Below are 512,981 nucleotides of genomic sequence, written 5' to 3'. Positions count from 1 at the left end.
ACAAAGTGATCCTCTGGGAATGAATTTTGAGAGTTCACAGCCCCTCCTCATTTCAAGGTTGATCTTTCTGTTTTGAGTTTGTAGTTGAAGGCTTCCTGCTCTGGCTCCCTGCGGCCAGGCCTTCCCCACTACTATGGACTCTGCCCCTCTGGAATTATAAGCCAAAATTAACTCTCCCTTAAGTAACCTTAAATATGGTATTTTATCACAGCAACAAATGTAACTGATACAGCTTGAAAAATCACAAATCCACATAGGAATATTTTCTGATCTTGAACCTAGAAAAATAGAATATACATGAGAACAGACTAAATGATATAATTAAATGTGTGTTTAATTACTGAATAGAGGGTTATCTGCATAATATCAAAGTACTGCTAAATAGATTAGTCAAAAATACAAAGAGGAAAATATCCTTTCATGTAGAATTCAAGTCACACAAAAATGAACCAAGTTTATCTTGGAACAGTTTTAAGCAGTAAACTTGAAATATATTTTCAAGTATTCAAGAAATTCTTTCTTTCTTAACTACTGTCTACATTTTCCTATTCCTTGTTTTCTTTCTAAAGTTCTTGATATTTTAGGAATCTTAGCTCTTTGTAATTTGAGTTCCCCATATTCTTCCCACATAATCACTTGCCTTTTAATGTTACTTCTGGTATTTATTGTCATGATAAAGTTCTTATTTTTATTGATTTTTCCCTTAAATCTTAAAGTTTCCATTGTATATGTTGTGCATGTTTCAAGATGGCTTTTTAAGGTGGCTTGTTGGAGTATATCAATAATTCAATATGACCAATTACTAATCACAAGCACTATCTTCAAGGCCTTGTGTAGCAGGAATTTTGTTTAATCTCTTCTGCATGTAGAGGTACTTCAAATGGAGGGAAAAAATCCAACATCAGAAATATACAGAAAACGACACAAGAAAATTTTTTAGAAATCAACACAATTTTCAGAAATGTGATTAAAGCTATATGTATATGTGGTGGTATTGTGTTCCCCAAAATATTGTGCACTCTAATAAACTTATCTGGGGTCAGAGAACAGAACAGCCACAATATTAAACATAGAGAATAGGCAGTGGTAGCACATGCCTTTAGTCCTAGCATTCCAGAGGCAGAGATCTGCATAGATCTTTGTGAGTTCAAGGCCACACTGGAAACAGCCAAGCACGGTGACTCGCAATGCCTTTAATCCCAGGAAATGATGGCTGAAAGCAGAAAGGTATATAAGACATGAGGACCAGAAACTAGAGCTGGTTAAACTTTTAGGCTTTTGAATAGCAGTTCAGCTGAGATCAATTTGATGAGGACTCAGAAGCTTCCAGTCTGAGGAAACAGGATCAGCTGAGGAATTAGCAAGGTGAGGTGGCTATGGCTTGTTCTGCTTCTCTGATCTTCCAGCATTCACGCCAATACCTGGCTCCAGGTTTGTTTTTATTAATAAGACCTTTTAAGATTCATGCAACATGTATATTCATTACCTTGCAATGGTTCAAAATAATCCACCAAGTTGCTGAGAAAGTCATTATAAAATAATACTGCAAGAGTAATTTTTCACCCCAACTCTGTGTGCACATGGAAGCCAGAAATCAACCTCTAGAGTAGTCTTCAGGAAGCTCCTTTTCTGAGACTGGGTGTTTCCCTGGGAACTGGGGCTTGCCAATTAAGCTAGACTGGCTGGTCAAGAAGCCTCAGAGAGCTACCTGTCACCACTTCCCCAGTGCTGAGATTAAAAATGTATGACACCCCAGTGTATCAGTCTAATGGGTGAGAAATAGCGGTTTTTGTTTTTTGTTTGGTTTTGGGTTTTGGTTTTGTTGTTGTTTTGTTTGGGTTTTTTTTTTGTTGTTGTTAGTTAGTTTGATTGATTGATTGTTTGGTTGGTTGGTTTTTGTTTTCTCAAGACAGGGTTTTTCTGTGTAGTCCTGGCTGTCCTGGAACTAGATTTGTAGACTAGGCTGGCCTCGAACTCATGAGATCTGCCTGCCTCAGCCTCCCAAGTGCTGGGATTAAAGGTATGCACCACTACCACCTGGCCAAGGAAATAGTGTTTCTGAGAGCTGGAGAATTGGCTCAGTGGCTAATAGCATTTTACTACTCTTACAGAAGACTCAAGTTCAATTCCTAGCACCCACATCAGGTGGCTCACAACCACCTATAACTCCAGTTCCAGAAGTCCCAATGACCTTTGGCCTCCACAGGCACCAAGTAGACACACAGTTTACATAAATACACGCAGGCAAAAAGCCCATACATATAAAATAAGGATAGATAAAATTGTAAAAAGAAAGAAATAGGGTTAATGAGATGGCTCGGCAAGTAAAGACACTTTCTGTCAAGCCTATGACCCAATTTCAGTTCCCAGGATTACCAACTCCTGCGAGCTGTCCTTTAATCCCAGCTCTCAGGAGACAGGAGCAGGTGGATCTCTGTGAGTTCAAGGCCAGCCTGGTCTATATAGCAAGTTGCAGGGCAGCCAGGGCTATGTGGTAAGACCCTGTCTCAAAACAAGCAAACAAGCAAAAAAGTGAAAAACTAATCAGAAATTAGACTCCATGACTTAGTTTCCATGATGCGGTGGAACTTTTCAATGTCATAACTAATTTGATGTCAGTCACCCATGTTCTGCAAGCAAGTCAATAAACTCATTAGTCTCACCAAGTTGGACCAGGAGCTCTCACACCAGCAGGGTGTGACTAAAAGAGCCACGGTGGCTTCTCCTTATGGCCTAGAAACTGTCAAACCCGGGAAGCCAACTCAAGTGCAAGGACCCCAGGACCCCAAGACCCCACTCCCGCATTATGTGGGCCTGGCCAAGCAGTTGGACTCAACCCATTAAACCCATCAGAGGTAAGGAGCCCCATAGAAACAACCCAGGAAAACAAGGAGGACGGGTCAAAGAAAATGACTGGATTATAGAACGCAGGCTAAACCAGTACCTCCCATCCAGGCTGCTATGCCTAACATTCCTCTTTAAGGAAACAAATGGCAGGGTATGGTGATGCATGCCTGTAAGCCCAGCACGTAAGAGGCAAAGGCAGGAAGCTACATATGAGTTCGAGGCTGAGCTGGTCTACATAGAAAGTTCCAGGCTAGCCAAAGCTACTTAGAGATCCTATCTTAAAAAAAAAAAAAAAAAAAAAATCCAACTGCTGAAGACATTGCATGCTTTGGCTGCGGAGCATGAAGAAATAAAGCTATGGCTGAACTGAGAGTACTCCCTCTCTGATGGCTAACTTTTATAAGTGCTGGCATGTGATATGCAAGCTGCCAGGACAGAATCGCCCCCACAGTCCTACTCAGCTGCGGACCCTTTGTGCTACACTACACAAGTATGAACCATTTTGTGTGCTACTAACAACTTATTAATTGGATTTGATGCCCACTCCATGGGGGAGGCAGGTGGAATTCGCACTTGGTACTATAAGCCAAGACAAAGATCTGTGACTGGGGAGGTAATAGACCCGAGTGGGAAAGCAACTGCTGTTGTTTTGTTGAATGGTATGGTGGGCCTGTCCAACACTGCTCCTGAACATCTGTACTCACACCTATAGAGAACCACTACTGTTGGCCTTGGTTGTGGGAAAACTTGTCACAAAGGACAGTAGGTGCCAGTGGAGACACTCATAACTGATAGAACTGCTTAGAACAAGTGACAGCTGAGGTAACATGACTGCCCAGTGCTCCCAGGCTCTGGGGACATTGTGGGGACAGAACGGGAGAGCTAAAGGGAGTAGACTGCTGCGTGGCAGTTTTTTCTCTGGACATAACGTGATGCTATCTTAGACTTTGCACTGGAAGCTGTTGTAACTACAGAAGACCAGTGCAGTGGTAGCCAGGTATTCAGTACAGATAAGGAAACGATTAGCACTCTCTAGTAGATGGAGAAAAGGAGGGTCAGGAGACCCTAACCTGAGATTCTGACTATTGTTCCTCTGCCTTCTCCCTCAGCTGCATGTGATCTGGAGAGATGCTAGCGCATATAAAAAGTGAAAGGGTAATTAAAAGTGGGGCTCCTTTTTGCCATTTCAGTGAGGTTGCCATCTGTCTTAGTTACTGTTCTATTATTGTGAAGAGACACCACGACCAAGGTATCTCTTATGAAAGAAAGTATTTGCCAGGCAGTGGTGGTGCACCCCTTTAATCCCAACACCCAGAGGCAGAGGCAGATGGATCTCTGAGTTTGACACCAGAACAGCAGAGCTACACAGAGAAAACTGCCTTGAAAAATTAGAGAGAGAGAGAGAGAGAGAGAGAGAGAGAGAGAGAGAGAGAGCGAGCAGTTAATCAGGGGCTTGCTTACATTTTCAGAGGGTTTAGTCCATTTTCATCATGATGAGAAGCAGACAGGCACAGTGCTGGTATGGTAGCTGAGAGCTTTATATCCTCATCTGTAAGCAACAAGCAGAGAGAGTGAGCCAGTGGGCCTAGCAGGGGTTTTGAAACCTCAAAGACCACCCGAAATGACACACCTCCTCCAACAAGGCCACACTTTTTAATCCTTCCCATACAGTTCACCAACTGGGGATGAAACATGAAAATATATGAGCCTATGGGGCCAATTTAGACTTTATAGGTGGGGCACATCTGTAACCCCAGTTTTCCTAAACTGAGATAGGATGAGGAGACAAGACAATGGCCTGCAAGCTCCTAGGCCATCTAACCTGGAGTACAGCTTCTCCTAGGAAGGCCCAAACAAGAGCTTGTTTAAATCACCACAGCATCCATGATGGGTGGGACTTTGTAGTGACCCATGCTTCTGTAAGTAACCACCCATTTGTGCTTACAAGGCTAACAGACTCACTAGTCTCAACAAGCTGGACTTCAGCAAATTTATACTTTAGTCTGTGGTTGGTACCCACCACAGGTAAAAGGGCTCTTGTTTGAATCTTCCCAGGAAAAGCTGGACTCCAGGTTAGATGGCCTAGGAGCTTGCAGGCTATACTCATGTCCTCATATCCCATCCCAATTTAGGAATGCTGGGATTACAGATGTGCCCCACCTATAAAGTCTAAGCTGTTTCTGTAACTGGAGTCCATAGATACCTGAACAAATCTGTAAGGATAAGAAGACAATCCCCTGAACTGTACTCACCTGAAAGACTCAAAGCCTCTACAGAATATCTTAAGCAAAGAGATCAAGTACTATATAATCTACAAAGGGCCTTGATGCTTAGAGCAGAGGAATAACTATAAATGTATCTAAGATCCTGATTCTAGGAATTCTCTCTAGTTCAAACTATTTTGAGTTCAAATCTGTGTTCCAAAAAGAAAGAGCATTTTAACTTTAAAAACAAAAAACAAACAAAAAAAAAACAAAAAAAAAAAAAAAAAACACTTTATATCAAAGCTAGAGACTATACACCAATTTGGAATCTTCTGATAGACTATATGGCAGATAAGTACTATGAACCCTGCAAAACCTTGGCATCTTCATAATGCCAACACAGTCATAACCAGCTGTATTCAGAAAAAGCAGCCACACAGAAGAGATGTCTGAGAGTATAAGAACATCCCTCTCACACTTTCGATAGTGCACACAGATCGAAACAATAGGGCAATGCAAAACCTGCAGAGGGAATAAAAGATGGAGAAGAGCAGGACACAGGAGGTAGCACACACCTGTGCCTCAACACTTGGAAGGTGGCAGCAAAGGGTCAGGAATTCAAGGACAGTCTGCATAGCAAGTTCCAGGCCAGCTTCGGCTAAGTGGCCCTATCTCAAAATCAAAATTGAAAGCTGAAGATAAGATTTAAAATGTAATGTACTATTTTACTATCTGGTATTTGCTACTGAAAATACCAAAGATATCTATTGCATGCCCTAGAGATGTTCTGAGACTTACCAGCATTAGGCATGACATGTTGGCAAACAGGCCTAATTTACCAAAATGGTCAACAAAATCGAGACTGTTGGAAAATGACTACTTAGAAAAGTGAGTTGTTCCTCACATTGGTAGGCACATTTTGCTAACGTATTATGTTGAACATAATTATACTCAGTCTATGAAGTTCTTAAAATCAAAACATTGACTCTATGAGAACTCTCAGTTATTTTTAATAACTGAAATTTTCTACATTTCCCTTTGATGTAAGTATTTTAAAACAGACAGAAATAGAGCACCCACAGAAATCTTTCTCAGAATAACAAGCAATACGAAAAGTGTCACACCAAAACCAAAGCTCAGAATGAGACTAGTTCCCTTCTCTGAGAGAAAGGAGACAACACACCAAAGTTTAGGCTACTCTCCACACAATACGTACTTCCAGTTTAAGATAATGCTCAGTCCTTATCTTCGGTCTCAAAAGGCCAGGGAACACTTTTTAAAGTTTTTCTAGGGAAGAGAATGAACACAAAATTTTAAGTGGTTTGGTAGTCCAGATCCAAAACGAAAGCCTACACTTTATCTTTCTTACTGTCTTTTCGGCCAGAAGCAGCATTCATCCTAATATCCTAGGAAGGAGAGGAAAAGGTCTCAGCAGTGACACCACCAGCAGCAAACATTTGAAGGAAAAGGACATAAAGAAGGAAACACTTCTTTTTAAGAACTCCACATTACTGAGTCTGGACCCTATATTCATATACACTGTGTAGACACTTGATCCCCCTTTATGGGCTGGATAAAGGCTCCTCTGAGGCATTTCTAATTAGGGATGACTTCAAGGAGGTAAGGGGGGTGGGGGAGCCTCGGGTAGGTGCCCCAATCTCAAGGCAGTCTCCATACTGCAATCCCACAGCCAAAAATTACCTTACAGTTAAGTGTAGGTAAGCCGGGTACTTCAGGTACCAGTTAAATTTCCTCCTCCTCTTTATGAATTCGTATTATTTTTAAAACACTTGACACACGTTTAAACACTTACACGGCTCCTCGGTTTCAGCAAACAGTGCATGTTCAGCTGAGAGGGGAAAAAGCATGTAATGAGAAAGTTAACAAGGGCTGATATTTTTTTACAACATTCTTTAAAAACTGAAAAACCTCTTTAAACACCAGGAATAGCTTAAATAATTCACTCTGGGCCTGGGGGGGGCCATGTGGACAGTCCCCTCTCTGGTCCGATTCTGCCAGTGTTCTCCTGGGTTTCAACCAGGACAGTGATCCTAACAAGCCCAGGCCTCCCCCAGGGCTGGTGCTTCCTTCTCCCGGGTCTTCAAGGCACACCACAGAGGGCTGGAAGTGGCTTGTCCCACACGGAGCTTGGGCCCACTGGCTGTTGCAAAAGATGGAAGGGCGACCCTTTGGACTTGTGGTGACCCCGGAAGTGAGCCTAAGCATCCCCGGGGGCCTCATTTCCGGAACCGCGACTGTGGAAAGAGAACCAAGCCTGCCCAGCCTGTGGCCTGATATAGGGTGGCTGGGTAGGTTACCCTGGCCCACCGCCCCAACCGTGGCCATTGTTTTTCGTGGGGAGTTGATGGGAGTTGCTTTCTCTCGGGTCCGTTACATCCCCTGGGGTCCCGCAGCGGCGAAGAGCGGCAGTGTGAGGGAAGAGCGCGCGGTGCCCTCCTGGCGAGGCAGGGCGGCCCGGCCTCCGCGGGCCGCTGGAAGGCTCGCACCTGCCCCACCCACCTCCAGCCAAACCGCAGCCTGGGCGCGCCCCGACCCTCGCTGCGCGGCTCAGGTGCGCCGAACCCAGACCAGAACCTTTCGGTCCTCGAATGCCCCTGGCCGTGGACAGGCTAGGGCCCTCCACCGAGCCGGGCTCTCCGCCCCAGGCTCCTGTGCTCCCAAGAAGGGCGTGTGGAGGAGGACTCCGACCTGCTTCACTTCCAGAGTTGAAAGCCCGGAAGCCGTCGGTTAGCACAGAGAAGCAGTCGGCCACCCGCTACCCGCCGCTGATGAAAATAATTGTTCTCCAACGCACTGTCCTGCGCCCAGGGGCGCACGTGCGCGCACGCGAGCGCACACACACACACACACACACACACACACACACACACACACACACACGCCTCTCTAGCTGCCCAACCTTAGTATTCTGAGCATGCAGTTTTCAACAACTTGCTTGACACAATAACAAAGACATGTAAATGCCAGGACGCAGACTTCACTTTTTAACCTGCTGAGAGGAGCCACTTTCAAAGCTTCCCTGCCGCGAATAAACTGACAAAAAATATGGGGTGCGCTTATAAATTAAACACCTTACCCTCAAAGCAACGTTCGTTAATCAGGTTTCTAAAGCAATAGCCATCTCTGTCTTTTTCTATTCACCCAAATAATGTCCCAAGAAGGAACCCCCTTCACACAAGAGAGAGCTGGGGGAAAAATGAATTATACCCATTGCTAGTAAAACTCATCTTAAATCAATAGAACACCACTTGAACTTGAGTTTCCATTGTTTCACTGGACCATCAATGTTTTTAATTAAACAGAGCTACCCTTTCTGCTAAAACATTACATAAAAGGGTTAGGTTTCTACTTTTGTTGAGGCAGCTGGCGTTTGTTGGCTGTTGTGTTTGAGCAACAGACTGTTCAATAGAAGCGAGAAATAGCTCAACGCGCTCTTAATAGACCTGTTTCGACAATGTACCTTGAAAAGGAATACATTGTGTTATTGTGTTAGTTTGCTACAAACCTATTAGAAGAAAAATGGCATCCATCAGGTCTAACAAAACGCATTTGTATTATACGCACTTATCTGCTTCAAATACTCTTCTTGGCACAATGTCTAGGACTCAACTAGATCATCAAGAGCTAGACAGAAGAACACGTACCAGTTAGGTAATGATACACAAACTAAAAATAATACTAAAGGAAAGTTTAGGCCGGGAGGAATCGCGACTTTTTGTTTTTTATGAAAATGCAAGTAGCCCTGCTTTCCTTGAAAATACATTACAAACTTGACAGTTTCTTTGACCAAAAAAGCCCCAAATTTTAAAAGATTTGTGTCATGCGAATATTGGTCCAGATCCCACAGTTGGAACAAATCTGATCCACTTTCGATAACAATTTCTTTCGGAGAAGGACCCAGGGCAGAAATACAGCATTTTAAAAGCTGAATTAAACAGCACAAAGATCCGGGTTCTTTAGGGAAATGTGTGAAACAAGGAAATCGAAAGCAAGGGTTCCAGTAGAGAGGTCGGGGAGCAGCGCTGCCTGGCAGCGGGAAAGGAAGCACTGAATGGGAAATGCTCTCTTAAAAATGAGTTTAAAACTTGTTTTTACAGCATTTTTAATACAGAGTGAGACTTGAAGCACAGAAATGGGTGGCATTCCTGCTATGAGACAGAGCTACAGCCTCTTATACTTCAAATCCTAAGGGGGAAAAAAAGAGGCAAATGATGAGGCTAATTTCGCTCTGAAATTGCTCAGTAAAAAAGACAGCCAAAGTGGCATCTGCCAGTGATGAGCAAGCATCCCTTGCTTCTGCAGAAAGCCACTCGATGTGGTTTCCAACCCGCGTACCCAATATTCGGTTTTTAGGTGCAAGATTGTAGAGAACACAAGAGAATGATAGATTGTTAGTGAGCTTGATTATACAAAAAAGAAAACTGACATAAATTACAATATCATCCTCTATATAGTCTATATTAAAAATAGATGAGGTAATATTTTGTCCAACAATATATTTCATTTGTTATATTTCTGAATTAATAAATTATTGCATGAGGATTTAAAACTTTTGCTACTTTTATAAAAAATAGCTGTTAGAATCTTCCAAAAGGTAATCTGAAGTCATATGGTTGATGTAACTGCTCTCTTAATTTGAAACATTTTCTCAAGAAAGGAGTGTGTGTGTGTGTGTGTGTGTGTGTGTGTGTGTGTGTGTGTTGCATGGTAGCTGAAATATATTTAATACTTTAAGACTTTTTACTGACATCTCCTCTGTATCCAAATCTAGTTTTTTTGCTGTTGTTGTTTTGTTTTGTTTTGCTTTTCTTTTTTTCTTTTTTTTTTTTCTTTGTTGTTGTTGTTGTTGGGCGGAAGGTCAAGACAGGATTTTTCTGTGTAACAGCCCTGACTGTCCCAGAGCTTACTTTGTAGGCCAGGCTGGCTTTGAATTCACAGAGATCTGCCTGCCTCTGCCTCCTGAGTGCTGGGATTAAAGGCGAGTGCAATCACCACCCGACCAAATCTAATTTTAAAAGCAATTTTATTTGGATTTCAAAAATGGAAATGAAATATGAAACCCCAAATTGCATATCATAAAATTAGTTTCTCAAGTGTATAAGTTTGACAAAAGAGTAGATGCTTTCAGGTAAGAATTACACACACACACACACACACACACACACACATCAAATGTGAGAGGACTTTTTTTTTGAGTCTGTAATTTACAACTTTAAAAATATTTTTGGGGGCCTGAAGTGAAGGGTTTTGTTGTTGTTGTTGTTGTGAGGGAATGAGTGCATATTCAATATATTTTAATTTGAAGAGATTGTTCAAATAAGCAAATATTTACTAAACAGAACATTTGAAAACTCAGCAAAGGAAGAACCCTGTCTTAAAGGTATACTATAATCTGATTCTGTGTTATGTTTAATCTTAAAAATCTTCAACTCTCCACACTTGAAAAGAACCTTAGGTAGGATATGAACACTAAGTATTTCTACTTACTTCTCTACAGTTTAAAAACAAAACAAAACAAAAAATATGCATTATAATTTGTCTCCAGTTAAAGAATAAAAAGAACAAATAAACAGATTTTTCTATTAACTTTTCCATTTTTCCTAGAAGTGAGTTTTTTAATTATCAGTTTATTATTACTGATATCTGAAAAGTTTCTAGCCAAAAAAATATTGGAAAACTTTATTGCCATTCATCCTAAGCAGCATCTAATTTGAAAGATTTTGGAAAATGTATTTTCAAAACATTTACATATCTTGGTCTGCCTCCAGTGAGTAAATGAATGTCATTTCAAATTTCCTTTTTGGTTTCTTCTGCCTTTCAGCTTAGAGGTAAGGGAAGCAAGAGAGATCAATATGTTTTAAGCATTTCTGCCACACAGGATTACTTCAATGCCATTCTCTGCTACTGTGTTTGAAAAACGGGTGGCCAAGCCCACTGCCGGCACAGCCTGACATTCAGCCGCATCCACCCCTGGGCACAGTCTTCAGAGGGAAAAGATTCAGCTTCCAAACTTGATTAAAAACAGCCTAACAATTTCTGCACCGTTAAAAAAGTGTGTGGTTGAAGAAGCCCAGTAAATTGCTCCAGAGAGGAGGTGGCTGAGGTCTGAGCCTGTTTCACTGGGGAATATACAGGAGCTTAAAGATTAGATAGAGAGAGAGAGCTACAGGGGAGCTGTTGTGTCCATCAAAACCTGCAGGTAAAACTCACTTTGTGGGATTTGAATGCTGAGAAAGAGTGATCCCCTCTTGTAATTTGTCACCATAGTTTGAAAGGAAAGGAAACATACAACCTCAGAGACCTACAGAGATATGTGGAAATTGGGGGCTTGTTTTTGAGTCACTGAGAGACCTTTTGTTTTCCATTTGGCAAATATTTCAAAATATACTTCTCCCCTTAAAGTTGTGTAATGGAAGATACAATTAAAAGGAAAGACTAAGAAGGAAAGGAACTAGGAATGAGGCATATGTAGGCTGGTGAATAAAACAGAGGTTTGTCAGCATCTTCTTAATAATATATTGTTATTTTCTGGCTTGTGATTTTAAAAAATAATAATAAAGCCTAAAGACATCCAAACCAGAATCCAATCATGAACAAAAGTGGGAGGCTTTCTGGCATGCTCCAATAATAAAAAACAAAAATTCTGTCTTTCTGTGACTGTGCTTCAATTCAAAATCTGATTCCAGATACTGGTGCAATTTGTTACTTTTTTGTGTGGGCTCAAGAGAAGGAAAATATGATACATTTGGGGGGTTTTACAGTAGGGCTGTGTTTAGTTTTAATTTTCCTGTATTTTAAAATAAACACTTTGACCAAAGAATGTTTGATCTTTGCAAGAAGGAAGTATACATTGTGAAGGAATGTGCAGCGGTTGGGTATGAAAATGGAGTTGTGACTCACAGCTGCAGGCAGAAGAAAGAAAAAAAAAAAAGGCGTCTTAGTGTCAGCCAGAGGTGTTCAGTCTAATAATTCAAGCTGTAAACTGTATCCCCTAAAATTACCTACATAATAAATCACTGTGAGAAGAAAAAAAAAAAGTTTGGACTGAAAAGTGTAAGTGAAATAAAATCCTCGGGGACCATGATGCTGGGATGTATTGCAAATGATATGAAATACAGATTCATTTTTCCAAAACTTTAAGAATTAGGAGTATGCTGAAAATTATTCTAGCACAGTTGTTTTTTTCCTAGTATAGGTTTCAACACACTTTTATATAGCCTGTCCCAGAAATGGGTTTGCATATTTTTTTTTACCATCCTAATGACACAGTCAAACTGTTTTATGAGATTCCTCATCTATTAATACAATTTGGAAGGATTGGAGTGGTTAAAATGGCTTTATGTTTTAAAAAAGACAGTTACGACTAAATTATCATATACATATCAAGAACATCGGAGGAGGCAGACGTCCCTCTGAAATTCCCCTAGGCTCCTGTGTTGCTTACAGGTACCAAAGAAAATACTAAATTCATGTGAGCTGGTGAGTTAGCCTAGACTCAGTGCTCCGTAGGGAAACTCCGGCACTGCGGTTGGTGGGGCCGGTGCCAAAGCCCACAGTTTTGAGAAATGAGACCATGTGGGGGGATCGAAACGCACCGGTTCGGAGTAGGGGCTCTCGGAAGAAGCTAGGTGCTCAGAGAAAAGATGTCAAGGGGAAGTTTAAGGACAAGGACGAACGAAGTCTTCGAAACAAAAAGGCTGAGGAAGTTAGGAAGCAGGCTCACCAAAACCACATTGAAACAATTTATTTTATAGGATCCCCTACATTTCCAGAATTAGTGAGCAGAGCCACGCTGAGAACACGGACTGTTCTTGGCGACTCTTGTGGCTCCTAGGGACACTGGGAGGCGAAAAAGCAAAGTTGACACAGGTCTTTCGCCTGAGCATTTCACACGAAACTGTAAGGAAAGAAGGGAGTACACAAACGAAGGCTGACTCCAGAGAAGTTTGCAATAAAGATTAACTGGAAAAAGGAAGTCCACGGCGATTAAAACCTCTACCCTGGCTCATTAGTATTCATGACCGAATGTCCAGCTCTTCTGTTTATCTTTCTCCCAGGATCAATATCCTAGCAGCGTGGGCCAGGGAGGAGCCCGAGTCCGGCCCTGCGTGAGCTTGACCTTTCGCGCCCTCCCTACAGGTCAGAGCATCCTCAGAACCGCCAGCCAGCTCCGCACCGCGCTCATTAAATCCCCCATTCACAGGCGTGCGGAGAGTGGCGGGGGCTGGAGAGGCCAGCAGACTAGGAAAGTGGGGGCTGGGAAGAGTGGACACACCGAACCAGCCGACTCCAGTTTCGGGAAACCACACTAACCGCTGTGGGCCCAGTGGGCCCAGGGGACAAAACAAAGCAAAAAATTCAGTGCGGTGTGCACCAGTGCTTCTGCGGCAAGACTCTCGGCTCTGGGGCAGGGGTTTTGCTTGCACCGCAGCAGGTTTTGGTTTTCGTAGGAAATGCTGCCGCCAAAGGGAAGTCAGTGTCCACTTGGAGTTGTACGGGGTCAGGAGTATTCCAGGCCCCTGCCGGCCTTGGAGAAGCAGCTCGGAGAGACAACTGGAGAAGCCGCGATTTCGATGGTTCTCTCTGATGTTCTTATGTTCTTTTCACCCCCACCTGCCTCCTTCCCTAGCGACACTGCTCTATTCCGCTGCCCAAGGTCGCTGACTGAGCCTCTGGGAAAATGAAAACCTGAGGGTAGGGGGAAGAAGAGATCGAAGCAACGGTTACGAGGCGGGGTACTTAGCACTCCACTCCAGAAATGACAGAAGGACCACTGCCCCCTCCCAACACACACACACACACACACACACACACACACACACACACACACACGGGGGGGGGGGGGGGACACAGACAGACAGAGACAGAGAGCAGGTGGGCACAATCTGCCCCATCCCCGTATTTGGGGATGGAAACCTAGGGATGCCAACTGCAGTAGTCTCCCACCCTACCCTACCCACCACCGTCCCCATCTCTAGACTCAAGACACAAGATATGGGCCTCACCTCTAAGGCCAGGCAGTGAACCCTCCAAAGCTACACTAGGTGAGTGCAGAGCAGGCCTGGCCCCCACTGAGGAGGACAGAAAGTGGTGAGGGGAATGTGAATAGCCACTTGCTGGTCCTTTGCCACCCACTCGCGCATCCCAGCTTCAACTTCTTCCCACCCGTGGGTGAGCTGGTGGTGGAGAGATTCGGAAACCACAGGAGGTGAGCATATGTGAGTGGACGATGTGGACTGGCATGGGAGTGCCTGGCAGAGTGAGTAAAGGAACTCCAGCAACCCCTGCCTGACGGCTGTGCCAACCAGGTGGGGCTGGAGGGACGCTGGACCCCAACAGGGCGACAGGGAGAAGGGAGGAGAGGCCAGGTGTTACCTCTTCAACGTTAAGCTCCTCTGCCCTGAAAAAGAAGGAAAGAAAGAAAGAGAGAGAGAGAGAGAGAGAGAGAGAGAGAGAGAGAGGAAGGAAGGAAGGAAGGAAGGAAGGAAGGAAGGAAGGAAGGAAGGAAGGAAGGAAGGAAGGAAGAAAGGAAGGAAGGAAGGAAGAGGGAAAAGGGGGGAGGGAGGGGCTGCACAGTGACCCCAGTGCCCGAAGTTATCATCTTGTCCTTGTAGGGGCAGGGCAGCACGGTCCCTGGTGAGTATCCTGGCCCGGACTTCCCCTACCAAGGGTTTCCGCAGTGGCCATTCAGGGGCTAGGGTCTTTCTGTCCCTGGTCGCCCTCCCCACCCCCCATCGCCACTCCGCCTTGACCCTGAACTCAGACACTGGGCTACCCTAGTCAGCTTTACAGGTGGCCTCATTTGTTAGAAGCTACTCCTATCTTCCTGGCTGGCTTTATTGCCTCAGGGACCCAGCGGGATGGGGCTTGAGATTTTCTGATACTTGACTACTCTATCTAGTCTAGAAAGATCTAGATTCTCTCTCTCTCTCTCCCTCTCTCTCTCTCTCTCTCTCTCTCTCTCACACACACACACACACACACACACACACACACACAAACCCCAGCAACAATAAGTTGTGACAGGAGGTTCTGGGGAGAGAGGAGGAAAGACACTTCTATCGTCTTGGTTTTGAGCTGCCAGTTAAAAATAGAAACTTCATTTTGGCCTTGCTGCTGGGGTAGCATAGCACTTGGAGCTGCAAACTTCTAGGGTATCAGACCATAATCAACCCTCAAGTATTTATTGAACTCCTACTTTGGATCCTGAGAGGAGCTTTCTACGCACATGCTTATTTCAACATTTTTTTTTTAATTAAAAGCCCATCCATAGTTCAACCAATTCTTGGTGAGTTGTTATTCTGAGGCCTTTATTTCTTAACCTTTGGAAGTGAACCTACTGCCCCTTGAATTATTTCTGTGACATAATTTGGGAGAGAGAAGGATCTGAGTCTCGAGTGTATACTTGGTAAATCTCGGCATGTCTGTAGGTTCCTGTGCTCACCAGAACATACTGGGACACACTTCCCCCTAGTCCTACCAACCCGCCTAGGCCTTCCCAGCCGAACACAGCGATGCTGGCGAACAGCACAGAGCCTGGAGAAACCCGAGCCCCCGGTCCAGCCTGTGATCTGCCCTTGATCTCAGGGTTTTGTACGGAAGAAAAAAAACCACTTGAGACTGAAAACATCCGTCTGAAAAAGAGACAAAGGGGATAGGGGGTGGGGTGGAGGAAGGGCGAAGGTGCCGGCCGTGAGGAGAGGAAAGGGGCCCCGGGGAAGCTAGGGATGGTGTACTGGTACTGGTGGAGTCCCGTGGTGTTCGGACTCTGGAAGCCTCCCCTGGCCCTTACCGCTAGAACTCACGGGGCCTCTAGGCTGGGAATAACCTCCTCCCCGCCGGGGACTTCGGAGGACATCACTCAACTGGGAGAAACTGATACCCAAGCCCGTTATCCTTGTGACCATTAATAATGCAGCGAGGATCACGATAATTAATAATAATAATGATGGGCCTCCCGAGGGAGCTCCAGCTGCCTCTGGATAAAGGGAATCTCGTGGTGAGAGGGGACTTATTCGATGTGGAGGGAGTTGAACGAGAAGGAGCGGGCTTCGGCTCGTTGAAGTTCAAGTTGACGGCCGTGGCAGGCAGAGACCAGTCTTCCCGACGCGGCCGCAGAGATCACAGCGCAGCTCTGGGGGCCTGAGGGAGGCTAGGACCCGCTCCAGCTAGGAGGCCCTGAAGTCAAGGCAAGTGCGGATTAGCATTCAGGTCCTTTTAGAATTGGTGTGAGGGGAGAGTGGGAGGCCTACCGCACCTCCACTCACACGCCCCCATCCCAACCCCATCACTCCCAGGCTCTCGGGCCCAGGTGCCAGACTGCTGTACCCTTTAAGTAGAGCGATTCTGGCTTCTTCGGCACTCTTTACACGCATGCTACGTCCCTCTTTCTCTTTCGACTCCGGAAATTTGAGGGAAACTGGGCCAAGCCGTCGGGTTGACGACTCCTTTGGACAAAGCCTGGAGGCGAGAGGCACAAGACAAGGGGCTAGAGGCCATTTTGCTAGGAAGCCTTTCCTAGGGGTTCCATCTCTTCTAGGGTGGACTAGAAAAGCACTTTCTGGCGATGATCTTCCTAGCCTAGCCCCTACACGTTGTATTTTCTACTGAAAATTAGCAACAGCGCCCCAGACTTAAAACAAGTTCTCCCATAGCTTTGGAAAACAATTGCACTATCTTGGCTCTGTGAGAGCATTCATTTTGCTCCCAACTTCCTGAAAACAAGAAAAGCTCAAGGCCTTAGGTTGGTGCTAAAGTTGCCCCTCGAGTCTTTTTTGTTTGTTTGTTTTAAGATTTGGGGTAGCTCAAAACTATTATTTTCCACCACCACCATCCCCATGAAAAGGTTGGAAATAGGACCATTCCCTTCTTGCCCACGAAATGAATATTTAATCTGAATCCTCACTCTCCTAGGGGTGAGGGCTCCACAAAACCCTAAACGATTTTTCTCACAGCTTATAATTGTTCAATGAACTCTCCCAAGGCCCAGTAACATATGCCAATTATTTTAATAATTTTGCCTAATATTATTAGGGGTTATAAATTTGACTTTAATAGGGGTTTGATTGCTTCAGAAGTTGGCGCTCAGGCAGCTCTAGGGCCGCTGGGGAAGGCGAGCGAGCCTGGCACTTGTCACTCTGAGTATCACAAGCAGGCGCGCGCGCGCGCACACACACACACACACACACACACGTCAGGCTGGATGGAGTGTGCTCAGCTGGCCCCTGAACAGGTAGTGTGGCCTGTGGGAGGTCAGCGTTGTCCTGTTCCCAAATGCCCCTCGGGGCTGTCAAGCCTGACCCGGTAGCTCAGCCCAGAGCAAGGAGAATGGCGGAAGGCATTGCAATCTCCTGCGCCATTTGCAGTGACTCAGCTAGCCCTAGGCGTCCCTAGCCCATCCGTGAACTGTTGGGACCTCAGCTACCACCCGGATCTTCTCCCTGGGGGCCCGGGGGGGGGGGGGGCAGCTCTCCATCGCTTAGGGCCTCTCAGAGGTACAAGGAAACCCAGTGGGAGGGAGAGGTCTTGAAGGTTCAGGAATTGAAAAATAATCTCCCCCATCTGTACCCTTTTATTACTAAAATTATTTTTGTTTTCTTTCTTTACAGCATCTTGCTTGAAAACTCACACCAGCTCCTGTGGGGGCAGAGAGCACGATGGTCCAGAAAACACTACTTCACCTGGCAATATCAGCCTTTATATTTTCCCTGTTTTATCTTGCTGCGTTGTTACAAAGCTGCTCTTTCCTTTGAGACCGCATAGTGGATGCTTCCCTATCTATGGTAGCACACACACAAATTAAACATATTTCATGTATTACTTTCTCCTGAACACAATTATTATTGCAGGGCTGCTTAAGATAAACAGCATTTATTTATTGAGCAAGCTCTGCTTAAAATATCAAGGAAAAAAAAAAGTCGTGGTGGAAAGGAACCCCTTTAAACTATAATCACTGGGCCAAGTTCAAAAACAAAGTACTCAGCTCAGTTTTAAATGTGCAATTAAAAATAACTGTACCTCAGCTTTTCAGAGGGAGGGAGAGAGAAGGGGGCAGGGTAGGGAAGGAAAACAAAGAATAAGGAAATGTTTAGTGCTTTTAAAGCCAGCCCAAATAGCTGAAAGAAAGGCATTCCCTTAGATAATGGAGCCATTAGACACTCTCAAGGTTCCTGCCGCCATTCCTCACAGGGGCTTTCCAAAAATTTAATTCATTCTCAGCCACCAATCAAAGGGATGTAGAAAATAATTTTGAGACTTTCTGCCAAAGGGGCAGTTTGGCCCATTCTCCACGCATAAATAGACCTTCCTCCAAAGAATGCAAGGTGGTACTCCCCCACACCCCCAATCCATGCACATGCCATGCCTCAAGCTGCCTCCTTCCCATTCTCTTCAATAACTTTGCTAAGAAAAAGAAAGTATGTTCATGCATTTTCAACACATTTTATTATATTTCTGTATGCATTACTCTCAAAACATCACAAGAAATGATCAAACCACTTAAACCTTCAAATAAAAAATCTGAAACAGTTTATGCCCACAATTGTACATATTTATAGTTAAGAAACATTCTTTATAAATATTGTTTCCTCTGTAGCAAGTTAATACCATAATTTAATTACAAATGGATAAATATGGCAACGGATATTTACAGAAGGGTGTTATTACGGAAAAAGCTAAGGGCACAACGTTTACTCCCACCCCCACCCCCCATCTTTCAGACAACAACTAACAAATCAAACTCGCAAAAGCACTGAAACATCACATGTAAACCCAGCTAACAGAAAAATACATTCACAAGCGTTGGTGGTGGTGGTGATGTGTGCTATGAGTTGGTGTTGAAGAAACAGAAGGGAGACTTTGGCACGGCTCATTTTTTCCAGTCTATAGTTGCATGAAGTTTACAATCAAGTTGCCTCATTAAAAGGAACACAATATTTAATACCACAATACAAAATAAACCATTTTCTTCCACATTACTTAAAAAAGAAACCGGGTAAACTAATAGGAAAAGAAAAGGCCCATCACTTGGGGAAGGGGGTGGGAAGAAAGGCGGGAAGGAAAGCAATCTGGAGTTTACAAATGGACAAACTTCTATCCACCAATAAGCCATTAAAGTCACCATGGAAAAGGAAGGAGCCCGCTATGGCTATGTACAGTTGGTCAAAGGTCTGGGAAGCATGTGCGAAGGACAGTGGGCTGGGGCTTGCTAGGGAAGTTTGGCTCGATATTTTTGTGGAGTTTACTTTCTTAAAATTTTTATTTTATTTTATGTTTTCAGTTTCAGAGACACACAGAGAGATTTTGCTTTTCATGCCTTGTTTTAAAAAAAAAAAAAAAAAAAAAACTTTTAAAAATCCTTCTGCTGGTAAAATCCTTTTCATCACCATAAAAATCAGATTCATGATTTTAACAACATGATCCTAAGGTGCCCTCGGTGGGTTTGGGAGGGCTGTGGTGGAGGGGATAACAGGGAACGGAGAAAGGCCTGGCCCCTCACACGTACCATTCATTGAAGTTGGAGGAGAGGCCGCTATGGCCTCCGGCTGTCCCGCTGCCCCCTCCAGAGCTGCCGCCGCCCCCGCCGCCCGCCCCGCCGCCCCCGCCGCTGCCGGTGGCCGAGCCGCCTCCCGAGCCGCTGCTGCCAGAGCCCGCGCCTCGGTGCACTGCGGACACCGCGGCTGCCGCCGCCGCAGCTGCCGCCGCCGCCGCCGCCGCCGGGGACAGGTTGGAGCTGCTTTGCGGCTCTGCGCTGGGGGACACCAACCCCGGGGGCGTGGATGACTCGTAGCCAGAGCTGGCAGCCGGGGAGGACTCGGAGCCCTGAGGGGAGGACTCATGGACCTGCAAGACAAAAGCCGGGAGCGGGGACCAGAGGGGACTGGGTGTGAGTGCAGCTGCTGTGAGGCCGGGTCCCTGAGCCAGGAGCATCCCAGGAGTGTCCCTCGGGCCCTGGGTACCCTCCCAGGCCCGCCGGGAGCTGGTGCTCGAGGTCGGCCTAGCCCTCCCGGCTACCGCGGTGGTACCTTCATGTGCTTCCGCAACGAGCTAGGGTGCGTGTAGGACTTGTCGCACATCTTGCAGAGATAGGGCTTATCTGAGGTGTGGACATGCATGTGCTTCTTCCTGTCGCTGCTGTTGGCGAAGCGCCGGTCACAGCCCTCGAACTCACACTGGAAAGGTTTCTCCCCTGTGGACAGCAAACAGGGCGCTTGCTTACGGACACCCAGGACCCCAAAGTCCTCACCAAGGCTGCCAGGGTACAGAGTAAAGGGCAGAGGGACGAGAGAGGGCTGAGTCTCTGAAACAGATTGGATCCCCCTAAGTAGAATCAACTAACAGATTCCATCATTTATTTCGTAATTTACTTCCCTTCACAAATTCCAACTAATTTTGGGGCGCTCCTGGCCCTGTTCGCCTTTCCACAGAGCTTTTTGGATCCCCAACTCCCTAACAAGTTGGTCTAGCCATCGAGAAGCTGTTATTTTGACAAAATATTTGGGGCATTATCAAAATCACACAGGCGGCTGGGCTGCTGTCGCTTTCTCTTTGGGGCCAGTAGGCAATCACATTTGGAGATGCTGTGCGTCGTTTGGAGACTGGGCTGTAGAGAGACTGAGCCAGTATTTTTCATCCAAAATTCTGCAAATTGAGTTAACCATAATTCTAGTATAAATGCTTCTCTCTCTCTCTCTCTCTCTCTCTCTCTCTCTCTCTCTCTCTCTCTCTCATGGGGAGAGGGATTTAAACATTAGTGATAAAGTAGCCTTTTAATGATTACAGCTCCTAGTACAAGTTGAGGGGTTGGGGGTTGGAGTCAGGAAAACCTTTCAAAATCTCCATGTTTAATTTGCTGGCGGTTCCTGCATCCTGTTGCCAGGATTCCAAATGCTTGGAGCCATTTAGAGGTGTGAGAACTCAAACGTCGTTCCACTTGGAAAGGGGACCAGTTAACATTAAATTCCATTAGCACCTAAACTGTTTTTTAAAAGACAACCGCTCAGACACAGGGCATTTCATGCAAATAAAATTCTCAAATTTTAAACCTTGTTAAAAGCTTGTCTCGCACCTCGGCTCCCTCCCTTCCCAAAAGAGAACAATAGGCCTCTGGCTCATCCCCACTTCGGAGTAAATATTGACGAGGGAAGTTGCTAAAACATTTGGCTTTCTTTTAGGAAATCGTCCTTTGCGATTTTGGCTGAGACCTGGTCCTAGATGAATAATCTATGAGACGGGAGGCGCGTTCTTTTGCGTCTCTCTTCTCACGCTATCGCCCTGCGGGGCGGTACTGCCTGGGGCTCTTGCTGGCCCCGGCGAGGGTCGAAGTTGGGAAACCCTCTGGTGCCCGTTAGAGAATTTCACAAACTGCTGACAAACCACCGCCAGTCCCCTGCGACCCACCCCGAGATGGGCTTTAAAAACACTTTTTAAGTGAGAACCGCTTTACAGCTTCGGCTCACACCAGATCCATTTAATGGGAAACAGTCCCGAGAAGGGCGTTTGGACCCCAAGTAAAAGAAATGGGAAAACAGAAGCCTCTGAAAAACGGATAACCCACTCAGGGCAGAAAAGCTCATTCAGACAAGATGACAAAATCCTTGCTAGGCTTGTTTCCCGGACATCTAGTTAGAGCAGAATTGTTTTATTTTGTGCGCTCTATTTAGAATGGAAATAATTCACCAGGGCTTCACTCCAAGTATATATTTGGTAAATAAAGTTCAATTTCCACACATGGAAAAATCTCAGCCCAATAATACTCTACCATCCTCCAAAAAAAAAAACAAGCCGCTGCCCTGCACTTTTCCAGGTCTCTGGCTGGTGATTAGCCCCCAGAGCTCGTGAACACACACACACACACACACACACACACACACACACACACACACACGCGCGCGCGCGCGCTCAGCCTGTGCGTTTCTCTTCGAGGTGCGTCTTCCCACTCCGGACCCACGATTACCTGTGTGGGTCCTTTTGTGGATCTTGAGGTTCTCGGAGCGCGCGAAGACCTTGCCGCAACCCGGGAAAGGACAGGGAAAGGGTTTCTCGCCGGTGTGCACACGGATGTGGTTGACCAGTTTGTATTTGGCCTTGAAGGGCTTGCCCTCGCGTGGACACTCCTCCCAGAAGCAGACGTGGTTGCTCTGCTCCGGGCCGCCGACGTGCTCCACGGAGACGTGGGTCACCAGCTCATGCATGGTGCTGAAAGTTTTGTTGCAGCTTTTCTTGGGATTGCTTAGCTGCTCGGGATCAATCCACTTGCAGATGAGCTCCTGCTTGATGCACTGCTGCCGCATGTAGCGGAAAAAGGCACCAGGGTGGTGGTGATGGTGGTGGTGGTGGGCTGCGGCCGCTGCCATGTTCATCCCCATGTTCATATTCATTGGGCCGTACTGATTGTGGAGTTGTGCCGCCGAGTATGGGTCGGTCCGCGGGCTGGCCACTTGGCGGTATTGCTCCGAGCGCCCGAACACTTCGCCCGGGAGCCCTAGGCGCATTTGCCCGTTGAGCACGTTCTGCGAGCCGTGCGGCCCGTGCTGCTCGGGCAGGCCGGGGAAGAGGAGGTGGCCCTGCGCGTCCGAGTGCGCGTGGTGTAGGCCGCCCGCGCCCGGCCCGAAGAGCCCATGCTGGCCGCCTCCCGGCGCCGAGTCCCCAAAGCCGCGGCTGCGGAACAGGAAGTCCCGAGTGGAATTAAAGGGAGGCCCGGAATAGGAGCCAACGTGCGCGGCGTGGGGCCCCAGTGCCGCGGCCGCGGCCGCAGCTGCAGCCGAGCCCGGGTATGCGCCTGGACCTTGCGACGTGAACGCAGAACTCTGACCAGGAGACAGTTCGTGCGCTCCGGGGTTGAGCTTGAAGGCGCCCATGTGCGCCGCGGCTGAGTCTACGAAGCCGTTCTGAGCCGCCGCCAGGCTCAGCTCCCGGTCCTGCATCTCGGCAGCCGCCGCCGCCGCCGCCGCGGCCGAGTGATGGTGGTGGCGCGCGAAGCTGCCCACCCCGATGGCCGGGAACTGCGGCCCCGCGTCCAGAAGCATGGCCAGCGCGCCCGGCCGACCTGTCGGCCCTGGTGAGCCCTGCCGCCTCGGTTCCCTCTCCCGATCGGCAAGGCACGTCCTCCGAACGCCCAGCTCCGTGAGCCGGCGCTGGAAACACTGGCGACTGCGGCCCTGGGAGCCGCGCTGCTAGCCGGCCGCCGCCGCCGCCGCCTGGATCTGCCTCGGGCCGCCGGGCGCGGAGCAAAGGCGCAGAGAGGAAGAGGAGGCGGCGGCGGAGGAGGCGCGGGAGGAGGTGGAGGAGGAGAAGAGTCCAAAGCCAGGAGCAGAACCAAAGTGTATTAAAGGAGCTGCGGCGGGGGCGGGCGGGCAGGGCAGGGGAGGGCGGGCGGGAGGAGGGAGCGGAGGGAGGTGTGGGGAGCAGAGGAGAGGGGGGCCGCCGGAGGGCGAGCGCTGCGCCGCGGCCCCCACCCCTGCGCGCCCCCGCGCGCGCACGCACGCACTCACTCTCTCGCTAGCTGCCTTGCACTGCTGGCGGACCCCGAGCCTAGCTGCGATTAGCAGCGCCTGCCGAATGAAGTCTCCGCAGCCGCGGGGCCACGGTGCCCCAGGGCAGCGGCTGTGCGCCGGCAGGCAAGCAAGCAGAAGACTGCGGCGAGCTTCGCCAGTCCCAGAGCTTAGCGCACCCGCGGCTCCACCTGATCTCGGCGGGGGCGCTGGGCAGCCCGGAGGAAGAGGCCAGGCGCCCAGTCTGCGGCGCTCTCGGGTGGCCGCTCCCTCCCCCGAGGCCTTGTCCGCGCCGCTCAGCGCTCTGCCGGTATTGTTCGGCTCCGAGGCTGCGGGGTTTAGCCCTCCTGGTCCTCCGAGCTTGGCATTGGCGTCGCCGGAGTAGTAAACTTGCAGCGGGCACGAATTCCCCCAGATGAAGGAAACCGACGCGTCGCTCCCTCTTTCTTTAAGTTGGGCCGGAGGAGGGGGCGGGGGAAGAGCAGGGGAGGGGGACTGTGGGAGGGGAGAAGGCGAGGAGGGGGAGGGGAGCAGGGTGAGGCTAGGCTGAAAAACAATAACAACAATAAAAAAGTGATCTCTGGTTCTCCTTCTTCCAGCCGATCCGCCCTGGGTGCTAGTGTCGGAGCGAGTGCTCGTACCAACAAGGACAGAGCGTTGTCCTCGGCACAAGCAAATGCCAGGAGGCCAACGCGAGTTCCTCCCTCGCGGCTGTGGCAGGCTGCCTCCTCTGTTTATTTCGGTGGGCGCTGAGGCCGCAGAAGCAGCCTTTTATTTTATTTATTTATTTTTTGTCCCCTCCTTTTCCTCTCCCCTCCCCCCGCGTACCCTAGTCTCCCGCCCGGGTATTCCTCCCTCCAGATCCAGGCCGGGCCTCCTGGTCACACCGCCCCTTTAACGATGGCTCCCGCCCACCCCTCCCTCCTGGAACGGCTATTGGCCACCGTGGCCTCGTCAATCCTGCGCCCCCGCCCTGAGCCCAGCCCTCCCCACCTTCCCTGCGCCTTGCTGAGTCTATGCGGCTGCCAGTAGCGGCCGAAAGCACCCGCGGACTGGGGCCTTCTCAGCAGCCTGCACGTCTGGCCCTGTGGCTCCCGGCTCCAGCCGGCTAATACAGAAGCCCAGCTGAGAGCGTAATATGGTCCCAGGCCTGAGAGCCCTGATGCCTTCCGCCGGATCCTGGAGCGGGATTGCACTATGCACCCGCAAACTTTGTCCCGAGGCCACCAACTCCCCAGGGGTCGTATCCACTCCCTAACGACACAGAAAAACCCGGGAACCCTAGCCCAAAGCACCCTTGGCGGTAGAGACGTGACTAACAATCGAGTCACCAGGCCAGAGTACCTGAGGGAGCGAGGAGACTTTTGGGGACAGGGACAGGTCTCTTGCCCCGTCGGCACACTCTACATTCCCCGTCCTCACCTTGACCAGTTTGCTTTGAGGCTTTGAAACACGGGTGAAGGACGGTGGACACAGATAAAGTCAAACTTAAGTCCTACTCTCCACTCCCTGGACACTAACCTAGACATCATCCCTACCCCAGGCAGTGGTCCCCACCTCCACTTGGGCGCACTTAGCTCCCTCTAACCCCCGATGCTCGCGTTCAGCTCAGATTACAAGAGTAAACCTAGGCAGCAGCCGCCCTAGAGGCAGGGGCCGGGGGTTGTTTGGAAGTCGTTTAAAGACAGTGTCACCCTCAGGGTGGATGTCCACTGACACGGCCACATTGGGCTAGGAAGTGGGATGCCCAGAAGCAAGCAAGGTTTAGGCCTTAATTTGGCTGTTGATAGATCAGGCTCAGGGCCTCGGAAAAATAAACTGTGGGGCTTAAACCTTCTTTACGGTAAATGTCACTCATTCTTCACCCAAGCGCCGCCCTCGACCCCAGGCTGGCTGACCGTTGAGGATGTCCTACGGCCCTCAGATCGCACTCAAGTGGTAACGGGAGAGGGAATTGCGGGCCCAGAGTCTAAGGACAGCCTGTGGCCAAAGTCTTTCTTCGCCTTTGGCAGGCCTGAGAACTACATTTATTTATAAATATCTCTGGGAACTGAGATAAAATTCGGACCAGAAAATAAGCACACACTTTGAAATTTTATATTGAAGTGAAATCACCAGAAACGCTGGTAGAATACTCTTGTTTAGAATTGCTGCAATAAATTGGGATCTCCTACCTGCTTAGGCAGATTCTCATACCTTAAGGGGGTCTGGCTCAACTGTTGAAGCTGGCCGCAGCCGCTTCGATAAAGGCTCCCTTCACTCCCACTGTGTTTCCGCTTCCCTGCCAAGGGGGAGGGGAGGGACAAGCAGGAGAAGAAGGCATCTTGTCTGAAATCATGAGCTTTCCTGGAAGCTGGAGGGAGGAAATAGTCCTCTTTCCATGCCATACCTCTACCTCTTCTCTCAAAGGGCAGATGCCCAACTGGCCTGCTAGACTGCAGGAGGGGGGGAGGGGGAAGGGGAAGGGAGGGGAACTAAGCAGAAAGGCTTATTTTATTTTAATTTTTTAAAAAAAGCCTGCCCAGTATAATCTTTTACATTTGCTTACCTTATTTATCAATTTATACTGAAAAGTGCATATAACGGTTTGCTCTAAAAGTATCACCCTTTCCTTTTTTTTAAACCTAAGATTGTTGTGAGAATAACAGCCTTACCCATCCAAAGACCTTATTCCCCTCTTTCAAGCCTCCACAGTCTCAGGTTTTCCTTCTCTCCCACTTTCTCACCCCTCCCCACTCTTCCCTCCCTCTTCTTTTTGACCTATTCTCTCCTTTCGCTTTGATTTCCCCTTTGCTGCGCCCGCATTTCAGGACGGCGCGGCTGGGCGCTTGCTCGCGCTGGATTCCAGGGCTGAGCGGTAAGGCAGACGCCTTCATTCCCGCTGGAGAGCTCGCGGGCTGGGCCCTCCTGGCTATTCTTTCCCAGCTCCAGTTCTCCTCTCACTGCAGGAAACAGAGGAGCTGAGCCAAGTTCAAAGTCACGTCTCCATCCCCTCTCAGAAGTATTTTATTTCTCCGCAAACCGAAAAAAAAACAAGAAAAAAAAATTTTTCCTTCTTGAGTTTTTTTTTAATTTTTTTAAGAAAGGAGAGGGAAGAGAGAGAAGGAAAGAACAAGGGTGTGTGTGTGTGTGTGTGTGTGTGTGTGTGTGTGTGCGCGCGCGCGTACTCGCGCGCGGGAGTGCGCGCGCAAAGGCCTTCTGAATTGTTGCCTCAAAAGTAGACGTGGGTTCCTTTGAGGGAGGGAGGGAGGGAGGGAGGAAGGAAGGAAGGAAGGGTGGAAGGAAGGAAGGAAGGAAGGGTGGAAGGAAGGAAGGAAGGAAGGGGAGGGGAGGGGAGGGGAGGGAGGGAGGGAGGGAGGAAGGAAGGAGGGAGGGGAGGGAGGGAAGACATCGTGAATTAATTCATTTTTTTCAGCAGGTTTCTAGAAGGGCTGGTCTGCAGTGATGTCAAACTCCCCAAAACGACAGCAAGCATGTTTGTTCTTTTTAAGTTCCTCCAAACTGTTCTTTCCAAACAGCAAAAGCTGTACAGGGCAAAACCTCAGCTTGTGGCTGAGGATATCCGCCCCAGGGCTCCTAGCAAGGGTACATTTTCCAGCAAGTGGAGAGAATCAAGGCTTGATAAAAAAAATTGTGGTGGGTTTACAAAACAAAAATAGGGTGTGGGGGAAGCAAATCCCCAAGCATCCCAGCATCGAGCGAGTCCTTTCGGTCTGCGGGCCTCAGAACGGTGTCTACTGAGACCTCCCATAGATAGCATCGTGTGCACACAAAGAAGAATAAATACATTGTGTTTTGACCCACTGCGAAACCCACTTTCTCACACGTATAGGTATGCATTATGAGGCAGGAGAAGCCAAACACAAACTCTTGGCCCTGGTAACAAATTTTGATTTCTTTTTCTTAAAGAAAGGAATAAAATTGGGCTTAAAAAACAAAACAAACAAACAAAAAAAAAAACAGGAGCTGTGAGCAAAAGTATGGAATACATTGACTTTATATCTTAGACCAAAATAATATTCGTATTAATAATAATAATTTCCTTTTTTACAGGGTTCTAGTATCACCATCATCTATATCACAGGGTTAAAATACAACAAGCTCATCAACAGGATATTAAGTTGAAGGTCATTTTTGATTCTGCTTTCTCAGCTACTACTAAGTTGGGTGACCCCTGACCTATGAAAGACCACATGTGTATTCTGAGAAGCCCCCTCTGTAAAACCCACCTAGAACAAAAGTCTTCTGTCAGGACTTTAGAAAGGTGTAATGTAGAAGAAGAGGAAGTTGTGAAAAGCCCAGCCAAAGCTTTAACTGTCAAGTAACATTGAGAAGGAGGGTGTAGTGAAGATCCCATCAGACAAAGCTTTCCCATGGCTTCACTTCCTTCTCTTCTAGTTAACTCTGTAGTTGAGATAATTTAGAAAAAACAAAAAACAAAAACAACCCTCAGTATAAAATCTGTGCCCACCAGTAGTTTAGTGACAAGAATGTAAATACTTTTGTGCTTCTCAGAATGGGGGTGAAAAGGCCGTCAGCCCCCAACCCCTCCCAACTGGGTGACAGTGATTGTGGTTTTGGAATAAGAAGAGAATTAATGGTCCTCTTTTTTATAGGAATGTTTTCAGTGCTGGAAGACAAAACAAAAACAAACAGACAAAAAAATAAAGGAGGAGGCTTAGCTTACAGGAGCATATTTAATTATTTCAAAGATTGTTATCCTTTGGGCTCCCAGGCAAACCCGGAGGTTGAATGCCGACAAGCCAGCAGCTTTCCAATAAAGTGCAGTATTATTGCAGTAGACTTTGTAATAGAATTTTCTATGCTGTCATTCATAAATAACAGTGCCATATGTCAGCCATATTGCTTACACAAGTCAAACCATCAACACGTCACTGTTTGATTTATCTCAACAGTGCCTTCAAATACTGATGTGTAGACACTGAAGGGGCGTTTAGTAGGAGGACAATACTCAAATTTAGAAATAAATAAATACATTGAAGTTTCTGCTTGCATCTTTATCTGACTTCCAAGACTGTCAAGTTTGAGAGATGAAGAAAAATCCATTTCAGGCTTAAAAAAAAAATAAAAATTAGGCTTTTGTGTGAACCTTGACAATATATAAACATTTTGTGGCTGTCACTTGGACCTTCTGAGCATATTTTAGGATAAAGCAGTGTGTTTCTCAAGAAATCTTCAATCCTAGTGGTCAAAGGCCTTTCTCAAATAACCTCTATTTCTGACAGTAAAAATAATTTTGAACCAAATGGGAATACTTGACCACAGGCAGATTTCACATAACTTATCTTTGGAACTGTAGAAGTAAGTTGATTTTTTTTTTTTCTTCCCCAACAGCTTGTCAATGCAAAGGTCAAGTGGATACAGGATGGGGCCAGTTCTTCACTATCCAAAGGATTCAGACAAAACACCCCCCCACCCCACCCAATCTAGCGTCTTGGTTTTAGGAACACAGTCGTGACTTTTGTCTTCCCATCTCCATCATGCCCTCGAATGTGTGACAGGAATCATAAACCTGAGAATAAAGCACGTTTTTTGGCTATCCCTCGCACCACACGTGTCCGTGGAGCCTGAAGATTCCGTACGAGTTCAGAAGGGCGGGAAAGTGGCAATCCCCAAAGAGATGGCTCAGAGGGCTGCAAATTGCCACCGGACGGTTTTGAGCACCAAGGTGTCTGAGACCAGTCGTAGCTCCTGTGCCAGACTAATCTGTGAGCAGTGAGGACGCGAGAGCGGAGAATCTGGTCTCTGTCCGAGTGGCCAGGAGAGTCGACTCTAGACCTTGCTGCCTTGGAAGCCTAGTGAACCTGATTTGGGAAGTGTCTCTTCACCCACAGTCGCCATCTCTTCCTGCCTTTATAGAGCTCCGCTAAAATGAGGATTTACTGGTCCGCTTGCCTTTCTGGCTCCGGCTTGTAGAAAACTCTGGGTGAACTATCACCACAATCCTCATGCCTGCTAGCAATTCCCAACCTGCATGAGTTGAGCGCCGCTTGGCCATTCTCGCCCAGGTTCAATGGTCCTTCGCCAGGAGTCCTGTGTGCCGGTTCGCCCTTGAACCCGCCTCGGGCTCAATCCCTAAGGCCCTAGACTGCAAATCCGCTCCGCACCTAGCCCTTCAGTGAGGAGGCGGCCTCTTAGAAACCACGCGGGACTGGCTAGTCGTAAAGCAATTGCAGGGGCAATAAAAAGGCATCTCGGTGGGTCTCCCCAGTTCCTTTCTTGTCCACCCTACCGTTCCCCCAAGTCTCCCCACGCCCGCCCGCCTGGAGAAACAATCAAACAAAGGCTCAAAAGCCAGGAAATGTCCAATTCACTTCCCTTAGAGTTTATTAATTGCCCACACCCATCGTAGGAAACTTGACTGTGTTAAGTGAGGCACGGAAGGCACCTGGAGCTGGGAGACGCAGCCCTCCCTCCCGACAGCGGGAAGCCTGCCTGCAACATCCCCAGGCGCCAAGTTCTGTGGCCTTTAGGCAGCTAAGCTGCAGCATGGCCGTCGGGTTCCGGCCAGCTGGGAGTTTGCGCCTTCCACTTCCCTGTGCCTTTGTTTGGGGGGCTAGAAAGAGGTTAGGGTTACTGGAGCAAACGCGAGGTCTGTAAATTTACGGCCGCCAAAGCCCGGGTTGCCTCCAGCACTGGTATTTCCAAAGCATGCTGTATCTCTGCCTTCATACAAGGACCTCTGCAGCAGAAAGTGTAGATCAGGGCTTGAGTTTTGGGAAGTGGCCCTGAAGACCAGTTCCACCATCAGAACAGGATAACAGTCCACAGAAAAGGAAGGAATTAGCACGAATACATCTATTACTCCCTGCTTTGGAAATCAGAACATTATTCTCTTCAAAACTCTGGAAATTGTTGTTTGTTTAGGGAGTGTGACATAGTTATTGCGTCCTTAGAAAGTTGGGATTTAAGGGGGTTTGGGGTTGGCTCCCAAACAGCTTGAAAAAGAGACAGCACCTGGGGTCAGGCAGGTCATCACAATAACAAAAAGCGCGTCTACAAAATAAAAAGCCCTTTTATAAAGCAAGGCAATCCCGGAAATCCACAGCGAGCCTTCCTGATGACCAAGTAGCTAGGCCTATTCTCAGGTTTAATTGGCAGGCGGTTTATTGGCGCCTTATTGGTGTTGATTGAAATTTTGCTCCCGAGCCCTTTCTTTCAAGAATTAGCATCTCAAATCGATTTACCTGAGTCAATTATCTTTTTAGGGTCTGGGTTGGGTCATAAATTTGAATATTCATTAAACTCACTTTAAAATATTCCCTTTCCAGTCACCACCCAAATATTTGTTGTTTCCTAAAAAAGTGTTTTCTTTCCTTCCTTCCTTCCTTCCTTCCTTCCTTCCTTCCTCCCTCCCTCCCTCCCTCCCTCTCTTTCCTTCCTTCCTTCCTTCTTTCTTTCTTTCTTTCTTTCTTTCTTTCTCTTTCTTTCTTTCTTTTTAGGTCTCCCATAAAAAGAAATTGATCAGGGAGCTATATTTGAATTAAGACATATTAAATCGATGACAGATACATATCATGCTGTGTTTAACAAGAGTTGTACAAGGAGGCGGGTTCCAGATTCCACACGGCTCTGCTGCAGCATTATCCACATTTTTATAGCCTTTCCTTCATGCCTCCATCCATTAAACCATTAAGTTTCAGCAATTCAATGAAACAAAGCGGTTATAATTTTGATGAAAAGCCATTTTGAAGGGGGTGGAGGTACCCATTTTATTGTACAATAAAATTGCTCGAAGGTCTATATTATAAACTAGGTTGTACTTATTTTCTTTATTCACTTTTGAGTTTAGTTTGTTTTGCTGATAACCTGCAGGAACGTACTCCAAGCTGTCATTACTGCCAGTATGGACATTCATTGCCAAGAGGCTGAAATAAAGGAAAATCATTTGAAATGTCCTTTAAGAAAATGAAGACAGTGGTAATAATTCCCAACGTGACACTTCCTTTATACACCATCTATACAGATGGCACCATTCTCCACCAACCTTTCTATGGTTGGCTCAGAATATTTAAGTCCCTGAAACAAGTCATCAAAAAATTCTCTTCCCCAAATACAGATGTGGATTTGATTACTGCCACTGTGTGTGTGTGTGTGTGTGTGTGTGTGTGTGTGTGTGCTTCTGCTCATGCTCTTTGCATTTTCCTTAGCTTTAAACTTCATTTAAGCTAACAAAAAAAGGCATTTAGAATGTGATGGCATGGTTGTCAGCTTTGTAAGAGAAATGGCATTCCCAAGGTTCACAGGGAAACTGCTGCAGCATGGTTCACACCGGTGTCAATGGCGCCAGCAAACCAACTCTTTTGAAATAATACTTATTTATTTTGAGGGCTATGATCTGATGACAGCTTTTGGGGGGTTGATCTTTCCTCAAGCTGCAAACAAATTAAGCTTGAGCATGGTTTATTGCTCTCTTGCCCCGTTACCTCCCACCCACCCCACTCTCCACCTCCGGATGTAGGGGGGAATCATATTCGACTCATTATTACTACTTTATAGATGATTTTATTGAGGGGATCAAAATATTTTTGCTCGAGTTTGAGCATTTTAGAACATCACAAAATTAAGAGTATTTTATTAAAATAAAGAACAAACGACACTTTGGGCGACTGAAACTCCTATTTAAAAGGGGGTCTCACATTTCTCCCACGGCTCCGCCATGATGTAGAGACCGACTTCTATTTTTAAAACGGGTTTGGTGGCAAATGGATGCAAAGGGATAGCATTCACTAAAACTCAGGGCGTGGGATCCTAGGATTTTTTTATTTTTATTTCCAAGCATGGCATTTCAGTTTAAGAAGGAGGAAGCTTATTCTGTTAATAAACAAATAGGCAAGATGCCTACTGATTTTAAAACATTTTATTTGGTGTACTCCAACTTGTGGTCCTTCCAGAGAAATTGAGGCACAAATGAGGAGTGCCTTCTGGGCAGGAAGGAGAGATTCACTTAAAGGACGTCTCTTATTTCACGGCTTCACTTAGGAGAGACGCTATTTAGCCTTCTCTGCCACTGTATCTATGAGAGGCAAAAGTTAGCTTGGCTCTCTCTCCACATTCCCACTTCTCTGCCCCTCATGAGATCTCATTGGAAGTAGCAGATCTAGAACCCATGAGCAGTGAGCCCATTCCTTTGAACTATGTTGAATGGCAACCCACGGTCTAAGCAAGACTGTTCCTTTGGGGATTTATTGGATATTATTTTGACTTTGGTATTTTGCCAAGCTCCATCAAATTGTTTTGCAACCAATAACGTTTAATAACCGTCCTCATTCTGCCTCCAGTCTACACCCCACGTGGGCCCAGAGCAAGTCAAGGTCCATATAAGAAGTCTCTGGCATCGCTACAGATACCATGGCAGGATGGTCACTTGGTCCAGAGAGCAGCTAGGTATCATCCAAGAGAGGAGGTAGAAAGTGTTCGGGTACTACCCTCCTTGGTTTCTTCCCCACCCCCACCCCCGTGGCTTTAACGGTGGTCTGGAGGTCCCTTGACCCCTCGCAATTGGGTGCACTCTGGCGGAGACTCTCTCTACACCAGGCGCGTCGACCGAACGTTCACAGGTGACCGAGTGCGCAGGCCAAGCACAAACTTTCTACAAGTGGAACTTGGGCATCCGGGGGTAAACCGGCATGCAGAGCTCCTGCGGAGGAGGGGGCGCGAAGTGAAAACGCAGGCGGTCTCGAGCACGGGGGCGGTTTCCCGCTGAGCCCAGAGCCTGAACCGGAGCCAATCGCGCAGCCGAGGCAGCTGCCAATCACACGGCTCCCTCCAATCCCACCCGTGCCATTTCCAAAAACTCGGTCCCACTGTGCAGCTCAAATGTGGTGTTCACTCTGCCAATCGCTGGAGGATAGAAAGGGGACAAGAATAAGCAGTTAGGAGGCCAAGACACAAGAAGTTAAAGAGCGCCTAATATATACATGTTTTTGAAGGCGGGCAGAGAGGGAAAAAAGTGCCCCCAGCGAGGGTCTATGGGCCTGATTGTATAGTTATGATGGAGCCCCCTTTGAGCAAGAGGAACCCGCCAGCGCTGAGATTAGCGGATTTGGCAACGGCTCAGGCCCAACAGCTTCAGAATATGACAGGCTTCCCGGTGCTGGCCGGCCCGCCCGCCCACTCCCAACTCCACGCCGCCGCCGCGCATCTCCACCCGCGGGACCCAGACACTGACCCCGGCGCGGCCAGCACTGCGCTCGGACCCGAGCACATGGCACAGGCCAGTGGGCATGGCCCCAGCCCTCCAGCTCAGGCGCTCCAGGGACAGCCCCAGGCTCCCGCACCCGCTGCCCGCTCCGCGGCCTCAGAGGCGCACCCGGGCGCCCGCACCCACCCCGACGGCGGGGGCAGCGGTGGCGCGCAAGCCTCGGCGCCCCCGCCTCCAGCCCCTCCTCTTCCTCCCTCCCAGTCCCCCTCTCCCCCTCCCCCGCCTCCTCCTTCTGCCCTCTCGGGCTACACCGCCACCAACAGTGGCGGCGGCGGCAGCAGCGGCAAAGGCCACAGCAGGGACTTCGTCCTCCGGAGGGACCTTTCCGCCACGGCCCCCGCGGCGGCCATGCACGGGGCCCCGCTCGGAGGGGAGCAGCGGTCCGGCAGCAGCTCCCCCCAGCACCCGACCCCGCCTCCCCACCCGGCCGGGATGTTCATCTCGGCCAGCGGCACCTACGCGGGCCGGGACGGTGGCGGCCCCGCGCTCTTTCCCGCGCTGCACGACTCTCCCGGGGCTCCTGGCGGCCACCCGCTCAACGGCCAGATGCGCTTAGGGCTGGCGGCCGCTGCGGCGGCTGCGGCCGAGCTGTACGGCCGCGCGGAGCCACCCTTCGCTCCGCGCTCAGGGGACGCGCACTACGGGGCGGTGGCGGCCGCCGCGGCCGCCGCCTTGCACGGCTACGGAGCCGTGAACTTAAACCTGAACCTGGCTGCAGCCGCGGCGGCCGCGGCGGCCGCGGGGCCCGGGCCCCACCTGCAGCACCACGCGCCGCCCCCGGCGCCGCCGCCGGCGCCCGCGCCGCACCCGCACCACCCCCACCTCCCGGGGGCGGCCGGGGCCTTCCTGCGCTACATGCGGCAGCCAATCAAGCGGGAGCTCATCTGCAAGTGGCTGGACCCCGAGGAGCTGGCCGGGCCGCCGCCGCCGCTCGGGGCCAGCAGCGCCAAGCCCTGCTCCAAAACTTTCGGCACCATGCACGAGCTGGTGAACCACGTCACCGTGGAGCACGTGGGCGGCCCGGAGCAGAGCAGCCACGTCTGCTTCTGGGAGGACTGTCCGCGCGAGGGCAAGCCCTTCAAGGCCAAGTACAAACTCATCAACCACATCCGCGTGCACACCGGCGAGAAGCCCTTCCCCTGCCCGTTCCCGGGCTGCGGCAAGGTCTTCGCGCGCTCCGAGAACCTCAAGATCCATAAGCGCACTCATACAGGTGGGTGTCTGTCCCCGGCCGCGCCGCCGCCGCCGCCGCCTCCTAGCCGTTGCTTCGCCTTCTACTCGCTTTCATTTTTCCCTCCTTCTGCTGCTTCTCCGCATACGTATAACCCGGACATGTGACTTCTTTTTTTTTTCTCTCCTCCCCCCCCTTTTTTTCTATGAATAAGTAATTCGATAGCATACACAGGCCCCGCGCTGGCCTCCCTCTTGGCTGAGTCTCCAGCGCGCCCGCAGCCCCTCCGCCGGGACCGGCAAAGCGCTCCAGCCGCTACCGCCTCCGCCGCCGCCCAGGAGCAGCAGCAGCAGCACCAGCAGGAAGGCGCCCAGGACGGTCGGCAGCCCCCACGCGCCCGGCCTCGGGAGGTCCAGAGGCCCTTGGGGAAGGGACCTCTGCCTGGGGTCGCCCGGTGGCACCTTCCTTCCCCACGGGACGCAGGCCTCGAGCGACCGCTGCCTTGCCGAGATACGGCGTGGGAGGGGCGCGTGGGATTTGCTGCTCTTTGGGGGTTGATCGGTGCGGCCTCACCCGGGAAGAGGGGTCCCGGTGCTTCCGGGGCCGGTTGAGGAAGGCCTGAGGGAGAGAGTACAGCACCCTGGGACCTCAGGAGGCCTCCAGCCATTCACACGAAGTCTTCTTACACGCTCTTCATGGGCGCGCATCTCACACTTGTTCACATATTCCTGACCTCGTGCACGCACTCCTGACACCGCGACTTCCCTTGCACATACATCCTCACTCAACACTTCATTTACATACCCTCACGCACCCACTCACTCACATTCCATCGGCTCTACCTAGAGTGTGTTGGGTTTTTGTCCTTTTAAAGAAAGTTCTAGTCCCGGTGAGGGTGGTTTCCTGGGTCGGCAAGGCCTACCCCTCTGCGGAACTTGGGGAAAACCCAACTCCTTGAGCATCCCCGCTCCCACTGTACCCAATGTCGTGGCTGTGGTGAGGAAGGCTGAGGCGTGGGCCGTGGAGGGATGGGTCCAGTATCCCAGTAGAATGCACAATCGCGCCAGGCTGAAGCGCTGTGGAGCGCGGGTTTATTCGGGATTTATATGATAGGCAATATTACTCCTCCGAGGACACTTAGGTAACCCGAGTTTACATTCAATAATCACTTGACTGATTTATCTGCGCATCAGAGACGAAGAGGCAGCCGCAATCATGGGCCCTTGTGTAGGGCCTACGGCCCTGAGGCCTTGAGGACTTTATAAGAGCATCCTAGTTTGCAGCCCCAGGCCTTGCTCTTGTGGCCCTACACCTTGCAGACCTCCCTGTGACTCGGAGAACCCGCACAAGGACAGGACCTACGTTTTCCCTGGGGCCTCTTTTTTTTTTTTTTTCCCTTCCCTTTCTGTAACTGGAATCAATTCCCTTTAATGACTTTTCCAAACGGAAACTTCCCACGAGACTCTCATAAAAACAACCAGGCTAGCTAAGGCAGCTGCGTGCTCAACACTTCCCCCACGCAGCCAGAGCTAAAGGAAACTTGAAAATGCTGTGCAGGAGGCTTTGGGCCCTCTCCACTTTCCCAGGCCTCGGGAAGTGAGTGGACCTTACCCTGGAGGCTGCTGGCAGCTGACCAAGGAGAAACTGACTGACAGACACATTGAGGCTTTTGGGTTCCCACAGGATAGGCTACCCTCTGACCCTATCTGAGGCAGCAAGTGGTGGAGGGGACCTGCGGCGGGATTTTCTTTCTGGTTCCACATAATGGGGATGGTTACATTTCTTGTTCCCACTCCCAGAGGCTACATGGACCCTTGGTGGAGCTTGTGGGGTGCCCCTCGAGAGGGATGGATGCTGGTACCACAGGATTCAGCTCATAGCGAGAATGCTAGTGTTAGGATGTCCCAGGCCTTTCTGAGCCATTGGACATTGTATGGAGCGATAGAACATCTCTCCTTCCTTTCCTCCCTGCCACACTGCCTTCCCTTGTGGGGTTATCTGGGATCCCAGAACAGATGGATCAAAGGACTAATCCCCAGGCCACTCCTGAAGGCCTGTTTCCTGACCCACGTGCCCTCAGCTGCATTTATAACCTGTGTCTGGCCGATGTCTAGAGGGAGTTGGCAAGATCTAGGCAATATCCACACTGCTCTTTGCTACAAGCACCAAGTCTCCAAAACTCTGACATGACCTCTCTGTCCGTGTCTGTAACGGAAACACTGGGGTCGCCCAGCCCTTCTGGTTAGGACTTCCTAGGCCCCTAAACAACATGGGCTGTTCAATTATATCTAGCTTCCTTTTCTTCCTCTCTTTTCCTGGCCTTTATTCCCTTCTTCCTTGCTTTCCAGCCTGTGTCTCCTTCACTGAGCCCTGCGACTCTTTCTCCAGGTCATGGAGGAACCAGCAATATTCAAAACACTTGTTTTTCCCAATCCAAGATATGTAGGCTGCTCAGAAAAAGAATTTTGAAATGTAATGCATTTGCTTAGAATGCATAAAACCATTTAAGCCTCCATATCGAAGGGCTGATTATACATATGTATAGTACATGTATATAAACGTATAACACATAATATGTATTTAAAGATTGCTTATGTTAAATGAGGTTCACCTTGGACCTACAGTGTAACACGGAAATCCTGACAAATTGGTGTTCTGGAGGAAGGGGTTAATTTTGTTTTGTTCCATCCCTTCTGTAGAGAATTTTAAAGGTGGTGGTTATCGATGTGAGTTGTGTATCCCTTCCACTGGTGGATTAATGTAGAAGGCACATTTCAAGAGTAACTAATTTCATTTTTCAACAGTATTTCCAGTTATGGAGAGTTATATTTTAGGCATCTAAATACTTTCAGCTGTGTTATGCTCTGGCATTGGAGCAGTTACCATTGATGAGATATGAAAGAAAAAAGAGCTCATTGAAATATTTGTAGGGAGAAAATAAAATAATTAACCAAAGAGATTTATCTACTGTTATGCCTTTTGAAATATACTATCTAAAAGAACATTGCTCTATGTTCTGTGTCAGAGCAGCTGCTGGTTTGTTTTGTTTTTTTAATCCTCTTAATTGAAAGAAAATTAGTATAAAAAACAGCACTATGAGATGACTTATTCAGTTTTGGGCCTGAATACCTCAAGCTCATAGATACTGATGTCAGAGGGAAACTCAGTTATGATCTAACCTGTTGTCATCTTATCTTGTTTATAAACACCAAAGTGATTTGGCTAAATCTCCCTAGTTACAGCTAACTAAGTGGTCTCCCTTCCTGGTCGTGTGGCATTGTGTTTAAGGAGTGTGTTCTCGGGGCTGATGGGTAAATTAAAAAGTGACAGGCCAAAGGAGAATGACGCAAGCTGTCAGGGTAAGTTTCCTTGGGGCACAGGCAGGTTCTGCTGAGGCTGCAGTGTTTACTGGAATCTGCTCCTTGGAGTTATGGGGTCGTTGGTGGAATGCAGACGCCAATGGCCTGACCTCTGCCCAGCCAGCTTTGTAAGATCTCGGGATAAGATTATGTGTTGCACAGGCTTGTTCAGTTTCTCTTTCTTTTCCTACCAGTGAAATCTAGGGAGAGTCTCAATAACATGCCATTGTCATCTTACTGTGCCCCCGAGCTACTGGAAATTAGTATATATGTTCATGTTTGTTTTCTTTGTCTTTGATTTCCACTCTACCCATTGTTTTGGAAATATGGTTTCATCGGTGTTTATCTTAACAGGGGAATCTTGCACTTGAATTCTTCTGTGTTCAGACCCTAAGGGAGTGTGTGTGTGTGTGTGTGTGTGTGTGTGTGTGTGTGTGTGAGAGAGAGTGAGCATGGAGGCCCTTAGTGGCCTTTAGAGGCACATCCTGGACTTTACTTAGATTTCACTCTGACTCCTCTGGTGCTATAGGAGCCAACATCTGGTCCCTCACAACCCAAGTCCAAGCAAAGCCTCCAGGCCAGTCCTTGTAGTGTCTCCTCCCTTGCATCCCTGGAATACTGCAGTTAGGAATAGAGCTGGGAGTTGCTCTTGGTGGGGGGACAGGAATGCACCCCTGGTTCTATTCTAAGAGTTCTTCAAATGAGAGGTCTCTTGGAAGCCATTGTTAACCTTTCCTGTGTTTTGTTACAGGGGAAAAGCCTTTCAAATGTGAATTTGACGGCTGTGACAGGAAGTTTGCCAACAGCAGTGATCGAAAGAAGCACTCCCATGTCCATACCAGCGACAAGCCCTACTACTGTAAGATTCGAGGCTGTGATAAGTCCTATACTCACCCAAGCTCTCTGAGGAAGCACATGAAGATTCACTGCAAGTCCCCCCCACCTTCTCCAGGAGCGCTTGGTTACTCGTCGGTGGGGGACACTCTGTCCCCTCAAATGGCCAACCTCAATGAGTGGTACGTTTGCCAGGCCAGTGGGGCCCCCAGCCACCTCCACACACCTTCCAGCAATGGAACCACCTCTGAGTCTGAAGATGAGGAGATGTATGGGAACCCTGAAGTTGTGCGGACGATACACTAGAATGGTTATGAATAAGTATGGTAGTAAGTGGGAGTCCTTGGACCACAGCCTAACCTGAGACAAACTGGTGACTCAGACTTGCCACCGGGTCTAATTAGCCCTATTTATTCAGTATGAAACCCTATGGTGTTTATACATTTAATTAATTTAATTAAGATATTTGGGTTTGTTTTTTTTTTTCTCTTTCTTGTAAAAAAACAAAAAACAAACAAAAACAAAAACAGGATCGGAGATACAGCTCAGTGGTAGAGCAATCGCCTAGCATGCATGAGGCCCTGGGTTCAATCTCTTAACACTGAAGAACAAAAAAGTAATAGCAAACAGATAAAAAGCAACTAAGCTGGACTTGTCCATTGCAGTGGGACAGGCCTGGAGGCAGAGCCTATAGAGGAAGATTAGTGGAGAAATTGAGATGCACACTGCCAGTACAGTGTGTGTGTGTGTGTGTGTGTGTGTGTGTGTGTGTGTATCTAGTAAATGGGAGAAAAAAGAACATTAAGTCAGACCTAACATATCAACCAGGCCCTCCCCATGTCCCGGAGTGCCTCTCAGATGCCTTTGGCTCCATAATGAGGGCTGCTTTTGAGCCTTCATGTAGAGACCTAATTCTGCAAAGGCCTCTTGATTGTAAAACACACGCTTGCTGCATTGACAACAGGTCCTGGACTGTGCCTGTATCCAAAAGTCTTTGTATAAAACAAACAAACAAACAAAACCTTAATTTCTAATATTTATCATTTTAATTCCTATGCTTTTATTACCAATCTCACCGTAACATGATATTTTTATACAGGATTGTTCCTTCAGTATCTTTCCTTGAGTGATTTTAAAGAAATGAAGCAAAAAAAAATAAATAAGCGAAGTGCAGCCACCTTGCTGTATCCCCCTGTATCATGCTACTGTGATTGTTCAAGCGGAGACAGAGGAGAGCTGCTAAGACAACTGGGAAACTGTGATCTTTTGTAAACTAGAGTAGTCTAAGTGCTTTCTTTTCCTTCTGCTGGGTTGTGCTGCCTTTTTGTTTTTAAACTGGGAATTTCAGATGCTGCTGCCTCTTGCTGCATCCTAACTGGTTGGGTAACAAGGAGTCATGAGTTTTGACCATGAGCTTTTTGGGGTGTCTGCACAGTAAAGGCTGAGGAGGTGTTATGGTGGCATTCTGCCTATTTTTTAAAGCTCTTTTTTAAAAAAAACAAAAAACAAAACCAAAACAGGCCAACTCCTTTTTATACTACTGTGTCAACCTTTTTTAAAAGTTATTTTAATGCATCTCTTTGACCTGCACCATGAGCACTGAATCCTCTTCCATTTGAAAATGACAGTGTAAAGCATATGATTTACACTACAAGAGGAGGAGTTGCTATTTATGTTGAATTTTTTAAAGGTCTATAGTTACCACCTAACACTGACGAATGTGTGACCTTTGCCAGAGCTGTCAAGCCAGGATGCAAAGGGTCAAGGACCTGGGACAATAACTCTTGGTCAGTTTATGTTCAGTTGGTACAACACATCTCCTGTGCAAACTGTAGTCCAGCAGAAACATCACACATATACTAAAGAGCACTAATTTATCCTCAGAGACCTTGAAGACACCCCCCAGGATTTGTAGAAATCTGTTTTGTGTGCTGTGAGTGGTTGATGTAGTCTTGTCATAGTTAATAAGTGTCTGTGAATACTTTTATTTGTACAGTTTTTTAATTAATTTATTTTTAAAGATCTTTTTCTTTTTCTGGAAGAGTTCAAAGCACACCAAAGAAATATATTATACATTTTGGTGAAAGATTGTCATTTATGATCCATGGTTTATTTAAAAAAAAAAGAAAAGAAAAGTGGGAAAATATAAAATATATTTTTAAGCTTACTTGAATGGACAAGGTAATGTGAAAACCCAAGACTCTTCCTGCATGTCTTTTTGCCTTGTGTTGATGAGATTATAGTTTATAGATATATTACTAGTACAATGCATGGTGCTGTTACATGGACACCTTTCAATGTTGTCTTCAGATTGTTACAGTAAATATGACACATGCAGACCCTCCTTTACAAAGAGAAAGACCCACAACTTGAATATAAAATAATTCTACTTTTTAAAAGTTTATATGATTTTTTTTTTCCCTGTTATTTACTTTCAAAGTCCTTTCAAATAGAAATGATAAGGTATGAACTTGGGTGGGATAACTTATGTACTGTAAATTTGTTAGGACAAAATATTCCTGATGTACGAGTTGTTTTATTTATACAACTTTTTCAATGGTAGTTTGCACTATTCTTTATCATGTTACAGGTTTATTTATTATGAAACAAAGGAATATGTATTTTATGTATTTTGCCATGCATAGGTTAACTCTGCCACAGATTTCTTGGTTCCTGATGCACCGAAAATAAAACCTTAAAGTGTGTACCTCCATTAGAGAGAATGATGATGGAATGGCAAATGTAATAAAGGTATTCTTCCTGTGTATTGCTACATTTTACCCAGTGGCATATCTCTGTCATCCTTTTAAAACAGAACAGTTGCTATGGTAGTGAACATTAGCTTTGCCCTTCCCTGATCTTCTTAGACTCTGAAGGGAATAGGGTAAGGGGGAGCTTGGCTTACTTACAGTTTTGTCTGGAGCAGCGATTCTCAACCTTCCTAATGGTGTGACCCTTTAATACAATTCCTCACGTTGTGGTGACCCCCAACCATAAAGTTATTTAACTGCTACTTAGTAACTAGTTTTGCTACTCTTATGAATCATAATGCAAATATCTGTGTTTTCTGTTGGTCTTGGCAACCCCTGTGAAAGGGTTGTTCAACCCCCAAAAGGGTCACAACCCACAGGCTGAGAACCACTGATCTAGAAATCCCAAGAAATGAATGAAAACAAATCCCTGCAGGTTACAAATATAGTTGCACAAATCTCAGTGCTGGTTCCTTCCACTAAAATTAGTAATGAGCTTAGTGACTGAAAAAAGTGAAGTTGAGCACTTCTTTGGTGCATTGCCTCCACACTAAAAGGAGAAAAAAGAAAAATAATTTTGAAAATAAAGTGAGAGGACAGTAAGACTTTCAGACATGAGGTGGTGGCAGCAAAACTGCTTGGGAACGATTTAAAATTATGAATGAAATTGACTAGTGGGTACCAGATCAACTCACTTCAGGTCATAGAGTGAGGGAGGATCAAATTACAATTCTAGTTTATTTTAGAGGGCAACAAAATGTTCCAGTGGCTCAAATTGATATATTTGCCAATTTGTGTTAGCAAGCCTGGCTGTTTACTTGGTTTTTTTTTGTGATCACCACTACAAAACAGATAAAAGGCAAGTATTTAAAAAACAATTGGTAGTCCTATCACTAAACATTTCTCCAAAAGGTTGGAGTGGCTTTTTAAAGTCAGGTCTGTTGAATGCAGTAAAGGTGAAACAGGTTGCCAACAGTTGTTTTAAGTCCGATGACAATAGCCAGCACACGAAGGAGGAAAACACTCATAAATGAGGCTCCAGTCAGTGGGAAAACTTACAGCTCTCTAATGAAGTTTCTTGTGAAAAGAAGAGCCATGGAGCCACCAAGACATGAATCATTCATGGGAAATATAAAAGATATCTGACGGTGAGCAGAGCCTTGTATAGAGTGTATAAAACAAGTTTCCCCTTCTTGTTTTCTGCTTTAAAGACACACAATCTCCCACTCCCAGCGTCCTCTGTCCGTCTGTAGAGTTAAAACTGACCACTGTTCGTCCTGAGCCACTTCAAAGTAATTTAGTCCAGAACGGAAGGCTTGGCGCTTGGACAATCTTCATGGTGTGTTAAGATTTCTATGGCAATTGGCAAGCAAGACGTTCCCATCTGAATATGTCTCAAAGAAAGCCACTTATTGACACTAAGTTGGCTATCATCAAAGACTTCATCTTCCCTCTGCAAAAAATGTGGCCTTTGCAAACAGTAAACCGGCCACCTTTGTTTTCCAGTCCAGGAGGCTCTTCAAACACACGGTTCCTTCCTCGGTTATATATTTCTCCTATTCAAATGTTCTTTAGTAAAACGAATGCTAGGGAAGTCTAAGGTGCTTAGAAAGAGCTGCAGGGTGGGAATTATATTCTCTTGAGTTGGAGGTGACCACACAAGTGCCCTGGCCCTGGGGCCTGAAAGCCTTGCAAGCTAGGCCCAACTGTGCCCACTGAATATGTAGATTACAGTCTGGTAATTGATATATTTCATTTTGTGGGAGCTTTTGGAGACTTGTGCTTTTCTGAGTCTTCTCCATCTGTGCTGTGACTTGTAAGGAGGGATGCTGGCCACCACTATGTTTGGGTCCCAGTTTGGTTAGGAACTATAACCTCAGAGGAGGGGCAGGAGAGAGGATTGCATTTCTCAAGGAGTCACCTTAAATCAGAGAAAAGGAAACCTATCAGTAGGCAGACAAAACAACCCACAGACTTAAGAATCCATCCATCTGCCAGTGGTTTACCCAAACACCACCGGTGACCTCAGGAACCTTCCAGGTTTGGAAGGATGCAGGAGAACCACAGAGAAAGCACCCTGGGGTAGCCAGCACACTTCCCTTCCCTGTGAACAAAACCTCTTAGAGACCTCAACGCCCACGCAGGAACATCCCAGAGCACACATTCACACACTACCTAAGTGCCTAATCAGGCGGGGAGAAGTTCAAAGACGTGTTCTTTGAAATTCAAACTAGTGTTTTTATGGTACATCCACACAGAGTCAGAATTGCTATGGCAATGGGCAGGGCCAGGAGAGTCTCTGGCAGGCTGTCCACAGCAATTTGAGACACTCTATTAAGATACAGTTGCAGTGACCCTTACTTTCACGGCCAGTTAGTTCAGTCAATTCTCACCTCATCAGAAACACATACGCAAAGATAATAAATATATGATATATATGTGCATATCGTATGCATTAGCTTTTTGTTGTTAATGATGATTCCCCTATAGAACCTCCTGGCTTGAAAGAAAGGAGAAAGAATGGAGAGAGAAAGCGCAGTGGGGGTGGGGTAGTGATGTCACAGGGTAGGGGGAGAGAGGCAGGGGAGCCTGATCCCCAGTACCTCTTCCTTCTCTCCCCACCTAAGCACTTATTTGCAGAGCGATTGTTCTTTGTTTATTTAATACAAGTACTGTGTGAATAGTGAAAAATAAACACGATGAAAAATAACCAAACAGATGATTCCTCGGAGTGAAAAAGCCCGGACTTAATAAAAGTGCGAAGCAGTCACCGCTCAATGAGAAACGCTTTGAAGTGGAGCTTATTATAAGAGGGATACTTCAGGGTTGCCTTAACGACGCCGCTGAATCGAAAGCGCTCGCCTTTGTCAGCGATTTGTTCTCCTTTGCTGGGGTGCCCGGAGAAATTACTTACATGGGCTGCCTTAACATGCGGCCTGCAAATCAGTAACTTTGCAGCTCAGACTTGCAGACGCCACTGGGCCACCGACAAAAAGAAGTCAGAGGGAAACGCACCAACCTTTCAGGCCGAAACTCTGGGGATGGGGCTCATGGGCGTGTTGGGGCGGCAGATAAGAAGTTGTATTACAACCAGGCCCCTCACCCAAGCTCACCACTCTGGCTCCCTGTCCCTCAACCGGAGAAGGTCCTGGGGCCTCCGTCCCTAGGTGATCCAGGCTCCTGCGGCTCGCGGGCCCTCCAGCGAGGGGCGCTCTTGGGCACACAGGCCCAGCGCCGTATTTTCCCAGCAGTCCGGGCCATATTTAATAAGGGTCGTTTATCACTCAGGCGCTTTGAAGGGTCGCCTCCAGCCCTGTGCCCATTAGAAAGGCGGAGGTGACATTTAAACTCCGTTTTCAAGGATCGCGGGGGGATTTCATTGAAAAGGCAACTCGTTTGTCTTAGGAGCCTGGAAACAACCCCCTTCTCCCTCCTTTTGACCACATGGCATAACTCAAAAACAATAGTTCAAAAGTGAAATGGCATCGTGGTGTTCACTGGGAGACAGGCCCCCATCTAGCACCAGAGAAAGGGGTAGTCCTCAAGACAATGTGCTTTTTGTGTCCAGCTCTGTCACGAGGATTGTGTTGTTTGCTTTGGAGGCTGCGCCTGTTATACTAGCCGGGAAGTGCTTGTGTTAGACAAGAATTATGAGTCATCCAAAACAACAAACATTTTGACTTTCTTTGCCTAAAGGGCTTTCCCTGGCTATGGGCACCGTGAAAAAATAATGTCCTTGCTGAGAAAGGAACACCAGTAGTCGCATTACAAGCGGGCGCATTAAATATTGAATGACAAGAGAAGGAGCTTGTCGAGGGGCGCTCAGCCTTAAAGTCTTCCTTCGACTTTGTCTTCAGTGGCTGCTGAACTATTTAAGATGGTATTAATTAAGGCAGCTTCGGATGCTGTGGAGCCGCCCGGCCCCTGGGCCACGCTCTATCAATGGGCCTGTGTCCCCAGGCTCTGCTTATGGGTTGGCTGAAATGTCACTTCTCATTTGCAGGCTGAAGAGAAGTGGCCATCCTACACTGAGGGCGTCGTCCGGGAATGCAGTCAGCAGCTGTGGTTAAAAGAGTCTGAGAGACTGGGGTGAAGGGAGGAGAGATGGGACCAAATCCCAACAGCTGTTAGCAAGGGAGAGGAGAGTGAACCCTGTGCCCTTTTTGGGCACAAGGGCCACTTGGGTCTCAAAGGGTTTGGATACCTCCTCTTTTTAATCCTTCCTGTGTGGGGGAAATTAAAACACCAGTCCTGCAAAAATCCATTAACCAGTCTGGCTCCTACAAAGAAAGGCAAAAGCTTGGTGCAAACAGGCTTCTTAACTAAGGCTCCCTGGTCCCTCTAGGTCCTTTTCACAGATCACAAACAAACAAAGGTCCCAAGATTCCAACCAAGGATCTACAGGTGGAGAAATTGAGGCCTCAAGTGTGGCTATGAAATCATTTCCATCAGTGTTCTCTGAGGAGTGAAGGCTGAGACCCTCACTGAGACCAAAGGCCCAAACAGAAGCCAAGTTCTGTTTAAGGTGGCCCAAACCCAAATAGAAATTTATTCCAGCTTTTGGAAATTTCTAGAAAGGAGAAAAGAAAAAGAAAAAAGGAAAGAAGTCTATGGCCAACTAACTGTGGTATAATGAATCCACACTTCAAGAATAGGTTGAGTATGGCCTCTCGATGAAGAGACAAGAGTTAGCCGTCTGGAGAGGCCAGGGAATGCTGGCAGATTGATTTCTGCAGCCTGAAGCGCCCCCCCCCCCGCCCACCCCCGCCCCAGGGTGGGGAGCTCCAGCTGGGTTTGGGCTTCCCGGCAGGTGGAGGGACACAGTCATCCTTTCCTCTATGGGCCTGAGTGATTTGCTGTATGCCAGAGGGGTTTAGTATCCTTAACTGTAGATCTATTTGCAATGTTTGATATTCCCATCTTGGATGTGCTCTCTCCGTCCACTCCAAGGGCTCTGTCTAACCTTTTGGATAAGGAAGGTCACATTTCCCACCAAGAGCCTGTGCTGTAAAAACCGGAAGGAACCTGTACCTGTTCTGAGGACAGGGAGGGAAGAGGAGAACCTATCAGCCCTAAAATGCTCCTATCCTTTGGGAGTTGCAGGTAACATTAGGGCAAGGGTGTGTCTGATTGGGTCAGAACAGGGGTGGGGGCGGGAGCAGAGGCGTTCCCACAAAACCCAGGACAGAGGCTGCTAGGCCTGACTGAGCTCCTACCCGAGTGACTTTTTTTTTTTTTTTTTTTTCCACTTTTACTCATTTTTCTACTTCGGTCTCTCTGCATCTATACCCATTTTGTACAAACAGGTCCCAAGGGCGGGTAAGGAACGGGGAAAGGTGGCCTTTTGACCTGAGACACACTCAAGCACAATTCACACACTCCCGCCAGCCTCGCCCCCGCCAGTGCACTGAGCACTCACTTGGGTTCCAGGCGCCTTGCCAAGAGCGCGCGGGCACCCTGCATGGCACACTGGCTGAAGTTCCTGCAAGAAGTGGGGGGTGGGGTGAGGAAGGAGGGGTGGGCGGCAGTGCAGGCAGCCTACTGCTGCCGGAGCGCACAAGTTCTGTGCTCAACTTCGCCGCTCTTAAAGAGAACCCGGATCCCTCTGGAGAGGCCCTCGGGAGCTGGCGGCAGGGCTGGGAGAGGCGTGAGTAAGCTGGCCGGCGCGGGGTGCAGGCGGTGGGACACGAGGGCGCGGCAGGAGGAGGGCGCGAGGGAGCCCGCGGCCGGCCCAGAGCTCGGAGAAAGTCAGCCGGAGCAGCTGTGACTTCACCTATTAGCCCCGATGTCTTTCGGAGGAGCCTGGTGGAGTTAAACAGCCCACAATGGGCGCTCTGGGGCGCCTCCAGCCTGACCTCCACCCGGGTTTAATAGTTTCATAGGAACGTCATTAAATCAATTACTTAGTGAGCACATCATCATTTATTTGTAATTAGCAGCGAGGAGCGCGTTCTCTTCCCCCAGCCCGCGGCCCGGGTCCCAGCGGGGTTGGCGAGTTGTGCAAGCACTTTTGTTTGCTTGAGTGTTGACTCTCGGCTTTATTCGGCCGGGGTAATCTTTACATCTTAATCTAGCATTCAGGGGGCGAAGGGAAAACAAACAGGGCGCAGGCCGGAGGCCAGCCCTGCAGTCCCAGCCTTGTCCCATAACTCAGCCTTTGCGGTATGAGCAGGCCACACCTCTTGCGGCCTCCTCTCCTCTTCCAGGGCCCAAGAAGGACAGAGGAGCAGAAGAGGAAGAAGGCAGGCTAGGAGGACCTGGGAGGAAAGTGGCCATGGGAGAGGAGAATCAGAGACCTGCAAAGAGAGTACAAAAGGAAATCGCCCGGGCTTGTGCACGTGTGCGCGCGGCGTTGGAGGGGGAATCCGTGCGTGTGAACGTGTGCTTGTGAGTGTGCGTGCAGGTTGTGTGTGGCGTTCTATGTAACTGGGCAGAGAGATGGGTCCGCGAGCGGGAGCCTGAGGTGCGGGCCTGGCATTGCTTGGAGACAGCTCGCTGGGTGACGCGGTAGCAAAAGTGCTATGATTTGGAGGTTCCAGCCCTAGGCGCAGCTTGGCCACGGCCTCCAAATGAAGTGGGGGTAAGGTTAGCGAAGACCTGAGATGTCACTCAAAGCCAGGCCAGAACCTGCGCCGGCGAAGAGACACAAGTAATAACCCAGTGAGGAATCATGTTTCCTTTCTCCAAACACAGCAACTCTGGCCAAGTACCCCGTGCAAGTCTAAGCAATTGCGGCTGCTAGAGCCAGGATGGTGAGCAACACGCCCCTGCATTCTTGCTGCAGTCCAGCACTCTGATCCAAGTTGGATCGCTCAACTTCTGTAGGGATTTCCAGCTCAGGAAATGGAGGAGGCCCTGGGAGCCATGGGTCATTGACAGTCGGGCTGGGTTCCCAAAGTGTGAATAATCAGTTAGGAAAAGGCCCCTAGGCACACACACTTTATCTCCACACCTATCTGTGAGAGGGCTTCCAGAAGACAAGGTGGCCAGTGGCCTCTGGGCATCTTTTCTGGTCAGTTATCTAGGTACCGTCCCAGGTATGTGAGTTTCCTGGATTTCTACACTAGCGGACCGGTTCATTTAGGATGCTGTGTGGAGGCGGGCCCTGAATGTGTAGGGTAGCTGCTGTCCTGACAGGTGGTATTTCAGGATTTAGAGAGCTGGTACTCTGAGGGGGTTCTAAAGAGCCTAGGCTTCAAGGGTGACACAGGGTCATCCTGGAGCAGGGCTACAGAAGGAAAGTTAGTGTGGCCTCTGGGCCATTCTGCTCTGCTAGCTGTGTCTAGGTAGACACATGTGTGAGGCTGTTAATACTCTTGACACAGTGGCTCACCTTGCTAGAGACCCTGTCTTGAATACTCCAGTCCAAGAGCCAATAACCAGTCTTTGGCTCGTAGGTGGCTTCTATCTGCGGTCTCTCTCCTGGTTCTCCTTTCCTTGGGTTTCATGCTTTTGTTCCTCTTACCATATATATTTTTTAAGTTGACTCAGATTATACTGCTCTCTACTCCAGGCCTTAGGGATCTTTTGCCTGCTAGACACAGCAGGAGCAAAGGCCAGGGGCTGCTGGGATCCTGTTTCAAATGGGCTTCCCTCCAGCCTCCTTGGATGGCTGAGATTTACTAGGTTGCTTCACTGCTGAGGAGTAACCTGTTGTCTGGGAACCCAACTCAATCTGGGAAACTGAAATCCGTACAGAGAAGCACTTTGAACCAGCTGTCAATCACCTGGAAGAAGCAGGTTTTAAAATATAAAAAGCATGTTTTCACTTTGCATGATTCTCTACTCAGATGGGTCTTGGCCTAAGTACTGTGGCCAGACTCCCAGAATTATCAGGAAATGTAAATGGGCAGCAAATAGGATTTTCTTTAAACTCTCTAGAATCCCAACATGGCAACACAAAGTCTCCTTCCAGTATGTTGTGCATGCTTCTGCTCCAGTGTGCAGAACATGTTGGAGTGTAAAATGTCTAAACATAAATGCACACACACACACACACACACACACACACACACTGATAGCATATGTAAGTCAAATTGTTAGGGTAGAGAGATCAGGAATTCAAGGGTAGCTTGGACTACATGAAACCTTGTCTCTAAAAATAAGAAAAAAGAAAATAAAGGAGAAGGTCATACTATAGAGCCCAGGCTAGCCTTAAATTGGAGCTCTTCCTATCTCAGGCACCCAGGAGCTGGGATTAAGGGTGTATACTTCTGTGACCCCCTGGGAATCTTTTTTAAAAATATGTATAATTTATTTTTATTTTATGTTCATTGGTGTTTTGCTTGCATGTATTTCTGTATGAGGGTGTCAGAAGCCCTGGAACTGGAGTTACAGACAGATATGAATCGCTCTGCTGGGAACTGAACCTGGGTCCTCTGGAAGAGCAGCCAGTGCTCTTGACTGCTGAACCATCTCTCCAGCAGCATCTCCCCTCGACACACACCTTTTTTAATGTTGAGTTTCATGTACACCGGACTGGCCTCAAACTGACCATGTAGGACAAACTTGAACTTATAATCCTTCTGCCTTCAGGCATCTACCAACACTTCTGGTTTATTGGGACTTGGGGATTGAATTTAGGGCTTCATGCTTGAAAGACAAGGATTCTAATGACTGAGCTAGAAACTCAGCCAGAAGAAACTGGTTTATTTGTTTGCTTGTTTGTTTTTGTTTTTGGTTTTTTTTTTTTTTTTTTTTTTTTGGTTTGTTTGTTTTAATACTAACCTTACAGAAGAACAGGGCCCACACATTCTGGATCTCACTACATTTAGGAGAGTCTTGAATGAAGCAAGACTGGAAAAGACTACATATAAAATTAAATTAAATTAAAATGTAATTCACCCTTAACTTGTCTTTCTACTCTCCACCCTGTCTCCAGCCTCCTACACTGTTTAATAAAACGGCATCCTTTGGAGAAAGGAAGGCAAATCTGAGATGGTTTTATAAACTGACAGGGAATTAGGTGCAGTGGTTGATTTAGAAGAGCTGATTCCATCTGTGAGGTTTCCTTAGTGATAGTCACATTGTGAATCTCTCTTTGGGATCCGAGTCCTACAGCTTTGAACCTGTGCTCCACCTCTCTTCTGTGGTATTCCAGTTGGACTCCACTTTCACAGACAACCCTGTGCTGTCCCACTGAGTGGCCCCATCAGTGGGAGCACTGTGGGCATCCTCCCCCTTCGTTTCCCTCAGGTCCTTGCCATTGGGTCCCTGGTCTCTGAACAATGAGGCATCATACTGACAGACTGCCATTTCTTCCAGAGGCTTATCTTGTCACTGGCTTTGGATCTCATCCTCCTCCCTAGTACAGAGCAGGGCTGGCATTGACATTTTTTAAAGTTCAAAGCCAGGCCAGCGCCTGAGCAACTGGACCCTAGATTCCTGGTAATATGGTTTTAGTTAATGACATAGAAGCAAAGGTTTAGGGACAGCCAATGCTAACAATATTAGTCTCCTCTATGGATGGGGGCAAGTTTTGACTTAAACTAACCTCCAGGAGCAAGGATTAAGAAACCTTTGGCCAGGCAAGTTGACTGGCCTGATATGGAAGGAAACTTCTAGGTGAGCTCAGGCCTCAGACCCTGAAGTATCTATCTATCAGTGGTTCCCTCTTAATCCTGAGGGGGTGGGATGGGAAATGAAGAATGGCTCCAGGAAAGCACTTCTGGAGGCAGAGTGAGGCAGGAGGCAAGCCACTGCAGGAAAATCCCTGTAGCTGACCGAGGCTACCCCTCCCTACCTGCTGCCCTCCCTCCAACTGCAGGCTTCAACATGAAGTCCTTTATAAACCTTGAACATTTATACTAAAAAACCAGGGAACTGGAGTGGCCCAGAGACTTTGGAAATGTGTCTTCAGAGACTATCTGTGCCTTCACCTCTGCAAGGAGACTGTAATGTGTGTGTTCAACACCCTCCTCCAATTGAGTGGAGCAGTAAAGATGGGAAAACACATCATAGAAATGGTCATTCTTGGTTCCTTAAATTACTTTTTGAGATGCAATGAAGTTTTATATATTTGCTAAGGCTTTATTTTTAATTATGTGTATATGTGTGGTGGGGGATAGGTACACCTGAGTGCAGATGCTCTTGGAGGTCTTAGCCAACAGATCCCCCTGGAACTGGAGCTGTGAGCTGCTCATTGTGGGGGTTGGGAACTGAACTCAGATCCTCTGAAAGTGTGTGGTGTTACTGTTGAACCATCATCATTCTGGCCCCAGAGGGAGGTGTGTGTGTGTGTGTGTGTGTGTGTAAATACATATTCATATTAGCATTTACTTGTTTGTTGTGTGTAAGTCTGTGTATAGACATGCATGCCACGGTGTGGGAAGATCAGAGAACACTTTGCTTTGTTTCCATTATGTGGGTTTTAGGGCTCAAGCTCTGGTTCCTCTGAGCCATTTACTACACCAGCTCCTGGAATTAGGTTGTAATGTAATGGTTTCCGTGGACCACTTGATTCCATGTCAATCATTTTCAGTTGTGTAGTTCAATAGTATTGAATGTATTCACAGGGGTTTGAACCCATCACCACCCTCTGTCTCAGCAACTTTTCTTTTTGAGGCCTAGTTTCACTCTATATCCCAGGCTGGCCTTGAACTTCTGATCTCCCGGCTTTTACCTGTAGAGTACTGAGGTTATAGGCCTGTGCTACCAGGCCTGGCTTACATGGTGTTGGAGACTGAACCCAGGGCTGCAAGCATGCTACACAAGTGCCGCCAACTGAGCGACCATGCTCAGCTCCCCCAACAGCTTTTTCATATTTTGGCTGAGTCACTGCAGTTTTGAAGCAGCAGGACCCACTCCCTTCTCCTCCTCCTACCATCCTGCTTTCTGTCTGAGTTTGACTACTCTAGGGAGCTCATACAATGTGTATCCTTTCTTCTCTGGCTTATTTCACTGAATACAATGCCCTCATTTCATCCATGTTATAGCACCCACCAGCACCTTGATCTTTCAAAATTTTTTTTCTTTAAAATTTTGCTTTGTTTTGTTTATATGTGAACATAGGTTTGTATGTGTGCTATGGCATGTGAGTGGAGGTCAGAGGACAACCTGAGGAACTCAGTCCTCTTCTTCCACCATTCCAGTAGGTCCTAGGGAACACATCAAGTTGTCAGGCTTGGCCACAAGGACCTTTACCGGGTGAGCCATCTGCTTTTTGTTGTTGATGTTGTTGTTGTTGTTAATGGCTGAGTAGTCTTCTAGAACTTGGATATCATCACATTGTGTTTATTTGTTCTTTGCTTATGGGTACTTGCGCTGTTTCCACTTTGGGCAATATAATGCTACAAGCTTGCTTGACTGCTCTTTTAGGTACTTGGGTTCCTATGTCACAATCTACTTAAAAAAAAAAAAAAAAAAAGCAAGGTAAAGTACTTTGAAGTTCCTGTCAAGAATATAAATATTGTTGGGTGGTGGTGGCACACACCTGTAATCCCAGCACTTGGGAAGCAGAGGCAGGTGGATCTCTGAGTTCGAGGCCAGCCTGGTCTACAAAGCGAGTTCCAGGACAGCCTCCAAAGCTACAGAGAAACCCTGTCTCGAAAAAAAAACAAACAAACAAACACACAAACAAAAAGAATATAAATATCAGCCAGGTGTGCTGGCACACATCTTCAATCTTGGCACTGTGGAGGCAGATGGATTTCTGTGAGTTTGAAGACAACCTACATAGTGAGTTCCAGGACAGCCAGGGCTATATAGGGAAACCCTGTCTTAAATTTTAAAAAAAGGAAGGAAGGCAAGAAAAAGAATATAAGTATGTAAGTATCATATTTCTCACTTGAATCTGGCTTTCCAAGATCAGCAAAGTGCAGGTAGAATTCAAAGATGAGGCAAAATACCATCTTCCAGTCCTGTGGCATTTCCATCTTTGTGTGTATGTGTGTGTGGTGTGTGTATGTGTTTGGGGAGGTATGCGTATGTGTGTGCATGTGGTATGTATGTGTATGTGTGTGTGGTGTGTATGTATATGGTAGTATGTATGTATGTGTGTTTAAGTATGTGTGGTGTGTTTGTGTGTGTATGTATTTGGGGAGGTATATGTCTGTATGTGTCATGTATGTGTGTGTATGTATGAGGTGTGTGTGTGTGTGTGTGTGTGTGTGTGTGTGTGTGTAGACCCACCAGCATTCCTGCTTTGGAGAAACTATTAACACATTAATATTATCAATAGCAGGCAGCGAGTTAGCCATTAGGGATTTATGAAAACATCTGAAGCAAGTCGTTTCAAAGTGCTGATTTGTTTTATAGTCAGTATTACATTTTATGACAGGCTCTTTTGCCAACAAAATGAGTGCATAAGAATCATACACAGCTCCGTAGACGGAGACTGCTGCCCTGTCTGCCCTGCAAATTTGTGTTAGAAATCCCTTGGGAAACTTGTGTAATTTGCAGACAACTATTGGCCCTTTGCTGAAGGGCCAGTCCTGGAACAAGACAGAAAACATGCCCCACCTCCCTATGTTTTCAGCTGTGGAAAAACCCACAGCCCTTTCCCTCTCCAGTCATCTCCCTCATTCTGAGAGCATTAATACAAAAGCCAGAAAATCTGGACTCTTTCCTGGCAGCGTCTGCTTTTAGGAGGCAGTGCTGGACACAGCTGCTGCCCACCCCTTTCCTCTTTCCCTTCCCCTTCTGACTTCCTGGGTTTCCTTTTTTGTTGGTTTAAGACAGAGTCTCTATAGCCCAGGCTGACCTGGCCTTCACTGTATAGCCCAGGCTGCTCTCAAACTTTTGATCAGGCTCCTGCCTCAGTCTCTGGAGTGCTGGGATTACAGGGGATAAACTACCAAGTCCAGCTTAATTTTGAGCATTAACAGGGATGAATTCTCTGCTTTAGGATGAAGTAGTTTGAACCTTCTCTAGAAGAATGAGGTCCAAGAACAGGTCACTGGGAGAAGGGGAATGCGTGAGCCCCAGCAACATAGTTACTGGCTAGCTCTCACTTCAAACATCCCCTCCACCCCATGACCTCTGCTCCCCATCCATGAAAGAGGAAGATCAGTAAGGGTGAGAGGGAGCCACAGTGGTTACAGAGAGCACTCCCATTGACTTGCTTGCCGGGATTTGTGGAGCCTCCCCAAGTGTCCACCTCTGGAACCAGAGATAGTTTTGGAAAGTTCCCTCTTATCCTTCTCAGGAAGCAGGGTTTGTAATATTTCACAGCAGCTGTTTAGCATTTTCTACCTAGTTATTAAAGAGAAAGGGAGTAAATTAAAATGGCAAAGTAAAATGAAATAAAAGGCGTCTTTTCTTTCCGTAAAGAGACAGCACCTAATTAAGAAATATTTGAATCCCACAAAAATGCAGACTCTCAGGGGTGACATAAAACCTCTCCTTTTAAATCAGAAACAAAATCCAGAAAATTGTGGACAGACCCAAGAGGTAGTCCTTTAAAACAAAAAGCTCCCTCCCCTTGGGACTTCTGACTTTTTTCTCCATCCTTTCCCCCCTTCCATGGTCCTGGGGGAGTATTAAACTCAAACACGTTGTCTACTTGAAGTTTTCTAAACTGCTCCCATACAAGCCTCCAGCCAGCTTGCCCCTACTGCCAACCAAACTCACTGCTGGACCTAGCACCATTCCCTTGGCCTCAGAGTCCTCCTGATTGACAGGGCCAATTCATAGTCGCTGGAGATGGAACCCAGGGCCGTGCTCCTCCAGACTATGTGGGTGTTCTGCCACTGAGCTGTTTGTCTTTGGCAATTCTTTCCTTTTCCATTCCTTTTCCATTTTTTTCGAATTAACTCAGGCTGGTCTTGAGCTTACTATGTGACGGAGGATGACTTTGAGCCTCCCACCCTGCTGCCTTCACCTCTTGAGTGCTGCGCTGACTCGGCTGTGCTTGCCATTCTAGTTATGGGGTGTCAAGGACTGAACTCAGGGCTTCATGTGTGCTAGACAACACTATGAACTGAGTTGCATTCCAGCCCTTTGGCAACACTTTTTTCTGGCTTTTTCAGGTAAAACAGCAAGCTCGGCCATCTTCCAGATCCTTAACCCCACCAAATTGGGCCCTTCTTCCCCCAGCTCATTGACTTCCATCTTGTTCTTGAGAAGACACCATGATAGCGGCTTCCTGCTGTCTGCCCCTTGGATGGCTCAGGAGACACACCCCACAGGCCACATTAGGTCTTTGCTCCCAGCCTCTGGTGACTTTGACACAGGAAAATACCCCCCTGGGGCACATGCCAAGGATAACTGTAAATGTAAGAGGTCCTAAACCTCAGGGAAGCTAAGACAGGGGCTTGATCGGGCAGGAAACCTCCTGCCTCCTACTCAGTTCTGCAGGAGTCAGAGAAAGGAATCATAAAATGGTTGGGACAGAGTTATTCTTGTAACAGTCGTTCAATCCTATTTATTTTATTTTTTGCTATGTTGGGGATCAAAGCCAGGACATGCCGCTAGGCAAGCCCTTTCCTGCCATCTGTAACCTCAACCCTTGTTATTAATTTTTATTTACTTAGTATACTTAGTTTAATTTTTAAAAATTTAAGCATTGATTTTATGGAGGTTCAAGAGAATACTTTTTTTTTTTTTTTTTTTTTTTTTTAAGTTAGGCCTTCACTGTAGTTTCTACCCTGGAACTTCCTATGTAGACCAACCTGGCTCAGACGGTGCTGATCCTTAGTCCTCTGCCTGTTATCATTATTATTTTCTAGAATAGGTTTTGCCTTTGGGTGTTTGTTCGTTTGTTTGTTGTTTTGCTGTTTAAGTTTATCATTGGAAAGAAAGAAAAAAACGAAGTTAGGGGTTATGGTGAAGACAATATGCTGGGCGGTGGTGGCACACATCTTTAATCCCAGCACTCTGAGGCAGAAACAGGTGGATCTCTGTGAGTTCGAGGCCAGCCTGGTCTACAGAGTGAGATCCAGGACAGCCAGGGCTGTTACACAGAGAAATCCTGGCCCAGGTTGGGATGGGGTGGGGGCAGAAAATGCGTTAATATATATTGAAGTAGTCACAAATTTAAGAAACACTTTTTAGCAATTCACTTTAATTTTGCCTTCTTGAGATTGTGTCAAGCTTTGGATGGCTTGAAAATCCTGCACAATTTCCCCAACTTCACAATGCAGAGGTGGAAACAGAACTCCAGGTTCTAGTGTATTAGAAACAGTCAGAGAAAAGTAGTTTTTCTTTTCAAGAATAAGGAGAGGCCTGTGTGATGACTTTTTCCTTGAGGATGGAGGCTGCACTTGGCTTTGGTTTCTCCAGGGCAGAGCAGGCTCCCCTGAAGTGAGACACAGAAGCGAAGCCCAGGGTCCCTTGCTACCAAGCAGGCTAGGTGGGTCTTAGCCTGAGGATCCAGACCTTGAGCCCAACTTCCTTTTCTTCTCTGAAACTCGTGGGTAGAATAAGTTATAAAAATGGCCTGATTTCCTTTCATACACATTTTGAAATACGAGTATTTCTGAGTAGAGCGTTGGATGGGATTTCTAGAAAAGAGTCATAGCCTTAAAAATAATCAGATATCTGCATATTTCGTACCTATAAGGAGGTTTCTTCTGCCTTCAGGATGCTCAGGAGGGACCTTGTCTCTATCCATCTGAGGCAGGAACAGCTTGACTCTCCTCTACACTGAGATAATCAAAAGCATCACCAGACATTGCCAGTGTCCTCTGAAGGGCAAAATCACTGCCAATCAAAGACTCTGAGTGAGATGCTTGCACATTATTGCAGCACTATTCACACTCATGGAGTTTATGGGACCAACCTCAGAGTCTATCAACAGAGAAATAGATAAAGAAAACGATGCCTGTATACACGATGGAATCTTAATCAGCCATAACTAACAAAATGTCATTTGTAGGAAAATGGATGCAACTAGAGATGATCTCATTAAGCAAATAAAGTGAATCTCAGAAAGACAATATTGCATGTTTTCTTTTATTGTGGATCATAGATTGAACTGGAATAGAACTGAAGCTGAGGGGGCAAAAGAATTGAGGGGAAGGTGTAGAAGGGGAGGGGAGGTGGCATGGGTGACAGTACAGTCAAAGTGTAGTGCATAGTCGTATGACGATGTCCTTATAAAGCCCAGTATTATGTGCAATGAATACAGAATGGAAGAAAGGAAGGGAGAGAGAGAAAGAGAGAGAGAGAGCTGACTCTGAGTGAGGACCAGAGATGGTTAATGTGATTCGATATGAAAACGAGCTAGAGAACATTTACACAAACCACAGCACCATGATATCAGTCAGTCAGCAGCACTGAAGCAGGTATGGGACAGAAAGTCATGAGGGCAGGTGCCAAGACAGGAGGGCACAGAGACCCAGGAAAGGGAAAGGCTGGAGGTGTAGGCTTGGAGGCCTTTATTAGTATCTATAACTACAAGATGGAGATCATGTAGAGGTATTATGTGACTAGGCAAGAGAAAGAAACTAGAACACAGTCCTAAAGACATTTGAGGAGGTAGAGAATGAGTTGGAGAAGGGCTTGGAAGGACTTCTCTGTGAGGTGGGCAGTAGAGCAGACAGAGATGTTAAAATGTCAGGTTGTGCCAAGAAGACTGAGTAGTCCCAGACTGAGGGGCCTTTTCCCTGAATGCTTAGATGGACAGTGTCTGTGTGCAGAGGAGTATGGCGGGCTGGCCAATGAGTGAGATCAGAAAAGAAAGTGAAGCAGAAACTTGCAGGAGGATGCCTGTGCTGAGGCAGAGCAGAGGGCAGAAACAGTTCCAGGAGACCCAACACCCTCACACAGACATACATGCAGGCAGGAACACCAATGTACATACAATACAAATACATTTAAAATTAAAAAAAAAAAAAAAGTCGCTGCATCAAGTGGGATCGGAGCCCATGCCAAAGTGGCTATGGGTTAAAATTATTTTTTTCATTTCTTTTCTTGAGGTAAGGTCACATTTATCTGCTTCAAGCTCATTATACAGCTGAGGATGACTTTGAACCCCTAATCCACCCTTCTGCACTTCCCAAATACTAGGGTTACTGGGTTTATATGGAGTTGGGAGTCAGAAATCAGAGCTTCCTTTGTGGTAGACAAGTTCTCTACCAACTGAGCTACATCCTTAGCTTAAAAGTTTTTTTCATTGGAGGAAAATTTTAGAACACAAATCTGCATTTTATCTGTACACTTCATTAGTGTTGATTATTTTCATAATATTGCACAATTACACTGCACTGTTACCAAGACTTTGTGTGTGTATGGTGTGGGTTTGGGGGATCAAACCCAGGACACTTCATGCTACCACTGAGCTACATATCAGGTCTTTTGAGACAGTGTCTCATTAAGTTGCTCAGGTTGGCCTTAGCTAACTCTGTACCTTAGGTAGGGCTTGAACTCACAATCCTTCTGACTCAGCCTCCAGAGGCAGGTCTTTTTTTCCACTCAAAACTAAAACTCTGTAACCAGTAAACAGTAATTTCCCAGCTCTCCTAACTCCTCCATGGAGAGATTGATTTTAATAAGAGCAGAATTCTTCATCCCCAGTAAGAGGGAAAGTCCAGACTTCAGCCAGAGGCAAAGATCGGCTGCAATGCTTTGTCAATGGAAAGAAGGGAGTGGGAACAGTCTGTGTGATTACAAGGATTACCTCCTTGAAGCCTAGGGTGGAGAAGAGAAAAAGAGCATGGGGGGGTGGAGCAGGAGAAAGTATGAAATGGTAATTTAGAGAGTATAAAGGAAAACAAAGCTAGGAAAGTTCTCAGGATTGATAGCTGAAGTTCAATGCTCACTCACCATTTGTACATTTGAAATTAAAATGAGACCAGCCAATAATGATGACTGTCTTTTTAAATTTAAAAATGTGAGGAGCTAGGGATGTAGCTCAGTTGGTGTTGTGCTTACCTAGCTTGCAGGAAGCCCTGGGTTCTAGCCTCAAGATTGCATGTACTAGGGGAAGTAGGGGATACCTACAATCACTCAACAAGTGGAAGCAGAAGGATCAATTCAAGATCATCCTCAGCTACACAGTGAGTTAAAGTCCAGCCTAAGTTACATAAAACTCCATCTCAAAGAATATGATAAAATTATATATCTAATTTGTCATTTTAACTGTGTGTGAGTGTGTGTGAGTGTGTGTGTGGGAGGGGGTGTCAGAGGTGAACACTGGGTGTCTTCCTCAGTTGTTCTTAGCCTTATATTTTTAAAACAGGGTTTCTCATTGAACCTGGCCAGCAATCCCCTGGGATCTTCTCCCAACACTGGGGCTACAAGCATCTGCCACCATGCCTGGCTTTTACCTAGATGCTGGGGATCCAAACTCAGGCCCTCAAGCTTATGCAGCTGAGTTATTTTCCTAGCCCCATTTTAGCCCTTTTTAAGTGGATGATTCAACAGAATTAATAACATTCATTCTCTACAATGGTTACTACCTTCTTCAGAGCTAGTCCCACATCAAAGACTGGCCACTAAAATACCATTCTCCCCTCCTACAGTCCCTGGAGACTCCAGACTGTGGGGTTTCCCCCAGAAATGTTTAAAGACTGATAGTGTGGTGTACAGTTACATGGGATTGGTAGGGAGAAGGAAGGAAGGTGTTGAGGAGTGTCACAGGATGCTGGTTGCAATGGTGAACTACACAACTCCAAAGGCAGGAAGGAGTGTATGAGGTGAATCAATGGTGACTCAGTGGTGTCTTTGGAATGCCCAAGACACTGTCTCCTTTCCCAGGATTCCATAGACAGTAGGAGTCACACTCATTTCAAGTTAATTAATTATTATGGTTTCCTATTGCTCCTGAACTCTCTACTGAACCTTCTACAGAAGGCTCTGAAATGGTTCCTTGGGTCCTCCTCCTCCACAGAGCCGTAGACCTGCGAAAACCATGCAGTTCCCTGTGATCCCTGCACACCCTCACCTAATTAGGTAAGAGAGGAGGCATATGGTGTTATATATGGGGAAAGAGGTACATTTTCTATGAATAGCAGAGCGATGTGAACAGACAGGCTGGCAGATGATTGCACTCGATCTGATCACACAATATGGGCAGCCGCATTGTGTGAAAACCCGCAAAGCTCCAGAAACTTGCTAACATCCTCCTTGCTTTCTGCTCCCCAGCCTCTGCTTCCCTCAAAGCTCAAGTGGAGGTGGGGGTTCTTCTCACCACTCTGGGCTCTGCCCTGAAGTTTGCCCCTCAGAGCTTCTCATCACCCTGATCTATCTTTGGTAAAGCCAGCTATTCTTTCTAAGTAAGACATTTTATTATTTATTATTCTTAGTTTTTTAAATTTTTAAAAATCATCTTTCCTTCTTTCCTTTCTCTCCCCTTTTTTCTTTCATGTGTGTAAACACACAGGTGAATGTAGAGGTCAGAGGACAGCTTTCAGGAATCAGTTCTCCTTCCACCATGCAGATCCTAGGAATGAACTCAGTTCATCAGATCTGGTGGCAAGAGCATTTGCCTGCTGAGCCCAGCCTGATTTATTTGTTTGCTTTTTGAGAAAGGATCTCTTGTAGTAGGCTGACTTTGAACTTGCTGTGTAGCTGAGGATGACCCTGAACTCCTCATTCTCCTGCCTCAGCTTCCCAAGCTGAGGATACAGGCATGGGCCACTACGCCTGTCTGAAATCACACATTTTTCACAATATGCTACTCACCCTTTGTGTTGTGTTATCTGACTTTGTGTGCGTGTATGTATGTGTGCCTTGTGAATTATAAATTGGGTTCTTAAAAGATACACTGACACTGTGCCATATGAGCACATTTTTGAAGCAATGGTGGCTGCATCTATTTCCCAGAGCATAGATACCCTTGATAAGGGGACGACACAGAAGGTTTGTCTTTTACAAAGCTGAGTCAGGGCCTCGTTGTATTATACAATACCAGATAATCAATTGGTGGGTAAACCTAAGCTCCCACAGCATCATGCTTCCAGTAATACTTTAGAAGACCCGGGAAGTCAGAAAAGTAGCTGCTTAGGTGGCCAAAGCTAGAGGAATGCTCAGTAGCCTCTGGAATTGTGTAGTATATGTTAAGTTGTGTTTAATACTGCAACATGTGGCTGGTGGCCATATTGGATAGCACAGCTTTTGTTCATAGGTACAACTTACTAATGAACTACAAGCTTTCTCGATTAAGGTATTTTAATTAAATCTACTCTGTGCCAAATTACCATTGTCTCTGGCTGTAAGTAGTGAATAACTGAGTGACCCTGACTGTACATTTAGGGTTTATGTTTCTCCCTGAGCAAAAAGCTCCACAGTGGGCAGTGGGGGCTAGATCAATGGCAAGAGAAGGCTTGGGGAGCTGTTTGGGGTTCAGGTTCTGTCGTCCTGAGCGGCAGGTTTTATCTTCACAGTTGTGAGATGGTTGCTGTATGTTCTAGAATTAAATTCTGTCAGAAAGAGGAAGTGAAAACCATGGAGAGACTGGGGATAGCTCTGTGTGAGTGCTTGCCCAGGGTGCCAGGGACCCTGGGTTTGATTCCTAGCATTGCAAAAATAAGCAAAGGCAAAAATAAACAAAATAAACAAATAAAATAAAATAAACAAATGTAGAGAACCTGGCCAAACAGAGCCCAACTGCACACATTACTCCTCTCCAATCCAACAGCCCAATGCCTAGGAATTGATTCCAAATGGTAACAGGCATAAATACAAAGTGATTTATGCACAATATTATGCACCATGGCATGATTTATGGTAATTAAAACCTGGAAATAACTCAAACACTTGTCAATAAGGGACTGTTTAGATATCTATAATCCAGTTACACAATCACATATCTCATAGTCAAACAGCAGTGAAGATGGTCTGTGTGTTGGATTGCCAAGAATCAGGATTATTTAAAAAAAAAAAAAGAAGAAGAAGAAGAAGAAGAAGAAGAAGAAGAAGAAGAAGAAGAAGAAGAAGAAGACGAAGAAGAAGAAGGAAGACCGGTGTGCTGCCACACATATGTAACCCAGCACTTAGGATGTGAAAACAAGAAGATGAAGAATTCAAGGTCATCTTTGACCACACAGCAAGTTCAAGGCCAGCCTGCACTGCATGAGACCCTGCCTCAAAAATAATAATAGTAATAATGAGAACAACAGAAAGACATAGTTTCAAAGTTGTATTGATATACATCTTTACATGTAAGAGAGACATGGAAATACACAGAGACATACATGCATTTGGTGACTCTGGCAAGGGAAACTAACCAAACAGCACAGACATTTTTCCTTTACAGAAGGTGGGAAAGGGAGGTGGGTGTGGGAGATATGGATGGAAGTGAGGCAAGTGAGCAAAAGCCTTAAACACACACACACACACACACACACACACACACACACACACACACACACACACATATGCAGCCTCACCTGGACATTTTTCATCTGTTGACTAGAATTGGGTCACAAGGTTCTGCCCAGCAAGCAGGGGAGCAGTGTTACTTGAGGAACCTGACCCATCAAACATAGACTGACTCTGGCAAGCAGGAAGGAAGGAAGGAAGGAAGGAAGGAAGGAAGGAAGGAAGGAAGGAAGGAAGGAAGGAAGGAAGGAAGAAAGGAAAGGAGCCAGCTGTGGAGCAGGCATAAAGCACGAGGGTCCACCATGAGCACTACAGCAGTGGAGAGACCCAGAAGGCTGCACTGCACTGTTGTACTGTTCACTGACCGAGGAGCACTGCTCCATAAAAAAGGCCTTTATGTTCCCAGCCAACAGGGAGGGGTCTTTTTCTGGATTCTTTCTGTGTATTGCAGGAAACCCATTTGTCTTATTACCAGGCATCGAGTGGTAGCAGAAAATGCAAGCCTCAGTGGGTCTAAATAACCACCTGGCCACTGCCTTCAGCTACCACCTGACAAACAGCTCAGCATGGGTGCTTATAAAAATGCTTACTCATTTGATATATTTACAAGTCGGAAGCCATCCAGGTGTCCATTAGCAGATGAACGGACAGGCAAAATGCAGGATGTGCATCCACGGGGGTATTCATCTGTTCGAGAGGAAGTCTGACTCCACGTGACACTACTGACAAACCTTGAGGATGCACTGCTAGAATACAAGCCAGTCACAAAAGAATCCCTGCCCCACAATTATGCTTCTCTGAGGGACCTAGACCAAACTCACAGGGGCAGAGTAAAGTGGCAGATGATCGGGACTGAGGGATAGGGGAATGGAAACTATTGGTTAAAGTTACAGAATGGAATAGGGAGTAGTTAAAGTTACAGTGATGGAAGGCAGTGATGGTTGTACAGAGCTGAGAACATGAATAGCAAAGCTTACTGTTGGAAATGATTAATATGCTGTCTTAGTGTGCTTTATTATTAAATTAAACAATAATTTCTGTTACAAGGCATCTACATAACCGGGGTGTTGGGGGATGCTGTGTGCAGGCACAAATGTGGAAGACAGGCGTCTACCGTGGAGTCAGCTCTCCCCCTCCACCTCTATGTGGGCTCTGGGGATCGAACTCAGGGCATCATTTCTCAAAGGCCTGCCTCTCATGGCCTACATCTTCCAGCTTCCCCACGTCCAGAGGATTCTCAAAACAGTGCCACCAGTTGGGAAGAGGTGTCCAAACACACAAGTCTCTGGGGGGGACATTTAAAATTCGAACTATAACAATACACACAAAATAATTTAGGGTCATTAAAACGGCTCAGTAAGTAAGGGGCTTGCGACCAAAGTTGCTGACCTGAGCTTCCCTGGCCACACACATTGTGGAAGGAGGGGGCTGACTCCCAAAAGTTATTGTCTGACTCTACATGCACACACACACACACACACACACACACACACACACACTAAACAAATATAAAAATAAATAAGATAAAATTTTAAAAAGAAAGAAATCTTAATCAAATAACTTTATGGGTTTAAGACAAGCATTCCAATAAGCCAGACAGAATGCTTTAACATTTTGCCTCAAGTTTGTGACAGAAAGAAGAGCAAATGGAACAGCATGTTTCAGACTCATGTCCTCCTATAGCGCTTCAATTTGGCAAAGGGAAAGTCAGTTTCTTTAATTACCATGCATAGAAGTTATATATACACTGAGGAAACTGTGCAACCGTGTAGAGTGAACCATTGGCCGCTGGCTGGATTTACCTGACAACCACCAGGCACCTGCCTCTATACTGTTTGCCCTCCAAGACAAAGGGAATCTTTTCTGAGTAGTTGGTGTAGATTCCACACATTTTGGTCCTTTCCTCCTTTGTTTTATGTGGCATCCAAAAGAGTCAGAAATGAAGAAAGGAAAGGGGTGGTTAACGCCTAACCATCACTTGAAAGTGTGTTTCTGTCCTCAGAGAGTTTTTAATACGGTATATTGAAGAACTGTCAGGGAGATGAAAAAAGCAAAGACTTTTGATATTTAGTTTGAAACAAAGTGGAGAGACATGAGATTCGAATCTAACGAAGGGAAGAATTTCAAAAGAAAAAATGCCACATTTCCTGGTTTTGACTCTTACATATCAAACAAAGCCCAACTTAGATCATTGCTGCCAGTCCGTTGTCTCAGCGACACCAGGGAACATGCATTGACGCCAGAACTCTTCAGAGGCCCCTCTTACCTTTTGGTGTGCTTACAGAGTGCTCCGGGGACCCTGACCTCACTTGGATGCGGTCAAGGGTATTTTCTGTATCCTCAAGTTGGGCTGTGTGCTTGGCATTCTAAACTTCCTTTGGTAACATTCATCCTGGCCAGGCCTGTCCTCTACACAGGATCCTAGTTGTAGAGCTTGGTGGAGTACCTGCAGGTATGCCGAAAGGAATAGTTTCCTCTTAAGCACACATCTCCTTTCCACAAAGGAAGTAAGTCTGTTTGTAAAGTGATGAACTGGGAACCACACAAGACAGTACTGATTTTTCTATTAGGGAATAATGGGAATGGATAGGCTTTTTGTTTGTTTATTTTTCGAGACAGGGTTTCTCTGTGTAGCAGCCCTGGATGTTCTGGAATTTCTTTGTAGACCAGACTGGCCTTGAATTTATGGAGATCTGCCTGCCTCTGCCTCTGCCTCCCAAGTGTTTAGGATTAAAGGCATGCACCACCACATCTGGCATGGGAATGAGACAATTTTGCTTGGGGAAAGAATATAGAACAATTGGCTTTTAGGCTAGGATGTGAAGGATCAATAAAAGCAGCAATGCAAGAAGATGGCTTAGTTAATACAGTGCTTACTGGGAAAGACCTGAGTTTGGATCCTGAGCACTCCTGTAGAAGCTGGAGGCAGAAGTAGGCATTTCTAGGTTAGCAGGTGGAAACAAGCAGACCCCTGGAGGTCATTAGCCAGTCACTCCAGCTGAAGATGAGCTGCAAGCTCAGTGAGTGTCCAAGTTATTCTTCCGCTGCTGTGATAAGACACCATGATCAAGGCAATTCATAAAAGAAAACATGACTGGGCTTATGGTTTCAGAGGGTTAGAGTCCATGATGGAGGGGCAATGGTGTGGCCGTAGGAACAGCTGACCCACACAAGATATGGATCACATCTTGATCCACAAGTAGAAGGCAGAGGGAGAAGGCACACTGGGGGTGGTGGGAGCCACCTTCAGTGACACATCTCTTTCAACAATGTCATTTTCATTATGGTAAAAATAAAACCAAAAACAAACACTTGGAACGGACCGTTTTGAAGTATATATTTCTAGGGTTGACTGCATTCGGAATGTTATGAAAAAAAGATCTCTAATCCCTAGGACTTTCATGTTGCAATCTATACCTTATACCTATGAAACCGTAAGTTTCCACTCTACCCACTCCACAGTTCTCAGTTCCTCATTTAATTTTTCAATTTGGTTTCCTTGAAAGATTAACTCTGTTCCCTGTTTGTCTAGTAAGGTGTGTTTGAGTTTGCACTGTTAAATACTGTATTAGAGGCTGATCAGAATTGCTCTGCACTTTAAATTAAAAAAAAAGTTTATGGGTATGTGTCTGGGGATGGGGGTGGGTCCTGAGTATATACATGTGAGTACAGTGCCCAAGGAAGCCAGAAAAAGGTGTCAAGTCCCCTAGAGCTGGAGTGACAGAGCTGGGAACCAAGCTCAAGCCTCTGCAAGAGCAGTATGTGCTCTTAGCTACTGAGCCATCTCTCCAGTCCCCTTTCCTCTATTCAAAATGTGTGACAATGATTGATATCCATCTCGAAGTGTTTGCTGTCTGCTGGGCTTTACACACACGTGTGCTAAGTGCTTTATTCCATCATCTCCTTTGTTCCTCAGTAGCTGGGGATCTGTTATTGTCCCCATTTCACAGAGGGGAAGAAGGCACAGCTTAGGTAACTTGGTTACAGATGTGGTGGGGTTAGAGTCACCAGTTCTGAGTCTCAGGTCCACACTTACCATCAGCAATGGGCTGCCTGTCCTTCCAACCCTTTGGGTTTGAATGATCTGTTTTCTTCATGTTCACCATCATTTCAAACACCTTTTACCTCTCCCTCCCATTCCCCAGACACCTGCCTGGCTCCTGTCTTCAGAATTAATGATGGTGGATAGATGGGATGACATCTGGGTGACCTCCCACAGTGAGCTTGCCAAGGTTTCCTCTTCCAAACCAAATAGTGAGATTGAGCCCATTGGGGGGTGTCATTTCCTCCCCCTCCAAGAGTAATTCGGTTGTTTCTGCTTGTCAGGCACTTGTGTGTGGCTTTGCTAAGCCCCCATTAGTCATTGAGGTATGTCAGTAAGTGAATGGATTTACTGTGTTCCAGCAGCTGCCGAGTTGCAAGCACATGCTCAGAACATGGCAGCAGCAGGGCCTGTGCAGGGGGCCCAACAGACATCCAAGTTCCCCAAAATTAAGTTCAGGCCCAAGATCAGAGAGGATTTTGGGAAAGAAACTACTGTTCTGTATTCAGAAGCGATTTACCCCAGCTCAGCCCCCACCCTGGAAAGTGATGGCAGGACATTGTGTGCGGAGACGACAGGCGCATAAACAATTTTCTTGCTGAGGTATGGCCTTCTCCACTCAACACAGAGCCCATCTGTCCAACGGTGTTTGAAATAACACCACCGGACGGCCAGAAAGGAGTGTCCATTGTCACATGCACTTTTGTACAGCAGGCAGTCTACACAGGTCCCTGTAATTCAAATCAAAACAGCCTCTTCTGTGACAGGGAGGTGGGGAGTGAAAGTGGCAGTTTGTGATTTCACCAACAGAGAGGATTGTTTTTCTAAGAATTTCTGCCAGGGGCTGTGGAGGACTCTTTGTGCATCTACGGGAGATCTCAAAATTTAGGCAGCTATCGGATTCCAAATTAAACACCTAGCTGCTCCCTGCTTGCTGGAAAGGCAGTCCTGTCCTACTGATCTGTGTTCAGAAAGACTGGGATTTCATTGTCCTCACTGCCTTCCTGCGGACATTCTCCTAAAAAGTTTGCCCAAGACTGAAAATCAAGCAGCAGAGCACAGCTAAGAGCTTGGAGGAGCTGCTCAAAATTCAGAAATGGGGGCAGGAAGATGGCTCTGTGGGTTAAGTACAAACATGAGGAACTGAGTTCAGATCTTCAGCAACGAGGTAGAGATAGGAGGAATCCTGGGATTCTCTGGCCAGCTTGTCAAGTTGGTGAGCCCCAAGTTCAGTGAGAAACCCTCATCAGATAAGGGTTCTCGCCACCTGACAACCTGGTATCAATCCATGGGATCTACACAGTGGAAGGCAAGAATCTACTTCTGAAAGTTGTCTTTTTGCCATCCACATGACCACTATTGTACATGAAACCACTTACCACCTACTTACATACACATGCACGCATTTATTCACATATACAAACAAACAAAAAAAACAAATGAAATAATTTTTAAGTGGTGGATAGTAGTAGAGAAAGATACCCAATGTTGACTTTTGGCCTTCATGGACACACACACCTGTGCATGCACATTCATCCACCACACAGACAGACATACTTAAAAACAACTCAGAAGTTGTTGGTGTTGAGCCTCTAGCCTCAAATTTCCTAGTGTAGGTTGTGACAACCTAGGTACATGGAGATTTCCTATTCCCACATGGAGTTTGTAGCTGATCTTTTGTTATCAGTTTTTCTGAGATGAGCACCAAATGAATTGTAACAAGTAAGGTCTCCTTTCTCTGAAACATGAATCTTAGCATCCTCATGGGAAAAGATGCCATCAGGACTTAGGCTCATGGATAATTTCTCATGATCTGGTATTGGAACACAGCATGGGCTATGAATCAGGAGGTCCATTCCTACCCCAAATCCTTGTTATATGGGGTTTGAAAATGCAGAAAATAATTTCAAAACAATACTGGGCATATAGTTCAGTTGGTAGAGCACTTGCCCACAATACCAAAGCCTTGAATTTGACACCCAGCAGTGCAGAAATGGGGTTTGGTGGTGCACACCTATAACAACATGCTGCAAGTAGAGACACTCAGAAATTCAAGATCATTCTCTGCTACATAGTGACTTTGAGGTTATCCTGGGATGCAAGAGACCTTGTCTCATAAAAGAAAAAGTTAAAAAGTAGTGACATAACTGTTTTCTTGAAGATTGTTAGAGATTATTTATGCCCTTAGAATGACATGATCCTGAGTTCCTCTGAGTATCAGTTTCTCCAGGCAGGCTGATGTCAAGCCTTCCTCTGAATAGTCATGGAAGCTGAGGTTGGGGATGAAGTGTGAAGAACAGAATGATGGGTAGGGCAGAAAAGAAGCACTTCCTCTCTATTTCCAACATCTCTGTAACAGGGTACACAGAAAAAAATGATGACAGCTCTCAGCAAGAGATGACCAGCCTGAAGCCCTGCCATTCCTACCACACTCAGGACTGTGGGGTCGGAGGCTCATGGACACCCCATTCCAGAACACTCGATTCGAACCTCTGATACAGCTGATGTGAATGCACTGTGAAAGATGGAGGTCATGGTGTCCTTTGAAAATCTGATGGGGAAAATTCTAATGTACACACACAGAATTTTGTCTCTATTCTCCAATGGTGAATGTGAGTGCTCAACTCTATCTCTGGTCTTCAGGATAATAAAAATACCTACTTTAGATCAGAACATTAACCAAAGAAAAGGGTCAGGGGAGAAGTGAGGGCCAAGTCATCCAATTAAATCTACCCACATGAAGGGTATTTCACAGACTGTTTCTATAAAGGTCTGGGCTTGGAAGCAGTTCAAATACTGGGGATCCAGCTGAAAATACCCAAGTCAAGCAAACAGGTCCAAACAGTGGAGCAAACTGCCCTGGCTGAGCAGATTGCCAAGCACCATGTTGCTTACATTTTACAATGTAATGTTAGCTTGGTCAGGATGATTATTTGGTAAAGAGTAAGTTCAACAGTGTAAATTTAATTTCTGAGTAGGTCCATTCCAAATACATTCCAAAGAGAACTTCCTCTCATTCCTAGAAAATACCTGGTGAAATGGGAAGGGTGTAGATCTTTGCTGTTCTAGGGATATCCGTGTTTTAGAGTGGCTGCTTGGGCCTTTAATTGGCTCTAAGGATGAGTGCCTGGTTCAGAGTCAGGTCTAATGAACTTGGCTTCACTATAAGCCCAGATGGGCTTCAAAGCACCTAGATTGCTACAACAGCATGTACCCAGAACAAGATGAGGATAAAGGCCTTTCCAATGACTTCTGAACCAAAATAAAAATCAGACCTCAATGATGAGTGAGGGAAAGCATTGGGATTTCCTTGAAGAGTATGGGACTTGTGTGAATTTACTCTCAGGCCTCACATCTTAGGAAAGCTCTGTCTTGGTGCAAAACACAGCCTGGAGGCCAGTTTTGTCGATGATCTGATGGGTTGCTGTGTGTTTAACCTATTCTATAACAGATTATTTACCAACGGGAACAGAATGCCTTGGCACAGGATACCTTTGAGGAAGCTAATTCCACATTTCCAAATCATTTCCATGTCCTCCCAGTTCATATAGGTTTTCTCAAAGTCTATTAGCAAAATGTGAGAGCTAGAAGTAGGCACTATTATATTGCCTTCTGGTGTCTGCCAACCCCAAAGAAAGACGTAGACCTCAGAAAAGGTATGAGATATACAAGGAACCGAGAATGATGCCATGTCAGGGGAAAGACAAAGAGATGGATGGCGGTCAGGGATGAGGGAAGAAGTCCACTTCTGTCAGATCCCTTCACCCTTGACCAAAGGGTGCTACCCACCCAATCTTGGCTCATGGTGACAAGCCATCTTCTGGGCTGTTCTTTACCTGAAACCCCCAAACATCTGCGATGGGAAACAGTAATACCATCAAAGGCTGAACTTGGCATTCATTTTTGGGGAACCAGTGATGGCCAACTCTATTCCCACCTTTCAGTTTAGCAAAATGGGGGGCCTCTCCTGGGATTTGAGTAGGGAGTAAAGCCATTTTCCTTAGGGGTGGGGGTGTCTCCTAGTAACTGTCGTGGGTCTAACAGTTTTGTCATGGTAAAGGGGAATTTTGTTGGTTCGCTCCAGGAAGCTCTTTGCACTAGAAGCAGAGAGCATTGAAGACGCTGACCCTTGGAAGCTCTGTTAAAAACATTTGTCTACTAGAAGTGGGAGGGAAAAGGGAACAAGATTTCCCAGCTCGCCAGGCGGTGGTGGCGCACGCCTGTAATCCCAGCACTCGGGAGGCAGAGGCAGGCGGATCTCTGTGAGTTCGAGGCCAGCCTGGTCTACAGAGTGAGATCTAGGAAAAGCACAAAGGTACACAGAGAAACCCTGTCTTGAACCCCTCCTCCCCCCCGCAAAAAAAAAGGATTTCCCAGCTCTACAGTTACTTGTCTGAGGATGTTCCTGTTCCTCTGAGACTAGGATTTCTATCTCCCTAGAGATCTCCATCAATGTCACAAATGGATCAGATCTGTCTAGTATTGACCATACAGGGGATGCTCCATGAGTCCTGGAGGTGGCATGGCATGATGGCCGCAGTACCACTGGTCTCTGAAACACCTCTTATCTAAGAGGAACTTGGCTTTTTCACCTTATTTCCATAGCAGGCTACTCCGTCAGTGCCCTGGCTACAACCAAGGGTGTGGGTAGTTCATCCAGCCTACTGAATCTGGAATTTTCCAATGTTTCTGTCACTGACATTTTTTGGTGGGGTGGGGATCAAACCTAGAGGCAAGTGCTTTACTCAAGGTAAAAGGCTGAGAGGCTTCACAGGCATAGCAGATTGAGATGCTCATTCAGGGTGTCTACACTCTTCTCACTACCAAAGACAGAGGTCACAGATAAGGAAGGAAGGAAGACGTTTATTCCAGGGCCAAAGCATGGGTTTGTAGGGTGAATGAAGGCTTCTAAAGAGAGCGCATTTTTTGAACCAGGGGTAGCTTTTCTTTTCTTTCTTTCTTTCTTTCTTTCTTTTTTTTTTTTTTTTTTTTTGTCTTTCTAAGCAAGCTTTCCTTTGATTCACACATTAAGGCAGGCTGGGGAACAAGTTGGAAATTTCTAGAATGGGGAGGGGCTCCCATTTTCTGCCATTCCATGGCAGAATGAACTTCCAGGATGAAGAATGGAATCAGATCCATGATAGGAGGCAGCAAATTTGCAAGACTAATGAAATTTGCCATTATAATGAAGTAAAGGATGGTGAGAAGTTGTCTCAGTCAGCCATGTGGGTCTCAGCTAGTTTTGGGTAGTCCTGCTGAAACACAATTCTACAGTTTCCTCAGTCTCTCTCTCCACTTGCTGCTGGCCTCACTTTCCCCTGTGATGATCAAATCTATGTCACCATTGCTGAGCCACATACACAGCTTGTTTTCTTCATTTAAACAACAATAACAACAACAACAACACTTTATTTTGAGAAAATAAACTGGCCTCTAACTCATGACCCACCTGCCTTAGCCTCCTGAGTGCTAAGGTTGGAGTATGTACCCCACCTAAATTTTACTTTTCTTACAGAAATGGCTGTTCAAAGAAATAAATGACAGCCTAGAGCAAAAAATGTAGGTAAAGCTTGAATAGAGACAAGAGAAGGTACAGCATCCTCTAGGCAGTCAAGACTGGAAGTGGTGGAGCATCCTCTAGGTAGCCAGGTCTAGAAGAGGGAGAAGAGGTATGGGGCAGAGGAATCCTTTGGATAGTACAGCCTGTAGAGACAGGTAGAATACTAGGCACCAATTTATGTGTGGAAAGCTGGAAGAGAGAAGCAAGGCAGGAAAGGTCAGGAGGTACTTCTGGGTTTTTCAGACCCAAGCTCAAAAGCAAATGGAGCTGGGACCTCGACTAGACCCCCAGACAAACAAAACTGAGTGAAAGGGTTAACAGTCTAGTTCTTAGCACCTGGGAATTCAAGACATGTGGATGGATGGATGGATGGATGGATGGATGCAACCAATTTTACTTTTATTTTTATTTTTCAAGACCAGGTTTCTCTGTGTAGCCCTGGCTGTCCTGGAACTCACTCTATAGCCCAGGCTGTCCTGAACTCAGAGATCCATCCACCTGCCTCTGCCTCCCAAGTACTGGGATTAAAGGCATGCACTTCTATTTCTGGCTTATTTCTTAAATGGACAAGAGAAAAGGAAGAGACTGTTATCCTGTTCTCTTTTCCCCCTCCCTGACTATGTTGGAGAAAGCACGTCTTAGAGTCGTGAAAACTATACAATAGCAGATTATCTTACAGATGAGAGGAGAAAGGCCAGAACTTTTCAAATACAGCTAATTCATGGATTTGTAAATTATTTTAATTCATTTAATTTTTATGTGGTGGCCCCTCCCTCAGCTCTATTCTTTGGGCAAGGCAACGCTGAAGAAATTGGGTCAGGAATTTCCTGCTTCTATCCCAGACATTGTCCTCATAGGTGAGACCAGACCACGTTCACTAATGTGAAAGCCTGGAGCTGACTTTTAGGGAAAAGGAACCTCCAAAGATATTGTGATCCCCAAGGTGGGGTGTGTATGTGTGTGTCCCCTTCCCTTCTCCCCACTAGCCTGTCTTTGAACTTGTGATCTTTGAGTCTTCCTGTATTTCAACTCATCTTCCCTTGAGCAGAGGAAGCAGTAGCCATTCTGCTTCATCACGGGTCCTGCCTTAATATGCTTTTTGTGAAAAGTGATTGGGTTAGAGTCATTACATTCAGGCTAGGCTGTTCACACTAACCTCATCTCTTGTGTCAAAATACAAGCCACCCTTCCACAGAGCGATCATTTTGTGCTCTCTCTTTCTTCCTAGTCCCCCACCTTTGTTTTTTAAGTCAGAGCTGCTTTGTATTAGCAGAGCCACAAAATGATTTGCAAAATGAGAGGGCCTATCAGCTCAGTTTCTGGTCGCTGTGACATACCCTGACAAACAGCAACTAAAGGGAGAGAGGATTGATTTTAGTTCACAATTTCAGGTTACAGTCCATTATTGCTGGGGAAGTCAAGGAAGCAGGCACTTGAAGCAACCTGTCACATGACTTCACAGTCAAGTGCAGAGAGAGAATTAATGTATCCATGCTACTGCTCAGCTCACTTTCTCTGCTTATTTATAGTCCAGGACCCAAACACAAGGAAAGGGCCACCCACAGTGGCCTGAGTCTCCTCACATCAATTAACAAGTGTAATTAAAACAGTCCCCTACAGAAATGCCCACAGGCCAACCTGAGCTTGATAATCCATCATTCAGTTCTTCTTCCCAGGTGATTCTAGACTGGGTTAAGCTGACAGTTAAAACCAACCATCACAGAGACAAACTATTCCAATTGTTAGAAGGAAATAAAAATAATTATGTGTGTCTGGCTGATGTTGGCTTTGGAGAATGTTTACTTGTAACCAGCAAGTTGGGTGAGATGGAAGATGGAGAGCTAATCTTGGCTGTTCTGAGAGTGTACATCTCCTTACAACAGAACACAATCTAAAGCCAACTAACACCATTTTGTGTTACACATTCTGCACTTGTGAAATAAGCTTGGACCCCTCCATCCTGCATACTGTACAGGGTGTCTGGGTTTTTATAAGCCTTGCTGTATAGGGACAACAGATGAGTCCTTACAAGGAAAAGCTGTGGGCACCGTGGGGCATGTGGGCTGGAAAGTCTAAAGTCTTCCTACACCTCTCTCTGCCTTTATCTTCTTCTCTCAAGTGATGATACCTTTATGAAGAAACATATTGTTTTAAACCAGAAGATAGCAGATAACTATGCACACTCTGTAGTCCTCATACCCTGCAGTTCAATGGTCAGCAGGTCCATCCTGGCTACAGGGGACTGTCAGGCTGCAGGGTCTCCTCAGAGACCTGCCCCCTCCTGCCTAATGGCTCAGTGGTCAGTTTTGCTCTGTAAAAATTGCATGGAAAGGGCAATACATGTCCAGTAAAACTTTCAGCTCTTTGAATAGTGAAGCCAGGCTCCAATCTGCTATGGTAGGTTTCCCTTGTTGACATTACAAGAATCTGTCAGTGAAATGCTGGTAACAGTGATGACCAGTAATGCAGGTTTTAATCAGAAAATTTAATTTTGTTCACAATTCATGGTGTGTTCAGGGTGAGAAATGCTGCTTACCACATGTACTTTCAGTACTCTGCTCTGTGCACAGGCATTTCAATTTATTTCACACCTTTCTTAGCAACAATACCCCCATGCACTTGCTGGCAGTAAGTGGCTGGAATTGCTCAGAAAGCCACTGAAGAGGACGGTCTTCATGTCACTCAGGGATGCTTATTTGGAGCAATTAAAAGAAGAGATTTTCATAGTTTGTTTTTAAGGCAGATGCTCAGCTAACCAGAATAGCAGGGCTTAGCACTTCACGGAGGCAAGCGCTAGGTGCCGCGGTCTCTGTATGGGGTTGCTTCCCTGATTGACAGCTTCTGCCTCAGCTCTGTCTTCCCAAGTGGCTTGTAGCCTTCAGAAGAGTTGTCTGTTGTGAAAATGTCCACACATCTTTCACATGAAGAGCATCTACGTGCTTGATAGCTGGCAACAGCCAGGGAGGGGCAGGCTGGCCAGGCCAGAATCTGGTAGGGATTTGTCTCAGCCATTCTTGATCGGAGGACTAAAGTCTGACCCACACCAATTTATGTATGGAGAACAGACACACTAACTGTTCCTGGGAGACCAACAGATGCCACCTATGGACCAGTTTGTCAAGTTTCAAGGCTATAGGACCAGTTTCTTTAGAACAAGAAGCAGGACCATATGGTGGGAGATTCCCATAACCAGCTAAGAGCAGGGTAGGGCCTGATCAGAGCAGAAGGCAGTATAGAGAGAGGAGACCGGTCAGAGGAGAGTCAGAGTGAGGAGGCGGAGTCAGAGAGAGGAGGCAGAGTCAGAGAGGAGGCGGAGTCAGAGAGAGGAGGCAGAGTCAGAGAGGAGGCGGAGTCAGAGAGAGGAGGGAGAGTCTGAGAGAGGAGGCAGAGTCAGAGTGAGGAGGCGGAGTCAGAGAGAGGAGGCAGAGTCAGAGAGAGGAGGCAGAGTCAGAGAGGAGGCGGAGTCAGAGAGGAGGCGGAGTCAGAGAGGAGGCGGAGTCAGAGAGAGGAGGCGGAGTCAGAGAGAGGAGGCAGAGTCAGAGAGAGGAGGCGGAGTCTGAGAGAGGAGGCGGAGTCAGAGAGAGGAGGCGGAGTCAGAGAGAGGAGGAGGAGTCAGAGAGGGAGATGCCAGGACTAAGCTTGGCCAAGAAGCCTGACAAGGAGGGGTAATGAGCTCCAGAACTGAGCATGTCAGCTGATGGTATCTCCAAAATATAGCTAGAGAAGACCCTGTTCTCTGTGCAGCTCTGGTCTATTGGGCTCTCTCTCCATGCTCCTTCTCATCATTTCCCAGCAGGGTACGTGATGAAGTGTCCGTATCTTGACCTCTATCCCTTCCCTCCTCACGGCCCTTCACCTCTTCCATGTGTCTGAACCACTAACCAGACTTTCTCTGTATTTGAACCTGTGTTTGAGATGTGGACAGGCAGAGCTGGGCACTCCAGCTAGGTCATTTACATGCACTGTCATACTGAATCCTGCTCAATCCAGAGATGAGCTGCTTTATCTTAAGGAATGTGTAGGGGGTGGGGGGAGTCTGGAGAGATGGCTCAGCGGTTGGGAGCACTGTTTGTCCTTCCCAGGTTCACTTTCCAGCATACAACCACCTGTAACTCCAGTTCTAGGGGCTGTGATACACTCTTCTGACCTTCATGGGCACCAGGAACACACACATGGGGCACATACAACTGTGCAGGCAAAACATTCATGCATAAAGTAAAATGAATATGTGTGTGTGTATACATACATACATATATGTAATATAATTTATATATATATATAAAGGAATGTAGGCTGTAAGGCCAAATTCAGACATTAGCAAACTATTTCTGAAGCCATACTCTTTCTGCAACAGGGAGGCCAGGGTACCTTCTGTACAAGCACCCTCTCTCTTAGGAGTGGGGCATTTAGGTGTTCTAGGAGCTGGGAGACTGATGTTGATAAGAGCAAGTAATCTTAATCACTGAACTATCTCTCCCCATCTGGTCACCTCTTGAGGTGGTGGAGGAAAAGAGGAAGAGGGAGAGAGGAAGGGAGAAAGAGAGAGCCTGTCCCAGTAAGCACATGTGTGGAGGTCGGAGGAGCCAGTTCTTTCCAAGTGGGTCTCAAGGTCATGAGGCTTGGATGCAAACGCCTTTACTCACTGAACCATCTCTTTGGGCCAGAACTCCATGTATTAACTCATTCATTCAACAAGCATTGACTAGGGGCAGGCACCACGATAGGCGCCAGGGATGCGGAAAGCAAATGAACTTCTGGTTGAATTCCAACCTAAGAAGCACGTGATAAGGAGAAGTGAGATAGCACTTGCCTATCCTGTTTACTTAACTCTCCCTCACCCTGCAACCTCTCTGTCCTCTCCTTACCGCACTATGTGAAGAGGTCATCCCATTCCTGTGTTCCCTACCCAGGACATGGTGAGTGAGGGTGGCCAGTAGGCCCCATGACTTCTCCATAGGGCTGTTTCATCTCTGTTCCTCATATGAGAAGCTGCAGGCATTTGGACATGAGGGCAGTGCACACTTGACTTCTGGAATGCCTTTGAAGGCCAGCCTATAACTTGCTGCCTGGAAGTGGAAATGATCCCACAGTGAGTCACAGACACACCCATGTCCCCTGCATGGGGGCTGGGTGTATAAACAGAGCAGTGGCCCTCCACCCTGGAAGGCCCCTAGAAGGGACCTTTTAGGATTTCTTTTCCTTCCTTTCTTTTCTGTTTCATGTTTTTTGTTGTTGGTTTTGGCTTTTTGCCACAGGGTCTCACACTGTAGCTCTGGCTGTCCCAGAATTCACTATGTAGACCAGGGTGGCCTCGAACTCACAGAGATCTGCCTGCCTGCGCCTCCACTCCCAGCTAGGATTCCTTTTTCTATCACTTTCTACTACCAAGGCAGTGCCTCCAATGTACCCCAGACTTTCTTTTCTAATTCTCTGTCACTATTGAGGACCTGAACTGCTCTAAAAATCCATTTTCTTGTCATTCTTTGGTATTTTGTGACACAGTCCAGCCTATGAGGCTGGTGTTCTCATTGTCCCACCTGATAAATAGTAAATACTGAGGCTCAGGGATATTAGTATATAGGACAAGGTCTCTCGGCATTTCTCCTTAGCATTATGCATTTCTAACTTTTACAAATCCTTTTTCTTGAATAGCCAAATTCTTAGATATTTTTAAGTCTCCGTTTTTTCCCCTGATCACCCAGTGCCTCTTTTAGTGGACCTTGGCTCTTGGCTAATTTCCATGCTTGTTTTAAGAAATAATGAGCCTGGCGGTGATGGCGCACGCCTTTAATCCCAGCAATTGGGAGGCAGAGGCAGGCGGATCTCTGTGAGTTCGAGGCCAGCCTGGGCTACCAAGTGAGTTCCAGAAAAGGCGCAAAGCTACACAGAGAAACCCTGTCTGGAAAAAACCAAAAAAAAAAAAAAAAAGAAAGAAAGAAAGAAAGAAAGAAAGGAAGAAAGGAAGGGAGGAAGAAAGGAAGAAAGAAAGAAAGAAAGAAAGGAAGGAAGGAAGGAAGAAAGAAAGGAAGAAAGGAAGAAAGACAGAAAGGAAGGAAGAAAGGAAGAAAGAAAGGAAGGAAGGAAGGAAGACATAATGAAGAGTAGTATGAAGGCGGGGTAAGGTCAAAGTAAGAAAAGCCTAAACTGAACACTGGCTTTCACAGCTAATAGAATTACTGCACAAAGGCGAGGCCTCCTCCAACCTTCAGGTCAGTAACACACAATCTCAACAGACTAAGGGAGTGAAAGTATTTCCTAAAAGAGTATTCTGAAGGTCCCAGCCTCATAAGCTGGGAAAGGAATGAGCAAACTGGGGGCTGGGGGATTGTCTTTTGGCCTAAGGCAAATAACTGTCATCAAAGTTTCCTGCAGCTCTGGGCCTCAGTGAACAGCCAGCCTAGGACCCGGCCCTCTAGTTAAAGTGACCAAGGCACTGAAGAGCCCCTCCCCACCCTGGTCTTAGTGGCCCACAAGTAAGCAAACAAGCCCTGGGGCGGGGGAAGAGGTGGCTAGAGGACAGTGAGAGAACAAGGTTCCCCCCCCCGTGCTATTTACTAAGACACTCCAAGCCTGCTGGGCTCATTCCCACCCAGGACACCCAGCTGAAGAAACCTAAGATACTATGCAAGGCCCAAGTCTACTAAGACCCTCAAGTCAGACAGCTAAGCCTACTCAACAGCACTCAGGGTGATTAGGACTCCCTCAGCAACTGGCTGGCCTCTACTTTTTATCTGAACTGGTAGCTGTCAGTCCCAGCCATTTGGTGGCTTCAGCTGAGACAGGGAAACAGGTATAGAGTGTGTAGTATAAGTATACAAAAGACAAATAAACACATAGAATATTAGTTCTGAAGCATGACCATGCCACCAAAGAAGCCATGCTTTCTTTTCTAGGAAATTTCCACACCAGTATCCCTGAATGTGAGGAATCAGTGAATAACAACACACACAGAGGTTCTGCGCCTTCTCTAATCAACCTGGCCTGTAGAGGTAAATGTGTAAGACATTAAGCTCAGGTCAAATGAGAGGAATTGTCCAACTCCTCTGTGGCCTCAAACTTTATCACTGGAAGGATGAAGTTCAAGTCTTAATGCTTCTAACACAAAAGCTACATTTTATCTTTGTCGGCTCTATGGCTTGATTTGGTTGTTTATCTCTCGTAATCTGCAAAATAAAAGTCGACTGGAGTTTTATTTCATGAGTCTATGATGAGACCCAGAGATAAATATCTGTAAAAGACTACCAGATTTTGGCAAAGGCAGGTGGATCTCTGAGTTTGAGACCAGCCTGGTCTACAGAATGGGTTCCAGGATAGCCAATTTTTAAAAACTGGGTCTTGTGATATTGTCAGGCCAGCCTGCAGCTCCTGGGCTCCACTAATCCTCCTGCCTCGGTGTCCTGCACAGCTGGGACCACAGGCAACTTCCTAGCCCCACTGGACAATTCTCTCTGTTCTCCCAGATATATTATCCATCCTGGCTTTGAACTCATGGTGACTCTTCTGCCTCAGCTTCCTGAGTGCTGGGATTACAGGAGTATGCTATCATGCCTCATCCAACAGACAGTTCTAATATGCAGCCAAGGTCCACCCAGCCCGTCATCAGCACAGATGACCACCTCAGAAGCCCCTGTGTAGCCCGCCTTTCAGTGCTGTGATTTATATAACTGAAAACTTAAGTAATGAGAAATCCACTCTACTAAGATTTAAAAAATTAAAAACTCAGTCTATTGAAAAATCTCTTCTTACAAAATTCAGAGGTCACAGAAGTCCTCAAATCTACTTTATTAGTAGATTTGGACCCAAGTCCCATAAAGTATTTTGGGCAGGTGCTATGAGTCTAAAAAACCACATTTTCCCCACATTTTAATAATCTTAAGTGGGTTTTAATTCTGCCACAAAACACAGATTTACCTTTTGCCTTTGAGAATCAAAGGGCAGTCAAAGCTTTTGATTTCCAGGAGAAATTTTTGGAACTCAAAAGGACCAAATAGAACTTTGTATACTGAAGACAGACAGATAAGAAGCGTCGAGATGGCATGCTTCACAAGCCTGTATCTTCCCGTGATTTCAGCATTGGGAGGGTGAGGTGGGAGGACTAGCATAGCATGGATCTGAGAGTCTGGCCCCAAAGAGCAGGGCTGTCTGTTTCAAAAGCAAGAAACAAACAGACAAAAATCAGTGAGAAGATACTAAATTTTTCTGCTGTTAGTTTGGAATGACAGCACCTTGCATGTGTGTGTGTGTGTGTGTGTGTGTGTGTGTGTGTGAGAGAGAGAGAGAGGGGGGGGGAGGGAGAGAGAGAGAGGTGAGCTTCTAGGTATGGAGGGGACCCTTAACGGGGGTCACATTGCAGAAACTTTAAGGGGCAGGCAGGGCAAGCCAGCATACACCTAACTCCCCAGCAATGTCTGCCTGGAAACCAACTCTTCAAAAATGCTGCTCAGCTTTGGAAGTGGATTTTCTTTTCTTGTGAAGCCTGGTGGCCACTCCTAGAATGGCAGTGTGTCTTGGTGTGTTTGGACGCTGGCTGCTGCAGCAGCAGAGGGTGTGGAGGTAGAAAAAACCTACCATGCAAAAGGCAGGAAACAGAAATACTGTGTTTGGGATCTGGATCAGGAATCCAAATCAAAAGAGCACCATTGCTGACAGAAACATGCATTTCTAAAGATATTTATTTGAAAGTTTGGAAGAAAGCAAAGCTCATGCCCTAGGGCTTCTGGGTGTATGTACAAAATACAATAATTAAATTAAGTCCAGCCGTTAAAATTCCTCATAAAAAGAAAAAGCTGGAGTGCTTCCCAATGGGGAATGCTTGACTTAAAAGAAAGGTTTTACTCCATGGCCTGAAGGTCAGCAAACTGGGGCTCCATGAGAATGTATAAAATTTCTTAAAGCGGGTCTTCCGTCTTTGTTTTGTTAAAAGAAAATAAAAGAGTAAAAAGGGACAAGTTTTGAAAATTCAAAAAAAAAAAAAAAAATGAAGGTGCTGTCCTAAAATCGTCAGGATTTTTATACACACCACACTGGAGGCTATGAAAACATGCTCTTTTTTCTGAGCACTAATCAAACACAGATGCCCTTCAAGAAGGAAGCAGGGGAAGGCCATGGAAGCTTTTGAACACATCTCTTTAGAATACACTCATTTTCAGAGGCACTCCTTGCAAATTCATAACGGATCCACTTGCCAGGTAGTTTTGAACATATTTACCTCTGATATTTCAATATCCTCATAAACACATTTTACATTTGTCTTATATGATACGAAGACTGGGGGCGGTTTCATGAAGCAAAGAAAGGTATTAGGAAAATCTTGCTGGGTTTGGGTCCCATCCTAAAATAGAATGTTTATCACAATTTGAAAATGTCTTTTTTTAGGAGGTAGGTGAGACAAGTTTTCTCTGTGTAGCTCTGGCTCTCCTGGAACTCACTTTGTAGATCAGGTTGACTTTGAACTCACAGAGATCTGCCTGCCTCTGCCTCCCATCCTGGGATTAAAGGTGTAGCCATCACCACCCATCGAAAAGATCAGGTTTTTGTTTTTTTTTATTAAGAGATTTTCTCTTCATTTTACATACCAACCACAGACTCCCCTGTCCTCCCTCCTCCCACCCCAAAATGTCAGTTTTTATCATGATAATTTGTTATGGTTTCTGGTACTGTTCTCCCCAAAAAGGAATAAAGTTAAGATGGAAATCAAATTTCATAAGCTTGATATAAATATCTTTATACCTTAATAAGTTATACATAAATAATATAAATTTTATATGTTATAATTTTATAGAGATGTAGAAGATTTTTATAAAGGTAAGCCTGATCATTTCTAAGCATCTTTCTGGGCCCCCACATGAACTTCACACTATACTCTGCTATAACCCCCACTAAAGCATTACAAAGCCATAACCAATCCGCTGTATCCTGCAAGCCCTAAACAGAGTTGAGTGATGCTGTCTTGAATGAAGACAGCATGATCAGATGTGCCACATTAGGAAGAGCAACGATATTTAATTTGCTGGATAATTAGTTGGTCTCATTGTCATCTCTCCTTTGATTCTCAAAGTACAGCATTAGCTGTCCCCTGCACTCAGGGTCTCTCCAGTAAAATGGGCATAATGCACAGTTGGTGCCAAGTTCACAGTCAATGCAGGATTGTGGAATGTTCTCTAAGCAGCGGGAACTTCAGCTAGAATTACCTCCAAAACATGGGCTCAGAATTGGGGGTGGGGTTGCCTAATTTTGTGCTTTCCTCTCCGGCACTTGGAATTTGTGCCTTTGGAATTATGAAGGTGGGTGGGCCTTAGGGTAAAATTCTAAGGAAGAAGAGCAAGCCAACTGTAAGTACTCAGAGGGGTGAGATGGATTGAAGCCAGAAGACACAAAGAATTTTGAAGGCCTTGGGGGATGAGGTGGCAGGGGTCTGTGAGGCCAGGAGAAGAAAGCACAGCTGCCATCCTTGGGGTCTCGTCCTGAGACTGTCTCCCAGGACTATTTGCCTAGAAGACCAAGACATTGTCTAGCAGTTCAGCTCTGCCCTGGTGGCAAACCCTGCGCAGGCATGGGGTGGGGGAACTGTGTTTGCGGGTGACTGAGTCTCCTGTCTGTTTTCAAACGACAGTTATTTGAACTGAAATAGGTTCAGATGTCTTTCCTGGCATTGGAGGGAAGCTGTGGTAGGGGGAAACTTCCACTTTTGTTTGAATGGTTCCAGGAACATCCTCTGGAGCTGGGTCACCTCCGCAGATTTGTTGAAGAGGTATTTAATGAGGAATTGTGAATCTGAGTTGGGAGTGTGTGGTTGGGTGGAGTGACCTGCAGACTTGTCATGGGTGTGGTTCTTCCTGCAGTACCTTGAGCAAGCCAACAGTCACATGATGCTCATTGTCACTGGTACTGTACTTTTCTATGTGGATGGTGCCCCCTTTCAGCCAGGACTGGTACCGTATGAGGCCCCTAGGGCTTCCCTTTCTATCTGTGAAATCAGGGGCTTGGACAAAATGATGGAATTTGTTTATAGTCAAACATCTCTAGCATTGAGATAAATTCCCACAGCCTATGAACAAGTCTAGGAGGTTGCTAACAGTGCCACGAGGCTCTCCTGGAATGCACACGGACATTGCCAGAGCAATGTATTTTCCTATCAAAACATGTCTTTTCATCTACCAACAGAAACAAAGGAGAAAACCAGGTTCATTAACAGAAATCAAAGCATGGCTACCCACTACACCTATACACCCATTTCTGGGGAGGAAAAGCAGGAGGATCACTGGCATTTTTCTTATAGTATTTTTATTTTATAAATAACTATTTCATATATCAGCCACGGATTCCCTGGTCCTCCCTCCTCTCACCCCCAGCCCTCCCCCCAATCTATCCCCCATCCCCACCTCCTCCAAGGCAAGGTCTCCCCTGGGGAGTCAGCCCAGCCTGGCAGACTCAGCCAAGGCAGGTAACTCACTGGCATTTTAAGACCAGCCTGGTCAACATATCAAGTTTTGAGCCAGTTGGCTATATAGTGAGACCCTGCCCCAAAACAACAACAAAGATTCTAGGATCAATGCCTAGGAAAGGAAGAAGGGTGAAGGATGAGGATGCAGGGCAAGGACCAACCCCACTGAAGTTCTGGAAAATGAATCACACATCAGGATACCCCTGCCCTAACACAGCCCCCACACAGGAAAATGCAAAGCTCCTTGTCTCTTAGCTGCGGTTTTGTGGATGCAGGCCACTCTGAGAATGGCCAGGTCTTGCGCCATACAGCTGGGTGTGGATGCTAGAGGTGCTGGTAGAGGAAAGCCATGTCTCCCCAGCTGATCAAATGGAGGAACCCTCAAAGGGCTACTTTCATGGTGCAATTCTCTGACTGCCATATCTTCATGGCAACACTTGGAACTAGTGTTTTCTCTAAGAAAACTGAGGCTTAGAGAATGTCTAGTCTGAATGTAACCTAACTGATTAGTGAGAAAGCCAGGACCAGAAGTTAAATAATGGGGAGAGAGAGACGCCAGCCCTAGTTTTAACAACAAAGACACTTTTTGTTTTGTTTTGTTTTGTTTTTGTTTTTTCGAGACAGGGTTTCTCTGTGTAGTTATGGTGCCTGTCCTGGATCTCTCTCTGTAGACCAGGATGGCCTCGAACTCACAGAGATCTGCTGAGTGCTGGGATTAAAGGTGAGTGCCACCACCGCCCGGCCAACAAAGACACTTTGATGGAGCTCATACCTGGGGGTGAGAAACAAGGACAGGAAAGCATTCAGAGGGGCATAACAATGTCCAATATGTGTACTGTGTGAGGACATACATACCTAAGTAGACCCTCCAGTAACAATCCAGTCCAATGAACTGGGAGAGGGACAGATCAGTAGGCTGTGAGTGAACTGGAGAGCCCTCACAAACAGGCGTGTCTAGAAAGGTTAGCTGTCTTGAGAATGGTGGAAATGGAGGCTGGAAACTCATGTAGAGAAGTTCATACAGTTAGAGAGGCAGGTGCTATAGCACCCAGTGGGGGTGGGGATGGGGCAGGGCTCTGGAGCCTGGAGGTCACATCAGTCCATTGTCTCAGAAGAGCCTTGGAGAAGCATCACAGGACGCCCATGAAAGCCTCTACAGGAATTCCAGTTCCTGGTAATCCTGTCATGAACTTTAGACTATTAGTACACTTACTCTGTGTGTGTGTGTGTGTGTGTGTGTGTGTGTGTGTGTGTCCGTGTGTCCGTCTGTCCATGGAGGTCTGAATACTACTTTGGGCTCTTGTCTCTCCTTACCGAGTCTTTCTTGTTTCTGCCTCTATACAACGTATTACACGCTAGACACCCCAACCCCTCTGCCTCAGCTGCCCCATTTCTTGTTTGTACCTCCTATGCAGACAAAGGAGTACTGAGATTACAGATAAACCACTGCATCTGTTTTTTTTTCAATAGGTTCCAGGGATCAAACTCCAGTTTTCGGGTTTGCTCTACCAAGCGAGCTGAACCATCTACTCATCCCCCTCTACAGAAAAAACACAAGCCTGGGCTCACATTTACTTTTTTCCCTTCTTCCCTCTGTGGTGCTTAGGAGATAGGAAGCCAGATGCCTAGAGTAGGAGTTCCTCTGAAAACACCACACAGAGACCTCTGAAGCCAGAACCATTCCTTGTCTTTGTGATGTTATTTGTATATCTACATAACAAAGACAATTTAGTTCATTGTTTAAGACAAAGCAAAAAAACTGGGTTAAACCAGTTTTTGGCCTCCTGAAGACCAAACTCCTGCTTGTGGGAAGCAGAATGAAACAAGGACCAGGTCACACACTTGGCCTGCCTTGCATCTCTTTCTTTAAACACTGCTCTTTCTTCCTCTCTTTCTTTCTTTCTTTCTTTCTTTCTTTCTTTCTTTCTTTCTTTCTTTCTTTCTTTCTTTCTTTCTTTCTTCCTTCCTTCCTTCCTTCCTTCCTTCCTTCCTTCCTTCCTCCCTCCCTCCCTCCCTCCCTCCCTCCCTCCTTCCTTCCTTCCTTTCTTCCTTTCGTGTATGTGTGTGTGTGTGTGTGTGTGTGTGTGTGTGTGTGTGTGTGTGAAGACAACTTGCAGGAGTTGGTTCTCTCCTTCCGTCATGTAGGTCTCAGGGATCAAACTCAGGTCCTCGGCTTGGAAGGGTCTTTACCTGCTGAGCCATCTCACCACTTACCTTTTGCCTTCTGGTCACAAGAAGGAGTCTTGTCTATGGTTTTTCATTAGTGTGATGACGCTTTGTTTTCCCTACAGCTCCTCCCACACCTGGGACATGGGAACATGTTGTTGTTGTGGTGGTTTTGGTATACCTACAAGGAATCTACAACAACATAAGCATTGGCTTGGGTGGGGCTGGGGGCTGGGATGTTGGAGTCTTTAATCCCAGCAGCAGCAGGCAGAGTTTGAGGCTACCCTGATCTACAAAGCGACTTCCAGGCCAGTCAGGGCCACAGACAGACCCTGTCTCAACACACCCACTCCCACCACCACTCACCCAGAATTGGCTGAGACCAATGGAGAGTCCACCATGATCACTGAGCCGGTTACTTAAGAGATCATCAATTTTGTCTTTAATTTAGTGTGCTGTGGTTCTGTCTGTTTACTCTTTCAGGTAGCTCTCAAGTAAGAGGTCACATATGAGAAAGTTACCTCACCTTGGCCAATCTCTTGTGTCTGAGCACAGCTTTGCAGTTCCCTGTGCATGGTCTAGGGAGAAAACGGAGGCACCAGGCCAGCAACTAGTGGGTTCCCTAGACAAGCCTGTGGAGCCATGTGCCCACTATGGAAGGGCTGACCTCATTCTCAGACCTCAGGCTGGCTCTGCCTGGATCCCGCACTGCATTCTGCCATAGAGCCTATCCTCCAAGCAAAGAGACACAGAGGAAAAAAAAAAAGTATGGGTTGATAGATTTCCAAACGTTTTAAATTCTTAAATCAAACCACTGTGGCAAACAGTCTGTGTTTTAATACATAGCATTATTTTATGAGTTTGTTCCTTCCTGGACATATAACAGGCTTATTATTTATTTATTTGAGACAAGGTTTCACTACGTATTTGTTTGTTTGTTTATTTCTGTTTATTGAGACAAGGTACTATCTAGCCCTAGCTGACCTGGAACTCGCAGAGATCCATCTGCCTCTGCCTCTGCCTCTTAAGTGCTGGGATTAAAGGCTGAGCCACCACACTCAGCCTAAACAGGCATTTTAACTAAAAGAGAATCCGTCTGTGGTTAGCCCTGTGACTTTTGGACAGCCGTCTGGCATCTAGTGAACTCAACAGGTATTGGCTGAATATGAATTTTGTTGAATGTTCATGAGTGCAGATTCCCCATTAAAAACTTCAGGGGAATATATCTACTCAGCAAAGTTCTGCTTCTTTCTTAGCCTGCGGATTAGAATTTGTGGTGTTCTCTCACAGATGTGCAAAGAAATCCAAAGCTGCTTGCTGCATCCTGGGGAATCTTAGCCAGAAAGCGGTCCCTTTTTCGCCTGATTCAGATCCCTGGGGTAGGAACCAGAGGACCTCAGCTGAATGGTTGAAAAGGCTGAAGACCTGGATCCTCCCAGGTTCTTGGCTCACAAATCAGATCATCTTTAAGAAATGGAACTCAGAACCAGTACACCAGGGCTCATAGGACTTGCCAGGCATTGGAGACTCCCGCAGAATTTGTCAGGAGCCAACTTCGGTGTTGTTGACACACCCAGGCGGCGGGTCCCCAGTACCGGCCGTGGGCCCCACGCAGGTGTCCGGTCTGTGCGCGGGGTGCGCAGGGGCCCAGGAGCCCCGAGAGAGACGTTATTGTTACACTGTAACGAGTCTGATTAACACGCTCCTGACACTTTCTCTTAGTTTCTCCAGCTCCTAGCAACCGCGCACAAAGGCCAGAGATTGTTCCTGGCTCCGCGGGGACACGGGGCAGCCTTTGATCTTGTACCATTACAGCCTGGCTGCGTGACAGGCTCGCGGGGTCCGGGAGGCCTGAAGTCCTGGCCACTGGGCCACTGGAATCCCCACACTGCGGCCTGGGCCTGTTCCCGACCGCCACTGCCTCCCTCCTCCCAGTACTGCTACACTACACTCGTAACTCATCGCGAAGGGAAGGGCAGCAGCCTCCGAATGGTGTCCGGAGCCTGCTGGTCTCTGCTCCAGGGCAATGCCTTGCCCTTCCCTTAGGAAGCAGCGAAAGGAAAAACAAAGGGGAAAAAATTATATATATATATATATATATATATATATATATATATATATATATATATATATATATTAAGGGAAGGACACAGTTACATAATCTCCCAAAACGTAATAACCCGCTTAGATGAAACTGAGTGGATCGCCACAAACTCTGCGCACCCGGAGGAGTTCGGTGCCTTTGCAGCGCTTGCTTTGTGTCACTGGCAATTCTTATGGATTTTGAAGGAGATGTGCTGTCAAATAATTACTGGAATCTAAACAAACCGTCTCCACTAACGACAAAAGTCATCACGACAGAAGCACGAAAAGCTGCCGTGTCCCACTGCGTAAGTTTTACAGGCACTAAGCTGGGTATCCGAAAGTAATTTCCTTTCCAGTTCGGTCGCTTTCTTAGCCATCCCTCCCCTGGCCTCAGTTTAAAACAGAGAGTGCAAAGAAAGAGTTAGGCTTTAGCATTTCAATGTTAGGGTCAGGTAATTACTTCCCCTAAATTGCAAAGTGAAGGCCTTGCAGGGGGCGCCTCCCGGGGGGGGGGGGGGGCTTGTTCCCAAATCCTGCATTTACAGACCGGTCCCGTGACCTCCGCCAGTATTAATATTCACAAGTTCCCGTCGAAAAATCTTATGACCGGTTTTATTTCTTCAATTGCTTTTCTAGCACTAGAGGGTAAAAATAAAAATAAAAACCCAGAGGATTCAGATTGCAAAACAAATGCAAGCTCTAAAAGCAGAATGTCCTGGGGGGGGGGGGGGAGAAAAGAAGGAAGAGGGGTGGAGAGCCGGTATTCTTTTCTGTCTCTGTGACAACTTAGAAAATTCCACAGTCTCTAAAGAAAGTCAGTTTCCCTAACTCCCACAAAACTATTGAGTGCAAAGGTGTTCCAGGCGATAATGACTTCTATTTTAGAGAGCGGAACACCGCACGGTTGGTTCTATTTACCCAGCAAAATATGCCAGGCAATTGGAGACTTTTAAAATCCAAACTACAGGCGGTGAAGTCTTCATCCCCGGGACACTATTTCCCGGCTTGTCTTGAGAGCAGTGGAAGTCAGCGCTCAGACAGCTGAAAGCAAGGCTCGAGAAACTCCGTGACTTGCAGTCCCAGCCGGTGCCTCATCCGGCCGGAATTCCCCTCAACCTATCAATAAAACATGACTGTACAGATACAACCCTCTATACATTAAAATGAGTTTGTCACAGATTGTCATTAAGACCTCAGTAAAACAATGAAGACATTATTAGGTCCCCCCCCCTCGGGCAAGGTATTAAAGGAATAAAGCAATCTACACCACACGGGTCCTATTGAGATTAATGAAAAAATTATGCAAAAAAAAAATCGCAATTTCATTTTCCCGTGACGAGGCTTTGAGTCGATCCAGTCAGTCTTGCTTCGCACCTGATGATTTATTAAACTAATCTATGGCGATCAACTGCTGATGTTCTCAACTCAATCTTGTCCTGGCTCATTTTCTAAGTAATTGTTTCTCATTAGTTCTGATAATGTTTTAATAGTGTTATCCATAATTTAGCCCCCTAGAATTAATAACAAGGGGGGTGATATGGCAAAGTGGCTGCCATGAGCTACACAAAAATATAAACAGGTATTTTTTTTTAATTAATCTGATAAGCAGCCAAGTCCCCTTCCTGATTTCCCTTCTCAGCAAAGAGAACGAAGGCCTCATCTCCCCTGTCTGTATCCCTACAGCAGGGTTTGGACAGGCTCACTCAGTCCTTGACAACTTTCTCTTTGCCCTGCTCTGTCACCTACACATGGTACTAGGAATGTGGGTGGAAAAATTGGGGTACCTGCCTTCTAGCTTCTCTGTGCTTTAGAATTCTGTCTCTTAGGGAATGAGGTCCCATAGGACTCTGGTGGTCACTGACCTCTCTTCTGGGGCCCTTGTTAGGGTGTCTGCTCAGAGAACTGGCAATTGGCCCACATCTTTGTCTCCTGTGGGCCCCAGTCTTGTGATCCTACCATAAATGGGGATCTCTTGGTTATGAAGATGATCAACCTCATGTCTGAGAAGACTTAGCTAATGAGGTGGTTTTGAGCTGGGTACAGTGGTGCACATCTGTAATGTCAGTACTTAGGAAGAGGATGAAGGAGAACTCCATGAGTTTGATGATAGCCTGGGATACATATCAAGATTCTGCTTCACAATCAAAACCAGAACCAAACAGGGTGCTTTTATATGAACAAGGACTCAGAGATAGTCCAACATGGTAGGGACCCAGGAGTCCATGGCCCTGCTGCTGTAGAGTGGGTGGACTCACTAGGCCCAGCTCTGGGTATCACTTTGAAGGTTGCTTTTCTTGAGGACTCCATGGCTTCTGCCATACGCAGGAGGCAGGGTGGGGGTGGGGCTTCCTCAGAGGGAGGCCCTGGCTTGAGGAGCTTCAACCTGGGGGTGGGGGCTGCCGCATTGCTAGGACAGAGGCCAGAGCATGTACCCCTGATTATTTTTACAGCCAAAGGCTTATCTGACTTATCAACACTGCTTCACAGCTTCACACACACACACACACACACACACACACCCCTCTGGCTTGTGAGCAGCCTTCCTAAGTCTTTTTTTTTCTTCTTTTATGTATGTATGTATGTATGTATGTATGTATGTTTACAGTTTTCTGTCTGCATGTGTCCCTGCAGGCCAGAAGAGGGCACCAGATCTCATTATAGATGGTTGTAAACCACTATGCGGTTGCTGGGAATTGAACTCAGGACCTCTGGAAGAACAGCCAGTGCTCTTACCCACTGAGCCACCTCTCCAGCCCCTAACTCTTTGTTTTAAGTGGAGACCAGTGTGGACTCCTATGGTTTTCACTTACTCTGTGTACACTTGGCTTCATGATTCCAGATGCAACATGGGGACTAGGGGTGCTCCTCATCCAGAAATGCAGTCCAATGCCCCTGTGCGCTGTCCTGAAGCACCGTCCGCTGGAGGACAGCTCCTCCTTCCCACTCCTACTAGCCTCTCCAGAAACTAGGGTGGCAAAGGGTGGTCCAAATGAAGAATGATAACTCCTTAATGAGGGGCTTCATGGGGAAGGGGAAACTCAGGGTCCAAAGCAGGTAGCCTCAGCCCGGCAGCCTCATCTCTGTTTAAGAGCTAGCCCCTCAGGCTTCCTGCTTGTTTCTCCAGCTCTATCAGTTCTGGGTCTGGTTGAGCCACATGCCAGTCAGAGTGTGGTCTTCCCCTCCTACCCTGCACTGGGGTTCATGGTGTGGTGGTAACAGTGGTTTCTGGCCTGGCATTGGTGAGATGATATGGCATCCACCTCCTAGGGCTTTCTGTAGGAACTGAAAGGATCAGGGTGAAAAGTAGGTGCCTGGATGGGGCACACACCAGAGGCCATGAAGGCAGTACACCAAAGGGCCTAGGAGGAGAAAAATTAAACTGGAAAACAACTGTTTTCTATTTACAGATTTAAATAAACAGAACAGCCTTCCCCTGCAGAGTGTGTCTAAGAGGAGCAGCCACGCTGCTGAATAGGTCATGAAAAGGTTGGTGTGGAGTTTTAAACTTCCCATTCTGCTAATTTCTTAAAGAACAGTGGTCCAGAGTCTCCATACAAAAGCTCATGATTTAATGAGGAAGAGAAACAAAATCTCCGCTTGTTGGTGTTTCAAACTTCTTTGGCGTCCTCTGGCACGCACAAGCTGATCCTCTGAGCTTCAATACCCTTTCGCCTTCAATATAAGAGTACATGCTGAATAGAGAACAATGGCTGGTTGTTATGTTTGTTTACCCTTCCTACAAGCTGGGTTAACCTCTTCAAAACAGCTTTACTAAGCCCGTTAACCACACCACCCATATGACCCACAGCCTCATCTCTAATGTGATGCAAATCTTGCAGGGGGCCATATGTACCAGCCCCGTGGCTTTGTGTCCTCTAGACATACAAGTTTATGGCTGAGGGAGTCCTATCATGGTCCTACATTTACAGGGGAAATGGCCTCAATGGTGAACAGTTAAGCAGGAAGATAAAGGGGGAAATGAACGGTCTTGTTTTCCCTGCATTGATTTTTTTTTTTAATTGCCAGTAACTGTTGACCTCAAGTATTAGCCCAAGATGAGAGCTTTCAGGGTCACCATATAGATGGAGCATTTGGGGGACAGTGGCTCCCCCAGGAATCAGTTTTGAAAGTTGATTTTTTTTAGAAGCTGTCTTTTATAAGCCAATATAATACCTAACGTTTTCAATGTCATCTTCATTGTTTGATCTGATTATTCACAAAAGTGCTGAAACCTTGATTTTGATATTATTCTTTAAAAACTTAGCCTTAAAATTAGCTGTAGTGTCCTTTATATAAATGAATAATATTGAAAATATTTCCTAAGCAAAGAAGAAAGGGGAGAGTATATAGAGACCAGAATACCTGTTTCATTGAGGACTTTACTTCTCCCATCTCTCCTCCCCATGAAACAAATAAACCCATATTTTATAACACATTAATAGACAACAGTAAAACCATGAGCTTAGATTCTAAAGGAAGAAAGTTTATTTTTAGAATAACTGGTCAGTAAGACACAAGGGGAGGGTGGGAGTCGTGACTAACACGAACTGTAGATGAAACAAGGTCCCGATCTGGCATGCTAGCAAGCTGCCCTGGGTACTGTGGGTTGTCTTTAAGAAACCCACTGTATCCATTCAGCCCGCCTGAGGAGGCCTTCATTTAACAGATCATTTTTCCTTGATGGCTGTGGCAAGCGTAACAATGTTGTGGGCCTGCTTCAGTAATGGCATGTCGATCATACTTCCTCGGAAAGTAAAGGCTCCCTGGAAAACAGAACACAAACTTCCTGAAAGAATGCTTGAAAATGACAGGCCTCTCTTCTTGCGTACACTCTCGTACCACGAGAACATTTAGATCCCACCTGAGGTATGCTGACTTTCCTGCCCAACTTTTGAGAAAAACCATAGCAAATTGCAGGGGAAAGATTTTTTTTATCCTCCTACAGAGGCAGGGAAGGGAATAAAAATCCCTCAGCATTTTAATGAAGAGGAAAAGAACACATCAGACACAAAACATGGCCAACTGTTCATTTCACTCTTAAAAAATGTCAAAGGGAAACAACCGTGGAAGACAAATTTAATACTTCTTTATTTCATTATGAAATATTGGGTGGGACTCTGAAGCAGTGATACGCTCTGGGGAATGACTGTTGTTTATAACATGTGCATTATCAGCTTAATAAATGCTTCCTTCTTGCCACACACAGTGAAGGTGTTAGTTACTCCAAGGTGACAAGAAAATGTGAAGTCGACTATAGTGAACAAAAAGAGATTATGCCGCTGGACATGCAAGTCAATGAAAGCAGTCACTCTTCGCCTGTTGACCAGACTGGGAGATGTAGCTGCCCCCAACCCCTGTGGACCCCGTCTTGCAGATTCTTTACTTCTCAAACCTTCTGCAAATACCCACTCAGCATGGCATGTGACAGGAGCCCTGTTCTAGGTTAGGACACTCAGGCCTACAGTAGTGATCTTCCAAAGTTACGTGACTGGGAAGGGTTAGAGTCACAGGTAACACCAAGTCTACCAACTTCCAGCCTGCATGGAATCTAAAGAAGGGAAATTCAACTGACAAAAGGCAGCACACCCAGACCCCATAGTGTCACCTAAGTGTCTGTGTTCTGCTGGCTTTGAGTTTTGTTCTTGTTTCTCTCTAACGATTCAAGGCAATCCTCCTGCTTTCAGTCTTTCAAGTGCTAGGATTACAGGCGCGAGTTACCATGCCCAGTTTCATGTACTTTCTTCATGGTTGTTTTTGAGACAGGGTCTCATTATGTAGCCCCAGCCTGGAACTTGCTATGTAGACAAGGGTGGCTCTGAACTCATAGAACTCTGCCTGTCTCTGCCTCCTGAGTGCTGAGATTAAAGGTATGTGCTACTATGCTGTTTTTTCAATAGGTTTTTAAAAATTATTTATCTTTAAAGTGCTAGAGATGAGGCTTGGACCCTTCTAGACAATGGCTCTACCTCTGAGCCACATCAGTCCAATCTAATCACTTCTTTCACTTTCTTTTCACTTGTCAAGGATGTGCCCAGAGAGACAGCAGGAGCTCCCAGAGATCTGGAAGTGGGTGGAGCCACCCTAACCCTTGACGGTTCATTCATATATAGCACAGCCCATTTCCTATTTCATAAGCCAAAGTACAGCTTGTCAATAATCAGCATTGCCCTTGCTGCTCCTGCACAGGACTTCTGGGATGGGCATACTGGGAGCTACTATGAGGGTTATGAGATAGGCACAAAGAGTGTGCTTGTAGGATGGAAGTAAACAACAAAACATGGCTGAGAATCTTGGGTGATAGCTTCAGATTTTATCTTTCAACAGAGAGAAATTAAAAAGCCTACATAACCAGAATTTTTTTTTTCCAGAAATGCCTGACCCTCTTAGCCTTAGAATGATGAATCTGACTCTTAGGCACACCTGTGTGACCTAAAATCCTGTATTTGGGTCACTTTTCTGATCCTCTCTCTTTTACCATTTATACCCTTCAATTGGCCTTTGGCCCATTCCATATAGCCTAGAGCTAATTTGGGTCATCTAGGACCATGATGAATTTTATGAATCTGGTTGGGGAGGTTCCCCAGGTTAACATTCCATGGAGATTGGGGTGTGGGTCCCATGCTGTTTTACAAGGCAATAGTCTAGTTTTCCTATTGGAGTAAATGAGGATACACAAGGGCCTCTTCATTACTGCCCACAGTGGATTATGGCCCCTGTAAAACAGTGCATCTGTCCTTCCAAGGTTTAACTAACAGGCTGGAGAGAGAAAGTTGGTGTAGGCGCACATGAAACAAAACAGACAGACAAAAGAATGGTGAGCCATGAATCAAAAGTGATCGATCCCTTTGCATTTAGACCATGGCTCCTGAAACTGTATTGTCTTCTCCAAGCACACCAGAGATGAGAAATACTTCCAGCTGCTTTTGAAGACCTGGAGAGAGAAAGAACATTTTTTTCCCCTGTAAAGGCAGATCTGGCTTGATTTCCTTTATTATAGTAGAAAACAAGATGTAGTATCCTTGTTCTCTTTCCTTAACTCTGACTCCGGTGTTCAGAACTGGAGGATCTGGCAAGAATTCCACATGCCTTCGTACTCAATTCGTAATATTCCTGTTATTGTTGTTGTTGTTAATGTATGGATTTATCTGAGCAATGTAGACAGTCTGGTGGTCAGGACTTGTTTTAAAAAAATGTGACTAGTCACAAAGCTACTTGGATTTGGGGGACAGTCTGAAGATGATGGAGGAGTTTGTTTCACTGGCTGATGCTTTTTTTGAAAATTGGCATCCCATCTCAAAAAACACAAGGAACATCTATCAGCCTGAAGATTCAGGTTATAATTTTGTTTTAAGAGCCTTTAAGGAGCTAGAGATGGCTCAACGGTGAAGAGCATCGACTGTCCTTGTTGAGGACAGAGTTTGATTCTTAGCACCCACATGGTGGTTCACAATGTCTGTAACTCTAGTTCAAGGGAATCCAACAACTTCTGGTCTCTGCAGGTACTGCATGCATACAATGCACACACATACATGGAGGCAAACATTCTTATATAAAAGTAAATAAATCTTTTAAAAATGCATTTAAACAATACTGTGCTTGTTACCAAATACTTTAAGAACCATGCTGACAAAATAATAACAGCTATAATTTTTGAACAGTTACTAATCCTAGAACTGCTGCTAGAGCTGTACATATGTTGTTTCATGAATACTGCTCACAAGAATTAGGAGTAGATGCTATCATTCACCCCATGGGAAATCTGTTTTGGAGGCTGAGAAAGAGGCTCAATGCTTGTTTCATAAGCAGAGGATCTGAGAGCAATCTCCAAGACTCAGGGAAAAGGTCAACATAGTTGCAAGGACCTGTAATCCCAGTGATGTGGAGGCAGAGACAGGAGGATCCCTGGGGCAGACTGGCCAGCCAGTGGAGCTGAAATGGTTCACCACTCCAGGATCAGCAAGAGATCCAGTCTCACAAACTGAGGTAGCCAGCAATAGAAGACACCTGCCAGTGACCTCTGGCCTTCATGGGCAGCAGCACAAACACACAAAAGCCTTTTTCTGTTTCATTTTGGTAGAAAACATGCACTAGGAAAATGACCATCTGTACTCATTTTACAGACACAGAGTAGTAGCATTACTGACACCCACAGTGCTGTGCAAGAGAGCTCCAGATCTATCTTGCAAAACCAAAACTGTACCCAACAAGCAACTCCCCTCTGCCCCATCCCTGCTGCCCTGCTTCCCCGACACCACCATTCCAAATCTCTGTTCCCATGGCTTTTATCCATTCTCATCCTACATCAAGCTGGTGCAAGTCCACACTGTAGCTTATTAGGAGAGTGGGAACAAAATATACTTGTTTCTAAAGATATTTATTTAGATATTTATTTTGAATTACATATATGTGTGTACATCTGTGTGTGCATTTGTGCACAGGAGTACAGGAACTCAGCAGACAGTGTTGGAGCCATTTGGTTGTGAGCTGCCTGATGTGGGTGCTGGGAACCAGAACTCTTACACACTCTTAACCAGTGAGCCACTTCTCTAGCCTCAAAACATGTTTACCTGATTCAAATCCTGTGTGTTCTTAAAAGCTATTGGATTGAAAAATGTGCTAAGCATGTTTTGTGATTAGCTGAATTAGACTCTCACACAACTAACAGGTCTGACTGAGCTGTGTTATTTGTGTTGGAGGGGGTGTGTTAAATTGCAGTTTCCAAGCTCAGCCCTACAGAGTTAGATGCAGAAAGCCTGGAGTTTCGCCAAGAATTGTGTCATGATTTCAATGCACAGTTGAGTTTGTGACCTTGTGTTTTTGCTGAAGTAACCAAGTTCTAAGTCCAAGCTTACAAAGTATAAGACCACTTGAGCCCCTGTGACCTCTTACAGAGTCTCCTTGAGGTGCTTAGTAACAGCTCTTTTTAGGCTAGTCATTAGTCCCTGACCATCTATCCACTGTAGATAGAGCAGCCTGTGCTAGGCCCTGGAGTACTGCTTAGGACAAGAGGGCGAAGACTCCACCCTACCCTCTAAAGAGCTTCCAGTCTCAGCAGCAGAGAAGAAAAGCAGCAAATGCCTCAGGACAGAGTGAGCAGAGATCTGTGGATCTGTAGTGACATTTCCAGTCAGCACCTTCCTCCCCAGGTTGCACACCTCCATAGATACGAGGCTGTGCACTCCGAATACATCATACCCACCATTGCAGCTGCCCGAGGGCTCCAGCTCTGCAGGCTTTCATTCTACAGTGACCAGCTGTGCCATTGTCATTGGAGACCCCTGGTCAGTGGCTTACGGCATATAGGTCTGTGATTCAGAACCCAGAAGTGGGGGCTAACATCATGGTAGAGTTCCTATCAATCCATATGGGGGAGATTTTGTGACACTAAAGTCATTCCTGGTGATGAAAGGCACTAAGGGAGAGGCTCTGGGTTTTATCCCCAGCACCACAAACCAACGATGGTTCAGAGTGGCCCTGATGTTACATGAACCTCCTCCTTCCCGGAAGCTTTTCAGGAGAATGCAGACCCTGTTTTCTGGGAAAGTGGTGAGGTGGGAAGAGAAGTCACATCTATGGGAAATGGTCAGTTTCTGGCACTCAGCACCTGCAGTTTTTTGTATGTTTTTCTTTTCTAGAGCACTAACAGCTAGGTGCTGACACTACTACTAACCCCCCCCCCTTCTTCTACATCAGGGTGGAAGCCTCAGGCACTGGAGGCAAGTCCTCTGACTTTGAGCTACATACCCTGCTCAAAAGAATGCTATCCCCCCAGTTCACTCTGCTTTCAGATAGGCCATTGGGCATTCCGTGTGCCCTGGCACATGCAGGTGGGGGTGTTGCCATGACTCTCCTTAGCATTTGCTTCTTAAGGTGACACCTACTCCAACATGGTGCTGGGCCTTTTCCTTAGACAACTGTTTCCAGGGAATTCCTAATATATTTCTTTAAAAATAGTTTTATGTTTGTGTGTTTATGTGTGTGTATATGTATATGTGCACATACATGGTGGTCAAAGGGTGACTCTGTGGGTCCCAGGGTCAGGACCAAAAATAAGGATATCAGCCTTGGGACCAGGTTCCTTGACCCACAGGGTCCATGTTGCTGGCCCCTATTTATTGCCAGTGTTGGCCATGCCTGGGTCTGATCAGGTCAACCTTGGGAGTCTTCCTAATGTGTTCTCCACCTAAGTTTTTGAAATAGGGTCTTCATTCAACCTGGAGTTTGCTGATTCAGCTAGAATGACTGTCAGCAAGCCCCAGGGACCCCTATATCCTCAGATCCAGGATTACAGGGTTACCACTATATGCTTTCACTAAGCGGATGCTGGGGCTCTAAATTTGGGACCTCATGCTTGCACAGCAGGAACTTGACTGACTCAACACTCATTCCTCTCTTTCCTGTCTCTCAGTCTGTCCCACTGGCAAAATTAATTCTTGGACAATTTGGTGGTGATGTTCATTTTACAAGGGGAGTTTGGGTGCTGTGGCTGTTTGGCTGGCAGAGATCTAAGAGAGCTGTGGGGTCTCACCACTACATGTGGGATGGGCTTGTTCCCCTGCTTAGTCCCTCCCGTGACTACCTTGGGACTCACTGAACCAAGCATCACTTCCCTAGTTGGACTCTAAGACCTGGCCCAGCACTCCCCCACAGCCCTGCTCTGCCTGCTCCATTCTCTTTCCAAGACCCTTGCTTATACCTAAAAACTCCTCCTGATGCTTCAACACATTTAAAGCTGTCCCAGCGGAGCTCTTCAGCCTCCTTGATCATCCCCTGATCTTTTCTACAGGGATGCTGTGATGGATCTTGTCTACTCTCTTTTGTCACTGCTGGCTTCTGGCTGTCTTTTTCACTATGTTGGGAGACCCTTAAGGTTGTGGCCAGTTATCCAGTACCCAGGACCTCCCAAACCATGCATCTAGAAGATGCTCCCTAAAGACTGACCCAACAAAGAGGACAGCACTGAAGGAGGCTGAAGGTTAGGGTTCAATGACAGATACTGGCCTAGCATGTGACTGTCATAACCCTGAAGAATGGGGGAGGAGAAAGGGGGAGAAGAGAAAAAAGGAGGGGGGGGGCAGAGGAGCTAGATGAGGAGGAACAACAGGGGTTTAATGGAGTTCTATTGGTTGTGGCTGGGCCTTGACTGGGCCTGCAGTTGTTTGAACACAATTTTGTTACTGTACATGATTGCTGGGTCCATAGATACTCTAACACATGCAGTAAGGGTCCACACCAATTGGTCTCAGGGACCTGGAATCCTGCCTCCCACCCTGTCAAATTGTGTGGGATCCTGGTTCACTTCTGGTCCTTTACTATTTGAGGTATTTAGAGCCAATGACATGCTTGTTAAAATTAGACGGGAGATTTGCTACAGCAGGGAATACAGCAGATGTGTCCAAGACCTCATGAAGCCTTCACTTAATGCAGGAAAAGGCATTAAATGATCATCTATAAGAACAATAAAACACAAACAGTATGTCCAGCAATAGAAAAGCAGGTACGATGTGGAAGCACATTCAGCAGGGAACTTGGTAAAAATCTGGTGGTTCTTTGGCAAGTACACTCAAGAAGAGACATGAAGATTGAGTAATAATTAAGAGGAGAAGGCAGGCAGGAAAAGAGTAACCAGGGCAGAGGGGTAGTCAGTTCCACAGTGGAACCCAGAGCTGGGTTACTATGGGACAATAGACGATGGAGTTAGACACTATCTGCAAGTGTCTTCTTGTAACCTTGATCATTCCCAGGTCTGATAAAATTTACTGGCTAGCTGACCAATACCCAAGTCTCCAGCAGAACATAAAGGCTCACCTCAAAACTGTAATGTGGGGCTGGAGAGATGGCTCAGTGGTTAAGAGTACCGACTGCTCTTCCAGAGGTCCTGAGTTCAATTCCCGGCAACCACATGGTGGCTCACAACCATCTGTAATGAGATCTGGTGCCCTCTTCTGGCTTGCAGGCATACATGCAGACAGAACATTGTATAATCAATCAATCAATCAATCTTTAAAAAAAAAAAAAACTGTAATGTGGAGTTGAGGTGAGGTTAACCAGTGTCAATGACTTAACCACTCAAGGGAAATCAAGTATGTCACATCTGTGATACTTAAGGGTCAAGGAAATCAGAGAGAAGGCACCATCAAAATGGGGGCAGTTCAAGCAGGAGAGAGCTTGGAGAAATAGGTGGGTTTTTAATTTTTGTTTGTTTCTGTTTTGTTTTGAGACAGGGTTTCTCTGTGTAGCCCTGGCTGTGCTGGAACTCACTCTGTAGACCAGGCTGGCCTCAAACTCAGAAATCTGCCTGTCTCTGCCTCTGCCTCTGTGATGAGACTAAAGGGGTGCACCACCAACCCTGGCTTGTTAAAGTCAAGTTTAGAAGGTCAGGTTGTCAGATAGATGTGTGGAGGGATTTTGGGAAATGGTAGAATATATATACAGAAGTAGGTATGAGGTCAGAATCCTGTTGTGCAGGAGTCTCATGTCTCTGGTCATTAGAGACTCCTTAGGTAAGGCAAATGAAAGGTCCCAAGGATCACAGATCAGTGGGGCAGTCCTGTAATCTCAGTCCTTTGAATAGTAGAATACAAGGCCTTTCTGTTGATCTGCCTATGGCTGAAGTCTTCTTTAGGGTCTGAGGAAAGGGGCCAAATGTCTAAACTAAAGTGGTCAGGTCATGGTTTCTCTGTGTAGCCCTGGCTATCCTGGAACTCACTCTGTAGACCAGGCTGGCCTTGAACTCACAGAGATCTGCCTGCCTCTGCCTCCTGAGTGCTGGAATTGAAGTGGTGTGTCACCAGACCAGGTTGATTGTACTTTCATACTTTTACAAACTATTTTCTGTATTTGAGACAAAGTCTTGCTCTGTACACCAGGTTGGCCTGGAGTGCACTATATAGCCCCAGGCTGGCCTCAGACTCAGGGCAAACCTCTATTCCAACTCCCTCAGCACTGTTTTCAAAGTAATTTCTCATTTGTGGTGTGATAAAGGCATCAAGTTTTTATTTTAATTTTAAATTTTACTTATTATTGCGAGTGCATGCATTCGTGTGCGTGTGCGCACATGCGTGTGTCTGTGTCTCTGTGTGTGTACACATACAGAACTCGCACGGAGGTCAGAGACAACTTTCTGTAGGTGCTTCCTTCCACCACAGGTTCTGGGTGTCACTCAAGCCATAGGCTTCCATAGCAAGTACTTTTTTCTGCTGACCCTCATTTCAGCTTTAGAGATGCAAAACAAAACCTAGGATTGAGAAACGTATGAAAATGAGGAAAGAATAGAGCTAGAATCCAAGGCTCTCTCCAAATCCCAAACTCTTGCCCCTGGTCTGTGAACCCCAAAATATGTCTGAGAACTGTAACCCCTATGTGAAGTGATCAGGAAAAGCTGAAGATTTAATATACATTTATTTTACATACTATATATTTAAATTTTTAATTTTAAAGAATAGTTTATCTGTAATGTCATTTCAGAGATATTATTACTTAAGATGAAGCTGAAAATAATAAAAATCATGGCAGGCAGAAGCTACGTCAAAATGCTACATCAACAACTGAATTGGGAAAAACTGAACGGCACTCTGCCTGAATTGTGAGCTTTTCACTCAGAGATCTGTAAGTACCGCCGCAGAAAAAACAAAATGCAACTATATAATATGTGAGTGGCATTTTAAGTCTATAAAAGAACTGTAACAGTTCACCAAAAGGAATGAAAAGGAGGGTGGCTACTTGATGCCTATGTACTCCTTTGTTTTATGTATATTTTAAAACCATTATGTAGTGGTGGCGGCGGCGGCATCGCCTTTGATCCCAGCACTCAGGAGGCAGAGGCAGGCGGATCTCTGAGTTGGAGGCCAGCCTGGTCTACAGAGTGAGTTCCAGGACAGCTAAAGCTACACAGAGAAATGCTGTCCAGAAAAAAACAAAAATAAATAAATAAATAAATGGAAATCGTCGTCATGAAAATTCTTAAAGGGTATTTACCGAAGGACTGGGAAATAAGAGAGCATGGCCTTTTCCTTAAAAAAGTATTTATTTACTATTTTTATTTTATGTGCATTGGTGTTTTGCCTGCATGTCTCCAGCACCCAGTTTTGTTTTGTTTTAAATTTAAACATTTCAGGTTGTAATGATAATTTGCTGGATATTTTAATAGTATTTTTAATGTTAATATAGCAAGCATTTATTCCTATTGCCAGGCAACTTTTAGAAGCTAGCTAAGTATCTCAAGGTGAAATGGGGAAAGCCCAGCGGAGGAGCTCCAGCACAGCACTCTGTACCACAGAGCACACTGCACTGACCTGCTGCTCACACCATGGTTGGAATTTACAGAGGTGACATTCCACTCAGCCTTTGATAGGCAAGCCATTTGCAGAATACTGTATACATAATAAGGAAATAAATCTTTAAAAAAAAATGATCATAAGAGTATAACAGATCTGAAGGGAGTGGGCTGTGCACCTGACTGGAAATGCAGGAGAACATGGGTGGTGGGAACCTGCTGAGCACCTTGGGAAGCCAAATCCAGAGAGGATGTAAAAGTCGGCTCCCACAGTTTTCCAAGTTAAAGCCAGGGGAAGCCCTCCTAGCCTCTCCCTTCCTTCCCTACACCTTCTCTATAGCTCCACAGTTTTCAGAACGTACAGCACAGAGCCATTGATGTGGAACAGAACACAGGCTTTTGTGTGGTCTCTATGCAGCTCTAGTCAGGCCTGGCCTGAGAGGGTGCTGGGCATGTGCACCCCAGAGCCCCTCTAGGGGCTACCCCCCAAGCAGAGTGAGAACATGATTCATTGCAGTAATCTTTAGCCTGCTGCTGTCACTCACAGGGAAAAGGTCTTCTGGTTTCTTTGGTTCCCCCTTTAAGGTCACTTTTGGAGGTTTGGGGCATTTCTGCACTTGAATTCACAGGTGTCTCATCTTGATGCACGATCCCCCACAAACGCAATGCCATGCCAGACTCCATTCTTCAGCTCCAAACCTTGCCAATAAGTTTGTGAAGATTAAGGAAGCATACGATGGCCATTCAGGCTGTCAGTGAGACCTGTCAGCAGTGTCACCACTGCCTGAGTCACCTCTGTAGTGAGAGGCCTACCACCGCCAAGACACAGGACCTCTACTCTGATTGCTATGGCACCATCAGGGTCACAGTTACCATGATTATGGCTATCACATAACTACCTGTGTTGCTACTGAAAGTGTTAGCCAAAGATTCTTTTGCAAAAACATTTTTCAAATTTAGTTGGAGGGGCATGGGAGTGCCATAGTGCACATGGGGCGGTCAGAGTACAGTTTTTAGAAGTCAGTTCTCTCCTTCAACTACATGTGTCCAAGGAATTGAACTCAGCTTGTCGATTGGAGGCAAGTGCCTTTACCCATTGAGCAGTCTGTCTCCCTGGTCTGGTCAAAGGCACTAACTATATTTGTCATCAAAAGCTCCCATAAGGAGGAGAGAACATCTGATCTGTAGCTGGGTTGGGTTTCAGAATGGCTGTAATGGTTTGAGAGACATCTGCTTTGTTAATAAGGGTAGACAAAGATGCACGTTGGACTCCCTCCCCTCTAAACCCCACAGGTTTCAAACATAGCTGTCTCTTTAAGAAACTACATTCAGGGGCTGGAGAGAGGCTCAGGGGTTGAGAGCAGGGTTTGGCTGCTCTTCCAGAGGTCCTGGGTTCAATTCCCGGCACCCACATGGCAGCTCACAACTGTCTGTAACTGTAGTACCATGGGATCCAATGCACTCTTCTGGTATGCAGACACACAGACACAGACAAATCATCCATACACATAAAATAAATAAATAAATCTTAAAAAAAGAAAAGAAACTAGATTCGGGAGTGCTCGATATTTGACAGAGCATCAGCTGGAAGACAAACAGATTTACAAGAGTTCAGAAAGCTAGAGAAAATGCTCACCAAATGGCCAGCATCAGAACAATGACAAATGGCCAAAATGGAGTAAATTCCAAGAATATGGAAGGGGTGGACAGAGGCTGAATGAGTGGGACAGTTTTGTAAAGAACAATCATGAAATTACCTAGTTCTCACTCTATGTAGAAAATGAAGAAAATCTACATGTCATCCTTGGCAAGGTCAACTCCAGACTTCACAGAAAGGTTTAGGAAATCAGAGAAGTAACAATTCTGGAAGTGGCTTTGGAAGGCATGTGGTTGGAAAGGTTGAAGCAAATAAGCAGGAAAGCTGAGGTGAACATGATCCGAGGCTCTAGGGGCACTGGAAAACCTCTGTAATCAGGACTCTGGGGGTGGAGGCAGGAGGACAGAATTCAGAGTCATCCTTAGCTAATTATTGAGTAATCAGCCAATCAACCAAACAATACTTCATGTCAAACATAAGCCATGATTGATGATGGAAATCCCAGACAGTAAATACCATGTTACCCCAATGTATAGCTAAGATCAATAATGCTAAGCTCCAAGGCTTATTCTTTTTAGGAAATCAGATGTAAATGGGTTAACACAAACTAAAAAGTAATTTGTTATTGGAACACTAACACTTTTTTTTTTAAGTACAACAGATGGGGATGTAGTCTTTTAACTTTTCTAGAGGACTGCAAGAAGTCCATACCGTGGACTGCTAACAGCAGGGCACACACACCAGTGACAGGTCATTTTAGTCTGAAGCCATCCTGCTCTTCACAGTGAGTTCTGGGTCAGACAAGAATATACAGAAAAGCCCTGTCTCAAAAGAAAAACAAAACCCCAGCAGTTTATTTTCAGCACAGTTAAAAATTTGTAAGATTTTGGCTCAATAGTGTTTTCTAAGCGTGTTTTAAGTGCCCAGTTCTGTCTAGCATGCTGCAATGGCGGCAGCAGAGAGAAATTTTGCTCACTACTCTAGGATGGTAGTGAGACAGTTCCATGTTTTTTTTCCATCAAGTCCTACTAAAGTGGAAAAAATAGAGAATTCTAGAAATGCTTGACATATTTTTAATAAAGTAAAATGTCATTTGCTGGCTTTTAATGTAAACAAGAATGTCAAAATTCCACCATAAAACACCAAAAACCAGGGCGAGAGAGATGCTATGTCAGCTAAGACCTCTTAAGTGTTCTTGCAGAGGACCTCCAGCATCCATACCAGGCAGCTCCCAAGTACCCATAACTTCAGCTCCAGGGTACCTGACACCTCTAACCTCTGCAGGCACCCCCACCCCCACCACCATACACATAATGAAAAATAAAGCCGGGCGGTAGTGGTGCATGCCTTTAATCCCAGCACTTGGGAGGCAGAGCCAGGCGGATCTCTGTGGATTCGAGGCCAGCCTGGAAACTATACAGAGAAACCCTGTTTTGAAAAACCAAAAAAGAAAGAAAGAAAAAAAAAAAGAAAGCTTAAAAGCACTAACAATTTAAAGGATTTCTCAGACTTCTGTAGTCAGTTAAAGCAGAGGAGATGATGGGGGGGGTGCAGATAGGGGACATGAAATAAGATGGAAAACAAAGGAGGAAGCCAGGGAAAGGCAATCACGGTGCACAGACATGTCTACAGACAGAGAGCCTAAGAGAGAGAAAGGAGCAAACTGGTCCTTTCCTGGCACTGTATCCTTGCTGGGAGTGTACCATTTGAGTGACAAAACTCAGCTTTGGGCCACATGAAGCTTCTCCAGCCTTACTAGAACCCTTTCGGATCTACCTTGGTTGTACAGAGCAGGTTTAGAGTGAATTGAGCCAATCAAAAGCCCTTCCGGGGCAGGGTGGATGGACAAGGTTGAGACAGGATTGGGAAGAAAAAGGCAGATCCATGTGGGATTTGACAGCAGGAAGGGTCCAGTGAACACCCGGAGTCCCTTCCTTCTTTCCTTGTTGATTCTTGCTCAAGGTCAGAAGAATGGGGTCTGTGTATAAATCTGAACTACCCCTATTCACATTTTGATTATAATGGGAATCTTTTAAGATTCTATCTGGGGTCTGAGGAGATGGCTCAGCAGGTAAGGTCTTTCCGCTAAGTATGAGGAATTGATTCCAGATCCCCAGAATCCAGGTAAAAACTGGGTGGGTGCTGTGGGCTCTGGTATCCCCAGTGCTGGGGAGACAGAGCTGGGAGGACAGGGGGCTGCTGGCCAGCTACTCTAGCAAAATGGCAAGCTCCAGGCTTAGTGAGAGAATACCTCTCAAAAAATAAGGTAGAGAATGAGAGAGGATGATGCTTGATACTGACCTCTGGCCTCTACATGTGCACACACTAGTGTGCACACCAGCACAATACACACACACACAGGCACATATCATACATATCATATCATACACACACACATACACATACCATATGCAGTCTGTCACTTGTGTCAGTATTCACTACTACCCAGCAGAAACCACGCTCACACTATTTTATTTAAGAACGGTGATCACAGCTTTATAACCACCTTGGATGTGAGTGATTTCCAAACATTATTTTGGGTTTCAAGTCTGAATATAAGCTATTTAAAAAAGCTTTCAGATGTAGGGGAAATAGAAATACAGAGTAAAGCTATCTTGATTGTACTTCAAGAATTGGCTTTAATGAATCATATTAAAAATGAAGCCAATAATTTAACGTTACCACACAACCTACAAAAAATGAAAATGAAAACTAAAACAAACAAAACAAAAATCCTCTTATCCCTTAATGTTGGATTGGCCATTTGCCTCTAAAAAACAAGACTAGTTCAGAGCAGCATGGGAATTCCACTACCATGCTTTAAATGCAGTTTCTTTTTTTAATTGTAATTTAGTGTGTATTAAATTTGTCATAAAGTCATCATTGGCACACTCAGATTCCCTAAGGGCTGGACTTCTTGAAGTGGATATTATACAGCATGTAGCTCTGAAAACTCTAAACGAACAGGCATACAAAGGGAAAAAGCAGTTACCAGGAATCGCAAGAGTACGTTTCTGCTCCATCTTTCATTTTCACCCGGATTCACTGGGTCCAGGTCGGATTGTTGTTCAGAAATAGATGGGAAAGGCTGTGGGTGGTGGGATGGGTGGCAGGGCGGGAATGGGGACACACTGTTATCTATTAGTGGTTCAATTCTTTCAGATGACAAAGACAACAAGCAAATCTTTAGATGGTTTATTGGATCTGTGTGAAAGCGTGGCAGTGGGCTTTCTGGCACTTGAACAAGTAGGAACAATATTTTTGGCTGGAGAGATTTCTCCCGAGTTCTCTCAGGGAGCCTTGGAGAGCACCATCTGGATTGAACAGTATTTCTTTTGTAAAGCCCACATTTGAAGCATCAAGGGAAGGTGTGGAGCTCGATACCTATGAAAAGCACTTGCTTTCCATAGTTGGAAGGGGATGATTTAGTACAGCTGGCAGTTTTGAGATAAAAGGAATCAGCCTCTCCTTTCTGCTTTCATAAGAGATTTCTTGTCATTGATATCCCCACATAGGAAGTGTTTATGAATGTCCGCTCATTAGTCTTCACTACCGCTCCTTTATGAGTGAGACAGGAATGTTGCACTTATGTGTGATATTTACAGTCCTTATGTCACTACTGACCTTGCCTTTGACCTTCATAATTGTTAGTGGGACCCAGACCTTGAATGAAAATCCCTCCCTCGGTACTTAGTCAGCTTGTGACACTGAAATGAATGAAAACCGCTAGAGATGTTCAAATAAAATCCTCCTAAACTGACATGATACACTCAGGGCAATGACGGGATTAAAGAGGGATTGCCTGGAAAACTGAACCAAACTCAGGTCTGCGCCAGATTCTGCAAGACTGTGTCTGTGTTAACAAAGGACCTCCGAACCTCATCAGACATGCTATGTGTATATTTATTTACTGGTCCTTCACACTTTTCACACTCGAGAGAAGTAGTGACTCCTAAGATTCCCTTTGATTGCACTTGCTCCAGCAGCACATACACTAAAATTGCAAAGATATAGAGATTAGCATTGCCCTCGCACAAAGATGACATGCATTCCATAGTTTTACAAGTTGAAAAAAAAGAATTCCTTTGATTAGTGATCATATAAAAAGCAATGAGCTGTTTCCTTGAGCTGTCATTTTTGTCTAATAGGCAATGAATGAGAAGGAAGACTTAGCAGCAACAAACATCATAATACAGATGTGAGAAATATGCAGGGTCAAATGTGCTTTTATATAGTGTATTTATATATGTATATGTCATAGGTGCTTAGTTCTGTGTAGTTAACAGTTTCTGTTAATCCCAACAATAACTATTGATTTGAGAAGTTTCCACTGTAATTATCCAGTTTTCACACTATGTAAAATTCTTAGTGGATTAAAAAAAATAAACAAGAAAGCCACGTTTCTTCATTAAACCAAAACTAAAATCCAGTTCTGAATGGAGAATTTCCAGATATTCTAAAAATCACCACTATGAAAAAGTGATTGATTTTATATAAAATGATTGACATATATGTGTGTGTGTGTGTGTATGATAGGTGAATAATTTTAAAGAAAATCTTTTATGTGTTTGAAGCAAGCCTTGTGAAAATGATTTATCTCAACTTAAATATTTTACAGACTAATTTGAAGCTAGAAGAACTGATGATGTGCAGGTTATCTCTCAGAATACATTTTTCTGGAGGGAAGGAAGGAGGAATCCGTGTGGTTAATAATGTGCATAAACACTTTGCAACTGATGTCAGTTGAATTACAATAGAGATCATGCTGAATAAGCTTTTTCTAATGGATTTTAATAAGAGGAACCAAACTAAGGTTCCAAATTTCAGCCTATTGCTTCCGTTTGTACTAACAGGAGGGCTCTGTCAGGTAAAACTGCTTCACTAACAGCTAATAATCATTATCTTTCTAAGGTAAATTGTTTTCCCCATGTTCTCATACTAAGTGCATTAGACTTAATTTCCATGGAACTTCTAATGGAAAAGAACCCTGAGTGGTCAAAGTCTGAGCCCCAACAACTCACCTGCCCAGGACATAGCCTTCCCGTGACTGTTGCCATTTACAGACGGGAAGACAAAGCAGGGCCTTCACTATTATTGTTTATCACATTAGAAAACATAAATGGCCCCATATTAACTGCCAACTTCAGCCACGCTTCCGTCTCCAGGCAGAAAGGACGTAATTGAAGATGGGGGTTAGAGAAAAGGCAAGGCTACATCACATTGCCTTCTTGGACTGTTTCTACTTAAAGGAATTAATTAAATGAAATTTTCATCAGAGGAGAGGGATGAGGCCTCAGGGAAATTCGTGAGCACCTCACCAGGATGCAAGCCATTTCCCATCCTTGGGAGTCATCTGTACTTTGGACAAAATATCCAGGGGTTCATATTTTTCATAAATGGCACACATTTGAACTAAAACAGATTAGATGTTTGTTGGAGGTGATACTTCCTACAACTGAGCACTTATTTATATAAGATCTCTGCCAAAAGAACCACACTATTTAAACCGCAAGAACCCGTCAAGATCCAGAGGTACCTACCTGCAGTCCCCGTGTCTGAGGCCAGCCAGTTTACAGACACAGTGAAAAAACCAGCTAGCTAGCTAAAATAACCATATGTCCCTACTGGAGGTCCCATTACTGGAGTCATTTAAACCTCGCTGGACAAAAAGCACTAGGGCCATTTGCTGTAGGAAACAAACCTCCACAAAGTGGACAGGGAAGAAATGACCTAATAGGTAATGCCCTCTGCTCCAATTTCTATGGTTCTGTGTTAAGAAAAGCTGGCCTGCCACACTGTTGTGAAAGCTTATGCCCCAATTACACCCCAACAAGAGGGCCACTTCTTATTTAGAGAATGAAAAGAAAAGAGCCCAGAACTTAACATTTGCGTTGCCATTATTACAGTCTTGGGCAGTTTTCCCTAAGGAATAACGTTTTCAAGATATACTGGAAAGGAGGGATTGTAGTTTCCATTCGGGAACTTAAATGGCAGGGTAGAAGCGTTTCTGGTCTGACTTGTGTTTGGGAGCTGGTGAAATGGAGGATAACCTTTCCTATCTGCTTGTAAGGCCAGGTATCTATGTGCCTTCAGCAGGGTTCAGGTAAAACAGTGTGCCTGGTTCATGGAGGCAGGACCACTCCACACTGGACCTGTCTGCCATCTTAAGGGAGCACATCCTGCCTCGGCTTCCTATTTAAAATAATTGCTTGTCGCTTGCACACTGTCAGCTGGCACAAGGCAGAAATGAGGGAAAAGATGTGTGTGTGTGTGTGTGTGTGTGTGTGTGTGTGTGTGTGTGTGTGTGTGAACATGCAGGTGTGTGTGAACCATGCACGTGTGTGGGAGGGAGATGGATGGAGTCATTTGCGTGTGTCAATGAAAGAGTGCACAGCTTTTCTTTCTATGTAAATATGTTTATTTACAGGCAAGCTTCATTTTGGGTTGAAACATATAAACAGAAATGAAATACAATGCCAACTTAAAATTATTTTTCGTGAAGTGCACAATATTTTTGATGGCCACCATTGACATGAAATGAAACAAACAAAATGCTATTTATCATAAAATTGGTTTCACGTCCAAATGTAAGGTCCTGTGTTCCTATGTAGATCTTTTGGCTTTGTATATTAAGTGTGAATCTGTACAAACGTCAGTCTGTGTGTATGTGTGTTGGGGGAAGGTGAGTTGGGAATATGCCTGTTCATGACTGAAGGCAGACATCTATAGGGAACGACCTACTTAATATTGTTACCCACTTGTACAAGTCTTGAGATTTTCAGGTGTCCTTCGTACCGGGGAATGTGCGAAGGACATTTCTCACGTGACTGTCACAGGTCCACCATTGGAAACCAGCTCTTCTCTGCTGTCTTTTTATTTATGTGCTCGTTTTCACAAGCGTGAGTATTTAACACTGAGGACTTTAATAAGCTTTTGACAGTCTTTCTTTCCTAAGTAATTCTGCATAGAAGGCACAACAACTCCATTCCTTCGGGAAGGCATGGGCTGAGGTGAGAGATTATCTCTGGGTTCGATTTATAAATGCAACTCTCCCCCACCCCTCTGAAAAAGAGGCAAACGGTATTACTGCAAATAACCTTTAAGATAATTAACCGACAAAGCCGCAAGTAGCGTAATCTTCCTTCGGGCGACACCTAATTTAAGTGTTACTGGCACAAAGTGGAGACAGATTGTGCATTACCACCGCAATATTTACATAGCGGAAACCCACAGAGCGGGAAACGCCGGGCTCAATGAAGCACTAAATTAGAACAACCGCACTCGGTGTTAATTTGCCTTCCATTCTTTCCAAATCTCAAGTCCAGAAATCGGTACAAATCCATCTACAACCTCTCACTCCTAAATGACTAAACCGGAGGAGATGTTAGTACCTTTTTTTTTTTTCTAATCCTCCTCCCCAATTAAAATAACTTGAAATTTATTTCTTTTCTCTACAAGAACCATGGGGTAAACTCTGTTTATTTCATGATGATGCACACTCACTTTGATCCAAAATTATTTTCAGGCAAGCGCTGCTTTGAGGATGACACAGGAGGAAGTAGCAAGACCTACTTTCCCAAGGCTGCCAACACAGCTTACAGAAAAGGTACAATGAGAGAGGAGAACAGATCAGTGAGATATTCAGGCAAAGGGATGGGTATCTACCTTCAGGGATTTTCTCTGTAATAAATCTTACTTCCATTTCACATTTCCCCTTTCTTCTGCCAAATGCAATGAGTTTTCCCTAAGCATTCAAAGGCTTTTTCTTTTTTCTCATCCTTGCCCATTTTAAACTCCAGCGTCACTGAGGCATTGACAAAACATTTACCTTTCCCAGCTGCTGATGCTCTCTGAAGGCGGTGATCAGTTCTTCGGCCCACTGAATTTTTTCCAGGGTCGGAGTAAACTGCTCCTGTACCACAGCGATCTGGTTGGGGTGGATCACCTGTTTACCTGTAAGAAGAGTAATGCACTGGAGGCTCCGGGACGGATGAACACCACACACAAACCCAGTGCACCAAGCTGGGGACATCCCTGGATGCCTCACAGAGTGGGTGCTGAAGAACTAAACAGTACAAAATAAAACCCAAAATCAGACAGGCTTTTCCAGAAAATCACCTAAGAACAAATACAAGTATGGGAATAACCACAGTCTAGATTCCTAGAAGTGCCATTTCAGAGTAGAAAATCTCTCATTTTTAGTTACAGGTGGCCAGACGAGGCAGCTTACTGAATAACTATTTTGCCTGGGATTTTAACTGGAGAATATCTGTAAATTATCCATTATTTTGAGTTAAAGGTTGAATGAAATTAACTGAGAATTCTCTCAAATTATGTAAGCTGTCTTCTGCTTGTTTAGAGGATTGTGCTGTTTCCTATAGTTCTTATACCAGTGGCATGCAGATTGTTAAGCCCACTACAGATGTTATGACCATATTAATACCAAACACTATCTTACAATGATATATTTAATTTGTTTTCTTTTAAGCATGTCATTTTTACATGCAATTTCAATGAGAAGATGTCTAGAGTTATAAAAATAAAAGGTAGATTTGAATATTGTGGCATCTAAATTACTTTATTTAAAAATTATTAAATATAATTTATATTACAGAAAATTTACCTATCTAAAAATATATTCAGATCTTCCTTTTTTTCTTATAGTATGAGTTGGTTTGTCTTCAAACTACAAGAAATCATAACTATGCAGAAATACTTTAAAAAGAATCTGATTCTTTTTGAAGTTTAAGGATTTTAAATAAAAGCATCATCTATACACAGACCTCAAAGGATTCTAAACAATTATAACACTGTTTTTTTTAACAATTGAGGAAGTATGGTATTTAATTGGGTCATTAATAAAATGCAATATAATTTAATGTCACAATGATGAGATTATATTATATTACATGATAAAGTTATGAACATAAATTGCCTCTTTAAAACTGATATACACTTAATGGCTGCTAACTATATTTGTTGCTACATTAATTTGCTTTGCTTTTGAAACAGTTGTTTCAATATTTAACCACTACAAATTACAGTCCAGATGTTTCATAAAAAAACTGTTTCTGTAACTATCCTTATTCTGTTTCACTAGATAAAGAAACAATGTTTGTAAAAACAGTAAAATTTTTTGGTAGTGTTTCAAGAAAAGTTTAGGTGAATAGATAATACTTTTTAGACCCTGGCATAGTTAAGACATTCTGTATTATCATTCCATTCCTGTCGGTAAGTTAACGGGAAAATGTCAAGAATCTACAAAAAGAAAGGCACTTCAAACTATTTGAAGACTAATTTTTGGAGACAAATAGTAAGAGCTACAAATGTGAACTCTTTTCAAATAGTAGGTATTAATTCCACATTTAATTAATTTAATAGTTGTAATAATATTATTTAAAAAGCTTGTCAGTACCTAATAGTCATTTCCTGATTGCTAGCCCTGGATTTATAATTTATGTACATAATTTACACCACTGTGCAAAAAGGCAGATTTCACGGAAACTTTTGGTACAGGCACTGAAATGTGAGGAGGAGATATAACTAACTAGCTCGATTCTTGTGAAATCCCCCGACAGCTCTGAAGTACCCATGTTTTAGGAAGAGGCCACTATTAAGATGTATATTGGGTTTTTTAAATCTACATATACTCTCATGCCAAGGACTCTTTTGCCACTATATACATTCTAATGACTGTGTAACAGGCTTTACTGCCGTGTGGGAACGAAGAAAATATTTTATCCAGAAGGCTCGTTATTGACAAGTTACCGAGAGGGTGCAAAATTGGATGGCATTAAAATTTATGACCGTGAGATCCTTTTTACAGGACCACTTGATACATCTTGCTTTAAATCAATACCTGCCAAGCCTTTTCGGTAGCTGTGTGATGGTGTCATTTCTGTCTTCTACAAAAGACTGCAAAAAAAAAAAAAAAAAAAAAAAAGGAAAAGAAAAAAAGAAAACCTATATTGCTTTTCATATTTATAGTCTTGCCTCCCAGCGTGCTGTGCCGTAGTAACTGAAATGGCTGAAGGAGCGGGAAAAGCTTTCTCCCGAGTCTTACTTAGTTTGGGTGACTTTCTATTATTTAAAAAAAAAAAAAAAAATCCTAAAGTTAATGACTCTGTACACAGTCAAAGGATTGATTTTAGATCAGTCAGTGTGAGTGGGGGCCCCCTGTAGTAACGATGGCAAAAAAAAAAAAACAAAATAAAAATAAACAAATAAATAAATAAACCCCCCAAACTATAGTCCACTGTTTTGTGTGATGATAACTCTTTTTGGAGGGAGGACATGGGAGAAATGATATAATTTTATTATATTCTCACAAAATAAAACTAAATATGTGTACATACACATTAAATTTTTGTTTTGAAGAATAGGCAACCCAGTCTCTATCAGTGTTACAAGTAACACACACTTTCATTGATTTTTAAGCCCTCTGACCACCTGCTTCAGACAAGTATTGTACAGTTGGTAACAATATTTTGTCTTCTCCCCTCTCTCCCTCTCATCTTCTGGTTCCTCTTTCACTTTCTTAGAACAAGGCTTAAGGTATCACAATTGAATTCCAAAAACTAGTACTCTAAGATAATGAATAGCATAAAATACTCAGGGAGAGCGTGAGTTAAAAAGATGTTATACACAGTCTCTTTTGACCACCTTTTATTAGTATGAAGAAATAAAACTGGCAGCAAAGACCTTCTCTCTCAAAATCAGTAAGTATGTATGACGTGTAGCCCCCAGCCCACAGCTCTGTTACCTGGATGCACAATGGGCACTGTGTCCTCGGTACCTCCCCACACCCTGGCCTCTGTCTTCCTGAGATTCAATGCTCCCCATTGGGCAGAAACAATAGTGCCCAGTCCATAAGTTCTTCGTGCTGAGCTGGGCACAGTCTAGACATTTAAACCGGATTTGAAATAGCTTGTCCTTTGAGATTGAATTGGGGACCAATTTAATTCAGTTCTGTATCTTGAGAAACCTTTGAGCCTCAGAGGAAGCTGGAAAAACATCAACCCAAAAACATGAAGGGCTGGTGGCTGAGGCCAGGGTTCTCTTTCCTATTGAATTAGTTCCCACTTCAGAGCAACATCTGGCTGCCTGGCAGCCAATGCCACATGTTATAGGCCAACAACATCAGGGTCTATTAGATAGATTTCATGGAGTTTGTTTCCCAGGTTTCCAATTTGGGCCACATCCTAACTGGCCACTGGAAGAAGGCAAGTCAGGTATGCCCCATGCACTGATCAGCAGGGAGATTCCTTTCTCTCTCAGTACCTGTTAAATATCAGAAGAAACTAGTAATAGTTCAAATAATTGAACAACATTTCTATGCATGGGATCATATGTTTTTAAGCTTAAAAAATTAGGCACTCAGGTTTATTTTAGTGCTCTGCTATATACAGGGTCATTTCATTCTAAAATTACTGTACTATTGCTTCAGCCTTTCCATTTTGTTTCAGGGTAAGTCATCCTCTGCTAACATACTTTTTTCATTTCAAGGTACTTTATGAGACTTTCAGTTAAATTCTGATGAGGTATAGTATCAAAATATTTTTTTAAAGGGATAACATCCTTTTCTCGTTCCTCCCTCCCTCCCTCTCTCCCTCCCTCCCTCCCTTCCTTCCTTCCTTCCTTCCTTCCTTCCTTCCTTCCTTCCTTCCCTCCTCCTTGCTGGGTATATTTATAGCTATCAATCTTAGCACTTTAATCATACAGATAAACAAGAGAGAGAGAGAATACTTTGTGTGTGTGTGTGTGTGTGTGTGTGTGTGTGTGTGTGTGTGTGTACAATCACATGCACATTCTATGCAACTGCACAGGATTATTTATGCACAAGCGTCTATTAAGGTTTTCAAAAGACAGAGTTCTGTTGCAAAACATGGTTTTCAGTTGGTCCCTGGACTCATGGGGACAGGAGTGATGAGCACATTGATGGCTGTCAGCTGCCTGCCTGTACCCCATACAGGCCTGTGAGGGACTCATGGCCCCAGTGCCAGCCAGTACCCATAGGTGTCGGCAAGTACACAGTCACTTATTGGGACATATAGAAGGGAAGAGGAGCTTTAAGTGGCCAAATAATTTTTTAAAAAAGTTATGAGTAAAAATTAAATCACAGGCAGTATCATCAATTAAAAAATTAATTAACACTTTAACTATTTTAGGAACATTTTCTTATATTTCATCAATCTAAATTATGACAGTTATTCACTCTGAAAGCCTCCCATAATAGCCTCATCCCTTGCCTGGGGTCAGCTCAAAATATACTGAAATTCTTAATAAGACAGAAAAAAAAAGTAACAAATGTAAAGAAAAAAAATTCAAAATACAAAGTGTTATGTTTTGTAATTTGCAGAGACAGAAAAAAGAAGAGAGAGAGAAAACCACCCACTAACCCAGGTAATAATCATGTGCCTTCTGCTCTATGCAGCTATCTCATGTTACAGGTCATGGGGTGAGTAGATGTCTTTTTTTTCTGGGATGCCTGCTAGTGCACAACACTTTTTAAGGCAGCACCAGGAACCGTACCAGTGAAGCCCATGGCAGCGGCTTCTCTTGACTGTTTGAGAAGACCGTCTCCATCCCGGAAATCAATGTATACAAGATCTATGGCTTGTAGGCCAAAGGCCTTTGCTACGACGACAATCTTCTGTCGGGCGTAGAGGATGTCCTGGGCGTCCCTACTGCTTGTCGCACCTGGAAGTGGGGTGTGCATAGACAAGTGAGACTCTGATCTTGGAAACCAAACCAGACACACACTATAGAAACCAGCTTATAAGGACACATATGTCTCCCTGAGAACTGCACCCCAGAAAAGCAACTATTCAAATACACAGGGAGACAGGTATATGGGGAAGAAATATTGAACGGCACGTGTGTCTAGTGAACTGGCACATTTTTTCAATATAATCGCCTGTCCATGCATCAGGGAAAGGCCCCTCCTCCGTTCCAGGAGGAGGAAGTGGGGTCACAGCGGCCTGACTTTCCTCTTTTGTGTTATCACTTGGAGAGTGTCAGTCCAAAGAGAGCATTACAAGTGTCCAGGAGACTGTGTGGGAGATAGTTCACTTCTTAGGAATGGTATGTACTGTCTTGTCACATCCATTCTCAAAGACGTCCTGAGCCTGTGCTCTGGGTTTGGCTGGGTACTTGAGAAAGGAGAAAGACTCTCATTTTGGGAGAGGCAGAAAGTACCTTAGCTGTGGGACACATGAAGGTCTCCTGAGAAGATGTGCACCAAAATAAAACTTTCTTTTTCACCCTGAGAGAAGGGGGTGTGTCGCTGCTTAAACTTGGGCTACAATAGTAGGAAAAGTGTCCCCAGACCCCTGGGATGTGGGTCTGAAAATACTTTCTGTGACCTCGGCCTTCAGTCTCCAACCATAGGAGCACCCAGAGCAGAGTGCAGCAGACTCAGGGGAGGAGCGCATCAGTGTTATCCCAGGCCGGTGAATTCCTAATAATAATGTTCTGAAATATATGCTAAGGCAAATTTATAGTCTATTTAAAAAGCAATTGCCTACTACATTTAATGCAGAAAACACTGTACTGGGGCCAATCTTATAGCCCTCTAACATTCTGTTTGGAGGCCCAGGTATTGGACTGATGTGAGGACAAAATATTTAAGCCAGCATCAGGCTGTTTATGTAATATGTTAGCAGAAGCCAAGTAGAACCTGTATGTTCTTGAGCATCCTAAGACTGCAAGAGGCTTTATTAGTTATTTTATAAATGAGCAGAAGTAATAATTCAGGACTCTGAAAGCAGGAAATGGAGCCTGAAATTATCAGGAAGTAGTGGTCAGTTAGTTGTCATGAAAAGCCATGGTCAGGGCATTGTTATGTAAATGTCCCTTTGTGAGGGGGCAAAGAAAAAATACACACATATACATACACACACAGGGTGAGGGGGTGGTAGAGGGAGAGGGAGACAGAGACAGAGAGAGAGAGAGAGAGAGAGACAGAGAGACAGAGAGACAGAGAGAGAGACAGAGAGAGACAGAGAGATCTTTGACACCTATGCTGGCTCTAAAATCTTCTCCTCCAAAAACAACCGCATCTAGGAAAAGACCCACTTGAGGCCCAGTCTTCAGTGTTTCTTCACACACTGCCTGGAAAACAGCAGAAAAGAGTCTCAGAGACTGGGAGCCAGTGTATTAATGATAGGAAAGATTCAGATGCTAACATGCTTTGGCTGAAACAAACTGAGCCCTTCCCCAAAGCATTTAATGTTCTCCAGATAAGCACCCCACACACATTTGCTTTGCCTGGTGTTTTCATTCATATAGCCACCATTAGTTATCATACAGCCATAATGTTCAAATTAAAGGCCACTCAATTTTCTACAACTTGGGTGAACATTTTTTTAGCTTCTTTTATAAGTAATTTATGTCTCTTCAGAATTTGTTTTTGTTTTAAGAGACTCTTAAATAATAAACATAAAGCCGCAGGAGAGGAGGAAAGAATTTTTGAAATCAAACTAATTGGATTATTTGCATTAGCATCAAGTAAAATGGTTTCAGGCTTAAAGTCAGGCAATGCAAAACCTACAGCTTCGAATGGGAAATAAAAATGTTCTGAGTCACCCAGGGCGTGTGAACAAAGCAACTCTGACATGTCCAAATGAAAGTAAAGACGAATCACGTTTGCTGTAGACGAACCTGGGAGTCTTGGTGCTCTAATGTGCCAACATTGGTGTGGACAGGAACAGAAGGAAGGAAGTGGTGGGGATACTGTTGATTAATTTTAGGCATTATGGGAGCTCCTAAATACATTACTGAATAAAATGGCAAAATAGTGCTTTAAAATTAAATCACTGTATGTATCTGATTCCAGCTCAGGGATGTGCTTATGATGATGTTCCAGGGATGCTATGGTGGGCTGTAGCACTTTGTGGTTATTTGTATAAAGGAGTTAGTCATGAGTCAGGCTTGAAGCAGGCCCCAAACTTTGCACTCGACCCTTCTGCTCAGTCCTCCAGCTCTGTAAAGCTCCCCTGAGCATTTGCTTGTACGTTCTGCATCTCAGGTCACCTAACTTTTGTTAGTGATTTTTTTCTCCTGCCCTCTGGAGTGGAAGAGAATAAAACAAAATTTAAAAAAAAAAACAACAAAAAAACAAAAACAACAACACTGAGGACTAGAATGTTTGAGAAGAGGGTACAGGGGGTGCTAGACAGTTATTCAAAGGTCAGGTGGAACGGGAGACACATTCTGGGAAATGGTACAAAGGCCAATGGATCAGGGAGGACAAAAAGCTGGCTATGAATCTGGTAAGGCAGATAGTTTAATGCAGCCACACAGCTACACAGTGCCTGAATATTGGCTCAGCTAATCTATTTAAATGTGTGTTGGGAAACACTTTATGTTTGAAACTGACAAATTGAAACAAGAGACTAGAAATTATTTATATATGTGAACTATAAACAATAATCTTATCTGTTAGGGATTACAGATAATAATACCACAGAAAAGCCAGGCCATTTGCAGATGGAAAACAATTTGTAGGAAAAACAATTCAAATTTAATTCATAAAGGTGACAAAATAAAATTTCCATGTACATTTAATCTATCCATGTACTAATTCAAAGCATATTATTTATTCTGTGATTTTATATTTATGTATACTACAGGAACATATAGATGTTTTGTTTAGATATTTGAGACTGAGAAGGCCTTCTTTTAAAATTAGTTTCTTTGTCTTCCAAGATATTGACAATCCAAGATAATGTATTTTAGAGTAGGATGGATAAGACAGGGTTTAAATATCTTACTTTGTTTATAAATCTTTCTTTAAAAAATGTTTTTAAGTAGATGCTCAAATTAAAAAAACAAACAAACCCAGAAGTTCTCTTTAGGTAATTAAAATAAAATACTAACTTACACAACCACATTATGGCTTTCTTACCTTAAAATTGAGCAAACCCATTGCAGTTTCCACAAAGGGGATTAAATTCATTGGTTGTTCAAGTTTTCGGCCTTTTAAGTGGAATGAAAATTTGTCTGAAAACTAAAATCAGAAGTGTCATAGGTGATTAGCGACAAAAACTTATGTTCAACCCCTGAAATGCAGACACAGGAGCAGGGCTGAAGTCTCTGACCTGAGGAAGTAATACCCCAGCCCCTTCATCCACACAAAGGAATGGGGAGCGGAAGAAAGGAAAAGCAAAGAAAACTAAAGGTAACAAAGTTCCCCCAAACCAGGGTGAAATCTCAAACACCACAGTTCGTTTTCCTCCAAAGGAAATAATTTGAGGCCTAGGAGTTGGAAGGGAGGAGAGATCCCAGATCTAAATGTTTCCCTGGCAAACATATTTACTCAGGACCCCTCACCCTCTCTTCTCCGTCCAGTGCAAATGGCAGGCAGGCGTTCAGAACAAAGCAGGGGTCTTTACCTGCCCTTCTGGGTTTGTTTCGGACCCAACACGACACATGTGCAGCTGTCCGTCCCCTGCTACATATGTAGAATCTATATTATTCGTTATAGTGCCACCACCCTTTGTTCGGGAGGGTTTTCTTCATAATTTTTTTTAAGCTTACCTAGGAAGACCTTAAAAAGGAAGTTTAATTCTTTGAAGACCAAAGCTTGCCAATTTTTTCCATGAGACCAGTTCACAGCTAGCTCTGTGCTGCCAGTGGGGTAGCCCAAATTCCAAAATCTATCATCTGGAAACATACAAAAGCTCTTGCAGATCCCCCACACCCCCCGCTTCAAAAAAGGGGGGGAGCCCCACAATCTAAATTGTAAATCTATTATGTCTATCTAGATCTAATAAGATGTGGGAAGATAAAAAAAAAAGAAAAGAAAAGAAACACAGGTATAATGAAGATATTTTTGTAAATAAAGTTGAAAACATATATATCCATGTAAATTTAAGGAATATTCAGCCATTAATGGATATCAAAGGAAAAGGGAATTTTAATCATCTCTCCATTCAGTCTCAGTTGGGTAAATCATATCTAAGAGATTTGCATAAATATAAACCATCAAAGACTTTTCATCTTCAAAGGGGGTTTCAAGACCCTATAAGCTTTGTACTGTAATCATCACAGGTCACCACCCTGCAGGAATAAGGCTGCTATGGCAACATAAAAAACTAATGCTTAAGGCTTAGCATAATATTCTCACTAATAGAAAGGAAACTCATTTTAAAAGCTGGCAGCCTATTTACCAGAGGCAGGATTAAAGGTGTTATTTCCCCTTTACCTGCCCCTCCTTGCCTGTGCGCCCCCCCTAAAAAAACCTAATCACTGGGATCTTTAAAAAGCTTTTGAGCGATTTGCAGTAACTTTACAATTAGGCTAAAATAAATCACAGCTTTCAGTAATGAAGAATGATCCCGCCGTTCGCTGCCCCTCCCTCTCAGACGGCGTCAGCATCACCTCCTCAGTAACTTTCTGGGAAGGAATAACCCACCACAACAGCCAGGGTGAAGAGGAGGGTGAAGAGATGGGTCAGCCTGTACGGTACTAGATGCAGGGAAAATAAAACATAGTTTATGTCACAATTAAACTTAAAAACAAGTAAATACTGGTGGCTTTAATACAAAGCTATGGATTTTCTTTCCTCATTTAAAAAAAAAGAGGAAGAAGAAGAAAGAAAACCCCCAAGGCTACTGGTACCATTCTCTGTGATAGTCATTATAACTACAAAAATCCGTAAAGTCTACAACTAGGTAAATCTTCTACAACATATCCCCGTTCTTAATGAACAAAACCTCTAATGCCTTTTGCTTTATAGCCAATAGGGCATTTAAAAATTAAATATGTTAGCCCCTCCCCTTTCCCCATCCCCTTCTTTCTTAAAAAATTGCATTAAGTACTAACACAAAAGGTAACTAGTGGAGAAGTTTCAATTAATTTTTTCAAAAGGAGACGATTAAATGTTTCCGGCCTGGTAAAGTGTTCATTTCATCGAGGTGGAGGGGACTGCGGAGGGGGGCGTGAGGAAAAGAAGGGGGAAAATTACAAAGAGATTGGGGAGGAGATGAAGTAGCAGGGCTCAGCAATTCTTTCAATTCCAGTGCACACCCAATAGCGTGCTGGAAGAATGCACACTGTTGGGATTTGTGGGAGAATTGTCCCACGACAAAAGAGGCAGAGTTACGCTTGTTACGGCCCAATAAGCCGTGCCCGGCAGACAAGAGCCCACACTAACGACAAAAGGCGAGCAGGCGATTCTCACACAAAAGAAAACAAGCAAGCCCGTCTTTCAGTTGTGCATCAGGCTTGGGGTTTTACGCTCTGCATACATACAAACGGAGAGGAAAATAAACAGCCCCAAAGACTTCTGTTAACTACAAGTCCTATTTCGGTTTTAGAGTGTCCCTCACATCCAAGGATTTGAAACAGCACAGGAAGCTGTAGCTCAAGGTTGGGGTAGATCACCTCCATCTTAACTGAATGGTGACGCTGGTGTTAATAGGAATTAGCGATGGAACCATTGGGGAAGAGGACTTCAGAGTCCTCCATCAGCTTAATACTTATCTGTATGGGGTAGGAGCCCTCGGGACATTAATACTCTCTACACCCCTATCTCTCGAAGTAACTAAGGCTAACATTGGTGAGATCTCTGGTTTACTAAGCAAACACAAGCCCTCGGTAGATGCCAGATCTTTGAGACTGCTCCAATGCAGAGCTGTCAATGCAAATGCCATGGCATCTACATGTATAACAATTTTCAACCTTCTAGTAACTACAGTCCAAGAGTAAAGTGAAGAAGACAGATTTACTTCTCATATCTTATATTCAACTAATAGATCGCAAATATTATCACTGTAATATGGAATCAATATAAAAACTGAGATATTTTCCATTTTTCTTTCTCCACTTGGAAAGTATATAAACTCTCTTAACTCAGGCATGTGTGCATTTTACTCATTATAAGCACATCTCAATTTGTACAGGCCACATTTCAAATGCTCAGTAGCCACATGCGGCAGGTGACCCATGTATTCACAACAAAGATCCAGCGTATTCAGATGAATTAGAAAAGTGAGCAGTTGGGGCTGGAGAGAGGGCTCAGTGGTTAAGAGCACTGGTTGCTCTTCCAGAGGATCTGGGTTCAATTTCCAGCACCTACATGGCAGCTTACAACTGTCTGTAACTTCAGGGGGTCTGACATATTCATACAGACATACGTGCAGGCAGAACACCAATGATTATGAAATAAAAATAAATACATTATTAATTTTTTAAGTAAGCAGTTTTACCAGGTATGACAGCTACTCAGGGTATTGCTATGGCTGGATCCACAGCCCTCAAGATAATGAGATGTGGCTTTGAATGCCCCCACTGTCCATCAGTCTAGTTACTCCCAGAGGTTCTGCTCCAAGGAGTATAATAAAATGGCATTTTATTCAAGGGACTTGCAGGATAACAGTACTCCCTATTCAATTCCCTCTCCCCAAATCTCACAATTAAAACAATCATAGCACAATTGGGCCCATTTCAAAGTTTTCTTAAGTAATTTGACATGCCAACCACTTTACATTTCAGGCTTTTATTGGCTGAAAAGTCTGTCATGAAATGCAAACACACCTGACAGCAATTTAAAAAGGGTGCACCAGAGAGCTGCTCAGGAAATAATATCTGAGCTAATTAAAACCACAAGTTAAAAGCTTCCTGTTTCTTCCTCCAGCTGCCCTCAGGAGTGACCTTTTCCTTTTCTGCCTTGGCTCTTTGCTTCATATGCAGCTAGAGTTCCTCACTGTGTGTGATGGCTCCAGGAGAGCCTCAGCCACGACCATTTATGTCATGACTCTTCCGAGTACAAGCCCTGGCTTCCCAGGGACTGATGTGTGAGGACAACTGAGATAGCTGCTCTGACCACAAACCCAATCAGAAAGCAAAAGCAGTTTCCAAAGGAGAGCTCTTCTGGGAAACATGTTGGGGAAAGACAGATTATTCTTAGGGAAGGAAATGATTGATTGTATCACTTGCTTTTTACAATTCCTTCTTCTCTCCTTCTTTCTTGAGTAAGGATCTCATGTAGCCCAGGCTGGCCTCAAATGTGCTATGTACTTCAGGATGACCTTGAACTTCTGATCTTCCTGTCTCTATCTCCTGAGTGCTAGGGTTAAATGTATTTGTCACCACACCCACTATTACGTGATGCTGGGGTATCAAACCAGGGCCTTGTGCATGCCAGGCAAGCACTCTACCAACTGAGCTACAACCAGCCCCATTTTCTCCTCTTCTCTTCCTGTCTCTCTCTTTTCTCAAGGTACTGACTGAATCCAGGACCTGACACAGGACAAGCAATTGCTATTGGGTGAGCTATGTGTGTGCATTTCTAAACCAAAGCCATCCATACCCTCTCCTGGTGACTGACTCCTCAGCCTGCCTTCAACTGCAGAGCAAAGCACTATTACTTACCCACTGGATGTCCTCAGGACCTTCCACCTTTGGCAGCATCATACTAGAGGGAAGAACTTGGGCCTGCAGAATTGTCTCTAGGTCAGCTTCAGCCAGACCACTAGACACCGAGTTGATTCTCACACACTTTTCTGTTGGGCCCAGGTCAAAGTCTTCAAGAGTTCTTACTATTCTCAATCGAGCTTCATTCTGTAAATATTGAGAAAATGTGTCTCCTAAATTTATTCTTAACATTAAGTGAACAGTCACAGAACTCTGATGGACACTGATGAACACTGTAATTATAAAAATGTATTTTCTGCCCACAAAATGATATTGGAAATGAATCATCCAAACTCATAGGGGAGCCAACGATTTCTACATATCATTCAAGACTGCTGGAACACAATGGGGATATACCATTATGGATTCTGGTTGGTGTACCTCTGAATGGCAGAGTAATTTGTTCATTAGTGTGCTTTCCAATTGAGGAGGTAAAACAATTCATTGATTGGGCATTAACTGTGCACTAAGCATGGTCCTGAGTCTTTCCCACATTTCTTCATCTAATAAGTCTTAGAAACTGGATGCCATTGGAATTGTGGCAATGTCACCTGTTGGCATAGTCACATTAGGGAAAGGCAAGCATTCACTCTTCTGTTCCCCAGGTATCACACTTTTAAAAGAAATTCATCTTTTTATTTTATTTTTTGTGGCCAAGCTGCACCTTGACATTCAATTAAGAAGGGGTTCACAGGAATCTGATGCTCAGCACTTCATGAGAAGCTCCCCTAATTCAGATGGAAACAGTAATGTCACCAAGAAATCCCTTCATGGAGTGCTTGCAAATAGACTGTTTTCTTTGATTTGACAGTCTTTGCTGCAGTTATAAAAAGCTGAAAGCCACACTTGAATTATCCCAAGAAAAACTATACAAGACCAAATATGTTATATATTAGCTTTGAGTTGGAGGTGGGATGGGTGAGTGAAGAGTGAACACTAAAAGGTGGGGGTTGGTGCTGAGAGAAAGGAAGCTCTTAAGGCCATTAATTACTGACAATTGTAGTTTCAAAAATAAAGTCCTCCATCTTGCCAACAGCCCTCAACAAATTCTCACTGTCAGAAGAAACACTTATCAAAGGTAGTTTCATTTGGGAAGAATTTTTATTACACTAATAAAACTTTAAAGCATCTAACTACTGATGAATGCATTAAAAAAAGTCTTGTACCTGGAAGTACTGCTCAGTGGTTAAGAGCACTCACTACTCTTGCAGAGGACCCAGATTTAGTTCCCACACAGTGGCTTACAACTGTCTGGAACTCCAGTTCCAGGAGAGTGGTGCTTTCCGCTGGCCTCCATGGGCACTAGTCACAAACATGGTGCACATATATATGTACACATATACAACATCCAAGCACATAAGATAAAATTTTATAAATCTCTGGTAAAAAAACTAACAATATTCACCCATTTGAACAGCAACACATATCTGAGAAAAAAGCTCCCCAAAGCATAGATAACAATGAATTATTTGCTACAAGTAGTAAGCATGCTTTCAGCCCTAGCACTCAGGAGACAGAGGCAAGCAGATCACTGAGTTCGAGACCAGCTTGGTGCACATAGCAAGTTCCATGCTAGCAGCATTTCATGGTAAGAGCCTATTTAAAACAAACAAACAAACAAAATGATTAGATTATTTAAGCCAATATGAAGTCTAAATCCAGTCGAAGAGACAACCCAAGACACTTGATTTAAACCAGACATAAGTAAGAATGGGAATCAGGAAGGCTTCCAGTTGGGGCCTGAATTAAACAATGTGATGAAAGAATAGCTTAGAGTTATTAGGACACATGGAAACAGCACCCAAATTCAGTTTAGGATGTCTCTGTGCAAACTTGATTTACAGAGTGTTTGCTGTGAATAATTAGGCTGAATTTAGGCAAAAACAAGAGAAACCACTCCTCTTTGAATAATGACTTCAGTCCACACAATGCCATTATTTACCTTTTTAGATTTGTCTTTAATTATGTATATGTGTGTTGTAGGAAGTATGTATACACAAGTTCAGGTGCCCAAAGAGGTCAGAGGTATCAGACTCCCCTGAAGGTGGTTGTGAGCCACACTTGATGAGGGTAAGGGGAATCAAACTCAAGCCCTCTACAAGAGAAATATGAGCTCTTAACCTCTAAGCTACCTCTCCAGCCTACCCAAATTGTTTATTTCACAATGCAGATCCCACTTAGTCATCTACAATGCACGGTTGCTGCAGAAGTTAAGGAGAATGTACTGAAGACCAAGCATAGAAGTTAGCCCAACAGCAGGGTCAAAGGAGGGTTCCTCTGCTTTTAGTAGTGCCTGTTTTCAGATCCACAGCCTCAGAGAACCTAAAAACCAGGTCATGCTGCATGCACACAGCCTGGACAGTTACAAAGTCTGGATAGTCTGGGTTTGCAAACATTCCAACTTTTGGATTCTCACCCTATAACAAGGCAGCCTTGCAGAGGGGCCACTGAAACACTGACTGGGAAAATAAAAGGTAATTCTCTAGACTGTCTAGGGAAAAATTATTGTGTAGTCAAGCTGAGTGTGGTGGTGCACTCAGGAGGCTGAGAGAGGAGGATATCAAGTTTTAGGCCAGCCTGGTCTACATTGCAAGACCCTGTCTTTAAAAAGAAAAGACTGAATCAACATGTCTACTGAATATGTGTGCTTGATGATGCAGAATCCCTGGCAACTCCTTAAATTGCTTCTCTGGTGTCAAACAGAACCGGACCCTTAAGCTGTTTGGTTATTTCCTTTGGATTTGAAGAGAACTGTTTGTTCAGAGCTTGTGTTCCAAACATGTTTGTGATTTCCATCTGAAGTCAGATTGCCATGGTTTCCGCACATTCCGGCTGACTTAGTAAAACCCAATCCTTGTGAAATTGGCTGCAAATGAAGCACCTAATTCCAGTTTCTAGGCATAATCTGATTAGTCCTTTTCGTGTTATAATAATGAGCAGCGAGTGCTCAGCATTTTCTTCTTTTCCTTTTTGTCTTTTTGGCTCAGAATGAACACAGAGCTCTTTCCTGGCATCACAATGTACCTTTCCAAAGAGAGAGGATGGTGTCTGAGGTATATTGCCACACAACACCCTTATTAACAGGCTGCTGATTGCTACAATTTATATCAATGAAGAGCGATCCCTCTGGTACGTATCCCAAAATATCCAACAACCTTACTGAATTTACACCAACCAACAAGTGTGTGGATTTTTTTTTTTTGTTATTTTAATGGTGAAATATGTCACCATGCTACTAAATACACCCAAGCCATCTGTTGAGTTGCAAGGAAGGCAGCTTCTAAGAACAATTAGTGGTGTGTATTCTGTTAACGCTGTCCACCCAGTTTGAGGGGGACATTCTGCACGCTGTTCATTTGACTCCTCCCTACCATCTCTCCCATCTTCACTACCCCCTGCCCTTCAGACTTCTTGTTCTCCAGCCCTCCAGCTCCATCTTTAGGTGGGATAATAAGAGGTCTACAGGCGCCTGACATACTCTCTCAGTGGGGTGTTTAGAGTGACTTTCAGAAATTTTGAAAGGAACATGCTTTGCGGGGAAAGAATGTTATGGGGAAGTTGGTCTCATTGAGGATGAAGAGGGACTGCACTGCAAACAGAACAGCCTTGTTGGTGGGTCCTCATGGTGGGATGAACATGACCCTCTCAGATCTGACAAGCTTGAAAGCTGGATGATAGAATCAAGGCCTTTTATGAAAAGTCTCCTTAGATCTTGGAAGTGTTTGCTTACTCCCATTGAGTGTTTTGTACCATGTCTGGTTGCAGATTTCACGTGGGTTTCAGACAAGTTGGGATAGACCAGAATCTTCCAAAGCCCTTGTTCTGAAAGTGGCCTTCCCAAAGCTCCTGTAGCGGTCGATATTCCGTGCCACGGGCTATTTGGTGCAGTGGACCAGAGGCTAATAAAACTGTCCTTATGCATAAACCACAGTACTATGTGACTGTGTCTGGGCCAGGAACCAAGGCGTGCTATGATTTCAGAGCCTGGATTCCTGTCACCTGGGAGGAGACACGCTCCGGTGACGTAAGAAAGCAGATAAATCTACCATCCCCAAGACCGCAGCCTCCGAAATTAAGGGAGAAAAATCTGCGTGCAGTTGGTTCAGTTGGCACCCATTAAAGCTAATAACTAATCATTCTCGCAAGTTTCTAGCTCAGAACGATGAGATCTGTAAGGAAAACAACATCCGTCCACTTTTACACTCCAGTGGAAGGGGTGGTCCCTCGCGGCGGGGCGGCACAGTCTCGCCATCTGGAGAATAAATCGAGTGTGAAGTACAGTATAGTTTGGGACCAAGCTCCGTGGCGGCCGCTCAGCAGTCAGTTCATTAGCCCCAAACTTCCAGGGATTAGAGGGGCATCAATTCTACTGTCGGATAGGATGAGACAGACAGGGCACAGGATTCAAGAAGCATCGAGACATCCAGGAGGCCCCTCGGGTTTATTTATAGAATCACTAAGTATATACACACTCAAATAAGTACCTTAAACAACAGCATCATCAGTTCCCTAACACCTGAATGAACACCTTCCCTCTGTGCCCCCACCCCCCAAAAGCATGAAGTTAAAGGACACTGTTACCAGGACAGGGGAAAGCTTGCCTCCATCAGACGCTGAGATCTGGTAATTAAGAAATAGAAAGGGCCTTCTTGATTCAGGGGAGGTGTGCAACATTTGTAATTAAAAATATACATAAAATTAATATTTTCATTCCATAAAGACAAATGTCATGCTTTATGTTCCAAAGCCCTAGTAAATTCTACCTTTTATAGATTGGTCCATCTTAACCCATTTCCATTTCATCTCACTTGTAAAGTGAGGTCACAGGTGTGGACTCTTGCAAGTTTTAAGCATAAGGCCTTGATATCAGCATCTTTATATTAAATTTGTCAAGGTCAAGTTTAGCTTAAAACAAAGCCAAAAAAAAAAAAAAAGAAAAAGAAAAGAAAAGAAAAAGTTTGCGTGAACTGTTCCACCTAAAGACCTCGTTTTTCATCTGTTTTCTAAACATCCATAGAAATGCCTGTGACACAGAATAGGGTGTCATGTTGCATTTCTTTATTAGTGTTCAGAATTTATCATTACAGGGATCGCTAAGAGGGATGTAGTAACCAAATCGAAAAACATGTTCCCCGATTCTTGCAAACTGGCAGTGTGTTTCATTAGGCAAGAGACAGTGTTGGCATTTAATAAGGCATTAACTGTTCAAAATAATGAGTTTTGTTCTGACTTTTCAAATATGCACAGGACTTGCTTTGATCCTATGAATTTCTAGCTCATTGGTTTTTGTTGTTGTATAGAAAAGAAATCTTGGTTTGTTTCCTGAAAGAAAAAAGAAAAGAAAAGAAGAAAGGAAAGAAGGAACAGAGAAAAGAAAACCTCGAGTTGATAACTTTCAATGTCTTAACTGACTCAAACTTTCATGCCTTGGTTCATCCATAGCCTTCTACATGTCATCCCTGTTTACTCTGAAACCATAGATTTTGATACAGGAGAGTTTTTAATATGTTAATCATGAAAGATACATTAAAACAAGGGCTTATGGCAAAAAAAATTTACAAACCATCTTTCATTTCAAGGACTGAGAAGGCTCAGGAAACTTACAGCATGTAATTGGAATTTGTCATCTCAGAGATTTAATTGACTCTACATCAGACAAATACAACACATAAAACACAATGATGACATTCAAAACTCTATGAGAAGAATTTATTTTATGGTCTCCAAGCAATTAAAAACATTTCTAGCAGAGCCAGCAAGAGATGCTCTGCAGGCAAAGGCCCTGCTGCCAAGCTTGAGGACATGAACCTGATCCCCCAAACCACACAGTGGAAATGAATTGGCTCCTGAAGGTTGTCCTTCGACCATCACATAGCCAAGTAGCTCTGGCACGCACCCCTCCCCAAATATTTCCAATGTGAATGACACAGGCCTTTACATGTGTATCACATCAAGGATGTATATAGATTTCACCTAAAGAATAGAAAATGAACTATAAACAAATGTCCATCTCTAGTCAATGATAAGCATGCAGTAGGACTGAGGGAAGAGTGAGTGCGGCTGTCTGTAACTTACACTGAAATGAATTTCAAAAGATGAGTTGATGATATACAAGAGAACAGACCAATACAGATGAAGGCAGGCAGAATAACATGTTAGTGGGAAAATACAGTGGAGAATACTTGACATTCATTGTATACTCTTCCAAATTTTCTGATGTTCAAAATTCTGGTAATAAAATTAAGGAGAAAAAAAATCCTGAAAAGATTTCTAAAATGTTCATATTTGGAGGAGCTGGTCAATGACTGTATGTTTGTTAAAAACAAACAACAAAAAACCTCACAATTCTTCTTAACATTTGTGTATATTTGAGTATTCCCACAATAAAAAGTTTAAAAGCAGTAATTTTCACTTTGTTATTTGTAGGACACAATTTGTAGACAATAATTTGTGAGTTTTTGGTGGGTTCATTTTTTGTTTACTTGTTTTTTGGTGTTGTTGTTTTTTTGGTTTGTGTTTTCTTTTTGAAGATTTATTTAATGTGTACTACATAAATGTCTGGTGCTTTCAGAGGCCAGAAAGCAGCACTCAATCCCCTGTAATTGGAGTGTGGGTGATCATGGGCCACCATGTGGGTGCTGGGAAGCAAATCCAGGTCCTCTGCAAGAACAACAAGTGTCCCGAACCACTGAGCTGTGGTTCCAGCCCCTTGGTAATGCTTTAATAAGACAAAATTCACACAACATGTAACCCACCCCATTGTACTTTTTCTTCCTGCATGTTTGCTTTGTTCTGAAACTCAGAGACATGACATATGACCTTCTGTAATGGCTAAGTCTTTCACCTATGGTTATGTGTCAGGATTCACTCACGCTCTGTCATCCATCAATGCTTCTTCCTCTTTTACTGTCAAGCAACAGCCTGCCATGTGGATATGGCATATCATATTTGCCTGTCATCAGCTAATGAACATTTAGGTTGCTTTCTACTTTGGGGCTGTTATGGGACATGTTCTATGGACATTTGTGAACCCTTCCTCTTTATACGTTCATATACACTTCTTCTCTTGAATTTGTATTTAAAAGAAAGTGTGACTCCTGGGTCACATAGAAACTGTATGCTCAGCATTTTAAGGAACCATCAGCTGGTTCTCAAAGTAGCTACAGCAATTTAATATTCCCTGGCCAGTAGTATATGGCTAGAGATGAGGCCCATAGGATTAGAAGTGAAGTACAATTTAGTCAGGGGAACAAAACCTGCGACCCCCAGGCAGGCAGGGGTGGCCCTTCCCACAGAGCCCAAGAGGGGCAAGGGAAGCTGAGAAAGAGCTTGGAGCCTCTGAAAACCAAGAATTTCAATAGCAGCAGCAGCAGCAGAAGGAACACCCCTACCCCCAGGAAGGAGCCCAAATGGACAGATGGGATAGCTTCAAGAATACAGGCATTTGCCACTTACAAGCCTGATTATCTTAAGTTCAATTCCTAGAATCCACAGGGGAAGGAGAAAACTGACTCCTGAAAGCTGCGCTCTGACTTCCATGTGGGTGCTGTGGCTGGTGCCCACGGTCTCTCTCACACACACAAACACACACACACACACACACACACACACACACACACACACACACACACACACCAAATAGATGGCCCATAAATATGAAGGAAGTCAGGGGAGGAGAGCCCTGCTTAATGCCAGGTGGCTGGACAGAGAGTCTTCCAGAGCAGTGTCTTAGCCATGAGAGAGTTAGGGATACTCCACTGGAAAGAAGGCTCAAGAGCTGACAGGATCTGATTCACAGGTGGACCCTAAGGTCCCTCTGGACCAGGTGCCCTGTGCCCAGGACTGCATTTGGGGAGCATCTGTCCTTGGTCAGGGCCCTGCTCAGTCCCATCCACATTGAATCATCTTCCTTTGGGAAGGCCTCTAGGCCTAGAGCGACTCACTCCCACTTACCTTCTGTTTTGGAGACTCCAGTCCAGCCCACTGACGCAGCAGTGTGGGTGGCTAGCCACCTTCCTGAGCACACCTGCTAATTGGTCTCTCTCTACCCTGCTGCCCTTGGAGGACTGAGAAGGTGTCTCTTTTCCCCAACTGGTACAAAGTACAGCTGGGTTCAACTGCCCTCTCCCTCGCTTGGTATTTATATTTCACGACTTCTCTGGGTTAGAGGAGGTAATTAACTGTTTTGGTTTAAAAGCCCTCCTGCTGAGTCACAGTCTGCGTGGAAGAATCAAAGTAAACAAGCAAAAGGGAACAGTGTCATCAAAGGAGTCCGCACCTACCTTTCTTCATTACGAGAAGGAGAACGCACCGTGTGCCGCAGGTGCCGCAGATCACCGTTCAGGGCAGGATCCCGGTGCTTTCGTTCTTTTTAATGGTAAATCAAGAGTGATCGGTTCATAATTTAATGAGGCAGGTTTACCAAGGGTCCAAACATGCTGGAGATAACAGGCGCATCACCTGTGCCCTGCCTGAGCAGTTGTAAGTGATGCTGGCAACATGTTCTGTCAGGTGACCTCCTCGTGCTACACTGTGGGGGAAGGATTAAAAGTTTCCTCTTCATGTGAACATCAAGAACCAGTTATCTGGGCTGGGCACCATTTGATGGAATATTTGCCTAGCATGCTTGAGGACCTGGATTTGATTCCAACCTTCACAAACTGTGTATGGTGGGGCTCACGGGTAATCCTAGCTGTCAGGAGGTAGACAGGGAAGATCAGAAGTTCAAGGTCATCCTCAGCTATGCAGCAAGTTTCCTGCCAACTTGAGTTACATGAGGTTCTGGCTTTTTGTTTGTTTGTTTGTTTGTTTGTTTTAGGGTTTCTCTGTGTACCTCTGGCTGTCCTGGAACTCATTCTGTAGACCAACCTGGATTTGAACTTATAGAGATCCACCTGCCTCTGCCTGCTGAGTGCTGGTATTAAAGATGTGCACCACCACCACCCAGTTCGAGGCCAGCCTGGTCCTCACAGAAAAATCAACCAACAAACTAAATTTTAAAGTCTATTTATTATGATTGTGTGTGTGTGTGCATGATGGGGCGGCACACATGCCACAGCATGCACACTGGAGCTGTTTTTCCCCTTCCACCTCTAAGTAGTTCTGGGGGTTGAACTGAGGTCACCAGGTTCCTGCAAGTGCCTTTACCTACTAAGCCATGTTGCTAACCCAAGAACAATTTTTTTTTTAATTAAAGTCTAGCTTACTTCTACATAGCAAGACATGATTCTCTACTCATCCCCAAGGCTTGGAGGCATGTTGGGCCACATCTCTCCCAGGAACAAACAGTGACACTGAGGTCAGAAATTCCTGTCTCCATGCCAGCTAATTCAGCAACACCTAAGGTGTCTGGAGTCCATCAGTAGGAAATCATAGCAACACACTGGAAGATGGAAAAATGCCCTGCAGCATGACACAAGCAACCTTGCCAAGAAGTAAACCAGGCAGAGCCTCATTTTGGTGATTTGCTCTCGACTCCCTCTCTTCCCGCAGCAGAATACCAAGCGAAGATGATTCAAATCTATTAGTGCATTCATTTGTCTTCCTGGCAGCCAGGAAGTAGGAAAACTTGGCAATGCAATAAAGTGTGCATCAGCAGAGACAAACTATTTCTAGCAGTGCATCAAAATGGACCGTGGCTCTCCTGAACTACTTCTCACATTGACAAGGCCTTAAAGTTAAAAAGAAATTAATACAAACAAACAAACAAACCCTTCCAGACAAGAGATTGTCTCAGGGTCTCATGTATCCAGACTGGTCTCAAACTTCCTATGTAATGGGGGGGTGATTTTCAATTCCTCATCTCTCGCTTCCACCTCCGAAGTGCTAGGCTTAACAGGCTCAGTACTTTCTGCACTCACTCAATTGACTGTGCTACATCCCTAGGTTGGGGTTTTTTTTTTGAGACGTGGTCTTGCTGGAGAGCCTTGGATGGGCTGGAATTCACTCTGTAGACCAGATTGGAAACTGTGGTCTTTTGTCACGGCTCTGGAAAATTGGGATTGCAAGCATATGCCACTCTACCTAGCTGACTCTGTTCCTTGTATGTGGCAAATTTATAGGCATTTAAATGTTTTTACATTATTTAATATGCATACTTGTCTGTGTGTGAGCAAGTGTGTGTGCCGTGGCACACATATGGGGGTCAGGGGACAACCTGAGGGATGTGGTACTCTACATAATACAGATTCTGAGGTCAAACTCAGATCATCAGGCTGGACAGCAATCCAACTTATCTGCTAGCTCACTAACCCAAATATTTTAAAGGGTTACACTTTTCCAGAACAAATTGATAGGTATTTTAAAGAGTTGTACTTTTCCATCTCATTCATATTTTTAAAGTCAACAATGAAAAAGATGAAAAAATTAAGGATGGGTGACAGTAATGTGTGTGCATCCTTTTTTGTCTGTTTTTGTTTTTGAGACAGAGTTTCTCTGTAGCCCTGGCTATCCGGAAACTCCTTTGTTGACCAGGCTGGCCTCAAACTCAAGAGATCTGCCTGCCTCTGGGATTCAAGGTGTGTGCCACTACATCCCGTTTTTTGTTTGTTTGTTTGTTTGATTTTTATTTTTTTGAAGACAAGTATTTCCAGGCTGGTCTCCCAATTCACCATGTGGGGTTATACAACAAAGGACGACTCCTGACCCTCCACCTCCCTCCACTTCAGGAGCATTGAGAGAACTGGTCCCGTTTTAGGCAACGCTGGGGATCCAGTCCACACACGCTGGGGCATGCAGGGTACCAACAGGACTACATCCCCAGCTCTCCAAAATTACTTAATTTATTTTTAAAAACTTTACATTTTTCTATTTTGTTGTATATGGGAGTGGGGGAGATCGAGTGTGCCACAGCCTGCATGTGGAGGAGGTAAGAGGACAGCTTTCAGGAGCTGGTTCTCTCCTGTGGTTCTAGGGATCCAACTCAGGTCATCAGGCTTGGTGGTAAGCACCTGTGCCCACTGAACCAGCTCTGCTTCATGATTTTTTCTTAAAGGAGAAGGCTTTGATAACTGCGGTCTGGTCACCACAGAGGGCTGTCCTCTGGGACCACCCCCACAGGCGGTGGCTTCACTTCCTAGCCTGCCAATAAGTGCACCACCTCCCCCACCCCGGCAATGCTAACAAAACAATGGCGGGCTGGCAGTACAGTTGATTTTCCACTTTTCCAGCGCCAGCCCTTCTCATCCGCTTCTCGGCAGCTTTACCACTCCCTCACTGGTGCCAGCCGGGCAGGCGTACTGCACGACCACTTAGGTTTTCTTTCCACTTTCTGCGCCCCACAAATTCTCATAAAGCGTTTAACGTGAGAACAAGTAGGTTAATTTCCCGAGTGGCGAACTCAGAGCCCGGCACCACTGCCATGATTTGGCTCCTGAGACCAGGACCTCGGCCCCAGCAGCCAGAAACCTTGCCAGATCCTTCTCGCAACAGCCCCAGGTGCGATTTAGCAGAACAGATTGTGTGGACGCTGGATGGCCTGTGTCACAATAAAATGGTGTCCTTTCTTCCTGTGAGATGAAGATGGAGGCCTCTCGGGCTGGCACTTCAGCCCGAGAGGCCTCTGGACATGTAGGACAGGGGAAAGTCATCCCATCTGGCCACACACACCTGGCCTCAAGAACAATAAAGTTTTAACAACATCAGAGCTCCCCACCAGCCCCTGCCACATCACATCATTGTTTTCTCTAACTGTAAGTAGGGCAGGAAATCCAAAGCTTTATATTAATATGCAAAAGATGGAATAATCATAAGGAAAATTGCAAACTCTGAGTCCGGCCTTCAATATACACCTAGCTGGACTCTGCGTGAAACCTTGATGGGGAGTGACCTGTGAAGTGGACAGTAACTCTGTTTTGATATTTAGGTGTTGGCTCACCCAGCAATGGCCAGGCTGCTGGAGGAAGATGCTGTGGAGAGAAGCCAGACTTCACAGCTAGATGTGTAAAGCTCGGAGATGAGAACAGCCTGTTCCCTGAAGGGAGTGAGATTAGTGAGTCTTAGAAAAGACCAGGCTGGTAGCCCAAAGTTCCCAGTTACAGTGACTCTACCCTTGGTGATAAACAGGTAATAACTAGAACAATGGAGTCCCCATGCCAATGGCTCTGGAATAAATCTTGAGATGCTTTTTAACTTATGATAGAGTTCAATCCTTAGACAAGTTAAAAGGTCAGATACTTGGGTAGCTAAGGCAAGAAGAATATCATGAGTTCAAAGCCAGTCTGGGTTATAAAGACAGACAATAAATAAGTAGTCATAATTTTAAAAATGCATATTCTATCTCTAACCTGCAGACTCTCCCATCCCAGGAGCATGGCACACTGTGGAGAGCTATCTCCTTGTAGGGTCACGGGGCTGACTAGAAGCTGTTCTTAATGTCTTCATAACGGTCCTAGAGAAGATTCAGTACATATTTGGTTACCCACAGCCACCTCAAAAACAGAGGTTCTAGGAACTGAACTCAGGCCATCAGGCTTGGTAGCCATTGCCTCTACTCACTGAGCCCTTTTGAAAGTACAATCGTTATGTTGGGGTACACAGGAGGGAAGGAGCACAGGGTTGCTAGCTCACACCTAGGCAGATCAGAGTGCAGAGAATGGGGAATGCCAACATTCAACTGGCCTCATCTTTTTTAAACTCTGTCTGGGACTCCAGCCCATGGGATGCCATCACCCATACTGAAGGTGGGTCTTCTCTCTTTAGCTAAATCTCTCTGGAAATGCCCTTGATAATGCACCTAGAGATGTGTCTCCCAGGGAATTCCAAAAGTTGATAATGGTTATTAACACCACAGAAGAAAAGGCGTGGAGGCTGGTATGGAGGACTGATGGCTGGAGGGACGTGCTGTGGGATGCTCTGTATGTCAAATGTGCTGCTCTGATTGGTTAATATATAAAACACTGATTGGCCAGTAGCCAGGCAGGAAGTACAGGCAGGACACGGAGAGAAGAGAATTGTGGGAACAGCAAGGCTGAGGCGGGAGATGCTGCCAGCCGACGCCATGACAAGCAACATGTAAAGATACCAGTAAGCCACGAGCCACATGGCAATTTATAGATTAATAGAAATGGGTTGATTTAAGATATAAGAACAGTTAGCAAGAAGCCTGCCATGGCCATACAGTTTGTAAATAATATAAGTCTCTGTGTGTTTACTTGGTTGGGTCTGAGCAGCTGTGGGACTGGTGGGTGAGAGAGATTTGTCCTGACCGTGGGCCAGACAGGACTGGAGAAAACTTCAGCTGCAGGAACTTGCAGCAGGAATGGGCTTCTTATTGGACAGGAAGCAGTGACAAGACTTAGGGTACAGGGACAGTTTAAAACCTTACACCTGTCAGCCAGGCATCACGCACTAAAGATGCTGTGATCTCCCTAAACAATGCTCCCAGCGGGAGACCACCAGCCTGCATGGACATTCCATACCCAAACCAACCATAACAACCCCTTTACCAGGAGGATTTCACTGTTTCCTGGTTTGTGCTATCGATCTGTTTGTTCACTTCATTCAAGAGCTTTCCTGAATACACTCTGTACTAGGCTCTGTTTTAGGTCATGGAGAGAACAGCTCCTACATGGAACTTCCCCATAGTCAGAACAACAGCTAATCAACAAGAAAGTCAAACTAAGAACAGCTCTGGTGGAAAGTGATGTGAGCAGAAAAAATTCCAGGATGGGACCGAGGGCACAGAGGGACGGAGGGCACAGAGGGACCGAGGGCACAGAGGGACGGAGGGCACAGAGGGACCGAGGGCACAGAGGGACGGAGGGCACAGAGGGACGGAGGGCACAGAGGGACGGAGGGCACAGAGGGACCGAGGGCACAGAGGGACGGAGGGCACAGAGGGACGGAGGGCACAGAGGCACGGAGGGCACAGAGGGACCGAGGGCACAGAGGGACCGAAGGCACAGAGGGACGGAGAGCACAGAGGGACGGAGGGCACAGAGGGACGGAGGGCACAGAGGGACCGAGGGCACAGAGGGACCGAGGGCACAGAGGGACGGAGGGCACAGAGGGACCGAGGGCACAGAGGCACGGAGGGCACAGAGGGACCGAGGGCACAGAGGGACCGAGGGCACAGAGGGACGGAGAGCACAGAGGGACGGAGGGCACAGAGGGACCGAGGGCACAGAGGCACAGAGGGACCGAGGGCACAGAGGGACGAGGCACAGAGGGACCGAGGGCACAGAGGCACGGAGGGCACAGAGGGACCGAGGGCACAGAGGGACCGAGGGCACAGAGGGACCGAGGGCACAGAGGGACATAGGGCACAGAGGGACCAAGGGCACAGAGACAAGATGGCAGACAGCTCCTTAGAGGGTGTGTCACTTGGTCTGACACCTGAAGAATTATAAATGAAGCCATATAAATATCTTAAGTCATAGAGCATAGAGCACATGTGCAGACCACTACTGAGGACATATCCTAGCGGTACAAACACTGGGTCCAATTAACTGCTCACTCCAGCCCCAAAGGAATGGACATGAACCTCTAACTTTCACAACCTTCCTCTAATCCAGCAAAGGAGCCTGCAAGTATTGTGTCAAGTCACCACTGTGCCCGCACAAACAACTGGATGATCTCTTCACTTCACTGTGCCTGTTTCTTCATTTCAAGGAGAGGTTAGGGGTCAGGGATGTGGGTCAACTGATAGAGTGTCTGCTGACATGAACAAGCTCTGAGTTCCATCCTCACCATCACACAAAACTAGGCATGGTGGTTTCTTGTCAACATGACACAAGCTGGAGTCATCATAGAAGGAGAAGCCTCCATTGAGAAAACGTCTCCATAAGATTGGGCTGCAGGCAAGCATGTAGGGCATTTTATTAACTAGAGACTGATGTGGGAGGGCCCAGTCCACTGGGTTCTATAAGAAATCAGGCTGAGCATGCTAAGAGGAGCAAACCAGTAAGCAGCACCCCTCCACGACCTCTGCATCAGCTCCTGCCTCCATGTTCCTGTTCTGTTTGAGTTCTTGTCCTGACTTCCTTCCATGATGAAGTGGAAGTATAAGCCAAATAAATCCTTTCTTCCCCAAGATGCTTTGGTTAAGGTGTTTCATCACATCGCTAGAAACCCTAAGACAGTGGTGTATGCCTGTAGCACTCTGGAAGTGGAGACAGGAGGATCAGAGAAGTTCAAGGTCATCCTCAGCTATATAGTAAGTTTGAGATTCAGTCTCAAAAATGGGGCAGGGGATAACAACAGCATCTGATGCAGGTAATGGTAAAGTTTGATATAAGTACTTAATATTTGTTATATAATATATGTATATATACACACACACTTACTTTAACATGTATAATAAAGTTGATATTTCAAGGTTGTACAAATTTGAACAACCACCTTCTCGTGCCCACCCAGTTGGGGTGTTGTCTAGGCTCATCCTAGCACAACCCAACACTCTCACTCCAGAACAGCAACCACAGTGGGAATTGAACATGTAGCTCTAGTGTCTGTGATGTACAGCTCAAAGGAAAGGCCAGGGAGCTCTCTCAGAATTGAGATGCATCCCTAAAAGAGGCCAGTCTACTCATAGAGCCCCATGGGTAGGGCTCAGTATAAATTTCCCTCAAATATGGCATGGTGTCCCATGGGGAGTCAGCAGAGCCCAGTACACTGAGCCTAGGCAGGTCCAAGCCCCTTCCTACTGCACCAAGGCTGTGCAAGGTATCACACCACAGGTACCAGATTCCAGAAGCCTGCCCATAGACCAGGAACAGATCCCGATCCCCCCTGCCTGGGCACCCCCAAACAGTTTGAGCCAAACAACCATCTTGTGGCTGCGGGGTGGCTTGGGAAAGAGGGCTGGGGGGTGGGAGGAGGCAGGAGTAGGGATCTATGGATAGCATGTGGACTGAGTAAAAAATTTCTTAATAAAGAAAAATGGAAAAGAAATATGGCATGGTGGCATTTAAGCAAAGACTTAATGGTGAGATGGCTTAGTGGATAAAGGCACATGCTGACAAGTCTGATGACCTAATTTGATCTCCAGGACCCCACATCGTGGCAAGAGAGAACTGACTACACCAGATGTCTGAGTGATCGTGTACATATGCACTTGTGCATACACACACAGCAAACAAAATGTTTAAAGGGGGGGGGGGAGGAAGAAATAGGAAGGCAACTATCATTTTTGTCCTTTGTTCCTGAATCAGTTCCCTAGAACTGGAGGACAAGGTCGTCCTGACCCTCAAAGACACAGCAGAAGAACTGGAATGATAGGTCTTGCTAAGCTTCCCACTTATTAGTCAGTCCCTTTGTTCATCATACTTCTGCATGGCTGTCCACTTGGCATCAAACCCAAGCCTAAAAGCATAGTCCTTCCCTGCTATGGGGGCCCACAGAGACTCCATAGTGTGTGGCCTTATTCCATCTTGACTCAAGGTCAGAGAGTTGGAACTTGTTTTGTCCCACAAGGCTGCAAAATAGGATATTTTGGCCAAAGGCATAGTTACCAGGTGTCTTATACTTCAAGGCCTATTACAGGATATTTTGCCATAAGCTGTGGCTACTAGATGCTTTGAGAATTAAGAAAGTGTTTATACTTGTCTGTACTTTGTACTTGAGAGGGGAGGTCTTTTGCCTCTCCCCTTGCTGGTGTATAAAAAGCCCATGAGGAATAAACTCGAGGTGACTGTGCTATTGACCCTCCTGATGCTATTCTGTGTCTCTTCTTCTTTACATCTACTTCTCTATTTTTCACATCATAATTTCTTAGTCCTCACTCCTCCCTTCAAGGACTCTTCGATAGTTGGGTGGGACCAGGCACCCTTCTTCTTTGAGTTTTAATGGATGAAGTCTCCTTTAACTGTTAGTATTAGATGTCAACTTGATGGCATATACTATCATCTGTAGATGGGCCTCTGGGCATGTCTGTGAAGGACTATCTTGGTTGGGACCCTGGGCTGTATAAATGGAGAAAGAGGGCTGAGCAACAGCAAGTATTCATTGCTTTCTGCTTCTTGGTTGTGAGTGAGATGTGACCATCTCTCTCAAGCTCCTGCTGCCTTGACATCCCCACCATGATGGACTGAACTGTGAGACTGAACTTGGACCTCACCAAACAGCTAGGCTAGCTGTCTAGCTATCTCCAGGGACCTACCTGTCTCTACCCCAGCTCCCTTCCATTTCCATTGTTATTCTCTCCTCTGGCACTGGGATTACAGATGTGTGCTGCCACGCTGGGCTTTTCACACAGGTGCTGTGGATCTACACTCAGCAAGTACTTTACTGCCTGAGATGTCTCCCCAGACTCCTGGCCTTGAGCTCCTAATTCTCCTGCTTGTATCTCCCAAATGTTGAAAATAAAGTTGTCTCACCACAGCCTGCTCCTTCTCCTTTCTCACTAACAGATTTGATATGATATAACCCAAATTATGGTGATATTTTATTTGTGCTGAAATGTGATTTTATTTGTATGTTAATAAAGTTGCCTGGGGGATCAGAGCTAAGAGCAAGCCATTTAGCAGAAGTCTGGCTGTGGTGACACACACCTTTAATCTGACCACATGGTAGGCAGAATCTCTGTGTGGTCAAGGACACAGCCAAGCGGTGACCGAACCTTTAATCTCAGTACAAACAATAGAGACCTGGAGGTCTGTATAGACAGGCAGTGACGAGGAAGTCATGCGGTTGGGTTTACAACCAATGAGAAGGCAGAACAGAAAGGCAATAAAAAGACAGGACACAGGAAGAAGGTCTCTCTCTCAGGGGAAGGATGGCAGCGAGTGGTAAGATAAGGTGGTCTTAGCTCTTGGCTACTGCTCGATCTCTGGACTTTTAACTCTTTATTTGGCTCTGTGTTTCTTATTTAATAAGACAGTTTAGAATTACATCTCACCAAATTAAGTATGTCTCCCCAGGCATTCATCTGGATCCACTATTAACTTTTTTTTTTTTTTTCTCATTAAATTACTACCAGAAACTAATGGCTATCACAACATCCAAGGTCCTAATTCTGGCTATGACAAGTGGCAAATGTCTAGTTCAAAACAAATTCAAAACATGACTTAGAATGTAAGCTCAAGACTCTAGAGCCCTGTCTGACCATCATATTCCTTTCCAGGTCATTTCCTAGACTCTGCTGAATTCTAAACACACTTGCCCAAATCCATAATGAGTCCTTGTCTAGTTATCTATCTCATCCATCCCAACATCTATTGACATAATCCACCATTATGTTGATTTCTTCTATCTGATGACCAACTGATACACATTTTTAAATGTTTGCTTAATCAAGCTGATAGTAGGAAAAAGAAGCAAGTACACATAAGGGGAGGAAGTGAAGTAAGTTCTTTTATTGGAGATTATCCAAGGATATGGAAGCCTGGGCTAGATGTGGTGCTAACGACTGTAACCTCAGCACTCAGGAGGCAGGGCCAGGATGATCTGCTGCAGGCTCAAGGCCAAGATGTTCTATATTGTGAGTTCCAGGCCAGACAGGGTTACATAGCAAGACCTTATTTCAGGAGACCCCCTCCTCTCCCCCAAACAAAAACTTAGGGAAGGAGAGATAAGTGATGGGTACCCTAGAAAGGTAGATTTACTAGGAAAAATCAAGGACAATACTGGAGCCAGGGAAATAGATCAACAGGTATAAATGTTGCTGGAGTAAGCAATCCTGAAAACCTAAGTCCATACAATTCCTGGAACTCATATTGGAAAGAAAAAAAAAAGCATCAAGCATGGTGGTGCATGACTTTAATATCAGCACTTGGGAGGCAGAGGCAGGTGGAATTCTGTGAGTCTGAAGCCACCCTGGTCTCCAGGATAGCCAGAGCTACATAGTGAGACCCTGTATCAAAAAATAAAAATAAATAAATAAATAAAACAAAAATGTTGGCTGGGAGTGGCAGCACATGCCTTTCATCCCAGAACTTGGGAGGGAGAAGAGTTCAGGGCCTACGGGTTTACATAGTGAGATCCAGACTTAAAACAAGAGTAAACATTACAGATAACAGTGGAGAGGCAGAGAGATTTGTTGAGAAGCATGCAGGACATCTAGCTGGGAGCAGGCAACACACCAGCAGAAACAGTGAGAAGTACTGCCTCCACAAAGTGGAAAGTGAGAGCAGCTCTGCTGTGATGCTATGGAATAATCCTTTGTGCACTGTGAACATGCATTGCTTTCATTGGTTTAATAAAGGCCTAACTAGTCAAGAGCTAGGCAGAAGAGCCAAACTGAGAGAGTGTTGAGAAGAAGGGCAGAATCACCAGCCAGACGCAGAGGAAGCAGGAGATGAATATGCTGTGCTGAAAAAAGATGCCGACACATAGTAGAGTGTAGATAAGAAATACAGGTTAATTTAAGTTTTAAGAGCTAGTTAGTAACAAGTCTAAGCTATTAGCTGAGTATTTATAATTAATAAAAAGTCTCCATGTCAGTTATTGGAGAGCTGGCGCTCCTGAAGAAAAACCCCACCTACATGACTCCTGAAAGTTGTCTTCAAACTTCCACACTCACACTGTAGAAATATGTTCCTGCACTCACACCTAAATACACACAGAGAAAAGAACAAAGACAAAGTAGACAGACAGACAGGAGAGGATAATTATGAAGCAAATATTTCCACAGTTTTCTTGATAGAAGTCAACCATCAAAGAAAGTTGTTTGTATGCTAAAATTGGATTGTGAAAGATAAGAACAAGATTTGCTGTTATTTAAAAACCACTCATTTGGAAAGAAATAGATCCAATGTTGTCATAAACACTGTGGCAATAAGCTGTTCAGCCTCAACTGTGAGCTATAAACAGTGCACACACTCTAAAACCAAATGCGGCTGGAGAAGCATCGGTGAGGAGCACCTGCTGCTCCTGCAGAGGACCCAGGTTTGGTTTCCAGCAGCCATGCGTGGGGCTCACAACTGCCTGGAACTCCAGTTCCAGGGGATTTGATGCCTTCTGTCCTTTGCAGGCACTCACTGTGGTGATATTTTGTTCCCCAAAATATTGTGCACCCTAATAAATTTATCTGGGGTCAGAGAACAGAACAGCCATAATATTAAACGTAGAGGATAGGCAGTGGTAGCACACGCCTTTAATCCTAGCATTCCAGAGGCAGAGATCCCTCTGTTCAAGGATACAGCCAAGCATGGTGACTCATGCCTTTAATCCCAGGGAGTGATGGTAGAAAGCAGAAAGGTATATAAGGCGTGAAGACCAGAAACTAGAAGCATTTGGCTGGTTAAGCTTTTAGGCTTTGAGCAGCACAGTTCAGCTGAGATTCATTCTGGATGAGGACTGAGAGGCATCCAATCTGAGGAAACAGGATCAGCTGAGGAATTGGCGAGGTGAGGTAGCTGTGACTTGTTCTGCTTCTCTGATCTTCCAGCATTCACCCCAATAACTGGCCTCAGGTTTGATTTTATTAACAAGACTTTTTAAGATTCCTGCTACACACCCATATTCATGAGTACACACACACACACACACACACACACACACACACACACACACACACACATATAAAGATAAAACACTTAAAACTGAAATGAAGGGCATGTTGGAAGGGCACTTTTCCAAACATGAACTGGGAGCTCTGAGAACAGGCCAGCAAATTCTAAATATGTCACAAGACATCAGAATTTTATTAATACCATTGCTCAATGAGTCCGAAATACTTGAAAGGATGAGGTTGATTAAGAATGGAGATCTTGGGACTGGATTACTCAGCAGTTAAGAGCACTGGCTGTTCTTCCAGAACGCCCAGGTTCAATTCCCAGTACCCACTGGTACCTAACAGCCACCTGTAAGTTTCAGGAGATTAGATACCCTCCTCTGGCCTCTGAGATATCAAGCATGCACACAGTACATATACATATATTCAGACAAAACACTCATACACACAAAATTTAAAAAATAAAATTTTGAACATTTGTTATTAACAAAGTAATGTTATTGAAGAAATGTTAAAACGAAGCACTTTACACTGATAGTGTAACAAACAAAAGAAACAAAACAAAAAGCATCAAAAGAGAGCCATAAATCTCATATTCCCATTTGATAATATTAATATTTTAGAGGTGTGTTTTGTTTTTATTATTCCTAAGACCAACCATGATGACAATAGGAAAAAAGAGCTCAGAGCTGTCCATCTTCTGACACATCACTCATTTGTATTAGTTTCCCATGGCAGCTATAACAAATCAGCATGTAAAGATGCCTGCTGCCAAGCATGCTGACCTGAGTTCAATCCCTGGGACCCACGTGGCAGAAGGACAGCTCTGACTCCTGCCAGTCATCCCCTAACTTCCGCAGATGCACAGGAACACCTCCCCAGCTCACCCCACCCCAAACAAATGAGAGGTCATTGTTAAGAGTTTTAAAGAAAAGAGATTTACTCTCTCGTGGTTCCACAGGCCGAAAGTTTGAGCTCTAAATGCCAGCAGGCCTGCAGTCCCAGCTAGAGAACCTCTTACCTTTTCCAGTTTCTATGGTGGATGGCAGACCTTGTATCCACATCCTTCCGGCTTCAGACCTGATGGCTCCTCCTTGCATTTCTTATAAGGGTACTGTTAGGAGGTGGTAAGATACTAGAGGTGAGTTCTTCCTATTAAAGTCCCGTCCCTTGGGGCTGGGCTGGGGGTACACACCTTCAATCCCAGAATTAAGGAGACTGAGATAAGTGGATCTCTGTGATGTCAAGGCCAACCTAATTTGCATATTTTGTTCCAGGACAACCAGAGATACATAACAGAGAGATCCTGTCTCCCTCTCCTTCCTCCCTCTATTTAGATAATGGCACCTGGACTATGTGGTGATATTTTATTTGTATGTTAATAAATAAAGTTGCCTGGAGATCAGAGGCCAAATAGTCATTAAGCAGAAGTTCAGCAGTGGTAGCCAATGCCCTTAATCCAATCACATGGCAGGCAGAATATCTGTGTGGTCAAGGACACAGCCAAGTGTGGTGACAAAAGCCTTTAATCCCAGTACCAACCATAGAGACCTGGAGGTCTGTATAGACAGGCAGTGACGAGGAAGTCATGCGGCTGGGTTTACAACCAATGAGAAGGCAGAACAGGAAAGCAATAAAAGCAAAAGTTAGTCAAGAAGCAGCTCTCTCTGGGGAAGCGAAGGCGGCGAGGTGGTAAGATAAGGTAGTCGTGGCTCTCTGATCTCTTTAGCTATGTATTTGGCTCTGTGTTTCTTATTTACTAAGACTGTTTAGAATTTCATCTACAGGACTATTTGAGTTATTTGGCAGATGTCTAGGGATGTCACTGTGTCCCTGGAGACAGCTTTGGGCTATCACAGTTTCATGGACCTTAGAGGTGACTTGGAGTAACTCTAAACTCATACATCATGACCACTCTGCAGCATTCCTGGCCCTCTGACACCTTAACTGTTCAGATGTTTCCACACTCACGTTTTTTGTTCTTTGCTGCTTCCAATACTACATGTCTTGGTAGACATGAGACACATGTCACTCCCATCCTTTCTGCAGCCAGTCTGCCCCACTTTGCTGCTTGTCTGTACTAGAAAGGCAACCGGAAAAGAGGAAAGGGCTGTGTGCTACATGCTTGGAGCAATTCCACTGACCAAGAACTCTGCCTCTTCCTTCAAGTCCTCGAGCCCTTCATTACTCAGTGAATGTGTTTCTAGACAGCTAAGACCAGAATCACAAAACTAAATAGTGTTAGGATTGAAAACAGGCTCACTATTATCTAGTTGTTTATCTTATTTTATTGTTCTTATTATTTGAGACAAGGTCTCATGTGTTATGAATATGGTGAGAGAAAGACCTTGGTGAGTTGGGCCAAGGTGCCCCAGTGGGTGAGGGAGACATGCCATGTAGATGCCATGGTGGGCTGCAGTGCAGAGCAGTGGAAAGTTACTCACAATATGCAGACACATGTCCATGTGGAAAGTTTGTTATTAAAAGGAGAGGGGAGGGGAGGGGAGAGCAGGAGAGGGGAGAGGAGAGGAGAGGAGGGGAGGGGAGGGGAGGGGAGAGCAGGGGAGGGGAGAGGAGGGGAGGGGAGAGCAGGGGAGGGGAGGGGGAGGGGAGGGGGAGGGGAGAGGGAGGAGAGGGAGGGAAGAGGAGGGGAGGGGAGAGCAGGGGAGAGGGAGGAGAGGAGAGGAGGGGAGGGGAGGGAGAGCAGGGGGGAGGGGAGGGGAGGGGAGGGGAGGAGAGAGGAGGAGAGGGGAGGAGAGGGGAGGAGAGGAGAGGAGAGGAGAGGGGAGGAGAGGAGAGAGATGAGTACTACCTCTGGTGAGATGGGGGGGGGAGAGCTAAGGGGGAGAAGTTTTTTCTTAAAGGAGACTTTATATAAGATGAGGTCAGGATGCTAGGCGGGTCCCCAAGGGGCAGTTCAGAATACTAACTAACATGATGTAGCTAAGTTTGGCCTCAAACTCCCTTTGTAGCCAAAGATGACCTTGAACTCACCAATTAGCTAGACTGGCTAGTCTCTAACTCTCAGCTCTGGCATTACAGACCTATGCCTCCACAGCTAGCTTTTATATAGGTACTAAGGATCCAAACTCATCCTTCTGCTTGTTCAGCAACTGAACTATCTCCAAAGGCTCCTGGTCTTGAGTCCCTGGTCCTCCTGCCTCTATCTCCCAAGCTCCGGGGTTATCATAATCATGTACCACCATGCCCAATAGAGCCAGTCATGAGGGAAATCAGCAAGAGACTTGAGGCCATGCTGAACACATGACCGGGCTAGTGGAGTTCAGCTTGTTCCACACCATGCTATAAGTGGTACAGAAAGAGACACAAAGCCTGACCCCCTTATGCTTGGCATAACTCCATGGTGACATCCAAGGAGATTGGTAACTCAAAGAATAGTTTTGGTGACCATCTGAGAGTTTCTATTGCTGTGATAAAACATCATGACCAAAAGCAACCTGGGGAGGAGAGGGTTTAATCACCTTATAGCTCGAAAGTCCATCACTGAGGGAAGCCGTGGCAGGATTTCTGGGCAGGAACCTGGAGGTACTGAAGCAAAAGCCGAAACTTTCTCTGCCTGCTTTCTTATATACCCCAGGACCAGCTCTGCCCACAGTGAGCTGGTTCCTCCCACATTCATCATCAATCAAGAAAATGTACCACAGGTTTACCCATGGGCCAGTCTGGTGGGGGCATTTTCTCAATTGAGTTTCCATCTCCCCAAAGTACTTTATCTTGTGTCAAGTTGACATAAAACTAGCCAGCACAGTGATGTTGGCTGAGTGTGAGTTCCCTGTACATGACTCTCTGAACTCATGGAGCTTGAGCGCACCGATTAAATAGCACCTCTAAAACGGCTCTGATCAGCTGTCACACTCAGGAATTGACTGGGACTGAGGTCACCTTGTTCAGCTCCTGATCCTTCACCACACCCTTAGAAGAAGGGGAAAATAACTGGAATGAATGCTTGACTTCATCACTTGAAGCCAAAATACCTCCTGGGCTGGAAAGCCAAGTCTCCTCACTTCCCAGGTACCCAAGATCCACAACAATAACCTTAGAAACAAACTTGTTTTTGCTTAAAACTCAGCACTGTCTAGAAAATGAAGTGTTATCTCTTAGGAAGAGTATAGCCATCAGCTACCTACTCATAAATGAGAGAGACATTTTCTGGTTGATGCAGAGAGAGAAGGACCCAGATGGCGGATCCTTTTGGCATAGACTTCTCTGCTCTGGCTGTCTAATATGCTTCCTCGCTGAGTTAATTCTGCTTGTATCAGAACCATCACGGAAGTTTGATTGTTTTGTGGGGGAAGACAAAAACAAAGAGGTTTTCATCTAAAGTATTCCCACCTTCTTCCTTTGGCACCAAGGTGCCCTATTGACTAAAAGAGGTAACCAGAGTGACCTGGATCCTCTGGTGAAAAAAGTCTTGAAACCAGGTCCTGTGAAGGAGTAGTCCACAGAACCCCTTCCTTGGGAACAGGATAGGAGCCTGCTACCTGAGCCAGAAAGGATACCTAATAAGGTTCCAATTTTATTTTAAAAACAGGTTTTGGCATGCAGGAGGGAGCATGCCGGCTGCAGGGTGAGTCCCTTGGGCCCGCCCTGTCTTCTTTCATGAGGAATCCCTGCCAATCTAGGATCTGTGAACTGCTTCTGCCAGCCAATCTCTAATTTAGCATATGTACAAAGCCAATTCTTGGACACCACGCCTGGCACCTCTGCAGCTCTCTGTATTTGCAATATTCCCAGAGAAATACGAACAGCTAGCAGAATGGCAACAGGAAAAAGGCATCCTGAATTCACAGATGAACCCTGGTGTATTTTATATATGTGTGCGTGTGTGTGTCTCCCTCCCGCTTCCCAACATAACCCCCCCCCCCATGCCTTCGCTTGTGCTTCTTTCATTGAGATGTTTCAGTCTGGGATGTACTTAGCCAAAGCCAGCACCAACAAAGATAAAACCCTGCTCCCTACTGAGAACATCTGATTTTTAAAATGTAAAAATGCTGCTCTTTACAGAAAAGGACATTTCCCTTTTAATGAGCTTCAAGATACACCCAAATAATTTGCAACTAGCAAATGACACCATTTCAGAGTACTTACCAATAATTCCCATGCACGAAAAACCAATTTGATGAGAGGCCCATGCTAGTGGAGCCTACAGTTTAGGGGACAAATGCGGGCCGCTTCTGCGGGGACAGCTGTCACAGCCACAGGGAAATTTGCCTACCTTAGGCTTTTATCATGATCTTTCCCAGAAAACCTGCACCTACAGTATGTTCGTTTGACGGGCTAGTTGATGGGACATTTTGACTTTTTCCTATGTACATATGAAACAAAATCTCTGAGTTAAGGGGAAGTAGAACCATGCCACTTGCTCAGGCTGGTTTCTTCCAAAGCATGTACTTGTGACAACAGCCAAATTTTGACTATTTTGCTATGATCTCTGCCCTCTTGCTCAACTGGCATCACCAGTGCAGAGTGAATGGACCCTCCCAAGCCACACACCACCCTGATGTCCAGAGCTTCTGTTGGGATGATGTGAGTCTGAGCCTTGCATGGATCACTATAAATATTTCAGGATTGTGGCTTGTGGTTAGCCTCACATGTGATGCAGAAGCCAGGCTTGATGGTCCTGCCCTGGTGTGGCCTCCCCAGGTGGCAGGGGCTGAGAGCAGAGAGGGCAGTGTGGTTGGCAGGGGGTGGAAGTACCTGCTGCCAGTGATTCTGAGTAGCCCTCAGGCTGATTAGTGACAAAGGCTGTCGGGCTCCTGAGGGGAGGGCCTGGCCAGCTCCTTTTGGCAGCAGGTATGATGGACATGCATGGAGTCCTAAGGCAGAGACCAGGGATATTTTGTGTTTGTGGCTATATACTTCATCTGCAAGACCACCTGCCTAGTCTCACTGGAAGGCTGCCATTAAGGGATGTCTGATGGTACCAAGTTCTCCCACCCCTCAGGGGCTCCACCCAAGCCAGACAGAAAGGCTGGGCATCAGTGCTGGGGATTAGAGGGGATCGATATGTGTATATGGAATACTGTCACGGACAATTGAAGAGACTCACACATCACCCCGCGGGGAACCACTATGAACTGAAGTCTGTGGTCAATGACTCTCACGGAACCTCAGGCCCTGGCTAGTCTGCCTGATGTAACCAAAGATAAGGTCTGTGACATTTGTGATTATTAGCTCTGCAGAGACTAGAACACATGATTCTAGGGTAGGTCTCCAAAATAAAAAATAGCTACTTAAATGGGGAGGTTTTGTCACTCCCCAGTGAGCTTGGAACCTAAAATTACCACTTTTACAAGTTCCTTGCAACCCAAAGCCTATACATCTTGAGTCCCATTGCCTCTGCACCCTGAGTCAATCCTCAAGCTCAAGAGTGTACTGAGACTCCTTACTGATGGGTATGTGTTCACGCAGAGACAATTAGAGAATTGACTGCTATGGATGATTAAGAAGCTCTCTAGCTACAATTTACAATTATGAAAACCAAGACAAATACTGAATTAGAATGCAGAACTGTTTTAATTTTGTTTATTGTTGTTGTTGGTGGTGGTTTGTTCTTTGCTTTGTTTTGTTTTTGAGACATGGTCTCATGCAGCCCGAGCTGATCTTGAACTCACTAAGTATTGAGGATGACTTTCAACTCCTGATCCTTCTTACTCCTACAATGGCTTCAGATTCTTCTTCTTCAGATAGTGTCTATGCAATTCAGGCTGCTTGTGATTCCAACTGTGCACCACCACATACACACACACACACACACACACACACACACACACACACACACACACACACGAATCATGAGATGACAATGTAGTAAAAGACCTGAGTTAGACCCCTGGAACCACGTGGTGGGAGACACTGCTTGTAGATGCCTGCAAGTTGTACTCTGACCTCCTATGTTGGTTAGTTTTCTATCAACTTGACACAAGCTAGAGTCATTTGGGAGTCTATGGAGCATTTACAGGACTAGTGATTGATATGGAAGGACCCAGCTCACTAAGGGTAGTATCAACCCTAGGCAAGTGATCCTGAATTGTATAAGAAAGCAGGATAAGCAAGCATTGAGGAGCAAGCCAGCAAGCAGCATTCCTGCATGGCTTCTGCAATCAGTCCCTGCCTCCAGGTTCCCGCCTCAAGTTCCTGTGCTGACACCTTCTGATGATGGACTGTGGCATGGAAGCCAAATCAGAAGCCAAGAAAGTCCTTTCTTCAGGTCACTTTTGGTCACTGTTCTGTCACAGTGATAGAGACCCTGACAAAACACCTGCACATGGCTCCATGGCATGCACACTAGATAAAGGCCATTTTTAAAAGAGTACTCCAATCTCATCAAGCTAAGTAGGTTTCCAAAAGACAGAAGTTAGAATATAATTTGGAGTTCACCTACAGAGTTTATCATTCCAGTAATGGAGCCCAATTTTCCCAGTGAAAAGAGAAATTCAAACCCAGAACTACTGTGTGTCAGATTAAAACACAGTCAAAGAAAAACGGAATGTCTGGGCTGAGGGCATCAGTATTAATGAAGGCACTCCAGGACAGTGCTACCAGGAGAGATGTAGGTAGATGTTTATTTTAAGGCACTGGCCATGATGGACTAACTCCTCTGCATTGTACAGGGGAGGCTGGCAGGCTAGACACGGGTGAGGGTTAGAGGGCATTCTCTTTTCCAAACCAACTAATTACTGTTAAACCCACCTACAAAATACCTATTACTGAAGACAAGAGCCTAGCCACACTGGCACCTGAAGTTGGCCAGTCATCACAGAAGCTTTTTTTTTTTTTTTATCCTTTCTCCTTGTGGGTCTGTGGATACCCCTGCTCCCCACATCAGCTGTAGGTCTGCAATGCTTTATAGTCTTCCTCACCAGAAAGCCATCTGCACAGAATTCAGATGCTAAGCCCCTGTGGATGGCGAGCAGAAAGGGGGTGAGATGGAGGGAATAAGTCCCACCTACTTTAGCAGTTCCATTCTGGTTCTTCCAGGGAGCTGAGACACCATTTCAACTATAGCTCACAGATGCGAGGCAGCCTGTGCTCCTCCCCACCCCACCCCCAATTCCTGCCACTCTCTCACCTATTACTGTTTTTAAACATTCACCCACTGTGACTATGGGGATGCCATTTCTCAACATGGGTTTGAACTCATGAACCAACATAGTGCCATGCTGAGCTAACAGTCACAAATATTCACATCCCAGACTCACAAAAGCCCACCCCCATCACTAAGTGTTTGACAAATCTTTCCTGTCATAATTTTTACATTTATAAAATTATTTAAACAAGTCATTCCTCATATAAAAGAAGACTAAGAATGTAGTTCTGTGGTATGGAGTTTGTCTAACATGACCAATGCAGCACCATCATGGGGCAGGGGAAGAGATCTGGAATAAAATGAAGTGGCATCATTTTTATTCTTTCTAATGTCACTAGTGATGAGTAATATCTGTCCAGCTCCTTACTGATATGTATGCTTTCACATACATTTATCTTTATCCCTGCAGCAGCCCTGAGAGGCTGATGCCATGGTCCTCATCTGCAGATTAGGGCTCTGAGGTTCAGAAGGATGAAGAGACTTTCTTATGTTTGTTCTGTCTGACTTTGCTCCCAGCTGGGCAACCCAAACTCCTCAGGGTCCATTCACAGCCCCACCTGCCAAGCCTTACTTTATGGTGTAACATTAATGGAGTTACACAAATATGTCCATCCAATAAGCCACTAAAACATCCTTTGTCACAGGCAGTGTTCCTGCTCATGGCCAGGCATCCTTGCTCCCTTTTCTCATGTCTTTCTTGAATGCAGAGAGCTCTGTTTGAGTCAGTGAGAAGCCACTGACTTGGAGGATGGGAGGACTGTGAATACATCCCATAACACAAAGACTTCCATTCCAATAAATAATTAGGAAGAAATTCAAGGCTGCTTCCTCAGCTGATCCTCACCGGTTTAATCTGAGCCAATTCTGGATTAAATACTTCTGCTCAGTGGTTTTGACAGTCTCAGCCAGGCACATCCTGATGAAACTGGAGATGCAGAAAATAGTTTTTGATGGAGTGAGAAGATGAAATAGTTAGAAAGCAAGTCAACCAAGTACATGAGCTTCCTCATGCAGCCTGAGAGAAATCGGAAACAGAAAGAGGCAGGTGCACTCACGTGAGTGTGTATACTTGAGTGGCGGTGTGTGTGTGTGAACGTGTGGGAGAGAGTGATGTAAGTGGAAAGGCGGGCCTGGGATGATGCTAATTAATTAGACTTGAAGATCTTGGCAGCAAGAGGTATGTTTATAAACAGTCTTCACTGAAACATACCTTTCCAACTATTGACGATCTTATTTGCCAGAAATCATCTCTGGGATAATTATTCTGTACTTACTCAGTCCAAAAGCGAGGAGAGAAATACTAGTAAGTGAATGTAACCACCCTCCAGTGCTCAGCTAGTGAAATAAGGCCAACACAAAGCAATTTGCACAAGGGATTGATGGCAGGATATTAGTCAGGGGCTTTTGGGCTGAAATCTCATAAAAATTAGAACAGAGATAGAAGAAACAACATAATCCAAACCACTCAGGAATCTATGAAGATAGAATAAATAAATCTGCAGACATGCCAAGTCATCACCCATGGACACTTTCTGAGGAAGTGACTGGGGGAGGTACTCCCTTAAAATGAGGGAATAAACCAAGCAAGAAAAAGACATGAGATCCAACAACACAAAAGCTCCAACTCAGAACAAGGCCTAAGGACCTGCCTAGATGAAAAGAAGGAAAGCCATCTGATAACAATCCAGTGAGCAACCAACTCAGATTACAGGAGAGGTAAGTGCTGGGGGAGTTTATTGATTACTTAATATATTTTAAGATGTTTTACAATTCCCAACTCCTAAACGGAGCCGTATTAGTAATAGACACAAGTGAATGAAGCAAATTCAAAAGACAGAAAGCAAACTGTGATACATGCAGACAATGAAATATTATTTAGCACTAAAAAGAAGTGATCTATAAAGATGGGATGGGTGGGAGGGAGACACAGAGGAACTGTAAAAGCACATTCTTAAATCAAACAAATCATCTGAAAATGCATTATACTATCTGATTTCAACTTGATGACATTTTAGAAAAGCCAAAACTATAGCCCTCAATGGTTGCCATAGGTGAGATTGTTTACATAGTTATGTTATGCAGTGACTATTAATATAGTTATGTTAATATATTCATATATGTGGAGAATGGTGATAGGGGAAGGATAAGAGTTCATTCTTCTTCTAACAGAGATGGAAGTCAATGAGTATCTTTAAAAGGAAAATGAAGAAATAGGTGATAAATAATAGCAAGAGTGTGTATGAGTCCCCTTTATGGGCACAAAGCTCTACTGGTTAATTGTATGTGCTGAGTGGATTGGGCTAGTGGCCCAGATAGCTGGTGAAACATTCTTTCTAGGTGTGTCTCTGAAGGAGGTTTTGGAAGAGATTAGCATTTCACTCAGCAGTGTGGGTGGGCATCACCCAATCTGTTCAAGGCAAATAAAATGATGAATTACTCTCTTACATTCTCTCTCTCCTAAGCTGGGATATCAATCTTTTCCTGCACTGGCCATTGAAGCTCCTGGTTCTTGGGCCTTTGGACTTTGTCAAATCTACCATGGTTCTCTGGCCTTTGGGCTCTGACTAAACTATTCCAATGGCTTTTCTAATTGCTTACAGACCTTGGATCACAGAATTTCTTAGCCTCTGTGATACCCTGAGCCATTTCCCAAAAGTCCTTCCTTACATAACCTCAAGTCTCAATGCTCCTCTCTCTCTCTCTCTCTCTCTCTCTCTCTCTCTCTCTCTCCCTCCCTCCTCCCTCCCTCCCTCCCTCCCTCCCTCCCTCCCTCCCTCTCTTCCTTCCCTCCCTCCCTCCCTATTAGCAATGAGACTAGTGAGGTAAAAAGAACACAGGAAGTGTCTAAGGTCTACCTCAGAAGTTATATACATCATTTCCATCCACATTCTGTTAGCCAAAGTTTAAATCCAAGGCAATATATACCTGCAAAGGAATCTGAGGAATGTAACTGTTTGCCAAGATGAAGAGGGAGCAGTCTTGCTGATCTCTGCCATATAAATTCTCATATATGACCATACTGTAGTACCAGAATCAGAATCCAGATATTTCTATTTTAACTCAATAATAAAATTTCAAGCAGGGTGATGGTGACACACCCCTTTAATCCCAGCACTCAACAGGCAGAGGCAGCTGGGTCTCTGTGAGTCTAAAGCCAGCCTAGCCTACAGATCAAGTTCCAGGACAGCCAGGGCTACACAAAGAAACCCTATTTCAAAACACAAGACAAAAACAAAAAAAATTTAGAATATTCTCTGAGCTTAAATATTCTCTCTCACCCACACAACCCCATAACATATATTAAAGATAAATAAACATTAAAGAGACAAGTTCTACCTCCAAGAACATTCAGTATATTAATACAACCTGATTCCTTTTCTAGGGAACATATAGTCACAATGAAAGTCCAGGTTCCAGAACAACAGAACTTGGTTCGGAGCCGACTTGATTGAGGAGGAGTGAACACCTGCCTACATATCACATGGCCCTTGTTTGCATCTCCAGTGTGAGGAATCTTTGCTTAAGCATTATCCCATTATCAGTGGGTGAGAGGAAAAGAAACCCTACCTGCCAATTCCTGAGACACCTCAGCCAGCAGGAGTTAGGAAGGGCTGGGCTTCCTTGGGGCCTGCCTAGTCAGGCCACTGTAATAAAACAGCCCAGTCTAGAGGGCTTAGTAACAAAAAACATCGATTTCTCACAGTTTTGGAGGCTGGGAAGTCTAAGACCAAAGTGCCAGCAGGTTTGATGTCTGGTGAAGACTCACTCCCTGGTTCAGGGATGGTGCCTTCCCACTGTGTCCTCACAGGGCAGAAGGGGGCAGGTAAGTCTTTAGAATCTCTTTTATAGAACACTAATAAAATGAGGTTACTTCATTCAGAAGGGCTCCACCCTCATGACCAAGTCACCTCTCAAAGGCCATACCTCCAAATACTATCATACTAGGTATTAGTTTCCAACCCAAGGATTTTTAGGACACAAACATTCACACCACAACAGAACTACAGCAGAGTAGGCCCTGGCCCAGCACATCCTGCCCGAAGATAACTAGCAAAAACAAGGGCACAACTATTATACAGCACTCCTAAATTAAAGCAATCTGAAGACACTGAGTGTATCTTAATCTCAGGGATGTAGAGACAGGCGGATCTCTGAAAGTTTATAGCCAGCTTGCTCTACATAGCAAGTTCTAAAACAGTCAGTGCTACAAAGTGAGTCCTCGTCAAAAAGAATAAAAATGAAAATCAAGCATCTCTTCGGCCAGCTCTCCTCCCCACTTTTGTTTTTTGAAACTCGGTCTCATGTAGCCCAGGATGGCTTCAAACTCACTAAGTGGCCCAGGCTGGCCTTGAGCTCCTGATCTTCCACCCAAGTGCTAGGATTACAGGAATGTGCCACCACACCCAGCTTGGTATTGGAATTCTTCAAGAAGAAAATGTCTTTTTAGAAACTTATTTTAACAATCACGTTTGACACAGATTGACAAGCTAAGAGTAGAAAGAATTACCTTCTGGGTAGTTAAAGTCAAAACCAGTATGGGCTAGACCAGGGTAAACTACAAGGTTGTGGGGACCAGCTCTGCTGTACTTCTGTTATGGTTTGAACATTTGTGTCCTTCCCAAATCCATGAGCTGAATCCTAACATCCAGTGTGATAGCATTTGGAGGTGTGGACTCTGAGAGGCGACTAGGTCATGAGGATGAGACACAGCAATAAAGTTAGTGTCCTTATAAGATAGAGTCCAAAGAGTTCTCAGAGTAAGACAAAATCTCTTTTCTCTGTAATCAAAGTATTTAGAATGAACAGATGTTAGCAGCTGAAGATGGAAGAGGGGATTGTGGTCCACTGTGACAGCTCAAGTGTCTATTTGGAGCAATTCGAAGTACTACCATGTTGCTTCCAAAGACTGGGAGTCAATGGGGCAGCCCTGTGGCCCAGGTAATTTACAGTGAGACACATTACTTTCTACATGCCAGGTACCATGTTGGCATTGTATGGACCCCTGCGAATTGAATCCTCATAACTTCTGTATATGAAAAGCTCCTCACTATCTCCATTTCACAGATGAGAATGTCCAGTGACAGACAAGTCACAGAAACAGAATCTGAGTTTGTCTGACTGACTCCCATCCCATCCCATCAGCCCCTGATACATACTACCCATGAGCACTGAAGACCTCAGCACCAACTCCTGAGGGGGCATGGTTTGTGGTCAACTAACAAAGAGCAATAAAAAGCATCCCAGAAATGTAAAGTGCTCTGTAATCTGACCTAGCCTCACTAAGGTCAGGATCTTTAGCAAAACCGGAGGTAGAGGGTGGGAGGGGGTGTCATTTTTTTTTTTTTTCTTCTCTCTTTTTTCCCCTGGGACAATAAGGAAATAAAAATGTTTTTTTGCATGCAGAATTTTAAGGTAGAAACTGTGCTGCCTCTTCCTCCTAATACAAAAAGAGGAAACCACAGTCTTTTTTCCTAACAGTGTGGAACCAAGGTTCCAGGTTTAAGGTCCCAAGACCACCAAACAGACACACAGTTGGCCCCATGCATAAAAAAATGTTTGGGTTCACAATCTGGTCAGTCTGCTAGGTATGCAGGAAACAGAGCTGAGTTGATTTCAGGAGAATTTGATGTCACAGCCTTGGCACAACAGGATCCCTTCTTCGCCACTCTACCCCCAACAAGGCTGTCAACATCCCTGGGTGTACTGACTGTAATTATGCAAAGATCCAAGAGTCATTCTGTAGCTGGTAGAATGAGTCATGGGACCCCAACTGAGTGGCTTATGTATCCACCTTTTCACCATTCACAGCAGTGGTGGTGGGCACAGGGGTCCCCTTTTGAGTTGCGCCCCACCTAGTTCCCTATCCCTCCCTGTATAGGTGGTTCATGAAACATGGCATCTGAGAACCAGAATGGTGTATAGCAGTCACTCTGTCCAAGACTTACACAAGACTTGCCTACAACTAGCCTGGCATGGTGGCAACACCTCTATTCCCAGCACTTGAGAGGCAGAGTCGAGTGGAGCTTAGATCAAGGCCAGCCTGGACCACAGAGTGAGTTCTAGGGCAGTTTTGACTCTTTTGTTCAAAAACAAAGAAAAAACTTGTCCATGAGCAACGAATCATGACCAGGACTCGTGTGTGTGTGTGTGTGTGTGTGTGTGTGTGTGTGTGTGTGTGCGCGCGCGCGCGCGCGCGCGCGCATGTGTGCAGAGGCCAGAAGCCAACGCCTGTGTCTTCTCCCATTGCTTTCCACCTTACATTTTGAAGGTGGGTCTCTCACTGGACCTGTGACTCACTGATTTGGCTGGATTGGCTGGCTGGAATACCCCAGCCCTGGAATTGTACCACCATACTCACTTTTATTATGTAGGTGCTGAGAGCAGAACTCAGGTCCTCACATTTGTGTGGCAAGCACATTCTTGACTGACCCAATCTCATGACAAGCTCCTCCTGATTCTCAAACCCACATATTGTTTTTCCATTGCTTGGGCTCAAACCCACAGCCTCGTGAATGCTAAGCAGACACTCTATCACTGAGCTTCATGAAAACCCACAAGCCCAGGCCTTTTTCACCAATAGCATCTCCCGCTGAAATCTGTCCTCAAGACTATAAGAAAAGTGAATTTCTACAATTCTGTAACCCCAAACCTCTACATATTGTCTATTGTATTCAGAGTTCCAGTTAGCTGTGGCTTGGCTTCTCTAACAGACATAAACCTCAAACCTGTAACAGCACTACAGCAAACCACAGGGCTTGGGGAGTCAGGATCTCTTTCATGCCTTCCATCCCCAAACCTGGGGCACAACACAGGGATGACCAGATCACACCAGGAACTCAGCAACAGCTCCACACACTTTAGATTGAGTTCTGTTGTCAAGGGCCCACCCATGGTACAAGTTTTGGTTTTCGAAGTTTGTTGGACTTGGGAACAGAAGCTGGAACACCATGGATTCACACCACTCCAAGAGGTTTGAAAGGACCCATCAGCCGGTGGGACATCACCACCTTGTCCCTAAAAAGGTGCTTCTCCTCTGGGGTTGTCTAGAGGCACTCCTGTTTCTCTGTAGGCTTTAGTGAGGCCTGTGGCCTCTCTCTCAGTTGTGTCTCCAATAACAAAACCTAACAGCCCCTGGAAGCCTGGGTCTGGCTGAGGGCCTGTCTGTTCCATGGATGTTTCAAAAACAGCTCCAACTGGACCCCGGGGGAAGCCTACTTCAAAGGGCAGCTGGAAGGCCATGTGGGGATGGAGTGTGGCACCTGTGCCCAGGGCTATCAGGGATATCTTAAAAAACAGAGTGGAGAGCTGTGCCCTGGGTTCCCAAAAGGCAGCTAATTTCGCCTGCCATTTCTAGTCTTTCTCTGGCTCCAGTTGCTTCTCGGCTGCCTCTTTTGCCTCAGATGGGCAGGTTTCCAGAGCTGTCAGATTTTCTTCTGCCCAAGTTAACAGGGACATTGATTTTGGAGGAAGGCGGCCCTTCCTCCCACCCCCGTCCTTGCCTGGCTCCTGCCTGAGCCTTGCCATTGCTATGGCATTGTCTGGTTCTATTAGTACTGCCCCGGTGGCTCCAGCCTCCCTTCCCAGGTGGCCCCGGTGGCTCCAGCCTCCCTTCCCAGGTGGCCCTGGTGGCTCCGACCTCCCTTACTTGGCATGTTGACATGCATTTTTGGTCTCCTAGGGTGAGACTGCTTACCTGGATAATGGGCACTTGACCCCCTGGTTCCCAAAGTGGACTTCTGTACCACAGCGGGACTTGCATCTGTTTTCATGACTATCGCCAGGAGGGAGTCATAGCAATGTGACATTGCTTGGCTGGCTTTGAGATTGATGGAAATCAGGGCACTTAGGGGTTCTAATGGATCTCAACATAGGGATCTTAGAGGGGCCACTGTATCCATGGAGGAGACTCAGTGTTCCTTTCAGAGTTTGAAGTGTGACTCTTCCAAATTTTTTTCATCTGACATAGAAATGTAGGTGTCTATTTCTCTGAAGAATTTGCCCATGAAGACAAGAAGTAGAATTTCATAGCAGAAACTAGAAAGGCCTTTAAAGAAAATATCCATTGTTGCCTGTGGTAGCAGAGAGTGAGGAAGTTTTGTAAAAGGAAGAAAAGGAAGTCTTCCCTGCACAGCACACATCACCCTCATCCATCCTCTTTTCTAACCATAGTGACAGCCTGTATAAGGCCCACCCATCCACTCTCAGCCAACTCTAACCCACTGTTCTGCCTTCATATGCCCTTTTTGGAGATATTTTGGCTATGTAGCCAAGACTGGCCTCAAACTCACAGTCCTTCTGCCTCCCAAATGCTAGGATTACAAGTGTGCACATCATACCTGCTCAGAATGGTCTTTCTACAGTATGTATGTCTGCTGTTGAGGCTTAGCTATTTTCCACTATCTTAGAATATATCTAAAAGCACTTACTGTGTGGCTCCCGGCTCTGCATCACCCAGCTCCTGTCTGCCTCCTGAGCCTCATCTTGCATGTCCCTGAGCCCTAGGTACTCCTGCACTTACCCTTGTCATGGTGCCTTCTCTGCCCCTGGGCTTGTGAACACAGCTCTCCCTCCTACCTCCTCCTACATCCCTCCTACATCCCCCACACTACATCTAGCCCATCCCTCAGGTTCTTGCTCAAATGTCATTTGCACAGAACTCTTCTCTAGCAGGGGTCCTGTTTTCTGTCTCCATTGCATTTTGTATCAGGTCTTCCAACTATGGCAAACTGACTACTGCATGTGCAATTGGGTGGCACTGGACAGTGTCTGTTGCACCAGCCATGAGGTCCTATGGAGGAGGTCCGATGCTTAGGTTGCTTAGACCACAGATACCTGCAGTGACAGCTGCCTGTTGTCACATGGTGGCTGCTCAATCTTTATGTGATGACTTACAGAACGGCTCATTTACCTACCTGGTATGCCTTTCCCAACAGTGTTACTGCTATGAAATGAAGTCCTGTTACTCCAGTAGAACAGAAATCTCTACTTGCCAGGAAGACCTGGAATGTTCCTGAGAATCCTGAACATACTAGCCTGGAGAGGTGGGACAGTGACCCCACTCCCTGAATACAAGTTGGCTTGGTGGTTTCATCTGGCTTCACATTTCTCCCCACAAAGCTCCTGTGTGATGGCAGACTGGCATGTCTTCCCTGACTCCTCATGTTGGCCAAGATGAACATGCCACATTGGTGATAATGTCAGTAAACTCTGAGGCTGCCAAGGAGTGCAGCAAGTGAGGGCCAAGAGGAAGCCAGTGGGGCCGCAAACACACAAGCCCTAGAAATTGTCTCATTAAGAGAGGTGCCAGCCGCCACACCCTGGATGGAAGGGCATAATTGCTGAAAACAGCTAATCACTAGCAGCATGACAGCTCAGGGTCTATAGTCCTTTTCTTCACTTCAGGATCTGTGTGCCCTAGCCCCCTTCCCCAGAGGGAAAAGGTGCCAGAAAAGGAAGCCAGGCAAGATGACATGGCTCCTGTCTGTTCACACATTGAGAATTCCTTCCCTTGGGGTTTCCCAAGACACTTTGGGAAGCATCTCTTTGTTGCTAATCTTGGAATTCCAATGCTTCTATCCAAAGAAAGTGCTCTAGACTACAGAGAGGTGATCTGAAGTCCAGTTGTCTGAGCGACACTGGCCTTTCCCAAGAATGAGTCTCATAAAAGTAACCCTTGGCTTTCAGGAAAAGTATATGTGGAGACATTGGCTGAACACTTATTGGGTGGTCCCTACTGAGTAACTGACCCACAAAATGAGCAAAAATAAAGGCCCTCACAGATTTGCTGGACTCCGCTATACTGGGATTGAACTGAGGGCTTCCTACATGCTAGGCAAGTTGCTCTATTACTGAGCCACATTCCCAGGCATTTCTTTGTTAAATTACACTTATTGGGTTGGGGATTTAGCTCAGTGGTAGAGCGTTTGCCTAGCAAGCACAAGGCACTGGGTTCAATCCTCAGCTCAAAAAAAAATTACACTTATTATAAGTGTATTTATAGTAATTCACTAAAATAAGTGGATAGCTTCATCTAGCAAATGCCCAAATATCAAAACAGAAAGTGTCACAGTTCTCCAGGAGGACGTGCCTGTTCAAAGTTAAGAAGCACAGGGGTGGAGAGACAGGTCAGTGGTTAAAGTGCTTTCCATCAAAGTGTGAATGCTGGAACTCATATCCCCAGAACCCACATAAAATGCCAATTGGACATAGTGGCCACCTGTAAGTTCAGGAAGATGAAGACAGGGGATCCCTGGAACAAACTGGCTAGCTGGATTAGCTTTAGTGGAGTGGTATGGGTTCTAACCTTGAAAGTCAAAAATGATCCTTCAAGTAGAGACATTGGTATGTCATAATCTGAAAAAGAGAGGTTTTCTTGATCCCTTTTGTGTATGGGGCAGGGGGTGTGTGCATGTGTGTATCTCTCTTTGTGCAAGTGTGTGTGCCTCTTTGGTGCAGACAGAGGCCTCTTTTGCTGAGCCTGAAGTCCAGCATTTATACTAGACTATGTGGGAGCCAGCTCCAGGGTCCACCCACCCCCAGTCCTGACTATGTGGGCAGCCAGTTCCCAGGATCCACCCACTCAGTCCTGACTATGTGGGCAGCCAGCTCCCAGGATCCACCCACCCCAGTCCTGACTATGTGGGTAGTCAGCTCCCAGGATCCACCCACCCCAGTCCTGACTATGTGGGTAGTCAGCTCCCAGGATCCACCCACCCCAGTCCTGACTATGTGGGCAGCCAGCTCCCAGGATTCACCCATCCCCTAATCCTGGGTTTGCAGGCATGAGTTTTTACATGGGTTTTTACTATGAATTTGAACCCAAGTCCTCATGTTTGTGCAGCAAATGCTATTATCCACTGAGCCATCTCTCAAGCCCTATATATTCCTTTTGTAAAACACTTAGGCGATATATAACAAAAGGCATAAATGGGACTGGAAAGATGACTCAGTGGTTAAGAGCACTTACCGCTCTTCCAGAAGATCTAAGTTCAGTTCCTAGCACCCACATCTGGTAGCTCATGACTGCCCATAACTACACACCTCCAGGAGATCCTACATCTTCTTCTGGCTTCCACAGGCACCCATACACATATGTGGCATACATTCATACATACACATACATCAATAAAAATAAGAAAAAATTTAAAAGCCATAAAATGTTTCTACTTATTGATATGGCAATCCCATTAATAAATATGTTGTAAAAGAAGTAGCTGGGCACATTGGTGCACACCTGGACTTCCAACGCTGGGAAAGTGAGGACAGAAGAGGAAGCCAACGCCATTTCAGAGACAGTGAGCTCAGGCCAGCCAGGACTACAAATAGTACACATAGCTCCTCACCGTGAAACGCATCAAAATGTGTTATGTTACGAACTATGGTAAAACTAGAGACAGTTTATATACTCAGCAGTTGGAGAATGGTTAAATAAATGGTTCATTAAAGTGAAAATATTTGATGTTTCTTATACATCTGTTAAGATAACAGGGATTTTTGTAGCAATTTATAAAGTAGAGATACTGGTAAGATAGCCCAGTGGGTAAAGGCACTTGCCAGCAAGCCTGATGATGTGAGTTCAATCCCACATGGTGGAAGTAGGGAGGGACTCACACATTGTCCTGACTGCTACGTGTATGTCATGGGATTTTTAAATTTAATTTATTCAACATCCCAACCACATTTCCCCTCCCTCCTCTCCTCTCATCCCCTCCCCTCCACTCTCTCCAAATGTAACACTTTTTTAAGAAGATATACTATAACTTAATGGCCACAAGAGGATTGAGACAGCACCAGACAACAGGAATATATTAGGGTGGGCTTGTGTGAAATTGGTGGACACAGAATGATTTTTTTCCTTTTAAAGGTTTTTAAATTTTTATTACTGTGTGCATTTATGATATGATGGGGGAACATGAGTATAAAGGTCAAAGGAAATTTCGTGAATCTGTTCCCTCTTTCCAACATGTGAGCCAGCTCAGACCATCAGGCTTGCTCCACAACCACACCTTTCCCACGGAGCCATCTTACTAGCCCTCTTTAATTTAAACTTTATGTGTATGGGTGTCTTGCCTATATGTATGTCTGTGTACTACATGTGTGCTGGATGCCCAAGGAGGTCAGAAGAAGGCCTCAGATCCCCTGGAACTAGAGTCACAGATGATTGTGAGCAGCCACGTGGGTACTGGGAATTGAACCCTCATCCTCTGAAAGGCCTGGTCCTGTGCTCTTAACTGTTGAGCCATCTCTCCACATTTACCCCGCAGCCTTCCTTTAAAAAATATTCTTGCTGGGCAGTGGTGGCGCACGCCTGTAATCCCAGCACTGGGGAGGCAGAGGCAGGTGGATCTCTGTGAGTTCGAGGCCAGCCTGGTCTACAGAGCTAGTCCAGGACAGGCTCCAAAGCTACAGAGAGAAACCCTGTCTCGAAAAACCAAAAAAAAAAAAAAAAAAAAGAAAAAAGAAAAAAAAAATTATTTACTGTTGTTAAAAGCAATGAAAATTATAAACTTTAAGTATCTGACAAGACTTGTCTACAAAAATAAGGGCACCTGCTGGGTTGTTTTGGTGATTAAACAAGTTAATGGGTGAAAATGCACCTAGGTGTGAGCGTGGAGTGCTGGAAGGCTTTTCTGCGCCCCTCTTCTTCTCACCCTTCCCTCCTCCTAGCATCAGTGTCCCCAGGGGGCAGGATCAACATGGGCCTGTGGTTGTGCTAGGACACCAACTTCTGTCTGGCCCGCTCTCTTTCTCAGCAAGAGTGTTTTCTTCGCTGTTCATTGTTTTTAACTCACAACTTCAGGAGCTCCACAGGCTCTGACCACTTACACTTCCCAGTTCTTTAAAAGTAACTTGTTCTTTTCTCTTTCGTTAAAGCAGTTTTTAAAAGCAATATTAACAGCACGGCCATTCTGAAAGACAATGAAATGAACAGAATCACCAGCAGTCCCAGCACTGGAGTTAGATACAGTGACTGGACAGATGCTCCACTGGAAAAGGGCCTGCTGCACAAGAACAAACCCAAATTTGGATCCTCAGCACCCACATAAAAAGTCGGCTGTGCTGGCATGCACCTACAATGTCACTGTTGAGGAAGCAGAGACTAGAGGACCCTTGGGGCTCGGTGGTCAGCCAGTCTATCTAGCTGAATCCATGAGCTCCCGGTTCAGTGGGTCACCCAATCTCAAAAACTAAGGTCGATAGTGATGGAGGAAAATACTAGATGTCAACCTCTGACACACATGTGCACACATCTGTACATAGGAGCACTCACATGCAATATGTACACACACACACACACACACACACAAGTGCATATTCATGTACACAGGAACACATATTCATATGCACACACACATACACACATCTTCACACAGGAGCACTCATACACATACACACACACAGTGACTCAGATATTGTGTATCCACAGCAATATTCTTCAGGGTAACCAAAGATGGAAATAACCAAAGTGTGATAGTGAACTCTTCATTACTAGAGCAAAAAAAGTACCAACAATCAGATTCTATGAAAAGAAAACTTCATGGTTGTGGAAAGTCCAGTCCATGGCAGGCTGGCACTGGTGCTTTGGGCCTATATTATAGTAGTTGGCAATGATGGAAGAATGGATGAGGCAAAATCACTGACTCTGTTACCAGGAACCAAAAGAGAAGATGGGGAGGGGATGGTGTTAGCACTCAGGCATTACTACCTGCCTGACCTCAGGGACTGAGTGACAGGAGACACCCAGCTGCCAAGATACAACACTGCCCCGGCTGCCTTATGTTCCCATATGCATGTACTGTATCCCCTTATGAAAAGCAAGTGCCTTCTCTCTCCTCTCTCTTTTCCTTTCTCTCTCACTCAGAGGCCACCTCTGCACATCCTCCATCCCCACTGAACCTCTTTTGTGGGATCAGTTGCATGGTGTGACTTTGTGGAACCCCTTGGCTCCAACCCGCTAAGGTACCATTAACTCATTGTAGATGGGAGTCCCACAGTTCCTTTCCCATGGCTTACAATCTTCCACACATGTCCACCATTCAAATGTCTAACCCTCTCCCAATACAAGCACTCTTCGGTCTGAGTCTTTTACCGTGTCCAAGGGCATCCAGGACACACAGTGAGTTCCAGGTCAGCGTGGATAACTTCGTGAGACCCATGTCTCACAATAGAGAATAAAAAGAAACTAGGAGGGCATGGCTGGGGGCAAAGTGCCTGGTAGGCATGTGAGGCTCTAGGTTCAAGCCCCAGGACTACACACACACAAACATCACTAATAGGTTGAATGTTAGGTTTATACACTTCACAACACTTCTTTAAAGCATATGGTGTTAATAATGGCAACCTTCCCCTGAGTTGATACATTAACACAGCTTGTCAAGTACTATATTTGATACCTTAGCAAGTCCTCTCTGGAGAAGATACCTTAGGTAAAGGATGAAGGCAGCATATACATCTCAGGTATGGTAGCCGGCCCAAGAGAAAGACTGCTGGACAGTAGCCTTTCAGTTCCCTAAATCTGCACTGCGGTAGGATCACTCAAGATGGCAAAAACAGGTGAAAGGTGAGTGTGTGTAGGGGGTGGGGCGAGTATTGGATCCTGGACACAGCAGGGAAAAAAAAAACCAGTAGTAGTCAGCAACCTGAGGAGCAGCTCAATGTCAAATCCCAGTCTTTGCAAGAGAGTCACGTGGCCCATTTCTTGCTGTGGGAGCTTCCTTCCTGCTGTGCTTTGATAGGGTATTCACTTTTCCCATCATGCACTGCTCCCTCTTGGACAGTTGTTTTGTTTGTCTTTCCCCAGCGTTGCATTAACTTTTCATGCCTGGGGAGGCAGGAACACATGTCTGCTCAACCCAGATAGGGCGCCAAGGACAGAACAAAGGATTGCTCACAAGCCTGCTCCGCGGACCAGGAAGCTTGAGTGACTAAATTCCAAGAGCATGCGTGAAGGGCTGCTCACAGGCCTGCATTGGAACCCATTGGCAGCTACACCACCAAGCACACACCCAATACCCCAGCAACAAGTAATACCTCTAGAACGATGAGTGGACACAGGGATGTGACTGTCACAAATGCATAATCACAGCTGCTTTGATTTCAAGATAGCTACTGCCACATAGTGCACAGGCGACAGGGTTTCAGATACCTATTGTGAAGTTAATATTAACTGTCACATGACAGGATCTAGGATCACCTAGGAGACAAGCCTTTGGGCACGGCCATGAAGACCAAATAGCACCACTTCCCAGACTGAAGGGGACCCTACCTACCACCGTGATGGACTGTCGGGCCAGTATTGAGGTACAGCCCTGACCTATCAAAGGGTCCCTTGAAGGGGGTAGTGAGGAATTGAGAAATGCTAGATAAGAAATATAAAAGTCAAAAAAACAGCTAGAGACACAGGATAGATTCTGGAGGGCCCTGGGTCAATACCCAGCAGCATCAAGGGGAGCAGCAAAAGACCTTCTCCCCCCCCCCCCCCATTCAAGATCAAAGTACAAACAAGTGTAGACCCTTCAAAACACCTGGCAACTATGCCCCACAGCAAAGCATCTTGTGATTAGGCCTTGAAGTATAAGACACCTGGTAACCATGCCTTTGCACCCTATTATGCAGCCTTAGAGAGCAACATAAATTCTAACTCTTGAGTCAAACCACAAGTTGGAATCTTTGTGGGCTCCCACAATGGACTCTCTTTTGAACTAAGAGCCAAAACACAGCCTGCCTGCCTTAAGTCGCTTTTGTTGGGTATTTTGTCCCAACATCACAAAGTTGAAATTTCACATCCAAACTCTTTGCTGATGGGAGTTGTTGCCAATCTGCCTCTACAGCATCCTGAAGTCATCTCCATTTTTCTGCTCTGTACGGCCGTCAAGGCTTTTCTTCCTTCCTTCCTTTTCTTTTTCTTTCTTTCTTTCTTTCTTTCTTTCTTTCTTTCTTTTTTTGTTTTTGCTTTTGTTTTTTTTTCGAGACAGGGTTTCTCTCTGTAGCTTTGGAGGCTGTCCTGGAACTCACTTTGTAGACCAGACTGTCCTCGAACTCACAGAGATCCACCTGCCTCTGCCTCTCGAGTGCTGGGAGTGCTGGGATTACAGGCATACACTGCCACCACCACCCGGCAAGGCTTTTCTTGAAGATTAGCAGAATGTTCCATGTTTCAGCTGTTCCTTGTCCTCTGGTTTATAGTTAGTTACAGAACTCAACTCTAACCTCCAGATGTGATGGGTTCCTCTTGGGTTCTGTCTTAGGGTTTCTATTGCTGCAACAAAATACCATGACCAAAAATCAAGTTGGGGAGGAAAGGGTGTATTTGGCTTATATTTCTACATTGCTGTTTATCACTGAGGGAAGTCACAACAGGAACTCAACAGAACAGGATCCTGGAGGCAGGAGCTGATGCAGAGGCCATGGAGGGCTGGGGTGCTGTTTACTGGCTTGCTCCTCACGGCTTGTTCAGCCTGCTGTCTTATAGAACCCAGGACCGCCAGCTCAGGGATGGCACCACCAGCTCAGGGATGGGCCCTCTTCCATTGGTACTAATTGAGAAAAATGCCTTACAGTTGGTTCTAATGGAGGCATTTCCTCAAGTGAGGCTCCTTCCTCTCTGATGACTCTAGCTTGTGTCAAGTTGACACACAAAACCAGCCAGTACGGGTTCCTTCAATTTCATACTATTCTATAGCTCAGACTACCATGAAACCCCAAGACTGTGACTATAGATGTCCCTGTGATGTCCAAGCTAGATAGCAAACTATTTGACAATTCATGTACAAATGACCTGAAAGCTAGTTCATTTTATTGCTGATTACATCAACACAAGGACCAGCCCCCAAGATCAACATGTGAAACACAGAGAAAGAAAAAAACGCTTATTGGGTAACTGTGGTGATCAGTGTTAACTGTGAAGTGGCAGAATCTGAAATCACCTCACCAATGGGTCTCTGGGCATTCCTGTGGGGGATCATCGTCTAGATGGTGTCCCACCCACTGTGGATGGCACCATCCCATGGGCTGAGATCCTGGACTATGTAAAAGGAAGAAAATGGGCCAACCACATGCATCCCATCACTCTGCATTCTGATTGTGGATACTATGTGACCAGCCCCTGCAAACTTAACTTGCTGCCATTATAGATTATACCTTGAACTGTAAGACAAAATAAACAAGCTTTTCCTTAAGTTGCTCATTGACTGATTGATTGATTTTGCAAGACAAGGTTTCTCTGTGTAGCTCTGACTGTCCTGGAACTCTCTTTGTAGACCAGACTGGCCTTGAACACACAGAGATCTATCTGTCTGCCTCCTAAATTGCTGGGATTAAAGACATGCACCACCACTGCCTGGCTACAGATGTATTTTCATATCATGCACATATCAACTCCAGGTGGGAACATTACTTTCTCCATTACATATTAGGAAACATGGGCCCAAGTTCATGCTGGTAAGAAGAATCAAATCCAATGTTATCTGCTACTAAAGTCCATCTGCTTCCCACACACTTCTGTTGGATACATTCAGCTCCAATGATTGGAAGCACTGATCCAGACTGTCCTGCTTAAGGACATTTATAGGACAACACTCAGGAGAACGAAGCCACGAAGCTCAGCAGCACCAGAACCGAAGCTTACTCATTCTCTACCTCCTTTGTACCCACAGTGACGCCTTTGTTCAGAGGCAGACTGTCCTCAGTGGTGGTGTCAGTCCTTGTCCCTATCAGAAGGCAAGAAAAACTAATTTGCATGGTTTTCTTTGAAGAAGGACAACCACACCAGGAATCTTTAACAAGTCATTACATGCACCACATTGATGATGGACAGCAACTGTTGGCAAGAAGGGCTGAACTGCTTCTGACCGGCCTGGCCAGACTCAGCTTTTGAGCTGGGATGATTTCTCTTAGACGTATTAATTGCCTAATGGTCACCTGCACAGAAGTAATGCAGATCTTGAGATTTCACCACAATCGTACCATTCCTATGTCCACTGAGAACAGGTAGTGTGTGCTGGAAGCACTGGCTATTGGCAACACAGACCTACCCCTGTCATTGTGGGTCCTCCACCAAAAGCACTGTCATGCACTGTCACAAAGGAGAAGGACATACAAAAGACACACAAAGCCTGGATATAGAGAAATAATGGTATGTAAGGTCATGGAAAGCCTTCTGGGAAGGATGCTCCTACTGGGACCCAAGGACACTGGGCAGAAGAAGGCTCACAGGTGAATCCTAAAGCAGAGAAGGAATGAAAAGTCTCACATGCCACCCTGATTACTTGAGGTCAGAGACTAATCATTTCTTCAGTAATTTCTATGTGTACTCAATTAAAAGACAGCCACCTGCCACAGAGGAGAACACATGCATGTACCTCACTGGTTTTTACCTATTTAAAGAATGATTAATTTGTGATTGAATCAGGCTTTCACTCCCTATACCTGCTCTCTCTATTATTTTTCTGAACTTTCACTGGAATCAAGACACTCCAAAAGAAGTGAGTTTCTATTTAATTTATATGTATGTATTTGTGTGAGCATGGTATATGAACAGTTCTCCTAGTTAGGGTTACTATTGCTGTGATGGAACAACATGACCAAAAGGAACTTGGGGAGGAAAGGGTTTATTTGGTTTACACTTCCATATCGCTGCTCATCATTGGAGGAAGTCAAGATAGGAACTCAGACAGGTCAGGAATCCAAAGGCAGGAGCTGAAGCAGAGGCCTTGAAGGAGTGCTGCTTACTGGCTTATGCCTTTCAGCTTGCTCAGCCTGCTTTCTTATAGATCCCAGCACCACCAATCCAGGGATGGCCCACCCACAATGGGCCCACCCACATCAATCACTAATTAATAAAAATGCCCTACAGGCTTGCCTATAGCCCAGTTTTACGAAGGAATTTTCTCAGTTGAGGTTCCCAAATGAATCTAGCCTGTGTCAAGTTGACCCAGAACTAACATGCAGAACAGTATATGCGTAAGTGTCAAGTACACAGGTGCACAGGCATGGAGCCTAACAGGCACAATGTCTTCTGTCACTCTGCCCTATTCACTGGACACAGGGCCCTTCACTAAGCCTGGGCCTCAGCTGGCAGCCGGCAAGCATCACACACCTTCCTGTCTCTGCCCCCACCCCCACCCCAGTGCTGGGGTTATAGGCATATGTGCAACCTTATTCAGGTGTTTCATACGGTGCTGGGGTCTGAACTTAAATCCTCACATTGGTGTAGCAGGCATTCTTACCCACAGAGCTATCTTCACAACCCAAGAAGCCAAGTACAAATAGGAGGTAGAACCTCTTGCTTTCTTTAAAATATCTCAAATAACTATAACAATAATAAATCTGGGATATTTTTTGGGGGGGGGGGCTGAGGATCGAACCCAGGGCCTTGTGCTTGCTAGGCAAGCGCTCTGCCACTGAGCTAAGTCCCAGCCCAGATCTGGGTGATTAAATTAAGTCCAGGTTATGAAAGGACTCTGAATCACACTAACCTTTCTCATAGGAACACAGAGTCCTCAGTGCAGCAGCATCAGGAAGTGGGGCCCTAGGAAGTTAGACGGGTCATGATGGTAGGGCATTCATGGATGCAGTCTGTGCACTTATAAAAGACTAGAGCAGGAAGGCATTTCCCAGCCACATCAGGAACTGTGGGAAGACGCCTCCACCAGCAATGGGCTCTCAGCTGTTGCTCTGTCAGATTTTCTCCTAAGAAGCATCCTCTTCAGGACAGCAGGAAATGTTACTGCAAGGTAAGTCTTCTCTCTCTATCTCTCTATCTCTCTCTGTATCTATCTATCTATCTATCTATCTATCTATCTATCTATCTATCTATCTATCTCCCTTAGAAAGTAAAAGAGAAAGGACAAACCCTACATTTAAAGGGTTTGTTTGGTTTTTCAAGACAGGTTTCTCTGTGTAGCTCTGGCTGTTCTAGAACTCGCTTTGTAGTCCAGGCTGGCCTTGAACTAACAGATCTGCCTGCCTCTGCCTCCCAAGTGCTGGGATTAAAGGCGTGTGCCACCACTGCCTGGTTCATTTAAAACAGATGGGTCTCTCTGAGTTCGAGTCTAGCCTAGTCGACAAAGCAAGTTCCAGCAGCGGTGGCACATGCCTTTAATCCCAGCATTTGGGAAGCAGAGCCAGGCTGATCTCTGTGAGTTCAAGGCCAGCCTGGGCTACAGAGTGAGATCCAGAACAGGTACCAAAACTACACAGAGAAACCCTGTCTCGAAAAACAAAAACAAAAACAAAGCAAGTTCCAGGACAGCCACAGCTGTTACAGAGAAACCTTGTCTCCCCCCAAAAAGATATGTTTTTAAACAAAGCTCATAGTGTGAGCTCCGACTCTGAAAGGCCAGCATTTACCAAGGAGGGGGGTGAGTTGGGGCTACTGACCAGGCCCAGCCTTGGTTCCAGGCCTCACCTGAGAGTCAGGATGCTGTTCCTGAAGCCCCATCTCTGGCTCCCCTGGGCCAGCTCTTCTTTCCTCAACGCAGCTACTCTCACTGGGCCTGACATTCTTTTTTCAAAAACAGTTATATTTGTGTGTGTGCGCGTGCATGTGTGTGGGCATGGGCATGCCACAGCTCTTGTGCAGAAGCCAGAGGACTTGCAGTTCTCTTCTACCTGGGGAATGAAGTCAAGTTGTCAGATTCGGTGCCAGGAGCCTTACCCACTAGCTCACTGAATCAAAATTCTCAGGAAAAGCTCAAATGACCATATCCTGCTCATTTGGGCTCTTTCTGAACAAGGTAGCAAAAAGATAACCCTGGCTAGATTAAGCCTAAAGGAACTCTATTTGTTCAGGTGAGAATTCCCAAGGCCCAACACCAAACCCTGCAGTCAGGTTCAGGGAACACCAGCAGGCACTGGTGCTGTGGGATGTTCTGTATGTCAAATGTGTTGCTCTGGTTGGTTAAAATAAATAAAGTGCTGATTGGCCAGTAGCCAGGCAGAAAGGATAGGGTAGGCAGGACAAGGAGGAGGAGAATTGTGGAAAGTGGAAGTCTGGGTGGGGAGACACTGCCAGCCACCACCATGACAAGGAAGATGTAAGGTACTGGTAAGCCACAAGCCACATGGCAAATATAGATTAATAGAAATGGGTTAATTTAAGATAGAAGAAGTAGATAACAAGAAGCCTGCCACGGCCACACAGTTTATAAGTAATATAAGCGTCTGAGTGATTATTTTATATGTGGGTTATGGTACCGTGGGGGCTTGGTGGCACCTGGAGAGAAGCTCTCCAACTACACTCTGGAACTAATAGCTGCAGGATTGTGTGAACCCATTTCTTGGGTGACACACACAGAGACTTAAAATTCTCTCTGCTTGCCCTGGCTTATGTCATATGCCATGGGCTGAGCTATTCTGGCTCGTGGAATGCAGCCCACTGACTGGCTGTCCTGGATCCCAGAGTCAGGGTTGAGGCTGTAGCCCAGCTCATAAAGTGCTTGAGTAGCACTGGCTGGGCTTGACACAAGCATCACAGAAGGCTGGATGTGATGGCTTGTTTCTGCAATCCCAGCATTTGGTAGATCTCTATGAGTTCGAAAGCCTGCCTGCTCTACAAGTAGAGTTCCAGGCCACCCAGGGCTGCATATTAGTTCAAGGGATGGGAATATTGGTGCACAACTTTAATCCCAGTCCCCAGGAGGCAAAGGCCGGCAGATCACTATGAGTTCCAGGGCAGCCAGGGCTACATAGCAAGATCCTAGCTCAGAAAACAAAAATGAGTTCTGGAGTTGGAACTCAGTTGGTAGAGTGCTTGCCTAACATGCACAGAGCCCTGTGTTTTATCCTCAGCATTATATATGCCTGCAATCTCAGTACTCTGGAGATGGCAGCAGGAAGATCAAAAATTCAAAACTATCTGCTACATAGTAAGTTTGATAATAGACTGACATATAGAAGAGCTTGTCCCCCAAAAAAAGCTAAGAAATTGTGGTGGTCTGAATGAAAACGGCCCCCATTGGCTCGGAGAGGTGGCACTGCTAAGAAGTGTGGCCTTGGTGGAGGAAGTGTGTCACTAGGGGTGTGCTCTGAGGTTTCAAATGCTCAAGCCAGGCTCAATGTCACCTCTCTCCTCCTGCTGCTTGCTGAGCCTGATGTAGAATTCTCAGCTACCAATCCAGAACCATGTCTCCTACACGCTACAGTTCCTCCCACGACGATAATGGACTCAACCTCTGAACTGTAAGCCAGCCCCAATTAAATGTTTTCCTTTATAAGAGTTGCCATAGTCATGTCTCTTGACAGCAATAAAACCCTAACACAGTTCAAACTTTTCTATCCATTTCATATTCTTTCCAGGAGTGTTTTGCAGAAGCCAATGCCTAAAACCAAAGACTTTCAGCTGGGTGTTTCTAGGACCACGGGTACCATGGCTTAGCTACTTCTCTCACATAAGCAAACACATATAAGCCTGCACCAGAAAACCGGGGTATTGATGTGATTGCTAATTAGCCACCTTGGACCACGTGATGGCTATACAAAGGATTATCTACCTCAATACCTGTGTGATTGATCCCATGTGATTATCTACCACCAAGACACACCCTTCCCTGCTTCTGATGCAATTACCTTCCTCTGTGGTGAAGCTGATGCCCATGCAAGGACTTGTTCCAAATACACATGTGATTGATGCCCATACAATTATCCAGCACAATGATAATGCTAGTGATTGATGCTGGTGTGATTATCCACTACGATGATACCCGTGCAAATGAAAACTGGCAAGTCCTGTAAGCTCTAATAATAACCCTCGCCAGCATATGAAAGCAAGTCACTTAAGGACTTAAGGCAGGTCCCCTTTGAAGATAAACGGCCACCCATACACCAGCAGGCATCTGTGTGTACATTGTGTGTATATTTCTATGCTAAATCACATATTTATGCACACATATTTGGGTGAGGAGTCCCACTTTCATGCAGTAGTATTTAAAAGAAAACCTGGGGCTGGTAAGAGGGTAAAGGTCCTTGCTGTCAAGCATGACAACCTTAGTTCAATCCCTGGACCCCACATGGTGGAAGGAGAGACCCAAATGCTGCATGTTGTCCTTTGACCTACATAAGTACACCATGACACGCACATGCCCCAGCTCCCCAAATCAACGTTAAAATGAAAAAAGAACACTTGAAATTCAAGTTTAAAATTACATTAATATCACAGGCCTTTAAATCTCTAAAATTCTGATTCTGGAAGTGTAAGAGCCAAAGTTAACCAGTAAGCACCACCCGCCCCAGGACAAATAACTTCCCGAAGGCTGGGGGCCGTGCTTGGGAAATAAGAGCCATGCGTTTCTGCTTCCCCAGACAAGCTTGTTTGCACTGAAAGTGCTGGACAGGACGTGGGCAGAGGCATGTAGGCAGGAAATATGTCAGGATGTGTGCTTGCCTCAGGCTGGACCTGATGGGAAACACAGTGGCCTTATGGTTTTGCCTTCTTAAGCCTCTGCAAAACATGATGTCACCATTTCCTGGGAACCCAGGAATGGACCTGGCCAGAATCATCATCCTGGCCAGTATTTAATTAAAGCTTACTTCAAATTTGGCTCAAAATTGTGGAACTGATTTTTCTTGAGCAAATCTCAGGTTTAGCAGAGGGTGATCAATAAAAAAGCATTATTAACTTCACAGAGAACAAACATTCTGTTCGTCTGCAATATGTATTTCTGTTAGTGACACTGGTTCCTAATGACTGTTTTGCTCAAGCTGATCATCTCAGAAAAGCAACAGTATGGAATAACTGACAATAACAATTCTGCCACTGGGGTAGTGTGCAGACACATCTGTCTGCATGGCCCCATTCCCAACAGCTCAGTCCCAGGAAAAGATAAGGCCATATTCACAGTTCACTTCTCAGCCTCCATTGCCCACCCCACCAAAAGAGCACTGGTCTCTGAGTCATGGCATACACAGCCATTTATCTCCCCTTCCTTTCTCCAATTCATTGTTCTTACTGTTGAGAAAAGCATGTAATATCCCATAGAATTTGATGATTTTCTTTGTTATTATTTTTAAAAACCCTGCTAATCCATGAAGAGTCTCTTCCCGGGTAATGTTAATTCAGCTGCCTGTTTTATAATAGGATTATGTTTTCCAGGATTTAAAAATCCCACGTGTTAACTACCAAATAGACTTCTACAACCGCTATAAAATCTAATTTAATCCCCATTGGCATCAGGGAAATAGCTGAGGTACAATTTATGTCTAGCTACACTTAACACCCTACAGCCTCCAATAAATATATAACATTTCTTTTGAAGTTATAAAAGGAAACTGTTCAGTGGGATAACTGGGTCTCACGAGTCCAATCACGCAATATCTCTAAGGCAGAACAAATGTTGTTTACATGCAGTAAGGGTTATGGGGAAAGTTTGTTTAACAGATTAATGCATGTTTACCCATATGTATGTGACCTTCTACATTATGCAAATTCAAGTTAAAATGATCTTCATTTCTCTCATTTGAAAATAATTACAGAGGGAGTCAGCTATTTGGTCTGTTACCATTTAGTTTAAGAACCTAATTAGCTTAGGATACATTTCAGAATAAACACCAAACTCAGGCAGAGGGCGAATGCCACATTCGCCTTCACAAACCAGGAGGGCAGTTTTTGGTGAATGGGTGAAGATGAAGAAGGGGGAAGACCTGAGGACCAAAGACAAGGAGCAACAGATTCCTTTTTGTCTGTTGGTCTCTTTTGTAAATGCATTGGGCATGAAAGGGCCTCACAGGAATGTCAAATTTAGGCACAGTGAAACAGACATATTTCCTCTCAATTCTCCCCCCTGCTCCCCTCCCCCTTCAGACAGGTGACCATGGGGAAGCTCAGGAGAAGCCAGATGGAAAAAGGGAAATGCTGGCAAACACCCACTCAAGATGAAGGAGGGTGAAATATCAAAGAGGACTTAGCACTGGAACATTGAACGTGAATCTCAGGGCAATCCAACCTCTTAAAGATGCAAATTGCAGTCAAACACAGAAAACAGTAGGGCTCTGTTTACCCTTTCAGACAGGGTGTGAACTGCTAATCAGGCTCCATTGCTGGGCTGGCCACTTTGTTTATCAATAAACAGGAAGACAGTTAGACTATAATTTTCCTGCCTAGTACTGGTGGCCAAAATGAAATGTTGGCAGCTTGACGGTACTGGGTTCCAGTTGCACAGAGACCCAATTATTATTGGACTAATGTATGGGTGTTTGCAAGTCACACAGGCACGGCTACACATGTCCACAAAACCATGTGAGGCATATTGGCAGTGCTCACTCCTAGTGCACAGACGAAGGAGAGCTGTCAAAAGAGGCCTGGGCCTCCAAGACCTCAGCTGTGGAGCGCTGTTTCAGAACACTCACTCGCGTGTGTGCGCGCGCGCGCACACACACACACACACACACACACACACACACACACACACACACACGAAATGAGTTAAGATGGCAGGCACATGGGAATCTTTCATGTGGTAATATGATGTAACACAAACTTGGTTTAGTTAAAATTAAACAACAAAGAGGCAATAAACTCAACCCTGAAATGGGAGATTTTATTGGAATATGATCTAATTGCTACTGCATGTCCTGTTACCATGAAATGCCTATATGCCGACTTATTCTAAAGTCAGCATAGTGACGTTCCTGAAACATATGATCCCAAATCTAAAGTATGCACGCGATCCTAAATCCAACATAATACAAAAATTCAGGGCCAGGCAGTGGTGGCTCACACCTTTAATTTCAGCATTCAGGAGGCAGAGGCAGGTGGGTATCTGTGAGTTCAAGGCCACCTTGGTCTACATAGCGAGATCCAGGATAGGCTCCAAAGCTAGAGAAACCATGTCTTGAAGAAAAACAAAACAAAAATTCAGTCTTATATATGTTTCTGTTCAGGCCTTTGAAAAGTCCAAATTATTACTTTAGTTCTCTTTCCTTTGGTCCTTATAAATCCATTTGTGAGAAATGAAGATGAGTCATGCATGGTGGTACTTGCTTATAATCCCAGCACTCGGAGGCAGAGGCAGAAGGATCTCTATGAGTTTGAAGCCAGCCTGGTCTACTAAGCGAGTTCCAGTGAAACATATTGAGACTGTTTCAAAAACAAACAATATTCATTTTGAACACATGTAAACTGCTAACTGGGCATAAAAGTGTACAATATAAATGAGACCATAATCTTCATAAGACAGTGCTTCTGTTAATGTTGAATTAACCCACACATGAATAATATTGAAAATGCATGGATATGATGATCACATAGAATTTACTTATTCATGAGAGCTGGAGAGATGGCTCAGAGGTTAAGAGCACAGGCTGCTCTTCCAGAGGTCCTGAGTTCAATTCCCAGAAACCACATTGTGGCTCACAACCATCTGTAATAAGATCTGGTGCCCTTTTCTGTTGTGCAGGCATACATGCAGAACACTGTATATATAATAAATAAATAAATCTTTTTTAAAAATTTACTTATCCATCAGATAGTTGCTGTGTAACTTCTAGATATGAGACACTCTGGTAGGTTGTGGGAATGCAATGGAATTCTCTTGGCAAAGCCAAGCATCTAGAAGGAAAAGTAGAAGCCAAATAAGCCATTCTATTGACACATAGGGCTGTCAGACGGTAGCTGGCCTAGTTTTTTGTTTGTTTGTTTGTTTGTGTTTTCAAAGACAGGGTCTCATTTCGCCCAAAGCTGGTCTCCAACTTGATCTCCAGGGTAATGTGTCCAAGGATGACATTGAAGTACCAGTGACAACATGATGGGACCACAAGTATGTACCGTCCTGCCTGGTTTTAGGCAATGCTGGGGATCAAATGCAGAGCTTCATGCATGTTCAACAAGCAGTTCCTAACCCACATCCTCAGCCCTGACCAACCAGTGCTCACGTCTGTTCAGCCCACACCAACCATCCTGGCTATTTGAGATGGGAAACACTGGTTCACCGCATTAGGACATGTTGAATAAGTAAAAATTCCAAAGCTCTGCATGCTCTGTTATAATAACAGTTTTGATCAAATGTAGTGTTCTAGGGTGGGAACTGCCTGGGGGCTCATTAGCTGTGTTACCTTGAACAAGTTTGTTAACCTCTCTGTATCCCCTACACCTTCCTACACCTATATGTCACTGAGAATGATAAGAACTTCTAGGAGAATGGGATGAGCCAATCTGTGTGCAACACTTAGACCCAATCCATGCACAATGCTTTGAAACTATGCTAGCAAACACAAGTACTCAGTGGGTCTCTGGAATCATCCCCAGATGACTGTCAGCACCACGGGCAGCTCCAGAACTCTAGGAGACCTAAGAGACTGCCTTCAGCTCAGGCCTGAAGGGACCACCACCCTCCAGCTCACCCTAGAAAGGGGATATGGTAATGTTTGAACCCCCAGAGTCTCAACGTTGATGACTAATGACTGATCCCTAAGCCACTCAAACTGACTCCAAGTTGGGGTCTTTCATATCTACCTCAGCTCTGACTGTGGAAAAGATTTTCCTTATTTACTGGCAATGATTCTTTTCTTTAAAGCCCCTGATGCATCTAACCATGCACAGTTCCAGAAAGGAGATGTTCTTGACACCACACCCTATTTCCTGCAGACTGCTATCACAATGCAGTGGAGCTTAGACCAAAAGGATGAAATGATGAGTGAGAGATCTATCTATATTCAAAGCTAGCTTTGTATTTCTCTATCCACTGAGACTCTAAGCAATTACTCTGGATGGAGAAAGAAACCTACTCTCTCCAGGAGTTCACATCTTTAATCTCAGCACTCCAGAGGCAGAGGCAGGTGGATCTCTGCTATGGAATAATCCTTTTGTGCACTGTAAAGATTTGTCACTTGAATTGGTTTAATAAAGAGCTGATTGGCTGATAGCTAGGATTTGGGGGCAGAGAGAATGATGGGAAGAAGAGGGGTGGAGTCAGGAGATATCAGCCAGATGCCCAGGAAGCAAGACATATAAAAAATGAGGTAACAAGCCATGAACCACATGGCAGAGGGTAGATAAGAAATATGGGTTAATTTAAATGTAAGAGTTAGCTAGTAACAAGCCTGAGCTATAGATTGAGCATTTACATTTTTTTTTCTTTTTGGTTTTTCAAGACAGGGTTTCTCTGTGTAGTTTTGGTGCCTATCCTGGATCTCACTCTGTAGACTAGGCTGGGCTTGAACTCACAGAGTTCCACCTAGCTCTGCCTCCCAAGTGCTGAGATTAAAGGTATGTGCCAACACCACCCAGCTGCATTTACAATTAAGTCTCTAAGCCGGTTATTTGGGAAGTGGCTTGCAGGACAGAAACTTCTGCCTACAGATCCATTAGTTCAAAGCCAGCCTGGCCTACAAAGCTAGCTCCAGGACTACAGAGAAACCCTGTCTCAAAAAACAAACAAAAAAAAAAAAAGAAAGAAAGAAAGGAAGGAAGGGAGGGAGGGAGGGAGGGAGGGAGAGAGGGAGGGAGGAAGGAAGGAAGGAAGGAAGGAAGGGAAGAAGGGAGGGAGGAAGGTAGAAACTCATTCTATCAAATCCCTGGTTCATCTTTCTCCTTTCAGAATGTTCTTTGTGCCTAATCAATAACTTATTCAAGATATATTGCTTTCTTTGACCAGAAATGACTGTGAGCCTAGAGACCCAGTTACCAACTTGTAGAGGTTCAGGTCACTAAATAGCAAGCACAATTGCATCACATGTGGAAGATTTAAAAAAATATATTTGAAAGAAAGAGCAGGACAGATCTTTAGTAGGAAGATAGACTTCCTTTGGATTAATCCTTGGCTTGGTACTTGTCTTTGACAAAATACTCCTGATTTCTTTTACCAAAGAAATTATCTTCCTCACCCTATTATGTTAAACCATGGGGCTGGAAAGATGGTTCAGCAGCTAAGAGTGCTGGCTGCTCTTCCAGAGGATCCAAGTTTGGTTCCCAGCAGCAACATGGCAGGTCATAACCACCTGAAACTCTAGTTCTAGAGGATTCAATACCCTCATCTGGCCTCCATGGGTACCAAGAACACCAGTGATGTACAGACACACATGAAAGCAAAAGACATAAGCAAGACAGTTGTGTAGCTTGATCTGCTTAAGGGCCCCTGGCAGTAGGATCAGGATTTATCCCTGGTGCATGAGCTGGCTTTTTGGAGCCCACTCACTACCTATGGTGGGACACGTGCCTCCTTAAGGCAGGGGGAGGGTCTTGGACCTGCCTCAACTGGGTGGACCAGGCTCTGCTGACTCCCCATGGAGGCCATACCTTGTTGTGGGAGGGAACGGGGAGGGGAGGGGAGAAGGAAGGGTTGTGGGGGGAGAGGCTGGAGGGATGGGAGGAGGGAAGAGGGGGATCCGTGATTGGTATGTAAAATAAAAAATTTCATAATTAAAAAAATAAGTTAATTGAATTAAATATCTTGGGTCTATTTTGTGAAAATCATGTTATCCTTGTCTCATGGTTAAAAAAAAAAAAAAGCAAAGGTTTTAACTAATAGTGTGTGTGTGTGTGTGTGTGTGTGTGTGTGTGTGTACGCACACATGCATATGGAGTCATAGATTGACATCAGGTGTCTTTCTCAGTCTTTTCCACCTTAGGTTTTGAGATGGGCTCTCACCCTAGGCTCTTTGGCTATGGAGCTCCTCCTGTCTCCCCCTCCCCAGGACTGGGGCTTGTACTCAGCTGCTATAGCTGCTGCTGCTTGTTTTCTTTCTGCCCAGATCTCCCTCCTCTCCCTCCTGTCCCTCCTCTCCCTCCTCCTCCTCTCCCTCTTCCTCCTCTCCCTCCTCTCCCTGCTCTCCCTGCTCACCCTCCTCTCCCTCCTCTCCCTCCTCTCCCTGCTCTCCCTGCTCTCCCTCCTCTCCCTGCTCTCCCTGCTCATCCTGCTCTCCCTGCTCTCCCTGCTCTCCCTCCTCTCCCTGCTCTCCCTGCTCATCCTGCTCCCTGCTCCTTCTAACATGGGACCTAGGGTGGAACTCAAGTCAGCCTGCTTTCAAAATCACCTTGCAGACTGAATCATGTCTCCAGACTCTTTTCAATCTTAATTTTTAGCTGAAACCCGGAGATGTGTTTCATTAGACAGGCCTGGGCTTTCTAAGTCAGAAGCATCGCATTGTGGGTCATCACCAGTCTTAATTGGATTCCTAGGAACTGCAGGAGAAGAATAATGGACGGTTTACAGGCTTCATCTCTTTGTGGAGAGACTTTGTTGAGCTCATTAAGAGATCTCGGAGTATGATGGCTTTTCAGAAAGAAGACACCAGGTCTGAAGAACAAAACAAAGCAGGAAGGGAAGAGGGCTGTTTGGTTTTGTTTGTTCACAATTATTCCTCAGGGGCAAGGTTATTTGAGGGTATGAAGGGATTAATAAATGACTGGAAACATTTTACTGCTTGCATAAAAACCTGCATAGGTTTTTATTTCAGAACCTTTAAGGATCAAAAAGACCTTGCGGAGTTCCTGAGCACAGTTCAGCTTTCCATACTGTTCTGAAAAGACTCCCAGATACCCCAGTTGCTATTGAAGAAATCTCCAAAGCTCTTAAGTCTTTAAATAAATGCAAGGCACCTGGGAGTGGACCTTCCCATCCTAATCCACACCCCTATTGAAGAAGAGTTGGCTCCCTGTGCCCCTTCCAACAGTTAATCACTCAATGCACATCCTCCCACTTTCTCCCTGTGGGGAGAACACACCTAGCCACTCTCATTTATTCCAACAAAACTGACAATGCTCAAGAATCTAAAATCTAGCCAAATGGATCCATGTGTTTGGACTCTGTGTGTGTGTGTGTGTGTGTGTGTGTGTGTGTGTGTGTGTAAGAGAGAAAGGACAAGTGAGACTGAATAGATACGCTTAGGGTGGAAAAGTGTCTTGCATCTGTCTGATGATGAAAACATTATAGAGGAACTCAAGAATTAGTTGTTTTATTTAAAATATTTCTTTATTGATGCATATGTATGTGAACCTGTGTAAGTTTCTGTACACTCTGTGTTTATAGGAACTTGTGGGGATAATTCCCTGTATCTGGAGTTACAGGCAGCTGTGAGCCACCCTGTGGATGCTGGAAACTGAAACTGGGTCCACTGCAAGAGCAGAAAGTGTTCTTAACTGCTGAGCCAACCACTGAGCCTCTCTCCAGCCCAAGAATTAACTGGTTTAAAATGGTATGTGTGCCAAGTGTAGTGGTGTCTGCCTTTAATCTCAGCACTTGGGAGACAGAGGTAGGTATATCTCTGCAAGTTCAAGGCCAGCATGGTTAGTGTTCTAGGACAGCCAGAGCTACATAATGAGACACTGTCTCAAAAAAAAAAAAAAAAAAAAAAAAAAAAAGGTATGTGTTGGCTGGGCTTGTAGCTCAATGGTAGAGCACTTGTCTAGTATGAGGAATTCCTAGGTTCATCCCCAATACAAGAGCAACAGTGCTCTTAACTGCTGAATATTCTCGCCAGCTTTTGTTTTGTTTTTGAGACAGTCTTCTATATCCTCAGTTGACCTTGAACTTGAACTTGGCTATGTAGCTTAGGATGACCTTCTTCTGCTTCCCAGTTAAAGGTGGGGCACTACCATGCCTGGTTTTGTGATTGCTACAAGCTAGGTAAGCATGTTGGATGGAATCTTGGGTCTTGAGTAGTTCTTGGAAGAGGAAGAAAAAGCCAAGGACATTAGGAAAATAGAACTGTGTGAAGGAGACATGTGTGCAGTTGGGTGCAGTTGGGAGCAGTGCGGGCTGGTACACATTCTGAGTGGGACTCCTTCTAGTGGGCTTCCTTGTTTTGGGAAATAGGAAGGTAGCCAGGGGAAAGTGGAACATCTTGGAAAGCCAAGTGGCTGTAAAAGATGCCTCTCCAGGCCACCTGCTCTAACTGGCAAGGAACCTATGGCTGCCTGAACTGGCTTAGTGTATGTACCTGGTCTCTAGTAGGTTTTCTGCTTCCTGATAGTTCCCCTGCTGATGCAGTAAGCCAAGTCAAGCTGAGTTGAAAAAGTTTAACAGCAGATTTATTGAGAATAAAGCAACTTCCAGGTGGGCTCACTGGTCTTGGAGAATGAGGCCAGAGAAGTTGTACATCTAAGCTAAGGCAGGGAGGTTTTATAGATTGTAGGCTAGGGGTGATGATGTGTCCATCACAAGAGGAGTTTATACCCAAGTATGGTCAAAAGCTGAGTACTTAGGCGGGGTCTTGGGTGGCTGCCAGTGCCAAGGGAGGAGGCCGCAGTAGCCACCACAAATGTGGAACTGGTCTTTGGCACCTTTCCTCTGGAGATTCTCTGAGCAGGCGGGGTTAGAAAGAGAGAGTGAGACAGGAAAGGAGCTTCCAGGATAGTGCTAGTGTGAGCCAGAGGCTCCAACCAAATAGTATCCACCTTGAAAAGCAAGTGTGGTGACACAGTCCACGATTAAATAGTTGTGCCTTCTAATCGACTGTTCGGACTTCATCACCAGGCTATTGTTTCAAGGTTTGTGTGTCCACCTTGGGTAACAGGGCACCCTAGAGGCCTCAAGTAGGTTGGACTTCAAGAAGGTGGGAACAGTGGTGCAGCACTGCATATCTGTGTACCCATACTGAGTTCTTACAGAGTTCCTCTTCTCCAAACAGAAATTTCCACAGAAGTTCCTCTAATTCCTGACCCATTGGGTAACTCCAGAGTTAACCCATTTGCCAGTTGAGCTGCTTGTTATAAGCTATCACATGTCAACCAAGGTCATACTGGCTTATCGTTACTGGGATGGCTGATAGTGATCCTCAGCTTGACAGGCTGAAGGGTCTAGAGTTAGAATCACCCAGGAAAGACACACTTCTGGGCATGTCAGTGAGCAGGTTTTTAGAATGGGTTGGTTAATTAAGGTGGGAGACCCTCTCACCCTAAATGTCAGCAACACCATTCTAGGGAACAGGGTCCTGGACTTCATGAAAAGGAGAAAGAAGGCTGAGCACCAGTGTCCATCTTTCTCTGTCTCTTTCTTGTGTCACATGACCAACTGTCTCAAGCTCTTGCTATCATGGTTTCCCCACCATGATGACTACACCTTCCAACTGTGAATCAAAGTAACCCACCTTAGACTGATTCTGTCAAGTGTATTAGTGACTTGTCTGTTGCTGTGATAAAACACCATGACCAAGACAATTTTTAGAAGGAAGGGTTTACTTGGGCAGGGAGGAAGCATGTCAGCTAGCAGTAGGTACAAAGTGGAGAGAACAAACTAGAATTGGCTCCAGTCTGTCAAAGCCTGCACCAGTGATCTACTTCCTTCAGCAAGGCCACACCTTCTAAATTCCATCCCCCTACAGCCACCAACTGGGGACCAATTGGCAACCAAGGTCATTGGCTGATCATTACTGTGACAGTTGAGAGTGATTATAACTTGACAGGCTCTAGGATCACCCTGTGCTCCAATACATGAGCTTGTGGGGACACATTCATTCAAACCACATCAAGTATTTTCTCTTTTCAGTAGGAAACCCAGCCAGGGGGTGGCTCACACCTTTAACCCCAGCACTCGGGAGGTAGAGTTAGGTGGAGCTCTGTGAGTTTGAGGCTAGCCTGGTCTACAAAGTGAGTTCCAAGACAACGAGGGCTGCACAGAGAAATCCTATCTTGAAAAACCAATAAACAAATAAGATAAAAGAAAGAAAAGAAAGAAAAAAGAAAATACATTTACTCTGATAAATATAAATGCTTTTCTGATGGATCTTTTGTTTTTGTTTTCCTTTTGTACCCAAGTATTATACACCTATAAGCATTTCTATGGATACTCATATTATTTTCAGGATAAGAACATTACACAGAGAACCAGACAAGTGAAATACAGAGTCAGTCAAACACACACGGTGGCTCACAACCATCTGTGACTCCAGTTCCAGAGGATCTGACACCCTCTTCCAACCTCCCAGGGCACCACACATGCAGGCAAACACTCATACACATAAATAAATAATTTAAATTTTTTCTTTTAAAAACAAACAAACAAACAAACAAAAAAAGCCCACTTAAAATCAAAGGAAAATAAAAAGACCTTGTTGCTCTAGATGGGAATTCTGGATCATAATTATTTAATCTTTGATAGTGTTACTGTCAGCCAAAGACTCTCGGCTATCATAGTGCCTGGTCGAATTTTTTCTTACATTTAAATAATTAAATGTAAATACTAAATAAATTTAAATAACTATTTAAATCACTAGTTAATGAATAGCATCCCTTATTGGTGAAATTATTAAGGCCACTCCACGTAGTTAAAAGGGAGGTTTATTTTATGGGGTAACTTACAAATGAAGGGATAGGTTGTAGGGTCTGGCAAAGTATGGCGCAGTCTGGCGGTGTACTCTGGAGAACTCTGCTCGGAATACCTCCAGCATCTAGTGTCCCAGAACCAAGAGGGAGCCCTCCTCTCAATCCTGGGTCTTCTGCTTCCTCCTCCGCCCCCGCCTTGTGGGCGTGACCATTACTGAAGCCTCAATGGGGGTTGGAACTTCCAGGCCAAGGCTGGGATGGCTACCCACTACAATCCCTGGTATCATGACTTCAGTCCTTCACTCATGGTACATTGGTACTGTAGCCTGTCGAGCAGTGACTTAGCCATTCCTGTCCTTCCTTATGCAGTTAAAGACGAAGACGGATTAATGGTGAGCACTTTTCCATCGCCCACACTTGAGAAGGAGAGTGAACTTGAAGTGGTAGTACTATTCTTGACATGAAGGAGCTACTTAAGCACAATTAGATTAGCAGGACAGGATTAGGGTCTGCTGGAAGGTCTCACACAACCAAATGCTTTTCTGTGGAAACTCCTATTGTTTTCATAAGGACACTCCATAGAGAACCAGACAAGTGACATAGTCAATCGATTAGCAAAAAAGTAAAAATAAAATGAGATACAAAATGGTATGTCTACATTTTAATAATTCTAAAGAAGATGAACTATGTCATAGTTCAGCTTGGCAAAACTATAACTAGATAATCAGAAATAAAGCTTTAATATAGATTTTATCCTAGAAATAAATTCACTAAAAATGGGAACTCAGCTGCACATGGAGGCATGTGCCTGTAGGGACAGGAACAAGAGTTTAAGATCATTGCCAGCCACACGGGGAGTTCCAGGCTAGTGTGGGCTACATGAAATCCTATCTAGAAATAAACCCTATTTTTTCCACCAAGAAGAATAACATTCAAATAAGAAAAATGATTAAAAAATAACATCAGGGCCGGAGAGATGGCTCAGGGGTTAAGAGCATTAACTGTTCCTCCAGAGGTACTAAGTTCAATTCCCAGCAACCACATGGTGGCTTACAGCCATCTAAAATGAGATCTGATGCCCTCTTCTGGCCTGCAGGCATACATGCAGACAGAACACTGTATATGTAATAAACAAACAAACAAACAAAAAAGAACAAAAAACAAAAACAAAACAAAAAAACCACTTCAAAACCAGGTGGCACATTCCTTAAATCCCAACACTCAGGATGTAGACAAAACATGTGGACCTCTGTGAGTTGGAGCCCAACCTGGTCTCCATAGAGTTCCAAGCTATTGAGGCTACACAGTGACACACCATCTCAAAACAGCAAAACATAAAACAAGTTTCTGGGACCCTCCTGCCTGGCAACAGGAAGCTATTACTCTATTTTGCTAAACAAACCCTTTCCGCTTGCCTAAAAAAGAAAGAAAGGATGGAAAGAAGAGAGAGAGAAAGGAAAAAAAAAAAAAAACAAAAACGAAATAGTTGGTAGAATGCTTGCCCTGCATGTATGAAGCCCTAGATTTGATCCCAGCACTGTTAAATACACAAAAACAAAAACAAAATCCAAGTCTTATCTACCTGACTTCAGTTTTTGGGTGATGGAGAAGTGCACAGTAAGAGTGTATGTTTAAAGCCGGGCGGCGGTGGCAAACGCCTTTAATCCCAGCACTCAGGAGGCAGAGGCAGGCGGATCTCTGTGAGTTCAAGGCCAGCCTGGTATACAGAGTGAGTTCAAGGACAGACACCAAAAGTTACACAGAGAAACCGTCTCAAAAAAAAAAAAACAAAAAAACAAAAAAAGCATGTTTAGCTGGGTCTATCAGGAAGGTACCTTCATTCTGATAAGGGGTTTGACTAAAATCTAACAGCTTTATGAAGAGATTGGATTTTTGGATTCAGAGGACTATATCACCATATCCCCAGGATAAATCATGAGCATGACCCCGAGGATGCCTCAGATTTGCAAAGGGAATATAACTGTAGTGCCTGTTTAAGCTGTCGTGCAATTGACAGTGTCTGGTGTTTTGTCAGCACCATTTAAATATTGGTTAAATAAACTCAAACAATTCTCAGGGATGGCTTGTGCAGTACTTGGCTGTAACCTCTTTAACAGTTACACAGCAAACTTGTTAGATTTTCATATGGCACGCTTGTCAAATGCTTAGATAATTTGAGTGTCAGATAATGAGACCAAAATCCAAAAGAGGCTTGAGACCTTAACAGTGAAGCACAGTGCATGAGACAACTAAACCCTCATCTGTGTTCTCACTGTGTCTGTGATAGAACAGGACGACAAGCCAGCCGTTACAGAAGGAAGCACGAGGTACACTCCATCAGTGTTAAATTCAAGGTAGGGGGACCCTAAAATGGATGGCCACAGCAGCTACAAGGGGCAATGGACGATATAGAAGAGCTCAATTCAATTTCTCATTCTTATAAGGTCCAGGATCCCGGTCAGTTACACCCACAGTGGGTGAGTCTTCTATGCTCAATCAAGTTAACCCTCTACAGTCATGCTCAGAGGTTTATTTCCAAGCTGGTTGTAGAGCCTGTCAAGTTGACCAGTGTAACTATCACATCTGGAGAGAATTTTAACAACAAAACAAATAATATCCAAATTCACTTTTTATAATTATTATGCTGGCTTACCAAGACTTTCTGTGAATTTTTTGTTTTGTTCTGTTTTTGTTTTCTTTTGTTTTTTAAGACAGGGTTTCTCTATGTGTAGCCCTGGCTATCCTGGAACTCACTGTAGCCTCTGGTTTCTGTGTGTTTTTAAAGGGAACTCTAGTTGACTTAACTCAGCATGTAAAAAAGTATGTTTAGTAATTAATCCACTATTGGGCTATAATGAAATAATTCAGTGTCCTAATAAAGACACCACCCTGTGTTGTCATCCATAACCATGAGAAGCGGGCTTTAAATCCCAGCTGTCAGTCAACTAAAAACCACCCACACTCCAGAGCCAGGTGTTCTCCATCCCCCATCCTGCCTTTAATGGCTCAGCGCCAAGGACCCTATCATCATTAAAGGCCAATACCACATTTTCCCACCTTTACCACCCTAGCTGTATTTCCCTATTCACATGTTCCATACTCCCCTATAAAGCCCACCGTCACAACCTGTCTCTATCCTACTCAGAGGAAGCCATTTTGCATCCCTTCCCCTCCCCAATAAATCTCTTGTGTGAGGTCTGTTGCGTGGTGTGATGTTTCTCAGTATTTCTTGGCCCCAATTACCAAGATACTCTTTGGTTGCAAAACCCTTTCACCAGTACTCACATAAAAGGCAAAGTGTGGTGGCAGGTTTGTAATCCCGGCACTAAGGAAACAGAGCCAGGCAGATCCCTGGGACTCCCTTGCCAGCCTGCCTCTATCTGCTAGCCGATAAATTGTCTCAAAAAATAAAGTGGAGAGTACCTGAGGAAGACACTCAAGGTTGATCTCTGGTTTCTACACATATGAGCATATGCATGAAGCTGGGCATAATGGTACATGTCTTTAATCCCAGCACTTGGGAGGCAGAGTTTGAGGCCAGCCTGGTCGACATAATAAGTTCCAGGACACCCTGGCTACATAGGGATATCTTGTCTCAAACACTGGCCCACCACACACACACACACACACACACACACACACACACACACACACACCAAAAAAGCATAAACGCACATTGCATGAACATATGATTCAAGATGGCAGCTGTAGTTTGCTCATCTCCAGGTATCTAACATCTCCTCATGCTCAGCTGCTGACATCTAGAAAGAGATTGTCTGAGTACACAGATACACAAGCAGATATGAGGCAGGAAGGAGCCAGACTTTCATGAGAGGGACAGAAGAGATCCTCAGGTGGTTCTCAGAGGACAGTCTCAACACTTGGGAAGAAACAGAACTTTATCCAGGCTTCCCCGGGGCTTTCTGTGTTACTATGCTAAAATAAACTCCCCTCTAATGGAGATTGCTACAGGCTTTATCTGACCTACTTCCTATAGGACCTTCAAGCTACTTGCAGGGACTTTATCAACTTTTCCCCCATAATACTCCCAGCCCTGACAAAAGGAGATATTGTCATCCCCATGGTACAGATAAGAAATTGAGGCAAAGGAGCAAGGTGAACTGTTTGAGGTCAAACAGGACTGGAATTACAACCTGGTATCTAATCGTAGAGCACACAGTTTTGGGAGGGGTCCACTGGAATCGCATTATAGTCTTTAAAAAAAGCCTTGTCTATTTACTTTAATCTCTAGGAGAAAGAAGATTAATTGTATTAATTATATACCAAAGACATTGAGTAGACGCTTTAAATTCTACACATTTATTCTAATCTTTCTCCAAATACTTGGGAAGTCTGGATTTTATCATGAAGAAGATATGGGAAATTAACTGGGTTTTTTTTTTTTTTTTTTTTTTAAATTAAGGCAAATATTTGTTTGCTAGAATCTCCAAGGAAAGTAACTATTCTAGAAAGTTGTATATAGTTCAGACAGGCTCCTTCAGCTCATGGGGAGTAGGACAGCAGGAATCCAGATGACCTCGGGGCTCAATGAGTAAACAAAGGTTGGGGAAAACATGTTTTAAACCAAAGCATTTGCATGCATACATAAGTTATTATTATACAGATTTACATATTTCACCTAATTATCAAACAAATGCATGTTCATTACTTAAAATCTTGATAATAAGCCAGCTGTGGTGATGAACACCTTTAATCTCAGGACTTGGGAGGCAGAGACAGGTAGATCTCTGACACAGCCTGGTCTACAGAGTGGGTTCCAGGACAGCCAGGGATACACAGAGAACCCCTGTCTCAAAATATATAAATAAATAGAAAGCTAAGCAAAACAGGGGGCTGCAGAGATGGCTCAGCAGTTAAGAGCACTGGCTTTACTTCTAGAAGTCCTGGGTTCAGTTCCCAACACCCACATGGTTGCTAATGACTCCAGTTCCAAAGGATCTGATGCCCTCTTCTGGTCTCTGTGGACACTGCACACATGGTACAGATATACACATGGACAAAACACATTAAAAAAATAAAAATCAAAAAAATCAAAAGTATCTATTATTCAACTACCAGGTAAGAAACCTCTGTGCCTGGTCTGGTGGTGCAATTCTGTCATCCCAGTGAATGGCGGGGGCTGAGGCAGGAGGATTGAAAGTTTGAGCTCAGCAAAGGACCAGGAACACCCCATCTACCTATTTACAAAGTAGTCAGGTCAAGAGGTCAGAGGCCACAAGCAGCTGAGTCCTGTGAATATCTCCTTAAGTAGAAGAAATACTGACTCATCCATGGAAAACTATCTTATGTGTTCTTGGCTATCTGTCTCAGACAACCTAAGACCAAAATTCAATATATCTGGTGGTATTAAGAAAAAAATAAATTCCTAAGCCAGATAGTGGTGGTCTACATCTTTGATCCAGCACTTAGGAGGCAGAGGTGGGTAGATCTCTGAGTTTGAAATCGATTTGGTCTACAGAGCAAGTTCCAGCACAGTCAGGAACACAGAGAAATTCTGTCTCAAAAATTTTTTTTAAAAAAGAGAAAGAAAAAATAAATTCCTTCAGTTGCTTGGGAAACTTTTACCATGATTCAAGAAACATCTAATTCATTTACATAGGACAACCAACAGCACAGAGCAAAACTGATTACCTCTCTATGTGCCCACTGATCACAGATATTAAATGCCATGGTTTTAAGATATATTTTGACAGAATGTGTCCCTTTTTTCAGATAAGACACATAACAGAGCATTAGAACCAATATAAATTACTGAATCAAAAAACACTAACCATCAACACATATGAACAATGCTAGTTCAAGGGCAGTAGATTCCAGCCAGCGTCCCTCCTCAGAAAAACAGGCTTTTACCTTTTTGTTTTCAGCCACACCATCCTCACAGTCCAGCACCGCACAATCCACTTTCAGGGATGGAATCTTCCTTATTTTCTTTTCGTCATTCCCAGGCACATACAGCACTGCCCTCCGAGGAATATACTTGTGATTGGACAAGGAGCTATACCCAGGTCTGCAGATACTGGCCACAAGAGATGCCTTCCTGCAAGAGAGGCAAACTAGGGTTAGTACAAAATAGAATTCTGCACTTACAAATTTGTGAATGGGAGTCGGGAGGGGGGGATTGGGGGGCTGGAGAGATGGCTCAGTGGTTAAGAGCATTGGCTACTATTCCAGAGAACCTGGGTTCAATTCCCAGTACCCACAAAGCAGCTCACAACTGTCTGTAACTCCAGTTCCAGGGGATCTGACATCAATGCACACAAAATAAAGTTAAATAAAATTTTAAAAGTAAAAATAAATAAATAAATTTGTGAATGAACTCTTCACTTATCCATTCATTCATTTTGGCTTTTTAAAAATATTTAAAAATTTTAAATTACGTGTATGTGATGATGGTAGCAGGTGACACATGAGCATATAAGTAACACAGTTGCCTGAGGAGGCCAGAAGAGGTCTTTGGGGTCCCTTGCAGCTGCATGCAGTTACAGGTGGCTATGAGTGACCGGAGTTGATGCTGGGAACCGAGTCAGTCTTCGGCAAGAGCATGCACTCTCGGGTGCTAAGCTATTTCTCTTACCCTATTTTGGCTTTTCTATTCGTTTTCAAGACAAGGTCCCACTACGTAGCTCTGGCTTTCCTAAAATTCACTACGTAGAGCAGGCTGGTGCCATAACAGCCAACCTATTTTTGGCTTTTTTGGGATGGGTCTTGTTACACAGCCTTGGCTCATCACTATGGTGCCCAGGTTGGTCTCAAACTCAGGGTAAACACTGGGGAATCTGAGTCACATACTTAGTACATGTTTAGATTCACATACACTCAGTTTTCAACATCAAAAATCAGAAATGTGGTGGTATTATGTTCCCCAAAATACTGTGCACCCTAATAAACTTATCTGGGGTCAGAGAAAGAACAGCCACAATATTAAACACGAGGATAGGCAGTGGTAGCGCACGCCTTTAATCCTAGCATTCCAGAGGCAGAAATCCATCTGTTCAAGGATACAGCCAAGCATGGTGACTCATGCCTTTAATCCCAGGGAGTGATGGTAGAAAGCAGAAAGGTATATAAGGCGTGAGAACCAGAAACTAGAAGCATTTGACTGGTTAAGCTTTAGGCTTTGAGCAGCACAGTTCAGCTGAGATCCATTTGGAATGAGGACTGAGAGGCTTCCAGTCTGAGGAAACAGGATCAGCTGAGGTACTGGCCAGGTGAGGTAGCTGTGGTTTGTTCTGCTTCTCTGATCTTCCAGCATTCACCACAATACCTGGCTTGGGTTTGTTTTTAATTAATAAGACCTGTTAAGACTCCTGCTACAGCCATACAAAGAAATAGGAAAATATGGCCCTTACAAGGAAAAAAACTAATCAGTAAAAGCCAGCTCAGAAAAAATGCCTGATGGTGGTTCCATTAGGTGAAGATGTTACTACAGCAACTATCATGTTTTGAGGTTGTTGTTTTGTTTTGTTTTTCCTTGACAGGGCCTCGTTCTAGAGCCCAGATGGGCTTGGAACTCAAGACCACACTTGCTGTTGCAGCAACAGCGTCAACCTCTTTGCTCCCAGCAGTGATCAAAACACAGACCCTAATATTTGGAGAACAAGGTCTTGGTTTGGTCTACCCTGAGTCCATCAGGCAATGTGCAAATCATTCCAAACATATACACAGCTTAGACATGACTGAGAAGTTGGGGACAGTAAAAACTCAAACTAACCCAAAATGACTACATTTGCCACCCAAGTAGTCTATGAGAAGCCTTCAGTGAACTCCAGAATTTCAAGGCTCGTATAGTAGGCCATGCCTATAATCCCAGTACTCAAGAGACTGAGACACGTGATGCAGATGGAGTTGAGTGGGTCAAGTATTTACCGAGGATGCACAAAGCCTTGGGTTGATTCCCAACAATACATAAACAAGACATGGTAGTTTATATCTGCAATACCACTACCTAGGAGGCGAGGCAGGGGGATCAGTTTAAGATCATATATGGCTACACAGGAGCTAGCCAGGCCTTGAGATTAAAGGGGGAAGGGGGGAGGTGGCAGGGAGAAGAAGTAGCAGCAGCAGCACCAAGTGGGCGGCCAAGGCAGGGAGGTCTTGAGTTTGAGTCCAGCCTGGGACACATTAAAAAAAAAAAAAAAAAAAAAAAAAAAAGTTTGGGGATTTAGCTCAGTGGTAGAGCGCTTCCCTAGGAAGCTCAAGGCCCTGGGTTCAATTCTCAGCTCCAGAAGAAAAAAAAAAAAAAGCCGGGTGGTGATGGCACACGCCTGTAATCCCAGCACTCGGGAAGCAGAGCCAGGCGCATCTCTGTGAGTTCAAGGCCAGCCTGGTCTACAGAGATAGTCCAGGACAGGCTCCAAAGCTACAGAGAAACCCTGTCTCGAAAAAACAAAACAAAACAAACAAACAAACAAAACCCTCAAAACAGAAACAAAAACAATAACCAAACTGGGTTCTGGAGTTCCAAAATGTTTAAACCTGCAAGACTCGCAGTGATGTGTGCCCATAATTCCAGCATGGGTGAGGGGGCAAAGACAGGAGGATCCCCAGCTAGTCCAGTCAAATCTGTGAGCTCAGTGAGAGACCTCCGCTCAAAAACTAAAGCAGAGAGCACCCAAGACACTGACCTCTTATTCTTAGAATTAAAGTCGCAGTGTGATTTTCAACAAACTGTGAAAGAGAAGGCAAAGAAAGGTAAGGAAAGTGGGAAGTTGTTGGTCCAGGGTTCAAACTTGTGGCTAAAAGATGGATAAATCCTGAAGATTATACTAACAATATATCATATACATCCAATTTATTAAGAGAGTAGATTTTAATAATTCTCATCAAATATTCATTAACTATGAGAGGTAATGGATGTGCCAATTATCTAATGAGTAATTTCATAATGTATATCTATCTCAGAACATTACAGCAGTCACTTTCAATATGTCTTGTCAATTTTGCTTTAATTGAAAGCTGAAAAACATTTACAAAGATATCTAATGTTAAATGAAGAAAGTTTCAATTGCTATCTTAATTATACGTTATTTATTATCTCTGTGTGTATGAGAGTATGGGTGGGCACATGCATAGAAGGGAAGAGTCTCTCCTTCTACCTTTGTGTAGTTCTGGGGATCAAACTCAGGTCATCAGGCTCACACTGCTGGCCCTGTTACCCACTGAGCCATCTCTCTGGTCCCCTGGGTTGGTATTTTAAATGGAAGATTCAACGTTATAAATGCATCGTATCTTAACTTAGTGAAATATCCAATGAGAAATACCAAGAAGGAAGTTCCATGAAATTTGATTAGGGATGGCTCTGAAGTGTAGACGTTGGGGTTATTACTTTCTGCCTCCACATGTTTCCCTTATTTTAAACATTTATCAGAAATGATGTCATACTCCTTTCTTATTCCTTTTATAATTGGCTGATAAACAAACTAATAAACACATTTCAAAGGTTCAAAATGGCAGTAAAATGTAGTTAGAAAACATAAAGGTAAATGATTTGAAAGTGTGTTTGTACTAATGTTCTGACTGACTGAAGTGGGAGAAAGGCAAACACCAGGTGGCAAGGACAGAGGGACCTCCCACTGCAATCTGTCTGGGTCCTAAAGACACTGTGGGGCATCCCTGCTACCTTGTCTACATGTCACTGGTGCATGGAAAGGCCCCAGGCTGCAGGACACTGGGCATGGTGAAGAGGTGTCCCCAAAGCAACAGGGCCAACTTGAGGTCCAGAGAGGGACATCCAACAGAATGGCCTGTGAAACAGGGCCAGGAAGGCTCAAGGCTGGAATACAATGAGGATTGAGAGGACTGAGAAAGGACAGGACATTTGAAATAAAAAGAAAAGTGTAGCGGGATCTGAGTTTCAAGTTCTATTGTGGACCCTGAGATCTCTAGGAGCCTCCAAGCACAGCAGTCTTGGTTCCACTGAGGGAGGGAGGTTTCTGCAAGCCTCCCCTCTCTTCCTCCCCATCCCTGGCTGCTCCCAAATCTGTCCTGTGCTTGAGTTGTGTTCAGCGCTGGTACTGCTATGAATACAACCACAATAGGTGACAAAACCAAAGTTATTTTCTCTTACACACTTGGAGTTATGGCCTCTTCACAGTCAACATGTAAATATATTCAAACAATATGCAAAACATGAGTTGAAAAAAATGTGGTAGCCTTATGATGAGTTCTCTCGACTGAGCAACCCTTTTTGGAGGTGACATTTCAGAAGGAAGCCTCTCCTGGCCTGACCCATCTTCTGCTTTCTTCCCTCCCCTCACCTAGTTACCGATTTCTGTATCTAGGTTCAGGGGTAAGGGGCTCTCAACCTAAGAATTAATATAACCACTACCAGAAAGCTTTTAAAGATTTATCAAATTTAGTCAGGGATGGCAGTGCACACCTATAATCCCAGCATGAGGATCAGTAGTTCAAGGTCATTCTCAGCCAACAAGACCCCGTCTTAAAGCAATAACACACAACAAAAATAATCAATTCAGGGGCTGAGCATGACAGAACACACCTTTAATCCCAGCACTCAGAAGGGTAGAAAGATTTCAGTGAGTCCCAAAGCAGCCTGGTCTACATGGAGAGTTCCAGACCAGCCAGAGCTACAAGTGAGGCTCTGTCTTCAAAATAAAACAAAAAGGTGGTGGTGGCATACATGTGCCTTTAATCCCAGCACTTGGGAGGCAGAAGCAGGCAGATCTCTGATTTCAAAGTCAGCCTGGTCTACAGAGTGAGTTCCAGGACAACCAGAGCTGTTACACATAGAAATACCATCTTAAAACAAAAAACAAACCAACAAACCTGTCCAACTAAATCTTCTTTTGAGGAACGCCAACTCTGCTTCATACTGGCTCATTCTGGAATTCCTTTTGGAGGCAAAGTCAAGGGTGTGCCTTCACCTTGGAGTTCCAGGCTATCTCGAGTGCACTGACACTGATGTGGCATCATTGGTGCAGGTGACACCAAGGCTTCAGGCCTTTCCTAAGGTCCCTCCATGGTTCTGATGTGCAGCTGAGTGCACGGGCCAGAGCTAGAACTTCCCAGTGTTGGGAGCTGCCCTGAGACAAGTGCATCTGTTCAACAAACAGAGTCACAGATAAAGGCGTGTGTGTGCCTGCCATCCCAGCTCTCGGGAGGCAGAGGCAGGACCACTGCCAGTTCAATGCTAGCCTATGCTTCATAGTAAGTTACAGGCAAACCAGAGCTGCATAACAAGATGCTGCCTCAAAAATAAAAAAATAAAATAAAATAGGGTGGAGGGACCCTGGGAAGATAGCTCAGCCTGTAGAGTGCTTGTCTCCCAGTCATGAGAAGTGGAGGTCAACCTCTAGAATGCACATCAAAATGTCAGACATGGAGGTGCACACTTGTCATCCCAATGCTGGGGAAACAGAGACCAAAGGATCCCTGGGAATCACTGCCCATCCAGTGTAGCCTGCTTGGTGAGCTCCAGGCCTAGATCCCATTTCCAAGGAGATGGATGACATTCTTGAGAACACCACCCAAGGTTGCCTTCTAACCTTCATGTTTGTGCACACACATGCATATGCACTCACACATATGCTACACATTAAAAAAAAACAAGGGTGGGCGTGTAACTCGGGGGTAGAACATTTGTCTAGTATGTTCAAGACTCTAGTCTCACTCCTAGCACTGAAGAAAAAACAAAACAAAACAAAACAACAACAACAACAAAAAAAAAAACTGAGTTCTGACCTTGTCTGGCAATGGACATAGGTACTGAAGAATCTGTGTGTTAAGTAACAATAACAGCCCATCAGTGCATCCTTCCTACCCTCCAAATTACAGCAAGACTCACCTACTAATTTCTACTTGGCTTAAGCTATTAATAGGCAGGTATCTCCACCAGCATCTATAACTGAATCCCACTTATGTTCTCACTTTGCTAAGTTCCCAAGTGCCCATGAGAGAATCCTTCCCTAGTTTGAAAAGTTGTTTTGGTTACTATGGCAACAGTGCATAGACAGGGGAGTGTTCCAAGGATGGAAGAGCCACACAAGAGCTATTTGTCCTCCTGCAGGCACACAAGGCTCTTCTCAGATCTGTAGAAGCTGCAGATACGTGTGTGGCTGGTTCAGAAAAGCTGAGAAAGTATTTCCAATACAAACCCCATGAACAAAAGAGCACCTCTTCTAAGCTCCATTAGGGCCAAAATGAAGAAAGACTTGTGTCCAAAGCAGACACGTACAGGGTGGTGGGAGGTCCACATGGGGTTCACTTCTAATGCATGACCCATGGGCCATGCCTCTCTGCCTTGAGGCCTCTCTTGTGATCCATATGTCAAGCATGAGCTGGAGGGCTGCATTTCTCTGCTGACCTACTCTTGTCTGTCTGAGGGAAACCCATAGGAAAGTAATATTTATAGAGTGAAAGGCAGACGCAACACCTAGCAACAGCACCCTTCTTTTCTTGAGGCATGGTCTCCCTATGTAGCTCAGGTTGGATCCTACATGCTGGAATTACAGGCGTGAGTTCCACATCTGGCTTTAGCATCAATGATGAGGCAGTAGCACTTCCTCAGACTGCAAGAACACAAAGGGACAAAGCTAGTTCCTATGCGTGAGGACCCCGATGAAGGAGTCTTTGCTTACACAAAATGGGAAAGGCAACAGATACCATGTTAAACTTACTCTGTACACAGCACGGAAGAAGCTAGGAACAAAGAGATAAGTAGTACATGGTCCTAATCTAGGAGGTCCCTAGTCCCTAGAGAAGTCAGATAGGCAGGAGGATGACAAGTCAAGGCCACCCTGGGCTGTATATTGAAACCATCTCAACACACACACACACACACACACACACACACACACACACACACACCCCTCGTACTTACATTCCCATCTACACACACCACACACATATACATACCCACAAACACACATACACACACACACACCCCACACACACATACTGCACACATATATCCCACACATGCTTAACACATTTCCACCTATACACACCACCCACACCCACACACCACACACTAAAGCAAACCAAAACCCAGAAAGTTGAGTGGTGGTTATCAGAAGGTAGGGAGAGGAGGAAGAAAGGTGTGGGGCTACAGAGTGCAGTAGTAGAGCGTTTGTCTAACATGGGTGTGGACCTGGGTTCAATTCCTGGTATTGCCTAATAATATCAACAATATAACAGAGACAAGACCGGTGGCAAGAAGCTTTCATCCTGCTACATGAGATCCTGAGCCAGGGGCCCAGGCTCTGAAGTCTAGCCTGGACAATGTAGCATCTCAACTAGAACAGCACCAAATCTGTTTAGCCTGGTGCATCCATGCCCCATGCCAACGCATACCCAGGGCTATTCAAATTCACGATCAAGCATGCAGACAATAAACACTGCCTGCCATAAGCCAGCCCTTCTTAAGTAAGGGCTGTGGGCTACACAGACATGGAAGGTAACCATTCAGAAGTACCTCACAGTCTCCCAGTGAGTACATCAGGTGTGGCCACCAAGCTCCAGATGTCCAGGTGAGAGCATGGACTGGAAAAACTGGCAAGCTGGAGGAACAGGAAAGCCCATGAAACTGCCTGATCTTGAGTGGATCCCATGGAGACCCAGGCTTACAGCCTGCCTGTCTTTACCAATAAGTACAGCACCAGTCACTTCCAGAGTGGCTCAGTTTCAGGACATATGGTAGCCCCTCTGAGGGCAAAGACAGACATTTGTCCAAGAGGAATGTGAAAGCAAGGGTGAGGGTTCAGGACAGACCAGCCCTATGTAAGGAGGCCAAGGAAGTCAAAGGTACCAGAGAGCAGGGGAGAGAAGAAAGAGGATGAGGGAGAATAAAGATGGGAGCTAGAGTGGATGTAGGCTAATGGCAAAGTACAAGTTAGGGAGCAAAGGGGAGGTGAAGGCGAGGGGAGGGGGAGAGAGAGGAGTGTGTGCCTGAGTGTGCATGTGTGTATGTTTGTTTGTGTGCATGCATAACTCTTTGCTTTATGTTGGGGGCTGATGAGAGCATGCGCCTGTTAGTAGTTACTCTTCTTAATCCTATACTTTCTTGTTCTTGGTGAGAGAAGGAGAGAGTTTTATGTGAGTAGAAAACTAGGTTTTTGCCCCTGGTACGACATGGGGTCAAGAGAGAAACACCCCAGTGTCAGCTTCTATCTCCAATCCCAGCACTTAGGAATCAGTGTCAGGCAGGTCTCTTGAGTTAGAGTTCCACACCAAGAAGGGCTACAGAGTGGGACACTGTCTCAATAAAATGGTGGGGCAACCTCACATCTTCACCAGCCACATGAAGAACAAAATGCAGTTAGTATCTTTTCTTTCTGGGGTTCCTGAAAACACAAAGAGCTCAAAAAGATGTCACCCCCACCAATGCCTGCCCTAAGAGATAGTCCTGCTTCACCCTTCCCAAGCTGAGACTGACAGTGTGTTCCAACATGAACAGCAAGATGTCAGACTCAACAGTGCATTTACACTGTAGTCCATGGTGGGCTTCCTGGGACTCCGCCTGAGAGACAAAACATGGATTCTCAAGGGTCACCCCACTGCAAGGAAACCGAGGCACAGCACTTTCAGGCATGTCAAAGTGTCTGGCCAATTGTAAGTAAAAACCTAAAGGACCTGCCAGTCAAGTTTCCCTATGTCTCAAAAGAGACCATTCACAGATTTGGATCCTAAAACTCAGGGCATCACCAGAGAGGAAGTGCTGTGGAATAATCCTTCTGTACACCGTGTGAATATATGTCACTGTGATTGGTTTAATAAACAAGCTGACTAGCCAATAGCTGAACAGGATAAAGTTAGATGGGAAAGCCACACTGAAAATGATGGGATGAGAAAGGGAGAGTCAGGGGATCACCAGCCAGATGGAGAACAAGTTGGACATACAAAATGGGATAGAGATAAAAGCCACGAGCCATGGGGTAGCACATACATTATTAGAAATGAGTTTAAGGGGCTGGAGAGATGGCTCAGAGGTTAAGAGCACTGGCTGTTCTTCCAGAGGTCCTGAGTTCAATTCCCAGCAACCACATGGTGGCTCACAACCATCTGTAATGAGATCTGGTGCCCTCTTCTGGCCTGCAGTCATACATTATATATATATATATATATAATCTTTTTAAAAAAAGCTGAGTAAAGTCTCCAGTTGTGGGCACCAAAAAAAAAAAAAAAAAAAAAAAAAAAAAAAAAAGAAAGAAAGAAATGAGTTTAAGTTGTAAGAGCTAGTTAGTAACAAGCATGAGCTATTAGCCAAGCATTTATAATTTATATTAAGTCTCCAAGTCAGTTATTTGGGAAGCCACTGCTGGTTATTTGGGAGCAGGCTGTTGGGACAGGAAAATGATTTCCACAACTAGCCTAAGGTGAACATTTAGAAACTATCTAGCTCAACTGTTCAGTGTTCAAATTCCCAATATCTCATCTAAAACCTAGTGTAGAAAAGACAATATTTAGTAGCAAATATATTTAAAACAGTCCAGTGGAGAGTATGGGAAATCATGTTCTCATAGCAACACCAAAGCTACCCACTAGCCAGGTATGGCAGGCACAACTGTAGTTTCACAGACTTGGGAAGCTGAGGCAAAGTCTAAAGGTTCAAGGCCAGCCTGGGCAATGCCATGAGACTCTTTCACAGAAACAAATAAATTTTAAAAGTGTTTGCTGCCAAGCCTAAAGACTTCATTTCCACCTCTGGACCCCTAAGGTAGGAGACAATCAACTCCCTCAAATCATCCTCTGACCTCTACATGCACAGCACGCATGAACGCACACACCCATATGTAATCAAATAATTAAAACAAATAAGTTGAGTAAAGTAAACATGTGTGCAGGTAGCACAGGTCTGCAATCCCAGCATTTGGGAGACTTGGGTTTGAGGCCAGCCCAGCAAGGGGCATAAACTCAAATAAACCAAAACCAAAATAAACCCACTGATAAATAATAACACCTTCACTGTAGAAATGAGGTGGGCAAATTATATCACATATATAAAGCAATGTATAAAATAAAAAAAATTAAAAATAAAACATTTTTAAATAAAAATAAATACCCACAGAACTATCCCCACTTAAGAGATTCCCTTAGCACTAGATGTTCCAAAGGTAAAAGGAACAGTTAAAGCCAAGACGTTGTTTTCTGGGTCATTCTGAACGTTAGTGGTGAATAGCAAAATATGAGCTAGAAAAGAATGTTTTTAAACTTTTAAGGTCATAAAATGTGGGGTCCCCTCTTTCTTCGAGGTCCATTGGCCACCAGTCCATGGGAACAAAGGGGCAGAAGCAAAAAGAGAGATCTTCGTGTGGCCCGTGAACACAGCAGAAACAGCCTTCCGGGGACAGCTTCAGAGGGGCAGCTCAGCTCTACTCCAGAGTATAAGGGATATATAGGATTGGTGTGGTAGATAGGGTAAGACCTAATTGGCATTAAACAGCACGCTCCTATCATAAAGCTCCTAGTACGAGTCTTCGTTATCATATGTGGAAGCACGGTCCTGTAGTAATGTTCCTAGAACAATGTCTAACTACCACGTGGGCAGCAGGGAAAGCTTCTGCAGGGAACTGTATCAAGGGTCACACTAGAGAGTAAGTCAGGCATCTGGGCCTAGAGACATCCTCCAGATAAGGCTAGGTGGAGAGCAGGAAGCCCTCTGCCAGGAAGAGGGAAGAAGTCCTCCATGTTGCTGAGCTTGCGGAGAGCTGCCAGGCCATGTAGACTGCAACCTCTGACCAGCAGGGCCTCTCAACTCGAAAGGACAACTGCAGACCTAAAGATGAAGCCATGGGTTCTCCTGTTTCTTATCTCATGTACCTCAGGCTGCCTCAAACTCACTATGTAGCCAAGGATGACCTTGAACTTCTGATCCTCCTGCCTCTACCTTCCAAGCACTAGGATCACAGTGTGTGTTACCATTCCCTGTTTATTCAGTCTTAGGATGGAACTCAGGTTTTGATGAATATTGAGCACTCCACCAACTAAGCCACAGCAGCCCAGACCGATCCTGTTACAGTTTTGCAAAGTTCAAAGGCCATTACATATGTCAAATTAATGCCTCCTCAGGACTGGGTTCTTTGAGAGAAATAATCAAGGCAGAATCTCTTCTTCACTCCAGAAAAAATAAAATAGTCCTGAAATTCTGAGAAAATGGTTCTTCCACTTTAAAATAATAATAATAATAATAATAATAATAATAATAATAACAACTGTCATAAAACTGATCTTGGTTAAGGGAATCTCTTGTTTCTTTCCAGGTTGCTCAAAAATTCCTTTCAAGTGTCAATCTCAATGAAAATGAGGCCAAAATGTTACATAGTTTTGAATTTTGATATCTTTGCTGGCCACAGCCCCTAGACTATTCTGGTCTGTAGTTTTTTGGGAGGATATAATATTGTGCGCTCTCTCTCTCTCTCTCTCTCTCTCTCTCTCTCTCTCTCTCTCTCCCTCCCTCCCTCCCTCCCTCTGCCTCCTCTTTCTCAGAATAATTTTTAGAAAAAATACAGCCTGGGTGTAATTGCAGACCCATACCACACACATGAAAGCTGCGAATGCAAGCTGAGATGTCGAATCACCCACTGCAGCTTTGATTGTGTGGGACCCACAATAAGATTAAGACTGTTTCTTTCTTCATAATTATTCAGAGCTAAGTGTGATGAAAATTAAAATGAAACATATGGATGTGAATAGGAAATCACACTATAAAGAGACTTTATTTTGTTTTGTTTTGTCTTCAATGTTTAATAGACTATGGGAACTAACCCTCTCCATCGTTGTCTGAGGTAAGGCCTCCTGCAACCTGCTCTAATTTTAAGGACAGTTAAGGGGCATGTGTGTGTGTGTGTGTGTGTGTGTGTGTGTGTGTGTGTTCATTCCGAATATGATAATGGAGTCTATAAAGCTATCCTGTGTCTTGTCTAATACTGATATTATCTTCCTTTGGAGTGGCTAACGATAGGCTAAGAGGTAGTTACCTCAGAAGTACTGCTGGGTGACAAGGCTAGACCCTGGAGGTTGGAAAGCCTTTGCTGCCTTTCTCTTTTCCTTTCAGACAGTGTCTCCTATAGCACAGGGTGGCCTCAAACTCTTTCTATAGTTGAGGATGACCTTGAATTCCTGGTCCTCCTGAGCTACCACCCCAGTGCTAGGATTATAGGCATGTGCTACCGTTCCAGGCTTATGTGAGAAGCATACACTCTACCAAGTGAGCTACATCCCCTGGCCTTGTTGTTGGTTCTCATGGAACCAAAGACCCTTCTCCCAATGTTGTAGAAACTGAAACAGAACACAGAGAAGACTGTGAGCTACCAATGAGGAAGCATGGAATATTGACTTAGGACCACACTGGTTTCAGCTCCAGCTTGCCTAATAAAGTTCACAAGTCTTTTAGGGTCTCCTTGTCCCATTTTTCCATCGAGGCCTTTTCTTTCCCGTTTCTTTGGTCTCTCTCAGCTCTGTCTTGCTGACTTCATGATCTCAACCAGCAACTGGACTGTAAAGGTGGAGGTATTTCAATGACCAACTGCCTCTCCAAACTAGTCTCACTGGCCTCAGGTCCCAGTGGATTTAGTTGCTTTTAAGTCCAGCACTGATGGAGTTATCACCCAATCCCTTAGCCATTAGGAACCCTGCAGAATACCAACCATCACGGGCAACCCACTCCCAGGTAGTTTCCATCAGATCTCTGGGACCCTACTAGAAGTTGCCAAAAGACCTAGTGAACCTTCCTCCCCTCCTACAGATGGGTGTTGTTTGCAAAGCAGGCAAGGAGCTAGGTACTACTACCGTACAGGCCTGTCATCCCACCACTAAGGAAGTGCAAAGCCAGACTGAGCTCTATAGGAACTGTGTGGGCTACCTAAGTTCTTGTCTCCAGCAGTCAAACAAACTTGCAAACAGGCAAACTTTCACCTGCACCTTCCCTGCATCTGACATTTTAAAGAAAACAGAGCAAAGAAATGTAACCTAAAAAATGCAGTTTAGGCAGATTCCCAGCAAAGCCAACAGACTTCCATAACAGTCCAAAGGCCCTGGAGAGTAGAAAGGATATTCAATTATAAAATGCCAACATTTGCACAGTCATTCCCACTAATTAAGAAAGAAAGACATTGTTTGTTGTAAACACCACCAGGTTTGGGACAAACCAGAGAGCTCACCACAGAGCGACACCAAGCAAGCCCTTGAATCAGAGCGGGAAAGCGGGTCATCAGTACAGCCGAGAGCCTGCATTTTGTCACAGGGCTCTTAATCCTCGTTATGGTACCTACATTTTAATCATTTGTTCTGAGCATCTTCCTCAAACAATTAGCACTAATGAATGACCAGAATACCTTGGATCATATATGTCTAATTGCAGTCAAGAGCCCTTCTCGTCTGCATGTACATTTCAATTTACCTCTGGGGATAATGTTGGTTAATTATGTTTCTTTATGTGGCAAGGAAGAGAAAGGCTTCTCAGGCAGAAAGGAGCTGAGTGTCCCTCTTCCCTTTGTTCCCACAAGAAGCTGACGTCACTTCAAGAGGCACTCAATCCCATCATCCGAGGTTACAATTGCCTTGCAGCATCAATCAAAAGGAATCTGTAGTAAAATGATGCAGTTATATTGTGTAATTAAAAGCAATTCAGGTAGTTATTACTGGGGCCCTTTACAGGTCCAAACACTTAAAATGACCCTGCAGGGATCTGAAACACCCAAGTGTTTTAAATTTGGTCAGTAACATTCTCTCCCTAGAAAGGGAAAAATATGCAAAGAAAAAAATAAAAGGAAAGGGAAAAAAGATCAAAATCAAAACAAAAAGCCCACTATATCTTATCTTCTTCTATTGTGAACCGTAGAGCAAAAGAGAAGAAAACAAGAAAGAAAAAAGAAAAACGCCAACTACAAAATGAAACAAAGTAGTCAGGGCAGGACAGAAACAAAGACCAGTGGTGTTTTCCAAAACAAACAGTCCTACCTGCATCCAACTTCTGCACTGCAGAAAAAGGCATGCGTACTGATGGAAGCGGAGTCTCTCCAACATGAACACACCTTACAGGCTTGATATATGAAAGTAGAAACATCCTCAAAATTCAAGTTTACTTTAAAAAATAGAATAAATTTCTGGTGTGTCCATGTCTACTTACAAAAGCTAGATGTTGACAAGCACTTTTCTTTTTTTAAAACTTAGATTTCTAAACTGATTCAGGTTATTTTAAAAAATAAATGAAAAGTGCCTAAGCATTTGGATTTCTTATTTGGTGTCCTGACCAATGAGAGTCACTGTATTGACAGAGGTGGAAAGCAGGCGTAATTCTCTAGCTATCATGCTTGACCACAGTTATCTTTAAGTTAAAATATAACTCTGCAGATGTGAGACAAGGTGTTGAAATAATTGTGTCTGTATTGCAACAGTTTCCTCTTTTACATTAAAAAAATGAGAAAAAGAATGACAGAGAAAAACGCTAAGCAAGTGCCTTTACAGGCTGTTGGACAACGCAGAATTTTCCAGAAAGACACAAGGGTGACCGCAGTAGAAGGCATTCTGGAAGCAGAGGAAGCTGAAAGGCTCTGCTCCACATCACTAGTACACAGTTCTGTGCCTCACAGAGCAACCAATAAATACATTCTTATGTACAAAATAGCAGATATTATAGCCTGAAAACTATTATGTGTAAACATGTGAGCGTCCAGTGTCAAGCGCACATTCAAATCAAAGCATGACTGTCAAGTAAGATGTTTAAACACAGAATCACCCTAACTCCCCATATAAATTTCCAGCAATTTAAGTCAGTACAAATGCTGCCAAGCAAAGAATGTGAAAGCACACCCTCAAAAGTTTAGCCTTTGTGCTGGGTATGGTGACTCGCCCCTTTAATCCCAACCCTATGCTGGCAGAGGCAGATGGGTCTCCGAGTTCCAGACCAGCATGGTCTGCATAGTGAGATCCAGGCAAAGCAGGACTAGAGTAAGGACCTTGTCTTGAAAGGGATAAAAAGTTTAGCCATACACAAACTGATGTAAAATGATAGCATGGACTGATTATGTTTCTCTTTTTAATCTGCTTGCCATGCTTTTTCTGAGTAAATGATAAACCATAGTGTTAGAGACGCTACTCATCTGCCTGGTTTTGTGCTGAGAATTAATTATGTCCTGTACCCAATGTAAGCCTATTGGTTAGTCTGCAATCAGCCAGCTCTCAGGTATCCTCTGGAATTAGGGAGAGGGCCTCATGCACCAGGTTGCTGTGTGTTTATTGCCCTTGTTTTCCAACAGGCTGGTGATGACACTTCCAGAACCGGGGAGAGATGGTGGCTAGGGAAGAGCACTGGTGGCATGTCTGTCTGCTCCCTGACCACACGTGCAGGGTAAATCACCTCACAATCGACAGCAACAGCTTTTTCTTTGCTACAGCTGTCCCAACCACAGGACTCATTTTCTGGCCTACATTCCCCGCTAGCTACTTTTGGATTAAGAACTGTAGGTATTTTTCTCTTAGGAAAAGAATGTGAACTTTTAAGGAGACATTTTAGAAATACTTAAAATTGAGTTACACTGAGTGGGAAACACAGACACATTAGTGATGAATTCTAGGAACAGGTCACCACAACCTTTACTACCTTTCCCACTGACAGGTGCCTTATCAGTATCACACACATTTCTTTCCTTCACCACCCCAGTCTCTGCACCACTTCTTGTCCCTGATATTCTTGTAGAATCCCTCAGGGAAAGTGCCTACCACAGGCAGCCAGTAGCAGTCCCACAACTGGGCCCTTCAATTCCTGCCATCGATCCAGCTGTGTGCATGCTGCTTAAACACGGCCAGATCAAGCTGGAAAGCAGGATGTGAAAATTCAGCTCTAATTCCTGTGATTACAATCTGTTCCAAGCAGCCAGCCCCTCCAGGGGCAGTCTACAGGCAACCTATCTACAAATAAAATAAATAAATCTCAGTTTGAAAGTTGCAGAATCTATACATGCACCTTCCAGACAGGGTTACTAATGAGCCTTCCTCTGAATTTGTGTGAACCAATGAACTGAGGCAAGCCCAGCACACAGAACACACAGGTCAGAGGGTAAAGGTCCAAAGAGAATCCACACAGCAGCAAAGAGGTCTAAGACTGTGGCTGATTAGAGACCTCTTTACATCTAAGCCAGTGAATCAGATGGGACTTGCCGAGCCCAGCCCATCCTAGCCTAGCACGGGGGAAACTCTATCATGAGAATTGTGTTTGGTTTGTTTGTTTGGTTTGTTTTGTTATTTTTTGGCAAGGTCTCTTAGATGAAGGCTGGCTTTGAATTTCCTATGCAGATAAGGATGACCTTAAACTTTGGATGCCTCTGCCTCCTTCCTTTCTTCACAGACTCTGACTCTGTCCAGGTTCATACATCGACACTCCTCCCCAGGCATGGAAATGAAAAATGAACTGAACAGTTCTGAATCAGATGGAGTTCTCCAGGGGTCACCACATGCAAGGTTACAGAATGCCAGCCTTTCCAAACATGACCAAAGCTCAGAATGAGATTTTAGTTCTGCTCTGTCAGGGCACTCTTCAGTGAGAACAGGCATCCCTCAGGCTTCCTCTGTAGCTTCCAGGGGTATACCAGCCAGTGTGGTCCCAGACAGCAGGCAGGGTATGACCTGTCCTAGATCTACCAACATGTGCAAACATGACTTCATGTTGTCTTTTGTTCCCCATACTCCTGCTTTTTATTTTTTATTTACTTTGTCTTGATTTTTTGAGACAGAATTTCTCTGTGTAGCCCTGGCTATCCTGGAACACACTCTGTAGACCAGGCTGGCTTCAAACTCCAGAGATCTGCCTGGCTCTGCCTCCCGAGTGCTGGGATTAAAGGCATGTGCCACCACTGCCCAGCCTATTCCTGCTTGTGAGAAACATGAATCTCACAAGGTACGTGGTGCATAGCATGTTTATTTGCGGACACAATCCCTTTCAAAGAACTGGAAGTTCTCATTGTCAGAACCACTGAATAGAGAAATCTTCACATGGACTCATTTTTTAAAAAATACCATTCACTGACAACTTTATGACCCTTATTCACTGAGTACTCAAGTGCAAAAACAGAGGTAATCCTGTATTCTAAGTTGGTGTTCTGATGCAGTGCTTGCCCAACATGTAGGCTCAAGACCCTGGGTTCTATCCACAACACCCCACACACACACACTCAAATAAAGGTTTTAAGCTGGACATGATGTGCTATGGGATGTTCTGTATGCTGGGAATATGTTGCTCTGATTGGTGGATAAATAAAAAGCTGTTTGGCCAGTAGCCAGGCAGGAAGTATAAACAGGATAAGCAGACAAGGAGAATTCTGGGAAGAGGAAAGCTGAGTCGGTAGACACCAGCCTGCCCCTCCAGGGAGCATGTAATGGCACACAGGTAAAGCCACGGAACACATGGCGACATACAGATGAACAGAAATGGGCTGAGTTTAAGTGTAAGAGCTAGTCAGTGGTAGGCCTGAACTAATGGCTGAGCAGTTTTAATTAATTTAATTAATAAGCTTCCGAGTGATTATTTTTTAAGTGGGCCATGGGACTGCGGGGGCGGGACTGCGGAGGGGGGGGGCTTTGCGGGGGCCCAGAGAAAACTTCCAACCACACATGATGTTATATTCCTATGCTCCAGCACACTGGAGACTGAGTTTAAGGCTGAGTTGGGCTTCAGAACAAGACCCTGTCTCAAAATACAAAAGCAATGAACCCAAAAAAATGCAGTAAGTTCTGAGAATAATGTTTCTCTGTGCTGGATGACAGTGGCACATGCCTTTATGTCCAGCAGAGGCAGGCAAATCTGAGTTCAAGGCCAACCTGGTCTACAGAATGAGTTCCAGGATAGCCAGCACTACACAGAGAACCCCTGTCTTGAAAAACAAACAAAAAAGTCAAATCTATCTTCCTCAAAGTTCGAAAAAAAAATTTTAATTTTATTTTTGGGCCAAGCATGCAATGTATACTTTTTATCCTAGCACTCAGAAGGCAGTCAGGGGCTGGAGAGATGGTTCAGTGGTTAAGAGCACATACTGCTCTTCCTGAGATCTGAGTTCGATTCCTAGCACCCACATCAGGTAGCTTACACTGCCTGTAACCCCAGCTCTAGGGGACTTCTGATCTCTGTGGGTATCCACAGACCCCCCCCCCAATATACACATAGCTAAAATAATAAAAATGAATTTGCCTTCAAGATTTACATACAGTTCTAGGCCAGCCAGGGAAACATAGTAAGATCCTGTCTCAAAAACTGTGTGTGTGTGTGTGTGTGTGTGTGTGTGTGTGTGTGTGTGTCTGTGTCTGTGTCTGTGTCTGTGTCTGTCCATGTCCGTGTCTGTCTCTCTGTGTATGTCTCTCTCTGTACCTCTGTGTATGTGTCTGTGTCTCTCCCTACCTCTGTGTGTGCATGTGTCTTTGTGTGTGTGTGTGTGTGTCTTTCTGCCTCTGCCTCTCTCTCTCTCTCTTTCTCTCTCTCTGCCTTTCTCTGTCAGTCTCTATGTGCATGTGTCTCTCTCTGCCTCTGCCTCTGTCTGTCTGCCTGTCTGTTTGTCTCTCTATCTCTTTCTGTGTCTGTGTGTGTGTCTGTGGGTATGTGTCTCTCTGTGTCTGTGTGTCTCTTACTATATGTCTCTGTCTCTGTGTGTGTCTCTCTCTGTGTATCTCTGTGTGTCTCTCTGTGTCTGTGTGTGTCTCTCTGTGTGTCTCTGTGTCTCTCCCTCTCCCCCTCCCCGTGTGTCTGTGTGTGTGTGTGTCTCTCTCTCTCTCTCTGTCTAGATCAAAGGACAACATTCAGAAGTTGGTTTCTCCTTCTAGCATGTTAACTCCTAGCTCGGGTTTGAACTCACATTTATCAAGATTACAGCAGGCCCCTTTCCTACTGACCCATTTTACCAGCCCACTTCCTTGGATTTTGTGACAGATTTTCTGCTTATGGCTAGACAGTCAGAGCTGAGGGCCCAGTGCTTAGAGAATGCCTTGCACATGGCCATGGCAGACAGCGTGGTGCCAATCTCTGTCCTTGCTTTCAGGAACCTGTCCCCAATTCTCTTTTTTTTCTTATCACATAAATTCCCTGGGCCCAGGCCAGCAGCTTCAGTCATTCACAGACTGAAACTGAGCATCTCAGAAGTCAACTTCTCATTTCTCAACCTTTGTCTTGGTTGTTTTTTCCTGTGGAATATAGGAAGGAATCAGTTGGGTCCCTTGGGTGGCTGCTCTGCTGAATTTCTTTACACTGATGAGTTTATCAGCATTGAGCTTATGCTTGATTGTGCTCATGTTTGTTGACTGACTGAATGACAGCACTTCTTATGAATTATAGGGACAATCTAGGGAACCTAGAGAAACGTCACTTTCAACAGCCAGGAAACCCTTCCATGTTGCAACCACAATCTGAACACGACTTAAGACCAACGCAAAATGCTCGCTCTCTCTCTCCTTCTCTCCCCCCCCCCTCTCTCTCTCACACACACACACACAAAATATTGTGATAAATACAAAGAAGCTGTAAGAAAACCATCCTAGGAATAAGTAGTCAATTTACACAACTGATTTGTTCTAAGGAGCCTTTCATTTATTCCATCCTTGATTGAGCTGTTACATGAATCATGAAGGGTTAACTGTTAAGATAAAGGGGGATATTTCAATCAGGGAATACCCTTGGTGGTTTAATTAAAGAATTTTTGCATCTCACTTACACAGCACCGCTCCTTAAGTACTGCATGGCATTTATTTAAAATGTCCCAAAGGCAATTAGGCCCTTGATTAACAATAAAAATTTCTTCCTTAACTTCATTCTCAATTACCATGGAGCTCATTTTTCATTGCCTGAAACTCACAATGCATGGTACTCAATGGATTCAACTTGCATATAAATCCACAGAAGCCACCAAAAGAACTTAAAAAGCATCAATATACACAGAAACTCTTTCAAAACATAAGGTTTATCTGGGCTGAAGCTTGTGTCTGCTGACATCTTTGCCTTAGAGCCTCGCCACACATTAAGTGTGATGACTCCTCTGGGTTAGGGAGGACCAGGGACTTGAACACCAACCATTCTTAACTCTGAGGGATCAGGGTTTTTTGAGCTCATGCAGCTCTTCAAAGTCTGTCCCATGGAAGAAGAAAGCCTTGATTGGGTCTTGTTCTAAAGGAGGTAAGAGGAAAGGAAAGAATGAACCAAGAGAAGGTTCTGGAACCCAGTTGGCCAGAAGCTCAGATGCAGCTAATAAGTTGGAAGTGATCATGGGCTTGTGAGAATCAGGGAACTGCTACGTTGACTGCTGGACTAGTGCTGAAGCTCAGGGTACAGCCCCGGCTTGTCTGTCTGTCGGTCTGTAGGGGTGCTGGTTTTCATCTCCAGCACAGTTCACACACAAATAACAGGGCCTGCCTGATATGGAGAAGACACCCACCCCCAAAACTGAACCCATGTGTAGAACACATAGTCAGCAGAGGAATGGACAGGGCTGAGCAGTTTGCCACACCTGGAAAACACTCCCTCTGAGGGGATGAGAGCAGCTTCCACACCAAGGGACGGCGCAGAGCCAATAAGACAGATGTGGACTTGATGTATTCTCCACTGCCTTCCTTCCCTCTCTCTCCAGAGCTTAACGGCTGGGACCAGCTATATATAAATCTATGCTTCTCTATGAGCTTCTATCAGCTCTAAGTTGGTATCTCTGCATATTCATCTACATCTAAAAAGAAAGGAATTTTGAAAGGGTCTTGCCTTTTGTTTTAATATCAGACGTTTTTATTTAGTATTTGACTCACTCAACAATGACAACCCAGGAAAGCACCTTGGACACCAAACCATCTGGGATCCTAGGATGGTGTCACAGATCCTAGGATGGTCAGGGCTTACAGGGCAGGGCGGGGAGGGAGTTTCAGAACCCCCAGCAGGGACTTCTCAGAGGTGGCGACAGTGAATTCCACCTTGGGGTGTGAAGAACAAATTCGTGAGGCAGTTTGTGCTGCAGGGTGAGGAACCCAGGTGGGGCCCGTCACTTTCATCTCAATTAGCACCTTAAGTCCTTTCTCCACAAATGTTGCTCACACCTCTGAGACCTCCCTGTTTATCTCCTGCACGTGGGGAATTCCCAGGTATAAACATTCATTGTTTAGCAAACAGTGACGCTCAGGGTACCCACGTTTTCTACCAGAAAAGCTCCTTTTCTAGTTACGTCGCCATAAGATCTGTTCATGCTTTTCAAACTATAGAACAAATGTATGAAACCGAATAAATTATTCTACTCCAAATAGTCTTCATTTCAAAAGACCCTTTAAGATGACAATTACGTTGAAAAGATAGGCAATTAAATTACACTTTTTATTTAACTATTATTTATTTAGGTACCTACAGCATCCTGGGGCAGTGTGTTAAGTGACTGGTACCTGCACCTATATTAAAGCAAACAAACCTAAATTCTCAGAGTAGTTTTTCAGGTGTGTGCCACTGCCCCTGGCTTTTTATTTATATATTACATATAATAATGCAAAATCATAGATTTCACATAGAGGAATTGGTAAGTGTGGAATGTCTACATAGATGGTTAAACTTCAGAAGCACAATTGATAGATCACTTTGGAATTAAATACTGTCATCTGTCATTTTCAAAGGACTCTTTATTGGGAGCTCAAGATGGCTCAGCATGTAAAGACGTTTGCCACCAAGTCTGACAACTTCAGTTCAATCTGAGACCCACAAGACAGAACCCACACCTGCAGGTTATCCTCCAACCAAACACACACACACACACACACACACACACACACACACACAGAGAGAGAGAGAGAGAGAGAGAGAGAGAGAGAGAGACTTAGTGAGTCCTTTACTTGCATGACCTCAGTCTTCATGACACCCTATGAAGTTGGTACTATAATGTTACCTGTTCTATACATGGAAACACTGTTAATTGTATTTTATAATCTGAATTTCCTAACAGGCAGCTGCAACAGTCTATAGCACACTCCATACTTGACGGAAGCTGTTTCCAGGCTCTGTGAATACAAAACACCAGCACTTTCACTTGCACTGTCCAGAAAAACTTCAAACAAATAAGACTGAGTTGGATGGCCTGGAGGAACCCATTTTAAAAACAAAAACAAAAATAAAAAAACAGCTGTGGCACCATGCTTCTGTAATCCCAGTACTCCTGCACCAGGATGAGCAGCAGAGAGACAGCAGAGTCTGGAGTTTGCAGGCGCCTGGAGACCCTGCCTCAACAGGGTGGAGGCCAGACTTCCAACAGTTATCTTTTCACCAGACACTGCATGAGTACCTGCCATATTTATTCTCATTCTCTCTCTCTAAAAGAAAAGGTTCAGGCAAAGAGATTCCATTTGTAACAATATAGAACAAAACAAAACTTGGAAAACTTCTATCTTAAAGGACCAGACAGGAGCTATTTCAGGCTTCTAGGGGTCTGAAAGAAGAGTGTGGGTGATTACAGAGAGGTACCACAAATAAGAGAGGAAGGATACAGATGTCCACAAATTTTTATACATACATACATACATACATACATACATACATACACACACACAGACAGACAGACAGACAGACAGACAGAAAGACAGATAGATAGATAGATATACACACACATTTAGAAGTAAAATTGCAGCCAGGCGGTGGTGGCGCACGCCTTAAATCCCAGCACTAGGGAGGCAGAGCCAGGCTGATCTCTGTGAGTTTGAGCCTAGCCTGGTCTACAGGGTGAGTTCCAGGAAAGGTGCAAAGCTACACAAAGAAACCCTGTCTCAACAAAACAAAACAAAACAATTGCATGCAATTTTTTGGTAATCGTGATAGTAAAATGGTACTGTTTGGTGGAGCTAGTTGCTAGCAGAAAAGTCATGGGCCACGGCCACGACTACCAGAGTTATAAAGAGCTTTATTAGAAAGAAATAGGTGATAGGAGGGAAGCCAGGCCTGGTGGGGGAGGAAGCAGAGCAGAGCAGGGAATAGAAAGAGAACACAGAGCAGAGAGGGGGCGGGGGTGGGGGTGGCTTTTTAAGTCGGGGATTGGGAGACCAATCAGTGGGAGCTTTGTCACCAGCACCCACTGATGATGTAAGATCACATGACCCTGAGCTGCGCATGTACAGAATCCTAACAAATAGTCTATAAGGAAAAAAATGACAATTTACTTTAGGGAGGAGTATTTTCCTTAATTGGGGTTCAAAGGTGATGTGTCCATTAAATCATTTACCTGGACAAAACATTCCTAGGTACAGGCTGTATAGGAACAGATGGTGGGCGTGCAGGGTTGGAGACTGGTTTAGTTGGTCAAGCACTTGTCTAGCATGTACAAGACCCTGGGTTCAGTCACTAACACCATGCACAAGAAACAAACAAATAATAATAAATAACCTGAAAGAGAGTATCTTTCTCCAGTTTAGCCACAGTCAAAGGAGTCCCACTTCAGAGAGAGGATGTAGGCAATAGAGAGGCCCTAGCCCATAATCATAGCAACAGAACAGAAGGGTCAGCATGGAGGCCTTGGGAACCCCAATCCAACGCCTGAACCTTCATTACCTTGTGACTAGCAGGCTTGCAGCCCCACCCCACTCTCCCCATTAAACTGGGAGGTTGGCGGGGACTGCTCTCACATTCTGCTTTTTAACTCTGAGTTTCCCTCACTTTCCTTACCCTTCCAATCCTGACGTCAGTACATTTCTTTTGGGGGCAAGTTCTAAGGGATCAGCTTTGTGTTTCTAAGTATAGCACATAGTTCATCCTTTTAAAACACAAAACCCAGAAACAGTCTTTTGTGGGCTCCCTGCTCTTTGTGTGATCACAGGGAGGGGAGGGGAGAGGGGAGAGGTGAGGAGGAGGTGATTGGTGCACAAAGGTCCAGGCTGTATTTGACTACAAAAATGCAGAGCATGGGAGCAGGGCAAGAGAAATGAATCCAAAACCCCACAAACACACAAGCTTATTTTTCTTTCAACAGATTAAGGACCGTAGGTCTTCATGCTTACTCAGATGGAACAAGAAAAGATTTTAACCTCTTTGCCTTGTTCCCTTCTGAGTCTGAGCAAAACAAAAACCAAGTGCATTGAAAACATCCATTATCATTCTCTTCTCCCCGTTAGGAGCTGAGACAACATCTGGTAAAGGACTCAGGGTTATGTTGTAGTCCAGAATAGTCACAGAGAAGCAATGTCAGAAGCCCAGAACCAGAACATGAGGCGGAAGTTCCCTTTCCCTCCTTCCTGTGACAACAGACCTACTGGGGAAAAGGCCTGGCTGCTGAGGATTAAATTCCAGTTCCAGTTTCCAACAGCACAATAACTCCAGCTGCTGGGGATGAGGACAGCCACACACTCCGCAAGCTTACATGTGTCCTGTGGTTTTGAGGGAAAGGACCGTATTTTCCAAATTAGCCCACTGGTAGCTGACTGAACGTCCATAATGAACTGCCGTGCCTGGTGACTGGTTAATGGTGCCTTCAGAAGTAGTCAGACATCATGCAGAATAATATATACTGGTAGCAAACAAAGCAAGGAAAACTGACTAGAGGTAAACATAGTAAAATCAAAAGAATTTTGAGTGATCAAATTACAAAGAAAGATGGTCTCCCACCCAGCCTCAGCAGCTTTCCCTCTCAGGGACAATTTTGAACCAAGTCTATTCCTTTCTGTGATAGGGTCAACTTCCCAGGAACTTTACTTTTTACTGGTTTTCTTTTCTCTGGTCATCCCTACAGCATAATATATCATTGGGGTTGTAGGCTCTTAAACATCAATATAAGGAGCCGAGGAGGTGGCTCAGTAGGTAAGAGTGGACAAGCTTGAGGACCTGAGTTCAAATCCCTTGTTTGCGACAGGGTCCATTGGTTGTTCACTGCTGCCTATACCAAGCTGCAGGGACTCTGTCTCCCATCTTGCCATAACATATGATAATAGATGCATGCTACAACGTCTCATTTTATGTGGGTTCTGGGGCTCAAACTCAAGCCCTGACACTTGCATAGCTAGGACTTTATTCACTGAGACATCCCAGCATTATCTCAACTTTTAGACAGGATTTTGTTGGATCTATACTTACTTTCCCTAGTCCATACAAGTCTTCCAGCTCCCACTTACTTTTCTTTAAATAGTGCAACTTTCCAGTATCTGGCCAATATCAGTGAAAATATAACTAAATCAGGGCTGCCTCCCTCAGTCTCCATTCTTGCAAGGGGACCCTGGGAAAGGAGTTTTGCCTTCTGTGTTTTTAGCCATCTGGTAGCCTCCTGAAACCCTTGGCTGTGGTCTCTGTGTCCTTCCTCAGCTTCCCTAAAGAATTGTCTTGGTCTGTTCTGCTGAGGCTCCTTGGACAATCCTGTCTCACCACATTTGTGGCCCACCACTGCACCCCGGCTTAGCCATGCCTGTCTTGAGGGAGCTGAGAGGACACTTGTCACAAACACCTGTCTTGGGGTCTCACTGTCCCAAAGATACCAACAAGCACAGCAACCAAGATGCTTTTCGTCCCCTTCAGCCTCCCTCAGAGCCAGGGACACCTACCTGAGGACCCACCCACCAGCCTCCACCTGCAGAGCCTTCCAGAACCTCAGCTTGCTCCACCTGTTTTCTTGTGTGTTTTGCCACAGTGACAGTCACATTCATAAGATGAACAATGGAAAGACATCGACTCAGGACAGTGAGGTCCTTGAGTCCAACCCAGGAAGCCGCTTCTCTTGTGCTCCCTGGTCCTGGCTCTGGAGGCTAAGCACTTATAAAGACTAGCTCTGACAGCACCCTGCCCCACCCTCCACTTAGCAGCTGGTCCAATGCTGATGGCACTAACTGGGGATACTACCCTATGACCACAGAGGTGACTTGGTGCACAGAACACATGATATGAGCCGAAAGCTGTCCCTCCTTTCTTCCAGAAGAAACACTTCGCTAACTGACAGAGAAACAAAAATAATTTTACTTTCTTTTTGGTTTTTTGAAATAGGGTCTCATGTAGTCCAGGCTGACCTCAAACTGACTGTTTTAACTTCTGATCTTGGCTTCTACCTCCTGAATGCTCAGTGTACAGGCGTGTGCCATGAGCGCTTCATTTTAGATGATGTAGGGACAGAACCCAGGGCCTTGTGCATGTTAGACAAGCACTTTCCCATCTGGGCTACATCATCAGCCCTAAAGAGTCTTTCCAGATAACTTGTGGAGTGCCTCACTAAGGAACTAACGGCTGTCACACTTTCTTTGCTCCTTTTAGGAGGGCAAAGTGCGAGGATGGCTCTCCTGCCTTCCTCTCTTTATGTTCATTTCTGAAGCCCATCAAAGCCAGCTGACACAGTCCCCAAACAGAACCGTGAGCCCAGAGGCACTCAGTGCAGTGACCAGCGGAAACAGATGCAGAGAAACACGCTGATGGCAACCCTGATCCACCACCATTCCTTGTGTTTTTGTTCCTTAAATACAACCAATACTCAAACAGGTGGCTAACAAAAGGCCTGCTCCGCAAGGGTGTGGAAGAAAGGCTTCCTGGCTGACCTATAAGCAGAGGGTTTTTGGGCTAAGACTGCATATACATTATCTCCATATAAATAGCTAAGTACATTTGTTGGTCAGCAACAATGTGTCAAGCATATTATAGCACACAAAGACACCTCTCCCAGCTTTAGAATTCACACTTAGAAAAGACAAAAGAGCCACATCATTCTTTCCAGGGCTGCTTGTTCACAAGGCAGCCTTTCATCCTGCCTTACAGGAAGAAGGCACTTGGGGCTTGGGGGGCTTGCATTCTGTGTGCCCTAGCTCTGTTAGCAAGGCTGGGTAGCATTTCCAGAACAGTACTGTTAAAATCACACAGAACAAGTGTTTCTAAATAGATTAGAAACTGCTCTATTTACCCTCTGCATTGAGAAGGGCTCCATTGGGATGGAGTGAACTTTGGAGGCTACCCATCACAAAACTCAGGGAAAGACACACAGTAGGACCTGTAATGTCAACACTAATATCCTCTGCAAACAGAACCGACATGTGTTGTTCCCCGGGAGATGTGTTTGGGGCTAGGAGAACAATTTTCTAAGCTGGATGACGTCTCATGTCTACAGTCTCAGCACTTAGAAGGCTGAGAAAGGAAGATTGCTTCAAGTCCCAGGCCAGCCTGGGCTACAGAAGGAGCCAGCCTCGAAAACCAAAAGAGGAAAAGAGAGGAGGGAGGGTGAGGAAAAGGGAAAAAAGTTATTCCATTTCCAATTTATTTCAGAGATAAAGTGAGCAGAAGAAAGCACAATGCTCCAGTTTTACAGAAAGACTCTTGCCTGAAGACCTGCCTTCCTGGAAAAAGTCTGAATCATGCTCAGTTGGATGGACAGTCTTCTTCTCAACAATTACCATGCTGATTTCTTGAGGGGAAACAGTGTTTGGCAACAGGGTGGGGAGTGGAGGTAAATCTACTAGAGGAAGCATTTAAATGTATCTATCTGTGTTGCATCTCACTGGTGGAACACTGGGCCTAACACTGAGGTCCTAGGCTTGATCCCCAGACTGCAAATCAGAAAGTCTGTGACTATGTCTCAAACCAGCAGACAGTTTCTCTGGTCCTCCAAGCCTTGGAGGGAGGAACTTCCCACAGTGATGAGGCACTGACACTCTTACAGCCTTGCACAGCTTTTTGGGGGGTGCAGAAAAAGCACCAATTGGGTGACATCCTGTCTCTTGGGGTGACTGATGGAAATTAGAATGTTGGTAACTGATTCCCTGGGGATGGACAGGGCATGGACGGGGTGAGAGGTTCCCATGGAGTGTGCACTGCGGGCCCAGAACACAGTAGGGACTGAACCCTTTCACCCAGCCTGAACTGTTGGCTCTTTTCCAGGCAAGAAAACCAAGTGACCACCTGGGTCTCTGCTACAACACCAATGCTTCTGCAGCCTCACCAGTCACAGCACCCTTAGCACCCCAAGAACTAAGCCCCAGTACTGAGGCCAAAGACAGGCTGTACTCTGGCACACAGAGTTAAGCTGCTTACTGAATGCTAAGTGTCTGCAGTTTACAACTGTCATCTACATGTAAGTGAAAAGGCAATTATGCGGCCATCAAAACAATGATGTTAAAATACTGTGAACCTGAAATACAGTCGGCATTTATAAACAGTATCTGAAAAGTGAATGAGTTCATCTTTTGGTTTTTAATCCAGAAACACTACCAAAAACACTCAACAAGAAGTCAAATGCCATACAGTAAGTTGCTCAAAGTTGTAATTGGCTGTTAAGCTTTTAGAAGGATTGTAACAATTATACAAATAACTCTGAAATTAATTTTTTAAATCTCACACTAATTTAATATAAAAACACATTGGTGTAGAAATTCAGGAAAAGCAACCCAAGCTACTTACAACTGAAAACACACTTCAAACAGCAACTAAGGGACACCCCTCCTACAGCCCAACTACCCTCTTAATACAGACTGTTATTAACCTGTTGCTCCATGCGCATGTGCGGTGCCTGGATTAACTGAGCAGAAGGCAACAGCCCTAAAGACAGATTCAGGGTATCCAGGCAGTAAGCCGAAAATGAAGGAGATTCACACACCACCACAATGACTCCCTGGGGGCCGTTCCGGTCCATCAGTACTGAAATCCAACTTTTCAAAGCACCTAAATGTATGGCTACCAAATAGACTTTGCATTTGCAATAAATAAACACACACATTTTCCAAACCAGCTTTTAAAATACAATAGGTGTGACTGAGTTTTTACACTAAGCACTTTATTCCCCTGACCTACCTCTAGATCAAAACAACCCAAGTTAACATTCCCCACTGGCTTTCTTCAGAACATCCCTTCATCTCTCTGACAGACTCTCAACAAACAAAAAAGTTGGTAAATAAAGAACACAAATGTCAGCAGAGCAGGATTTCCTACCTGCCCTGCCGGCCGCTCCTGCTCCCTCACAGAACAAATAGTGAAAGCTTACTTTCCCCAGGCTTGCTTTTGTTTCCCGCTGCATCTCCCCAGAAACTTACCCAAACTGTGAGTGTTTGAGCTAGAGGCTGCTCCAAGGAGCTTTCAAAACACCAGAAAAAAACAAAGCACCGGCTTGATTACTCTTGGGGCTTTCCTTGTTTCCTGAGTCAGGGTCCCAGAGAACAGTCATCTTGAAAGCCCAGCCTCGCCTGTAGAGGATTAGAGTGCTGTGTTCAACACACTCCTCCTCATCGTAGCCAAGTAGGCCCGATAAATGCTAGCACTCCGCAGGGCGCACCCCGAACTTTGAGCCTCGGCAGCAGCTAAGAAGAGAACATCATACATTTACTGAGATAATCTGTTGCACCAAAGAAGAGAGGGAATCAATCAAAGCCCCTCCTAAGGCTTGACTGTGCCACCCACCCCAACGCCTCTCTAAAAAGGACTCTGATGGTGGGCAGTCCCAACAACGTACCCAGCAAGGTACACAGGAACACTTGTTCAAGTGTTTTTGTTTTGTTTTGTTTTTTAAATGACCTATTAAGGACGATTTTGAAGATTGTTCCTGAACATGAATTCAGTACATCGAGACATCACAAACTTAAAAAAAAAAATTTTTTTTTGACCTTTTACAGCTTTGCTGACCTTTGGGCCATGTTTGTGACTATGTACACTCAGTTCACGCTCACCCATCACACACACACACACACACACACACACACACACACACACACACACACACGAGTTAAGCAATCCCCAAAGCCACACACTTGTGAATGCAGACAGGTGCTAGTTTCTTAAACCAGAAAGTCTAACCAAGATTAGTCTGGGGAACCATTCTTTTTGGCTTCTTCTCCAAGTCTTGGCTGCCTATGGTAAAAGGAACTCTACCGCCAGAATCATTTTCCTCGAGGTGTTTGTTGATTCCACACTTAGAATTAGTATGGAAGAGTATATTTTACCATAGGAAATAAATAAACAGATTTATAACCAAAGACTCAAAAAGCAAGGGTGAGGGTGAAGGGAGCCAAGGGCTGAACCTAAATGTAGTATTTTTATTGACTTCTTAGAAACCAAATAACCTGGCATATTCGTGTGTGCATTCTACAGCAGACATTCAGCCCCATTGTACCACTCAGAACAGAATAAAGGGAAACCCTACTGTTTGAAAGCAAGCGGAACATCCCCACAACAGGACACAACTGTTCCCTCGTGCATGAATGGGACAGAGATGAAAGAAGAGATGGGCTTCTGAGGTACAGGGAAAGACAAAGGCAACAGAAGTGCTGACCGCGGAAATGACACAACCCTCTGCAGGCAAGAGGAAAGACAAGAACGGACAAGGACGAGGATGGTGACATGCAGGAGAACTGAAAAATCTACACAAGTGGCTTTTCTCTCCACCCTTCACAGAAAACATCATTAAAAACAAAACACCAAGACCCAGAACCATTCTAAGGCTCACAAACTTTTAGCTCTCCATTTAGCAAAGCTTCCATTTCTATGATTATTTACAAGATCTGTGTATGTGGTAGCACATCACAGAGGCTAAGGGATATGAAAATCCTGTGTATACATGGATGGGAACATGGACTCAAGGGTCATATGAAAAATGGGCCTGAGGATATTAATGTAGGGAAAGTCAGCTATAAAATATTTTCTTCTTTCCTCATAGTATAATAAGATATTTGATATAAATTTGGGATTGAATTTTATCTAGCAACAGTTTCAAACATTTGGGCTTTAAATGTCTCTACCCTCAATCCCAGGTGCCAAGATATTATTGGCAAACACTGTAGGAAAACAGAGGCATTTTTGGTACTTTGGGGTGAATGCAGTCATGGGGATGTACTGAAAATAATAATTTTTTGATGTTTCTGTTTTTCTTAAACTGAGGTGCACCTGTGCACACTTTACTAATGTTGAGCCTTGCTAATGAGATACTTGGGGAGAAAATCCTGTCACCCCAATGTATTAAAATCCACTGGATGGTTTTTTGCTCTGATAGTCCATCAGCCTGGGAAAGTCACACCATGTTTTAAATCTCACTCCTAAGCATTATTCCTCATTTGAAAGAAGTGCAATCTCACACAAAACCCAAGAAGCAGTTATTGACCCTGTCAGAACACCTGATTAATGGATAAACGCTGTAATTGATTAGCAGAGAAGTGTGAATTAAAACGGAACACAGCATCAATAACTGGCCTCCCGACAAGGTATCTGACTGAAAATGTAAAACAAGAGCCTGGGGCTCAGTCTCATCAAAGGCATGCTTTTCTTAAACCCAAAGGAAGCATGGGAAGGAAGCCAGCAGTCCTGGGCTCTGTGGTTCTTTAATCCTTCCTCTAGGGAGGGGTGCTGTGGGAAGCCACCAGCACACAGTCTGGGAGCTGGGTCACCACCTTCAAACATCAAGGAGAGCAAAGCAGGGCAGTTACAGATTCCCACTCAGGAAACTGACTCACAAGAATGACCAGGCCAGTTTGTGGCCAGCCTGGACTATCCTTGGAGACTCTGTCTCAAAATTAAAAGTCAACCAAATTCCTGGGAGACAAGAAGCAAGGCTCACAGGAATACTGACTCCATCTGCTTATGGAAGTGGATGTTTCGCTGGGTGGTGGTGGTGGCGGCGGTGGCAGTGCGCACCTTTAATCCCAGCACTCGGGAGGCAGAGCCAGGTGGATCACTGTGAGTTGGAGGCCAGCCTGGTCTACAGAGTGAGATCCAGGAAAGGCGCAAAGCTACACAGGGAAACCCTGTCTCAAAAAAAAAAAAAAAAAAAGTGGATGTTTCATCCATTCACTCATTTATTCATAAATTAGTGTCTGGTCTAGCTAGACAGGTTATTGTTTTGTATTATTCTGGGCTAGAGAGTGCAAAGATGATTAAGTTTTTTTGTTTGTTTTTGTTTTGTTTTACTATTTGAAACAGGATCACTCTACATATCCCTGACTGTCTTGAAATTCACTCTGTAGACCAGGTTGGACTCAAACTCAGAGCTGCCTGCCTCTGCCTCCTGAGTGCTGGGCTTAAAGGCGTGTGCCACCATGCTCAGCAAATGAGTCTTACGGTAGACTATGCAGACCCACTCCTGTCTGAATATCCAGAAATACTGAATAACCTTAAGTAAAAATAAAACTAAAGGGGCTGAGGCGTTGGCTCAGCTGGTGGAGTGCTTAGGGAGCAAACACGAGGGTCAGAGTTTGCTCACCCCGCATCCACACAGAAAAAGCTGGGGGCAGTAATGGAAGCCAGACTCCCTTGTCCTGCAGAATCAGTGAGTGCCAAGCTTCAGTAAGTAACCCTGCCTCAAAAAATAAGGTGGTTAGCAATCAAGGAAGACCTCTGATGTCTACTTCTGACCTTCACACACACACACACACACACTCCATCACCCACATGCACAATAAAATTAGGGCCAGCAAGATGCCTCAGTGGATAAAGTCTGTTGCTAAAATTTCTTCCCAGGGAAATGTAAGCAACGTATACCCCCCCATCCCAACAATAAACCAAGGGACAATTCCACCAAAGTTTTCTCTGGAGAACCTATGAGTTTCCTGGTTTCCTTATAGAGCATAGATGAGGAGCTCCATACTCTGAGAGTGCTCTGTCTCAAAAGGCCACGTTGGAAAGAGCAGGCAGGGATAACAGTTCCCATAACTACACAGATGGAGTCTCTGCCCCACCCCCATTAGGCTTCCCTGGATATTATACTCTAGTTCCGCCCCAAAGCAATGTGCAATTAGGGCAGATTTGCATACAACATGTGGTATGGAGGGTTAGATACTCAAGTGAGGGTCTTGTGACTCTCCCCCTCTCCATGAGGGGATACAAACCGTCAATGTGCCCAGCTGGATGACTTCTGCAATCAGGCACAGCTGAACTCCTACTAGAGATGGTGGTTCTACCAGGCGCTTGCCAGCAAGCCAGATGACCTGAATTCAATCCCAGGAACGCACGTGATAGAGACCAACTCCCAAAGCTGTCCTTTAACTCCCACATGTGTGCCATGGTGCTTGTGTGCTTATATGCTCTCAAACACATATTACACACATTAGTTAATATCAAATAATCAAATAATAATTTAAAAAATTAGAGTCTCTATGTGTGGCATGGAAGAAGAAAGAAAACCTATAAGCACCAGAAACAGTAGAACTCCAGAACTCAAGGGGAGCTCTAAGTTGATGCTGTGTTCTCAGCTGGTTCTCCACCATGGAAACTGAACTAGGGCTCTGGGTGTCACCTGCTGTGCCAGAAGGTGAGCAAGCACACAGGTCAATGCAAGGAAAAGGGAAAGTGAATTAAACTGGCCCCCTTAAGAAGAATGTCCAATACACTGTCCACAAAAGAAAACCACAAGAAGCGTGACCATCAAAGAAACCACAAAGGTTGCCTAACATCTAGCTTGAGCTTGGTGGAAAAGAATGAAAACCTTTTGTATGAGTCATTATAGCCATGAACCTGTGCAAAGAGCCAAAAAAGGGTTAAGTTTGTATCTGTAAAGAGTTGCTCATAGAGAAACAGCATTGTGAGCAAGTGTTCAAGAGCCAGAAAGATGGCTAACTGTTAAGGGCACTCATCACCAACCCTGATGAGCTGAGCTCATGGAAGAGAGAACCAACTCCTCCAAGTTGTCCTCTGACCTACACACACACACACACACACACACACACACACACACACACACACATAAATATAATTTTAAAAAACAAAACCAATAAACCATGCCATCATACACACCTTAAATCCTAGCACTTGGTTGATAGAGGCAGGAGGATCTCTGTTAGTCTTGGTTACCAAATAAAAATAAGGACAGTGGCCCAAGAATGTATTCACAATTCAGGTCATAGGGATCCCAGAGGCAAAAACAACTCCTATTAAAGATGAACAGAGGATAAATAGGAAGTTCTAACCACCAGGTAATCCATGGGAACCAGATATACTACATGAAAAGCTTAAAAAGAACAGAATTATGTTTGCTTAAAGCATAGCCTGGCACAGTGGCATTCCCCTACAATCTTAGCACTTAAGAAGGGGAGGCAGGAGGATAGCCACAAGTATGAGACACTATCTGTGATGACTAATATTGACCGTTGTTCTAGTTTGCTTTTCTGCTGCCATGAGAAAGCTGAACAAAAGCAAATCGGGAGGAAAGGGCTTGCTTCAGTTTACACTTCCAGGTCCCAGGTCATCACTGAGGGAAATCAGGGCAGGAACTCCAGTAGGAACTGAAACAGAAACCATGGAGGAATGCTATTTACTGGCTCAAGGCCACCTGCCCAAAGATGATGACACTGCTCACAGTATGCTGCCCCTTCCCACATTATTGAAACAGTCCAAGAATGGAGTCCTGGGAGGGGATGCTGAGTGCTTCTGAGAAAATGCCAAGAAAACAAGAGTCTTGTGACTTCAATTTCTCCAAATCATGGACATGTTCTAGGAATGTGTGTTCATGCCCCTGCCAGGTGTAGCAGAGTTTACTTCAGAGTATCATCACAGCTGGCTATTGTCATCTGTTTACATGCCTCTATGGAAAACATGTCTCTGCCACGTGCAGCTCCTCAGGGTTACACTTTACTTCGGTGACTCTTCCTAACCCTCAGAGTGTAAATTGTCTGATACTCTGAATAAAGTTGGCTATTGCATGAAAGTTTAGTCTGCCTTGTTTTTAAGCCCACTCTCTCAGTCCCAACTAACTGCCTTTAGATCAGTAAACACATGATCAATCAAGACAATCTCTCACAAACATGGCTACTGATACGGCAATGCTTCAATCAAGGTCCCTTCTTGCCAGCTGACTCAGGTAGTGTCACAGTAGCAATAAAAATTAACCTGGAAGTGTCAATTTGATAGGATCTAGAATCCCTCAGGAGACAAGGCTCTGGCTTGCCTCTGAGAGATTATGTAGATTGGGATTGCCTCTGGGCATGTCTGTGAGTGATAACCTACATTAACAGAGGTGAGAAGGCCCCACCCTAAATGGCCATAACACTAATCTCCACCATTCTTTGCTCCCTGACTGTGGATGCAGTACTGACACCTGCCTCAAGCCTTGCTTGACGATCTGAGTTCAATGCTCAGAACCCTCATTGAAAAAGTGATGGTGGGGCTGGAGAGATGGCTCAGAGGTTAGGAGCACTGGCTGTTCTTCCAGAGGTCCTGAGTTCAATTCCCAGCACCTACATGGTGGCTCACAACCATCTGTAATGAGATCTGGCTCCCTCTTCTGGCCTGCAGGGACACATGCAAACAGAACATTGTATACATAATAAATTTAAAAAAGAAGAAGAAGAAGTGATTATGCCATTTACTTGTAAACTCAGTGCTAGGCAGGCAGACAGGAGGATCTGGGGAAGGTCAGTCAGCCAGTATATACTAATTGGTGACCTCCAAGCCAATGAGAGACTATGTCTCAAAAATGAGGTAAACAGTTTCTTTTTCTTTTCTTTTTTTAAAAATTAATTTACATTTATGTGTATGGCTGTTTTGCCTGAATGTTTGCACCATGTTTGTGCCTGGGGGTCTACAGGGGCCAGAAAAGACATCCGATCCCCTGGGACTGGAGTTACAGACAATTGTGAGCTACCCAGTGAGTTCTGGGGCTTGAACTCAGGATCTCTGGCAGAGTAGCCAGTGACCTTAACCACTAAACTATCTCTCAGCCCAGATAGTGTTTGTTATTGAGGATATCATTAGAAGTTATCCTATGGCCTCTACACACCTGTGTATGCACAGTTGTTAACACTAGAAAGAAGGAATTGTAACTACCAAAAAAATAGAACATTATCCAAAAATAAGATACTAATGTGAGGGCTGGAGGGTGGCTCAGAGGCGAAGGATGCTTGCTCCTCCTGTAGAGGCGGCTTCCCAACAGGGATACAACAGTCCACACAGCCATAACTCCAGTTCTAGGGCATCTGACAGCCCTCTGTTCCCGCTTAGGCACCAGGCACACATGTGATACATGTACAGACACGCAAGCAAAACATTCCTACATATAAAAAAGAAATAAGTAAATCTTTAGGGAATAATTTGAAATGAAACCAGACAGAACCTTTAGAAAACATTAATTTGAAATGAAACCAGACAGAAGTTTTAGAATTAAAAAAGTCAGATAGTTGAAATTAATAAACAAAAGAGTAGATCAGACATGAGCATAAAGAACCAAGAAAGTACAGAATGAATGTGTGTGTATGTATGTGTGTGAATGTGTATGTGTGTGTGAGTGTGTGTGCGTGCGTGTGTGTGTGTATGTGTGTGTATGTGTGTGTATGCGTGTGTGTGTGTGAGTGTGTGTGTATGTGTATGTGTGTGTAAGTGTGTGTGTATGTGTGTGTGTGTGTGTGTGTGTGTGTGTGTGTGTGTGTGTGTGTGTGTGTGTGTGTGTGTGTGTGTGTGTGTGTGTATGTGTGTGTGTGTGCAGGCACACAGATCATGGTATAGAGAGTCAGGAGATGGAAGCCATGAGGCTAAGGAACAAGAAGGGGAACATGAGCCATCACAGCCAGAGTCGGAGAGCAGCAAGCACTGAGGATTAATACCAAACAGGAAAAACCACATAAACAATTACAAATCAAACCGAAATGAGCAGCTGTGAAGCTACTGAACACAGGATGTAGGCAGTGATTCTTTTCATGCAGCTGAACACTCTGTTCCTAAGCACCAAAACAAAAAACTTAGCAGAGTATTTCAAAGTACTAAGGAAACAGCCTGTGATGTTGAAATCTGAATAGGAAGAAAGAGGCTAGAGATGGAGTTCAGCTAGAGACTGTGTTTGGCATGTGAGAGGTCCTGGGTTCGAGCCCCAGAAAACACAGACCTAGGACATCAGAAGAGACTATATGCAATTAAATTTACTTGCTGTGGATATTGCTCTGTATAAATAAAATACTGACTGGCCAGTAGCCAAGCTGGAAGTATAGGCGGGACAAGCAGAGAAGAGAATTCTGGGAACAGGAAGGCTGAGTCAGGAGATGCTGCCAGCCGCCACCATGAGTACCAACATGTAAGATACTGGTAAGCCACGAGCCATGTGGCAAGGTATAGATTTATAGAAATGGGTTGATTTAAGACAGAAGAACTAGATAACAAGAAGCCTGCCAAGGCCACACATATTGTAAGCAATATAAGTTTCTGTGTGTTTACTCGGTTGTGTCTGTGGTGATATTTTATTTGTACTGAAATGTGATTTTATTTGTATATTAATAAAGTTGCCTTGGGGTCAGAGCAAGCCATAGCAGAAGCTGGGCGGTGGTGGTGCACGCCTTTAATCCCAGCACTTGGGAGGCAGAGCTAGGCAGGATCTCTGTGTGTTCAAAGATACAGCCAGCATGGCGACATAGGCCTTTAATCTCAATACTAACCATAGAAGACCTGGAGGTCTGTACAGACAGGCAGTGACAAGGAGGTCATGTGGTTGGGTTTACAACCAATGAGAAGGCAGAAAGTCTATATAAAAGACAGGACACAGGAAGTAGGCCTCTCTGGTGGAGAGGAAAGACAGCAGAAGCAGTGAAGAGTAAGGTTTTCAGCTCTCAGCTATTGCTCTGACCTCTTGGCTTTTAACACTGCAATTGGCTCTGTGTTTCTTATTTAACAAGATGGTTACATCTACATGTGTCTGAGTGGCTGTGGAACTGGTGGGTGAGAGAGATTTGTCCTGACCATGGTCCAGGCAGGACTAGAGAAAATTTCAGCTACATTTACTGAATCAATAATCAAAACAAACAGACTCAAATTGAGCCACAGATGGGACACACCTGCAGAGGACATAAGATTATAAGTCAGAGGCCAGCCTGAGCATATTTGAGTCTCTGTCTGCTGCAGACTAAGACCCCTGATACAGCACCCATTCATACCCCAGACACAGAATAAAAACAGAGAAAATCCCTGTGTAAATCCACAACCCAGTCAACAGAGGCACGCGCACCTGTAAGCCCCGAAGTTTTACTAGCGTTCCGGTTCGCCTCTCAGGCCCCAGTGCTGTGGGCAGTTACCAGCTAGCTTTTCCATTTGGTTCCCATTCTCCTTTCCCAAAGCTTGCTAACTGTCAAGCTATGGTAAAAGCCCTAAGTGTAGCTAACCTAGAAATCGATAAGTTTGGAAAAGAAATTGGCAGAAGGACCTTAAAAATAAACCTTCTGGGGAGATGGTTCAATGGGTAAAATGTTTCCTGTGCACACATGAGCACCCCCTACCATGTAAAAGCCGGGCATGACCACTGAAACTGAAGCCCTGGAGCAGGGAAGGAATGGGAAGGTATGGTGGTAGTGATAGGTGGATCCTGGGTGCTCTAGGATCAGCCAGTCTGACCATCCAATCTACCAAAAGAGTAAGCTTCAAGTTCAGTGAGGGACCCTGTCTCAAGAAATACCAGGATTAGGCTGTGAGATTGCTCCACAGGTGAGGGTACCTGCCACCAAGCCCAAGAACCTTAATTCTATTTCTGGGACCCACAAGGTGGAAAGAGAGACCCAACTCCTGTGAGTTGTACTGTGACCTCCACATGTGCACTGTGACCTCTATATATTGGCAAATGTATGCACACATTCACAATCACACACAAATAAATAAATGTAATTTAAAGTATTTTTAGGTCAGTCACAGTGGCTCACACCTTTAATCCTAGCACTTGGGAGGCAGAAGCTGGAGGATCTCTGAGTCTGAGGCCAGCCTGGTCTACATAGTGAGTTCCAGGTCTGCCAGAGTTACATCGTGAGAACCTATCTTGACAAAAGGAGAAACAAATGAATAAATAAATAAATTTAAAAAGAAACTACCAAGGTGGAGAAGCAATTTTGAGGAAGACACCCTAACATTACCCCTCTATCCTCCACACATACACACATATGCACACATGAGTTCATACACATACATACAAACACACACTAACGTGGAAACGATAGTATAGGGACAGGTTAATATGTAAATAGAATAACACATTTATTTAATAACAGTTTTACATGACATAGGGGCTTTCTTAGTTTAGTTTGGGTTTTCATTGCTATGAAGAGACACCATGACCATGGCAACTCTTATAAAGATAACATTTAATTGAGGTGGCTGGCTTACAGTTTCAAAAGTTCAGTCCATTATCATCATGATGGGGAGCATGGTGCCATGCAGGCAGATGTGCTGATGGAGTTGAGATTGCTACATCTTGCAAGCAACAGGTCAACTAACAGTCACATTGAGGGAAATTTGAGCAAAAGAGGCCTCAAAGCCTGCCCCCACAGTGACACACTTCCTCCAACAAGGCCACTCCTCCTAAAAGTGCCACTCCCTTTGGGGGCCGTTTTCTTTCAAACTGCCACAGGAGCCTTCAGAAAGACGACCCAAAGTTCTTGAAAATGGGGAAGCTAAGCTGAGAGAGGTTTTGAGACTGGAATTTCTGGAAAGAAACAATTAATTATTTTTTTGTTGTTGTTGTGGAATAGAATATTTGTTTAACTATGTAAAGATGCATTGCTGTTTCATCTTGTCTGCCTAAGGTACCTGATTGGTCTAAAACAACTGAACAGCAAACAGCTAGGCAGAGGAGGGCTAGATGAGGCTATGGCACAGAGAAAAGGGAAACCAGCCAGCCCACTGGGGCTGGGGCCTGTGGTGGTATTGTGTTCCCTGAAATATTGTGCACTCTAATAAACTTATCTGGGGTCAGAGACAGAACAGCCACAATATTAAGCATAGAGGATAGGCAGTGGTAGCACACGCCTTTAATCCTAGCATTCCAGAGGCAGAAATCCATCTGTTCAAGGATACAGCCAAGCATTGTGACTCACGCCTTTAATCCCAGGGAGTGATGGTAGAAAGCAGAAAGGTATATAAGGCTGGAAGACCAGAAACTAGAAGCATTTGGCTGGTTAAGCTTCAGGCTTTGAGCAGCACAGTTCAGCTGAGATCCATTTGGAATGAGGACTGAGAGGCTTCCAGTCTGAGGAAACAGGATCAGCTGAGGAATTAGTAAGGTGAGGTGGCTGTGGCTTGTTCTGCTTCTCTGATCTTACAGAATTCATCCCAATATGCAGCTCCAGGTTTGTTTTTATTAATATGACCATTTAAGATTCATGCTACGGGGGCCCAGCCAGCCAGACACAGAGGGAGCAAGAAAGTACAACATACAGAATGAAAGAAAGGTAAAAAGCCCGAGGTGGGCTGGAGAGATGGCTCAGTGGTTAAGAGCACTGGCTGCTGATCCAGAGGACCCAGGTTCAATTCCCAGCATCCATATGGCAGCTCATACCTGTCTGTAACTCAGTTCCAGGGAATCTGACACCCTCACACAAGTGCACATAAAATAAAATAAAATAATTTTTTAAAAAAGCCCAAGGCAAAATGTAGATGAAGAGAAACAGGTTAACTTAAGTTATAACAGCTAGTGGGACAAGCATAAGATAAGGCTGAACATTCATAATTAATAATAAGTGTCTATGTCATGATGGGGGGCTGGTGGTCCAAGAAGGCGGCTATATTTCTTTTCTTTTCTATTTTTAGGCTTTTTGAGAGAGGGTCTGTGTAGACCTGGCTGTCCTGGAACTTGCTTCGTAGACCAGGCTGGCCTTGAACTCAGAGAAGAACGGCCTGCCTCTGCCTCCCAAGTGCTATGATTAAAGGCGTGCGCCACCACCGCCCAGCAACAGTTTCTTCTTTTCTGCCTTAAAGAACAATGAATTTACATGACAGCGACAGCAAAATTAGAGACAGGATACAGAGGAATATGATCATGAAGGATGTGAAAGGGCCCCCAAACAGCTTGACCACACAGCAGCCATGACAGGCTTAGGGGCCTAGACACAGCTTCTGTGACAGGCTTACTGGCAGGCAGCACCCACATCCAGGAAAAGCCTTAAGCTGATACCACCCAGGGATCCACCCAGGGGTGAGGAAGTACCTGACATTCCAAACACTCCAACCATCAGATAAGGTGGCCAGATGTCCCAGAGTCTAGCACACACCTATTTTGTTTTACAGATCCAGACTATTGTCAGCCAATCAGGGTCCTGGACCCTGGAAATTCCCTCACCCCAACCTCTGCTATGATTAAAAACTCTGCCCCACCTGAGCTCAGGGCACTCTGCTCTCACCACTGTGTCAGACAGACAGAGGGACTAAGCTCTGGAGCTTGAAATAAAGACTTTTTGCTCTTACCTTCAGGATTCGGTCTCAGTGGTGGTCTGGCAGTGGTGGTGGCTCAAGCCTGTGACCCTAGCACTTGGAGGATGAGGTCAGGCCAGCCTGAGCCACATAAGCAGGCAGCAGATGAGGCACCAAGCTTGACAATCTGAACTCCCTAGAGCCCCCCTGACAGAAGGAGAAAACCAACTTCTCAGGTTGTACTCTGACCTCCACATGTGCTCCTCCACGCACACATGCTCACTGGCACACACAAAATAGCACAGCAGTTTACACCTATAATCAAAGCATTTTGGAGGGGGTGGGGCACGAAGGAACAGATCACGATGGTATTCAGCTGCCCCGAGGCCAGCCTGAAGGACATGAGACCCTGTCTCAAAACAAAGAGAACCCCAAAGCAGAGGATGAGGCCCAGAGGCAGGGCAGACCTCCAGCATTGACAACAAACTAACAAACATTTAGATGATCAATTTCATATATCCGCTATTGTGAGGGAAACTTACTGGGGAACCTGTGCTAGTTCTGCTGTGGAGGGCACCTTGGGAGGCTGGTGAGATTGGAAGAAGGCAAAGGGCTAGGGGTGGGGAGGTCAGAGGTCACATAAAACATTTGAAAGGACATTCATTATAGTCAAAGAGAGAGAAGGGACTTGGGAGAAGGCAGAGGGCTTGGCAAGTAACATTCCTGGAAACACCTCCCCACTGTTCTTCTTCCTAACTAGATGAAAACTCACAAACTCCCTCATTCCTTTATTTTGTCTTCCAAAGTTTCAATGACAAAGACCCCTGACAAAACTACCATACAGTATAAATAATAACAGCTGTATTATTCCCCGGCTCCACTGGGGCAGACAAAGTAGCAGAAGATCCAGGATAAAGAAATGCTCTGTGCCACCCGTGACTGCCCAGTCCAGAGTGCAACCCTGCTGCATCCTGCTGTGTGACTCTGAGCCTCTGGAGGGGTGGGGGAAGGTCGTCCAGTCTTAAATCTCCTTAAAACTGACAAACAGGTAGGCGAATTCAGCTTCTGAACCAGCAGCAAAGCTCTCTTCTCCACAAGGCCCTTTAGCTGCACACAACTTCAGCCCTTAAGGCTGCTCGCTCACACACAGTTCCTTTTAAAATGAAAGAATTGACACAAAATAAACTCCGACTTAAGGTTACGAGGGGTGAGTATTCTCTAGGAGCTAACAGCTTATAAGGGGCTACAATCCTTTCTAGTTTGCAGCCCTGGATGACACTCAGGGCCTTTGCATCTGCTGGGCAAATGCTCTGCCTCTAAACCCCAGACCGCGCCCTATAGTTTTTCAAAGAAAGATAAATCTCCCTGAGAATAAGAGAGGCAATCCAGAAGAGAAGAGAAACTTTTTTTTAGCCATAAAGGCCCACAGGAAGAGACACAGAAGGACAGAACATTCCCAGAATGGGTTTTTGCAGGCAAGTGGAAGGCAAGAAACCAACTTTAAAAAAAGTTTGTCATAACTTATTTTCCCTTTTTTGTGCTCTATTTGATTCAAGGCCATGTTACAGCTTTTCTAGAGGCCTCTCTTAATTATATCACTGCTTTTTTCCAGCTGCGGTTCAATATTCATCGGATTCTGTTGGAGCTACATGAGTTGATGTTTCGAGTCTTTGTTCTTTCACTGGGCAAGGACCACTCACTCTCTCTTCAGTGGAACTTGGGCTCTCTATCCCCATTTTCATGTCTGTTGTTGTGATAAACACATGACCAAAAGCAAACCAAGGAGGAAAGGGTTTATTTCAGATTACAGCTTACAGCCCACCACCAAGGGAAGCCAATGCAGAAGTGAAGAAAAAGCTGAGGCTGGACGCTGCTTCCTCTCAGCCTCAAAAGCCTTTTCATATGCAGCCTAGGATCACCAGCCTAGGGATGGCTCTGCCCACAGTGGGCTGCCCTCCCTCCATTAATTAGAAAATGCCCCACAGTCATGCCTACAGGCCAGTGCAATGGAAGTAATTCCACAACTAAAGGCTCCTCTCTTCAGGTGTGTTAAGTGGAAAACTGAAGTGAACTATGACACCCGCCCTACATTCTCTCCTTCCCCAACTCCTAGAAATCACCATTCTGATCTCCCCACTATAAATTTGTCTACTCTAGATATCTTATATAAGTAGAGTCATGCATTCTTCCCCCGATGGTGTCCCTCAGCATAATTCATTCAACATCAACCATATTGTAGCAGATAGCAGAATTCCATCCCTTTTAGAGGTGGAACCATATTTCACTGTCTTTGCCATATGATGATTATCCACTGAATGGACAGTTGGGCTACATCTACTGTTGGGCTATGTGCATTACATCCCTATGGACTTGGGGCATTTGAGTCCCTGCTTTTCATTCCTTTCAGTGTGTGCCTGGAAGCAGAACCAGCTAGTCCGAGGTTGGTGCCTTTGTGTTTTGCTCACATATAATGTTGTCAATGTTATAAACATAACAAACAAGTGTATACTTTTAGTCCACTGAGTGTGGTAGCTGAAGTCCTGAAATGACTTAGTGACGTAGGTTAATTCAGCTTTCCCAGCAAGCAGGACTGAGGACTGTGGTAAGGCCTCTTTAAGAGAAGACCTGTGCCTACACAGAGTGGCTCTCAACCTGTGCATTGTGGCCCCTCTGGGGTTGAACAACCCTTTCACAGAGATTACTAATCAGATACTTACATATCAGATATTTACATTTGATTCATAACAGTAGCAAAATTACAGCTATGCTATGAAGTAACAACAAAATAATTTTGGGGTCACTACAACATGAGGAAGTGTATCAAAGGGTTGCAGCATTAGTAAGGTTGAGAACCACTGCTATAGAAAGAAACATGTCTGGGGCTGAAGAGATGGCTCGGTGGTTATGAATACTTTTTGGATCCCAGTACACACATCAGGTGGCTCATAACCACCTGTAACTCCAGCTCCAAGACCCGACAGTCTCTTCTGGCTTCTCTAACTCACAAACAGCAATAATAATAATAACCAATAATTAATAATAATAATAATATGGGGGCTGGAGAGATGGCTCAACAGTTAAGAACACTGAATGCTCTTCCAGAGGACCTTGCTTCAATATCCAGGCCCCACATGGCGGTTCACAACTGTCTGTAACTTCAGTTCCAGGGGACCTGACACTGTCACACAGGCATATATGCAGGCAAAACACCAATGCATATAAAGTAAAAATAAACAAATTATTTATAACAATAATAATTATAAGATAAAATCTTTTTGGTTTTTGTTGTTGCTTTTCAAAACAGGGCTTCTCTGTGTAGCTCTGGCTGTCCTGGAACCCACTTGAGATCCGCCTGACTCTGCCTTCCAAGTGCCAGAATCAAAGCCATGCGACACCATGCCCAGTGTAAGAAATCTTTTTAAAAGAGAAGAAAGCATGTCAACCACAAAGGCTTAATATTATGGGACAAGAAAGTGTTCTTCCTTTTAAGTTAATTTCATTAATTTAAACAAAAGATGTTGCTGTGTGCTTGAGTTTTAATCCAGGACATGAAACTGGCCCTTCAGAGTTCAGACCTCATTGAGTTCCTGGCGTATAGAAAATCCTCATTGAACACATCCCTGGCTTTCCCTGTCCACAGATGACATTATGACTGCATAACCTACCAACAAAGGGAATGCAAACGTTAATAAATGGATGTGATTGCTGCAATTAATATTCAGATCCATAGACCATCATGATCAGGTTTCTAGGAAACCAAGGAGCTGTTTTTCACAAGTCATTGCAAGATTTTAAATATTCAGTGAATGTCCTAACAACTTAGTCATCAGACTTCCAACAAGACAAGGAAGCCATCAAAGCAATATCACAAACAAACAAGCAACCCTTCCCTATGGGTCAGACAAGTGGAAAAACACATCTCCAGGCTTGAAGAATTGATTGACAACCCATATTCAGAGAAAAGACGGGAAAGTCATTAACAACACAAAGAAGCGTCTACTTTCTCTGAGGCTGGAGGATTTACACAAGTGGCAGGGACACAAACACCCTCCACAGGTGCTGGCCACCTGTGCACAGTGGCCACCTTCTCCAGAAGCCCTTGACAACTGCAGGTGCCACATGGGCATACTTCTGTGGGCTTGAGTTCTGCTTTCTAAACTTAGAACTGACGCATACCGCAGTGTAAAGATCTGTTGTTGATGCTATGTTTTGCTTTGTTTAATAAAAGTCGAGCGTTTTCTAGCTGCCAGATAGGAGAAGACTTAACTTTTTTCTATAGTAAGCCCAACAGAAAGGCTTTTAAAAGAAAAAAAAAATGCTTTGCATAAAAGGTGGATAAATAGCCGGACATGGTGGCTCACAGTGTTAATCCCAGCACTCTGGAGGCAGAGGCAGGTGGATCTCTGTGAGTTAGAGGCCAGCCTGGCTATAAAGCGAATTCCCAGATAGCCAGAGCTGTTACACAGAGAACCTTGTCTCAAAAACAACAGCAACAAAAAGATGTATAAATAGGAGTCCAGAGAGATGGCCAGTGACTGTGCAGACATGAAGCTCTGAGCACTCACATAAAAGTTGAAGCATAGGTGCGCATCTCTTTGGCTCCAGTGCTGGGGGTGGTGTGGGCAAAGACAGACAGGGGTGGGGGTGGGGACTGAGGAGAGATGGATGGCTCAGCGGTTAAGAGCACTGACCGCGATTCCAGAGGATCTGGGTTCAATCCCAGGTGCCTACATAGCAGCTCAAAACTGTGACTTCAGTTCCAGGGGATCCGAGAGATGCACATGCAGGTAAAACACCAATGCACATAAAATAAAATCATTAAAAACACATATAAGGTGGGGGAAGAGACTAATCCTCATGTCATCCTCTGACCTCCACAGGTAACCACTCAGGGAAGTGCATCTAGACACACAGGTAACACAGACACACACACACAGACACAGACACACACACACATACACAGACACACAGACACACACCTTGAATTTATCTCTTAGATAATTATAAGAACCTGTATAATAAGGAAGCATTTTCCTATGATAGTTATACATGAAAACATTGAGTCATAGGTGAGGAGAACATGTGACATCATGCTAAGAGATGTCAGGCAATGCAATAAAGATGGCTGGAGGTGAGAGCGTAGGAAACACAGGAAGGGGGAAATGTACATGGCAGCCCCCCAATAAAAGCAGCATGGTAAACTCGGGCAGGCGCCTGGGCCTATTGCTGCCGCCGCTCTGTTGCTAGAATGAAATGAGACACTATCTGTGCAACAGTCTGGCCCAGCAAGTGTCCCATAAATAGCCACTATGGTATTGTTGTGGAGAGCTATTGGCCACCTCCTGAACAGCGACCACCATCTGTCTCTGCAGCACACTGAGGTAACTGGCTCACATCACTGAGTCAGCATCAGCTTCCTTTGACCTGAGAATTTTGAAACTCAGAGATAGAGAAAGCACAACCTTTTCACAATGTACATTGAGTTCTTTCTTGTTTGTTTTTCCAGACAAGGTTTTCTCTGTGTAATCTGGGCTGTCCTGGATCTCACTCTGTAGACCAGGCTGGCCTCGAACTCACAGAGATCTGCCTGCCTCTGCCTCCTGAGTGCTGGGATTATGAATCATTTCTTTTAAATTTCTTTTCTGCTATGTCCTGAGAGTCCACACATACTTAATACCACTTCTGGCCTCCTTTTATCTTGAGAAAGGGTCTCACTAAGTTGTCCTGCCTGACCTTGAATTCACCCTGTAGCCCAAGCAGGCCTTGACCTTCCTGCCTCGACCTTCCAAAAGCTAGGGTTACAGGTTTGTGCTACTGGGCCCCTGCTTCATCCACAAAATTTTGCAAGCCACAACCATCAGTGTCTTTAAACATTCCAGTGTGAGAGGCCCATGGAGTTTTCTAGACTCGAGGCATGAGAGCTGCATCATCTTTGGAACAGTGCAAACCCCCAGGCCAGTCATCACCTCCCTTTATCTTGGGTCCCATGCCTAACCAAGGTGTTTACAAGTCAGTGTTTATCACCTTCCTCAGAGATATTTTTACACCATCTTGTTGCTGTTTTGTGAAAGGGAAAGGAAGAGAGAGACAGAGGAGAATGCCTGGCCTGTTTCCTCTGGAGTGACTGCAATTTAGAGCAGAAAGATTCAGTAACACGAGAAGCCTGTTTTACAAACCGTAATACTTAAAATCTCTTCCATGTCAATGATGAAGACAAGGGAAAGCTTACTTCTAAAAAGGACTCTTTCATAGAGCATCAGGGTTAGTTTCTGAGTGGCACGTTTTTAAAACATTTAATCAGTAAACTGAATGTATGTCAACACCTTCTGGCAGTGTGCTATGAAATGTGAACCTTGTCAACAGCAACAGAAAAAGGTGACACACTTGGGACCCAGAGCTTTTATGCCGACACACAGTAATAATATAATTTAAAATTTTATCATCTGTTTAGCTGAAAGCAACAATTAATCTTTCTGACAATTTGCACAATGCTTTAAATAACCCCTGGGAAGAGCAGCACCGTGCTTTAAATTTTACTTTCGTCATTGCCCGGGACTTTTCAGTTACGCATGCCTACAAAGCCACACATAATACATCTTATGATTTGGATTAAAATGTTGGCAAAAAGAAGAAAGGAAAAAAGATTGCCCTTGTCACTGAATGCCCCTTTTGCCTCAGTTAATAACATTACTGAACACGGGAACTGTAAGCGAGAGTACGTCCCTGAGGAATTACGGGCCTCCAAGGGTTCATTCCGTCATGTCAAGTGACATTCTATTCCCAAAGCATTTAACCTACGACTTCGCATAACTACTTCTCACTCGAATGTGACTCTGATGAGGTCCCAGAAATGTCACCAATCCCTCAACTGGCAATTCCATCAAGGCAATCAACATAGGCCATCTAGGCCGTGCGCGTGTGCGTGTGCATGTGCGCGTGTGCGTGTGCGTGTGCGTGTGTGTGTGTGTGTGTCAGAGGTCTATGTCGGGGGGCTCTTTCTGTCATTCTCTACCTTATTTTTTGAGACAGGGTCTCTCACTGAGTTTGAAGCTTACTGACTGTTGGACTGCGTGGCCAGAAAATCATAAGAATTCTCCTGTGTCTACTTTTGCAGGACTGCCCCATGGTCTGGCTTTTAGGTGGATACTGCGGATCCAAATTCATGCCCTCATGTTTGCATGGCATGCACTTTATTGCCTGAGTCATCTCTGCAGCCCCTACATTAAATTTCTCCATTAGTTACCATACAAACAAATGTAGGTGCCTTATATTCCTGCTGATCCCATGCCCTGCTGACCCGCTGTCCGAAACAGGGCCCCCAGCAGCAAAGAGGACAGGGACAGATAAGAGGAAATCAAAAGCTAATGGCATTTTCAGATAATATTAAACAGATTATTACAAACAACAGTAATTCCAGCAAGATGGCTAAGGTTCAGTTGGTAGTGTGTGCTCGGCATGCATAAAGTCTTGGGTTTGATCCCCAGCAACACATACACTTCGAGTTTGGGGGCAACAGGATCATAAGTTCAAAGTCATCTTCCTCTGTATGGCAAGTACAAGGCCGGTGTGGGCTACCTGAGATCCTGTGCCAAAATTAACCAAACCAAAACAAGAGCTATCTCCATTGTCAGCTTTGCAACCACCCATCTAAGACTAACCACACTCACTTGAGAAACCAGAAGCCAGAGAGCTAGGTAGGCACTTCAGGGACTCAGCTGGTCCCAACCCTGTTCACACATGTCTTCTAATGTCACACATACTCTTAACATCACTTAAGACTCAAAAATAATAAAGAAGCCAACAGAACATAGCAGAAGGTGGCCACTTAGGTGGATCAGTACAAAGATGCTCATTACCAAGCCAGAAAACCGGAATTTGGTCCCCAGGAAGACACAGTGGCAAGAAGAGAAGTGACTCCCACATCTGTCCTCTGACTTGCACAGGTATGCCAAGATACCCACAAGCATTCGTGTGCGCGTGTGCGTGTGTGCGTGTCTGTGTGTGTGTGTGTGTGTGTGTGTGTGTGTGTGTGTGTGAGAGAGAGAGAGAGAGAGAGAGAGAGAGAGAGAGAGAGAGAGAGAAGGACCCCAAACGCAAATAGTATGTAAGAGCAAGGAGCGTTTATTATAGCAGCCTCCATGTGAGGTCGTCACCTGTACCCTGGTGACGACCCTGAGAGGAGTATGCAGGCTCCTTGTAAGCACAGCTAAGAGGAGTTTCTGGGAGAGTTAGGTCATCTCAGATATGATTGGTTAAGCAAGCAGCAGTTACATTAGTATACTTTCAATTGGCTGAGGTTTAGTCTTATCATTTTTGGACACATCTGTACAAGCTTGGGCAAGTTTAGACTTAGAAGGGACTGCTGGATTTGTCCTTGAGACCTTGTGAGGCTGGCTCAGGCCTCGTCCCTGAATGCAAGGGCCTTGTGGATAAATGACCCTTTGTGAGAGAGACGCCTGTTTTGTTCTTCTCAGAGACCTGAAACCTAAACTCAGTTGTGAGGGCGCAAGAGTTTAACCCCTTCACTATAGAAGAGCGGTAGGCGCTCTTAACCACTGAGCCACCTCTCCAGTCCTAGGGTGGTCTGCTGCCATTGTTTCTGATTTGGGGCCTTGTGTAGGCCAGAGTAGCCAGGAACTCACTCTGTAGCGGAGGCTGCCTTCAGACCCCGGTGATGCCCTGCCCCAGCCTTCGTGCTGAGGCTGTGGCATGAGCCAGCACCCCTGCATTTGCTTTTAATTTACCTCCCAACCAGTATCTCAGCCCAAGGCCTGAGTCAGAGCTGCTGAGGTGGGGGAAGGACCCACGGTGCAAGAGAACCACTCCTAAGACATGTGTTTATTACGGTTGCTCTCCCAGCCTGGAGTGAGGCACCGAGACCTCAGAAAGCACCTACCAGATTGTGCTCCTCGGCTAATTAACAACAGACACCCCAACCCAGGGGAAGGCGTGCACAGGGCTGGCTGGAACCCAAGTGTTAAGACAGCCACTCAGAGCAACGGCCCTGGTGGAGAGGTAGGTGTCTAACTGCTGACTGCCAACTAGTCCTTTCACTCCATGGCCAAACACAGACACTGTGTTCTCCGGCTGTGTCTGCAGCAGTGCCCAAAGCAGGCTACAGTTGTGCCACGCGCATGCTTGCTTACACACGCATGCTTACACACGCATGCTTACACACGCATGCTTACAGCTGACTCACGTGTGCTCTTAGGTCCAGCCCTCCGTGCCCCATGTTTCCTTGTCTGGTTTGTCAGAACTCCCGTGTGGGTTTGTGGAGAGGGTGAGGGGCATATGCTGGAGGGAGGACCAAGTGGCCATGATGTCCTGTGTGCTCCATTCTAGCGCAGCCATTGAGATGCCTCCTGAGGAGGAGCACTGCTGTCCTGATGGCACTCAGGCAGCCATAAACCCAGCTTAGGTTCCTTCCAGTTACAGTTTATTGCATGAACATTTCTTTTGTGCTGGCTGCTGAGGGGAACCTATTGTAAATTTGGGCAATTGCCACTTTTGCCCCTCCCTCCGCAGCACTGTAACATCAAAGGTGGCCAGTTCAGTAGAGGCTGGCTTTAGTTGTTAAATCCAACCTGAGACACAGGTTAAAATGACAGGCTCCTACAGAAAAGGACTAAAATAAATCAGAAAGACGCTGGTCCTGCCTTCTGAGAGTCTTAAGATAATCTTCCTTAAACCTCCTCTACGATGTCGACAAGTCAAAGCCTGGCTAGATGTTTCCGAATCTCCATGCCCAAATCCCTGCAAACAGAGGCTGTGAACCCCAGACGCTAGAGTTTCCCTTCATCCTGCTTCTGCTTAAAATAGGACAGGACCTGTATAAACTGGAGCAGGTGGGAGATCCACTCCAGAGGCAACAGGCCAGGACCCTGGTGAAGGCGGGGCGGCTCAGCAGAGCCCCAGCTGGGAGGCTTGAGGGACAGGATGGAACCTAGAGCATCTCTCTCCATGAGCCCATAAGCTGTTGTCTGTTACAGAGGAAAGAGAAAACATGAACGAATATCTGTACATGTGCTGGTGATTCCAAGGCCAAGAAAACAGTATGCAGGTCATTTCTATCCCCCAGAATTTTCTGAGGACCCCAATGGGGGCTGGACTGTGAGCAACACAAAGATGGACAAGGAGAGAGGAGCTGTTTCACGAGTATTTTCATAACGTGGGCACATCCGGCTCCTCAGCCCTCAGAATGCTAAGACACAGTGACCATATGACCTGGAAACACCCCCACCCCACCCCCGCGCTCCTACCAAGAAAAGAGAAAATGCAGTATCAACAAAAATGCTGCATCTCAGTGTTCAAAGCAGTCACACTTGTGGTGGCCGAAACGTGAAAAGGACCAAGTACCCACATTGTTGGATAAATGGGTAAACCAAAGAAAGGTGCCTGTTCTTACAGGTGAACAGCATACAAAGGCCAACAGCATGAAAAGAAGCGGTACTGGACCTTTTCAGGAACACTGTGGTAAGTGAAGGTGGAGGGATGGCTCAGTGAGTAAGAGCCCTTGATAAGAAGCATGACACCTGAGTTCTGAGTCTGGACCCCAGCACCCATGTGAAAAGATGGGTGTGGCTACACACATGCCTGTTACTTGAAAACTATGGGGAGACAGAGGCAGGAGGATTGCTGGGCCTTGCTGACCACTAGCCTAGCTCTACATCAGTAAGAGACTGAACTCCAAAGGGTGAGGTAGAGAATAAGAGCACCTCCTGATATCTTCCTTGGCCTTTATATACATACAGGTGTGTGCATCCACATATATGCACAGGCACACACACACACACACACACACACACACACACACACACACACACGTGCACAAAGACGTTATGCTAAGTGGAAGAAGCCAGACCTGAAAGGCCACAACTGTATACCAATTTCATGAAATGCCCAGAATGTATCAAACTAGTGATTCAGAAAATAAACTAGCAGTTTAAGTTTGTACTGTTCTTGCAGAGGACCCAAGTTTGGTTCCCAGCACCCACACAGAGCAGCTCACAAATCCCTGTCTGTCCAGCTCAAAGGGATCTGACCTCCTCTCTGAGGGCCTCCACAGGCACCGGCACTCATGTGCACATATCCCCCACGCCAACACTGACACACACATAATTTAAAATAGAATAAAGCTTTTTTAAAGAAGAGAGAAAAAAAAAGGAAGGAAGGAAGGGAGGGAGGGAGGGAGGGAGGGAGGGAGAGAGGGAAGGAAGGAGGGGGAGAGAGAGAAAGGAAGAAAGGAAGGAAGGAAGGAAGGAAGGAAGGAAGGAAGGAAGAAAGGAAGGAAGGAAGGAAGGAAGGAAGAAAAAGAAAGAGAAAGAAAAGGCATTGGCAGTTGTTGGGAGAAAGGAAGACAGGACATGGGGAATAAATACCATGGCAAGGAGAGTTAGGGAGAAAGGAAAATCCTAGAATTAGAGTAATAATCATTTCACAACTCTGTGAGTACACTAAAAACCAGTCTACTGTATCCTTGTAACCTTAAATTTGTGGTTTTTAAACTATACCTCAATAAAGCTGTTACTCTAAGTGCTACAGTAACTTAGGGTTGGACTAACCATGACTTAAGAAGCAAGGTTGCCAACATCAGCACACAGCACAAAGCTGGATGCAGTGAGGGTCTCTTTAATGCTAGCCCTCCAGAGGTTTAGACAGAGGAGCTGTAAACAAGCCTGGACTATCAAGATCCTGCCCTATATTACAACGTTTCACCCCTGCATGTGTATGTCTGTTACACTGTAATACAAGGATGGAGATTTTGTCTCTTTTCCTGGAGCCAGCACACAGAAAGGACTCACCAGGTGGCTGGGGACAGAAGTCCCAATTTTCTTTTAAGGAACCCACAGTCTAACTAATTCTCCCTCTTCCCTGTTGAAGTTTCAGGTAGTGGCAAAGTTACATTGAAACAAACACAAGCATGCAAATGTCAAAATGTTTTTTAAGTTAAAATTGACAAAGGATGGTAATTCCATATAGGTAACCTAACACAGCATCACAGGAAGGACTATCTTTAGAGCCTTGTGATGCTGGGTTTTTGAATGACAGATCCTTTCTTAGTTCATGGTGAGTTTAACCAGGGGAGCTCAGGTGCTAGAAGATGGATGGCCGCCAAAGCTGCCACAAGCGTGTGGCTTGGAATTCATTGTCACGTACCCAAGAATAGGGAAACATGGCCAAGGAGTGAACTGGTTGAACATAGATTGATTAAGGAAATATGAGAAAGAACTTTCTGGAGTGAGAGGGGCTCTGAAGGAGGAATACTGCCATGTTCCTGGGCCCAACTGTCTTAAAGGCCTTGTAGAAATTGGATGGAGATGAGGTAATTGCTTATTGGGAACATCACAGGCTAAGCCAATTAGAAGTCTAGACACCCTATGTATGCTCCCCTAGTCCAAGCAGAGGGCAGATTTAATGATCATGAGGAGTAATCATTAGACTGTAGGTTCCTGAAAGGCAAATTGGGACTTCCTTCCCCAGCTACCAAGTGGGTCCTTTCTATGTGCTGGCTCCAGGAAAAGAGACAAAAATCTCCATCACCCCACATCACAGTGTAACAGACAATTCATCCGGTCAGAGTAGTGGTCATACACTACCCACCATGAGCTGTACCCTTACTGCCTAAGGGAAGCTTACCTCCTTCCTTCACTATTTCATTAAACTAATTTATTTTTTAATTTAACTTTGTTATTTTCATGTGTATGAGTATTTTGCCTGCATTATATTTGTGCAACATGTGAATGCAGGGCCCCAGGAAGCCAGAAAAGGGTGTTGGATCCTCTGGGACTATAGTTACAGACAGTTGTGAGCTGCCATGTGGGTGCTGGAAACCAAACGTGGGTCGTCTGCAGGAGCAGCCAGTGTGCTCAACCACTGAACCATCTCTCCAGCCCCATACAAAATTATTTCTGAATGGAGTGCTAAGGCATCTTTGAATAATCACCTACAGAGGGGCTGAAAAGTTAGCTCAATGGTTCAGAACACAGGTTGCTCTTGCAGAGGACCTGAGCTCAATTCCCAGCATCCACATGGTGGCTCACAACCACCTATAACTCCAGTTCTTCTTCTGGCTTCCATGGACACATGGCACACATCCATACATGCACGCAAAACATGTACACATTTTTTATTAAAAAAAAAAAAAAAAGAAAGAATCACCTAGAGACATAATGGGAGAACCATTGTGACCAGGCCCCCACAAAAATATTAGAATATCTATAGAAGGGTCAGTTTGTGACTGAAAATTGGTCTATGCAGTTTACTCATTACAACTCTAGGGCAACTTAAACATTCATCAAGAAAAAGCCAGGGGATACCTCACCTTTATTCATAGCACCGGAGAGGCAGAGGTAAGAGATGTAGAAGTTAAGAGGCCAGCCAGCCTGGTCTGCACAGTGACTTCCAGGCTAGCTAGGGCTCCATAGTGAGACCCTATCTTAAAACACGAATAAATTATGCCTTAGGTCACAAGGATGTGATGCCTTTAAACTCAAGTGCTCACAAACATCCCTGGCTGTCTATCAGCAATGTATCTAAGGAGAGTCGCTAGAGGAGGCTACCATGTTGGAATTCTGGAGGGGCCAACAAGAGCAGGTCAGCCACTCAAAGCAAGTGATCAGAGAGTTAATCAGGAGAGATAGAAGCTCTGAAAGTGCCTATTAACCCACGCCTTTCAGCATGGTGTCTCTAGCACCCTGCTGCCCCTAACCAAACAAAACACTGTAGAGCAGCTTTTGTTCAAGGAGGAGGCTGACAGCTACTTGCCCGAATGGGTTTTCGTTTGTTTGTTTGTTATTCAAATAACTTTTCTCTTTGCCAAAACGGAAAGGGAAAATGACAGAACTCTGTGATTAATGATTTTTTTTTAAACATAGAAGAGATCCTGTGTTAAATTGTAGAGTGGGGATTGAAAAGTCACCCACTCCATTAAACAGCAGATTTTCATATGCAAGTTTGACAAGAATTCTTTCAAAAATAGTTGCACTTGGGAATCCAAATTAAATGACAAGACTGTCAGTCTTAATATCCCGGAAGACTAGTTAGGCAGTCCTAGAGCCTTCTCAAGTCGTTGGCGTCTGGAACCGGACCCAGCACGCACCAAGTGGTGGTGGGCTAGTCACTGCTCTGTCCTGTCACAGGCGGAGTGACTTTAGCACGAGCTCTAAAATACTTGCACAGATGCCCTGCTAGAGGTGGGAACACTGCTCACTGAGGAAAGAGCAGGAGCACAGAAGCAAGGAAAACAGAGAGGGGAGGAAGGAGGGAGAGAAAAACAGGAAGGAGAGAGAACATTTAAAACTTTTTAAAATGTTCCCTTGAATCAGCTCTTAAGCAAAGCCAGAAGCTGAAAATATTCCCAGTGACTCAGTGGTTCTCACTCTTCCTAATGCTTCAACCCTTTAATACATTTCTCACATTGTGGTGACCCCCAACCATAAAATTATTTTTGTTGTTGCTTCATAACTGTAATTTTGCTACTGTTATAAACAGTAATGTAAATGTCTGTGTTTTCTGATTTCTTAGGCGACCCTGTGAAAGGGTTGTTCAATTGCCTCCCCCCAAGGGTAGTGACCCATAGGTTGAGAACCACTGCTGTAAATAAACAGCAAAGAGAATTCTGGTCCCTTGGGTAATCAGAATACCAAGGTGCTTGCCTGGTACCATCAGGCAGTGGATTTAACAATAAAAAGATGGCGTCAATGGACCAAAATGCAGGCAAGCTCCCATTGCATAATAAGAGATGAGGGTAAAACTTTTCACTGGGGTTGGAGGAGGAGGAGGCTGGAGACAAACCCGAGAGATAAAATGCTACTTAACACAACAATGTGGATAGCATTTAGGCCACATGCAAATTCCCTCCACAGAGCTTTCAAATGGAATGCAATTTACTGCTCAGAGGATGTAAGCTTTTTGAGTCCGGAGAGCTAATTAATAAAACAGTCTAAAAAGAATGCAGAGTTAATCACCATCCTCCTCCTAGGCTATTCCAACTATGTTCTTTACATTTCCCTGTTAAACAAAATCTCAGATGTTGTTGCAACATTCAAGGATTCCCTGCCTTCACCAGAGGCAAGCTGGTGGTTCGGGTAGTCCAAACACTTCTAAAAAGCAGCCCAGAAGGCTGAGAGGCTGCTCTTGGGGGCTTGCTCTATGAAGGACAGAAATATAACTCTAAACATGGAGCCAGGTCATACCTCAATTATCCAAAAGTTGCAATCGTTGAAGCGATCTTTAAAAACCTCACTCTGGCTTGCTGATACCGTTGGGCAAATGAGATTTAGACCATGTCTTACTGTGAATCGTGGAACTAAACAGCAGATCACTGTTTATCTTCCACTTGCTTTCCGATTTTGTCTTCCCCTGAGCATGTCTGAGCTAGATAGTTTTTGTTTTTTACTGATAACATGAGAAATCTGAGCTGGATTAAATCCTTTAGGACAACCTGTTAATAATTTCCAGGAAATACCCAAATTTGTCCTGCAAGCAGTGTACCCTGGTCACCCTGAGTGCGTCGCCCACACCCTTCTGTAGCTAACTGAAGGAAGGCAGGACTCAGAATGGTTGCAAGTCCAAGCTCAGAATAATCTCGATCCGTGTTTTGGTAACAAGACTTAAAATAAGACACTTTAGGAGACCCTAGTGTGGTGGGCGCCCATATGAATTTGGATTCAGTCCCAAGCACCCTTCCTGGAACCCCACGTTACAGCCACAGTGTATTTTCTAAAGGCGGGAGTGGGGATGCTCAGGGTGTGGCTGACTTTATAGAGAGTCCCTTTGAGCTGAGTGGCAGACCTGGAAAGGGCAGGTGACCTGGCCTGAGACCTAGGTGAGTGTCACCCAGGTGTCTGTCCTTCTGTCAGCGTAAACGATGATGTTGAACAATTCGGGAACGGTGGCTAACCCTCCAAAATTCGACTGCCAAAACACCCAGAAGAATATGGCGTGGCCTTCCAAGGGTCTCTGCCTTTCTAACTTTACAAACTGCTCACAGGGCCTAGCTGAGGCAGGATGCGCATCTCTCCTCCCTCTTCAGGCCACCACTTTTCCCTTCCCAGTTCACCGGCTTTTCTTAAAGCCATGCCAAGTTTGTATACTAGGAAAAAAAAAGAATCTAAAGAAAAGCCAAGTGAGTGGTGTCATTAGCAAATGCAAATATGCTAATTCAGATAAAAATATAATCCACCAAGTCCAACTTGTCATATGCAAAAAAATTTTAATGACATATTTGAAAAGTGTCAGTGTGTTATGCTGCCAAGAAGGCAATACATTTAAGGCAAGCTTACAAAGTATATGAAATCACAGACTGTAATACCCTGTGACTATCTTAATTTTAAAAATTCAGTTTACAAATATATACCAATATTTTTCTCACTTTTAATCACTCCCCTACTGTTTCAGCATAAGAGTTAAAATAACCTAAACAGCGTCTTGAAACACACTCAGCAAGTCTGCTACATGGATCTGGGAAACAACAACCAAAAAAAGAATGAAGAGAGACAATTGTTCAAAGTCATGAGAAATAGTATGAGACATAGGTTCTGGGTTCCAGGAACTGATTCTTTTTCCTGGGAAATTTTTACTTTAAAGCAACTCTAAATGAAAATGCATATAATTAAGGGAAAGACCGTCGCTTCAAACAGATTGACTGTCTTTAACAAGCGTCTCTCCTTCTAGCTGCTCAGATATGCTATATTTCCTAATTATCACCTTTTAAGGGCCATCTGGGCCCATTCCTCCCCATCGGGGGGCAATTCCATTTGCATTGTTCCCGGGCTTAGTCATGATCAAGCAGTCTGGTGGTAAAGTTCATTAGAAATGAGAACAGACGCATTCAACCCAACACAGTAAACCAGGTATCGGACCCTCGGGCGCCCACAGGAGAGACGAGAAACACGCCATCGGCGTCCTCACGGAACCAGCAAGTCTCCATTGCAGGTTTTACCCAATCGCTTCAAGAAAACATTCAGCCTGGTCCCTGACCAGGTACGTAATGAAAACTTGATTAAGCCTCCTCACACGGCAAAAATATTTCTCAATTAAGGCTACACAACTAGAGTCCCTTACGTCTTTCGGTTGCAAAGTCTATTAAAACCCTTTAATGGTTCCCTCATTTAGACCACCATTCACAAGCAGTATACCACTTCCTGTAGAGAACACACAAGAATTATCCTAATAGTTATTTTCTGCGAAGGGAATGAATGCACATCACAGGAAGAACTAACTATGAGTTAGTTTCAAAGAGCGTTCATTGCCCTTTGTCTTTGTCAGGGACCATCCCATACATTCGAAAGCTCTCATGTTTGTGTGCCAAAGTTACTCTTGGCCCATGGATATGCTGGCCGGCGCTGGCCAATTCTGGCAGCTGCTCCACCATAGAGCTGATTGTAAAAAAGAACAGCTAATTCAGGGCAGACCTGTGGAAGGTTCCCGCTTCCCTCCAAAGGTCTGACACATAAAACTCAGGAAATCGTTGCCTGCCTCATCTTGCAATTTCTGCGCCTGGCTTGCAAAGGCCATCTTAATCCTCGACGCCAGCCTCGGGAGGTGGAGGAAGCTGGCCCCCTGCTGAGGGCCACAGCCTCTTCAGCTACACCTTAGTCTTGCAAATGACGACAGCTGTGGCGGCGGGGCCTAATCTATGCAAGGCAGGTGTAGCCCCGGGCTCTCCACCAGGGACCCTTCGGAGCTTTTAGGGCTGGCAAGTTAAGGAGTTACTGTTCAAAAAGAACTATTCTTAGCCCCTTGTTATTGAGGGGAACTAGGGCTTCCCTCCTGTTTGTTCCTTGATGCTCTCCCAGGCTCTTCTGAAATCCCTGCTTCTGCCATTCTGACCCAGCTGGGAGTCAATCCCAGGAGCTCATTCCCAACTGCTGCTACTCATCTGGTGCTATGTGGGTGGAAAAAGTGATTCTATGGAATGTTCATCTATGCTTTAAAAACTTATCCTGGGGCCAGAGAGACGGCTCAACAGTTAACTTGCTGCTCTCAAAGGACCCAGGCTCTGTTCCCAGCACCCACGCGGCAGCACACGGCCATCTTTAACTCCAATTTTAGGGGACCCAAGACTGTTTTCTGGCTTCCCCCAGCACTAGGTACACAAGTGGGGTACAGATACACATATGCAAAACACCCATACACAAATAAAGTTGTATTTTGTTTATTTTTAAGATTATAATACACAAAAGCTTAAAATAATTTTTAAAAGTTAAATCATAAGTGATTTTTTTATTTAAAATTTAATCTGTGTACAGATGTTTGCCTGCATGTGTTTGTGTAAGTCACGGCCTGTCTAATGCTCATCATGGTGGCAGATACCCTGGAACTGGAATGTGGGTGCTGGGAAATGAATCCAGGTCCTGAAAAGAGCAGCCAGTGTTCTTAAGTGATCTAGGTCCCTTTTTAAAAGTTTTTGTTTGCTTTTTTGTTCATTTAAAGATAAAACAAAAAACCCTGTACCCTGACATCTACTCTGGGATGTTACTAATGGTTTCAGGAGAGAGCTGTCTACAGATGTGCCTCGGACAGTGATTCTCAACCTGTGGGTCTCAACCCCCTCTGGGAGTCCCATATCAGATATTTACATTATGATTCATAACAGTAGCAAAAGTATAGTTATGAAGTAGCAATGAAATAATTTAATGGTTGGGGTCACCACAACATGAAGAGCTGTATTAAAAGAACACAGCATTAGGAAGGTTGAGAACCACTTAGGTAGGACCTAAGAGTTAATGAACAAAAATGAGTCAGCACTGCTTAGTGGGTGAATGTGTAGCAAACAACACACCACTGAAACTGAGCCAACAATCATTAACTCAAGCCTCAGCCCTTTCTTCTCCGTCTCTCAGATTCTCTCTTTCTCTGAATGTGATAAAAACAAATGGATCTGTGGCCGAGGTCAGTGTCCTCCAAAGGACAATGGAAACACAGCCCTAAGGTGACTGCCCAGATAGAGACTGTGTGCCTGCCAAGCCGCTAAGGTCGTTGAGCTGAGTTTGGCAGCTGGACATGGGTTGCGTGCTTATGCAAGCTCTGCTTGTGTAGATTTTGAAGGCTCTTTAGGAACTCTTTAGCCAGGTGTGGTGGAGCATGCCTTTAATCCCTGCACTAGGGAAGCAGAAGCAGATCTCTGTGAGTTCTAGGCCAGCCTGGTCTACAGACTGAGTTCCAGGACAGCCAGGGCTGTTACACAGAGAAACCCTGTCTCAAAAAAACAAAACAAAAAACCTCAGAACTTCCTCACTGTGATGATGAAAAGAAGGTCTCCCCCATCCCTTTTCTGGATGAATAACAGCCCCACAGAGACCCTCATAGGTAGCAGAGGGTAGAAGGATGAGGAAATCTGGAGTCAGACATGACTGGGCCTCCTCATGTACTCTGAGAGCAATGATAACATCCTCACCACAGAGATGTGGACGAGCACTGTGTGGAAGGGGCTCACCTTCTTAGGGAATTGACATCTTGTCTATGGGAGGATTCACTTTCCTTTCTGACCTAAAGGAATGGAGATTTGTCCAGAAGTTGCTGTGAGTTATCTACATGTTTCTACTGAGGCCACTGAAAACCCAGAATCTCTCTGTACATGGAGAGACTGTCTTTATCTGTCTTTCTTTAAAGCTTGATTTTAAGATACACTTTAAAAATCTAAAAGCCATATGTATATTTGGAAATAATAAATATTTTCAAACATTTGGGTTTTTCTAAAGGATTATTTTAATTTTAAAAATCCATTTCATACTTTTCTGCCCTTTACTTTCAGAAAACACATAATAAGCTTTTTTGCCTTTTTCAATTCTTACAGAAGAGTTGAGTTTTTATAAAGGTATAAAATTTGAAACATGCATAGAAAGACTGTAACTGTACTGCAGCATCAGGCATACTTCCGTACCCATTACTCTTAGCAATTTCGTAAGGAGTACATTTTCTTGAGTCGTGTGATGTTTTTAGCAACAAGACTCCCATGGGCTTTAATGGAAGTCATACTGCTAAAACTCCATGCCCCACTTCGAAAATTTAAGAGTAATTGCTAAGTCCCCCTTAGAGGGTCATAGAAATATTAAAAACCAAAGTATTTTGCTAAGAACTCCAATTATGCCTGAAGGCTTACATCAGATTTTATAAAATGATTGGTCACATATATAATGTACTCTAATACCATTTTATTGGCTGGCTGTTTTCTTCATAAAAGAAGGCCTTTGTGAAGTCCTCTGAACAGGAACATGCAATACAGTGGACTTCAATTCCACCAATCATTTAACCCATAGCTCCATTATAAATGGGTGGGAGGCATGAGGAAATAAATGGACTTGAGGACATTTTATCTATGTATTTGTCATCTCCAAGGGGATCATTTAGTTCCCTGCGTCTCCAGGCTGGTAGAATTTCGGAAATACGTTAAACTGTGGAACATAACCAATCTGCCCTTGCAGGAGAGTCTTCCTGAGAGTCCACCAGCCAGGAAGACTACATAGTCCCCACAAGCGAGCCAGTGATAGCCCTGGTCTGACAGTCCCCAGCTTGGTAAAACCTCACTTGCTCCAGAAGCAGATTTGATTAATTCAAAGGGAATCCAGCTCATCTGTTTTCATTTTTCCCATTTTTAAATATTTTCAAACTAGCAGAAGCTGCAAGGACAGAAGGAAATAAATAAATAAATAAATAAATAAATAAATAAATAAATAAATAAAACTCCTAGATACCCCAGATCCCAATCAATTATCACCCTGTTGTTCATGCCTTCTAAGACAGTAAATATAAGCTACTGTTTTCTGTTGCTGTTTTGTTTTTGAGACATGCAGCCCAGGCTGGACTCCAATGCCCAAGATGACGTTGAACTTCTGCTCCTCTTTCCCCAACCCCTGGAGCTCAGACAGATGTGTATGTTTAGTGGGTGCTAGGCCAGCATGCAACTAACATACATCCTCAGCCACTCCCACCTTTTTCTGAAGGATTTTGTGTATAGACTGACTCCTGAAAATCTTAAAATGTTATAGCTCTGGTAAAAAAAATAATCCCATAAGAAACATGAAAATTTGTGGGAAACTCAAATGATCTTTTCTTCCTTTCATGAGCATATAAACACACCAAGACATCATGAGCAAAGTGGCACACCTCAATGGGCTACTTGTGTGCCTGACCCATTGAATGCCAATGGGACAAAGGTTTCCAGCCAGGAGGAGAAACCCAGAAGGTCCATTTTTTTAAAATTTATTTATTTATTATATACACAGTACTCTGTCTGCATGTGTCCTTGCAGGCCAGAAGAGGGCACCAGATCTCATTACAGGTGGTTGTGAACCACCATGTGGTTGCTGGGAATTGAACTCAGGACCTCTGGAAGAGCAGTCAGCGCTCTTAACCACTAAGCCATCTCTCCAGCCCCCAAAAGGTCCATTTTAAGAGCACCAACTGAACCCTAAGTCTTGACAGCCACCCAGTGTCTATGCTAACATGGAACACGGATCTTCTATAAGCAGGAGGCAAGAGTCCTAAAGAATACACTCTGAACCTACCCTGATGGACCATTCTATGTTGGAAGAATATTAGATAGTTCAAGATCTTACCTGGACATAAAATAAACATGTTTTTCTATAAGTGGTAACAAACCTGAGGTTTTAGATTGGGCATGGCAGGTTTGGCCTATTTATAGAGCAGCCCGTTTCAACTACTGTTGAAGCCTTATGTAAAATTATCACGGATGGATGGATGAATGGATGGATAATGGATGGATAAATGGAGGACAAATGGATGGATAGAGAATGGATGACAGATGGAGGATGGATGGACAGAGGAGGATGAATAGATGGAGGGAGGATAGGTGGATGGATGGATGGATGGATGGATGGATGACAGATAGATAGATAGATAGATGGTGGATGGATAGATAGAGGATGGATGGATAGAGGATGGATGATGGATGGATAAAGGATGAGTGGATGTATGAAGATGGATAGATGGATGGAAGGATGGAGGGATGGATGGATGGATAGACAGATGGACAGACCATAGAGCTGAGGTTCAAACTGCAGATAATGCCCACACTGACAAGCAGTCTGCCACTGAACCTCAACTTACCTTTTGTTAAGGTTGGTCCACTTAAATAGCATTCTTTTTTCTTTTTAAAAAAAATCATTTATTTTTATTTTATGTGCATCGGTGTTTTGCCTACATGTGTGTCTGTGTGAGGGTGTCTGTTACAAACAGTTGTGAGGTACCATGTGGGGGCTGGGAATTGAACCTGGGTCCTCTGGAAGAGCAGCCAGTGCTCTTAACCTCTGAGCCATCTCTCCAGCCCTTATTCTTTTTTTTCAATCCTACAGGACAACTCTGTTATCCTAAACAGGCCAGCTATTCGCTTCCTGACTAATTCACAACTTTGAAACTGGGATCTAGGAGCATGACTCAGGAAAGGTCCACATAGGAGACCGAAAGGCCAGACCTCCCTCTGCAGTCAGCGTAAATGTTATCTAAAGGCTTTGCCGAACTCTGGCTGACTACCATACCTCTGCCCTCTTGGTGTAGTAACTCCCAGGGAAGGGGCCTAGGGATCTGCATTTCCAGAAGATTCCAAGTCGGGTCCTACACTGCCTATGGACAGAACTGCTCAGGACCAAACTTTGAGAACCACTGCTCTAGAGGACAAGGGTGAGAGCAGGTATCATTCTGTGACTCTGGAGGAAGGCAATGTTTGCAAAGAATGCTGTCTAGGCAGTATATGCAGCAGGAAAGTTTGCCAAGTGCCCCATGAGAATTAGGAGGAAGGAAGTATGACTCCCAGGGGTCAAAGATGAAGGAGAAGAGGCAGAAACCTGTTCAATACATTCATTGCAAGATCCTTTCAGAATAGTCTCCTTGCAGAGAGAGAAAGTTAGTGGGCCAACTTTAAGTCTGCGAAAATGTCAACTGTCTTATTCAAGGCCAAGTCATGAATGCAAAAGTGTTCAGCACAAACAGAAAACACACAGACCGAGCATCCTAAATTGCTATATTAACGACTGCCCTGGAAAGATGATAAGGCCACTTAGTTTAATGTATGCATACCAGGCAACAATACATACTGCTTTAGGATGCTGTTTCTCACACCAGGTCCTAGTGGGAAAACATTTTCTTTGAGTGGGATTTAATAATAAGTACCTGAATACCAGAGGCAACTGTGGAATTTTCTGTACAATGGCTGGAGGAATCCACAGAAATGCTTGTTCTCCACTGTCTACCAAATGCTCCCCTCCTCTATTCCCCACCCCTTTCCCATTTTGGAAAGAGGAGAAATATGGTTCGTATAAAGTGGGCTGCAGTTGCTCATTACATGACATTTGGACAGATGTGTCATTTGCAGATATAATAGGTCTGTGCTTCACCGCCCCCTGCACAATTACTCAGATCACCATCTGAGGAGTCATAAGAGCAAGTCACCAGAAAAGAAAACATGTCCCAGCACAGTGGCGCATGAGTAACACTGGTAAACACAAACCCTGAGCTGTTGAGGAAGACTTCAGCTGCAAACCGTGAGGGCCCAGGTTGTTGGAGAGGAAGCATCTCTAAGAGGCCTCACAGATCAAGTCTCCATTTAGAATGTGTGTCCCAGAGAGTTAGTTAGCTGTACCATTTCAGCCAAAAGGCTCTTAAAAAAAAAAAAAAAAAGATTTATTTTATTGTATGCATATTAGTGTTTTGCCAGCATATATCTATGTACACCATGTGCATGCAGTGCCTGTACAGGCCAGCAGAGGGCACCAGACGCCCAGGAGCTGGTGAGCCAGTTGTGGGCAGCTGAACCCAGGTCCTCTGTAAAAATGGCCAAATACTCTTAACTACTAAGCCTCTCTTATTCCCCTAAGATTTTAAAGATTTGTTTTTATTATTGATTATATTATGTAGGGGAGCATATGTGCACATGACTGCAGGTGAACTTGGAGGCCAGATGTGTCAGATTGGAACTGGAGTTGTAAGGTATTTGCAGCCACGGAATGGGTGCTGAGGGAGTCCTCTGCAATAGCAGCCAGTGCCCTCTCCAGCCCCATCCTCCTCTTTTCTAACGAGCAGGACATGAAAAATATAAACAAGTTAAAATATTTTGAAACAGAAAAAAACCAATGGCATAAGCGTTCATTTTTTACTAATAGGACAGTTGTCTGCACATAGTAAGACTTTCATGAATGCCTGGTCAGTGAATGGATACTAACAGTAATACCCTTTACTTCCTGCTTTGAAAGAGTTAACCTAAATTAAAGTATCAGGAGAGAAGTATTTCACACCTGCTCTTACCACCTCCTCTTCCTTTAATTATGCAAAAGATGATTGTAACAAACCCACTATGTAAATCTCGTCAAACAAAAAGATAAGAATACTTTCCTGACCTGAGTTTGGTTGCAGAAAAGGCAAATTGGTGCATAATTAACAATTTGTTGGTGCAAATTCATCTGCATCTTTTAATTGGTGTTAATTAGATTAGGACTAAGATTTCTTTAATCCTTTATCTTGCCTTTTTTGATGCAAACTAATTTCCTCAGCTAGATGTCAAAGTTTCCTATTAATTACACCTTTTTAACAGGCAGGCTTCCTCAACCACAGCTACTAAAGGCTCAAACACACAGGCTGGGAGCAATTTTCAGAAGATCTTGGGACCAAGGTTTTGGGAAAAATAAGACACAGTGAGATTGGCACTTGGAAGATTGAAAGTGGATGCAGGTGGGTTTGCTGGTCTTAGCAGTCCTCAAATCCCGACTGTCCTAGACAGGAAGAGCTTTCGGCATTTGGTGGCTACATGTAAACAACACCATGTAACATAACTCTGTCACAGTGCAGATGTTGGAACAGACCTGAAATAGTGGCAAAATGAGTAGCCTTTTCGTTAAGATAGCCTGCCTGTAAATCCCAAGAATAACTAATATGCTGGTTTCTTTTACTCTGTATTATCCAGGAGCCTCTGTGTAAAATACTTGTCTACCTATTCCAATGGAAAACATATACCTATGTTTGGCATCTTAAGTGAATTAAATTCCACATTTCATATAGTTTCCTTGAATACTGTAACCCTCCTACCACATGAGCATGTTGGGAGAAAAAGCCACAAAATACGTTCAATATCTTTTATGGCAATGTGACCTGAAATAAAATTTTATGTAGTCAAGGATTTTGATGGCTCTTTATCCATTGCCTTCCTCTTGCTATGCAAGGGTGATGATTGAAACCTGATGTGTGCTGGGGAAAAAAGGCCATAAAACATTTTATGAACAAATAAAACAGTAGCCATTAAGTTCTGCTATGATGTCTGAGTAGATATTCAGCACAAAAAAACACGATAAAACAACTGTAAACTGAGTGTGATCAAATGTAATTACAATGACTTGTCTCTAGTGAATGACAGGAACTAAATACAGTCACAGACTTCTCCAAAATTACTTTGGGCAAAGAACCAAGAGAACACTATATCCTTTCTTCACAAAAGGCATTTTGCCAAATAAATCGCAAACACACAAGCTTTAATAACCATGGCCAAAAAAGCACTTGGGAACTCATTATGGAAATGTTTAAAACACAGGCACATATGTGCAAGTGCATGTGCGTGTGCATGTGTGCGCGCGCGTACACACATGCACTCATATTTGATAATAAAAAAAGACACAATGTAATCCCACTGAAAAAGCCACATTTGAGGTTTTTAACCGGTGCTCTGTACAAGTAAATGCAGAGAGCGACAGGCAGTTACAAGCCCCCCCCCCCCCCCAGACTCCGGCATTTGGCTGCCTTTCCTGCCATCTTTGGAGAGGTGGTAAGGAACCTACTTGAAGATTACTATGCAGCTGAAAGTAAACAATGGACTCTGAAACAACCTGATTTTTCCCCAACATGTTGGCCAGTGCAGGTGGAATCTCCCACCACTCCACTTTCTACCCTCTTAACTGTAATCTACTCCAGCATTAGAAAAGAGGAAAATGGCCCTTTGAGAACTGGAGTCTAGGGTGCACAGAGACCATGGCTACAGTCCTAAGGACCGATAGCCTCAGCAGAACTTTGATATTTCAGCTCTACTCCTAAAACTGTGACAATATGCTATAGGCCATTTCGAGTGTCTTCAACAAAGCAGAATTGGTTGTGGTGGCGCACATCTATATCTCAGCCCTCTAGTGACAGAGGCAGGAGGCTGGCTACAAATGCCAGGTTACTCTTGTCTACATAGCAAGTTCCAGACCAGACAGGACTATATATTGAAATAAAAACAAGGGACTGGAGGGGATGGCTCAGCAGGTAAGGGCATGTGCTGCTGTTCCAGAAGATCTGAGTTCTGTTCCCAGAATGAACAATGGGTGGCTCACAACCACCTGTGACGCTGGCACCAGGAATATGGAAGGTCAGATGCCACTGTCCTCTGTGGATGCCAGCTCTTACGTGCATATACCCACCCCCATCATTAAAATAAACCTTTTAAACAAACAAAAAAGTATAAATCTAAATCCATTTCACACTTACACCCCAGAAACACATTCAAATTTTTGTACCCAATTTTCATTGAAGTACTTTTTCTATTTCTATAGCTGATCAATGCATGATTAAAATCTGGTATCATTGGGCTGGTGAAAGGGCTCAATGAGTGAGGGCGTCTGCCACCAAACCTGACAACTTGAGTTCAATCCTCAGGATTCACATGGTGGACGGTGTTCTCCGATGTGTACACTTTACACCTGCCCACCCACTATGTATGTGCACACACACGAGATACGTAAATGCAATAAAATTAAAAGATATATCTGATGAAGTATTTGGCTACAAAAGGGAATAAATAGCCGGGTGGTGGTGGCGCATGCCTGTAATCCCTGCACTTGGGAGGCAGAGGCAGGTGGATCTCTGTGAGTTCGAGGCCAACCTGGTGTACAGAGCTAGTCCAGGACAGGCTCCAAAGCTACAGAGAAACCCTGTCTCGAAAAACCAAAAAAAAAAAAAAAAAGTACTAATTTGGACTTTTAGCCAGGCAGTGGTGGCACATGCCTTTAATCCCAGCACTTGGGAGGCAAAGCCAGGTGGATCTCTGTGAGTTTGAGGCCAGCCTGGGCTACAGAGTGAGTTCCAGGAAAGGCGCAAAGCTACACAGAGAAAACCCTGTCTCGAAAAACCAAAAAAACAAAAAAAAAACAAAAACAAAAACAAAAACAAAACAAAAAACAAAACAAAACAAAAAAACTGACAAACACTAAACCACAGAGGAACCACAAAAACATTATGTCAAAAAGGGAGCCCATGGGAGAAGTTCACACAGCGCAAGTTCCCACTTCCATAACAGGCTCTGAATTGGTGCCCCATGGAAACACAGAGCAGTTAAGTGCCCACTTAGAGCCGAGAGTTTGGGGGAAATGAGGAGCAGCTGCTGATGGGTACAGGTAATCTCCTTTGGGGTTGAAAAAACTCGTATATAAATAAAATTGATCATGACAATAGTTGTTCAACACTGTAATAAACTGAAAAGTCATGAAATTCACTAAATTGTATGTACATTTTCCAGAGATGAATTGCATAGTTCATAGATTATAATTATAAATTATATTTCCTGGTAAAGCTAGTATATACACAAAGGGTATAATACATATAGTATTGTGTGTATGTATGTATGAATGTATGTATGTAAGAGAAATCATTTGCAGCTTGTAATGTTGTAATGTACTGGGCCTCATTTCCTTAATGGGACAATGAAGGTCAATTCAAGGTCAACCACAAAGGCTGAAGAGAGCTCCAATCTCTTGATTTAAGATGTGTTAGCCCTAGTGTGATGGTGCACTGCCTTCAATACTAGCCCTCAGGAGGCACACATGTATCTCTGAGTTTGAGGCCAGCCTGGTGTACAAGTTCCAGGACTACCACAGGGCTACAAAGAGAAACACTGCCTCAAAAAACAAACAAACAAACAAACAAAAACCCAAGAACAATATTAAGAAAAACTCATCCCACAAGGTCAGAGTTATCCAGGGAGAACAGTAATTGGGGGGGTGGGGGGGGGGACGAGGAGAGAGTTTACATTCAATTACAGAAATTCCTGACATCCATTTACAGTTGCTGCCTGGAGAGAAACACACACACACACACACACACACACACACACACACACACACACCTGATCAGGTGCAAATGACTGCTATACATGACTGTCCACAAGTGCTGGCACATGCCAACCTTCCCCTTCTGGCCATGTTTCCCATGCTAAGCACACAAGTGCACTAGCCTGAAGAGTGGAGCTTGATTTTCCTGCTCTAAAGAGTGTATCACCCTGAGTCGACCTTGATCTTCAGCTATGAGGGAATCAGTTCCCTCCTGCTACTTCTGGTCTACCCACCTAACCCCTGCAAGGGCTTCTTTTTTGTTTTCTTTCTTCCTTCTCTTTCTTTTTTTCTTTGACAGAACCTCATGAACTTCGCTTGAATTCCCAATTCTCTTGTTTCTGTCTCCTAAGTGCTGGGTTTATAGACATAAACCTGGCTCCATAATGTCTGTGCTTTCTTCCTCCCTCCCTCCCTCTCTCCCTTCCTCTCTTCCTTCCTTTTTTTTCTTTCTAAAACATTTGTTATGGGGATTTGAACTCAGGTCCTCAAGCTTGTGCAGCAAGAACTCTTACCTGCTAAGCCATCTCTCCAGCCCTGCAAGATGTACTTTCACTGTTTTTTGTACTCATTAAAAGCTTAAGTGGTGGTGGGGGGGCACTTGGGGAGATGATGGCTCAGCAGTTAAGAGCACTGACTTCCAGAGGTCCTGAGTTCAATTCCCAGCAACCACACAGTGGCTCACAACCATCTATAATGAGATCTGGTGCCCTCTTCTGGAGTGCAGGCATACATGCTGGCAGAACACTGTATACATAATGAATAACTAAGTCTTTAAGAGAAATTCAGTCAGCCCTATATCCATTCAGAAGGGATACCACTCAGCCTCTCTACTCTGATAATCATCTCTGGAGACAGACCTCCAGCCTGGACCTCTTTCTCAAAAGACAGGCCCTATTCTCAGCCATTTATTGACTTCAAGGCAGAATTCTAGTGGCTGCCTAAAGTTAGATAGGTTCCAAGCTAAATGTCTAACCCTGCTCCTGCCAACATGCTTCATTACCTCCGTAGAGAGCAACTCCTTCCTTCCAACTCAGGCACCTGAGCCAAGAGCCTAAATGCTTCCCCAACTCCTCTTGTCTTTCCAACCAAGAAACATCCAGTCCACCAAAAAAACACACTTGGTTCTGCCTCAAAACACACTCCAAATGCATCTAGCCAATTCTTATGCTACTTTGAGCCACCATCAACCAGTGCACAGTGGCTCAGGGCATTTACCTCTGACCCAGTCTCCCCACCCAATACATATCTGTCAGATGAATGACTGACGGCTGCAAATTCCCCAGAGCCATCGCATGCCAACACCTTGACCAGGTTACCAGCTTTTATAGGTTAAGAACATAAAATCCAAGCCAGGCGGTGAAGTGTACTCCATTGATCCCAGCACTCAGGAGGCAGAGGCAGGTGGATCTCTGGGTTCAAGGCCAGACTGGTCTACAAAGTGAGTTCCAGGACAGCCAAGGCTACACAAAGAAATTCTGTCGGGAAAAGCCAAAAACCAACCAAACAAACTGAAAAAGAGCATAAAATCTTGCTACGAAATTTTTAAATAAAATAAGAAGAAAACCAAGGTAAAACTTCTTGTTGTTGCTGAATAAGTATTATAGTCTGTAAATGAGAGGTGACACAGAGAAATGTCTTCAACTACAGAATCTTACAGTCACAGTGGATGTTTAGATACAAGCATAGGGCAATGTACTCCAAATGCCAAGAGCATCCAGTGATCCAAGCTCATCAACCGCCCCCCTCCCCCATCAACTCTAAGACTGGATGTCAAGTACTGTATCCCTGGCTAGCCTAGAACTTCCTATGCAGCCAAAGACTACACTGAATTTCTAGTCCTCTTGCCTACACCACGAGAATGATGGAATTACAGGCGTGTACCACCATCCCCTGCCCAGTTTTTAAGTGTTTGTGGGGCTGTGCCACGCACGGGCCTGGGATGAATTCTGGACAAAGGAGAGCCGCTCACACTTCCCTTCCCATATGTGAGTTCATGGCTCTGTCACCTCCTAGCAGGACTTTAGAAATAATTTTCAGTCTGTTTCCATCAATGCTCCAATCCATCTTTCCCATGGTTAGGAGGAGTCCTCCTGAAAAGCAGTCATGTACAGCCTTTTCCTGATGAAAACTTCTTGTTGTTCCTCCAAGCTGAGTCCAAATTCCATGGCCTTATATCAAACAACCTCACAGCTTACATTCCCAATGCATCTCCTGCTGGTCAAGAGAAAATGGCTTTTGCTTATTTGCCACAGTATCCACACACCCATCTACTACCTGTGCTGCTACTGACAACATTTTCTCCTCAAACTGTCTCACTTAGAATTTTTTTTTTTATTATTTTGCAGTTTTGAATATTGAGTCTGAGAACTCCTGCATGCTAGCACCAAGCTACATAGCCAGACCTCTTTTTATTTCTTTAAAAAAATTTTTTTCCCAAATGTGTATGGGTATGTTGCCTACACGAATGTCCATGTACTGTGTGTGTATACCTAGCACTTTTGGAGGCCACAAAATGATATTGGGTCCCCTGGTTCAGGAGTTATAGATGTCTGTGAGCTCCATGTGGGTGCTGGGAATCTACCCTGGGCTCTTTATAAGAGCACCCAGTGTATCCGACCTTGGACCCATCTCTCCAGCCTTTTACTACTCTTGAGTATTAAAATAACAGGCATGGCTGTTTTTATGCTGTGGTAGGGACTGAGCCCATGGCTTTCTGCATACTAGGCAAGTACTCTATCAACTCAACTATATCTCCAGCATTACTCTCTGACTTAAAAAAAAATTGTTATTACTAGCCAGGCATGATGGCGCATGCCTTTAATCCCAGCACTCAGGAGGCAGAAGCAGGTGGATCTCTGTGAGTTCGAGACAAGCCTGGTCTACAAAGCGAGTTCCAGGACAGCTAGGACTACACAGAGAAACCTTGCCTCAAAAGACTACACACACACAAAAAAGACCCAGATTAAAAGTGGCTCTTCCCACTTCAAATGATTTAATTAAGAAAAAATTCCTCAAAAGTGTGCCCAGCCACTTGGGTTTAGGTTGATTCCAGATGGAGTCAAGTTGATAACCAAGAACAGCCATCACAATCTACCCCTTGTCAACCTGACACACAATCCTATCTCTTTATGTGATCCTAACTTCCAAGTGAAAACAATAACCAGGAAATAATTATACCTAACATGATAAAACTATCCAACATACAATCACAAATGCATTGTATATTTAATCAGGTCATTATTATGCCTAACATGATAAAACTATCCCTATTACAATGGAAAACACATTACAAATTTTAGAATAGGTGACAATGTCCTTTAGGGACATTCTTTTAGTATCTTGAACTTAAATATGATAAATACTGATATTTTATTTGATGTTAAAAAACGGATTGCTGTGGAATAATCCTTTTATATACTATGAATATGTAAATCTCTCATTGTTAATAAAGACTTGACTGGCCAACAGCTAGGCAGGAAGAGGTTAGGAGAGCCAAACTGGGAGAACACTAGGAAGGAGGAGGGCAGGGTCACCAGCAAGAGCAAAGGAAGCAGGGAATGAACATGCCATGATGGGAAAAGGTACCGCCACATGGTAGAGCACAGATAAGAAATAAGGGTCAATTTAAGTTGTAAGAGCCAGTTTGTAACAATTTACGCTATCAGCTGAGCATTTATAACTAATAAATAAGTCTCTGTGTGATTATTTGGGAGCCAGCTGGTAGGACAGAACTGACTAGTGGGACAGAGAAAGTCTGACTACAAACTGATGATAAAGAAACCAATGTGAGAATTCTGCCAACTTCTGAATCTATCTACCCCAATTATACACTCTGTAACTGGGGGAACCCTACTGTGTCAGACTTCAAACTCCATTAATCACCGGGCCCTCATATGCCCCAACTTTAACTGGAGGGCCACAATGTTTCTTGGGGTTTCCCAGAGTCAGCATCAATTCAGAACCAGCATCCACAGACCCTGGAGTTCCAGTTGTTCCCTTCACCCAGTGTACAGTTACCCTTGTAAAAGTCTGTAGGTCCCTCTGGGGAAGGACTACAAACTGTAAAACTAACTGTGAAACTCTTAGGTGTTTTATCAAAGTCCTCCCTCAGGAGAACCTGGCTGTCTTTTCATTCAAGGGGTTTTGGGTCTGCAAACTAGCTCAAATCTGGGAATTGGTTCATGAGCCAAGATTCCCTTTTGCCACGATCCAACGTAGCCTTTTTTTCTTTTGTTTGAGAATTCTTGTGCTTACATAGGACAAACAAAACACAGTAGGCTTCTTATCTATTTCACACCTGGAAACACCATGATCAATTAGTACCAAAGGTCCATACACATCACACCATCATAACAATCACTTTGCCTGCACTGTCCTTTACAGGTTTAGGCCATCATGGATATTGCTTTGTCTATGCTTCCCATTATAATAACTATGATCACCTTGCTCTCAGCAATTCACATATCATACACATACACAAATACATACACACAGTCACACACAGTGTCACACACACACACACACACACACACACACACATACATACACGTCACACACACAGTGGGGCAGTGATTTTTTTTCTGGTAATTTTGGCTTGCTCTTTGAGGAATGGGTCAAGAGGAACAAGCATGGTCCAATAGCCCATAACAGGAACCAACTATGTTCACACAAGTAGGGTAGGAACAGAAGGGTAGAAAGTGGTTTAGCTGACATCTGAGGGTTAATTTTGCATCAACCAGTGTTTATCTCTGTTATTGCTGGTGTTTGACTAAAAACAAGCCACACCACTCTCCAAAGCCACTAGGAGAGGCATTTCACAAATGTGAGATGCTCAGACATCCCTGTGTGTTTGATTTGACTAGATGCCTCCATCTAGTCAACGTGCAGCCATGGCAGACTTTTAACCTCTGCTACAGTGAGGCTGACGATGCCTGTCTTTAGAGCAGGTGTCTAGAAACTGCAAGCAGCTCATGTTTTGGGAAAAGATGCAATAATGAGAAGAGTGAACTTTGTTTCTGCTGAGGCTGTGGACAGAACCAAAGGTCTTATGCATGCTGGATAACCACTCTACCACTGAACACACAGGACAGCGAACATCTTTTAGGTATCCTTTGCACACACCGAAGCTTCTAATGATTTCTAGATTTGACACTAGAATAATATGAAGGAAAAAATACCCCCGTGGAAACCTGACAGACTGATTTAGCCCAGACTAGTCATGCAGCTGTAAAGAGCCCTGTCTCTAGTTATGAAACGTGTATTGCACACAGTATGGAGCATGTAGGCATCTCAGTTGTAACAGCTGTTAGCTAAAAAATCCAGATCTTTGTCGTGAATGAAAAAGGAACTCCCTGCTATCCATGCAATTGGAGGTATCTCTCAATAAATCAGAAAATCATTCATGGTGAAGAACATGAAACAATGGATTGAAATTGCAACCCAACTCAACATGACCTTTGAAAAAGCAGGTGTCTAGGAGTAGTACTCAGCATTTTGTTTTGTTGTTGTTTTTGTTTCTTTTCTTTTCTTTTTTGGTTTTTTGAGACAGGGTTTCATTGTGTTTATAGCCTTAGTTATCCTGGAACTAGCTCTGTAGACCAGGGACCTCACAGACATCCACCACCTCTGCTTCTCAAGTGCTGGTATTAAAGGCATGTGAAACCACCTCCAGGCAACACCTAGCATTTGTAAGGCTTATGGATCCCTACCTGCACTGATTCCTTCCTTTCTTCCTTTCTTTCTTCCTTCCTTCCTTCCTTCCTTCCTTCCTTCCTTCCTTCCTCTCTCTCTCTCTCTCTCTCTCTCTCTCTCTCTCTCTCTCTCTCTCTCTTTTAAGTAAGTCCTCACTAAGTTCCCCATGCTGTTCTTGAACTCATGATTCTCTTGCCTCAGCCTCCTGAGTGCTGGGATTACAGGTGTGGACCACCATGCCCAGTTCCCAGTGATTCTTAAAACACGACTATGAAAAGAGGTTGTGGAAATCTTACAAGCAGGTAGAGATAATGATATAGAAGCGGGGGAGGGAGGGAAGCCATGCAAGCTGCTGCACACTCTTCACAGTGTCTCAGCACCCATGCTCCTTTCATCAGTTTTGCTCACGGTTTCGGAGGTTTCAGCCCAGAGATGCTTGGCCCCATTGCTTCTGAGCTCATGCATTGTGGGACAGAACACCACTGGAAGGAGCCTGTAGTGGAACAAGGAGGCTCATCTCATAGTGGACAGAGAGCAGGAGTATGGAAGAGGCTAGCAACAAGCTATCCCCTTCACTTCTTTCATGTATTTAGAAAGTGTGCGAGTGTGTGCATGTGTGCATGCATGTGTGCGTGCATGCATGCGTGTGTAGAAGCTAGAAGACAACCTGCCAGGAGCCAGTGCTTTCCTTTTACTCTGTGGGCTCCAGGGATCAAATTTAAGACATTAGGCTTAGGGGCAAGTTTTTATCTTCCTGGTCCCTCTTCACTGCCTTCAGCCAGGCCCAATTCCTTATTTCCATGAACTTGCAACATCAACAAGTGATGAACTACAAATGGGTTGACCCATTGATGAAGTCAGAGCCCTCATGATCCAAACACTTCCTAAGTCCTATCAGTATACCACCAAGCCTCTGAGAGGCAAGGTTTCAGATTCAAACTACAACAAAGGTCACTCCCAATTCATAGCTCAGGCCCTCATGTCTGGATGTGGCTTAGGGGCAGAGCACATGGCCTAGCAGTTAGGACACCTCCTGACTATCCCCTCTTAGACCATCTCGTTCTACCCTAAAGCCTTGGTTCTTCTGAACCTGACTTCTGACCTCTTCATCTGTATTAATGTCTTATTCAACTTACCATAGCTTTTGAGTTCCTTTTCCTTAACCAATGCCGTGACCTGGAGTGGCTCCAGCGCTGTGGACCTGGCCAGGTCACCACCAAGTACACTGTGGATCCAGGATAGGGTCCCTGCCCTGGACTCATCCTCACAGAGGAAGTTTAGACACAAGGAACAGACAGCCTGTATCTAGCTACTCTTTCTCTTGACAGGTCCTGTTCCTAAGTTTAAGCAGTGAAGAAGATATCAATGGTGAAGGTTTATTTTTGCTCCTATTTTCTTTAATGAACAGTAATGGGTACAAGTTTATTTCCTGTATGACTACAGAATCCTTCTGCTTACATCTATAAACCAACAGCCACAACTTCATATCTATAGCAGCTCCTTTTGTTTCAAAACAGACCATTTACCCATGGGAATATTACAAAGATTTTAGTTTTTAAAGAAAATTAAATAAGTAGAATGAATAGACCAATAAAAAATAAATTTAAGAGAGAATATTATAACTATAGAATATATAATGTAGTAAAAGTAAGCCGGGCGGTAGTGGTGCACACCTTTAATCCCAGCACTTGGGAGGCAGAGACAGGCGGATCTTTGTGAGTTTGAGGCCAGCCTGGTCTACAGAGCGAGATCCAGGAAAGGCACAAAGCTACACAGAGAAACCCTGTCTCGAAAAACCAAAAACCAAAAACCAAAAAAAGTAGTAACTTTTAAAATATTATGTGTTATATGACTTCATCAAGATTTTGTGTGTGTGTGTGTGTGTGTGTGTGTGTGTGTGTGTGTGTGTGTGTACTAGAGGAGGTTGATGTCAGGTGTCTTTCTCAATCACTTTCAACGCTCCCCCACAAAAAAAAAAAAAACCAAACAACAACAACAACAACAACAAACAAACAAATCAGGGTCTTACTAAGTAGCCCTGGCTGTCCTAGATCTCACTATTTAGACCAGGCTGGCTTTGAACTCACACAGATCCTCCTGCCTCAGCCTTCCAAGTGCTTGGATTAAAGGTGTACACCACCACACTCAGCTTCAACCTTACTTATTGAGGCAGGGTCTCTCACTGAAGCTGGCCAGCTATCCCTGGATTCTTCTGTCTCTACCACCCGGTGCTAGGTTACAGGTGTACAAGCCTGTGCTGCTGTACATGGGTGCTGCTGATCCAACTCAGAGCCACAAGCTTACACAGCATTCTACTGACTGAGCCACCCCTAAGCCCCATCAAGATCATATTTAATGTGGAAACCATTAGTTGCTTCCCATAAATTGTCCTATTTTACTTTGTAAATTGAAGCCAGCATATATATAAAATCCTATCTTTCTAATTACCATCAAACCCTAAGCTGCAGGTGGCAGGCAACCTTTCCATTCTTCCTTAGGTGTACGGATAGGCTCAGTGTTCTGAGGCAGGACCACCATGCAGTCTCTTCCACAACCTGCATGTTGTTGTAACGCAGGCTGTTCCATGCTTAATACCAACATACTAAGTAAGGGCTCAGTGTTCTGCTCAGACAGTACAAAGCCTATCTGCAAAACAGGGTCTCACTATTGAACCCGTGGCTAGCTTGGAACTCACTAAGTAGGCCAGGCTGGCCTTGAACCAGTGTTATTCCTTGTGTTCCTGCCTTCTGAGTGTTGGGATTACAGCTATGTGCCATCATACAATGATTCTGGACCTTGAGTCTTCAAGAGCCCTAAAACTTCCCAAAATACAGCTCCCAACACAGCTAGCTTCTCTGTTCCCTCCTGATGGTCTTCATGAAGGCTATCTCATTTTAGGAAGAAATTCCATCCTAAAGCAGCATTCCAACCTGAGTTCAGTGGGTAGAAACTCAGGTGGGGCCTAGGACATTTGGACCCTAGGCCTACCTATCAGCATCCCTCTAGGAGATTCCTGGGTAGAAGCAGCAGTCACATGACCCACAGAAATGGTACCTCAGCACACCCAAACACTGTCAGAAGCATCTTTAAAGGCAGCATGGCCTCCTTAGTCCTGTGACTGTATGGCCATCACTAGTAGCATTTTAGTGGTAATGGAAATGTTCACATTAACACTGTAAATTCTGTACTGTATTTCACATCTGCCATATCAGATGCAAATGCATGGGGTAAAAATCACAACTGCATAACGAAAAACCATTGTTTTCCCTTTTCTAATCCCACCAGGGACAGAGCAACTGCAAGCAGCTCTGCAGACAAATGTGAGGTTAGGGACTTTGGAAGGAAACACTGGCCAGCACCTCATGGCCCAAATCACTGTCTCAAAATCATAATTTAAGGAAAAGAGAGGATAGGAGCCCTTGGGAGAAAGCCCTATGAGATTGGTGAGCATTCTAGTGTTAAGCCAATTGTTTCTAGAGCCATCTCAGAAGCCCATCCATCTGGGGGTCTGCTCCAGGTGGCACTCCCACTGGGTCATCCCTCTGCCATGAGGGCCGTCCCATCAAGGCCACAGCCAGCACCAGACCCCTTGAAGAACATGGAGGGTGGTTGGCAACAGTAGTGGGTTTTCTGGACGAGTCAGTGTTCATTTCCACTCCCCCGAGGCCTTTCCCAAATGTCCTTCCCCTGTCCCTCAGCCCCACTGCTACTACTCCCCGGGTGGGCTTCTCAACCTGCTGTCTGTGAATGTCCCAAAGCCCAAAAACTCCCAGGGCCTTGGTGCAGGACTCTTCCACCAGGTAGGCCAGCCCTGTGCCATTGTACCACTTCAGCTGGCAAGAGAAAGTCCTCAGGCAGGCCCTCCCCGGACAGATCTTGGAAATGATTAATCTCTCAGATTAAACTGAATGAGCTCAATATAAAAATGTTTTTAAAAAACAGTAGGGTCGTTAAAGAGTGACAGATTTAAGCGCCATCTGGGCTCACTGGTCAGGGTGGCGCGAATTCCATCAAAGGCTGAACGGCACACGATCTGAGAATCCCATCTGTTTTATCTACGACAGTTTGGCCATTTTGATGTTAGAGTTGTTTAAAGAAAACATTATTCTATGGACATAGAACAATGCCTCCTCTAAACTCCCTGAATGAAAATGAACGCTGGATTATCACAATACCTGACAGAAACAAAGCTCGGCTGAACTCTAACGGTGGCCCAGAGCAATACCAAACAGGTTTCTTTCCACAAAATGGTTATTTCCACCGGTTTATTTTTGTAGACCTTTGGGACCATATATGGAGATGTTTCTTAGGGTTATCTTGTAAAAGTTCACTTAGTTTTTTTGTTCCCACTGAAAACCATATTGATAAGATACGGCTTGTAAAACAGGGTTTTTCTTCTCTCTCTGCTAATCCTTTTCCTCTGCGCCCGTCATCAAAAATATTTCTATGAAAATGTGATTGTAAAACATGCTCGTGGAACACTAGGCAGGTTAGGTATTCCTGAGACACGGAGTTTCTCTCCTCTGCTCTCTCTTTGAATGGAGCGCTGTCCCCAGCCTTTCCTTTTTCTGCACTTTGCCACTTTGGAGCACTTCCCTGCCTTCCTAAAACGACGTATAGAAACATCATTTAGCTGTTTCTGAAACGGAGGGAAAAAAAAACAACAACTAAATACACCATGGCCACCCTCTACAGTATGTTTGGGAGTCTTTTTTTTTTTTTTTTTTTGAGCTGAGGATCGAACCCAGGGCCTTGTGCTTGCTAGGCAAGCACTCTACCACTGAGCTAAATCCCCACCCCCCCCCACCCTTTTTTTTTTACAGATGGAGGAAAACTGTTTTTAAAAGAAATACAGGAGGGTGAAAAGGGTAATAGAACAGGATGTGTGTAACCAATGCATATTGTGTGCACATATGAAAATGTCACAATGAGGTTCATCTATCTGTAGCATTAATAGATACTTTAAAAAACAATAAATATATTTTTGTGCCTTTTAAAACATTTTAAAAGAATCTTATTTTAGCCAGACTATCCTTTAACTGGAAAATGTCATTCATATATGATATGATGATTATAATTTTTGCCCATAAAACACAGAGGGAGTAATTTTGGTGTTTTACTGTTATGCTACAGTTATGTGACACGTTACAGCATTTTACAAACACATGGATGCTAAGCTAGCATAAAACTAAGACTCATGCAATTGGGAATCAAAAGAGAGATTGCCCATTATCACCTTATTGCATTACTAATTTTTGTCATCTTTTAGAGATACCATAAAGAGCCCAGACTTCCTCAGTCTTGCAGTCACAAATTTAGCCATTTTACAGATCAGATGAATTTGCTAACATATAAGTCACAGGCAATTTTTAAAAAGCTGGCACAATATACCACATGAGGAACATATATATGCATTTATCATTTCTTTACCTTTAAAACCAAGCCAATAAATCCTACTGGAAAACCCCTTCTAAGATTATGTCTAGGCACACTAAAATGAAGTACTTGGCTGTCTTTAATAACTACAGCTATTACTTACCATTCCCATAGGGTTAGTACTGAAAAACAAGGTAACACTAGGCACGTGTCACCCCCTTTAATCCCAACAGAGGCAGACACAGGTGGATTTCTGAGCTCAAGTTCAGCCTGGTCTACATAAGGTCCAGAATAGCCAGGCTACACAGAGACCCTGTCTCAATGCCCCTTACTCCCCACCTCCAAAAAAAAATTATTTCTCCAAATCTCTCTTATTTGATTAAACAGACACAATTTTACACATTATTTTTTTAATGGCATTTCACAGATGGATTTGAAGTACCGACCTCAGGGCATCACATGACCTCAGAGAAAAATCATCTATGCAGTGGACAGATTTTCAAATGCAAAAGCAAACATTAAAATTGCTCAGAAACTTTATTTTCCCAGAAAGCTATTCTGGGCAGTCCAGAGTTCTAGAAAGGTATGAGAACTCTTGTCTAGGCGGCACCTAGCTCACATATAGGTCATTGATTTATCTAAGTGCTGGTGGCCAAGAGTTACAATCTATTTAGGTCACTTAACTAAAGCAAATGTTGAGACCATTAACTTTTTCTTTCCTCTTTAAATTTGGAAAATAAGTCAGAAAGGACTTTAGAAGGACCAGAGCTATTCAAGACATCCCTGAAGAGTGAACTTACACTGCTTATTAAAGTTTCTTCACATTTGTGGGTTTGCCTCCCTATGTCACCTGCAATAAAAGGGGCTCCTCCTTCTTGCTCCAGGCTTCTTTCCCCCTTTCCACCTATTCAGGCCTTCAATGCTCGGCAGCTTGGCTTTAGTGAAGATAGAGCTGGTTAGGTTGTCTCTGAGAGGTGCCAGCTGGCTTCCACACAAAGGAGACAAGCTTTCTCTGTCTGTTGCTAATCCTTTTGGCTTTCTTAGTGCCCCTAAGTCACACAGACACACACCAGGCACTTCCATCAGGTGGACACAGTATTGATGCTGGCAGCATGGTGCCCACATCCCTAGGCATATTCCCAACTGCACAGCCTCTTTCAGTGGGCACCCGAGAAACGAGGTCAGTTACGCTGGACATGCGCTGGTTCTGTGGCCCAGCAGTGGAATGTGGGGACACACTCGGCCGCGGGATGGAGTGTGGGCAGCCATGTAGGCTGCAGAAAGGAGTGACAAGCAGTAACGATCCAGGGAAAGCTACCACAGAGTCATTCTTCCTTGCTCAGGTAAAATGCCCTAATCACGTAGCACTTGCTCAAGGATGCCAACTGGAAAATGGTATGATTTATACCCATGCGTGTGGTTGGTATCAAATGACGACTGTTTGCCCCCGTTTCATACACTGCTCAATCAATGGTGCACATTTTCAGGGCTTACAGAGTAAAGAAAATATTCCCCTTGGAATATTTGCCTAAGCAACTCTATGTGAGCTAAGAGAAGGAGGGAGCTCGCATGTTCCTTGACAAATAATTTGCATTTCAGTGTACTTGAGTAGTTTCATGGAACCTAGCTCTAAAGAAAATGCTTGGTGTCCTGTGTGCTGCCCAACATTTCTTTTTCTTTGTACCTACAGGGTACCACCTTAGGTCTCAGTATAAGTCACTGAACAGCAGCCTGTTGAAAAGTAAAAATCAGCAACAATGCACACTACAAGAAAGCACAAGGCAAATGAAGGAACAAAGAAACATCCCCTGCAACCTGAAAACAAACAAACAAACAAACAGCAACAACAAAAACCAACAGTGTTTTCTTAACCCTTATCCAAACTCCTGTAACACTCAGGGTACGGGGCAAAGAGTTTATAAATGTGCTGTACTGTATTATTATTATTATTAAATCAGATGGCGGCATTAACCATTCATCAGGCTGTCCAGTAAATCTGTATTTTGAAATAAGATGGCTTCTCAAACTGGTCACTAGCAATATTGATGCAAAAAGTTGGCCTTTTCTTTAAAAACCTGTTTGTCTTATTATGACTATTGTCTGGAAAAGACAATGTTTTAATGAACTGGACACACACCTCTATTTCTGTAAAACACAAAAGAAACAAAGTAGAAAGGACACACAGTAATCCAGTTCTGTGACCCCAGTAATTCCCAAGACACTGGAAGAAAGCTGGAAGCTATTTTGGCTCAAGAGAATGGATAAAATTGTACTCCTTTAAAAAAAAAAAAAATTAAGTATTTTAAACTATTGAGAGCCCACATGACTTCTAAAAAACCTGAATGCTCACATTTAGCCAATCTATCTGTGTTGGAACAGGAATTCCATAACCCAGAACCTTGCAAACTTCTGGGGCTTTTAGGAAACACAACGCAACCAGAACAAAGTGCCTTATGAGAACAAAACCCACAAGGAGAGGTCAGGGAGCCACGCAGACCAGCAGAGCCCTTCTTCCCAATTTGGGGTCATTCTCCCCCCAGCACTGATTGGTCTTCCCCATAAATTCCACCCTAGCTCCTCCCTTCAGCTGCCTCGGAAACACTTGAACGGCCTCCTTGCTCCACAAAAGTTTAGTTTGCTGATTGGGTCTGAAACAAAGGGAAGACAGCGGGGGCGCCGTTTATAAGGGGCGGGGGAGGCTGCCCGGCTATTGTGCTCCGCGGCACCCACAAGCTGTCAATTCTATTTTAACATCGTTAATAAGACTGTTAACACATCAGACTTTGTTTTAGAGACCTTGAAAACACCAACACACTATTAAACGGCCCACCTGAAATAAAATAGTATCCACTTTGGAAGACTCGAAATCATATTGAGAAAGAAAGAAAAAAGTCCTTAAAATGAAAAGGCCAAAGGAAGAAAAAAGGAAGAATCGCGGCTAAAAATGTGTACAAAGTCCTCGAGTCCTGGAACTCTTTTATTTGATTATTTTGATCATGTTGTCTTTGGGGTTTCAGGTGTTCAGAATCAAGAAGTTATATCAAAATGATAGGACTCTGAGGAGCATATGCCAAACAGGATGACAGGTTTGATAGAATATTTAAAATGAATATTTGGCCTGACAGATTAAGGACAGTTAATTCTGCTGGGAAACAAAATTTAAAAAAAAAAAATCTTTTGATTTCAGAATTAAAGAATTAGGAAGCAATCCAATATAGGAGAGACATTCCTACTCCAAGGCTTACTCCTTTTTAATAAAACTTTTTTTCTTTGCTCAACATTAGAAAATGAGACTGTCCAACAAAATCAAATGTTTGTGCCTAAAATTAATAGACTCAGCTTGATACTCAACATTTAACAATAAATATCATTAAAGGAGAAGCTGCTTCATTTGAATGTTGTTGTGGAAACGAATGTTTTGTTAAGCTTTTTTTCTATTCAAACATTAAACTTCTTACAGGATGGTCTAATAAATTTATAATTGATAGTAAACTATCCACTCATTCATTGTAAAAGAAAACAAAACAAAAACAAAAACAAAAACAAAACTATCTTAAAAACCCACAATGCATTGCAAGAAATTTGTAACAATGTAAGTATCTGAAATCTAAAGACTGAATAGAAGCTTTCAGGATTGCGCTCAAGCAATTTATTTTCCAACCAGCTTTAACACAGCAGAATATACAGTTACATGTATGTGTAAATTTTATAGCCCATGATTTAAAGCAATGATCATTTAATACTCTTGCCAGCAGAGGAAAATTAAAAACATCATTTTTTAAAAAAGGAAATTCAAAGTCAAATCACAGAGAAGAGTTGTATAGCCTTTAGAAAGGGGGTTAAAAAGAGAAAAATTCTAGGAATATTTAAATATTTGAACTATTGAGTGCAGCTGTTGGTAGGCGGCCAGCAGTGTGTTAGGCCTGAGTGGAAAGAGGAGAGAGTGTTCACAAAGACGTTAATGAGAGAACACAGGGGTATAAACCCAACGGTGAATTCCTGCATCACACACCATTCAGCGATTGTCGGAGGACCAATGAGCAGGAGCTGGTACAAGGCCAGGGGACTCAGGTGACATCGTGAAAGCATTAATCACCACACATTTTTAGAAGTGGAAACTGAGGCAGTTACCCTGAAGGAGGACCAGGGCGAAATAATATTTAGCTATCTCTAGCTCCCTGCCTTTCCCAAACACAATACTGGCTTTGCTTCTCGGACTCCCTACAATCTTTCATGCTTTAGATACACACATTTCAATCCGAGTATTTCAGTTGCTATAACAACTCCATAAAATTGTTCTCAGATGTCCTTTTTAATCACATCAGTTTTTAAAAGCTGGAAGCTTCAGTGGAGTGCCTCAATTTACTCCACTCCAACCTGCCTCACGAGGAGCCTGGGATTGGCTTCTCTCTCTTGAACACCTGTAATGTTACCTTCTCCTCCCTCTCCACAGGCCAAAGAGACTCCTTTAAAAATGTGTTTGCACACGGCCTTATTATCAAGGTTTTAAACCCAGGTGACAGAGTGGCCGGAACAGGTTCCGGGGACTCACCGGGAGAGACACTGCTGCCATGCTGGCTTGTGCAGTAGTCCTTGCCCAGACAGCTGTATTTCTCAGTATCAATTATTTATGCCACCAAACAGGTTTTGGACAGAATGCTGGCAGTTTTAATTGGCTCCTAGTGACTACACAGGCACAGGGCCTCCAAAATATTAGTTACCTTTAGACAGGAAAATAAAACCAGCCTAATGTGTAACTGATTCAACCTCGTGCATGAATTTTAAAATTATTCTGAGATGTTTTGGGCAAGGCCAGTAAAGAAGAAAGCACAGTAGCTCTGGCATCCGAAAAGAAATTACTTTTGCCAACATCGACAACCAGAACAATAGAAAAAAGAACACCAACAACAAGCAGGGTGTGTGTGTGAGAAATTCAGGTTAGGCTCTTTGCATATGTAGTGAAAGCTAAGGCCCTTCCCTCCCAGTGAGCAGGAAATACACAGATAAGGAGACAGAAGGCCTTGCTGGGGCTGTTCCGATCACAGTCCGAGGTTAAACGCAGCAGATGGGAGCCTGTGAGAGTCCACTTCATGGAACTTCAGATACTCCAGTGTAACATCAAATAGGCCAGGAAGTTAGGGTGTCCGGGGTTACTTCAATCTTCTAGTGGCACTACCAGCTTAACACACTAACACACATATATATAATATATGTATATTTAATATACACACATATATGTATATGTAGTGCAATGAAAGGAGGGGAAAGTCTAATATAATCCCCATCTGCCAAAATTAAAACGCAAGGTAAACAGCAAGCAACTACATAAATACTGGTTATATTTAAGGAAGGGCCCCAAACAGACTTGATATAAAAAGTTAGAACTTTTACTTCAAAAAACACTAGCGACTTTTTTTTTTTTTTTTTTTTTTTTTTTTTTTTTGGTGTGGCCACTGAGGGGCATTTCTTTTAATTACGTCAAAAGCAAAGAGAAGGGGGTAGGTTCTTCACCTTTGAATACTCAATGAGGGAACGGCGGCATCAAAGACTTCCCTTCATCTGTTTTGCCTGAAAAATTAATAGGCTTTACCAAGTCCTCGAATTGCAAAAAGCTGGGATTGCAGAAATCTCAAAGTGCAAAAAAAGAAGCCGGGTGACACCCACAGTCCCAGGGGCAAAATGCAGCCCGGAGGAGGGAGCCTGCAGTGGAGGTCGGTCGTTTCATTTGGGAAGGGAGTTGTTGTTGTTGTTGTTGTTGGTTTCCTTTCCGCAACAAGGCATCACAGACCTTCTACTGAAACTCTTCAAGGGCTAACCAACCGAGTGCTCCTCCTACCTCCCCCTCTGCCTCTTCTCTCTGCTGTCCGTCTGAAGCAGATGCTGGGGCACAGTAGGAAGGCCTGGCCGCCCAACTCCGCAGGGTCAAAAGGAACAGTTGAAAGGCCAGAGGATGAGCCTGTGGAAGGAGGTCTAGAGAAGGCGTCAAGTCAGCATTCCTGAGGCCTAGGCCTCCGCCCCGTCTTTCTTTTCTCTCCTGCAAAGGGGAGGTGGGCCCAGGACTTCAAAGGGGGAAAGTTTTGGGGTGCCTGGAAGCTCTTCTCTAGTTCACACTCCTTCTGGCAGCAGGGTGGCCCCTGAAGGTGATATTTGTGTCTCTCTCTTAAAGAAAGCCCACAGTAGTTTCCTTTCTGGAATAACGGCTGGGTGTTGGAAAAGAGTAGGGGGGTGGGACAGTCACTGTCCAGGCTTCTGCCTCTTGATTCAAACCCTCATCCCAAGGTGTCTTGGTCCACACTGGTCCAAGAGGGCTGGCAGGGCCCAGAGATGACCTAGTATTACCTAAGGACATAAGCTAGAAGACCCCCCCCCCCACTCAAGAGCAAGAAAAGGTAAAGAGAAAAGTCATAGGAACAACGTGGCGATGAACGGAGACCCTTCTAAACACATTCACTTGGCTGAGGGGCTGGGGAGTGGGCTGGAGAGATGTGTTAAAACCACTATTTACAGATGAATAGAAGCGGAGCTGCTCAATTCTCTCTGTGACAAATCTTAATTGCTCAAAACAAAGCAAGTTTTCAAGGGCCTGGCACTCCAAAGGCCCATCTTTGCCTGCAATTCACAGAACAAAGCTCCACATCCAGTATTTCCATTAAAAAAAAAAAAAAAGTAAAATAAAGCAAATCACGATGAGTTTACCTTAATATGTTTCTAAAGGTTTAATTTCTTCCCAGCTCCCAGCTAGGTTAAACTTATGTAATGTCATTACCACAGTCCACTTATTTTAGTCTTTTTAGAGAGAAGGGATGAGAGAGACCTATGTCTTATTTCTTAAAAGGTGGATCAAAATCTGAATTTCAAAGAATAACATTACTAAGCAATTACATGGGAAATCTAGAAGGCCTTCTGAGAGAGCTGTCAAAAAACAATATTTGTCTAGAGCACTAACGGCTCTGACACAGCAGAACCATTGTATTTTCCACAACTTTTGTTTTGCTCTGTACAGCTGTGTTTTCACAGATGTCAAGCCATGTGTCTCCACCAAAAGGTTCAGCCCTCCCTTCAGAAGCGAATGCTGATCAAAGGTTCAAACGCAGAAATACAAGCTCCCTTTCCCCTCTGGAACATGTTTTTATTTTTCCGCAGTGGCTGCAAACCAGAATTCCCATCTGCTGTCCTGCAGCACCCAGGTTAACCTTAGCAGTGGGGCTCAGAGCACTGTTATCTCAGCTAAGAAGGGCATAGATGAAGCACGCCTTCGTTCGCCAGGAGCCCCCCCCCCCCAAGATGTCCACTCAGCTCAAAGAGAATTAAGCCAGGCAGGAGCCGAATCCATTTTAGGTGATGTTAGAAATTAATTTTTCCTTGCCTCTAACATCAGAACAGATTTGTAAGGTCAGGATGGGTTCTACTCTGATTGCATACCAACTTGTAAAAAGAAAAAGCATGTGAGGTCTCCTTTCTCCCCTCTTCCTCCTACCCCAGCAACACACAACAAGAATATGCAACTGATGCTTGGCTCGTTTGAAATTGTCTAACAATAGAAAATGACCTGATAAAACAATATTAATCTCAAATATATTACATTTACTAAGCTACAGTTCTGAATGGAAATGTTTTTAGAAGTCCTCCTGACCTGTTAGTCTTTTTAATAACCCCTTGCCCTCACTTCCTATTCTTCCCACTGATCATATCTTTGAGATTACTAAAACAGAAACAGGTAAGTTTCTGTATGCAAAAACGGGTTCAGGGCCGCATAAGCATTAGATCCAGAGAAGAGTGAACACATGGTAAGGCAGACCTTGGAAGGTATTTTTGCCAGATTCTTCAGATCACTGGGTGAAATGAATTAGAAAGAGACATGTATCTGTCTACCTATACTTCTGCTGACAGTGGTTGGGGATGGATGGAGGGAAGCAGGATGGACACAAAGCTTTGGCCAGAGACCTCCTTGAGATTTTACAGGCTCCAAAAGGGGAGGGGGGAAGTGGCGTGGACTGGTCTGAACACCAGTGTGTGAGTGCCATCTAGTGGCCACCTTAGTACTCCAGCATGGTCACCGCACCTACGGGAGGCTGACAGGATCCACTGGTCCCCTGACTCCACTCACTCCGTCCTTCCCAACACTCCTATGCACTCACTGCAGCTTTTGTTGCCCTGATTACAAAATAAACTTAAAAAAAAAAAAAAAAACCTGAAGAGCTTCAGAAAACAAAGCAGGCTGTGGGATATGGCCCAAAGTCGCTTCTGACTAGAAAAAGCAACACATTGTCACAGATCCCACCACAGAAGCTGCTTAAGAGCAACGCAGGGAAGGTTAAATCGGCCATTTCTACTAAGGAGTTGCTTTGACCATATCTGAAGGACAGAGTCTATGAAAATGGAGCCCTGCCATTCATAGCTGCCCTTCAGATGTTAGCTGATCAACCTTACTGAGGAAAAGCCCCCTTCCTGGGCACTCATACACAGCACTCTTAAGATCCTCTACACGTGAAAAGCAGTGACTACTCATGCTAGACTCTTGGGCATCTAGGAAGAAAACTCTGCCATTTCACCTACTTAAATGCCTGGACTGTAAGCCCCATGGCAGAGCAATCCACCAAAATGTCCTTTCCTGGGATGACAGGACCCTCTCTCCCAGCTTTGCCAAGCCCAGCTCTGAGTGTAGGGTATTCATCACTGGGCAGCAGGTAGTCCCAGAAGCCCCAGCCAGGCACTAGAGACCATTGCTCGGTCTCCATTCTATGAGTCCCACCTTGGTAAAGACACCTGGACCAGCATACAGTCAGGACAGGAACAAGAGGTGGCACTGCGGCTCCAAGCCATCACTTACAGGGTGGCAGACAGGGGAAGGAGGGCAAGTCTTCTAACAGACCAGCCATTGTCTCAGGAGCAGGGATGGGCCTGGACTGGGTTCGGTGGTCCCACCAAGACTACAAGAACACTCATTCATCTGTCCATCCCAAGCTGGCCTCAGTAGGAGAGGAGACAGTGTCCTACCTAAGGCTCCCAGGCAACCAAGAAGGACAGGGCTCAGTGCATACTCACTGGCTGACAGAAAGGAGGAGTAAACACTCATGGCCTGAGGTACCAGAGGGCAGTGGGCCTCAGCTTGTGAGGAACGGGGATGTGGCAGATGAAAGGCTTAATTCTGAAGGAGGATCTGGGTGCTCAAGAGCAGCTTCTCATGCGACCTTGGCTGACTTCATTTTCTTTTCCTTTGAGGTGGGGTCTAGCCATGTGACCCAGGCTAGCCTGCAACTTGAGCTTCTTCTGCCTTGACCTCCTAAGTGTTGAGATTATAGATGTAAAACTATACACACTAGGCCCTAAAATGCTACTTAATTTTAAAATGGTGGCACGCCCTCCCTTCTGGTTCATCTCTGGTGGAGAGGGAGTCATTTGCTCTACCCACTCATGCTCACCAATGCCCTTCACACATCACTTACATAACAGACAGTTACCATGACTTGAGTCTTTCAGAATGAACAAGCACACCACTGGAAGAGACAGAACACAGTGGGAAAGACCCCTCAAAGGCAGAGGTTTGCAATGGACAAACCCTGGGCTGATAGGACGGTGAAGTCTATCCAAGTCCTAGGGTCCCTCTTATATAACATACCAGCAAAACCAAGCTCCCCTCAGCTAGCTTCCCAAGTGTGGAATGGAGCCAGGAAAGCCCATGGGTCTTTACTCTGCTAAGTAAGGAACCTCCTAACTTTGCCTGTATCTGGATGTAACCAGACAATGCCTGGCTGAGATGTGGTCAGTGAGAACAGGACTCTGTGGCTCTTAGGATGGAGCAGGCCCCACATGATGGAGAAGACCAAACACCCAACTTGTGTAAGATATACTGTGAGCAGAGGGGACAGAGCCCCAGGATTGGACTGTACCTCCTCCCATGTCATAGTGATAAAAATAATCTTTAAAGTCATTGTATTTGGGGGCCTTTGACAACAGCCCTCAGAACATATCGTTCATACACTAGTTATCAGTATGAATGAAATGGGTACCTTTAGTCGACGTGCTTAGTGTATCGCACTTGAACCTGCTCAGGAGAAACAAAGCTGATCTGTGACAGAGCTGTGCCTGCCAAGGTAAAAAAGCCAGTCGGGTGGTGGTGGCGGCGGCGGCGGCGGCGGCGGCGGCGGCGGCGGCGGCGGCGGCGGCGGCGGCGGCGGCGGTGGTGGCATACGCCTTTAATCCCAGTACTCGGGAGGCAGAGCCAGGTGATCTCTGTGAGTTCGAGGCCAACCTGGGCTACCAAGTGAGTTCCAGGAAAAAGGTGCAAAGCTACACAGAGAAACCCTGTCTCGAAAAACAAAAACAAACAAACAAAAAAAGTCAGAGGTGGTATGGTGGTATGTGCCTAGAACCTCACAACCTAAGAGGTAGAGGCAAGGGGATCACAGAGCAAGTTCAGATCCAACCTCAGTTGCTCAGTGAGATCCTGTCTCAAAGCGGAAAAACAGGGCTGGGGAGATAACTCAGCAGGTGGGAGTGTGGCTTGCTCTTCCAGAAACCAGAGTTCAAGTCTAAGCACCTGCATGTGTGAAAAACATCCATACACACAAAATAAAGATAAGCAAATCTTTTAGAACATCCGTATGTCCCCATAATCATGGACACTTGTTTCGCTGTTCAGCTACACTGTATGAGAAGCTGTCTGGCCATTTTCTCCTTTGACTGGTGTTCCACTGGCCCTTTGGTTTATTCTTCCTCTAGGCTAGTGTTTAATTATTTATTTTTGCTTTTATTTTTTTTGTGAGAGGTATGTACATATGAAGGCCAGAGAACAACCTGAGGTGTCACATCTCAGGAGTCATTCTCCTTTTTGGGGACACAGAAGACAGGGTTTCGCACTGGCCCAGAGCTTGTCAAGCAGAACAGAGTGGCAAGTGAGCAAACCCCAGGAATCTGCCAGTCCCCCTTCCCCAGGGCTGGGATTACATGGGTGTACCACTAGACCTGTTTGTTTTGTTTTGTTTCCGAAACACGGGCTCTGGGGATGAAACCAGGGTGGAGTATAAGCCTTTAACAATTATACTATGTCCCAGGACTCTTTTTGGATGCTTTATTTGGTTTTGTCTTAAATTTTTCCCTTTATTTCTATTTTTCTGTGTATGGGTATCCTGCCTGCATAACACCTGTGTACCATGTTCAGAGAAACCAGAGGAGGGCATCAGATACCCTGGGACCGGAGCCACAGACAGTTATAAGCCATCATATGGGTGCTGGGAATTGAGCCTGGGTCTTCTGGGAGAGTAGCAAGTGTTACTGAGCCATCTCTCCAGCCCCACCATTTAAAGTGAAACATCATTATTTCAGGCACCCTGACAGGACCAGCAAAGAAGCCTCAGATGGACATGTGCATGACAAGATGCTTCCCTCAGAATCATCAGTGGCTTGGCAACAGGTCTGGGACCCTGCAGTTCGGATGCTCCCTGCTCTAGTGCCTTGCTTCTCTCAGGCAATGCTCTTTATTCCCGGTGTCTGCCTCAGAGCACAAGTTTCTTAGCTGCTTATCCCTGCTCTTTAAAGAAAGGTTCACACAGGCTAGCTATTACTCAAAGGTAGGATCAAATGCCCTGGGTTCTATCTCCAGTTCCCTAGGAAATAAGGGTGTGGAAGTGCAACATCCACCATGACACTTCTATTCCAGAACACCCACATCCCATTCTGGAACAGTCACATTCCAGTCCAGAACACCCACATCCCATTCTGGAACAGTCACATCCCATTCCAGAACACCCACATCCCATTCCAGAACACCCACATCCCATTCCAGAAACACCCACATCCCATTCCAGAAACACCCACATCCCATTCCGGAACAGTCACATCCCATTCCAGAAAAGATACACTCTTTTCTAGAACACCCATATCCCATTCCAGAACCCCTCATCCTTTTCTGGAACACCTACAGACAATTCCTAAAGATACCTTTACGGGTATCTAAAAACCCCGAGTCTACAATCCAAGGCTCCTCACAATCTGGACAGGTGAAAATTTCCACTCTCACCCCTCTCCACTTCCCTACACAAACTCTTTCTCTTCAGGGTGGATTTTCTCTCTCAATAGCCCAGGCTCTTGTCACTTGCTTATACTGGCCCATCTTCCCCAGGGCCACTCTCTGCTGTAAGCATGTGCATAGTATGTTAGTATTTAAGTGGCACTAGGAACACATCCCGAACATGACAACACCACAGAAGAGTTTTATTAAAGAGGATAGAGGTGACAGGCCTGTGTGAAACACACGTGGGTAAGGAGATGGGCGGGGGACAGACTCATGCAAGATGGCACCGGCTTTTTAAAGGTTGGGCTTCGCATGTGTACAGGAACTCCTGTGGGTACTCCACGCATGCACGTAGATTATATGGCTGCGCGTGCGCGCTTTATGCAACCATGTAAAGCCACAAAGTCCCGGTCCCGCGAGATGTCTGACCTGGAGATGGCTATTCTGAACTGGAAATAGTTAGGCGGTCCGCTGGGCAAGCCCAACCGTGTGGACATGTAATTCTCTATTATAGTCTACTCATCCTGGGAGTATTATAGTCACATGTGACTTAATGGAGATACATTCTAAGGCCATTAGCTACTTTATCACTGTTCAAAAACTCATACTAATACAACTACAATTACTACATTGTCACAGGTCATTTAACTATGGGACCACCAGTGTACATGTTGTCCATAGTTGATAGACTCTCTTCATCCTGTAACCTATGTCTGTTTACTGAACCTACATTCATGACTGCAACTTTTCCCATGTTGTTATCAGTCACATGAGTGTCCTGCACAGTCCTTCTACTTGCAGAAAGGTATCCACCATTTGGCTGTGACTGATTCATAAAGAGAAGCATGTTTCAAGGGCAGCTTTGTCTCCCGGACCCTAAAGCCTGTCTGTTCCTCTAAGTGGCCTCATTCACATGTGTGGAGGGAGATAAAAGCAGATGTGTGGCATAGGTGACATTGTTAGGATGCTTATAACCCTTTCCCATCTCATCTACTCATGTCTACACTGTATTCATTCCCTACTTCATCCACTGTGTCTACCCTACACCCCTTCCTCACCTCCTTCACTCAAGTCTACTCTATACCTCTTTCCCACCTCTACTCATGTTTATGTTATACTCCTTTTCCATATTATCTACTTGTGTCTACTCTGTATCCTCATCTAAGGTCGGTGGCTGCTGGCAAGGCTGGAATCCCAGGTCCTGCCAGAGAGGTCTACATTTTAATAGAGTACTTCCTCTCCTGCTCCAAATGTTCATCAAGTCACAAAAGCCAGGCAAGGTAGAAGCTACACATAGAGGTCCACTCTCTTACAGACATTTACTGGCTACTGACACCCTAAAACCCACTCTGCCTCTTTTTTTTTTTTTTTTAAGATTTATTTATTTATTAAATATACAGTGTTCTGTCTGCATGTGTCCTTGCAAGCCAGAAGAGGGCACTAGGTCTCATTACAGATGGTTGTGAGCCACCATGTGGTTGCTGGGAATTGAACTCAGGACCTCTGGAAGAGCAGTCAGTGCTCTTAACCACTGAGCCATCTCTCCAGCCCCTGACTCTGCCTCTTGAGGAATAGCTGTATCCATCCACAGCTCCCAGTCTGCAGCATGCCCAGTTCTGTGGGTGGACCCTTCTGAGCATGTTAATTTTCTCATGGAGTCTGCATCCAGATCACAGTGAAGGGAACCAACATGCTATATCACACAGCTCTACTGACTGAACTGAGATGCAGAGCTGTTGGCATGACCTGAGCTGCTTTCCCTGACCCTATGAGCAGGTCCAAACCCTTCTAAAACAGATCTTTCTGCCTAATTGAGTAAGAGCTTTAACTGTCCAAGAGCCACACTCAGACTCCTACTTCATCTGAAAAGAACATTTTCCTCCCAGGTGGTGGTAAACTTGGGAGGCAGAGGTAGGCTTTTTGAGTTCGAGGCCAGCCTGATCCAAGGATCGAGTTCTAGGACAGCCAGAGCTACACACAGAAACCTTGTCTCAAAAAACCAGAAATAAATAAAAACATTTTTTCATCTCTGTCACATGCTCTGCACCAGGGCAAGTGCTGGATTTCAAGCAGGTATACAACTAACCCTCCAAGAGTTCTAATCACTTTTTAACGCGCACACACACACACATGATGTGCAAGTCAGGGTACAACTTGTGGGAGCTGGTTCTCTCCTTCCAGGGATCAAACTCAAGTTGTCAGGCTTGGCAGCAAGCATCTTTATCCACCAAGTCATTTCACTGGTCCCATGTGATGACAGGCAGTTTCTATGTTGCTGGACCAACACCTGAGGCTTCTATTGTTATCCTTATTGCCCCCTCTTTCATAAAGAATCACACAACATTCAGACATAAGTCTTTCATCCTTGTTTCAAACTATCTCTACCCTCCCCCTTTCAGGAGCAAATCCGTGAAATCTGCCAAAGCAACGGCAGTTGCGTTATTCACATCTACACCACTGTTACACCAGCCAGTTTTCTACCCTCACAACATGGTTCTTAAGGATGCTCCTGCTCTTCACAGGATGCACTTGGACCATCATATTAGTGTACTAGTATTTTAATTAAAAAGGATCTCCGGGCATTATTGTCTTAGCTCAAAGTGAGCTGGCACCAACAACAAAGGTCTATAAATGGAGCAACACAGATTGCGAGTGGAAAACGTGAGTGAAACTGTGGTTTGGGAAAACAACAACAACAACACCACTATTTAGTGCCCAGAAACAGGGCAGACTGGGTAGTGTCTGTGCGGGGACACAGAGCTGAAACATCACTATATCACAGTACACGAGCAGGACCTGTGTCCATCCAAACACAGCTCTGTTGTGAAAAGCCACCCCATCCCAGGGCTTTTAATTTGCATTCAATTTGAAAATGTGCATTTGGGCATCTTAGACAATTTTTACTAATTTAACTCTCCTCTAATCACTAATAGTTTTAATTGAGGTTGGTTAGATTTATAAATGAAATATGAATATAAACATATACACATCCTTATGTTCAAACATAGGACATTTCAAAGTACAACCTGCAAACATAAAACCATGTGACATATAAGACTGAGCTGGGGAAAAAAATGTTACTTCCATGCATTTGTAAAAACTGCTATTTAAAAAAAAAAAAAAAAAGCTACCAGTGAAACTACATGACTCATTTTCAGTTACTAATAGAAGCAAGCAGTGAGAATAAATTTGACCAGAATGTCATAACAGGCTTATAAAGAGTCTAACCATCAGAAATGGTGCAATCACCTTTACCAGGCACTCATCTGTCTGCAGAGGCAGACAGAGCCTCAGCTGTCACTCCTCAGAACCCAGCCTCCTTGTTTGGTGAGACAGTGTCTATCACTGACCTAGAGCTCACCAAGTGGGGTAGGTGGGCTAGGCAGCAAGCCTGACTGTGTCTGGCTTCCCGGTGCTGGAATTATAACCGTTCACAAAGGGTTCTGGGGACCAAACTCAGGTTCTCATGCTTGTCTTATACATGTGACAAATAAGCCATGTCCCCAGATACCCTTTTTTAAGATTTACTTTTATTCATTTATTTATTTATTTGGTGTTTTGTTTATTTGTTTGTTTGTTTTTTGAGACAGGATTTCACTGTGCAGGCCTAGCTGTCCTGGAATTCACTCTGTAGACCAGGCTGGCCTCGAACTCACAGAGACCGGCCTGCCTCTGCCTCCTGAGTGCTGGAGTTAAAGGTGTGCACCACACCTGGCTAGATTTATTTTTATTTTTAATTATACATATGAGAATGCGTATGTGTGAGGGGTTGTTGTACAGACATGTGCATGCAATTGCATGTGGGAGCCAGAAGAGGGCGCAGACTCCCTGTAGGTTGAGTTATAGGTGGTTGTGTTGACATATCTGGGTGCTGGGAATGGAACTTTGGGTCCTCTCCAAGAGCAATACACACTCTTAGCCATGGTCTTTCCAGCAGACCTGACTCCTCTTTAAGACAAGGTCATGCTATGTAGCCATGGCTGGCTCAGCACTCACACAGAGCCCAGGCTGGCTTCAAGGTCATACCCTCAGCCTCCCAAATGCTGGAATCACAAATGTGAGCCACAACACACAACTTTTATGAAATTCTGGGGTTGTCGGCACTTCCAGCCATGCGATCTGCTCTGAGACACATATCTGTAATAAATAGGAGCCCCCAAGAGGGAACACAGGCAATTCTATAAATCAGATTATCGGACATACCATGTGGGTGGCAAGGTGTCTCAGACACCAGGCCTGACAAGAATACTGCTTCAGAATCCAAAGAACAATGGACCGTTAACTATGGTGCTCAGTAACTATCTCACCTCCGGAGAACAGGTGGGTTCAGGAAAGCCAAGCCATTAGAGCTGCTGTACACTCAAGCCTTCGAAACAGTCAGTGGTGTTGGGATTTTTGTCTCAGGACTCTAGAGTTAAAGGCATGGTCCTGCCAATTGTGAGCTGCCCTCTCTCACACAGACCACCCACAACCATGGATTTTCCATCTGGTGAACAAAACAGACAGCTCCCTAATTATTTCTGAAAAGGATTTTTTCCCGTAACATACTTTTCTTTATTTGTCTGTGACCTGGAACTTAACAGAAAACCTGATGCATGCCAACTTCATTTCTTGTAATGAAACATTCTATTTTATTGTTTTAACTGGTGTTTGGGGTTTTTGTTGTTGTGTATTTTGTTTTTGTTTGTTTTTTTGGCTCTAAGAAATTATTACCCCAAGATCCAGCACACCAAACACAATTCCCAACACAATTCCAACCAACAACTGTTTTCTTTGAACAGAGAATACCCTGTTTAAATACGAACCACTGAAGTGTTCTGCTCACAACCAACAGGATGGAAATCGGAGGGAAATTATTTGCAATCGTTCTCAACTGGGCACCCATACTGCTAGTGTCAAAATCTATGGCTTTTCCAACAGGATGGCCACCTCTGCCAAAAGCATGCTCAGAAATGCCAACTGTAATTAAAATCTGGCACCTGTCTTGGGCGCCAAATTTGCTTCTAATGTCTCCATGATGAAATGTGTCTCAGCTTTGGAGGATGTATGATATTTCTTGCCCTCTGCCCTTCGGAAAAACACTTGAGCAGGAAAATAATTGATGGCTGTTATTCCCAAAATTACTTTCCCCATCTTAACTCTGATGGATCTTCTCTGCTTTCTTCCTCAGAATCTGTTTGTTTAATTGATCCTAAGAGAAATCAGCATACATCCTTCCCCACATTTTGTTTTTACAATCCTTAGGGAAAACAGGCACCCAGTATATTCTTCCTCCTGGGGGTTGCTTTTGGAGAGTTGGAGTATGATATGGACTGATTGCACAAGATTTACATACTACTGAACTGAGACACAGATTGCTTTCCCTAAGCAGGGTTTTTAGAGTAATAAATACACTCCATGGAGTGTGTACATGTGCGTGTGCGTGTGTGCATACTAAGGCTTTTGTGTTTGGCTTTGGTTGTTAAGGGATCTGTAACCTTTCTCATGAAGGCATTCCAGAGCTGGAGAGATGGCTCAGTGGGTTATAGTGCTTGCCACACAAGGAGGACCTGAGTTCAAATCCCCAGTACTCACACAGTAGAACTCCTATGAGATCACAGGTGGAAACAGGAATCCCTGGAGGCCTGTGGGCCAACGAGATTGGGATATACAGCACTAACAAGAGACCCCGTCTCAGACAAGGTTGAAGGCAAGGACTAATACCCGAGGTTGTCCTCTGACCTCCATATGTGATGCACATGTGGTACACCCACATTCACATGCACAATCACAGATATTGCACACACACACAAAGATAAAAAAAAAAAAAAACCAAACAGGAACTTGCTCCAGTGCTCCATAGAAGCCTTCCAAGCCCTGGACCCCTGGCTCAACTTAAGTACAGGTAGAGTAGTCAGAGGGTCCATGTGTGCAGCATGGTGCTAGCACTCCTGCCCAAGGGACCAAAAGGCCAGTATGTGAAGGTGACCACACAGCAGCTTCACCAGAGCAAAAGGGATGCTGCCTGCCATGTTCATCTCAGCACCCCAGGTCTAAAACAAGGCCCCGAACAGAAAGGGCACTTCACACAAGTCAACCATAAGACAAGCAGCTAGATCTGGTGTGAGCTCACCCTGGCAAAGGTTCAATTACTGTTTCCAGATATTTGTTCGCACTGACACTCCAAAACTGCTAATAAAATTTAACCTTGAATCAGAGATGGGCTGACCGGAATAGAGGTTTTGGGTGATCCAGGATACATATAGAGAGACACAGGAAGTAGTAGGGAGGGGCTTAGAAAGATTCATAGTCCTTTTGGATCAAGGAAGGAAAGAGAGAGGAGGTCATTTCTTTCTTTTTTTTTTTTTTTTTAAAGATTTATTTATTTATTATGTATACAGAAGAGGGCACCAGATCTCATTACAGATGGTTGTGAGCCACCATGTGGTTGCTGGGAATTGAACTCAGGACCTCTGGAAGAGCAGTCGGTGCTCTTAACCTCTGAGCCATCTCTCCAGCCTAGAGGAGGTCATTTCTCCGACACTTCTCTGATCAATCAGCTTTTTTACCCCAATATCTGACTCCCGAGTTTTATTTAACAATAGAACAATATACGTAAATGTTTCAGCTTACAAATCACCATAAACGAAGGAGTACCTTCAGAAGCACACCTTGCCCACTCTGAGCTCCCATAGCCCCCTGCTCTATATCATAAATTAAAATGGCAGAGAGAGTGACAGAGACTGCTGAAAGTACATTTGACTTATTGCCACGTGTGTAAAATGGTTCATTTAGGATAAGGTCCTGACCAATTTCATCAAGAAATTGCTTTATGGTGGAGTGTGGTAGCACATACCTTTAATCCTAGCACTCAGGCAGTAAAAGCAGGGGCTCTTTGTGAGTTCAAGGCCAGCTAAGGCTACATAGTGAGACCCTGTCAGAATGAAAGAAAAGAGGAAAGAGGGAGGGAGGAAAGAATGAATGAATGAATGAATGAGTAAATGAATACATTGTGGGGCTAGGAAGATGGCTTAGTGGTTTGGAGTACTCACTGCTCTTGAAGAGGACTCAGGTTCAGTTCCCAGAACCCACTTGGTGGCTTATAACCCACCTGTAACTCCAGTATAAGAGGGCCAAAGCTCTCATACATATGCACATAAAATAAAAGTAAACAAGTCTGCCAGGTGTGGTGGCCCACGCCTTTAATCCCAGCACTCAGGAAGCAGAGGCAAGCGGATCTCTGTGAGTTCAAGGCCAGCCTGGTTACAGAGTGAGATCCAGGACAGGCACCAAAACAACACAGAGAAACCATGTCTCGAAAAAAAAAAAAAACAACATCAACAACACCAAAAATAAACAAGTTTTAAAAAAGAAAGATAAAAAAGTAGCTTTATTGGCAGGCAGGGTGTTCTATGCCATTAATCCCAACTCTTTAATCTCAAGAGGCAGAGACAGGCCTTGGCTACACAGTGATTTCCAGGCTAGCCAGAGTTACATAGTGAGACTGTCTCAAAAACAACAAACCATCAACCACCCCCTCCCAGATTACAAAAGGCAGGTGGGCACTTAGGATCATTCACAAAAGTCCCATGAGCCCCCATGATACCATGAACCACTGTGTTCATGGAAAAGAGACTCTTGTTCACACAGGAGGATTTCTTGACTGCAGGTAAAAAGACATTCTACATTTCTACTTAGTATGACTGTCCCATACCTCCTCAGAGGAAATCCCGTCAGCCAGGTGTGGTGGCTCATTCCTGGAATTCTAGTACTTGAGAGGCTGAGGCTGAAGGATCACCGATCAACCCCTCCTTTAATCTCAGCGCTCAGGAGGCACAAAAGTGGTGCACAGACATGTACACAGGCAAAATGCCCAGATATGCAAAACAATTAAAGTTAACAACAAAAGAAACTATGTGATGGGTCCTAAAAAGTAGATAAGCAATTTTCTTTTCTTTTCTAAGATTCTGGTTATGGGGGATGGAGAGATGGCTCAGAGGTTAAGAGCACAGGCTGTTCTTCCAGGGTTTCTGAGCTCAATTTCCAGTAACGACATGGTGGCTCACAACCATCTATAGTGACATCTGGTGCCCTCTTTTGGTGTGCAGGCATACATGCAGGCAGAACACACACACACACACACACACACACACACACACACACACACACAAATTAATTAATTAATTAATTAATAATAAATAAATCTTTAAATAAAAAAAAAAGATCTGAGTTCATTAGATCATCATTCTGTCTCACAACTCACCCAAGGTTGAGAACCACAGTATGAAATATACATGCTTCATGATCTTTACTGAAGGGCACAGGTGGGGATGTGGTGGCTATGGGTTCTAGTCCCTGCAACTTATAGACTGTCAAAATCATAATTACGAACTGAAATGCAAAACTGACACCATCACTTACAAAGAAAGTGTCAGAAATGTACATTCTCCTTCTACTTATCTAAGTAATTTCTTTCTCTGTTTCCACTTTGTTGAAAATGGAGGAGTTGACAGAAAACACAAGGAGATGGTTAACTAATAGTGTGGGTGCCAAAGACAGAGAATTCAGATTACACTTAGGTAGAGACACTAGTTATTCAGAATGTGTGGGCATCATTCCATCAAAGCATAGGTTTTAGCACAGAGCACTGACGCAAAACCTTGGTGATGTGAAGCAGTCATTACTGGTTACTCCCAGAAACACAAGAGAATGGAGAAGCCAAAGCCTTCAGCCTCTGAGCAGACACACTGTGCTTTCTCTGCAGAGTGAAGTCAATAGGTTCTGGAAGAAGGGACAACTATGGTGGCTCCAGGTACAGTGGGGATCTCAAAAGAAGTGTCCTAAGCTCAAGCATTAGGCCCCTAAGAAGGCTGTGCCCTAAAAAGCTCTGGCTTCCCACTCTAAGATGGCATTCAATCCACAGAAATATAAGCAATGAGAACCCAGTCCACCCCTTCCTTCCTTCCTTCCTCCCTGTCCTATTCTCCTTTTCTCTTCTCTCTTTCCCTACCCTTCCACAGGGTCTGCCTATGTCACTCAGCCTAACCTCTGACTTGCAATCTTCCACTTCTGCCTGCCAAGAACTGGGACTGCCAGCATGCTCAGTTTGGCCTTTGTTTACTAGAATTTCTTTCCTACTTTTGTCTGACAAAATTTTTAAAGAAATAAACTTTTATTTTTCAGTCGAATAAAGGAAAGATATATACTGTCAATGCAAAAATATAAACAGCTTTTATTTACTTGGGTTTCCATCTAGATTCATTTAAAATTAATCTTAACCAGGCCTCCTGTGTTGTTCTGGGATAGGACCAGCTGTGAACAATGTGTGACCACAGGCTTGCATTGGTGAGCTGAGGAGATCCCATGGGACTGAAAACTTCAGAGAATGATGATGTATTTTTCACACTGTCCATGTGATAAATATGATTCACAAGACTAAGGTATGGTGGTGCATGCCTATAATCATAGCACTTGGGAGACAGAGGCAAGAGGATCTCAACAGTTCCAAGGTCACCCTGGGCTATATTGAGACACCTTATTACAAAGGCAAGAGTAAGACTAAGGGAAAAAAAAAAAGTTAGAACTACAATAGGTATAAAGTTGCTGCTGATAGTGTTAAGTTATTCTATAAAAAAGAACCTTCTAAAAATGTATGAACAGTTCAGACTGTCCGTCCCTTCCTACCACTTGCTCACACACTGGGACCCGTGTGCCTACCAATGCAGAGCTTTGTCTGGGTATTGTGGTGGTTGGGACTGACTGTCAACTTGACACCATCGAGGATCATTGAGAAGACAAACCTTTGTGCATGTCAGTGAGGGAGTTTCTAAACTGGGCTAACTGAGGTGGGAAAACCCATCCCAGCTACAGATGGAGCCCTACCATGGAATGGGATCCTATATTAAACAAAAAGAAGAAACCAAGCTGAGCACAGGCATTCATTGCTCGCATGCATGAGCACTCGCGTGTGTGCGTGTTGCGTGTGTCCGTGCATGTGTGTGTGTGTGTGTGTGTGTGTGTATGCTCTCTCTCTTTCTGCCTCCTGATTGCAGATGATGTCATGCAACTACCCACTTCACCTCCTGACACTGCGCCTTTCCTGCCACTTGCCTCTGTTATGCATACAGGAACTCAAGTATTTAACTGCTGAGCCCAGGGAACTCCGTTAGGAATGAGTACACACGTGTATGCTCTAGGATTGTATTTGGCCAGGTATTTATAATTATGGCTACTGATATTTATGACTAATAGAAGCTAAAAGCAGAGCTGAGTTACTCTGGCTCATTCCAATGGGAAATAAAATCTACAAATCATGATGTGCACATTGTATGACAATAAATGAGTGCTGTGGATATTGCTCTGTGTAAATAAAATGCTGATTGGCCATTAGCTCAGGCCTACCATTGTCTAGCTCTTACTCTTATATTCAGCCCATTTCTATTAATCTATACTTTGCCACGTGGCTCCTGGCAAGAAAAGTGACCAAGAGACTCTAGCCCTGTGGGTTGAAGACAGATACCCCAACTTTACAAAGGAACATTAGGTGACTGTCCAGACTGCCAGCTGTCTCTGTCTACCCTGCAAGACTCCTGAAAGTTGCTTGCATCCTTCTCCTGATTCTCAGGTAATATTATATCCGTCTGAGGTCTTTGATGTGGTTGAAGACTAGATAGTTATAATTTTCTCAGTTATGATAAAAGATAAGTTAGATATAAAACCTTAGACTCACAAATATAAGATAGATATCTTCCTTAATATTGTAACTGTAATTCTTGCTTAATAATTGTTTTGTTATATGTAATTTTACCATGTAAAAGTTAAAACCTTCCTTTAAAAAGAAAAAAGAAACGGGGAAATGCTGTGGCTATCACTCTGTGTAAATAAAATGCTGATTGGCCAGTAGCCAGGCAGGAAGTATAGGCGGGACAAGCAGAGAAGAGAATTCTGGGAACAGGAAGGCTGAGGCAGAGAGATGCTGCCAGCCACCACCATGACAAAAGAGATGTAAGATACTGGTAAGCCAGGAGCCACGTGGCAAAGTATAGATTAATAGAAATGGGCTAAATATAAGAGTAAGAGCTAGACAATGGTAGGCCTGAGCTAATGGCCAAGTAGTTTAAATAATATAAATATCTATGTGTTTATTTTATAAGTGGATTGTTGGACTAACAGGGCTTGGTGGGGGCTGGAGAGAAGGTCTCCAACTACAAATGACACTATGTGCACATGGAGTGACAGCCCTTCCCTCCTGGACAGTCCTAGTGGATGCTGGTAACTTTAGCATCAACATTAACCTCACCATTTTCATTCTCCAAAACGTCAGGATCCTAAGTGTATAAGGCCACCCGATCACACACAGATCCAGAGACTGGGTTGTTGTTATCATTGTTTAATTTCTTACATTTATTTATTTGTTCTGTGTGTGTGTGTGTGTGTGTGTGTGTGTGTGTATGTGTTTGTGATAACATTTATTTGTTATGTATGTCAGAAGATAATATTCAAGAGTCTATTCTCTCCTACCACATGGATTCCAGGGACAGAACTCAGGTCTTCTGGCCTAGTGACAGGTGCTTTTACCTACTGAGCCATCTCACCAGCCTGAGACTATTGGTTTTTTTACTCCTTAATCATCATTATCTGGATGTTTCCCAGATATATACATCTTTTCAAAAATGCCATGGCTTCCATCACAAGATTATGAAGAATAAAAAAGTAAACCCAAGCCTAGGTGTAGCTCAGTTGGAAAAGTACTTATCTAGCATGCACAAAGCCTTGGATTCAATCTCTAGCATTAATAAACTGTCATGGTATACACCTGTGTCTTAGGGTTTCTATCGCTGTGAAGAGATACCATGACCACAGCAACTCTTATAAGGGAAAACATTTAATTGGGGTTGCTTATAGTTCAGAGGTTGAGTCCATTATCACCATAGTGCAAAATGGTTGTGTGCAGGCAGACATGATGCTGGAGAAGAAGTGTTTTACATCTCGACTTGCAGGCAACAAGAAGTGCTCTGAGACACTGGGCGTGGCTTGAGCATACATGAGCCCTCAATGCCCACCCCTACAGTGACACACTGCCTCCAAGAAGGCCACCACTCCAACAAGCCTCACCTCCTAACAGTACTACTCCCTTGGGGCTGTTTTGTTTTGTTTTGTTTTTTTCAAACCATCACACTCTGTTACTTCAGCACTCAGGAAAAGGAGTCAGGAGGTCATAAATTCAAAGTCTTCTCAGCTACACAGCAAGTCTAAGATCAGCCTGGGATATATGAGACCCTATCTCAGACAGATAGATAGACAGACAGACAGACAGAGGGAGAGGGAGGGAGGAAGGGAAGGAGGAAGAAAGGAAGGGAGGGAGGAAGGAAGGAAGGAAGGGAGGAAGGAAGGAAGGAAGAAAGGAAAGAAGGAAGGAAGGAAGGAAGTCCACAAAGTTTTTAGGTAAGTGATAATTCTTAATAGTTAAGGGTTACTACAGGTAACCAAATAACAGGAAATTATATCAATTACCTTACAACAAGGCTAAAATGCCTTTGCCTCAGAAAATATAACAGGAAGGAATGTGTTGTATTCCTTTACACTGTATGGAGATGTTGCTGGGATTGGTTTAATAAGGCGCTAAATGGCCAATAGCTAGGCAGGCTTTTCAGGGCAGAGAGAACACTGGGAAGAAGAAGGCAGAGTTGCCAGTCAGACAACAGGAAGCAGCATGAGCAGTACAGAGTAAAGGTAATGAAGCCACAAGACAATAAGTAGATTGATAAAAATGGGATTAATTTGAGTTGTAAGAGCTAGTTAGTAACAAGCCAAAGCCATCAGCCAATCTTTTATAATTAATAAGTCTCTTGTGTGGTTATTTGGGAACTGCTGGCAGGACAGAAAAATCTGCCTACAGGAACGTGAGTAGCATCCATACAGAAGAGTTTCTTCAACTAGGACTACATTGGAGTCCATCAAATTCAAGAATAGTAGGCATGCCTACTTCCAGCCACCACATGCTTGTGAACACACATCATGGGTTTCTACAGCCTGTTCCCAGTGCTGCTGAGGGAAGCTCACCCTCGGAGCTGCTCCTAGCTTCCTCTAACTTGCCTGTAATTCCAGCTACTTTGGAAACTAGGGTTCACTTAAGCCCAGGAGTTCAAGGCCAGCCTGGGCAAAATAGCAAGACTCCATCTTAAAGCTAAATTAGTCAGCATGTAGGGTAGGGGTTACCCCAAGTTCATCTTTTCTCACCCATTAACCAGTCACTCCCCATTCCCTCCTTTGCCAATGTCAGGCAGCCATTACCTGTTCAAGTGTTTTTCAAGTTTTTATTTCTAAGCTGATATCTCTTTCTGATCTGATCATTCCTGGTATGTATATTTTCTGTTAACTACTTGAACGTATTTATGATATCTGCTTTAAAATCATTGCCTGTTAATTGCAATATCTAGATCATCTTGAGTTTGGATCTTTGCAACTGCCCCCTCTTCTTCATCTTGCTGATTTTTTACAGGACACTAGACATTACTAATGACATGCTGTGCATACTCCAGGGTTTGTACTCCCTCTGAAGGGTAATTTCCACGCTAACACAGAGTTAACATGCTGAACATGGACACCAGACTGCCTCCCTTGTGTTGGTCATGCTTAGTTTTACATCAGGTTCTCTGGAAGCCACATAGTTCAGTGGCCAGCAATGGATACATTTGCCCTCCAGCACTTTAAAATGCCTAGAATAAAAAAATAGTTTAGACTTATTAAGATCAAGCAGGTAAAGATGTTTGCTGCCAAGCCTGATGGACAACTTGAGTCCCATCTCCCCCCAGCACACATAATGGAAAGATAACCAATTCCCACAAGGTGTCCTCTGACCTACACACACACACACACACACACACACACACACACACACACACACACCATAGCAATGCAGACCTCCCATACATAAATATAATAAAACATTTTAAAGCAGATTTTTACTAATGTAATCTATACAATACAGGGAATGCAAGCAGCTTATTCACCACTCCTAGGACTTACCTCGTTTTTCTTAATACCTGGATCATTACTGTGGTATGACACCATCATGGTTTAGTGGGTTTCCATAAAAACCCTGTTTTATGTGTATTTTATAAAATCCTCTTTAGGGGTTGGAGAGATGGATCAGCAGTCAAGAGCACTGACTGCCTTTGAATGGGACCCAGAGTTCAGTGCCCAGCACCCACATCGCAGTTTACAACCATCTGTAACTCCAATTTGAGGGGCTCCAATGCCCTCTTCTAGTCTCCATGAATGCTTATGTGGTGCACTCACATACTTACAGGCAAAACACTTCCATATAAAGTGGAAATGATTTTTCTTAAGAAGAGTATCCTTTTTTAAATTTTATTTTTAAATGATTTGTTTATTTATTTTATATGCATTGGTGTTTTACCTGCACGTATGTCTATGTGAGGGTATCAGAACCTCTGAAGGAGAGTTAGGGATAGTTGTGAGCGGCCGTGTGGGAATTGAATCCAGGTCCTTTGGAAGAGCAGCCTGTGCTCTTAACCACTGAGGCATCTCTTCAGTCCCAAGAGTATCCTTTTTGATAGCAATAAAGAATCCTCCTTCCCGAAGGTACCCAAACTAAAGGGCTAAAATGGTTGTGGCTCCTGGAACAGGGTCGGCTCCTGGCCCTCCCTTCATCTCTAAGTTTAGACTAAACTCCCACTTCCTTTATCGGTAAAGTAGTGTTCTTCTCACGGGAGGACGGCAGGACGAATGTAAGGCAGGGCACTTGGCATATTGGGAGAACTCAGAGTGGAGTCTTCCAGGAGGAGGGCAGAGGCGGGTCAAGAAGAACAGTTCAGGGCAACGGGGTACCGGAGGGCTCCGCTGGAATGGGAGGTCACAGGGGAAAGGGGAAAGAAAAAGAGAGAGAGAAGAAAAAGGAGAGGCCAAAAATAATGTCTTTGAACTAGGTAAGATTCCATCAAACGCTGCTGGCTTCAGAACCGCCTGAGTGAAAACCAGTGAAACCACAGAGCTCATCCTTGGCACTCTCCGGCCCCAACCCTGCCGCTTTTAGCATTCTCTGAACCCTCAGGGTTCCTGCCTGGCGCCGGAGTTACAGCCAGTCCTGCTTTTCAGAGAGCTACTAGCCAGCAGCCCCAAGATCTCCCTCAACATGAACTCTCACAAACATGATGTCCACACTGTATGAGGAGGCAATGAAGACGAAGAAGGGAAAACTAATCAATCCAAGGAGATTTTAAGTTTTGTTTAGTTTACTAGTAGCAGTATTATTACTTGGCTTCATTATGTGTCTATTATTTTCTGTGTGTTGATGTGTGAGTGCATGTCACAGTGTGGGTCAGAGGACAACTTTGTGTCTTCTTTGGCCTATACATAGGTTAAGTGGATGGAACTTGGGTCACCAGATCTCTGCAGCAAGCACATTGATCCACTGAGCTATTTCACTGGTCCCTGTTTTATTATTACTATTGGAAGACAAGGGTTCACCATGCACCTCAGGCCGGTGGTCTAGCACTTACTGTGCAGCCCGTGCTGGCCTTGACCTGATCCTCCTAGCTGCTAGAAGCCTTCAGGTCAGGCTTTCAGAAAGGCGTTTCAGTCTTTACCAGCACAGCACCCCCTGAAAAGGGCACTGCTTCATCCCATGCAGCTCCTGAAGCAGAGATGCAGGGTCTGCTCCCAGCAATCAAATGTGTGTCTGCTGTAGAGAAGCACAGTCACAGGGCATAAGGCACCATGATGCCCTAGCACCTCTGAGCTGGACTTGCACATGACCTTCCCATCAGTACAGCTAGAAAAAACTGAACCTGGTTACTCTGAACAAGAGTCAGAGCAAGCTACCCGCAAAGCAAGGAGCCAGAAGGTGACTGAACTCCTGAGACCTCAGGGAGGATCATAAAATCTCTGTGGAAAGCAAGTTCCCCACGGGGCTTGAAACTTCAAACAGGGACCTGCACCAGAGGAGTCTGAGCCCAGGAGCACAGTGTTTCCACCACATCACACTGACCTCGGGGAGCTCATCTGAAGAGTGCTTGCTTAGCATGCATAGTCTTAGGTTTGGTTCTCAGACCACACAAATCCAGTCTACTCCTGTAATGACATTTGGGAAGTGAAGGTAGGCAGGTAGAAAGTTTAATGTCATCCTTGGCTTTACACTGTGAGTTTGAGGCTAACCTGGGCTACATGAGACCCTGTCCTAAACACACACACACACACACACACACACACACACACACACACACACACACACACACGCAGGCAGGCACATACACACAAGTGCATACACATTCACACTGTGGGAAAACAGACCTGGAGACAAAGGACAGCCTACAGAAGCATCCAGAAGCCTACAGCTGCCTCTGTGTGAGCCCTCTGCAGCCACGGATGAGAACCCACAGCCAGAAAAGGACAAGTGGTGAAGTCTCCAGGTCCGAGGGGCTTCAGGCAAACCAGTGCCATTCACTGCCCCATGGACCTGGAAGCAAGAAGACCCCCACTGTGGTGATATTGTGTTCTCCAAAATATTGTGTACCCTAATAAACTTATCTGGGGTCAGAGAACAGAACAACCACTAGATACAGAGGCTAGAAAATGGTGGCACACACACCTTTAATTCTAGCCTTCTAGAGGCATGGATCTCTGTGAGTTCAAGGCCACACTGGAAATAGTCAGGCACGGTGACTCACGCTTTTAATCCCAGGAAGTGATGGCAGAAAGCAGAAAGGTATATAAGGTGTGAAAACCAGGAATTAGAGCTGGTTAAGCTTTCAGGCTTTTGAGCAGCAGTTCAGCTGAGATTGATTCTGGATGAGGACTCAGAGGCTTCCAGTCTGAGGAAACAGGATCAGCTGATGAATTGGCAAGGTGAGGTGGCTGTGGCTTGTTCTGCTTCTCTAATCTTCCAGCTTTAACTCAATACCTGGCCCTGGGTTTGTTTTTATTAATAAGGACCCACCACACAGCAGGACTCAAGGGGAGAGAGTGAGGTCCGGCAGGGGTAATTCGCTAACACACCTAGAGGAGGTGAAGGGGACCTGAGCACTGAGATTTGAGCATGGGTTAGGAAGCCTGCCCAGACACACATGTTGTGGCACCCAGTTAATTTCTAGAGCTGTGGTACGGTTCCTCGAGTTGTAGAACCCCCAACCAGGAAATTAGTCGTTGCTACTTCCTAACTGTAATGTTGCTGCTGTTATGAATCATAATGTAAGTAGCTGATACATTTCCCCAAAGGGGTCGTGACCCACAGCTTGAGAGCTGCTGTTTGAGGTGCTGCTCCTGACTCACAGAAGGAACCCTGAATTCTCACTTCATCTTTTTGGTTTCTTCATAGTTTCAGTTAAAGACCACTCGGGAGCTGGCAAGATGGCCTAGCAGGTGAAGAAGGCTCTTTCTTGTTGCCAAGCCTGACACCCTTGACTTGAATTGTCTTCTGACCTGCCTGTGCACAGGTGTGCGTGTGAGTATGTATGTGTGAGCGCACACACAGGCACTCACATGCACACACTCACAACATAGATAAATAAAGGTATTTTAAATTCTTTTTAATTAGAAAAAAATAAGATCCTTCCCCCGCTTGGTTCTTAAAAACCTGGAACTGGGTTAGTTTAGTCACTGTCAGGACCCTTTGCCAGCCCCGCGGGTCCTGTCCCCTCCCTCCCCTAGTTCTGAGGACTCTGCCCTCAGCACTCACCCCAGGCTCAGAATTCAGTCTCCTGTTCCCACACAGCACGGATGTGCTCCAGTTGCTGTTTTCACATTGAAAACCTTATTAGCTATGGCTCTTAAACCATTGTGACAGCCGACCTTTTTTTTCAACTCACAAAAACAATCACACTTCTACGCAGTATTTTGCTGGCAACACCATTCCCCATCCAGAGTCGGAAACAGAGAAATCACATTGTCACAACAAGCAGTAAATAATGGCACCGGGCCCGCCACACTTGCAGGTCCACTTGTGAATCTGATAATCTAAGACTTGAAACTATCACAAAATGATTGCTGTCCAGGGCCTGAAGTCCAGGCTCACAAGCCTGCTCTGCCTCCCTCTGGCCCTCCATGCTCACAAAGGACGACGCTGTTCAGTGTCTTAAAGAGTGAGAGGCCACTGGCCCTCACTCCCAGGATGCTAATGGTGTCACATAAAATGAGCTCCCATGATTCCATTGCCATCCGCTGCAACTTCATGGGGACAGGCCACCAGGGAAGGGGAGGGACATGTCCTCTACCTGGACTCTGATTTCTCCTTTTAGTGTTTCACACTGATGCGCTGGGCTGCTGGTTAATAAGAACAGGGCTCTACCACGTGACTCAGGGAGGCCAGGAATAAATGAGCAAGTTCTCTCTAGAGAGAGGGGGATTTGAATTCACTTCCTAAGTTGATGGCTGTAAAGCTGACAGGGCCACCAAGCCTTTGTATTTTCACTTAAATAGATGGGGGGATATCAGCTGATCTTGCATTTTGAGAAGTAATTGGAAGAAAACATTAAATTGCACATTCCAAGCACATAAGGCAGCTTTGTACCCATGCTCACTACCCAAGAATTGCTGTAACTCACAGGGGTGATCATGGGAGTCGCACAAGAGAAAAAGGCCCCAATGGCTCTGTAAACCTTGTGTTTTAATATGTGTACATTTATATGAAATTTTAACAACACATAGCACACCAAACACTGTGCCAATGAGCCGCTTTTAAAAGGAAACACCTCCTAGAAGCCTTTAACACAAACCTGACTACCAGAAAATACACAGAATCTTGAGTTTGAAGGCTATGTGCTATGTATCTAACTTTGTAGGCTATTTTCTCTGAGAGCCTTTTCCAGCCAGAGACCATGTAGCAACCTACTTTGTTTGGGAAAAGGAAACCTAAAAATCATACAAAGTAAAAATAAGTTTTCAACTTTCAAAAGCAGCTGACAGGGCATGGAGAGGCTCAGCTTGTAAAGGCACCTTCAGGCCTGATGACCTGAGTTGGATCCCAGGAATCCACAACAGAAGGAGAGAAGAGCTGAGAGTTATCCTCTAACCTCCACACATGTGTGGTACAAACACATACCTGCAAACATGAGAGTGAACACACACATACACTGTACCCCCACTCCCTGTCCTGAAACTAACTAACTCTCTCTCTCTCTCTCTCCCTCTCCCTCTCCCTCTCTCTCCTCTCTCTCTCTCTCCCTCTCCCTCTCTCTCTCTCTCTCTCTCACACACACACACATACACACACACACACACACTTAAGGTAACAAATACTTATTTTCTCAGTTATCTTTTAAAAATAAAAATTAACTTTTAAATGCCAAATACCAAATATATGAAAACCAGTTCAGGGGCTGGGTGTGGTGGCACACCCCTTTAATGCCAGTACTCTGGAGGCAGAGACAGGCAGATCTCTGAGTTCAAGGCCAGCCTGGTCTATGTAGTAAGTTCTAGGAAAGCCAGGACGACACAGAGAAACCCTGTCTTGAGACAAAAACAAAAACAAAACAAATTCAGTATGACATATTTAAACTAGTTTTAAAATATTACAAAATTTCAAATTCAAATAAAACAAAATGTCACATAAATTACTTATTATGTGTATTTCTTAATACACCTATTCTTAGGCTTTCAAAATACAACTTAAACTCTCTCACAGTCTTCTCTTTTATGACCACAGATCATCCAGCATCATTAGTCATAAACCTAGGAGTGGTGAAAAGTAACCCAGCTGCCAAAAATTATTTACTTTGTAGCACAAACGACTGAGGATGTAACACCCACTAACTGACCTGCAGAGAAAAGGCAGGGTTAATTTATTCTGCCTGCCTTGCATTTTGCCTTCTGTTAAAACAAGGCTTGTTGCCGTGTTTAACCCTTTCTTCACACATTTTTCAAAAAGAGACAACAGAAAGAATAGAGAAAAAGAGAAAGGAGCAAGAAGCCGACATTTGTGAGTCCCAAATTTGTTAGTGCCTTTGAGCGTAAGATAAAAAAAAAGCACAAAACCATAAACCTCGTGTTTTGGTTAGGTTTTAGCGTTTTGTGGTGCTGGGGCCTTTGAGCATTTTAGGCCCAGGGTCCATCACTAAGCCATACCCCTGCCTACAATTAGTGTTAAGGTAGGGATAGTTGCACTTAGTATGTATTCCATGTATTGTTTTATGGACAGTGTAGCTTCAGGGGCCTTTTGCCATCTAGAAGCAGCAGCCCAACCACAGAACAGTGAACAGAAAGTCAGAAGTCCTAACTGGATGATCCTTCTGGCTAAGTGACGACGACAGGCTGGCTTATTAGTCCCCACTTTAGAAGCCCTTGGTAACTGCAGCCCAGGAATGACATCTGTCTTGAATTATGTCCACCTGGGGCTATGTCCCGATGACCAACACTGGCAGAATGCTGGGACCTGAGAACTTCACTGCTTTGGTGACTGACATTTAAGCTGTTTGAAGTTTCTAATTAAGGTCTCTTAAGAAATTAACTGCAGATGTGGGAAGCTAAGTGTGCAGTTGTGCAGTATGCAGAGATCCGAAGTTACCTGAGAGCGGCAAGCAGCCAGAACCAGTTCCATGCAGCGAGCTCATTACAGCAGAGAGCCTGCTGCTCCTGGTGCAATCGCTGCTGTGCTGGTTCATTTAGCTTTCCCAGAGCACCCTGCAACCCAGGCCTCCGCATATGAGGGGGTGTTCTACTACTGAACAGCATCCCCAAATTCCCAATGTTTTCAATATAAGGTAAAAGAGGAAGGCACAAGACTGAAATGCCATGGAAACACCACCTAGACCACCCATTAATACAGACTGTCGACTTGACAGGTCCTCAGATCACCTTGAAACAACCTCTGGGCACATCCATGACAGTTTCTTGACAGGTTATTTGATGTGGGCAGCACCCATTCCATGGGCTGGGGTCAATTACTGAATAACAAGGAGAAAGCCGACTAGACACTAACACCCACCTCTCTCTGCTTCTCAGCTAGAAACCAGATGACCAGCCACTTCAGGGTGCTTCCTGCCCCGAGGGACGGTCCCCCAACAGTGACCCACACAAGTCTTCCTTGCTTCAGTGTCAGCCGGGCTTCAGAATGAAGAGCCAGCCTGATGCGGTGAGGTGACGTCATCTTCGATGCCTCCCTGTTGCCTATGAGGAGTCCTGTGCTGGCCAGGGAAGCTCAGTGGTCTCACTTCCACCTGCCTGCTCAGCTCCACAGCCAACCCTGTGCTGAGTGACCCCCAAACTCTTGTGGGACACTCTGTTCCCTCTTCCAGGAACCACCCTTCCCTCTCTGTCATCCTTAAACCCAGCTGCCAAGAGGGAGGTCCAGACACCCTCTGAAAGTCCCCCACCCCGGGTCCCGGAGCACTCTGAGCTCATCTCTGTGACAGTCCATCTCAGCTGTCAACCTGATGTCGTCTGGAAATGCCCACGGGCCCTAGGCACACCTGTGGGGGTAGCTGAACTAGGTTAATGGCGTGGGGAGTCGGGACCCTGTGGGTGGCGCTATCCTCTGCGCTGAGAACCTGGACCGTATGACAAGAGAATGAGCTAGCACAAGCTTTCATCTCTCTCTCTATTAACAAATTGTGTCTGTCGTCTCATGTGTGTGAGTGTCTGACCTACATGTATGACTGCACACACAGGTGTGTAGTGCCTATGGTGTTCAGAAGAGAGTGTCAGGTTCCCTGGGACTGTAGTGTCATATGGTTGTGAAACGCCATGTGTGCGCTGGGAATTGCACCGGGTCCTCTGGAAGGGCAGCCAGTGCTCTTAACCACTGAGCACCTCTCCAGCCCCTCTGTGCCTTGCTGCTGACTTCATCATGATGGACTGCAATTTCAAAGTGTGAGTCAGAACACATCATTTCTCCTAGAAGTTACTATTGCCAGGGCATTGGACTACAGCAACAGGAAGAGCACAAGGACATCCTTTCTTGCCACATGCCCCTACAGAGCCGATTTAGTCAACACTGATAAGACCTACCACAGGCCAAAGAACTATGTGAGCCGCTGGGGACTAAGAAACAGTCATGACAGAAGTACTCATTGGAGCTGGTGTAGTGGCACACACCTTTAGTCCCAGCACATGGGAGACAGAGGCAGGTCCACCTATGTGAGTTCAAAGCCAGTCTGGTCTAAAAGTGAGGACAGCCAAGGCTACACAAAGAAACCCTGTCTCGGAAAATAACATTCCTTTGAGAGTCTCTCCACACGGCTAGCTCCTCACACCACACTGGAAAGGACAGCTGCTAATGAGGAGTGGTGGGTGGCACATGCCTATAACCTCAGCACTCAGGGCTGAGTTCATGGGCAGCTGGGATACAATATGAGCCCATGTCTCAGGAGCTGGGAGGTGAATCAGTAGGTGAAATGCTTGCCTTTACAAGTCTAACCACTTGAATTCAGATCCCCAGGACCCACAAAAAAGCCAAATATGGTAGTGCATGTATACAGTAGCACGCGACTGTAAACCTAGAGCTCCTGCTGTGAGACAGGAATCAAAGACAGGTGGATCATCTATGGGCCAGCTAGAAATGTGCAGCAGAGAGGCAGAATCAAGAAGAGACCCTGTCTCTAAACAAGGTAGAAGGTAAGAACTGCCTACCCAAAATTGTCCTTGTGCTTCCATATGTGTGTTGCAGCACACACATGCACACACACACACACACACACACACACGCCTCCCACATACACATATACATGCCCACACACACCACACACACACATACCCCTCCACATGCCCACATTCTCTCTCACACACACACACCCCCACACACACGCCCACATTCTCTCTTACACACACACACACACACACACACACACACACACACACACTCACATCAGAAAGCAGTCACACAAAAAGAATGGGAACATCTTACACAAGACCAGGCACCAAACACACAGCCTTCTGGGGTCATGTGGAGATGGTTCTTCACCAGAGCAGCTGCCTCAAGAGTGATCAGAATCTTGGATGTAATTCTCTGCTGCAAGCTGTGGAAAACGTAATGGAATTCAGCTACTATCTTGGAAAAGTCAAAGACTCTTCTGAAGGTCAAGCCATGGCTTAAGAAGTCTTGGTTGCAGGGCCCAGGAACTCCCAAGTTGGGTAACTACAGTCCTGCTTGCTGACCTTGACCTTGATGTCCTCCCTATGCTGATTCCCTGCCAGTCTCCACCCTCCTGAATGCTTAAGCCTGTATTTAAGGTTTCTTCCCTCCTCCTATAAATGGCATTCCGCATTCTGCTGACACGAATGACCCGCACGCTGTCTTTTGTCTCTGTTTTTAAATCCACATGGTAAACAGGTGGTGGTAGCGGGGGCACTACCGCAACAAATGGAGGACCCACCGAGATCCAAGAAAGAAGGGAGCCTAAAGATTTTGGGGCCTTGTAGAGGAAGGATGAAGGAAAGAGAAAAGCCTCTTCCCAGTGGCAATGGAGGAAGAAAGGGCTCTTTCTGATGAAGAAGCTTCTGGATAGCTAGAGCTCTGAGCACTTTCTGCCTGCCAGCTCAGAGCGGCAGCACCTGAATTGCAAGGAGTCGGCAGGTAGGCCTCACTGCTGCTGGCTGAACAAGCAAGCAAGCTGAAAGCTTAAAATTTTGTTGTCTATTTTTCCCTCAGAGTGGGAATAATTCAATATTTATGATCCCTTTGTGGGAAATGTTTTTCTGTTTTTCCCTTATGGTGGGAATAACTCATTATTAGATAGTCCCTTCATGGGAGTAAGAGGAAGTTTAAACGGGAGTGCATGTGCGCGTGGCAGACAAAGGCTCTTGTGATTGCATGTGGGATGGCCAGGCAGGCGGGCAGGTACGCACCGTGGGAGGTGGAGCTGCGCTGGAGCAGCCCAGGCAAGCACCAGCACTAGAGCCCGAGCACCGGCGGCAGAGCCAAAGCCGAAGCCCATAACCAAGCCAGCAGAGGCCTGGAGAGGGACAGGTGCTAAAAGTTTAACCAGGGCCCAACTTCTGGTGAAAAAGGTTTCGGTCAGGACATGCAAGGCTAAGTCAATGCAGTTTGAATTTCCAGGGAAATTTCCAGTCATTCATTGCATAAAGGATGTTATGTTCCTTTGTCTTAATAAATGTTTGGATGAATGGTTGATTCTCATGGTAGATAAGCTAAAGGAACAGGATTCATAATTTTCAACTATATATTAGGTAAGCTTTTGTCTGTTGGTCATTACTGAAAATTTGGCTCTGCTCTTTAAGTTGCTTTCTAGAAATTCTTGGCTTAATGCTATAAAAACATAATACCTGAAATGGATTGGGTTGTTAGCTTATTAAATAGTGTTGTTGCTAAGATAAACCCATAAAAAATAATCTCTTACTGATAAAGAGGTTACAAAATTATTTTTCCAGTAAATAAAATACAGGTAAATTGTTTAGTCCACATTGTTAATAATTGGCTTTTTGCATTAATGTGTTACTTGGGATCTATAAAGAAGGATCCTCTTTTTAAGATTTTATAAAAATACTCAAGAGTATTACCTAAAGTTACCTCTTCAAATCCTATAGAGATTGTATTTAATGCTTTTATAATTGGCATATGTGAAAAGGACCATGGAAATAGAAGCTGGTGATAGAATTGCTCAATTATTACTTTCATATTTTAAATGCAAAATGGTGCCTACAGAACTGGAGGCTTTGGAAGTACAGGAGAAAAGGTGTTTTGACAAATGTTATCAAAGATAAACAGCCTAAATTAAAAATAAAATTATATGGGATTGAGATTGAAAGATTATTGGATTCTGGTGCTGGATATATCTAAAATTTCACAAGAATCCTGAGATTCCAACTGGCCTCTACAAGAAGTCAGGAAAATGGAGGCTATTACAAGATCTTAGAGCTGTAAATAAAACCATGCTTCTCATGGAAGCAACACAGCCTGGTTTGGCTGCCCCTGTGGCAATTCCTAAACATTGACATTTAATTGTGATTGACTTATATGGATAATTTATTGGCTGCTAAAGATAAAAACTTGTTTTTGATGCCTTTTCTAAATTGCAATAGGTCCTTAGCCTGGCTAATTTACAGATAGCCCCAGAAAAGGCATAGGTATCCTTTCCCTATCCTTATTTAGGTCATGAATATTTTGTTTTTCTCATTCACCTACTGGAGTGTTTTGTCCTATTCTATGGGTACATCTCCCAGTTTCTCCAGCGAAAACCATTACCCCTTATCCTCAGGCTGTTGCTCAGATTATATTTAAGGGAATCAAGATCAGTGTTCAAACTTTTGGTAAGGAGCCAGATATTTTGGTGACCCCATACACCCAGCTCAAATAACATGGTTGCAAGCTAATGATAATGATTAGACCCTATTGACATGCTCCATACAGGGTCGGTTTGATACTTACTACCCCTCCAATGATGTATGTCAATTTTTTAAATTGCATCCTGTTATATTTTCCAAGATAGTACAGATGACTCCTATTCCTCAGGCTTGTGTAGTATTTACTGATGGCACTTCATGCGATTTTGCTGTGATAGTTTCTGGTAACATAGTGAAGAGAATGAAAATCCAGGGCACTTCTGCCCAGATGGTGAAGGTACAGGCAGTGTTGCTTGCTTTACAGATGTTTTCTGATGAGTGTGTAAATATTTATACTGATAGTCAATATGTGGCACATGCAATTATGCCTTTGGAGACAACAGCCTATATACCATCCCCAAAGTCTACATACTATCTATTTCTCCCATTCATGAATATTTATTGCAAGTGCAAGGACTTATATGGTTCCGCTCACATAACCTTTATGTGGGCCATATTAGAGCTCATACTCAATTGCCTGAACCTCTAAGCGAAGGTAATCAGAGGGCTGATGCCATTACTGGTATGGCCATCACATTAATTTGTTCTGCCTTGGAAAAGGCTACTCAGTTGCATCAACGTTATCATCTTAATGCTGGATCTCTCCGTCATCATACAGACATAACCCGGGAACAAGCCATCCAGATAGTTAAATCACGTCCTCTTTGTGCTGATTTTTACCTGTTCCTCATTTGGGAGTTAATCTCTGAGGACTTTTACCTAATCATGTACAATATGTCCATGTATCTATTGATACATATTCCTCTCTAATTTTTGCCTCTGCCCATTCAGGGGAAATGTAAAGAATCATTGTCTTCTTGCTTTTGTTTATATGGGAGTGCCAAAATGCATAAAGACTGATAATGGTCCTGCCTACAGCAGTACAGGATTTTCAAAATTCTTCCAAGATCTTTCTATTGTTAATAAGACTGGTATTCCTTATAATCCTCAAGGACAGGCTATAGTAGAATGCTGCCATTGTACCTTAAAAACCTATTTTGCTAAAATAAAGTAAAAAGGGGGGGGGGAGTTAGGAGCTCATCTCTCCTCTCCACATTCTATTCTTTCCCTTGTTTTATACATTTTATTTTAAACTTTTTATTGGTGGATTCTGCTGGAGTATCTGCTGCAGATAAGCACTGGAGGGCTCCTGTTGCAAATCATCCTCTGGTGCAATGGAAGGATCTTTCTACTGGCACTTGAGTGGACCCGATCCAGTGTTGGTGTGGGCCTGGGATTCTGTTTGTATCTTTCCGCAGGACAATGAGGTTCCTCTTTGGGTTCCTGAGTGCTGTGTGAGCCCTGTGGCTGCTGCTGAATCCCAACATGGCAGAGACCTATTGGGCCTTTGTAAAAAACTATCCCCTTCTGATGCCAATGGGGATTGAGAGCCCAATATGGCCAGCCTTGGCAAGCATTTATGTAAGCCTAGGAACTGTAGCCATGCAGTTGGATTCTTCAGAAGGTAATGTATGGTAATTGCTCTTTCAAGTATGTTTGAGAACATGTCACCCAGACACCTTGGAGATTAAGGATAACCCTGAAAGTCACTGACTTCCATTTGTTAACACCACCAGGCCAGCTAAGCCTTTTCAAGCTGGTGTAGTACCTACTTTTCAGGAGTGGCTCTGTACAATGTTTATTGGCCTCCTGAAATTCATCTAACCCTTTTGAAGATACCTTAAAATCTGTGAGCCTGAATGTAGCCATTATGAGACCATTCTGCTCCTTGGCTTCTGTCTTTTTCTTTATGGTTCTTATTTGTTCTTTTACAGAGCTGCCCGCTTAAGTCATGCTGGGATCAAGAAATGGGCCTTGGTGGTTTGTGTTCCTGGAGCTGTGTCCATGCCAGTGGACTGTGGCAGTTAGACACCGATGATGCTCACACGCTCCAGAAGAGAATTTGACACCGCTGTTGCTATTATAGCAGTGGCAGCCACTGCTGCTACTGTTTCTGGGATTCCCATTTCACTACAGCTAGCACAGTGGAGACCCTGGCAGCAAAAGTAGCTACCATAGTTAATTACTCTTTCATTCTATTGGGCATGATAAATTTAATTCAGTAGTTATATACATTTTGATTGGCTTTGAAAGTTATAAATTTATAAACTCAAGTTCCATTTGCTTTTGGGATACCGTCTTACAAGGACTCCAATTTGCAGTAAGGCTTGTTAAAGAAGGGAATGGCTCAATTGCCTTTTAGCCTACCAGCTATGGGTGGGTTAGGACTTCTGTTGGTCTTTTCTGTGTCACACACACACAGATTGCAAGCCCAGCGCCACTTTGAGATCTTTGGCAGCAGTTAACTCTGCAGCTCACACATGATTGAGCCTGTATGATAATGAGTATTCAGAGACGGGTAATGCTTGGGGGGTGGTTGCCAACCTAAGCTAGAGCTCTTGCGTGGCCTGGGCAGGTGTCTCCATGAAGGGTAAGGCAACCTGTTGACGTCCCACACAACCTAAGTCAGAAGCTCATTTTTTAGTAAAAGGGGGGGGGGGAGCCTGTAGGGCCCTGGAACTCCCAAGTTGGGTAACTACAGTCCTGTTTGCCAACCTTGACCTTGATGTCCTCCCTATGCTGATTCCCTGCCAGTCTCCACCCTCCTGAATGCTTAAGCCTGTATTTAAGGTTTCTTCCCTCCTCCTATAAATGGCATTCCACATTCTGCTGACACGAATGACCCGCGCGCTGTCTTTTGTCTCTGTTTTTTGATCCACATGGTAAACAGGTGGTGGTAGCGCAGGTACTACAGCAACACTTGGTGATATTTTAGCTTTTGTGTATATAAGCTGGTTCCTACAGTGATTTTCTTGTAATGCTATGTGTCCTTCCAAGAACTCCTAACAGTGTATTTATCTAAAATACCTATCAAGCATCCAAGGCTAAACAATCTCCTGAACTAAAGTAACACCCCTGTGGAAACAATGCCTGTTCCCTAGGTCAGGTGGATAGCTTTATTTCTTGTGTAATCTGAGACCCTCCTTTTCTATTACTAACATTATAGACTCCTAACATTTTACCTAACCACTTCTAGGGATGCAGTCTGAGTGCATAAATTCCCTTTTTCTGATATATTAACCGATTTTAGCTCTTAGCTGACCTGTCCTTTAACCACTCCCTTTTGGGGTTGTAAAAGAAAGCCTGCTGGTCACTGCCTAAGGGAAATTCTTACCTGCCTTTATGACCCTGTAGGATTCAAGCCTGGTGACCTGACTGGAGGAGGAGGATTGCTATTGCTTGGGTTTATAACTGAACACCCTAGAGAACCTGGGAATGAAGAGCTGAGGGGTGTAAGGAGAGAAAGGAGGAATTTGGGGAAGAGAACTTGAGGACGAGACAGAGAAGAGGAAAGAGAATGGAGGAAATAGATGGGTAAGAACAGTAGAGGAACAAACTAGGTGGGAAGAACTAGACTGAAGGGCTAGAAGAGAGTACTAGAGGAATGAGCTGGAAGATGAGGAAGAGCCAGATGAGGAAGAAAGAGATGGGAGAGGAGCTAAGATGGGAAGGAACTAGATGGATGAGAACCTAGATGGGGCAGATCTAAGATGAGAGAATTAAGGTAGAAAGTACTAGATGGGTAAGAACAAGATGAGAAGGACCGAGATGAAGCTGGACTAAGATGAGAGAATTAATATAAAGCTTAGAGGAGACAGCAGATAAAGGTAGAGAGAAATCAGGCAAGAAAGGAGCTAGGCACGAGAGCAGAACTGAAGCTGTGTAGAGAGAACTATCACAGAATAATAAAGTGTATGGACTAAGGAGTTTCGTGTACATAGATTCATTTCTTCAAAGATTAATTATCAGCTGGTTGTAGATTCTTCCTGGATCCTGGGAGGGGACTATTAAGGGGCTGGACCCCCATAGTCACTGATAATTCTCTTCCTTTTTAAAAGAATGTATGAGTGATTGCCCGAATAATAGAGAGAAACATGTTGGAAACAGCTCTTCCCATTGATGTGTTCTAGAATTGTATGGGGACAAACTGTTCTAGGAAGTAAATACTGTTCTCATTTTCCTGCACAACAAAATCAATAATGAGTTCTATAAGAAGACAGTGTTGTCCTCACAAAAATAACAAGTTTAGAAAAAAATTTTAAGAGAAAAACCACATCAAGCAAGAAACCCTATGGTTGTGAAGACGAAAAGATACATTTCTTATCCCTCTCTAACAATAATCCTGAAAATTTTAACATGTTCACTAATTCTTCCCCAGACAGGATACTCACTAATAGCAAGCACCTGGATCAACGGCACAGTTTCCATCTCCCACAGCCTTCTGTGGGTTGGTGCCTGGGATCCTCATTTTCACACCTTGGATGTTTGTGCAGCCTAAAACCTGCTAATGTCTGGTAGTCCCTGGTTGGTTGCATGTGAGTGAGGTTGCAGCCACCAGGCCAGGCTCAGAGGCAGGCTGGTCAGCAGCAGCCCCACCCTAGTCCCGAGAGGGGACAGCTGTGTCAACATGAAGTCCTGTCCTCAATGAGTTTACAACCCAATGAACATCACACAAACCAGCAGGCTGTGGACGCCATCTACATGAGTGCAGGCCTCCTCCACAGCCACAGCTGGAATTCAAAACTAGGAGTGGACAAAGCCATCAGCCCACATGCCCCACTGTGCTCCCTTCCAGAAGTCAAGAAGGCAAAACAACCAGAAGACAATTGCAGAGGCTGGTGGCCAGTGTAAAGTGCTTGCTTCGCAAGCATGAGGACCTGAGTTCAATCCCCTGGAGTGGCACACTTGTAATCTCATGTGGAGACAGGCAGATCCTTGGGGCCTGCTGGCCATCAGGCTCTAGCCTGACTGGTAAGCTCCAGTCCAATGAGAGCCTCTGTTTCAAAGGAAGCAAATGGGCGTTTCTGAGGATGACACCTGAGCATGTGATACCTGCAAACATGTGCATGTGTGCCCACACATTTGTGTGAACACACATATAAAAAAAATGGTAATCTCACAATAAAAGTGAACCTTGCTCCCATCTTGCCAAGACTGCTCCACTGAAAGACCATTGATTTTGTTTTGTTTGTTTTGTGTTGGGGTAGAGCTCACTGGGCAGCTGAGATGCACCCAGCTCACACCACAGCCATTGTTAGCGCACCTTCTAGACACTGAGTGGGTCCTGCCTTGAAGAGCAGAAATGCTCTTTAGAAATTCTGAAGCAAACAGGAATACTAGAGATAGTGACAAGGAGGTGCCCTAGGTCACACTGAGTAAGACTGGCCAGTGTATCCTCTTGGACACCTTGGGGCTGGGGTAAGCCACATGTGGCCTTTCTAAAGGCCCCCATCACTCAACCGTATAGATCAACAGTGCAGTTTGTACAGACCTCTGATTTATTCTTTGGAAAACTCTTTGACAAAAGGAGGAATATTGTGGAATCTGAAAACAGCCCTGGCCTGTGTTCAAGAACTCAAGCCAAAAAAGAAACTTCAGATTTGACATCTTAAATTACCAGGAATGTTTAGACAAATCTTTAATCTAGAACATACAGACACCCACATGCATACATAGAAAGTTTGCCTCTCCACCTTCTCACGTCGAACTGATAATTAGTAATGAGTTCTGCTTACTGTGGCCATATGATGAAGTGTTCATTCAAGAATTCTTTCATTGGTGCCCATTATGTGCCAGGCACTGTACTAGGCACAAGTAGGAGAGGGGTGAACCCTGAGTTTCCAGTGTATGGAAGAAAGTGCATAATTCATACCTCAGGATAAACCTTCAAGTGAGGCAGAACGGGGTACTGAGGGAAAAGAGGTGGGGTGGAGGGGGACTTGCCCCAACGGTGGAGTTTTTATGTAGGTGTCTGGTTTCCTTTTGTGTATTGACATTTTATTAATTTTTAATCAAGATTTATTTTCTTATTTATGTGTATGGGTGCTGGGGGATATCTTTCTGTATGCTGTGAATATATGTTGTTCCCACTGGTTAATAAATAAAGCTGCTTTGGCCTATGGCAAGGCAGCTTAGAGGCAGGCAGGAATGAGCCATCCACCTGAGGAGCAACATGTAATGGGACGCAGGTAAAGCCACAGAACACGTGGTAAAACAAAGATTATTAGGATTATTAAAAATGGGTTAATTTAAGATATAAGAAGTAGCTAGCAAGAGGCCTGACATAGACCATACAGTTGGCAAATAATATAAACCTCTGAGTGATTACTTGGGATCAAGCAGCTGAGGGACATGGGTGGGAGAGGTTTGTTTCTCGGGCAGGACCAGAGAAAACTTATGGCTACATATGGGTATTTTGTCTGTGTGTGTGTGTGTGTGTCCACCACAGGCATGCCAGGTGCCTGGTGCTCACAGAGACCAGAAGAGGGCACCAGTTTTTCTACAACTGGAGTTACAGATGGTTGTGAGTCACCATGTGGGTGCTGAGAGTCAAACCCGGGTCCTCTGGAAGAACAGCCGATGCTTTTAACCACTGAGCCATCTCTTCAGCCTCTTCTTATGAGCAGATAACATAGGCACCATTTGGTGCTTCTTCCCACCTAAGTGGACATCAGATATGAACTCTCACCCCCAAGCCTCAAAGGCCATGGTCCAGCTTCAAGGAGGAGGAAACCCATAATGTATGGTGAGTAGAGTGTGAAAAGGATGAATGGGCAGGACATGAAGGGTAGAGAGGCAAGATCACACATGCTCAAGAGCTACAGGGAAGGGGAGGGTTGTCATGGGTGCAGTGGGAGAACACAGGAGGATCAGAGGAATGAACCAGTGTGCATTTGTGAGTGATTTGGAGAAACAGCATGGAGCTTCCACCTCATACCTGCCAGAACAGCTATGTAAGACTGTAGGAGAAGAGCTATAGAGGATGTAGGGTCTGAGCCCCAGTGCACTGAGGATATAATAGAAAGTGGAGCATGCCTAGGGTCATGTCAGAGGAGCAGCAGGAGGCAATTGAAGTTCAAGGTGTCAGTCCACCAGGAGGCAACTCCATGATGGATGAGTCTTGGATAGACAAGCCCCAAGACCCCAGACTCCAGACTGTCTCTTGCTTCTGCTGTGCCTTTACTTGTTTGCTGCTGCCATCTTTCTCTGGTATCTGGCATGGTGTGAATGGGTGTGGGGAAATCCCACTGCCTGTAATGTAGTGTGTTTATCTCATAGAAACATTTCATTCTAGCCGGGCGTTGGTGGTGCACGCCTTTAATCCCAGCACTCGGGAGGCAGAGCCAGGTGGATCTCTGTGAGTTCGAGGTCAGCCTGGTCTACAAAGCGAATCCCAGGAAAGGCGCAAAGCTACACAGAGAAACCCTGTCTCAAAAAACAAAACAAAACAAAACAAAACAAAATCTTTAAAAGAAACATCCCATTCTACTGGGCATTTTTACCTGTGAATTATTATGAAGATGATTTCTTCTTAAGTTGTACTGTTTAATTAATAATAATAATATAAGTTTAAATAGATTTTTATGCTTAAAAATATAAATAAGGAAGTGTCACATAGCTAGAACACATGAGTTTGTATTGAGGAGCCGTATAGACTGTGACTTGGGTTAATGATTAAGAAAAAAATTGAATCTCAGTTAGCCCAGCTAGTTTAAATTCTTTTAACCTTAATGTTGGGAAATGTGTTCACAGGTTTTGGAGTGCATCATAGCTGAAACAAAGCTTTGAAAAATAACAAAGTTAGACTAAGATGTTTTCATCAAATAGCTTTGAGGTGAAAAACCCAAGAAGACAATCTAAAGTTTTAGAAAGGTGCATAGATGACTAAGGAATTCTTTAAGGTCTGAGAACAAGAACAAAGTAGCCCAATTATCATTAGCTGATGCACTTTTCTTGCTAGGATTGGTTGATGACCAAAAGTGATGATTGATTCCTTGTACCCATTTTTGCCTTCAATCTCTTGATATAAAAAACTGTTGATCAGTGGGTATGCACCCTAAAGATTTCAAGTAGAGCTGACTGTTTCTCATATATAAAAGTTTAGGTTTGTGATTCCTTTAAGATTCCTAGTAAGATTACACTTCAAGATAAGTAATAAAGTGATTGGTTCTTTCTTTGTAACCACAAAACACAGCCTACCAATAAAGGAATACCTTGCTTGCCTACACTGTTAATCTACAGCAAGTTGCTTGGCCATAAATGTATGTGGGCTCTTGGGATAGTTTGTTTTTCACCTGTAATATGTAAAGTGTTTAATCATGTAAGGGATGTGGAAAAAAAAATGCTGTTTTTCATTTGTATTCATTGTAATCATTAACTTGAAAAATAGAATGTAACCACATGGTAATTTTTATATTACTTGAAAGATCCATCAAGGTATATGTATTGGGCAGTGTGAGCGCTTAACCTCTAATCTGTAGATGTAACCGTCTTGTTAAATAAGAAACACAGAGCCAATTGCAGAGTTAAAAGCCAGAGGTCAGAGTAATAGCTGAGAGCTGAAAACCTTACCCTCCACTGCTTCTGCTGTCTTTCCTCTCCACCAGAGAGGCCTACTTCCTGTGTCCTGTCTTTTATATAGACTTTCTGTTCTGCCTTCTCATTGGTTGTAAACCCAGCCACATGACCTCTTCGTCACTGCATGTCTGTACAGACCTCCAGGTCTTCTATAGTTGGTATTGAGATTAAAGGTGTGTGTCACCATGCTGGCTGTATCCTTGAACACACAGAGATCCTGCAAGCTCTGCCTCCCAAGTGCTGGGATTAAAGGCGTGCGCCATCACCGCCCAGTTTCTGCTATGGCTTGCTCTGACCCCAAGGCAACTTTATTAATATACAAATAAAATCATATTTCAGTACAAATAAAATATCACTATACTAATCCATCTCTCCAGTCACAGAAGTATCATCCTGATGCCTATGCAGGTGCTGGGTAGCATGGGAGGACATGAGGAAGGTAAACAAGCAGCCAATTGGACAGTCACACCCAAGAGCTCAAACCTGAACCAGGATTGTTGGTGAGTGGACAGAATTCCTCTAAGACATCCATGTCCGAATCCCCAGAACCTGTGGAAACTTAACATTACGTATAAGAGTGGGGTGAAAGGAGACTCGTGGAGCTCAGCTGGGGACATCAATGGGGATGACCCAACACAATTGCAGTGGGAGAGGGAGGCAGAAGTGCAAACCAAAGACTACAGTGAGGCAATTCACTCTACTTTGCTGGCTTTGAAGAAGGAAGCTGGTGGCCCCAGTGAGCTGGAGGAGTCAAGGAAAGTCTCCTCTCTGTACAGAACCCTATAGATACTCAGGGTTGAGCCCATTCCGTCTCTGCCAGGCTTCTGACCTCCGGAGTACAGTTTTTGCGGTGTTCTGAGCCACAAAATTGTGGATAATTGTCTATATGAATAACAAACTGAGTTGGTATGTGATGGCAGCAGGTAAGGTGTGAGCAGAAAAGGGAATTGAGGGTCACACATAACCTTAGCATATAAGAGGAGAGGGAGGCAGTGTGAGCCAACCAAGGAGGGCTGGCCTATCAAGGCTGGAAACATGGCTACCACCTGAGAGGTCCAAGGAAGACAGGCTGCCAGGAGGAGGCAGCAAGAGGCAATGGGCCCTGAAAGATGAACGCAATTTGAAGACAGGGACAGTGTGAGCAAAGCAGAGTAAGAGCTTTGTATGCCACGATGACTGTGTGGTTGGATAAGTGTATGTGTCCTGCAGAGTGTGTGGTAGGATTGCTGAGTATGTCCTGAGGAGTGTGTGGTTGGATAAGTGTGTGTGTCCTGCAGAGTGTGTGGTAGGATTGCTGAGTGTGTCCTGAGGAGTGTGTGGTTGGATAAGTGTGTGTGTCCTGCAGAGTGTGTGGTAGGATTGCTGAGTGTGCCCTGAGGAGTGAGTTGTTGGATGGCTGCATGTGGTTAGATGAGCAGGGTGCAAGGTGAGACACCCCACCAGACCCCTACACACAGGAGGTGGGGGAGCAGGAGGAAGAGGATTTTTTAAAGTATGCCTATCAAAGAGGAGTGTAGAGACATTGCAGAAAAAGGTTTCTACATGGTCCACAGTAACAGACACGTCCCGACCACTCAGTAAACCCCTGATGTTCCTGCCTCACATGGGCACACTTGGTGATCCAAACTCATACCCTAAACCTCTACCCAGAGGACGATGAGATTAGGGCCAGGGGTTACTACAGAGTTCTCTCTCTGTGAAAGATCGTCTCTTGACTGGCTACAGCTTTGCCTCGGAGACCCTCACACACGTGGGGAGGTCTACATCTCCAACACCAGCACTCTGTGGTTATTCCTGGTGACTGCAGTACCCAGGACAAGTATAGGCTGTGAGAGCACTGGGGCAGCTTGTGGGAACTAGAAGGGCAAGGAGGGTAGACAGGACGGGGGTGGGGGATGGGGGAGTAGGAAGAGACAAAAAAAAAAAAAAAAAAATCAGGTATCCAAGGACTGAGATGGCTTCGGAAATTAACAACACTTGCAGAAACCCAAAGTCCATTCCTAACACCCATACTGGGCCACTCACAGCTGTCTTTAACTCTAGTTCCAGGGGATCTGACACCCTCTTCTGGCCTCCATGAGCACACTGCACATACATGGTGTACAGACATACACTGGGCAAAACACTCATACACATAAAATAAATGAATCTTTTATTTATTTAGTTACTTATTTGGTTTTTTTGTTTGTTTTGTTTTGTTTTTGTTTTGAGACAGGGTTTCTCTGTGTAGTTTTGGTGCCTGTCCTGGATCTTGCTCTGTAGACCAGGCTGGCCTTGAACTCACAGACATCCGTCTGGCTTTGCCTCCCCAGTACTGGGATTAAATTTTTTAGACAGAGTTCTTCTGTATAACCCTAGCTGTCCTAGAATTCACTCTGTACAGGTGACTTTGAACTCAGAGATCCACTTGCCTCTGCCTTCTGAGTACTGGGATTAAAGACATGCACCACAATACCCAGCAAATAAATGGATCTTAAAAAACAAGATCTTGGGGCTGGAAAGATAGCTCACTGGCTGCTCTTCCAGAGGTCCTGAGTTCAATTCCCACCGACGGTGGCTCACAATCATGTATAATGAGATCAGGTGTCCCCTTCTGGCATGCAGGCAGAACACTGTGTACATAATAAATAAATAAATCTTTGAAAATAAATAAAATAAAAAAAATAAAGCCAGGCGGCGGCGGCGGCGGCGGCGGCGGCGGCGGCGGCGGCGGCGGCGCACGCCTTTAATCCCAGCACTGGGGAGGCAGGGCCAGGTGGATTTCTGTGAGTTTGAGGCCAGCTTGGTCTACAGAATGAGTTCTAGGACAGGCTCCAAAGCTACACAGAGAAACCCTATCTCAAAAAAACAAAAACAAAAAAAAAAAATAAAAATAACCAAATAAATAAATAAACTAAATGAAAAAACAAAATCTTACCCTGTTCTCACTGCTGCTCTGTATACACCACCTTCTCCTGTTTTCACCCCCATCTTCCTGTAGGACACTGGGACTAGAGATTTGAGCTGTATCTAGCATTTTTATTATCTTATTATTATTATTTTCTTTTTGTTTGTTTGTTTTTTGTTGTTTTGAGACAGGTTATCTCTGTGTACCCTTGGTTGCTCTGGAACTCACTCTGTAGACCAGGCTGGCCTCGAACTCCAGAGTGTTCCCTGTGTCTCCCAGGTGCTGGGATTAAAGTCGTGGGCCACCACACCCTGGTATTATTGTTTTCAAACTCTGGCCAAATTGGGCTCAACTAGACCAAAATAACTAGAAGCTCAAAGGGCCACTGCATATGTTTAAATTTGTGAATTCTCCGAAGTTCTCTTACTGACGGCAGTAATTCCTTCCTTTTTTCTTTTATCACTATCTCCCGCTCTCTCTCTCTCTCCAGGGTCTCAGGTACCCCAGGCTAGCTTCAAATTCATTATTTAGCTGAGCATGAGAACTTCTCTTGACTCCACTGAGATGTGACAGCATGCTGGGTTTCTACGGTGGTGCTGGAGATAAACCCGCAGCTCTGTGCACACCAGGCAAGCACTCCAACTCAACTTCAACTACATGCCTAACCCTGCAATTCCTTTCCTAACAATGGGACGTTGGGTTTTGCAGTTTCGGGGGTTTTAAAAGCAACAGAATAAGCTGGTCACAGCCCTGATGTTGTAAATATCTGTGGCCTGGGGGAAGGTCAAACAGACAATCAAGAAACAAACACCTGTTATTTCTGGGAGAGGAAGCGACGAAAGCTAGGCAGGATAGAGAGAAGGTACAGAGGCAGCTGCTGAGGATGCTGGGCTGCGGGGCTATGTCCTCCCTGATTGGTGACGCCTGAGCTGAGACCTAAGGAGCGAAATGCCCCAGGCTGGCACACCGCACAGCGGGGCAGCCCAGGACAGGGAAGGTCAAGGGGAACCAGAAGTACCGTGCGACTTAAGTCTCTAACCAAATTCTAAGACTTAAAATTTAAGCAGACCATTTGCAGGCCAGTGTAGACATATTCCTCTCTCCATGTGTCTTTCATTTGTCTTAAAGAACAAACAGAAAAAAACCCTTCCCCATCTTAAGAAAAGCAGCCGGTTTGCGAGGGTGCGGCCCTCGACTGCAGAGACCGGCTACATCTCCCGTTGCTAGAGCGCCCTCCAGTGTCTCAGGGATGAGCTACACGTGGCATGGGGGCTGGGGACTTCATTTTTTATGTTAAACTTTTTAATTTGGACTCAAAACTAATGTGGGCTTCTCACAAAGGCCAGTGAGATATTAGATAAGAAGACAAGAGACATTTACACGTTCTTACACAAGCCTCTATTTCTTCTAACCAAAGCAATAAAATATGTGTCTGTGACAATGTTTTAATGACCCATACACATCTAAACATCTCAAAGGTCTACAGAGGGCCCATTAAAGGGGAAAGAGGCGTTTTTAGAAACATAGAACTGTTTTGTTTTGTTGTTTGTTTTCTGAGACAGGACCTCATGTAGCCCAAGCTTGCCTCAAGCTCACTCTGCAGCTAGGCTGATTTCAAACTCCTGACATGTTCCTACCTTCCCAATGCTGAGACTGCAGATGTTTGGCGCCTCAATTAGAACTGTGAGTTAAATATGGAATGCAGTCTCCAACTAAACTGTGACTTGAGCTGTAAGATGGCTTCCAGGTAAAAGGGATTTATGCCAAGCCTGATGACCTGAGTCCAACGCCCTCACCCACACACGGAAGGACAGATCAACTCCTAGAAATTACCCTCTAATCGCCACACAAGTATTCCAGGGTAGGTGTTCCAGGGCGCGTGCGCATGCAAACACACACCACACCACACCACACCACACCACACACACAGACACACACACACACACAGACACACACACACCACATACACAGACACACCACATCACACATACAGACACATACATACACAGACACACATACATAAACACACAGACACATACCACATCACATACACACCACACACAGACACAAACCACAGACATACACACCACACACACAGACACACACACATACACACCACACACAGACACACACACACACACCACACACACACACAGACACACACACACACACACCACACACACAGACACATACACACACAGACACACACACCACACACAGACACACACCACATCACACACACAGACACACACACACACACACACATCACATACAGACACACCACACACAGACACATACACACACAGACACATACACACATACACCACACAGACACATATACACACACCACACAGACACACACAGACACACGTATCACACATATAGACACACACACACATAAACACACAGACATACACATCACAAACACACACACACGCACACACACACACACACACACACACACACACACACACACACACACACACACACACTTTTTGAAATACTATTTAAAAAGAGAAACCCATCAAGATGGTCAGTACATAAGCATGCTTGGGGCTGGAGAGATGGCTCAGCGGTTAGCAGCACTGGCTGCTCTTTCAGAGGTCCTGAGTTCAATTCCCAGCAACCACATGGTGGCTCACAACCATCTGTAATGAGATCTGGCGCCCGCTTCTGACCTGCAGTCATAAATATAGGCAGAGCACTGTATAAAATAAATCCTTTAAAAAATTTAAACAAACAAACATGCTTGCCTCCAAGCTTGATGCCCTAAGTTCAATCCCTAGAATGTCCATGGTAGGAAGAAAGAGACTACTCCCAAGAGTTAACCTCTGACCTCTACACCTGGACTCTGCCATAGGCACCCATACACATGCATTCACACAGATACATACAAATAAATAGAATTGCAATTTGCCAGGTGTGGTGGTATACACTTTTCTTCTCAGCACTTGGGAGGTAGGAGATCCCTGTGAGTTTGAGGCCAGCCTGGTCTACAGGCCAGCCAGTGCTACATTGTGAGACCCTGTCTCAAAAACAAAAGCAAACAAAACCAAGAACTGTGACTCTTAGAAAATGAATAAATTAAACGTGGCTCTCATGGAGGGGCAGTGGGATAAGCGGGAAGTGATTGTTGTCATTTGAAATTTCCAGTATCCAAAAGGTTCTGTAAATCATTATCTGAAGTGTCCTGCAGCCACTCCAGCAGCATGCAGAGTGCTTATTAAAACCATTGAGACATTGACTTTCGGCTCCTTATTATTAATGGGCACCTCTGTGGAGCTCAAAAGCCTAGCTAAGAGTAAGACATGGCCTCCTGGGTAGATAGATGCCTGGTAGGTCAGAGTGCCAGCGAGGCTGACAGCCAGAGGGCAGGGTTCTTGTAGGCCCCCACTGCCAGTGTTGTAACCTACAAGACAGTCTGTGCTCATTTTACCAAGTCTGGGCCTGCTAACCTGAGGGAGAGGGGCAGGGAAGCTCTACAGGGCAGCCTGCAGTCCGGAGGCACCAAAGGGCTGCAAAGACCACAGGCTTTGAACCTGCAAGTTTACATGTCAGAAGCTGCCTCCAAGAATCCCAGGAAGGCTGAACAGAGGGATGTTTACCCCTGCCTTTTCCAAGAAAGAAAACTTGAGAACAGACTAAACGAACAACTATGGTCATGGTCATGCACACACATGCACTACATGATAGTCTGTTTCTCCAGTAATCAGGAGGAAAGTTCTAAAGGATGGGCTGGGGCAATGGCTTAGGAGCAAAGCCCGTGTGTGTGTGTGTGTGTGTGTGTGTGTGTGTGTGTGTGTGTGTACACACGCGCGTGCACACACACGCGCCTGTCTGTCTGTGTCTGTGTCTGTGTTTATGTGTATGTGTGTGTAATGTGGGGCAACAGAGAACATCACTAAAGCATCTGTATTATTAGGTTAATGTCCTAAACTAGGAACAAAATGAAATAAAAATAAATAATAAACATCTCTCTAAACCTGGTGAGAGGGGATAAGAAAGGAAGGAAGGAAGCTCAACTCTGCGGCCCATTTATTAACTGAATCATTTGAGAAAGTTATTTGATTAAGTGTCTTAGTCCATTTTGTGTTGTTATACCAACGCCACAGAGTGGGTCATTCACAGACAAGTCGTTATTGCTGGTGTTGTGGCACATGCATGTAGTTCAACATGTGCCTTAGGAGTCAAAGCCAGAGATCACAAATGAAAGGCCGATCGTAGTGAGACCTTGTCTCAAAAATGAAAAAGAAAGAAAATGAAATATAATTTCCCACATTTCTAGAGGCCAGGAAGACCAACAATTATCTATCAAGTGCCTTCTTGAGGAGTCATTCCATGGCAGAAGGAACAGCAGTGAGAAGGGTGGCTGGGCTGAGCCCGGTGGGAGCACTTACTCGCCTCCTGCCTCCTACGCCTGGTGCCTCAGTCCTACTCTTGATCCTCAGGGCTGCAAAATCAAAGGGGTGGGGGTAGGGAAGCTGACTCACATTCACTTATTTATGTATTATTTATCTATTAACACGATCTATCTAGATATTTAGAAACATGGTTTTATGTAGACCAGGCTGGCCTTGAACTCACTGTATGCTAAGGATGACCTTGAACTTCCTCCTTCCTCCACCTCCAGAGTACTGGTATTACAATGTGTACCACCATGGTCAGTTTATGTAATGTTGGAGATTGAACCCAGGACTCCAGATATGTGAGGCAAGTACTCTACCAACTGAGCTACATTCCCAGCCCCCAGACTTACTTTTATAACAAAGCCACACTCTCAATCATGAGCATACTCCTATAATATCAGCATCAATCCATTCATGGGGCAGAACCATCACGACCTAATTACCTCTTAAAGTCCCACTCCTAACACTGTTGCTTTGGGGACTTCATTCCCAACACATGACTTCGAGGGACACATTTAAACCACAGCAACAAGCTATAAAAGCAACATGAAATAAATCAATCCTGCTTGGATGGTAGTGGATTTATATTCATACCCAAGTGACCTATATGAAAACACAAATACCATTTCCTCTATAATATCTTTATTACCTAATAAAATTCTAAACTTAACCTGTTGAGAACAAGAGGGAAGTGTAGAAAAACAAGTGAGCTATGCCGAACACACCACAGCTGTTTTTAGTGGCAGCAAAGGAGTTTTGCTTTACAATTAGCAACTCTTTTCCCCTTAATAAAATTCATGAGACATACCAAGAGCCCCTCCCCCAAGGAGCCCAGTATATCCCAGCTTTCTCTCTGCATCATCTAAACCCACATTTCTGGCCTGGTGTGGTAGTACACAACTCTTGGGAGGCAGAAGCAGGCTAGTCTCTGTGAATTCAGGGCCAACCTGGGCTACACAGTGAGTTTAGGCCACCCAGAGTCACATAGTAAGACCCTGTCTCAAAAACTAAACAAATAATGAAAATAAAATATATACACTTATATAAATTACGGCAATGTATCACTGAGTTTGTCACACACACACACACACACACACACACACACACAATGATACCAGGAAAAGAAGAAAAACAAAGACAGATACATAGAAGTCACTGGAACACCGTCCAAGAACAGAGTTCTGGGAGAATCCAGGGTGCCTGTGAGAAAATTCCAAAACAAGAGTCTTGTAACCTCAGTATCTTCAAAACACAGAATTTTTCTTGGAATGTGAGTGAGCAGATAGGAGTGAGTTTACTTCAGATTACCAAATATAACTGGTTATTGTTTATGTGCCACTATGGAAAAACATGTTTTTGCCATGTGCAGCTTGTCCTTGTGATTGTACATTTTACTCATGTGACTCTACTTAATCCTCAAAGTATAAAATTGTCTGATGCTCTGAATAAAGCTGGCTATCTCCTGAGACTTTAGTCAGCCTCATTTATTGGCTCCATTCTCCCAGGTCCCACCACTTCTAAACTGGTGAACTCTAAGTACCATTTCCGTATCTCCTTGAATGAAGTAGTATAAGTCAAAAGCAGATCAGATCCATGAAGATGTAAAAGGTAGTACACATTCAGCAGCATGTGACGGCCTACACAAACAAAGTTCTGGTGCACTCAGCATGGATAAGGCCTCAAAGTGTTATGCTAAGTAAAGGAAGCCACAGCAAAGGGCTGGACACTTACAAATGCATCCAGATTAGACAGATGCTGAGACACTCAGCAGGGATGGGCATCAGAGAGTGCTCCAAATAAACCATGCTGACGGCTCCCCATTCCCAACATAACTACAAACTCTACCATCAAGATGGCTAAAATGGAAAACTGGATATGCACACATATGTGCATATCTCTCCTTTTTTTTTTTTTTTTTTGGTTTTCTGAGACAAGGTTTCTCTGTGTAGCTTTGCGCCTTTCCTGGAACTCATCACTCTGTAGCCCAGGCTGGCCTCAAACTCACAAGCGATCTGCCTGGCTCTGCCTCCCGAGTGCTGGGATTAAAGGCGTGTGTCACCACCGCCTGATCTTTTTGTTTTGTTTTGTTTTGCAGGAGCTGAGGACCGAACCCAGGGCCTTGCGCTTGCTAGGCAAGTGCTCTACTGCTGAGCTAAATCCCCAACCCCTCTCTCCATTTTTTAAAGTGAGCTATTTTTATTTTATGTGTATAAATGTTTTGCCTGCATGTTTATCTATGCATCATGTGTGCAGTGTCCAACAGGGCCAGAGAGGGCATCATATTCCCTGGAATTGGAGTGGCTGTGAGCTACCATGTGGGTGCTGGGAATTAACCCAGGTTCTCTGCAAGACCAGCAAGTGTTCTTAACTGCTGAACCATCTCTCCAATCTCAAGACTCAAGATTCTTAAGGTGTTAATTCCTCTGACTTACTGTATGAACTCAATGCAATACTGACCAAATCCCAGCAGGTTAGTCTGTGGTATTAACAAAAGAATTCTAGTCTACGTAGAAAAACAAAGGGTCCAGAAGGCCATCACAACACAGCAGACAAGACAGTTTGAAGAGAGTGTGGTGTCTGCAGAATGACAGAAGCATGGTCAAATAAGGGGGTAGAGAGCCCAGAAAGGACTAACCAGATGCTGCCAACTGATGTTGCACGAAGGAGCAAGGACGGTTTTCCTCAACAGACTGGCTGGAACAACTGAAGGGGTCATGGATACACAACACTCTTGGCCTTCCAAAAGAAGGACAGGGGAGGGAACTCTCAAGACCCACAAATGATAAGCTGGACCTCATTAACACTAGATTTTTTTTCTCTTTGAAATACACTCTTAAGAAAATGTTGAGAAAAGTCACAGGCTGGAGAAAATATTTCCACAATACAAATTTGCTGATCTACACCAACAATGTGAAAACTGAATGGCAAACAGACAACCGCAGGACAGGCCTGACCAAGGTGTCCTGCTCTCCTAGGCTCATTCAGCTTCACAGGGGAGGGAGGCTCCCCAAACACGGCAAATTCCCTCTCCTGCAGACAACACCTCCATATCCTTTAACTCAACTCTGACATTTTCTGGCTGGAGCTAGTAAGCACCAGATCCCACACATCTAGGGCTCAGTCCCTCATGGCTGCCCCTACTTCAGATACAAACAAAAGCTATGTATGTTTGTCTTGCGTTTCTAACTGATTGGCCATAAGTCAGGGGTTCGTAAGGTTCTCTCTTTAGATTTGATTTCTACAATAGCTCACAGAACTCTTGGAAACTGGTTACTATAAGAGACGTTCTAAAGGATACAGATGAACAGCCAGATGGAAGGTTGCACAGGGCAGGGTGTGGAGGAGGGGCAGGGGTGGCTATGCCCTCTCTAAGCACACCTCCCTCCAGAAAGCTGCATGGTGTTCAGCAACCTGGATGCTCTCCAAACCCCGGCCTTTGGATTCGGATGGAAGCATCCTTGCACAGACATGATTGATTACCTCACTGGTTACTTGGAATCAACTCAATCTTCACTCCTATCTCCTCTCCCCAGAGGTTGGGGTGGTACATTTCCCATGGGCTTTCGTTAGGTTTTATACTGCAGTGATGAAACACCATAACCAAAGCAGCTTGGGGATGAAAGGGTTTGTTTCCATTCACAACTCTCAATGCCACAGTGCGTTACTGAAGGAACCGGAGGAAGGAACTGGGGCAGAGGCCAGGGGCAAAGGTGCTCACTGGCTTGCTCCACCTGTATTGTTCAGACAGCTTTCTCATACAACTCAGGACTACCTGCCCAGGGTGGCGCCACCTAACCCACATCAATTGTTAGTTAAGAAAATGCCCACAGGCTTGCCTACAGGCCAATCTTGTGATGACAGTTGTGGTTTTCTCCTCTCAGAAAACTCTAGCCGTGTCAAGCTGATGAAACACTCACCAGTACAGGCTTGCTTTAAAGTTCAAGGCCTCCAATCATGCTGTGGGTTTTCTGAGAAGGTCCACATCCTGAAGCCCAGTAGGGCCCCCAGACACTCAAGTCATTCTGGAGAGTCCAGTGGCTTAGGGCTCTGTTCCAGGAAACAGGGACAGAAACCAAATGCACATTTCTTATTATGTCACAGAATCACAACAATCAGGCTCAGAACTCGGCAAAGCAGTTGGACAAATCTACATAGAATCTACACAGATGGCAAATCAGCACCTGGAAGGTGGCACACAAGTGTGACCCTGTGACATACCTCCTCCACAGGCCACATCTCCTGATCTTCCCCGACTGTTGCACCAGCTGGGGACCAAGAGTTAAAATATATGAGCCCATGGGGGACGCTTCTCATTCAAACGACCACAGCATCATCCGAGGGGATTTCAAGTTCAAACAAACTGAAAACACGATACTGCAACTGCACACCCATTAGAGGAGCTGAGTGCTCTTTAGCCAACAAGGACAAATGGCGATTTGGGAAGCAGCAGGGCTCTCCTACACTGATAAAACGGTGCAGCTACTATGGCATTTTCTTATACAGCTAACCACAATCTTCTCAAACAATTCAACAGTCACAGGCCTAGGTAACTATGTCTATACAAACCTGTACACAAACATATAGTGAAGGCTTATGCATAATCAGCAGAACTAGAAGCAACCAAAATGTCCTCCAACAGCAGAATGTATAAATTACTTGTGGTATAGCTGTACAATGGAATATTACTTGGCAATAAAGAGAAATGAGTTATTAAGTCATGAGACATGAAGGAATGTTACATGCATATTATTAAGTAAAAAAAATCCAATCTAAAAACACAGTACACCATATAGTTCCAGTTCTATGACATTCCAAATGAGACGGATCAGCAGTAAGAATTATATGTTACATGGGCTTGACAACCTGACCTTTAGCCCTGGAGCCTATGGTGGAAGAGAATCAACTCCTGAAAGTTGTCCTCTGACCTCCACCCATAAACACACACACACACAATAAATAAACATAAAAACTAAATCGTCTGTGGAGGGAGGGTACCTGAAAAAGCACCTGACCATACACAAATGCACAAAAGGGATCTGCTGAAGAAAAAGGTGCTGACCTAAGTAACCCTAGAAGTAGAGAAAAGATGAGCACCATCCTCTAGTGGATGGACCCTTCCCAGTGGGTGTGATGATGACAGTTCTGATAACGCAGCAAATGCTCGCTAGGATTGAACAATTACGTGAATGCGTGGTGGACGGCAGGAGCCAGGAATGGTGGTTTACAAACAGGCCTGGGGAAGTGGCTGGACTGGTCCCTGTAGGATGCCTGAGAGCTGGAGACAGGGTAAGAATGCATGTGTAGCTTGATAAATGATTACAGAGGTTCTATATACCATTTGTTTGTTTTTGTTTTTGTTTTTTTTTTTAAAGATTTATTTATTTATTACATATACAGTGTTCTGCCTGCATGTATCCCGTAAGCCAGAAGAAGGCACCAGATCTCATTACAGATGGTTGTGAGCCACCATGTGGTTGCTGGGAATTGAACTCAGGATCTCTGGAAGAGCAGTCAGTGCTTTTAACCTCTGATCCATCTCTCCAGCCCCTTGTTTTTGTTTTTCAAGACAGGGTTCCTCTGAGTTCTGGCTGTCCTGGATCTTGCTCTGTAGACCAGGCTGGCCTTGAACTCATAGAGATCCACCTCTGCCTCCCAAATGCTGGGATTAAAGGCATGTGCCACCACTGCCCAGCTTCTATATAACAATTTTTATAGGTTGTGTGTGTGTGTGTGTGTGTGTATTCATATTCCCTTCGACAGTTCTTGGCTCTCAAGTGAGTTATGCCCCTTCCTTGAAAGTGGGGTAATTTACATGCATCCAGCATGGCCATAGTCAACAGCACAGATAACAAGACAGCCTAGGACTCAATAGGGCAAATGATGGCAAGTGAGGAACAAGGATCGAGACTGGAGGTCTAGAATAGCCCCTGCCTGCCCAACAATGGTTCAGATGCTCTAAACAAGGAAAGAACCATCAAAAGTGGCCCACTGGTCCAAAGCTGAAGTTCAACTCAACAGACATAGAAATTAAGGAATGGCACATAGCATTTTACTTACTCTAATATGTTGACTAGGACCCAGACTGATTTCACACAACTGGGTTCAGTAAGGCCCGGTACGCTTGGTAGAGATGCAGACACGTGACATGGAGAGGAAGTAAAAGGCATTTTACATTAAGCTCCAAGCCTATTAGAAGTGGTGACTATGTGTGGACACACCATAGAGGCTGGCCCATTCTCAGAAAAGGAACCTCTAGGCAGGCCTGGGACCACACGCTTCTAGGTGCCACTCTGGTTCCAGGAGTTACTACTTCCTGAGCCAGGGTGCGAAGCCACACGTAATGAGAAAGTGGGGTGCCTAAGACCATGGGGTCCTGCCATGGGTCAGGGGTGAATCGTGAAGCACAAAAGATGTAAAAATCGTTAGATCAAGAACCTTGGCTTCACCACTCCATGGGACTTTGAGACAGTCACTTGGGCTCTCTGATCCTGTTCCACATCATAAACAGGACACCCTACTTCTTCAAACGGTGGTAAGGGAAACCACAGGAGATGTGCATTTAGCAAATGGGCAAGCGTCACATCAGCAGTTCTCAAAATGGAATTCCCTAACACACGAGGTCCCTGATTGTGACAGTCTATTGATCTTTTTTTTTTCTTTTTTTTCTTTTTAATTTAAATTTTTGGTTTTTTCGAGACAGGGTTTCCCTGTGTAGCTTTGCGCCTTTCCTGGAACTCAATTGGTAGCCCAGGCTGGCCTCGAACTCACAGAGATCTGCCTGGCTCTCCCTCCCCAGTGCTGGGATTAAAGGAGTGTGCCACCACCGCCCAGCTTCTATTGATCTTTTACCAACTAGTATTGCTGTGTAGACCAGGCTGGCCTCCAACTTGCCATAAAGACAAGCGTAGCCTTGAACCTGCGTCCTCCTTTCTCTGCTTCCCAAGTTCTGGAATTCCTTTCAAATATTTACTCCAAAGCTGGTGACATGACTCTCATGTTAAACCAAAGAAAATTTCGAAATATATAAAACCATTATGCTCTTTTCATCTAAAAAGTCTGTTTTTCATGAACAAATGTTGGCAAAAGCTCTTTGGGACCCTCAATCATCTTTAGATGGGTAAGTGGGTACAGAGACCAAACATTTGGGAACCACTGTGCTTCACATTGGAATCAGGTGTGTTGTCGCCCAGTAAGCGAGCGTCTCAACTACTCCAGAGCATCCCTAGAAAGCTTGGCGCGTTACGTGCTAACCGCTGACAGCCCTGCCAATCCGGCAACATCAGTACCCAATGACCGGGCCCATACAAAGCCCTCCCACTGGGAGGCAGAGCCGCAGCGACCTTGGCAGAGGTCAAGCGCGGAAGGCACAGAGGTTGCGGGCTACAGTGCCCTTGCAGGCTCAAGGGACCGCTCTGGCCACCGCCTTTACCGCGCGGCGGGGACTGGGGACCTGAACTCACAGCCTGGGTAGCGCCGCCGCTCCGCGTACGGCGTTCCGCAGCACACACAGCGCCATCTTCCCGAAGTGATCCGCCCCGCCCCACCGCCGCTCCGCCCTAGCCGGAATCGGACACGCCCATCAGTATTAGCCCCGCCCCGCCCCTGCAGCCTGGCCCCGCGCGGCCATTCTTCCGCACGCCCCGCCCCGCCGGCCCCGCCCCGCCCCGCACGCCCCCCGCCCGCCGCCCCGCCCCGCCGGCCACGCCCCTCCTCTGCTCCTCTGTTCCCCGGTCCCTCATCCTTTCTCACCCTTTCTCACCGCTCTTTGTGTGGAGCCTTTGGGGAGTCACTCTCGCCGCGCTTCTGAAGCGAGTTAGGAAAACCTGGATTTTCTTAGGCAGAACAGATTCAGATTTCCGAGGGTTTTTTGTTTTTTTGTTTTCTAAACAGTGGGTGAGCCTACCGTGGTGAGCGAGCTAGGAGCGGTCAAAGCGGAGGCTGCCTGGAAAGGCGCAGGGTAGTGCAGGCTGGGGACTCACACACACTGCTGTGTAGACCTTCACTCTGCTGCGGAGCTTCCAGAAGCCGAGAAAAGCTTAGGATTCCGGCCGTGCCCACAGGCCCGTCTTCCCTAATCCAATGTTGCCCCAAATGCTGTGGTAAGCTGGATTAAAAAATAGTTAGACCCGAGAAGCCCTGTGTCGCCAGAATGGGAACATGGATGCCAAATATCCGCAGGACAGAGTTATGGCTTTGTATGTGATACCAACAGGGCAGACTGCTCAACCCCTCTGTGCGGCCCCACCCAGGCCTCTCCAGCCCACATCCAGAAGGACCACACCACTTTCTCCATGGCGGCCCAGCCTGTGCCCTTTCAGCCATCCTGGAGCCTGAGGCTGGAACACTCATCCCATCTCTAATTTACACATCGATATTTTGTACTAAGAGTCTGAGCAGGCAGGCCTTGTCTCCGAATACACATGTCTCTACGGCCATCCAAGAATAAAACACAGTTCTGGAAGTCTCTGCGTTTTCATTTCACACGCACACGAGATAATATTGCGATTTTTTGCACCTGAGAGGGTCAGAGGGTCGGGTGCAGCTTTGAAAGAGGATGGTGTAGGGAGGGTAAAAGTCTTCAGGGCAAAGTAGAGCAGTCGAAGAGAAAGCTGCAGGGATCCGAGAACCGCCTGGGCCCAGATATAAGAGATCTAAACGCCTTCTTTTATAATACGCTCCGGAGTAGAATTTAGGGCCTCATCCTTGCCAGATGAGCACTCCACCACCGAGCTTCCCCCTGGCCCTAGATGGCTGAAATCTTAGCGTTGTAGTTCACAAATACAGATGTCCTAGATAGAAGCGAGTTATATTTTCACCACATGGCCTTGCAATTATCGTGGAAACTCAATTAACGTTCACTGTTGGTCTCGGGTATCTAGCTTTTGCACTGGCTCCTAGAACGTCTTCCCAGGACACGTCGCCTGAAAATCCCTGATCACCCTCACGGTTTGCTGTAACATTGAAATAACTTTCCGATGGGAAAGGGCAGACCCATTAGGAAAATGAAGCCCTTTATTCTTCGGTTAGGAACCCAAAGGCTCTTTATCACAGTCCATTCTTCCTTCCTTTTGCTGTCTGGCCGGATGTAGGGTTTTCTCACCAAAGTGGAGTCTCAAAGGCTGAGCCGGGCCGGTGTCACCGGTCTCAAACTTCAGAATGGTGCACTTAGAAAGAGGCCTATTAGAAGTTCTGTGGAAAGGTTTTTAAGCAGTGGCACAGATAGAACTTGGCTCTGAGATCATTGCTGCCTCCTGCTGCTAAGACACAAACCCCTCCCGGCCGCGCTCCCGGCCGCGCTGCCTTTGATAAGGGGGACCGCTGCGTCTGGCTCCTTGGGGAGAGAGGAAGAGACGTCTCTCAGATTTAGGCCAAATGCAGAATAACTAACGGCCGCGTGTGAGCCTGCCGGGCCTTAGCTCCCTCTCTTTAAGCTGAGGAAGTGAGACTACACAACCTTTAAAATATTTTTTGGCTCTGGAGTGCCTGGAGTCTGATTTTATGACTTCATGGCTTTCCAATCTTGGCGGCCAAGCCGCGCCTAGGGTCAGAAGGCCGGTGCTGTCCCAGCCTTCTAGGCCATGGTCTCTGCTTTGTCTCTGTAGCTCTTCTAGTATTTATCTATATAATTTATATTTATTTATTTTGGGTTTTCGAGACACTGTCTCATATAGCCTAAGGCTGGCCTCCTACTCACTGTGTGGTGGAGGCTGGATGTCAACTCCCAGTGCTCTCCCTGTACCTTCCCAAGTGCTGCCATATGTTGATTACATGAAGTGCTGGCGATTGAACCCAGGTCTTGTGTAATACCAACCCAGGTCTTGTGTAATACCAGGCAAGCACTCTGCCAACTAAGCTACTTCCCCAACTTCAGTTTCTGGATTTCCAAGTGTGGTCGAGTATTCACATACTGGCCTCCAAAGATGTTTGCATCCTAACTGCTAGAATCTATGAGTGTGTCACTCAGCAGGTGTGATGAAGGATCTTGAGATGAGAAGATTACCCTGGATCATTGAGGGAGGGGCGCAATGTCATCATAAGCATCCCTTATAGGAGGCAAGAGAGTCAAATCGCAGTGCAGACATGAGACATGGGAGCATAGTGGGGCCTGGAGAGAAACTGGCAAGGTAGCCAAATGCTTCTTCCCTTCAGTGCCCCAAAGAAATGCAGCCTGCTATCACCTTGCACTTTTCCCCATGGAGCTATTTGAACCTCTGGCCTCTGGAACTGTAAGATGATAAGATGATTATTATGTTGTTTTGAGTCACTAAGTTCGCAGTAATGGATTGCAGAAGCAAATGAATCCTGACATGCCTAGTACAAATGAAACTTTCTCAGAGTTCTACGCAGGAATGGCTCTAAAAAACTGACTTTGGGGCATGTGGAGGGGCTTGGGATGTAGCTCAGTGGATAAAATATTTGCCTGGCATGCATGAGGCCCTGGGTTCCAGGCCTAGTGCAGCATAAAGTGGATATGATGTCACACAGCCACTATCCTAGCACTTCAGAGGTGGGGGCAAGGGATCAAGAGTGTGAGGTGGGGCCAGAGGATGCTCAGGGATCGAGAACATTGCTGCTCTTGCACAGGACAGGGGTTCAGTTTCCAGCAGCACCCATGGTGGCTCACAACCATCTATAATCCAGTTTCCGTGAATCTAATGCCTTCTTCTGACTCTGTGGACAATAGGCATCCATGTGGTACCTTTAAATACATGTAGGTAAAACATATACCCACACATATAAAATAAAATAAATAAAAAATTTAAAAGACTTCAAGATCACAACAACATAGGGAACTTGAGGCCAGCCTCATAAAATATATGAGACCTTGTCTCATAAAAAATAAAAATAAATTTCAAAGGGGCTGGACATTGTGGTGCACACCTTTAATTGCAGCACTCTAGAGATAGAGGTAAGCTATCTCTGTGAGTTTGAGGCCAGCCTGGTCTACATAGTGGGTTCAGGCCAGCCAGGGCTATACAGTGAGACCCTGTTCCAGAGAGGGGGCAGTGAGATGGCACTTGCCTCACAACCTTTAATATCTGAGTTCAATTCCTGGGACCCATGGGGTATAAGGAGACAACTGACCCCAAAAAGTTATTCTCCGACCCCCACATGTGTGCTGTAGTATGTGTCTCCCCAACCCTCACACGTGATAAATTAATCATGAAGTCTAGTACATGAAATGATGGAAGAGCTTGTAAGAGTAAAAAGCACTGTTTCCAAGTACTAATGGAAACCTCACAGAGCTCTGCCTGCCTCTGCCTCGAGTACCAGGTCAAGAGGACGTGTTGCAACTCTTGGTCCTGTCAAGGTTTGTATAACACAGCAGAAATGGCAATGCATTCCCACAATCCTAGCTACTCAAGAGGCTGAAGGAGGATGCTTGAAAAATTCAAGGACAGCCTCAACTACATAGCAAGTTCAAAGCTAGTCTGGGCAACTTACCAAATCACTGTCTCAAAAACCAGAATGAAATAAGACTGAAGATGTAATTTGGTGGTAGAGCACTTGTCTAGCATGCTCAAGGCCTTGAGTGCTACACAAGAATTAAACAAGCCAGTATACATGAGTGCAGCTGTTGATTAGGATCTCTCTCTCTCTCTCTCTCTCTCTCTCTCTCTCTCTCGTGTGTGTGTGTGTGTGTGTGTGTGTGTGTGTGTGTGTGTGTTCTTCTATCATCTGTCCATTGACCTAGAAAGCTCTTCCCACTTAGAGCAAGGTAAACACTGGGAGAAAGATACGTAAGACATAGCTAGAGAAGGAACTCGCCCAAATAGTGACAGTCAGGCTGCCTTCTGGGCTTATTTCTCTCTATACTCCCAATTTCAATTTCGGTGTTTCAGTTTGTCTATAATAAATATCTATTATTGCCTATGCAATACTAAGCAAGATTTTTTTAAAAAGATTTATTTATTATGTATACAGTGATCTGCCTGAATGTATGACTGTAGGCCAGAAGAGGGTGCCAAATCTCATTACAGATGGTTGTGAGCCATCATGTGGGTGCTGGGAATTGAACTCAGGAATTGAACTCAGGCCCTCTGGAAGAGCAGTCGGTGCTCTTAACCTCTGAGCCATCTCTCCAGCCCAGGATTTTTTTTTTTTTAAGGGAAAAATAGGCTCTGGATTGATGGCTCAGTGGTTAAGAGCACTAGCTGCTCTTGGAAAGGATCTGGATTCATGTCCTAGCACCCATGTGGCCACTAACAACCACCTGTAACTCTAGTTCTAAAGGATCTCATGCCCGTTTTTGGCCTCTGTGGGTACTGCATGCCTTTGGTGCACATACATACATGCAGACAAAACACCCACACACATAAAGATAAATAAATAAGCCTGGCAGTGGTGGTGCTACGCCTTTAATCCCGGCACTGGGAAGGCAGAGGCAGGCAGATCTCTGTGAGCTGGAGGCCAGCCTGGTCTACAGAGTGAGTTCCAGGACAGCCAGAGCTGTTACACAGAGAAACCTGTCTTAAAAATAAATAAATATTTAGAAACTAGACTTGGCCTTTTGCAAAAATAACAGACATTTTTCAGAGAACACTGTGTCAGCCATCATTGATGGGAATACAGGAATGAAGGAAGAAACGGTGTTTTTTGGTCACAGCAGCAAGTCTAAGAAATGCTTTGTTCTTTAGGACAAGTGGAAACAAGGCTGAGGGCCTTGGAGAACCCTCAGGCTCACAAGCAGGCCAAGGCTGTCTTAGCTGGGCAGACTTCACTCCTGGGTCAGAGTCATTTGTACCATGTGGATAGGGGTACAGAGAGTCAGCAAATGGGGATTAAAGAGCAGCTTAGAGCAATTAGATCACATGAGGTCCCAAATTCTCATTATCAGGAAGAATCCAAATTTGACTCCTATTGCTAAAAGAAGAAATAAAAGCAAGATACATATTTCTTACAAGCCGACCTGGGGGCATTATCACGCTGTCTATTATCAGCAATGAGCAGATTTGATTCCTTTCCAAACAAGATTGGCAGGGCCTGCGGGATCTGTCAGAGTCAGGCTAATCCTCCAATCATCCGCCTGCCCTACCACAGTAATAGAAAAGTGTTGGTAATAAGGAGGTTAACAGTCTTCTTGTCTGGCGCATTAAAGATAATTCCACACAACCCAGAGGGTTTTACCCAAACAGCCTCCATGGTGTGGTTCAGCATTACATATCATCAGGTGTCACTTCTGCCAGGGCTGCCAGCTGTCAGTGGTGCAAGGAAGTCACTGGGTCCCTGCTCCAACCACGACACAGGCCGGACTTTAGGAGTTCTCAGTACATCGTGGGACAGAGAACACACAAAATTCAGCAGCTACAAACACGCAAGATGGTGTTGCACGCTGCCCATGCCAAGGCGTGCTTGGGGCGGACAGCCAGTAAGTGAGCTCAGCTTCCTGAAGGTCACCATGCAGGTCTCCTTCATTTCATCGTATTATCTAGATGATGTAAATGTACTGTTTTGAGTAACTCATGTATACATAGAGCTAAACATTTTTTCCTGTCTAAATGTATAATGCCAGAACTGAGGACCGAACCCAGGGCCTTGTGCTTGCTAGGCAAGTGCTCTACCACTGAGCTAAATCCCCAACTCACAGCTAAACATTTTTAAATAGCAAAAAAGATACAGAGGGAAGCTTACCACTCCTTATCTCCATTTACTTCCCCTGGCAGGTGGCTTTCCTCAGAATTATTTCATTCTTTCAGAGAGAAAAAAAAACAAGAATCGAAGCCAGGTTATGGTGATACATTGTGTACCCTAATAAACTTCAGCTGAAGATCAGAGAACAGAACAAGCCACTAGATTAAACATAGAGGTCAGGCAGTGGTGACACACTTTCTTACTTTCTTCTTACTTTCTTCCTTCCTTCCTTCCTTCCTTCCTTCCTTCCTTCCTTCCTTCCTTCCTTTCTTTCTTTATTTATTTTTGGGTTTTTTTTGGTTTTTCGAGACAGGGTTTCTCTGTAGCTTTGGAGTCTGTCCTGGACTAGTTTGTAGACCAGGCTGGCCTCGAACTCACAGACATCCACCTGCCTCTGTCTCCCGAGTGCTGTGACCGGCTGTCAACACCTTTAATTTGGGAATCACACTCGCCTTTAATCCCAGCACTTGAGATCTCATGCCTTTGCTTGGGAAGCACACACACTTTTAATCCCAGGAAGGGATAGCTGGGTAGAGAAAGGTATATACGGCGTGAGGAGGCAGGAACTTGAGGGTTTTCAGGCTGAAGAGTCCTGGAGGTAAGAGATGGCAGTGGCCGGCGGTGGTGGCGCACGCCTTTAATCCCAGCACTCGGGAGGCAGAGGCAGGCGGATCCCTGTGAGTTCAAGGCCAGCCTGGTCTACAGAGTGAGTTCCAGGAAAGGCGCAAAGCTACACAGAGAAACCCTGTCTTGAAAAACAAAACAAAACAAAAGGGGTGGCAGTGGCTTGTTGCTTTGTCTCTCTGATCTTTTAGCATTTACACCAATATCTGGACCCGAGTTTTTTTTATTACAAAACCTTTAGAAATTTCAGTTACACCAGGTAACATCTGTAGCACAGATTTAATTCCAGCCCTTGGGAGGCAGAAGCAGAGGGATCTCCAGGTTCAAGGCTAGCCTGGTCTACAGAGTGAGTTCCAGGACACTCAAGGCTACAGGAAGAAACCCTGTTTTAAAAAACTAAACTAAAGGGTTGGGGATTTAGCTCAGTGGTAGAGTGCTTGCCTAGCAAACGCAAGGCCCTGGGTTGGGTCCTCAGCTCCGGAAAACAAAACAAAACAAAACAAAAACACAAAAAACAAAATAAAACAAAAAACTAAACTAAAACCAAAAACAAACAAATAAACAAAAAAATCTACATTGGGAGTTTGACTGAGCCCTGTGACTTCATGTTAAGCAAATTAAAGCTATTACAGAAAAGAAACATAAACATTGTACTTGCTTGGAATCCTAGAGTAGTCAGATTCAGAATAACAGCAGAATGAAGGTTGGCAGTGAGAAACAACCATCCTCACTTGGTAAGAGTGCTGGAGACTCAGAGGAGCAGAGTGATGCTGCTTATTTTACACCCTGCACAGCTGGGGTGTCAGCCTAGAGAGAAGGCAGGAAAGGCTAGCATGCCCAGTTTTTTCAGAACAGTGGCCTTTGTATTCTAGATGACATTTCCCTGATCCCGGAATCCCTTGTTGGCAGAGTTCTTCAGGGAGGTACAATGTTTCCAGTTAACTAATGTAGGTCCCAGCTCAAACTCCCCATCCTCCAAGAGGTCAAGCAAGGACCTTCCCCTTTTCTATACATGGGCTCAGTCAACATAACAGATTTTCTGTATCTTTCCAACTCTGGATAGATAAGCTAAAAAGTGTCCACCCCAGCAGGCAGTAGCTGTTAGCTAGGGAAGACAGGGGCTTAGTGATTTGCTGATGAGCTCAATCTGCACCCCATACTGAGGATGGACAGAATGATTTATTTCTTACAGCAGAGGCAAGGGAAGAGGTGGGGAGGCCATGCTTCATGGAAAATACTTTAAGTTTGAGAAGATGGAAAAGTTCTACAGGCAGATGTTGATGATGGTTATTCAACAATATGAATGTACTCTCTGTCTGTCTCTGTCTGTCTCTGTCTCTCTCTCTTTCTGTATGTTTGTGTGTGTCAATGTGTGTGTGTGTGTGTGTGTGTGTGTGTGTGTGTGTGTGTGTGTGGTGCTGGGGATCAAACCCAGGGTCTTGTGCACACTAAACAAGCACCCCACTCCTGAGCCCTACCTCCAACCGAATGGGAATGCAAACCATGTCCCAGAATTTTCCACTTGAAAATGAGGCTGGGGCTTGGACTCAGTAGGAGGAATGCTTGCCTAGAATACATAAAGCCCTGAGTTCAATCCAGCATGCATACGCCGAGTGTGGTGGTGTATGACTATAATCCTAGCACTCAGAAGATTGAGATAGAAGAATGAATCAATCAAAGTTGTCCTCAGCTATATATGGAATCCAGTGTTTAGTCTACACAAGACATTGTTTCAACAAAGGCAAACAAACAAACAAACAAAACAAAAACAAACAAAAAACCCCCAAAACTAAAGTGATTTGGTTTGTCAGAAACATGACAATAGAAACTATGAAACTAAGATTTTATTTCACTTTCCTTTTCAATATAAAAGATGAACTATAATTCTTGGTGTGATGGCACTCACTTTTAACCCCAGAACTTGGGAGGCAGAGGCAGAGGCAGAGGCAGAGGCAGAGGCAGAGGCAGGCAGCTCTCTGAGTTCAAAGTCAGCCTGGTGTACAGAGAAAGAGAGAGTACCAGGACAGCCAGGACTACACAGAGAAATCCTGTCTCAAAAGAGGAGGAGGGGGGAGATGGAATATATGCAATGTATTGTTTTTTCTTACTGACAATGTCTCAAGGAGGTTTTTACAAAACAAAACAAAAATACCTTAATAAAAAGCAATTTAGGGGAGCAATGGTTTCCTGTGACTCACAACTCCAGATTATAGTCCATCATTACAGGGAGTCAAGGCAGAGACTTGAAGCAGCTGGTCACACCCACAGCCAAGAGCAGAGAGAGCATCTGCTTACTGCTCAGCTGACTTTCTCTACTCATACAATTAGGGACCAAAGCCAGGCAATACTGCTACCACAGCGGACTAGGTCTTCTGGCATCAGTTAACATAACCAAGACCAGCCTCCCATAGGTATGACCACAGGCCTAGCTGATCCACACAATTCCTCACTGAGACTCTTTTCCTAGATGAGTCTAGATTGTGTCAAGCAGATAACTAATACCAACCCCCACAGGCACTAGAGTATGGCTCAGTGGTTAGGAGGGCTCCTTCAGAGACCTAGGTTCAGTTCCTAGTACCCACATCAGCCAGCTCCCAGCTGCCTTGTAACTCTAGCTCCTGTGGGGTATTGTGTTCCCCAAAATATTGTGCACCCTAATAAACTTATCTGGGATCAGAGAACAGAACAGCCACTAGATACAGAGGCTAGAAAATGGTGGCACTCATGCCTTTAATCCATTCCAGAGGCAGAAATCCCTCTGGATCTCTGTGAGTTCAAGGCCACATTGGAAACAGCCAGGCATGGTGACACACACCTTTAATCCCAAGAAGTGAGCCTTTAATCCCAGGGAGTGATAGCAGAAAGCAGAAAGGTATATAAGGCGTGAAGACCAGGAACTAGCCTGGTTAAGCAATCAGGCTTTCAAGAAGCAGTTCAGCTGAGATTCATTTAGATAAGGACTCAGAGGCTTCCAGTCTGAGGAAAAAGGATCAGCTGAGGAACTGGCAAGATGAGGTAGCTGTGGCTTGTTCTGCTTCTCTGATCTTCAAGTATTCCCCCAATAACTGGCCTTGGGTTTGATTTTATTAATAAGAACTTTTAAGATTCATGCTACAGGCTCTAGGGGACTCAACTCCTTTTTATGACTTTTGAGGGCATGTGCACGTATATGGCATATGTTATTCAAATTTCTAAAGGTCTTTTAATAAAAAAAACACGGAGCCAGAAATTGGGGTAAATGCTGAAAGATCAGAGAGACAAAGGAACAAGACACCTCTTACCTCTAGGACTCCTCAGCCAGAAAAAGCTTTCTAGCCAAAAGGGGCTCCTCAGCTGAAAAGCCTTCTAGTTCCTGTCTCCTCACATCTTATATACCTTTCTCCAACCAGCCATTAAAGGGGTGTGTGTGTGTGTGTGTGTGTGTGTGTGTGTGTGTGTGTTTCCCAAGTACTGATATTAAAGGTGTGTGCCACCACTGCCTGGCTCTGTTTCTCTCCTAGACTGAGTCAATCTCATGAAGTCCAGGGTGGCTTTGAACTCATAGAGATACAGACAGATCTCTGCCTTCTGAGTGCTAAGATTAAAGGTGTGTGCCACCACTGCCTGACTTCTATGTTTAATCTAGTGGCTTGTTCTATTCTCTGATTTTCAGGTAAATTTTATTAGAGTACACAATATATCACCACAGGCATATATTTGCACAAACACATAAATAAAAATATGTCTTTTATAAAAAATAAGGATACCAACCATGACACATGTGTTTTAGGCACTATTGCAAAACCCTAGTATACATAGAGATATTCAGATTTTTGTATAATAGAGAAGAAACAAAATATGCACATAAAATATTCATGGCAAATCTAGGGAAAGTACCTACATGAACTGAGAAAATGATTCTGGGCTTCATAGAACCTGGGTTCCCTATCTGATTCAAACTTTTTTTTTCCCTTTGAGGGAAGGTCCCATTATAGCCCTGGGTAGCCTGGAACTCACTATGTGTACTAAGTTGCCCTTGAACACACAGAGAATGACCTGCCTCTGCCTCCTGGGTGCTGGGACCAAGGGCATGCACCACCACACCAGGTTCAAAGTCAAACTTCTTTACCCTGGTAAACTTGGAAAACTATCTTCACACCATACGTTTTTAAAAAGAAGATTACAGCTGGGAAGTTCACCTGTTTTACACAGTCCTCAGCTTAAAGTTTGCAAAATCCAGTTTTCACTTCTTTCTCCTCTTCTTCATCTTCTTTTTAAAAAGCTTTTAACTTATCGACCTCAGTATTTTTGCTACATCCATTGCTCGGATCAAATCCTTATTCTTTTCAAAAGCATTCCTTTAACCTGAGGTCAAAACCAATGTGAAATATGAGGAAGTTATAAAAAGACCAAAATCTAGAACAGTCATAACCCTGATGTACTTTATCCAAATTTCTACAACTTTGAAGTGCATTGGCTACAGAAAGGAGGAGGGTTTTACATTCCAGCCAGAGAACCGAGCACAGAAAGAACGAAGTGGTATCATTTCTCAAGTGCATGGCCACCTTCTCAATCCAAAATTACAAAAAAAAAAAAAAGCAAAAACAAAAACAAACCCAAAACAAAACAAAAAACAAAAAAACAAGTGGGGAGCAGGCAAGCCTAGCCAACAGAAATAAACTGTTGCCATTGTTTACTTAGAAAGCAATTCCCTGAGATCTCTTTTTTTCCAAGGGGAAAAAAAATCATTTCCTCAGTTTACTTTCTAGAAGAGTAATTTGTTCAAACAACCAAGTGGGCCCAGACAGTCCTTACACTCGGGACTGTTGGGAAGCAGGACCATGCTAAGCAGCTCACGGCTGGCATAGTTTACTCTCTGGCTTTGTCTGACCTTGTCCGACTTCTGGGAGATTCCCAAGGGCCATGAACTGTGTCCCACCTGAATGACCCACAGTGAAAGGTTCCAGTTGCGTGGGTGGAGATGATTGGCTCCTGGAAGACTCTATCCAAGCATAGAGATTTGACTCTGGGTAGGACAGTGAGTGGATGGCTGTACCCACACTGTCATGGTCAGTATGGTGGCAGACTGCCTCTCCTTGACATTGGCTTTGAGCTTGGACTGTGTCAGTTCTGCCTGTAGACCTGGAGGAGCCTTGCACACTTCAGTCTCTTTTGCTGTCATTCCAGCAAGGAAAGCACGTCTCATCAAAATCCACATGTCCAGGAGGAGAAAGAAGCCCATGAAGATTGCCACACAGACCTGCAATGGAACAAAACGGTTTCAACGTTTTCAGCTGCCTCAGCATGGAGCCCAGCCCAGGACAGTGCGCCTTCTGCAGATACAAGATTAGATCAGCAAAAGTAAACATTGACTGCAGGAAGCCCTGGAGGTCTGGAGAGTGGTTATGCTGCTCTCTGAGCCTCAGTGTTCACCCCATAAGGGCTTGCAAGGGGTGTGTTCTATACGTCAGGTGGGGAGGGACATCCGCACTGTCTAGTCTGAGCAGCATGTTTTTCTTTGGAAATGCCTCTCTGTCAGCTTCTGGGACTATTCCCACAACCACCTGCCCTGCTGCCAGGATCCAGGCATGGGTGTGTAATCCAACTATGTGGAATCCATGTTGGGGGGTGGAGCTGAGCACTTGGTGGACATGCGGTCTCTTCTCCCATATCAACAGCACTAAAGACAACTGTTAAGTCTGACAGCATTTCTGTCTAGACTCCTTTTGGGAAAGAGTTTGTGCAAGAATAAAGTCAATACAGGCAAAAGGGGAAGGCAGGAGACAGAGGAAAGGCAGGGGTCGAAGGCAGGAGACACAGGAAAGGCAGGGGTCGAGCAGCAGTGTTCCTCTCGGCTCCGACTGGGTGCCGTGTGACAGCCGCCTCACGCCCTTGCCGCCAGTGTGAGCCACATGAAAGCCCCCTTTAAGTTGATCTTCAGGTATCTTGTCAACAGCAATGCTTCCATGTGCGGCTGTGACCAGGAGAAAGGGAGGAAAGCAGCCTGTGCTGAAGTATGGTTTCCACGATACTCTGGCCAGAAAACTAGCCAGAGAGGCAAAGACACTACCATGTCTGAGAGTTAGAAAGCATCGCAAGGAGGAGCCTCTCATGGTACGTGACTGCTAAGGATCAGGTGCTGTATCTCCACTTGACCATCACCTAGCTGTCTATGGGGCTAGAAGACATCTTTTGACCTCCGTCTCTATGGGCTCTTTGACCATGAACTGGACAGGAACTTAGTAATTGGCAGCCCAGAACTAGGAGAAAGCATCAAATCCTAGCATCCAGATCCCTTGTGGCAACTAAACTTACCACTGAATGCAAGCAGAAGTGCTCAGCGCAGAAAGAGACGGCAAAGCTCTGTCCCACGTGTGCAGAGGACACCTGGCTCTGGAGCGTCTGCCTGGCTGAAGGATTGTTCCAAGGATTGTGTTATTATGCTTCCCCGTAGTCTTTGCCTGTCCCTGCTTCTTCCTTCTATGGAAGAAGTTGTTCTAGAATATTCCTTTACACTGTGTGAGGATGTGTCACTGTGAATGGTTTAATAAAGAGCTGAATGGCCAATAGCTGGGCAGGAGGTATAGTAGGACTTCTGGACAGAGAGAGCTCTGGGGAGAAGAAAGGCAGGGTTGCAAGCTGGACACAGAGAGAGCAAGACATGCAGGAGGAGAGGTAAAAGCCACGAACCATGCAGCAGTATGTAGATGAACAAAAATGGGTCAATTTAAATTATAAAGAGCTAGCGGGCAAGCCTAAGTTATAGGGCAAGCTTTCATAATTAATAAGTCTCCATGTCATTTTTTTGTGAGCTGGTGGCCCCCCCAAAAAAATCTATTATAAGAAGTTAACTTGAATTATGTATTTTCCTGATTGTAGTGGAGTTGTCCATGCCTGTGTTTCTCTTCAAATAATCCAGTTATCAGCAGAAGCTGCGTCTTTGTTCCTTTTAACCTGACGGAGTTTGTTTTTTAATACACCATCAGATTGTCAAACCCATCTACATCCAGACACCAAACTAACTATAGGAAATCCTTCCCTGGGGTCAATCCCCGATTTTGAATACAACAGACAAAACAACAATACCTGCCTTTGCCTGAGAAACTCCACACACTCCACTTGGTGACAGGTTTGGCTGAGCATGGGTCTCTTGTAGTTGGACCAAGTCCTGGAACATCGACAACTCAACCACCTCTTCAGTGACCCCAGGTTCATGGAGACCCCAGTGTGAGCATGAGACACAGGTGTGAGCTGAGGAACACAACTTGGGCACCTCTTCAATCCAGAGCCGCTCGGCTGTTCAGACAGCTGGTGACAGAGAAGTGGCTCAGTGGAGACAGGTTCATTGTGACCCTTGATCTCTTCTACCTTCCATACACACCTTCTCCACTTGGTGGCGGTCCCAGCCCACATCGTGCTTGGTCAACCTTGTCTGGTCAACATCACCATCTCCTGTGATGAAAGGGGACTCAAACTTGTTCCCTTCCCTCAATCAGCATCTCAAATGGAACCCCCAAAGTTCCTTCTGGGGTGCTGGGGGCAAGATGAGGTACACAAGAAGCTCCCACCTGCAGTGAGTCTCATCTCTAGTAGCTTCTCCTTCCAACAACAGTCTACATCCAGACACCAAATTAACTATGATTTTGAGAGAAAAAAAAGAAGAGTAAGTTATACCTAATAATGTCTAGAAAACCTAAACTTAGGAAATCCGGTAAAGTTGGGATAACTATTACAATATTGTGAGGGGCAGAGGTAACTGTTTCAGGACTTTGTCATTTGTTAACAGAATTTCACATGTATTTATTCATAGATAACTATAGCAACCACAGGTTAATTATTTGAATGTAAATGCAAGTCAGAAAGGATTAAAGGTAGATTTTTGCCAATTTCTCAGGGCTTTTAAAACAGGCTGCATCTTCCAGGATAAGGGGGCCACTCTTAGGCACAGCATGAGAATCTGCTCTTCCCTTAGGGGAGTGTTTACCCACTACCATCTTTGAGTCAGGCGTTGGGAGGTGCCAAGCCTCCTGTGACTTGCCTGGGAGGCATGGAGGATATATTTGGGGACTGCTGGAGCTTGGAGCCTGCAGGGGTACCCTGAGGCACTTGGGCACCTGTGCCTGAGTGTTACAAAGGAGCAATTGCTCAGCCAGACAAGGATGAATCAAAAGCATCAAATTAGCCCCAACCTAGAGTCCAGATAAGGGAAGGTGGATCTCAAAGGAGCAAACACTGTCCCCATCAAGAGGAAATAAATGGGTTGCCCTCCTGTCCATACCGATCCATGGACTGTTGTTACACACCTAGCGCATGCTACCCACTCTGACAAATATGAGGATGGCTAAGATGCTCACAGAGGTAGAAATAAGCCATGTCATGATGCCTGAAATGAAGCCGTAAGAAGCTTGTGGAGTCGGGGAGCCAGCCTGCAGATCCAGCAGGGAGCCACAGTCAGGGCACATCATGGCCAGGCAGCAGGTAGTTTCAACATTGTTTCTCAGAGGTTATTAGTAAGGGCTACACTGGGGGGTAAAAGATGATCCGTCTATTAGCTGAGCTCCAGCAATGCTTTGATTAGGGCCTTTGTCATCTGAATTGATCCTGGGGAGATGAGACACGGAGCCATCGTTTCTAAGTCAAATTTCTGAACATATTCATTTCTTTCTCCCAACAGGTCCCAAGAGGTGGCCTCTGTCACTTCCATGTTTACTTAGCCCAAAAGGGTTAAATAAATGACAGGAATGTGTTACACGAATCTTAACAGGTCTAATTAAAAAAAACAAACCTGAGCCAGGTATTGGGGTGAACGCTGGAAGATCAGAGAAGCAGAGCAAGCCACAGCTACCTCACTTCAGCAATTCCTCAGCTGATCTCGTTTCCTCAAACTTTGAGTCCTCATCCAAATGGCTCTCAGCTGAACTGCTGCTAAAAGCCTAGAAGCTTAAAAAAGGCTCTAGTTCCTGGTCCTCACGCCTTATATACCCTTCTGCTTCCTGCCGTCACTTCCTGGGATTAAAGGCCTGTTTCCAGTGTGCCTCTGAACTCACAGAGAGATGGATCTCTGCCCTGGAATGCTAGGATTAAAGGCATGTGCCTAAACCTGTTTAATATAGTGGTTGTTCTGTTCTCTGACCCCCAGATAAGTTTATTGGGGTGCACAATGTATCAACCACAGTAATGCCTTGTCTGCACAATAAAAAGTTCATTTCCACAGTTGCTTTTAAAACACACCCACCAGGGGCTGGAGGAATGACTCAGTGGATAACAACACTGACTGCTCTTCCAAAGGACCTTTATTCAAAACCCAGCATCCACATGGTAGCTCACACCTGCCTGTAACTCTAGTTTCAGGGGACCCAACACCCTCATATACGTATGTATATACATATACATACACAGACAAAACACCAACACACATAAAATAATTTAAAAATTTACTCCTTAAAAAATTCCTATCAAGCTTGAAAATAAGTATTATTAATATTGTCAGTTAAACAAGTATCCAAATAAGAGGTGTCAAGAACCTCGGCTAAAAGGAAGGCGATTCAGTGACTGGACCAACAACTAAGAGATCAGGAAATGACAGGAGTCTCACTTTTCTCTATATCCTATTGTACAATTGGAATTCCTCCAAGGGGAAAATAAGTTTAAATAAATGAAAATTAAATATTAGATTTCAATTAGCCTCTTTGTAGCTTTCTGTTCGGGCTGGTTCCATGGGTAATAGTTAACACGAAGTGTAGAGAAGCTGGTCAAGTTCTGCCGCTGCTGATTGGTTTTTAACAACTGCCAACGAATGCAGAGCAGACACAGAAGACAATGCTACTGTACGCACATTAAAATTTTATGGAATCCAAAAGGCATGTTCTGGAATCTGAGAGCTAAATTTATAGTGACAAGGTTCTTTTCAGTTAAGTAGACTGTTTAAAATCAATATACTTATCATTTAAAACCCAATTTCAGCCAAATGTATGCCTATTATGGAAAATGTATATGAAGTATTGTGGGCTTCATGTTGACCTGCTAGTAGCCATCTTGAGTCACGCCATGATTGCCCAAGGAGGCACGGTGTCCTCTGTTGTTTCTCAGCACAGACAGACAAGCCCAGCAGGGTAAGATACGGAGTTTATCATCACACTCTAGAGCCTCCAGCATCAGAGGTGTGCTGAAGTTGCTCATGCTGGTGCCATTCAAACCAGGATCGTTCCTGGGGGACACTATATAACCCTCTCTCTAACCCAAGTCACTGGGATCTTCCTGCCACCTTGACTATGCATCTCTAAGTCCCCAGTCACTTTGTGCAGTGACCTGTGGTCTCTTGTAAGGCTATTCATCATGATCAAGGCCTACACTAGTCTCTGCTAAAAGTGGCCACAAACAATTAGAATTTATAAAATAAAGTAATTCATTATTAAGAAAATCAAATAATCATTGACTTCATGAACAAAAAGGAGAAATGTGAATCAGAGATAAGGCTGTGACTACAGAGCTCCAGGAAGCAGGCAGAAGGGGCCAGCAGACTCCCGTGAGCTAAGGGAACAATGGTTTTCTGTTTTTTACTTTTAATATTTAGACATAAAAACATACAGTTACAAACAAAAGAAGGAAGAAGGTTCTATCAAAGAAAAAACAGAAAAGCAGGGGCAACTTTACATTTTTAAGAAAATGTTTTTCAAATGTATATTTTTCCTCCTATAATCCAAATAGGTGGTGACCATAATCTGAGCTTACAATAAGATCAGTGAGGAAAATGTGCTTTGCTTTCAAAAATACATTTTTTAAAAAATTTTACGTATATGAGTTTTGCCTGTATGTCTGTATGTGTACTATGTGCTTGCCTGGTGATCTCAGAGGCACTGGATCCCCTGGAACTGGAGTTACAGATGGCTGTGAGCAGAGTAGGCCTTTACAAGACTTCATAAAGTTGATCTTTAAAAAAAAAGGATCCTTTAGGATCTGTAATGGTGTTGTGATCGTCGGTGTTTTGTAATTTTAGACACTGTCTGTAAGGATGTCTGGACACTGTAAGGCCTGGACAGCGAGCTTAGCCACGAATGAGAAGCCTTCAAGTCACATAGCTGTCCCGGGGGACACATGTCTACGCTCACTTTACTTGAAACTGTCCCACTACCTAAATGGCGCTATGGGGTCTCTCCTGTAATTAGAGCACTTGTACCACAGGAGACAGGAATTGAACAGTGTTAAGTCCGACCTACTTACTGGTATTGTTTAAATTATTAGTCTAAAGCTAGAGCTTAAAAATAGTGTAACTAGGAGAATTCTGAAGTGACATGAAAAGATTTGGAGGCATTTATTTTCAATTCAGAATGCATGTGGTTGCTCCCTGTGTGCATGTTGCCATGGCAACCGACATGGGCAAATCAGAGAACCCTGTCCCCAAAGAGCTTACTCATAACTTCATGGGTGGTGGGGATGTAACACATAATTTCATTGGAAAAGATCTTTACAATGAGGGTTTATAAGAATATTTCCAAACCTATAGCCAAGGTTCATTATTTTAAAAAATGAGGTAGCCAGGTGTGGTGGCACACCTTTCATCCCAGCACTCAGGAAGCAGGGGCAGGCAGATCTCTGAGTCTGAGGTCAACCTGGTCTACTTAGTGAGTTCTAGCACAATCAGGGCTGCATAGAGAGACACTTTCTAAAAAACAAACAAGAATAGCAAAATGAATCAAAAAGGCTATCGATCTGCCACAGCAGGTCGAGGGTGCCCAGCACCAAATCCAGCTACCTGAGTTCAATCCAGGGAAGCAGTGACCCTCTTACCTGGACACACATGCAACCCTCCCCCATAAATAAATAAAAAAGTAGAGTCCTTCTGAGTTATTTTTGTGTGGTGTGTGCTTGTGGGTTGCACAGCTGTGTGTGCCAGAGGCCAGACATCAGATGTCCTCTGTTGTTGTTTTCTACCTTATTTATTTATTTTTAAAAATATTTTTTATGGTAGGACTGTTAATCCTGAGATTCACCAGAGAAAAATCAGTTCCACTATCTTGGGCCAAATTAAAGCAAGCTTTATTAAAATATTTCATACTGACCAAGATGGGCTTTGGTCAGGACTGCCCCTGCAACTATCCCAGTTGAATGACCCCGAGTCACACGTCAGGACTTAGAAAAACAAAACCCATAGGACGCCATTCTTTCCCAGGAGACTGTTGTTAGAGGGCTAGCTTCCCTGGAAATACAGCTAGAAATGGTTGTGAGTCACCATGGGGCGCTGGGAACTGAACCCAGGTCCTCTGCAAGAGCACCAAGAGCGCTTAACTGCTGAGCCATCTTCCTAGCACCCCTACTTTATTTTTTGAGACCAGGTCACCCCCTGAACCTGGAGCTCACCAACTGGACAGCCTGGCTGGGATTCTTTGGTCTCTATTCTAGTCTCCCAGCAAGCAGGGCCAGCCAGCTTATGTGAGTGCCAGGGAGCTCAAGTCCTCAGTTTGTCACTGAGCCATCCATCTCCCCAGGCCCATGTTGTTGTTTCCCTTTCTGATCAATGTTGGTTATGTCAGAAGCAGGACTTCTCAGAAAAACAACAGAACTCCACCCCACCCCCAACCATGTGTGGAAACACAAAGGAGCAATCTGGTCATAGAATCAAATTCAGTCCAGAAGCCCTTGACTAGTTCTCCAGAGGCCTAGCAATGTATTATGGGTACCCCATTGCCTTTACCTCTAGGCTTTTTTTTTTTTTTTTTTTTTTTTCTGAGACAGGGTGTCTCTGTGTAGTTTTGGAGGCTGTCCTGGATATTGATCTGTAGCCCAGGCTGGCCTCGAACTCACAGAGATCCACCTGGCTCTGCCTCCTGAGTGCTGGGATTAAAGATGTGCGCTACCACTGCCTGGCTAGGCTGCTTTGATCAGATATAAAAGCCTGGCCAGAGGAGCACCCACCTTCCATCAAAAACGGAGTTTCTTCAGGTGGTGGTCAGGTCACATCACTGGGGAGTGGTCACAAGCTGGGTCTGCTGCAGCACCCGGTGCAATCAACAGCGTTGAGTGTTCAAAGGACGCAGGCAGCAATAACAAGACCCCAGAACCAAACCAAACCAAGACCCGCAGAGAGGGGCAAAGACGCTTGCTGCCAAGTTTGGTGATCTGAATGACTGGTGGTTCACAACCATCCCCGACTCCAGTTCAATCCCCGGGTTCTACATGGTTGGAAAGAGAACCAACTCCCCAAGGTTGTCCTCTGACCTTCACTAGTACTGTGGCACAGAGCCCCTCACCCCAAGAATAAATACATGTAGAAACGGGGAGAAAATTTGGACGTTGTTGCCCTGGACATAGCACTATAAAAATGGAGTGTATTGTGATGGGATAAAAAAAAACAGCTCTAATTGTCTATACTGCAGCATTAAATCCCATAATCCAACTGTGAGGATATTTTAAGACAAGGCTTGTAAGGAGGTAACTAAGGTCAACTTATTTCATACAGGTCCTAATCTATGGACAGGCATACTAGGGAAGAAAAGTCACTGTGGTCACCAAGAGTCAGTGCAGCTCAGTGGCGAGCACTTGCTTACTGTCCTGGAGGCCCTAGGTGTGACCACACCAAGAGGGCCTCAAGAGAAGAACCAAGTCATCCACAGACGTACAGCCCAAACTCTCCTTGTCTTGTTTGATCTTGAGAGGAAGAGCTCTCGGTCACTTCACATCCAGGCCGTGGTGTTCTCACAGCACTCCTATTCAACTACTACATCCAAACGAAACCGACCTGTTTGTTTGCAGATCTGAGAGCAAGACTTTTGGAGAAAGGGATTAGAAATTAAGCCTGTGGGGCTGGAGAGATGACTCAGTGGTTAAAAGCAGTGGCTGCTCTTCCAGAGTACCTGGGTTCAATTCCCAGCACCCACATGGCAGCTCACAACTGTCTGTAAATCTAGTTCCAGATCCAATACCCTCACACAGATATACATGCAGGCAAAACACCAATGAACATAAAATTAAAAAAATAAAATGAAAATGAAAAAAAAAAAGAAATTAAGCTTGGAGCATCACACACACACACAGAGTTCTCGACCCAAATTCTACCCTGAGGTTTTGTTTTTACCTTTAATTTTGAGGTAGTCTTATTAAGTTACTCAGGCTGCCTTGAACTTTAGTAGCCTAGGAAGGTCTCTGCCTCCTGAGGAGCTGGGATCAGTCCAGGAGCACTGGGTGCTTTGGGCACCATGAGACTGATGGCACACAGAGCTTTGAAACAGATGTGTGTGAAATGCTTTTAGGCTCTCTTCTGGTCACCAGCCCTAATGCATTAGGATGAACGATAGCAGAACAAATCCCCGTGCTTGGAGCTGAAAGGTGGCTTAGGTCCATAAATAGTTCTCTGTGTCTCAGAATGTTAATACTTTGCTACACTATGGTGAAGGCTTTCTCTCCTTCCCTAAATCAAAGGGCTCATGAGCTCACATATCTGGCATGGCTGGGGTGTCACAGAGGTGTCTGTTAGGCGAACACTCTAACACTAAACCACACCAACTCAGAATTTCAAACTTTTACAACACTGGTAATAGTTTTAGATTTCAGATGTTGAGACTAAGCAGTTTCAACTGAATAAAGGCGATGGATGCAAACATTCTTAAATCTGAAACCCTCCCGAGAGTGTGTGTGGAATGTGCCTTGTTTATAAAGAACACCAAAGGCAGACCAAAACAGCTGGTTAACTGTTGAATCCTGATTGTTCACTGCAGCAAAATTAAAAGAAACTTTGCTCCACTAAGGCCAACCTGGTGCTCTGAATGGAAAGCTTATTGGTAAAAAACAGACACTTCCTGTTTGGTCAACCAGCCTATTCTTAGGTACCAGTTACGGTGCAAGAGAGTGCATAACTGAGAACTTTTAAAACGCTATCACTTCACTGAACTTGAAAAGCAACAGGCTGTTCGGTGGTTATGAGACAGGGTCTCAATATGTAACCCAGGTTAGCCTCTGCTTCCAATGTCCCTGCTGCCTCACTTTCCCGGGCTGGGATTCAAGTGTGCACTTGGCCCAGCTGGTGTGTACAATCTCTTCAGTAAGGTGTGACAACGTGAGTGACAGCTAGTAATCTCAGTTTAAGTTTAAAGCCATTATCTGATGTATTCTCATAAGTAGCCAGGAATGAAGCCCTCAATACAGAAGCCATTCACAGACAGAGATTCACATCTTTGAAACCACCTTGGCTTTCTATATAAACAGATTCAAATTTGCCAGATGTAGGTGAGTATTAGTGATTCCCTAATTTAGGACAAGAGTTATTTGTGAAATCTAAATTAAACCACTGCAATCATGGGGGATGAAGGCTTGCTAAACTACTGCTAATGTGCAGAGAACATAGAGCCTAACTCATACTGTATGCAAGGAGTCTGTAATCCAGGCTGGCTTCCAACTCACTAGGCAGCCAAGATAGACCAACATCATCCTCATGCCTCCACCTCCAAATTATAGGCATTACAGAGGTGTGCCACTACATCTCGCTGACTTAAAATAAGTCAAGAATATAAACTATTAATAGTAACAATATAAGGCTTGCATTTAAGTTCTAAATGTGTCATTTATCTGACAAGACAGGCATGACTACAATTTCTATCATCCTTTCAGAGTGGAAATTCAGATTTGACAAAACCCAAAAGACTGAAATTTCACTTAAGTGGAAAGTGAGAAACATTATATTAACGGTATTCAACAATACCAGATAAAATATATATGTAAATCACTTCAAATATCTGTGGTCAACAGATTTATAGTCATAGAATCTCCTTTAACATGCAACAGGGAATGATGCAATGAAGACATTTTTACAATATTTATTAAGATAACAAATTTATAAATTCAAAGACTCAGAGGCACATAGTTTAAAAGGCCAATACCATGAGAATAATGAAGTCAACACAGAAGAGTAAGAAGATATGAACAATTACAACCAATACAAGATTTTGAAAAGCCACATTCCCCCCAATGAACATGTCATAGGAATCATCCTTCAAAATTACCATGATAAAAAGTTATTTCCTTCAAAGAAAAATAATTCTTTCCACCTACCGAGCCTAGAAAATCCTATTTACAAGCAACTGTCCAGTCTTTCATCAGTATTATGGCCTCCTCTAATCTGCCATTAGAAGTATTGAAAAGTTTATAGCTATCGTATTTACAAATGCACATAATATTTAAATTTGCTCTTCATTGAGAACAACTGAATATATACTTAATCCAATCACAATACAAATGCTTTAGTGTTGAAATACAACTTGTGGGTAGAGGTGCATGGGGAGAGGTGTACTTAGAAATATGTTGTTTCTGAAGGATTACTAGGCCAATAAGTCTGAGAAAACTCAAGGTAGTCACAAAGCAAGTCTCTGTTGATGAAGATTTAATTTATTTCTGTTTTAACTGGACGCACTGGGCTTCTTCAGTCAACTTTCACCACACTGTATATTTTGGTGACAAACCAAAAGCATGCAAAGAAGCCAATTGTTCCTAGAAAAGAAAAGAAAAAACAAAATAAATCCCTTTCAAAAGAAGTTCATTAGTTTATACCAAAAACCAGATGTAAAATGACTGGGTCCTTTAAAAAGAACACAACTTTTCAACTTTGGTGGGCCAGGAATATAACACAGCTCCATGAGCTTGCTTTTGAAGAATATGAAATCACTTAAAGTCCTTACAAAAACATGCAGAATTTCTTATATTGTAAAATTACCTAAATTTTCCATAATATACATTATTTTCCCTTTTTGGGGGTGGGTGGGGTGGGGAAGAACAGGGTTTCTGTTGTAGCCCTAGCTTGTCCTGGAACTCACTCTGCAGACTAAGCTAGCCTCTAAGAGATCTGCCTGCCTCTGCCTCCCAAGTGCTGGGATTAAAGGCGTGCACCACCACTGCCCAGCTGTTTTCCTTTTTATATACATCACTGAATTAAAAAATGAAAATATATCAAACCATGATTCCCATTTAAGAATATTTTTTTATCATAAACTGGAACTGCTACCATTATTTTTACCAGATTCACAGGATAATAAGATTTTTGTTTGTTTATTTGTTTGCTTTATTTTGTTTTCTAAGACAAGGTTTCTCTATATAACAGTCCTGGCTGTCCTGGAACTTGTTCTGTAGACCAGCATGTCCTTGAACTCACAGAGATCCATCGCCTCTGCCTACTGAGTGCTGGGATGTTTTCCAAGTATAGTTGCTAGGAATTTACAGTACTCAATGAGTTGCAGTAAGAGAATCTAGATGTTTCTGCAATATATGCAAAGTGATATAAGCAGGGTAAGAACAAAGATGCCCCAGCAGAAAACAACAGGCATCGTGGTTCTGCGCAGCACTCGGCTGTAACACTGCACACTGTATATGGTGAAAGGTATAAGCCCACTGCTTTTTTTGTTGTTGCAAGAAGGGCTTGAACACAGCCTCTCAGATACTAGGCAAGCACTCTACCACTCAGCTCTATCCTCAGCTCCGCACACATACCCTTTTCTCTCTGACACAGGGTCTCACTAAGTTATCCAGGTGGGTCTTGGACTCTTGAGTAGATAGGACTATAGGCCTGCACCATCATCCCACTCCAAATCCATTTCCTGACCACCATAAAGAGACGCCTCCATCAGACTGTTACAAAATAAAACATGTGCCTTCATTTTCAGCTACCTTCATCAATCTAGAATCTGAAGAATTGAGCTCTATTGGGGATATTCTTTCAGCATGACCAAATCAAAGCTCAAAGGAGTCTTATTGGAAGTATGGCCAAAATAAAACCTATTTCCTGTGATATGACATGTGGTATTCTTTCAAATCAAAGTTTTTGAAAAGTGACTTCTATTATGACTATGTATGTGTGGGTTAGTGTGGAGATCAGAGGCCAACTTTTGGGATAGTTCGCTCCTTCTACCATTGGTTCTGAGGATCAAACTCAGGCTTGAGTGGCAAGTGCTTCTAACCCTTGAGGCATCTCACCAGCCACAACAAGAGCTTCTTAAACTATGGGCTGTGGCTACCTGACAGCAATTTTCAACCTGTGGGCATGACCCCTTTGGGGTTGCATATCAGATACCCTGCATATTAGAACATTTATGTTATGATTCATATTAGTAGCAAAATGACAGTTACAGAGTAGCAACAAAGTAAATTTTCTGGCTGGGGGTCAGCACAACATGGGAAACTGTATTAAAGGGTGGCAGTGTTAGGAAGGTTGGGAACACTGCTACATGTAATCATGCAATTAGGGTACGGTCATGTAACGGTATGGAAATTCGGTGACAGTGAAAGGTTCCCGATGTGTAATGAGTGACAATCAACCCAAGATCCAGTCTGAGCTGTGGCAGCAATGCTCACCTGTGATGTGCCACACTCTACCGCAGCCTCAGACACACAGGATGCTCACAGTACCGCATGCACACACCAATATGCCATCATGTCACACACCACCAATGAATGCTGCCTGAAACACCCCAGCTACAGAACATTTATGAACTGCAGCGTCTTTAATGTATGTAACAGTTTTCTGTTCTTAAAAGAATGCTACTATTCCATCGTGGAAGACAAAGACTTTTAATGTTTCTTATTGTTATTTCTCAGCATATCCTGAGTGTATCTGTGGATTATAGCACGCTAGACAAACAAGCACATCTATTTCATTCATATGTAAATTTCCTTTAAAGATTCCATCTTTATTTTTAAATCATGTGTTTGTGTATGAGCATGTATAGGTGCCCTAGGGATACAGGGAGGTTGGAGCTACTTTGCAGATAGTTTTAAGCCACCTGTTGTGGGTGCCAGGACCTGAACTCAGGTCCTCTGAAAGAGCAATATATGCTTTTGACCACACAGTGATCTCTCTAGCCCTTGCAAAGTTGTTCAATCTTTAATGAATGGTTAAATTATACACCAAAGAATTATTTTAAAAAGACTGTTCTTTATTATTAATCAGTCGATGTTGATTTGTATTCCTACTGTATACAGTTGGAAACCGGGGGCCACAGAAATGCTCTCCAGGCAGAAAAGCTTAAGAGCCCTGTGTAAACTACACTTACACTTAGTGAACCTAACTCAGACTCTGTTCTACAGCAGCATGTATTACACTATAAAACCTCCCACAATGTTGTAAATGTTGTAAACCTGTTTAAGAAATAAATGGAAGCATATTACTTTCCTTAGGAACAACTCTGGGAAATGCCCAGTAAGTAGGGTACAGATACACACATACAGGGGACCCATATGGTCCCTGTGAGAGGCTTCTGTTTAATGTCCCAACAGGTTTTCATCATTATTTTAAATGTAATACACAGAAGGTATTACAGACTTTCTAAATCTATACACAGTATTTGGAACAGACTTGGGAAGTTATAAACGTTCCTCCATCCACCCTTACAACTGGATATATGGTGAGGAGGGGTTAGGTGAAGGTTGTGCGCTGGTGCAGAGTGCTCAGTATCACTTTTTGGATCACCAAAAGGCTTGGGAAAAGGTTAGGCTTAATTTCACAGACCTAATGGTGAAAATACAAACATCACATCACCATCTTGGCAAGCCTACGGACACAATGTACATTCTGAAGAGGACACCTTTCCTTAGACTACAGGCAGTTAACTTCTGTTGTGTAAACAGACTGGCTTTAAGTAAAACAGGGTCAGTTTGGAATTCTAAAGCACACATAGGAGCAGCTCATCTGGATAAAGTTTTTGGAGTGTGCCTCACACCCTCAAAGAGATCCCTGTCCTACACAGTGAAGTTCACAAGTACATGTAACACTGCTGTTTTAGACATCATGTAGTTGACTAGGGTCTGGGATCTAAATCTATCATACAGCACTAAGACACACATCCAAGTCCAACCTGTGTGATGTATGACCTCGCTTCTGTTTTTGCATTTTCACTTTCCTGAGCTGCAACTACAAGCAGGCATGCCAAACGATGCTCAACTGGGCTGAGGGCTCAATAAGGGGCAGTGAGTAGCAGAAACATTCATAAAGGAGAAATAGATTGAATAAAAACATTAAAAACCACCATTTATGTCTTACCTGTAAAAAGAAAGAAGATCAAAACCATTATCATAGTATAACCAAAGTAGAGGATTGTACTTGCTGTTCCGGTGATCTGAAGTTTGGAAAAGAAGTAGTGTATGGCGTAGATTAAGAAATAAACTGCAGTGAAGCCACTGGTGAGGAAGGAACGCCACTGCCAATGATAATCCTAGGTGAGGAGGGAAGCGAGGAGTGACAGTTACTTCCTAACCTCCAACAACACGGAGTCAATACAATCATCACAAGCCATAACGTCAATGGAAGCCCCAACCCAATTTCTGCCACAGTTGCTAGCCGACTGAACTTTGTGTATTTCCCACCTCACTAAAGGTGCTCAGAGGCACACTCTTATTTGCTATGTAGCTACTTAAAAACTAGCTAAAAATGTATGAGAAAATATCCAACAGTTTATGAATAACAAAGGATCAGATTATATTTGAAAGCTTATGATTCTGAAGGAAAAACAAAGTACAAAATACCTTTGACAGTTCAAAATTAATATCATTTTATTCAAATTTACAGTTCAGTCAACTCTACACAAGAGCAATTTCCTATTACGGCCTGGCTGAGATTTACTTCCAATTATAACTCACATAATTCCAACAAGGTAGGTGGTTAGGACAGCTATTCTTGCTTTACATAAAGTAGTTTATAGCACAGCAGAGCATCTTTAGAAAAAGAAAACCTTCCAATCTCTGCTACAACCGGGAATATGTGGAAAAAATACTGTATTTTAAAAAGCAAACTAAGCGCTGAGTATATCTATAATCCCAACACTCAGGAGGCTGAGACTAGCCTGTCTACATGGTGCATTCAGGCCAGACTAGGTGAGATGAAGTAAAAAAAGAAAAAAAAAGTAAAAACAAAACCACCACAAACAAAATAAGTAAAACAAGATCAGGGGAGAAAAGCATACATAAACAAAACTCTACTACAGTTAATCGAAGAATTCATCAATGTTTTAGAGCGTTAACACCTCCACACAAAACCAGGCAAGGGCATGGACGTGCACATACTAGGCAAGCACTCAACCCAGGTGTATTTATACAATGGACAAACACAGGACACAAAAAACCCTAGAAATACCTTTCAAAAAGGATTTCAAACATTTATATGCCCAAAAGTATAAAACGTCATGACATAAATGACAGAAAACCTAAGTAAATGAAAAAAATATATGCTTGTGTTTGTAAGCTGGACAACTTAACACCTAAGATGCTACTACCTCCATGGTAGTCTGGATCAGTGCAGACCCTACCCACTGTTTAAAGATCCGGCCAGATAGCCCAAGTGTTGAGCTCCTGGTTCAGTAGAAGACACTGTCCAAGAATTAGGTTGGGGAGTGACAGATGTTATGTGACAAGCACCTGCAAATGTAAGTTCATACACAAACACCAACACACACAAACGCAAACATCTTTTACTGTGACAGAAAGGCAGGTCTTCCAATTTCAGATGGAATTACAAAGAATGGCAAAATATACTGATTTTACACAGAGTCAGAAGACTCACCATTCGCTATTCAAAGCTTACAATGAAAACTATCAGAGCCAAAACAGTATGGCATAGAACATCCTATAGATGACGACAAGAGAATGGAAAATCCAGAAGTGAACTTATACATCTACAGCCAACTGAGCTTCACCAAGGCAGCCACAGCCAAGACCATTCAATGAGGACAGAATAGTTTCTTCACCTGGCAAGAAATGTTATCATGACATTAAAATGCAAAAGCAACAGAAGAAAAACATTAGGTAAGTAAATTGAGGAAAAAAAAACAAGCCTCTCTGGAAGAATATCAGGAAAGTGAGAAGCACCAAAGAATGGAAGAAATGATCTGAAGAAGGCTAGGGACATATAAGACAACTGAAAAATGGGCAGGACTGAACAGACATTTACTAAAGATACAGTATTCCTACTCAAGGAAAAGATGTGCAACATCATCAGACACTGAACACAGAAATTCAAAGGAGACAGCTCTGCATACCCACTACACAACTGTGCCAAAGAGCCAAAAAGGCTCAGACTGGAAGAGCTGATGAAGACTTAGAGGACTAGAAACTGTACGCTGCTGGTGGAAATGTGAAGTGTGGCCTTCAGGACACAAAGCAAAGAATCATCACGTGGCAAAGCATCCAGAAGAGCTAAAACACACTGAAGTACTGTGGTGGGCGTTCACAGTAGCATACTGACAACACCAAAAGGGGAAATACTTACACGTCCGCCAGTGGATAACCCCATACACAGACGTCACACATACAGTGGAATATTATTCAATCACAAAAGGAATAAAAGCACTAAAATATGCTAGAGTAGAACCCTTACAAATTACAATTACTGCAGGGCGGTGGTGGTGCATGCCTTTAATCCCAGCACTCGGGAGGCAGAGCCAGGCGGATCTCTGTGAGTTCGAGGCCAGCCTGGTCTACAGAGCGAGATCTAGTAAAGGCACAAAGCTACAGAGAAACCCTGTCTGGAAAAACAAAAACAAAACAACATAAACGAACAAAAATTATAATTATTTCCTATGCTTTTACTTTTTTAGAAATTTACTTATTATTACTGTGTATGTTTGGTGTGTATGGATACCTGGATGTGCTAAGGCACCTGTGTAGAGGTCAGAGGACAACTGCATAGAGTGGGTTTTCTTTTCCTACCTTTACTTGTGTTTCAGGGACTCACGTCGTCAGGTTCTTTATCTGGATAAGCCATCTTCCTGACTCCAGAATCTTTTCTGTTGTGTGTTTTTGAGACAGGGTTTCTCTGTGTAGCTCTGGCTGTCCTGGAGCTCATTTTACAGCCAGGCTAGCCTCAAACTCAGAGATTCGCCTGCCTCAACCCTTTGAGTTCTAGGATTACAAACACATGCCACACCATGTTCTCCTTTAGAGACAGGAAGCAGACTAGTGGTTGCCAGGGTCAGGGGAAGAAGGAAATGGATAGTCAATGCTTATGGATGGGCTTTCTATGTGTAGAGAGAGTGAAAACATTCTCGAATCAGACAAGAGGAGAGAGTTGCACAAAACATGCTAAGTGCCAGTCATTTTTTAACTTTCAAAACATGAATTAAACTTAAATGAACAAATAAAAACAGAACACAAAACTCAGTTTAACAGATTTTATCTGTATACAAAGTACTGAAAGAATGGATGAATGATCGGCTAGGCTGCGAGCTACATATAGCCAAGGACAGCTGCGAAGCAGCCCTTCCCAGGACAGAGAGCTGAGAGGAGCAGAGTGTGAGTGACCTAAACACTTGGTTCTTAGGCATAAATTCTGTACAGGACACTATGCTGCAATGTCAAAAGGCTGGACACTCTAGAGCCTCACCAATCATTCTATCTCTGATACAATGATGCTAACATTGTGGTGTTGCCATGAATCATAACTCATTACAATGTAAGCATTGAAACTTTTCCATGAACTCTGCCACTCTGACTACTTATCTTTTCAGGAAGAAAAAAAAGGTTTTTCGAGACAGGGTTTCTCAATGTAACAGTTCTGGCTGTCCTGGAACTAGCTTTGTAGACCACACTGGCCTTGAATTCAGAGATCCACTTGTCTCTTTCTCCAGAGATTAAAGGCATGTATCACCACCACCCAGCTTAGAAATATTTATTATATGTGTGTGTGCCTGTCTGAATTGTGTACCACTTGTGTAAAGGTGCCCGAGGAGGTGGAATTACAGGTTTTAAGTCACCTGATGTGGGTGCTGGGAACTGAACCCTGGTCCTCTGCAAGAGCAGGTGCTCTTTCCACTGAGCCATCTCTCCAGTCCCCAATTACTTTTTTTTTAACCAATTTTTAGAACTCAGAAACATCCATAAGAATATTAATTTTTAAGTCAGATAGTCATAAAAGTTGAATTCAGTACACTATAATATTCTTGGGAAATTAACATTCTAAAATCTCTACTAATAACCTTTAAATAAATATAACGAACAAGAATATGATCTTGATTCAATCCTAAAGAGGCTTTCTTTTGATTTGTGAATAGAGGTCAATTTCTTTGATAATAAACATGTAGAGAAATTATCTCAATAATACTCAAGCTGAAATATGCGAAAGTTATAATACTGCCTATAAATTAACATTGAATACTGCTAACACGTACCTCTGCACATAGGTGGAAATAGCAAAGAAGTATAGTTGCTTCAGAACATGTAATAACCAAAATGATAAACACCAGAAACAGGAAGCCAAACATGTAATACATCTGATGTGACCTGTAATCAAACATGTCAGGACACAATGATATAAATATTTTGACACAAAAATGACATATTATTCATTGTATTTTGAGCTAGGAAGGTTTTCTTTTTTTCTCAACAAATCAAGATAATTTTGCACAGGTTTGGTGATGGAGAGGGCTGAGTCAAGGAAGGATATGGTGGCAATGCCATCAGATTTTAGCCTCCTGTTCAGGTAAACCCTGAAACCACTATTCAGGAAAATGTGGCAAGCCTGTTTACCTACTAGTGACAGAAGTATTTGAGAAAAACACGATGGAAAGACACAAACTAGGAAAAGCCACATTAGCACGTAAGGCTGCAGAATGTGGAAAATAACTATAATAACTGGGAAGGAAAGACATTCTCAGCACGGGCAAAGCCCCAGTTAATTTCAGTTTCATGCTCCCTCAGATCCTGGCACAACTGTGATGCGTGTCCATATTAACTAGAGTGATCACAGTACACTACTCCACTCAAACACACTGCAATATGGAGGCTCAAAATCACAGTAATTTTCCATGGCATGGAGGCACATGCCTTTAACCTCACCATTTGGGAGACAGAGGCAGACAATCCCTGTGAGTTCAAGCCCAGCCTGGTCTACACAGAAAGTTCCAGGCCAGTCAGGGATACATAAGTCTTACTTCAAAAACAGCTTTCTCACAGGAACAAGAAACAGTGAATACGGATCTGAGTAATGGTACAGAACGTCCATGGAAACCAGCCCTTCTCCAACCCCCACTCTCTCCCCATGAGCACTCAAGCCCCCTCCCTGCAGCAGTGCAGTTACTTGAGAGCACGGCCAGGAAAGACCTGGCCCAGCCTCTGCCACACAGACTGCATTCTGCGGATGCAGTCACTCAACTTCCTAAAGCTCATTTTCTTCTCTGGAATCCTGAGAGCTAGATAAGAATTAACAAGAGTAAGAAATAGAAGCTTTCGATTAGTGTTAGCTATTACCACTACTCCACTCTTCTCCATGGTTTGTTATCAGAGCTGTTTACACCTGTAACCCACAAACACCAACAGTCCCCCACACACAATGATAACGAGGAAGAGAGGACTCTGTCCTCAGCTTACCAAATGCTATTCAGGATGAAGAAAAGCTGTATAAAGATGCAGCCGAAGGGCAAAATCCCCCCCATGATGATACCAGGCAAGGGCTTTGTGTAGAATGACTGTTCAGGGATCTGACGAGGAATTTGATTGGTTCGAACTGGGTGTTCAATGGCCTTCACAGAAAAAAAAAAGGGATTCGTAATTAAGTAGCTATTAAAATACTCTCTGCACATTTTTTTTTTTTTTGCTTCCTTCCTTCTTCCTTCCATATTAATACTATTTGACATTGGACATCTATTTAAGTCATCAAATTGAAATATGTAATTAGAAGCAATGAATCAGACATTGCCAGGTATTGTCTGCCTTCTGAACAGGCCAGGCTAAAGCTTTTTCTACTGGTCATCTACTGACCAATGGCTTTACACAAAGTAAGAAATAAGAGAAGATAATATGGCATTAATAAGGCAAACTCTGGATTTTCATTTTAATTATATACTTACTAAAGAATACTGGGAAGTGGGCAAAAATACCCTTATTACACCCCTGCCCCCCAATTTACCTGTTTAAGAACATAAGTGGGGGGAATACTGCAAACAAAGAAACCTTATGCCACGTGTGTTGGTGCATGCCTGTATCCTAAGCATTCAGGAGATGGAAGTGGGAAAATCAAGCTTGCTACAGAGAACTTGCTTTTAAAAACCCAACATTTATTCCTGGGAACTGAACTCTTATACTTTTGGTTGTGAGCCTAGCCTTTAATAGCTGAGCCATCTCTCCAGTCCTAAAAACCCAACATTCCTAACACTATTATTTCATGAACTTGGGACTAGATCTTAAGGATAAATTTACACCTTGTGACGTTTTTTTAAATGGTATCTTTTAAGGCAGAACAGGTGCTGACATTAGCACCTAAGAACGTACATTCTTCTTAAAGCCAAAGTATGCACCAATAAACGTCAAAGGCACAGATATGCAGAACCAAAGGGCCAAGATGGCAACCAGAGTGCCAAAAGGAATGGCTGCCGAAGAGCCTTCTCCCCAGAGGATCAGGTTCATTATAAAGAAGTCAGCAAACACAATCCTGAAAGACAAAAGTAAGAACAAAGTCAACAAGGGACAGTAGCCTGCGATTCATGCTACAACATTAGAGAGAGGACAGAGAATAAAACAGGTAGAATTTCTAAGTCATGGGGTTCACAAAATTTAAAACTTTACTACAAACAGCTAAATTGCTTTTTCGGCTGCTCTGACCAATTTAAACTCCAACCAGCAGCTGATAAAAGTTGCCTTTCCACATATTTTCATCACAGTTAGAACTGTTGTAACTTGTATTTCTATGGACAACTGCAGTGAGCATCTGGCACTTGCTGGCTCTGGCGTCACTTTCGAACTTGCTGGCTAGACCCCCTGCTTACTTTTCATTTGGGCTACATGTTTTCTGCAAAGTAGCTCTGCATTATTTCTATACTCCAGTCACTAATTCCTTGCTAAACATCATGCTTCCCCTTGAGGTTTTACTGAATTCAAACATCTAAATGTGTGCAGCTGTACTTCCACCAAGGCTTTCTAAGTACATTTCCCAATTAGCAACAACGGTGCCTTGGATAAACGGCACGGCCTATGGTACTGCCACTGCTCAAAGCTCCCAAGTATATTTTTTAAAACAAGGCTGTTAATCATAAAATATATACTTTACACTCTCTTTCCACACTGGGGAGAGAACCTACGTCCTTGTATGTAATACTTAGCATACACAAGGATGCAGGTTCAATGCCCAGCACAGACAAAAAAGCTCTGAGCAGTGGCAGTAAGAGCCTGTTCCTCCCACCTCCCTTAGTTTTTTTGAGACAGGGTTTGTGTAGCTCAGGCTATCCTGGAGCCAGCCCTGTAGACCAGGTTAGCCTTGAACTTAGGGATTCGCCTGCCTCTGCCTCTCAAGTATTGAAATTAAATAAAGGGGTACACCACTGCCTGGCAAGACCCAGACTTCTAAAACAGTACAAATCCAAGAAGAGTTGTGAGAGTCGGCTAGAGGAGGACTGGAGAGAAAGACACCAGCAGCCCTGAGGACAACGCTTTCCAGATCTGAAAACGGGAATGCCACTACACATTTCAGGAAAGCACTGGGAGGAAGTACTGATGCCGTGAGTTTGCACTGCACCATGTGTGCAGGGTAAGCGAGAACAGGAGCGCAGACTGCTGCTCAAGGCACTCTTCCTGCGGTGGGAAAGAAGTAAGCACGAGCAGGAAGCTACTCAGGAAGCTCTTTCAGGAGCTGGGAGAGTGAAGTCTCTCTAGGAAAAAGTCACATGCACACAACACAACAAGGGCAGCAACAGGAGGTGCCAGACTGAAAGATCCTAAGGGAGCAGTTGGGACAGTACTGGTGAGTGGAGACAGAAGCAGCCATGACCAAGCATACAGACTGGATCAGAACACAAACGCTGAGATGCATGTGGGACTCATGGAGGCCAGTTACAGAGGGAGTGTGGCTGGCCTACAAAGACACTGCTACCACCATGCTTGTTTCTTGGTGAACAGCAGCCCTTCTGCTAGGGCCCCCTTGTGTGCTCTCCCTGTACTGTGTGTTCCCAGCAATGGGAAGGTCATGGTGCACACTAGGTGAGAATAGAAGCATCTCTCCAGAAAGCCAAGACTGTTTTGACTTGTGGTGTTCATTAAGTTTTGGAACAAGTCACTCTACATAATGGAGTATACCAAATATTGGCAATACGTCTGATGAAAACCCCACGCCGGCCTGTCTGGGCACCCGTCAGGGAGAAGCCCTCCCTGAGATCAGGTCAAAAGCTTTACTGCAACCTTATATGGCAACATGTCAGGACAACTGCTGCAGACTAAGAGATAGAAAGACTTTCTGTCAAGGGAGGTGCTAGCTAGCCTTTTCTCCCTCATACAAAAAACAGCAATTGTTTGTAGTATCTAAAGATAATTTTCATATATAAGGTACATGGTATCACTTAGCACAGGTATACTAAATATTCACATTACAAGTTTTCAAAACTTAAATGCTTTCTCAGATACCTGACTTAGAGACATAAGGGACTGAAAAGGTTGGGGGAATATGATCATTAAGAATTACTGAAAAATTCACTTACCCAGGACAAAGAAATGATGTCAACAAAACATTTGTTTTCCACTTCTCGCCCCCAAAGGCTAAGGAAGAAAACAAAATATAAGCACAGATTTTCCTTCAAAGCAGACCAGTGCTCACACCCAAATGTCTGTCAGGCAGCACAAGTGGCTCACCAGGAAGAGACCTTCACACATCTGCTATGATGCTTGTTATTAAATGTCCCACAGTACATGGCCAAGAGGCTAAGCCACCCAGATCTGGTCTCATTTCCTGATGCCACAAAACAAACAACTCCCCATGTCGGCATCGATGAACTGCCTGGTGTGGAAACGACACGGGGGACTCTTGCTCACCTGTGGTCAGTTCTAGAATCTGTCTCACAACCCTCAAGCCTAACTTGCAACATCTCTAATTCCACAGTAGGTCTGAGTGCTCAGGGCTCTCTAGTACTGTGGTTTCTGGGGCGTGAGTGGAGAGAGGAGTGTGGCATCAGGAAACCAAGAGAAGGGGCTATACTTTCTGACAGAATGAATTTGCTCACACAATTTTTACTTTCCTTTGCTCCTCTCTAATTTTTTCCCTTCCACTTAAAAGTATCAAATCATGAACTGTGCAGAGTAAAAAGTGACATTTCTTCTCTGTTCCCGTTTAAACTGGGTGTGAAGAGTTCTCTTTTTGATTTGAAAAACATTTTCATATCATTTATAAGCAAGTTTGCATACACTACTTTAAAGGAAAATGACAAAAATTAAATGAATTATAAAAATTTGATATGAATTCAGTTATTGTAGACTGTGAATTTACTGTTGAGTTTAATAATAAACACAACTCCAAACTTCAAAATATTTTGTTTTTAAATGTATTTTATGTCTATGAGGGCCTGCACATATGTATGTGCACTTGTGCGTGTGCCTGGCACCAGAGATCAGAAGGTGCTGGAGCCCTGGGACTGGAGCAGCAGATGTCTGTGAGTGACCATGTGACCTGGCAACAGAGCCAGGTCCTCTGGAAGAACAACAAATGCTCTTAACCACTGAGCCGCCTCTCCAGCTCCTCAAAACATTGTTAAAGTGCAAGCAGCCACATAAAAAGTGGTTTACAAAAAATCCTTTTAGCAACCGGAGTTCTTCTGCCGGAGCCATGACACCAGCTCTCAGCAATATTCTTATTGTCTAATGTAGACTCTGACCTGAGCAGGGAGGTGTGAGGGTGGAGACGTTAGCAGAAGGTCTAGGAGGGGTAATGTGGATGGAGAGAGAAAGGGATAAAGGAGCAGAGTCTGCTTAAGAAACTCAGAGAAGACTCTGTGGCTGAAAATAAGGCTGGCATGAGAGGCAAGCAGGTTCTGACAGTATCTCACATGTATTAACATGCACAGGTCCCGTGTCCTTCAGTGAGAGTACAAGAAGAATAAGAACAGAACTTGGGAAGTAACCCTGAACCCCTCCCACCCCCACATGATAGGACCTGACAGGGAATCAAGTCTAGCCTGAGGTCTCCCAACCCCACCTTATGGTCACCCAGGCAACTCTACAGTGTTTCACCTCAAATCTTCTTCCTATCAGCAGAGCACAGGGAACTGAAGACAGGGCTTCAGCATCATTCCTAGGCACAGCCCACTGCCACCTTCTCTGACCTAAGCTGCCAACCACACTGTGGCCCTGACCCTTTGTTCTCTGAACTCTGTCTGACCTCTCAAGAGAAGAGACAGAAACTAATGACACAAATGTTACTTCCTTCAGGGCTCCCCCTGCAATGACACGTCTGTTTACTTGAGTTTATAAATGTTAAATTGGTATGCCGCTTTGTTCCATCCCAAAGCTAAAGCTTTAAAGGAAGAGGGGGAGGGGACAGCAGGTAAGCAGCATCACAATAGCTTATGCTACTGTCAAAGCCCTTGAGAGAGAAATCTACAACAGCCATCCATGGAACTAAGAAATCACTACCCAGGTTCTTATCTAGAAACCTGTGGTATCTGTCCAGGCAGTGCCACCCCCACCCCCACCCCGTCAGAACCACAATGGTGGCAGACTCAAGTGCAGTCAGTATGGCCTTTACTTACATTTGTAGAATCTGGCAGCAACATAGCCAGCAGGTGTGCCCAGCAACACCCACAATACCACAGCACACGTCATCAGGGCTCCTCGATTGGCAGGGGACAAGAATCCCAGACAAGCAAAAACTAAGAAGCAACCATTAAAAGTTGAAAATGTTATTACTCTGCTTCCTTTGTTATGAAATGGCAGAATACTTTTTTTTTTTTTTTCTATAAGAAAACAAATACAACCTCATGAAAAATACACATAGTCCCATGCAGCTAGTGATGGCTAACATATGCATGAATATGATCTCGAATGGAGCTAGCTCTACTGGGGAGTCTCCAATGGGTCCAGAAGATTCCATCTAGGTAGTTCCTGATAAAACACTAATTCAGAATAATATTCTCAAGTGCCATTTCTGGGCCGAGTCTATCTTGGTTCTCTGGCAGCATCATGCTAGCCCCTGGCTTACTAAGATTTTTTATGCTGCTTTCTTCAGGCCTACCTGGAGAATACTAAGTCTAAGCAGTCTAATACTCTTATAAATTCTATCCATCCTATCAAAGTCATTATCTCCTTAGTTGTTGTTACATTAAAACAACAACAGCAAGTACTACCTAGTCTTCAGAATAAATAAGCCTAGCGACCTGAGTGTAAAGCCTGAAGGTGTGGACTGTGGCTTTCAAATTTACTCAGATATTGGCATTTAAAAAATGATAGTTATTCCCACTACAGAATATGCAGGCAGGCAGTAGTGGGATACACCTTTAATCCTAGCACTAGGGAGCCAGAGGCAGGAGGAATAAACAAGCAAGCAAACAAAAACAAACAAAACAACAAGAAAAAGCAGTAATTGCACTAACAGAAACTCACTACTGTTCACGGTGGCTCACACTGTACCCAGCACTAGGGACCGGGAGCAGGGGCACTACTACGAATCTGAGGCCAGCATGTCTACATCCTGAGTGTCCAGGCCAGCTCAGGTTACAAAGGAATACCTTGTCTCAAAAAAGTAAGGCTAAACAAAAGACTACATACTATGACATATGTGACCTGTAACCAAACAAGATCAGATGTTCCCTAGAAAAAAATTAAAAGGTCATCAGTGGATTTAGTTTGTTTGTTTGAGACAGGGTCTCTTTGTGTAACCCTGGCTGTACTGGAACTCGGTTTGTAGAACAGGCTGGACTCCTCTGCCCCCTGCTGGGATTAAAGGCTGTCTGTGCCACCACAGCTGGCACTGTTCTTTTGTTTAAAAAAGAAAAGAAACAATTCTAGAAAGCTGTTTTCTAGAACAGTAACAACATTTGTTACTTGTCACCAGGAGCTGGACTCAACAAGCAAAACTATGGCTTAAAAATATATACACAATGCAGAAAAGTCCATTCATAAACAGTTTCTCTTACAGAAAAGAACAGGGAAAGAAACTGGAATTAATGGACCCTAGGGAGCAGTCTCAGAGTGACCCTGCATCTGACCAGTCCCTCTAAAGGAGATCTATTTCACCGATAAAACTTTCTGCAATAAAATTTCTCAAGATCCCCAGGTGGCTCAAAAGACCCTGTAGTTATGGAACACTGGCAAAAAAGAAGTTACTTTCTAAATTTCCCTATGAGAAAACACTACAAAAACTCCCTTTTCACCCCTGGTTCCCTCTCTTCAATCCTGGATGCTGTAGATCCGTGGACTCCTAGCTGCCTGTTCCTTCCTCTGGAGCTGGACGGAACAGCCAAACTGAGTGGCGCTGGCTCCAGGTGGGTCTCTCAGGACCTGCATACCTGTAGCCCAGTTGGAGGGAGACACCCCATCAGCCTCTGAGTGAATCTAACCTGTCCCCAAGGTGCTCAGAGACAAAGCACACAGAATGAAAGTCAAAGGCTCTTAGCATAACCACTTCCCATAGGAAAACTTATTATTCAGACAAAGTATTTTCTTTTTAGTCTTCATTTAAAACTTACACAGAGTGACAAAAGTCATAATTAAGATCTGTGTCCCGGATCCTAGAAAGACTGACAGCAGCATCCCCTTTCTTGGAGGACGGAATATATCACCATGAACTAATTTCCAGCCAAATTCTTCCTGGGCATCCTCCTATAAAAACAAAGAACTCAGTTCAGCATGTCACATGGGAACATTTTGGTCTGTTTACCATTGGATATGCTGCTATACATTTTTCAAACTTACGTTAATTACTTTAGTTATGAAAAATAGAACGTTAAGCATGGAGTTTTAAACAGCTTTCTAGAACTGTTTATTTTCTTTTTTAAAAAAGATTTATTTATTGTGTATTTATGTATACAGTGTTCTGCCTGCATGCCAGATCTCATTACAGATGGTTGTGAGCCACCATGTGGTTGCTGGGAATTGAACTCAGGACCTCTGGAAGAGCAGTCAGTGCTCTTAACCACTGAGCCATCTCTCCAGCCCCTAGAATTGTTTCTAAAGGAATGTTATGTACTGAAAAGCTTTGGAAAACTCCCTACCACACACAAGGCCCTCTGTAAGATCCTCAGCACCATCAAGGAAAAGAGACTGAGGCTGGAGAAACTTTACACAGATAACATGATCCTACCGAACTGTGGGAATAAACTTAGCTGTAAAACATGTTTGTACCACAAGCCCAAACTGCGTCTGTCTTACACGTATGTACTGAAATCAAGAGCTTTACCTGACTGTTTGACCAGACATGACAAACACAACTACAGAATCCTCACTCCTCCAAGTCTCCTCTAGATGAAAACACCACCTTCCAACTGCTCAGCCTCCCAAACCCCGAGTCATCCTTCTGTCGTGTCTCAGCATCACAACGTGCCCACATGTCACACTCTTCCTCCTCCTCTTTGCTTCAGTTCACCACCTCTTATTTGGTCCATCTGGTTACACTCCACAGGCCTGTTTCTGCCTCTGCTCCCGTTTAGCTGATCCTTAATACAGCCGCCAGAGGGACCCTTCTAACCAGAAAGACCAGAAACCTGGGGGTCATCTACTGGCCCTCTCTGGCTTCTGTATTCTCTAGCACTAGCTCCACCCACTTCTTAAATACCCCCTGGATATATCTGTCCCTGCTTTCATTTTGGGGAGATATGTAACACTCGCTGGACTGGTCTCTGCATTTCTAATCTCATCCTGCCCCAAACAATTCTCCAGGTAACATCTGAAGCTGTTTTGCTAAAATACAAATATAGCACATTGCTGCTTTTTCAAGTTTTCCAGCAGTTTCTCAATGATCTTTCTTCACTGCAGCTTCCTAGTCCTTTAGAACGTGTCTCCACTGGCTACCTTCAGCCATCCCTCTTGACAGTCCTCTAGGTCCATCCAAATCCCTCCCATAAATTCCCATTTAAACCCTTCATCCTTTTAAGCAGTGGGCAATGCTACTGCTAATACATCATATTTTTGTTTTTAGCAAATATAAATCAACTGAAACTTAATATGTCTTAAAGTTATATGTAGATATGACTCTAGCTCAAGATAACAGTAATGACCAAAGTATGTGCTTTCTTTACAAAACACTTGACATGCATTTTGGTCTTACTTCCCGGACATTACACAAATGCAAAGCTGAAGTATTACTAAACATACATGGTCTCTCGAGAGATTAAATAAAATTTTACCTAGGATTGGTTTAATGAAACCGGAGGACGGGGAGGGGAGGTTAGAATCTATCAATCATGCCTGAACCTGAGTTGGCAGATGCTGGGTTTACTGATCTCTTTGCTTTGTAAATGTTAGTTTAAAACATAAGAGGCCGAGAAGCACACACACCTCTTTCCAGCTGAGCTAGTGTTAAATAAAGGACTGCGTCGGGTTAGTTTTTATTGAATAGATACTTGGGGGTTAGAGAGATGGCTCAGTGGTTAAGAGCACTTCTAGGGGACCTGGGCTCAATTCCCAGCACCTACATGGCAGCTCACAACTGTGTATAATTCCAGTTCCAGGAGACCCGACACCCATGGCAAAATACCAATGCACACAAAAGCATTTTAAAAAACCCTGCAATTAAAAAACAAAACAACAAAAAAATACAACTAAGTGTGGACGGCACAGACCTCAAAGCCAAGTACTAGTGAGACTGAGTAAAGATTATAAATTTAAGGCCAGCCTGGGATATATAACAAGACTCTGTCTCTCAAAAAAACACAAAAAACAACACCAAAAAAACCAAAACCCTACAACAACAACAACAAAGAACAGCTAAATTTTGCCCAAAGTGCAAGGGCTTCTTTTTCTGGGGAAAAAAACCTATGTGACCTAGGTTCTTACCCCTACAGAAAGTCTATTTTACACACACACATACATACACACACACACACACACACCCCTTGCAACTTTACTTCTTTATCCAATACCATTTTGAAGCTTCTTTTCACGCTATATTCAGAGTTGGCTCATTGTTGTTATTAAGTGTTTAGTAGTCTACTGTGTGGATATTCCATAATTTGCCTTCCACAGGGTGCACCGGTCTGCATTTTCACTGGCCATCAAAGTGTGTATATTCTCTCAATCACCCAACATGGGCAGAGAAAAAGGGAACAAAGGACACATAATATGTACCTTCCTTATTGTGAATGGTCATCACTTGGATTTTCTAATTAAAGAAATAATTTTATTACAAGTCTGTGTGTCCATGTGGAGGTCAGGACAACTTTCAGGAGTGGTTCTCTGCTTCCGCTGTGGGTTCTGAGGACTGAACTCAGTCTGTCAGGCTTGCACAGCCAAGTCATCTCCAGTGTTTTGTCAGGAACAGTCCTTAGGTCCTTTGCCCAGTTACTTCCTAATACCATTCGTCAAATAATCTGTTTGTCCACGTTCATGTCCTTTAAGCCTTCAGTTTCGAATTGGTACAGAAAGCGCTTCCTTGTCAACTCCTCATTTATCTCTCTCTGAACTGTTTGCATTTACTTACAGTCTGCTAAGTTATCTCTGCAAAAACTGCTTCAGTATAGATCTGTTTGTGGCCATGTATTTTTGTTCATAGACAAAAGCATCTCTCAGTTCAAATAAGCAAAGAATTCATTTTATTTATATGTTTGGGAAATACTTGAATCTATGGATTTTCTCTTTTTCTGTCTTGAAAAAAATTTAGCTCTTATTTTTTCATATATTTCACATTCTGCAACTGAAGGTTTCCACATCTGAAATCTCTGTGGTATCCAAAGACTAAATGAAATGTTTCTACTTACCGTAGAGTCCATCTGGTTATATCTGGCAATATCTTTATGTAGCGTGCGTAACATGATCATGGCTACCATCCCAGATAAGAAGAGAACAATAACCAAGGAATTCATGATGCTGTGGGAACAAGCACATTGGGATGGAACCGCAGCTTAGTCACAGAACAGTGGACACAAAAACAGCTCAATCAGGGTGGTGGTGGCACACGCCTTTAATCCCAGCACAGGGAGGCAGAGGCAGGCAGATCTCTAAGTTCAAGGCTAGCCTGGTCTACAGAGCCAGTTCTAGGGCTACATAGAAAAATCCTGTCTCGAAAAACCAAAAACAACACCAACAACACCCCACCCAGCTCAATCAAAATAAAAACAACCCGACCCCCCAAACCCCCGCCCCCCAGGCTTTCTCTGTGTAACAGTCCTGGTTGTCCTGGAACTTGCTTTGTAGAACAGGCTAGCCTCGAATTCATGGAGATCCGCCTGCCTCTGCCTCCTGAGTGCTGGGATTAAAGGCATGTGCCACCATGGCCCAGCTCAAAATTTAAAATCCAACAAACTCAGCGTATTGTGTTCTTCCAATGACAGATTTTCATATATTCATTATCATCCTTCTTCCCTCCCTACCTCTCTCTTCCCTCTCCCTTGCCCTCACCTCAACGTTGCTAAGTTGTCCAGCTTGATTGCAACCCTGCAATTCTCCTGCCTCAGTTTTTTGAGTAACTAGCATTACAAATACTGTGCTCAGATTCATTACTGTTTAGATGTATGTGTGGTGCTGCGTATTGACTCCTGGGCCAGCTTCACAAGCCCTTTACCACTGAACTACAGTCCACAGCCTTGACAGTTTTGCAGCCTAGAATCAGAATGATTTTTCTGGATGGTCAACATTACTGGGTTAACTACTGTTTACCACATCACTGCAATACACACAACAAGACAGCAAAGGGCAGGCTTGGATCCTCAAGGAACTTACTGATGGGCAAATTCACTCAGTAAATTAGTGAATATCAAGAAGATTAGTCAACAAAGCAGGAAAAGGAGAGAGACACACAGTGAACCAGCTTCAAGGTAAAGTCCTCAGTCATACTTTGGAGAGAACAATGGCTTAACAGCAACTTCGTTAACACTCTGACCTACCAGGCAGTAAAATCCTCAGATGCCCCATCCCTCGATCTCTCATCCTTTATCGTTCCACTCCCATGAGCTAACTAACTAACATGTCTAGATGAAGAAACAGATGGCCTGCCTAGACAAATACCTCATGGCTTAAAGCAGGGGCTCTCAACCTGTGGGTTACGACCCCTTTGGCAAACCTCTCTCTAAAAATATTTACATTATGATTCATAACAGTAGCAAAATTATAGTCATAAAGTAGCAACAAAAATAACTTTATGGTTGGGTCACTATAGCATGAGGAAGTGTACTGAAGTGTTGCAGCGACAGGAAGGTGCAGGCACTGGCTTAAAGTCAGGATCTGAACTCTAGTCTAGACTACTACACACACTGAACAGGGCTAGAGAGGGAACGAAATGCTCACAGGGACAAGCAGAAAGCCAAAGGCAGACTAATTGCACTCTTACCTAAACCACTGAATGTGGGTATGAGGCATAGACTCCAAAATATAGTCCCATCTAGATGCCCATCTGATGTTTTTCTGTTCCTGGAGGGGAGAAAGAAACTCTGAGCATCTTCGGACAAGGTACATTAAGAATCTGAAAATTCTCTTCAATAGCTCACCCTCCTATTCAGTCAACACCTGCAATTTTAACAGCAGTACCTGAGTTACTAGTGAGGATAAGGTAGTTTTAGATTTATTCAAATCTAGTGCAAATACAATGAAACTAAGCTGTGAATTTAAAACAAAAAACAAACCCAGGCTGGAGAGATGGCTCAGAGGTTAAGAGCACCGACTGCTCTTCCAGAGGTCCTGAGTTCAATTCCCAGCACCCACATGGTGGCTCACAACCATCTGTAATGAGACCTGGCGCCCTCTTCTGTATACATAATAAATAAATTAAACAAAACAAAACAAACCCAAGAGGCCTGGCAAGAATTGTAGCAATAACTACATGTTTGTATTTTTAAAAATCGAGCTCTAAATCATAGCTGGTACAAGTCGATTTCCAATGCCAAAATTCAGAGCTAAGTTTAATTTCTTGAGAAAATAATAGAACAGAATGAGTTGTTCTTTACACTGTACCTATGGGATGACTGACAAGACCACGGTTAGAACCCAGGCACACTCAACATCTGGTAAATGCCACTCACACTGGGGTTTCACCTAAAACACAAACTGTTTGTTGTGCTGGCCTTGGAAATTAAATAAATACTACACATGGGGACATTAAACATCACAACTGTATTAGCTAGTCAAGGTAAATATTTAAAAGCAGAAATGTCAAAAGTGTGGAATTCTTCCCCACACTTTTGACAATCACCCTCTCTTTCGTCCTAAGGAACTTCTCCACTGACAAAAACCATCTCTCAGTGTCTTAAGAAAACCTCCCAACAAGCCACTCTCCATTTAAATTGACACCCTCATGCTCATTATGAAAAGGATGGTGCTTCCCACAAACTTCTGACATGCCTGGCATTTCATATCCCCTTCTATACCTATTTCTTGCAGCTTGTCTTACATGCATCTCTTAGTTGTAAGACAAAACTAAACACAATTCTCCAACTTCCTCTATCTTTTCATTTAAAACAAAATTTAGTTTTAGGAATGATGATGTTGTTTGGTGCACTGACAGGCTATTCTAAAAAGCAGCTCATTAAAAGCTTATCTATTTGTTCATTAGTATTTTTAGTTGGGTTAAGTGGTACATATTTAAAACCAATTTCTGAATTATACTAAAGATTAAAAACAAACTTACCTCAAAACTAATAGAGTAAGTATAGGCAATTTTGATCTCCCCGGAAGCCTTGTTACTTATATCCATGGGGGGTCCAGAGCAGTCTGGTTTTTCTATATGAGTATGTTTGAAGCTATGGGAGGAAACATTTTGGCAAGATAGTGATAAAGTTCAGTTTAGAAAATGACGTAAAATACAAGTCATAAATTTCCTCTATATTTCACAATGTACTGACCATTAAAGATGACATCATTCATACCTATTACAAAACTTGTCTCAAATTTGACTGTGTGTGTGTGTGTGTGTGTGTGTGTGTGTGTGTGTGTGTGTGTGTGTAAGATGTGGAGCACTTTTGAGGAGTCAGGCCTCTTCTTCCACCATGGATTTCCTCGGAAAATACTTTTATAATGGAGCCATCTCATTGGTCTTCACATCACACTTCATAGCATAAATATTTACTTCACAAAAAAAATAATGGGCTTAGTTACATGTTCAATTATAAACAAAAACCTGAACCCTTTCATTTAGAAGAACACAGAAGCCCCACTCCTCTTTTAAGATAGGGTCTTACCACTGGGCGATGGTGGTGCATGCCTTTAATCCCAGCACTGGGGAGGTAGAGCCAGGCGGATCTCTGTGAGTTTGAGGCCAGCCTGGTCTACAGATCAAAATCCAGGACAGGCACCAAAACTACACAGAGAAACCCTGTCTTGGGGGGGGGGGGGGGGGAGCCTTGCCATGCTGCTCATGCTGGTCTTGATTTCTAGACTCAAGTGACCCTCCTGCTTCAACTATGTGCTGGAACTACAGGCACGTGTCACTCACTAGTCAAACAATCTTATGAAAGAAAAGCCCACAGTTTAGCTGCCATTTTAGTATGCCATGCATTGCTTTACCACTAATAATGTGAAAACATGGCTAATTCAGTGGCAAGAAAAGTCATGGGAAAAATACAACCCACAACCAAAACAAGTACTATATTTTCTTTCTTTCTTGAGACAGAGTTTCTCTGTGTAGCTCTGGCTGTCTTGGAACTCACTCTATAGACCAGGCTGACCTCAAACTCAGAGAACCACCTGCCTCTGTCTCCCAAGTGCTGGGATCAAAGGGGTACACCACCACGCCTGGTTCAAAACAGGCCCTTTTACCCTAATACCTGGACAACCTCAAAAGACTCCCTTGCAAAGGCTGACATGGAGACTTTAAAATGATAGTTCCAACAGCCACATGGGCCTCAGAGCAGGAAAGCTTTCTGTCACTGAAGAGATGCTCTTTCTACCACAAAGGTGACACTGCCAACCACTCAGTGTGAAAAAGCTGTGAAAATTTCTGAACAAAAAACAAAACAAAATGTAGAAAGGAAGGCATCTCAATCGGACTACTTCCCCATTACAGAGAAATGATAATTGCTGTTTCTCTGGGCAGCCTCTAAAACTCTCAGAAACATTATACTGAAGGGAGTTCTCACTGTAATTAATTTGCAAATGTCAGAATAATGATTAAGAAATAAGTGCTTGATCTCAAAACACGTATTCTTTAGATCTATGTCTCACTTGTGTCTGTTTTATTGGGGTGAGGGAGTTGTTGAGGCCAGGCTAGCCTAGAACTCACAATGCTTTGCACTCACCTCAATCCTCCTGCTTCAACCTCCACCACACAGGGTTGCAAATAGCTTTTGTTTCTTTAACCTACTTGTATATTTACCTTTTTGGTTCAAGTTTAGCAGCTACTAATCTTGCTCCCATGGACCCAGTTTCAACAACATGATAATGTATTTTGATGTCAACATGATTGAAGATGTAGAAAGTGTCTCTTTCATGGAATTCTGACTGTGAAACAGAACTTAGTTAAAGACAGCACACTGCCCACGGGAGAATCAAGCACAGTACTTCACAAATGTTACTACAGTAACAAATAGACACTTAAGTTTGATGAAATTTTAATCCTTCCCTATTAAAATGCTATGGCTTTAAGTTTGAAGTCCTTACAAAATTAAGTGGAGAAGGTAAATGAAGCTTTCTAAGGTTTTAATTTTATATAAAACTAATACCTGCTTAAACTAGGTAACTAGTATTTTATAGCTTTTCAATTACAATAAAATGTTAAAAATTATGAATATACAAAACTGTCCACATTTAATCACACCTCTTCTCCAAAAATCTGTAAAACTGTTTAACTAAATAACCTAAACTACTCAAGTGCCTTTTCTCAACTTCCACACGAGGGTTAATCAGTATAACTAGAGCGATGTTAATTTACCAGATCAGATCCATTAGAAAGTAAACCAGGCTGTCTTGAGTATACGAACACCTCATACACCCACTATTAGTAACAATAAAGAATTAGTGACTATTACACACTGATCTTAATAACAATTCCATATTAATGCCCCTGCTCTTAGTGCTCCATTTTCATCATAAAAGCATGACTTAAGACAAACAGGTCTCTAAAAAGTGTATTCTCAAGCTCTTGTGAAATAAATTCATGAACTTAAGGAGAAGCCTTCTGACACTCCAGTATCTACATGCTTTAACGCCTAAGATTTATGCATCAGATGTTTCTCCCTGAGAGCCCTATACTAGTAGTAGTAATTTTTCCTTATTTCCTTAACCACTCTACCTCCGCTCTAAAGAATGTTTTATGGCTATAACTTTTTTAAAGTTATGTTTTATTGTATATGTGTGGGAACAGGTGTGGAGGTCTGAGGAAAACCTCAGGGTCAGTTATCTCCTTTTTCCATATGGGTCCTGGGAATTGAACTCAGGTCATCAGGTACCTTTACCTGCTGAGCCATCTCACCAGCCCTGAGTCTAACTTTTTTTTTTTTAATTAAAAACATTTATTTTAAAGATTTATTTTTAGCTGGGCATAACGGTGCATGCCTTTAATCTCAGCACTCAGGAGGCAGAGACAGGCTGATCTCTATGAGTATTTTAGCATTATATGTGTGTCTTGAGCGCCAGTGCTCTTGCAAGCCAGAAATCAGTCTCCCAAAATCGGAGTGCTAGGCTTTTGTGAGCCACCTGACATGGGTGCTGGGACTCAAACTCAGGTCCTTTGCAAAAGCACTATGTAGTCTTAAGAGGTGAAGTATCCCTCCAGCCACAGAATTCAACTTTTAATTGAGATAGAATAAAGACTTAGCCCTTAACACAGAAATATCATGAGATTGTAAATGTTGAATTGAATCTGAAGTATTTTAATTCTAGAGTTGTTTGCAGTTTTAATCTGCCTTAAATTTAAGATCTAAGTAATGTACTTGAGAACATCTAACTGTATTCATTCTATGCCTGTAACAATTTTGTTTAAAGGTCAAATTCTCCTTCTAAAAAGCAGTGTAAAGTTTACCACAGACTTACACTAATAACACAGGCATCTTTGGCATGGCCTTTATCTGTAATGTAACAGCCAATAGGAAATCCAGGATTACAGAACCTCTGACCATCTTCGACATCGTAACACCACGTTACAGGCATATTATCCACAATCCTGTTCACATAAGTAAAAGTAAAGTTAGAAGAGAACCTAGTAAACACAACTTAGTAAGTATTGCTTAAGTCAACGTCATTATTTTATAAAATGTGAACATTTCTAAATGTCTTTTTTGTTTTGGTTTGGCTTTTATCGAGACAGGGTTTCTCTGTGTAGCTCTGTCTGTCCTGGAACTCACTATGTAGACCAGGCTGGTATCGAACTCAGGAATCCGCCTGCCTCTGCCTCCCGAGTGCTAGAATTAAAGTTGTGAACCACCATTGCCTGGCTTCTAAATGTCTTAAGATTCCAAATTCAAAAACGTTTTGATGAAATCTATGATACACTGTGTCAGAATAGATTTTGCACAGGCTTTGAAATTACAAATGCATGCAGGAGTTCTATCAATCAGCCTATTGTAGCTGTGAATTTAATAACATCATCTAGGCACCTGAGCATAACTTTTACCTTCAGCAGAGCACTTGAAGCTTGAAACAGGTGCAGAGCCATGTATCTGGCTCCCTAGGAGCTTGTTAGATAAACATAAATGGTGTTTATTACAGTAGCTCAACAGAAAGGCAAAGAATACAGCTGCGAGATGAAACTTAACCAAAGAGCACAGAAGATAAGTGGAAATCACAGTATTTTCTCTTAAAACTTATAAATCTAAGTGATTTATAAAAGAAATATTGCTATAAAGCAAGAGAACCAAATCTTTCAAAGTTTATAGTGAAACAGCATTAAAAGAATAGTGAAGTTCTGTAGCATTGTGAAGTTGCATTATAGTCCAGGCGTGTGGTCCTCTATGCTTAGAACACACTGCAGGGTACAAAATAAAAAATCAGCCAAAATATACTAGATGTCTTACAGTCATAAGACTACACTCCAGGGCATGTTTTATTTTTTAATTAATGTGTGCCCTAGGAAGTAAAATTATGATTCTATATTCACCCAAGGTGTGTGTTAATGACCTAATAAAACATGCCTTGTCACATTTAAGTGCTACTTAATAGCACTCTGTGTACCAAACTTTAGAATCACCTATACCGTTAAGCTGTTTATTATTATACCCCAAAGACTATAACGTTATAAAATATTAGAAACATAAAACAATTCTATATAAATAATTCAGAGTTTTGTGGGGAACTAAATAATCAGTTGTTTTAGACAGAATGAAGTATCACCAGCGAGTGCACACAGGCAACACAGAATGTCCTTATGCTAGCCAACTAGAAAGAAAATGCCAATAAAAACTAGAGTGGTAGTTGCAATAAGGAAGTCAGAGGTAACTGGGGTTTCAAAAAAAACCATTTCACTTATTTGTAATTTATTTAGTGCTTTGATGTTAAAAGCTATTTGAGGTATCAGAATGTACTAAACAGAAAGAGGAAGCCTTAGAAATCAATGTAAGAAAAAATTTAATATCATTTAAAATGACTGCTTTCCTAAGTCAGAAAGCAGTATTTAATATCTAACATAAAATAATTCAACCCTATTTCCAATTTGCCACAGTGCAAGAGTGTAGAAGAAGAATCTAAGGGTATCAGTGGGTGGCTGGTCTCAACTGTCTACCAGAAAGAACTCCTTCAGTGTAGTGGAAGCTTCCTCCCCACATTCCAGGGCCTCTGTGGGAAACACTGCTACCAACAGAACTTCAGTATAAAAAACTCACTTTCCCAACAATTCATTTATAAAAGCTTTTCATTAGACTGGAATAGCCAAAATTGTAGCAGAAAGGAATGAAACTTGGTAATAAAGTCCTACTGTGTGGTTAACACAGCAGATTCATATCAATGAAGATTGTGCACCTCACTGCCCTTTGTTGGACTGATAGGATCTGAGGTGAAATGTGCTCAAGTTAGCTTCAACTAACTTTCTACCCCATGAGCTGCAGTGTAAAGGTTTTATGTCGTTGAACCTTGAAAGTACTAAGGCAACTAGCTGAGTATGACTGTATTTTTAAAACACCATAAAGGGCTGGGGCGTAGCTCAGTAGTACTGTGCTTGCTAAGCATGAGTAAGACCCTATACTTGGTCTTCAGTAATACACGTACCCCTCCCCCTCCCAGGAGGCAGAGGGACAGAGTGGACAGCACAGCTGAAGGGAGTTCAGGTACCAATGTGGGGATCAAAACAGGCTCTACAACGATGGAGCTGCTCCAGCTATGGATAAAGTCAGCCCCAAAGATCTCAAACCCACTTTTAATGACCCAAGTAAAAACAGAAAAGTACTCAACTCAAATAAGAAAACTATATCCCATTAACCTTTCTCTATAACGAGAACGATGAAATTATGTATATGGTTACAATGTTCTGTAAGAAAAAAAAAGGAATCTGACCTGGGAAAATGCCTAGAGTTTCTTTAAACAAGAGAAGCATGTAACAGAATAAAGAGCACAGTGGTATGTCAGTTTTGTTATTTTCTAACTACATCCGTCCTTTCACATACCCACAAACGCAGAAATCTGGAAACAGGCAGCAACATACAGTGCTGCCCAGGAGGGGCGAACAGAATAATAGTTGGCAGTGCCAGACAACTCTTACTTGCAATTTAATATTTTTCTGTACCACTTGTGGGTTTTTTGCAAGCATATACTGCTTAATAATTTAGAAAATAATCATAGCCTCTCTAAAGCAGCTTGGTACAATGAATAAAATGAAATGAACTACATTCACAATAAGGCTCCATAAGAATTCAGTACTTCTGAAGGTCTTTCAAATTCTGAGAGACACATTTAATTTCTGCCACTTCTGCTTAAAGTCAAGTTATGTAGTATAAACCTTCTGAAATGGAAACATACTCAACACAGTTTCAGCAAACCCACCATTGAGAATCAATGTTTCCAAAAATAGAGTGACCTGGGGCTCAAGGACTAAAGCCTAGAATTACTAGTCTCCAAATTCCTGTTCATGATGCAGACTTGATATCACAAACTCTCCCAATTCAACAGCAAGAACTATTATTTATCAGTACTTTTCCAGTTGACTTTTTAAAGCAGAGTCATTTGTTGGCAACTGCCTTTACAAACTGCCTAGTCAATTTTACTAGTGAACACTTTGTAATTTTGTAAACTACTTTAAATAGCTTTTCTTCTTATTAATGTATATATCCTGGCATTGAAATAGGACCTAGAGTGATTGCAAAGATTAGCTAGATTTCTCAGTATCTTCCCATGTAGGTGCTGCTGAGGATAAATACTTCTGTCTTCTCACCTACAGTACTGGGACAGAACCATGTAAGGCCTTGCACATTCTGCCACCAAACCACACCCTTGCTTCCATTATCTCCAGGACCCAGAGTCTAAACAGTCTGCTCAGAACAGAATGGTACAAGAGAGAGCTAAAGTCATCACAGGCCTGAGAGGTCTGTGCTTCAGTCAACGATGAGCCACTAGAATAGGTGAAGGTGAGAAGGCTAAGTGAAACAAATAGTAACGCAGAACTTTGAATGTTCTTTTAAGCATAAAGAATAATTTGAAGGAAAGAAAGCAACCAAGTCAACACGGCTCCCAGCTCACCTGGTCTAGCACTAGGGTAAGCATAGCAGCTTAGGTAATGAAGCCTCGTACATACTGACGTGGTGCACCAGGCACGCTCCTGGCAGCACTCCCTCCTCCCTCCCTTCACCCCTCCCTCCCTCCCTTCTTCTCCCAGGGTCCTGCTTATCTAAGGACACTTACTTCAACAGGGCTCAAGGCCCAGTGCTGATCAGAATAAACCAGCTGACCAATAAGCTCATGAATGGACACATGTTCCCACATGTGTCCCTGACTAGGAATCCTTTGCTCTCTGATCCTGGCACACAGGAACTGAGCAGACAGTGGTGAGGGGCCATAGTACCCCAAGTCTGAACTAGGATCCAAAGCCCCTCATCTTCCTAGGTGTGTATAAACTTTCTGGCTTGAGACACCAACACCACACTCAAGGCGTGAAGAAGAGAGAATGCTGGTAACCAGCAGCAACCTAGTTTCTATAAAGGAAAAATGTACATGAATCTACACACAACACAGGCATGTGAAGGTAAAATTATTTTGAAAAAGGTGGATTTGGAGAGCCTTTAAAGTGTTTTACATTTGAATACTGGATGGGGAAATGTCTTTCTGTAGGCTGCGAATATGTATTGCTCTGGTTGGTTGATAAATAAAGCCATTTGGCCTATGGCAAGGCAGATTAAGAGGCAGGCAGGAAATTCAAAGAGAATTCTAGGAAGGGGAAAGCTGAGTCACAGCAGACTAGCCAGCTGTTCAGGGAGCAGCATGTAGTGGCATGCAGGTAAAGCCATGGAACACATGGCGACATACAGATGAACAGAAATGGGCTGAGTTTAAATGTAAGAGCTAGTCAGTGGTAGGCCTGAGCTAATGGCCGAGCAGTTTTAATTAATATAAGCTTCTGAGTGATTATTTTATAAGCAGCTGCAGGATCTGTGGGACTGGGCAGGACTGGAGAAAACTTCAGCTACAAATACTGGAAAACAAGTGTATACTCCTCAAAATCAAAATGAAATGCTTTCTGATTTCAACACAAACTGTTAAGGAACTTGCTAATGTTGCACCATGGTCACAAAACATGTAGCAGATTTGATCTGTAAGAAGATACTACTTACAAATTTGGTTTTGCTAATGTTCCTTCTCTTGGCCCACAGAAGGACGCAGTGGCTTTTCTCTTCCCCACAGCATAAACTTACTCCCGTGCTAACCACACACGACTAAGGGAGCAGCACAGCAGGGCTGAGTAAAGTGCCCGACACAACCGTGGTCTACACAGGCACGCACAGAGGAACGGCAACACTTTAAACTCTGCATTAGGACTGCTCTGGCAGAGATACAAGCCAGTGAATTTGCTGTACTTGATGCAACCTACAATTGACTTTCTATAGACAATGAAATTGAAATTTCATCTTAAAAGCCCCGGCCGCTGAACCTCTGACTCACCAGTGATGCTGATAGTTCAGTAGCATACTTTTTTTCAAGAAGTCTAACTTTTGTTTGTCTTCAGCCTTCTCTGTATGGTATGTTTTTGTGCAAACAAGCTTGCAGGTTTCCATCTTATTAAATGTGAACTGTATAAAAAGAAAGTAGTATATTAACAAAAGTTATCCAAAAAGATAGAGGTTTTTCTAAGATAACAGAATTTCTTAAGTCATCCATAGTGGCGACAGTCATCTAAACTCCACCGCAGCTCACTCAATCACACTGAGACTTCAATCTGCTGCCCTATCAAGTTAAGTCTGCCACTGGTCTTGTCACCAGGTTTTCTTTCATGTTCCAGTGACTTCAGTTTATTCATCTTCTACATGTAAATGAGATCTAGAAGAAAAAGAAGGTAGAACAGTTTCCCCACAGGCACATTCTAAACTTCTGGAGCTGACAGCTTCTAGTAACAAGGACCCAAGGTTTCTATGCTGGTGTCCAAGTGGACAGGTAACAATCAAGTTCCCTGAATGTTCGACAGGAGACTCATCAGCGACCACAATGTCCTATTTGAACATGTAAAAGCAAAGCAGACATGACCCTTTACTCAAGTTTAAAGACTGCTCATTTTCAGAATTCTATTTATAAAAATGGTAAAAGATTAGTAATTTTTTAAATCAAATTTAAAAACTAGAAGTTCCTCCAATTTTGAGCCCAGAATTTACTTCCTATATATAAAAAAATAACATTTGCAGAACATTTAATGATAGGTTCACACTGATTTACTATAAGCCATTTAAGTGTTAATTTTAAAATGTTTTCCTGGGCTGGAGGGTGGGGGGTAGAACACACTGGCAGAGCACAAGACCAGCAGTGAGCATGAGGCTCTGGTTTACCCTCCAGAACCAAAACCAAAACAAAATACCCCCCTATACAGACTTCTTCGTAATTTTTAGAAGCCTGTGACCTATCAACCATATAAATAAACCATAATAATCTGTGATGAAAAATTACGTTTCATTTCTAAATAGCCCACTTGACTGCCATTTTTGTTGTTATTGTTGTTTGAAACAAAGTCTTCCTATGTTACAGTCTGATCGCATACTGACGATCCTTCTACTTACCCAAGCCTCCCAGATGCTGGGATCTCTGGAGGCATGTACTACAACACCTGGCTAGTGGTCTACTTCTGCATATGTTATTTACCAACACCCCTACACCAGCTGCTGTCCGTCAGCTGATGGTTTAAGTGTAGTCCACTGCTGCCATCTGTCAGCCAAAAGTTTAATTTTCACTACAGCACTACTTCTAAAACAGTATTTGTACCATTATTTTGAACCTTAAGGTTCATTTTTAGTAAGTGAAAGATAGTAACACAAAAACATTCATACTACAGAATTAGAGGCACAGATGTCAAAATTAAATAAACAGGGACAGACATTATCTCTGCTACCAGTCATACAACAGTCAATCTCATGCCTTAATCTAATGGGTGGTAACTGGAGTTAGCTGACCCAATTTCTGTAAAGGAAAGTAAAAAGACCAAAGGAGGGGTAGGGGTGTGCATGCGTGCGTGCGTGCATTTGTGTGTGCTCACCCCATTTCTGTTTTCTCTGCCTTAGGAAATGAAAACCCCAGTCTGTATCCTCTTCTTCAGCTAATTCTCTTGTTTGTAATTTTTGTGTCAGCCCATGTATGCAGTGCCCACAGAGGCCAGCAGAGGGCATCAGATCCCTGAAACAGGAGTTATAGTTCTGAACCGCTATGTGGGTGCTGGGAAACTGAACCTCCTCAGTCTTCCAGAAGAGTGTTCTTAACCACTGATCCATCACTCTGAGCCCTCTGGCTCCACTTTCAAAATACAGGGTCCAACTACTCTACCATCTCCTCCCTTCTAGCCATCCCTAAGGTCTAAAGCCTGTCTGGATGGCTATAAAATCTCCTATCTCCCAGTTGTTCTTCTTACACCCCAAGTCTGTTCTCAACATGTTCCCATAGTGAGTGACTAGTAAGATCCAAGCTCATGCAAAGATCTCCAATTCTGCTCAGATGTGAAGGGCCCAAAGTTTCTGTCATTGTTGTTTCTGACGATGCTAAGGACTGAACCCAGGGTCTCAAGCACACTAGCAAGTGCTCTACCAGTGACCTACGCTTCCTGTACAATGTAGCCCCATCACTCTTTTGCCCCAATCTCTCATACTGGTCTCTGTATCACTCATTTGCTCAAGGTGTACTGGTTTATTTGTATACCTTCAACATTCCAGGCAAGTTCACACCTGGGGACTGGCATTTGCTTTCTGCCTCTAAAATACTTTCCCTAAGCATTCATATGGCTTACTCTACTTATTTTTAAGGTCTTTTATTCAAATGTCACCTTCTCAGTGAGGCTTTTTTAATTTACATTTTTTTAATGTCACCTCTCAGTAAGCCTATTTAAAATCGCAAATTCTCTGTCCACATTCTGTTTTATTTTCAAGAGTTCTTTCCAAGTAATGGACACTATACACTTGAGTTGTCTCCAATCTCCTCCTTGCCATCAATACAGAAGATCCACAAAGGCCAGGGATCCTTTTGTCTTACCTACTGTTGTATTCTCCATCTGGAAGTAGTGCCTGGGGTACACGAAAGAAGCCAACCAACAAATGCTTAGGCCAGTAAATAAGTGAGTGAGTGTTCAGCTGTGAGTGAGGTTCTATGATCCCATATTGTCGTATTCTGCATTTTCCCTGACCTACACAGATGTTACAGAAAAGAAGTGATAAAGCTGACGCGTGAGGGAGTCTCCTCTGCTACGGTCGTTACCAGTGCTTTTACAAGTGCGTGCAGATCTCAATGCTGATGGCTGATCTGCAAAGAAAAACTGTGCCTCCCACACCATGTTTTCATATGCCTTTTAAACTTGGGACTGAAGAATCCAACACTCCTTGGTTTGGGGACAGGACCTTGCTATGTAGTCTAGGATAACCTGGAACTGCCCCTAGTATCCCTACAGGAACACATGCCACCCTGCCCTGTTTAACATGGACCTCGTCTAAAGCTTCTGAAAATGATTTTCATGAAAAATGTTTGGTGCATGTCTCTCTCCATCCTCTTGTCCTACTTTCACCTCGGCTCCCGGATAAGGGATCATCACACTTAGGAACAGAGGCACACTATAGACACTGTTGAGAGACAGAAGGTGACAGATAAAAAGGGACAAAGACAACCTTTTCATGACTAGAAATAAGGCATGCTGCAAGGTGGACAGAAGTCTCCATACTGTGTCACAACACTAGCTGTGTCAAAGCTCAGTAAGAAAGACCTATCGATGATACACTATGAAAAGAAGGGTCTTTCTAAACCATGACTATAAGAAATGACTACTGGGGGCTGGAGAGAGAGCTCAGTGGTTAAGGGGACTGGCTGCTCCTCCAGTGGACCAGTTTTGACTCCTAGCACCAACATGGCAGCTCACAACAGTCTGGAACTCCAGTTCCAAGGTATCCTTTTGGGAAAATCAGGCACATAAGTGGTGCACAGACATACATGCAGGCAAAACACCCATATACATAAAATAAACTTTAAAAAAAAAAAAAGACAGACATTACTCCTAGGTACAAAACAAAAGAATTGCTCCTTACCTGTGAGATCCAAGTTATTTGAGACAGTCCTCAAAACAAAAAAGAAACACCCCCCCCCAAACTATGACTAAGTAATTTTTATTTAATACTAAATACAAACCTTATATGGTGAAGGTTCAATTCTTTCCCCGAATAATACCTGACCAAGATTTTCAGATGGGCGTTTTCCTTCTGATGCTTGGCAAAAATCAAACCTAAGGAAAGAACATTAACATTTAAACAGACAAGAATCGTGAGGAAAGAACCCCTGGACAGCCTTGAGAGCCCTTATTTTAGCAGCTCCTTCAATGAAGAGCGCCCCAAGCATCACAGTTCCCACCAGAACCAGAAACTTTCTGTACTATATACATCTAAGGATTTAATAAATTTACACATTGTAGCTTATTCTTGTGAAGTTTAATTATAAAATTATTTATAATGTATCCTTATTCTTCAGGCATTTTTATTTTTTTCCAGGATTAATCTTTTGTTGTATCTTCTTTTTTTCTGTTTGTTTGTTCTTTTTTGAGACCTGGTTTCTCTGTGTAGCCCTGGCTGTCCTGGAACTCTCTCTGTAGACCAAGCTGGCCTTGAACGCACAGAGATCCACCTGCCTGTCTCTCAAGTGCTGAGATTAAAGGTACGCACCACCAATGCCTAGCTTGTTGTAACTTATTAATTGAAATCTTTCCATAGGATGACATTTCCAGAAAAGGTACCAATTTATATCTACCTCACCCAGGTATGGTGACCACCCAGGCCTTCCCTATGAGAACTCAGAATGGTGAAAAAGAACAATCAGTCACCATAGGACTCTCTTCTATCATTTCTGTGTATTACAGGCCAGCTTTAGTGATGCTCTGCTTTAATGGGACAGCCCAACTTCAATTTCGTCAATGTAGACATGCCGACTCTTTAACAAGCAGACACTAGAAAAATCACCAAAGGCTCTGTGAGGCAGGCTGTCAACTCAGGGCTTCTGTACTCCTTTCTTACATCTATCTTAGGCAGAGAGATTCTTATGGGATAATATCCTTTGTATATGCTTTTCAGCATAGTAAAATTGTCCTTTAGAACTCTTTAAGCCACGAAGAAAAAAAATTGTATGATTTATTTTTATTTTATATACACTGGTGTTTTGCCTGCATGTGAGTCTGTGTGAAGGTGTCAGATGCCTTGGAACTGGAGTTACAGGCAGGTTGTAAGCTGCTATGTGGGTCTGGGAATTGAACCCAGGTCCTCTGGAAGAGCAGCCAATGCTCTTAACCATGGAGCCATCTCTCCAGTCTGAGCAACAGAGAAATTTTAAGTCCATTAGAATCTAGGAACTATGTAACAACAAATATAGGATACAGTAGTTAAATGATGATGGAGATTTTATGCAGCATATTTCATAACACAACAAACACCACATCTTAGAAAGCCAGAAAATGGCTCACTGGATGAAGTATTATGTACAAGCCTGACAACCTCATTATAATTAGCTAAGCCCATGTAAAGGTGGACAGAGGCCGGGCTGTTGTGGCACACGCCTTTAATCCCAGCACTTGGGAGGCAGAGGCAGGCGGATCTCTGTGAGTTCGAGGCCAGCCTGGGCTACAGAGTGAGCTCCAGGAAAGACACAAAGCTACACAGAGAAACCCTTTCTCAAACAACCTAAACAAACAAACAAACAAACAAACAAACAAACCAAAAGGTGGACAGCGAGCACGGACCCCACAAATACACCTCATACATAAGATAGTAAGAAACAACAACTAAAAAAATCTGGAAATAAATTCTTTTTTTTTTTTCTTGAGCTGAGGATCAAACCCAGGGCCTTGTGCTTGCTAGGCAAGCACTCTACCACTGAGCTAAATCCCCAACCCGGAAAATAAATTCTTATAATCAAGTAACTGGTAAACAATTGGGCTATTCATAATCCCTACAAGTTACTTAAAAAAAAAAAAAAGACTAAACAACTGCATATTGACATGAAAGATGTGAGAACACTGTTGAGAAAGGTGCAAATCAAATGCAAGCTAACCCTTGTTTAAAATAAAAACTGAGTATGGCTATATACATTCAAAGATTCTGAGAAAAAGATGTCTCAGAGACAAAATAGTGGTTCTTTCTGGGGACAATGTGAAGCAGAATTCTCTTTTAAAATGTACTGTAGGCAGGATGTGGTGGTACATGTGTTTAGTTCCAGCACTTGGGAGGCAGAGGCAGGCGGATCTCTGTTGAATTCGAGGCCAGCCTGGTCTACAATGTAAGTTCCAGGACAGCCAGGGTTGTTACATAGAGAAACCCTGTCTCAAAAAACAACAAAATAAAAAAAAAGTATACAGGAGAGGCTGGAGAGATGGCTCAGCTCTTTCTCAGGACCTGGGTTCAAGTCCCAGCACCCACATGGTTGGTTACAACTATCTCTAACTCTAGGTTCCAGAGGATCTGATGCCGCCTTCTGCCCAAAAACCCAGGCATGTGTGTGGTGCACAGATATTCAGGCAGGAAAAAAAAACCTATACACATAATTAAAAATTTAAAAAGAGAATAAAATTATATATTTTTTTACAGTCAATTAAAAAAGAAAAACCATTGTTTGGTTGTATCTGTTATGCTGCAAAGTAACATAAAAAGAACAGTCCATTTTTTCAAGCAGAATTTGTATCTGTGTGTGAGCAAGATGCCATCACACGTGTGCAGGTACCCAGGGCAGCCACAAGAGGTGTGAGATACTCTGCATCTGGAGTTCTAGACAGTTTCGAGCCACCATATGGGTACTGGGAACTGAGCTTGGGTCCTCTGGAAGAGCATCATGTGCTCTCAACTGAGGCATCTCTTTAGCCCCAGAACATGTTTCATCTGAAAGTGTTTTTGAGCCGGGTGTGGTGGCGTATTCTTGCAATCCCAATACTTGAGAGGCTGAGATGGGAGATTTGCCAAGAGTCTGAAGCCAGCCAGAGTGAGCCCTTGTCTCTACCACCTCTACCCAAATCTTCAGGCCCTATGCACTTAGGAAATGAATACAAATTTATTTCTGCAGAAAAATTAAAAGTTCTATACACGAAATTCTGATGTGTCACATAAAAGTTTAAATAAAACCAAGCTGGAAACTTACGCTGTATATTCATAAGGAAGAACAGATTCCACAGAGTCAAGCCGGTTAACAAACAGCTCTATCTCAGCCTAAAATGAGGAAGCACAAGATTAGAACATGAACTCTGAAGACAGACACAGGTCATGCTAGAACTACTAAACCATTCTCTTATAAATATTCACTTAATGAATTATATGCATTTAAAACATAGCTATATAACTTTTACAGATGTGTCTCCAATATTTCTAATGCTTTTTAAATTATAAATTTTCTAAAATACTAAATAAGGTATTTTAAAAAGCATTTATCTCATTGTTTTTAAAAGTTTGATTTCCAAATTCAGCACTTCATTCTACAGCACAAAAGTAGTTTCTATTTTTAGGGGATGGAGAGATCGTTAAGAGGGTGTACTGTTCTTGCAGAGGACCAGAGTTCAGTACCCAGCACCCCTGCCAGTTTAGCTCACAGCCATATCTCCAGCTCTAGAGGACTGGATGCCCTCTTCTAGACGCACGCACATAATCCTAGATAAAAACAAATTTATCTCTTAGAAAGTAGTTTCTGTTCCAGAACAACCAGTGCTACAAAGTCCTTGTCTCAATAAACAAACTAGCAAGCAAGCAAGCAAACAAGCATAAAAAAACTTTTGCTGAGCATACACTTTAATCCCAGCACTTGGGAGGCAGAGACAGGTGGATCTGTGAGTTTGAAGCCAGCCTGGTCTACAGAGCAAGTTCCAGGACAGAGAAACTGTCTCAAAACAGCAAACAAACAAACAAAACAAACAAAACAGCAATCTCTCCTGTAACATACCACAACCAAGAAATGCTGCTACAGTGGTTGGATTTTCTCAATCAACCACATTGTGAATACAATCCCATGCATATATGCTCTCTTACAAAGCCAGGAGATGACCACATGGTCTAGAGTTGGAGGACAGTTATGATCAATCTGAGAATGGCACACTACAATTAGTAACAGTGAAGAAGTTACAAGGACTAGATCAAGTCCAACACCAAGGAGAGGGAGAAGAGCTAACTCAACTTCTTAGGAAGCATGGACTAAGAGGCATCTCCTACTAAAGCTTCCAAAATGTCTCCTAGATACAGATGAAGCTTCCCAGGAAGCCGTGTGTGTGTGTGTGTGTGTGTGTGTGTGTGTGTGTGTCCTGAAAAACTTTTGGTGCTAAACAAAAATTGAAAGAGAGTTAGGGGGGCAAATATCTTCACTTAAGACTGCTGTGGCTCCCTCTGAGATCAAGAGGCTGCCATGAAAAGCCACTGCCATTCTGATCTCACCAGTACTCAATACTTGGTAACACCACACTCACCAAAAAGCCAAACAAATATGTAATGTGCAATATAACAGGCCAATAGGGCCGACAAGACAGCTCAGCAGGAAAACCTGCTTGCTGTGTGAGCCTGAGGACCTGAGTTCACTATCCAGATCAGCTCCTGGGGTAGTCCCTGAATTCTACATGCTTGCCTCTCCCCACTAAGAAGAAGAAAACCTTAAAAACTAAACTAATAGTTAAGTACACTGTGTTTAGAGGAACAGTAAAACAGAGCAGACCAAAGTGTAAATTGTGGGCCAGACTGCCCGGGTTCTAAACCTTGTACAATCGACTACTAACTGTGTGATTTGGGTCAAGTTATTTAACATATCAATTTCCTCATGGGTGCTTCAGTTTTCTTATTTGCAAAATGGTGGTAATCTTTATCTTGTAGGGCTATGCTAGATTACTGGTTGCCATTTATAAAGTATTCTAAACAGTGTCTAATACAATGCTAAAATACAGACAAAAAGATTGATACTACAAACAGGTAGAGTCTAATAAATTACTGTGTTCATCTGCTAAACTAAAGACATTATTAGCCTTCGTAAACAGTTTCACAGGCAAAATCTAAACTTCTACTTAAGAAATAGCAACTCAATAGCCACACTGGCTCCAGCCAACCAATATAAGTCTCTGCATAAAAATACACCATTGGTCATTTCAACAAAAAAGATGATGGGACATGACATTTCAGCATCACAGAATGTTTAAGTAATTAAAGACAAATATATGCAACTACTGTGAAAGCAAAGCTTCTAGATGATGAGTTACTTGGTCAAAGGGATTTTCACCAACACTGTTATGAAGACATACCTGAATACAAATACTCTAACATCTAGTCAAGAAAGGTCTCTAAAAATCTAATTCAGTTAACCTCTAGATTTCTCTAGACTCATAATCCATATGACTTTCTATGTTTTCACTTTCAAAGTCCGCAGGCCTACATTGTAATCACATAATCACAGTTTTTGAGAAGCTTCATCAACGGCATGTCCAAGGTGAAAGCTGATGGCTTACTACTGTGCAGCAATGTCCGACAGGACTTGAAGGATGGAGTGCTCTTCATCTGCACTGTTGGATGCAGCAGTCTCTAGGCCACTTGAAGCTACCGGGCTCTTAGGTTGTACTAGCCACTTAGAATGTGGTGGGTTACTGTAGCTCAACAAACTTAACTTGTATTTAATGCTAAATTTAAATAGTCACAAGAGGCTAATGGCTTCTGAATTGGGCAGAAAAGTAATAGAATATCAAGCTGCGTGGTGCCATTTATATAAGTAATCTCTTTGTATACTTAACATTTTTTATTCCAGTTACTATAGCCTTTCTGTTCCAGAAAAAAACAACTCTTATTTCATTAGTCCATCCCAGGGGTTGCAAAAGAGACCAGTAAACAGTTTAGGTCCTATTACACCCACTGGCTCTATCCCTGTGGTGTAAGAGCAGCCTAGACCACTGGTAACTGAGGACATGCCTGTGGTCCAGTAAGCTGAATGGGCTTTAAAAAAAAAAAAAAAATCAGATGTTCATGTAATTTTCAATCATTACTAAATAATATTCTTTCCTCCTCAACCACCTAAAAGCATAAAAACAACCTGTCGCTTGAGAGCCTTCCGAGCCCAGGCAGTGAGCTGGGCTGGACTCCTAGTTTACCTGTGAGCCTTACTTTTAGACACTGCTAACTGTTCTTCAAGCTCCTGCACCACCGTATCCAACTCTCTGTTTCTATTTTCTCATCTCTGGTGTCTTTGAGTCATAACTCTTGTAAACTGAAAGGCTGCAATCTTTTCAATTGCCTATCTTCATCACGCCAGCTGGTTTTCTTGGGACTCTGCTGCACTCATACACACTTTTAACAGATATGTCATCAAGCAGATCTAGAGCAAAATTCAAGGTACAAGCACCAAAGTATCCTAGAATTATAGATGCCAATATTACTTTTCAGTAGCCTCTGTCCCTGTGTATAAATTCTCTGTGTATAAATACTCATCTCTCTCCTGTGTTACTCAAAGCTAAGTGCTCATCCTCAAGTATATGTTCTTCTCAAATATTCTTTCTAAACTTGTTCAAGACCAAATTAATTTACTTTATTTAGTCCAAATAAACTTAACAGACTCAATTTTGCTCTCTCATATGACTAGTTTTTGGAACAGGGTCCCTCCCATGTAGCCCAGATTGGACTTGACCTGTCTGTATAGCCAAGAATGACCTTGCACTTCCTGCTCTCCTCCCAAATGCCAGGATTACGTAGAACATCATGCCAGGCTTCCCATGTAACTTTAAAAAAGCTTCTGAAACTGTAGTCCTATTAGCATTGCATTTATAACAGACCTAATACTACCAATAAGTTAAAATAGTTCATGTGTTCTCCTTGCTACAAACACCCTAATTAGCTTCCGATGTCAGTCCTGAAGTCTACAGAAAAATATACCCACCATCCTACAGCTACCCACTCCTTTAAGCTAACCTGTCTTTAAATTCCAATTTTAAAAGTCTTAGAAATCAAGCTTACTAGCTCCTTCTAAAACTTTTCTTTTCTTTCTTTCTTTTCTTTTTTTTTTTTTTTTTCTGAGTTAGGGTCTCACTATGGAGCCAAGCTGAGCCTGAACTCACAATCCTCCTGTCTCTACCTCCTAAGTACTGATCACAGACAAGTGCCATACCCCTGGCTCAGAGTAGGCCTTTCATGACTTCTCTCTTCTGGAAACCATGCTAGCCTTCTGTTTCTATAACTTAGCGTCACTTAAATCAACTGTTCCCATCTCACTGCATCTTACTTTATTGCTCACTAAGCTTCACACCAGTTCTTGTCCTACTCTCAAAAATTATGTTCATTTTATTAGTTTTTGCTAAGCTTGCATTTGGCATTTTATCCAATTAAATCTCCATTAAATTTACTTTCTCCATTAACTTTTCCTGATCTAGCAAAGTAGCCTCAAATTGTAAACATAGAAAAGATGTTACAATGCCTACAGACGGTATGTGTTGGCTCTGCTCTGTGACACACACAAAAGTCTGTAATTACTGAGAGCTTTCCATAAAAATTTCCAAAAATAGTGTTTCCCACAAATCTTCCACCAGTTTGGCAACAGCAGAGCATTAGACTGCTGTGGGAAAAAGATTAGGGGCTGGAGACAACTCAGGAGCATGTGCTCTTCTTCCAGAGATGCTGCATACAGTTCCTAGAACCACACGGGTTGGCACACATCTGCCTGTAAAGCCAGCTCCAAATGATCGCATTCTTCTTCTGGCCTCTGCAGGTACCCAGAGCACACCCACACATTAAACAATTAAATTTTAAGATTTTAGGTTTAGTCTCAATAAACATGTTAAGATTTTAAGTCTAGTCTCAACAAACGTGACCTTGGGCAATTAATAACCTTGAATGTAGACTAGATGAGGCAATAACAAAAGAAAATGGTACATAAAGGAGATGGCCCATAGCTCCATAACTGGCATGCAATTATAAATTAAATGAATAACTATGTATACTTGTTGTCTGTTAGTTTACAAAAGCTGAACGTTCTTGAATTTGGATAAAGCTTTACTATCATACAGATAACTCCCTGGGCTTCTGCAAGAGGTCCTCTAGCAGTGGAAGTGGCAATGACTACATGCCGGGCCACTGCTTCTGCACAGCCACTAATCATATCGCTGCTACTCAGCTGGGTTTCTTAAACTTTTCTGCTTGTGACTGTAGCCAGAAAAATTTTTACACAATTCTGAGTGATGGGTAAAGTAAGTAAGAATACAAATCAAACATTAATTGACAGAACAATTATGTAATCATGCCAATTACTGAAAATGAAAGCAAATTTGCATACTCATAAGTAGAGGTGTGCTGTGGGATGGTCTGTATGTCAAATGTGTTGCTCTGATTGGTTAAAATAAATAATGTGCTAATTGGCCAGTAGCCAGGCAGGAAGTTTAGGGTAGGCAGGACAAGGGGGAGGAGAACTGTGGGAAGTGGAAAGTTGGGTAGAGAGACACCACCAGCCGCTACACCATACACCATATCTACACCAGTAGATAACAAGAAGCCTGCCACGGCCATACAATTTATAAGTAGTATAAGCGTCTGAGTGATTATTTTATACATGGGTTATGCCACCGTGGAGGCTTGGTGGCACCTGGAGAGCTCTCCAACTACAAATGGCACCCAACATGGGGCAAGAGTTTCCACCTAAAACCTGAGAAAAAAGATTCTTAAATGGAGCTAAAAACAGCTTCCTAGTTGTCTTTCTCAAGTTAGTGGCAGTCTGCCAGTTTGAGCTACTATGGCGGGTTCCTGGCGTGTGCATCTGACCTGCAGTGTGGCTGGAATGAGTAGTCTACAAGCAGCACTTTACTCTGCTGCATGGTGGATTTAGCCTTTGCCAGTTTAAAAAAAAAAAAAAAAAAGGTTTCTAGGCTATGCGCTGCTTTGATAGAACTGCTTCTGATAGTTGATGGTACACATGGCTCCAGACCCAGAGCTGGTGGTAAACTGTACCACCACCATGTTGGAAAGCTGACGGGGGACCATGTTGGAAAGCTGACGGGGGCGGAGCCAGCCACAGTGGAGTTTCCGTCTTACAAAGATAGATATTACGCAGAAAATCTGGTTTATGTTGTCTTTGGGATTTTTAACTACAGAAAGATTTGATTGTAAAAGCTGTTGAGTTAAACAAATACGTAAATTTTAAAGGTACCTTGACTTCAAAATTTGGATGTAAGGATATGTTGCTTTGGAAGACTCTCTGCTTTTGTTTCCACAGAAAGCCAGAGGCTATGGATTTGTTCCAGATTAAGATACATCAGGTTTGATCAGCCAAGACCACCTGAAAGGTCTCCGATGACACCATGGCCCAGATGATCCGACATCCAGAATGGTTTCAAGGCAACTGGCTCAGAGGTTTACTCTCACAGACTACTCCACAATCCTAAAATTTTCTTTGTGTCCCCATAAGATACAGCGCCCCCCTCCAGCAGGAAGTAGTAAGAGAAACTATGCCCACATTCCCAAAATTATCAAGCTGGCTTTGGAGATGTAATTGGCTCATTCCTTCTGTAAACCCAGGCACATTGCTAAAAGAAAAGGTTAAGCGATTCTTATGTCCCAAATCAGAAGAGCCCTCTGGTGTGGGACAGAGAAAAACCAGTATTTTTATTTAAATCAGGTTGATTATAAATATGATCTCTTTCTAAAGAAAAAATAAGGACATATGATATAGATATGATAGGATGAAATGGTAGATTAATGAACTTACTTTTAAAGAACAACAACTTGTTTAAAATGTCTTATATTGGTTTAGATTTTAGTCTATTGATACAAACTTAAAGTTAATTTTGTTATTCTGTATATATATTTCTACTCTCATTTGAGGTATTATGTTTATGCAACTCATTTAGATTGTAATGGATAACTAAGACATACAGATCAATTAGTCTTCTATGATAGTCAAACTTATAGTCATGTTAAGTTTTCTAGGTATACATAGATATATTTCAGATAGACAGGTAATCTTCAAGCACTTCAAAGGTGTACAGAATATGGCATTTAAAATATTTTTAAAATTTAGACTTTCTGGACAGCGAGACATGTCTGCTCCTGGTAGCACCAATTTACTTCAGAGAGGAGGATGGGCAATGAAGACACTTCATATGGAGTTTATCTTCACCTTGACAAAAATAGCCATTTGGGTAGGAAAACTATTCTTGCCTGGACTGCTTGAAAAAATATATTGATTAAACATATAGGACCCATAGACAGGTGACCACTGAACTTTGCTTGACAAAATGGTTCTTCAGGTTCCTGCTTCGCAGAGGAAACTGCCAGACATTCTACAGGACACTGAGAGAAGTGACCGAGAGACTCTAGCCCTGTGGGCTGAAGACAAATGCCCCAACTTTACAAAGGAACATTAGGTGACTGTCCAGGCTGCCAGCTGTCTCTGTCTACCCTACAAGACTCCTGAAAGTTGCTTGTGTCCTTCTCCTGGTTCTCAGGTAATATTATATCTTTCTGAGGTCTTTGATGTGGTTAAAGACTAGATGGTTATCATTTTCTCAGTTATGATAAAAGGTAAGTTAAATATAAAACCACAGACTCACAAATATAAGATAGATAGGATATCTTCTTTAATATTGTAACTGTAATTCTTGCTTGAAAATTGTTTTGTTATCTGAAATTTTACTATATAAAAGTTAAAACCTTGCTTTTTGAAAAAAAGAAAAGGGGAAGTGCTGTGGGATGTTCTGTATGTCAAATGTGTTGCTCTGATTTGTTAAAATAAATAATGTGCTAATTGGCCAGTAGCCAATCAGGAAGGATAGGGTAGGCAGGACAAGGAGGAGGAGAATTCTGGAAAGTGAAGGCTGGGGCAGGGAGATACTGCCAGCCGCCGCCATGACAAGAAAGATGTAAGGTACTGACTAGTAAGCCACGAGCCACATGGCAAAGTATAGATTAATAAAAATGGATTAATTTAAGATAGAAGAAGTAGATAACAAGAAGCCTGCCATGGCCATACAGTTTATAAGTAATATAAGCATATAATAAGTGATTATTTTATATGTGGATTATGGGACCGTGGGGGCTTGGTGGCACCTGGAGAGAAGCTCTCCAACTACAGAGGTGCTTGTCATTTTTAACATAAAAAAATAAATCATGGTGGCTGGAGAGATGGCTCAGAGGTTAATAGCACAGGTTCAATTCCCAGCACCTATTCAGTGGCTCAAAACCATCTGCAACTACTACATTTGCATTAGTTAGGGAGAGCTATTGAGTCTCTATGGGGTTTAAATTTTTTATTATTAAAACAGCAAGCATTATAATCAGTGACATTTAGGTAATGGGGGTAGGATGAGATGAATATGACCAAATTATATAAAATGAAAATGTCATATATATTATAAACAAGTATGAAAAGCCCACTGTGGTTGGGTATGGTGGTGCGCACCTTTAATCCCAGTGCTTGGGGGGGCAGAGACAGGTTCTGTGATTTAGAAGCCAGCCTGTTCTTTGCAGCTAGCTTTAAGCCAGCCAGGGCTACAGAGATCCTGTCTCAAACAAAAAGAAAAGACCATTGTTTTCTGTAATTAACATATGCTAATAAAAAACATAAAAGTGTTAAAATTCTTTTTTCTTTTGAGGCAGGGTCTCCTGTATCCCAAGCTGCCCTTAACTCATTATTTAGATGAGGATGACTCTGAACTCGTGATCCTGCCTTCACCTCCCAAGTGCTAAGATTCCATGTGTATGGTACCACCAAACCTGGCCTGGTATTTGATTTAGGGTCCTCATCTTCTGCTCTAAGCATCTTTATTCCCTACTCAAAAGTTAAATCCACCGTCCCCTTAAACAAAGACGGCCAGCGACTGCTTCTCTCACACTCCACTCTCAAACTCTCTCGCTGTGTCACCACAAGCACACACAACGCTCAACATCAAACAGAGTCCTAAATCACTTAGACAAAGCAAGACTGAGTGCAATCTCACATTAAGAAACCTGTATGGCAGAAGTGTGCCAGGAGCCAAGATGTCAAGATCTGACTCTCCCCAAGGTGCAAATCAAGCATTTGAGCACAAGGGCCTTGCTTAACCATGAGTATGCGCTTCAGTAAAATGACCCCAAATGGAAAGGGCACACTGAAGATCCTGCACACGGGACCCATGCAATATCAGCCAATGTCCATCCTAATTTCAGACCTACTCCTGAGAACTCACTGTTAGGAGCAGCGCTGAGAATTGGGCTGTTCTTTTCTAGTACTATGTTTTCAAAACAAACTTATCCAGGAAGGAAAATGGGACCAAATATTTAACCTTTCCTATTAAGTTTGGCCAGGATGATTCTATTTTTGTATTTAAAAAAAAATCTTCTATTAAACCTTGAAAACAAAATTTGCATGTCAAAAATTTTTACCTAGAGTTCAGGGGTATCTCTTCTAATTCCATCTTCTCAGTGCATGTTTTATTTTCTGTTTCAATCAGCCCACTCTGTATTTGACCCCAGCTGTGGTCAGAACTGTTTCACTGTTTTAGACACATGGGTCAAGCTCTCAAGTGCTCTGGGTTCCTCTAGGTCCCTGCTCTTGGCTTCTGTTTCCCACACTGCCATCACATCAGCTCCACCTAACACCTACAATGAGGAAAGGGCCTCAGGGAAGGGCACAGCATTGAACAAGGACCAAAGCAAACAGCCAGGCAGTCACAGAAAGGTCTAAAATACAATAGCACAGATAGAAAGACAAAGGGGAAGGCTACAGTGAGACTGATTTGAGGAAGTCTTTATTCTTATTTTATGTACATTGGCATTTTGCCTGCATATGTCTGTGTAAGGGTGTCGGATCCCGTGGAACAGGAGGGACAGACAGTTGAGCAAGTCTGTTTTTTTCCTTTTTTTTTTTTTTTTGGTTTTGGTTTTGGATTTTGGAGATAGGGTTTCTCTGTGTAGCTTTGCGCCTTTCCTGGAACTCACTTGGTAGCCCAGGCTGACCTCGAACTCACAAAGATCCACCTGCCTCTGCTGGGATTAAAGGTGTGCGTCACCACTGCCCGGCATTGAGCAAGTCTTAATGCAGACATGATTTAAAAAAAAAAAAAAAAAATCTTAGCAGGAAGTTGTTAAATAGGAACTCACACTACAATAAAAGGTGAGAGTGTTTTATTGTTCACAGAAGTTGATCTTTTATTCAGGGCTCTTTCCTTGTATCTCTGAAAAATAAAGTTTCAATTTTAGAGCGTATCAAAGAATAGAATATAAATCTGACCTTGGGCAGGTGATGGCATACACTTGTAATCCTAGCATTCAGGAGTGGAAACAGGAGGATCAAGAGTTCAAGACCAACTTCATACATTGGGATTACAAGGTCAACCTGGACTACACAAGACTCAATCTAAAAACATGCCCAAAAGGAAAAAATAAATAAATTCCAAATTCTTTACATAGACACACAGTTTTTTGGGGGGACTAACACATCAATTCTGGAAGGCTTGCTTCCCAGGAGGCAGGGCAGCAAGCAGGAAAATGCATAGGGCATCCCAGAGTGGTGAGAGGCTAGAGTGTGGAGTCAGGCAGTCCTGGGCGTATCTGCTTCTTGGCTGAACTCTTTCTTACTGCCTCTGTAAACTTGAGACAATCACTAAATGGTACTGAGCTTCCATTTTCTCCTTAAAAATCCCAGAATAGTTATGGAGACTAACTGAGTTACTATGCGCCCAGAACACACAAAGCTACATACTGCAATCACTATAATTATTAGCAGAGGACATTTAGTAAGCCTGAAAGATAACAAAGGGAAATTTCTCTTTCTTCACAAGTTTCACGGAAAGCCTGCTATGGAGATTGAATTTTCTTCTTTGATTTTTTTTTTTTCCTTTTAAGATAAGGTCTCACTATGTAGTTCTGGATAGTCTGGAACATGCTATGTAGGTACAGCAGGCTGACAGCCTCTGCCTCCCAAATGTTGGTATTAAAGCAGTGCCCCACCATGCCCCAGGAACTAGAAAACTTACTGAGAAGCCACGATGGCAGATGTCTGCAAGGAAGATTGGGAACAGGTAGTTTAAGGAACTTGGTGTGATAGTACAGGCCAGCAAATTCCTACAGGACCCAGGGTACACTTGTTGGTTTACTTTGCTGTGATGTGGCATATATGCCTGTGATTTGTTTCATGTACTTAGTTACACACCTTTGGAAGGTAGAACTGGAAGAATGTTTACTGACTGTAAAGTGAGTCTTCCCAATGCCAATACATACATTCCTAGGTTTCTAGAAGGTAAGAACCCACATTTTTATTCTAGAGAAAACTACAAGGGTACGACACTAAATAAGTTAGTAAATGCTAACCACTTGTAACAATAAATACACACATAAATTAATTTTTCTTTCAAGACTTCAAAAATCTTCATACTACATCAGTCAAATGCTAGAGACACTCTGCTCTGTTCAGAGCAACACACAGGCCTGCTTTCTTAAATCTGACTCATTCCATGTTTGAAAGCAACTGCTCCTAAAATAACAGACACAATTTATAAAAAGCTTCTAAAAATAACTATCAAGAAAGGAAGGTTAAAAGTATGACCAAGTAAGATTTCATTTTATCAGGGTTGCTGAACTAATGCATTTGAGTTTTGCTGTTGTTAGCTACTAGGGAGTAAAGTTCTCATATTCTTCCTCTCTCTCTCTCTCTCTCTCTCTCTCTCTCTCTCTCTCTCTCTCTCTGTTTTTTTTTGTTTGTTTGTTTGTTTTGTTTTTTTTTTTTTTTTTTTTGAGACAGGATTTCTCTGTGAAGAATCCTGGAACTTACTCTGTAGACCAGGCTGGCCTGGAACTCACAGAGATCTGCCTGCCTCTGTCCCCAAGTGCTGAGATTAAGGGTGTGTGTGTGCCACAAAGTCCAGCCCCAGGAAAGAAATCCTTACTCTTTCCCCTAAGAATATGATCTCTATATTAGTCAGTAAAAAGGTGTCCAATGTTTCGAGAGCTTGTGCTATTTTAGTTCTTAGGTCTGAACTGACATTAAGGAGCCAAATATTGACAGTTAAAATTGTGAATGTGAACTGTCACAAATCTCCAATTACTAGCTACTACAATGCCACTCACTCCACCTGAGACCTGGTCCAAAGCTAACCAGCACACAGCAGCTAACTGAGAGAGTCAAAACCTTTGTATTAATGGGAACTGTACATTTCACACTGTGCAGATCTACTCACGCTAATCCTATAGCCACATATCCCTGGATGGAGCAGAGGCTACAGGAACAGAACCCCATAGTGCATGTCTTCATTGTTACAGTCTTAAAAACTAACAAAACAAGGCACAGAAATGGGAGAACTCTAGACACCTCAATGGCACTGAAAGGTCTATGTGAAGGAATAGGGAGGGTGTAGCTCAGTGGTAGAGCACATGGCTAGCATATTCAAGTCCCTGGGTTCAATCTTTAACACCACAAAAATTAAAAGAAAGTACCTCAAGTATCACCACATAGTTCTTAAATGTATACTAAGCTGAGACCTGTTAACAGCACACTCCTATAATCTCAACAGTAGGGAGGATAAAGCTGAAATATTTTGTACTTGAGGTCAGGAGAGCAAAATATCATTTCAACAACCCAAACCAAAGCAACTGGGAAATAAATATTAATACTGGGATGCCATTCTTCAGATGACCTGAGTTTGGTTCCCAGTACCCATGTCAGTGGGTCACAACCTTCTGTAACTTAACCTCTAGTGGAATCTGAGCCCTGTCCTCCTCAGACATGTGCGTGTGTGCACACAAAGGCCCACTAAAAATAGGGGCCAGAGAGATGACTTAAGACCACTGGCTGCTCTTCTGGAGGATCCAGGTTCTATCCAGCATCCACATGGAGCTAACAAGTGTCTGTAATTTCAGTTCCAAGATATTTGATGTAGACTCCCTGGGCACAAGGCATGCACATGATACAGACATAAATGAAGGCAAAACACTCATACACAGGAATAAAGTTAAAATAAAATTAACATTAAAGAATATACAAATAGACCGGGCAGTGATGGCACATGCCTTTAATCCCAGCACTTGGGAGGTAGAGACAGGTGGATCTTTGTGACACAGTTCGAGGCCAGCCTGGGCTACAGAGTGAGTTCCAGGAAAGGCACAAAGCTACACAGAGAAACTCTGTCTGGAAAAACCAAAAAGAATATATAAATAGGAGCTGGAGAGATGGCTCAGTCATTAAGAGCGAGCACTGTTCTTTTAGAGGACTTGAGTTCAATTCCCAGTACCCACCCATCTGGTGGCTACAACCACCTGTAACTTCAGCTCCTAGGGATCTGACACATCTGGCCTCCACATGTACCCATACTCATAAGCATCTACACACAGACACACATAATTAAAAGTAAAATAAATCTTAAAATCCTGCTAAGTACATTCCAACAAAACTAATTACAACAAAGACTGAAACCAATCTAAAGGCCTGACCAGCATAAATGGTTAAGCAAGCCACAGACAGCATACTATTAAGAATAAAATGATCCTGCCTCTAACAGGAACAAGAATGCACACATTATGACTACACAGATATTTAAATGTAATGGTATTATGCTCAAAAAGAGTAAACTAGGAAAAACCGGTATTTATGAAGGCAAAGATCATTACCCAGAAATTAGAGGAACATAAATGGGATTTGATGTTCAGTGGACTCCTGTTTTTCTGCTAGAAAATTAAACATAAAACTTTGTTGTTGTTGAGACAAGGTCTCTCTTCATATCCCTGTCTGTCCTGAAACTCATTATGCAGACCAGGCTGACCTCCAACTCAAAAGATGAGCTTGTCTCTGCCTCCCAAGTGCTCAGCATTAAAAGTATGCAAGGTGACAAAGTAGCCAAATCCTCAGTCTCTCAAAATCCACCCTGAGACAAGGCAGAATGAGGATGGAAAAGGCTGCTAGAGACGCTACCCGGAACTACACTTGCTTCACTCTGCACCATACAGTACAAAGACAGTGTTTACTCTGAGAAGTCTAAAATACCTTCCTAGGGGAATACATAAGAAGCAAGCATAACTATCCTTGTGTTATAGAGGGGAAAGACCAGAAATAATAGAAAGAGTATCAACGTCCCTTCTGCCCTCCTTAAGAAACATGGGGTAGTGTGGTCTGAACCTTATACTCTCCGTCCCAATTCCTGGGTTGAAACGTAGACCCTTAGGTAATGGTACTATGAAGGAAAGACTTTTAGGGGATGACCAGGTCCTAAGGGCAGAGCTCCCATGAATGGTTTAGTGTCCTCAAAAAATGGCCTTCTTTCCTTCCTTCCACCACATGAAGACAGACCTGCACATAGAACAGGAAGAAAATGAAACCTCACCAGACTCTGAATCTGTGGGCACCTAAATCTTAGATTTCTAGCCTCCCAAACTGTGAAATGAATCTGTTAGGAAGAGAAAGGGAAGGAGTACTCACAAACAAGCAGTTACCATCCTGACCCATGCATAAAAGTTTAATCTCTACTATGCAGAGTGCCTCCCCACCGAGAGAAAAGGGAAGATGGAGGAGAGACCAGCAACACACCCTTGTTCCTACTGGCCAATGCAGAGCAGCTGAGATGAAAATCCAAACATCCAGAAATAAGATGTCTTGCCTAGTTTATCCTCACATCTATTAAATTAAGAACCTCAAAGGGCCCGTAACTTCTCAAAAAGATACTTAAAGCCCTTGTGAGAGAAAATAAAACGAAACCACGCAGCCTGCAGACCACCTATGAATTCACTCACACTCCTCTCTAGTCCACCACGTCCAGCGCCACTTCTCTGCAGCCTCCCCTGAAGACTCAAGTCACAAACCTTTCCTCATCTGCTCTTGAGGTATATGTGGACACAATATCAGACTTCATTAATTTCTTCTCCAGTAGTTGCTAGAGGTGCTGGAAATGTTATTTTTCTCTCTGAGGAATTATGAATACAACACACATTCGCTGTTTAGTTAAAGGCTAAGTACTTGTTTGTAAAAGCTGGTTACTGGGAAATTTAAAAGAGAAAATCCAGTGTGCCTGCAAGACTGGACCTCACTTTGGGGGTACCACGGTTAGACTGTGGACTGTTAGTTAGCCTGGGTAATCTTACAGATTCATAGGCTTTTTTATTTATCTATCTATCTATCTATCTATCTATCTATTTATTTATTAATTATTATGTGCACAGTGTTCTGTCTGCATGTATGCCTGCAGGGCAGAACTCATTACAGATGGTTGTGAGCCACCATGTGGTTGCAGAGAATTGAACTCAGGGCCTTTGGAAGAACAACCACTGAGCCATCTCTCCAGCCCCCTAGATTCATAGGCATTTTCACAGATACAGGTTTGTTTGTTTCTTTTTAAAACTAATGTGATTGTGTCAACACAACACAGGATAGCTGACAAATTTAAAACGCAGTGAAAACTTTAATAGCCTCCCTAAAGGTCTAAAACAACTGCGGTAAAGCTAGCAGTCATAAAATAAACACCAGCTTGAAAATTTAGTAAATAAGCCTATTTACAGATTGTAAACGTTTTCTGAACTAGTATTTGAACTGTTAAAATTAACAGTTTCAAGGAGATCCTCGATCCTCCAAATGGTTAAGTATTAGTAACTTAACGAAATAATGGTGGACTGTGATGCTACACCTAATAACATGAAAGCCGCTATCAGCTGTAAACTGAGAAACTTGTAGGCGAATGTTCTACGAAGCCAGCATTTTCAAGATGGGGTCTTTCTTCCGCCGTATGCTTAAGTGTTTAAAACTATCCCGGAGAAACTCACTTGGAGTCTCTTAAATATGTTTATAGAGCTTTTTAAAATAACATTTAAAGGCCAGGAATTAAGTGTCTCGATAACTATAACGCAGCTTTTATGAGAGTTAGAATGTCACCATCCACAGGTTAAAATCAACTGCTAATCTTGAAGTTACAGATCAAAGTCCTAGAGAGAATAACAACACTGTCGTGACCAGGAGTTCCAGGAAAGTACAATGAAACGGGAAGCAATGAAATGAAGTTACTGGAAGGTGTCGCTCGGCTGCGAGCGCCCTACGTGGGCAGCGGGTCACCCCGGGGAGCTGCGTGCAGGCCAGTCCAAGGGCGATCCGCTCGCCGCCCGAGTCCCGGAAAGCTCCTCGCAGTTGCCGCGACCCGACCGGGACGAGTCTCCCGGGCGCTCAGTCAACCTTTCAGAATGCAGCCCTGGGGGGCACGGCCCTGCCCGCCACAGCTCGGGAATGCGACCCCACCCACAGCTACGCCCCTCCCGGGCCCAGTCCCGCTCCCTCCGCAGGCGGCCCGCCAGGCCTCCCCCACCTTGCACTCGTCGCTCTTCTTCTCTTCGGTGCAGAAGTTGACCGGCGCCAGGCCGGGCAGGTAGAAGGCGCTGCCCGGGTGCGGGCCTGGGACCGTCCCCAGCAGGAGCAGCGACAGCAGCAACAGCCGTGGGCCTCGCGCTGGCGGCGACGCGGACGGCCTGGCGCTCATGCCGGCGGCTGCGAGAGAAGGGCGGCCGAGCCGAGGGGACGCCGAGGGAGGAGGGGCGGGGGCCCGGAGATCACCTTAAGGCCCGAGCGCTGAGAAGGCCGGCTCGCAACGGCTAGTTCCGGTTGCGCTAGGAGACACCCCGGGCCCCGCGACAGAAACCGAAGCGGGCCTCGGCGGAGCATGCGCGGCCCCGCGTGCACATGCTCAGTGCAGGCGCCGCAAGCGCAGCTGGCTGTTTCCGGGCCGGGCGGGGAGGAGATCCGCGTTCCGGGTTTGCGGCGCACCGGCTGGATGACTTCCGTCTGCGGGCTTCCGGCTCTCACAGTCTGGTTCCAGAGTCCACTCTGGCGCTCAGGAACGTCTTGTTTCTTTCTTTCTTTTTTTTTTTTTTTTTTTGGAGCTGAGGTTGAACCCCGGGCCTTGCGCTTGCGAGGCAAGCGCTCTACCACTGAGCTAAATCCCCAACCCCGCCTCTATGTTCTCAATAACGTCCGCACACTGGCCAATCAGCTCAGGACTGATGAACCCAGTACTTACCGGTGGAGACCGAGTTGGTGGATGAAGGAAAGTTCGAATATTTTTCAAAGAGTAAAAAATAATTTTACCATAAAAAGCCGATGGACCCCTACCGCCCCATGGAGCTTTAGACGTCAATCGAATTCCTCCCTAGAGTGCATCATTTTAGAATATAAACAAACATTAACAGCCCCGCGTGACCGTAAGTTTAAGGAAGGACAAGTTCAGAAAGTAGGTGAATTAACAAGTTTGGAGTCCCATGAGCTATCAAAATTCTGCGGGTGTTTATATATTTTCCCCGAAGGAAAGTTTATAACTAACCAGATTGTCAATGGGATCTAGCACCCAAAAGAACCCCTGACGTAGGCAGGAGATAACAGCAATTTTCACTGGCTGAGCGCTCTAGCTTTGGAACGCCACCATCTAGCTATGTGGCCCTGGAAGGCACGTGAGTTCATCAAGGCAGAAAGGAAACTAGGAAGAAAACAAAAGGATGCTCCTCTTCCTACACAGTGGTAACGATGAAATGCAAAGACCTGTGGAATATAGTAGTCCTCCCAGATGTTGACCATTTTTATAACACAAGGAGCGGTGAAGTGTGTCCACACACACCCTCTCAAATACATCAACACACTGAAGTTTGGGCTGGGCAGGTCATGACAACTTCCATTGTGGAGAGCAGCAGCTGCTGTCTACAGATAGAAAAGGGGGATTAACACCCCCCCATTGCTTATTTTTCTGATACTACCAAACTTGACCTTCACTGTCGCAGCCTCCGCTCCAACCTTGTCATTATTATCTTTTCTACCTCAGATAACAGCACCCTTGCCTCAAACCTCGTTCCTCATAGCCCACATGCTGTTCACGGGCCACCGGATTATGGACAGAGTCCTTTTCGTGGTCTCAAAGCGTAGAACTACCCCCCAGGCCACTGTGCTGGGCGTCTCAGCTTCTACTTGTGTAGGAGGGATAATGTACAATATGGATGTCCTCAATTCCAGGGGTGCTCCCGGGATCTGCCACTTTTGGAACTGTATTTGTTCACTATTTGTTGCCTGGTCTCTGCATCTTCCGCCTCTCTAACCCGGGCCTGGAGAACCGAGGGCGAAGCAAACTAGAAAGTGCACGGCGCCGGACGACACACGTTCTAGATCTGAATTTAGAATCGCAGACTTTGGGCGCTAGAGCTTGAGGTTTTCCAGACGCATTTAACCCGCCCCCTTTCACAGGGCAAGACAAGCCTGAGACCGAGCAGAAAGGCTTCCACGGCGCCTTGGACTACTGGTCATGCTGAACCCACGGGGACCCTCAGGTGTTTCCCTCCAGTCCCCGCCACTGTCATATTCTGGGCAAAGCAAACAACAAAACCCGGACAAACGGAGTCTTTAAGACCGAAAACCGTGTCGGGATTCCTGACAGAGGACTCGCCCGAAGCGGAGCCGGGGACGCCAACGCCTATTTTTGACACGTCATCGCGCTTGGCCACAGTTTGGGTGTTAGACCTCTACTTCCGGATCCGGTCTCTTCTGTATAACGCTCCACCTGCGGTTCCCTAGGTTACCTGAGGGCGGGGCGATCCAGGGTTGGGGAGCTCCGGGTTGGTGAGCGCTGATGTGCACAAATGCATAAGGAGTGGAGAGTTCTCTCCCAAGCTAGGAAATAGGGAACTTTCCTCGGCGCTTTCCCCACGGATGGCGATGCTCTTTTCCTCACACTGCTGATAAGTGGCTGGAGGAAAACCTGAGGAATGTGATTTTCCTCTGTTCTGCAAACTGCATTTGTCAATTCGGAGAAGCTGAGGGAAGGAAGGGAAGGGGTACTTTTATTAATAATGGATTCGGAGTTTCAGTAGGGAATGATGAAAAATGTCTGGGAGGGATGGAAGTGGTGGCTGCACAATTCAATGTACTATGTCTCTGATTTTTACACTCAGAATGGTTAAAATGATAATTTTTATTATGTATAGCTTACCATAGTTAAATTAAAAATCCAGAAACCCGCCCCCATTCTCTGTGGTGATATTGTGTTCCCTAAAATATTGTGCACCCTAATAAACTTATCTGGGCTCAGAGAACAGAACAGCCACTAGATATAGAGGCCAGAAAATGGTGGCACACTCGCCTTTAATCCTAGCATTCCAGAGGCAGAGATCTGTCTGGATCTCTGTGAGTTCAAGGCCACACTGGAAACAGCTAGCTAGGTGTGATAACGAGAGCCTTTAATCTCAGGAAGTGAGAGCAGGAAGCAGAAAGGTATATAAGGCTTGAGAACCAGGAACTAGAGCCTGGTTAAGCTTTTAGGCTTTGAGCAGCAGTTCAGCTGGGATTCATTTGATGAGGACTCAGAGGCTTCCAGTCTGAGGAAACAGGATCAGCTGAGGAATTGGCAAGGTGAGGAAGCTGTGACTTGTTCTGCTTCTCTGATCTTCCAGCGATCATCCCAATAACTGGCTCCAGGTTTGATTTTATTAATAAGACCTTCTAACAATTTGTGCTACACTTCTTCTCTATTGAAATATTTTAGACATCCATTTCTGAGTTTCTTACATGGTATGAATAGAATGACCAGATTTAGCAAATAAATGTATAGATAGCCATGTTAAGCAATTTAATTTCAGATGGTCAATGAATAAGTCATTACACAGGGCATATATATATATATATATATATATATATATATATATATATATATATATATATATTATCTGATCATTCTATTCATGTGTCAAGTGTAAATTATAAGTGCCTTACATTTGAAAAACAGTGTGCATTACATATTATTAGCTATATGTCTGTAAATGAAAGCATCTTCAATAATTTTCTAGAATGGGGGAAAATAAACCAAAACCAAATTGTCTTTCATTTTCTGCCGGAGAATGTCATCAATGACGGGTCAGAATATCATACCCAAGATATATGCCATTTCGGCAGAAAGATGATTCTGGGTTAAAGGCGATAGAAAACGGTTGGCACAGGATCACCCTCCTCTTCTGTCTAAGCAGTATAGAGACCCCTTCAGAAGTAGGAGTAGGGCCGGTGGGCCACTTGGGAGGCCGAGATAAGGATCACAAGTTCAAGACCTGCCTGAGTTGCAGAGTCTTGAATTCCGGGAGAGTTTGAGAGAATGAGACTGCGTCTTTAAGACTTTTTTTTTTTTAAAGACAGGGTGGGGAACACACACACACCAGTAGCAAGCAGGAGATGAATTATTTGGCCAAGAAAACCAGAACCTCTCCTAACCGGAAAGACTGGAGACAATACCAAGAAAAATCTTCATAATAAACCTTAACAATCAACCCTCATCTATCACATATTTCCTCATTGCTGTTCCAATGTACAGCCTGTGGCTCAAAACCCCTTTCAGCTAGTAACTTCTACTGCTGCTGCTTTTAAAACAGTCAATATTCTTGTAAGAACAACTGATTCTTCTGGTTTTCATTTCTTTTCTGTGAAGCCCCCATATACATAAAAACATGAATAAATATGTCTTCTGTCAAATGGCTAATTTTTAGTTGTTGGTTAAAGAAAATCCATTTTCTATAGTATAACTTGGAAGTAAAACTGGCCTTGGAAAAATAAACTATAAACACTGATCAAGAGGTCAGTTTTCAAGTTATGGAATCTTGAATGGGGCAGGACATGGTGGTGCACGCCTTTAATCCCAGCACTCGGAGGCGGAGGCAGGGGGATCTCTGTGAGTTCCAGGCCGGCCTGGTCTACACCTGGACTACCTATCTAGATAGAACTTGTCTCAAAACAAAAACAAAGAAAGGTCCTAGTGTTAGTCTGTTTCACATTGCTGTAGCAAAATTCCTGAGAAAAACTGCTTAATGGAGGAAAGGTTTATTTTGGTTTATGCCTTTGGGGATTTGTCCATGATGCCCTGGCTCCATTGGGTTTAGCATGGCAGAGCATCATGGCAGAGGGCAATGTGAAACAGGAGTTCTTCACCTCTTGGCAGCAAGGAGGCGGGGAGGAAAGAAAGGAGAGGGAGGAGGAGAGTTGGAAAAGGAGAAAAGAGACATCAGGAAAGGATAAAGCTCCCAGAAATACATTCACTGGGACCTACTTCCTCCAAATAGGCCTCGCCTCCAAAGGGTTCCACTGCCTCCCACTGATGCTATCACGTCAGACACTCACTCCCTTAGAACAGTTCAGAACTCTCATGTCCAAATACCGACCTCTCAATAACTGTACCCACCAAATCTTCAACACATGAGCCTTTAAGAAGATGCTTCAAATACAAACCATAGCAGTTCCCAAATGGACTCTGTGGAGGTCTGAGTGAGAATGGCCCCCATGGGCTCATATGTTTGAATACTTGGTCCCCTGGAGTGGGCAGCCATCCCAGCCTTGGCCTGGAAGTTCCAACCCCCACTGAGGCTTCGTAATGGTCACGCCCAAAAGGCAGGGCTGAGAGAGGAAGCGGGAGACCCAGGATGGAGAGGAGAGGTCTCACTTGGTTCTGGGACCCTGGACGCTGGAGGTAGACTGAGCAGAGTTCTCCAGAGAACACCGCCGGACTGCGCCATACCTTTCCCAGACCCTGTTACCTATCCCTTCATTTATAAGCTACCCCACAAAATAAACCTCCCTTTTAACTATGTGAAGTGGCCTTAATAGTTTCACCAATAGTCCCCAGTTAGTGGAACTGTTTGGGAAGGATTAGGAGGTGTGCCCTTGTTGGAAGAGACTTTCATGGAGGGTGGGCTTTGAGGTTTCAAAAGTCTACCCCTTTCCAGTTCGCTCTTCCTTTCTCTGCCTCCTAATTGTGCAGAAGGATGTAAGCTCTCAGCCACTTCTCCAGTGCCAGGCCTGCCTACCTGCCACATGCTCCCCACCATAATAGTTACTGTGAAATGGTGAGCCCCAAATTAAATGCTTTCTTTTGTGAGTTGCCTTGGGCATGGTGTTTGTCACAGCGATACAAAAGTAACCTGGTGGCTTGTAAGTCAACATGGGACTTACACAGAGGGATTATTTGGTCAGCATAACCTGGAAAAATGAAAACCACAGGAGCAAACCAAAGTGTCAGGTGGTGGAGTGCTATGAGGTAGAAGAATATAACTTATCCCTGATACTAATTCTGCTCGCTCTGCCTTTGACCCATTGAAATGTCTGTTTAAAATTTAGAATGCTAAATTCAAGCACCTCTCCTCTCTGATTGTTTTTGTTGTGAACAAGTTTGTTAAAATATTACTTATTTGTGCAGGGTAGTGGTAGAGCACACCTTTAATCCCAGCACGGGGGAGGCAGAGGCAGGTGGATCTCTGTGAGTTCAAGGCCAGTCTGGTCTACAGAGTGAGTTCCAGAGCAACCAAGGCTACACAATGAAACTCTGTCTCAGGGGAAAAATATTACTTACTTTTAAACTACTTGTAAACAAGTTTATTGAGGTATCATGCAATCCACACATTATAACTATTCATGACTTCTAGTTGTATAGCAGGCACTGTAATCGGTTTTAGGGCACTTCCATCACTCCAGCAGGATCCCTCATGCTCTTTGACATCTCGTCTTCTTTTTGACACACAGTACCAGAAACCACTAACTTTCTGTCTCTATAAACCTTTCTGGGATTTTCTTTCTTAATAAATTGATAAATTGTCATTGTATTTATCCATCAGTTCCAATGTGTAGCTCAAATAAACTCAGAAGAAGTTGTAGTTGGACTTTCTTTCTTTTGGGACTGCCAACTCCCAAATAATGACATGGAGACTTATTACTAATTTTGAAAGTTTGGCTTTCAGCTTAGGCTTGTTCCCAACTAGCTCCTATGACCTAAATTAACCTGTTTCTATTAATCTATGTTCTGCCATGTAGCCTTTTACCTCTCCTTCATTCCATTTGTCTGACTCCCTCCCTGTCTCGCTGCCTCCTGTGCACCTAGAGTCTTCCTCCTGCAGTCCTCTCTCTGCCCAGAAGTCCCGCCTAGTCTCTCCTGCCTAGCTATTGGCCGTTAAGCATTTGGTTAAACCAATCACAACAATACATCTTCACACAGTGTACAGATATCCTGCAACAAGAAGTCAATCTGTTTTTAGTGTTAGACAAGCTCATAGTCTGATTGTCACACAGCCCCAAAGTCAAGGCGCTCCAGTCATCTGGGGCATCCTGTGGGTATGTTGTTATAGCCTGCAGACAGAGACTCTTGGTAAGGGGTGTTATAACCGGCATTCAGGACTGGAGCCTGAGCTGCATGGTCTGGGGGAATACTTTAAGAAACAGAGTTTTGCTCTAGATTGGCTCTTGTCAGGGAGCAGGTGTAATTCTTAAGAGGTCTCACATTATTATCCATTGGCTTACTTATAAGACAAACCATATGCCACTTAAAAGTCTATTCTGATCTGAGGTTGAGTGTTAAATTTGCCCAGTTGTAACACATCCGATATAAATGGAAGCCAGATGAGCCCAAGGCTGCCACTGTGATTGGTTCAAAAACAGCAGCCTACAAAGGATGGTATCTGTTGATCATTTGTGCTTTGGACAATGTTGAGAGTTTGGGGTGCTACTTAGGTATGATTACAGACAGTGTATTTTGGTCTTGACTCATCGAGGTTAGAGTGACATTGTCTGATGCTCATGCCCTGTGGGACTGGATAGAAGGGAAGAATTTCAAGACCAACTGGCCAATCCAGCTCCTCATAGCAGTAGCTGCATTTCTCTCTCAGCAAGGTATTACCCAGGTAGCACCTGGGCAGGAAACTCATCAGACATTCAGTCCTATGTACCACTAGAAACTGATGCCTTTTTCTTTGTACTGGAACTCACTTTGGAGACCAGACTGGCCTCAAACTCACAGAGATCCGCCTGCCTCTGCCTCCCGAGTGCTGGGATTAAAGGCGTGCGCCACCACCGCCCGGCCTTCTTTGTACCTTTTGAGGAATAAAGTATGTAGATGAATTCAAGGCATCACACTCCCTGGAAAAAAATGCTCTACAATTGAGGATCACACCTCAGAAGTCCATGTCTTTTTCTTTCCTTTTCTTTTCTTTCATTTTTTTTCTTTTTGATTTGTTGAGACAGGGTCTCTCTGTGTAGTCATGGCTGTCCTGTAGACCAAGCTGGCCTTGAACTAAGGAATCCTCCTGCCTCTGTCTCTTGAGTGCTAGGATTTAAGACATGCACTACTACCACCTGGCTCCATGCCTTTTTCTTGATGCATCTAAAACTATCAGACCACTGAATTAATGCCAACACTCAATCTCAGATTGGGATCATGTTACAAAGTTTTAAATAATTCATCTTATAAGTGAGGCTGTGAGCAGTAACATCAGTATTCTGTTTGTATTCTCCTGTGACCTTAGGAATTCAATCTTCAGCAGCATAACATATAATTAATGCAATCCCTGTGCACAAATCAATCTATTTCAAAATGACCACCAAAAAGAAAACAGCAAGTCATTAGGACAGTCTTATCACAATTATACCATCAGTGTCAGTAAAAACAACACACTCCACCTCATTGTTCAGCCGAATTACAAATTAAAATTTCACTGACACAGAACTATAGAACAAACACAACTAAAATATTTTAAGTATTTGGTTTTCTTAAGTATTGTTGTTTTTCATTATGTGTATATGTGTATGGATGGGGGTATGCAGATGTGAATGCAAGTGCCTGAAGATTGCAGGAGAGGGTGTTGAATTCCCTGGAGCTGGAGATACAACAGTTGTGAGTGATCCTCTGCAAGGAAAGCAAGTGCTCTTAACCACTAAGACATCTCTCTAGTCCCATAACTAATACTTTAAAGACTGGCACAACAAAAGTTGACAAGGGCGTAGAACAGAAGTATACACTGTGAGTGAGAATGTAACTGTGAATACTGTTAGGGAGACAGTTCAGTGGCAGGGTGCCTGCCCATCAAGAATATACACATCTGGAAATTTTGCTTGGCATGCATATTCTACAACTCAGAATTTCTATTCCTCCCTCTAAAAGCTTATTCACCAAAAGATGTATTCACCTAAATAGAACTCAGACATTCATCTTTAAGGTGGATAAAACACTAGACAGCAAAAGAACAGATTACTATTAAATAATACAACACACATCAGGCTCACAAGCATTGTTGTAAGACAACAAAAACACTCACCTGCTTATGTAAGGTTCAGAAACAGGCAAACCCAAGCTGTGCAATCCCCTTAAAAACACTTGTATTTACTTACGTGTATGTGTGTATCTGTTTGTATCTCTGTATTGGGAACATGCCACCTGTATGCAGGTAAGGGAATTAGATTCCTTGGAGCTGGCATTACAGGCAGTTGTAAGCCAACTGACTGACATGGGTGCTCAGAACCAAGTGCTCTCAACTGCTGAGCCATTTCTCCAGCCCCAGGAAGTTACCATGTGAATCAGGAAGAGGTAGAAAATAGGAGGGTGGGAGGCCTCAGCTGTTACATTGTTGGTGATGCTTGTGTCTAGACAGACATCTGCCACTCTGCTCAAAGTGAGTAAGATACACCTGTCTTAGGGTTTCTATTGCTGTGAAGAGACACCATGACCACAACAACTCTTATAAAGGAAAATATTTAATTGGGACTGGCTTACAATTTCAGAGGTTTAGTCCATTATCATCAAGGCAGGAAGCATGGTAACAGGCAGATATGGTGCTAAAGAGGCAGCTGGGAGTTTCCCATCTGAATCCACAGGCAGCAGGAAGAGACTGCCACACTGAGCCTGGCTTGAGCATCTGAGACCTCAAAGCCTGCCCCCTAGTGACACACTTCCTCCAACAAGTCCCACCTCCTAATAGTGCCTCTCCCTTATTGGCCTATGTGGGTCATTTTTATACAAACCACCACACCCTACCTCCCTCCACATGGTACAGGTGGCATGTAGGATTGGCAGGCAACAGGGAGAGAGAGAGAGAGAGAGAGAGAGAGAGAGAGAGAGAGAGAGAGAGAGAGAAACTCCAAAGCTCACCCCCAGGAGCATGCTTTTTCTAACAAGGCCATATGTATTCTAATGAGGATATATCTCTTAATAGTGCCACTCCCTAATGACCAAGCATTCAAATATATGAGCCTATGGGGGCCATTCCTATTCAAACCACAATACCTGAGACCATAGCAATACTAATAGATCCATGTCATTCTTTTATAACTGATAAGGAAATGAACATGTGAAATCACTGTATCAAAAGAGTCAATATATCTAATATGTACAATGGCATTATAAGTGTATATATCAATTTTGAATATATAGTGTATTTTTACAGCTATGGATGGATGACAAGACTTGTTGTTGTTGTTGTTGTTTTTGAGACAGGGTTTCTCTGTGTAGCTTTGGAACCTGTCCTAGAATTCGCTCTGTAGACCAAGCTGGCCTCAAACTCATAGAGATTCACCTGTCCCTGCCTCCTGAGTGCTGGGATTAAAGGCATGCACCATCACCACCTGGCAACAAGACTTTCTAAAACAGTTTTCATGTAGCTCAAGCTAGCCTCAGACTTGGTGTATAGCTGAGCCTCCACATCCTTAGTGCTTAGATTAAAGGTGTGTGTCACCATCCCTGGTGTATACGATGCTGGATATCAGACTCAGGGCTCTGTGCACTGTAGGTAAGTCCTTTACTAATTGGGCTACATCCTCAGCCATGACAAAGTCCTTCACTACAGATTAAAGCCTTTTTATTTTATTGCACTGTATTGTTTTGTGTGTATGTATATGTGTGTGGTGTGTGTGTCTGTGTGCATGTTCAAATGTGTGTGGGAACACGTGTATATGCCTGTGGAATAAAGGCATGCACCACCGTGCCTGGCCACCCTCCCTTCCTTCAACCCTGGCTTTTTATGTGGGTGTTGGGAGTTCAAACCCAGGTCCTTATACATGCATAGAAAGTACTTTCTTCACTGAGTTATCTTCTAGCCTCCTAATATGAGACCTTAAAACCCTATAGGAATCCAGCACTTAGTAAGCTGAGGCAGGAAGATTATAAGTTTCAGGCCAGCATGCAGGCTATAATGCTACATAGTGAGACCCTGTCTTTAAAAAAAAGTTAAAGATTTGAACAGACAATTTTTTCAAAAAGGGTGTACAGATGGTACATAAGTTCAAGAGACGATGATCAGTGTCACTAGATAACAGAAGTGCAAACAAAATCACTGTGAGATATAGAAGAATGTCATAGTAACCCACCCGTTCTATAATTTGTATATGCAAATCAAAATAGTTTTAAACCTGATGAAATACCTTTATGCACTTGTTAGAATGCTGACAACCGAGCGATGACAAGGTTGGAAACACCACAGTCTCATGTATTGCTGCAGAGAATGTAAAACAGGACAGTAGTTTCTCACAGAGTTGCATATGCACTTACTATGGAAGCTGGTAATCTCACTTGTAGGTATTTAAACCCCAGAGAAACTAAAACTTATTTAGGCATAAAATTTACACCAAAGGTCTGTGGCAGCTTTACTCATAACTACCCAAGCAGGAGACAATCAGAATCTCTTTTAAGCTGTCAATAAACTACAGTGTGTTAATATAATGTTATTCATTCATATATTCATTGTCTTAGTCTGCTTTCTATTGCTGTTATAAAGACCATGACCAAAAGCAACCTGGAGAGGAAAGGGTTTATTTTATTGTATGGCTTACAGGTTAGACTATCATCAGCAGAAGCCAAGACAGGAACCTGGAGGCAGGAACTAAAGCTGAGACCATGGAGGAATAATGGTTACTTCATTGTTCCCATGGCTTGCTCCGCCTGCTTTCTAATAATCCCAGGACCACATGCTGAGAGGGTGCTTCCCTCCCAGCTGGCTGGGTCCTCCTCTGTCAATTAGCAATTAAAAACATGCCTCTCAGATTGCTTTCAGGCCTGTCTGAAGCATTTTCTCAGTAGAGGTTCCTCTTCCCATTTGACTCTAGCTTGTTATCAAGTTGACAACAACAAACAAACAAAAAAACTACTAGGACATTAGTCAGCAATAAAAAGGGTTGACCATTACTGTACACCACATCCTGAAATCTCTCATATACACTATGGAAAAGACTGTGGTCCTGGGAGGCTACATACTCTAATCCCAGTCACATGATCTTCCCTTTCCCCTCCCAGGACCTCACTATGTAGTCCTGGCCTGCCTGGAACTCTGTATAAGCAGGCTGGGTTCAATTTCATAAAGAACTGCCTGCCTCTGCTTCCCAAGTGCTAGGACTAAAGGTATTCACCACCATAGCTGACAATATGCTAATTTGATAAACTTGAAACTGTCACAACCAGAGAGCAGATGAGAAGTTCTTGTAATAAGTCCTTCTCTGCCCTGCCAGACAGCTCCCAAATAATGACCAGAGACTTATTATTAATTACGAAAGCTTGGCCTTTAGCTTAGGCTTGTTTTCAATTAGCTATTATAACTTAAATTAACCCATACTTTTATTAATCTACATTCTACCACGTGGCTTTTACCTCTATCCCATTCTGTGTGTCTGACTCATTCTGCATCTCTTTTGTGCCTAGATTCATCTCCTACTTCCTCTCTCTGTGCCCAGAAGTCCCGCCTATACATCTTGTTTACCTATTGGCTATTCAGCTCTTTAATACACCAATCACAGCAATACATCTTCACACACTGTACAAATATTCAACAACACTTGCCCTTTTTTTGTCTAAATAAAAAGGAAAGGTTTTAACTCTAATACAGAAAACTATATACATTAAGAACAATTACTAAGTAAGAATTACATTTATAATGTCTATTTGTATTTGGCAAATTTGGAGAAATTACTTTATTATCTATCCTGCCTTGGTGAGTCAAAAGTTTTGTACCTAATTTACTTTCTATCCTAATTTGTATTATCAACCCAAAACTATCTTTTTAGACCTGATAATTTTTCTTAGATAAACAACTTAAACTTTTATGTCTCTCAATTTTATAAACTTTATACCTTTTTTGTGAGTTTCTTTTATGAATTTGGTAACAAGGAAAACTGTAACTATAACTATCTAGTCTTTAACTCCATCAAAGACCCCAGAAAGATATGTTACCTGAGTAAACAGAAAATGCAGAGCAAGCAACTTCTAAAACCAAGAAATGACAAAGAGATATGGCAGCCTGAACAATCACCTGAAGTTCCTCTGTAATGTTGAGGCATCAACTTCAGCCTGCAGGCCTCGAATATCTGATAGGCTGTCTTACAAAGCAGGAATTTTGAAGGATGGTCCTACCTTGTCTTGGCAAAGTTTGGCAGTCATTTTCCTTTGTGTCCTGCTCATCGAGCTTGGACAACATACTGTCAGCAGTGAAGGCAAGGACAGTTTCTTGCCCAAATGGCTAGCTTTTTGGAGGTTATTCAATGCTTATCATCCTTTTTTGAAGTAAATTGGTGCTGCTAGGAGCAGATGTGTCTTACTGTCCTGAAAAGTCTTGGGTTATTAAAACATCTTAAATGCTATATTCTGTAGGCTTCTGAAGTGTTTGAAGACCATCTATCTATCTAAAATATATCTCTGTTTGACCTTGAAAACACACCTAACATGGCCACAGATTTGATTGTTAGATCACTAACTACCAACCTGTCTTTCTTTATTATCCTAATAGCTTTCAAGAACTAAAACATTACATTACTTTGTTTTGTTTTTTGTTTTTTAGTTTTAGGGGTTTTTTTTTTGTTTTTTGTTTTTTTTTTTTTTTTTTTTTTTTTTTTTTTTTTGGAGACAGGATTTCTCTATGTAGTTTTGATGCCTGTCCTAGATCCTATTCTGTAGACCAGGCTGCCTTGAATTCACAGAGATCTGCCTGCCTCTGCCTCCCAAGTGCTGGGATTAAAGGTGTGCGCCACCACCACCCGGCATTGCATTATATTTTTAAATGAGCTGCATAGGTACAATATCTTAAACAAAAGTAGAAAAAATATATATAGTAATAAAAATAACCTCAAATCTGTATCAATATACAAAAATATCTTAAACAAGAATAGAAACAGTATGTTTTAACAAAAATAACCTTAAATTTGATCAATATACAAAAAACATGTTAATGTAAAATATTTGAGATTAATAGTTACTTTTTAGTTTAAAGAAGATTAAATAATCTTTATTTTATCTTTATCTTATCTTATAATTTCTATATTCCCCTATTGGTGAAATTATTAAAGCCACTCCACGTAGTTAAAAGGGAGGTTTATTTTGTGGGGTAACTTACAAATGAAGGGGTAGGTTGTAGGGTCTGGCAAAGGTATGGCGCAGTCTGGCGGTGTTCTCTGGAGAACTCTGCTCAGTCTACCTCCTGCATCCAGCATCCCAGAACCAAGAGAGAGCCCTCCTCCCAATCCTGGGTCTTATGCTTCCTCCTCCGTCCCGCCTTGTGGGCGTGACCATTACCGAAGCCTCATTGGGAGTTGGAACTTCCAGGCTAATGCTGGGATGGCTATCCACTACATTTCCCCCTTTTTTCTTTTCAGAAAGAGGTCCTTGAATCTAACCTCCCTTGTTTAGTTTCCTCCCTTACCATGACCAGTAACAATTTGCAACCAACCCCCCTTAATGATGACAAACACCAAAAAATCAAAACTACCCACCCTACCTTGGGAATGTGGGCATTGGATTCTTAATATTACTTCCTGCTGTCTGAGGGCTATCTTTAGGGGACCCCGAGAAAACTGAGATAATGGTCAAGTCCTGGAGAAACTAGCTGTATTATTTTTTGTTTAGTCTTTGTGTGAAGGGAAAGTGTAGAGCTTATCTGAAGTATTGGCTGGATAGTCTGTGAAGCTAGACCATCTCAACTCACAGCTTTGAAGTTGTTCTAGACGCATTTTTTTTTTTTTTGAGCTGAGGGTGGAACCCAGGGCCTTGCTCTACCACTGAGCTAAATCCCCAACCCCAAGATGCAAAATTTTGAGGAAACTTCAACAGAGGCATTCTGTGAGGCTAGATCACCTATACTACTTACTTCATTAGTATCTGGTCCTTTTTTTCCTGAAAACACATAACATTTCAAAGGTAATATACATATCTGCGTTAACACAAGTATGAAATATGCAGTGTACACAAGTCAGCTAAAGATGATTTGTTGTTTTTCTGTGTTTGAGGAGGTAAAAGGCATCTGTCAACTTTAAAAGTCTGTTTGGATTGTATAACCAAACCTCTATCCATGCTACATTGAAAGGATGGCATGTAATAATAAGTCATGAGGATTCTGTAGCCATAAAGACTTATCATGTCTCATCCAGTCTCAGAGATGTTACTGTGTTGAGGGATCAGCATATATATTACCTGTCCTGTAGTATTTTTTGGCTTTTTCCCTCATGTCTGCAGACAAGATCCTCAGGAGGTTTCCCCTGATCAAATCTGATCTTTATTAATTTTGAAGAGAACCACAACTCTTTTGGAAACAAAGGCATAACCTCTCCCCCAAAACAACCATATTTTCTGACTTCCATTCTGAAGACATTCTTAAGATACATAGGTTGGTTTACTTTAGCAGTTTCCACAATCCAATATCTCTCAGCAGTTATTGTTTTTTTGTTCATTAGCATTTTAAAAAGTTCAGCGTCAACAAAGCACCACACAGGATCCAAACATCCTGTGTATTTCCCATCCTTATGTGGCTTATGCTTTTTATATTACTTTACTCTGTCTTTAAAGACTCTACTTTATTATTTTTAAACTATTTTTCCTATAACTATCTATACCAATTGTATTTATTTTTCTTCAGTATCCAAGCACATTTTTAAACATACTGTTCCTTTTTTAGAGGTTTTCTGTGTCTGGATTTGGCTTTACTAAGTGCCTACATCATTCTCTGACTGCGTGAGACAAATCTTAAACTGCCATGTCAGTCACTGTGAGGCTTAGCTCAGCACATGGCGCAGGCACATGGTGCTGGCAGCTGGCTCTGTAGGTCATCCAACACTTGGCCCGCCGGGGAGACTGCAAGACTAGGATCCACATCCAGCTCCTTGTCAGAAGTTTTCTAGCTTTCTCAGCCCTGTGCTTGGATAGTCAAGCCTCCATGTTGGATGCCATATGTAACGAGTCCCACCAGCCAGCTCCCAAATAATGACCACATTATTATTAATTATGAAAGCTTGGCTTTTAGCTTAGGCTTGTTTTTACAACTTAAATTAACCCATATTTTTACTAACCTATGTTCTACCATGAGTTCTCACTGACAGATATAACTACAAAGGGGCATCTGTGGGGACGTTTTTTGGTGGGGTAGAGGTGATAGTACTGTTTTTATGTAAGCAGATGTGGGTAGGTGAAATAATAATCTTTTCATGTGTTAAGACTTGGACTAAGACATGTTTAAGCTGGCCATGGAGGTACCTGGCCTTATTTATAATCCCAGCACTCGGGAGGCTAAATTAAGATCATTAGTTCAAGAGCAGCTATACCACTTAAGGAAACTGTCATATATATATATATATATATATAGAGAGAGAGAGAGAGAGAGAGAGAGAGACTGGAAGACCATATACATGAAAATATTCACAAGGGTTTTTTTTTGGGGGGGGTGCTCTGCTAGAGATCAAGTGCAGAGCCTTGGGTATGCTAGGCAAGTGTTCTACCACTCAACTACACATGCAGCCATGACAGAGTTATTTCTGTGATTTCCTGTCTGCTGAAAAATAATGAACATAACCATCCCATGTAAAGATATTTTATATAGATAGCTAATATGCATGCCTTTTTGTATATGTGCACATGCAAGTATATCTTGTCATAGGAAACTTGAGTGATGCCTGGGATTTTATCAGTTCAGCTTTTCCAAACAATAGGATATCTCTGCATTTTTGAAAAAATATCTTCTGGGAAGGTTGTTTCTTTTACAGTTACAAGGACCGCAGAGCTATCATCTCTGGACATCCTGTGCTTTGCTATGGGCCAGAGTGCAGAGGACACCAGTCCTGACTGCACCATCAGGGTTGTCATTAGCATCCATTACCATGCAGGCGTGACAATGCAATGGAACACTAAGTACCTACTTCTCTTTCAACTCCCACGTAGAGTTAATACTCTCATCAACTATTAAGCACCAGGAGGCTGCTAGAAGCCCCAGTGGCACTGGCCTATTTGATTTCCCTTGGTGAACAAAATCAAAGTTATGCTAGATGCAAAAGACAAATTGTTGTACTCGGAGACCTAGCGGGAAGCACTTAAGCCAACTTTATCGGGCTTATTTCACTATTACTTCAGCTTTCATGACTGAAGTCTGAGATTCTGGGATAAACCTCTCCTGGAAAACCGCTACCCCGGCTGCCACTCACTTTCAGGGTCCCAGCCTCCTCCTGTTCCAGTCAGGACCACCAGCAAGCAGAAAGGGAGGGTGGACAGGGATTGGACAGTCCGATGATATTTTCAACACAAGCACAGTTAATAGCAGACCTCTGACTACAATTTGGCAGTCTGGCGGTGAGCAACTGGTCTGTGTGGTCTGTGCTCCAGAGGGCAAGGCTATTATCACATGAGGCTCTGAGAGGGGTTGCCGTGGTTCTCAATAATAGTTCTGGAACTCAAAACGAAACCAAACAGTTTTGTGTGCTGACCTCCACCGTTACCCACACAGATACATATGTAAATGCACAGAAAGTAGCTGGAGTGAACACTTAGTGAAAACAGTTAAGACTGGAGGCAGGGAGTCCCAAGTTTGTCAGAAATCTTAAGTTTGGTTTTTTAAATTTTTAAAATTACATCCATATTAAATATAAGGGTTGGGGCACACGGGCCCCTGACAGGTTTGTAGAGCTCAAAACACAACTTCAGGAGTCAGTTCCCTTCTTCCATCATGTGAGTTCTACTAGGGCTGGTGATGGAACTCCTCAGGCTTGCTGGCAGTTACCTCTACCCACCAAGCTATCAGCTATCTGAGGTGTCTTGGACCCACCCCGGGCTGGGTATTTATAAACAACAGTATATATGACTCACCATTCTTGCAACTGGGAGGTCCAGAACAGGTGTCAGGCATCTGTGCAGGGTCTCCATGTTTTGCTATATCACGACAGAAGAGAAAGAAAATGAGACAGGGAAGGAAGAGTGGGGTCCACTCCCCCAATATAACCCACTCCAGGCATAAAGGACAGAGGTCTTGTGATTCAATTGCCCCTTAAACAGTCTACCTCTTAATTCTGTTACAAAAGCAACTTCTTTTCAGCATGTGCTAGTGGAGACATTGAAGCCATAACATATTCAGACAGATTTTGCAGGGGTCCCAGGGGTGCGGGCACATGCAGTTTATGGAGCTACAGCTTAAGGAACAAACTTGTAAAGGAGGAAAAGTGGGACACAAAGACCAGCGAGTGGGTGGTCTCTGACAAAGCACAGCAACAACCTTTGCCTTAGTTATTTCCCATTGCTGTGATGAGGTACCATGACCAGGATAACCGAGAGAACACTTGGGGTTTACAGTTTCAGAGGGTTAGAGTCCATGGCGGGGCATGGCAGCAGGGAGGCAGGCATGCACTGGAGCAGTAGCTGAGAGTTCTATCTGCATCTACAAACAGGAAGAAGCAGAAAACACACTGGAAATGGCTCAATCTTTTGAAACCTCAAAGCCCACCTTCAGTGACCTCCTCCAAGAAGGTCAAACCTCCTACTCCTTCCCGAACAATCTCATTACATGGAGACCAAATGCCCAAAAAGATGAGCCTGTGGGGCCAATTCTCATTCAAACCTCCACAGCATGGTGGCGCACGCCTGTAATCCCAGCACTTGGAAGGCCGAGGCAGGTGGATCTCTGTGTTTGAGGCCAGCCTGGGCTACAGAGTGAGTTCCAGGCCAGCCAGAGTTACACACTGTCTTTAAAAAATGCACAAAACTAAACAAGCAGCTCCCTAGGAAGAGCACTGAATGGGGAAAGCAGCTTGAGGTTTGGGAAAGAAGCATATGAAATGATACAGCTGAATGTGACGGTCTGTCAGGTGGGATTAATCTGGGGTAGAAAAAGCCCATTCTTCCTGCTGAGTAAATGCAGAGTAGAAACATCTAGAAACAGGAAGAGATCTGGAAAGGAACCTGTGGAGAACCTGCAGACAGGGAGCCAGCTGGGACCAATGCAGGTATGCTGTGGATATCACTCTGTATAAATAAAGTGCTGATTGGCTAGTAGCCAGGCAGGAAGGATAGGGTAGGCAGGACAAGGAAGAGGAGAAGGCTGGGAACAGGAAGGCTGGGGAGAGACACTGCCAGCCACTGCCATGAGAAGCAACATGTAAAGACACCGGTAAGCCACAAGCCATGTGGCAAAGTATAGACTAACAGAATGGGCTAAATATAAGAGTAAGAACTAGACAATGGTAGGCCTGAGCTAATGGTCAAGCAGTTTAAATAATATAAGTGTCTGTATGATTATTTTATACATGGGTTGTGGGACCACGGGGGCTTGGTGGAACCTGGAGAGAAGCTCTCCAACTACACAGGTAGGATATGGATTCAGAGCAATCCCCACCCAGGTCATGTTCAGATTTCAGGTGAAGGATCTGGAGAGGCTACAAGGCTGCCTGAGAAAGAACCTTGCTCAACTTGTGAGTCCTCCAAAGGCAGGTGGCAGCATTTCCTGAGTAGAAACCACCACAAAGGGACAAGCTTAGGCTTCCAGAGTGCCTGTTGAGGAGGGGTGAGGTGAAGACACAGTTCATTGTCTTTGAGGCAGCCTGGCAGGATGATGGTAAGTCAGCATAACAAAGTTGTTGTTCAAATCCTAAATGGTCTTATAATAAAAAAACTCAATGCCAGATATCAGGGTGAAAGCTGAAAGATCAGAGAAGCAGAGCAGCCACAGCCAACCTCTCCTTGCCAACTCCTCAGCTGATCCTGTTTTCATGACTCCTCAGTCTGAAAGCCTCTGAGTCCTCACCCAAAAGGGTCACAGCTGAACTGCTTTAGTTCCTGTCCTCACATGTTATATACCTTTCTCCACCCTGCTGTCACTTCCTGCGATAAAAGAGGTGTGTGCTTCCCAGTACTAGGGGATTAAAGGTGTATGTGCCACCACTGCCTGACTGTGTTTCCAGTGTGACCTTGAACTCACACTGCCTCCTGAGTGATAGGATTAAGGGTGTGTGTCATGACTGGTCTCTATGTCTAATCTGGTGCCTGGCTCTGTCCTCTGATCCTCAGGCAAGTTTATTAGGATACACAATATATCACCACATTTCCCCTTTTTTTGTCTAAAATAATAAAAGAAGGTTATAACTAATATAAGAAAAACTATATACAATAAGTATATACAATATATACAATCAAGAGTTACATTAACAATGTCCAGTCCATAAATATTTGACACATCCAGAGAAAATACTCCATTATCTATCCTATTTTTGTGAGTCCAAAGTGTTGTAACTAATTCACATTCTATCCTAACTTGTATTGCCAACCAAACATATCTTTCAATCTTATACACTTTACACTTCTTCAGTAACAAGGAAAACTATAACTATCTAATCTTCAACTCCCTCAGAGACCCAAGAAGGAAATAATATTACCTAAGTAAACAAAAAGTACAAACAAGTGACTTCCAAAAAATGTGAGAAATGACAGAAACAGCTAGCTGCCTGGACAGTCACCCAAGATTTCTCTGCAGTGTTAGGGCATCCATCTTTGGCCTATAGGCCTAGCATACCTGACAGACTCTGTCTTGGTAAGGACTAGCAGTCCTTTGTGCCCCCCTTGTCCATTTGGACAGCATAATGTCAACAGTCGAGGTCAGGGCATTTTCTTTTCCAGTGGCTAACTTGCCACAAAGAAAGTTAACTCAATGCCCATCATCTTCTCTGAAGTAGATTGGTGCTGCCAGGAGCAGATGTGTCTCACAGTCATAAAAATAGAAAAAAAAAATCTATGTTATTAAAACATCTTAAATACCATATTCTGTAGATCTCTATCTAAAATATATTTTTGTTTAACCTTGAAAACATACCTAACCTGACTATAAGTTTGATAATAGGTGATGAATACTAACTTGCATTTCTTTATATCCTAATTAGTTGGTAATAATAACTTTCAAGGACTAGCAATTTGTATTACATTGTTAGATGAGCTATATAGGTACAACACCTTGGACAAGCTTAGAAATATATGTACAGTATTTTCTAACAAAATTAATCTCAAATTTGTACCAATATACAAAGTTTGTATACAATATACAAAAATCCAATCTAATGTAAAATATTTAAAACCAATAGTTGCTTTTAAAAAGTAGATTCAGCTGGGCGGTGGTAGCCCATGCCTTTAATCCGAGCACTTGGGAGGTAGATCTCTGTGAGTTCGAGGACAGCCTGGTCTACAGAGCGAGATCCAGGAAAGGCACAAAGCTACAAAGAGAAACCCTGTCTCAAAAAAACCTAAACAAAGAAAAATAATAAAGAAAGAAAGAAAGAAAGAAAGAAAGAAAGAAAATAAGAAAGAAAAGAAAAGAAAAGAAAGAAAAAAGTAGATTCCATAATCTACCTTTTATCTTATATCTGTATTCTTGTTTTTTTCCTTTTCCGGGTAGATTCAATAATCTACCCTTTATCCATCATTTCTATCATTTCTATTTTTTTTCAGCATAAATTCAATAATCTACCTTTTATCTTATATCTATATCTTCTTTTTTTTCTTTTTCCTTTTTTTCAAACAAAAACCCTAAATCTAATCTCATTTGTTTAGCCTTTTTCCTGACTATTAACAATAACAACTTGTAACCAACCATTATAAACAATGACAATTATCTATAACCCACCACATGACCAAAAAACTACCCACCCCACGTCTTGGGAATGTGGGCATCGTGTTCTTAAAATCACTTCCTGCTGTCTGGGGTTGAAGGCATCTTTAGGGAATCCTGAAAAAGAAAGTGTTTGGGTTAATTGTCAAGTCCCAGGAGAGGTGGCTGTATCATTTATTTGTCCAGTCTCTGCATAATGGGAAAGTGCAGGGCTTGTCTCAGGTCCTTGCTTGAGTAGTCTGTGAGGCTGGACCGTCTCAGCTAGCCATCTCAAGATTGTCCTGAGCAGTTTGTAGTCCAAAGTTGATCTTTGGGCGGTGTTTGTCATTATCATTGTCCTGATGGAATCGCCATTGTGGGATCCACCCATCATCTTTTTGGAGACTTCAAAGATGCTGTTAAGTGTGGTCATGGTTCACTGCAGAAAATCTTTTTCATGGCACATTTTTTTTCTGGATGATTTGTCCTTTTTCTTCAGATGTCTCATTTGTCCAGTGTTCTTCAGATTCTTTAGCCTCCATTCTCCTTAAAGACAAAAGTAAAACCCTTCTCCAACCCTAACTTTGGGGAGTTTCCAATCTTTTTTTTTTTTTTTTTTTTTTTTTGGTTTCTTCGAGACAGGGTTTCTCTGTGTAGCTTTGCGCCTTTCCTGGAACTCGCTTTGGAGACCAGGCTGGCCTTGAACTCACAGAGATCTGCCTGCCTCTGCCTCCCGAGTGCTGGGATTAAAGGCATGCGCCACCACCGCCCGGCCCAATCTAATCTTTATCAATTTTGATTCATGGTTTCTACTTGAATTTTGTTTTATTTTCTAAAACTGTTCTATCACCCAGAGCAGCATGATTTCTTACAATAGGCATTAGGTTCTTTAATTATTCTTAGAAGGTGTTTCTTCCATGATGGCAGGAAATGAATGAACCAAATTTGACATGGGAGCCTGTAAGAGGCCCCTCAGGAAGTTTCTTGACAGCAAAGGCAAAGATGACCTTGTCTGTCCCTTGTTGATCTACATCCATTAGTCCAATGTCTGCCTTTACCACACCTTCTGCATATTCCAGAAGGGAGAGGGGTTTTGTTGGGATTATTTCATGAAAAAACATTATTTCTAGGAATGCCCTGTTTACAGTCCCTTTTTAGGTGACTTTGTTTACCACAAATGAAACATCTGACATTACTATTTTTCTTCAAACCTCTGGAAATCACCTCTTCTAATGAAGTGTCATCATGGTCATGAGATTCAATATATTCCTCCAAGGGTGCTGATCTTGCCTTTAACAGCCTAGTTACCCTTTTGCATTGTGCATTAACATTTTCAAAAGCCAGAGGTTCAATTATTATCTGTCTAACTTCTGAATTTGGTATCATTCTATTTACTGCTGAAGATAGCCTTTGTAAGAAATAAGTGATGGGTTCTTTTGGGCCCTGTATAAATTCTGTAAGTAACTCAATTTTCTTTTCTACTTCTTCAATTCTGTCCCAAGCATTCAAGGCTACCATTTGGTATAAAGCCAGGGTGTGGTCCTCATATAGAGATTGCCTTTCTACATTAGAATAATTTCCCTCTCCAAGACGTCGATCTTGGGAGATTTCCATACCTCTAGCCCTTCTTTGTAGTTCAATGGTCTTAGCCTCATCTTTCCACCAGGTCCTTCATTGTAATTGGGAAGCAGTTTAACATCTGCTTCACAAATGGGGAATGCATACCACAGGACACTATAGCTTCTTTGAATCTCCTCAAATCTAACATTTGCACAGGAGTCCGGTCAGCTCTTACCCAGCCTTGAGGATATCTATCACTGGGCAGTTCCTGTAAGGTTATTGGATAGATCATTTGGCTGTTTGAAAGCCTTAGTCTGTTTCTCTGTAACTGTAAAATGCAATGCTGGGATTGGTTTTCATTTAAATTCTATTCTAGGTCTGAGTGTGTCTACTTAGCAAAGGAGATGGACAGTCATCACTGGATGGGTTGACTAGACCAATGACTCTATTGAATCATTTTCTGTCCCACTAAAAATGACCTTTGCTCACTTGATGAAAGTACCGACTAGTAATGCTGACATGCAGGTGGCACTGCCTGTACTGGAGACAGCCAACCCAATTCAAAAAGGTGTTTCCAGAAAGGACTTCATTTTTTGTCAGGCTTAAGTGGACTCATTAAATGTAGTATGAGCAACAAAGAGTAATTATGATATTTTACACTCTAGTCCTTCACTATACAACATTTAAAGAATGCTTCTTCAAACATAATACAATTGTCATAAGCAACTACAGTAAAGAATGGTCTGACCTCACACAGGAAAACACTCTTAGAAGTTTCAAGTCTCTTCATTGCCTTCTTGCAAATGTGGTCTTCATGAAAGTGTGCTCAAGTATGGAAACAACATGGTGAGTGCTAAGAAGGCCAGGTGCTCTGAGCCCTGGGGTACTTTATAGGTATGGTTTACTGAGTGTCCATGACATCCCAAAGGTACTCTCTGCACTTGATAAAAAAAAAAAAAAAATGCTTTTAAAAGTGCTATTTTGTTTCTCCCTATAATGAATATTCCAAAATAAACTTTGTTATTCGATGCTATGCATTTTTATTTAGCTAAAAGGTTTTGCTATGCTGCAGGCTGACTCTCCCCCTCTGCCCCCTTCCCCCACCCACAGCAAGACACTGTCTCTGGTAGCTCAGGCTGGCCTTAAGTTTACTCAGTAGCTGAGGGTTTCTTTGAACTCCTGATCCACCTGTCTCACCCTCCTGAGTGCTGGGACTATGGGCCTGTACCATCTTGCACAGCCTGACTTCCCTTCTGATAGGTTTCAAACTCAGGACAAATGGCTGAGGTGCTTATTTAACATATCAAAGCAGACCTGGCTCCCAGGTCCTTCTGGCATCCCTCAGTCCCCACCCATTACAGGGTCGTTCTGGCTGCCATACCGCACCCCATACCCTAAACTTCTCCAGCCCATGGGCTGGGCAGCCCTTCCCTATATAATTCAACCATTTTGGTTACCTGGCTTTTTTGTCTACTCTCTTTTGGTCCCCCTGGCTGCTGCATCGAGTTCCCCTCTCTCTTCCCCTCCCCCTTCCTCTCCTCACAGGGCTCAGGGTCAGCCCACTCCAGACTCTCCGAGATCAGATGTCCCTGCCTCTGGCTATGCTCTCCCACATATCTATAATAAACTTCCTCTTTCCCCACACCTCGGAGCAGTCACCTCTTTCCTCTGTGTTGTTTCCAGGAACTGACTATTAGAGCTGTGTCTAGGAGAGCTGAGCCTTTTGAACAGTGTCTCACGGGACCAGGTGAATGGGCTTGTGTTGACTAAGATTAGCTCCCCAGCTGTCAGAGCCAGTGTTTGCTGGTGGTTGGGAAATCTCTCATTGACTTAGACAGTCTGGGTTTTGTTTGTTTTATTTTTTCATTCGCCACCTGTTTGCGGGTGGCTTTTATGACTGACGTCAAATTCCTTATTTTACATATTAACTTACATTTCACACTTGATATTTGATGAAGGAAATTGAGCTGTTCTTTCTTTTGATCAAGAGCAGCAGCTCCTGAGGGTTAAGAGAGCTGTGTGATAATCCAGAGCCAACAGAATCAGTGGAGAAATAAGCTCTGAAAAGGCAGGCAATTACCTAAAATTAGATCAAGCCAAAGCTGCAGACAGGTAAATCCAGTTGCTAAACTGCCTCCAGCAAGCCAAGCACGGGATGGTACTATGTTCCAGTAGTTCAGGGTCAGCTTTTTCCTAAGTTTTCTAAGCCCCCTTTTCACTTTTCTTGATTACTTTTCCATTTTGGAAGAGGACGTGACAAAGTTCAAGGACAGCTAATTCAGGGCACAGGAAAGGACAGCCCAGTTTTAAAAACTGTCCTCCTAGATAAACAGATGTCACTTGGAGATCAGTAAATGACATCTGAGAAATTAGTGACTTTATTCCGGGATGTAATGGGCAGATACGTTCCCAAAACTAACAATTTGTTCTGGATGCCCTACTTTTTTATTGCAGCTTCAGGACCTCAGCAGAAAGCTCAAGCATCCTGGGGATTAAGTGTCCCCAAGCAAAGGGCAATAAAGCAAGCAACTGGAACTAAAGCAGCTATGGGGTGAGAGGTCTCACAGATTACTGGAATTCCCTCTTCAGGACTATGAGATCAGCCCATTTGGAGAACTTTGTCTAGTTATCTGACACCTGGTAGGGAAATTAATGAGACTGGATTCCATGTTTACATATATATTGAAATAGGGTCTCACACAGCCCAGGCTAGTCTCCAACTTACTATGTAATCCAGGCTCCCAGGCTGACCCTGAACTACTGGCTCTCCTGCATTGTAAGTTGGCTTCATCTTGACAGCTGGATCCTAATGAGATACAATACTTGTGGTGTGTCCTAGTTGGTTTTCTGCTGCTGATAAACACTAACCAAAACCAACTGAGGGAGGAAGGGTTAACATGTCTTGATCACAGCTGATCACTAAGGGAAGTTGGGGCAAGAATGCAAACAGGAGCAGAACAGAAATCATGGAGACACAGTGCTTACTAATTTGTCCCCAGCCCCCTGGCTTGCTTGTTACCTTTCTTATACAGCCCAGGACTGTCTGCCCAGGGGTGGTGCCACCTACTGTGGGCTGGCCCACCACATTATTCATGAATTTTTAAGACCCCTCAGATCTGATGGAGGCAATCCTCACCCAAGATCCCTCTTTCCAGATGACTGTAGCTTTGTCAAATTGGGAAAACAAAAACCTAACCATCACATAATGCCCCAGCATTGAGGGAAAAGGAGGCAGGAGGACCAAGGAGGCTTGGAGGCTTACAGCCTAACAACAACAACAACAACAACAACAACAACAACAAAACCCACCAGCTCTGGATTCAATGAGAGACCCTTCCTCAAAGAAAAAAAGGCGCGGAGTGATACAAGAGGGAACTTGATGCTACCCTCTGACCTCCCTGTGGACTCAGAATGTACACTGGCACACACAAGTGCACATTACCCCCCCACACACACACACACACATACATAAAAACTGAGTTTTGCTGTGACTGAAACTATGTGATAATCACAGGTATAAATGAACAACGGCCCCATATGGAGGCATCTGATTTTTGGTGAGGATATTTCAAACATCTCACACTAGTTCTGCTTTAATTGTCTTATAGTTGGAGGAAGGGGGAGAAGTAAGCTCTATTTCTGTAGCATTATTACAGAGGATCCCTGAGGTAAGTGAATAAATATCACTTTAGTAAACCAGGCTGGCATTTTCCCACGGGGGTCCAGAATGACCACTTCCTGTGGAGGGCCTGGCCCCATTCTGGGAAATGAATAGAGCTGAGAGCTTTCGGAATTCAAGCAGGTAACCCCTCAGGATGTCCTGTCTGGATCTAGAACATTATTAGGGTGGGAACAGACACTCCTTAGTTACCAGCTAGGACTGTAGCATTTCTGTACTTAAATAAGTGGACCAGCTGTAACAGTCCATAAGTGGGTAGAAGCCCAGATTAAGGAAAGCCCTGATGGGAATGAGAGCAGGCTTGCAGAGGTGCTGCTTGCTAGGATGTATCCCACATGGGAGTAGCTCCAATAAAGGCTGGCAGGGCAAACAGACACATTTCTGCACGCCTTCATCTGTGTGTCCAGCATAGGACACAGCCTAAAGGCTCCCCAGAACAGGATGGAAGCAGGGCCTGACCCCACAGTCCCAAATGGGGCGTTTGCACAGATGGTGGCTTCAGTTCTTCATCCTTCCCTCCTTCCCACTTCTGCCTACCAGTGGAGCCCTCTGGCCTCTGGGGCCAGAGAAAGGATTTGGTACTTTGATATGAGAGGTATATTCCATCCCTAAATGCCTTTTAGTGTCCGTATTCTACTGCCACACAACACTTGCAGAAATACATGTCTATCCACAAAGGGCAGGTTCTAAGACTTCAGAACTCGCTGGTGAGAATGCCAGGCACCCTGAAAACCGAACACAGTATTGCCCTCATTTCAAATGTGAGAAGGCCTAAACTCCAAGAGAACAAGTGTTTTCCTCAGCTTGCTAAGTCGTTGCTTTTTTATAAATATATTTTTGGGTCTAGTTTGACTTACTGCATAAACTAGGTACCCGTTTCTAGTTTGTTAAGAATGTGATATAAAAATGGGGGTGTGGTAAACAGGAAAGGTTTAAGTGAAGATGGGGGAGTGAAGAGTTAACAAAAACTAAGGATATATGGGGGAAAAGGCTCCTAGAAACCCACTGCTTGGCAAGGGATGGTAGCACACTACTTTAATCCCAGCAATCAGGAGGCAGAGGCAGGCAGACCTCTGAGTTTGAGGCCAGCCTGGTCTACATAGCATTCTAGGTCAGCCAATGATGCATATTAAGACCTTATCTTAAAAAAAAAAAAAAAACTTATGAAGTAGTAGTTTTTTTCTCCTTTTAACTAAAATATTTAACTTTAGAAAGGTTTAATGGCAGTATTTTGCATGGGGTGGATAATGCTATTCCCAGAAAACAGGTTTTTAGATGGAAATCCTAGTGCTAGGTGATTAAGCTCCCTATGAGCTGTCTCAGAGGCCCCCAATCAATACAGGCTGGCATTGCCTTTGACTTGTGCACCAGAACCAAATGGTAAGACAGACTGCTGGAGATGCCAGACATCATATTTACAGGACATAGACAAATCAAGCTGAGACTGGTTGGAAGCTTCTCTGTTGGCTATCTTTTGGAGTGCTGGAAGGTGCTAACAGGCTGTTGGGGGAGAAATGCCGTCAGTGATTTTATTCAGCTGGGTTCAAATCCCTAACCAGGGGTCAGAATAAAGTAGTCTGGGGAAGGCCAGCTCCTGAGAACTGCTCCAGGGTTGTGAAATAGAAGACCGCAGAGTAGCGAGGGCTTTAGGAAACTTTTTTATCTGAGGGTATTTAGAAATAAGTTTCTATCTATCTGACAGGTAAATAAAGAAATACACATGCTTTCTGGTGGTAACTTTCTCTTTTACATCATCTTAAAAATATCCTCTCTGAAAATTTCTCTTACTCTCTTACCTCTTTTGCACAGTTACATCTCTTTTCTATACCTCCTCATCTTCCTTGTCTCCACACAGCTACAAATCTCCACACAGCCACAGCTAGACATCTCATTTACATAGATCTCTCACCATACAGCCACATCTCTTCCTACATACAAATGTATTTTCATATACAGTTCCATCTCTTTTCTTTATAGCTACATAAGCTCTCTTCTACAATGCTACTCATTATCTATCCAGCTCCCTCTGCACACATCTGCTCTCACAGCGCGCGTGTGTGCGTGTGTGCGCGCGCGCGCGCGCGTGTGTGTGTGTGTGTGTGTGTGTGTGTGCGCGCGCGCGCACGCGTGTGTGTGCGCACACACACACACACACACACTTTCACCTCTGTAAGATGAATCTTAAAAGGTCTTACTAATAAAACAAACAAACAAACAAACCTGGAGCCAGATATTGGGGTAAAAACTGAGAGTTCAGGGAAGTCAGCCAGGTTCTTACCACTAGAAATCCTCAGCCCAAGAGAGAGCTACTTCCTGTATACCTACGCCTATATCCTTTCTGTGCCCTGCCATCTCACTTCCTCTCTCTGCCTAGCTACATCACATCCTCTTTCCTGCCCAGCTCTATCACTTCCTGTCTGTCTGTACAGGCCCTCCAGACCTCTATAGTTAACTACTGCTGGGATTAAAGGCATGTGCCACCATGACTGGCTCTGTTCCCAGTGTGGTCTGCCTGACCTCTATATTTAATATAGTGGCTGGCTTTGTCCTCTGATCTTCAGGTAAGCTTTATTGGGGTACACAAATAAAATATCACTACAAACCTCTGTCCACCTCTTTACACAGACCTACATCTCAGAATCTCCTTATGGAAACCTCGCTCTCCTGCTCATCCTCTCTCCTCAGCTTCCTCTACACACCCACACATGTTATATAAAGCCACGAGAGTCTGTTATAGGATCTCAAGAATTTATTAAAATATAAAATGGGGATAGTACACTCACTGATACAGAATAAGGAAGATGCAGCTGCTGATCCAGTCAGGAGCCGAGTCCTGCTGTTCTGCCCAGGGGAGCTAAGGACCAACCACAAGCTGCACCACGCCACCTGACACAGTCCTCACCACCCAAGAGAGTGCTCAACTCCTCTCTATAAGCTCTTAAGGGGTCACATATGCAGACAAAACCATGCCCTAGGGCTTGTACCCAAAAGCCACTGGCTGAATGGAACAAATTTTCACAACACACACACACACACACACACACACACACACACACACACACACACACATTCACACACTCATTCTTCCTACTTGCTTCTCAGACAAACTCTAGACAATTATATGTTACATTTTCAGGGTCCGACCCATTCTTACAACACATGAAAAGTCACACAGTTTTTCTCAGGCTAGGAAGGTCATGCTGACCCACCAGTGAGTAATGCTTGGCTAAGCATGTAGCTCTAAGTTGGTGAGAGTTCCCAGACAGAAAGTAAGCAATTGGCTGAACTTTGAGTCTGCAGCATAAACTGAAGCTGGGACTATGTGCAGAAAGTCAATTACTGCAGGGGGTTATGCCTACCAAGGTTGCTCAGTTCTGACCTTGATTCAGCAACAAACACCTGGAACTTATCTTTGTGTATTCTCTATAGGAGCAGCCAGTCTGCTTTGAATTTGTTCTGAAGTCCAAAATTAGCTGTCTTTGTGACTGAGAATACTGTTACTTTCCTGTATCAGTTATGGAAAATATTCTAATATTATTAGAATTACACAGCTTAAACAGAAATCATCTTCCTGACCATCCACGGCAGTATGTGTGCCCAAAGATGTAAAACACACTGCCAGTGGGCTGTGGCAAGACCCCCACAGCTGTTCTTTTTAGGGAGCTAAGTGGCAGCACATGAGAAAGTTACATAGAGAAAACAACCAGTTTCCATAGACAGTGACTATATGGATTCTGTCCTTAATTACGTCACCAGCCTTCAATGGCATCCCAGCCTAAAAAGTGGGCATGCTCTCGCTGTGTTCTCTTTCCACACTCTCCTTCTGTATTCTCCCTCCTCTGTGCAGTCTCTCTGTCTCTGTCTCCCCCGCCCCCCACCCCCGGGACTCTTCTCCACACAAACCGGGGACTCTGCTCCTTACGCGATAAACCACTGTCCATTCACCTGGCCGCACCAATTTCCATGCAACACCACTGCTCTGACTGGTGAGTCTCCCACCTTTCGGCCAGCGTAAAATGGTTTCCTGAATCCATTAGACTGACCGTTGAGTGTCTGGCGCCTGAGTATTTTTGAAACTGGGGAAACACCCAGCCACGGTCTTTATTGGCTACAGTCGGCCCCTATCGCAGGCCCTAATTTCTAGCCATCTCCCACGTCTGCAGCCTGAGATATTCCTCACAAATGGACCACTGCTATTGGGTGCATCTGGGCTGTGTGAAGACGACACATTTTTCCCGCTTGATGAAGTGGTAGATGCTGTTCCGGATTCCCGGGGAATCCTTGCTTCACACAGCGGGGCCCCTGCTTTTCGGCTGATGAGCCATCTAGCAGCCTGTGCCTGGTATCCATCCTTGGCCTTGGGGATGCCTGGGGCCTTGGCTCCGGATCACGTTTGTTATTTTTTATTTTTTTTATTTTTCTGCCTTTCTGCTGCAGACATGGGAAATAAGGCTTCCAACCCGATCAGTCCTTCCTCTCCCTTAAGCTGTCTTCTTGAAACTTTGAAACCTCTTAGCTTAATGCCTTACTTAAAGATTCCTAAGCTTTATCCATCTCTGTACTAAGAGATGGCCCAAATATGCTCTCAAAAATAACAAAAAATGGCTGCTGAGAGGCTCCTTAGATCCCAATGTTTTACGGGAGTTATCTAATTTCTGCCAGCAAACAGGCAAATAGAAAGAGTTGCTCTGTATTATAGCTTTCTTGTTTCTGAGTGCTAAACCGTCTCTTCTGGATTCTTTCTCTCCTGCTCATATGCTCCTAGCTATGGCTAAACTGTAGGATTCTCTGTCTCCGGAATCTCTGACTCTAGATCCTGCTAATGAACCTCCACCTATCTAGCCTCCGGCTCCCACCCCTACTCCTAGGGTGACTGTTCCTTCAGCTCCTCTTCTGGATTCTTCTTCTTCTAAAGCAGATTCTTCCTCAGCAGCGGCCGTTTCCAGAGGCCCTGCTCTGGCTCCAACTTTCACTCCTCCTCCTACCCATCCTCAAACTGCTAAAGTGCCGGATTCCAGCCATCCAAACCCATCACTGCTCTCCCTTTGGGAGAGGTGGCTGGTGTGGACGGACTGATTAAGGTTCATGTTCCTTTCTCTCTCGCAGAACTCTCTCAGATAGAAACTAAGCTGGGTTCTTATACTTCTAATTCTGCTTCCTTTATTAAACAGTTTCAATATATAACTCAATCCTATGGTCTCACCTTTCATGATATATACATGATATTTTCTAATAATTTACTTCCTGAGGAGTGAAGGCGAGTATAGGGACAGGCTAGAACTCATGCAGATGAGGTTCACCAGACTAACCCCTCACATCCTCCAGGAGCCAAGGTGGTTCTTGACCAAGAACCACACTGGGACTATAACACCCAGGGTGGCTCTCTAGCCAGAGATAGGTTTATTACCTGTCTCCTGGCAGGCCCGGTTTCCGCCCCGGCCACTCCCATCTCACACAGGGAACCAAGGGTAATGATAAAAGTAAATGGGCACCCCATCTCGTTCCTTTTGGACACAGGAGCTACCTACTCTGTCCTGAGAGAGTTTTGGGGGCCTAACTCTCTTTCTCATCTCCCTATTGTCAGGGTTGGGGGACAGCCTTACCTACCTCACCAGACACCACCACTCAACTGCATCTTCAGAGGCATCCCTCTCACACACACATTCTTAGTGGTGCCAAGCTGCCCTGTATCTTTAACAGGAAGGGATCTTCTAGCTAAGGTAGGAGCATCCATTTCTTTTGCTCCACACATTCGCCTCATCCCAGACACGCCAGCAGCTCCTCTTCTTCTTCTCCTAGCCACTCACTCTACTGACTCTAACAATTCTTTTCCCTTGCCAGCCTCTCAGGTAGACCCAAAAGTCTGAGATACCCAAAATCCTTCTATCACTAGACACCATCATCCTATTACTATCCAGCTACAAAACCCTACCAGATATATCACCCAAGCTCGGTACCCTCTCTCACTCCAGAACCTAAGAGGACTTAAGCCTATCATTTCTGACCTTCTCAGGAAAAAGCTACTAAGCCCAACCTCTTCCCCTTTTAACACCCCCATATTTGCAGTTAAAAAGTCTAATGGAACCTACTGCCTGGTTCAAGACCTCTGGCTCATTAACTCTGCAGTGGTCCCCCTCCACCCTGTAGTGCCTAACCCTTATACTCTCCTGTCCACTATCCCTTCAGGAACCTCTCACTTCTCTGTTCTAGATTTCAAAGACGCCTTCTTTTCTATCCCTCTCAGTCCTCAGTCTCAGAATATCTTTGCTTTCACCTGGACTGACCCTGACACTCACCTGTCTACACAGCTGACCTGGACTGTCTTGCCCCAGGTATACAGGGACTGTTCACACCTATCTGGTCAGGCTCTGGCCTCTGACCTGTTTCTCTGTCTCTCCCTGGCTCTAAACTAATACAATATGTAGATGACATTTTACTCTGTAGCCCATCCTTACAAGTTAGCCAAACTAACACCTCTGCTCTATTAAATTTCTTATCCAGCAGAGGTTACAGGGTATCTCCTTCTAAAGTTCAGCTGTCAACTCCCCAGGTCACCTATTTGGGTCTAACTATTACTCCAACCCATAAGGTTATTACTGTAGACAGAAAATGTCTAATCCAGTCTCCTACTAAGCAGGAGATTCTGTCTTTCTTAGGAATAGCTGGCTTCCTACAGTCTTGGGTTCCATCTTTTTCTCTCCTTGCTCGCCCCTTATACAAGGCAGCTCAGGGCCTGCACCAAATGAGCCCCTCCTCCATCCTGTCACTAAACCTTCCCAGAAGCTCCAGCAGGCTCTTCTTCAGGCCCCAGCACTTCATCTTCCAGACTTAACCTGCCCCTTCTCCCTCTATGTAGCAGAGAAAGAGGGATTTGCCCTGGGAACTCTAGGGCATCAGCTGGGACCCTCCTTTGCACCTGCAGCCTATCTGTCAAAGAAGTTAGACCTTCCCAGTCAGGGCTGGGCACCTTACATCTGTGCCTTAGCAGCTGCAGAGCTCCTTATTCAGGAATCAAAGAAGCTAAGCTTTGGGTCACCCATTACTGTCTTGTCTCACCATAATCTGTCCCAACTCTTAACTTATAAAGGCTTACAAACTTTATCTCCTTCCCGGGTCTTTCTCTCCAGGTGGCATTACTAGAGGATGCCACATTTACTTTCCAGACCTGTCCACCTCTTAATATTTCAAGCCTCCTCCCTCAACCTAATGCTGACTATTCTCCTTCTCATTCCTGCACTGAAACCTTAGAGGAACTGTTACCTCACCCTTCACACATATAGGAGGGCACATTGCCCCAGGCCACTTATACCTGGTACACAGATGGCAGATCCTTTTCATACGAAGGGACCCGTAAAGTAGGTTATGCCACAGTGTCAGATACTGAGGTAATAGAGGCACAGGCATTACCCACACACACCACTAACCATCAGGCTGAGCTTATAGCTCTCACCCATGCCTTCCAATTGGCACAGGGATAATCTCTAAATGTTTACACAGACTCCAAATATGCTTTTCATATCCTCCTGTCCCACGCTGCTATTTGGAGGGAGCATGGCCTTCTCACAGCAAAAAGGGGGATCCATATCTAACTCAGGCCAAATAATGGCCATGCTGGAGGCTTCCCACCTCCCCAAGGCTATAGGAATTGTCCACTGCCAGTCTCATCTGACCGATAGCTCTATCATCTCTAGGGGAAACAACCAGACTGACCAGGCAGCCAGGACAGTGGCCCTCCAGGGCCAAGTCTCACCTCACCCACCACAGGGAATCTATACAGTACAGCTTACACCATCACAGGAAACTCCTGACACTAGGCAAATTCTCTCCTACCTACACCAGCTCTTTCATCCTAATAATCTTGCTCTGTCTCAGTTCATAGAAGTTCACCTGCAGCCAACCCCTGAGGACTTACAGTTCTTAAGAACTATTACTGCCTCTTTTGAGATCTGCCAAAAAAACAGATCCCAATACCAAGTACAGGAGTCAGCCTTTTCCCACCCACCAGGCTAGAGGTTCCCTTCCAGGTACTGACTGGCAGCTCAATTTTACCCATATGCCTACTGTCAGGAAAGTTAAATATCTCCTTGTGATGATGGACTCATTTTCAAAGTGGGTGGAGGCATATCCGGTTTCTAATAAGCGGGCTCAGACAATTGCAGACCTCCTTCTCCGAAAAATTTTTCCTCAGTTTGGGGTTCCTGCTTCCCTTCAGTCTGACAATGGCCCGGAGTTCACCTCTCAGATTTCTCTGACACTAGCTAAGGCTCTTAACATCCCTTGGCATTTTCATATCCCATACCATCCTCAATCCTCAGGAAAGGTGGAACGTACCAACCGGTCTTTAAAAACCATTCTTACTAAGATGTCACAGGAGCTTCACCTCGACTGGGCAAGATTATTGCCTCTAGCTCTTCTCAGGCTCAGGGCTCTTCCTAAATAGCCTCTTTCAATTTCTCCATTTGAACTAATGTATGGAAGGCCAGTTCTAGCACCAGGTCTTTTATCCAACCCTCCAGCTGTTCCAGATAGCCTGTTAACTCCTCTCTTATGTCACCTAAGGTCTATTCTATGGAGCTATGCAGACTGGTCATTACCCCAGCCATGTGACAATCATTGTCCACCTCCAGTCCACATCGGGGATCAGGTTCTTCTCTTTCTTCCAGGCCAGCGCCCTTCACCCCTTTCCCCTGAAAGACCCCCGGAGAGGTCTCCCTTCAGGAGAGACCCCCGGCTCAATGAGCACGCAGCGACCACCGATCAGATGCAACAGCACGAGGTTTATTCAAACACAGGTACCTGGGGCAACAAAGCCTCTCGGAAGACCAGCGTGCCTCTGGGTTGGTGGGATGGGTTTTTATAGCAAGAAGCGCGGGAAAGCATTAGTCAAAGGGCTCTGATTGGATAGTTTAAACAAGGCGCGAATGGTTACAAAGCTCTGATTGGACAATTCAAGTGAGGTGCGAATATATAAGCATAAATCAAATGGGGCGTGGATTCAGGCTCAGGGCGGTTTGTGGGTTTCCTTGGTAACCAGATATGTGTGTCGACTCAACCCCTATCTAGAATTCCAGCTACTCTGGTTGCCTTCTAGCTGAATTCCTTTGTTCCCCTACGTGCCTCACAAGCTAGGGGGTTTGCACAACAGGGCAATGCTTATCGGCTATCTGGGCTGTGGTGGGGCCATTCTATTTCCTGGAACTGTCTTTTGTTCCCTTATAAGCCTTGCAAACATAGCATTCCTATAGGGGTGCCGGGGGGTCTTTCACCCCTAAGTGGCATGGACCCTTCAAGGTAATTCTTATGACTCCTACAGCTGCTAAACTCAAGGGCTTTCCTCACTGGGTCCACCTGTCTCATCTAAAACCTTTTCTCTCATTTCCATCCCAGAAAAATCTCTCCTCATATACAGTAAAACAAACAGGGCCTTGCACTCTCAAGCTCCAGAGGACATCAAGATCCACTGCCTTGTCACCAATTCCAGAGGAATAGGTATCACCCCTTCCTTTCCCAACTATGGCCACACAGAACCGGAGGCAAAAGTACCATCAGAAATATCCAGGCAGTAAGGATATAACAGTCTATCATTGTTCAATACTCAACAACTGATCACCTGTGTTTCCTAAATGTTAAACTAATTAACAAAAACAAAAAACAAAAAACAAAAAAAAACCCAAACAGATGCCTTAAATAAACTACCTCTAATAAGGCTTGTCTCAGGTAAAAATTAAGCAGAGTACTAAAACACCATAATAATCATTAATTCTATCACATCCACCTTTTAAACATGTCTCCATCTGGACAGGCCAGATCTACCTCAGATAAATGTCAACTCCAAAAATAAAATAATAATGATTCTTTTTCTCTAAGCTTTTTCTATGTCATCAGTGTCTTGTCAGACAAAAGGTTCCCAGCCACGCCATGAAGGATGGACAGCTGCAGAACAAGGGATGACAGAACTCCATTCCAGGACTCCCACCTTCATCCCAGGACTTCAGAAGCTACCCTTCCCATTTCCCCCAAGAGCCAACCGACGCCCCCCATTCAGCCGGAAGCAGTCTTTGAGAGAAACAGCGCCCCATACCCACTCATCCACCATTTTTTCTTTTTTAAAAAAAAAACAAAGAGTCAGGGATAATATGAATTCACAACATGCCCCCACGGTTGGGCATGCCTGGTGGACCTAGACACTTCCGCTTAGTCATTTCCAGGTCAAAATAGCTGTTTCCGGGTCAAAACGTCTCATGTGACCAAGACCCAGTGGCTTTGCATGGTTGCATAAATCGCGCAGTGCAACCATGTGATCTATGCGCATGCATGGAGTAGCCACATGAGCCTGTGTGTGGAGGCACGGCCCAGCCTTTATAAGCTGGCGCCATATTCCCTGGCTTCTTTCTTGATTCACGTGTGTTTTCCGCGGGCCTGTTTACGTCTGTCTCTCTCCTTCCTATCTTAATAAAACTCTTGTTAGTGGATTCTGTCGTGTTTCATGACATTTCCTCTCAGGGTAAGAACACTGCCAAATAACTAACAGTAACCATGGCTCGTGACTCTTCCATCACTGATACATCCAGCACTCTCCTCCGTTGGCATGGCCATGAGTGCCACCGCTTAACCAACAGTGACCCCACAGATTTTGCCTAGTAGGGCTCCCCAACAGAGTTATTCACCTGAGGGGTTGACTTGTTAAATACTCATTGTTGCCTGCTGTATACCCCACAGTCTCCTGTAGTCGACCCCCTTGAGAAGTCCTGTTTGTATCTCTGTTAAAAAGTCCCATCTATTTCATGTGTATAGATAAAATGTGTGAATAATGTAGCTACGGTGTGCTTGTTTTGTGACTGGTTTTGAATGTCTGAATTTATGTGTCCTGTGTGTGTGTCTTGCTAATAGCAGTTATGCTCACTAGCTGCTTGGGCTCAGATTTTGTAATGACAGAAAAAGTTATTTTATGCTGTTCTACCTTATTATAAAGAAAAACAGCTAAGAAATTGGATATGGTTTAAAATCTGTAAGGCTTGTGACTCAGATAGAAACTGCTCTGAAGAACAACACACAGTCTTCCACTACTCTAAGTACAGCCAGCCAGGTGGGCAGGCACCATTTGGATAAGATCAGAGACAGAGGTCATATGACTTCACCACCATCTTTAGTGAGGGTGACCACATACATGGTCTGCCGTCACCTTACAACTCAAGGGCAGTCGCCATCTTTGTTATTATTTATTTGGCGCTAGGAACACGTCCCGAACAAAGACAAGACCACGAAGTTTTATTAAAGAGGATAGAGGTGACAGGCCTGTGTGAAACACACGTGGGTGAGGAGATAAAGGGGGGAGAGAGAGACAGAGAGACTCATGCAAGATGGCACCGGCTTTTTAAAGGTTGGGCCGCGCATGCATACAGGAACTCCTGTGGGTACTCCACGCATGCGTGTAGATTACATGGCTGTGCGCACGCTTTACGCAACCACCTAAGGCCACAGAGTCCCAGTCCCGCGAGATGTCTGACCCGGAGATGGCTATTCTACACCGGAAATAGTTAGGTGGTCCGCCGGGCAAGCCCAACCGTGTGGACATGTAATTATATCAATCTTAGCTAAGGTTAAAGAGAGTCATATGATTTCACCACCATGTTTAGTGAGGGTGACCACATGGACTGGCCCCAACAGGAGACATGAGGTTGTGGCCAGCCACAAGAATATGATGCAGGGGGTCCAACTGTATATAATAAGCTACACCTTGACTGACCAAGGGTCTTTCAAGTGGGAAGCCATTTATCACAGAATATTTGGTGTTATTCAGCTTTAATATTCTGCTGCTCCTCATTATGAATTTCTTGTGCTCATAATTCCAATAGAACGTGTATGTGTGAGCATCCTGCTTGGGCCAGTACCTGGATAAGGTCACATAGGCAGAGCCTTCTGCCTCTGAGCTCCCTGCTCCCTTTTTAGCATTTGAATTGGGAATCTGTCTTTTGAAAATTCCCCTTTAGCTAGGGCCAGCCCCAAACAAAGCATTGAAGGACTAGCAGGGAACAGAATAGTGGAGACCATACCTTCCTTGCCTTCAGGCCTAATGGCATTCCAGAACAACTGATTGAGAACAAAGGAGGTTTTTATATATCTGAGAGGTGTGAAAGGTGGAACAGGATTCCTGAGACACAGAACCACATGGCCAGAGAAAAGAGAAGAAGACAGAGACTCTGTAGAGGGTAAGGCAGATCTCCTATAGAGTTTTCTGAGAGCTAGGAGTGAGGAGCTAGGAAGGAGAGATGGAGGACGAAGGAACAGAGGATGAAGATGAGGTCAAAAGTGTAGGAGCTTACTAAAACTATGAGGGCAGGAAAAATAGAAACAGAGAGGAGCTGAATGTGAGGACGGAGCTGAAGCTGTGTAGATAGAATTTTGTCATAGAGGAATGAAGTGAATGAACAAAGGGCTTGGTGTATCTAGGCTTGTTCCCCGCCATTGGTAGTGCCTCTTCTGGGCCCCTAGGAAGAATATTATTAAGGCTAGTACGTTAATAATATTTGAGATTATGTCTCCAAGTTGCTTTTGGATTAGGATAGATTTCTGTGTGATAATTCCTGTCTTGTCTTAAAAACAAGGTTTATAAAAGATAGAATTTAAAACAATCGTTTTAAGGTTTACTGAGGTATTAAATTAAAGCTGCACCTCCATGCAGTCATGTACAGGGATGTATTTTGCTGAACAGCCAGATTTTATAGCATAAGAGTAAACCCCTCAATATTAACTTTAAACAACACTAAATTGTTTGCAATATAAAAACTTGGTTTTGCCTTATGATTATATCTTAGGACCACAACTGAAAATTAGAGACTGAATCTTCTTGCCAAAATTGGTAAGCTGTAACTAATAGGAAAACTGTATGTCCAGATTTAGCTCATTAGTTAAACAATATTTGTCTAATTCAGATATACCTAACAGGTTATTATAGCCTGATCCTCAAAAACTTCAGGGATCTGAGGACATGGCATTTTAATAAAAAGTTTCTCAAAGAGACATGCTAGCTCCTAGCAGTATCCTGTTCCTCTTCCAAGGAACATGGAAGAATTTCCACCTGGAAGCTTGCTTTAAATGTGGCAATGCCAAACATGCAGCAAAAAACTGCTTTGCACTTTTTAATCCAGTGCCAGGACCCTGTCCAGATGAGACAGTAGGGTACTGGGGGTCAATTGCTTCATGTTGCCACATCAGGGTTGGTCAGTATCCCCAGATTCCTACCACACAGGAAAGTCTGTCAGATCTTCTGGGCTTGGCAGCTGAAGACAGGTACTGCCTCTGGACTTCTGTCCCCAGACAACCACGGAGAACCTGGGACAGTTGCCCTGGGTGGCTGGGATTCTGTCTCCCTTCTGCTTATTTATCCTTCTCAGATCTGATGGTGTTAGTGACTAGGGTACTAATAGCTTTGCCAGTTTAACAGCCCTCCCACACCCTGACCCCAAGGCACCTTGGTAACTCGTTAGTTAAGTTCCTGTTAAAAGTGCAGACAGGTAGGTGTGCCTCATTCACAGACTTTGTGGTACAGGATAAAACAGTTTCAGATGTAACTTCAGAGGTTCAGAGTTTTAAGACTGATAAATGTAGTTTTGATAAACTGATAGAGAGCACTGACTACAAACAGTTTTCAAGAGTCCTTAAATTTCTGTGAATTTTTAACCCAAAGCCACAGCCTTTTACTATGACACCGAGGTGTAAATCTGTTCCAGTTGTTTTACAGACACCTGCAGGTTCCTGTACATGTCCACTCCTCTGCTTATGCCAAGGCCAACATACAGGGGGTCCTCCAGATATGCCAGCCCCTGCAACAGCCCTGAGGATACCAACCAGGTGAGTACTGACAGTCCTCACTCATGAAAAGTTCCATTATCTCTTAACTCTTATTGACACCTTTACAGGTTGGATGCACTCACAACCTCCAGGGAAACCTCAGGTACTCCTTGAACACATCATTCTTCGATTTGGAGTGCCATTTCCCCAGGCTCCTGGGACATCAGTGCTGGTGCTAGCCCTCTGGACTCAAAGGCACGTCTGCTCTTATGTCTGGCTCACTCATCCTGGCCTCTTCTGTGCAATCAGGGTACTTCTCTGCTTCATTCCTTCCGGCAGCCACGTCATTCTTCCCGTGGCTAGCCCTGTACATGGGGCCATGTTAATAATCTATTTTTAGTCTCTCTGCCTCCTCAAGAAACAGGTGCCTGAGGTCTCCAGGATGGCAGTTAACCAGATGCTTCTCCACCCACACCTCCTGCTGAGTGTGAGCCCACTGACACCCCGGCTTCCCTCCCCACATCACCCCATGTCCGCAGGAAGCAGCAAGACATGAACCAGCATCCACATATCCAAAGAATCTGGGATGTTCTGGTGGAAACTCCTCCTCAGCCTCTGGCACCCATATACACAAAAACTCTGGAATATTCTGGTGGAAGCTCCATCTCAATCCCCACACCCCATTTCTCTCATCCCAAACCCTACCTCATCTTAGAAAGCCTACCAAAGATGGCTCCTCCCCTAGAGATGCTCAAGATCAACCCCAGAGGGTATCTGGTCCAAGGCTTCCCCATGTGGTTTTCCCTCATGGCTTCTTCTCATCCCCCGGGACCACCCACGAATGCTCTGCTCAGATTAAACCTGGATTTACTAATTCAGCTGATCTGACTTTATTATATCAGCAGCAGCATTACTTACTTCCAGGGGATTTACACTTTTCAGTAGGTATCCTGGATATCTTCCCTTCACAACTGTAGGTATAGCCTGACTTCTGACAGTCAGGATGCCTCTCCCTCCAGAGCTTTAACACTTGCAAAGCCAACACACTAATATTCTCCTCTGAAAACTCTCCAGCCAGCCCCCTACAGTTCAAATCACATTCAGCACCACTGTCTCCATTAAGCAGCACTTAAAGTGTTCAACTTTTTTTCTAGTCCACAGTCCTGAGGTCCTTATTCCTTCAAACAAAACATGGTCAGGCCTATCACCGTAATATCCTAGTCCTGGCCTTAGGAACCGACTTCTGTCTTAGTAACGGTTTCTATGCTGTGAGGAGACGCCATGACCACGGCAACTCTTCTAAAGGAAACATGTAATTGTGATGGCTCACTTACAGTTCAGAGGTTCAGTCCATTATCATCACGGTAGGTAGCAAGGCAGCATGCAGACAGATATGGTCCCAGAGAAGGGGCTGAGAGTTCTCACATCTTGACTGACAGGCAACAGGAAGAGGTTTAAGACACTGAATATGGCTTGAGCATTAGAGACCTTACAGCCCGCCTCCACAGTTGCTGTGGGATGTCTTTCTGTATGTGTGAATATGTGTGGCTCCCATTGGATAGTAAATAAAGCTGTTTTGGCCTATGGCAGAAAGCTTATAGCCAGGTGGGAAATCCAAGCAGAGATACAGAGAGAAGAAGGGTGGAGTCTGGAGAGATGCCAGCCACCGCCAAAGGAGCAACAAGATGCTAGCAAACTGGTAACATCATGGCCACATGGCAACATACAGATGAATAGAAATGGGTTAATTTAAGATGAAAGAGTTAGCTAGCAAGAAGCTGAAGCCACAGGCCATACAGTTTGTAATTAATATAAGCCTCTGAGTGATTATTTTATAAGTGTCTTCAGAACCATGGGCAGGAGAGATTTGTCCAGAACACGAGGTGGGCGGGATTGAGAAACATTCCAGCTATACACAGTGACACACTTCCTCTAACAAGATCATACCTACACCAACAATAGTGCCACACCTCCTAATAGTGCCATTCCCTTTGGGGGCCACTTTCTTTCAAACACCACAATGTCCAACAGTGCAACAGTGACATGACTTTTTCAAGGGCAACCTACAACTTTATGATTGAATTTGAGGCCTGCTCCTTGAGAAGGAATACATGCCTGGTCATATGAACTTGATTAAAAGCCCATGGCTGGGGAGGTCACAGGCCATAGGGCAGAATCTACTACTGTTGGCTTGCTAAATGGCCATATATTTAAACTGCCTTCTAAATTCTTATGCTTATAACTATGGACTAGTACTTCTCCCAGGCCTTGTCAGAGAAGCTTTTTGCTGCAGACAGTGATTAATGCAAATTCATAATTGGTCAAAGTGTTTAAAATAAGTTACTATTCAGTGCTCAGTGGAACATCTGTATTACTCCCTTGATGGCCCTATAAACATCACAGAAGAGGGGCAGAAAGGATATAAGAGCCAGAGAATGGGAGAAGTGTAGGAAATGCTGTCTTCTAGAGAACACAGTCACTACAATCACGAACACAACACAACTGTGATTACCTGCCCAGAATCTGCACAAACAAGGCCCTTCAACAGTGCACCACAGGTCCAGGAGGGCCTCAGATGGTTCCACCCACCTTTCCCTAAAAAGCTATTGGCAGTTAGTGGTTTCTAGGGAGGCAGGGTCACTTTTCTTCAATGGTACGCTGTCCATGACCCTGTAAACAGCCCTCAACTCATGAGCAACCCTAATTAAGCTCAATTAGTTGTTTTAAAAAAGATGGGGGACATGACAGGAGGAGAATTAGTTGAGAATAAAAAAATAGTCATGGGGGGAATATAAGAGATAATAGGAATGAACATGATCACAATGCATTATATATATGAAATTGTCAAAAAATTAAATAAAGCTGGCATTTGTGATTTGATGCTGAAGGAAGAAGCTGTCAGAGGAGGGATGAAAGTGAGACTCTAACTTCCTTTACTTTATGGAGGATGGAAGAGGGCTGTATGGGTAAATCTGGAACTACTATGAGTTTTTCCTTAAATACTGATTTTCAACTGGTCTGGGACTTTACTATGCCATATTTGATTTGCCTTCAACCTAGTGATGATGTAGGCAGGATATGTAGCAGTAGCCATGTAGAAAAGTATGGTGATGAGGCTAAGATTTGTGGAGTCAGACCACTTGGGTTCAAATTCTAGCCACCTCTCCGGTACCACACCTAAGTTCTCTACTTTGTACTTTCATTTCCAGATTTATAAGAGGAGATTATTATAATAATAAAATTAAATAACACTGAAAGAATGCAGGAAGAAACTCATTTGAAAAACATTAGAGGGCTAATCAAGATGTCTCACTCCACATTCAGACTAAACCAGGGCTCTTTCCTCAAACTGTGTCCAGGAGAAGCCCACAGAGTCAGGAGCACAGAGTGCACACAAACATGTAGGCTGACTGCAGAGGCGACCTATGCACAGATTTGGACGGTTTGTCAGGCTGCCAGAACTAAGTGCCACAAACTTGGGCTTCACACTTCTGGGGGCTCTGAAGTCCAACACCAAAGTGCTGAAGACCCAGTTCTTTGGAGGGTTCTTTTCTGGCTCTGGACAACAGCCTCCTGCTGTGGCTTTCCTGGCTTCTCCTTGGTATACACAAAGTGGGGGCATTCTGTTGGTTCTTCTTCTTCCTCCTCTTCCATGAGACAAGGTCTCATTATGTAGCCCTGGCTGTCCTGGAACTCATTCTGTAGACCAGGCTGGCCTCAAACTCACAAAGATCTGCCTGCCTCTGCCTCCAGAGTTCTGAGATTACCAGATAACTCATCTTCTTAAAAGGTGTAAATTGTATACGTGGTTCCCATTGTCACACCATCATCCAAATCTAATCATCTCCCACAGGCCCCACTTCTGACACACTGTACTGGGAGTCAGTTCAGTTTGTGAATTTTGAGGTAACACAAACACCCAGCTTGTCATACAGATCTTAACTGCAATCATGGGTGGACAGCTACACAGAGAAGTGAGAGCCTGACCATTATCCTCCACCCCCTCCTTTTACCACTGACCCAGACATTCTCTCTCTTGAAAACTCTAGTAGTTACTGTCCTTGTTACTGCAACAAACAATCCACAAAAAGCAACCAGAGGGAGAAAAGATTCATTCCTTGGCTCAGGGTTTGACAGTACATTTCATCATAGAGGGAAGGCATGGAGGCAGGGGCATGGGGTGGCTGGTCACATTGCATTCACAATCAGGAAGCAGAGAGACAAATGCTGGTGCTCAACTGAGATCACCCTTTCTCCCCTTTTCTTCAGTTCAGGACCTCAGACCATGGGATGCTACTGACCGAATTTAGGGTGAGCCTTCCATCCTCAGTTAAATCTCTCTGGAACCTTCCACACAGACACCCAGAAGAGCAAGTGAGCAGCAACAGAAAAGCTCCTCCTACTGGGAGGTCCTGCAAGTCTGGGGCTGGAGTGAGTCACTATTATTGGTCATAAGTGAATAAACGAGAAGAAAATGATTAGTAGAGTTTATCAGAATCACCAAAGTTTTCTCTGTCTACTCTACTGTGCTTAGAAAATGCTAGAGGTCCTCAGACTAGGGTTGGTTTTTCATGGGAAGTAATGTCAATAGAGTATCTCAGACATGTGGTGTCTCCTAATATCCCTCAAGGGCACGCCCCAGCTGACATAACCTCTTAGGTCCCACTCTTGAAAGTTCTACAATCTGTCAATAGCACCCATGCTAGGAACCAAACCTCTAACCCTTGGGCCTTTGGGATGTGCTCCAGATCCCGACTGAAACACTACTACAGTCTCCACAGCCATGGTGCAGAGAGTTGGAGTCGGTGGTGACATGAGAGTTCACCATGCACTCAGACTCCAGGGGTGCTTGAATCTTCTGTGACCAGACTATATTCATGCATCAATGAGCAAACTAAAATGTCTAAAATTAAAGTAAAAAAGTACCAATTGGTTTTAGAATATAAAATTCAGAAAAAAATAAGAATACAATTCACAAGCAAAGCCATCATTTTCTTTAAATAAAATCATTTGAGAGTGTGGTCATGACAGGGATTATTATGTTTTGGTGCTTCATTCTGGCACTCAGAACCCCATAAAATGGTAATTTATGAAACTTTCTCCAAATATAATAGTATTAGCTAGCTGACTTATCCTCCTAAGTCCAATGTCAAAACACAACTGCTTGCAAAGTTACTAAGGGAAAATTATGATAGAACACTGGGTTGCCAACAGATAGTTATGTAAAAGCTTTAGGAATAAAAGGCTTCCACTGAGACAGACACTTCCTGTGTCCTAATGTCACCAGCTGTGTGTAGCTGCCTGGCCCAGTCTATTACCTGCTTGAGTCAGACCAATAACCTTGGGCACATCAGGAACACTCTGACGCTTCTATTGCTTCTGCATCAAGACTGGCAGAGCTGGAGTGGCTAACGTCCTGTCATTCTTCCTCAAGCAAAGGCAGAGACTTCCTGAAGCCAGGCTTTCTACTAAGCATATGGGCACGAAAAGGCTCACACCCAGAAAGCTAGCACTGCTGTTTTCTGCCCTGATGCCCCTTTCCTGGCTGTATTCCCCTCTGTTAGCACTGCTGTATTATTCATTTGAAAGTCACATTCAGTTTACAAAGTGCAAAGTGCCCTGGGATTGGGATGCCTTTCCAATCCATTTTTGTTTGGATGACTCTGCATCAGTAAAGTTATACCCCAGAGTGCTAATAAGAACAATCTTGCACTGGGTAACAAATACATCAGATTTAGAGGGGCTGAGTCCTACTGTGGCCTTTGGAAAACACCCCAAGCTGTCTATGTGAAGAAAATACAGTCCACATTGAGCAGATGACCTGTCCAGTTCATAGCTATTGGTGTCTGGTATGTTTTCAGAAACAAAGCTGGATTCACTCCAACACTACATCAGGCTGATTTAGGGGCATCGGACACTGTGATACACATAGACAATGATGGCTGCTACCCTGCAATCCTGTGACTACAGTCTCTCTGTAGTCAGCAGGGTGTGCTGGTACAAGTCTGTAATCCTAGAACTTGGGAACAGGTGAATTGGGAGTGCAAGGTCATCCTAAGGTACATGACAAATTTGGGGCCACCCTGGACTACATGAGACCCTGTCTCAAACAATACAAAGCAAACTCACCTCTGCTCCATTTAAAAACAAAAATTTTAGGGCTGAAGAGATGGCTCAGTGCACAGGAATGCTTGCTGTACAACAGAAAGACCTGAATTCAGCCCTCCACCCCCACCCAGACTTGAATAGAAACATGGTTGTGTGCGCCTTTAACTCCAGAGTTTCGGGACAGAGTGAGTATGAGAAGATTGCCTGAGCACACCTGTGTTGTGGGGTTCCCACAGAGAAGACCGTGGAGACAGTATGAGTCAACCACAAGTCTGTATTCCGGCTGCTTGGTGACTACACCTGGGCATTCAGGACTCAAGTGCAGTTTCAAGCCTTTCTCGGGGTCCATATTTAAACAAGAAAACCACATCCTGGTTGAGAAGTCCCCAAGGTCCCCTTCCAACACATGCAAGCTAAGCAGATAGTTACAAAACCCAAAATGTGCAGTGAGGGAAGACAGTGAGGTCATGCTGACCCCTGCAGTGAGGGAAGACAGTGAGGTCACACTGACCACTGCAGTGAGGGAAGACAGTGAAGTCAGGCTGACCCCTGCAGTGAAGAAAGACAGTGAGGTCAGGCTGACCCCTGCAGTGAGGAAGACGGTGAGGTCACACTGACCCCTGCAGTGAGGAAGACGGTGAGGTCACACTGACCCCTGCAGTGAAGAAAGACAGTGAGGTCAGGCTGAGTGAGGAAGACGGTGAGGTCACACTGACCACTGCAGTGAGGGAAGACAGTGAGGTCACACTGACCCCTGCAGTGAAGAAAGACAGTGAGGTCAGGCTGACCCCTGCAGTGAGGAAGACGGTGAGGTCACACTGACCACTGCAGTGAGGGAAGACAGTGAGGTCAGGCTGACCCCTGCAGTGAGGAAGACAGTGAGGTCAGGCTGACCCCTGCAGTGAGGGAAGACAGTGAGGTCAGGCTGACCCCTGCAGTGAGGAAGACAGTGAGGTCAGGCTGACCCCTGCAGTGAGGAAGACGGTGAGGTCACACTGACCCCTGCAGTGAGGGAAGACAGTGAGGTCACACTGACCACTGCAGTGAGGGAAGACAGTGAGGTCAGGCTGACCCCTGCAGTGAGGAAGACGGTGAGGTCACACTGACCCCTGCAGTGAGGAAGACGGTGAGGTCAGGCTGACCCCTGCAGTGAGGAAGACAGTGAGGTCAGGCTGACCCCTGCAGTGAGGAAGACGGTGAGGTCAGGCTGACCCCTGCAGTGAGGAAGACGGTGAGGTCAGGCTGACCCCTGCAGTGAGGAAGACAGTGAGGTCACACTGACCCCTGCAGTGAGGGAAGACGGTGAGGTCAGGCTGACCCCTGCAGTGAGGAAGACGGTGAGGTCACACTGACCCCTGCAGTGAGGAAGACGGTGAGGTCACACTGACCCCTGCAGTGAAGAAAGACAGTGAGGTCAGGCTGACCCCTGCAGTGAGGAAGACGGTGAGGTCACACTGACCCCTGCAGTGAGGAAGACAGTGAGGTCACACTGCGCAGTGAGGAAGACGGTGAGGTCACACTGACCCCTGCAGTGAGGAAGACGGTGAGGTCACACTGACCCCTGCAGTGAAGAAAGACAGTGAGGTCAGGCTGACCCCTGCAGTGAGGAAGACGGTGAGGTCAGGCTGACCACTGCAGTGAAGAAAGACAGTGAGGTCACACTGACCCCTGCAGTGAGGAAGACGGTGAGGTCAGGCTGACCACTGCAGTGAAGAAAGACAGTGAGGTCACACTGACCCCTGCAGTGAGGAAGACGGTGAGGTCAGGCTGACCCCTGCAGTGAGGAAGACGGTGAGGTCAGGCTGACCCCTGCAGTGAGGAAGACGGTGAGGTCAGGCTGACCCCTGCAGTGAGGAAGACGGTGAGGTCAGGCTGACCCCTGCAGTGAGGAAGACAGTGAGGTCACACTGACCCCTGCAGTGAGGAAGACGGTGAGGTCAGGCTGACCCCTGCAGTGAGGAAGACGGTGAGGTCAGGCTGACCCCTGCAAAGAGCTAGCGTCATATACTTGAGTTGCTCTTAACTTCCCCTTACAGATAAAGCTCACCTCGGGTACCAATATGGAGTCACCACAGACAATGTCCGGCCCTTCTCACATTTCCCACTGGTTCTATGGGCAGGTGTCAAATAGTGGACCCTTCCTGGGGAAGAGGACTGCACTGTTTTTAGGACTAGCAGTTTTTCTGAACTGATTCTTTTTCGAACATAGCTAGCCATACCATTAAGGGTACAAGGGCCAACTGTTAGGGCCAGGAGGAGGAGGATTAAGAGACTAGTGAAGGCAGAGACCAGGGTGGTCCACCAGATACCAATTATTGGACTCAATGTATTTTTTCCCATCTCCTTTGGACCATTTCTGACCACTTCTAGGCTTGGCTTTCCTTGATGTTTCCAGGATGATTAGCACAGAAGTAAGTTTCTCCAAAAGCCAAGGAAAGACCCTCCATGTTTCATAAAAAGGTCTGGCCCCCTTCCATTTTGTAGGACCTACCTCTATGAGGGAGTCAACTTGGCTCTTCAGCATGGAAATACAATTCTCCAAATGGCCAGGTCTAAGTCTGTCTGAGCACTGAGTTCCCTGAAGTTTAGTTCCCAACAGGGCTGAGATGCCTATGGTAGCTGCACTGGTCCTGCCCTACTGGGAGCAGGACCAGAAATGGAGCTCATTTAATCCTCTTTAACACTGAGTCAAAGCCAATACAAGCTCTCCCCTCTCCTCCATTATAAACACACACCTGGGGGATAACATAGACCAGTACACATAGAATGGGGGTGTGTTTTTCCAGTGAGTGGGAAAGAGGCACATTTAGTCAAAACATTAGTACAACCAAGTCAGGTAGATTCAGAGGTGTCAAAGAATACACACTCTTCTAGGCTAGCATTTCTTTGTTGGGTGTTAGAGCAAACCTTATTATAAGGTGAGGACGCAAGATTATAACGTGACACGGTATGGGTACTGTTTCTCCGTAGGTCTCCTAAAGCAATTTTAATCTATTTACACTCACAGCTGGTGGAGTCCCCAAGCCGAGAGGTTTGGTTGGATTCACTTCCTGTACAGTAAGGTGGCAGGAGATCCACACATAACCAGCAGTCCCACCCGAATTCTGGGTTCAAAGTGTTTAAAAGGCAATGGACCTTTCATAACATGTCTAGAATGGAAGGAGGAGCTTCAGCTGGAATGGGGGTGTCTTAGTCACTGTCCTAATGCTGTGAAGAGACACATGGCCAAGGCCACTCTTATGAAAAAAAAAAAAGCACTTAACTGGGGGCTTGCTTACAGTTTTAGAGGTTTAGTTCATTTTCATCATGGTAGGAACGGTGGCATGTAGGCAGGTAGGTGCTGGCTCAGCAGCTGAGAGCTACATCCTGATCCATAGGCAGAGAAAGAGACAGAGAGACAGAGAAACAGAGAAACAGAAACATAGGTAGAGAGAGACAGAGACAGACACTGGGCCTGGCTTGGGCTTTTGAAATCTCAAACTCCACTATCAGTGACACCACTCCAACAAGGCCACACCTCCTAATCCTTGTACTACTATCAAAGAGTTCCATCCCTGGTGACTAACATTCAATTATGAGCCTGTGAGGGCCACTCATACTCAAAGCACCAAAAGGAGTGTGAGTCTAGGCTCTCCAGTGGTCAGGTGTGGAAAGTGGGACAGGGTCTCTAGAGCTTTGATCCCCTTTTGGGATTGGGAAGAATACACCAGAGAGGGTCCAATGGAAGCTGCCCTCTTGGGATGGGTATTTTCTCTGGAGAGCAAATGAATCCTCTGGGTCTCTTCCAATGGTGTAAAGCCATATTTTCCCTGTGACTCTATGGTGGGTACCTCTCCTGGTCAAAGCCTTGACCTCAATGGTCATGAGGGTTACAACCTCCAGTATTAGGCTGAAGGGAGTTTCTCCCTTTCTATCTGGATATAGGGGTCTTTATGTGCCCAGGAAGATTCTGTTTCACTACCCTAAGCTACACAGTGATAATTACCATTTCCTTGACAGGAGGATGGACCATATGTAGGACAAGCATAGAACTGTAAGTTTTGAAGCTCCCTCTTTGGAGCAAAAGAGCCATAACCCCCCATTTTTGTCCTAGCTCCCTAGGAGGTGGGGTCATGAGGGCACAAGGTCCAACCAGACAGTAGATTGCTCATCCAAAGTCAGGTTGAAGAGACTCTTTCCATTTTCTGTCTTTCTTGGTTCCCAAGTCCAGATTTCCTATCTATGGGGGTTTAGGCCCATCTCCTATAGGGGGAAGAAAAGAAATGTGAGACCCAAATGTAAGGACCTGGGTCAACCTTATCTTTAGGGGATCAGAGGTTCTGGGTAGCAGTGCATCAGTCATTGTCATCCTCTGTGGTCTCCTTTAGTCGGGTGTGATGAATCCGAGGAATGATGGCAGCCTACTTTGACAACATTTGGGGTGGTGAGGATGACTGGGAGGGTCCCTTCCAAACAGGTTCCAGGGACCAGACAGGGATTCTCACTATCCAAACTGTCTCCTGGTTGGGACCAGTGAGTGGGAGGAGGTTATCTACATACCAGAGAAGGATACTTTATGGATACTTCTGTCTAGATTCCAACAGATCTGCACTCAAGGTTTCAGCAAACATGCTGGTGATTTTTTTGAACACTTGTGACAACCAAGTCCATTTTAGTTGACAGGCATATCTAGCCTCTGGGTTGGTCCATTCAAAAGAAAATACAGGTTTGCTGCTGGGTCCAACAGGAGCAGAAGAAAGCATCCTTTAGATCTAGAACAGCACAGTGCTTCCTTTCTAGGGCAACAGGCTCGGGGCTGTAGGGCTCAGTACTGTGGGGTGGATGGTTTTCATCCATTGGTTGACCTCCCTTACCTCCTGTGGGTTTCACTACAGGCGGCAAGGAAGTGTTCCATAGGGAGTGGCAGGAAATGAGAATTCCTGCCTCCCTCAGTTGGTCTAGATGCTTGGCAATAAATTCCTTGCTTGGACTTCCCGCCCATGGAGTATTGTTTAACTCCTAGTGGTGTAGCAAACTTTAGTTTTAACTGAATTACGATGGGTGGCTGGTGTGCTGCTAAGCCTCATGGGTTCCTTCTGCCCAAACATCAGGGTACTTTAAGGTAGCCTGAGGGTAGTAGCTCCTCCCTCCTGTGGCTGAGTCATGTAAGAGGTACTCCTCAGACAGAGAACAAGTGACCAGAATGTTGGCATGGGCTTGGCCAGAGTCAGAGTTTTCTCCAAAAGAGACCGCAGCTCTGAGTTTTGGTAATTAGTCCCTCCTAATTAATGTGTATGGGCAATCTGGCATAACCAGATAAGAGGATTTACAGTACCCAATCCTAAACTCACAGTCCAGGAGGTTATCCCCAGAAAATGGGCAGTTTGGCCTGTCTCTCCTTCGACTGCTATTGTCTTGGAAGTGAGGGGTCCAGGAGGTTCTGTCAAAACAGAGTGGGCTGCCCCAGTATCTATCAGGAAGTTAACAGGTTTGCCTTCATCCCTGCTGCCATTTTGGGCTTCCAGGTGCTAAGCTGTATGGAGCCCTGGCCTGATCAGCTTCAGTTAGCTGGAGGATGGGGCACCTTTTGTTTTCTTTTTCTTTTCTACTGGGACATTGCTTCTTCCAGTGACCCTTCTGCTTACAATAGGCAGATTGGTCTGTTTTCCAGACATTTTCCTTCCTCTTCCTGGCCAGTTTCCCTGTTTCCTCTCAATGCCACATGGCAGCTTCTTTCCTTTCTGGGTGGCGTAGTCAGCAGCCTCTGCAGCACTGGGCAGACTGGTCAGAACGGCTTTTCCCGGGCCCTAGAACATCTCAGGATGCACACTCTCAGGATCCTCTCCAGCCAGTGAACTCTTTCCTGATCCTGGGGGGCCCTTTGGCCCCTAGGTGTCAGGGTCCATTCTGGGGATCTCCCTTGATCCTCCAGATGTTGTGGGGCTCCTCTCAAAGAAGACCACTTGGATACAGCTTATGAGCCCACTAAAAGTCTTTATTCTAGCCAGCTGGTGACTGCACTGGGTATTTGGGGCCCAAGTGCAGTCCCAGGCCTTCTCATGGTCCATATTGAAGCAAGAAAACCATACCCTGGCATAAAGACCCTAAGATACCCTCACTGCAGCTGTAAGCTAAGCGGATATGTCAAAATATGTAATTAGCAAAAAGAGTGAGGTCAGGCTGACCCCTGCAAAGAGCCTATAGCACATCCTTGAGTTGCGTTTCTTCCCAGAATTGTTTTTCTTAATTCCCCACTTACAAGAGGAAGCTCATCTGAGGTATCACAATGGTCACCATAGTCAACCTGCAGTTCTCATCACAACAGCTGCTTCGCTGAAAAAAAAAAATGACAGGAGTGAGGTCCAGGCTTAGTGAGGGACTAAAGGGAGAACAGCAGAGGTGAACACCCAGTGTCCTCATTTGGTCTCCATACACATGCATATGGGAACACACACATAAACAGTTCTGTTTAAGTAAAATGTAAATAAAACACCGTTTAAAACAGCTGGGCTGGTGAGATGGCTCAGAGGGTAAGGGCACTTACTGCCAAGTCTAAGGACCTGAGTTCTATCCCTGGGATCCATACAGTAGAAAGAAAGAACCAATTCCTCTGCCCTCTACATGTGTGCCATAACATGCACACGTACACATGCATATACCAACTAAATAAAATATAATCCATTTCTAAATCTGGTGATTTTTGTTTCTGCTATAGTAAGAAGCATGCAACCATCACCACGATCTGGTCTACGTACATCTCCATTGCTCCCAACAGAGGATCCCTTTGCCCATTATCAGTCCCGGCCTGGCCTCACTCAAACTCTGGGCCACCAGTGTCACAGTGACTGGATTCAGGGATAGGGTACAGTACATAATACTCCTGCTGCTCTAAGGATGGACCCAGGAGCCCCTACTCCTGCAGGACAGCCAAACTGCCACAGACATCACTACACCTACAATGTACTCAGGCCCTTTTTCAGTAGAGGTGGGGCCAGAGCTGAACGCCAAACCCCATAAGCCTATATGAAGCACATACCCTCCTACTGATATACTGTACCCCAAGTGTAGGCTGCTCTTTTAAAATTTTATTAGTGTGTGTGTGTGTGTGTGTGTGTGTGTGTGTGTGTGTGTGTGTTCAGGTGTACTTGCTTATGATGCACATGTGAAGTGTTCTCTGAGTGTCTTCTGTCAGTCTCTTCCATATTGTTTGAGACAGGGTCTTTCACTGAACCTGGAGCCATTTCAGCTACACTGACTGACCAGTGAGTGCTGGGACCAGCTTGTCCCACCCTCCTCAGTGCTGGGGTGCCATGCCCCTCACCACACTTGGCTTTTACATGGGTGCTGGAGATGCAAACTCAGGTCCTCATGCTTGGGTAGCAAGCATTTTACCCATGGAATCATCACCCCTGCCCTGTTCTTTATATATCTGCATACTTCCTACTGTCCTATAGAACTGTGAATTCAAGGCCAGCCTGGGCTACAGAATGAGTTCCAGGAAAGGCACAAAGCTACACAGAGAAACCCTGTCTCGAAAAACCAAAAAGGAAAAAAAAAAAAAAAGAACTTAAAAATTACAAGTAGCTCCAGGCAGCGGTGGTGCACGCCTTTAATCCCAGCACTCAGGAGGCAAAGCCAGGCGGATCTCTGTGAGTTCAAGGCCAGCCTGGTCTACAGAGCGAGAACCAGGAAAGGCACCAAAACTACACGGAGAAACCCTGTCTTGAAAAACAAACAAACAAACAAGACAAAAAACATTACAAGTAGCCCCAGCTACAGGATATGGTTTAAAACAACTTCAGTACCAAATGCTCATGTGATCATTTAAAAAATGGTAAAAAATAGTTCATATAAAAAAGGATATCAGGTGAAGGTGATTCCACATTTGGATCACAGTACCTATATCAATATTCTAAAGTAATCTGAATTCAGAGGATATTTCTGGATCTGCAGTGGAGAGACATATGGTTAAAAAAAAAAAAAAAACGGCAGTATGAACTTCCACACTTTGCACAGGTCCTCTAGTGCCCTCTTTTGATCTACTGTGGTACTGCATGCAAGACTGACGATGGGCCTCCTCAGGTTTTGTGAGGGTCCCCTCCCAAAAGGCCACACCCATGTTAAAGATTCTGCAGGCTGAGGACTGATCAGAACTTCAGATTGTGGAGAGCTGGAACGCTGCAAAGTTATCTTGGGCTGTCTTTAGCCCCCTTAATTGCTATCCATTTGCAGACCTGTCTGACCGGACATCCTTTAGACTATTAAGTGAAACCTTTGGGATGTATGAACAGACCACTAGGCTACACCAACCCAAAGGTTAAAAGTGTCTTGAAAGAGCATGTCACACTCCCTTTAGCATGACATGAGACCCACAGCAGAGATGTCCCCATTTTGCTATAACCCACTTATCCAATGTCTCCACCGATGGATTTGAAAAGTACTTTAAATGGGTTTTTCTGTACTTGAAAAACATGAAACGGTTGTTATGTTTGAACAGGTATTTGAGGCAACCTGAATCCATCTTCACAACCTCAGTCACTCATATTGGCTCCAGAATAAACTATTTCTCACTCACTTTGAAGTGAGAGCTGTACTGTGTGTGGAAAGATATCTGGTAGAGCCAATGGGATCTTTTCCTGGAATAATGTTTGTAAATGCATAAAACAAAATACAGAAAGTAAATAGGATCATTGTATGAAATGCAGAGACACTAGTGCTGAAATATGGAATAAACAAATTTGTTATTTAACACCTTATTAGTAACTGTTAAAATTTCAAAGTTATGATGATGTTAAAAACAATGTTTTCAGATCTCTATAGCAACAGTAATCTGGCATGTAAACACTTGTGGTTTTTGCCAGTGCAAAAGCAGTAGGTGGTGTGCTGATGATGTTCTGACAGCTGCCAATAACAATGTACCACAAACAGGGTGGCTTACAGTAGATTCTCATTCTCCCTCTGTCCTGGAAGCTGAGTTCTAAACTCAAGGTGGTGTCAGAATGATGCTCCCTCCAGAGCCTCTGGAGGTGTCTCATCCAGCTCCCAGTGACCCCGGGATTTCCATGGCACATGGCTAGAATATTCCAATCTCTGCCTCTGTCTTCATATAACCATCTATATAGCTTTCATTACAGCACGGGACACCTTCAACTGTCCCCAGGAAATAGATTATTTCAAGGTAATCAGAATTCATGTGGTTGCACCTTCCTTTCTGCTGTGAACAGGGAGGAGCCCTTGCTGTTAAGCAGGCTCCAACAACCAGACAACAGTGTCAGGCAGTTTGATACGTTGTGAGACCAACCCCAGGCTTCCCGTGTCCCAGAGATAAAGTCAAAGGGGAGGCCATGTCAATGGGAAGAGTCGGGCATCTTTTACTGAGGCTTCTGGAACGTGGGCTGGGTCTAAGATGCTGGAAGAATGAGAACCATCAAAACAAGTTTCAGACGATGGGAACAGAGTAAGGTGAAATAAAACTGCAGAAGATGTTTTCACATTTAGCTTAAAAGTTAAATGCACTGTTCTGGCTAGTCCGTTGTTTGTCCTCACTCCCTCCTTCTCTTTCTTGTTCAATGTGCATAAGCTGGGGTCATCTGAGGAAAAGAGAACCTCATGAGAAAATGCCTCCACAAGGCTAGCCTGTAGGCAACTCTGGGGCATTTTCTGACTCATGAGTGATGTGGGAGGGCTCAGCCCACTGTGGGCATGCCACCCCAGGCAGGGTGTGTAAGTTTAGTCCAGAGATGTATAAGAAAGCAGGCTGAGCAAGTCATGAGGAAGGAGCCAGTAAGCAGTGCTTTTTCAGTTCACGCCTCCAGGCCTCTGCCCTGCTTGAGTTCTGTAAGACAGAAAATGAAGTAAACCTTTTCCTCCCCAAGTTGGTTTGGGTAAGAGTTTTCATCATAGCAACAGAAACTAAAGTTCAATAAAGCTTCCCACAGTGAGAACCAGTGCATTAATCTTAATCCTAGAAGTAAATAAGAAAATTACTTTGTGGGGCCAGTTATACTATGAAAATTATAATTAACTATCATTTACAAGATGGAAAAAAGATCCCCCTTTAATGCTGTGCAATTTGTTTTATTCTACACATAACTCATGTAAACATCCAATTTTCTTGAAAAAGAAAGTGCTCTACAAGCCAATAAGGAAAAAAATGGCCAAACACTCACAGACAGGAAGGCCTGATGGGTCTTCAACACACAAAAGTATGTTTAATATGACCTTTATACAAAAAAATACAGGGGCTAGGGTGTAGCTCAGAGTGGAATGCTTGCCTACCATATATGAAGCCCTGGGCTGAATTCCCAGCACTGCACAAAGAAAAAGCATAAACTAAGAAGTTCTCTATGACGCCATTTTCATCTATACGATCAGCAAGGATCACAGCATTTGGTGTATGGAGATCACACTGCTCTTGGAGGTAGCGGAAACAGCCTTACCTCTTCGGAGGTGACCCCAGAAGTATTTATGGACATTTCAACTGCATGGACCTTTTGAAACCTGAAAATGCACTTTTGTGTGAGCACATGCAAACTGCTTTTGTGAAAGGAGATGAACTGCTCCATTGATTGCAGAAAATGGAGACCAGCTGAAGTATCCATCAGTGCACCCACACAGTGAAACTCAACTGTGAAAAGAAAGGGGGGATGCACATCTACAACAGTGTGGTGGTATTGTGTTCCCTGAAATATTGTGCAGGCTAATATACTTATCTGGGGTCAGAGAACAGGACAGCCACAATATTAAACATGAGGATAGGCACACACCTTTAATCCTAGCATTCCAGAGACAGAAATCTCTCTGGATCTCTGAGTTCAAGGACACATTAGAAACAACCAGGCATGGTGATACATGCCTTTAATCCCAGGGAGTAATGGCAGAAAGAGAAAGATATATAAGGCTTAAAGACCAGAAACTAGAAGCATTTGGCTGGTTAAGCTTCAGGCTTTGAGCAGCACAGTTCAGCTTAGATTCATGTGGATGAGGACTCAGAAGCTTGCAGTCTGAGGAAACAGGATCAGCTGAGGAACTTGCGAGGTGAGATAGCTGTGGCTTGTTCTGTCTCTCTGATCTTCCAGCATTCACCCCAATACCTGGCTCTGAGTTTGATCTTATTAATAAGAACTCTTCAGAGGAAAAACAAGGTCCCCCCTTATCTTCTAGGTTCTGTGCTGATGTCCTGATAACAGAAGGCAGATTAGTAAGAACAAATAGATTTATATAGTGTATTACCTAACACGAGAGCCTCAATAAGGAAATGAAGACACAAAGACATGGTTTGTTAAGCCTTTTAGACTGGTGAAAAGTGGAAAGAGTGGAGAATGGGGCTGGGGGAAAAGAGACTGAAAGGGCTGTACAGACCCCTCTTCACCATCCCTTCCTCTTCCCGGGTCCAGGGAAGACATCTCCTACCTGAGGGCCTCCCCAGCTCCTCCAGAAGGGCAGAGTTCTCCTGTACACTGCATTTCTCAAACTCCTTCAGCATAGGTTTTGAAGTGGCAAGGTACACATTTGAGGAAAAGCTTTCTTGAACCCCATCATCACTGTGCAATGATGTGTGGACAGGGAGAGGGAACATTTGAGCACACTCACATATGCACCAACACCCTACAAGTGCACACTACTGACACACAAGGTGGCAATACTGATATCTGGCAGTAAGAGCATGTAGCATTATTCACCTTCTATATTTTGAACATCAATGTACAACCTACACAATCAGCAGATCGTTGGTGAATTTTTAAAATATTTGTTTAAGTGTGTGCGTGAGTGCGTACATATGTGTGAGTGTGGAAACCAGAGGTTGACATCGAGTGTATTCATCAATCTCTCTCCATCTTTTCAGACAAGATCTCTCACTGAACCTGGAGCTCACCATTTTGGGCCTCGCCTGGCTGTGTCTGCCCAGTGCTTGACTTTTACATGAGTACTAGACAGCTTGATCATGTCTCTGCGCTTGCATGGCAGTGGCTTGCTTACTGAGCATCTCCCCAGCCTGAGGGATTTTTTAAAAAAGATTTACTTTTTAGTTTTATCTCATGTGTATGAGTGTTGGCTGTATGTACCAGAGCCCCTAAAACTAGAGTTACAGGTGGTTGTGAACTGCCACATGTATATGGGTAATGGAATTCAGAACCTCTGGATGAATAGCAAAGTGACCTTAACTGCTGAGCCATAACTCTCCAGCACTAAAACTTCTTTAAAAAAAAAAAAGTTTTTGAAACAGTGTGGTGGTATTGTGTTACCCAAAATATTGTGCACCTTAATAAATTTATCTGGGGTTAAAGAACAGAACAGCCACTAGATATAGAGGCTAGAAAATGGTGGCACTTACACCTTTAATCCTAGTATTCCAGAGGCAGAAATTCCTTGGGATCTCTGTGAGTTCAAGGCCACACTGGAAACAGCTAGGCATGGTGACTCGTGCCTTTAATCCCAGGAAGTGAGCCTTTAATCCCAGGAAGTGATGGCAGAAAGCAGAAAGATATATAAAGTGTGAAGACCAGAAACTAGAAGCATTTGGCTGGTTAAGCTTTCAGGCTTTTGAACAGCACAGTTCAGCTGAGATTCACTCTGGATGAGGACTCAGAGGCTTCCAGTCTGAGGAAACAGGATCAGCTGAGGAACTGGCAAGGTGAGGAAGCTGTGATTTGTTCTGCTTCTTTGATCTTCCAGCATTCACCCCAATATCTGGCTTAGGTTTGATTTTATTAATAAGTACCTTTAAGATTCATGCTACAAAGCAGGGTCTCACTGTGTAGCCCTTGCTGGCCTAGAACTTGCTCTGTAGACCAGACTGTCCTCAAATCAGAACCACCTGCTTCTGCCTCCTGAGTGCTGGGATTAAGAGGTGTCATCCTCCCCTCATGTTCAGCTCTGGGTAATCTTTATTAACTGGTCTTTGATGTGTTCATTCTCTGGCTGTGCTACATGGCAAGCACGTTCTCAGGCTGACCTTGTCTGAAGCCCCACGTCACACATCGTCAGACCCTCCGCAGCGAGGTCCAGCAGCTGCAGTGCTTCCAAAGTCCTTCACCACAGACCAGACCCCGAGGGGCATCAAAATGCTTGGCAGGGCTGGATCGCCTAATGATGGACGGGCACATGTCTTGGCAGGAGGCACTGCCTTCTCACAGGCTCCTCGAGAATTTAGGTCTGTCTATTTCTTAGTGAAAACTAAGAAATGGCCAGGTCTGGTGGCTCAGGTGTGTGCTCCCAGCTACTCAGGAGGCTGAGGCAGGAGGATCACAAATTCAACACCTGCCTAGGCTGCAGAGTGAGTTCAAGACTAGTCTGGGCACCTCAGAGATTAGCTTTGTTCCCCCACTGGCTGGCACTCCCCATGGAAGCCCCTGTGCTTCCTGGGCATCAGGGTCACAGTCCTTGTACCCAGGTATCTTCTTTACTGGTCACTCCATTGCTAGAGATTGAACCCAGGACCTGCCTTGTGCATGCTGGAAAAGTGCTATCCCATCAGGCTATGCCTGAGCACACTTCATTAATTAACTAAAGAGTTTTCTTTGCCAAGGACCCACATGGAGCTCACTGTAGAGGATCACCACTGCTGGTGCCTGGAGGGGTCAAGGGATAGGTGAGTGGCCAAGACGTGGGTTTAGGCCAGTTGTGAAGTCTTGGCCCACTTCTTCCAGGCTGTGTGCCCCTGAATGGGGTACTCAGCCTGAGAAACAGCTTTCTCCTCTATAAATGACGATATATAGTCATTCAATGGGGTTGTCAGAGCATTTTTTTAAAAAAGACTTTAAATTTATTTTAGCTGGGTGGTGGTGGTGCATACCTTTAATATCAACACTTGGGAGGCAGAGGCAGGCAGATCTCTGGGTTTGAGGCCAGCCTGGTCTACAGAGCAAGTTCCAGGACAGTCAGGACTACACAGTATAGATGTAACCATCTTGTTAAACAAGAAACGCAGAGCCATTTGCAGATTTAAAAGCCAAGAGGTCAGAGCAATAGCTGAGAGCTGAAAACTGCTGCTCAAACCCTGTCTTGAAAAACCTAAAAGAAATTATATTTTGGAGCAGTATCTACTTCTCAGGAGTGGCTCTGTGCAACATTTTTTGGCCTCCTGAAACTCACTTAGCCCCCTTTGAAGATACCTTAAAATTTGTGAGTATGAATGTAGCCATTATGAGACCATTAGTTCTGCTCCTTGTGAGCTGCCTGTTTTTCTTTTATGGTTCTTAGTTGTTCTTTTGCAGAGTTGCCAGCTTAAGTCGTGCTGGGAATCAAGAATAATGGGCCTCGGCGGTTCGTGTTCCTGGAGTTGTGTCCATGTCAATGGATACCCACATGCTCCAGGAGAGAATTTGACATCGCTGCTGCCATTGTTGCTGTTATAACAGTGACGACGACCACTACTACTGTTTCTGGGATTGCCATTTCATAATTGGTTACTACAGCTAGCACAGTGGAGACCCTGGCAGCAAAAGTAGCTACCACAGTTAATTAATCTTTCATTCTATTGGGCATGACAAATTTAAATCAATAGTTATATACATTTCGATTGGCTTTGAAAGTTATAAATTTACAAACTCAAGTTCCATTTGCTCTCGGGATACCATCTTACAAGGACTCCAATTTGCAGTAAGGCTCGTTAAGGAAGGGAATGGCTCATTTGCGTTTAGCCTACTGGCTATGGGTGGGTTAGGACTTCCATTTGTCTTTTCTGTGTCGAACACACAGATTGCAAGGCCAGCGCCACTTAGAGATCTTTGGCAACAGTTAACTCTGCAGCTCTCACAGGATTGAGCCTGTATGATAATGAATATTCAGAGATGGGTAATGCCTGGGGGGCACTCACCAACCTAAGACAGAGCACCTGTGTGGCCTGGACAGGTGTCTCCATGACGGGTAAGGTGACCTGCTGATGTTCCATGCAACATAAGTCAGAAGCTCATTTTTTTTAGTAAAAGGGGGGGACCTGTAGGTCCCTGGCCCCCATTTTGGGTAACTGTTGCCTTGCTTGCCGACCTTGACCTTGATATCCTCCCTATGTTAATTTCCTGTGAGATTCCACCCTCCTGAATGCTTAAGGGAAGCTCCTTGTCTGTGTATCCAGCATATTGGGTGTTAACAGCTTAGATGCAAGATTGTAAAACATCAGGAGTGGGGGTGGGGATTTAGCTCAATGATAGAATGCTTGTCTAGCAAGCGCAAGGCCCGGGGTTTGATCCTCAGCTCCAAAAAAAAAAAAAAAAAAGAAAGAAAGAAAGAAATTATATTTTATGTATATGGATGTTCTGTCTACATGTCTATCTGTGTACCATGTGTGCAGCACCAGTGTTCAGTACATGGATATGTACTGTGTAGACATATATGTGGGGGCTGAAAATGGGAGTCAGGCTGTACTGTAGTTACAGATTGTGAACTGCCAGGTGTGTGCATGGAACCAAATTCAAGTCATCTACAAGAACACAAAGTTTTCTTAACCGATGAGCCAGCTGCCCAGCCTGTTGTAACTATTTTAGGAAAGAAAGTTTATAATGGGTTTCCCTGGCACACTACTAGGCTACAGGCTAATACTACAGTATTCTCATGACTAAAGTAGTCAGCCAGTCACAGTAATACAGCTAACCTGCACACCAAGGAGAATCTGCCATGTTCCCACAGTGGCACTGTCATGCTCTTCTTCTGCCACCAGGGGGCATATGATGGACCCAAAATATTGAGAAAGCCAATCTGATGCTTCTTTCCCTTGGAAACATGTTTAACGTTGCTTTCTTTGGTACTTCAGCCTCCATTTCTGCTGGTACTGGATTCTAAAGGCCAGACTTTATCTGTAGCAACAATGTCTGCTAACTGCATGTGTGCTGGGCTGTGACCATGCACACCTGCTCTAGTGCACACACACAAGTATATTCTTGATAGTCAGTATATTTCAGGGTGAAGGGGAAGAGCAGAACCATAGTAAGGAAAAACTACAGAGAAGCAGACTAGTCCAGGAGGAAGATGTGCAAGTCTCAACTTGAGGCGTCCTCACACCACAGAGATGCACACATTGTACACAAGGACACCCCCAGCCCCATGCATGGGAAGGGTAGCTAGGCTTATCAGCACAGAACTGGGGTAAGGGGATAATCAGCAGAAGACTTGAGGAGTCAAAAGATCCCTGCCTAGTGTGCTCTTAGAGCCACCCACCACAGCTGGGGTACCATTCATACTTCTGCTGTGAAAACTAGAGACAGTGTCCCAAACCGAGACACACGGGAGCCCCGCTGGACTCCTCTAGTGTCTGCATGGCTATCTTTTTAAAATATCATGGATTGGAAGAATTTCAGCCATGTGACCCTTCAGGAAGCCCAGGACGGCTTGGTTGGGTGCCCTGGCTGACACAAGCATAGGAAGGAAGGAGTAGGCAACTGTAGGTGAGCTGCCTGCCTTTGAATTCTGTGAACTGTGGCCTGAGGAAAGGCCCACTTCGAAGCCCCACTGCACGAATCACCTCAGCAAGAATGAAATCAAGGCCATTGTATTCCTTTAATCAGGAAACAGCATGAAAAGCCTTGCTTGGGCTTTAGCAACTCAAGGACTCCTGTTGTAGGTCCAGCTCACATGGGCCACAAAAGAGGTTGAGATGCCTCCTTGATTGTGGTCTTAAAGAGCAGCAGGTTATATTATGAGCAAGGCAAAGTGTGAGACAAGATGGCGGATACCAGAGGTTCATCTTTTGATAGAGTAAGGCTGCCAGAGGTGGCTCTGCTTGGAGAAGGGACTTTCTGTGAGAAAGCTGAGTGTCCACTGGGTGCTCTGGGGTGCATCTCCTTGCAAGCCCAGCAGTAGAGTGTGACAGATCTGACTCCATCTGTATGGGATGTTGGCTTTGGCCACAGTGTGCATTTTTTCTTTATTATTGTACTACAGCCCACCCTTTATTTTTTCACCTTTAATTTGTCAGGGAAAGGGGCATGCCATGCCATGGTATACCTAGGGAAGGTCAGAGGACAGAAAACTTGTTGAAGTTAGTTTTTTTCTTCCATATGGAAACCAAATTCAGATCATCAGGCCTGGTAAAAGAAAGTATCTTCTGCTGAACCACCTCGATGGCCTCCATTTTTACCCCTTCTATAAGGAGCGTGAATGTCTTTTAGAGTCAAAAGTTGTCTTAAGGGACTGGAGAGTCGGCTCAGCAGTTCAGAGCACTTGCTACTTTTGCAAAGGACCTGAGTTTGATTCCCAGCACCCACATAGTGGCTCACAACCACCTGTAACTCCAGTCCAAGGGGATTTGATGTCTTCTGACCCCTATGGGCACCAGGCACACATGTGACACACACACCTACATGAAGACAAAGCAGTCATACACATAAAATCATAAAACAACATTTAAAAAAGTTGTTTTAAAATGTGCATCTTGAAGTTGGACAGATGACTCTATGGCTAAGAGCTATGAACTGTTTTTGCAGAGGACCCAAGTTCAGTGCATAGTACCCACATTGAGTGGTTCACAACTGCCTGTAACTCCAGCTCCAGGGGATCCGACAAGTTTGGATATATTACAGCTAGTCCTAGCTAGGCTGGATACAAATTAGTGTGATGTGTGGGATCAGAGGAGACAAGAAATTGAGTCATTGGCATATCTTCATTCTGATTTCAGTGCGTGGAACATTATGCACATGACATGGGAGTAAAGAAGTCACAGTCCTATGTGGGGGAGGGGTATGAATAAAAACGGCCCCCACAAACCCATAGGGAGTGGCACTACTAGGAGGTGTGGCTTTGTTGGAGGAGATGTGTCAGTAGGGGGCAGGCTTGGAGGTTTCAGATGCTCAAGCCAGGCTTAGTGGGGCAGTCTCTTCCTGCTGCCTGTGGATTCAGATGGGAAACTCTCAGCTGCCTCTCCAGCACCATGTCTGCCTGAGTGTTACCATGCTTCCTGCCATGATGATAATGGACTGTAAGCCAGCCCTAATTTTAATGTTTTCCTTTATAAGAGTTGCTGTTGTCATGGTGTCTTCACAGCAGTGGAAACCCTAACAAAGACAGAAGTTGGCACCAGGAGTGGGGTACTGTTGTGATAGGCCTGACCATGCTTTTCTTCGGAGGAATGTGGACTTTGGAACTTTGGATTAGAAAAGCAATTGAATGCTTTAAGTGGGGGCTTAATGGGCCATTTAATAGAACACAGAAGACAGTGGTGCTGTAGGGGTCTGGCCCAAGAGGTGTCAGAGAAGAATGTTAGTTAGGATGTGGCCTAGAGACTGTTCTTGTGGTATTTGGTGAAGAATGTGGCTGCTTTCTGCCCTTGTCTGAAAAATCTACCTATGGCTACCTGAGTTTTGGATTAATGGCAATGGCAGAAGAAATTTCAAAACAGCCTAGTGTAGACTCCATCATGTGGTTATTAGTGTTCACTTTTAGGAAACTCAGTAATGAAAAGGAGCAAGCTGAGCACGGAAAAATACAAATGTACAGTGCAAGTGGCATCAAGGAGTGAAATGGAGCTAAGCCCTGTGCTCAAGGAGGTAAACAGAATGAAGAAAATCCTGATGTTAAATGGAATAAACAAGAGTGGAGACCTCAGGGCAAGACCCTATCAAACTAAGCTTCCAACTTTTGAGAAGGAATTAAAGAAAAGCTTAGAGCCTTTGTGGTGGTACACACCTTTAATCTCAGCACTGAGAAATGAGAGGGCACGCAGATTTCAGAGTTCAAGGCCAGTCTGGTTTACAGAGTAAACACCAAGACAGTCAAGCTTAGGCAGTGAAAAAAACCACAATGAAGGAAACCACCGAAAACAGAAAGCTGGTGAAGATGTAATTGAATGAGGGGGCCGTGTTCCAGCCTCAGCATGCAACAGAACTTGGAAGCTTCAGCCATGTGATTCTGGCTTTAGAGTCAAGGAGAGAAGAAAGAGGTTATGGAACCTCCCTCCACAGCTAAGGAAAGCCACTGAGGCCAGGCACATCAGGGGTGTTCCTGCATGGAGGCCTAGAGAGGCCATTGCATGAAGCTGTGAAGGCAAAGCCTGGATTGACTTGGAGATCTCAAAATGTTGGCAATGTCAGAGCAGTGGGATACCTGTCAAGGACAGCTGATAACAGGAAGTGGAACTAGCCCAAGAGAAAGAAGTGTGTTGCAGTCAACAAAGCTGAAAGTGTTTTGACATCACATATGGAGATGCAGTTTGGAGTTTGCCCAGCTGGTTTTTGGTCTTGCTTTGGTTCAGCATTTCCTCACTATGTCCCCTTTCCTCCCCTTTGGAATGGTTGTGTATACCCTGTGTTATTGCATGTTATAAGTATGCCATCTGCTTTTTCATTTTGATTTTACAGGGGATTGCAGTTAAGAGATTGCATGAGTCTCAGAAGAGACTTTGAACTTTGGACTTTTAAACAATTTTGAGACTGACAGATTATGAAAACTCTGGAATTTGAGCTAAATGCGTTTTTCATTATGATATGGCTATAATCCTATGGGGGGCCAGGGAGTGGAATATGGTGGTTTGATTGAAAATGGCCCCTACAGACCCACAAAAAGTAGCACTATTAGGAGGTGTGGCCTTGTTGGAGTCAGTGTAGCTTTGTTGGAGGAAGTGTGTCACTGGGGGTAGGTTTTGAGGTCTCAGATGCTCAAGTCAGGCCTAGTCTCTTCCTGTTGTCTGCTGACCCAGATGTAGAACTCTTAGCTCCTTCCTTCTCCAGCACCATGTATGCTTGTGCGCTACTATGCTTTCCACCACGATAACAATGGACTAAACCTCTGAACTGTAAGAGTTGCCATGGCCACGGTGTCTCTTCACAGCAATACAACAACCATAACTAAGAGAGAGGGGAAAGCAGGGACATTACATCTAGTGGCCACTGTGTCACAAGTATAGTCCATGTGAACGTACCCCTCATAAAGGTCCTCTGAGGGGTGGCTGTGGACACTGAATCCCAGAGAGCAAATAGCAAAACTTATGCCTCTTTGTACTCTCCTCTGCCAAGCTCAGGCCCTGGGGAGCTAACTTACACTCAGGGAGTGTGGTCAGTGGGAGGTGCCATGCCACAGAAGACAGGGTTTGAGTATAATCTAACTGAAGTTTCATAAAGGAGCTGTGACCACCAGTAACTCTTTTGGAAACCAACAGGTTTCCAGAAACTTTCTGGTGGAAGGTGGGAGAGAAAGGCTCTGACTTATAAAAGGCAGAGCCCAGCCAGGGCTGAAGGGCAAGTGAGCAGGGTTCCCACAGGCCTTTCCAGAGTCCTCTGCAAATTTCTAGTCAGTAAGCAAAATGCACTTGAAGCCTAAAGTCTGGCTGCCAAGTGCCTGAAACTTCAAAGCTGACTCACTTTATTATTCCCTTTGTACCATAGAATGTTGTGGAATAATCTTTTTGAACACTGTGAAGATGTGTGATTCTGATTGATTTAATAAAAAGCTGAATGGCCATAGCCGGGCGGTAGTGGTGCACGCCTTTAATCCCAGCACTTGGGAGGCAGAGTCAGGTGGATCTCTCTGAGTTTGAGGCTAGCCTGGTCTACAAAGGGAGATCCAGGACAGGCACCAAAACACCAGAGAAACCATGTCTTGAAAAAACCAAAGGAAAAAAAAAAGTACTTGGCCAAAAAGCTGAATGGTCAATAGCTAGGCATGATTTTCAGGCACACAGGATGCTGGAAGAAGAAAGGGGGTGGCCAGGAGACAAAGAGGGAGCAAGACATGCTGGAGGACAGGTAAAGCCATGAGCCACGTGACAATATGTAGATTAATAGGAATGGGTTAATTTCAGCTGTAAGAGCTAGTTAGTGACAGCCTATAAACTATGGCCAAGCTTTTAAAATTAGCAATAAGTCTCTGTGTCATTACTGGGGAGCCTGCGGTCCCAACAAAAAGGTCCAACTACCATAGAGTGTGTCTAATAAACCAGGTAAAAGTCCAAGTAACAGTCTGAGCTTCATGTCTTCCTCTAAACATCCAAAGCCACTCATGTCCCTGAGGCCATGAGCCATTTAACTCCATGAAGACTAGTTCTGGGCAGGCAAAATCTGCCCCAACAAACCGTGTTTACTGTAAGGCAGCTGCTGACATCAGCAGGCAGAGCCTGGGCTGCTGGGAAACCAACTCTGAAACCCCATTTTCTGTCCCCAGTAGGCAGCCAGGTCACCCAATACTGAAATAACCCCTGGGGAGTGACAGGGCCTTTCTAACCAATGACTCCTGGCCAGCATCTACATTTACTCCTGTGGTGACAGAATGTGGGTGTTCATTGAGAGCTGTGTTCATCTGCTCGGGCTGGGTAACAAAGTACCACAGACCAGGCTACTTCCACCACAGAGATGCTTTTCCTCACAGCTCTGGAGCCTGCATGCCCCTGGTGAGAACACAGGCAGAGCTAGCCTCCTCTGAGGCTGCCTTGCCTGGGTCTCTGCCATCATTCTCTGTCCTGATCTCCTCCTCTTAACACCAGCATCAGTCTAGTAGATCAGGCTCTGTCCACTTGACCTTCTACACCTTCTCAGGTTGTGGGAATTTGGACTTTAATGTGGGCATGGGGGAAGGGAGGACCATCCAGCCTGTAATGGTCCTGAAAGTAATAGAGAACTGTAGAAATAGCCTTCTTCTCCTGTACTGATCAGGGAAACCCATCCCTACCAATATGAGGCTTGCCCTTCTAGCTCAGGTCCCCTCTGAGGGAAGGAATCCATAACCTATGTAGCTCTAGCACCAGCTAAGACCTTACAGTCCCCTGGACCAACATGTGTGGTTCTGGGCACAGGCAGCATTATTCACACCTCAACAACCCAGATATGAGGCATTCCACCTGCTCAAGGCAGTGATGACTTCTGTCTCCAGAAGGCAGGCACTGTACTGTCAAGTACAGAAAGACTCCTTATCAATTCTGAAAGATTTCTTTATGCGGCCTATGAATAATTCCCAGGGGCAGATTCACCTCAGGCACACATGCTAGGGTCTCACTGCAAACCGGCGAGCACCGGTGGCCTCGTGGAGCTTCCATTTTCAAGAGGTCGGGGCACAGGCGGAAGCTGTAAGGAGAATGCTTCTTGTGAAAACCGTCCACCTGTCCTGGGAGCTGGGAATCCCCGGGTCCGTCTGCAGAGGGTTCCTGGGTAGTTTCCTGTTTCAACCCCACAGCCAGGGGAAATTTCTGCTTTTTGCTTCTCTGAACTCTAAGCTGAGGTATACATGTTCTTGATGTGGGATTTTTCTGGTTAAAGGAAAGTCCTGTGTCCTTGTGCATGTTTCTCTGTAGATCCTGAAAAAGCCAGATCAAATGTCACTTCCCATGAGAAACTGTATGACCTTCCATCAGCCCCCTGCACTCTCAGCTGTGACTCAGACTTGCAGTTCGAATTATCTGCTCTGTGCCTCCTCCACCACAGGTGGTCTCTACTGTGCTCATCCTTGGTCCAGCACACACAAGGTGCTCAGTGGTGTTTGCAGGACACGAGAAGCCAAGGCTGAAGGCCACAACAGGACACTGTCACTTGCAAGGAGCTAGATCCTTAGGATCCACCACCAGGATATTTTCTGATACCCAGGATGTAGGTCTCAGAGCACATGATTAAAAGTAGCAAAGAACATATCCAGCCTTTTGAGATACTAGCAATAACAAAGCACCTGTTATAGTTTTGATATCATGTGGCCTTCCCCAAAGGCTAATACACTAAAGGTGTGGTTCAGAGGTGGGACTTTTGGGAAGTGACTTTTGGCTACCCAGTACATCTCCTCCTTTTGTCTAAATAAGAAGGTTCTAACCTAATACAAGACTATATACAAAGAAATGGTTATCAAATATTTTCCAGGAGTAATGAGGGATAATGACCTAGATAAGTTGGAATTACAATCAGTGCAAACAATATCAAGCAAAAAACACATACTAAAATCCAGGGAAGTCTAGAACGTGGGTAGGTGGCATGTTACAAAGATCATCCCAAAAGGTGTCCTATCCTAAAGAACCTGAGTCTAATACTTAATATATTCTAGCTAAGATCATATATATATATACACTAAGTTCATCCTGGGTCTTCAGCATCCTCTCTCAGCCCCGCCTTGTGGGCGTGACCATTACCAAAGCCTCAATGGGGGTTGGAACTTCCAGACCAAGGCTGGAATGGTTACCCACTACAGGGATGAGCTCTGGCATAGGGCCTTTTGGTATCTGGCATCACTAAATTTTATGCTTTTGAAGTTCTGGTTGTAGCATGCACATCTCAACAGTTGTTTTTTTAATTGTTGAATATACTGCTAGAATTTGGCGTTTTATCAACAGAGAAGGAAAATAAAATGAGAAGCTGAGCTAGTAGTGCAAGAAGGGACCTAGAACAAGATGCTTCCAAAGGCTTCCTCCCAATTAGCTGTTTCCTCTAGCCAGGCAGCACCTGCTGACACCCTTCATGTTATGAATCTGTCAGTTAATTATTAGCCTGGAAGTTCCAACCCCCATTGAGGCTTCGGTAATGGTCACGCCCACAAGGCAGGGCTGAGAGAGGACGCTGAAGACCCAGGATCGAGAGGAGAGGCTGCTCTTGGTTCCGGGACCCTGGACGCTGGAGGTAGACCCAGTAGAGTTCTCCAGAGAACACCGCCGGACTGCGCCATACCTTTCCCAGACCCTACAACCTACCCCTTCATTTGTAAGCTACCCCACAAAATAAAGCTCCCTTTTAACTACGTGGAGTGGCCTTAATAGTTTCACCAACAGTCCCCCTTCTTCTCCTCCTGCCCCATGCCAGAGTTCACCCCCTTCTGCCCTCCTTCACCCCAAGCTCACTCAGTGCATTAGTTACTTTCCTGTTGCTGTGACAAGACATCTGACAAACAAGGAAAAGAGGGTTTGCTCTGGGTCACAGTTTGAGGACATGTGGTCTACTGCACCAGGTAAAGTGGGGTGGGGACATGAGGCAGAAGCTGCATTGTTTCAGCAGTCAGGAAGCAGATGAATCCTGGTGCTCAGCTGACATCCTCCCCCACCCTCTATTTTCTTCAGTCCAGAACCCCAGCCCACAGGATGGTGTGCTTTCATGCACGGTGGGTCTTCCATAGTCAGCTAAACCTATCTGGAGCCCCTCAAAAAACATACTAAGAGGTGTGCCTCCAGGATGCTGAACCCAGCCAAGCTGATGATGAAGAGGAACCATCACACTCAGGCTCCCTGGTTTCATACTTTCTGGGTCCTTTGCTGCTTCTCTCTATTCTAGGAAATTTAGCCTCAGATCTGGTCCTGTCTTGCTCCAGCACCCAGGAGTCTCCTCAGATACGGAGTTCAATCACTTCAAGCTGTTTATCAAATCATTTCTTTTAAACACACCTAGACTTCTTCTCAAGATTCTTTTCCCCCCATTTTATATAAGGTCAGTGGTTCTTTGAAAACCGTTCTCCACTGGGACTCCCCCACCGATGGTCCTATGGCCAGGACACAGCTATCACTGTCTTTTTCCCCTCTATGCTCACTGGCTGCCTTTATGTAAGTGACCTGATTTAGCCTCTAGTTCCTGTAAAAATTCTTCTCTCATCAAGTCTGAGAGCTAAACACAGATGAGCGCTTGATGACAAACAGGTTCATTCAACAAATAAAGTGCAGGCTCTCATCAGAGAATCTGTCAGTGTCTGGTCATGCCAATAGACAAGAAAGCATCGGATAAGGCTTACCGCTGATAAAATGCTCAGCACGCCAGGCACAGAAAGCCCCGACTGATGGGACCGAGGGTGCCCACAGACCCTGGGTCAACCACAGCTGACACTTAGCCGGGAAGCACGTGGGGTGCGGTCCTCCCACTGCTGCTCCTCCACACCTGGAGTCAGGTCCCCCCAAGGAGGACCAGGTACAACGACACAGAGCTGTCACGGCTGCAGGTGACAGGATGTACTTCCAAGACCCAAGACAACAGCTGGAGATGGACTGTGGGAGCCCAGTGGTGGCTGGACACAAGGTCAACAGTCAACAGCTCCCACACTCTAGGACAGCGCTAAGGTTGGAATATGAAATGACTCCACAGGCTCCTGTGCTCAAGCTCTGATTTCCTGATGGGGACACCATCAGGGTGATCCTGGGAACTTCAGGAGGTGGGGCCCAGCTGGGGGAGGAGAACAGCGAAGTGTGACAAGAAGAAAATCTTGTCCCTGGCTCTCTATCACTCTTGCTCTGCTTCTTAGTCTTCCCTTTCTGGTGATCAAGTTCTCTGCTGGTGTCACTCACTGAGATTAATGATTAATAATCAGCAATAATATACACCTCAAGAAAATAATGTTCAGTGAAAGCAGCCAGACTAAAAAATTACAAATTATGTTTCTATGCATAAGAAATGTGCAGACAGCCGGGTGGTGGTGGTGCACGCCTTTAATCCCAGCACTCGGGAGGCGGAGCCAGGCGGATCTCTGTGAGTTGGAGGCCAGCCTGGTCTACAGAGTGAGTTCCAGGAGAGGCGCAAAGTTACACAGAGAAACCCTGTCTCAAAAAACCAAAAAAAAAAAAAAAAAGAAAGAAAGAAAGAAAGAAAGAAATGTGCAGACAAGGCAAGTCTGGGCTGGACTGGAACTGTGCAACTTCAGTCTCTGGGGGATGATGGGAGTATTCCAGAACCAGACTGTGGTGACAATGCTACAACTTTACATTTGCTAAAAGTCCCAAATCACCCATAAGAGTGCACTGGTGTGTACACTATCCCTCGATTACATGTAATGGCAGAGTAGAATTGCGCCCACTTTCTAACAGGTACCCTGAGAATATTGGATAAACAAGAAGTTTATGCTTCTCAGGTGAAGGATGCCATCTACCACGTTAAGCAGCTCGCTCTGGGGCTGTTGGTCCTCAGATGGGCTCTCTTGGCACTAACATCTGAGCAGACACTCTTGTCACTGGGATCAGACCCTCCCTGGGGCATCTAGCATTTCCTTCAGGTCTACAGTTATATAGGTGACATGTCTCTGACAGCTGTGAGATGTGCTTTCCAGAGCACTAAAAGGAAGGTGGCAGACATTGAAACTATCCACTGAATGTCTACAAGTGGTGGGAAGGGTGTAAAGCCAGCGGGAACGCCTCATTTCTGTGGACCCCACCTTCCCAGTCCTCTCTCTGTTCTGCACCTTCCTCCTTCCTCCCTACCTTCTCTCCAATCCCTTCCTGCCTTCCCAGCCCCCACTGGCTCAGGTCCTGGGTACTAGCTCCCAGGTAAGCCTTGTTCTAGGGATAAGTGACAGAAATGGGCAGCATCAATCTGGATGGACTGTCTTTACAAGTCTCAGACCATGGGAGAAGAGGTGACAAAGTAATCATGCTACATAGCAGGTGTCTGAAGGAAGAGCCCCTGCTGTGACAGAGTCTAACCTACAGTGGGGGTCCCTGTAGCCTTCTCAGCCATAGTCATACAGGGTAGAAGAAGAGTGACCAGGTGAGGAACAGAGTCCCTGGGGCAGTGGGTAGCACTGTAGGCGTGTGAAAGGTGGGCACTTCTAGTTGAGGTCTAGTTGAGAGAGAGGCTAAGGGAAAAGGTGTCTTGTCCCTCTCCCAGTAACCTCCTGGCTGTTTCTTTCTACTCAAGTTGGTCCCCAGGAAACTTGCAGTGTAAATGAACTCAGCAGGTGCTGTCAAGCACAGCAAGATGCGGGGATCTTGCCCCCTCCCCTTGCTGCCACACCTTCCTCTACTCAAAATGAGACCTTGGTCTCACCTGTGGTGGGGAGGGGACAGTGGCATGGCGTGGCTTGCCTTTTGAAGCTGCAGGAAGGTACTGATGCCTGTCAGGAGTCAGGAGGCTTCTAAAGTTAGATCCTCGTCTCCAAGGACCCCGTCTCCCTGAGCTGTTGGGGGGACCTTGTAGTCAGGCTAGAGTGAGCTTGGGGTTTTTGGAAGGCTTCAGAGAAGGCTGGGAAAGTTTCAGGTGGGGTGGGGGTGGGGACCTGCTTTTGAACTACCCATCCAAAACCCTCCAGAGCACCAGATTTAGAGATCATCAAGTGTTCTGAGCACATTTCCGCCCTCTCCTAGCACCCTCCTTCCTCTCTGTGGCCCCTTCTATTTTAGTTCTTCCTCCGCTGAGCTGTACACATGAAAAGCACTACTGAAACACACACATACTCCCTCCCTCTCACACACATACACACAAAAGAGAATTCTGAAAAATGTCAAACCACAGGTCCTTTCCCCAGCTCCTCTTAAGTTTCTAGGTTTCTACTATTCCTGGCTGACCCCAAAGCAGACAGGGTCAAACGGGGCACCCTTGGGTGAACACAGTTGAGATTAAGAAGAGTGTACCACTACTTCTAGCTCCCTCTACAGGCTGCTGGACTCAGGCAGAAGAGCATGCCCTTCCTTTATCATCAGTAAGCTATGGGCCAGGGACTGGAAGCCCATGTCAAGGTCTGTTCAAGCTCCTGGTGGGAACATCACTGATGTGTCTGAGTACACTGATGTGTACTTGTCCTTTGGCACACTGGTTTGTTCTAGGACAGCCCCCCCACCCCATACAGAGAATGGGCTTTCTTTTCATTCTGTAACTGGTTAAAACAGCACAAAAATTTTGACATTGGATCTCACTCATTAGCCCAGGCAGGTATGGGCGTCATGGTATCCTTCAGCCTGTCCTTAAACTCCCAGGAATCCTCCTGTTTCCACCTTCCAAGTGCTGGGCTTACAGGTGAGAGTCACCATACCTAGCTTAAATTTTTTCTGAATATGGTCCATGAAGATGTTCTCAAACACAGTATCACTAGATGAAATGGTAAATTTTGTATTGTATATATTGTCACAATTTTGAAAATTAAACTTACTGTGGATTTCAATGCAAAGTTTGAGTAAACTATACATATTTATATTCTCCCCCTTCTTTGAGACAGGCTCTCATCTCAATATGTATTCCAGGATGCCTCCTGGGATTACAGGTGTAGGCTACCACATCAGCCTATCAATATTATTACTTTTTAATTATTATTATTGCCAGGGATAGTAGCTCATTCAACATGAGTTCAAGGCCAACCAACCTAGGCTACATATTAAGTTCCAGGCCAGCCTAGGGTTCCAACTGAGATCCTAACTTAAAAACCCACAAAACATGTTATCATTATCATTATCTTTATTATAATTGTGGTGGCACCAGATGCCAACCCCAGGGCTTTGCAAACGCTAACACAAATGCTCTAACACTGAGCTATATCTTTGTCAGTTTTTAAAATATTTATTTTGCTTTTTAAACTATCTATGTATTTGTGTATGTGCACAGGAATGCAAGTGTCCTCTGTGGCCAGAAGGTGTTTGAGTCCCTGAAGCTGGAATTATAGATGGTTGTAAGCTGCCTAACCCGGGTGCTAGGAACTGAACTCAGGTCCTATGCAAGAGCTGATGTGTTCTAACCACTGAGCCATTCCTCCAACACAAAGATTCATGAGTTGTGTGTGTATGTGTGAGTGAGTGTCTGCCACATGTGTCCAGGTGCCCGTGGAGGCCAGAAGAGGGGGTTGGATTTCCTGGAGCTGGAGTTACAGGCAGGTAGGATATAATGCTGGGAACCAAACGAATCACAACTATTAACACTATGGACACCCACAACTACCAGGGCTCATATTGTGATGCCCCAAATACGGCAACTTGGCAGTTGAGAAAGGCCCTTCCCTTCTCCTCTCTGTAAGACAGCTGTCCATAGAGAATTCTCTTATCCTGCTGGCCTGAAAATAGGTCATAAGCCTTCATCCCACCATACCCTAGAGGCCAAGAAGAGTCTAGAGTCTAGAGAGAATCATATCACCCCCTTTTGCTCAACTGTACTTGCCAACTGTCAGTAGTGCCTCAAAATGAAGAAAACAATACCATTCCTGGGTATCAACCAAGGAATCAGCAAAGTCAGTCAGTGTACAGGAGAGGTACCCACACAACTGTTTATCATGGCCCCATTCATAATAGCCAAGCTTTAGAATCAACTTAGCTGCCAATCAGTGAGTGAAGGGATGGAGAAAGTGTGGTGCATTCATGAGATGGAGTTTTATTCAATCATAAAGAAAATCATGCAGACAAACGGATAAAACAGATCACCGTGTTAAATGTGATAAAACAGACTCTGAAAGACAAATGTCACACATTTTCGCATGTCTGCATAACTGTGAACTTTAAAAAGACACAAGAGTAGAAAGGAAATAATTTGGGAAGAAAGGGAGACCAATGGGAGACTAATATGGGTAAAGAGTATTTTATATATATATATATATATATATATATATATATATATATATGTCTTACACACACACACATATATGCATGTATACATATATTAAGATGTCATTATGGAATCATTTTTTTGTACAATGAATATACACTGCTTTTTTCTTTGAGACAGAGTCTCTAGCTCAGGTTGGCCTCAAACTTCCTATGTAGCCAAGAATGTCCTTAAATTTCTTATCCTCCTGTCTCCATCTACCAAATGATGGAATTATAAGTGTGAAGCACCAAGTCCAGTTTATGTAATACTGAGAATAGAACCCAGGGCTAATAAAGGTTTTCTGACCTGCTAAAGGATGAGGAGCAAGGGATGTTAAATGTGACCTTCCTGCCTTCTCAGATGCTAGCATGCCATATCTTGGGACAGTGTGTCCTGAAGCCTGTCATACCCCTTTGAGGTTGAACCTTTCTGACAGGAAAGCTGTAGGAAAAAAAAAAAAAAAAAAAAGAAATGTGTTCACTTCAAACACCCACTGGTTCCTGGTGCTGGAGCCAGGCACCATGTGGCCTGAGCACCACATGCTGCTTCCCCAAAGCTGGGCCTGTTAACAAGCCTGCCCCACAAGTGCATCCCGTGCTGATTCTATCCTTTGTGTGCCGGGGAGTTAGAGAGCTCAGGGTCAGTGATTGAGCCCAGCCCAGGGATCTCCCCAGAGGTGGCTTTCCTAACTAAATTTCTCAGTGGGGCATTTTCCTGTGAAATTTTCCCCAGCTGTCCTCTTGATCTGAACTTCTCATGTGGCATCTCCCTTTGCTCTTCTGTTAATGTGGTGGACACACAGGTCTGGTCTGTAGGCAGAATCAAGGGCGGGTTTTTCTCTTGGCTCTTGCCCTGTTTGGTGACTTGAACACAAATTTTTCAAAATTACTGACAGAAAAGGAGAAGTAATAGCAGAACAAAACTGTCACTTTCTCCTGAGTGCAGGGAAGAAAAACCAACCCAGTGGACAGACCCAATCCTCTGGGGGCATGTGGCTGAGTTTTAAGTACTGCTTGGCAAGGTTTACCTGGGAATTTAAATTTCATGTTAGGTCTTTATAGTAAGCACATTAAAAAAAAATCTTTTTAGTAGTTAAGAGCACTGGCTGCTTTTCCAGAGGACCTGGGTTCAATACCCAGCACCAACAAGGCAGCTCACAGCTGTCTGTAACTCCAGTTCCAGAGTTCTGACACCCTCACAGAGACATACATGCAGGCAAAACACCAATGAACATAGAATAAAAATAAATTATTAAATTTTTTTTTTAATCTGTCCTGGCCTTGGACTCACTCTGTAAAGCAGGTTGGTTTTAAGTTCTCAGCAATCCTCCTGCCCCAGCTTCTCCCTGGTATGATAGAACACTACCATGCCTGGCTTTTCCTTTTCTGCTCCTTCTCCTCCTATTGTTATTACTTTCTATTATTATTATTGTTGTTATTGTTATTATTATTATTACAAACTCTTCCCAGATAAGGAGTGGAAGCCTGCAACTTCCCAGAATGGGTAGGAAAGGAGGCTGAGATTGGGGGCCACTGCTGTTGTCTCCCTACTAGGGTATGAGGATCACCCCTGCCGTCCCTGAAACTCCATGAGGCAATCAGGGGGTCACTGGCAACTGCAGCCTCAGCTGTGCCATTTTTGTGAGGAGTGCCAGTCACACTAGTAAGTGACAACTTCACTCCAGCAGCAGGTACTCCGTGAAGACTACTCCAGGTGCGGGAAGCACACAGTTGTGGAGCTCCAGATGGCATGGCTTACTGTAGCCTGCTCCAGGCTGGGCAGCTGGTGCAGTCAGTAACTGGCTATGTTGGCAATGCTCCTGGCTGCATTTTCCAGTCAGTCCCTGAGAGACAGCTCTGCTGGGCACCACATCCAATTTACAGCGTTCATCCCAGGCACAGTGGATGTTGAGCTGCTTGCAGGAAAAGTAGACGGGACTCCATGGCTTCTAGCCTCAGTCATGCCCTGGTGGGTTCAGAAAGCATTCAAGAGCAGAGACCTGCGCTGAGGAGGTAAGAGGCAGTGGAAAGGTGACAGGCATTAGACTCTGAGGAGCTGTGATGGACGGAAGGAGAGACTGCAAAAGAGACAAGCACAGGGCTAGTGGGTCGATTCAGTGGCTAGAGGTGCATGCTGCTAAGCAATCCCCAGAACTCTGCAAGTTATACCTCCACACATGCACCATGGCACACCCGCACCCAACACACACACACACACACACACACACACACACACACACACACACACTTTAATTACATTTTAAGAAAGGGACCAGCCGGGTGGTGGTGGCACACACCTGTAATCCCAGCACTTGGGAGGCAAAGGCAGGTGGATCTCTGTGAGTTCGAGGCCAGCCTGGTCTACAGAGCTAGCCCAGGACAGGCTCCAAAGCTACAGAGAAACCTGTCTCGAAAAACAAAACAAAACAAAACAAAACAAAACAAGGAAGGAAGGAAGGAAGAAGGAAAAAGAAGGAAAGAAGGAAAGAATGAAAGAAAGGGACCAATGTGTGAGTTGCCACAGGAGAGATTTCAGAAAGCTGGCAAGTTATCAACTCTGGCTACCATGGAGTGACCAGAGGGCAAGGAACATGCATTTGACATCTGTGTTTGGAAGGGGGACACTGTGGTAAAAGCTTGGTATGATAAGCTCCTGACACTGAAGACCCAGAACCAAGCCCCTGGCTTTGAAAGTTTAGGGTCATGAAGTCCCTTGTTGTCCAGCCTTAGAGCAGGCTTTAAAAACCGGCGGGCACACAAAAACCTGCGGGCACACGCTATCACAAACAAAGAGCCTCTGGTTTTAGAGCTGTAAGTCACTGGTTTTGAGGGCCTAGAGTCGCAGTCCCTAGTTCTCAAGACAGAGCATATGCCTTCTGCTTGGAAGGTCTAGCTCACAGGCACTCAAAGGCTCCAGACACTAGAAATAAGGAAGCCCATCTCTGCCTATTCTCCATTTCCACTCCCCGAAGCATTTGTGACAGAGTTGGTTTGGTTTTCATTGTGGGTAGTAAAGGGGGAGGTGCCATGTCTTGTTTTCTTTAATAGCATTTGCTTTAGAGCCCTCAGGCTGGTCTGGGTCTCAGCAATGTTAGCAGCTACCTGGATGACTACAGGTGACTCTGCCTCTGGGCCTCAGCTCTAGCATCTGAAACACACGGGCTCTCAGACAGGAGTTAGGCTAGGCTGTCTGGCTTCAAGCCTCAGGGAACCACATGTTGCCACATCCCTTTTGCTGATACCATGTACAGTATTTTTTCTCTTTTCTTCTCTCTCTCTCTCTCTCTCTCTCTCTCTCTCTCTCTCTCTCTCTCTCCTTTCCAAGACAAGATTTCTCTATGTAACACTTCTCCTGAAACTTGTTCTGTAGACCAGGCTGGCCTCAAACTCAGAGATCCACCAGCCTCTGCCTCCCAAGTACTGGCATTAAGGGTGTGTGCACGTCAGACAAGCACCTTACCAAGGGGCCATCTCCCTAGCCTTGATGTTCTCTTTCTAAAATGACTAAAGCCTGCAGTAAGTTAAAACAAGAAGGACTAGAGACGGCGCTGTAGTTAAAAGCACATGCTGCTCTTGCAGAGGACCTGTGTTCAGTTCTGAGCATCCATGTCAAGCACATGCTGCTCTTGCAGAGGACCTGTGTTCAGTTCTGAGCATCCATGTCAAGCACATGCTGCTCTTGCAGAGGACCTGTGTTCAGTTCTGAGCATCCATGTCAAGCACATGCTGCTCTTGCAGAGGACCTGTGTTCAGTTCTGAGCACTCATGTCAAGCACATGCTGCTCTTGCAGAGGACCTGTGTTCAGTTCTGAGCATCCATGTCAAGCACATGCTGCTCTTGCAGAGAACCTGTGTTCAGTTCTGAGCATCCATGTCAAGCACATGCTGCTCTTGCAGAGGACCTGTGTTCAGTTCTGAGCACTCATGTCAAGCACATGCTGCTCTTGCAGAGAACCTGTGTTCAGTTCTGAGCACTCATGTCAAGCACATGCTGCTCTTGCAGAGGACCTGTGTTCAGTTCTGAGCACTCCATGTCAAGCACATGCTGCTCTTGCAGAGGACCTGTGTTCAGTTCTGAGCACTCATGTCAAGCACATGCTGCTCTTGCAGAGGACCTGTGTTCAGTTCTGAGCATCCATGTCAAGCAGCTCCTGCAATCCCGGCTCCAAGGGATCTGCGACCCCTTCTGGCCTCCTCAGGCACCTGCACTCACATGCACACACTTACACACAGAGATACATACATACCCATAATTAAGTCTCAAGAAAAGAAAAGTTCAACAAGAAAAGCTTTAACATGTGTAAAGATGCCTTGATTATTTAGATGAGGACTGTCCCCCACAGGCCCATACAGTTGAACACTTGGTCCCAGTTGATGGCATTGTTTGCAGGAGGTAATGGGGTTTTTTGAAGGGGAGGCTTGCTGAGGAAGCACTTCATTAGGAATGGGCCTTCAGAGTTTATAGCCTTCCCCCGCTTCTGGTTCTCTCCCTCTCTCTGCTTCATGCTTACAGTTGGATATGTGATCACTCAGCTTCCTGCTCCAGCTACCAGCTGTCATGCCTCTCCTGCCACTATAGACTCCCATCTGGACCAGAGTCAAAATAAACTCTTTTTCATGTCACCTTTGGTCGTGGTATTTTGTCACAGCAACAGAAAATAACAAATATAGATGCCTTCCAAAGCCAGCCCAAGCAGGCACAGAAAACGCTCTGTGCCTTGTTTGTTAAAGGGCTGTGCCCTGGAGCCATAAGGTAATAAAGTGACCTACACTATAAGGATGATGTTTCTCAGCTAAACTAAGCTTCAAAGTGTGGCTTTCTGACATTGTAACTTCCTGTTCTTGAAGTCTTTATAAAACATAGCTGAGAACCATTTCTCCTCTGATGGTGACCCGCTCTCTACAGACTCATGATATAAGAAAAGGTCTTAAATCTACATACTTCTCCCCCTTTGACATTTTAACTAGCCTGGGCCTTTGTGTGCTCTCTTCTTTTCCAAGCAAATAGTTATATTTAGGGCTAAGTTCTATCTATTTAGGATGTACATTTTGTACCTTGCTTCAACAAAAAGTCTTACCTTTAAAATGCAGATTTAGGATTGCCTGGTTATATAGATAATTTGGGGCACTAAAAACGTAATGAAAAGACTGACATAAGACCATTATAAGCCAGCAAGCGGCAAACCCAAAATGAAAGTGGTAAGATTTTATCTGTATTTAGTGTATAAATGCACACATGTGTATCTTAAGTGCATATGTAAACCTCTATCTATACATGTGTTTGTAGGTTACGTACTCATGATATGGAAAAAACTGAACTTAATAGAATTAACCTAAATGCTTTTCTCTTCTTTACATTTACTTACTCATTATACATAGACACACATACACACACAAAAACACATGTGTGGAGGTCGGAGGACAATATGGTGATATTTTGTGTATGCTCTAACAAATAAAGCTTGCCTGAAGATCAAAGGGCAAAGCCAGCCACTAGTTAATAATAGAGGCCAGAACTCAGGAGTCAGAGGCAGACAGATCTCTGTGAGTTCATCAGAGTGACCCAGAAACAGAACTAGGCAGTGGTGGCACACACCTTTGATCCCAGCACTTGGGGTCTCATGTCTTTAATCCCACCACTAGGGAGGTGGAGACAGGAAGTGATATGGCTGGGTGGAGAGAGGAATGTAAGGTGGGAGGAAACAGGAGCTGGGGTCCTTTTCAGCTGAGGATTGTGTACAGGTAAGAACTAGTGGCCGCTGCTCTGCTTCTCTGATCTTTCAGTTTTCACCCTGATACCTGACTCTGGGTTTTTATTAATAAGACCAACTGGGATTTGTACTTCAGGACTACTTGAAAAATCTGCCATTTGGGTCCAGGATTGAACTCAGGTTGTTAAGCTTGCCAAGGAACAACTTTAGACCATCTTGCCAGTCCCTAAATCCTTCCTAAAACTTAGTAACTCTGAAAAATGGTAATGTACAGGTTTATATGGCTTATACATCTTTAAGTTCATGTTATGATAAATTAAATGCCATGTGTGGCATACCTGCTTGTGATCCCTGCATGTGGAAGGTGGAGGAAAAGAACCAGGAGTTTAGGACTAATGAGTGCCTGTCTCAAAACAACTACAGAAGCATTTATACCAGGTTAAGTCATTTTCATTTGAGGTCTGGGTCATTCCTAGATAAGTCAAAAATAACAAAACATCAGGATCATAGGTTGAAATTTTACATACTTCAACATTTTGCTTTATTATTTTAAACAAGTTTAAATATACTGGGTCTGTTTCCACATTTGAGGGTGTTATGAAAACGGCACATACTTTATAGACTTTGTAAGCTGGTCTGTACAAGGTGCTGGCACACGACTGCTAAGGGTTATGATTGAAACTCCAAGTAAGAAACCACTGTCTGTGAGGGAACTGAGGTGTGTCTTAGAAAGAAAGTTACAAACATGGGGATATGTTTTTAATAAAGTGCTCCAAGGGAGAGTATGTCCACTGTTACTCTGAGACAGGTCTTGCTCTGCTGCCCAGGCCATCCTGAAAGTACATGGCCTGGACTGGATTCACCCTCAGGACCTTCCTACCTGCTGCTCTGCGGCCTGTCTGCTGGCATTACCGACGTGTACTACCACACCAGGCCAAGAAAGAGTCATTTTATTTGTCTGAGAGAACCTTGTATGGTTAAGATGACAAGGACAAGGGCTGGAGAGGTGGCTCAGCAGTCAAGAGCACTGGCTGCTCTTCCAGAGGACCCAGGTTTGATTCCTAGCACCCACTTGGAGGCTCACAGCCACCTGCAACTACACACACACACACACACACACACACACACACACACACACACACACACCAGATTATAGGTACAAAGCAGAGAACAAACAGAAAGTACCAGCAGGAGTACTGTGCAACTGTTGCCTATTAAGGAATATATCTTCTAACAAAACCACAGCTAGTGTTCTGAGAGGCTAGGCTATCAAGCATAAGAAAAGCAAAAATTCAATTTAAAAAATGGACTGCAGGTAAATATAGGCTAACAGTCCCTCCTTCTAAACCAAATCTTTGATTAAGAGGGTCTTTCGTCACTACCTACCACTTACCAACACAGGATCAGGTCAGAGCAACTGAAACAAATCTCATTCTGGCAACAAATGACCAAGACTAAAACACAGGACGGTTGATCAGCAATGTCTACCGAGAACATTGTTCAGGGACAAGGGAGGAAGTTGTCAAACAAGACAACAACACACAGGAAGGAGGGAGGGAGGAGGAAAGAGGGAGGGAGGGGAAAAAATGGACTCTCTTAGGTCAGCCCTTTCCAAAGTAACAAAAGCTGAGAAGTTACAAAGAGCAGGTTCCTTTCTCTTAGATATTTATTTTATGTGTACAGTTCTTTACCTTTATTTTTATTTTATGTGCACAGTTTTTTAATCTTTATTTTTATTTTATGTGTATGGGTGTTCTAACTGCATGTATGTCTGTTTGCCATGTGTGTGTAGTGCTTATGGATGCCAGAAGGGGGTGTGCTGGATCCCCTGAGACTGCAGTTCTGGAGGGCTGTGAGCCGCCAAGTGGGTGTTAGGAACGTAAGCAGGTCCTCTGGAAGAGCAACCAGTGCTCTTAATCACCAAGTCCTCTCTCCAGCCTGTTGTGAGGATGGAAGTGTACCATTGTGTACAATGCTCCTAGGGGTGAGGAGAGAATGCTGAGTCCCGGGACTGGAGTTAGAAACTGCTGAGAGCCACCAGACAGGCACTGGTTCTCAGCAGAAGCAAAAAGGCAACACATTTGTCAATGACTGAGCCGTGTTTCCAGCTCCCAAGGTGACCTCATTCACTGGGTGTCTTCTGACTTCCATTTCTACACATGCTTTGTTATTTCTTCCAGGCACTGACATATTTCAGGATTTTCTCATCAGTCCAGCAATAGATGGCAGAGCATCCAAAGCCCTCATGAACGAGGAATGGACAAGAAGAAACTTTCTCCAGGGCACCTCATTGTGTCTGCATTTCTGTTGAGCTCCTAGCTTGGCTCCAAAGAGCAGCACCCAGCCCTAATCCTTCCTTTGTTTAACCATACCTTTAGTTTCTCCTATGGTCCTATGTGAATCTTGTCTGAGAATCAAGGATCAGAGAGTCTCCCAAGGATCAAAGGCCTATGCAAAACTTGGTTCAAGAAACCTGGAAAACCATGGTACCAGAGAAATGAAGTAATTTGCACTTGGCATTTTATTTCTGGGAGCTCCTTTTAGGTTGCTTGAAGGTACAGAAATTAACTGGCTAAATTGTAAATAGAGTAAATAAAACTGCCCTAGGTGAAGGCAAAGTGCTTCAGTCCTTTGACGCTGGACCCCTCTGCAGCTGCCAAGGGCTAAATTCACTCTTAAGGTGCCTCTGAGTTTTCTTTCCATGGAGCCCCATGAACCCACACACGCATGCTTCGACCACCCCATGCAGCTGTGAGAATAACCCTAACAGCACCTTCTTCCAGGGAGAGCCTCTCATGGCTTATGTCACAGCCAACCTGTCACATGTGTATCTTAGCCTTGGGTTCCTCTTCCCTCTAACTCTAAACCTGCAGTGGCCATGAGAAGCTAGAACGCTTCTCTGCCCAGTTCTGGCCCAAACTCTAAATAAGGCCATCTGCTTACCAATCCCTATTTCCCAGTGGACCTCAGGCTCAGGAGCAGCCTAGTGGATGAAGACTCTGTGCTCTTTCACTCAGTCCTGATTACTGAAGTCTTCTCCATCTTGAAAGAGCTAAGCTTTTGTTAAATCTTATTTTCTTTAAGACTTTTAAAAAAATTAATAATATTGTTTGGGGTGCATGTGTATCATGGCACACATGCAAAGGTCAGGGGACAACGCTGTAAAGTTAGCTCTCTCTATCCACTTTTATGTGGACTCCATGCATCAAATGAAGGCTGCTAAGCTCACGTGGCAAGCACCTTTACCTTTTGAGCCATCTCATTGGCCCCCTTTTAAAATTTTTTATTGTGACTTTGATTGAATGATTAACCAAGGTAACACTTATCAAGCATTTTAAACTCCTTTATCTTTTTAAAAAAAATATCTCCAAATTCTTTAAAACTCTGAGATTTCTAGAAGGCACCTGAACATTCGAGAGACTTGTATTTGCGTAAATGTATTATTAGTATATGTTCCAAAATGGTATGAGCTTTCTAGAATCAGATACATCTTGTAAGTTTTTAGTCATAATTGTAATAATAATTTTGATTTCTTAAGAAATCCAGTATCTCACTATATATCCCAGACTGACCTCAAACTTGCAATCCACCTGCCCCCCAGTGCTAGGATGAAAGGCATGTGTCATCAAGCCTGACTCCCATCTGCCATAATAGAACATCTAGAATGAGCTCACACAAGTGGGGACTTACCTGTGTGGTCCCAAACGGTGCAAAGCAGCTCTACTACCAAACTTCGGCAGCTAAGGGGACCTCGAAAGAAGTCCCGCCTCACACACACCTACGCAGCTCTCCATTTATCTGTCAGTCACTTCACAAGATGACCTTTTAAAACACAACCCACAGGCTGGAGAGATGGCTTAGCCGTTAACGGCACTTTCCGGTCTCCCGGAGGACCCCCAGCTCAGTTACGGCACACGTACTGTGTGTCTCACAACTGCCTGCAACTACAGCTCCAGAGATCTGAAGCCCTCTCCTGGCCCCCATGAGCACTGTACTCATGTGGCCAACACTCACAGAAACACACACATGCACATAAAATAACGATAAAAACACAACCAGAGTTCCGGTAGCTCCCTAGGCATGGTGGCGCATGCCTTTAACCCTAGCACTCAGGAGGCAGAAGCAGGCAGATGCGGGAGTTCCAGGCTAGTTTGGTTTACAGAGTAAATTCCTGGCCAGCCAGGACTACATAGTGACTATCTAAAAAAGGAAAGAAATAGCCACCCACAACTCAAACCCCCAGGGCACTCAAGACCCACAAACACCAAAAAGATTAATCTTTCCTAATTCTTAGATGAAGTGGGACCTGCCCCCTCAGAGCTCATTTCCCGGCCTACCTTCCTTTTCCAAGGAGGGAAACGCCGAGATCAGTCAGAGAGGCTTTCAGAGAAGAATGGTCTGGCTTTCTGGATCTGCTCCAGTCGATTCAGGATGAACTGGCTCGTATCGATGAAGCGCTCGACGCAATTCACCAAGCAGACCTCGGCCCGGCCGTCCAGCCTGGGCCCGGGCTTGTCCATGCACTTCTCCCAGCACAGCTCAGTCATGTGGTGGACCAGCAGCTGCACCCGCTGTTTCTGCGTCTCCACCTCCACGAACCGCTGCAGCTGCGGGTCTGCGGCGTCAACGCTGCTCACCGGGGAGGACCAGCCGGCCTCCATGCCAACGAGCCGCAGGGGCGGAAGTGCTCCGGCTAGGAACAGGAACCGGAAGTGTGCGCTGCCTCGGGCAGCTTCGGGACTTCATCCTGCAGGTCTGGCTCGGCCTCTCTAAAGATTTTAAAGTGTTCACACTATTAGACCCTGTAAGGCTTTCCAAATCTTTTAACGAACAAGCTGATGGTTTTATGAAATGCCCGTCAAGATCAATGAATATGAAGAAGACAATGATCGAAGCGATGGCAGATGTGTTCTCGTGACCTGTGGTTTATCCTAAATCCGTTGGCTGAGATTCTCGAAGATAAAACTTGACTGGAGTTAGAATTGCGAAGAAACAAAAGCCCTACACAGGGCTCTTAATTCTAATTGGACCTCATTTTACCAGGTCCTAACTGATGACAGTGTCCGACCGCGGACCAGACTGCCGCCATCCCCCCAGTCTCCCAGGCTCGAGTGCAGCTAGGAGGGGGTCTTCGGGAGTAAGGCGCGCTCTCACGCCAGGACTTTAGATTGCCCCTCGTTTGTTCTGTTTTTATGTGTTCCAACATTCCGAAATGGGGGCGGAATGAAAAGACATGGCCCCGCGAATGGACACCATGCACTCAACACTCGTGTATGGCTTCAGCCGCCTACCCGTCCGCGCCTGGCCTCTTCCCTTTGGAACATGACCACTGGACCTTCAGCTCTTTAACTCGGGAAGATATTGGTCAAAAACGGGAAATAAAAGAAGGATGGAAATATCACTAGAGGGCCGGAGAGGGTTCAGAGTTTCAGACGGTTTAAGAGTCCAATGCCCTTGAAAAAGACTGAGGTAGTTCCCAGACCCCCATGGCAGCTCACGACCATCTGCAACTCCAGTTCCGTCTCTGAGCTCTGTCGGCACAGGCATGCAGGTGGTGCGCAAACATACATGCGAGCAAGCACCTTTTTTGTTTGTTTGTTTTTGAGACAGGGTTTCTCTGTGTAGTTTTGGTGCCTGTCCTGGATCTCGCTCTGTAGACCAGGCTGGCCTCGAACTCACAGAGATCCACCTGCCTCTGCTCTGCCTCTGCCTCCTGAGTATTAAAGCGTGTACCACCACTGCCCAGCTTTTTTTTTTTTTTTTAAGAAATTTTTTTAAGAAAATGTCACAAGAATGAGGCCATAAAGTTTTCAATCTGGAGGAAATACAAGGCAAGAGACCCCAGTTGGACAGGTTTTGGGAGACTTTGATGCCATAAAGGTAAGAAATACTCTCACCCAAACCCTTTTTACTATCGGCTGGATGTGTGACGACCAATGAAACTCTTAGGCTGTTTTCTACCTGCACAATTGCTCTGTTTCCCTTCTTGTTCCTTTTAAATGTAATGTTTTATTTTATTTAGGAAACTCTATGGATCACAGTCTCGCCCTGAGCTTGATAGGCAGGCCTAGGCTGCTACCAAATTCTTAATCCTCCACTTCTGTGCCATAGAGATCTGGGGTTACAGGTGAACACCATCACACTTGTCAGGGATCAAGAAATCTGACTTTTTATTTTTCCTCAGTGCTGGTGACTGAATCCAGGGCTTGTGTACGCTGCATGAGCCCACTGTCATTGAGCAACATGCCCAACTCTTTCCCCTGTTGAAATCTGTAAAACTTTGAAACCCAGACCCTTTGGGTGCCATTTTGGAACACTTACTCTGGGCAATTAGAATTCATGTTTTCTTCTTGGGTGGCTCTCCTCATTTTAGCTGGAATAATTATTTTTTTTCTCTCCCTTGGTGTGCCTTGTCTGGCCTTTTCAGGTTGCTACTTATGGATCTACATGGACACAGGCATTTAGTAATCATATTCATACACGTGAACTCTCAGTGCATAGCTGGATACCACTGGCTACTCAAGAAGTGCTTACTGAATGAATAATTAATGTTCGGAGTATGAGGGGCATCCCATAATATCTTGCTTTTCTTGGGATTCCTAGTTGGCACCATTTAACAAGGAGACTCTGTCTTGAGGACATGAAGGACATTACTCAGTGAGGCTTGTGATCAATGTATCAGTCATTTATCACTAAAAATTGTTTCACCTCTTCCTTATGTGGGCAGTAGGGGAGGAAATGTGTGGCAAAATACGAATTTTTAAAATCTAACTTATCTTTGACAGACCTGGAATTTGGGAGGCATCATTTAGGGACCCAATTTAAATATGGGAAAAAATTGGGCATAATGGTCTCTGTCAGTAGGAGGCAGGTTTGGGGTGTGTTAACACATATTCTGGCCTATGGGAAACCAGAGCATGTGGGAAGTTATGCCAAGTCACAGGGAGCCATGGACGTGCTATTCCAACCAGGCAGCAGAGCTGGCTGCTGAAAGAATTGGGCTTTATTTAGGTTTCAGAGCAAGCCTCTGAAGAAACAAAACAGCCACATTTCAGTGACAAACGATCTCATAAGTGAGGCACAGTTTTAATCAATGGTTGTATGAAGTTCTCGTTTATTAGCCACTGGTATAGTAGGTAGAACTACTTCTGCTGTGAAACAGCAGAAAACAGCAGTGGCCACAGGGCAGCCCAGCCTCTTGCCTCTCCCTGCTGGTGAAGGGCAATCAAATTTGCAAGAGAAGGTCAGTCAGCCCCATGAACTCCTGCTCTTGGAGTAATGCCTATCTGGATTGCAAATGTGTCTTTCCAGCTCTGTTAAGGCGCCTTGCCCAAACCACACAACCCAGGGAGTCTGGAGCCAGGGCCACCTCCCTCTACTTTTCTCCTAAAAGCTGAGCATATGTGAGTCCCCAGACAGCCCTTCATGCTTAACCTGGCTCATTGCTCCCAGTTAGAGCAGAACAGTGACTGCTCTTGAATTCCTTGATGCTGATGGCTCCGTTGTTACATATGTGGTCTGAATGTCGGCCTGTGGGGGACATAGAAATGGAGCTGAAATGAAACAGGCCTCCTGGGGGCACTTTCCTCCCACCCTCCCTGTCACAGCCGAGCAGCATCCTGTGGCAGGGACACTACCTTGGCTGATCCGCTAGCTTTTTGTTTGTTTCATTTTAGCAGGAGTGTGACAGGAGGAAGCTATAGAATCTTGTACCACAAGCAGACTCCTTTCCTCAGAAGGGCAAGTGCAAACGGGCACTCTTCCATGTTTTGTAGATAGGAGAGTGGCAGGCTGTTCAACAGGCCTTTGTTGACATCTTTGTGTGTTGATACCCTTAGTGAGCTAGGTAAGTTAGCAGGGACTTTCTTGGGTACTGAAAAGCCTTTGATCCAATTGCAGATGCCCTTACATCACTCTGGTTCTTGGGTCCAGCCTCTCCTGCTTCTGTTGTAGTGCTTTCCTGACCTTACCCTGCTCATAGATCATGTCATCCCCTCTGGAAGGCAGACCAGAGTCACCTCATACCATTGAGCAAAACCTGCTGATATATCCAGAATGGCTCTCTCGATTGTATTTGGAGGAGACACGTCAAAGGAATTCTGGAAGCCCTTTTGATAGTTCTTCCCACATGTGGTTGTATTATTAATAATTGATTGCCCCTGAAGAGAACTATATCTTACCCTTTCCAGTCATACCTCTTTGGTCTCAAGACAGGTCCTTTTTGTGGGAAATGACAAGAGAGTAACTTCATAGTAAGGCCTCAATGAGCAGTATCCCCAAGAGCAGAAGGGCATGCAGGGAGGGTGGGATATTTTGCACTCCTGAAGAAAGAACCATGAGATGAGGCGCACACAAAAGCTAAGGAGCAAACCCTGGCAGGTGTGGGACAAGAGCTTACAGCACACCAGTCTGATGGCTGGTCCTGGAGCTTGGCATTAGTATTCTCTTTTCTGAGGATTGTACCAACATCAAGAAGCAAAGGAGCAAAAGACCCCAGGTGAGAGTTAGGTGGCCCCAGTCTGAGGCGTAAGGTCCCACAAGCTTGGTGGGTTAGTGGCTCCTGCTGTGACTGTTCAAGCCATGCCAGCCTCCCTCGACCCACAGCTGTTGTGACAGCTCCACCCCCTCCTCCTTGGGTGTTGCTTTTCTGTGGCTTCCAGCAGGGCAGAGCATCCTAAGCAACTGTTTGATGCCAAATACTAGAGGAAAGCCTAGGACTGTTCTTGGCTCATTCTGTTGGAGAAACAGACTACATGAGTCCAGTGAGTTCCTGTCCAGGGCCAAACAAGCAAGGAGGGACAGGGGTTCTAAGTTCTGCAGAAGTGGGAGGCTTCAGAGGAGGGACGTGTGGCAAGACCTCCAGGGAAGAATAGCCTGTGGTCAGTGGGAAGGGGCACAGGACATCAAGTTGAGGAAGTAAACGGTGACAGTGAGTGAACTCTGAGGGCCTCACAGTGCTGAGGCTAAGAGGTGACATGTCCTGAGTAGGAACCACAGAAAAACTGAAAAGCGGGACTACTGGAAGAGTCCAGGCACTTGAGCAGTAAGTGTCAAACAAATCAAGAAATGCAAACACATTATCCGATAGCATCAGCTAGTGTTCTGTGTGTGCTTAGGTTGATTCTAGAAGGTGAACTGACTTTTGGCTTAGACCCTGCTGAGCTGAACTCAGTGTGGTTTGAGAAGGAACTGTTCAGGGAAGGAAGGGTAGAGGAAGAAGATCCAGCCTCCTGTTCACAGCTGGAAAACTCAGGGTAGACACTGGTACTTAGGGCGTGTTCTGTAGGGGTTTACTCTGGAGTCATCATTTCATTGAGGACTCAAATCAGCCTATATTCCCATGAGATCCTGATGGGGGCCAGGTGGGTTGTGAGAGAGTGAGCAGATGCATGTGTGTTTATGGCTATGTAGCTGTGTGTGCAAGATTTTTAAACAGAGCCAGAGCTGAAGAGTAGAGTTTTACTCTCAGGTCTCAGGCAGGAACTGTTGTAACAGGAGAAGCGGCTTTGCCACCGACTTCCTTCCCGGTGTCAAAGACTGGACACAGTTTGCTCATGCTAGGCAAGTACTGCACCACTAAGCCGTGTCCACAGTCAACACTGCTGTTGATAGGTCTGGACTCTGCTTTAATGCAGACAAGTGGAGGTCTGCTGGCAAACAGCAGGAATGCAGGAGGGATTTGCTGGAATACAAGCATGGAGTCAGGAGTTCCTGATACTTCACACTGGTAGGATTCCTGCTGAAGATGGATGAAGGCGCTCAGACATGGAAACAAAGGTGAGAAATTGGACCACAGAGTGAGGATATCATGAGTGGAGGGGTCTCTCTAAATGGACTTAGTGGGTCTGTATTTGGGGTACTGATATGAGATTTAAGCTCAAATAGAAAATGAATTTGGGCAGGTAGGGAAGGAGCAATGCATAATTGAGCATAAAGTGTGGTCTTGCCCATCATTGTCTCAACTCTAGCCCTACTAGTCCTCCTAGCTTGAGGGCTATGGATGATCACTTCCACACCAGGATGCTTGCTATTGTGGGTAACTGCCTTCATCTGGTGACTGATAGAGCTTGTGAGCTTATTATTCGTCAGTGAATCCTGACATTGTAGAAAGACAAATGTGTCCAATCACACTAACGACAGTTCACTCCCCACAAGATGGCTCAGCCCTGGGCCTTCTGCTTTGGAGGGAGATGAGATGGGTAGACAAGCCCTCCTCCAGTGACCAGCATGCCATCCTGTAGGGGTGGATCGAGTGGCCGGAGTAAAGGAGACGGATACACAGATGAGGGCGGAGGTGCCAGGCTCCATGCTGCACCCTCAACGTAAGCGAGGAGTCATTGCTTTTTGGTCTTTTGCAAAAGCAGCAGCTTCCACCAGGCAGTGGTGGCACATGCCTTTAATCCCAGTACTTGGGAGACAGGCCGATCTCTGAGTTTGAGGCTAGCTTGGTCTGCATAATGAGTTCCAGGACAGCCAGAGCTTCACAGAGAAACCCTGTCTTGGAAGAAAAAAGCAGCTTCCTATTTCAAGGTCACTAGACCCCCTTTTTCTGTCCTCTTCCCCAATGTGGCCCCCATGAATGAATCACCTAGCTGTCTCTTTAAGTCATGTGTTGGGATAGGTGGCCTGCCAGGCTGCCAGAGCCAAGGTTTTGTTTTAAAAATTAGTTCCATCACATCCTTGCCCATCCTCTGGAAGCAGTTGCCTGCTACACTACAGGAATCAGTGTGGCAGGCCTAGGGCCCTACAAGACTGTGGTGGCCTCTGACCATGGCTCCCCTAATGTTGGTCTCTCCTGTAGCTGCTACATGAAGTACCGTGAACTGAGTTGCCTAAGACATCAGACACTCTTCCATATTTCTGGGGCTAGAAACCTGAAGTCAAGCTATGGACTGTCTTCTAGCTGCCCATAGCTCTTTGGTCATCTTGGCCATTTATATTAATGCACCATCTCTGCTCCTGACACTGTTTCACATGTGTTGGCACAGAGACCATTCACTCCAACAGAATTAAGAGAGAATTTATTCTGAGCCAAGGCTAAGTGGCATGGCCAGAGAATATGGGTTAAATTTGTCCCACGTGATGTGTTTCATTTTCTAAGTAATTATATGACCTTTGATTGTTTGGGGGCAAAAGGCAGTCATATATCTAGGCATTTTCCAAATATGTTGCTGGGAGTATCAGGTAGGCAGGTTATAGCAAGGCAGGGAAATCTCTGCTCTAGGTCTCAGGTGCTGTTTGATAACATTTTTAGTTTGGGGTGGGTGGAAGGGACAGGTCTGCTAAGGATACAGTCAGAAGATTTTACCTGATAGTAAGAGGTGCTAGATCAGACCCAGAGACAGGTGAAAATTGGCTAGCAAAGGAATGAAAGGTAGCCCAAGATGATGTGGCTTTCCGTCTGTCATGTTCCAGTTCGCAGTTCTTTTTTTTTTTTTTTTTTTCTTTTTGGTTTTTCGAGACAGGGTTTCTCTGTGTAGCTTTACACCTTTCCTGGAGCTCACTCTGTAGTCCAGGCTGGCCTCAAACTCACAGAGATCTGCCTGGCTCTGCCTCCCAAGTGCTGGGATTAAAGGCGTGTGCCACCACCACCCGGCAGCTCGCAGTTCTTAACAGCCAGCCAGTCTATAAAATCTTTCAATGTAAGCATGGTATTTTCAGGGAACTTGTGTTCACAAGTGGCATTTACTGTTTTTATAAAGACGCCAGCCATCCTAGACCTACATTAATGACCTCATCTCACCTAGATGATGTCTTCAGGCATCCTGCTGTTAACTAAGATCATCCCCATGGGAAAGTGGAGGACGGGAGCAATCCTGCGGGTCTCGGGGTCCTTGTCCTGCACATGGAAGCTCAGAATGGATCATGGAAATCCTGGATCATAATCTCTGGGAATAGACTGTGGTTGTCCAGCTAGCAGGGGTGACTGGGGAATTTTGCTGCTAGCTTCTGACAGTTTTAACCACTTGCCATTTTTCAGGGGACAGCAGGGAATTTCATAAAGCAGCATTTAGACCTCAAATGCTCTGATGCCCTTGGTTTTCTCCAGAGAGCACATTCCCACCAAAAGCCCCTGCCCGCTGGGCACAGCCATACACTGAGGTGACCACACCATCCTCTACTGTAACTGTCTTTCTGACTTGGCCAGTCGACTGTGCAAGGGGCAGGCATGGAGGTCAGCTATGTGATGCTTGTGGCAGCCTGGGTGCGAGACAGGCCATCTCACCCTTGGGCACACTAACTCAGTGTACCAGGTCAACCTGAGGTGTCTTAAATGCCTCAAGATGTGGATGCCTCTGTTCCTCTCCAATTATGGGAGCATGGAAAGTTGTATAGTTTTTTTTAAATTAACTAACTAATTAATTTTATATAGCTGAAGTTTTCTCTGGTCCTGTCCAGCCCCACAGACCTTGCAGCGCTTGTAAAATAATCACTCAGAAGCTTATATTAATTAAAATTGCTTGACTATCAGCTCAGGCTTATTATTGACTAGCTCTTACACTTAAATTAACCCATAATTCTTATTTATGTTTAGCCACATGGCTTGGTACCTTTTCTCAGTTCTGCCTTCACATCTTGCTTCCTCTGTGTCTGGCTGGTGACTCCTGACTCAGCCTTCCTGTTCCCAGAATTCTCCTTGTCTGTTTACCCTGCCTATACTTCCTGCCTGGCTACTGGCCAATCAGCACTTTATTTATCAATCAATGGGAACAACACATTCACAACATGCAGAGCACCATCACCCATCATTCCCCTTTTTCTTTCTATTTAAAGGGAAAATTTTAACTTTAACATAATAAAATTATATATAACAAAACAGTTATCAAGCAAGAATTATAGTTATAATATTTAGTCTATTTGTATTTGGCAAAAATAAAAGAAGATATCCTATCTATCCTATATTTGTGAGTCCAAGGTTCCATATCTACCTTATCTCCTATCATAACTAAGGAAAACCATAATTATAACTATCTAGTCTTCAACTACATCAAAGACTTCAGAAGGATATAATATTACCTAAGTAAATAGGAAGAGCATTGTAAGCAACTTCCAAAAATCTAGAATGACAGAGACAGCTGGCTGCCTGGACAGTTACCCAAAGTTCTTCTGCAATCCGTTCTTTTTTTGTTTGTTTTTGTTTTTGTTTATTTGGAGCTGAGGACCAAACCCAGTGCCTTGCGCTTGCTAGGCAAGCACTCTACCACTGAGCTAAATACCCAACCCCTAGGCATCCATCCATTCTTTATCCTACAGACCTAGAGTCTCTCAGTCACTTCTCTCTGTGTCCTATAGAATGTCTGGCAATTTCTTCTGCAAAGCAGGAACCTGAAGGACCATTTCATCTTGCAAAGTTCAGTGATCACCTTTCTATGGTCCTGCATGTCCACTTCAGACAACATTTTGTCAAGCAGTCCAGGCAAGAACAGTTTCTTGCCCAAATGGCTATTTTTGCCAGGAAGAAGATAAATTCCTAATGGAGTGTCTTTGACACCCATCTTTTTCTTTGAAGTAAATCAGTGCTGCCAGGAGCAGACATGTCTCACTCTCCAGAAAGTCTAAATTTTAAAACATTTTAAATGCCATATTCTGTATGTCTTTGAAGTGTTTGAAGATTACCTATCTATCTGAAATATATCTATGTATACCCAGAAAACTTAACATGACTATAAGTTTGACTATCATAGAAGACTAATTATTAATCTGTTTCTCAACTATACATTACAATTTCAAATGAGGTGCACAAACAAAATACTTTAAACAAGAGTAGAAATACACATACAGTATAACAAAATTAACTTTAAATTTGTATCAATAAACTAAAATCTATAGCAATGTAAAATACTTCAAACAAGTTGTTGCTCTTTAAAAGTAGAGTCAATAATCTACCCTTTTATCCTAATATATCTATACCCTATATTTTTATATCATATCCTTTCTTCTTTTAGAAAGAGATCGGCTATGACCAATAACAATTTGTAACAACAATCTAAATAAAGGCAAACATCCATAATCCATAATCCATTTTTTGGGGAATGTGGGTGTAGTTTTCTAGGCTACTTCCTGCTGATAGGGGGTTCTGGTAGTCTCATGAGGATCAAATATGTTGCTCTGATTGGTTGATAAATAAAGCTGTTTGGCAATGGTGAGACAGAATAGAGTTAGGCAGGACATTCTAACTAGAGAGGAGGAAGGAGAAAGGCAGAACAGAGAGATGCAGCCAGCTGAGAAGCAAGATGTAAAGATACCGATAAGCCACAAGCCATGTGGCAAGGTATAGATTTATAGAAATGGGTTAATTTAAGATGTAAGATCTAGCCAGTTGGTGGTGGCGCATGCCTTTAATCCCAGCACTCAGGAGGCAGAGCCAGGCAGATCTCTGTGAGTTCGAGGCCAGCCTAGACTACAGAGTGAGCTCCAGGAAAAGCACAAAGCTACACAGAGAAACCTGTCTCGAAAAACCAAAAAAAAAAAAAAAAAAAAAAAAAGTAAGATCTAGCTAGCAAGAATCCTGAGCCATTAGGCCATACAATTTTAATTAATATAAGCCTCTGTGTGTTTATTTGGGTCTGAGTGGCTGTGGGACTGGGCAGGACACAGGAAAACTTCAGCTACAATTTTACCTTTAAATATTCATGTATATGAGTGTTTTGCCTGTATGCATTAATGTGCGCCCATGTGCATTCCTAGTACCCAAGGAAGTCCGAAGAAAGCATAAGACCCTTTAGAATTAAAGTTACAGTCTGCTGAGGGCCACCATGTGGGTTCTAGGAACTAAACCTATGTCCTCTGCAGTGCTCTTAACCACTGAGCCATCTCTAGAGCCCCCAAAAGTTTTATTTTTAAATGTCCAAGACACATGATACCTACAGTATCTGGATCCTGGCACATGCTCTGTTGTCTTTGATGGTTCTGAAATGGGACAGACAGCATAAGTGTCAGGCCCTAGGGAGTGAGTTCTCTAGAAGTGTATGTGTGTGTGTGTGTGTGTGTGTGTGTGTTTGTGTGTGCACATGCATTATGTACACCCACATGCATGATAATATGACTTCCCTTGGTAGGCAGTACATGTAATATAAACTACAAGAAATTGATGGATGATCTGTGGCAGAAGAGCAAGAAACCCTGGCTTTGTACCAACTCTTCCCAAGAGAGAGGTGGACAAACGTCTCCTCACCCCATCAAGGGTACCAGTGACAGAACAATGAAATGACTCCACCTGAGTCTAGTCTGGTGAGCCAGTGAGTTTATTGGACTTTTTTACAAAATCACTAAAAAAGGCCCCACTCAAACCTTGGTAACCTTCTTAAAGCTGTATAAAAGGAGTCCTCTTCAGTGATATTGCACCTCCAGAGGCCACAGGAAGCCGATGGAGTATCTGGAATCTCAGGTGGGAGTATGACAACATCCCTCCTCTTGTGATGGAGCTTCTACAGGCCTGATCTACAGAGAAACTGCCATGGCTCACAGCTAGTAGGGATTAGTGAGTAAGCTGATGTACAGGATATGGACAAGTATACTAAGGAGAGATTGCCTGTGAAGCATGCCTTTCAAAAACAAACATTTGTAAAGGGGAGAGGAAGTAGCTTATGGGTGGGGAGGTGTCTTAGTCACTGTGCTATTGCTGTGAAGAAACACCATGACCAAGGCAATTCTTATGAAAGAAAGCACTTAATTAGAGGCTTGCTTACAGTTTCAGTGGTTTAGTCCATTATCACTAGTGGGGAGCATGGTAGCAGGCATGGCAGGCATAATGCTGGAGAAGTATCTGAGAGCTACATCCTCATCCACAGGCAAAGAGAATAAGCCTGGCATGGGCTTTTGAAACCTCAAAGCCTATCCCCAGTGACATACTTCCTCCAAAAAGGCAGGAAGGATAGGGTAGGCGGGACAAGGAGGAGGAGAATTGTGGGAAATGGAAGGCTGGATGGAGAGACACCGCCAACTGCCGCCATGACAAGAAAGATATAAGGTGCTGGTAAGCCATGAGCCACGTGGCAAAGCATAGATTAATAGAAATGGGCTAAATATAAGAGTAAGAGCTAGACAATGATAGGCCTGAGCAGTTTAAATAATATAAGCATCTATATGTTTATTTTATAAATGGGCTGTCAGACTAACAGGGCTTGGTGGGGGCTGGAGAGAAGGTCTCCAGCTACACTAAGCATTCAAATACATGAGACTATGGGGACCATTTTTATTCAGATCACCACAGGAGAGAACATATGTTTGGGAGTGCCCAGGGAGGAACTATATACCTCCATCTGGACTCTCGGGTTTGGTGGGTAACAGTGGTTACATAGTCATGTAATTAAAAATATTTTGGAATGTTTTTTATCATCAAAATCAGATTCTACCTTATAGCATTTTTAAATATTAAGAAGATACCATGAATATAGTGTTTAAGAAACAAGCCTGGTGTCTGAGAAATGCCTCAGTGAGCAAAAGTATTTGCAGGAATCACATAAAGATGAGAGAAGAGAATCATCCCTTCCAGTTGTCCTCAGACCTCTACCCACATGCAGTGGCATGCACTCATCCTTAACATGTGTGTGCAGGCACATCACATACACACACATGCAAATAATAAATACAGATTTCAAAAATTAAGAAAAGCATATGAGGGACAAACTTAGGCTCCTCATTCCTGGGTCCCCACAGCAGCCCCCAGGGCTGGGCAGAACTGGGGAGAAGGCTTCTCAAGCCTGTGGAGTACTGAATGACTTTGTCATAGCAGGGTCTTACTTCAGATATCTGCTATGGCTTAAGTGTGTCCCCTCAAATTCATATATGGGAGTTGTAATGCCTAGAACCTCACAGTGGCCATGCAGACTATAAGGAGGTAAATTAAAACAAAGTCACTAGAATGGGTGCTAATTCTGGACAGGCAGGTATGGAGGGAGACCACATGAGGGCACAAAAAGGCACCATCTTTAGGAGAACCAACCCTGTGAGCACCTTGATCTGGGCTGTGTAGCCTCTAGAACTGCAAGGAAACTATTTTTTTGTGTTGGAAACCCCTCTGTGTTTTGATATTACTGTCTGAGATGACTAACAGTGCCTTTGAAAATGCTTTGCATTTTCTTTTGCTGTGGTTGGGATTAAACCCAGGCCTTGTGCATGCTAGGCCAGTGCTCTACTACTGACCTCCCTCTATCTCCACCCTATGTGGTTGTGTGAGTGCATGCATATGTGTATGTGCATATGTATGTGTGCGTGCATGTGTGTGTGTGTGTGTGTGTGTGTGTGTGTGTGTGTGTGTGTGTGTGTGTGTGATGCATGTATGGACGGCAATCTGTGTGTGTGGGGGGGCACACATATATGCACATGTGTAACACTTAGAGTAAGGATGACGTGTACTGGAGACTGACCTTTTAGTGTCCCTCTAGATACCCCAAATGCAAGGCTAGCTGGCTTCAGAGCTGTAGAGAATCTGTTCTCCAGTGTTCAAGTGTTTGGGGCCCTACTGTACTATACAGTTTAGCTCTGCTCTCTCTCCAGGCCAAGTTTATGCCCTACATTTCTAGACTGAGTTTCTTCCAGCCTTACTTGCTCACCAGTGCTTTCTGCTGAACACTTCTGCAGAAGTCTGTTAATCTTATCTCCCTTTGTAACCTTTTTCTCATGCTGCTATTCACTAATGCAGATATGAGTGTGGGGACATGATGACAGCCCCAGCAGTAACCACAGTCCTTTCCACACACTCAGATACACACCTGCTATGGCAGAGGCACCAGAGACTTGAGGTCACGTTCTTGCAAACACCTTCCCTGTAAAGAGGCTCTGATCTCCCACCAGGCAGGTGGGCTGAAGGGGCCTTCTCTGGATGGATTATCAACAGACGGAGTCAAGGTATCCTCAGTCACTGGCAGCTTTGGATGCTGCCTTCATCTGTGCGATGAAGACATTAGTCTGCAAGACCTCTGATATTCTTCTCAGCTCCAGAATTGGGTGAACTGTGTGTGCAAGAGCCGTAAGTGTATGGGAGATCAATTTCCTTGTGAGTTCACAGGTTTTGCCATTCATTGGGCTTTGATGTCTTTCTTCTGACTCTGTGTGGGTGGCCTGCCCCCAGGCACCTGTGCACTGCTATTGGTGTCCCTCTAGGGAGACGCTCATCTACACAGGGACTGATAGTGGGACTAGGGCCCACACAGTGTTAAACACTAAACGGAGAGAAGGGAGAAGATCCCAACAGGGAGTATGGCTCTGAGATACTGTCCTGTTCAGTTGCTACGATCACACATCTTGTGCTCTCTGGGTGGGGGCTGCTGGACTCTTAGCATGAGCAGGGGCAGGAATTAGAGCAGTTGTGGTGCTCAGAGCCAATGAAGAGCTGCTACTGCTTTGCTTGAACGAGTTTCACTGGGGATGTCTCTCTTGACTGTCCCAGCCTGAACAACTTTTTCCATTCTCCTGTCCATTGTACCTCCCATGGGAATTCTCTCAGCTACCCTCACTTGCTAAAATGGGTAGCCGATAAAGTCTGATAGTGGCCTATGGCTGCTGAGCTGGCTCAGGTTCTCTGCACGTAGGGTCTCACCAAGAGATGGCTGCACCTGTGCCCAAGCCTCACTGACTCAGATGTGCCCACTGCTTTGAAATGAATAAGTTGGATATTATGAAAATTGATGAATATTATGAATAAGAAGGTGGGAAGTACAGCTTGCTTAACACGTGTGACTCCATGTGTTTGATTCCTGGCACTGAAAGAGGGCAAGGAAGGTGCTTCCCCTAAGGACTGAGCTGAATGTATTGGCAAATGGCTCCCCAAACCTACTGCTGTCAAAACAGGAGTGTAAGAGCTAGATTGTGGGGAACTAGAAGGAACAGCCCTCGATGGCTCCATTAGCTCTCAGTTTTGATAATGAAACCCTAAGAGGATCTCAGTGATGTGCTGTGGTGTGGCTGTAAATGACTGAGCAAAAAACCGAACTGCTGGGATTTGAGACCGGCTTGGGTTACACAGCAGGCCCTAGGAAGGTGATGACAAGGGGACCTAGCTCCTTCCTATGATCAGCCCTGTCACCCAGAGAGAGCACTGTCCCCAGTACAGTATTCTCTACGTAGAAAGATTTTCTTCCCACTTCTTTCTGTGTCCAGGGCGAGGGATGGAAGCAGAAGTCCGTGTGTGTGTGTGTGTGTGTGTGTGTGTGTGTGTGTGTGTGTGTGTGTGTGTGTGTAAAGGCTCGCTGGTTTGGCATATCTGTGCAGTCTTGGTAAGACCTATCTCTGTGAGCCAGGACTGAGTCCTAGTCTCACACGAATCAAGCTGTAAAGACTCCAGGGTACTTCTGCCAGTCTTCTAGGAGTTTGGAGTGCACCGGTGTCTGCTGCATTTGCTGTGCACAGAGAATGAACTAGCTGAGGGGCTGGTTTAACGGGGAGAGTGCCTTGTTTTTTTTTAAGCAGAAAAAGTCCAGCAAATACTTGACCAAGCCAAGCCTCTAGCAGAGAGGGATACCAAGTCCAGGCCTCCTATTGCACAAGAGATGGGGCTTCAGCTTAGAGAGCAGGAGCAGACTGAGCCATGGTTTGATTATTTTAGAAGTTGTTAAGAGAGAGGCTGGTGAAATGGTTCTGTGGGTTAGACACTTGCTGCCAAGTCTGACGACCTAAATTTAATCCCCAGGACCCACATGGTGTAAGGAGAGAATCAACTCCCAAAAGTTGTCTTGTGACCCCCACATGTGTGCTATGGCACACAATCAATCAATGTAAAAGGTTAAAATAATGTTAAAAGAATAAAACCAGATGCCTGCTCTCAGTTTATCTTATTTCTGATTGTTCGTGTAAATGACTTTCAAGCTATAACAAGCTTTAGATTACAAAATTTCTAAATTTAGAGCTCAGAACCACTCCAATGTGTGAAAAACTAACTTGAGGATTTGATTGCTGCTAGTCTAGTGAGAGGGAGCCAAGGCCCTTCTCCGGGTCTAGGGCCATCCCAAATATGGCAGGGCCTGCTGGCTCCAGCCTGAGAGTGAGGCCTTGTCTTGGGCCTTAAGTCTGGGGTCTGCAGTCAGACCGTTTTGGGGAGTTCTTCTAGAACCTAAGAAAAGGCATGGGATCACGAAGTGAGATAGTAGCCCAGTAGTTGCCTATCAAAACGCCTATGGCCAAGTGCTACTCTCTGTTCCCTCCCCATAAACACATATCTGGGGCCCTCAGTGCACAGTAAATATTCAATGAGTAAGTAACTGAGGTTCCGAATATTAACAAATTATCATCCCTACCCTCCAGGGTCATCACCACCACTCTGACACTAGGGGAACCTACCTACTAAAAGCTCTCACATCCCAGGATGTGCACTGGTATTTAAGAGAATTTATGTTAAATATAGTAGAAGTGCTGGGGTGGCGGCACACGCCTTTAATCCCAGCATTTGGGAGGCAGAGGCAGATGGATCTCTTCAGTTCAAGGTCAGCCTGGCCAACGGACAGCCTGGGCTACAGAGAGAAACCTTATCTCAGAAAGACAAACAAAGAAATCCTATTTCTTTAGTTAGTTATTGGTATGGTTTGAATGTGATGTTTTATTTTGTCACTATGGATAACTTCTCCCACTCCTTTCCTATTTTGGCCTGGAATCTGCTTGCCTGAAAATGCCAATCTCTTACCATCTGCACAAAGCCAACAGCCTTAAGGCTTTTCTAGACGCAATGAAATAGCTTGCTGATGCTTCCCCTGGCAGGCATCACCCACAGAGGCCTTCCTTTGGGGGTGAAATAGACCTGGAAGATTTCCGAGTATCTTGTCAAGGTGGGATGTTCTCAGGTATTCAAAGTCCTGCCAGGCCAGGCTGCACCTCACGCCACTATGTGCAGAAGGCAGGAGTGAAGGGCAGGTTGAATGGGAGTGAGAGCCTGAGGCTGGCAATGGCAGGAGATCAGTGTTGGGTACTGCGCCTCTAAAAGGCTCCAAGGTTGACTCTGGAGGGGCAGAGTGTCACTTGACTGCTGACCCCTGCAGGACTGAAATGGAGGGTTCTGGGGCAGGATGGGATCTCCATGAAACATAGTCCCAGTGGGCAGAGAGCCCTTGTCCTCCTGAATCCAGTCTCTAACTGGATTCCATTCAGTGAGGCTGCGGTGTGGGAAAGGCTTCTTCTCCCTGGCTGGGTAACTGTGCGAAGGTGAGGAAACCAAGACACAGTGGGTGTCTGGACTGGGGCTCGCTGTCTCAGCAGTTCAGAGAGGGTGGGTCTCAGAGTGTCCTTTCACATTCCTTCAGGAAGGTGGCCACTGTCCTCACACTGAGCTAGTGAGTGGCAACAGCTGACTTGTAGAGCCACCTAA

General features: G+C 44.5%; 5 protein-coding genes, 2 long non-coding RNA genes and 1 pseudogene across 18 annotated transcripts; 3 read left to right on the top strand and 5 right to left on the bottom strand.

Moving 5' to 3' along the window:
- Positions 1 to 18,496: 18,496 nt before the first annotated feature.
- Positions 18,497 to 23,450, bottom strand: Zic2 (Zic family member 2). Its single transcript, XM_036199841.1, has 3 exons — positions 22,027 to 23,450; positions 20,096 to 20,259; positions 18,497 to 19,913 (listed from the first exon to the last, which is right to left on the bottom strand). The coding sequence occupies exons 1-3, from the start codon at positions 23,096 to 23,098 to the stop codon at positions 19,566 to 19,568; spliced, it is 1,584 nt and encodes a 527-aa protein (XP_036055734.1). The 5' UTR covers positions 23,099 to 23,450; the 3' UTR covers positions 18,497 to 19,565.
- An 8,623-nt stretch (positions 23,451 to 32,073) lies between these two features.
- Positions 32,074 to 34,813, bottom strand: LOC118591500. The gene is made up of 2 exons (XR_004945933.1): positions 34,248 to 34,813; positions 32,074 to 33,427 (listed from the first exon to the last, which is right to left on the bottom strand). It is a non-coding gene; the product is annotated as an uncharacterized LOC118591500 (long non-coding RNA).
- Zic5 (Zic family member 5) lies at positions 33,434 to 39,632 on the top strand. Its single transcript, XM_036199873.1, has 2 exons — positions 33,434 to 35,001; positions 39,070 to 39,632. The coding sequence occupies exons 1-2, from the start codon at positions 33,576 to 33,578 to the stop codon at positions 39,456 to 39,458; spliced, it is 1,815 nt and encodes a 604-aa protein (XP_036055766.1). The 5' UTR covers positions 33,434 to 33,575; the 3' UTR covers positions 39,459 to 39,632.
- Positions 39,633 to 47,430: 7,798 nt separating this feature from the next.
- LOC118590904 lies at positions 47,431 to 131,077 on the top strand. Of its 3 annotated transcripts, none has more exons than XR_004945872.1 (3): positions 47,431 to 47,549; positions 127,677 to 127,818; positions 129,990 to 131,077. It is a non-coding gene; the product is annotated as an uncharacterized LOC118590904 (long non-coding RNA). The 3 variants fall into 3 exon arrangements; XR_004945871.1 differs by lacking the exon at positions 47,431 to 47,549 and adding an exon at positions 116,641 to 116,673; XR_004945873.1 differs by lacking the exon at positions 47,431 to 47,549 and adding an exon at positions 124,494 to 124,543.
- Positions 91,754 to 334,058, bottom strand: Clybl (citramalyl-CoA lyase). Of its 6 annotated transcripts, none has more exons than XM_036198729.1 (9): positions 333,967 to 334,049; positions 193,255 to 193,441; positions 124,648 to 124,836; positions 120,179 to 120,280; positions 118,290 to 118,383; positions 116,803 to 116,970; positions 112,100 to 112,224; positions 93,043 to 93,162; positions 91,754 to 92,071 (listed from the first exon to the last, which is right to left on the bottom strand). In XM_036198729.1, the coding sequence occupies exons 1-8, from the start codon at positions 334,020 to 334,022 to the stop codon at positions 93,067 to 93,069; spliced, it is 1,017 nt and encodes a 338-aa protein (XP_036054622.1). In that variant the 5' UTR covers positions 334,023 to 334,049; the 3' UTR covers positions 91,754 to 92,071; positions 93,043 to 93,066. The 6 variants fall into 6 exon arrangements, with proteins under 6 accessions (XP_036054622.1, XP_036054621.1, XP_036054619.1 ...); XM_036198724.1 differs by lacking the exons at positions 91,754 to 92,071; positions 93,043 to 93,162 and adding exons at positions 94,276 to 95,330; positions 107,264 to 107,359; XM_036198723.1 differs by lacking the exons at positions 91,754 to 92,071; positions 93,043 to 93,162 and adding exons at positions 104,217 to 104,653; positions 107,264 to 107,359.
- LOC118591662 lies at positions 108,246 to 108,342 on the top strand (annotated as a pseudogene).
- Positions 334,059 to 356,531: 22,473 nt separating the features above from the next.
- On the bottom strand, positions 356,532 to 410,744 carry Tm9sf2 (transmembrane 9 superfamily member 2). Its single transcript, XM_036199127.1, has 17 exons — positions 410,397 to 410,744; positions 394,292 to 394,359; positions 391,310 to 391,403; positions 387,611 to 387,738; positions 382,565 to 382,694; positions 380,910 to 381,034; positions 379,227 to 379,338; positions 377,934 to 378,013; positions 376,366 to 376,474; positions 373,141 to 373,273; positions 371,206 to 371,325; positions 369,166 to 369,223; positions 366,971 to 367,130; positions 366,071 to 366,222; positions 364,873 to 364,984; positions 360,756 to 360,927; positions 356,532 to 357,217 (listed from the first exon to the last, which is right to left on the bottom strand). The coding sequence occupies exons 1-17, from the start codon at positions 410,565 to 410,567 to the stop codon at positions 357,150 to 357,152; spliced, it is 1,992 nt and encodes a 663-aa protein (XP_036055020.1). The 5' UTR covers positions 410,568 to 410,744; the 3' UTR covers positions 356,532 to 357,149.
- A 1,905-nt stretch (positions 410,745 to 412,649) lies between these two features.
- On the bottom strand, positions 412,650 to 497,276 carry LOC118590873 (putative mitochondrial import inner membrane translocase subunit Tim8 A-B). 5 transcript variants are annotated; one of them, XR_004945866.1, is made up of 4 exons: positions 496,024 to 497,276; positions 463,092 to 463,165; positions 427,959 to 428,021; positions 412,650 to 412,878 (listed from the first exon to the last, which is right to left on the bottom strand). XR_004945866.1 is itself a non-coding variant. In XM_036198651.1 (2 exons), exon 1 carries the CDS (start codon positions 496,345 to 496,347, stop codon positions 496,054 to 496,056), a length of 294 nt encoding a protein of 97 aa, XP_036054544.1. In that variant the 5' UTR covers positions 496,348 to 497,276; the 3' UTR covers positions 478,768 to 479,045; positions 496,024 to 496,053. The 5 variants fall into 5 exon arrangements, 2 of the variants coding, with proteins under 2 accessions (XP_036054544.1, XP_036054543.1); XR_004945867.1 differs by lacking the exon at positions 463,092 to 463,165; XR_004945868.1 differs by lacking the exons at positions 463,092 to 463,165; positions 496,024 to 497,276 and adding an exon at positions 439,175 to 439,253.
- Positions 497,277 to 512,981: the final 15,705 nt, after the last annotated feature.

Source organism: Onychomys torridus, chromosome 9 (assembly GCF_903995425.1).
Source record: "Onychomys torridus chromosome 9, mOncTor1.1, whole genome shotgun sequence".
Lineage (NCBI taxonomy): Eukaryota > Metazoa > Chordata > Mammalia > Rodentia > Cricetidae > Onychomys > Onychomys torridus.
This window is presented reverse-complemented; position numbering and strand designations above follow the sequence as displayed.

Coding starts and splice junctions, on each gene's coding strand:
- Zic2 (XM_036199841.1), bottom strand. CDS start 23,098: ATGCTTCTGGACGCGGGGCCGCAGTTCCCGGCCATCGGGGTGGGCAGC. Junction 20,260..22,026: donor CCACAAAAGGACCCACACAG/GTAATCGTGGGT, acceptor TGCTGTCCACAG/GGGAGAAACCTTTCCAGTGT. Junction 19,914..20,095: donor CGTTGCGGAAGCACATGAAG/GTACCACCGCGG, acceptor TTTGTCTTGCAG/GTCCATGAGTCCTCCCCTCA.
- Zic5 (XM_036199873.1), top strand. CDS start 33,576: ATGATGGAGCCCCCTTTGAGCAAGAGGAACCCGCCAGCGCTGAGATTA. Junction 35,002..39,069: donor CCATAAGCGCACTCATACAG/GTGGGTGTCTGT, acceptor GTTTTGTTACAG/GGGAAAAGCCTTTCAAATGT.
- Clybl (XM_036198723.1), bottom strand. CDS start 334,022: ATGGCGCTGTGTGTGCTGCGGAACGCCGTACGCGGAGCGGCGGCGCTA. Junction 120,281..124,647: donor GTCCTGAGGACATCCAGTGG/GTAAGTAATAGT, acceptor TTCTGATTTTAG/TTTTCAGACAAATTTTCATT. Junction 104,654..107,263: donor ACGTACTCTTGCGATTCCTG/GTAACTGCTTTT, acceptor CTCCACCCCCAG/AGTCCTGATTACAGAGGTTT.
- Tm9sf2 (XM_036199127.1), bottom strand. CDS start 410,567: ATGAGCGCCAGGCCGTCCGCGTCGCCGCCAGCGCGAGGCCCACGGCTG. Junction 378,014..379,226: donor CTTACTCTATTAGTTTTGAG/GTAAGTTTGTTT, acceptor TCTCCCCTCCAG/GAACAGAAAAACATCAGATG. Junction 367,131..369,165: donor ACATCATTTCTTTGTCCTGG/GTAAGTGAATTT, acceptor TTTGTCTTTCAG/GATTGTGTTTGCTGACTTCT.
- LOC118590873 (XM_036198651.1), bottom strand. CDS start 496,347: ATGGAGGCCGGCTGGTCCTCCCCGGTGAGCAGCGTTGACGCCGCAGAC.